Source organism: Meriones unguiculatus, chromosome 4 (genome assembly GCF_030254825.1).
Source record: "Meriones unguiculatus strain TT.TT164.6M chromosome 4, Bangor_MerUng_6.1, whole genome shotgun sequence".
Taxonomy (NCBI): domain Eukaryota; kingdom Metazoa; phylum Chordata; class Mammalia; order Rodentia; family Muridae; genus Meriones; species Meriones unguiculatus.
The window spans coordinates 101,046,771-101,608,803 of record NC_083352.1 but is presented as its reverse complement, the minus strand read 5'-3'; the positions used below and the strand labels follow the sequence as shown (position 1 = coordinate 101,608,803).

Below are 562,033 nucleotides of genomic sequence, written 5' to 3'. Positions count from 1 at the left end.
AACCACATGGTGCCTCATAACCATCTATAATAAGATCTGGTGCATCCTTCTGGCATGCAGGAAGAACACTGCATACATAATAAATAAATAAATCTTTAAAAAATAAAAAGAAAACACCAAGTTTCATTCATGTTAGAAAAAAGGCAATTTTTGGATGAAAAGAGGAAAATGTAGTAGGAGTTTTGGTGACTTTAAAAACTCCATTATGCTATGTAAACATTTTGTTTTAATCCCAGGTATGGAATATGAGGCTGCTTTGGATTGTCCATAGCAGTAGACTATTTGCCTCATGCAGGCTCTGAGAGGGGCATTGTCTTTGCAGAGAATTTAATTCTGAGGATCCTGAGAGGGTATAAATGCCACAGTTCAGAGGGGGTGGGGGCAGGGAGTTCTGCAAAAGACAAAGGCTGCTGCAGCTCTCCTTGCTGTTTCTAGATGCTATTGTTGCAGTTTGGTGAGAAGAAGTTGGAGATATCCTGAAATGAAGATTGGACTTGCACTAAGGAACCTGATGACTCTAACCAGCAGGAAGTAGCTTAAGAGAACTATGCCCCTTCTCACCACTAACCTTCTTTTTCTCCTACCTGGTATTGGGGTGTTAGAAGGGATTGGGGTGGATAAAGGAAGTGGAGACATAAGAAACCCAAATAAAGTAGATAAAAAGTATGCTTACACACCTGTCCATGGGATCCATCATATGATACAGCCCCAGGCTCAGTCTGGGTACCTGCTTCTTATTCATTACCACCACCAGGCCACTAAACCCTATTGGTCTTTAGCTATCTAAGGGACCCATAAGAGACTAGGGTGTGGCTGCCTGGTGAGAGTGAGGCTAGGAGATACTCCCAGATTGTCTACAGCATGACCATCCAAGAAGGAACTTGGCAGAATGCATTCGCCTGCTGACCAGAGACTCTCAGGCTCCCATACCCCAGTTTTCCTTTCTATGAGATGGAGTGATAGATGTTGCTGAAACCCTACAAGGATTGGAAAACCACAGAAAACCTGGTCAGGACACCATGACCAGAACAGGTTGCAGAGAGAGCCTGGGGCAGATGTGTCTCTAACCTGAGGAAACCACATTTTATGCTCTGCTCTGTCTATGGTCACTGGCTGACTGGCCAGTGTCTAACCCAAGACCATGTGGCTCTGATGTATTGGTCAGGTGCATCCAAAGGAGACACACATTTGGTGAGCTGCAGTCATCTCTACCCATTCTCTTAATAATGGCCTTCTTCTTCTTCTTCTTCTTCTTCTTCTTCTTCTTCTTCTTCTTCTTCTTCTTCTTCTTCTCCTTCTCCTTCTCCTCCTCCTCCTCCTCCTCCTCCTCCTCCTCCTCCTCCTCCTCCTTCTCCTTCTCCTTCTAACCAGGTACTTGGTATATAAGTAGGAAGATTCCACTTCCCAATCTTCTGGATGCAATGAAAATGTAATGGACTCCTGAGAGTCTATGGGGTGATTCTAGCTGAGATTCCTAGCAGTGAGGGTTAAAGAGCCTGAAGTTAACCACCTCCTGTAGCTGGGTGGGATGTCCAGAACAGGGTGGGCAACACCAACTCACCCATACAACCTTCAACCCCAAATTTGTCTCTCCTACAAGATGTGTAGGGATAAAGATGGAGCAGAGATTGAGGGAATGGCAAGCCAATGACTGGCCCAACTTGAGATCCACCCATGGGAGAGAGTCAACTCCTGACACTATTGATGATACTCTGCTATGCTTGCAGTCAGGAGCCTAGTATAACTGAGAGGCTTCATCAAGCAGCTGATGGAAACAGATGCAGAGATCCACAGCCAAACAATAGGTCACACTCAGGGAGGGTTTTGTTTTTCTTTGTTTTGGTTTGGTTTTTTGAGACAGGGTTTCTTTGTATATCCTTGGCTGTCCTGAACTCACTTAGTAGACCAGGCTGGCCTTGAACTCACAGAGATCCTCCTGCGTCCTTCTCCCCGAGTGCTGGGATTATACACGTGTGCACCATCACACCCAGCTTACTAGAGAGTTTTAAGGAAGAGTGGGAAGAAGGGTTGAGGGAGCCAGAGAGGTCAAGAATACCACAAGAAGACCTACAGATTAAACTAACCTTGGCCCATAGGGGCTCACAGAGACTGAACCACCAACCCAAGAGCATGATTAGGCTGGACCTAGACCCCCTACTCATATGTAGCAGATGTGCAGCCTGGTCATCATGTGGGTCCCCTAACAATGGGAGTAGGGGCTATCTCTGACTCTGTTGCCTGCCTTTGGATCCCTTTCCCCTAGCTAAGCTGCCTTGTTTGGCCTCAGTGGAAGAAGATGCACTTAGTCCAGCTATAATGACATGCCAGGGTGGGTTGGTACCCCTTAGGGGCATCCCCTTTTCTGAGAAGAAACACAGGAGTAATGGGGAGGACAGGGCACGAGGGCAGGACTGGGAGGAAAGGAGGGAGGGGTCTGGGGTTAGTCTATAAAGTGATTAAATAAATTTTAAAAAATGTTTTAAATGGCCTAACTACAGTGGTCATATTAGGGCAGGTGGTACCCTAAAGGAGGAAGTCATGCAAAGAAAAGCAACAAGACAGCAGATCCCCATACACTGGGGTGGTTTTATCTATGAAAAAGTCTCACTCGTTATTCAGGGCTTCTCTGTTCACCACACCCAACTCCTAACTCCTATTCTAATCCCACACAGACCTCTAGGCTCATAGAAATGAGGCAGACAAGGGTGATCATGGCCAGAAGGAGGAGACCTGACACTGGCTATACCCGGAAAGGTGGGAGCCAAATTAATTAGGCCACTCAACTGTTCCCAAACTCAGACCGATTAGAATGTCCCAGAAACAGAGGGCTGGCCGCACTGGCATCTACTCAGTAATCACACGATGCCTATATGAAACACATGACCCTACAGACTCTCAAGAGCTGTCGTGAGCCCCTCCTGGACACCATGCTGCACAGCAGAAGTAGGATGTCTTGTCCAGCCATGCCAACAGCTCTGGGCATCTGTCTAGGGCCAGGCACTGCCTTGGGGAGCTACCAAGCCAAGTCCAGCTGCTCTTCCTGCTCAGCTGCCCCCCAGAGGTCCAGAGAGGACCTGTGGGGTAACTTCAGAAGTCAGAGCAGCAAAACCCCAACTTACAGGCCAGAACCCACCAAAAGCCACGCTCCACCAGCCTTCGGGCAGTGGAGAGACTGTACGTGAGTGCCCACCTACACTGCACCTCACCTTGCTGAGGTTCAGGGTAGCCAGAGGATAGACAACCAGGGGTCTAATGCAGGAGCCAGTGGAGGGGGGTGAGATGCCGAAAGGTGGGCACCCAAGGACAGGAAAGCAGCCAGAATGACATCAGTGCCCAGGCTGTGCACCAGCAACAAGTCAAGCTTGACCAAATAGGTGTCCGCTGGTCCAGGTGGTCACTCTGAGAATCAGTTCACCATTGAAGTATACAAGGATGTGATGGCACAAGCCAGAAGCACCTGTTGACCCAGGTTCCTTCTGTCCTGACAAAATTGAGCACTGCGCTGAGGGTGAGGGCTTGTTCAGAGGCTAATTTGTTCCAGAGTGGATGTCTGGTGTCTCACAGCCTCAAGTTTATGGCTACTTGAAGGTGTCCCTGTAATTGTCCTGGTAGAATGATGAAGATACTCTAAAGAGACACCTCCACCCTTCTTTCCCTTTGGCTATACGGCCATTGAAACAATGGACCCCTGGCAACTGGAATTTCCTTCAGGATGCTGGAAGAAGGAAAAGCCTGAAGCCTGGTACCAGCCAGAGGAGGAAAAAGATTTCACATAGTTATGACAACTTGTCAGACCATCTTGCGGGAGAGACTAGAGCTGACATGATGGGAGGGACCATACTTTGACTAAAACTGTTTGGTTATACATACCTCTTGCTCCTATTTAAACTTAAGCCTAGTGGCAAAATGGAACTGGAATAGCTTTATCTTCCCTATGCAGCCACACTAAATAAATCTTTCTGCTTCTATTCCCTCCTGACTGGCCCTTTAAGAATGGGTGGCCGAGCCTAGGCTGCTAGGACTAAAAGGACCCAACCTTTGACCCTAACAGCCCCAGGAAATACAGAGCCTGGGACTTGAGAGTCCCCAAGTTGAAGAGCTGAGTGGCTGTGCCTCCCCAGCCAGGTCCCCAGCTCTTATACCGACTTTCAGGAGACACATGCAAATAAAGAGGCCAGGCAGTCCAGGTTGAATCACTGTGTTTTACTAAGTGCACAGGTCCACTGGGCATCTGAACTCAGCCCTGTGGCAGCAAAACTTTCCAGAACCATCCACATGCATCCCTGCTGCAGCATTCTGCCCCGAAGTTCCCTGCGAGCTCACGTTGGCCCGCCCACACAGCACAGATATCCTGTTCATGTTGAGTAAGTTAGCATTTCAGCTAGTCCGTTAGAAAACTAGAGTTCATTCCCTGGGCATCTGTCCCTAGAAGACAGCGTTGTGCGCGGGTGGCAGCCCGCTGGCCGAAAGGAGAAGGCCAGTAGCTGTGGCCCAAGGGCATGTACAAAATGGTTAGGGTGCATGTCAGTATGAAGGCATTATGAAATATTCTTTGGAGCATGAACAAAAGTGCAAAGACAGCCAAAGGCAACAGCGCAGATGGGGAAAGCTGCAGCCGCAGCTGCGGCCGGGGGACAAGACTGCAATGGGCAGGTGTGGACTGGAATCGCACGGTGCGCTGCACTATGTATGGAGCCATCCCAGGCAGATGGATGATGTCAAGGGGATCACAGCTTTGAGCCCCTCCATGTGGGACTACTAGTGGCAGCCCATCATGCCAGCACTCCTCTCCAGTAGCAGGACCTGGAGACAGAGTCCAGTGTGTGTGTGTATCAGGCAGAGGCAGGGGTGACCTTGGTGGATTTCCCTCAACATACTTTAAGGCAACAACTTTGTAAAAGCCAGTCCCGGTTGGATGTGCGGTGTTAGCGATGTGCACGCCTGCCCGAGAGTCCCAGAAAAAAAAAAAACAGCCTGGGAACTATCCCTTCTCTGACAGAGGCTTAGACACCAGGGGAACATCAGGGTGGGTCATGGGCCAGACCCAGCATCCTCTGTCAGCCAGGGCACAAAGCGGAGCATCAAAGACAGCTCTGAACAAACTTAAAACCTGGCACCTCCAGATATTTGATGGGTCTCCTTCCTAGAGTGTAACCCTTACTCTCCACCCCCTTTCCTGGTTCTCCTCAAGGACTGCTGCCAGAACCACATCATAGAGAAGCAAAATTCAGAAAATGGTGGCCCCAATTCACTGACTTTCAGAGATGCTGGGCCTCCTAGGCCCTCAGGCATGTGTTGGGCACGTGTTTAGGACTCCTCAGAAGGAAGAGGCACCTGGATCTCTACTAGAAATCTTCATTTCCATCATAATACCTCCTCTGAGAAGCTCTTGCCTCCTTAGCTCAGCTGGGGCACAGTAGGAGCCTAGGACAGCCAGATAGGCTTCCTCTTTCCCCACACCCTATATCCTATGCCCTGGGAGGTGTCAGGGAACAGAAGGCTGGTCTCTCTGTACCAGGGCAGCAGGGTTTGAGGCCAGCTATCTGAGTCTGGGCTTCAAGGGTACCCTGTACAGACTCTCCACTCTAACCCCAGCCTACCCTGCTGGGATACAACGCGCACCAGACACCTCTGAGTCCCTGCCCAGTGGGTCCCACTGTTCAAACCATGTTTTCCGTGTTTATTTCAAAGAGAAAGACTTAAGTGTTACCTGCTGATATCAGGGTGTGAGTCATGGTGTCTTAGCCTCTTCTCTACACTGCTTACAGCCAGAGGGCTGAAAGACCCACACTCCAGTGTTTCAGAAAGGCATTCCTGTCCCATGTCTGGGGAAGGTCTGAAGACATCTCTGGGCCCAGCTCATTCCATAAAAAGCAAGGGTGTTCTTCACAATGCCCCTGATACAGGATAACCCAAGAGGGTGGCAGAAGGCATGGTGGCCCCCCTTTTCACATTCTGAACTGGAGCCATCAACTCAAAGGGAGAAAGAACCTTAAACCAGTGCATTAAACATGGAAGATGGCCCTGGATCTATATCCCCTATATCTAGTTACTGAGGAAACTACAGCTTAGAAAGCCTCCTCCAAGGAGGTTCATGCAGTGTTCAGTGACCCCTCAGCTTCTCAATGGGGATTTCAAGTGAGGCCCCCTAAAAGTGAAAGCATAACTAAGAGCTAGCTTATAGCCTCAAATGGACACTTGGTCTGCCCAGACCACAGGGAAGACAGCAGATGGGACCTCACCCCAGGTGTCCTGGCCCTGGTAGACAAGAGTGCACTATCTGGAGGCCACAATTGAAAGGGACAAGAAAGGGAGATGCCAAAAAACACCAATCGCAGCCTGGCATGATGAAGCAGGCATGTGTACAAGAGAGGACTGTGGAATGGCCAATAGCAAGACTGATCTGGACCTCAGTAGGCACTAGGGCTGCCCTTGCTCTGACCTAGCCACAGCCTCTCTTGCTACCTGCAGACAGCCACCATTTAGTCCAGGGAGAGGGCAGTGTGGGAATTCAATGGGCTTCAGGTGGACTCTCTACCATTGATGCCCAGAAAACCTAAATATCCAGAACTCCCACCGCAGTCAGGCTCAACATTTTAGAACATTTGTCATTAATTCTTGTGACTCTGTCCCCAGGCAGTTTCCATCAGGAAGAGCCAAAAAGAAAAAGGTGTGTGTGTGTGTGTGTGTGTGTGTGTGTGTGTGTGTGTGTGTGTAGAGAGAGGAAAGCCTATGTATGTGCATACATTATACATACAGGTTACTCGTACGTGTGTGTGTGTGTGTGTGCGCATCTATGTGAATATTCAGGTATAAAAGTGGATACCTGCTGTATATGTATATACAGAATTAATATGATGGAGCCTCTTAGTTCCTATGTGTGTTCGTGTGCATAGGTAAATACACCTATTACGTGTGGTCTGGAAAACTATGTGTGAGCTTTTGTGTGCACGTGTATAACAAGAAATACATGTTTGAAAGTACACCTGTTGTATGTACACTTGTGTCTGTGTGTGTATACTTGTGTGTTCACTGAAAGCATGGTCTGTAAGCTTTTGTGTGTGCATATGTGAATGTACACATGTGCCCAGTGTATGGGCATGTTGCTGGTGGGCATGTGAGGGAGTGTGTTGGGACCACAAATGTTTTCTGAGGGAAATTTTGCCATGGGGCAGCTGCTGGCCTTCAGCCATTTCAGCCACACTTGGTCACATGTGAATAGAGCCTTCAGCCTCCACCCTGTCCTGCTTCCCTGAGAGTGGGGATGCCAAGGCAGTAGACATTTGTTGCTGGAGCTAGGTCCCCCAAGAAGGGACTCAGTCACCTCTCACATCAGGGCTTCCATGTCACCCCTTAAGATACACTTCCTTCCTCTGAGCAGCCAAAACTGCAGTCTTGACCAGTGCTCACTGGCAGAGCAGGCCATGGCCTTCCCGTCTCCCTCTTGCTGTAACCTGAAAAAGGACTTCTGATAAACTCTTTGTGGCCACGGTTTCTGGGAATGGGGTGTCTGTCCACCTTCGTCATTCCACAAAACCCTAGTTCAGGGTACCCCAGGTTCTTGTATGGATGGCAGCTCTGGGGACAGGATGTGGGGCCACTCAGGAAACAGGGCACACTGTCTGGAGCATGTAGGACAGATGCAAACCGCTCTCCCACATCTCCCGGAGCTGAGACAGTTATGGCCTGCCCAGGTCTAGGGAGGGAGAACTCTGGCTGCTGGTTTGTTCGGGGTTAGATGGTCTTGTCCCACTGCTCTAGAGTCTTCCTGTCCTGACACAGAGGGGGAGGAGCTCAGACTCAGGCTCATCTCTCCAAGAGAAGAGCTAGTGAAGGTATAGCTATTCTTCCTGTCTACATCCTCTGCCATGCCCAGCTAGGAGCCTAGCAAAGGCACCCTGAAGTGAGATCCTAGTGGCCCTGACTTGGAGGACATGTAGCCACAACAGACAGCAGACATGGCTCCCTAATGCCCAGGTCACTGACAAACACATGACCTCAAGCTCTCCTCAGAGATTGAGGGCCTTCTGCTGAGTGTAGAACCCCCGCTCAAGCTACCTCTGCCCCTGCCAGAACACACTTTTTAAGAGGTGGGAGAAGTACATAGAGTTCTGCCCAGGCTCAAGCTCTACAGTACTTGTCCTCAGTGATCAGGAAAGCTGATGTTTCAGAGGGTCTGAGAACCCCACCCCAAAATGCTATCACTCAATGCCAGGCACCTCTGGACCAGATGTTGTGAGACCACAACATCTACCTTGTCTCCCTCTAAAGCTGGCTACCGGGTGATCCAAGATGCCCACTCATACCAGAGGACAGAGATTATTCCTCACCAGAGTAGGAGACAAGGTGTTCCCAATTCCCCAAACACCAAGAGGCCACAGCCAAGGGACCTATCAGTGGGTAAGGGACTGTGGGTGGCCAGCTCCTGTGGGAAGGATCCTTGACCAGGCTCAGAGGCCATGCTCTCATGTAGAAAGAGCTGGCAGTTTGAAGATGCCGTGTCGTTCAGCCCTGCCTGAATCTGTAGAGCCAAGTAGGCAACAGAAGGTAAGGGGGTGCCCTGGCTAAGGGCAGTGCTGGTCTATTTACCAGGTGGTTCTCTTGAAGTGCTGGCCACACCAGGAAAGAGCAGAGGCCATGAAGTGCCCACTCATACCTCCTGGGCTACAGTGCCAGGGATGAGGCAGCCAGAACCTGCCAATGCAACCCTTTCAGAAAACACTGTGAGTTGGGTCCTCCCCCAAGAGGTGGAAGCCAGGAGAATCCACAGATCAATTCTAAGCTCCAGGTTGGTCTCTAAGGCCTCACTCCTTCCTCAGCTACAGGAAAAGAATCCTGATCGAAGGGTGGCTTCCACGGAAAGAGCCACATAACCTAGGAGAGGGAGGAAGATGCTGGCCGGCAGCTCTGCAGCTAGGTGCCCCAGGGATGAGAGGCATTACCCAGCCACACACAAACAGGGGGTCTGGTAATGCTTTACTGGGACAGTCGGGACCCGAGGGATAAGTAGTCAGGTGTGAGAGTGGGCCATTTCCAGCGACCTACTACATCTCCTGTGCTTACAGCCTAAACTGAGAGACCCATGGGCCTTAGGACTGGCCATCAGAAGTAGACAGGTCTGCTTCACCATTACCTCCCATGTCCTTGCTCCCAGCCACACCCCGACTCACAGGTGCCAACATCACTCTGTCCCTCCTCATTCACAGGGCAATAGCTGTTCCCCCAAGAAGACTAGGCAGGGCTAGCTTTGCTGTCATAGGTGGCTCCTGGGGCCTCCAGGGCCCGGCCTCAACATCCCCCTCCTGGTTGGAAAAGAACTTCTGTAAAGTGTTACCATATGTGCCAAGGAGTCCTGCCTCATCTCCACTCCACATCAACCCTGAGCGCCAGAACCACGAGCATCCTCACAAACCACACATCTCTATGTCATTCTGTCGCTTTAGGAAAGGCCCTGGAATGGAACGCCAGCTCCAAACCAGGAACCAGAGTGGGTGTGGCATGGGGCCCAGGAGCCCAGTCTCACTTCCTGGGCCCTGCCCAACCCACATCTCCAAAGGGGCCCTCACCAGTGGCAGAGCGTGGAGGGGGCCCGCATGGTGTGCAGAGGTCTGAGTCTGTGTCAGACTCCCCCTCTGCGATGTAGGGCCTGACCTTGGCGCACGGCGCCACAGCCGCATAACAGCTGCCCAGGGCATCCAGGTTCTCCTTGGACTGGGAGATACTGAAGCCACTGAAGGAGCGCTCCAGCTCCTCATGGTCCACTGATGGGATTGAGATGGACGTGTCGCTATCCCGCAGGGCAGCCTCAGAGGGCCTGCAGGCCGGGGCGCCCTCCAGCCTCAGGAACTCGGTACTGGCCCTGTTGCCCCCACTATAGGCAGACAGAGACCGCTCATGTACCGGGGGTGGCGGGATGCGTACCAGTGAGCCATGGTCTCCCACAGGGGAGGTGCCGTGGCGCTGGTGGCTCTGCTGCCATGAGGTGGATGGAGGACACTGGGCAGGGGGCATGGCTGGGGGTGCCGCGTAGTTCCTCTGGCCCGTGGAGCTGGTGGAGCGGACAATCTTAATGATACAGCCGTGCTTGTCTGCATGTTCACGGCTGTCCTCTGGGCTGTGGTAGGGTGGTGCCGGCTCAGGCTCTTTGGCCCCAAAATAGGCCTCTGTCTCTGCTGGCGGGATGCCCATTCTCTGTGTGTAGATGCTCACCAGAAAGTCTAGCTTCTTTTCCATGGACAAGACCTGTAAGAGAGGCAGCTGCTGGGCTGGGCTTTTGAGAAGACCCAGGATACCCGGGTAAGAACAGGGCAGAGGAAGGAAGCCAGGAGCTGCCCTTCCTCCACCTCAGATTTCAACAGCTCAACCTCTGAGCTTACTGGTCAGCGTGGGCCTGAGCTCAGGCCAGCACACAGAAAAGCCTCATGGGGTAGGTAGATCCTAAGGATCCACTTCCAGTGGGGATGAATATTGGGCAAGGAAAAGATGTGGAAGAAGTAGGCCATGCGTGATTTCTGGAAGTTCCACCGTGGTTACCCCCGCCAAAGGATCCTCAAATGCAAATCATGACCAACAGCTTCCCCTCTAGGCACCTCTGGTCTCCAGATACTGACTATGAGAAGGGAAAGTGCCAGACCGTGGGATTTCACAGGGAACCCGGGCATCTCACAGAGCTGGGGCCCCCTCCTGCTGCATCTACCCTTATGCCTGGGCTGCTCAGCTGCCACAGGCTAACGAAATGAGACCGGAAGACAGCAGAGGCCATTCCCCCACAAGCCTCTCCCACCTGTTTCTCCACCTTCCCGAGCCGTCCCATCATGCTGGGGTCTTCGGGCAGCTCTGTCTCTGCCGGTCCTTTGGTGCGGTCCTTGTCCGTTATTGTCGGGCCCCGCCCCACAATCTGGTCCACTCTAGCAGGAATAGAGACCCAGCCCCCAAGTATGAGTTTGGGAGGGTGTGATCAGGCCCCTGCCCCTTCTTCCTGGGCTAACCCACAGCCCCCCAGATCTGGGCTCTAAGCCCTGTCCAGAGCCGACCGGGGGGCAGTAGGTGCCAGGCAGATGGACACTGGTGCCTCGTGATCTCAGGCTGCCTCCTGACGCCTTGGGGTCCTGTTTCCTATCTGTTCCATTCCCGTGGTATCTGGCACATTAACAAGGAGTAAAGAGAAAGATCTCCCCCAGGGCCCACTCCCAGCTCCTCCCTAGCATGGCTCCACCCCTATCAGTCCTGCCTCATAGCTCTTCCCAGGCCTTGACTCACTGGTCTCACAGCCACCTGAGGACCAGGCGATGAGAGGCGGTTGGTGGGCATCCAGCTGAGGGACCAGGTTAGGAGAGGCTGTGTCTTTACCCAAACGCCCACCCCTGCCAGCTTTACTCCCACGTTAATGTGCCATGGAGTTCCTCGGACCCCGACGGGTATGACAGGGACAGTGTTAAATGTCTTCGCAAGGACAACAGAAGCAGGGAGGCCGTGAGTGTGTTAACTCCATGCATCAGGACAAGGAGAAGGAAACAAGGGCCACGTAGGAAACTGCCAAAGCACAACCAGGGCAGAGACGAGTGCTGCCAACAGGTATTATTGGGGGAGGGGGGGTTTAGGGTTGTGTGCACACATGTGTGCTAATGCATGCATGTGTGATGTATGTGCGCTCACACCCACATGAGTGAGGGTGTGCATGTGTAAGTGTTGGGCAAGATGAGAAATTCAACTGAGATGATCAGTAGTGATGCTATTATACCAACAAGAATGGAAGGATTCCTTTGTCCTTGGAGGACTGGGGTCCCTATCTGCCCTGTGTGACACCAGCGTACCCATGGCATGTTATGACAGGCCTGGTGGGCGTCACGAGAGCGAACATGGGCTGGGGAACTGCGGGCTGCTTGAAAACAACGGACCTGTGTGGAGCCTATGAGCCCACTGCACCAAGAGTGTGGCTAAGCAAGGCCGTTCAAGCTGAGCTGTGGAGCTCCCCCACACAAAGCACACTCCATTGGGCACATGTCAGCAGGTTCCCCTCCACTTTCCGCTGACTGGGGTGGGGGTGGGGTCCCTACCTGTTTTTGTGGCAACCCCAGAGGAAGGCTCAGGACTGTATCAGCCAGGGGCAGCCTCTGCATGCTCCACTGGGCTCATGCTGGGCTCATGCAAAAGAGGGTGGGAGGGATGGCAGGAGGGACCTTCTGGCTCCAAGCAGATGTCAGTGACAATGGCAAGGGAACGGGTTCCCTGATGTTCCAATGTCCACATGGTCCAGGCACAGATGCGCAGCCCCTTCACCCCTGCCACATGACGGGCCATCTGCCTGGTGGATCTCGGGGGTGGACCTTGAGTTGCTTCAAGGTGGCCAGACAAGAGTCCTCTAAGGACCTTGTACCACTTCCTTCCCGGGGTTCAGGCTGGGGCATCAGAGTCAAATCCCCAGGTGCTTCTCACGTCTTGGGTGACAAGTGCCAATGGTGTTTTAAGACCTGTCGTGTGTGTGTGTGTGTGTGTGTGTGTGTGTGTGTGACCTAGCTGCAACATAAGAGGAGGCTGAGGGGAGTCTGAGATATGCAGGGCTTTCTCAGTCCGTGGCCTGCCTGGCCAGGGGCCATGACTGTCAGCAAGACCCAGGGGACTAAATGGGCCTCAGTTTTATTGGCAGATAGTGTCATGGACCAACCACTTATTGTCTGGATGTCATCTGGCTAAGAACTGCTCTCTACCTGCTCCCCCAGGATCCTTCTCTCATGGACTGATATGCTCATCACATTGACCTCTGGCCTCATGGGCAGTATCCCTATCTCAAGGAGTGGACAGATGCTATGCCTGCCAGTTCCAATGTCCCAAACTTTCTGAGCTTTCTGGAGCTCTTCTCTCTCAGCTGACAGACTGGAAAGTGTCTGTCCGCCCTCCCTGGGCCTGCTCCTAAGAGCTTCACTTTTCCTGGACAACCAAGCCTGCCAGGGGGAGACAGGGAATTATGTGAGTAGTTCCAGGGTAGCCAGAAATAACCACATCAGAGCTGGCTTTTGACATCTGACTCTTCCCTGACCCCAGCCTGTCACCTGTCAATCAGCTGAGGTGGGCTCCCATCTTTCTTATCAATGACATCAATGATTGGTGGTGGCAACTAAAAATAACACCAGGACTGAGAGAGACAGTCTGGTGCTGGGTGTACAGTGGGGATTTTTCCATTTATTTCTGGCCCCCTGCAAGGATTAGAATTGGCCCCCTAGAGCCGCACACATGTCTGGCATGTATAAGGCCCTACACTGGGTAAGCACAGACTTAGTGCCTTACACTAAGCCATACCCCCAGACTTCATTTATTCTTCAGGCAGGTGCACCTCACACCTAAAGAAGAAGCCCAGGGAAGCACCCCCATCCGCTTTAATCTACACAGAGCCAAGGTCAGGACCATGTGATGGTGGTCACCCCGGTAACGGGCAGGTGTGAAGGACCTGAGCTGGTCTTTGTCATGGCCACTGAGGTCATCTCCTTCAGCGGCCTCAGCAGATGTCATGGAGAAATCCATGGAAAGGCAATCCCTGTAGATGGAGGACTCGGGGCCCTGCGTACCAGCCCTGGCAAGGTGGTATCCTTTTCCCTAACGTTCCCTTTAGGAAGAGAAAGAACCTGAATGTCCCCTGCCTTGTGGAAAGAAAAGTGCAAGGTGCTGCCATCATGCGGCCTAGAGCAAAGGGGCTGGCCATTCACAGACAGGTCGGGAGGAGGCAGTGCATCCTAACCTAGGTGAGTACTGGGGTGACTCTCTCGAAGGGGCCGTGGGTCCTTTGGTAGGGTACTTCTTGTGCCGGGGAGTTGAAGGGGGTGGGGGGCCCACAATCATATCTATCCTGGCAGCGTAAACAAGAAGAGAGACACCAGCAAAACACATCATAAACAACCCAAGGTGAGCTGCCGGCATGCACAGAACAGGGGGCAACTTGACAACGGTGGTTCTTCTGAAAAACGTGCTCAAAACAGAATGGTGGGCCCACACTCTGGCCCTCACATCAGCCAGCCTTTCCCCATGTTCCGAGCGATGCCCAGCCTGCCCAGTGAACCTCAGGCAGAGTACAGGGGTTGGTGCTGGGAACTAAGTCCCAGAAAGGACTCTGCAGCTTCAGAGCAACAGGACCCTGCAGCAGAGGCCAGAGCACAGGACTCCTCCTCCTCAATCTGTTTTGTCTGTTTCCCAGACAGACAGAAAGAGAAGAGAGATGTGGAGTGGAAGACACAGTGGGGCAAACAGTTGTGGGGATGGGCTAGGCTAGAGGCTGGGGGTTCTCACTCATCCACATACAGCACACGTACAGCCTCTGCTCCCAGGCGTAAGAGGCCCCGGCCCAGGCTGGATGGCATCTCTAGAAGCCCTGCCCCTAACTAACATCAGCCATTGCTGCAACTTTCTGTGACCACAAGGAGTCCCCCAGGCTGCCTCTTTCATCCTTACCCTCTGCCCACCCAAAATCTGCCCTCCACTTCCAAGGACTTAAAAGCAGGATGTGCCCCAGCTTGGGAGATAGGCTCCTCAGAGTTATCACACACACGTGTATGTGAATGACGTATGTGGCCAAGGGTGTGTGCCTAGGAACCTGGGCAGTGGGGGCAGGCTGGAACAGTGGCAGATGGAGGCTGTGTATATACCCGTATACTCCTGCCCACGGGGAACGCACACTTGTGTGTGCTGTGCATCTGAGGATGTGTTCCTGTGAGCACGCCGAGGGTAGGCTGAAACAATCATGGAAAGGGGTCTGTATGTGAACACACCTGCACATGTTGGATGCATCTGTGTGGGGGTGAACTCAGGCCTTACTCGTGTGTACACAATGCGTGTAAGCAAGCCTGTTCTCACACACACAGAGAATCCAGTGGTTGCCCCTGATGTGCTTCCTACTCAGGAAGTAGGACTCCCCCTCCCCATGAGGGAGAAGATGGCTGGATCTTGGAGGAACAGCTCCAGGGTCCCTGGCCACTGCCCGGCAGGGACCACAGAAGTCCTGTGTTTCCATCTCATCACAAAGCACTCCCTTATCAGCATGTATGTGCATACCATATACATGCATACAGATACATCAACACACATGTGCACATACACAGCACAGCACATGGTGCCCATACATACACCCACACGTCATAAAAACGTTTGCACACACGTATGCACACATGCATGCACTTGAGCATACACATGAGTATATTTGGATGCCAACACACACATGTGCATACATATGTACATGTGGACACACACATACACACACTTGCTAACACAGTACAGGTGAGTGAAAGAGAAAAGGGAGGGGCAGAAGGAGTGCTAAAAACAGACACAACAGAAAGCGACGAGAAGCCAACAAAGTGGGAAGAGACCTCCAAAGCTGGCACTGGCCCTGTTCTGCACACCTGTCACCCAGCCCTTGGTGCCCCTTGTGCCACGCCTGGTTTTGTCCCGGTGGGCCCTGTTCATGCCCAGACTGGACAGGCAGGGGCTCTTGCCTGGACTGCAGGCTCTTGATGCGGGACAACATGTCCAGGTGTCCAGCGGAGTACTGCTCAATGACATCCATCACGTCATACGGGCGCAGGCTCTCTTTGAACTTCCGCTTAGATACCAAGAACCGCATAACGCTGCAGGGATGGATAGATCATGAGTTCTAGACAGAAGCTGGACTGCCAGAAGCCACTTTCCATATCCACCTGCCTGTCACCCTCAAAGCAGCTCCAAGACCACAGTTCCCTGGGGAATAGTATCCACTCTCATCTTGGCCATCCGCTCGCCCTTCCCCACCAGGGTCCACTCAGTGCTCAGTGTCAAGACAGGTCCCATCCTCCTTGGAACCACTAGTATGGGACAACAGTTAGTTATCTGAAGACATCCCTTGTCCCCATTTCATCCATACACTCAGGGGCTCTCAGGTCCAGCCAGCTCCACCAGGGCTTCCTAGCCCTTTGGGAACAAGCTGACAGGTACAGGAGCTGGAATGGGCAGGGGTCCTCCTCAAGACTCCCCATGCTTTCCCAGTAGCTATCGCCTTTGGTGGTTTGGCAAGATCCCATGAGGTCACTGAACAGGGCCTTTCTCATGCAGATTGGGCAGGGGTCCCTTACCACACAGCTCTGATGCTGACTTTGAGGCCAGGGGTAAGATCCTCGGTCACAAACTCGCAGTTACAGCTCTTGTTGTCCTCCACGATATCCTCCCCAGGGAGGCTTGCTTCTAGGTGGAAGGGAGCGCGGGCCATGAGCAGACAATCACAACAGGATGCAATCCTAAGCCTGACCCTCAAGGGCCTCCCCAGGATATCCCTTCAATGCCTCTGCTGCACTGGAGTACCCGCTATGCCTCTCTGCAGCTCTCCTTTCTCAGGGTCTTCTCCAAAACCTATTACCTAGACAACAGGAGGGTTTCAAAGGACATCCCTGCCAACGGACGAATGGATAACCACATTGTGGTCACATTTCAGCCAAGAAATGAAGAAAGTTATAACCCTTGACAGCACAGATGAGCCTTGAAGGCACCATGCTCAGGATGGAATGGCTCAATACCATGCATGCGACATGCACTGGCTGGAGGTAGAGAGATGTAGGCACAAAGCCCAGTGCTGGGACGGAGAGGGCCTGTGTGACACCTAGAGGGTTCAGGGCCTCTTGTCTGTTACCTGCATAGGTGGACCACCAGTAATGGAATTACAAGATGCCACTAAGGATGTGTGTTTAAGTGGTTCAACTTATAGGACGCCACTTAAAGGAATAAAAAGAGGGATTCCCCACTCCAAGAGGCTTCCATTTGTGCCCTATAGCCGAGCACTGACGTCCTTCCCCCAGCATCCACGAGTCTTGGGGAAGGTGATGCCGTACTGACCCACCTTCTGAGTTCTGCCGGGAAGCAGCACCCTTGATGCGGAAGGCCTGGCGGGCACGGCTGCGGTCACCAAAGCTCCAGCTCTTGGGCACCTTGCTTGGGCTGTCGTCCAGGCTCTGATCAGCACTGGGGGACCTCCGGACCGTCTGGGCCTGGGGAGACCCCTTCCCCTTGGCAGCTACGCCTCGGGGGCTGGAGAAGACACGATCTTTCAAACTGACCTTCTGACTGTTCCCAGGATAACCGACCGGCAGACAGAACAGGCAGACAGACAGACACACAGAAAAATAGCAAGAGAAATCACTCTGGAAATAACAGGTCATGTATCTCTGCAGATGACACCCCCCCCAAGCCAGGAGGAATATGCAAGTCCAAAGAATAACCGACCACGCTGGGAACAGGGAGCAGTGGCTGGTGAAGCACGGGGTAGAGGTGAGGGGCCGCAAAGGCGTGGCCAGAGCTGGGGAGGCAACGGCGGGGCTCCTAAATCATTCAGCTATTGCCACGAGGTGCCAGAACCCTCTCCACACTGTCCTGTCTGCTTCCCCCACCCCCCGACACTGGATCTCTTCCCTGGACCTTTGTCTGGACCAGCCCATCCTGAAGTTTCTCCTGTTGCCCCTTGCAGCCACCCTTGGACTGCCCCCACCATCATATCACCTGTCCCAGGACCATTAGGGACCAGGGCTACAGCTAATGTGTCTTGATCCACTTCAGCCCCGGCATTTTCCCCCAGCATTAGCTGCTTGCCCTCGATGTGGGGCTGATGTCCAACACTGTTTGGTCTCTGGGATTCAGACCCCTCCCCTAGGATGTTTCTAGGAGGACATCAGAGATGAGGATTCTATAAGGCTAGGCTTCTATGATCACAGGACTGGTTGTCCTGACCCTCGGTCCCAGGTGATGGTTATAGAAATGGAGAGAAGATGGCCAGCCCAGAACCAAAACTCTTTCCCACTGGGCTGTTGTTTCCAAACTCTAGAAGGTCCTAGGACCTCAAATGTTTCTTCATAACCCCAGAGTTCAGCATCTCACTGTGATCCATACAGCATAAGACAGAAAGTGCGTCTGTGACAAGGTTGCTCCAGGAAGAGGTGATCTCCACTCCTTACTCTGAGGGCAACCTGCCTCTGTACAGGCCTTTTTCTATTAATGACCCCACCATTATTCCAGAGGCAGAAGGTAGCAAGTCTCTTGTGAAGTGGGACTCACTTGTTCAGCCACATAGGAGCCATAGGACTTCCCAGGGTAGCTTCAGGACTAAGGGTAACTCCAAGGAAGTTGCCACGCTCAGTACTGCTCATCAGTGCCTCAGAACCCAACTTCACACCCAGCCACAGCGCCCCACCACGGGCTACCAGCCAGAGAGACAAGTCCAAGGCAATGCAGAGTCGGCTATCCAAAAGAAGATGGCCGCAGGGCAAAGTCCACCCTCCTTGGACTGTGGATGGGGCTGCTGGCCCTCCCCACCCCATTCAGACAGTAGGCAACTTGGGAGACCACCTGCCTGCTCAGGCTCTCTAAAGGAGAGGAAGGAAGAAGAGAAAGCCAGTGGCACAAAACTCACACAGGGAAACTGAGGCAGCTTCAAGGTGTCCCGTGTCCTGGGAGCATCAGGAGCCAGTGGCATCTGCTAGCTTTGGAAAATAGCCCTGAGTCCAGACTTTTGCGCTCTGCTGAAACACTGGAGGCCACACATCAGGCAAGTAGTGGCCAGGGGCACCCAGAAACCACATGGCTCCCTGACCCCCGTTTAAACAGAAAATCCTAGTTGCATATAAAGAAAACTGGATATTCAGGGATTTGTGGCTTCCAAAATGTTCTCTCCTCCTATGGGCTCCTCTATCACAGGAACTATTGAAGACCCAAGACAACATGTCTCTCACGGTCCACCTGGAATAGGTGAGGTAGGAGCTGGACTGAGGAAGCTCACACTTTCCAGTAGACTCAGGGTCTCTTCTTCTGTCCCCTCCAGCTTACACGCTGATGGAAAGGAAATGAGTCACCACTAAACAGTCTGGTGTTGATCACCCTGAATGAAGTCACAGAGCTGCCTTCCTGCTGGGGTCCCAGGAGTCACTCAGTGTTGCAACAACTTACAGTCAGTGTGCATTTAACTCTGGCTGTCAGGCAGACTGAGCTGCAATGGCTGGTGCTTACTGCCTCCCGACCCCCGGCCTCTGCAGGGGGTTGCAACAAGAAGGACTGGAACAGGTCCCTCTCTAGGCAGGTTAGCCAACATCAGCCACTTTTCCTTCCTAGTAATGATTTCTACCACAGCCAACCAAGATAAGTTATCAACTACACAAACCCAGGCCTGGACTCTAGCCCTACACGGGGCTGCAGCCCACAGCAGAGGTTCAGCTGCCAGGAAAAGGACCCCCACTTTTAGTCTTGCTTCTTCTGTCTCCAATTCAGCACACTGTCCCTTCCTCTGAAGGAGGCTCTGACAGAGAAAGGGACGAAGCGGATTGCCATTGCAAGGACACTCAGTCCCCACACACGGCCTTCCACATCTCTAGGCCCTGAATAGACCCCCTCTCACCTCTCAAGCCACCAAGCCAAGATCAAAGCAAACATCAGGTAGGAGGGCTCTCCAGAGCTTCCCCTAAAGCTTCAGCAAGAGAGCCCATGAACAGAACTACCCTGTATGGTGAGGGCCATGACACCAGCCAGGAGTCAAGCTCAGGAAGAATCTGGGAAGCAAGCAACGCCCCCTCCCTCTTCCTGTCATCCTCCTCAGAGTGAAATTAAAAAACAAAAAACAAAAACAAAAACAAAACAAAACAAAAAAAACCCAGTCATTAGATGGCCCTTGCCCTGGTCAGTGCATGGGCTCAGCAATGCAGGGAGCCGGCATCCATAGAGAACTACCCAGCCTGTGCCTGGATTGAGGATGCCCAAGGGACAGTCCACAAGAACACAGAGGGCAAGGCGGACTTCGGCAAGGCAGACTTCAGCTGGGCTCCCGCAGGCCCATCCTTTCCAGCCCTTCTGATCTTTACGCAGCTTGACCTTAGCCTCTGCCCTAAAGGTTCAACCTGGGGCCAGAAGCACCTGGTCACATATGGCGTGGGCAAGCAAGGCAGCTTCAGCCAAGGCCTGAGCAGGCTGCCTCCCAGGGCAGTCCAGACACCCAGCTCCCTGTCTGCAGCTGTGACAATGTCCCCACAAGCGCCCGCCTCCAGTGCACAGAGCCAGCAGAGAGGCCCGTGGGGTAGGGAGGTGGCTCTCAAGCCCCTCTCCCGGTGGAGAAGGAGACGGAGCATGCACAGGTGCAAACGCACAGCATGCTGCTCGGCACAGCTGGCCACATGCATGTGATGGGGGCTCCCCCATGCGGGGGCCACCACAGCTGCCTGAACGTGGCTGGGTTGCACCAGCCAGGAAAGGGACAGGCATGGGAGGGCAACCAGGAGGCAGGGGTCCCAGAGCAAGCAGGACAGATGCCTTCACACATGGACAACAGACAGGGAAATGGAATAGGAAAGGTGTAGTCAAGGTGCAAGGGGTTAGGAGGCTTTTCACCATCCTGTTTCCTGTCTTCTCTAAATCAGGCCTGCAAGTCAGAAGGGGGAGACATGGCCTCTGGCTTTCGGAGGCCCTGAAGAGCCCAGAACACAGCGAGCTGCCTCCCTCAGTGAGGTGCCGGCTAAGGGTCGGTCCTTAACGCCTAGTAGAGGTACCAGAGTGGCCGGCTCCAGAGGAAACATTCCCTGAAGGGTATCAGACTGTTTCTACGGCAGTAACCCTGGCCAGCCAGCCCCCTGCTCTGGCAGGAGGGGGTTCCATCTAGAGTCAGAGGCCAGGCGCCCAGCTCCGCCCTGCGCTTAGGCGTCAGGGGATTCAGAGCTGGGTGGGCACTGTGCCGGCTCATCCTGAACCTCTAGTAAGCAGGGAGGGCAGGAGCGTGCAGCGTGGTCAGTCCGTGCGAGCATTGCGTGGTACCTAGAGTGTCCGGGGCAGCATCCACACAGGCACCCTCGGCACGGTCTGCCTTTACTGGAAATGAGGAGAGCATAGTTAGTCCCGGGGGCGGCGACAGGACCCGAACAGAGAGCAGGTAACTGAGGCACTGTGACCACCCAGGGAGTTCAGGCTCACAGTCCCCCAGCCGCAGCGTTTGCGTCTGAGCAGGGACGGTGAGAAAGGGGTGCGCACAAAAGTCTTCCGCTGCCTGGGAAAGAAAACAGTTCTCTATTTTTGGAGAAAAGTGATCCCTGTGTTTTTCCTCCAAAAATACCTTTTCCTTCCAAAGCCAGAGTGTGGGTTCATGTTTTAAGAGATGTATTATTTTTTGCTATATTCATGCCAACAAAAATAATAATAATACATGAACCGAGATGTGGCAGGAGGCCAGGTGTGGATGGAGATAGTCTGGGAGGTGACTGCTGCAAAGCATGCGCCTTTTAGGGAGGGAAAAATGTGCAGTTTAGCCTGACAAACCAGTTGGCAAGCGGCAAGGTTTTGCCATACCGCCCTGTGGCTCTGGCGGCAGTGGGCTCCGACTCTTTCAGGAGGCAATGGCTGCCCCCAATTAGAAGGAAGAGCAACAGAAGAGGCTTGGGGACATACCATATTTGGAAGGACTGATCAAGTACATTTGTCTGGAAGTCCATGAGTCTACCTTCTTGCCATGGCCTGGGCTAAGAGAGCTCCAAGGAGGAGCCTCAGCAAAACCCCAGCAAAACATTGACCCTTTCTAAGAATCCCCCAAACCCTTGAGATTTGTCTTTCATTAGAACATGCAAAAAAAAAATAAGTTAAAAAAAAGAAAAAAAAAGGAAGGAAGGAAGGAAGGAGGAAAGAAAGAAAGAAAAAAAGAAAGAGAGAAAGAAAGAAAGAAAGAAAGAAAGAAAGAAAGAAAGAAAGAAAGAAAGGAAGGAAGGAAGGAAGGAAGGAAGGAAGGAAGGAAGGAAGAGAAAGAAGAAAGAAAGAAAGAAAGAAAGAAAGAAAGAAAGAAAGAAAGAAAGAAAGAAAGAAAGAAAGAAAGAAAGAAAAAGAGAGAGAGCCAGTGGATCTCTGAGGTCAGCTTGGTCGACAGAGGGAGTTTCAGGACAGCCAGGATTATGCATAGAAACCCTGTCTTGAAGAAAAGAAAAGAGGAAGAGAGAGAGAGAATTACAAAAACACTTCTTTTTTTTTTTTTCTCCAGGACTTCCCTCTTCCTGTGTAGTTATAACAGCTCTTCACATTGTCCCATATAGAACCATCTCAAATCAGAAACAAACAAGCCCCAGGATGAAATCGTCCGGCAGTCCATTTTCCATTGAACATTTATCCGAACACGGCCACTTCCTGTTATGTGCCATGATGCACGAGCCTTTCCTCAAAGGACACACTTCACTAACTAGAGTAAACAGAAATTAAAATTGGAACTAGTTTCTGGAGAGCACCCTGCTAACGAGCTAGCGCCCAAACTTCGTGCAGGACTCTGAGCACCCGGAAGACTTCTGCCCAAGCATCCACATAGGCTTGGCATTCTAGGTAGACAAGCAGCTTTGGACTCCTCAGACACCTTGGAGACATAGGACAGAGGCTTGAATGCTTGTTGCTGACTTACTACAGGATGCTGTCAGCAGCAGCATTCCCCATGACTTGACCCAGGGTTAAACAGCCTATTAAGCAGGTAAGTGTCTAGCTCCTTGGCTCCTAGCCCCCATGTACATCCTTGGAACAAAAGACAGAGGCAGTCCATGGCCAGCACCTCTGACAAATGTCCCCTTTGACCCCAGCTCTACAGCTTCTTGAGAAGCCTGAGGCCTGCAATAGAAACCACGTCTAATAACTGTATTGTCTAATGTGGTAGCCAATACCACACCTAGCCACTGAGACTCAGGAATGAATGAATACCAACTGTGTCCATTTTAATGAATGTCACATGTGGCTTGTCATTCTTCTCTTGGAAAACATAACTTGAGAACCTGACAAGCTCTGGGGAAGAGGAAGAAGCTCTCCATCTTCCTCTTGGTGGTGCCTGATTGGTGGGTGCCAAGGACCTCTAATTTGGGCTGGTATAAAATTGTTCATTCCCTCTGACCCCATTTTTTTTCTGTCCCATCAGCAAAGTCAAGCAAATGGTTGGCCAGTCTCCATCCCGGGCAGATGCCAACTGGCCAGCCCATGAGGACACCAAACCCAGTGGGAAACAGATATGCCCACAGACACAGGCTGAGGCCAGACAGGGCAGATGGGTGCTAAGACACACAGACACCTCCATCTGTGAAGAAGACTGGACCCATATGGACAAGAAGGGCAAAGCCAGGGTTTGGGGGCTCTTTAGGCATACATAGGGTAGGAGACAATGAGGAAGCGACAAGCCCACCAAGGACAGTCACAAAAAAAACACTGGTACAACACAGGCCTGAGCTCCCACCTGCCCTGGTTCCCCTCACCCAGATGTCCTCAGTGTTTCCAGCCTAGTCATGTAGGTCTCCTCGGAAACAAGCCACACAACGCACCTGCATCCTGAGTCACAAGACGAAGGGAAGGTCCCTTTAGGCAGCTGAGGGAGAGGTCCTGGGTTCACACCACCCACCTGCCCAGATAGATAACACCAGCTGGTCCTGCCAGGCAAAGTGCAAGGCTGTGTCCAGAGCCAGACAGAAGCATGGCTGCTGACGATTCTAAGGACAGCAAGACTCTGGGGAGCCAGGCTTGCTCCAATGAACTTAGCACTTCAGACAAGGGCCCAGCGACAGGCTCAACCCACCATCTGTCACTTAGGTAGCAATTTTCTATACACTTCCTAGGTACTTGGTGCCAAAGAGGGGGCATAGCTGCTCCTGGCAGAGGCCAGAGGTACCACTCCACCCTCCGTTACCTGGCCAGCAGGTACATCCAGTGAAGGAGTAGAGGTCTTCACTGACAGACACTGTTCCTCGCTCCCTCAGCACTCAGCTCTCCAGGTGCCCCAACCTCCTCAAGGATCCCAGTGTCTGTGCAAAGGTCCTGCACACCCTTCCCAGGGACGGCAAAGGTGCCGCCTCAACTGATCATTTTGGGAGCAGGGCGTCCTGGAAGGAGGACTGGGTCGGTGGGCGCTGGCCCTTGGGGAAGGGTGTGGAGGCACAGGCAGGCAGGGGCCACTGACACGCGGGGCAGACAGAGGAGTGGCAGGGTGGAGCGCAGGGGAGCCACGGAACATACCGGAGAGCCAGGGGGCTCCCATGGGTCCTCACCTTGAGTCCTGCTTTCAGGGTCAGCACCTCATCCCAAAAGACAGAGCAGACGAGAAAGGGGCCCAAGAAGGGCAGTGACAGTGATTAAAGGCACTTGGGGGCAGCAAGATTTTCCAGATGGGGGCAGAAGAGGAAGAGAGAGAGAGAGAGAGGCTGAGACGAGAATCGTGCAGGGAGCGCTAAAGCTACGGCAACAAGAGCAAGAGACTGCTGGAGGCCGGAAGCCTCCTGGGCAACTTGTCCCCGGTCAGGGTCAGGCATTAGGGTAGTGTGGAGATGACACAAGAAGCCTCCAGCCCCAGCGCCATCAGGGCAATCTTGGTCCACCTGGGGCACGGCTGAGGTTAGGCTAATATCAGCCCTGGTATCCAACAAAAGGGACTCCCAGCCCCAGGGTCAATAGACCTGAGAGAGGGACAGACCAGAACGGCCCTGATGGACAGTGAGGAGTTGGGGCGGGCACCCCTGGGCACAGTGAAGCTGTGCTACTCTCCTGCTTTACCCGCACCAAGGCCCGGTGAGGCTGGCTCTCTTACCTCCGCTTGTCAACAGCCAAGACTACACTAGATCGCCTGTCTCTCTCCAGCTAGCTTTCTCAGTGACCAGGGTTCCCCGTCATTGGCTGTCCCTTTAACTGATTTGGGGAAGCTCTGCCAGTCTTTGCAATTCAGGGCACCGCCTATAAAAAAATCTCCTTTTGTAGGATGGGAGAAGACAATGCCTTTCTCCGGTGGAAAGAGAACAAATTCAGCCTAATTCCACTGTCCCCTGCCCAAGAGCAGTTTTTATATATTCTAGCTCACCCTGCTATCCAGAGGTCACGGGAGGCAGGTAGAGCCCTTCTGAGACCTACAGTCTATGAGTCATATTCACACTGAACCTTGTGGACAGGTCACTGAGGGGGGGGGCATTCAGCCTAAAGGCCTTGGATACCCGGGCAGATGCTGGGTATCGACTTCTGTGAGATGGTCTTTCTTTGCTTATAAGTGCTAGTACAACACAGTCTGTTTCCATCTTTCTCTGCCAAGCAGAACTGACACTGCAGCCCCATCTAACCAGCCTGAGCAAACGGAATCTTGGAGGCCAGCAGGGACCAGGAGAGGAAGCAGTAAGGCAGGAATGTCCATGGAAGTGTGAGAAGGGATAGGGCACCTCCTCAGGAGGACGCTGGCTCTCTCCCACCCCAGGGGCTATCAGGATAGCAAGGTCCCTCTTCCCCTCTTCCAGCATCTGGCCCTGTATTCTCCTCCCAACTAGAGTGATGGGAGGGGGTCCTAGCTGGGGCTAGGACCTAGGGAGGGGTCCTAGCTGGGCAAATTCCAGCAACATACTTGCAAGGCACACAGGAATCTCAGCCTCAGAGTCCCCTGTGGGACTGGACTATGGGCAGGGTTGGGAGGGATGGTCCCAAGAAGCCCCACCACGTGCTGCCCGAATCCCTGTGAGGAGGCTGTAACTGAGCAGTGACCCCGAGTGTGCCAGGACTCACAATCACTTGCTGCGCACAGTAGCACACACAGGGCCCCATGACACATGTGTACACAGAGGGAGCAAGGCAAGATAGGCATAGCACACACTAGGGCAGCTGGAGGCGGGAGGGACTGACCTTGGTGATGGCTCCGGTTGTGGCTCCTTCCTTCAAACAGAGGAACAAAGAGTTAGCAGCTACTCCCTCTGGCAGCCCCGTGACACATGCGGTGGCCCAGGAAAGGGGACCTCCCTTGGCCCCACTAGGATCCCTCTGACCTGCTCAGGCTTCTGGCCTCAGACCTGACCCACCCTCATGTCCTTGCACGTAACGGGACCCGGTGCAGAGAACCACCCTTCTCGAGTACCTGCCCTCTTGGTGAGGTACTGCCAGGCCTAGGAGCAAGGCTCAGGGGACAGACAGAATTCCCAAGGGAGCTGTGATCTGTAACCCAGAGGGCTCTTTTATTGGATATTAACGAATACTCATTCCAACACAATCATACAAGTGTAATTAATAAAGTTTCAAAAAGAAAATGTATCTGAAGAAAGTTCTTGGCTTAATGGAATTTCCCTCCTTCTGTGCAATTTCTCGGTGTCAGCAGGAATCAGCCAAGGACTTTGCCACAGCCCACGGTCAGTGCTTGTTTCGGGGCCAGCAGTCATTCCCAGGCTTGCAGAGCTATTTTTTGGCCATTATCTGTTTTATTGGGTTGGTTCTTTCTAGTGGTAAGAACTTGATGATGGCTGGATCTTACTTAGCTTGAGAAGGGAAGTTAAGGAGTGACCCCTGGTATCCTCAGGAGGGCAGTGCCAAGTCAAGGGCTTGTTTTTTTGTGCGGCAAGGGCTTGTCACTACATTTCCAAATACTTTCCACAATAGGTACTGCATCACTATGAGGTTAGCAGAGAAGTGACAGCAGGGCAAAACAGGGTTCAGCCATGTTCCTGAAGCTCCTGAGGGTAAACCCAAGCCATCTCAGTCCTCCGTGGCCCTCACGGAGGAGTAACACATCCATAAGGATCTAGTTTAGGGTAGTCCCCAGCGCCGTGACCCTGTGAGCTTTCCCGGTGTCCTGTTGGGGAGTCAGATGGCCTGAGCGGTTGAGAGCATGTTCTCACTTCTACCCAACCCGTCAGCCCCAGCTGCATCTAGGAGCAGTTGGACACTCAAGATTTCCTTTCATGGCTCGGGCCACAAATCAACTTCTGTGAGATGGTCTTTCTTCTGGGTATCAACTTCTGTGAGATGGTCTTTCTTTGCTTATAAGTGCTAGTACAACACAGTCTGTTTCCATCTTCTCTGCCAAGCAGAACTGACACTGCAGCCCCATCTAACCAGCCTGAGCAAACGGAATCTTGGAGGCCAGCAGGGACCAGGAGAGGAAGCAGTAAGGCAGGAATGTCCATGGAAGTGTGAGAAGGGATAGGGCACCTCAACCTCCTCAGGAGGACGCTGGCTCTCTCCCACCCCAGGGGCTATCAGGATAGCAAGGTCCCTCTTCCCCTCTTCCAGCATCTGGCCCTGTATTCTCCTCCCAACTAGAGTGATGGGAGGGGGTCCCATCTGGCCCTGTATTCTCCACAGGGTGTCAAGGTGTGGTAGTCACTCCTCCAATGTAGCAGGGAAATGTCTGCCTCTTCCAGCTTTGGGGGTTCCACATCCTTGGCTAATAGCTTATCTCTCGGGTTTCTTCTTCCGACTTCTCCTTCCATTCCAGCTTCCTGTGTCTTCGCTCCTGACCTCTACGCAGACGGTAACATAGGTGCTGAAGCTCTTAACTTACAACCTGTGCAAGGGCCTTTTTTTTAGATTAAGGTCATGCTCACAGACACAATTTGAGAGTTGATGCTCATACACCCATACTCGTGTGTATCTAAGGTCAGGAACACACTACCCATCCCCAAATTCCTTAAGTCTCAACCCACTGCAGTATCAGCTCTGCGTCAAAAAGCACTTAACTGTCTGTTAAGCCACATAAATGAAGTTGGCAAGACTCTGGGGTGGTGATCCCGGGGGAAAGCCCTCTGCACACAGGCATTAAAAGTAAATCATTCACTTAGTGGCTGGGATGGCAAGTCAAGCACAGGGTGACAGTCCCTCTCAAAATGGAAAGGTGGATCAAGGGGTCCCTGGCTACCAAAGTTTGAAACCCAAAAGGCGAATTCTACTTAGAGTCAAGTGTTAGTGACAACACTGGCTCTGTCGGTTTCTGCCTCTGCTGCTCTAAGTGACTCTGCTAACGTCCCTCCTGCTTATAACAATCTACAATATTGCCTTTATTTCACTTGTCCCTGTCCTTTTCCTTCCATGCTAGCAGTGTTTCTGATGCCCAGAACTTTGTGGTACCCTGAGGAGCACACCGCAGTGACCCATGGTAGGGTTCTTTGGTAAGGAGAGTTCTCTGTGGGACCTTGAAGAGAGGCTCAGGATGAAAGGCTTTAGTCAGGAGAGTCCTCTGTGTGACCAAGAGGTAGTCCAAGAATGGATCCTATTAGACCTGAGCATCCTATTGAGGGCCTGAGGTAGCTGAGGTGCGGATGTCATTCTACAGTCCTCTGCACAGCTTTCCTGGGTAAGCACCTTCATTCCTGACTTCCATCGTGATGCTTGATTGGACCTGAGTTGCACACCTACTTTCTTCCTCATCTGTAGCCCGTACTCCCTAACTGACCAGCCCCTCCCTGAAGTGCTTCTCATCAGGCATAGCCATTTGCTGTTCATTCAAGTTGAGAATGTCCCAGATCTCCAAGTTCAAGTTTCTCATAGGGGTTCCTCAACTTACTTTTCTTCTGAAATCTGACAGTAAACATAAAGGAGAAATCGGGTTGTACTCTTCACAGTTGGCAGGAGACCTCCTCCAATGTCTGAACACCTAAACCTACTTCTTATATTTTGCTTTCACCCAACAGGGGAACATCACTCAGGCAAGCCTTTGCTGCTCTTCCACAGGTGCCACTTTTCCTGGTTTTCAGTAACACGCTCTTTACTGACTTGCGTCCCTCTGAATGGTGACAGAAGCCCATTCAGTATCAATTCCCATTTAGGTTGGTTATGAAGTATCTCCTTGAATGTATCATGTGCTGAGGTCTTGGTCCCCAAATAGTGGCATTCTTGAGAAGTGATTGAGTCAACCTCATCCCCGAGTTAATCCATTCATGGGTTCACAGTGAATAGGCTATTAGCAGGTTCAAGGAACACAGAGAGAGACAGATCAGTGGAGTGTGCTTTTGAAGGGTGAATCATGCCCCTGGCTTCCTCTTATCTCTCTCCTCTTAGCAGCCACAAGATGAACAGTTTTCATCCATCACACCTTCTGCCATAGTGTTTCTGACTTGCCACATCCTACAAGCAATGGACCTAACCAACCATAAACTGAAACCTCACTTCTTAGGAGGCCTCCTAGAGCATCTTTTAACATCCATATATCCATTAGCCATCCCTTCAAGGTAGTGTGGGTGTGCTCTGATATGTACTTCAAAACTCCTCCAGGCCCAATCATTACCCAATTTGAAACCCACTGTCACACCTTGGGGTGTTTCTTACAACAGCACCCCATTTTATAGCTTTCAAATCTGAGTTGTCTAGAGCTTCAGTAACAGGACAATGATGTCTTGTGACAATCAGGTTGTTGAGCCCACAAAAAGTTACTCTCTTACAGTCCTGGAGTAGAGACATCGAAGTCAAGGCATAACCGTGTTGCACTCATTCCACAGATTCTAGGGGAGGATCCACCACCTCTCCAAAGGGGTTTGGCTTGTGGCTATCACTACAGCCTTTGACTGTGACTTCATTTAGCTACTTCTCTTTGAGTTTCTCCAAAATTCTTTCCTCTTATATGGACATTATAAATGGATGTGGGGTCCGCTCAGAAAATCCAAGTAAAATGGCTGCTGGAGGTCACATTAGCAGGTTTGGAAGCTCTCACATATGTTCAGGAACAGGGTCGACCATCAGCCCACTGTCACCTCCCTGCCCTTCCAAAGGCTCTTCAGAGACAAGAATTTGCTTGAGGCTCTAGCCCTATTCTCTACTTCTGCAAATCCCTTCTTTACACCCATCACTGGCCCAAATATTGTGAGACACAATTCTGTAACTGCAAGACAGCAGGTAATACTGTGAGCATGTTACCGCCCTACACTGAGAGAGGCGGTGCTGAGACACCACTTCCTACCTGGGTCATGAATGAGCCATGAATGGAGCCAGATGATCCCTTAGAAGAGTGCACTCTTTACCCCACCCATCTTGTGCCCCATCCCCTCAACCAGCTACACCATCAACATCATCAAAACTAGTAGCCGAGCATACCCCAGGGCTTTTTGTCACTGGTCAAGGTTATGGAGCCTCTCAGGAGACCCAAGATGCCCACCCTACCCCAGCGTCCCAGCCTGAACTTAGGAAGAGACCCTGTGCTGACCTGAAGGTGAGTCCAGATTTGCTCTTGAGATTCCTCAGCAGCTCTAGCTGGTTCAGAGGTGGGATGAGTCTGGGGTTAGAGAAGGAAAGGTGAGTAAGACTAACCTCCATGAGAGCTGAGACTCAGCTCTGCACACCCACACCTCCTTCATCCATGGGAGCAAGCAGCAGGTGCAGGGCGTGAGTGTAGAACACCTGAAGCTCTGCGCTCAGTGCCTCCCCCTCTCCCAAGCTCCAGGGCTCCCTTCTCTCTTTCTCATGTTGTTGTTCCTGGGACCTCAGACACAGGAAATGGTCAGGGCCCAGCATGGACAGCAGGCCATGACAGCCCAGCACTTCGGCACGGAATAGATCAAGAGAGCAGAGTTCAGGTGGCGTTCCTCCTCCTGCCCTCTCTTCCACCCTACTTCCCTGTCCCATAAAATTTTCAAGGAGCTGCAAACACAGCAGCCCAATGTATTCAAGGTTTAAATCCCTTTGCAGAGCTTCTTTGTCTCCAAAGGCTGGAATGGTGCAGGGGGAAGGTCACAGAAAAGGGCTTTGCTGGGCAAAGAGAAGCTCATTTCCAGGTCTATAGGATGATTAGCCTGGACAACTGAGGGAAAAACTCTGGTCTCATCAGGCCCTGATGCCTTGAGGACCCTCAGCATGTAACCTAGCTCTGTTCCTTTTTCTGTCCTGGGCACACATTACTGGCAGCCCCATACCTGCCCTCTGTGTGCCTACCCTGGCATTTGCTCAGTCCATAGCCAGAGTCTCAGGGAAGGCATGCTGCTATATGGAAGGTGAATCCCTTCCCTCACAGGGGTAAATATCTCCTCATCCCATCCCATTTTCATCCTTATACTTTCAGTTTCCTCCTGGCAAATTCCTGCTTCATGATATTCCTCTCATTTCAGGATAAACTCAATAGTTTTTGGCTCTTGTGACCCCAGACCCTGCCACTCTTATCCCAATTCTGACCCTACCTGCTCTAGGACTGCCTCACTCTGCAGATCCTTTTGTATCTCTTTCAGCACTGGCTTCCTGGAGCCCCAACTTCACGCCAGGCCCCACAGGACACCCCCCACCAACCTATCCTTGTCTTTCATTCTTGACCTCTCCCCTCAACTAAAAAGCACAGAACTTGGGTTCTTATGCTTCGGTCCCTGTGGCAGTTAGCCACCTCCTAGGCCAGCATTGTCAGCCTACCTCTCTGTGTGACCATAGGTACCTCCTACTGGAAATGTCCTGTGTCTTCCTCATTCTTCTGCTTACGTTACTTGGACTCTCTCGAAACACTCTCACCATCTCTCGGCCCCATGCTGTTCTACTAGATCTTTCAAACATACCTAGCAGCCTTGCTATTCTCCCATGCAAACATTTAATGGCTCCCCACCATCTCCAAAACAGAAGGGCCATTGAGTTCACTGGCAAACTTGCTCTTCACTCCAATCTTGTTCTTCTACTCATTGAGACCCACCCTATACCCCAGGGCCACTGCTGCCTTGAGCTATCTTCTCCTCCTTTCTTCCTTTACCCTCATCGTTTGCACAGGCTGTAAGAGTAGCCACATCTGGGCCCTCCTTGATTCACTGCCATAGCCCCAGAGCCAGACCTAGAGGGGCTCTGAAAATGCTGGTTAAAAAAAAAAAAAAAACAGGAGTCCTGTGAGCTTCTCTCTCCCTACCCTTTTCTGCCTCCCCTCCTCCAGACCATTCATCGTCCTTGACAAGTCAGCATGAAGCAATAGCCTAGCATTCAGTTAGTTAGCTAGTGCCATGAGGGCCTCCCCTCCACTTTTTCACCCAGCCCTGGGTCCTGGAGCAGGGTCCCTGGCAGAGCCCTCTGCCTTGAACTCCCACAGTCATCACCAGCACATAGGCCCAGGTTAGACACATGTAAAAACCAGCCCTCCCAGCCACACTGGACGCATGCCCAGGACACACAAAGCAGCCACCGGGACAGACACATGGAGTGGGGCCGTGCACATAGCTGGTCAACCCTGAGCAGTCACAGAGGATTGGGGGAGGAATAGCTGGGGGAGGCTCTACCCAGGAGAGTACGACCTAATCAGAGAATACTGTTGGTCTCATGGGATGACTCCAGTCACACAGGCTCAGGACTCTGGGGCAGGGGCATTTTCTTTCTGGGTGTGGTGCTGGCTGGAAGAGATGGGCAGAGGGGAGGAGAAGCATGACAGAACTACACACGTCTCTTCCGCCTGCCAGAGGACTGGGAGCCCGGGAAAGGCCAGACACCAGCCACTACTTCCACAACTCCCTGAGCCTCTGGGGTCTGGGACAATGTCCAAGGGCTTGCCCAGGAGAACAACCCTTCTATTTTTTGAGAGTCAAGCGCTTGATCTCCTAGGCCAGTCCCTACCAAAGGCAGAAGACAGGTCACAGGTCCAGAGAAAAGGACCTGTACCTGCTACTGAACCAGGTCAGGAGAGACCCTTTTTGTAGGGATGTGCTGGCTCAGGGGTCCTCAGCACAGGCTCCACTCAAGCAGGTGGGAGTGTGGCTCACCTTGTACTGGTGGGGTACAGTTTCCTGAGTGGCACAGCTGCCTGGCACACGGGCAAAGACTGTGTTTCCTGTTTCCCACATGGGCCACCCAGAATAAATGACTCTGTTCCCTGGGCCTTCTGGCTTCCCTCCACTGTGGCATAGAGACTGTGGGGTTGTGGCTCGGGCTCTGGAAGGGAGACCCTAGGGCAAGATTCTAGTCTGGGATGCGCTCCTGGTCCTAGATGCAGATCCCTCAGAAGCATGACTGCCACTCTGCTCACTAAGTGGGGCAGTGGGGTGGAAGAGAGGCAGGGTTAGGGAATTACAGCTGTAAGACAAAGCAGGAAGCGGGGGCCAAGGAACAAGACTCCCTGAGGACAAGGGATCCAGCAACAGGAAAGCAGCAGCTGAAGAAGCAGGAGTCAGGGAGGCGAGGTGCACTCACACCAACGCAGAAGGAGCTACAGGTTAACACAGGGATTCCAGGCAGGAAGAGCCACTGGGGACAGGGTCTGACGACGGCAGCATGAAGACTATAGGGCAGGTGCTCTAGGATGGGCTATGAGCTCTGGAGGGCACGCCCCACCCCGAACTCAGACAGACGAGAGCTACACACATCTTCCATCCCATGCATGTCCTACCTGGAGGCCCCATAAGTTTGAGTTTGTGAGCTTTCAAGGGTTTCACACACACACAAAGGGAAAAGAACCAAAAATTTTTTAAAAGAATGGGGATAAGAAAAAGAAAATGAAAACAAAAGTTGAGGAAAGTAGGGGAAACAACAGAATAAAGAAAATTAGCCCGTAGCTCAGTCCTGTCCCAATGCCCTGCAAGGAGCATAGAGCTTGGGGCAGGGCCAGGTAGGGCTCAGGGCTCCAGAGAAGCCTGGAGTGAGTGCTGAGGGAGGAATGGCAAGGCCATCTTTGTCTTGAGCAATGCCCTGCCAAGACTGACACAGGCAGGAAGGTCTATGGTCTATCTGACCATTGCTGCCTGTCAGATCCCTGAAGATGGCCCTCAGCCCAGGAGTCCTGGGAGAGCTCTGTGCCCATGCTACCTGAGGATGGCTCAGAAGGACAGGACCAGATGGAATGAAATGCTCTGACTGAGGTAAAGAAGCTGAGAAGAGACAGTCCAACCTCTTCTTTTTTCAGTGCAGGGTGAAGAGACAGCACCCAGGAGGCTCTGACTTACAGTATTGGGCCTCACACCTTCATCTAAGCTTAAGCTTTGTGCACACAATTACCAAGCCAGTGATGCTACCTGTCTTCTGAGCAGTGGCCCACAGGCCAGCTGGCACTGCCCCTGGTGGCCCCCAGATTCTCCTAGCATATCCTGTGTTTTGTATTGTTGAGGATGCCAGGCCCCCCTTGACAATATGGTGACTTTTCTAGCTCTAGACTCTCACTGTAGTTTGGGTTATTCCCTACACACACACACACACACACACACACACACACACACACACACGCACACACACCATAGCTCCCCTTGTCTTTTCTGGAGAACAGTCAAAAGAACATGGTCACCACCATTTCTTCTTAATCTTGGGCTGCTGGAGGACCCTGGCATCTCGGCCTCCAGCACTAAGGCCGGCAGCCATTTCATGGGACAGCTTGGAGTAGGGATCACAACACGATGCTACCCAAAAGAGGAGTGAAAAACAAAGGATGGGTACAAGAGTAAGAAATAAGAGCCACAACAATACTTTAAAACAAAGAACAAAATCAATACTGGTGAAATAAACCACACAGAGTCCTTTTGTGGAAAAATACATACACTTGGAAAAAGAAAGAAAGAAAAAAAGAAACACAAATCAATGGGGTTTACAGAGCAAATGGAAACTAAAAAGCAAACCGCCATGCGGGGTGGTGAGGCCGGGCCTGGCGTAGTACCTGTACATGGGCACAGTGACCGTGCGTTCGTAGTACTGCCACGTGGAGTGCAGGTCGGTGCGTGAGAGGTTGGTAGCGTAGAATCTCCAGGCAGACTGCAGCGGAAAGAGGTGAGATGGCTGTGGGTGGGCCAAGGCTACCCCTCTCCAGGGACCTCCCCCCCACAGGACTGCAGCCCCCGTGCCTGTCCTCGCCCCACAGCCTCGGTTTAACCTCGTGGGTCAAGCATGATGCCTGCAGACGCTGGTGAGGCATGGGAGATACTCTGCTGTGAGCCACGGCGACCTTCTTCCCCTGGTGCCTGTCTTGACATCAAGTGGGTCATTTCATTGATTTCTCCGTGCAAACAAGTCTTAAACCCAGCCCCATGAGACCTGGGAAAGGGGTGCAAAGCTGGGACATGATTCCTTTCTGCAAGCATGGTGGCTCAGGCTCAGTCTTCCTCGCTGGCTCAGGCTTCTTTTTACCCCATATACATATCTTTCGTATATTCAACACAGTCCACACAGCATAAAGTCTACCATTTTGAGTCCTTCAGTAACCATAGCCACCATCTATCCACGGCTTCTCACCCTCAGGAAGCCATGCCTAAAGTAGACACTTCCATTCCAACCTCCCACCAGGCCCTGGCAGCATCAGTCTTTTAGTGTCTGTGGATTTGACTCTTTTGGAAATTTCCCATCTACAGAATCTCATGATTATGTGGTCTGCCTGTCAGCTTCTTGTGTGGGGAAACTGAGCTGACCTTTGTGCACTGAGCTGCTCTCCTTTGGTGACCGAGTAACACTTGGTTGTACAGATATGTCATATGCATTCTGATCACTCACCAACGAGCATGGCTGTCCCGTATTCTGTCTGTTATGCACAGGGTATTATAAACACAGAGATTTTGGCTGAACGCCTGTTCTGGGTTCTAACAAAGGAGTGAACCTATGTGTAAGGTAGCAATTACATGCGTTACTTTCTTTTCTGTTTTTTTTTTTGTTTTTGTTTTTTCTTTTCCTTTTGGAGCCAAGGGTAGAATCCAGAGCCCTGCACATGGGAAACAAGTGCTCTACCTACCACTGAGCCAGCTCTGACTACTGCCTTCCGGGTGGTGGCTACACCATGCATCCCATCAGTGGTATGTGAGCAACGTCACCAAGTTCCCAGCAACACTCTTCCAGTGAGTGTGAGGTGGCAGCTCACGGTTTGATCTTCATTTCTCTAATGGCACAGCATCTTCTCACATGCTCATGGCCAGTTGTCTCTCTTCTTAGGGAAAAAAAAGTGTCTATTCAAGTCCCCTGCACCAAAAGTTTCTGGGTATGTGTTTCTGTGTTTGAGCCATTGGGGTTCTTTATATATTCTGGATATTGAGTTCATGTCCAAACTTTTCTCCCATTCTACAGTTGTCTTTTCACTCTTCAGTGTCTTTTGAGGTACACATCTTTAATACTGATGTCCTCTAATTTTTCTTTTGTTACATATATAAGAGACAAAAAAAAAAAAAACAATAAAGCTCGCTTACTTCTAAAAGAGTTTAATAGTCTTAACTCTTTTTTTTTTTTTTTTAATTTAAGGCATCCCAGCCTAGCTTCAAACTCAAGAGCTTCTCACCTCGGCCTCCGGAGTTCTGGGATTACAAGTAAGCACCACAAAGCCTAGTCAAACATCATCCTTTAAAAAAAGTAAGTAAAGCTCCAGGCAGAGTGTGATGACACATGTCTATTACATAGAACTTAAGAGGCTGAGGCAAGAGGGTCACATGAGTTTGAGGACATCCTGGGCTATGAGACTCTGCTACAAATAAGAAAACAATAGCAAAACAGGTCTCCAGCTGTCCCATACTGTGTGCTGAAACAGTCCTCAGCAGACAGCTTAGTGCCCTCATCTGAAAGCAGTTGACACATGGGCTTACTGTTCTACTGGAATTCTTGTCCTTATGTGAAAACTATGCTGTTTTGTTTACTGTAGCTTTGTAATAAATTTACAATCCCCATAACGTGTTCTCCTGCTTCAGTGCTGTCCTGGATATCCAGGGTCCATTGTAACTCCACAGACACCTTAGCATTAGCTTTTCCATTTCTGCAGAAACGGGTGGGGGGTGGGGCACTGGACTTATGACAAGTGCACTAAAACTGCATATCAATGTTTGGGAAGAACATTCTAACAAGATTAAGTCTTCCAGTCCATGAACATGGGATGTCTTTCTACTTACTTTGGTCTCCATCAATCTTTCGATAACACCAAGGACTACAGCCAGGATGGCCAGGCTGACTTCTATAGCATGCAGTTGATTTGAGGGTACAGAAGTCCTGGTCCCTCCTCTGAGACTCCCCCTTCCAAGCATTTTTCTGCTTGGGAGCCAGAATCATATCCGGGTGATAAACCTCTTGAAAAATTAGTCCTTCTACCCCTGTACCTACATGAGGGCTACTGGGGTCACTGCTAACCAAAGCTTTGAGCCCCAAACATGCAGGGAGGTCAGCTTTGCTCAGAGGAAGGACTCTTTGATCAATGGTGCTACCACAGTGCCTTCACCTTGTGACCATGCATCATAAATGGTTTGGAGATGTCTTGAAGCTCTGGAAATCATCTTGAAGTCCACAGAGGGAGAACTGTGCAGGCAAGACAAAGAGATTGCCCTGTCCTAATAAGGAGGCACTTATGGGTGAAGCATGGACAGCATAGGCTATTGATCTTTGGTGGCACTTTTAGCAGATTCACAGGCTCCTGTGAAATAACATTTGAAAGGAGTGTATGTGGGTGGTACTCAGTTTCTACTGTCCCACTAAACCTTTTGGTCCCACAGACATGCAGTCATTTTCTGGTTCAAATTCAAAAGAGTTTCTTTTGGAAAGTACAAAACAATAGCCATATGTTTTGCGGTGAAAGCTACGCAGTACATACACAAAAGAGGCTGGACCCAAGGTCAAGATTGTGAAGTCCACATCTTTAAAATACAAAGACGGGAGCCACATTCAGTTGTCAGGAAATCCTGGCCAGCTCCAGGGTCCAGCAGGAATCTGTCTTCCACGTGCATGATCAGGTGGCCTCCACATCCCACTGGCCCCTAAACGGTCAGACCAGCTAGCTAAGCCCGGGGCAGGAGGCACAGTGTCCACAGCTCAGGTCGAAGAGGCACGGATGTGGGTCAGGAACGGCCTGCTACCAGACTAGCAAACTCTCTAAGCTGTGGGTTTCAGAGCTGCAAAATAGATGTAACGAGACACCTACCTCACAGGGCACTGGAGATGACCTAGATGGTTCCTGGGACAGTATGACCTGAGCCAAGTGCCCACTGGGGACAGGACCACCCAGCCTCACTACCGTGTCTGTCCAAACTGTTCTTATGCTGAACACAACCTTGTCTTCCAAACACGGGCCATGGCCTATCCATAGACAGGGGAAATCCTGGTACAGCCACTGTCAAATGCTAAGATCCTGATGGGTTCCATTCTCGGTGAGGTGGAATCAGAACAGGGGTTGGTCACTAGCAGGGACTAGGGCTCACCTGGATCAGACCTGCTGCAGGGTTCCGCCGCTTCTCAAAGTGTTTTTGCCGATGCTGCTCTTGGACTTTCAGGGCAAAGCCGGATCCCAAAATGCCCTGCAAGTCACTTAGGTCAGACCACATCCTGGGGCCATACCCCTCCTTACCCTTGCCTACAATACTGTGTTTTGCGGGTACACCTTCTTACGTACTTGGAATTCCCTGGTACTTCACCACCTAGAGAGCAGGCTAGGGGAACCTATGGCCAGCAGAAGGCAGCACCTAGTGATCCCAAACAGTAGCCTTCCTAACCTGCTCTGTCCACAAGGCAGCTGCAGTCAGCTGCCCTCTGCCAGCCCCAGTGCAGCCATCAACATACCCGTCCCATTCTGTATGGTTAAATGAGGGCCCCACTATCAAGGGTCAGTCAGATGGGAAAGCAACAAAAGTCAACAGAACTATGTCAGAAGACCTGGTCCGGAGACACTCAGTAAGAGTGTGCCTACTGAGGCCACAGGCATCTAAACCAGAGAAGCCTCACTCTGCTCTGGTATGGGGCCTCTCTAGGGACTGTGAACCCCACAGTGACCTGCTCCTGTCCAAGATCTTTACAGTTCACAGGTGGCCGGTGGTCAAGAATTCCAGGTGCCTCTAAAATCCCTAACATCCCTAGGGTGGGAAGGGGTACAGGACTCACTGCGGGAAGAGCGAAGAATGAGACACCAATGAGGGTAAACGTCGCTGCCAACAGCCTCCCATTCCAGGTCTGAGGGTACTTGTCCCCGTAGCCAATGGTCGTCAGGGTGATCTGAGGGGCAGGGGACTCTGGTCACATGGGCAGGCTGACAATGGCCTACCACAGAGGCCACAATCCCAGGCCAGATGTCCCTGCTCAGTCGCGAGAAGCTCACCCAAGTAGTTCAGGGGAAGCTGGACACTGGTGGCCACTCAGACTTGGCTGGACCAATAGGAGGGTCACCCTTCCTAAATCATCCATACTAGAGCAAAACAAGGCCAGGGTAAGAATAGGCTGTATTTATTCTGAAATCCCACCAAACCCAAATCTTTCTTCTGCACTGAAAGAGGAATCGTTCCCAAGGCTCCCCTACTTGACGCTTAAGGGGTAGCCTACACAGTTTACACACGAAGCAAGGAGAGCAGTTTCCATCCAGGTGAGTTGCTGGCATAGCTAAGCCCTTGCTCTGTGCTCACAGGTAGGGGGCACCAGTGATCTGGTAAGTACCCACCAAGTCAGGAGACAAGAGCAAGGAAGTACAAGGATGCCAGGATCCATAGAAGGTTAGGAGTCAGGGAGGCCTAGGAGAGTACAGTTCAGGGAGGATGGGGGACAGTCTAGGAGAGGGTATGGCCCAGGAGGGGAGAAGGCCAGTGGTGGCGGGTAGAAGGTGGCCAAGAAGACAGGTGGGTAGTAGCTCAAAGCTGCATTTTAGAAACCAATAGACATTTTAAAATACAAAGATTACTTTGAAACAATAAAGATAAAAAGTTTGCTTCAGTTCTGAAAAAGAAGGAAGGCCTAGGCCCAAGAAAATTTGGAGATGGGCTACATCACTCTTCACAGGACTCTGGAGCTTGCTGGGTACAGCTCAGGACCCCTGGGTGCCAAGCTGACTTCTGCAGCAGGGCCTGGGCATACACAGTCAGAGAGTCCAGCTGCTTGCGCTCTGTGCCCATCACACACTCTCTGCTGCCAGTTATCTCCCAGCCTTAAACTCCCGATAGCACTGCTTCTTCCTGAAAGAACACAGGATTCCAGGCCTGTGGCCATTCCTAAGATCACAAACAAACCGCCCTGTGGCGTCATGCCAGGGGAAGCTGTCTGATCTCTGCCAGGGACTCTGCAAGCACAGCACCTGCCCAGATCACCACCTCATGGCTTTTCAGGTGACAACAGCCTCTGTCCTAAACCTCCAAGGAGTCCAGAGCCCCGGGGGAGGAAGGGCTAGGAGAAACCCATTTCTGTCTCATTGTGGTGGGTCTCTGGGCTAGTGTGGTCTCCGGAAAGCAAGATCAGAAAACAAGGGCCTGGGGAACCTGTCATCCATGCCCAACCAAGCAGAAGTCCAGCGGTGTCCAGTAGGCCCTTCTGAAAGGGGGCAATGAGAGAGGACTCCTGGAGCATCATAGGCAGAGTCAAATACAGGGAGCCTCAGGCACAAAGGCCACTTGAGTAGAATCTAGTCTTGGGGGAAGCAGTAATCAAGGGCCACTGTCAGCAGGCTTGAAGAGCAACTGAAAAAGCTCCATCTTCACTTTGAATTCTCCCTTGTCCCTTACAATGAAAGTCAGGACTGACGGGAGGTGGGAGGCCAGCAGCAAGTGGCCTGGAGTGGTGGCAGTTGGCCTTGGGAATGAAAGGCCATGATAACAACGTTGCCTCCACCCTCACGCTGCTCCAAGGTTATCTGGAGCTGGGGAGCCTCAGGGTGGCTCTATTCCAGTCTCTCCCAGAGCCTCCGTATTCCTCCAGCCCGATCTTTCTCCGTCACAGTATAGTGCCAAGCAGGAGTTGCAGGAAGGTCATGGGAAGAAAGAAACCCAGTCTGTCCCCTATCGCATCTACCAACGTAATTTTCACATCTCCATATGCCATCATGTCTACAGCCAGCCACCAGGTGGCCTCCGAGAGACGTGCCCACCCAGCTTAACCAAAGGGCAGTTAGTTCTGTCCCCTCAGGCCCCAAGGGACAGGGTATATCGTTAGGATAGCAGTAGCAAGAGGAAGTAGAGGAGGAAGAGACAGTGGTCAGTGACCAGGACTTACCAGGCCCCACCAGAGTGCATCTGCATAGGTGTCAAAGTGGTCATTCTCACCCTTCTCTGCCAAGTACACCAGAAATGAGGCCAGGATGAGGCAGAGGAAGCCAATGTACCAGGCAGTCACCAGCTCCTGCAAAGGCAGGAGACCGCATCACTGTCCCACTCAAGCCAGCCTGGACAGTGCCCAGCATGGTTGCTCTTCCCTGAATTGTGCATCTCAAGGACTTTGGAGGATGAAATCCCCTCCTGATACCAGCAAGGTACAACTAGAGCAGACACAGTACTACTCTAGTTGGCAACAAGGCTTGACATGTCAGGGTTGGCAACAAGCCTTGTCCTGAATCATCAAGAGTGACTTCTGGCCGTACAGAGCAACTTTCCACTGACCTGTGGATAGAGCATCCAGCAACCCAGTAAACATCCTGCCCGTGGCTGGAGAACACATGCCCCACAGCCAGCAGCTGTGAGCCCAACACTGTTTAGATACTGCAGGCCTCAACAGGTATATCCTCAGTTCCCAACATTCAGGGTGTGCAGTGTAGGAAGAGAGAGAGAGAGAGAGAGAGAGAGAGAGAGAGAGAGAGAGAGAGAGACCAGGCCTCAGGGAGCTCAACTTCCCCAGGGCCCAGTGACTGTCCCCACACCATCATGGCTGACAAAAAGAAGGGTTGGGGCCCAAGCAGTATAGAGAGCATTTGAGTCAATTAGTATAATGTGCACAGAGGCCCCACAGCACAACCTGGCAGGAACCAGGTCTTGGCCACTCCTTCAACACGGAATGTGTACCCACAGCCACCCCATGAGTACCCTGGTCAGCAGCCACCACAAGCCACAGCTTAAACAACCCCTAGGCAGGTGATTCAGGCAGAGTATCGATCCAGGCCTTAGAACCAGGAAGGGAAATAAATGCTCAGCTATAGGGAGGATTGCTTAGACTAAGAATTAAAAACAAAAACAAAACAAAACAACAACAACAACAACAAAAAAAAAAAAAAAAACAGCACCTGAAGACAAGTGAGGAAGATAGGTAGATAAAGGGGGAAGCTCGTTCCTATCTTCCTGGCCCCTGACTACATCCCACTTAGAGCAGCCTTGGGCCTTGAGGCCAGGGTAAACAGCAGGCCCCAGGCTGGGCCAGGGCTGCTTACCTTGCTGTGAGCGTAGACCACTGATCCCAGCAGCTTCCAGGTGCCACCCCTCCGGTCCATACGGATCATACGTAAGATTTGCAGAAACCGCAAGCTCCGAAGCGCAGACGTGGCGAAGACATTGCCCTGGGAGCCAGCAGCCAGCACAGCAATGGAGGCTATCAGCACCATGATATCTGTGGGAGACAGGTACAGCTCACAAGGTCTTGTCCCCTGGGCCCCAAAAGGAGGGACCAATGGCCTCATAGACATGCAAGGTTATATGGGGCCCTGGTGTCCAGGATAGACTGCCCAGTACTCTGTCCCTCCCAACACGTAGGCCCTGTCAGCCATGAGCTCCAACTCCAAGTCAGTGGTAAGAAGGAATTTTCAGAAGGCCCTGCCCTCTCACTCAGCCCATTGTGGCCACGGTAGAAGCAACTCCTGCCCAAGACCCAACTCTGGTGGCCTCACCAATCACACAGAATGGCTTCCTGGCAAACTTGAGCCTGCCCCTCCAGCCTCGATACCGGCAGCAGCAGCCCGCAGCCCAGATCCTCACAAAGTACTCGACACCGAACACCACAATGGTCACGATTTCCTGGGAGGTGGGAGGAACACAGGTGAAGACACTAACAGGTCTTAGGAGGGCTACCTGTATAGACACGGCAGTTTCAGGACAGCTCAGGACCTAGAAATCAGAGCTGCAGGCTTAGCTCAAGCCCCTCAGGGCACCCAGCTCATGTCAGTCAGGACTGAATCCCTGCAAGATGCAGATCTTCCAGGGACTTAGTGCTGTCAGCAAGTGCTGGCCTATAGGCTACTAGGGGAACCACCCTTCTCGCCTCCCTTCTGAGCTGCAGTGGGAAGCTCTGGTGTTCGTGTGCTGGGTGGGCACAGCAGGACAAAGCTGAGAGAATTCACAGACATGACAAAGGGAGAGAAGGTACCTTTAGAATTCAGGCAGCCCCGGGGCAGTGGGGCAAAGTGGGTGGAAGAGCATTCTAGTGGGATCATTCTCCTTGAAGGGCCACCTCCGTTTCCAATGGCAACAGAGAAATTACACTCCCGTTTCCATGACACCCACCCCTGCCCCATCACAGGGTTTATGTGAGTGAGCATCCCAGCCTCCCACCCCTTCACCCACATCTTCTGGGGAGCACCACACACTTCCAGTGGGGGCACCTGGGTTCTTAGACTCCGGAGAGTAGGGTGGAAAGAAGGGAGGGGAAAGCTGCTGGGTGTTGTCATGTCGCTTCTACTAGAGACGAGGAGGCTGGGAAGGGGCTTGTGGTCTACGCTGGGAGCAACAGCAGCTGTGGATGCAAAACACTAACTACTCTGGAGGAGACCCTGGATCACCCAAATGGTCAGGGTTGAGGACAGAACGAGAAGTGTCCAGGGATTTGGAGGGCAGACTGCACTGCAGATCCCACCACGGGATTAACTGGGGCTCTTTCCCAGCCTCCAGGCCTCTCCCCACACCCTGCCCAAGTGTGGGGCTTACCAAGATGTAGAGGGCCCCCTCGGAGCTCTTCTCGTACTCCTTGATGGTGGAAAACACAGAAAGCACAAGGCAGGAGAAGACTAAGAGGAACCTGCGGGAGGCGAGAGACACACAGTCAGTGGGCCAGCAGCTCAGCGCAGGCTGTGTCTGCTAGCCAGCACGCCTGGGATTCAAGTCCTTGGAAGGCCCTCAGAGAAGAGCAGGGAGAACACAGTCCACACCCCATCTCCAACTATCCAAGACAGTGATTAACGACCAGGCCCCTCCTTATCCTGGTCTAACTGGTTTTGGCCCAGGCAGCCTTAGCTAGTGCAAAAACAATAAAAAGAACCAACTCCACACTGCCTGCTCTACCGAAGGTACTGTTCATGCTTTTTTTCTGGTAGGCAACACTTCCTCCCTAGGTTCAGAGACAGAAAACCTCTCTTCCATCTAGATCTGGTGCTGGACAAGAACGTCTCAGATCATCTTTCTGGCCTTGCTCTAGCTGCCATAGCGTCTCCATTTCTCCTTCCGTATAAGTGGCGATGGCTCTTCCTCACCAGCCTAAGCCTTCTGCTGTAATTATTCCTCTCTCCCTTATTACTCGACCCTTCCTGACCTACCAGAATTCTCCTGCAAGAGCTCTGCCTCTTTCATTCATGTCTATGCGCCTCCTCTGACAAGCTGAAGACTTTTTCCCTTACCCTGCCCCAAAGGATTACGGAGGACAAATGCCATAGTCCTGCCACAGGAACCCAGCCTGTGACCTTTGTCAAGGACGCACCAAGTGACCTAAAATGCATGATAGACAGCATAGCAAGAACACTGCCTGCTGAGGAACGCTACACCCACATCTCATTCTGGGAGACCGGAGCAGCTACAGCTAAATCCCAAGAGGCAGATTCTAGGGCCAGTGAGATGGTTGGCGGGGAAAGATGCTTGCTGCCAAACCTGGGGCCTGAGTTTTGTCCCCTAGACATCTCCTCTACATGTGGTAGAGAGAGAAAACCAATTCCCACAAGCTGTCTTCTAATCTTCACATGTGTGTAAATGTGTGTGTGTGTGTGAGAGAGAGAGATAACAAACCAATACAAATGAGCCCCACGGACGTACATGGAATGTGTGCATGTCAGAAGCCCGCTGGTTTTTTAGGCAGCTCAAGGGATATTAACATTTTTTGTGCAGATGACAACCTGTCACACAAAATAGGCACATCTAACATAAGTCATCAGATCCTGTGCATAAAACATGCCTGGCCACAAGGCACCAAGAACTTCACATTGCTTGTGCCTGCTCCCCCCTGCCAGCAGTCCCCTGCTACCTTCAAAAGCCAGGCATCCATCCACATGTCCAGCACACAACAATGATAATGATGTTATCTATGACAAGAGAGCTACCATGTTCCTGCTGGTCCTTAGAGTCCTCCTGTCACCATGGCCCTCACCTTTGGACAGCAGTTAGGTCCAAGGGGTCATGTTGCCTCCACATAAATCTTCCTCTCAGCCTAATGTGTGGAACTGACCACCATCACCACCAGTTAGCTCACTAGCTCCCTCTTGCCATTTTATGATATCCTCTACTGCAGGTCAGGATGCTGTCCATGACAACATGCCCCCTTTCTGGTCCAGGGTTCAGGGGTGCTCATGGGTAAAAGCCTGGCTAGCCAATGCCAGCTAGCACTCACAACCAGCTGTGCCAGAACATCTGGAGCTGCAGATGATGAAGCCCATTGCTGAAGATGCTGCATTTGGTTTCTGCTCCTACAGACTAAAGACCTTTTAGGCTCTGAGTGTCTGAGGGTCAGGGTAGGTAGTCTTGCTCCAAGTTCACCACTCACCATAATGGTGATGTGCTTACCTTCCTGCCTGGCCCTGGCCCCTCTCTTTCACAATGAATAAGACATAAGCAGGAAAACAAGAAGCTAAAGATCCTGATCAGTTGGCAGAGTACTTTCCTAGAACACACAATTCCCTGGGTTTAGTACCCAGCAGAGTATAACCCCATTGATGCATACCTATCAACCCAGTACTCAGAAGGTGGAGGCAGGAGAATCCTGAACCCCCCAACCTGGGCTCCACATCCTGAGAGGAAACAGTACACAGTATATAGGCCCAATGGCACACTGTCTGGGTGAAAATCCTAGAGCCATCAGCCTGGCAGTCTTAGACCCTCAAAGTCCAGGTTCCATATTCCCAAAGCAGAACTGATCCATCAGGAATGTATCAGCAATTCAAGCAGTCCATTGATGGGGCCTGGCACATACCAGTGATCAATACATGCCCAAACTGTGCTATAGGCAGTTGCCCAACTGGCCACCTGAGCCCTGGACCTGCTGCAAGTCTAACTCACAGATGCTTACAATTTCATCCCTCACTCAGCAGGCTCCTGGCACCATAGAGGGCCCTGAGTCCAATCCCAGCCCCACCCTCCATGATCCCAAGTACCTAAACACTGTAAAGGGTTAGCTGTACCATGGTTGCTGGCTAAAATGTCCATCGCATCTGAAAACACAGCAACACCAAGACATGTGCTTGGCCATTGGGACATACTGACACAGTCACACTGGTATGTACAACTGTCTTTCACGGGTAAGGGAAGAACAAAGGGACATAGCCAGATGCCTGGGAGCACCGTTGACTTAATGGTCAAACAGGAATGCCCTGATAATGCTCTAGGACAGCCATAGGGAGAGATTTGGGGCCAGGTGCCATCAGACACCTGGAGTCGAAGGAGAGGCATCTCTGGGATGAGCTAGAAATCTAAGACAAAGCCCCAGGAATCTATGAGGATGACCCTAGCTAAGACTTCTAGCAATGGGGGATGTGGAACCTGAAACAGCCACCTCCTGGACCAGGCATGACTTCCAATGAAGGGACTGGGACATCAACCCAACCCCAAACCTATGACCCATAATTTGTTCGGCCTACAAGATGTGCAGGGGTAAAGATGGAGCAGAAATCGAGGGAATGGCTAGCCAATGACAGGCCCAGTTTGAGACTCATGCCGTGAGAGAGAGCCTACCCCTAACACTATTAATGACATTCTGCTATACTTGCAGACAGGAGCCTAGCATAACTGTCATCAGAGAGGCTTCACCCAGCAACTGCTGGAACAGATGCAGAGACCCACAGGCAAACACTAGGTGGAGCTTGCGGAATCCTTCAGAAGAGGAAGAGGAAGGATTGAAGAGTCAGAGAGATCAAGGACACCACAAGAAAACCTATAGAACCAATTAATCTGGGCCCACAGGAGCTCACAGAGACTGAACCACCAACCAGAGAACATGCATCGGATAGACTTAGGCCCTCTGCACATATGTAAGAGAGTTGTGCAGCTTGGTCTTCATGTGGGACTCCTAACAGCGGGAGCAGGAACTGTCTCTGACTCTGTTCCCTGCCTTTGGATTCTGTTCCTCTAACTGAGCTGCCTCCACACAAGATGTGCCTTGTCTTACTGCAGCTTGATATGGCAAGGTTGATATCCACGGGAGGTCTCCCCTCTTCTAAGGAGAAAGGGAGGAGGGATAAATTGAGTGATGGGGTGTTGACAGGGAGGGACTGGAAGGAGAGGAAGGAAGGGAAGCTGCTTCAATCAGAATGTTAATTAGTTAGTTAGTTAGTTAGTTAATTAGTTAGTTAGTTAGTTAGTTAAAAGAAAATGTCTCCATTACCCAACACTGATCTCACCAACACCTACCCAGGACTTGGCTGGCCTATTCTCAAAATAACAAGTACCAGGACTCCGTACAGGCCAGTGAACATACCATGCCAGAGCCTGTGTATTATGAAAGCCGTATATCTAGCCCAGGAGGATGGTGAAGGCTCAGTTCCCTGTGTCTGTCTGAGACTGGGCCAAGGGAGACACACAAAGCAGAGTTCCAAAGCTGAAAGGGAAATCCAAGAGACAAAGAGGAAACAGGCTGGTATGAGAAGCAGGGTACCCAGTCAGAAGTCAAGACACCGTTTTTCCCCAGCAAGAGCTAAAGATGCTACAGGGGCCCACAGTGTATGTTCCGGTTTGACTCAGGCCACAGTATCAGAGAGCCAGCAGCATTCAGAGAGCCTCTGTCACCAGGATTCTCAGCCTCAGCCTCAGCTGAAGCAACAACACTGTAAAGAGATGCCCAGTCCCTGACAATCTTCCTGGGCATAGGTCCTAGGTTTGTGGCTCCTGAGTACTTTTTACACCGGAGCCCCAAGCCCTGAGCTCCTGAGCAGAGGCACTGGCGGCAGTGACAGGCCGCTGGCACAATCAGAACAACACAAAGCCACGGTCACATTTCAAAACTGCAATTAATTTCCTTTGCTCATTAGCCAATTTATTCAATTAACTGAGCCCTGGAAGGAAAAAAAAAAACCAAAACAAACAAACAAAAAAACCAGACTTTCGCATGCCTTCTAGCACTGATTCTGACTGCCTGGGTATCTTCTCCCAACCCAGTCAGCAAGGAAAGAAAGGAAATCATGGGGATCCCCACACTCTGAAAAGGCCCCTGAAGGCTTGAGCGATGATGAAAACACATGGAGAAAAAAAAAAAAAAAAAAAAAAAAAACAGTAAAGATGCCTGTAGCAGAAAATATGCCAGGACCATCTCAACCCACAAGGCAAGGTAGAGGAGGCTTCCCCAAAAAGGGTTCCCTGGGGCCAAAATCTGCTGAGTAAGGAAGAGCAGGCTTGCTTAGGAGAGAATCAAGGATGGTTTTGTTTGTTTGTTTACAGATGAAAGGTTTAATAGAGAGGGTGGGCATGTGCTGGACCCGGGCAAAATAGAATTCAGGGTCGGGGACCTACAGGGATAGATCTCGCTTGGTCCAGAAAATCCAGCTCACCATGCTACAACATATTCCTTTATGTTAAAAACTCTGAAGCTGATCCAATGAGATAGCTCAGCAGGAAAAGGAGCTTGCCACCAAACCCAATGACCTGAGTTCAATCCCTGAGATGATGGAAGGAAAAATCAACTTGGCACCTCTGCGCATGCCTGAAAACACACACACACACACACACACACACACACACACACACACCCCAAATAAATAAATAAATTTAATTAAACACAACTGAGGCCAAGGTGCCAGTGGACCTGTTCCTAAGGCTCTCTGACCAGGCGTCTCAGAACATTCTGGAGGCTCTATAGGCAGGGGCATTTTTGAATGTGGCCGTGATGGCCTGGACATACAAAGCCAGTGTCTAATCTTAAGGGAGCGTGAACAGCCAGCAGGTTGTGTGGTATCCATTGTACAGAGGAAAGCCACTCTGGAGCCCTGCCACCCCAGCAGGTTCCAGAAAGCGCCACCATGGCTCCTCCGCTCCACGGTTTGTTTTTTAAGTTTTCAGAACAGACAGAGCAGATGGCCCCCTCCAGGAAGGCTGGCGCAGGGGAGGCTGCGAGGGACACGCAGGAAGAGTAGCGCCCACGCTGCTCCTGGAAGCTCAGAGACAGGAAGGAGCTCAGGCTGTGTGACCAGGCTCCTCCCCAGGCAGGAAGCCTCCAAGAACGGACCTAGCCTAGCCACGCCTCCAGGCCCACGACAACTGCCTGAATGCTTGTGACTTCATCCATCTGTAGGCACCTCAGTGACTAGTGACTGTCCTGTCCAGTACATACCAGGCCCAACACATCCCACACTCGTGTCCACTTTAGAGATGAGGAGGGCCACTGGGCCTCTAGAAAGCTGGTGGGAAGGACTCTGCCACCTCCTACCTTCTACCCTCAGGAGAGGTAAGGTGTGCTCACTTAGCCTCTAGCCTCCGTGATGTGGGTGCTTCACAGACCCCAGCCTCTAGCCCCAGCACAGGGGAGAAATGACAGCAGAAGAACGTGAGGTCACCAGGAGACCTGGCCACTACTCAAAGCTAGCCTCCTCCAGGTCACTCAGCCCCAGGAAGAAACTGTGTTCTAGGAACGCCCATCTCCTCCCTTCTCTCCCGCCCTGCCATGCTGTGTTCTGATTCTTGACATTCATGGCAACTGCAATGGGCAGCCAGCCATCACTTTCCTTCCCTTCTGGGAGAGGATGGGAACCCTGGGAATATTCATCCAGCATGGCCACAGCGTTCAGAGGGGCCTTGGGCCATCCACTGGGACTGTCCATCAAAGGAACTGTCCTCGTAACAAAACAGTCAGACTTAGAATTCATCATTTTTCTTAACCAGATGGAACTGGGAGGATAGAGGAGAAGCAGTTTGGGGGGAGGGGTGCTCCAGGCCATAAGCTATCCTCAGCTCTGGGGCTTGGCCACATCTTCCCACAGCACCCACAAACCAAGGCTAGGAGTCTTGGATGAGAAGAGGCCTTTCTCCAGCCTAACGATTGCTAAGCCTGTAGGCTCAGAAAGGACAAGAGGGCTGGAGCAAGAAGACGGCTGGTTTTTCTGCAGCCCAGAATCACAACACAAGGGGTTTCAGGGCTAATTATGATAATAGATTCAACTTCAGGAGGCTTCCCTGACAGCAGTTGCCAAGGAGACCAGCATCACAAGCAGCTGGTCCCCAGCCCCAGATTCCAAGAGCCAGAAAAGAGCAAGGCAGGAACCTCAGGCAGTCCTCAGCAACCCACCTTAGCATGGTGAAAGTCTCCTAGAGATGGGACTTTCATGGAACTATTCTGTGTCTAGAAGCACATCCAGACCCAAATCACAAGAGGCCACAGGGAGAATTAGAGCCAATCTGTCTCTATCTAGCGGCAAGGGGGGCTTCATGGGATTTGAACCAGGCCCTGAATACAAAGAAGAGGAGACAGGCAGGGAGCAAAGGTGGGGGGCAAGGATGCAGGGTCAGAGGGCCATCAGTCAGGCCCAGAATCACACCACAATGCTCAACAACAGCTGATGCCTGCACATGTTGAGATGTATAGACGGCACACATCTGGGTGTGCACGTATCCTATACAGACGGTCCCTACATGCCAGGAAGGCTGGCATACCAGGGAGACACTCCTCTCCTTCCACTTTTCTCCTCCCCCTGCCTCCTTAGTCTTATAACAGGGAATCTTTCTCTTCTGAAAAACAAACAAACAAAAAACATAACAAAGGTGCTGCCATCCCCTTCCAATCCTGCCTCACACACTGGCTGTCTCACTGCCAGACCCTGGGAACACACTCCAGCCTGGCTCCTGACCCCAATGGCTGGCTTGAGGAGGCCAGGGTTTGCCATCCCATTGCACATTTAGTAACTAAAAATGTCTAACATCTGGATAGTGAAGGAAGGTCGGTTATCACAGATCCCCAGCCTTGCTCACAGCTCTTAGACTACTGAAATCCGGTTACATGAACTGAAAGTCCCTTGTCTACTTCCTGGCAGGCAAGCGTTCTTGCCCCCACTGACAAACGGGAAAAGAGGGGCTCCAAGGCCACCTGCCTGGGATCCTGCTAGAGCAGGCAAAACTACCCCGCATGGGAACCCTGTCCACAAGAGGGGATCATATGTCCACACAGTGTCCCCAGCAGAAATCTGCCCAACCAGAATAATGCCCACTCCCACAACGTTGGGTGCTTCCAGTGTAGGGGCTGGAGTACTGTAAGGCCTGAAGAGGGCAACTACAGTGAGGCCACACACATCCCCTCTGGTTAAGATCACACATGGCTCCCCAAGGACCTGCTGCCGCCTCGTCCATTAGGCGCAGCCAGCGCTGTAACCTGGAATCTAATTTCTCCCCCTAATAAACTGCTCTGCTGCCAGGACCTGCTGCCTCCTCCAATGTCAGGAGTGAAGAAGAGTTGGGTTGCTGATGGCTGCTTCTAATTAAAAAAAAAAAAAAAAATCCCACACTGTTGTTCATTCCCTGGGCCTAGACAGGACAGAGTCCACACCCCCTCTAAGGACCTCACTGCTGGAATGAGTCCCACCCTCATGCTGCCCTACCCTGGGGCCTGTTTGTTACCCTGGAGCCCCTCTACCCAACCCAGCATCACCCCTAAGAACATAAAGCCCTGGGAGGTGAGAGAAAATGGCCCAGGGGAGACAAGGCCCAGTGCACACCAGATGCTCAGGAAATGCCTCAGACCCTGACAGACCACACCTCAGAGAGCCACAGGTTCTTGGAGGCCCATCTGCTGTCTCAGCACTTGAGGCCTCCTCAAATGGCCTCAACTAGCTCCCGTATTGTCCTCATCTCCAAACACCAAGGTCAGAAGGTATTCTCAAGGGACCCCCTCGCCCGAACTGACCAGTGGCTACAGGATAGTCAACAATGGTTAACAAAAGATGGAGGGTTAACAGATCTGGAGCTGCCGCTCTCCCTGACCCATCTACACCCAATTCTCTCTAGCTATTCACTCCATCAGAAGCCCAAGACTCACAACAGCTGCTATAGACACCATGCGGCCTCCCCAGAAAGGCTAAGTATCTGCTACAGGCACAGATGCACAAACTGAGAGCCATGGAAGGCTCAGCCGGGCAGGAACCTGCCAGCTCAGCACAGGGAGAGTCTTTCCAAGGCACCGCCTCATGACCTGGCACCTCCTACATGAACTTCCTGGAGACTGAAACTCCATGAGGTTAATTTACTTTCATTAGTCATCATGGGTGCTGGACAGAGCCCAGTGTATACATCAGGTAGGACTGTCCCAGGCCGTGCCAGGCCCACACTGCATCCCTGCCTGTTGACTCATCCCAGAGGGCAGCCCTACTGCAGGCTCGCAGCCCCCAACCTAGCATGCTTCACTGCCACCCAGGAGCTTATCTCAGTCCCCTCCCTTCAGGGTCCCATTCCAGCCAACTGTACATCCCACTGAGACCACAGGGAACCTGTCCCGCCTCAATCCCAGGAGTAGCCAGAGAGCCCTGGTGGAAACGGCAGTCAGTTTGCATCAGCCCCTCTGCTCACAGCTCTATGATGGCCCCAGGACCCTAAAAGCCTGGCCATACCTCACTCAACAGTTTTCTTTGTTCCTTTATTGCTTTTTCTCAGCCTCACCGTGACACCCCCATTCCTCAGGTTTTTGCATAACTCCTTTAATACCTGGGGTTTCCTTTTACTAACACAACCGGGACCATCTCTTCCTCAGATGTGCTTACTTTCACTAAGGACTCAGTATCACCTGCTCTGCCCTCTCCAGTGCCCAGACCATCCTCACACCTGTACACAGGAATATGTGTCCTGACTAGCGGGACCCTGCCTTGACCAAACTGGACCCAGCTTCAGAAGACTTGCTTGTACCAGTCCCAGCATCGTTTGGGGGGTCCTTTGTGCTGTTCACAAAACATCTGAGAAAGGAAATCAGTAAGGTGAGTTTTGTGTAGGTCTGAGAACAGATGAATAGGGGGTCTGTCTCCAAGAACCTGGCCACCCCAAGCCTGGCATAGAACAAAAACAGCTGACCACAGACAAAGCTGTGTCCCCAGGAAAATTATGTGTGCATCACAGAAATTAGCCCCCGCCTTATGGCAGCTGGGCTCCCATAGACTAAAGAAACAGATAAGCCACATATCCATCAGCAGACAGGAGGACAGGTAAACTGGACCTTAGAGACCCACAGGAAGAAGTAAGGCTCCACCACCCAAAGGAAACCCCACAGAGGGAAAAACATTGCACGCAGGAAACACCATGATCCCACTTGTAGGAAATTTCAAGAACAAACCTATCACATATGGGAAGATATCAGTGAGCACCAGGAACTGGAAAGGAGCACTGTAGGGAACTGCCCAGAGAGGCGGCTGTCGTGGGTGCTACAGAGCACTGATGGCCACATGGTACCCATACAAATTACCGCCAGTTTACTCACCCACAAATGGTGAGGGTCACATTGGGAGAGAATTTCTTCTCAGTTTAAAGAGACAATAGGCAAGCATACTTGGAAGAGTGAACTGTTTCTCCAGAGTTGGCAGTTCTATGCTCCCAGCAATGTTTTCTCTATGTCTTGGGGTCTCTTTGCAGGACAGCCTGCATACACTGTGTCCAGAGACTCTCCAGCTCAAGAGCACTTGGTTCCTATGGAGCCATCTTGAAAATTGAGATGAAGATGAAGAGTGTTCTCTGAAGCCTCTGGGGCAAGAGCAGTTAACCCAGTCTCTCCGGGAAGGCTTGAGTACAGGTAGGGTGTTTCTGGCTCATGAAAGGACCTCAACAATGGTGGACTGGGCATCACACCTTCCAGGACATGCCCTCTTTCACCATTGAAATGATGCTGTCCATGAGCAGTACCGGTCCCCTCCCTCCCATGCCCAGGCCTTCCTCCCTGTATCTGCTATTTCCTGACACTCAACCCCCAACACAGATACTCCTGGACTAAACCTGGGCTCCTCCCCTTATAGGCCCCACTTTGAAGCTTTGAGGGCTAGAAGTAGCATATAGGAGCCCTTATGAAAGGGCTTCCCCCCAGCTGCTTGGATGAAAGATCGCCATGGAACTTCTCTCCCCCTGAGTGTTAATCTCCATTATCTTTCAAGGTTCAGATGGCCCATCAGGTGTTTAGGGTACCCCAACAATGCCTCTCCTGACAGAGTAACTCATAGGTCTCCCTATCCCAAGTTTAAAAAAAAATTTAAAGATTTATTTATTATGTATACAATGTTGTCTGCATATACACCTGCACACAAGAAGAGGGCACTGGATCTCATTATAGATGGTTGGAGCCACCAGATGGTTGCCGAAATTGAACTCATGACCTCTGGAAGAGCAGCCAGTGCTCTTAACCTCTGAGCCATCTTTCCAGCCTCTAATTTTTATTTTTTATATTAATTACAGTTTATTTCACTTTGTATCCCAGCTGTAGCCCCTCTCTCATTCCCTCCCAATCCCACCTTCCCTCCCTCATCTCCTCCCATGTCCCTCTCCAAGTCCACTGATAGGGGAGGTCCTCCTCCCCTTCCATCTGACCCTAGCCTATCGGATCTCATCAGGAATGGCTACATTATCTTCCTCTATGGCCTGGTAAGGCTGCTCCCCCTTCAGGGGGAGGTGATCAAAGAACCAGCCACTGAGTTCATGTCAGAGACAATCCCTAGTCCCCTTGTTAGGGAACCCACTTGGAGACTGAGCTGCCATGCGCTACATCTGTGCAAGGGTTCTAGGTTATCTCCATGCATGGTCCTTTGTTGGAGTATCAGACTCAGAAAAGACCCCTAGGCCCAGGTTTCTTGGTTCTGTTTCTCTCTCCCTGTGGAGCTCCTGTCCTCTCCAGGTCTTTCTATCTCCCCCTTCTTTCATAAGATTCCCTGCACTCTGCCCAAAGTTGGGCTATGAGTCTCAACATCTGCTTTGGTACCCTATTAGGTAGAGTCTTTCAGAGGCCCTCTGTAGTAGGCTCCTGTCCTGTTCCCTGTTTTCTCCCTCTTCCAATGTCCATCTCATTTGCCTTTCTGAATAAGGACTGATCATCTTACCCAGGGTCCTCCTTGCTTAGCTTCTTTAGGTGAGATTTTAGTATGTTTATCCTATATTATATGTCTAATATCCACTTATAAGTGAGTATATACTATGTCTTATACCAAGTGAGTATATACCATGTGTGTCTTTCTCCTTCTGAGATACCTCACTCAGGATGATCTTTTTTAGATCCCACCATTTGTCCTCAAATTTCATGATTTCCTTTTTTTTTTTTTAATTGCTGAGTAGTATTCCATTGTGTAAATTACCACAATTTCTGTATCCATTCCTCAGTTGAGGAGCATCTGGGTTGTTTCCAGGTTCTGGCTATTATTAATAAAGCTGCTACAAACATGGTTAATCAAATGTCCTTGTTGTGTACTTGAGCATATTTTGGATATATGCCTAGGAGTGGTATTAGAAGTCCAATGTGCTATCCATTGCACCACAGAGCCCACCTTTCTTATCCCAGTTTTGATGGACAGGCATGCCCCTGTGCTCCTTGGCTGGCCCCACAGCTCACAACACTGATTCCTGATTATTACTAAATATTCTTTCCCAGGAATGTGCACAGCTTCAGTGGCTGAGAGCTCACCCCTCAAACAGGACCTTGTCCTGATACAAGCTTCTCCTAGGCCACCCCTAGGCCTCCCTTAGTCCTCACCTGCTTCCCTAATAATCCAGGTGAGCAGAGCAGGGAATACAGTCAGAAGCAGAGCCTGCAGAAATGGCCCACCTGAACAGGACATACCTATGAACAACGGTTCATGTAGACATACAAGTGTATAGGATACTGAATGAGACACTATCTTAAACTGAGTGTCCCCAAGTGAACTAGATGGATTGACAACGGTCAACTGACAATAGGAAAAGACACGTCACAGAACACCTATTCCATAAGGAAAACCCAGTGTGCTGTGAACACAGGATGGAAATCAGACCACAAGTCTCATTTTGTTTTAGAAACTCACAGAGAAACAGAGATCTGGAAGTCAAAAGGAGATAAAAACACCTCTTGTTTTGCAGAATTTCCCCAATTTCCTGCATTGGGCATATGAGAGAGAGAGAGAGAGAGAGAGAGAGAGAGAGAGAGAGAGCAAAGCAAGAGAAAGAAGAAAGTGCTTCTGTGAGAGGCAGAGAAGCTGGTCATACCAGAGCCTTCAGAATTGTCTGCCCACGCAGTTTCCTTCTGCATGCTAGAATTCAGCACTTGGCTAAGTGTCGCAAAGCGCCATGATGGAGACAGTTTTCCTCACGCTGACCCAGGGAGAAGGAAACCTCCCTGTGTCTTTGTCCCATACTCCTTGACACCCTCTAGAAATAACTCCCCAAGCTCTTGTCCGTTCAAAGGCTAACAGTTGTGACCCAAGCCCTCATTTTGTGGGAAGGCAGGGGCAGCAATAACACCATGAAGTTTTTCACCCACGAGGAAATACCACTGTGCGTTCCAATCCAGGACCATGGTCAGCGCCACAGTGCCAAACTTACATTCCCCTTGTCCCTTCCCAATTCCGGGAACACAGAAACTCCTAACTCCTCCCCAAGAGTAGCAGGCCTTCCTCTGTGCTGGTCACCTGAATAGGAAGGATGACAAGCATGGTCCCAGACCCTTGACCCACATGCTGTCTCCCACCAGAGGCTTTCTACAACTGTAACAAATAGCAGGCTCTAATATGTGTATGTCTAGCCTGAGGAGAGATACTGTTGGGGATGAAATCATTTTTACATTAGTCATAAAGCTTTTTGTAATATCCTCCACAGCCCAGATGTGTTCCCAGATCTGGGAACCTCACAGCAGTACACTAGTAGTGGTGAAATCTCAGCTAGGTCCTTCATTTCTACCAACAAGGAACCCTTCCCACAGGTTAGGCTGTTCTCAGGCAGTAGGGTTTGAACACCTCCGCCACACTTAGCACAGAAAAATATCAGAACTGGCAAGGTGCAGGTGGCAAGCAGACGGCCATTATAGATTCCATGGCGGTCTACAAGGCGCCCTGGGAATGTGCATGAATACTATCTCTAGCAAAGAGAAGAAGCTGAGAGACACAGCTGACTGGAAAGAAGGCCATCCTGGGGAATCGCTATACTGCAAATCATCTCATTAATCCCCATGTTTTTCCGCTGGCACGTCTTCTGTATGTGTGTTTCATGTGACTTTTGTACGTGCGTGTGCGCGCGCGCGTGTGTGTGTGTGTGTGTGTGTGTGTGTGTACATGCGTACATGAGTGTGCACACACCAATGCTCAAGGAACATCAAGGAAAACATAAGAATGTAAGCGCTGGGGGATGGAGAGTCACTTTTCTTTGGAAGGTGGCCACCAGTAAGTGTCCTTTCCCTGGTGGATAACCGCACACCCATGTGTTAAAGGCCATGCCAATTGGATTCAGTGGGTTATAAAAAAAATTAAATATTCAAGTGTGGTGGTGCGTGCCTTTAAGCCCAGCATCGGGGAGGTAGAAACAGGAAAATGTCTGTGAATTTGAGGCCAGCCTGGTCTACATACCAAGTTTGAGGAGAGCCAGGATTACATAGTAAGACCTCAAAATAAATTTAAATAAAATTAAATTAAATTAAAATTAAAAAAAAAACACAAAACAAGGACATGAAGTAGAGAAGATAGTTGGGGAGAAGAGCAAGGAGACTAGGAATGGACGTGACCATGATACACTGCATCTACATATGAAATTTTCAAAATAAAAATAGCCAACCAAAAATAAAGGGAACATCCAAGTATTGGTGTTCCAGAGGTCCTAATATGCCTCCTCCGGGCATCACAGAACACCACTACATCTGGCTCAGAACCCCACACACTCGCTGCACTACCCATCAATACAGCCTATTCCAAATGGGTCTTCCAAAATTTTTGATTCCTATCTTGTTTCCCAAAACGAGGGCCCATGAAGAAGTTGGCCCATGCCTTGTACTCACCAACCAGTGTCTTTCCAGGTTAGAGCAGAAAAGTAGCTTCAGCCTTACAAGGCTGTCCCCAGCACAGGAGCTGGTGGCTCTTAGATGGAAGGGGCCAGAGACCATGCAGAACCTGGAGCAAGGAAGGATCTCAGGGGATGCCACCCAAGTGATACCTTGGAGACTGCCGATACCCGTGAGATCAAGGAGTCCATGCAGACAGTTTTCAAGCAACTCTCACCAGAACATTCTAGAATAACCGCCCGGCTGGGTGTTCACAAAATTATTCCCACTATCAAAAAAGAAATTGAGGACTTGATTTGGTTCCAGCTGGATAGCCAACTGAGATAGCCAACCCAAAGACATCCGGGTGTGTCTGGAACACATTCTGCCTCCCTTTTCCATGCAGAGAAGCCACTGTCCCAGAGCCCTCACTTCCTCCACAAAGGCCTTCATGGCCCCAGCAGCCACTCCCTTCAGCCCACCAAAAAGGGACAGGGAGGACCAGGAAAAATGCTAAGACCTTCCCCTTGGGTGCGTCTTTATTCCCAGACCAAAGACCAGCTGCTCAGCAGGAGTGCACGGGGGCAGCTGCTCTATAGCTCAAGAACCCACATCCTTCTCAGCATGTTTCTCTAGAATATCACTCAGCCTCACCCACTAAGTTCCTTGCCTTGGTTGGTGCCAGGAATGATTAAGAGAATGAAAACGAGGCTAGGGATATGGCTCAGTTGGTAAAGTCCTTGACACACAAGCATGAGGACCTGAGTTTGATCCCCAGTACCTGCGTTTAAAAAGCCAGGCATTATGTACACACTTGTTATCTTGGCGCTGAAGAGACAGAGACAACTTAATCTGTGAAACCCAACTCCCAGTGGGAGACCCTGTCTCAGAAATCAAGATGGATAGCTCCTGAGTGACAGCAACTAAGGTTGACCTTTGGCCTCTAAACACATGCTCATGTAACACACAAAATAAAAAAGAGAGCATGCAGAGTGCCAGGAGGACTCGTGTTGCTCCCAGTCCTTCATGAGGCAGTAGTCCTCCACACTAGACATCGCTCTCCAGACACAACCCTGGAAACATGGACATGGAGTACAGCACCTGCACACAGCTCACAGGACACGCCTGAGATTCTGAGGAAAAAAGTCAGCAAGGAAGCAGAAATCAGAGTTCACTTGGTACAGGTCTAGACCTGGCTGTACAGGTACATGGCAACCATGAGTTACTGCCAAACTGATCTTTGGGGACATTCACAGGTCGACTCGACCCCCGGCATTTCATCTCAGATCAGATAAACTGCTTCTGCTGGTGTTAGGCAGTTGGACAGATGCTACTGGGTTCCCTCCTCCAAACAACGGCTTGATGCCTGGTGCGTCACTGTGAGTGAGACGCTGTCAGCAAATTGTTGTCTCAAAGCGAAGCCCAGTTCCAGCCATGAAAGGGAAAGGGCCGTGCTTGGCAGGCACAGAGGACATCGCTCACTGTGAAGGGGGCTCAGCCAAGCCACAGAGGACATCGCTCAGTGTGAAGGGGGCTCAGCCAAGCCAAATCTTCCACATCTAGGTAGAAACCAGATGCTTGCGTGGCTCGCAGGGCGGCAGCTCTGTGGTCTTAGGGGCTTACCGGTAGAACCTACACACTGTATTTTTTGATCCAAAATCCTTTCTTCAGTGCCCGGCTCTTAAGGTACAGTAACACATGCCACTCGGTTCCACAGACATCCTCAGCCTCCTAATCAACACACAAACACACTGTTCCAGGAAAACAGCTGGAGCTGGCCCACTGGACAAGCATCTGAAAAGCTTCAGAACTCGTGTCTAAACCTTCTAAGCCTGTGTCTCCTGTAAAACAGTGGCCAAAATCATCCTGCCTAGATCAGGGTATCCTGAGGCGTTGCTGAAGGGTTGGCTGATAAATGGGAGGCTGACAGTCACTGTCTACACCTGGTCCAGCCACAGTCCCAAGACTGCCACACCCCACTGGATAAGGTCTCACTCTGTAAAACCTCAGGCAGCATAAGCCAGTGAACATCAGCTCTTGCAAATCTTTGTGTCTAGTGACCCAACTCCACTCCCATCCAGGAACATGAACTCGCATATTATAGACAAGGAAACTGGAGTCCAGAATCTGGAACTAGTCAGTAGAAGCAGGGCCATCCAGTGCCTTGAGTCTCAAACCCTGCCCTCCTTCACCCGTGAGAGATAACAAGAGTCCCCTGCCAACCCCACCTCCAGCATCTATCTCACAAAGGCTCATACTTGGTGAGCAGAAGGCACATAGGTAGCTTCATGGTAAATGATTGCTTCACTCAGCACTATTTGGTTTTTGTTTGGCTGGTTTGGTTTGTTTGTGTTTTGGTTTTTTGTGTTTGGGGTTTTTTTTTGTTTTGTTTTGTTTGTTTCTTTGTTTGTATGTTTGTTTTTTGAGACAGGGTTTCTCTGTGTAGCCTTGGCTGTTCTGGAACTCACCCTGTAGACCAGGCTGACCTCAAACTCATAAGATCTCCCTGCCTCTTCCTCCCAAGTACTGAGATTAAAGATGTGCACCAGTACGGCCCAGCTCAGCACTATTTGTGATAAGTAATAAGAAATGGGACACATGCCAAGGTCCGTGAAGAGAAGCATTTTTCTTTATCAGCTTTGACTTACCAGGGAACAGCAGCTGCCAGCTCAGAGCTTACTCTCCTCCCAAAATGGGGCCCTCTTATATCACTTCAGCCTTTAAAGGACATGACCAGGATCAGGGCCAGGACCGACCCTTCCATCCAACTACAGGGGTGCACAGACAGCACATAGAACATACCACATCCCTTCTCCATCCTTTCACATGTCAATTCTGGGCCCATATGCTCAAATGCAGCTGTTAGTATACTCCACAGAGTTCTCCAAAGAGCCATTGGTCCCACAGACTTGCCTATTTCCCTAGATTCGCCCTTACAGTGAGCAGTGAGCTCAATGTTCATGCTATGAGGTGCTGAGGACCACACCAGCCCTGCTTTCTCACTAACAGGGAGGGGCCGAAGTTCTCCAGGCTGGAGACACGCTGTGTGTCCTTCTGAGTCTTTGTAGAGATGGCTTTACATATCTGACTCATGCTGGGGTCTATAAAAATGAGATTTCTTGGGGGCTGAAGAGATGGCTCAGTGGTTAAGAGCACTGTGTGCTCTTCCAAAGGACCCAGGTTCAATTCCCAGCACCCACATGGCAACTCACAACTGTCTGTAATGCCAATTCCAAGGGATCTGACACCTTCACACTAATGCACATAAAATAAAATAATTTTTTTAAACTGAGATTTCTCTGCTCTCATCTGCAACAATACCCAGAGAGCTCCACGCCTATTTGCTAATTCATTGTTTCTTTACAGATGCAAGGGTATTTAAGAGTTTACTCTACAGACAACCAAGGCAGAGGGACTGCAACTCTTCCGTCTCTTCAGTGTCATTTATCAGCCAGGCAAGGTAGACAAGTCCAGGCCCCAAGAGAAACACAAGTTTCCCTGGAAACCACAACTCTCTGAGGTATTTCCAATCTTTTGGGAAATTTCCATAAGATTCTCTGAGTCTCAATCAATGAGGCTGCAGGAAGACCTGCTACTTGAGAGAAGCTGAGCACACGCCACCATTCAGTGATCGTAGTTCTTTTCCAAACGCCATGTACCCAACCCTTGGTCGTAGGGACTTGCCCATTTTCCTACATTCGCCCTTAAAGAGTAGTGGGGTCACTGTTCATGCTATGAGGAACTGAAAGGACCAGACAGCTCTGTTTCCTCATTAACAGGGATCAGAATACCTCACAGTATGCACTGGAATAGCCAAGATCGTGAGGATTTACAAAAGCCTGTGTGTTTTCCTCCTTGGAAGACACTCAGAGACCAGATCTTAGTACTCCAAGTGACCACCTATCCTGTGTGTGTGCCTCAGATGAGGATCGGGCCTGTACCTATTCCTCAAATGAGCTGCCCACCCTCAATTTTCAGGGCTCTTACTAGCCTCAGAGCTAAAAGCACGTAATGAGATGAGAATGAACTGCAAGGCAGCCGAGGTACCATTCTACTGGGGAAACAGGCCTCTCTGGTCCCAAAGCACCCAAAGATCCTTGAACAAGGCCCTGATCCTAATTCTGCCTTTTTCTGTGAAGTGGGAGATGACACTGGCTGGACAGCTTCCGGCAACAGCTCTGGGGGCTCCCTACAGGGATACCTGGCCACTGTGGACAGAGGGACCTTGGTGGTCAGCCCAAACAGCCAAGCCATGGGTAAGCCCAGAACCCACAGCATAAACCCCTCATGACTTCATTACCCATTTAGTTGTTTCAAATGACATTTCTTTCTAGCTGTACACTAGATGTTGGAAGGATCTAGCTGTCTACACTCTCAGCTCTCAGATCTAAGGCAGACCACCCCTTAGCTTACACACACACATAAAAAAAAAAAACTTTTCAGCCTCAGTTTCCCCATCATGCTCCTCTGGCCTGCAGGCAGTAAGGCTAGTGTGTGGCAGGGACATCATCACCCCGCAATCTTTCCCTATGTCCCTGAGCTACTTGAAGCTCTAAGGACCCCATAATACTCCCACCTCTGCCCAGATTTGTCTTTGCTGAGGCCCACCCTTGGTGTGTGTGGGGGTGAGGAGCTGGGCAGTTCACAATGATTCCCAGGCTGAATGCAGATGTTTCTGAAAACATCTCTCACAAGCAGCCCATAGTGGCATCACTTTGTACAAGGCAAACTGCAGAGCCCCATGGCCAGTGAGTCTGACTGACCTTGCCCACCACAGTCCAAAAACAAGCGTGGCTACTTCCCTCCTGACTCTGGGCGGTGGCTGACCACAGAGTTCCAGCAGGGCTGGCCAAGAGACTGGTACAACTGGACCTCTCACAAACCAGGCTTTGATGGCCAAAGGCAGAAGGAAAGTGGCCCAGGAAAACTCAGTACTGCTTAGGTGCAGGGCTCACGACTATGAGCCTGGCCTCTGTTCTCCACTAGCTACCTAGCCCCAGGAGAAGCTTCATCTTCCTTGCTAACTGGTGAACAAACCAAACACTGCCTAACACACAGCATGGCCCAGTCCACGCGAGGACTGCCCATGTACCCAGGAATCTCAGGCCAACTGGACTTCCTAAATCAGATAAGTGTCAGGGTGGAAGATTCCATGCCTGGAGACTGGGGGCATGGGTCATGAGCAAGAAAGGCAGTCAGGATGTGTCAGCTTTCACAATGGAATTAATAGGCACCCTAGAAGATATCAGTTGGTCTTCACAAAGTCCGGGCAGCTGGGAGTGGCTGTCACCACCTTACTGATGAAAAAGTAAGGCTACCAGGGGTTCTAAGTGTAGACACTTGTGTCTGGCCCTGAGTTAGCAACCAGAGACTCTGCTCTTCTTCAGCGCGTTCCCTCCTGTCCTGTCTGGAGGCATCTCCCTGCAAGCCCCAGCCACAAAGCGAAGAAGCCAAAGGGTCTGTGACAGGCTGAAATAGGATGGCACACTTCAGGGGTGAGGGTTGCTCTATGAAGGACTGGGACTGACTTGAGGATATATAGGTGGGGAGAGGACACCGATCGTATAAATCAAGGGCCTCCCACACTGGACTCTTGAGCTCTGGAGACTGGTACTTTTGGCAGCGTAAACAGAGAGGCTAACAAGTCAGACTCAAGGACAGGACAGGGTCCCATAGAGGCTGAAGACCCAAAACAGAATCCTAGATAGTGCTGCCAGTCTGGGTAGCCACACTCAGCCCTGTGGACACAGGATTCTATCCTGCCTATGTCCCAGGAGTCACCTGGGGCCAGGACCGTGGCTGGGTATCTACAGCCAACCATAGTAGAAACCCTTGGGCCCCAAGACAGGCAAAGAGGGGGTGGCTACAGCAGAAGCACCATGGGCCCTTTGTTGGAGTAGAGAGAAACATAGGACCCTGGGCAGGGGAAAATAAATTCACCTCTCTGGAGGGTTGGGGGCTGACACCACAGGCTGCTCCCCTTGGCCAGCCTGACTGGTGAAACCTGTGCCTTGGGGAATCTCAGGACTATCCACAGGATCCCCCCACCCACCCACCCACCCACAGTTGATGGCTACCCCTAGGAAATCATTCTGCAGGCAGCCTGGAATTTCTGTCTATGGACCTTCCCTTGCCTCCAAACCTATCCACGTCACACGCAGAATACTTCCAGACACACATCGGCCCACTCACGGGACGCATACCCTGCCAAGGCCAGGACAGGTGGGCACCTTGACAGAGACTTCCTGAGCACGGGTCTCACTCCCAACCCCAAATGCTCATACAAAATGGCCGAGTCTCAGTGCTCCTCCTCTGTCCCTGGTTCCACTGAAATAGGAGAGCCAGCGTCCTTGCACTGGGAGGTTATGCATACCAACACACACACACACACACACACACACACACTCCTGTACATGAACACAGAGTTCAACCCTTGCCAGCTCTGCCCCAGGAGGAGTCTCAGACTTGGGGACAGGCCCAAAGCTGGCAGCGCTGGGGGGACAACAGCGGTCCCCACTGCTGGTCTCCACTCAGACATCTAAAGCCCAGAATGTGTAGAGACCATCAGCCGGTGCAAATGGGCTGCTTGGAGTGTAGGGAAGAAGGAGAGTAGGCCTCTAGGGATGGGTGCAGGCAGCTACCCTCAGCCAAGGGCTGAGGTGATGTGATATTAGGTCCCCTCCCCATTTCTGCAACCCGGAAGCTCAGATGGGTAGCAAGAGGTTAGGAGGATGGCTGAGAAGAGGCCAGCCTTCTTCACGATCCCTGCTTGGTAGTCGGAGAGACCCCAAGGGGGTGCAGAGGGGCGAATGAGTTCAGACCTAGAGCCAAGCCGCCCTCCCTCCTAGCTGGCCCTTTGTTCCGCGCTGCGGGCTGTGGGGAGGGGCCTCTCGGGCTGAGGGGGGCTGGGGAGCCAGTACATCCCGTCCTGCGGGGGAAGGGCTGGTACGGCCCAGCTAGGCGGCCGCAAACGGACCCCCTCCCAAAACCAAACAATCAAAAAAAAAAAAAAAAAAAAACGGTCCCTGACTCCAGAACGATCTCCCAAAGTCACTCTCCAATCTCCGTCCTTTGCTTTAACCAGAGACTGCAGTGCCACGACCCAAACCCCACGCCCACGACGCGCACCAGGCGCGCGCGCGGACACGCACCCCAGGGTCCCCCAGTCCACCGCAGCTGCGCCTGCCACCAGCCCGCGGCCCGGAGAGGGTCCCTCCAGGCCCACGACGCACCACGGCCACTTACACGTAGGCGTGGTAGATGAACGCCCAGCCGCGGGGCCGCTCCAGCACGTTGTAGAGGAAATTCTGCAGCTTGCGGTAGAAGGCGTTTCGCTTCGGGGGCTTCCCGGCTCCCGCGCCGCCCGCCCGCGGTTTGCTCAAGACGCTTCCGCGCTTGGGGGCCTCGGAGCCCGCGATGAGCAGCGCGCCGTCGCGCGTGGAGTCGGGCGCGCCGGGGTCCAGCCCCACGAAGCCCACCTTGAGCTTCTTCTCCCCGCTGGTGCCGGGGTACACGCCACCGTTGCGCGACTTCTGCACCATGGTGCCTGCGGCGCCCGGGCGGGCGCGGGCTCAGCGGGGGCGGCGCGCGGGGGGTGGCGCGGGCCCCAGCCCAGGCCTCCGGTCCGGCAGCCGCATGGCCAGGGCGGCTGCGGCGACGCGTTCCTACCTGGCCCGGCCGCGCGCGGGGACGCTGCGGCCACCCGGCTCCGCGCGCGCCTCGGTGCCTGGCCCGCTACGGCGAGGGCTCCTCCCGCCGCCCCGCCCCGCCCGCCTTAACCCCTGCGACGCCGTGGTGGCGGCAGGCAGGGACAGCCCGTCCAGGTGTACACGCCTCTCCTGGCAACCCTTCCCACCCTCCTAAGCCTGGTCATCCTTGACAGGGAGTCCGTCCCTGCTGTCACCCCCAGAAGGGCAAAGCTACGCAAGCCAGCCCTGTGACCCGGCTCCAGCTCTCCGAGGGAATCCCAGCGTGGGACCAGAGTTGGCCTGGAGTCTGGAAATGGACAGCTTTGGGAGAGGAGCATACTAGCCGTTGTCAAGATCTGGGTTAAGGGTCAGCCCAGCGGGCTCTGAGCTCTTAACATCAAGTGACCGGGCACCGGAGCTCTCTCTCTCCACTGGGAATGCAGGAAAGTGCGTACAGCCTCTCCAGGGGTAAGCAGAGCAATGCCTAGTAAAGAATCCTTGCCCCCTACCAGGCTTACCCAACTGGACCTGGTTAAGGAAGGAAGCACTAGCTTGGCCCATCCAGTCGGAGGAGGCCTTGAGGTACAAGAGGAGAAAAGGGCTCCCACTCCCTGTGTAGGCTGGCTTTACCATCACCCACAAACTTCTTGGGGCTGCAGAGAATGAGCCCCCCCATACACACACACACACACACACACACATACACACACACACTCACACGCTCACAATAGGAAAGCTCAGAGAGGAGGTCATCTTCCATTTGTGTCTCTGTGAAAGAACTATATACATCAGGCTGGAGAGGTGACTCAGTAGTTAAGATCACTGACTGCTCTAACAAAGGCCGTGGGTTTGGTTCCCAGCAGCCACCTTTCAGTTAACGCCTCTAACTCCAGTACCAGGGGATTTTACGCCCTCTTGTGGCCTCCTCGGGAACTACAAACGTTGTGCTCATGCATCTATGCAAGCAAAACAAATCCATACACATAACGTAAAAACAAATTTTAAGATAGTATTTTAAAATAACTTAGATAGGTGACTACATCTTATGGCAACTGGGAAGGGCCTGGCCTATCTCACCCATCCTCCTGAGACAGCGGTTTCTCTGATTAGAAGTCAGAGCCCTAACCAGGTGGTGGTGACACAAGCCTTTAATCCCAGCACTAGGGAGGCAGAGACAGGTACACCTCTGTGAGTTCATAGCCAGCCTGGTCGGTCTATAGAGAGAGTTCCAGGGCAGCCAGAAACCCTGTCCAGGGAGGGGGGGATGTCAGAGCCCTGAAGGACAAAAGGTCCTGGTTCCTTGGGAAGAAATGTGTTCCAAGAGGAGCACAAGGGGCAAGATTGTCTAGACTAGCATGTCATCATCAGACACAGATTTGCTCATCTCTTTTTTATTTCGAGGGGGGATGGGGACACATCCTTGAAGTCATTATGAGCCTTTAGCTACCCCCCACAAACTTCTTGGGGCTGCAGAGAATGAGCACCCCCATACACACACACACACACACACACACACACACACACACACACACTCACACGCTCACAATAGGAAAGCTCAGAGAGGAGCAAGCTTGGTGTGGAGACCTCTGCCTTCCCCCAGATCTCTCTTCTCTACCAATGTTGTTTGTACCAACAGCTTTGCCACATTTCAGAAGGTTCTAGAAAGTAACTACCTCACCATGGCTTGTAACTCCCTGCTTTCTCTGCCTAGGATGCCTTCCCAGCAAGCTGGCTCATTAATCATTTATGTTTTTTTAATACAATGCCTTGCGTACCTGTGGACCATGCACTGTCAGCAGCTCTGTCACCAGCATGCGGCTGGCCTCCCCAAGGAGGCTCAGGAAAGTGGGTCGTGAACACCCAGTCGGACAAGCAACAGGAATTTCATTTTATTTAAAAGTAGATGGGGAAAGCGTACAGGCTCGGGCCATCTTTGCCAAGGCTGCATTAACAAGATTTCAGAGATAGGGGGTGGGGTGGAAAAATTCAGAGGCGCATGAGAACCAGCTCCAGCTGGGGAGCGCTCTGATCCAGGCTGCAGGTACAAGTAGCCAGCGTCCTTCTGCCAGGCGCTGTCCATTCAGCACCTCCTTCACGCCTTGCCTGCTCAGCCTGCTCCTCTCTTCTGCTGCTCCGCGGGCAGTAAGTCTGTAAGTGTGGCTCCCCTGTCCTGCTATTACTGAGCTACATGAAGCAGGCAGAGATGTTGGACCATCAAAACACAGGATTGCATTGTCTCCTGCTATATCAAAGAGCAGTTTGCAGTTCTTGCCAATATCCGTTGACCTTGAAGTCCTTCTTACCTCTTCCTATACAAACGACTGGGGTCATGGCTTAGTGGTAAAGAGCTTGCTTTGCATGCATAAGGTTCTGGGTTCCATCCCCAGCACCTTCATAAAATTAATGTGTTTAGCCAGGCACAATGGCTCACATATGTAATCCCAGCACTCAAGGGCGAAGAGAGGAGGAGTGTCAAGAGTTCACAGCTAGGAAGGCCCTATCTCAAAAAAAAAAAAAAAAGGCAATAAAGAGGCTGGAGAGATGGCTCACCCATTAAGAACATGGGCTGCTCTTCCAGAGGACCTGGGTTCCATTCCCAAAACCACATGGCAGGTCACATCTGTCTGTAACTCCAGTGGCAGGGAACCTGCTACCCTCAAACAGACATAAATGCAGGCAAAGCACCAATACACTTAAAAAAAAAAAAAAAGAGGCAAGCAATAAAATCTAAGAGACTATGGCCACATATTTTCTTTCTGGGCCCTCCTGAACTTGTATGTCCACTGTCCCAGAGCCTGCACAGGTGAAAGCTCTATAAGCCATGGTCATTGTAGCTCCTCGTGATGGAGACCCACCAGCATATCACCTCTCTGGGGAGCTACACACAGCAGTACAGGTCAGAGGAATCCCTGTGCTTTCTGGATGGAAACCTACCATTTTTCCCCCTCCAGCTGAGGTTGGGATTCTGGTCTCACAGATGTGAAACACAAGGAAAGCAAGTGGAAATGATGTTCGGCCTCCATGGTCTGTGCTGGCCAGACTGTCAGTAGCCCCCAGGGAAGCTGCAGAGAATATGTGCAGACTATAGCCACCATCTGAAGCCCCTGCTGGGAAGCCCAGCTTTACACTTTCAGCACACCTGACTGTTACTCAGGAGCGTCCACACCCAGGAGTTTGGTCACCCTCATTCCAAGGGTCAGTGATCACAATCGGCAGTACGTGGAGATCTCTTCCAACAGAGACCTCCTTCCAAGGAAGACAGAGCAGCTGCTAAGGACCAGAAGGGGGAATGCTGCCAGCTGGGAAACAGACTCAATTTGGGGAAATGAGAAGAGACAGGTTCTCAGTCACTCTGGCTGGGCAGAGCTGTGGTTGTTTTAATCCTATAATTTGGAAGACAGGAAGTGCCTACCCAGGCAGAAAGGCCCCCTCAAAGGAATTTTCCACTATTAAGAAGAAGGACTGTGTTGGTCTGGATCATGGAGAGCAATGAGGTGAGGGAAAGACAAGATGCGAAAGCACTGTTTTTGTTTTTTAATCTGACAGGAACACTTACCCGTTAAAGTCAATAGGAATTTAATTTATAGTGTTTTTTTTTTCTGGTTTGTTTTTAAGGACCAGAGCTCTCAGCAAGTTGCCCTAGCCCCTGGCAAACTGGCTAATTACATGAAGAACTGAACTTGTACTTCCCAGCCACTGATAACTCTCTCACTGCAAGCGTTCCTACTGCAGTGACAAATAGAGATGGCCAGGGAATGGTGGTGGCCCTAGAAGTGTCCAAAGTGGCCTCAAGACAAGATCTCCAGGCTTCTAGAAAGTTCTTTCTGCTCTCTTCTCTGGCAGCCTTGTGTCCTCCAGTCCCTCCTTCTTCATTTCTGGACCACAGTTTTGTAACTAATACTTATACCCCCCATCTCACACCCCAGACAAGTAAAGAAGCTGTGGCAATTGCCCCTGTTCCATTGTGGATAAGAAGTGAGGAGAGCAGAGGCCCCTTGTCTCAATGAAAACGTGGTACAGGCTGCACTGCCAGGGCTCATTTGTGCTGAGTACTTCCCGGCTCATGGCCACCCATCTGTGACACCAGCCCAGCCGCTCCCTCTCAGAATGCCTCAACCTCTGTCCTAGGACACTAGCCAAGCACAGCACCCCAGTGCCTCGTACACAGTTTCATGGACTGTACCCTCAGCCTAGAGTGCTGTCCCTTTCCTGGTGGGCACTGTGCCTCTGCTCAGGCAGGCCCTCAGATCAGATATCCCCATTCCACTGCACTCTCTCCTAACCCTAGTTCCTTGTCAGTATGAAACTATGACTCATTTGCCTACCACATGCTCATCTTCCCTGGGCGGTAAACTTGGCTCAGGGTCTTACGGCCCCTCACAGTCCACAGAAAGCACTTGGTCACCTTCCCCAGTGGATGATCCCTTTGGCCTAGGACTCATGTCACTCTGAGCCTCCAGCCACATGAACACTGGAGGGCAGCCCAGGAATTGCATGCTTAGACCCTTGGAGTGTATCCTAGGAGGGTGTGGGTGGCTGGAGCTTTGTTCTCTAAAGATGCTCCTGCTGGCAGAGTGGTCAGCACCTTCCCACACACAGGCTATCTGCTGCTGCCTCCTGCCTACAGTCGTCTCAGGCTCACTAGAGTGCTTTGCTTGACCAGTAGGCTTGAAAGGTGCTATCCAGGCTTGGCAGGGCCCGTAGGTCTTTGGAGCTTCTTCCCCAACTGATTATTACCGACAGACAAAGTTAGCAAATGACCCACAAGCAGATGACTTGGGAAGACTCAACAGAAGCTTTAGCCTTTTCCTGTAAACACTGTGGCTACATCCCAGCATCCAGGAGGTTCACCTTCCTCTGCTGCCAAAGCCAAGGTGGCACTAAGGCAGGGCCACGCCTGCTACAAGATGTGGCCCCTAAGGATCCTGTCGCTCTTTCAAGTTGGTTGACCTTGAGCAGTCCAAAAGCTGGAGTCAATCTGTTTGTGTCTCCCAGGCTGACTTGTTGAAGTCCTTACCCCAAATGGATGGTGTATGTTCATGGGCTCTGGGGAAAAGCAAATGGTGAAGATGGAGGTCCATGCTCCAGTCCAAGGATAAGGAAAGAGCAATGGCCCAAGTACCTTCTTCTGCTCTCTGCTTCATGAGGCCACAGGAAAGGTTGCAGGCCCAGAGGCAGACCCTCCCATACATTCATTCCTGGGTTTCCACCTCCAAATCTGGGAAATAGAGTTCTCTGTTTAAGTCCTAGTTTTATTTCCTTCTGCCACAGCTGCCAACAAAAGCCCCAATCTTCCTCTAGCAGAAAGAATCACAGCCTCCTCTTACAACAGGACAAATGGCAAAACAGCCTGACCTTCCTAGCCATGTTCAGTTGCTTAATGGCAGGAGGGTGCCCACAGTGACACAGGTCCCAGTTTATACGTCTGTCCCTTCCATGGTTCCAATACAGGCCATCCTGTCGTTACAACAGAAGGACTGCTGTATAACCCAAGGCTGGCTCTCAGGAGCAAGACAGTAAACTGTGCAGTGCCGAGAGGCTACTGTCCCCCAAACTAGTGTGAATCACACTTAATACTGCCACCCCCACAGGGCTGATATCCTGTTAGACCATCATTTTTACTGAGGAAGTTTTGCCCCCAGAGGCAGTATCTGGGGACATTTTTGGTTTCACCACAGGGTGGGGGTGGGGAGAAGGTGTCCTAGACTCAAGGAGGTGGAGATTAGGATTAGTACCACAGTGTAAAGACACATCACACACACACACACACACGAGAATTATCCAGCCCAAGATATCAGTGGTACTAAAGTTAAGACATTGATTAACCGTATCTTTCTTTTTTGTTGTTTTTGGGTTTTTTCTTTTATTTTGAGATTATGATATAATTACATCACTTCCCCCTTCTTTCCCTCCCTCAAAACCCTCTCCTACAACCCTCCTTGCTCTCTCTCAAATTGTAGCTTTCATGGATCTAGAAGGCACCATGCAAGCTTCCAAAGGAAGGAAGCCACAGTCAGTCCCACAGACCACAAACAATGACCACCCCAGCGCAGTGGCCCTAAGGGTGCAGAGTGGGTAGTGTCATGCCTACCCTATTCGACAAGGAGGGAATCATGCTTAGTGTTGGAAACGTAACCGACCGTCCAAGGCCAGTGACGTCCTGGATCTTAGAGGTGAACCTGCAGCAACCATTTTACTAAAATAAAAATCCCTAACTACACTCTAAATAGTTGCCCTTATCCCCACAGATAAATGTAGTTCTCACCCTTCATCAAGGAAACATATCCTTGTGACAGACTGACATCATTACAGAAAACTACAACCAATCGAAATGTAGAGTCTCAAAGCTCAGTCCCAACGTTCAGTTCTACAAAACTGCACTTAAGGGTCAGGGAACATAGTGGAGATGGGGGCCGAAAGATTGTGAAAGCCGTAACATCAGGGAGCTTTCTGTGAGGCTCTTTCTCCAAGTAATGTCAGAAACATATCCTTTCTTAAAAGGATTGCTTGCAGTCCAGAGCTATGTGTAACTCACCATGAAACAGCCAAAATAAACAGACCTTCTCTCACCACCCACCAGCCCTGCTCTGAGTACACCAAAGCCAAGAGATGATGACTTCCTTGAGAGTGGAGGTCAGAGGGGAGGCATGTGAGAAAAGGATACCTATCCCCAGGAAGGGCTTTGAGGACATCCAGCAAGGACTGCCATGAGCCCAGCAGCCAACTTCAGCAAAGTAACTGCAGTGTTAATAGTTTCAGGCTTGGTGGGAAAAACACTACTTTGAGAGCACTGCAGGGAAGTAGGGCCACGGCCTGTGCGTCACAGCCATGAGCGTAACTTCAAGGAGTGGTTTTGGGGAGGTCTCTAAGCTTCTGTGCCTTTGTTTCTTTTCCTGTAATGGGAATAAGACAATCACATTGCAGGATTATCATGACAGGGAAACGAGTTTGTGAAGTACTGAAATGATGCCTTGCAGAAGAGGTGTTATGTAAGTGTTAAGGTAAAAATAAATGAGCCAACTCTAGCTGGCTAGGCGCATCTCTGCCAGGCTCTGCCTTCCTCGGCACACAGGACAAAAACTGAGGCCACCGGGGATGCATCAAGAAAGGAAAGCGGTGAGGGTACCAAAAACAGCCAAGTGTCAGATGGAAGCAGCCTCAACCTTCTAGGATGTGGAACCTATGACCCATGTCGTGCCCTGCACAGGCCTGGGCACAGGATGTTGGCACCTAGAACAAGGCAGGGTGGCAGCCTTTTTTGGCATCTTCAGGAGACAACCAGGGAAACTGAGCTTCTCCCTGACCCATGAATCCCTCTCCAGACCCATTATACAAGCTCTGCTTGTGGCTGCATCTCCAGCTCCAGCCGCACCCCAAGATCCTTCTATACCCCCAACTCCTTCTGTACTCCCAGCTCCTGCTGTACCCTCGTCTCCACTACACCTCCAGCTCTGACCATAGCCCCCAGCTATGTTATATCCTACTCACGCTACACACCCGGTGTCTCCTGAAGTATCCACCTCCTGATGCGCCCTAGCTCCTGCCCTCCCCTTGGATCTTGTGCCATCCCCCAGCTCCCACTGAACTCTCAGCTCCTGCTCCACCACCAGCTCCAGCCCATCCAGCCTTCCCCCTTGTAAGAAAAAGGCCCTTAAAAACTGCAGCCTTCCCAATCCTTGGGACATTATCATCTTCCGAAGAACAGAGTGAGCCAGTGCCAGGAGGACAAGGGAACTGCAGCCAGACAGTGGCCAGCCCCTACACCGTAGCCAGGACAAAGGCCTCACCACCTACCCTCCTTCCAGCCACCTGGGGACAGAGAATGAACAAGTAGATCTCTACACTCTCTCACTCTACCCCAGTTTCTGTGATTCCTGTCAAGCGCAGACCCTCCATCTAAACCCTGACTGATATGGAGGGACTGAGCTCACCAACACATCAGCGGGAAACCATGGCCAATGCCACACCCGAGCAGCCCTCAGCCTCACTCAGCCTCGATGGCCTTGTTGTTGCCCGTGGCCTTCTTTGTTTTCTCTTAGCCAACCCCAAATGAGACATCATGCACAGCAAAGGAAGCCAGAACTGAGTCAGCACCTCAGACTCCAAGAAGGGTCCTCATTCACCATCTCTAGGGAAGGGATTTTCCTCGCACCAATAAACAGTCTAGAAGTGAACACCAGGCCCATGTATATGCCAGAAGTCTTCCTGATCCATACCAGCTCCATACATGACAGAAACAGCTTCCTTGGGGCTGTTTTGGTCCACCACCCAGAAGTCTTCCTCCCCCCAGACAGTCATCTCCAACCCAGGACCCAGCCATCAGCAGAGGAAAAGCTAAAATACAGGCATGAAACTGCTCTCTGTGTGCGTGCGCACACACGCGCGCGCACACACACACACACACACACACACACACATATATACACAAAGCATGTACTGGAAAGCAAGCATGATCACACAGGCAAATACATGTACACATGTATGCTACCTCAAATATCTCTCAGACATTCCTTCAGGTTTTCTGCTACACAGCCTTACATATACAGAGCTCCATATCCAGGCTACACCTACACAGGCCCAGGCCCACACCAGGCACAGATTGGCAAGCGCTGATGCTCACACCCACAATCCCATTCAGAAGCTCCTATGAATACCCACAGCTACCTTCAAAAAAGGTCATTACTATAATCACAGAATGTGAAAAGCTCCAGGGTCAAAAGCTGCCACAAGGCTCAGTCCCTAAAGGAGGGTTCAGAAGCCACCATCCAGACACCAGACTGTCAGCCTTGGGATCCTGGGGAAGGAAAAGAATGGTCCCTCTACAAACATTACAGAAGGGTGCAGCATCCCTAGGAATGCAAGGCAAGAAACAGACTATATTTGGCCAACTCAGCAACCCTGAGGCCTATCAACCGTATTGATGCCTCATGAATCTTTCAGAAGCCTTCAAACTGTGCATGAAGGCTGGTGGTCAGCGTTGGTAGAACTTACTGTAAATTATTCACTAGCCCAGCATAGGGTGGCATTCCAGCCCTCACCCTACCCCACACACTGCCTTCAGAAATGTGGCTCAGGATTATGTCCCCTACCCCAGAGGCTGCCATCCTGGTCACCTTCCTAGGCCCAGGTTTCCCTTCAGCTACATGACAACTCCAACCCTGACACTGTCACCCTGGGCATTCTCAGCTATGGTGATACATCATCATCCCGCAGTCTTCCTGTCTAGCTTGTACCCAAATCCGATGTCCAGGAGACAGCCTTCGGTCTCCCTGTGTGGGCCGCCGTTCCTCAGCTCTCAGCTGCCCTCTAAGGTCCTCTCCATCTCAGGCCTGGCCCAAGCAACAGCGGAGGCGTGGGATGTGCAACGGTTGCCGTGTGGTCACACTGCAAACCAGTGTTGGACATTCCTCTGGCAAGCAGATGTATCTCTTACTCCTCTATCTTTCATCTCTGATGTGTGGTTAGTGGTCACTGTTTTCTGATGCTTCTCCTGGGCTAAGTGAGGGCAGCTCCTGGAACTCCCCAGGAACCCAGCAGGAAGCGGGGAATCAGCCCTTGCCCTCTGAAGGGATATAAGTGGGATGGACATAGGGAGCCCAAACTTAGAGGTCATAGGGAATGTCCTGGCAGTCTCAGAGGTAACATATGTGTTGGCCCCACAGACTACAGACACCAGGAGCTCAGTCAGATTTCTCTCTCCTCCAGTCTACCATGGAGCTCTGTCCTGAACTAGCATAGACTACGTCAAGGCCCAGAACCCTTCAGGTTTCAGACCCGGGAATCTGTGCCTGCCTTCCTCATCGCCACAACCCTGAAGAGGGACCCAAGGCTTAAAGACTTTCCCTAGAGGTTCCACCCTCCAGGCCACCAGAGCCAACAGTCATCTACCAATGATTCCAGATGGGACCAGGACCATAATCACCCATCTTCAGACCTCCAAGGAGTTCTTGGAATGTGTCTGCCTGGCGAAATACAGGGTGTCCCAACACAGTCCACTGTGACCAGCTGGCTGGGCAGAACTGGGCCAATCTGAAGTGTTTGGGTAGCCAGGGTTCCCAGAGGACATCAAAGGTTGTTATAGCAACTGGGGACAGAAGGATGAGGCAAGATCTGCCTACCAGGCCTCCTTTAACTCCAGCCAGGGGCTGTTTCTCACATTTGTTCTATCTCAGGCTAATGAGTTTCCTTAATTTTTCTCAGTTCTAATAGGACTAAGTGTTAAAACAACTTCCTGTGACTGACACACTCTACCTGATCCCTCCTGTCAGTAATGGTGGCCCAGGAAAGACCCAGCCAGAATTGGCCAGATGTCCAAGGAGATACCTGGTGTCCTTGGGTACAGTCATCAGACAAAATACAGGATAAGCAAATCAGAATTCCAGATGAACAATGAACTTCTTTTCAATATATCTGTCTCAGAATTTTTATATTAAAAAATATCTGATATTCATCTGACGTGCAGATTCTACCTGACCTGGGTATCTGTAACCAGCGTCAGACGCTGTGTGGGTATGTGGTCTGTCAGCACAGCCCTGGGTGACCGCCTTCCCAAACATAGCACTGCCTGGCATGCAGATCCTTCTCCCTCGGTATCCCACCTCCATGGCTGCTGAGGCGGCCATTCTGTTTTGTGGTCAGGTAGAACTCTTTGGACTGTGTGCCCATTTCTTTAGATGTCAGAATTGCTCGTCACAGCTGAATCGTCTCCGTCTTCGTCTAGATTAGAGGTTGAATGTACTGAAGGTATCAGGAACCTGACACCTGAAACCTGGAACAGCAACTATGGTACAAGCAAGGATTCTGAAGATGCAATCAAGAAGGTGGAAGATTATCTGGATTCTCCAGATATGCTCTAAGTACAGTCACAGGTGTCCTTATCGGAGAGACAGCCTGGAGTGGTTGGGCTACTAGCCCAGACATGCCAACAAAGCCAGGAGAGGAGAGGAGAGCTACAGTGGCTCCACTTCTGCCCATTGTCTGGCTCCAGAGTCACACTGTGTGTGGCCATTTGAGGAGACTGACACAAGGGGAAACACTAAGGACCAGGACCCTGCCTGAGGCTTCAGAGAGCTTTACCCTGGCCCTGTGGAGGGAATCTACTCACCTTTACCCAACCTCTAACCGAAATAACAAGAGCAGGCCTCGCGGGGGCGGGGAAGGAGTGGAAAGTAGTCCTACCATCTGTCCTGCCTGGCCACGGAAGTCATGGCGTGTTCGGGAACAGGTGGACCCATCCCAGCCCACCTGACCTAAGTCATTGGCCTCCTGGCTTCTGGGGCAGGTGTTGCTGCAATTTAAGGATTGGGGATCTGGGCCAAGGGGCAGAATAGACACACGGGGCAGGATCAGCAGGCAGGTGTAGGAGCAAGATGGGTTTCTGTCAGAACCCAGAAACCTAGGGTAAAGAAGTGTGTGCCCACGCGTGGGGAGGAGCTCTCGGGTCTCACGATTCCTTGGGGGCGCCTATGAGTTCTGATTCTATCGTCTTGCCTAGATCCTGCTCATTCCACCAAGGCACCCAAAACAGATCATAGCCATCAAAGCCGTTTGGCCTTTGCATCCTCACCTAGCTGGTGGTTCCCAGCACCCATGCAGCGGGCCCCACTGCCTACCCATGAAGCTTAGGAGAGCAGTTGGCTAGGTCACCTGGCAGTGGTGAAAGGTGCCAGACTGAACACCTTGGACGACGGACGGGACTTTGAGAAACAGGGCCCCAGCAGTAGGCACACACGGCTCTGGGGTCGCTCAGTTTATTGGGAAAACGGGCACTGAGCGTGGTGAGCGCTGGCGCGGAAGCTTGGGACGGGAGCGCTTTTCCTCTTGAAGAATTTCCACTGGACCTTGATGGCGAGCATCCAGTCGCTGACATAGAGCCTCTTACAAGCGGAGGTGCAAACATGCGCCTGGCGGGGGGGCGGGGCCGAGGGACCGCGCCTGGGGCGGGGGAGGGGGCGGGGCCAGTGCCGGGGGCGGGGTTGGGGGCGCGGCGTGGCGTCGTCAGGGAGGGCCACGCCGCGGGCGCCCGTGCTTCACTTGCCGGCTTTCTGCGCCTTCTGTGCGGACTTGGTGACCTTGCCGGCGCCGCCGCTCTTCTTCTCCACGTTCTTGATGACGCCCACGGCCACAGTCTGCCGCATGTCGCGCACGGCGAAGCGGCCTGCGGGGAGGGATGCGTAAACTGCGGGGGTGCCCAGAACGCAGTGCGCAGGTGCGTTGGGCGTCCGCGGAGCAGCTTAAAGCTCCTTTTAGCTGTTCTGACCGCAGTGGGCCAGAGTTCTGTAGCCCATAACGGCTACGGCTACAAGTATTGATTCTTCAGTTAGGGTAGGCTAGGCCGTCCTGTCTTAAGAGGCCAGGGGAAGCCCCGGGGCGGGGGTTGGGGGAGAGGACACGACTTGTTGGTCGCAGGTAAGTCCCTTAGGGGTTCTTACTCAAAAAAGAAGCTATTGGGGGTGGTGGGGACGGGGTATTAAAGGAAACCCTAACCCCATTGTAAAGGAAGGCCTTTACCGCCTTGGCCCCAGCTTGGATCAACCACCGACTTGGATTACCCAGCTCACCGAGGGGTGGGTACTGTGAGAAGCTCTCCACACACATGGGTTTTCCGGGAACCATCTCAACAATGGCTGCATCACCAGACTTCAGGGACTTGGGATTGTCCTCCAGCTTCTTGCCAGAACGCCGGTCGATCTTCTCCTTCAGCTCGGCAAATTTGCAGGCAATGTGGGCTGTGTGACAGTCGATAACAGGCGAGTAGCCAGCACTGATTTGCCCGGGGTGGTTCAGGATGATGACCTGAGAGTAGAGTTGAAGATAGCCATGAGGCAGGTGTCCTGGGCCAGGGCCAGTATTAATTAGGTGGGTGGGTCCAGTCACAAGGTCACCTCCAGATCCTGACGTTTTTGTGCAAGGAATGCTCAGGTCATAGGGACCCCACTCATACCCCAACACCTTGCTAAGCATTAAACCATTAAACAATCAACAGATAAGGACCAGGACAGCACAGACCCATTGCACAGCCAGGACAAAATTGGACCTCAATTATAGTGCTTCTGTTACATTTTCAATTAATACTGTTCTAAAAATTCTTGTCCCATGAAGAGGTGATCAAAAAGGGTTCAATAAAAATGTAGAGAAAGAGGCCAGCAAGATGACAAAAGAAGGTGCTTGCTGCCAGGCCTTGAGGACCTGCGTTCAATTCCTGGGAGCCACATGATGGAAGAAGAGAACTGATTCCAAGTTGCCCTCTGACCTCTACATATACACTGTGGCACATGCACAGGTGCACACACACAAAATAAATAAGATGTGTTTTTTTTTAATTAAGAGAAGAAAGTCTACAGTAATACCTCAAGCAGGAAGCTAATGAAAGCACTTTTAAAGGCCAAATATTTCCGGGTAGGGCTGCCCACAGATCCCCAAGGCTCTGTTTACCTGCTGGCGACTCTGAGTACCCATTTAGCCTTTGAACGGTGAGTGGCCTTAGGGTGAAATGGAGGGTGCTCCCCTTCAGTGCCCAGTGAAGGGCCAGCAGCCACTGTCCCAGGACACCTCAGCCCATCTCCTCCTCTATTCTGAGAATGAATGCCCAAATGCCCTGGTGCACCAACCTGGGAGGTGAACTGGGCGGCCTCCTGAGGTGGATCCGATTTGCTGTCACCGCAGACATTGCCCCGGCGGATATCCTTGACAGACACATTCTTCACATTGAACCCGACGTTGTCACCAGGCAGGGCCTCGCTGAGCGCCTCATGGTGCATTTCCACAGACTTCACCTCTGTGGTGATGTTGACCGGTGCGAAGGTCACCACCATACCAGGCCGAAGGATACCAGTCTCCACTCGGCCCACGGGCACAGTCCCAATGCCTAGGCCAAGAGAGGATACTGTGAGAGGGCAGGCTAGAGGAGGGATGCAGGGCAAAATACACAAGCAGAGAGCCTGAATATGGGCAGAGCTCGGGACGGGCTCCTCACGGAAGGGATCGAGGGAAATGGCCTTATGAAGGGAGTAAAGAGACAGGGTCCCTAGACAAGCAGAGGGTGAGTCGACAGAAGGAGAGGCTCCACTGGCCCAGTCAGGAAATAAGAGACTGAATCGGAGTTCTCAGGATTCAAGGATAAGGGACAGGGCACAGAAGGGAGGAACATGGGGTTGTCTCCCCCTACAGAACAGCTATCCTCAGAGGGAACAGCGCAAGCACGCCTGTCTGAGAACCCCTCCCTGCCATGTGTCATTCCACAGCCAGGCATGGGCCAACTCAATGGAATTACTCTGGCCCACACTGGACTCCCTGATCCTGCTGTAACACTGTGGTCCAGCCACTGAAGAGGCATCTGGCCCGAGCACTTCTGCCAGGCCTGCTCACACTGACAATGTGGCTACCCCAGGGATGCTTTGATGAGCAAGTAGCTGGGAGAGAAAGCGCTCCTCACCATCTCCTGAAAGCTTGGGGGTGTTGGTATTACGGGATGACAGAGAAAAGGCAGCAGTTGTGCTCTGTGTTTGACTAAGCGTGAGCATCATATTCTCATTCCTCTCCTTTGCCTGTCTCATATTTGACTTTGGTTTCTATTGACCCATGACCTGCATTTCTCATTCCTGGAGTAGGACTATGTCCTATGAAACAGGAGGTCCCTACCCTGCAGGTGAAGCATAAATCAGTTCATTTACTCCCATCTTATGTCCCTAGCTTCTGACTGAGTGCTCGAGGGGGTGTTAAGTGGGAAAGGGATCCTAGTAAATGCTGGCAGAATGGCTGGATGTATGGAGGTAGGTAGGAGGGGTGAGTAGTGAGTGGATGACCGGATGGGATGGATAGAGCAAGAATCAAGGTGGGTGAATAAATGGATGGGGTGTAAGTGTACATGGTGAAGGGAGAGAGGTGGAAACAATGAGCCTGAGGATCTCCTGGTGTCCTGGTCAAGGCTGGGGGCGGAGCCTGCAAGCACCTGCAGGGAGCAATGAGCTCCAGTACTGAGCCCTCACTCACCACCAATCTTGTATACATCCTGAAGAGGCAGGCGAAGGGGCTTGTCAGTGGGCCGAGTCGGGGGCAGGATTGTGTCCAGGGCTTCTAGCAAGGAAACCCCACTTGCATTTCCTTCCTTGCGCTCTACTTTCCAGCCCTTGAACCATGGCATCTGGGCAGGAGGGGGGGAAAAAGGTGCCAGTTATCATACAGCAGCCCACCTAACCAGACCCTCAGCCTCAGATCTTCAGGACCCTGGGGGTAAGCATTTACCTAAAGGGTAACCTAGGGAGTGAGCCTCACTGTTCAAGCTGAATAACTGGCTCCTCATCTCCCCACCTTCCCAACATCACCCTGAACAAATACAACTTAGGAAGGAGGGAAGGAGCAAACAAAAACACCTCCCCAAACTGTGTTGTCTGCCCCCAAAACTTACAAATGAGGCCCCTCAACCTGGCCTGATTCCCTAATATCTCTGGGACTTGACCAGTTACAGCCCTAGACAAGGCAAGTACCAGGGGAGTAGAGACCCAAGTGTGACCAATGGCCATGTCAGGGATAAAGTCCACCCTCTGTCCCAACCCCAGAAACTCTGCTGGCTACCAAGCTGTATCTGGGCGTGGGATCTCTCACCACCATCACCACTACAAAGGCCTCTCTGGAGAATGACTTAAAGCCCTCCTGACAGAGCTCCTCATGGTCCACCTGCCACAGATAAGAGGTAAATCCACCCAAGGGGCTGTGTGTCCTGCCTTAGTATTTGTGACCAAGTGCCTGGCACCTCAGGTCAACAGATGGCTCTCCAAGTATGGATGAGCAGAGCCCCAGAGCACAGTAGAGCAGTAGGGAGCAGAGGGGGTTCTGCTGATCAGAGGTCTGATAATCATACATCAGCAAGAATGCCCAACACTGCCCTCATACCATCAGGCACTGGTTCCCCAGCTATCTCCAGAGAGCCTGTCCTCATTCCATTCTCACTCACTGTGGGCTACAGCTGAGTCCCCACCTTTCTAGGATGGGTGTCTCCTCTGGCTGGACCAAGATCTAGGCCTCTCTGAAAAATGTCTTCCTCTCCACTCCCAAGTCCAAGGCCCAGAGCTATCTAAACTTCAAGCTTCCACGTGACTAACCAAGAGACATCCCTCCATTCTCCGGGCCAGCCAGACCCAAGACATGCTTGCTTCCCAGATACCAACCCACTTCAGACCTCAGGGGAGGCAGCTAAAAAGGACTATGTGGCTTTGCTCATCCTGCATAGTATTTAAAGCCAGGACAGTGGCTTGGGCGACATAAAAAGTGATTTTCCCCCATAGTGAGATCCAGGGCCCCGCTGTAGAAATAGCTTGGAACCACCACTTGCCAGAAAAGGAGCCTCATCTTCCTCTTTTGGTCTCATGAGGAGGCTGAGCTAAAGGACCCCTTACTAAGTGCAGGGATCCTTACTAAGAGGTATCCCCAGGAGGCTCGTACTCATTGCTACAGTGCTCACAGAAACCCAGCTAGACCAAAGGAAGCTTGGCCCACCCTGACTGGAGCCCCAGATTCCTGGACTCTTGGGAAGGTCAGCCCCCACCATACCTATCTTCACTCACATTGGGTGAAGGCTCCAGCATGTTGTCACCATGCCAGCCTGAGATGGGCACGAAGGGCACCGTGGCTGGGTTGTAGCCAATCTTCTTGATGTAGGCGCTGACCTCCTTGACAATCTCATCATAGCGCTTCTCACTGTAGGCTGGTTCCGTGGAGTCCATCTTGTTGACACCCACAATGAGCTGCTTTACACCCAAAGTGTAGGCCAGGAGTGCGTGTTCCCGGGTTTGCCCGTTCTTGGAGATGCCCGCCTCAAACTCGCCCACACCCGCTGCCACGATCAGCACGGCACAATCCGCCTATCCAACAGGTCAGATACAGTGAGCCCTGGCCCTACCTTTTACCTAGCCCTGCCACCCACAAAATGGGACCTGGGCAGTTATCCTGGGGATGGAGACTCAAGATCTCTACCTCAAGGGCAGCAGGGGACTCTTCCACCAGGTTCTGAGGCAAGGAACCCCAGATCTGGCCATCAGCTCCACCCCCGGCAGGCCATATGCCAATGGATGAGTCACTCGGCCTCTCTGCCTGTGACTGTCTGGTCTAACTGCTTTTCTACCCACATCTCACTGTCCCTCGTGTGGCCTCTTCTATAAAAACCTGTCTGTGAAAGGCATGCCTACGTATTTCCCCTCCGTCTATCTGCTGGCCCCAGCTGTGGTGGGGTAACCCTGGGAGGAAGCACAAGAGGCATCACTGGGCTAGGTGCCCTCCCTGCACACCTGGGATGTGCCGGTGATCATGTTCTTGATGAAGTCCCGATGGCCTGGGGCATCAATGATGGTAATGTAGTATTTGGTGGTCTCGAACTTCCAGAGGGAGATGTCGATGGTGATGCCGCGCTCCCGCTCTGCCTTCAGCTTGTCCAGCACCCAGGCATACTTAAAGGATCCCTTCCCCATCTGGAAGGGTAGGGGCACAACTCAAGCTAGAACATGGGACTCAGGGGGCACATCCACCTGCAGGACCTACCCCCGGGACCGTGGGAGCAGCCGGAGCAGCCAGAGAGGTGAATTAAGGCACCTTGAACCAAGGACCTCTACCCCATCTCTCTGGTTCTGATACCCAAGCCCTGGTTTGCCACATGAGGCCACCCAGATCTGCCGGCGAGCCACCACCCTCACTCCCCTCCTAAATGGTTGTGGATACACAAGTCCCCCAGCAGAGGGCGTGAGGGTCTGGAAGTTGTCAAACCTAATTAAACTCCTATCCAGGGCAGAGGGCCCCTCCCTACCTGAGGCTATTTATCAGGCGTTCCTCCCACCCAGTCAATTAGAGGTCAACTATCTCATTAGGTTCGGGATTCTTCAAACAAACAAAAAACTCTCTGAGTTATTATTTCAAAAAAAAGGAAATTTTAAAAATAAATTGTTCAAGGTTTTGAGAAAAGTCTGGCTTTCCAGCTCTTTCTGTAGCTGATTATTTCCAGATAACTCTGAGGCGTCTCCCTTCCACCAAAACAAGAGAAGTTGGGACACCTCTACTAAGAGCAAGGCTGGCTGCCCTCTGCCAACTTGTGCCAGGGTGAGACTCCTGGTGAGACTTCTTCCGCCAGGACCACAGCTGTGTTCACTGCTCAGCTGAACACCAGAATCTCACATGACAGGCTTCTGCGGTCCAGAGATGCTGCCCAGCCTGGAGGGGCTGTCCAGGCAGCACCAGACAAAATGGTGACCTGACCCAGGGGGCCTTCAATTCCCTCAGCTCCCTTCTAACACCTCCCCTCAGCACACCCCCTAAAGGGTAAAAGCATCAGGCCCAGACACACAGAATTGTGGCTCAAAAAACTCCATATACACACTGGAACAGGAGTTCAGCAGATTCAGCAGACAATTGCTGCCCTCAGGCCTCCCTTAGCCCTTATCCAGGAGCCAGCTTTTCTTAGAATGAGCAAGGGTAAGGGAAGAAAACAGAATCCAGTTACAACCACTGCTCATGTGTAAATTTCAGCCAGGAACAGGCTACCAAGATGCCCCACTCCAGGCACCATCCTGAACCAGCAACCCTCCCCAGCTTATCTAGAGAAAGTGGAGCTGGCAAGCCTGCTGCCCATCAATCAGCTATTAATAGCATCCTTGAGCCCTGGCTGTTGCAAGACAAGTGAGGGCAGCACCACATCCAGCCCAGCTACAGCTCTGGGGAGCAAGAGGATAAGGCTTGAGGGTCCTCTGGCATTGGACCACTGAAGCCAAGACTACAGACCTTCTGGTGGACCTGGGCAGGATACAAATGCCCCCTCCCTCAGTGTGAAACAAATCTAGCAACATTCCCAGAGGGGGACTGTCCTGTTGCCTCCCCCCCAATCACTAGACATCCATATCCCTTTCACTGATGAAGGTAAACAGAGCAATGAAAGCACCGGGCCCGTGGTGCTCACCTCGGCCGCCTCCTTCTCAAACTTCTCGATGGTCCGCTTGTCGATGCCCCCGCATTTGTAGATGAGATGACCCGTCGTGGTGGACTTGCCTGAGTCCACGTGGCCAATGACCACAATGTTGATGTGTGTCTTCTCCTTGCCCATTCTGCCTGGGTGAGGGGGCACTGGCACTGTGGGGGCTCTGGCTCAGGATGGAGGTTATGCTGGCAGGAACTCTGTGGGGCCAGGGACAGGGGAGACAGATGATTAGAAGGCCCAGAGGGAGCTCAGCAGAGATACCCACACCATTCTTGCATTGTTTGGGAGCTTGCCTCCACCCAGTCTTCACCTGAGGTTGGATGGGGAGGCATGACTGCCCCTCCCCCACCCCGGTTCTAGCCCCGTTCAGCCAGGTTGCCTTCCGAAGCCACCTGTTCCTCTACCCTCCACCTTAGCCTAAATGGTTTGTTGGAGTTTAAATGTTTAGAGTGTTGATTTGGAGAAAAGTTGTTTTAAGGAAGGGTTAATCCGGTCTGGACATCACAGAGCAGCAGACTGAGTGAGCCCCTGGAGCATCTAGGAGTCCTATGATGAGTCACTGTGCCCAGCTCACTGTAGAATGCCTTGTCCTCCCTTGTCCTCAATGCCGCCACCACCTCCCCCCCACACACACAGCCCAGGGAGGGACACTGCCCTCCCCCATCTGCTGCCACCATGTAGAGAAGGCCAGCACTCCTCGGCCCCTCCTCAGGCGAGGGCGCCATCTTCCTCTCTCTGCCCACAGGCTGGCAGGGGAGACAGCTGGATGGTGCCCAGGCATGGGCCTAGAATAGCTCAGGCCCTCCCCACAGACAGGAGGCAGCCATCAGGGCCGAAAGGTGAGTGTCCTGTTCTATCCAGAAGAATAAAAATCCCACCCTGACCCTCAGAGTGCCCTCAGAGATGCCCTCACGCTCTCCCCTACCATTTGGTCCAGGCCCTGGATCTCAGTATCTGCGCATCGCAGAGGTCAGCCGAGAAGCTAGGGCGGGGGGGGGGGGAGGGAGTGCATCTTAGGTGGGAGCATCGTAGAACGAGATAGGGGTCCTCAGGTTTCACCACCTCCCCTGCCCTTCTTGACAAATCACAGAAACCCCTCAGAGCCCCTAACCACGCCAGCACCTGCGCCAATCAGCCTGTCCAGCCCCGCAGCGCCCAGGCGAGCCCCAAGGTCACGGTGACAGCGTGACCGCAGGTTTCAGGAGAAGGCCCCCCCCCCGTCACTGTCACCAAGTATACAATCGCCTAGGGCACCCACCTCCAAACTGCCACCGGACCCACCATGCCCGGTTGAGACACCCCCAGCCCAGGGCTGCAGCCCAGCTAGGTGCGGCATGGCCGCCTCCAGCCCCCTCTACCCAGGGATCGGTTCCCAGGGAGGTGAACCCCAGGTGGAAATCTAAGCAAGGTTCTCCGACCAGGATGTGCGTCCTTACCCAGAGCAGAGGTTTCAGTCAGAGGGACTGGTGGCGACGGCGACGGCGGTTTTATCTCTCCAGGAGGGGGTCCACCTATTGACGGGGCCGGCGCAATGCACTGCGCCCCTGCAGTACGGCAATGCGGTACTGGCGGGGGGAGGCGGGCGCCGGGAGGCTGGCAGATGGGGTGCGAGAGCTGCGCGGACGCAGGGGCCACGCACCCACGGGCGCAGGCCGGCGTAATGAGGATCCGAGAGGACGCAGCTACAGGGATGCAACCCAGCAAACGAAAGAACCAGCGAGCGAGAGCACAGAGTAGGAGAGAAAAACAGGCAAAAGGGCGGTGCAGCGCTCAGAGGTGGGGGCAGGGAAACAGAGCCAGGAAAGGAGGGGCAGGGATGGAGAGTGGGGAAAGAAGCAGTAGACAGAATCGCTGGGAGAGCAGAGATAGTGGCTGCTGGAGAGAGACGGGGCTGGGGAGGGGGCGGCATCCAACATAAAGATGTTCCAGGGAACCAGCAAGTGGAGGGGGGAGGGGAGGGAAGCGACCCAAGCCCAGGTCAAGGTCCCTGATGTGGGTATCCATTGCTGGCCCTGCTCACAGTTGAGTCCCAGTGAACATAAAGCTTGGTTACCAGAGTCTTTCCATGATGTGGTCCCCTGGTACAGGTGCCCTGATGATTGCTCACATGGACCCTACATGGCAAGTCCTTGAGGCCATCAGCATGTCCAGCCTAGATCTAACCTTGTTATGAAGCCCTGGAAAGGGGCTTTTTCTACCTATTCCCTTAGGTGTGGGGTATTCGTGAAGCCCATTCTCAGAGTCCAGGCATACTCCTGTTTGCATTCCTGGTCAGACTATCTTAGCTAAGGCCATTAAGCACATCCAAACAGAGTTCAGAGCCCCCACCACCACCCCCAACCCCAGCCCAGCCTCTTTTAGGCCCCATGGGTAGAAAGTTGAGGTTTCCAGGAAGATTAGGATAACCAAAATAGGCCTTCAAGGGGTTGTGGCCACAATGTATCATCCATCCAGGGACTTCCTCAGAGACACCTGCCTTGTCATTTGACCCAAACATTCCCACTTTCCAATGCTGCCCCTGTCCTCACCCAACCAGTCTTCATCACCTCAGGGTGTGGCAGGGCAGGTAGGAAGCGGAGGTTCCCTGGGCGCTTTTGCTGGAGACAGCAGGCCTATGCCTATGTGTGGGGGAATCTAGACATAGGAGGCCCAGGTCAGGGCCCAGCACCTCCTACTGAGGCAGTGCCCATGAGGAGCCCCTGGAGATGGTGCCCAGTAGGGCAGCTGTCAAGTGTGAAGAGGGAGTAAGGATGAAGCCCGAGGGTCTGTCTGGCAGTGAGCAGACAGAGGCTAGGCAGGCCTCCCGGATGACCCGGCACTTTTGAAGACTGCTGAGACGGTCAACTGCGAGCCAGGAATTAAAAATAAATGCCTGGCAAGGCATTAGCATTCACCCCGCCCACTTGCCCAGCTCCTCTCTCCACGGAATGCCTTCCTTCTTGCGTGGAGACCGGGTCTGGCTTAGGATTCAGGAGGCAGAGCGGGCTCAATAAAGGAGTCCAAAGTCCAGAATATCCCTGTGAATAGCCACCAGTCCTCCAGCTTTGAAGTCTTCACCAGACACCCCTTCCCTACGTAGTCTCCCTCTATATACATCTGGGAAGCAACGAGCCAGCAAGGCCCAAGGCCAGGAGCTTGCCCATTTAGAGGACTGACCACTGATGGCTGGAGGCCATGTCCTCCCAGAAACACCGATACGTTGACCTGGGGAAGCAGGCCACAAAGTATCTCCCTGTAGGGAGGACACACTTTGCCTCCCAGTGCAAATCCCTGAAGCCTTTGTTGGTACGAGAGACCCTGGGACTACGCAGAAAAACAAATCTTCAAGAGGTAACAGTGTTGAGCAGTAACCACTAAGCCCACTGGGTAGCCTTGAGGTCAGCAGTTCCAAGGAGCCACTAACCCAGCAGCATTAAGCAACTGGCAGACACTCAAGAGTTCCAGCAACTGAGCAGCTTTTGCTTCCATCTGCATGTATTCCTGCGCTCAGTGGTGGGACTGGATCCCAAGGGAGGGGGGCTTTCCAGGGTGATTTAGGTCCTGAGGGCCCCGGCCTTATCCTACCGTAAGTGCCTATGGATGACTCTCACCTTCCACTGTAAGGCCTGGTGGAGCACTTTGCCAGAACTGTGGGCTTCCAGACTCTTCAGTTGCATGGTTAGCAGCACTTAACTCTGCAATCCTAAATGACAGTAGGTCCTATAAGTAGGCCTGAGGACCCCAAGACCTGGGAGGAAACTAGGCAAAAAAAAAACACTAAGCCCACTGCCTGAGCTCACACAAGTAGGGTGGCTCAAAATATTAAAACATAGACAGTAGGACTTCCAGACCGAAGCCTGGGTCTCATCTGTGGCCACAACCTCCACTGTAGCTCGACTCTTACTCCTTCAGGAGCCCACCTGCTTCTCGGTTCCTGGTCACAATAGCCCTGGGAAGCTGCTCGAGGTGGGGCAGGGCAAGCAAGGAGAGGCCACACGAAACCAGGATTCTTCCTAGGAACAGCGTGGAAGATAGGGTGCGGGCTCTGTCCCTCCTCAGCCTCTCTAGGAACCCCCAGATGCCATCTTCAAGCTGTTTGGGAAGACATAGCAGCCCCCCCCTTTGCCTGATGGGGGTTTCACAAATGTTGGGAATGAAGATCCAGCTAAAATTAACTGTTATCAAGCCGCCAGCCCTGCAAATAAACCTGCCTCTCATTGGCTGGTGATGATGTCACTGTCAGGTTAATAATAGCTGCGGTGCCCAGCTAACCACCTGTGCGGGTGCCTTCTGTGAGCCATGGCCAGGCCAGCCTCCTAGAGTCAATGCCCAACAGATGTATGTCACTGGGACCAAGGTGGCTTATACGGGGTCTTAGGCACAGGGTGAGGGTCAGGCTTAGGACACCTTCTAGTCTGAGAGTTTCCAGAGATCCACCCTGGTCCCAGAGCACAGTCCTTGGCATGGAGCTCTTCACCAGCCATCTGCCTGAGCCTGAGTCCTAGACAGCCACCAAAACAACCTCCTCCCTTGAGATCAGCTTCTAGGCAGATACTAGGAGACTGGGTGTGCTCCCGAGGCTGCAAATAAACTGTCTCCATGATGAGGGGAGCTCTGGGCTCAAGGGCCTCTCCTTGACAATTAGCACCTTCCTGAGTTAGAGCAGCTGGGCAGTGGGAGGTAAACTGCAGACTAAGAAAACAGCTGGATTTCAGGCTAGCCAGGACCCCAAATGTCCTTCCCCCAAAGCATGAGGCCTGAAAGATCTGAGGCATCCTGAGTCTGTCAGGGAGCCCAGAGCCACAGGAGCTGTTGCCATGGTGAGCAGCAGCTCGGCAGGCAGGAGGCTCCTCCTCACTCCTCCAGGGAGCCCAGCCCTCCATCATCCAAGGAGCAGCGAGAGAGCTGTTCGTCTCTAGAAACCAGTGAAAGGATGACAAACATTGGGACACAAGTCACTCTCCACCCATTGCAGGCTGGGAGGTCACACAGCAGGCCAATTCTTGGGATCAGAGCGGGGTGCTGCAAACAGTAACACCCAGAAACAGAGGGGAAGGCTGGGAGTCTTCAGGCCACAGCTCAGGGAACAGCCATTCTTAGGAGTAACCATAGTCTACGTGGTCCAGGAGAAGCCCTGGGAGGCCATCATCCCATGCCACCAAGAGGGGCAAAGGGACATAGGGAGGCAACATGGAGAGGGTGTAGTCCTTAGGAAAAAAATATTTACTTTAAATTATGTGTACGGGGGGTGAGGGGTGGGGGGGCGGGTATCTGTGCAAATGAGACATAGAATCCCTGGAACTGGAGTGACAGATAGCTGTGAGCTACCCGATGTTAGTGTTGGAAATAGTCTCCTGGAAGAGCAGTACATGTTCCTAACCACTGAGCCACCTCTCTAGTCTCATGCAGATCCTTTTTTTTTTAAGATTTTTAATTTTTTTATTATTATTATTTATACACTGTTCTGCCTGTGTGCCAGAAGAGGGCACCAGATTTCTAGATGGTCATGAGCCACCATGGGGTTGCTGGGAATTGAACTCAGGACCTTTAAAAGAACAGCCAGTATTCTTAACCTCTGAGCGGCCTCTCCAGCCCCCCCACCCCACCCCCAGGCAGATCCTTTTAAAAGAAGGTGAACAGACTTGGAATTGCACAGGGAAGACCACTTTTTTTTTTTTTTTTCCCAGAAAATAGCACACCCTTGGAAGCAACACCCAGATCACTCCCTTGTGCCCCTCTGGGTAATGGCCACATCTCAATGGCCACTACTGTGAGGAATCCTGACACAGATTCATTTTAGGGGGAGGGGTGGTTTAAGTAGCACAAACTGGAGCCTCAAACCTGTACCCTCTGTCTGGCTCCCTTCCCTGCTCCACCATCAGCTTCCTGTCATCATAACAGACACTTAATATGAGCTGCTTTAGAAAGCGAGAGTATCATCTGCCCTCAGCTTTGGGGTTCTGTGGTAAAAATGGCCCCATACCAAGGCAGCAGGCATGTGCCAAAGAACAAGATTGCTCACCTCCTACTCAGGGAGCAAAAAGAAAGAGAGGCCCAGGTCTCACAATCCTCCTCAAGGGAACACTCCTCTAACCCTGAAGGCCTTCCCACAGGCCTTTGCTCTAAAGAAACCACCATCTCCCACCCTAGGGGCCATGCCTCCAAACACATGGAGATTTGAAGGTACCATCAACTTACATTGCAGTGTGCATTATCATGGCTGTGAGATTCAGCCATACTGTCTCGGATTCCATCATTGATTTTTGTGGCAGAGTACTACTTCACAGTTTTAACTTGCTACACGCAGACCTGCCATAAACAGGTGTGTGTCCTGTGTGATAGTTCTGAAAGAGAGGGTCAAAGACTTTAATGTGCTGCCTAAATTCAAGCCCTGTTAATGGTGGACAGGATGTATGTCAATATTCCAACTGGACCCATGCAGAATGTGTTCTCCAGGCAACAGTGACCAGTCACATAGCCACTTGCAGCCCTTGGTGACTGGGTGACTGACTGACTTCTCTCACTGTGGCATTGCCCTTATTCCTGTGTGTCTGGTTTCCCTTCACTGTATGCAGAGCTTTGGGAAGTGACTCTGGGTTCTATGCTGACCTTTTTTCAATCAACCTTCAGCTACCAGACTCACACAGACTGCTTTCCAAGGTGTTAGGGCCACCCGTGTGACTCCTGCTGAGTGCCATTCAGCCCTCAGCCTCCATCTCCCCCTCAGGCCTTCAATGGGCTTGGACTGAACCTGTGCTGAATGTACCTATGGCAGGCATTCCTATAAATTGAAGTTCTTCCTCAAACAGCCAAACAAAGAGGCCCACCCATGCTGGCTAGATCCATTGTGCTGCTTGTTTTCTAGAATTTTCTCTCTCTTCAGCCATGTGGTAGCCTCAACCAATGACTGAGTCTTATGAGTCACACCTTTGAGTATTTCTCTGTCTTGGTCCACAGGACCCTGAGACTGTGAGCAGCTGGAATGTGAAAGCACCTGGAACAAGGCTCTGGTTTGTAGCCTACGTGGCAGATGCTTCTACTGGGTGGGAGGGAGGCAGGAGGGCACAAGCATTCCTCAGGGGCTTCCAGGCTGTCAGCCAACAAGAAGCGTTAAGTCTCCCTAGTGACCAGTGACACCACACCTCTTTTCACATAATGATTGGCTGTTCGTAGATCTCTGGAGAAAGGTCTAGTCAAGTCCTTGATCCAGAGTGAACTGAGCTACTTACCCTTTTTGTGTCATGTTTTGATGGTTCTTAATACATCATGGACACAAGCCAGATTTGTAATTTGAAAATATTTTCCTCTAGTCTATAGGTTGTTTTTCAGTCTCTTAACAGTATCGTTCACAATGTGGTTTTCAGCAGGGTAGGGCACACCTGCAGCCTTGGCAACTTCAGGGCTGACATGTGAGGCTCTCTTGACCCCAGTCTCTCAAAAAGTGAGACCGACAATATGAACTAAGTTTTTGACTGTAGGAAAGCCAGTGTGTTCATATTCATCTGGAGTAGCATGTTGTTTTTACATTGGCTGGTCCTAGTCACAATGCTTGCCTGTACTTTCCTGTAACTGACAAAAGCAAATTTTACTACGTATGACATGGGCGTGCTTATTTATTTGTACATACGGAATTAAATCCTAATATTTGATACTGCAGGAAACAGCATCTTCAACATTTTCAGAGTTGATCAGCATATTGATTTTATAATCTTCAATGCTTTGCTTAGCATGATGCTTCACATAAATACATGTACAAATGACATAAGTATGTATAAGGCCATTTCAGAAATTGTTGGAAATCCTAAACTATTTTCAAGCTAAAACTCATTTAATGATTTTTTTTTTTTTTTGAGACAGGGTTTCTCTGTGTAGCCTTGGATGTCCTGAAATTCACTCTGTATACCAGGGTGGCCTCAAACTCAGAGATCCTCTTACCTCTGCCTTCTGAGTGCTGGGATTAAAGGTGTGGACCTTTAATCCTGCTTCATTCTGTGGTTTTCTAAGTCACATCACTCAAAGGGTGTAATTTGCAGCAACATTTAAAGATAAAGCAAACATTAAAAATGCTGGGCAGAGGTGGTACATACCTTTAATCTCAGCATTTGGGAGGCAGAGGCAAGCAGATCTCTGGGTCTACAGAGCAAGTTCCAGGACAGCCAAGGCTGCTCAGAGAAACCCTGTCTCAAAAAACAAAAACAAAAAAAATCAGTAAAAACATATGAGATTGGACCAGCAAGATGACTCAACAGGTAAAGGTACTTTACCATGAACCATGACCTGACTTGTTGGATGCTGCTCTGGTGCTACGTATTCTAGTGCTAAATACTGGCCCCTCCAAGATTACACCCCAGATGAGCATATTCTCACATATACCAAGTGATGTTGTGTAACTTTGTGCCCCAATTGTTGATGATTGGTTAATAAAGTTGCTGACAACCTGAGCTGGGCAGAAGAGAGAAGTGGAGTTTAGGCTCCTGGGACTAGGGGCAGAGAAGAGAGGAAGCAGATGTAGCAGGAGGAGAGGAAGCCAGAGAGTAGGAAGTTGCCCAGGGGCAGGATGGACCATGAGTACATAGCCATAAGGACAGACTGATAGAACAGAAGTAGCCCAGACAGGAATGATTAAGGCGAGTAACATGGGGTGTGTAGCTGGGAAAGAGCAAAATAGCCTAGAGGGTTGATATCTGCCTAGCTCTAGTGCTGAAAAGCTTATAAAATAAATTATAGTCTCTCTATGTCAATTATTTGAGAATTATCTGGGGTAGAGAAGCCTTTGAGAGTCTAATGTCCCCTTCTACAACACTGACATGATCCCCAAAATTCACATGGTAGAAGAACTGACTGCTGAAAGTTGTCCTCTGTCTTCTGTGGCATAAGTGTGTACACATAAATAAATAAAGAATAAATGTAACAAAAACGTATGTACAAGTTGATTTATTTCTCTTAAAGAACTGTTTTACTTACTGTGCATTTGTGCAAATGTGTGTGTACATGAGTGTCATGGAATGCTTGTAGAAGTCAATTCTCTTCTATCAAGTATGGCAGTACAGTGGGTAGGTACCTATACCCACTGAGCATCTATCTGACTTTTAAAGAATTGTTAAAGATTTATTTTTATTTCTGCATGTGTGAGTCTGAATCTATGCCAGATGCTTTGTGATAGTTTCCTGCTGAAAGACTACACTTCCCAGTTTCCCTTGCTGACTAATGGCCACGTCCCATCCTCTGCATGTATTTTGGCCATCCACAGATGTGAATGACAGACACCTCTTCACCATGAATAACACGGTCCAGCTTAATGTCAGATTGAGTCTCTTTCTTTCCACCTTCCATTTCTCTACGGTTGCCTTTTAATAATATGACATAATGGTACCAAAACCTGAAATGGGAAATCTGAGCATGCTATCACCTCAAACCCATTTGTAGACAAACCTCCCTGGCCCGCTTATGCTCCCTGGCCCTGGGCCTGAGAAGGCCAGGTAGGGCTACCAGATTCTCTCAGGCAGCCTTTTCTTTTCACTTTCTATCTCCACCCTTTCTCTCTCTTTACTTTCCTGCCTTGACACAATCTGGCTTATGTGGGAGGCCACATTACATTTGATCAGAACACACATGCAACATAGCAAAACACCAGAAGGTAATCAGAGGTGCCCTCATTAGGTCTGGGAGCTCACTAGAGCTTTCTTCTATCTTAAATCTCCAGTCAAAGGTACCGGAGACTTTCCCACTGGCTTCAAGAACCACAAGATCAGCTTTCCACTGGCCCCTATGGTTTCTTAACCCTGGAATTTCAACAGTTGTGGATACTCCCTTACTTCCCAAGTGTGTTTGGTCATTTCCCGACTTAAAAGACACTCTAAGCAACTTGAGGTTGGCCCCAGTTTTTGCCTTTGTCTGTCATCTGCTCAAAAAAATCTGTAGATTTGAAACCAGCCACTCTCCTTCACCTTTCAATGTAAATCTGGCCTCGATATATATTGGACAAATGACCACTGCAGGCTCGGATTCAGAACTTCCGATGTTTAATACCTACACTGATTGAAATTGCTCTATAAGATGGAATGGCAACATAGTCCAAGGCCCTCTAACCTATAAAATTCCCAGCTCACTTAAATCTTTCTCAAGGCTCTGGCTTAGCCACCATACCCAGAGCAAAAATGCCTGCCATTTCTGCTGGGCAAGCAAACTTCTATCAGTTTCTAACTGAAATAACACAGAATTCTTTTGCATTGCACTTTTTGGCCTGCTTGTGTTTCTGCCTCTCCAAGCCTGGAAAATTCTGCTTGCGTCTTTAACAGCTAAGAGAAAGAAGCATTTCAGGTTGTCTGCCCCGTCTGCAGACACACACCAATTGGTCATGTAAATCACTAGTAGAGTCAGTCTTACAGAGATTCGGGGTATGAATAATATTGAAAAACCTATTTCACACTGTTCTACTTTACTGAGAAGGCTGGCTCTGGAATTGGAACTTGGCCCATCTACTCCAGACCCAAGTATGTTTGTTTAGAAGTTTCCTCCAGGGTCTGCCTGGGTCAGGTTGGTCACCTGATTCTGTGACAGGAGGTGAGAAAAATGGAACATCCCAGGAAAAGATACTTTGCACTGGAGAACAAGAAGTAAACTGTTTCCCAAAGGGGTTAAAACTGGCAAGGGGTAAACTGGGCAGTGGTGGTGTGGAGGTGCACCCCTTCAATTCCAGAACTCAGGAGGCAGAGACAGCCGGATCTCTCAGTGTGAGGACAGCCTGATACACACAAGTTCCAGAACAGCCAGGGCTCCACAGAGAAACCTTGTCTCAAAACAACAACAAATAACAGGAAAAGTGTAATCACAGATGTTAAACTCTCTCTAAATACTACCTACCCCCTTTTAAATCTCTAAAACTTTTGCTAAAGTATAAACTTTATCTCAGAACCTGTAAGTGTGGTTTTAAAAAGATGTAAAGTTCCATGCCAAAAAAGAAAAGAAAAAGTTAGCTTGCACACACCTTTAATCCTGGCACTCAAGGGGCAGAGACAGACAGATCTCTGTGAGTTCAAGGCCAGCCTGGTCTACAGAGTGAATTCCAGGACAGCCAAGAATACGCAGAAAAACACTGTTTTGAAAAGAAGAAGAAGAAGAAGAAGAAGAAGAAGAAGAAGAAGAAGAAGAAGAAAAGAAAGAAAAAAGTTAGCTTAAAATCTGTAACTGACCGGTTCACCATGTGGCTTGCCACCTTAGTAACTGATGACCTAGGCTCACCTTAGAGTAAATAACAACGCTGTGTGACCTCATCAGTCATGCTCGGCACAAGTGCAATTCATTTACCAGCAGTGGTTGTCAGCTTTCCTAATGCTGCAACGCTCTAATACGGTTCCTCATGTTGTGGTGACCCCAACCATGAGATTATTTTCCTTGCTACACCACAGCTGTAATGTTTCTGCTGCTGTGAATGATAATGTAGATATCTGACAGGCAGGATGGTCTTAGGCCACCCGTGATAAGAGGTGACACCATGACCCAAGGTTAAAGAACCAGTGATTTCCAGGGACAAGTTTGGAGGGAAAGACCAAACATTTGTATACCAGCATACAGTATTCTGTATACGTTGTCAAATTCAAGCCGAAAGCAAGTAAAGCAAAACAAGTTTAAAGTAAACTTAAAGTTCGTTTAACACAAAATAATACTCAAAATCAGATGTATTTTAAATTTTGCTTATTAAAATTGAAAAATTTGATGTTAATAAAAATATGGAATATATAATATGGAATATCATGGTTTCAAGTGTGATCATTTATGGTACATTATCAATGTGGAAAAGCCTTTGCATGTCGAGGGCCAAAGAGCCAGGAGCATGAAGAGAAGCAGCGGGGGTGGGGTGGGGGGGTGGCGTGAGGAAGTTCCAAAAAGGAGCTGAGAGAAGCCATGAGGGAGCAGAGGGGGGGAAGTGTGGCGGGGCCATCCCCAGGTGGACTGAGAAATGTCCCAAGTCACAGAGGAGAGGTGTTCCCTCCTCTCCATGTGATAGGGGCTGGGCAGGGTGACAGGGAGCCTGGAACACCAGTGTTGTAGCTTTTGTGGTAAAACTCCACAAAGCAGGGAGCATGTGACACTTACCTAGCAGAAAGACAAGTGGTTAGAGCAGGTAGAGGAGAGAGGCACTTGGGAGAGGCTTTAGGAAAGGGAGAGTTCCAATAGAGGTGAGGCACTGAAGGGCGTAGCCTGGAGATGTTCACGCGCTAGCCACCCCAAAGCAGGTAGCAGGTTCCAGGAGCCAGGCAGAAGACACTTACTGAGTCAGTAAAGAGAAAACGGATGACTAGATGGGCTGGAGGGAAGAAGTGTCTGAAGAGGTGGACTCTAGAATCAAATATGGTGGGTGGCAAAACCCAGCAGAAACAAATGATCCGTCCATACAAGTCAGATCAGCAGCTTGGTTCTAAGCCAGCAAATTCCCTCGAAGGGAGCTCACTTATGCTATTTCCGTGGTTTCGGCACCAGATGAATGAAAAAAGAAGTAAGGAAAGAACATGGCTACTCCTGGGTATGGTGCAGGAGAAAGTTTATTGTAGATTAGACGGAGAGCATAGTCGGAGCAGAGACATCTGGGAGAATCCAGAGTGATTGTGACCAGGCTGAGCTGGGCCATGTCGGGGGAGGGGAAGGGAAGAGGGAGAGAAGGGAACCGGGTACAGCAGTCAAGAGAGCAAAGGCACAAAAAGGGCAAGTAGCCAAAATGGTTGGATTATATAAGAAAGAGCAGCCCAGCCTCTTGGGCTGGAGAGTCCAGGGTATAGGCTAGGGTATGCAAGCCAGAAGGGCCCTGTAAGAGGTTGGGGCTGAGAGTGATAGAAAAACCTGGTGGCCAGGTTCACTTTAATGTCTTAAATAAGCACCTCAGCCATTTGTCCCAGAGTTTGAGACTTAACAAGGTAAAAGCCCCAATTTTTAAAAAATTTTCACCTTAGTTAGAAACTAAAAATTTTGTTTTACTTAAGATACTCTGGGGGCTGGAGAGCTGGCTCAGAGGTTAAGAACACTCGCTGTTCTTTCAAGGGTCCTGAGTTCAATTCCCAGCAACCACATGGTGGCTCATAACCACCTATAGTAAGATCTGGTGAGCAGGCAGAATGTTGTATAAATAATAAATAAATCTTTAAAAAAAAAAAACCACATAAATTAAAAAAAAAAAAAGATACTCTGGTTTTGTTCATTAACTAAAAGCTGGTAAGCTTGGGGTGGTGGTGCACACCTGTGATCCCAGCACTCAGGGAGGCAGAGGCAGGGGGATCTCTGTGAGTTCCAGGCCAGCCTGGTCTACAAAGCAAGTCCAGGACAGCCAAGGCTACACAAAGAAAGACTGTCTTGAAGCAAACCAACCAACCAACAAACAAAAAAGCTGGTATTGTTAATATTTAAAACAAATATACAAAGTTTTTCATCATATGTAAAAGCAAGGAATATCACTTAGATGCTTTCTGTTCAGATCCGTTCCTTAGATGCTGACTTTGACTTCCTTTACAAAGCTTCAAACGATTGTTCCTTTATGCAGGTGTGTGGTGTAAACAGCTGGTTACAATTATCTTATCCTCCCACAGTCCAGTCAGTTATACAATTGCATTTAATCTTATGCTAATTATGTATTCAACCTTATGTTCCATTGATTCGTGTTAACACTGATATAAAAGTTTTCCTCCTGTAACTTTGTTTCTTAATGTTCCCCACAGAGTTGTATAGTTATTACCCCCTGACTTACGTTCTGGATCTTTGCCAACTGTTAAGTTTTATCATGGCCACTTGGATGGAGCCTCCTCTGTGGCACTCTAACTGCTGCTCCTCTTAGCATCTTTTGTCAGCCTTGAAACAGTTACCGGAAGCTGGAGAGATGGCCAGTGGTTAAGATCACTCTCTGTTCTTCCAAAGGACCCAGGTTCAATTCCCAGCACCCACGTGACAGCTCACAACTGTCTGTAACAGATCCCAGTTCCAAGGGATCTGACACCTTCACCCTAATGCACATAAAATAAAAATTAAATAAAAAAAAAAAGAAGAAGAAGAAACAGTTACCAAAAGATTGACACCCCCAAGTCCCTGAGAGCAGTTCGGGTAACCTCTAAAGGGGACTAATAGGCCATGGACTATCCGAGTCACTTTTCTTGCCACTCTGGACATTGTTTTTGGGACTCAGAACTTAAACAGCTGCACTGAAGCCTTCTTTGTATCAATTAACCTCTGTCTCACCAGCTCAGATCACTTAACATCCTTCAGGACCAGCTCAACTCCTTGACTGCAGCAGCACTCCAAATTAAAAAGATTAGATCTATCTACTGAGATTGGATTTTTTTTCTCCTCCTTGAACAATGTTGCTTCTATACCAACAAATACTATCCTAACTGGTTTGAGATGGTTCCTAGAGACAGATTTCAACAAGATTTCAACCACCGCCTCCTCCTATGTATGGGCTTCTGGTTCCCCACTATTCTGATTCCTCCCCAGATCACTTCTTTCTTCCTTATTACCCTTATAATTATGTTTTACCCTGCCTTTCAAATGTCTTACGTATTGAATTTTGCCCTAAACCTAAATAAAATGCAAGCTTTCCCAATAGCTCTCACCCTACAACAGCTCCAGCTGTTCCTGAAACATCTGCAAAAAGACCTTTTAGATGCTGTGGAGAAACTGGCCCTCATGTTTGCCAACTTTCCGGCCCCTAGGAACAGAAACATTTTAATTGTGTGCTGTGGTGGTGGTTTGAGTAAACATGCTCCCCATAGGCCCATCGGGAGTGGTGCTATTAGGAGGTGTGGCCTTGTTGGAGGAAGTGTGTCACTGGGAGTCAATTTTTGAGGTTTCAAAGGTTCAAGCCAGTGTTTCACTGTCTCTTCCTGCTGCCTGCAGATCCAGATGTAGAACTCTCAACTACCTCTCCAGCACCATGTCTGCCTGCGTGCCACCGTGATGATAATGGACTAAACCTCTGAACTGTAAGCCAGTCCCAGTTAAATGTTTTCCTCTATACGAGTTGCCATGGTCATGGTGTCCCTTCACAGCAATAGAAACCCTAAGGCATGTGCTGAGGAGAGAACAGGAGTCGTCTGTGGCCACAGGCTGCAACTCGACAGTGCCTCCACCCTAGCACAGATACAGTTCTTTGCATCAGTCCTCTCCGTTTGACTGTTCCCTTCCGTTGGAAGTCTGTAGTTACTTGCTACATTCTCCTAGCTCATTTTGGTTCAGCAGTCCTGGCAGTGGGACTAGCTACTTGTGCTCTGAGTCAGCTCTATGCTCCCTTCCTCTCATGGGCCCACGCTGCCTCTACCACCTCTGCTCCTCCCCTTTTCTGCTCCTTCCCAGAAAAATCTCTCAGTTCTACTCTGTAACCAAAGTGTCTGTCTATGGCCCTCTAATAATTATTTTCCTCGGGAATGCAAGATGACAATTGAATGATCTATTGCTATGTGACCAGACTCCTTTTTCAATGGACCCAAAACTACCCACTCTGGCAAAGGACCTCCTCAGCAGAAAACAGCTATAATGCCCCTGCCTTGCTTTTTTTTAAAAAAAAAAAAAAATATCCTCTCAGAGTTAGGTATAATAATAGTTTCCTGCTGAAAGATAACACTTCCCAGCTTCCCTTGTGGAATATGGAAGTAATCTCTGCCCCTATAAGGGACCTGAATCCCATCTTCTTGTGTGACCTCTTGGCCATCTGCACACATGGGTGACAAGGATGTCCCCTCAATGTGAAAAACGTGGTCCCACCTAAGGTTAGACCAAGCCTCTTTCTTTTCGCCTTCCATTTCTCTACAGCTATCTTTTAATAATCTAACAGCTTAGAGGCCAGAGACACCATCTTAGATCTCCTGCATCTGGAATTACAAGCCATGTGGGCAGCCCAACATGGGTGCTGGGAACCAAACTCTGGTCTTCGAAAAGAACAAAAATCAATCTTAATTGCTGAACCACCTCTCCAGCCCAAGGACCGTGTTGCTGTTTGTTAGTTGCTAATGTAAGGTGTTTTTATGAGGCACACTGCTTAGATTTAGGGACTAGGGGAGCGTTAGCCATTCAACCGAAGATCACAGACATTTTTGCCCCATGTAAAACAGTTTGTTGTTTTTGACATGTTCTTTGAGATATCTCTAGGATGGGCACTATCTATGCAGGCAGTTTTGAGTTTACCAGCTGTGTTGGCATTGCTTTTCTCTTGTTTGCTGTTAGGCAGCGGGAAATGCAAACTGGATTCCAAGGTTGGGCCTTCTTTCCCTTTCTGTGTTCCCATAGAGTTTTTCCTGTCTCTGTTCTGCCCAAGCATCCCAAACAGCTGTTTTTAAAATCAAGCATTCTAATACAATGCAATCCATAGATATGCTAACTTCATATTTACACGCTAAGAGATGACAGTAAGAAAAATTATAAGTATTTGTTTTCTGTAAATAAACCATTGTTTGTATCCCCAGAACTCATAAAAGCTGGGCAGGCATGGCAATCACTTAGCCAGCATGCAAGAGTCAGAAACAAGAAATCCCCAAAGCAAGCTGGTTATCTACAATAGCCAGAATTGGCCAGCTCCAGAGTCAACAAGAAACCCTGCCTCTATAATATGGAGACTGATCATAGACACCAGACATCTTCAGGCTTAAAAACTTCTTTTAAAACATAAAATAATTGGGCTGGAGAGATGGCTCAGAGGCTAAGAGCACTCTGGCTGTTCTTCCAAAGGTCCTGAGTTCAATTCCCAGCAACCACATGGTGGTGGCTCAAAAACCATCTGTAGTGATATCTGGTACCCTCTTCTGGTGTTCAGGCATACATGGAGGAAGAACACTGTATATATAAATAAATAATAAAATAAAATAATTGGTTTTAGAGTACATAAATTGGACCTCAGTATTTAAAACCAGAGCAGCATAGTTCTCTATATTCTACTTTAATGATTCTAAATTGTTATTTTAACTTAGCTTGAACATCTGCTTGTTCATTTGAAACACCTGACTCTCACTGGGCGTGCATGAAATCTGTACATCAGCTTGGAGAGGTTGGAATACTGACTGTGGAGTTGCAGCCTGTGGTCACAGGCTCCTTCCTCAGCACATAGTTGATTTTTTCTGCTCTAGGGGCTGGAGATTTGGCAAATGTGAGGATCTGAGTTTGATCCACAGCACCCACTTAAAAAGTTGGGATGTTGGTACACACTTGTAATCTCCATGTTGGGGTTGCAGTGACAGGTACATCCCCGGTGCTGGCTCCACAGCTACAGCCCAATCAGTGAAACCCAAGTCCCAGTGAGACACTCGCCTTCACCCCAACCTTTGGGTTTCCCTGTGTAGCCCTGGCTGTCCTTGAACTCCCGGTGTAGACCAGACTGCCTTTGCCTCCTGAGTGCTGGGATTAAAGGCATATACCACCACACCCAGCTTAGGAATCCATCTTTTTTTTGTTTAAAGATTTATTTATTTTATGTATATGAATGCTCTGTTTTTACACACACCAGAAGAGGGAATCAGATTCCATTACAGATGGTTGTGAGCCACCATGTGGTTGCTGGGTATTGAACTCAGGACCTCTGGAAGAGCAGTCAGTGCTCTTAAACACTGAGCCATCTCTCCAGCCTCAGGAACCCGTCTTTTAAGCAGCAGTTTTTCTGTGATATCCTGGCCTTTGCCTGGTCAGAGGTCATGGGGTTCTTCTGTTTGACAATCATCTTCCTCATCCTCTCCGCCATGTGAGGCTTCATGGGGTCACAGCCATCCAGTTACTTCGACTCTGTGCTAGTCCTGGTGCTGGAGGGTGCTGAGCTTTATCATTAAATCAGCATTTCTCTATTTAAAGAAGAATGGACGAGTCCTGACGAGTGGCATCTGAGGATGACCTCTGACCACACACACATTTTTTTTTCTGCTTCTAACTGATGTTGCTGATATTGAAAAGCACATTGATTTTTGGGAGCAGACTTTGTGTCTGGCAGCCTTGCTACCCTCCCATATTCATCCCATTATCTTCTTCACAGAGTCCCTGAGACCCTCTACAAAGAGGTTACCTGTTAATAGAATGTTTTCATTTTTATTAATTACAGTTTATTCACTTTATAGCCCAGCTGTAGCCCCTCCCCATCCCCTCCCCATCCCACCCTCCCTCCCTCTTCTTCTCCTATGCCCCTCCTGTTAATAGAATTTAATTTTACATCTCTATTTAAAATCTGCATGCCTCTTGTTTCCTTGTTTGTTGTTTGTTTGTTTGGCTAAAGCTTCTTGTGGAATAATTGTGGTAAGAATGAAGACTCCCGTCCTGTAAACAGGCCAAGTGAAAATCTGGCTGTCAAAACTTCATCCACACCTTTTACGAGATTGGAGACGTTCCTTTCTGGTATTACTTTGTGGAGAGTACTTGTCATGAACGGGCAATGAATTTCATCCAGCCCTAACTCCAATATTTTGTAAGTTTTCATAGTATCTTGGTGCACTTTTTTGTTGTTGTTGTTGTTAACAATCGTTGCTTTAAGTCTTTGTGAGACAATTCTAACATCTGTGTAATCTCAGAGCTAGCGTTTGCTGTCTGCCGCTTCCTGTGTGAGTTGAAATTTTCCTGGTTCTTTTCTGCTGAGTTACTTTGAATTTTATCCTGTAATTCAGCATTTTTGATGAATAAACAGTCTAGTTTTATTGGACATCTTTGGTTGAAATCCACAGCACTGGGCTATATGTGATGCTGGTACGTGCTTATAATCCCAGCACTCAAGAGAAAGAAGCAAAAAGATAAGGAGTTGAAGATCTTTGGCTATAGAGCAAGTTATAGGATAGTCCAAGCTACCTGAGACCCTATCTCAGAAGAAAGCAAAAGGAATCTAGAACACTGAAGTGAATACTTGAGTTAACCATTACATATTAGGGACATGGTTTTTTATTTCCCAGCCTTTATGACTGGAAATATTTTGCATGTATATGTGATGTGGTGTGTGTGTGTGTGTGTGTGTGTGTGTGTGTGTGTGTGTATGTACACACTATGGATATGCCTGCAGAGTCCAGAGGCCGGTATAGGTGTCTTCCTTGATCATTCCTACCTTATGTTTTGAAGTATGGCCTCTCACTTAAACCCAGAGCTTGCCAAGTCAAGAGCATGTAGCTAGCCAAGTTGTCCTAAGGATCCTGTTTCCATCTCCTGTGATAGCAGGCAGGCTACCATGTTCACCTGTCATTTTTTCGTCCTAGGGGTTCAAACCCTGGTCCTCAGGCTTATGTTGCAAGTGCTTTATCCACTGAGCCATCTCCTCAACCCCTAAAAATCTTCAACTATCACTCTGTAATTGTTCTATTATAAACATTATAATTGAAAAACTTTGCAAACAAATTAAAGCATCACACATCAAAATTAACCAGAATCTCAAAGTCTATACAACTCAACAAATGTCTACACAGTTAGAAAATGCATTTGGGCCCAGTGGTAGTGGTGGATCTCTCTGAATTTGAGGCCAGCCTGGTCTACAGAGTGAGTCCCAGGATAGCCAAGGATACACACAGGGAAACCCTGTCTTGAAAAACCACACACACACACACTCAAAAAAAAAAAAAAAAAAAAGGAAAGAAAGTATTTGGACGGGAATTGTGGAGCTTCACATTACATTTTTATGCCTTCAGTATTGGATATATTTTATGAATTTATCCACGTGGCCCAAGTGGATGATGGCTAAGGATTCACAAAGGCTAGAAAGGGAAGACTGGGACTTCGGTGATGTAATGCCTACCTGCCTCCTGCCACTCATAAGCCTTGTCCCTTTCTTACAAACACTTGATGGTGGTTTATGAAAGGCATTTGAGTGCACAGGCTTGGCCACTATGGAGTAATGGGGGTGTTACCTATGGTTGTCACCTGTATCCTACTCTACTTAAGGCCAGTGACATGACAGGGTCTACTTAGCTGCTGGAAACCAAGCGATGGACAGGTGCAGTGCCCTCTATACTTTATTAGCTAGCAAATGAAAATTAAAAACAACAAATAGCAGCACAGTATTTGGATTGTTTTGTTTTTTAATGACAGGAGTATCGTACTATGTAGTTTTCTGATCCTCCTGCCTCAACCTCCTGAGTGCTCTTATTACACATACATGCTACCCTCCCTGCCCTGTGGTGTGTACGTGTGAGTGTGTGTGTGTGTGTGTGTGTGTGTATGTTACTAGAACCCTTGGGCAAGCACTCCTACACTGAGCTACTTCCCTACCCAATATCTAGCTTTACTGAGCACGTACCATGTGCCAGGCACAAATCTTAACATTTATAGAAAACTTCCTAACCTTAATATAGCTCACCCCATGAATAAGATACTTTTGCATTTTACATAAAGTAAGTTGAGGGAATAAAAAGTGGCTGGTCACACATAGAGTACCACCTATGTTATAGGCTTAAAAAAAAGATGTATTTATTATGTATACAGCATTCTGCCTGCATGTGTGCCTGCAGGCCAATAGAGGGCACCAGACCTCAGTATAGATGCTATGAGCCACCACGTGGTTGGGTTGTGGGAATTGAACTCGGGATCTTTAGAAGAACAGTGTTCTTAACCTCTGAGCCATCTCTCCAGCTATTATAAGGCTTTTAAAAACATTAGTCATTTTATTTTATTCTACAGGTAGTGACATCATCTAGATGGCACCAGGTCTGGCCAGACCCATCAGCAAAGGGGTTGGGGCTGGGCTACTGCAAAGACAACATTCCTCAAGAGTAGGCTAAGGCATCCTGAGGACCCTGGTTCTGTCTCAGTCTTTGGGAGAGCTCCCACTTCTACCCCAGATGCCTGTGGCTGGAGCAGAATACACCTGGCAAACACAGGCCCTCTCCCCATTGCTCAAGAGTAGCCAATCCTATGCAGCCATCTGTGCCAGAGGGACAAGCTCAGAAGTGGCAGATGGCGTTACAATGTAGACTCAGAACCTCAGCCTTTCCTTTCCACTCTGTGCAAAATCTTGGTCATCATCCACTTGGGCTGTATGATATGTGCCCATCGGTGCCATCTGTCCAAAGACAGAATCCAGGATGCAATCTTGACCTAACTAGCCCCTGTGAAACACACCAATGGTGGACTCACATACACAGCTTTCTGTCCCTGTGTCCTTCAGCTAGAGGCCAAAGTTCACACCCATTCCACTCTCCTATATCCTGACCCGGTGCCCAAACCTTTCAGACCCCGAGGCCTTCAGAATCCACCAAGCAGAGAAGGGCTGGTGTTCTCTGACCTCATCCTTCTTACTTGGCAGGCATCCACTCTACCTGTGGTCATTCATAGGGGAGTAGAGTCAGCAAGTCAGCTGCTGGCCAGATCAAGCAGCCAGTGAGAGGCCACACTTCAGGGCGCCTAACCCTGGCTTTCCAACATGAGCCACAACCCAAAAAGAGGTTAGCAACAGGAGCTGGATGGAGCCAGCCTCACTAGGCACCTCAGAAGAGACAGTTAAGAAAGGGTGAGGTGTTTACCCCGAGGTCAGAGCGAGCTGTCTGCACAGATGCTGGGGAGTAGTTGCGGACAAAGCCCCACAGACCCTTTCCCCACACTGAGCAGAATGTGCAGAGGTCAGAAGAAAATTCTGTGGAGTCAGCTCTCTCCATCCACGTTCCCATGGGCTTAACTCAGGTTTCCAAGTTTCCAAGTCAAGTGACTTACCCTGCTGAACCATATCACCAGATTTTTTTCCCCTTTAAAGAAAGAATATTCTACATGAACTCAGTGGCTGGCTCTTTGATCATCTCCCCCTGAGGGGGGGGTAGCCTTACCAGGCCACAGAGAAAGACTATGAAAGACAGTCCTGATGCGAACTGATAGGCTAGGGTTAGATGGAAGGGGAGAAAGACCTCCCCTATCAGTGGACTGGGAAAGGGGGCATGGGAGGAGATGAGGGAGGGAGAGTGGGATTGGGAGGGGATGAAGGTGGGGACTACAGCTGGAATACAAAGTGAATAAATTGTGATAAATTAAAAAAATAAAATGCAAAAAAAGCTAATAACCAAAAGAAATAAGTATACTAACATAAATCAGAGTAAAAATAAAAAAGTCTACTCTTGCTTCAGCAACACATATACTGAAATTTGAACAACACAGAGATTAACATGGCCCCTGTACAAGGATGATATGTGAAATCATGAATTATTCCATATTTACAAGAAAAGAAATTAAGACTATCCCAAAGCTGGAACCACGGTACATTCCTGGGGCCTCTGCATGTGGGAAGCTGAAGCAGGAGGATCACTTGAACTCAAAGATCTGAAGCCAGCCTGGATAGCAGTGAGACCTTATCTTAGATAGGAAAGAAGGGAGGGAAGAGGGAATGTAGGGAAGGGGAGAAACAGACACAGAGAGAAAGACAGATGGAAGAGGCTCCCTTCAGACTCTACTATAGATGCTGTTAGGTGAGGCTGAGAATGAGGCAGGATGATTAGACAGGCCCAGATCATAGTCAAGGCTGGCCTGGGAGAGATAGAAGTCCTTAATGTCCAGCTCTGGGGATAATCAGCAAATGGTCCCTACTGTGAGCCTCCTCACTGAAGCCTCTCCAAGCCACCTCCTTCCAAGTGAAGCAGCCAGCTTGCCCCAAACTCTCATGGCCCCTCTTCTTTCTTTTCCTAGCTGCTGACCCACAATCTATACCTTGGATCACAAACTCTGCTCCCAAGAGGACACTGTAGAGAGAGTGCCTGGCAGAAAGTGGGCATAGCATATCTACAGCCTTAACCTGTCCAACCCTAGGAGAATACTGCATCTCCAAACTATCTGGCCCTGAGACAAACAGAAAGGCCCCAAGTGGGACCCCATCTTACTACCACAGAGCAGATTCAGAAAGGCTGCATATCCTCAGATCAGCTCAGGCTGTGAGGCCCAGTCAGTGACCACAAACCACATACATCTCCTGTTTCCTGAGGAGAGGCACCTCATTCTGCACCAAACTTCTTCCCCCCCTTTTTTTTTTTCATTCTTCTCTCATACAATACATACCTACCAAAGCCTCCCACACCTCCCCTAGATCCTTTGCTGCTCTGTTTCCCTTCAGGAGGTGGGACCTGGTTCCAACCTCTTCATAGGACCACTGGACCATAGTTCCTGCTAGCCTTAGGACCTTTGCATATGCTGGGCAGGTAGGTTCAATGCTGGTCTTACTCAACCTCCACTCCCTGAGGTGCCAAGGGCAGCAGCTGCTTCTTCAGTGAATGATCTCTGCATTCTAACCCATTTGATGAACAGAGAGAAAATCCCATCCTGGAAACAGATGACAAGGCTAGAGCTAGTCTCAGCAGAAGCGTGGCAGCCCTGACCCCTGCTCCCCACCTCCCACTGGAAACCCTAAACCCCTGACTTCCTCCACTCAGCCTTAGCTATCCTGGAACTTGCTCTGTAGACCAAGCTGGCCCAGAACTCACAGAGATCCTTCTGCCTCTGCCTCCCAAGTGCTGAAATTAAAGGCATGCACCCCTACCACCCAGCAACTCTCTTGTATTCTTGAGAGATTTCTTCCTTTTTTTTTTTTTTTTCATTTTTCTCTCATACAATACATACCTACCAAAGCCTCCCACACCTCCCCTAGACCCATTGTTCCTCTGTTTCCCTTCAGAAAAGAGCAGGCCTCCCTATGATATCAACCTAACTCAGCATATCAAGATGCATAAGGCCTAGGCATATACCCTTTACTTCCTTTCCAGAGGGAATCTTTCACTCTCGGAAACAGCTAATAACCATTGGTTGTTAGCCCACACACTTGACCAGGACAGTCCAGGGTAAGACACAGAGTCTGAAGCACATGAGGCCAGGAAGCAAGCCTGGTTTTGACAGAAATCTCACACTCCTGGGGTCACCTGGACTGGCCAGTCTGCCTTATCAGGGGCCTTACTTCTGCTGCTTTGTCTTGTCAACTTCCCTCACCTCTCTTTCATGTCATTATCTCTCTCCCCTGTCGGGCCTCTTAGCCAACACCCCTAACTGGGCCGTTTCTTGTCTGTTTTCCCAGCTTAGTTCAGTGTTTGCACAGAGTATGTCTCAACAAATTCAAGCAAAGGGTTCCAGCCAAAGCCTCCTTGAGACCTTGGGGACACAGGAGCACGCCTTGGGTCCTACTAGCCCCAGCCTAGATCAGGCTCTACCTAAGCCCCCATAAAGGGCAAGTCTAGCATCTTTGCTTATAGAAGCATGCTACATGAAGCTGGCTCATCGGGGTCTGCCAGAAGGCTGCCTGGGAAGGGAAGGGAGGGCACGGTATACTCCTAGAGCTCCAAGCACTTGATTCCCCCAAACACGAGTCTCTGACCAACAGTGCAGGCCTCTACCTGATGCTAATTACTAAAAACTGCCTCTCTCTCTGCCCCCAAGGAGTCGTCTGTAATTTCTCTTCCATCACTCCTCTCCAAGCCACAGAACAGTCTGGGTACGGTGAACAGTGCGACTTGAAAGAGAAGCAGGTGACTTCTCAGCTTCCCACGGGCGGGCTAGTCCTTGCAGGGCCGCTTGGGGGCTCCAGGCACCATCTAATGCACCCAGAAGACAGAGGGAGATTGTGACGTAGGGACGCGCGCGGGGGCGGCTGCCCCTTGTGCTTACTTAAGTTAGACAGACCTACTTGCCGAAGGGTTGGAGGGAGGCACACGGAAAACAAAGCCGGCGGGGACCGGCGCAAGTGGCGGACAGCAGCAAGTAAAGGGGACGAGAACACCAAACAGGCTGGGCTACGGGAGGCCACGTCCGAGAGGGTGGCACAGACTGACACACATCCCACTTAAGATTCTTTAACCGCTTCTATGTGGGTCCAGGTGCTCCCAGTCCAAACCAAGTGGAAAAAAAAAGCCGCAGAGCTAAGTCCAGCTCTGTTTCATCAAGGAGGTTAGGGCCAAGGTGGAATCTGCAGAACCTGGTATTGCAGAAGGTGAGGCGGATCCTCGCTCGGCTCCGGAAAAAATCTAAAAGGGAAGGGCGGAACCTCATCCGCCCAAGCAAAGAGGATCTAACAGAGGTCAGGAGGGCTCAAAAACCTCAAGGGTGGGGCCGCCGTGATGGAGGAGGGGCCTGGCCGCGCCCGCTCCGCCCCACGGTGCCGCGGCTTTTGCCCGCGGAGAAAAGCAAATAAGTATGCGCGTGCGCGGGTCGTAGAGTAGCTGTTGTGTGGGTCCCTGCAAATGGGTCCCGCGGCCTAGCGCCCCAGGCGTTGTCACCCGTGACCGTGCACCGAAGCCCGCGAGGAGGGGTCGCCGCCGAGGTGAGGACTGCCGTAGTACCGGTGGTGGCGGCAGCCGGCGGGGGGTGGGGCAGGCGCGCGCCTTCTTGGGGCCGGGCGCAGACAAAGCTCCTTTGTCTCACCGTGCAGCCGGCCGAAGCTGGTTGGAGCTTCTTGGGGTTTCAGGGCCTGGGGGACTTGGGATCCAATCCGGTGACTAGGCCTACGTTCTACTCAGGTCCCCGCAGCGCCCTTGCCCTGAAGCATGGCTTCCATCCCTTCCGGCGGCTCCCTCATGGCAACCCATGACTACTATCGGCGTAAGTAGCCCCTCGCCAACCCCGCCCAGAGCGGGTCAGGGCCCTGTGTCTGACCCGCCTCCCCTCCCCAGGACGCCTGAGCTCCTTGTCAAGCAACAGCTCCTCCGGAAGTGCCGAGTACACGGGAGAGGCCGTGCCCCATTCCCCGGGTGAGTGTAAGAACCAGCCCGCAGAAGGCGGGGATGAACGATGAGTGGGGATCGTGGAGAGGGATGGGACCCCACCGGATAGCAACATCGTGACTCTCGTTTGCTCCTCTCAGGTCTCCCCAAAGCCAATCCCGGCCACTGGTGGACCAGCTTCTTTTTCGGGAAGTCCACCGTTCCATTCATGTCCACAGTGTTGGAGTCTCCTGAGCAGTGAGTCCATCTTCCATGAGGTTGTGAGGGTGGCCCAATTCAAGCAGATTCTGACCCACTGACTTATGCTCTCCCTACAGCTCAGCAGAGTCCTCCCAGACCCCCAGAAGCTCGATCACCAGTGACCTGGCTCCTGAAACCATGAAGCAGCAGCCAGTCATCCATCCTGGCCAGGCCAACACCAAGGCCCCGTCCTGATCTGGCAGAATCACCAGCCAACCCCACCTTAAGTGGTACTAGGCCAGAGTCCCACCTACCCATCCTACCCGGTAAACTAGGAAGGCTGCAGTAAGCAACAGACACCAGCAGGAGCTGGAGGGGGCCCCTCTTGGGTCATACCACTGACCCCGTAACTGTGCCTTGAACCAAGCAAAAAATAAACAGCTAGCATCCGTCCTCCCCGTGGTGTGTTTTGAGACATTACTGAGTCCAGCCTTTTTTCCCCGCTTGGTGCTATTCTGTTCCTAGGCCTTCCTAACAGCTCTTTTGAGACTCTTAATATCTCTGAATCTGGTGAGGTGCTCTCTCGAGTGGGCCTGGCCCAAGAAGCTGGGGTGCCACTACTTCTGGAGAGCCTAGGGTAGCAGTTAGCCATAGGTGTACAGTCCAGGGCAAGGCTGTGCCTCTGCCTGAGTTTGGAAGCTCTCAGCTGAAGGGAACCCAATGCCTAAGCAGGAACTTGGTGGATGACCTTGGGTCAGGCCCCTCCTAGCTACTTGCTGCATGGCTAGTTCCCCAAGGCTGGGGATACCTTCAGGGTAAGTTGCCTTGGGAGCTGTTGGGAGTGGCTTAAGCCAGCAATGTAAGGCTGGAGTCTTAGGTGTAGCACAGCAGGCTTTCCTGCAGCCTCACCCTTGTGGCCCTTCTGCTGTAAACAGCTGCTCTCTCCCAAGGGAACTGGGGCCTGTGCCTCTGACAGCTAAGCCTCCCTCTCCCGCTGCCTGCCCTTAGGGTATCCAGGTGGCTTGTGGATTGCTGCCCTTACTTCTGAGCAGGTTTTAGGTGGAGGAGGCTCTTTTCACCTTTAATAGATTCAGAACTAGAAATGTGATCCACTCAGGCCAAAATGTTCAGTAAGGCCCACAGAGCTGCTGATTGCTGCTGCTTGTTACCAGAGCCGGACACTAGGGACGGCCAGCAGCTCTGGGCAACAAGCAGCACTGATCCATCTTCCCATGTACTCTGTTCCCATAGTTCCTTCCCCCACAGCCTTCTGACCTGCAGACTGAGGTCACAAGCTGTGGTTTCCCTGAGGTCAGGTTGTACAGCTGCATCCAGCAGAACTGGGAAATGACTTTTAGTGACTTGCAGAAGGGTTACAGAAAAAAATTGGGAATACCAGTACGAAAAATGATCCTAAGATAGGAAAGAATTTGGGATCCACTCTGGAACTTGGGTGATAAAAACCTCAGAAACAATGGGCCTAGTGCTGGGTACACTGTAGCTTTTGGAACAACCCCTACAATCTCAAAACAGGGCTGATCTGTTTACAAGAGGTCTGTTGACGTACGCAGTGCTGCCAGGACTTTGTTCTCAGAATTTCACATTAGACTTTGAAAGTGTATTCAGCCCAGGCAGCCGCATCCAAATTGTACCACAAGGTTTTTGCCATTAGCACCTGTGGGTTTGGGTAGATCCCTCTTTGAAAAGTCCCTGAGGCTTCTGTAGTCATCCTTTCTCATAGTAAGGCATTCAAGGAACCAGGCCAGTTCTTCCCACAAGGCCTTGCTGCCATGAAGTCACCCATAGCTACTAACATTCCGTCTAGCTGGAACTGAGGACATACCTCAGCTGCTAACGGCTTGCCTTGCAGGTGTGAAGACCTGAGTTGAGCTTTGGTGCTTTGCTACCTCAGTACTGGGGGCTGCAGATTCCTGGGATTAGCTAGTCATCTGCCCTAGCCCAATGGTGAAAGATCCTTTCTTTTAAAAAAAAGAATAATAAGGCACGTGAGGAACAGCATCTGAAGCTGTCCTCTCATCTTTACATGGAAACACTAGATTCTTTAAAAAAAAAAAAAAAATCAGGAAGGAGGAGATACATATTTCACCTTTCACAACGTAAGCTGGAGACGGGTGGGAGGGGTTAGAACCAGCAAAATTTAAACAGTTCCTTCAGACAATGAGTTCTTGTTCTAGTGAGCCCACTAGTTTCACGTGCAGAAACACTGCAGCGGTGATGACGGATGGTGTAAAGGCCTGTTTCTGGACATCTCTCTGATGTAAACCTGGAAGAAGTAGTTTGAGACCGACAGACAGACAGATACTCTTCTTCTCCAACAGTCAATATAAACATTTGTGGAAGAAAATCAAGCCACAGCTGTGGAGCTAATTTCTGTGGCACATGTTTAAGTATAATAGAATTATAACTGATGACTTCGGGGTGTGGATATACCAGATTGTCAGGATTTTTCCTACAAATCATGAGTAATGTCTGTATGTACAACCTAAAGGTTTCATAGACCAAGTTGGTCTTAAACTTGCTGTGCTGAGGATGCGCCCTTGAACTTTCGATCTTCCTCCTCCTACCTCCCATATACTAGTATTTCAGGTATGTACCACCACGCCTGGTGTGTCCGTGCTAGGGATAGAACCCAAGACTTCATGCATGTTAGGCATGTGCGCTATCAACCGAGCTACGACCCCAGCACCTAAGCTAATTTAAAAGAATTCTAAGTGAATCATTTCAGTCCTTACAGCTTTGACTACTCAAGATAAGATTCCATTCCACCAGGTATTTGAAAGGTACTTTGAAAAAGTATCCGTCAATGAGCTGGATGTGGTGGCATACACCTATAGTCCCAGCATGAGGAGGCAGAGGCTGGTGGAGCTCTGAATTTAAAGCCAGCCTGGCCTATAAAGCTAGTTCCCGGATGGCCAGGGCTGCACAGAGAAATCCTGTCTCAAAACACATCAAAACAGCCCATCGGCGTTTTTGTTTTTGTTTTTTTCATAATCTGAAACAAGTCTTATGTTTGCACTCAATGATTAATCTTTCCTCTCCAAATGATAATGTGTAACCTTACCACAGATGGAATTTTCCTAGTATGCTTTGCATGCAGGTGGTTTTTCTTATTATTTTTAGGGCCCCTAGTGCCAGTGGAAACCAGGGAGTCAGCAGCCAGCATGCCACTGAAGAAAACCCCTGCAGGCACTGCAGCAGCATGCCCTTTGTTGCACAGCTTCTGGTAGTCCTACAAACCCAAGCGCACCTACCACTTCCTTCCTGTGTAAAAAGCAGGAGGTCACAGCAGATCAACCTAAGTTGATGTTTCCTTAGGAATGACCCCAAAGCTGAATTAATATCTCAGTTTCTCAAGCCTGAACAAACTTGAGGTTGTAAGATGCCTTTTTTATAAAGTAAATTCCTGAAAAGTTCATTTAAACTTTCACTCTGCTTGCATTCCTATTCATTCAAGTTATGCTCATGAAGGTTTCACGAGGAATCCACACCCAATTCGCTCTTGCTGACGAGTCAGACCAACATCATTCCCTGTTCTCCTTCCTCTGTATTTTGCTCTTGGGTTCCATTTCTCATTGCAGCATTTTAAATACCCAGTAGAATTAAACTTATTATAAACCCTGGTAAGAAGGAAAAAAAAAAAGTCTCTCAGTGGGTCTTAAACTATGGGTTATGACCCCTTTGAGAAACCTCTCCAAAAATATAATTCGTAACACTAGCAAAATTACAGCTATGAAGTAGCACGAAAATAATTTTATGGTTGGAGGTCACCATAACATGAACTGTATTAAAGGGTCGCAGCATTAGGAAGGTTAAGGACTACTGGTCCAGCTGTACTGTATTCGGTGTTGACAGGTCTGGAAACATACCTGTTTTTATTTTATTATTTTATTTTACCAACACTCTTAAAGATTAGATCATGTGATCTCTAAGAACATTTGACTTTGTTTCTGAGAGATTTTAGGAATATTTCATGAGCGCTCATCTCTAGATGAGCAGTCTAAACAGAATTGTAAGAGGTTTGTTTTGTTGTGTTTTATATTTTCATATTTGTTTCTGAAGCAGGGTTTCTTTATGTAGCTCTGGCTCTCCTGGAACTCACTATGTAGACCAAGGTGGCCTCTAACTCACAGATCTGCCTGCCTCTGCCTCCCAAGTGCTAGGATTAAAGGCGTGCACCACCACACCCAAGGTTGTGCCCTCTGGAAGTGTTGAAGGACTGTGTACATATACAAACAGCCAAAGTTGCACAGGCACACAGCTTTCATTTTTAGAATGCTTAGCTCTGGATCAGTTTATGTCCACTTGGATTTTTATACAAATTGTGTTCTTTTTATTTTATCTTGGTTTTTTTTGTTTGTTTGTTTTTTGTTTTTTTTTTTTTTTTTTTCTGAGGCAGAGTCTCTATGCAGTCCTAGCAATCCTGGAATTTACTTCTTAGACCAGGCTGGCCTCAAACTCACAGATAATCTGCTGCCTCTGTCTCTGCTGGGATTAAAGGTGTGTGCTGCCAAGCCCAGCCCAAATTCTGTTCTTGGTGAAAAGGAAAGGCACAGTTACTCAGAGAACAGAAATTTTTGACTAAAGTCTATGCAAAGGACTTAGTTTTAAGAGTTTTCATTTGCCCCATTTCCAAATGTTTTCCTGTGTTCTCCCACATCCCTGGAAATTGAAAGACAGCTTGACTTTCCAAACAGTGTCAATTCTTGAACATAGGACATTTTCTAAAAGGAAGTAGGGACATGTTCAGCCGTTGTGAGAGGTCAGTCTGAAGGTAGCTGATAAATACATGCTGAGATGGTTACACTCACTTCCAGTAAGGCAGCTTCAGGTAGGTGCTTTTGGGGTACGCCCCCTCAGAACTGGGGCTCTAATATTCAAGTAGATGGAGCTGCCATGAGAAGCAGATAGTCTGGCTGGACTTCAGGGGTCAAGCATGGGTTCAAGACACATGAGGAAAGCAGACTTGGACCAGAGCCATCAGGGAAGACTCAGAGCCAAACTGGAAGGGGAGAATGGAGGATGGGCCAGAGCATGAGGTCAGTAGTTTTCCAGAGAGGGTGTTATCCTGCCTCAGGAGCTCAGGACAAAAACATCTATTTCTGAAGGGAAAGGACCTGGAACTCTAAAACGAAACACAAAACGCACAAGCCCGAACTGAATCTGACTCTAGAATGGAGGACAGTGCCTCACAAAGAAGAGCTGCCTCTGCCCACATGGTTAAGAATATCCCAGCACTCAGGAGGCAGAGGCAGGTGCCTGAGTTCAAGGCCAGCCTGGTCTACAAAGTGAGTTCCAGGACAGCCAGGGCTATTGTACAAAGAAACCCTGTCTTGGTGTGTGTCGGGGGGAGGGGGAACTGGCTGTTACTGGCTCCGTGAGCTTTCCTCTACCTGTGCAGGCTCCAGGTGATCAGGTATCTCAGTATGCCTCACTGGGCACCAGAAACTGCAGGAAAGAAGTTTCATATCCTTTTATCTGTCTTCAGCTTCCTAGATGGTACTCTTCAAGCAAAGGCAAGGTTAGAGAGAGAAAATCATGCAAACTTGTTCTGAGTTTTATGTGGCCGTAAAAGCCTGCAAAATTGAGGTGCCAAGGAGTGGGGGGATGTGTTTTTGGACAGTTGAGCAGAGGAATGATCAAGGACAGGTATATTCTGAAAGTGATATGCTGGCAAGAACTCCGCAAGGCCTGTTGTCTAGACTCTTCTTGGCTTCTCTGTCACATGAAGTCTTCACAGAAAGGAGGGCAAAGCCAGAGAGTGATCTCCCAGAGTTTGTGGACTGCCTCCTGGAGGAGGATAGATGAGAAAAGAATATGGCTGCCTCTTTACTCTTTCCTTGACAACATGCAGTATTTGAGGTATGTTTGGTATGTTTCCTAGCCCTTCACCTCAGTAAAATGAAGGATGGTGCACACCTTCATCAGAGGTCCAGGATAATCATGAGGCCTTCTTCTGTGGGTCCTGGCCATGTCCAAGGAGCTCAGACCAGGTTCTCATACCTGGTGATGCCTGAGAGTTTCTCACACAGGTCTTTGAAGCAAGGTCTCTGCTTGGGGTCCTGGCTCCAACAGTCAAGCATCAGCTTGTGTATGTTAGGTGGGCACTCCAGGGGGCAGGGCATGCGGTAGCCGGCATTCACCCTCAGGAAGGCCTCGTGATTGGACATGCCTGTGGTCCATGGGAGAAGAGAAATGAGAACTAGGAGGCTGATGTCCACCCTCCAATCCCTGGAAGCCACACCCAACTACCATTGGTTCCTCCCTGGATGTAGTCCCTTGCAAGAATGACCATCACCATGCTCTGGAAACTTTCTAGCACACTGTGACAGTTGCCTTCCCTGTAGACAGTGTCTCCAGGACAGGTGATCCCAGCAGCATGCTCTGGATGCTCAAGGAATGGAACAGGGGTGGAGTCTGGCTGAACCTCCTGTCAGCTCTGTCAGCCAACCATTGAAGACCTGCCCCCACTCCACCTCACTGCCTGTCCACAGCTGGGGACGTTCTTGAGGCAACGGCAATACCTGGGTAGGGCATCTGCCCCCTGCTGAAAATTTCATGAAGGAGAATCCCAAAAGACCAGACGTCAGATTTGATGGAGTAATGCCCTCTAGAGAGTGCCTCGGGCGCCGTCCATTTGTAGGGGATGTTGTGGTCGTGAGAAAGGTAGATGTCCTCCTGTAATAGGATGGCTCATGGTAAGGTTCTGACGGTAGAGGGATCTGCAGCTTGTACTCTTCCTGTGTAGCGCTGACTGCCATGGACGCCAAGGTCCCAGTGGGTACAAACACACTGCCTGTTGCAGTCTGACCTACTGACATCACCCCACTGCAACCAGAGGTTGCTGTCACCAATCATGTCTAGGCCCTGTGTATCATTGTAACAGTGAAAGTGCCAAGTCACTGGGATTCTAGGTGGAGGAGGACAAGGGCAGAGCTGCAATGTGTGGAGACAGGAAAAGCCCAAGGTACATGGCTGTCTGGCTAGGTACTCATAGCTGGGCCAATGTGGCATGAACAAGGCTTGTCACTGTATGAATAAAGCCGTCCCCTTGCCTTTTAACACCACCCTATCAAGAACCCATCTTGCTTATGGCTGGGTTAAGCTCAAGGCTTGGGAGATAAAACCTCATATTACTGCTTCTGGCTTCTGCCTCCAAGGGTTCCTACCTTGACAAGCCTGGCCAGCCCAAAGTCCCCCACTTTGCAGAGATTGTTCTCTGTAACAAGAACGTTCCTAGCAGCCAGGTCACGATGGATGTAATTCTGAGATTCCAGGTAGCACATGCCCTCAGCAACCTGCGATGCAAAGTCCACCAGCTCGGAAACAGGCAGGGCTTTCTCATCAGAGTCTGTAGGGTTGATCAGAGGCCAGAGTTAGCTGGCCAGAGCCCAGTCCTCATTTACTGTAGCTATGAAGGCTCCAGCAAAGGGTCTGGCTTAATTGCAAAGTGGAAAGGCCTAGACCTTCTACAGTTATGTACCTAGAGACAAAGAGCACTCACATACTTTTATCTTCTTTTCTGAACTTACCTGTACTTCTTCAGATTTTGTGATTAGCAATTGGTAACTTTAAGTAACTTACTTTTTTCCTTTGTTGTGTATGTGTAATGTGTATGTGTACATGTGTACATGTGTGTGGAGGTCATAGGACAGCCCTGGGTGTGAGTCTTAACCTTTGACACGTTTGAGGAGGATTTTGTTTTTTGCTCCTGAGATAAAACAAGGATTGTCCCTCTGCCTCCCATCTCACTGTAGGAGCCTAGGGAGAACAGATGCATCCTTCTATGCTGGCTTTACCTTAGTTCTGGAGATCTGAACGCAGGCCTTCATGCTTGCATAGCAAGCACCATACCCAAAGAGCCCTCTCTCTAGCTTTTTTAAAAATTTGTGTGTATGAGGGGATGTAGTATGTGTGGTGTGGTGCATGTACTTGTTACTGTGAGTATGTGCACATGTGTATGTGTGTATATCTTTCCTTGATTGTCATCCATCTTTAGTTTTGGGGGCCTTGGGGGAGGGCAGAGGTTCAGGACAAAGTTTCTCTGTATAGTCTTGGAGCTCGCTCTGTAGACCAGGCTGGACTCAAACTCGGAGATCAGCCTGCCTCTTCCTCCAAGTGCAGGGTTTAAATACATATGTCAGTATGCCTGGCTTCCATTTTTAGTTTTTAAAAATATTTTATGTATGTATGTGCATGTATGTCTGTGTACCACATGGAGGGCTGGTGTCTGCAGAGGCCAAAAGAGGGTGTCAGCTCCCCTCGACTGGAGTTATGGATGGTGAGCCACCATGTGGGTACTGGGAACTAAACCCTGGTCCTGTGCAAAAACATTAAGTGCCCTTAACCATTGAGCAACCTTTCTAGTCTCCCACTAACCACCACTTAACACAATTTAAGTAACTTCTCTCTCTCCTCTTTTTTTCAAGACAAGGTTTCTCTGTGTAGCCCTGGCTGTCGGACTCACTTTGTAGGCTGGCTTCAAATTCACAGAGCTCTGCCTGCCTGTGCCTCCCAGTGCTGGGATTAAAGGCATGCACCACCACACCTGGTTTAAGTAACTTCTTAAGAAAGAAAACAACTCATCTGGAAGATCCTGACTGTTTTGTGTAGGTCAAGTAGGAACACGTGGGGTCTACTGCTCCTTAAACACTTTCAGCCCCAGGAAAGAAGGGTAAAGCTTGCCAATTACCTCGCAATAGCTGCAGCAGGCTTCCCTTGGGCATGAGCTCTGTGATGATGTAGACAGGGTCTCCTGCAGTTGCGATAGCATACAGTGACAGGATGTGCTTGTGCCGCAGCTTCTTCATGGCCTGGATCTCAGACTGGAAGGTGTGCTGGTGCAGGAGATTGTCTGAGAGGCATCAGTCTCAGTGAATACAGCCCTTGACCTTTGCCCCAAGCAGGAGGCCCAGACCTCCTGAAGCAGCTCAGTAAATATGGTCAGCCTAGGAAGACAAAGGCTAGCCTCCAAGCTAGAACACTAAAGCCTCCACAACTCAGGCCTCAGTGCCTCAAGCCTGATGTGTCCATCTGCCCTCCTATGCCCCACTTGGCCATAATCACCACAGTCAACATTTCCCAGCTGGATGTTTTCAAGGTCTTGGTTGACCTCATTCTTGAGGTATTGGGTATAGACAAGAGGGTGAAGCTAGGCTTTTAGGTGAAACTCAAATTTCCAGTGACTTGCTTCAATTAAAATGGGTACAATTGAAAGGATTATTCCCACCATAATGTTGTTGGTGCCCAGTGAGTATGTTGCGACACGCTCAGTGGGGTAAGACTGGAAATGACCACTGGCAGCAATAGTGGGAAACTAACATGCGATCAAGTTGAGTTGGGTTGGACCTGCTCACCTCTAGAGATCACCTTCACAGCCACACGGACCTGGCCTTTCCAGAGCCCTTCGAAGACCTCCCCAAAGTAGCCGGCCCCCAGCTTCTTACAGAGGGTGAACTCCTCCCTTGGCCTCTCCCAGTCATCCCAGTGGGGCAAGGGCTCAGTTTTGTGCTGAAGAGACAGAAAGGGCAATGATGGTGGGTGGAGGGATGTTGGGTCACCCAGGTTGTCTCCAGGAAGGATTTGCTCTAAACCCCTCATAAGGAGCCCTATTTATCTTTAAATTTAGAGCCACATCCAGCATAGTAGTGTCTAAGTGGCCTGCATAAAAATGCTGCTGTCTTCATCCACCAAGGTCAAGGTTTGGTTCTTAGCACAACTGAGCTCTGGTGAATTAGTGCAATAAGAGTGATAGCCAAGGAGAATGCTGTCTCCTGAGTCCCTCCTGCCCACATGTTGCACTCTGACCCTGAGCAACTATGTCACAGAGGAACCAGTGGCCTACCTTCCAGCACGGTATGGTCAGCTGCAGGCCATGGGACAGGCTCTGGATCTTGTGGTAGTCCACAAGCTCAGACAGGCTGGAGAAGGACACTGCCTCATTCAGGTGCAGCCGGCCCCCATTGTTCCTCCAGATCCTGTAATGTCGCACGGCCTGAGCATCCCGCACTGGGGTGGGTGGCCGGCGGAAGGAGGCATAAGCAGACATCCTGTCCTGTATGCCCCCCACTTTGCCTCCCCTGTTCCCAGCCTGGACATTGCCTGTACTTGGCTACCTGGCACTCCTGTCATGAGCCATGGCTACTCTGTTCCTTGCACTCCTGGGTTTTGGGGTCACAAGCACAGTGGAACACTTGTGGAGCCTTGGCTTTCATGACACATAGGTCATGCCAGCCACAAAGGAAAACCACCCAACCTGAAAGTGAGTAGCTGGACCACAGGGAAAGGTCAGGGCTTCCAGAGGAAGAGGCTTTACAATCAGAGGAAAGGCAGGTCACCATGCAGTCAGGAAGGCCTGAGGGTTAGCATAGGCAAGGGAGATCTGGGAAGCAGTACCAGAGAGGACATAGTCTGCTCCTGGCTTCTGGCTGACTCTGATCAGGAAGGCACCCTTCGAGTTGTCTGCAGCCTGCAGCCTGTGCATGGCCTCTGAGCGGGAGATGCAACCAAAGAACCACCTGCAGAGGAGAGCGTCAGCCTCAGCCTAGCATACCCTCACCCAGCCCCACATCCATCCTGTCTCCCAACTATCTAACCCTTGCCATGCCTATGCAGAGTTCCGAATGCCCCCTGGCTCCCATCTCACACTCCAAATCCTAGCTATGGTGCCTCTCATGCTGCTCCCAACCTTGCAGAGGCCTCTTCGACCATCATGGACCCTGAAAGTCCTAAATGGCTGGTTCTGGACACCAGAAAAGATCCTAGTGGCTCAGAAGTGAGATGGGCCAAGCACTGCCTACCATCCTGCTCTGGATGATGGTCACTTGTGGAAGAGACACCCCACCCCACCCCCGGCAAAAAAAAGCTGAAATCCCGTCACGTGAATATCTCTTAACATGTTGTGGGACCTGAGCTATAGACAACAGCTTGGCCCAGAAGTAGGTGGGAGAAGGGTCTCAACAGCAGCTCCCTGGTGCTGCAGTGTTGGCTTATACTTTCATACACATAATCACTTAGCCATTTGCACATGTCCAATTATGTGCACAGACATGCAATGAGATGCAAAAGGGCATGTGTCATCATATTCATACCCAAGCGTGCACTCCCAAGGCACTGACACTTGTGCTCACGCATACCCATCCCTGCATTTACATTTGCATCCTTACACAAGCATGCATACATACTAATCAGCACACCCTCATGTACATGCACAGACACAGTGACACACAGGCATGTACTCTCCCATTCAAAAGGATTTATACATACTGGCTTGCAGCACAAGGGACGGACATGCCTAAAACGGAACTACACGTGGAAGTCCTTGGAGTTCATGGGTATTCTCTACTCATGGAATCTGCAACTCCCTCAAAAGCCGCTGGAACATGGGCTCCGCACAGGAACCTAAGATTCAGCTCAAGCCCTTGAAGCCCACCTCCTCAGGTCCTGCAAAGCTAGAGAATCTCTCCTGCTCACCACTCTGACCACTTTGCCTCCTCAGCTTTGCTCCTCGTCTGACCTCTTCACCTGTGCTAGATTCTTAGGACCTCGGGGCCTTTGTTCTTGCTATGTTAGCCACATGATCTCTCTCTCTCTCTCTCTCTCTCTCTCTCTCTCTCTCTCTGTCTCTCTCTCTCTCTCTCTGTCTCTCTCTCTCTCTCTCTGACAGGACCTCACTATGTCAACCAGGCTACCCTGGAATTTAGACCTCCACCTGCCTTTAGAGAGCCATATGTGAAAGGCATGTGCCACCGCCTGGCTCTTCTCAGCCTTTTACGCACACTACCCATGCCCACCTTGTTCCCATCGTGAGACCCTTGTCTCTGGAACTGTCCCAGGTACCATGTAGCACTCTTGTTTCTTGTCTGTGTGTTCACAATCTTCCACTGAGCACAACAGGTTCTCATTGTGAGATGAGGAGTTGAGGGTCTCAGGAGCAAAACAGTAAGAACCCCCTCCTGTTGGACCCTTCCCAGCCTTAGCCCAGAGTGTCCTGCATAGTTTGGGTCCTTTAGTGGCTAGGAACATGCCCATACCAGGTACTACTGTAGTTCCTCAAAGCCTCTAAGGGCTCAGGTATGTGGGTGGCCAGGAACAGTGGGCTAGGGTGCTTGAGGGGAGACGAAAACACCTACCACCAAATTTGCACCATGTACCCCCCGACGGGTGATATAGATAGGTGTGCCCCAGCAGCCTTCTGTCTCCCTTAACTAGGTCGCACATCTGGTTTCGGCTGTTTGTAAAGAGAGCAAACTTCACACCCTAAGCAGCTCTTGAATTCCCACACAGATCTTGTCTCTTGCAGCCAGCATCCTAAAAATCCACACTGGGCCCTTCTGTCCCACCTAGGTCCTAGCAGAGTTGTCCTTGTGGCTGGGAAGTGGTCATGAGTGGGTCCAAAGGAGAGGTCCTATCTCCCAGTGTCACACAGAGGTACAGCCCCATCCCCAACCCCATGTGACAGGATGTTAAGGATCAGAGTGTGACCAACTGAATGTCTAACTAGGATCTTATACCCTCTGGCTTCCCCAGTCTACCCCGGTGCCCACCCCTCCCTCTGTGCCAACTCCCCAGGGCCACTCACGGCTCAGACTCCACAGTTTCCTTCTCAGCCAGGTAATTGTAGGGCACGTAGCCTTCAGCCAAGGCCTTGCCTTCCGCATCCAGTAGGGTGGCCCACCACCACTGTTCCTCCTTTCTGGTAACATGGAGGAGGTCTCCTGCCTGAAAGCTCAGTTCCTCATCTGTTCTCGCCTTGAAGTCCCAGAGGCCCATGTACTTAGGGCCCAGGTGGGCCTTGTCCCAAGACACCATGGCAGGCTCAGTGGCAGAGCCAACTGTGGGCAGCTTGTAGACACTGGCTGCTGGGACGGGTAGGAGAGGCTTTTCCCAGCAAGCTAGTCACACCTACTTCCTCATGATGGGTAGGAGAGCAGCCACACCCAGCACTGGGATTGGAGATGGACTGTCCTGGCTCCATCCCAAAGGCCCTTCTGGCCCCTGTCTGTTCTTTTGTCCACAGATAAAACCATGCTGGGTACTCACACTCGTCTTCAGTGGGAGCCTGCCATCTAAACCACCTCTTGACAAGACCCAGCCAGTTACACAGACTATCTCATTAGATGCTGGGTATACAGGGATCAGCTGACCCCTTGGCCCCCCCTGGAGTGTGAGCATTGGAGCTAAAGGAAAGGGAGGGGAACCGTAGAGATCAATTTCAAGGATGGTGGGTAGGCAGCTAGAACAGAGTAGAGAGCCAAGTGCTGCCTTTTCTACATAAATAAACAAACAACAAAGTCCTATACACTGGCTGGTACCTCCTGCCAATGGAGAAGGCCTCCCTCCTGCACACACATAAACAATGAGGGTTGTTGGGGACTTGTCAGCCCTGACAGCCACCTTCCTCGGCAGGTATCCACCCACTAGACATTGGCAGGACTAGATCTAGGCATGGCCTCAAGGAAATCAGGCAGGGCCTGAGTTGGAGGCAAAGAAGAGACTGGTGGGATTGAGCGAGAGAAGGGCCTGCATGAGACCTCTGAACCGAAAGAGAATACCCTAGCCTAAGCTTCTGCCACAACAGCCACCCAGGACAGCATGCTAGACCACAACATGACAGCTGGGGAGACAACAGGAACCAAGGTATGTGGAGGCATGAACATGCATGTGGGTTATGAGCTGGGCTAGGGGGCTTCTGACGTCTCCGGAACCTGTAGTCCATAGACCTCAGATGAAGCAGCAGGCACTTTCCTGTCTCCCCAGATAAGGAGACAAGGGGGCAGTCACAAAAGGTAAGTAATGAATAGGGAGGACCACTAGGGCCTCTGTAGCCCCATTGCTGTCTTTCCCAGGCTTCCCTTCTGCTCTGTGGCCCCCAGGGTCCCTTCCAGCTCACCTTCCATGCTACCCCAATTCCTAGTGGCCCTGAGTGTGACTGCTCCAGTCCGTCCCTCCTGCTCCCATTGAACCTTGAAAATTCCAAAGATTCCTCCTCTCCAGAGACCCTGATCGACTTTTTCCCTCTGGCTGATCCTTTCTTGTCTCTCCAGTATGGGGTGCTCCTACACAGGGGTCCGGAAGAAGAGGGGTGGGAAAGGAAGCTGAACCGTCTGTAAGGATGAGTGACCTGGGAAATAACACTGTGTTCAACTACCTATTAACACTGTATCAAAGTGCCTATTTGTGTGTGTGTGTGTGTGTGTGTGTGTGTGTGTTTTGTTTATTTTTTGGTGGGGGAGTGCTGTGGTGGCGGTACTACTTCTTTCCGAGGATCACATCCTGGTCCACATGCTAAGCAAATGTTCTGCCAGTGAGAACTGTGCCAGGCCTTGAGTTCTCTTTCACTAAAGAGAGATAGCACTGCTCACCTGCTTCCTACTGAGATTAGGAACAGCAACATGTATTATTTAGTGACCTCACACCTACTCAGCCTAGCTCAGTTCCAAGGCGTGGGGAATGGTTGATACAAGAAGAGGAAAGGAATAAGGATGGGGTTGGCAGAGGTCAGCCTCAAGAACTCCACGGTTGCCTCCCTTGTCGGCTCCAAGACCGTCAAATCTTGAACCTCTGAGTCCTAGCCATGTCCTGGACAGCCACAGTCTGCAGATGAGACTTGTGGGCAGTTCTGTCGATGATATACCAGATGGCTCAAAAGTCCCTGGCCTCTCCCAGGAGAGCCAAACCTGCTCCTCTTTGGTAGACTAGACACCTAGGAATGTGCCAGAAACCAGCCCAACCTGCTTCCACGACTTGGCTACAAGCCCAGCACCATCCTTCTTCCCAGGCCGGAGCATCCTATCTCTAGTGTCCTAGTTTGACTCACGGAAGCCCTTTAACATCAAAATCTTAACTATCATCTTATGCCATGCAAGCCCTTGGGCCCACATTGCTGCTCTGTGTGCTGGCAAAGCAGAGCCCACAGCAGCCAACTGCCAGTTCCAGGTTCTTCCCTTCAACCTCCCCAAATAGAGTGAGAGGTCAGAGGTGCAGACTGAGGCAGAGGCAGGGCCATGCCTCAGCGCGACCCCACTGCCTTGCCTACCTATAAAGACCAACGTCAGCACACTCTGTCAGCCTGGCCTCCCTATGACTGGCTAACCCCCAAAATCTTTGCTGTATCTAATGGACCACTTTACATATGAGGTCCAGTTCCCAGTTCCATGTAGCTGACAGCCTAGTGGTCAGTAATCATAAGCAAATTGGCCTTGGTGAGTGTAGAGCTGGCCCCTCTAGGGACTGCCAGTCTCTCTGCCCCATGGCCTTCTGGGTACAGCTGCGAGGAGAGTAAAATGGCCTGGGGTCCCTGAGCAAAGCCCCCTCCCCGTCCTTATCCCTGTCCCCAGTGTGCTGCCTCTAGTGTCCTGAAGTATTGAATGATCCAGGGCCCAACTTCTCAAGGTGTCACACTCACAAAGTGGCCCACGGGAGCTTTGCCACAGAGAGTAGGTCATCTGGTTGTCAATATCCTACCTGTATCTGCCTAATCCTGTCAACCAGGAAATTCTGTCTCCTAACCACTGCCCATCCAAAGAAACAGTCTTGAAATACCATTCCTCTGCATCTAGAAAAGGCCAGGGAGTGCTGACCACCAGCTAGCCAGTGTGCCTTTTCTGACACTGAAGAGCCTTCTGGCTTCAGTTCCAGGCCAGGGAGATGGAATGGGCTGTTCACTTGCCCCTGGCAGTCTCCACCATTAATGCTATAGGGGTCCACATTGTAATGGAGGTCTGGCTGGGGGGGGGGGGCAGTGATCCAACTCTTTCTCTGAACAGTAAGAGCCTCCAGCAGCACTCCATTCTGGGAACTGGTGGGCGAATCCATTGGAGCATGTTTATTGAAGCTGACTGTGCGCCTAAGGTTTGCTGGTATCTGTGGGGCAGACGGGTGGAGGGGGGCGGTGGTGCTGCTGTCCCTTCTGAGGACACAGCAGGTACTGGTGAGGTATGCTCGGGAGCCCTAATGCTGGCTGCTTAACCAAATCCACAGTGAGACCTGAGGGAAACTGATCTTCTCATCTTTGGAGAGAGCCGAGGTGAGGGCCAGGAGCAAACTGCTGGTACTCCTCCACCCAGCACTTCCTTACAGCTCCCTTTCTACACATTATCAACACCCTGGAGACAGCAGGGAGTCAAAATATGCCAGGAGGAGGCTCTCAGCCCTCACTTCTATCTAAGTGAGCGCTTGTGACCAGGCCCAGTCTGCACGCGTCCATCTGGTGTGCACATGTAAGTACCAGTCTGTCAGTGAAGGAGTCCTCACGTTGGAGCTCGGCGGCTGTGCGCTTCCCGGTTGTGCAGCAGCTCCCGAGTGCATTGTGTTTCCTTGGGAGACACCCTTCAGGAAGCAGCTGCCCTAGCCACTGCCTGTGGGTCTGGAGACCTGGTCACGTGAGGCCCAGATGGAGGCGCCTGTGTATGGCGTTCAGCTTCTCCCTCAGTGTGGCAAAGGTGGGCCTCTCCTCAGGGCTGCTCTTCCAGCACTCCACCATGAGCGCATAGACCTCTGCCGGGCAGACTGCTGGGCGTGGCAGCCGGTACCCACGACTAATCTGCTGTAGTGTCTCGTGGTTTGTCATTCCTGGGAAGGGGCCGGCAAGAGGGACCAGTCAGCAGCCGCCTTGATTCTGCCTACAGTGCCACCAAAGAGACACCCCCACCCCCAACCCCAGCTGCTGCGTGACCAGTCTGTGCTGCTATTCCAGGCCCGATCCTGGTACCTCTGGGGATCAGTGACTCCCAGGGCAGGGTACATCTCCTCCCTCAGGCTGGATCCCAGGCTACCTCCCTCAGACTAAACTTTCCCTGATGAGTCATGATTTCCTCTCTGACGGCTCACCTTCATAGGGACACTGGCCATAAGTGAAGACCTCATACAGCAGGATGCCGAAGGACCAGACATCTGATTTTTGGGAGAAGACACGATAATTAGCTGCCTCGGGTGCCGTCCACTTGACGGGGATCTTGGAGCCACTGCTTGGGGAGTAGACGTCGTCCTGGAGATGAGGTGCAACGGGTGGGGAATTCAGGATAGTGTTTTCACGTCTGCAGGGGTTAGGGGCCCAGACCCCACTGACCTTGAGCAGCCTGGCCAGGCCAAAATCAGCTACCTTGCAGGTGAGGTCATCACCCACCAGCACGTTCCTGGCAGCCAGGTCCCGGTGGACAACACGCTGCTCCTCCAGGTAGCTCATGCCCTCGGCTACCTGGCAGCCAAACCCCAGGAGATGAAGTAGGCTCAGGGCCTTTCCCTCGGGGCCTGCAGACAGAGGGGCTCAGAGGTCAAGGCCGGGTATCAGTCTTCTTGAGGACACAGGGCAGTGACTGGCAAGGCAAGCACATGTGCGCACACACGCTTCCTCTACGCCTTGGTTCCCCCACCTCTGAGAGAGTGAGAGCAGCATCACCTACTCAGGTCCAGTAGGCAATGAGAACACAATGGAAAGGGAAGTCCTGCACTCACCACAAGGCCTCAGCAGAAGCTGCTTCTTGACACCTGCCTGGACCCCCAAGAGAGATAGTACCCAACCTGGACTGGGTCCAAGGCAACATGTCAGAAGTTAGTGACACAAAGGCAACCTTTACCACCCGTACTGCAGTGTTAGCCTTGGAAACACCAGGATTTGACTAGATAGCCTTCAGCCAAATTTAAGCCTGGCTCAGACCCTTGGCCTCAATGCCCTCTGCTAAACAGAGGAGCAGTAGGACCAGGTGTCTGTAATCTAGGCCACATGTGTCCCTTCCAAAGGCCCAAGGAGTCTCTGTGGACCCAGGACGTGAATGCTCTCGTGGGGGTTGGCAGATGTGCCTGTTACAGGGTGGTGGGAGGGAGTTTACTCACTGCCCAGGTAGACCTGCAGGTTGCCCTTGCCCATGAGTTCGGTGACGATGTATACGGGTTCTCCCAGGGAACATATAGCATGCAGCCGGATCAGCCGCTCATGCCTCAGGCTCTTCAGTGCCTCAATCTCCTTGGTGAGGTCTGCCAGCTTCATGTCGGCTGTGAAAAGGATGCTGCTCCAGGACTGTGCGTGACCACCATTGCCCCGGGCTTTAGGGTCAGAGGGCAGTGCTCTCCACGCCTGGCTGCAGGGCCTCACCTGACTTAATAACCTTCACCGCCACAGGTGTAGTGCCCAGCCACAGGCCTTCCCATACCTCCCCGAAGAAGCCTTCGCCCAGCTTTCTCCGAAGGACAAATTCTGAACGTGGCCGTTCCCACTCATCCTGAGCCAGGGGCATCTGTGGGAAGGGACACTCAATGTGCTGTCTGAGGCTCCCCTGGCAAAGTGGGCAGGAAGGCTGAGGTACTGTTTTACTCACTCCCTGTGAGGCCTAGAAAGAACCCCAGCAGCAGGTCTCAGCCTCTCCCTCCCCAGTATACTCCTACCAAGCCCAGTCTGGGACAAAGGGGAGACCAGTGCTGACCTTGGGAGGCCAAGCCCACAGCTATGACGCTAATTGCGTTGGGGACTTAAGAGGCCCCTTTACCAGAGCCGGACATCCGTTCACAAACACTTATTACAACCCCAGCTAGGCTGTCATTACAGAACCAGAGAAACCAGATTGCTGCCCTGGACCCAGTAATACCAGATACTAGGGAAAACAGTATCTCCTCTCTGAGCTTCTGCCCTCGAGGCTTGGAGCAGCTGCGGGTGCCTTCCCCACACTGGCCTTCACTTCTCCTGATATCCTGCAGAACTGGGTGCCTCAGAGGAGATAAAGTGGGTGATGGGGGCCAACTCCATCAGAATAAAGAAACCATTGGATAATTGGCTATTCCCTGGCCATGTCTAGGCTAGAGGCTTGCCAGGAGACTCTAAGACAGGGTTCCCAGTGGTCCCCAGATATGAGGATGTCTCGGGTCCACCTGAGGTATGCAGGGCTGCAACAGAGGATTCTGGATCAGCTTCCAGTTGGTCTTGTAGTAAGCCAGCAATGCATCCAGGCTGGGGAAGAGCCGGCCCTCCTGAAGGTAGAGGCTACCACTGGGTGCCACGGAGATGCGATAGTGGCAAACTTTGGCCTGGGCCCGGACTGGAAACAGAGATGGAAACCAGTGTCTTGGTTGCACCTGCCTCAGACACCCGTACCCCAGCATCCCAAGTGGCTTCATTCAGATGGTCATGGGGCCCCTGTGGTGGACAATACTCTGTGCAAAAAGGGACATGGTCAGCAATAGGCCCCTGGACAGCCAGAGGGCCCCAGGGACAAAGAGTGTTAAATAGGTTCATGTTGAATGAAATGCTAAGGTAGTGAATGGAGGAAGGGGGAAAAGAGAGAAAAAAGAATGGAGGGAGAGAGGGAGGGAGAGAGGAAGTGAGGGAAAGAGAAGGGGAGAAAGCAGGAAGGGTACTTAATAACTATCATGTCTATATGAAGGGTTGCTAGTGTATGGATCAACTGCTCCAAGGTCAAGGAGGTCTGGCTTGGTAGAGCTGAGCAAAATGCCCCACCCAGAAAATGAAGTCTTGAGAGGTTGTCCAAGTACCTGACAGAGAATATCCCCCGATGCTGCTTTCGCTGGGCCGGATAAGGAAAGCCCCTGGTGCATTGGCAGGGGACAAGAGCAACTGCTGGGCCTGAGTCCTGCTGATTCCACTGAAGTACCAACTGCAAATCCAGGACACAACAGTCATCTTTCAGGCCTAGCCATGTGACCCTGGCAAGGTGTGAGGCCTCAACTGTCCCACTCTCTCTCAAGAAGAAAATGTGTCCCGTGCCTGAAGCTGGGGTTCCAGGCCACCACCATCAAGTGACTGAATCCCCTTCACATAGGTAGGACTGTCCACTAACCTGGGCCATTGGTTCTGTTACTCTAATATAACTACCAGACCTCACCAAAAGCTAACAGCCCTGGCCAAAGACCAAAACCCCAAACTTGAAATTGGTGAGTCCCTGTGGAGGTCCACAGAGAACCAAGGTCCCCAATAAGCTGCCCCAGGAGCATCCACAGAACTCTAGTATGGCCAGGGAATAAACCAGGGATGTCACCCGGCTGGGCATGGCTCATCTGAGAGGTTGGCTACTTGGGAGCTAGGGCTCCCACAAAAGGAAGACTAAGGCAAGGTGGGAAAGACGTTAGCAGAGGCAGAGAGTAGAAGCACACTGTAAGTTCCTTACGCTCGGAAGGGGCACGCCTAGGTGAGCCAGCCCCTAACTACTAAGTCATATCAGGTATGGTTTCCATTCATCTCTCTCTCCCTCTTCTTTCCTTCCTCTCTTTTTTTCTTTATCTTATAAATTTTTCTTTTCTTTTCTTTTCTTTGAGACAGGATCTCATAAAAGCAATCTTGGCTGGCTTGGAACTCACTATGTAAATAAGGGTGACCTCAAACTCAGAGATCCACCTGCTTCAGCCTCAGAGTGCTGGGATTAAAAGCCTATACCATGATGGCTTGGCCACTCCATTCATTCTTAAGAGGCAGAAGCAACCTCAGAAAGACAAAGTCACCCCAAGACCCACCCTAGTATATGCATCTCTGCTCCCCAAGGCTCAGACAAGGCTCCACAGCTGGCTCCACTTCCCATCCAAGCTTTTCCATTTCCGGGAGCTTTCAGGAGCCAGTGGGTTAGGGATCACAGAAATGCAAGGAAAGGCCCGTGAGCTTTGTCCCTCAGTCCCTTCAGATGGAGGCAAGATAGTGAGGAACATGCAGTGTGACTCAGGTTAACCCACAAAAGAGCAGACAGGCCAAAACCCCTCCCGGAGAGACACAGCAGAAGAGCTGTCATGGCCAGGTTTTGGGCCTGGGCTGGGGATAAAGGGATAAGCACAGCTGAAAGATACAAGCAAGCAAAGGACAGAGGCCCAAAGCTTGAGAAGCAGGAGTTAGCATTAACAGGCTGAGTAGATAAAAGCGACTATCAAGGGAGATGGAGCCTGGGCTGGGGTTAGGAAGGTCCACAAACTCACTTCAGAAGCTGCAGGTCTAGCCCTTTGAAGCTTCCTTTCTCTCTACTGAGAGCTAGGGCCCTACTTATAGGCTCTGTGAGCAGGGAGGTGAGATCTTCTAGCAGGTGAAGAGCCCCTCAGGTGAGTTCCCTTCTCAGGACAGCACCACTGTGGGGGACCATAAGTGGGAGTTTTTCCAACATAGCCCAGACTTTCTTTGAAGCTATGGCTGGGCTACAAGCCACTATGGGATACAGCTGGGCTTCTGTGACAGCCTGAACTGTGGAGGATATGCCTCAAGGGTCATTCTCTAGATTGTGGGGCCAGGTGTCTGGGACTAATGACACCATAAGTGTGGTCAACTCTTTGATCTCCAGGTCTAGGCAGTCATTAGCTCTCCCACTAGCAGCCTTGCTTCTAGGAGGCCAGGCCTGCCTGCCATGCCAGCAGCTTATAGGACCTGTTTACAAGTTCTGTCTCCCATCCCCGTGTGACTGGGAGACCTCTCCACCAAAACAGCTACTTGGCCTTGTCTACCTACTGCTGAGGGCCAGAAAGCAGGCATGGGACAAGTGCCTGGATCCCTTTCCTTTGGCTCCACTTTACCTACCACACAAAACCTCTTGGGTCCTCAGGAGGCTAGAAGATAAATTTGAGCAATGCCAGTGCCTGAGTTTGGTATGCAGAAGCCTCAGGCCAGGACCCACTGGGTAAAAGATCAGAGACAGTTTCATAGACCAAGCTCTTCAGCTTTCAACCCATTCCTGCCCAGCACGAACCGTGATGCATGACCTTCCTGGTATGCAAGAGTTGGGCATCAAAACCTGCCACTCACTGCCAGTGACTGCACAGCCTTTGCCCACATCCACTCACCAAAACAAGTCAGGGCTGTTATCCACCTCACACTTAGACCCATGAGGTGTTAGGGTGAATGGGAATAGATAAAGATGAACACTTGCCTCTGATCTGGTTTGTAGTACCTAGAAGTACTGGGGACCCAGAGCCAGAGCCACCTGGAAGCTCAGGTATGTCTTCCCACCTTGCCAATCAGTGCAAGGCTGTATCCCGTGGCAAAGGCATCTCAGACCTCAGCTCTTGGTCTGAGAGCAGCAAGCACTCACTGCATATTGTGACAACCTCTGCATGGAGGCAGGATCCTGTAGCGACTATGGAGTGACTGGTTCCCCCTCAGCAGCGCCGCTCTTCCAGTTGAACTGCCATGCCACACCTGTTTGCTCAGCCCGGTGCCAGCAGGCACTCCGTAAGCCCTTACTGACTACTCTCAAACCCCTGACTTACTCCATCGGGCATGGCAAGCCTTTAGCCCTACCTCCCAAGCCCAGGTACTTACGGTTGGTCTGAGGGCGTCTCAGGGGTAGCCTTGGCTAGGTAAGTGACTGGAACCAGTCCGGTGCTAGGCGGCCCAGAGAGCCTTTGGGCAAAGATGTAGTTGCCCTCCTCCTTGAGGGCGTAGAGTCTGTCCCCGCGGCTGACGCTCAGCTCCTCTGCGCATCGAGCCGTGAAGTCGTAGAGCGCGCGGAAGAGTCGGGCTCGAGGGGCTGGGAAGATGCAAGGCTCAAAGGCAGCAGGCTGCTCCCGGACTGGGTTGTCATCGAGTCCCTGGACCCGGGGGATGTCTTCCTCAGACTCACCCGCTGGCCATATCTTATCCCAGAAAAAGGACAAGAAAGTGAGCCGCTTCCGGAGGAAGGGTTCCATGCCTAGGGGACCTTGGTGCGGACGAAGGCGCATGGAGCCGGCCTCGGGGTCAGCACTCTGGGCTCTCGGTGCTGCCGCTGACGAGTACTATACAGCCATGCACCAGGAGCCCAAGGTGCGAGGGAGAAACCGGAAAGGCTGGTGGGACAGCCAGGCTACCCCGTGCTTCCTGCCCACATCCCTACTTGGCACGGGATGGGAAGTGACAGGTGACACAGACCCTAACCCTAGCCCTGGAGGCCAGTACAGAGAGAGGGCTCCTCAGTCAGGCACACAGCACAGGTCAGCTTCCCGGATGGTGCAGCAATGCGAGAGGCGTTCGGTGATCTCCGGCTCAGGACCGCACAGGCTGCTCCTCCTAGCCTTCTGCAGCTGTGCGGTCTAATGAGCTGGATCTCCGCTGGGGTTAAAAGCCGCTGGGCTTGAGATTCCTGACTCAGTAAGCTCCTAAAGTGAGACGGAGTTGGGCGGAGCCTGCAGGAAGGGGCAGGGTTGGGGGGAGGGCCTACCGGGAGAAGCTCTTCTTCACCTCCCATCCACAGGCACAGGTTGCAGGGACCTGCTTTGTCCTGCCAGCTGGGCATGTGCAACCAGCAGCCGCCCTGAGAGAGTGGAGTCCACTGATGGAGCAGCTCATCCCCGGGGAGCATATTTCTGTGGAACACTGGCTTTTAAAATGTTGGCTCTTTACCATAAAAACCCTGTTCAGGGTCAGATTCAAGTAGATGTGTAGCCTGTCCAACTCAGCGGTGGCCTCTGGAGCAAAAGCTCAGCACACAATAAGCTCTTGGTATCCTGATTCCTGTGTTGTAAAATGAGACGCTGGTAGTAATCTGGGGGGGGAGGGGGAATCAGTGAAAGGTCAGGTGCGCAGGAGGTGATGATGGCGTAAGATTTCTGAGCTATTTCATGACCAGATGCTTAATACCACTGCAGGGAGGAGGAGACTTGGATATCTAAGACCTCAGGTTGAGGATAGGACTAGAAGGTCAGCATGCAAGGAGAGCGCAGTGGGTGAGCCTCAGATAGGCTCACCTACAGTCCTGAATTCTCTCTCTGTGAGATGAGGCGAGCTGCCTACCACTCAGTTTTTCACTTGTCAGAAAAGGGGGACCAGGCTCCAGCCAGCTCAGTTCTTGAGCATGTTTCTGTTTTAGTCTGGGGCTGGGGGGGGGGGGCGGAGGGCGGGGGGCGGGTAGGTCTCACTTCTTGCAGGCTCTCTGCCCCTTTGCTGCCTTCTCTGACCCGACACAACAGCTTAGCTCCCGAGCGGTTACTACTAAGTTTCCGCATGTAATTCTTGCAGGTACTCCCTCTACTGCTTTATACTTTAAACATATCAAACAGGTGTGACACCTGTTCCTTCCCCATCTACCCTAGAGAAGCAGAGACTTCTCCCAAGCACCTGGAGCAATTTGTAAATCCTGATGTGCCAGAGATACCTATGAGCTAGCTTCGTCCTTCCAGCTTCCTAGGAAGCTGAACGAATCCCAGCCGCTGGCTTGAACAGCCAGAAAGAGACAGAAACCCTAAGGCACAAGCAACATGTCTTGGTGTTACAGACTCAAGATAGAGGACTCTTCTTTCTCCTCCTACAGGCGAGGAAAGAGTTCATTCCCTCCCCAAGATCAGAGCAGGGAGAGAATTTGTGGGATCCAGCTCTCAAAAAAAAATTTTTTTTCCATGTTTCCAGGGACCAGAACAGACAAAAAATGTATAAGCTGTGTCATTGCATGTTGCAAGTATGTAATCTGCCAGGAAATGGCATGTGGTGGTTTGAATGAGAATGCCTCCACAGGCTCCCATATTGGACATGTGGCCCCCAGTTGGTTGGGCTGTCTGGAAAGGATTAAGTTTGCCTTGTTTGGGGAGGTGCGTCACTTGGGGGGAAGGCTTTGAGGCTTCAAAAGCCGCTATCATTTCCAGTTAGCTTTCTCTGCCTCCTACTTGCATATAAAAATGTAAGTGCGCAGCTACTGCTTCAGCACCATGCCTGCTGCCAGGCTTCCCAGCATGATGATCGCAGACTCACCCTCTGAAACTAAGTCCGAATAGACTCTTCTGTGAGTTGCCTTGATCGTGGTGTCTTATCACAGCAATAAAAAGTAACTAAAACAAGGGGCGATGAAGATGGGCTGTGGCCCAATGGGCTCTTGGAGGTGTCTCTGTGGCCACAGACCTTCCTTCCCTGTGTACTAGTATGATCTTATACTTCGATTTTTCAATAATTTACACCTGGAGCAATGGAGGAAGGATAAGTGGGATTGTAGGATCACCGTTCCTTACAGTTGTTGTAAGCCAGGTAGAATGGTGCACATCTTTAATCCCAGCCTTCAGGAGACAGAGGCAGATGGATCTCTTGTGAATTTGAGCCCAGCCCAGTCTACAGAGTATTTCAGGCCAGTGAGTAACACCCTGTAACAAACAAACAAAAGCACAACAGAGCCCACATGAGAATCTGCACAACTCACAATGAAAATTTTAATCAAAGCTTAGAGGAGCTGGAGAGACGGCTCAGAATTTGCGAGCATTGGTTGCTCTTGCATACCACCTGGGTTGCCAGCATCCACACAGGGGTTTGAAAAAACATCCCCAAGTCCAGTTCCAGGGAACCCAAGGGCCTCTTCTGACTTTCAGGCATGCATTCGGTGCACACATATACATGTAGGTAAAATCTCACATATACAAAATAAAATTTAAAAAAATTGAAAATTAGAAAATTAGGACGGAAAAAGAAGAAGGGTAGAGTGGGTCCGAGGAGCTTTCACAGACCCGGAATAAGCCCAACTTCCAAAAAGAACAAGGTAGCAAGCCCCACCCACCTCCTTCCTGAGGAAGAGCTGGGGAGCTGGTATTCTTCCTGCTGCTTTTAAATCTCTCCTACTTCCCAGGGGCCAGTTTCCCTCCTGCACCTTCAGACGGTATCCCTTTCTCCAAATAATCTAGTTCTTGCCCCTGAGACCTCTAAAACTGGCCACCACCGTGACTAGCCCAGATGAGCACAGAACCAGCAGCCATCACTTCCTCCTCCTCCAGGGCCTCTAAGGTTGACAGGTCGGAAAACTACTCCCCACCAAGCCAGATGCCATTAGGAGGGCTCGGAGCCCTGCTTGTAACTCAGGTTGCTAGCAGTTGAGGGACAAACCCCATCCGGAAGGACAGACACTGAGTGGGAACGAGTCAGAAGCCTTCAGGAGGCTGGGACCCTGAGACCCTTGCTAGGAGCAACCCCAAGCCGGCTCTTAAAGAGGAGGGAATCTGGGTAATAAATCCAGGGGTCCAGAGTCCAGTTTGGAGAATGAGACTGACTCACAACTTGAGAATTTCTTTGAGGATCCCTAGAGCTATGGAGACGCCATTTATTCGGGACATGAACTTCTGGAGGCCTGGGAAAGCCAGCACCTTTCACCTTGCTGATTGCTTGCTAAGGTGATCCTAGCCATCTGCTTCTAAATCACCTCCTTTCTCTGCTGTCTTCCTTGAGATCCTCAGACCATCGCTTGGTTTGGAATGTCAAGCAGACACCCCCTTCCCCGCATCTGAGGGCTTCTTAAGCCCCAGAAGGCAACGCTGCCCCACTCAAAGACACCAATTTCCTGCGTTTCTGGGACCCCAGTGTAAGCCAGGCTGTTGACCCAGCCACCGCAGTGGCTCCTGGGCTACTGGAAGGCACGAAGCCTCGGAACATTTCCACTGGCCGATGGGGGCGGGCTGAGGCGGTGCTTGCCTGAGTCTGTGCGGCCCTGGACATAAATCGCTGCTGCCGCAAATCTGAGCTCAGCCCTCAAAGAGTTCCCTACACCTGGGCCGGATGTGCACTACGTCACAAGGGCCAGTGGTTCCTATGGCAACAGGCGGACCTGAGAGTGCACCCTGCGGCTTTGGCTGGGCACCGCAGAGAGGGCGGGCCGCCAGGCACTTACAGAGGGGGCTGGGGCTCGCGGAGGTGATCCGGAAGAGGAGTGGTAGGTAGAGGAGTTTGGGAGCTGTGCCCAAGGGACCGGGGTAGATAGGCTCCACCGGGGAAATGGAATAGCTTAGACAGGGGGAAATAGTTATGGGGAGTTTCATAGAACTTTCTAGCTTCACGGAACTGGGTTGGTTCAGGGTGTCCAGTTGGGGCCCTGATCTCAGCTAGCACTCAGCCAGGAACCCTTCTCTGCAGTCTCAAATGCCTGTTCTAGTCCTCCTGACTCACAGAAGTTACTTTGAAATGGTCTTTGGGGAGTGAGGCCAACTTGGATCAACCTTACTCTCAACCTGTACGGCTTTGAGCTGGTCCTCCAGTCTCTTAGTTCTGTTTCTCATTCATCCAAGCCCAGTCTCCACAACCTGAGATCTCCAAGTGAAGCCACGGGCCCAGTACCAGGGACAGCTAGCAGGATGCTGGTCCCTTCTCCAGGGAGCTCTGGCTGCTGGGTTTTGTGGCACACCAGCCTCTCCACAGACAGCCAGATTTGGGGACCAGGTATGGGGACAAGCAAAGGAGGGCAGACTCTGGAGTCAACAATTCCAGCTTTGGGATAAACTGGATACAGTAGCATATACCCCTGGAGTCTCAAGGGTCTGACGAGAAGACAGCTTGAGCACCAGAGTTGGAGGGCAGCCTGGGCAACAGAGTGAGATGCTATGTCAAAATCAAAAGCGACTGTGGATGAAGGCCAGCCTACCAAGCTTTAGCCTCAGGCTCCTCATCTGTGGGATGGCAGGATGGGCTCTGCCCTGGGCACACAAGGCCCCTCCATGTGAGGATGATGTATGGTCCTGTCTTTGGTTAGACTTGTCCCCAAGCACTGCAGTGGCGCTGAGGTGTAACCAGCTCTCTGGAGAGTATTAGGGTGCCCCAAGGATCACCCTAAGCCTCTCCACAGCCCCCAACACTACCCATGTTAGGCTTATATCCCAAAACTGGGTAACATCGCAGAGCTGCTTCCTGGGCCACTCTGACCCTATACCCCATTCTCTCAGCCTGTTAGGTCATCACCACAGAAGCCTATTGGCCCCTTGATAGAAGATCCCTGTCCATCATCTACTTTTGTCTAGTACGCAGCCTATTATTCTGTCCCTCCGGTGGCCTCTGATCAGAAAGCTGTGGCCCAGGGAAGAGCAGAGGCCATTATGGGGCAGAGGCTGATGTGGGGCCGAGGGCCTAGGTTGGGAGACAGAGCCAGTCTATGATTGTCACAGTTGATACCTACTTCTTACCCTCAGCTCCCAGACAATGAACTTCCAGGTGACAGGCCTGGCCCTGGACAAAATGAAGCTGGACAGTCCACATTCCTTCCTGGACACAGAGGAGGTAGAGGAGGCAGAGGATCAGCAGCTGCTGGAGCCGGAGGCTTGGAGGACATACATGGAGCGCCGCAATGTGCTTCGTGAGTTCCTGACCACAGACCTGAGCCCCCAGCTGCTCAAGCGCCACCATGCCCGCATGCAGCTGCTCAAGAAGTGCTCCTACTACATTGAGATCCTCCCTAAGCACCTGGCCCTGGGTGACCAGAACCCACTGGTGCTACCTAACACCATGTTCCAGCTCATTGACCCCTGGAAATTTCAGCGCATGAAGAAGGTGGGGACAGCACAGACCAAGATCCAGCTCTTGCTGCTTGGGGACCTGCTGGAGCAGCTAGACCATGGTCGGGCAGCCCTGGATGCCTTGCTTGAGGCTCCTGACCCACGGCCCTTCCTGGCTGGCTGGGGACTCGTGGAGCAGCAGTTGGCAGACCTGTCAGTTGTCATGGACAACTTCCTAGCCATGATGGTACCAGGACACCTGCATGTCAAGCACCGCCTGGTGTCTGACATTGGAGCCACCAAAATCCCACACATCCGGCTTATGCTGAGCACAAAGATGCCAGTTATGTTCGACCGGAAGGAGTCAGTGGCCCATCAAGACTGGGTCAGCTTGCGCTGGTTTGTTACCATCCAACCAGCGGCACCAGAGCAATATGAACTGCGCTTCAAGCTGCTGGAGCCGAGGACACAACAGGAATGTACACAGTGTGGTATAGTCCCTGTGGCTGCCTGCACCTTTGATGTCCACAATCTGTTACCCAACCGTACCTACAAGTTCACTATCAAGAGGGCAGAGAGCTATACCCTGGTGTATGAGCCTTGGCGGGACAGCCTCACTTTGCAGACCACGCCAGGACCCCCTGAAGGACCTGCCCCCAGTCGGCTGGGCAAGCCCAGCCTGCCCCTGACCACACCTTCTGAGAGATGATTTTCTAATATTTATCCACTAATAAAGAGGAGTATACGCACACCAAATTAAAGACACAACCCTACTTAGGCCTTAAGGCAGAAGCAGCTATATTTTCCTAATGGCCCAACACCCTACAAGCCCCAGAGCCCCCTACGCCTTCTGTCTTCTCCAGGAGAGCCCCAGGCTGGGTCTTTCGGGACAGCTGGCCACTGGAACAGGAAGTGTTGGCCACTGGTACCTGGCTGCATCGAGGGAACACAGCCCCTCAGCCTCAGTACCTCATACATCTCTCACCCTCACAGCTAGATTTCTTTACCTGCCTCCCAGGTTGAGCTCTCTGAGGAAGACGATACTTTGGGCCTGTCTGGACACCACTGAGGGGAGTCATAGCCTTGGTGTCAGCATCCCAGCTGCCTTGGAGCAAGGATGCCCAGGACCAAAAGATGTCTTACTTTTAAAATAAAAAATCTTAACGCTCTCCCCAAGTAAGCTGACATTCATAGGCACTCCAAGTGTGTGAGGGTTCCAGAGAGAAGGCTGGCTGGGCACCTCTCCAAGAATTGTTATGGTGCCTGGCTTCTGAAAAGTGACCACCCTTGAGGCACTGACTACTCTTGTTAGCAAGCTAAGGGTATTCAGCCCGCACAGATGAACACATTGTTATCCAGGGCACCTTGACATTAAGGTCTTCCATTCAGGTCAACACACACACACACACACACACACACGGATAATCACAAGGTAGAAGAGGTAGATGGAGGCTTAGTCACCTCTGCATCCAGAGTGATAGCACCTTGTACCCTGGGCAAAGCAGCAGAGCTGATAAAAAGGAATGTAAAGAGCTGACACAACATACCCTAAGCCCAGCTTCCTACCACATACATCATGGGTGGTGGTGAGATTACCAGGACTGATAGGAGCCGGGGGTCATCGGGTAGTCAAAGGCAGGGAATTCTCCCCCACTGGCAGAGTGGTTGCATGAGTATGATTGAGTAGTAAGTAATAAAGATTCCCCCCACTTCCCTACTAGGAATGTGCTTTGCTTGTTGGGGCTCAGCTTGGGTAGCAAGCCAGGTACCTCCAGCCATAGATCCAGCAAAGGTTCTTAATGATCAGAACTGTCATTCTCTGTGGTATAATGTGGTCAAAGTGCCAATTGCTTATGGATGTCTCACAAATTAGGGTCATCCTAGAGATCCAGAATGGACCCATAATGGCCTGTGTGTTGTAGGATGGAGACTGGGTATTGATCATAGCAACCCCACTGGCGAGGAGAGGGCTTGAATGGGGGCTGGCTAAGGGAAGCACACATGGATCTAGGAGCATGGCATGCTGATGAGGGACTAACTGGGACCTGAAGACTCCCATCCCCAACTAGGGCTCAGTCTTGTGCCCCATCAAGCCCAGAGAGGTGTAGCCTACAAGTGGACACACTACAGAGCTACTACAGGCACTAGGTGCAGGGGAGCTGGTTCACATAGCCCACTTCCCAACTTGTGTACTGCCTACTAGTGCCAATGCCTTCCCAAGGCTCATTGCCTCATCCCCACCATACTTTGTGTCTTTATTACTGATGGGATCTGGATTTTTCTCCTCCTCTTGAGCTCCAACTCAAAACCATTCCTTACTACTTCCCACCAGGTTCAACTACCATTCCTCTAAGAAACCCTCTCTGAATCTAGGTGGGAAGATCCTACTGTCTGTATCTAGGAATGACTTGCTTATTTTGGTACACATCTATCCCTAAATTCCACTACTCATTTATGGCTGTTCTTGAAATGCTCTTTGAGCCAGAGGCACCCCAACTTCTTGTTCATTTTCAACTAATAGCAATGCCTACCACATCCCTAGCACTCTAGCACAAGCTGCCCCCAGGGCGCTAGAGCCCTTTCCAATCTCACCTGCAGACCTAACTGGATGAGGGGGCAGGTAAGGCTGGCGCCCTCTGTTGTTTCCCTCTCACTCTAGAAATACGTAGGCCTTAGGGACCTATTTTACTTAGAGTGTCTCTAGGAACTCCCACCATCATCTCCTGGGCCTGTCATTCTTTGTATCAACTGTGCTGGGAGAGGCTTGTTTGGCTACAAGCCAAAGGCCAAACAAATGCATGTCACAAGTTGACGTGGAGGAGGTCATGGGGCCCAAGGTACTAGAGGACAACTTCGACCAGATAAGTTGTCATTGAGGCCACAGCCATAAGGACTTTGGACCTGCTTCAGCCTGAAAACTAAACAGTCAACCAAGCTTAACAGCAGCAGACTTATCTCTTCAGTTCTGGCCCATCTCTGCCGAATTTTCCAGTAACTTCCAGTGGCTATGCAGCCATGAACTCAGCCACAAGATGGGGTACCACCACCTCCTCTCACCATTCTCCCAAGTTCTGTACTCATCTCCCAGCTTCAACTCTTCCTTTGACCATCTCATTGGCTGCAAGATGGCTAGTCCTGTCTACCAATGCCCATATCACAAGACACGAGAAGTTTCAAAGCCATTTTTATAATAAAATTATCCAGTTACATAAAGCATAACCTGAGGAAAGATTAAAAAATTGGAATGTGGAATTTTAATTTGTAGAAAACACCAGATATTATTCTCATAGGAGACTCCGCAAACCAGGCCTTAGGAGCCCCAGTTCTTCTGGTGTATAGTTCATTTGGAGCATCTCTGACCTCAGAAGAGGAAGGAACTGCCAGGAGGTGGGAGTATAAGTGGAAGACATGATGGGAGAGATTTCACCTGCTCAGCCCTGTAGAAAAGGATGGTGCCAGAAAGCCCTGGATATAGGTATGGAAGCTTGGTGAAGAAGCACAGCCCAGAGGTACTGGAGGTACCTCATTCCCAAGCTGCCTGCCCACAGGGCTATTTCTTCACATCCCAGGAACAGGGCCATTATGATCATTTGGTTGAGCCCTGCCCTCCCTGGCCCTGCACTAGCCGGCAGCCCTGAAGAGCACAAGGTAGTAAGCAGGAAGAGAGAGAAAGTCTATCTTCCAGGAAGTCTTCTTGTCCACTCTGAGTGTCCCAGGAAAAGATGCTTTAGGTTATTAAGACTAGAAAATAGGGCAATAGAATGTACAATAGTCAGTGCAACCACAGATTGATCTCAGTGTCAAAGTCAGTCTCAGAGGAGTCTCATCTTTGTTTAGGCCCCCAGTAATGGCAAAAGTATACCCTGGGGTCCTCTGTGGCCACTAAGAGGTGTTCCGGTGATCAGATGCCGAGGATAAAGGAACACAGTTCAGAGCAAAGGGGCCCACCTCCAGTTCTTTGCCCTCCACTCAAGTCCAAGCACAAACAGGAAGGTCATCATTATTAAGTCTGCTTCCGGCACAGGAAGAGGCCACCACCCATGAGACTATCAGTGCTACACAACTGCAGCCAATATTGGGGCCTTTCCCAAGGACATAGCAGAGGTGGATGACTAATTTCAGTGGTCACTGTGAGATGTGGCTATCCACTGTGTGCCCAGGCCCTTGGCAAAGAGGAATGATGGCATATCAAGGGCTGGGCAGGTGGGGCCTCTTCAGGAAGCTAGAGCAGACTTTCTCTTGACCCGCACCTTCTCAGCGGGCACAAGGCTGTTCTGGGTTTTACAGAAGTCCAGGAGACGGTGCCAGAGTGGGCAGCAGCGTAGCAGCACATGGTCCCCTGCAGGGAGAATCAAAGTGGCTCTTAGTTCTGCCCTGGGCATGCTTGGCACTGCCTCACCCCAGCCTTCCCCGGAAACACAAACCCTCACCAATGAAGCACAAGCCTTCCTGGGCCCGGGTGATGGCCACGTTTACTTGGTGGGGGTCCACAACAAAGCCCAGAAACTTCTTGAGCCAGCTCTTGGTTGGCCGCTGGTCCACATCACTCCTGGGGCATGTTCGGACTGTGCTCACTATCACATAGCGCCACTCACTCCCTGGGAGGCCAAACAGGAAACGGTAGATGAATTCACAGCTTTATGCCTTCTGCCCCCCCTTCCCCCCTCACCCCCGCTCATGCCCACACCAATATGGCCTCCTTAGAGCCATCCTCACCCTGGCTCTTGGTGATAGAAGTCACAGTCACTCCATTGACCCCTCTTTCAGTGAGACCCTTGGTGATTGCAGCAGCCTGTGCATTGTAGGGTGTAAGGATGGCAATATCTTTGGGATCCACTGTCCGGTCCAGGGTCAACTGCTTGGTGATGCGGACCTAAGTAGATTAGAGGGCAGATGGAGCTGAAACCTAGTCCCTCTTCTGTCCTGAGCACTGGGGCCTCACTTGATCCCAGCCTTCCTGCCCACTGGAGCTTTTCTTGGCCTTCACCCTCCTCCTCTTCCCTGACCCACCAGACACCATGGAGAATTGTTTTGACACTCACCACCTCTATTACCTCCTCCGGATTGGCCCTGGAGTTCTCATTGCCATCCTCAGTGGATACCAGCAGCCTCTGCTCATGGCCCTGTACATAGCCAAAGATGACAGAGCAGCTCTCCTTGCCAGCATGACCGAGGATGCTGGGTGGACGCTTCAGATTAGGCCAGGTCTTCAGCCTACTCCCATAAAACTCCATGGAAGGAAAGGAGCAGATGTCCTTGTGCATACGGTACTGTGTATCTAGCATGATGGCATCCCTGTGATACCTCTCAAAGAGAGACCGGTCCATCCCCAGATTTCGCAGCTGTTCATTCTTGACCACAGGCCGCAGCTGCTTGTGGTCTCCAAGCAGGACCACCTGGAGCACAGAAAGATATGGCCTTGACATCCTCGGAGCCAGAAGCATCCCAACTTCTCAGTCATCTTCAACCAATAGCAACGCTCATCTATTACCCCCTTAGCACCCTAGCACAAGCTGCCCCCCCCCCCCCCCAGGAACCTAGGCAGGAGCACTAGACTCTGCAAACCTCACCTTCTCAGTCTGGGAGAAGCACACCAAGGGAATAAGGGTCTCTGGCTCAGTGGCCATGCCTGCCTCGTCGATAAGGATCTGTCGAACACTCAGATTTTTCAGACTTTTTGATGCCGCACAGGAGCACGTGCACAAGATGACTGAGTGCCGTCTGAGCTCATATTTGCGTGCATTCCCCAAGACTCTCCTGTACCTATGTGAGGTAATTCCTGTCATCCAGTGAACTTGCCAATGGGCAGCTCCACCTCCAAGACCTCCACTTACACCACAAGTTCTTCCCTTGAGAGTATTTTCCCTTCCCGGAGCTGGGCATCAAATTCTCGGATCTGTGCTGCATATGGGTTGGGGGCCCGGCGGATCCGGTGGTGGAGGGTAATGCTCCTAGAAGGCAGAGCGTTGGTGAAGCCCTGGCCAGTGGAGGTCCCCTGGCCTCAGTCCCAACACAGACAGCTGGGTCATACCTGAGGCTCTGATTCGGCCTTCCTTCCTGAGAGGTCTTGCCAAATAGACTCCTGTTGCTTACTCCCGGCAGGGGAAACTCAGTGGCCTCTGCCTGCTCCCCATATATACGAAGAGGCCTCAATTCTTTCCTCATACTCAGGAGCAATCCTAGGGCAAGTGGAGATGTGAGAGAGACTGTACCTCAATGCCCAGCACCCTCTCACAGTCCCGTACTTCATCCCTAACACACCTCCCAGGACATCCACCGACTTGTTGGAGGGGCCACAGTATAAGACACATGGGCCCCCCAGAGGTTCGTCGTCACTACTGCTGCTGACAGTTGGCATCTTATCCTCGTTTGACCTGTGGAACCAGTATACGATGTGGAGGCCCACAACGGTCTTTCCTGTGCCTGTGGACAGAGGGCAGTGTGAGTCCCTATGGCCACGTCTGCCTGCCCAGGGCAGCCCCTGCCTCCTGCAAATGAACCCCACCTGGTGGGCCCTGGATGACTGTGAATTGCTTCTCCAGAGCACTCCTGATGGCTCTGTTCTGGCTAGGGTTCAGCTTATGACGCCCAGCAGGGATGTTGTAGTTCTGCCGCTCCAAGAACCTGTTGGTAGGTGCTGGGGTGGGGGCGGGGTGTAGCAGAAGCCAAGGATCATTTGAGCACCATGCACTGGGGAGAGGTGGGGAAGCTAAGAAGACCTACCCCTGCAGAAAGAATGCTGGTGAGGTTGGTGAGGGTGGCGGCGGGGCTCAGGGATGGGCTGGCCCAAGGCAATGCTGATGACCAGTGGGGATGCCGAAGCCAGTCTCCGAACAGCTTCTTCCTTGCGGCTGGGGGGTGAGTAGGGATATCAGAAAATAAACAGGATTTTCTTAGGGAAGGGGGCCTTGTCCTCCCAGGAGAGGGGGGGCCCAGAGAGGTCCTGGCACTGGACCTCAGCCCAGGGACCTTTGCCCTGACCTCAGGTGATAGAAGCCACTCACAGATCAGGAAGCTGCTTAGACAGTATTTCCACAGTGAACCGAGCGCTAGGTCTCAGCACTTCTTCTGGAACCTTCTCCATGGCCATGTGGTGGACGTAGAAATGTACCTGCCTGGTAACCTCCTGCCGATCCTCCATACCCTCCTGGTCACAGTCACCAGCCAGGTCATGATCCCAGGCACTAGACAGCCCGTGGGCCACCCAGGTATATGTATCAGGGTCCATGCTTAGAAAGGGGCCAAGGCCGCTGGGCCCAGGGAGTGAGCTAGCTAAGGGGAGAGGAAGCCCCTCAAGCCGAATGCAGAAGTAACAATAGCCAAAGTGGATGCTGATACAGCTCTTCTGGAGAAAATCAGCTTCTAGCTGGAAAGTTCCCTGCAACTGGCCCTGCGATGTGTCCCAAGAAATAGGCACATTCTGCAGCACAATGGAGTCATTTTCTGCAACAGCACTGGTGAGTGACTCCAGGGCACAGAGTGGCTCCCACACACCTGAGTACTCGCTTACTCTTCTGTACTGGTCCCGCAGAGCCTGGTGCACATGGCCTGAAAAGCAGTCACCTGGCCGTTCCATGTGCTCCAGACAGAGGCTGAAACCAGGTACCACTGTCCACAGCTGCAGGGTTGGTGCCAGGAAGCCCCGCTGCAGGCTGGCACCAAGCTGTACCGGCAGGGTATCTCCACTGGCCAGCTCACAGGCCACCTCTGTAAAGTGTCCACAGCGGCTCTGGTGCACCTGTACCTGCTCCCTTCCACGAGGAAGCGTCTTCTCTTGCTCCTGGATGAGGGCAGCTACCTCAGGCCAGCGCTGCTCCTTCACCAGAGCAAGTAGCCTCCTCCATAGGGCTGCCTCTATAGCCTGAGTGTGCGGGTCAAAACTCATGCCTGGCAGTGGTAAAGGTGGCTTGGACGCCTGCACTGAGTAGATCCGGCGCCGCCATACCAGCCGCATGCCTGTCTGGCTCACTAGCTCCTGGGGATGCTCAGCCAACTGCAGGGAGTGGTAGTGGATAGGGCAGGGGTCAGGCAGGGTTTCTCGGTTTATAGGAAAAAGCACCTTGAAGCAGCGCGCACCCATCTCAGCATCTACCACAAAGCCCAGCTTGTTTCGAGGCTGGGCCTTGAGCTGGATGGCCAGGTGCAGGCTGTAGGCCCGCCGTTGGTAGGTCTGGGAGCAGGCATACTGGCGACTAAAGTCCTGGCAGAGCCCTTCGATATCCCTGGTAGAATACGTGGAGCCCCTGTGGCCCAGCGCCAGCAGGATTAACCGCTGCAGCACCACATCTAGATACCTACGGATGGGTGAGGTGGCCCATGTGTACCAATCCACCTGCAGTGAATAGTGGCCAACAGGTTTTTGATCACCCCGGCTGCAGCGACCAAAAACAGAGCGGCCTAGAGCCCTCCGGAAGTCCAGGCAAGCAGGAGCCAATGACGGGTGCATGTCATCTGCGGCAATAAGGTCCACCATCTGGCTGTAGTCCTGAGTACCAGCTGCAAGCTGCACTTGTTTCCAGAGGGAAGTCAGGAGATACAGCTGCTTGTTGGGGGTGGAGTGGGTATTCAAGCGGTGGCACAGATGCAGTGACAGGGGCACCAGTCCTCTGTGCTTCTTGAAAACATTGTCAAGCTGGTTCCTACTGGGTGTGGGTTGCCACCTTAGTGGGGTGAGTATCTGTGTGTGCTTACTGCCCACAAGGAATTCAGCCACTCGGCTATTAAACTGGATCATGTACTCTTGAACCATGATGTGGGCTGTGCGGAAGCCCAGCACACTGTCCTCATCTGGTGGCTCGTAGTAGCAGGCAGCTGGCAGGCGCTGACCACGCAACTTCCAAGAGAAGTAGCAGGCAGCCACAACGCAGGCCTCCACAGAGTCCAGGTGGGCTGGCAGCTCCAGGCCAGCTCCAGGGTGCCCCTTGATCAGTTCTTCGGCTTCCTCATATGACAGTTGGCGGTCAGAGCGGATTACAGAGGGTGCAAACCATAAACTCTTGACCTGGCCACTGCCTTTCTCCATGGTGAGGAAGAGAGAAATAGTGAGGCGATCTTGACCTGGCAGAAGGCTGAGCGCATCCTGGCACAAGCTGGCTGGCAGCATGAGCACTGGCTCCTTACTGGGGGCATAGAACACAGTGCCCTGCCGGCGGGCTTCCACATCCAGTGCTCCATCCTTGGGCACCAAGCTGGCCACATCAGCAATATGCACAGCCACCTCATACACCGCGCCGAGGTCCCGGACACTAAGAGCATCATCAAGGTTGCAGGCACCCTGGGGGTCCACAGTGAAGGTCCAGAAGCGGCGGTAGTCCTCTCGGTGACCAGGGACCATGGTTAGCTCTGAGTGGTATTTCTGCAAAGCCTTGGAAACAGAGGCTGGGTCCGGTGTGTGGGCCCTCAGGCCATGCTCTAGGTCAAGGATATGAAGGCCCTGCTCCCAGGTAGTGGCCTTGGGCAGCACCTCTAAGATAATGCCTAGGGGGTAGTAGAAACGTTCCCGCCAAAGGAAAATACGGACCCAGAAAAGCCTGGTGTTCCGATCCTCAGGCAGGAGACGCTCATGCCTTACAAGCTGCACCTGGCCTTGAACGAGCCGGTGGATGGGAACTTGCTGTGGGTCCTTCATCCCTGCCACAAAAATCTTGGTCACAGAGCCATTGATGGGGATCATGATGCGGGAGTCCCACTCATCCATCCGACACACAAAGGCCAGTTCATGCCTCCTCCTCTTCAGCACACCCACCACGAGACCCTGCAGGCTTCCTGGAATGCCCCTGTCATCAACTGCTGGGCCCAGGATCTGTACTAGGACCTCATCCCCTGAGAAGGCCATCCCACAGTTCAGACGACCCCTGACCTGGATAGGGCTAGAGGCCACATCATCCAGTGGAGTGGCCAATGCTCTCTCAAAGGTCTCCTGCAGGAAGCTGCAGCGGCGGTACTGCTTGGGGTCTGAGCGCAGCAACTTCCGCAGCATGACTGAGGGGAGGTTAGTGTACTGTCGGGCCTGCTGTGGGGATGCAGGCCAAACCATGGTGTCCAGAAGCCCATCCTCCCTAACAGTGACAGTCACTTGCCGGCTCTCATCGAGCAGTTCCTTCAGGATGGCATCATCGGCATTGAGCTCCCAGTCAGAGGGCCAGAAGTCGGATTCGGAATCCTCAGGTTCCTCAGACACCCCACCATCCAGGGTGGACACTTCTGCATCTCTAGAGGATGAGTCTCCTCTTGCTGTATCCCCTGCTGCTCCTGCCTCAGTCTGTGCTGTGACCGTTGCCCTGGCTCTAGCCTCTGCTGTCACTCTGACTGTGGTCCCTTGAGCTATGGGACTTTGCAGGTTCTGGGCCATAACTTTGTGCTCTGCATTGGGGCCCCCAGTTCTGAGTGTCAGAGAGGCCCAGTGCTGTCTCTGGGCCACACCCTGCTCGATCTGCCCCAGTGACAGGTCCTCGGGGAAGACGCTGTGATGTTCTATGCACTCACGGATGAAGCTTTTCCAGAGCTTCCTGCAGGCTCCAGAGGAACAGAGAGCCACAGCATCTCCCACAGCCACCAGCTGAGACTGGGCACGGGTCATGACCGTGTTCAGGACACGGGGCTCAGTGAAGAATTCTGAGGTTGGTGCCCCCGGGCTGAGCAGACTGTTTCGGTTGTGAACAGAGCTCAATACCACCACCCGGAACTCACGCCCTGTGGGAGACATGGGTCAGATGGCCAGGTAGGACCAGCAGATCGGCTACCTCAGTCCCGCCCTGCCTATGCATGCCTGAGGAATGGATTGAAAGCTACCTCCCTATCAGGTCAGCCTCAGGCCCACATTTCTGTTACCTACCTGGCAGGATCTCAAAGCTGCCCACAGACACCTCACCCAGGTTCCTCCTTCTTAGCTCCTGCCTCAGTGCGCTGACCTGCAGACAAGTCCAGGGTTCTAGGGGCCTGTCACCCAGTGAGGAACAGGCCCTCCTGCCAATCCCTATACCCAGTCACCCTAGCATGGATCATATGGATCAGCCTGGAAAAGGAACAAAGCTTCAATCACAGGTAAAGAAAGTAAAGCTGTGGAAGGCAGAGGAGACAGCTCACCTGGGCACCATGAGAGACAGCACAGATTTGTCTCTGCTCCCGGGGTCCCCAGCAGTGAGGCCAAGTGTTGTAGATCTCCTGTACCTTCTCCACTACCTGGGTGACCTCAGCTGAGTTAAGCCAGGATGTCATTGACATGTCTTGCTCAGGGCTGCCTGACACATGGCAGAACATGAGAGGGTAGTGTTTGGGATGACATGGGACTTTGCCACTGGCCTGGATGGGATTGCCCTTGGCTACATAGAAATGGTGGGAAACGAAGTTGATGATGGCTGCAGTTGAACGGTAGTTCTCATGGAAGATAATGCGGCTCTGCTGGGCAATCTTGTCTAACTCCCGCTGGTAGTACAGGAAGAGGCGGTACAGCAGTGTGTGCCCAGCTGCCTTGTCCCTGGGCACACTGAAGAGCCTAGGTGTGACCTGCATGTGGTCCCCTGCCAGTACTACACGGGTTAATGACACAGCATAGGCCAGTGGGATAAGGGCCTCGCATTCCAGCATTTGGGCTGCCTCGTCGATGAAAATGTGGGAGAAGAAGCCGGCTGGTACGTGGAGCTCACGAGCCTGGGAAGTGGTGGTGACTACCAAGCGGTGATGTACCAGCTCTGCTTCTGTGGGCGGGCGAAAGGCCTGGCGATCCTCGGTCAGGCAGCAGTACTGCAATGTGGTTGAATCAGTCTGTCTTGGAGGACGATCCTTGTACATGACCCTGAGTGGAGCTGCCTCTGGGTGGCCACGGTTGACATAGTCGTGGAAATACTCCCGGATATAGATGTCTGCAGCACTGTGAAAAGGGTGAGGCGTTATAGGCTGCTGCTTTAGGATGCAGACTGCTGGCTAAAAGGTATGTCCAGCTTTGCCTAGACGTCAAGAATACTCGTAGGGCAGACAGACAAAGGTCTTGCCTAGGACCTCAAATTTCGTCAAAGGGAACAAAAAAAGCAAAGACACAGGGAAGGTCAGAGCTTGAAGATAAGTGGACTGAGACCACCCATGGTGGCTAGGGGCTAACACTGATCCCTAACACAGCTCCTGGGTACTGAAAGCTTTGGCAATAAGAACTACCTGACCCTCAGGAGCACAGCCTTAGAGTTAAGGGGCCAAGAAGGTGCTGCCTAGGATCTTCCAGATAAGCAACAGTCTTGCCATTCAGATCTCCAGCTCAGCCTAAAAATTGGCTCAGGGCTCTTCCTCCTACCCTGTACTCTGGGCTAAAGGAGAACTCTGTGCCCTATAGTAATATGTGGTATTATAAGAAAAAAAAAAAAAAAAAAAGAAAGAAACCACAGTAGTCAAAGAGGAACTTCTTGGTTGAATAGCCTGTTTCTATTAAAGAAAAAAAAAAAAAAAAAAGGCCCAGGCAGTAGTGGCACACTCCTTTAGTTCCAGCACTTAGGAGGCAGAGAGACAGGCAGATCTCTGTGAGTTCAAGGACAGCCTGATCTACAGAGAGATTCCAGGACAGCCAGGGCTACACATAGAGAAATCCTGTCTCAAAAAAAAAAAAAAAAAAAAAAAAAACTGCCCAGGAAACATGGGGTAGGCCAAAACATATCACCACTACAGCTCCCCCCTTGGTCCAAGGTTTGTGGAAGGCACCCGTATCTCCTTACCCACACAATACATTCATTTATCCAGAGTATATCAGTTGTATTTGAAAAAATGCAAGCTGCCACCGGCAGCATCTTCCTAAGATACAGAGAGCAGGATTCCCTGAGAGGCAGGTCAGTGGTGAGCAACCTGGAAGCAGCTCTGGGCTCACCTGTTGGTGTGTGTGCAGATGAGCACCTTGGTGTGGGGCTGCTGGACAACCTCGAGGGCAGCCATGGCCAGTGTGTAGGTCTTGCCAGTGCCAAAGGGGCCATAGATGAGCAGTGGTGGAATGGGCTTTGTGCCCTCAGGTCTTCTGCCTGCAATGAGCCCCAGAGCCATCTTCTGTTTGTGATTGCCACGAAATGAGGGTGGGGTGGGCCAGGGGTGGGGCAGGGAGCACAAGGGCAGGTTGGGAACCACCAGGCGCTCCTCAGGCAGTGCATCCACTGCCTGATGCCAGAACCGGAAGGTCAGAGGGTCAATCTGGAACTGCACCTCCAAGATGGGGCTGTCTTCTGGCTGCAGCCCCAAAGCCATACAGCATCGTGCTGGTAACAGCAGCCATAGTGCATGCTCTGAGCTGGCCCGTGTCTCCAGCCGCACTTGGTATACTGTACTGTCAGGCGCAGGCACAGGAGCCACAAGGGCTGTGCTGACTGCTCGGCTCAGCAGGAAGCCCTGGTCAGTGTCTGGCAAGAGAGAGGAAGGGAAGGGGACCTCGGCGTAGAGGGCTCCTGGTGGTGCGAAGAGCATGCCGAGCGCTGGTGTCTGCAGTGCCATCTTCAGGGATACCCGGCCCTTCCTGGCCAGCCTGGTGGAAAGTTATAGGTAAGCTTTCTATGCCATAGTCAAAGATTCACCTCTAAATCCAGACTTTGGTCCCTCCTGCTAGCCCACCGCCCCACTTACTTGGCTACCAGCTGCTGCTGAGCTGCTTCCTCCTCATAGAGAAATCTGTGCATCCTCTGTCGGTAGTTTGTTCGAGAGATGGGTCCCCAGACCAGACCACTGACTTCCGGGGCCAAGGATGGTAACTTGTACTTGGCCATCAGGGCTTCCTGTTCAGGTGTCCAATCTACCTCACGCACCACATGGCGGTTGCCTGTGTGCCAACATTCTAGCTCCTGGGTGTGGTTGGTTGCTGGCTTCCCATTGAGCTCCAGGCTCTGTGCCTGACCTAGCTGCAACTTCAGCTTCTGGAGCAGCACTGGCCTGCGACCAAAGTCAAAGACCACCCATTGCTCAAAGCTGCCAAAGGAGGCAGCCTGTACGTGAACCCCTACCTGGAACTGGGCCGGGGAGTTGGGCACACAGAAGTGCTTTCCCTGTGCATAGAGCTGGTCTGGTGGGAGAGTGGGGGCCACCAGTGAAAAGGCTGCTCCTGGCTCTTGCTTGAGTAGGGCCACATGTAGCAAGGGATCCTAGAGAAGGAGACAGACCATGAAGTGTGGAGTAGGCCTTCAGACCCTTTCAAGGCTCATGGTGACGCCTTCAACACTGACCCTTCCCACCTTCTTGAGAAAGGCAGCTTGCCACTTTCTAAGTGTGGGATTCTCAGATTGCTCAGTTTGCCCTGGTTTTCGCCTCTGTTCATGGACCTTGCCTAAGGCCCAGCAGATACTTAAAAAAAACAAAGGATGAGCATCTGGGATTTTCAGGGTCCTAGAATTACAAGTAACATTCGCTGTACAGGCGCCAGACACTGGCATGCTTGTTTTTTATTTAATTAATTTATTCCACTGAGTGACTTCATCCACAGAGTGAGAGTGCCATGATCACCTATTATCGTGGGAGAAACTGAGGCAAAGAGGCTATGAGGTTTGTCTTAGGTCACCTAGACACAGAAGTGGAGCTGCTGGCAACAACAGCTCCAAATCACATGCTTTCTACATCTGCCCACGTATAATCCTTAACACCCTGGGAATCCCTCCACCCAAGGCTGGGGTCCCCATAAGATCTGAGACCTCAGGGCTATTGAACCTTCACCTCAGAGCGGATGGTGAACATCCATTTGTGCTGGGTCTTCTTCTCCTGGGCCTGATGCACCAGCGGCTGGAGGCAAGTGACAGATACCCCATCGACAGTCTCAGCCATCTGCACAAAGAAGCCTGGCTTTCAGCACAGTAGCCCTGGACCCACCCTCACCCACTCACAAGCCTCCACTTACCACCAACATCTCTTTGCTGCTGTTCCGGTACTCTGCTAGCAGCCGTGCCTGGTAAGGTACCAGCCCATCCTGCCAGGCAGCCTGTTCTCGCAGCTCCACACCCTCTGCCCGCTGAACCCACTCCTGCAACTCTTGTTTTGAATGTGCCTTGATGCAGATATCCCCGTACTCACAGAGGTCAGGCCTGGAGAGATGAGGAGGTCAGCAGGACCTCATGGAGGAACAGCTTCAGGAGCTGACCCTCTCAGCCCAACCCTGACCCATACAAGGAGCAGGAATGGATTCTATGCCAGGGGGTATAGGGATTTCATTTGCTCTATACCCTGAATATCCAGGACAAGGCCTGGCACAAAGAACCTTCTTCAGAGGCCGCTGCAATACTAGCCTGACGTGCAGAGGGCACAGCAAATACTAGGCAGTTCTCGGGACTGGTGAGCTTCAAAATGCCTGGTGCTGGCCCCGGGGTGGGGATTCTTTTCCCACCCCAGGCTCCCACACAGTTCTCCTTACCTAGGGCAGAGCTCAAACTTGGAGAGCCCCAATGGTGGGGCACGGTGCTTCCAGGGCACAGCGTGGTCAAAGGCCACCATCTGTGCATGCTCCAGGGAGGAGCAGTGGTTCTCAAATGCCTCTTGAGAACTACAGGTGACCAGGCAGGCATAGCAGTACAGTTGGACCACAGGAACCTGACCATCGCTGGCTTTCCATCTGTCTTCTCCAAGGACAGGATATACGAGCAGATCTTCTCTCCGAAGCCCATCTAACTGCTCAGCCTTCCACACAGCCATCTCCACAGCACTGTGTGCATACTTACAGCGTGAGGCCCCATGGCGGCATGGCTCCCCACGGCCCACAAACATGCAGTAGTTTAAAGGATGGTTTTGTTTTGGCTGTGGCCGCACCTCCACAAACTGTCGCTTTCGGCCCTCAGCTATAACATGGATGAGGAGTGTGGGGCAGATTTGGTGCTTAGGGCAACGGCCCCTGGAATCTACGGGGCGGAGACATGGAGGACAGCACTTGAAGCAGAAGGCACAGAGCAGTTCGAAGTGGCCACCAAACTCTGCTCGGATGATGTCAGCTGGGGCTTGCGGCCTATCTGCAGCTCTGGTACCCTGCACAGCAGCTTTCAGTGTTAGTCGGGAGAGGTTGTACTTGCGCTCAAATGTCCAGACCAGTGCCTCCTCTTGGCTGCTGGCAAAGGTACATCTGTTCCGGTGGCGCCTGCAGCCCAACCCTGGGCTATAGTAGTAACAGACTTGATAGCGCATAGGCCTTGGAAAGCTGGGCCTGCGGCCTACCTTACGCCAGACATCGCCCTTGGCTGCTTGCTTGTAGCGGACCAGCAAGATCTCTCTGGAGCAGCTGTGCTCTACTTCAAGCAGAATGAAGGTGCTCTCATTGAGGTACTGGGTACAGCGAGAGCAGCCCAGGTGAAGGTCGACCTGTGCATAGAGTCCAGCCAAGGATGGACCTTCAGTGGCTGATGTGCGGGGAGACCACAGACTGCACCCCAAGGATGCCATCCCAGATGATGGTCAAGTTCTTCAGGGTTGTGTGTGGGCAAGGCTTCTTGGCAGCTGGTCGACTGAAACCGTTAGCCCTACAGAGATGCTAGGATAAGAGAAGCAAGTCAGCCCAAAGTCAAAAAGGACCTACATAGCCTCTACCAGGTGTAGGACAGAGACTTTGGCCCAACTTTGGCTTGTTGAGGAGTTCCACGTGAACTCCAACTCAACCTTTCCTCCTGAAAAGTCTCCAAGTCCTGCCCATAAAGAACCCAAGCAGCAGCCAATAGAAGGGAGTTGGGAGGCCACAGAATTCTCCATCTGGTACCTCTGGGTCTCCCTCATTTCATGTTTCCTGGCTCTCTAAAAAAGAGTACTCCCTTTCTTGAGCTGCCAGTTCGCCTCTAGGACTATTGTAGCCTACCTAGACCTGGCAACAGGAGCCTCGGAAGGGGAGGGCACAGTCTTGCAGAAGCCTTGTTCTATCTGGGTTGGATGGTCCTCAGCAGAACTCTCACAGAGTTACCAGGAGAAGAGGTAATGCCCAGAGCCCAGAGTCTGAGTCAGAACCTCCCCGCAGGGATGGAAGAGAAAAAAAGCAAGCTCCCTGCAAATACCTAAGTCAGGTCCAAGGGAAACTAACTCTCTTTCTCTCTGACTTTCTTTCTTTTTTCCAGTGTTGAGGATAGAACTCAGGCTTTTTACACACTGCAGACAAATACTCTACTACTGACCTATACCCTAGCACTCTAAAGAGAACTTTCAAGGGAAGTACAAAGATGTTTTAAAAGGAAAGAATGACTAACAGGCCTGCAGTCCCCACTGCACCCCTGTGGAGGTTTCTAAATCGTCAGGGCTAGAACCCCATACCCGGCAGCTGGAGAAGAAGGAGGAGGGGTCCATAGGGTTGTCCGCTGCTAGAGTCTGTCTGGGGCAGCTGGTCCTGCCCACTTGCAGGCAAGAGGGTGGTCCTCACACCTCTCTAGGTGGCACTTCCAGTCCCCAGCCACCACCCTATACTTACCCAGTGCACCAGCATCGACTTAAAGCTGCGATCACTTTCGATTCTGCCCCTGGGGCGACTCAGACCTCTGACGACAGAGCACGGAAATTACCTCACTGCCCCCCCTGCCCCGCCCCCGTCCCGCCCTCAAGTGATAGCCTCCCTCCCAGACCTGGCGGAGCTCTCTGGCCCCAGTAAGATTCCCCCAGTCCCCACCCCCACAGTTCCCTTCAGGTCAATACTGCAGGATTTGACCTGGCCCTTTCCTTCCCCCTACACTCACACTTGGATGTCTGTAGCCTCTTGTGTGGAGAACGGTGACCTGAGTCTCCGTAGATGGCTTTAAGGTAAAAAAAAAAAAAATGCTCCTACTGGGAGTGGGAGGGCCCTTGCCCTGACAAATTTACCCTAGGTGCTATGGCCCAGGGCTAGGGTCCTTGGGAGTAGGACCAGAGAGGCAAGGGACTGAAAACTCTATAATGGGGATCTGTTCCTAAAAGGCACTAGACTTTTTCCTAGAAGCTCTAATGATTATAGTCAACCCCTTAAGATACACAGAGACGTTGGGAGTGTGCCAGAACTCAGAGAATTAGAAAACTTCTGGCCTCAAACCAAAAAGCAGAAAGAGCTGGGGGGGGGGGGGGGCATTGTGCATTCTCATTTGAGCCTGACCTTCTGGGCTCAGTGGGGAAGTCCCGCCACAGGTCACCCTAAAGGCTGAGTAGCCCACTGAGCTAGGCTACTCTGGCACTGGGATCCTGGCTTCAAAAGCTGCAAAGGACAGACGTGAGTACTCAGCAGAAATGACCAAATATCAGAAAAGATTCCGCTTCCTCTTTGTGGTTTGGGATATTTGTAACAGGCGTGGAGGGCAGGAATACTCAGTGATAGCTCCTCCTCAGTGTGGGGTGGGACTTGCAGGGGAGGAGCTGAGGCTGCTTGCCAACCCCCAGCTAGCAGGAGCTCAACCCTCACTATACCCAACTGTAAAGTCCTGAAGAGCACAGATGTGTTAGAAATAAGTTTGGGGTTAGATGTGGTGGCCCATCCCTTTAAATAGTACAGAGGCAGGTGGATCCCTGAATTCAAGAGGCCAGCCTGGTCTACAAAGTGAGTTCCAGGACAACTAGGACTACATAGAGAAACCCTGTCTCAAAAAAATAAAAAAAGAGACAAAGACAGAACGACAGACAGACAAACATATACACACACACACACACACACATACAAACAGAGAGAGAAGTTTGGGGTCACAAAGAAGGAGACTACAACTGCAATAGAAGTGTCTAGACAAAGCAAAACTTTACTCTTGACCAAGAAGGTGTGTTCAGAAGAGGAAATGCACAGTGACAGGAAATATACTTGGTTTTTATTCTAATTCAGGTAGTGACTGTGTCTTTTCCCCTTTGGCTGGTCTGAGAAGAATTGATGCACAAAAAATGATGGGGTGTGGAGGAACTGTTACTGCTCCAAGTCATCGAATTCTTGGAATGCAGCTGGAGGCCTTTGTGTAAATAAAGCTTTAACTAGGTGGGGAAATTAAAACATTTATAAGAAACACTTTACACATGGCAGGGAAGATAAAAAAAAATTTAAATTCCTCTTATAGTATTTGGTAGAAAAGGTTCACATTAATATTTCTTACAGGTGGACAAGCAGATGTCTGGGTCAGGGTCTACAAATTGATCAGAATATGCATGCAGGGGTCTAACATATGGTGTAAGGCTGCACCCACACTCTCTCAGCTCACTTGTTAGTAGCTAGTTAGCACCCTAAAGCAGAAATGACAAACTGGGCCTGGCCTCTGCCAACATCTTATGGCAGACGGTTCAAAGATTTAAACAAACAAAATCACAACTGCCTCAGATAGAATATGTTCACAGTTACCAACCTTACCCTTGAACTGAGACAAGAGTCATCACTCACCTTTACCCTAGCCCACATGCTGAAGCTGGTTCCTCCCAACTTAGCTTGAGAGACTCAGTCAATGGCTTGAAAGGCCCCAAAGGTCACCATGTAATTCTTTTCCTTTTCAGAGAACCAGTTGTTAAACATCTACCAGCACACTATTGATAAATTCATCCCATAAAACTAAAACAATTTTTTTACAGGAAAAAACACTCACCACCAATAAAGCAAAAGCCAGACAAACAAAAAGAAAAATTGTAACTGTTATCACAGGTAAAAGTGTAATTTCTTTAACATTAATATTCAAAACTATAACTATTGTAAGTTCAGAAAAAAAAAACCTCACAATCTATAAGAAAAAACTAGGTAAACAAACCAATATTTTTTATACAAACAAAACAGGAAATAGAAGTTGTTTCAAATGTAGAGAAAATATTCACCATCATGTGAGGAAAACACAGACCCAGAGCCTCCTGATTGAGTCTCCACTTTGCATCTGCAAGACCACAGTAAATCCAGGTCCAACTGGATCCCAGGAGGACAACAACTAGGTAGCCACATGTAGAATTACAGGGACCTACACCAAGAAACAGTAACAGACAATGGTTGCCGGGATTGCCCATGGAAGCCTTCCTTCCAATCACCACAGATCCAGGTCCCCAGACCCAGCGCTACAATGACCTCATCATCTCAATGGTGGGCCCACTTCTCATGCAGGGAATACTGGGAAGCCACTGAAAAGGGGGCCTCTCGGTTCTGGACACTTTACTACAGAATAAAAAGAAAATCAAAGTGCTCAGCAATGCATTCTTGACTATAAAAATACACACACGCACACACCTCTCACAGCAATTTGCAATTTGTTCTAGAGATCAGAAGTAAGCTGTAGCCAGTGTTTGAGTTTGGAGGAAGGTCTTCAGAGAGCCCCCACCGTGACTGCTTGGGTGCATCCCTAGAGGCAGAAAGATGGATGACACAAGCCCTGTGATGAGGTATTAGGAGGACACAGCCCCTGTTTCATGCCAAAGATTGAGATCAACCCCATCACAATGATCCCAGACAGACTCCTGAGAGATGTTTGGTGACCACCTGTTCAAGTCAGAGAAGGCCCAGGTGCCAAGCCAGACTGAAGAAGCCAAAAAGGCCAAAGAACTGGTGTGACTGAAATCTAGAATTGGGCTAAGGAAACAAAAATGCATATACAAAATGATCAGATCATTAATCCAACAAGTTAAAAATGTACATATATGCTAATACTATATCTTATTTTCCTACCGCTGTGATAAAACTCTACAACCAAAGCAACTTTTTGTTTTGCTTTGTTTTATCAAGACAGAGTTTCTCCATACCTTTGGCTGTCCTGTACTCACCTTGCAGACTAGGCCTGCCTCTGCCTCCCCAAGTGCTGGGATTAAAGAGTTGTACACCACTACTCCCATCTCCAAAGCAACTTATAAAAGAGTTTAATTTAGCTTACAGTTTCAGAGGGTTAGAGTCCATGGTGGTGTAGTGAAGAAACAGCTGAGTGCTCACATCTTGATCACAATCACAAGGCAGAGAGGGCACTGGTAATCTTTTAAAGCCTACCCCCATGACACACCTCCTTCAGCAAAGCTACATTTCTTAGTCCTTGCTAAATAATTCTACCAAGTAAAGACCACTGAGGAAAATTAAAAGATAAGCCACTATGATGGTGTGAATGAGAATGGCTCCCATCGGTTCATAAATTTGAATAGGTAGAACTATTTGTTAAGGATTAGAAGGTGCAGCCTCATTGGAGGAGGTGGGCTTTGAGGTTTCAAAAGTTCATGCCATCCCCACTTAGCTCTCTCTGCCTATTTGTGGATAAAGATGTAAGCTCCCAGCTATTGCTCCACACCATGCCTGCCTGCCTGATACCATACTTTCTACCATGATGGCCATAGTCTCTAACCTTCTGCAGCCATGAGTCCCAATTAAAGGTTTTCCTTTATAAGTTGCCTTGTCTATGACTTTTTGTTACAGCAATAGAAAAGTAACTATGGCAGCAGCAGCCGCTGACTTAGAAAAAAATATAGTAGAAATGATTTTCTCCAGTGCTGGGGACTGAAGTAGTAGTTTGTGCATACTAGGCAAGTAAGTACTCTGCCAATGGGCTATACTTCCAACCCACAAACTCTTTTTCAAATTTTCAAAGTACAAGTGTAGTTTTTGCTGGTTGGTTGGAGAGAGCATCTCACTATATAGCACTGGCTAACCTGAAACTTGTTGTGCAGACCGAGCTGTCCGGGAGCATACAAAGATCCATCTGCTTCTGCCTCTCCCCAGCCCCCCACCGCCAGCGCTGGGATTAAAGGCGTGTGCCCCGTGCATGACGAAAGGTTTTTAAAAAGTCCTTTGAAAAATGTTATTACGAGAACAAACTAGGAGAGATACTTGCAAGAAATAAATCTGATGAAAATATCTAATAAAAGGTTAATATCTGCTCCTGTCTTCAATCTCATTATGTGTGAGACCCTGGGTTTGATCTCCCCCCCCCCCAAAAAAAATAAACCAGAAAAAAAAGTAAAAATAGAAGTCATAATTAGCAAAATGGACCTAGTTAAAAATGAGCAGCAAAAAAGGGGCTGGAGAGATGGCTCAGTGGATAAGAGCACCAGCTGCTCTTCAGAAGATCCAGGTTTAATTCCCAGCACCCACATGGCAGCTCACAACTGTCTGTAATTCTAGGGGTCCCTGACATGCTACTGGTGACACTCATAAATACTCATATATATCAAATAAAACTAATTATTTTTTAAAAAATAGGCTCCCATCGGAGAGCAGCAGCCATGGCCCTGCCCTACCCGATGGTTGTGGCTTCTTCAATAAGGGCCACAAGGTGAGGAAGGGCGTCAGCACCCTACAAGCGGCACATCCTGGAGCTTCTCAAGGTGTCTAAGGACAAGCACACGCTCAAGTTCATCAAGAAGAGGGTGGGCATGCACAGCCGTGCCCAGAGGAAGCAGGAGGAGCTGAGCAAAGCGCTGGCAGCTATGTGGCCAAGAAGGACTGATGCCCTCTCCCCGCTATAAACAAAAAAGGCAAACAAACAAACAAACAACAACCTGACACTTTTCTGAAGGGGATATACAGACACATAAAAAGATCTTTTAAGGACTGGAGAAATGCCTTGGCCATTAAGAGTATCTCCTGCTTTTGCAAAGGATCTGGATTTAGTTCAGAAGCAACTCACAACCGTCTTTGTTTGTTTGTTTGTTTGGTTTCGTTTCATTTTTCAAGACAGGGTTTCTCTGTAAGCCTTGGCTGTCTGGTAGACCAGGCTGGCCTTGAACTAGAGATCTGCCTGCCCCTGCCTCCTGAATACTGAGGTTAAAGGTATGAGCCAGCTGGCTTCCCAACAATCTTTTGACTCCAGTTCAGAGGATCTCGGGCCTTCTTTTGGTACTGCAAACACTAGGCAGGGATGTGTTGCACAAACATACATGTAGGCGAAAGGCTCATACCCATAAAAATAAAAACAAGTCTCTTTTCTTTGTTTTTGTTTATCAAGACAGGGTTTCTCTATGTAGCCCTTGTCTTAGAACTTGCTCTGTAGACCAGGCTTCAATTCAAAGAATCTGCCTGCCTTTGCCTCCCTTTGCTGGGATTAAAGGCCTGTGCCACTACCACAAGGCACAAATCTTCTTTTAAAAGGGTGTTATAGCTCCTATTCCATTATGCAACTACAAATTAAAGCAACAGCGAAGGGAGGTGCAATGGCTCAGTTTGTAAAAGCACTTGCTGCACAAGCCTGACAACCTGAGCTCCATCCCTGGGACCCACAGAGCTATCCTTTGACCTCCACAAGCTCACGGCACACACACTCCCACATGCATCAGGCACACAGTAATACAGTATTTTTAATAGGGAAGTTGAGTGTGGGGATACATGTCTGTAATCCCACAGGAAAAGCAGGAGGATTACAAGTTTGAAGCCATCTTGTCCTATGCAGTAGTAAATCTCAAACAAAACAAACAAGTAAGATACCACCTACACCTATCACAATGCTAAGTATACTACATGAAGTGAGGATGTGGGTCAACAGGAACACTCATTGCTGGTAGAAATGCAAAATGATACAGCTGTGCACTAGAAGACGGTGGCAAGAAACTAAAAAAGTGTTTCTGTATGATCCAGCAATGGTTATTTACTCAAAAGAATTGAAAAAACATGTTCTCCTTTGGTAGGTGTATGGGCAGAGTGCAGTCTATCCAGATGTGGGGTATCACACAGTACCATCCTCTGTGGACTCTGTGCTTCAGAACACTGCAAGCTGAGTCGATGGACTGCTCCCCTGCTCCCCATTCTTTCTTCCTTCAGTCAAGTAGCCAGTGCTGAAACCTGTCTCTAGGAACTTTTCAGTGGGGGCTCAAGAGGTTTATATTCTGTAGCCTGTGACTGTGATAAACTTCAGAAATAGCTGTGGGAAGGGCTGATGAAGGTACACACATTCCCCCTTGCCCAGGGGCAGAAAAGGGTTCTTTGATAATGCTGGGACCACAACGACTGTAGAGAATAGCAGTAAAGAAAAACGTGAACTTTCTTGGCCCTAGAGATGGAGGGGTACGGCTTAGTGAGGAGGGGACACCAGAGGTGAGATTGCAGAAAGGTGTCCTGGGCAAAAGGTGGCTGATGACATCCTCCCAGAAACAAGGACCGACAGTAAGTATTGATGATTATTATTTAATATTGATTTATCTTTTAGTTAAACAGCAGTTATTCCTAAACTAGCTGTATATCCAAATCATGACAGACTAGGATTTATTTCATTAACCTAGAGCACAATGCTGGGCAGTAGTTACTCCATCCTAATCCTCCAAGCCCACAATAGTTGCCTCCCATTCAGATTTCCCACATCATACTTGCTTTTTAGTCATGTCTTAGGTCCGATTCATCTCTCCTGCTGTTTCTCCGTCCTCTCCTCACATATCTCTCCTTTAACTCCTTCTTTCTCTTCCCCTCCGGACCAGGATATCCCATCCGATCTCTCCACTGCTTACCATTAGCTTGTTTTTTATCAGCAATATAGAGAACACAAGGTGGCATGTGTACACAAATTTAAGACAGATGATGCTTAGAATAAGCATCAATGCAATGCCTAGACTGAAACCAGATAGTGGGGTAGAAAAATCAGCATTTGAATGAACAAGGGTAAATTGTATACATTCCACAAGAACATTATTCCAACAAGGAAGGAAAAGGTTTAGGGGAGAAAGCAAGAATTCTGTGTTGGATCCATTAAATCTAAGGTGCCTACAGCTTTCCTGGGAGATTATAGGTGTGCTGGAGACAGGAGGTCCATGAAATGCGATGACAGGAAGGGCCCATGGCCCATCTATTTGGCTCTCTTGCAGTGGAACATGAATGCTCACGGAAGAACACTGAATCAGAGCAAGTTTTTAAATGGTAAGCAGACATCTGTTTAGGTCTCCCTTAGGAAGTCACATCCATAAACACCTACCTGAAGGAAGTCTGTGCCTTATCCAAATCTCATTAAGTGACAGGACATGGTATCTGCCTCTCTACTCTGTAGGATGTGGAAAAGGCCTACCTGTGGTCCCCTAAGAACCACAATACCAAACCCAGCAACAGTGCTGAAGAAGGATCTCAAACAAGCTAGGCAAGGGAAAAACATGGTTAGCTTGACAGCAATGGTCTCTCCCTATCCTTGGAACTTCAGCTTCAGATCAAGGTGAAGCAGAGTTACTCTAGCTTTACCCTCACCCTGCTCAATGTTCGTAACAGCTCTACAGTGTCTTCCCTGACTTGTAAAGAGTGAATCTCTGTTGTTTCTGAACCATCCTGTCTGCACAATCTGATGCAGCAACAGGGAGGCACACAAAAAATGCCTAACACCTACACTTACGCACACCTCAGTTGAACACAGAAGCCAAATGGTACCTGGTGCAGTTATTAAAACTGTTTGAACAGGATGTTATAGCACACACCTTTAATCATAGCACTCAGAAGACAGAGACAGCTGGAATCCCTGTGGGTTCCAGGCCAGCCTGGTCTAGCCAGGGCTATAAAGAGAGATCCTGTCTCAGACAAAAACAAACCCCACCACCAACAAAAAACAAACCAAAACAAACAAAAAACTGCTCGACTTCAGGACACTAGGACCCTGGGAAGGCTCCTTGGCTCCAAAGCGTAATCAGACTCAGTGGGCAAATGTAGCTGAAGAACCTGACACAAGATAGCACTGTCTTGAGTGGCATGCTTTTACAAGTTAAATTTGGTTTCTTCATGGCTTCCATTACAAGAGACAAACACACAAATTATAAAAGTGTTTTTATTTTAAATCAAAGTACCAAGCAAATACTTACTAAACAACATACAAAGTAGAACTCAAAGAACTCAAACTTTCCCTTTCCCTGTGTGCCTCCTGGGCAGGCATGGAAAGGAGCTTGCACCCTCTGCAAAACCAAAGCCTGTCTTATTTTCTCAGAAAACCAAACTGAAAGCAGCCACAAGCACCCATATTTGCATGTGTAGGGGAAGACCTTCCTTCCTGGGTCCTGAATGGCCCAATGAGCAGGGAACACAGCAACAGAGGAGTCAGCAGGAACCACAAGAGGCAGGTGCAAACAAGTGGTTGGGCAATGAGCACACTTCTGGCACCAGAACTGCAGGTTCCATGCAGGTGGGACTATTGGGCCTTCTCTGTCCTGCAGAGCCCTCACTGGCCTGCCAGGAACAGCCTTGGAGGATGTGCTGTGGACAGCCTCTGAGGACACTGGGAATGAGTGCTGTAAACTAATTCTGAAGCTGACTTGAAGATTATTTTTGTATGGCTCTGAAATAAACTTCACCTTCCAGTACCTCCATGCTCTAAGGGGCAACAGCTAAAAATGTTTCAACCTTGCTCTTATGAAAAAAGGAAACTGGCTCACATTCCCAAAAGAAGATGGTATCTGGAAAGGCTCTTGGTTCCAAGGGCAGGAAGGTTTTTATTTGTGACATTAATTTAGTCTGAGCTTGTAGCAGGGACTTCAGGGAAGTAGCCACCCTGTGAGTCCTACCAATGCCCCTAGAGTCACACAGCTGTATATAACAGGACTGTAAACTCAATGAAAAAAAAAAAAATTAGTTTTTAAAAAGGAGTATATACAAAAACAGGTAAACATCTTGCCAAAACCAGCTGATTCATGACCACAGTGAACAGTGATGTAACAGAAGAAAAACAAGAGCTAGAACCTCAGTAGCTTGACATGGGTGAGAGCAGGGGCAGATAAGGCCCCAGTCACAGCAAAGGTATAAAAGGAGTCTGGGCACTCAGAGGGGATGGATAGATGGACAAGTTAACCAGTTCCCTTCAAAGCAGTGAAATGGGACAGTGGCCCCTTCCTCCTGAAGGGCCCTTGAAAGGAGAGCCTTCAGTTGACAGAACAGGAGGTTCAACAGGCACCCTAGGACTATCCCAGGACATACTTTACCAAGAGGCCAAAACTTTTTGTTCCCTGAATTTTTTGTTCGGCTCCAAGGACTCTAGCCTAGAGGATATCCCACATGGCCCAAACCCAGACCTTCAAAAACTGCCTGAAGACAGCCTTCCATGGAACATTCTAGATCTTATCTCCTGGCTGACTGGCCCACCACGCTAACCAGCCATCTTACATAACCTGGAGCTTTCAAGATAGAGACACTGAGTATTGACCAGAGAGGCCCAACGCCACCTTCAGGGGAGATCTGAGGTGGGTGGGGAGACTACTATAGGGGACTATAAGCTGGCTGCACACAGGGAGTCATTTGAGCTACCCCAAATCTTAGGCATACCTCCATTCAAATCCTCCAGAGCTTTGTCTCAGGGAAAGACACTACCTAAGCCCTCTAGCACCTGGCTAGGTATATATATTAGGTGCCCTGGGTCCCTCCTAGAACTTACTCAGGAGCCTAGGCACTCAGCATTGTTTTGGTTGAAAACACTATAAATTTGATTTTTTTTTCCTAGAAGCCTACTAAGCATTTTACTTAAAAACACCTGCAGCCCATGTGCAAAGGGGTCTAGAACACGCCAAGTCCATTGGACCCCTTCACCACCTGAGTGCCTGTGGGATGGGGAGCGGTCCTGACTGGGGTCTGCACTTAGTCCCAGGGCATGTTCCCAGCAGTGAAGAAACATGGACACTGGCCATACTGAACCTACAGAGAACTGTGGGAAGAGAGCAAATCCATAGGATCCATGGCTTCCACACTCAGGCGTGCTGCCCAAGGTATGTGTCAATAATGTCCCAGCAGGCTCAGCCCCATGGGAATGCAGGCACTAGGACCTGTAATCAGCGGGGCCCTGGTGCTGGCTCTGCAGCTATACCAGAAGCACCCAGGCCTCCTCCTGGTCACTGACCCTCTGGTTCCTGCTCAAGGCCCAACGTGTAAACAGGATTAATAAGCAACAGATGGAAAAGAGTATTTCCCACAAAAAAAGGGGAGGAAGTTGAGAAGTTGAAGACTGATTTTCCAGGTTGCTGGCATCATCCCACCCCTTTTTCTTCTCTTGATTCATCCGGCAATCCTCTCTTTGGTTCAGCCCATCAGACCTGCCTGTGCTGAGCCAGCCCCATGGCCTGTGTCTGTAGTGGCCTCTGCCTGCAGTGGCCTGAGGAGAGGCAGCCAGCCCATCTTGGAAGGATTTTACCCTGTCTGCCAGCTACTTCTGCTCATGGTCCTCTGCTACAGCAGCCACCTCAATAGTGGCTGTGTGCTCCTCAGGTCCAGTAGCAGCTGCTGTAGGCACTGTCACAATGGTGCTGCCTGCAGGTGATGCCTGCGCCACATTCTGCAGGGTGGGTCCCAGGCCAGGCAGGGTGAGCAGCTGCAGGGGGCTGACCACCTTTAGTACTGTGCTGCCATCCTGCATGGCAGCTGTGCTTAGAACTGTGAGGCTGGATGTGTCCGGATGGATCTCTACAGCGCTGGGGAAGGTAGAGCCAGAAGAGGCCAGGACTGTGTAACCTCCAAGCAGTGGAGAGGCTGGTGAACTGGCTGGGACAGCTTGAGGAGAGCCCTTACCCAGGACAGTGGAGGGCAGTGTAGATACCACTTTGCCAAGTGGCACACTGGTCAGCTGGGACACAGGCATTCCTGAGCCAAGAGCAATCTGTGCAGACTGTGTAAGCACCTGTGAAGCCATAGCAGCTGGTCCAGATGTAGCCCGAGCAAGACGGGGCCGCTTCATAGGGGATGGCAGGGACACCGGAGTCAACGTCATGAGCACATTGCTGAGGTGCTGGGACTTGTGCTTCAGCTCCTTGGCACGGCGGCGATGCTCATCACACTGCTGCTCCAGGGCTGCAGAGACACAAAGCATCACCACAGAGAACGGGGAGGAGAGACAGCATTCCCAAGGGGATAAAGCCGACACGCATAATCAGTGAGGGGCTCATAAATCAAAAGCATCCGAATGACTAGAAGGCTGCTTGCCAGGGGAAAGGCTGGCATCAGTGGGTCCCTTAATGGCCCTCAGGATGACCCAAGACCACAGTTCCAAAGTTGAAGTGCTATAGGACAAACCTTCCCCTCAACACCAATGTGTTTTAGTCAGTTTCACAAGAAAGTTGTTAGGCCAAAGCAATCAAGTGAAACGTCTATTTACACAAAACACACACACACACACACACAGAGTCACATGTCGGTCACACATTTAAGTAAAAACACAGGGAAAACGTATTACTAATAAATACCACAGGACAATCCAGCTCTGGCTGGAACAGGTTTTTTTCCATTCCCCTATCCAGTTCCTTTAAATTAAATAACTTGGTTCATCACAAAAATGTCAGTAAACAGTGACCTGTGCTTTCTATACTGACAAGTTCTGGCCACAGCCACTGGAGTTTTACTGACTTTCTCATGTATATTGCCTCTGTTGTTCTGACTTCTTGGTCCTCAAATGAAAAGTTCACCTATGTGGCTATGTCTCAGAAAAGCACTGCTGATGGGCATACCTGCCAGGTCCCGGGCATACTGTTCCCGAGAACGATCCATCTGGCACTTGTGGCTGGCCAGTACCTTCTTCACCAGATCCAGCATGCCAAAGTTTTGCACGATGTTGTTGAGTAGGACAGCATCTTAAAGGGACAATACCAACACTTAGTGAAAATCTAGGTCCTTCCTAAAGTTCCTAAATTTCAGTGCAGGACTGGCTCCTGAGGAACTGCCTATGAAAGGAGCCAGCTCCAAAGATGGTTAGAGTGTATATCAAAAGACTCTCCTACTGACAACTCCCCTCAGCACAGTAGGGTCCTATGTTCAGGTTCAACTTCCATCCCAGCTACATGGCAAGGCCTGGGGCTGGCAGGAGGGAGACTCAGACCCCCCTACCTCGGAGCTGCAGGGGTGGGTCCTGCACTCGCTGCTGCAGGCCTTTCATGGTTTCTTCTAGCTCCTGTTGGAATTCCTGTATGACCTCATCCAGTAAGCCCGCATCTTTCAGTCCCCGCCAGAATGCAAATGTATCATCTATGATAGAAGAAGAGAGTCAGGTACGCAGGAGACAAATTGATGTACAGGGTAACTGACAACAGGATGTAATAAAGGACATCACCTCAGGAGGTCAGCACATGAAGCACTGAGGCCCATAAGTCTAGTGGGTCAGTGGGTGGATCCTGAGCCCAGCTATAATCAGACCATGGGTGGGTAGTTCCTGCCATCGGCCCACCTGAGACACTTAGGGAATATACCTCCAATGGTTGTGGTCCAGTCACCAGGGTCCTCACAGGTCTCTATGGTGATGGTGGCAGGTGAACCATTCACTGCAGGTAAGACAGAACTGTGGGTGAGTGATGCTCTACATTAGAGCCCCCAGAACTTTAAGTCCTGATGACCCTTTGCCACCTGAATCCTTTGCCACCCATTTTCACAGAACTGATAAGCACAATACACTTGTAATTCTCTACTTCATATTGAGTTTATTTTCAACCACAGATGTCTTTAAACTCACAAAGAACAGGAAAACACCCTCTGAGCTATCAGTCAACTTCAGCAGCTCCCAACATTTTGCTCCTCTGGTTCTATGTGCAAGCCCCTGTGACTAAGCCTTGGGAAATAGGCAAGGAAACCCTCTACCCACCTTGCCCTCCCTTTCTTTGCACTATTGGTCACTTTTAACTCGTCTAAATTTTACTGACACCAGAGTAATCCTAGAATTTATCATATTTCCATTTTATATATTAAACGAGAGATAAACTATCCATTCTAATATATCCCCAAGCACATTTCTGATACTATAAACTTAACTGTCCATATAGTTTGCACTTAAAAGTTCTGGAGTTTCTGCCCAAAGCTTCATGCACAGACCTAGCTCAGAGGCTGACTCAGAAGCAGACATATATTCCAGAAAACGTGCAACTATCCTGGTACTCATTAATATTGTAATGCTTGTGTGTCCTGTATGCATGGAATCAACTGAACAGGAACATTTCTCCCTAGCTATATAATATTAAAGCCAAAGACTCAAAGATATTCTAAGTTAAAATAACAAATAACCAGAAGACCTAAGAGCTAACACCAAGTCTACCTTTCCTAGGCACTAGCCTTGTTTAGAGGGTTCAGAAAGCCCACTTGTTCAGGAGATGGCACTAGCAGTTCCTATTCGTCCTGGCCTGTCACCTACAATCAATGCTCCTTAATTAAGGAGCTACTATTTATTGACTATTTACTGTAAAAGTTATTCTATACAGTTTTTTTTTGTTTGTTTTGTTTTGTTGCATGAGACCTACAAAATAATACCATGAAACTGGCATTCTGGCTGGTTACCATCTTACTAAGGCTTGCAGAAGTAAGCTAATAAAATTTCTTCTAGTTATAATGGGGCTATACACTGATAAACATATCAGTTGGAACCATTACAAGGTTGAAAATGCATTTAATACACCTAACTACCCAGCTCCAAGTATACTTAAAATACCTCACTAGCCTTTGAAGGACTGTGACTGATTATAATAAGGTAAGCTGAGTCAGCCAAGACCTGGACCTCTCATTCCCCACAGTGTCTTTTGTTCTGATATGTATCTAGAAGAACTCTGCCCTGACCCCCTGGTGTACCTGGTGCTTTGGGTCCAGAAAGGAGTTAAACAATAGATACCCTCAGATTAAGGTAAACCATAAACATGAACCGAGGAAAGAGGTAACAAAGGTCAGTCCCTATGACACTGGTGTCCCTGGCTTCTCAAGAGGAAAACACAGTACTGTCAGAAGTGCTGAACCCTAACCCTGACTCTGCCAAATCTTGACCACCAGTCTACAACAAAGCACTTTGAAGAACACAGGGAAGAACTCATAAGGCCTAACTATCTTTCCCCATCCCCATATGAGGCTCTTCAATTGGCCTGGTTACAGAAAGGCCATCCATCCCTGATCAACATGGAAGTACATGTCAGCTTAACACTGTAGAAATTGTGAAGTGACACTGGTAAAAAAGACAATACATCCCAATTTCACCAGGTACACAATAAGGAGCTCAAGACACAACTTCTTTCTCACCTCAGTTTACAAAATATCTCACTCAGAACTGGACAGAATTCTAGAAAACTGCAGGGTGGTGGTGGCACACACCTTTGATCCCAGAACACGGGAGGCAGAAGCAGGTGGACCCTTGTGAGTTTGAGGCCAACTTGGTCTACTGACCTAGTTCCAGGACAGCCAGAGCTACCCACAGAAACCCTGTCTTAAAAAAACAGAAAGGGGGTGCTGGAGAGATGGCTTAGTGGTTAAGAGGTCCTGAATTCAATTCCCAGCAACCACATGGTGGCTCACAACCATCTATAATGAGATTTGGTACCCTCTTCTGGCATGCAGGCACACATGTAGCAGAATACTGTATAAATAAATAAATCTTTAAAAAAAGAGAAAGGGAGAGAGAGCGCAGAGAAAGAGAGAGAGAGAAAATAAGAAAAAAGAAAAATCAATCTTTCTACAACCCTGATGGATGGGCAGCAACAGAGAATATCCTAAATTGTCACTCAAAATCCAAATGACAGGAAAGACCTATATCCAGCTAACAGTAAGAGATCTAAAAAGGACAGTTTTTCAAAATCACCAAGCACCAGAAAAATGTACCACCAGTTCAGGCAGACCTTGAGTGGGAGAGAGCAGGCCTAGGACACAAGCCATTCTTAAACCCTCTCTATACATTAATTACTATCTTAAAATGAAAATAAATGAAGAGTGTTTTAAGATAACCCATTAGCAGCCAGTTGATAGTGGTACATGCTTTTAATCCCAGCACTCAGGAGACAGAGGCAGGCAGATCTCTATGAGTTCAAGCTCAGCCTGGTCTACAGTTCCAGGGTAGCCAAGGCTACATAGAGAAACCCTGTCTCAAAAAAATCAAACAAAACAAACAAACAAACAAAAGATTCCCCATTTATAAACCCAACAAGTCCCCCACATATGATCCTAAGAAGGATACGAAGAAGAAAGCTGATCTAACACTGTAGGTCCCCATGTAGAAGGAGTGCTCTGTAGGGAGCAGACAAGGTATATGGCAGCCAGAGAGGACTGGTCAGGATAGCTGCAACTGACCTGCAAGAATGGCAGCCTCTTGTACTTACCATCAGCTGCTGCTGGCGTGAGTGGGATGTACTCGGTGGATGTGGGGCTACTCAGGGACACACGGGCCCCTGAGAGGTCAATCTTCGTGCTGCGGCAGGTATTAGAGCAGACCTTGTCATGCTGGTAGAAGTCTAGCTCCCCAGAGTCCATGATCTTCCTGTGGAGAGGCCAGAGCAGGCCAGGTGAGACCTAACTGAAAATACATCATCCACTATGACTTTGATTGTGCACCTGTAGGGTGTAGCTCCAAAGGTTGCCACCTGAAGACAGGTTCCTCAAGACAGAAGGTGGGCCACAACTTTGACTGTGCACAAAGCTCAAATATAAGTGCAGTACAGGTGGCACAGCCACCCCAGGACACCCACACAGCATGGGTGTGGGTGTTTGCAGGATGGAAATGACAACACTGGTGAGCAAGTATCCATACTGTGGCTATGGACCTAGGGAGCAGATACACAGCTAACAAAGGTCATGAGTGGCTCAGGACAGAGGCAGAGAGGTAGGAATGTTTTCCAGGGAAGCCTTACCTTTTGGAAAGACAGGAAAGGAATTCCTCAAACCTTAAGACAATGTCAAAGGCTATAGTCACTTATTCTCACCTATCGGGGTCTTCCCTTTTAAATACTCCCTCTGGTCTCTTTGAGGTCTTGGATTAAAACTCTACCAGTCTCAACCAGCCTATCATGACCAATAAACAGAAGCCCAGAGATTCTAGCTATATGCAGCCTATAGGCAGTACTAGCCTAAGGCAATTCCAACGTGCCTCCCCTGGCCAGTGGTCCCAAGAGCTATCCCATTAGACATACTCTAGACAACAGGGTTTCTCAGAAGTATAAGGCTGAGAGCTATGAGGAAGCTATGATTTCTCTGAGGCTAAATTCTGACTGCTCTGACAGAAAACAGAGCACCTTAGGGACTGAGTGTTTAGAGAGTGAAGTGGCACTGGTTACTGGAACACTCCTAGCCTGCTAAATTCCGGATACACAGACACAGGTATTGGTCATAAAGAACGTGAGCTTGACATGTCCTATGTACCTTGTACTTCCCAAGGGACTTTAACCAAAAGTAGTAAAAAAATATAGAAAGTAACCACTGGCGTGCTGGTGCATGCTTTAATCCCAGCACTTGGGAGGCAGAGGCAGGTGGATCTCTGTGAGTTCAAGACCAGCTTGTTCTACAGAGCAAGTCCAGGACAGCCAGGGCTACATAGAGAAACCCTGTCTCAAAAAAACAAAACAAAACAAAAACCTAGAAGTAAAGGGTACCATAAAGAGCTGTTAAAAATATTAAACCTAAATGTTTGATGTACAAACATCAGTTTATAACCCTAATTTTTTTTAAAGTTTTATTTATTTAGTGTACGAGTGCTCTAATTGCATGTACACCTGCACACCAGAAGAGGACATCAGATTCCCAGTGTAGATGGTTGTGAGCCACCATGTGGGTGCTGGGAATTGAACTCCGTACTTCTGGAAGAACAGCCAGTGCTCTTAACCACTGAGCCATCTCTCCAGCCCTATAACCTTAATTTTTAACAGTGTAATGTTCAAAATACACACACACACACCACCCCATACCACCACCACCAAAAAAAGAATTAGTGGAAATTAAAATAAACTTAACCAAAATTCCTCATCTTCAAAAAAATCTAAAATCAAATGAAAAACCAATGGCTATGAATCCCTCCCATCACCTCAAGTTGGTTAGATGCCCACCTGAGCATGATGCCATTCATCCGGATGGCTCTCTTCCAATCCTTCAAGGTAGATTTCCCTGCCAGGTGCACAAACTCCTTTGGGCTGATCACGTGTTCATCGTACTAGAAAGAAACACAGATGTACAGGACCTTCTAAGCCTGACTTGGACCTGGTGAAACTGTAACACAGCCCATTCTCCCTTCCTGCTTCAGGCTGCACCAGGGGCTCACAGCAAGGAAAAGAACCACAGCATGGCTCTAGCAGCCACAGGCCTCAGTACATAACATTGATACAGTATTCTGTTGGAATCTCCTCAGTGGCCAGGGTGAGTGGCAGCTTTCTACCTAATACTTGGCTTGCTGCAGCCCCACAAAAGTGTACTATGTGCCAGATGAGGGAGCAGACCACAGCAGAGAGAGCTTGTGGTGTACTCTTCCACTAGAACGGACATGGGAAATCTCTCTAATGAATAATTTATTCCTTAAGTGATATGCACCCATATCACATCAGAAAAATGTGGTACTAATCAAGACACAAGCATATAGCCTATTTATGATGTGAATGACCCCTTACCTGAAGGGGCCCACTGACATGCCACAGAAATGTAAAATGCACAGTGTTCTGTCTTGCACAGTGCTCATGCACTTCCACCTCAAAGTCAGAACTGCCCTCTTGACTCAATAGTGTTCTGGGGCTTGCTAGGGCAGAAAGCTTAGAAAAGTAAAACATACTATTCAATTTCCTTAGGCAAGTAATAATTGGAACCAAAGAATGAAAATAAAGCTCAGATGGACCAGTTGCAGGGCCCCAGGGACCACCTTTTCTAGGAATCCTGATTCTCAAGCCCAGAAGACCTCCACAGGTAGCATGTTCACAACTGTCTGCCATAACCATCTGCTGATGGAAGTGATGTGCCTAAATCCCTTAGAACCAATGCATCTCTTGTAGTCTAGAGCAACAGGAGAGAACTCTCTTCATGCTGCTGCTCAGGGCAGCACTGGAAGACCAATGTAGTGCCCAGCATCCAGCCCTTCACCTTACAATACCTCTGTTCATCTGACCTTGCCTTCCTGGCCTGATGTTGTGCAAGTCTGATACTATGGCTCCACTATCTGCTACTCCTTTCCTTTCCTCCCCTCATGTGGGATAATGGCTATCTCCATTTCTTCTCTGCATGCTCTATGCTGGGCCCTGAACATATTGTACCTTGGCTGTCAAAGCCCACCAACCACTGGGCACCACTGTGTAGCCAGCAGTCCCTCCTTTTATTTATTAATCATTTATTTGTTTGTTTATTTATTTTTGAGATAAAGTCTTGCTATATAGCCATGGCTGGTTTGGTAATTTCTATGTAGTCTAGGCCGGTCTCAAAATCACAGCCACCCTCCTGCTTCAGCCTCTCAAATGCTAGGATTACTATTAGCATTTGTAATCATGCCTGGCTACCAACATTTAATTTCCATCAGTGCTGCCCCTCATGTCTCTTACTCTCCATTCCTCCTTGCATCCTATGTTTCTGTCTGGGGTCTCTTCCTCTGTATGAAGCATATTCAGAAAATTCTCTGGAGAAGATATGCTGATGGCAACTTAATCTTGTCTGAAAATGTTTACTTCATACTTATTTTCAGGATTAACTTTACCATAATTCTCTTGTATCATAGGGACAATCTAGCATTATGTAACCTCTGCCTTCTACCATATTGCCTTTAGGATTACCCTGAGCAATTTCCCTCTGCTCTCTAGCCATTTTTATTTGGGGTACTTCTGTTAATTTGTTGGAGATATGGTCTCACGGTGTAGTCCTGGCTGGCCTAGAACTCTCTATGTAGACCAGGCTGACATTGAACTCATAGAATTCTGCTTCTTGAGTGTGTGCTATGATTTAATATATGCACCATCATGTTAACAAGCTGGCCCTTGTCTGGGGTATTAAAACCAGGACCTCTCACATAGTAGGCAACTAGTCTACTACTCAGCTACATCCCCAACTGGCTGGCCATTATCTCTTTTGACCCTGTTTTTCTGGTGCTTCATTATGATGCTGTCTATGGGACATTTATTTTTTTTTTATCTAATTTTTTATTTTGATATAATTTCAAGCTTACAGAATAACTGCAAGGATAATCCAAGAACTCTACTACACTTTCTCCAGAATCACAGATATTTCATTGACCCTTCTGCGCCACTGCCATTTATATAGATATATATATGCATGTCTTCTAGACTGGTAAGACCTGGGGCCCTGACCTCACAGTACATAGACATAAACTGCCTACAATCAAGATACTCTGACACAATCATGAAATAATTTTCCAGATCAGGAAATGATCAGTATGTTAGTGTCTACTTGCAGTCCGTATTCAACTATACCAACTGTCTCAATTAGAGCCTTTCTCCCTGGTTTGTCTTGATACAGAACTCAACCCAAGAATGATCACAAGGTTTATCAGATCTCTACATAAAGCCACTTTCCAACCTGCCCTCATCTTCCTTTACCTTTGCATTTTTGAACCATAAAGGTCAGGTTTTTATTTTTTGTTGTTGTTTTTAAATTTTATTTTATGTGTATGAGTGTTTTACCTGTGTGTATACTATGTGCATGCCCAGTGAAGGATCTCCTGAAACTGGAATTACAGATGATTATGAGTTGCCATGTGGATGCTAGAAATTGAACCCAGATCTCTTAACTACTGAGCTATTTTTTACAGCCTTTTTTTTTTTTTTTTTTTTTTTCCCGGAGGGGGCTTGTTTTTGTTTTTTTTGAGACATGGTTTCTCTGGGTAGCCCTAGCTGTCCTAAAATTAACTCTACAGAGCTCTACAGAGGTCAAGTTGGCCTCAGACTCAGAGATCCGCTGCCTCTGTCTCCCAAGTGCTGGGATTAAAGACATGTGCCATTTCCTCCGCTTTGTGTGTGTGTGTGTGTGTGTGTTTTAAAGCAGGGTTTCACTGTGTAGCTCTGGCTGGGCAAGAACTTGGTATGTAGGCCAAGCTGACCTGAAACTCACAGAGATCAACCTGCCTCTGCCTCACAAGTGCTGGGATAAAAGGCGTGCACCACTACTGCACAGTGGGTTGGGTTTTTTATTATAGTTCTGTGGGAAATTTGTGTTTAAAGTTTTTCTCAGGAGTAGTCAGGTTGTGAGTTTTGGGCAGGAATGACTAGGGTTTCCTGTCCATGGTTCTATCAGTTCAATGGTTGTCCACTACAGGAATTCTAATCCATCTTGACAGTTGCTTGTCCTAAAGCTAAGGATACAGACATTGGCAACCTGGCCACATAAGCATCTCAAAGCTTCCACACTGCTGCTACATCACTCTGCGTTAGGATGTAATATGTGAAGGATGCTCTAAGACTGTTCTTCCCCTTACTTCACAACTAGCTTATATTCACTAAAGACTCCTAGCCTACCGCTCTTTCCATATTCACTGGTGGACATTCTCATGAAAACTCTGCTTCTCTCTATGCACATACCTAAGAGACGTAAGTGTACTTAATATAAGTAGGAAAAATACACAAAATACATTGTGATACTTATCCTATTTCCCAGGCATTAAGCCACTGCTGAGGACTCAGTAGCTTCCTCAAGCCCCTTTCTTCCTGACACTCTATCCCAACTTCTGCCGTTTCTTGTAGTACCTTCCACATACTATTTCTACAGAGGAAAAAAATATGTTACATGTACACTATCCATATCCTCCACTCTTTTGAAATTACTGCTGATGCAAGTAGGATGACTAGCTTCCTACTCGTGGTGAGTTATATCTTTAGAAAAGTCAACAGAAAAATGCAGAGAGGACCCTTACTACTATCCAAGGACCACTGATGTGAAGAATTTTTTGGCTCTGTGTATGTGTGCATGTTTATACACATGTATGGAGGCTGTATGTGGTTTGAATGAGAATATCCAACATAGGCTCACATAGTTGAATACTTGCTCCCCAGTTGGTGGAACTGTTTGGGAAGGACAAGATTTGGCCTTGTGGGAGAAGGAATATCACTGAAGGTGGGCACTGAGGTTTCAAAAGTTCACACCACTACACTTAGCTAGTGCTCTCTCTCTGCCTCATGCCTGATTCAGGATGGAAGCTCTGAATCACTACTCCAGTGCCATGCCTTCCTACCTGCTGCCATACGTCCCCCCATAATGACCCTATGGAAACTCTAACCCTATGGAACCATAAGCCCCGAAAAACTCTTTTTAATAAATTACCTTGATCATGGTGTCTCTTTACCAATGATGTCTCTTCAGTAATAAAAAAGTAACTAAGACATTCTCCAAACCTAGATCTTACCAATTTGAAAGACTAGCTAGCCAGCAAGACCCATAGATTTTCCTGTCTCTCTAGTGTTGGGATGACAATGCTGTTTTTTTGTTTGTTTGTTTTTTTAATATATGGGTGCTACGGATTTTTTAAAATTATAATTACAACATTTCTCCATTCCCTTTCCTCCCTCCAAATCCTCTCATATACCCTTACCTATTTTCCTTCAAATTCTTGGCCTCTTTTTCCACTAATTGTTATTGCATTCACATATGTATTAACATACATATTCCTAAATATAACCTGTTCAGTCCATATAATGTTACTTGTATGTATGTTTTCAGAAATGACTATTTGGCACTGGACAACCAATTGGTGTGCTCTTCTCTGGGGAAGACCACCTCTCCCACTCCCAGTTTTCCTCAGTTGTCTGCAATTTTTTGTGTAGGGTTGAGGCTTTGTGGATTTTCTCTATTCAGTTTGGCATGTTTATTGGTATCATCCTTGTTCAGCTCATTTTTGAGCAGTCATGTTGGTGAGATTTAATGAATGTAGCTTCTGATATTACTAGGAGACACAATCTCATAGCAAACCTGCTGAGGGTGCTAGGGATTTTAACTCAGATCCTAAATCATGCATAGCAAGCCCTTTACTGAGCCATCTACCTAGACTTTCTTTCTTTTTAAGATTTATTTACTTATTATTTATACAGCATTATGCCTACATACAAGAAGAGGGCACCAGATATCATTATAGATGGTTGTGAGCCACCATGTGGTTTCTGGGAATTGAACTCAGGACCACTGGAAGAACAGCCAGTGCTATTAACCTCTGAGCCATTTCTCCAGTCCACAAAAGATGTTTTTATTTGTTTTTTAGGTAATACTAGAAGTTGAATCTAGAGTCTTTTGGTTGCCAGACAAGTACACTGAATCATATCCCAACCCTCTAGTGAAGGAATTTAAGAAGAAATTTGCCTGCAATAACACTATAGTTCAACATCCAGGGCAGTAATGCATCCACAGAGCAGCCAGGTCAAGAGCATTTGCTAGAATACAAGTAAAGTAACAAAGTTACAGAGTAGCCAGTACAAGAGCATTTGCCAGCTCTTTGGCAGAGATTGGACTGGCTAAGGATGATCAGCTTACCGCACATAGATTTAGATCAGTGGTTCTCAACTTGTGGGTCATGACCCCTTCAGGGGTCAAGTGATCCTTTCACAGGGGTAGCATATCAGATATTTACATTATGATTCATAACTGTAGCAAAATTACATGATGTAGCAACAAAATGTTATGATGGGGGTTCACTACAATCTGAAGAACTGTATTAAAGGGTCACAGCATTAGGAAAGTTGACAACCGTTGTTTTAGATGCTTATAGCTCATGGAAGCTTAACTGAAGACTTCCTTGGAAGGTGTAAAATTTCTTTGCAAGGTATAGAATTTACCTTCTGTATTGTGTCACAAGTTTAAAAGTATCACAGCTTAACTTAGCATAACACACTTATGCAATAAATTGAAAGGGGGGGCTTACCTTACTCATGTGTTGTTACTTGTTTCTCTCTTGTCATGCTAGGATTAAACTCAAGGCCTTGTACATGTTAAATAAGTGATCAGCCACTAAACTCCAGCTTGCTGTTATTTTAACATTAAATTATTTCAGAGGAGAGCCTTTCTGTTTATCTGGGAGTGCTTTAGATCTTTCTAAAGACAGACTGCAGTCTTTCCTCCTCATGAAGTCTCCTTCCTTGCAGACAGACTTGTCATCTTTTTTTCTCCTGCTTTTATCTGCCATTTTCTTATATCTATGAACTGAGTTTTGGATAAAGTCTTTGGTTCTATCCTCCAGTTCACTAATCATCTTTTCAGCTATGTGTAATCTCTGAAACTGGTCCACTAAATAATTGGTTTTAATTCTATCTATTTCTAGCTATGGTTTTTTGTTTGTTTGTTTGTTTGTTTTATTTTGGTTTGTTTGTTGTTGTTGTTGGTCAAGTTAGCTTATGCTTTAAAGTAATTATTTGCAGTTGGAAGATTGCTCAATTGGTAAAGTGCTTGCTGCACAAACAAAGGATCTGTTTGGATCCCCTGCACCAACATGAAAAACTGCGTACAATGGTACTTGCCTGCAATCTCGGTGATAAGCTGATTCTGTTGCCCATTGTTTCTGTACATGCTTACCCAAGGCACCTTGCTCCCTTGTGTCCAGTGCTTTGGTTTTCTTTCTCTGTTAGGTACCTCCCCACACCCCACCTTAGAACTATGTAGAAAATTACATATAGTAGAAGTGATTTCTTCAGAGGATTTTTCAAGAATTTCTATCAAACTGTGGGAGAAGTTAGGCCAGAAACTACTTAAAACTAAGCTCTCCTATAATAGAGGTTCTAACCATACATCATAGGCCAGTGTTCTAGAGAGTAAGCCTCTGTTCTCACTGCTTAAACTGGAGGTACCAGCATTCTGTTTAGAGTGAGCAAAGGTGGGCTGATATCATGAGTCTCATCAGTACCAATTTTAGAAACCAGCCCCTTTCTAAACACACTCCATGAAGAACCACAGGCTTCACTTTCTTGTCCCCAGCAGACAAAACTGAAATAACCCAAGTCTTAAGCAAGAGCAAGACTCAGCATTCTGTCTGTGCATTCTACCCATACTTGGGCCCTGGGACTGATGACTTTTACCACCTTAAAATACCTTTATGTGGGATGGAGAGATGGTTTGGTGATTTAGAATACTTGTTGCAGAGGACCTAAATTCAATTCCCAGAAACCACATGATGGATCATAACCATTCATAACTCCAGTTCCAGAGGATTTGATGCCCTCTTCTGGCTTCCACAGGCAAAAGGCATGCATGTGGTACACATACATACATGCAAGCAAAATGTTTATACACATAAAATAGAATAAATATATTAAAAATATTAAACCAGATTTATGACCATACCTTAGTAGGAATTTTTGGCTGTTTCAATACAAGGTGAGTTTAGGTATTCATCTACCACGTTGCCAGAAAGAGAATATCTTTCCCAGTCAACATCCCCTAACCACTAAATGAGACTCTTCAGAGCACACCTCAGTTGTCAAACAAAGCCACTTACAGCTCAGAGGACATAGCTTCCACTAAATACCTAACAGAAATAAGTGTACTTAGTATAAATAAGAAAAATGACATGAAATATACTGCTATACACTTATCTTCCTTCAAATTAGGTATGTCTTCTCACCAACCTGTTTCTGTTGCTTCACCTCAGCTGAGATTACTCTTGCTGGAGGCTTTCCTCACTGCGCTCATCGGTCCCAGAGGTTATCTGGTGTGCTTCCTGTCTCCCCAGGCTGGTGAGACTCAGCCTCCAGAGAAGTGTCCAGCATAGGCAGATGCCACCCCCAATTCCCAAGCAGGAGGAAGTGCAGGTAAAGGTGTGCGCCTCACCTGACCCTCACCTGAACACATTTCACATTGATGCCAGGGCACACAAACTTCCTCCATATGAGGTTAGCTCTGCTTTCTCCGCAAGTGATGGGGTACACAATTTCAGCCTCTAAGTTCTCCCCCTCTTCAGCCATCTTCACTTCTCACAGATACATGGACAAGAGAAAGTAGAAACAGAAAATCAGTTACAAACTTTCCAAAGCATTTCCTGCAAATGTGGAAAGCAGCTTGCCAATCTGAAACGAAACTGAAATCTAAGAAGGCCTGAAACAGAGCCCGGAAGCAGGGTTTCCCATCAATCCTAAAGAGAATTTCAGATGAATCCACAAAGAAGACTTAACTATTTATCAGTAACTATTAACCACAATGTTAATATAAGCTAATAAACAGCACTCAATTGAGGAACCATATTAGAAGACAAAAATCAAGCCATAGTGGAAATACTGCTGGGGAAACAAGTCTTAGGTAACCCAACTCTTAAATCTGGATGACACACGGTCCCATAGATATGAAAAGAACACCTAAAATCACTCACTGGTAGACAGAGGAAACAGGGAGGAGACATTGGCAAGACAACAAAATACAAAAGAGGAAAAAAACTACAAGATTTAGGGTGACTCTTCTTTCTTTTTTCCACCAGCGGCTGGTAGAAGCAGTATTCATTTCAGATGTAATGCGCCTTCCCTCTTTAGAAGACCTGGGACCTGGTCTCTTATATATTGCGAACAGTCAAAACAAGGGCCTCGTTAGCCCTGGCTTTACCTCAATTGTGGGACTATCCTGACTAACCAACAAAGTAGGCAGAATGCAGGCTTCCCACCTAATAGAGCTTCCCAGCCAATAGGGTTTCCTACCTAACACGGCTTCCTTGAGCTGTGAGGAGGCTGTAAAGGCTGCAGCTGCTGCAGCTGCTGCATTTTCTGTTTCCATGTTATCTTCTGTCAAGTCACCCCTGGTAGACAGAGAAAAAGAACATCAGAATCACCAAGTGCATACTTTGCAGTCCCTGGCACACCTACAATGTTCAAGGATAAATGTTACTACCGACAAACCAATTATACTTTTCTAACTTTATTAAGAAATTGTGGTGGCCCCCTGCACATATGTGGCAGATGGGCAACTTAGTCTTCATATGGGTCACCTATGTGGATCACCTGGTGAGGGGGTGGAGGTCCTGCTTCTAATATGGATTCTATTGCCTGCCTTTGGATCACTTCCCCTTGGCAGGGTTGCCTTGCCTGGCCTCAGTGGATGAGGATTGCTCAGTCCTGATGTGACTTGATGTGCTGGGAAGGGTTGATACGGGGGAAGGAGGATCCCCTTTTCTGGGGGTAAAGGGAGAGGGGAAAGAGAAAGGAGGGATATAGAGGACTGGAAGGAGAGGAGGGAGGGGGCACCTTTGAGATGTAAGGTAAATAAACTTAAATAAACAAGAAATTGTGATGGCTGTACAGTCACAGAAGAATGTACAGACAAGTGCCTATGCCACCCCCCAGAACATGTAGCTTGCATTTTTGCTTGCCTCTAATGCCCAGAATGGCATAGATAAACAAAGCCAACACGAGGAACTTATAGAAGCAATGAATATTTATGTGGAAATTCAAAAACCCTTTTTTCTTTCCTTAATAAAGTTTTCTGGGGGGCTGGAGAGATGGCTCAGAGGTTAAGAGCACTGTCTGCTCTTCCGGAGGTCCTGAGTTCAATTCCCAGCAACCACATGGTGGCTCACAACCATCTATAATGAGATTCGGTGCCCTCTTCTGTCATGCAGATGTATATGCAAAATAGAGCACTCATATGTAAAATAAAGAAATAAAAAAAAATAAAGTTTTCTGTTTCCAATATAATAATTTCATACTGTTATACAAAGTTGCTAAAAATATAATTTTTTAAAAGATTTAGTTATTATTATTTATATAGCATTCTGCCTGCATGTGTACCTGCGAACCAGATCTCACTACAGATGGTTATGAGCCACCATGTGGTTGCTGGGAATTGAACTCAGGACCATTTAGGAAGAACAGCCAGTGTTCTTAACCTGTGAGCCATCTCTCCAGCCTTAGAAATATAAATTTTATACAGCTTTGGAGATCAAACACTACCAACCAAATACCCAGAAAATACAAAATTTTTGAATGAGGAAAAAAAAATTCATCTTGATTAACCCAAAATAAGTTATGAGCAAACCAAAAGCAAAGGCAAAAGGTGAACCTATATAGTATTAAATTTCTTAAGGAGAGATTATTAGTAATAGTTATAAAATGGTTAAAGTTTTTTTTTTTATATTCAATATCCAGAATCACAAACGGGTATCTTTAGCTTAAAAAGTAAAAATAGTTGGGGATAAGATGCCTCTCAGCTCAGAATACCTACCTACCTAGCATGCACAAAGACCTGGATTTGATTTCCCAGTAACACAGAAAACTAGGTATGGTGGTGCATGCCTGTAATCCCAGAAGGCAGCTTGATCAGAAGTTGAAGGTCATCCCTCAAAAATACAGTTAGTTTGAGCTGGGCCAAGAGATCTTTTTTCAATATAAACAATCAAAAATAGAAGCCACGACCACTGAGATAGCAGGTAAAAGCACTTCCTGTCAAACCTGACCACCTTAGATCAATCCTCAGAACCTAATCTTCTGACCTCTAATATGTGCACTGTAGTGCACACAACGTTCACACACACAAACACCAGATTTAATTAACTTTAAAAAAAAATGAAGCCAAGGTAGCAGCATATATTTATCATTCTAACACTAAAGAGTAGAAACAGGGGGATCTAGACAAACCTGGTCTACTTGGTTCATTTCACGCCATCTAAGGCTACATATCAAGACCCCAACTCAAACTTCCCCCAAAACCAAACAAAACAAAATTAGTAAATAAAAGTAGAAAGCCAGGCATGGTGGCACATGCCTTTAATCTCAGCACTCAGGGAGGCAGAGGCAGGCGGTTCTGCTGTGAGTTCAGGGCCGGTCCAGTCTACAGAGCAAGTCCAGGCTAGCCCAGGCTACACAGAGAAAGCCTGTCTCTAAAAACCAAAAATAAATACATAGATAGATAGATAGATAGATAGATAGATGAATGAATGAATGAATAAATAAATAAATAAATAAAAGTAGGGGCTAAAGAGATGGTTCAGAGGTTAATAAGAGTACTTGCTATTTTTACAGAGGATCTTGGTTTGGCCCCAGCACTCATATGGTAGCTCACAACTGTAACTTCAGTTCAAGGGGCTCCAATGTCCTCTTCTGACTTTTATGAGCACTGCGTGCACATGGTATACTTGAATGCATGCAGGCAAGACACATACACATATGATAAAAGTGCAAAACTCAGTCTCATTGTTTCATTTTGTTTTGAGACAGGATCTCACTATGTAGCGGCTACATAGTGAGATCCACCTTCCTCTGTCTCCCAAATGCTGAGATTAAAGACATATATCATTATACTCCATTCCAAAACAAATAAATAAAAACAAAGTCTTGGATTGGTGAAATGCCCAGCCAGTAAAGACACTTACTATGCAAGCTTGATGGCCTGAGTTCAATCCCCAGAACCCATGTAAAGTAGAAGGAAAACCAACTACTCAAAGATGCTCTCTGACTCCACACAAATATCATGACACAGTAAATTAAAAACAAAACAAAACCCTTTTAGCATGAGGGAAAAAAAATCATAAACAAGTTTTGTTTTTTTGAAAAAAGGTTTCTCTGCATTGCCCTGGCTGTCCTGGAACTCACTCTGCATACCAGGCTAGCCTTGAACTCAAGAGATTTGTCTGCTTCTGCCTCCCAAGTGCTAGTATTAAAGGCTTATACCATCACCGTCCAGCTCCATAAACAAGTTTTTAAAAGAGAAAACACATGAACAGTTGGGGGGCAATCTACCAAGGTCCAAGACCAGAGCCATGAGAAGCCTGTGAAGAGACTGCTTCTAATTCCCAAGAAACGCAAATAAAGACACTGAGGAGAGCTGGGATGTTCAGTGGTAGCGTGCTTACCTAATGTTATCAAGGGCCAGGGTTCAACCTCCAGCACTGGGAGAAAAGAAAGATTAGTGAGAAACCACTTTCACCTAGATGGCCCAGAGATGGAAGCATGCATCACTAAGATATTTATGGGAAAAGGATAACAGAGTGATAATACAGGTGTGGAACAGCAGCATTCCAGGCCAGTTTAGATATAAGGGAACTGTTGAAGGCTTAGTTCCCAATAGAGCAGTATTCAGAGCTCAACCTTTTGGGAAGTGACCAGATCATGAAGGCTCTAACTTTATCAACAGATTAATCACTTGATGGATGATAATACAATGGCATTATTAAGAAGTGGTAGAAAGTGAAAGATGGAGTGTAATTAAAGAAAGTAGATCATGGGGAGTATGCTCTAGAAGGATGTACCTTGTCCCTAGCTTTTCCTGCCATTTTCTATCTCCTATCTGCCAGACTAGCAACTTTGCCCTATCATGTCCATTCGCCACAATGTCCCACCTCACCATGGCCTAAAAGCAATACGCCCTCTACCACACTCTGAAACCACTGAGTTATAAACTCAAATAAACCTTTTTTCCCTTTTAAACGGTTTCTTTCCGGTACTTGTTACAGTGATGAAAAACTCACTAACAAGAAGTAGTAGTAGTACTCCCCCCTTAAACTAAAATCCATGTGAGGGCACTCTGTTCATTACTTACAAAATACATACCTTCTGACCCCACTACTAGGAATCCATCCTCCTCCCTCTGCTTAGACAGCTGCAGACCCAACACAAATTGACTGCCTAAGTCAGAAACCTTATCTATTTTGGAAACTGGGAGGCTATGGGGACAATCTGGGAGAAATACGGCAGTGTGCCACACAGAAGTATAGCAGTGCTCATGACAACCGAATGTGTAGTGTATGTACCTCTCTGTAGAGATTCCATTAAACACACATACTATCAGGAATGGCTGTGGGCATTCTTTCTATTCTTTTGCCTTCCTTTAAGATAGAGCACCACGACAGAAGCCTGCTAAGAGCTTGATCTCAGAAAGGGAACACAGAATTCACAGATTCCCACAACCCACCCATAACACACAGAAACAGGAACATGGGCAACAAGGTGAGTCAAGCTATAGGAAGCCAGACCTGAAAGGGTGATATATTATCATTATTATTATTATTTTAGCAGAATCTGAAGATTGTGAGCCAGCCAGGTAGAAATAGCTTTCTCAGTGCTGGAAGTGGGCTGTGGACCCCAAGAGTTTCCTCCTGTATGGCAGGGTACTATAAAGTACCACCCAAAAGGGCCAAGGTTAAGGAAGCCCTTTGGATCTTTAAACAGTGGCAAGATTTATCAGGTTCACATGTTATAAAGAGTATTCTAGCTATAGAATAAAGGACAGGTTCTAGAGGTGGGAAACAGGGTAAGAAAGCACTCTAGGGCATGAGAAAGAACCTCAGCCACAGAGAAGACTGAAGATCAAGGGCCAAAAGCCAAGAAGTTCTGGAGACAGGTGGTCTTAAGATTACAGGACAACATAGTCAAGCCCATAGTCCTGGGAAAATAGTAAAGCAGAGCATGACAGAGAAGGTAACAGTGGAATACCCAGATAGAAGTTGGTTAGGAGATTGGGCAAAGTTTGAGACAGGGGCCCATGCAGTTCAGGCTGGCCTGGAATTCCCTATGAAACCCTGAACTACTGATCTTCCTGCCTCTACCTCCTAAGCGTTGGCTGTTACTAAAAGTGTATGCCATGATACCATACTTGGGTTTACTAGTTCTGTTTTTTGGTTGCTTGGTGGTTTATGTTTTTGTTTTTTGAGACACTGAAACTTGGGAGATCTGCCTGTCTCTGCCTCCTAACTGCTGGGGTTAATTAAAGTTTGAGTGACCATACCAGGCAGTTTACTACTTCTGAATTTCCTATGAATCACAGATATGCCTTCTCTGGGTCCTCCTTCCTTTACTAACAGGTCTCCAGCATCCATGGCCACCATACACATCTGTAGCCTTCTCTCTCTTGTGGCTAGATAGTGTTCCAATCTACAAAATGTCCACAATTATTACCCAAGCAATGGGCAATTTTCTAGGCAAGTTTGCAGTTTCATCAGAGGTCAGGGCTTGGCCCAGACAAGAAATCCCTCAGTGAAAGTTCTTGTGAATAAGAGGGTCCTTCACACTGGACAGCTGGCCCAGAGGTAAAGAGCTGCTACTCTTCTAGTAGAACTGGGCTAAATCTCAAGCCCCCACAAGATGGCTCACAGCTATCTGTAACTCCAGTTCCACAGGATTCAACACTCTTTTCTAGCATTGCACCCAAAAGGCACCCAAGTAGTATAAAGATATATACATGCAGGCAAAACACCCATGCAAATAAAAATTAAGAGGGTCCTCAGGGAGATAAGGAAAACAAAGGTAGTGTAAGATACAGATATCTCCTAAGAACAGCAGATTTCGGACAATGTGTGACTAGAAAACACTCTCAGACTTGCCACACATCCTTGGGAAGGAAAGTGGGTATTAAGAAGAGAATAGGTTACAGAAAGAGGAGGTTACTCAAGGTTAAAACACAGGCTACTTGGGCAAGCAGTGGTGGCATATGCCTTTAACACCAGGAGGCAGAGGCAGCCAGATCTCTGTGAGTTTGAGAACAGCCTGGTCCACAGTGCGAGTTCCAGGGCAGCCAAGAGAGAAACTGTCTTAAAAAACCAAACCAGGGCTGGAGAAATGGCTCAGCAGTTAAGAGCACTGTCTGTTCTTCCAAAGGTTCTGAGTTCAATTCCCAGCAACCACATGGTGACTCATAACCATCTATACTGGGATCTGATGCTCTCTTCTGGCATGCAAGTGACCTATAGATAGAACATCCATACATACATGATAAATAAATAAATTTTTAAAAAATCAAACCAAACAAACAAACAAAACCCCACAAGATACTCACTGCAGAGAAGAGAGAAGAGGGTGCCTGGAATACACAGATGTGTCATGCATGCTAGGGCATATTTGCCCACTGTGGATCCTCATGGTCAGAGCCCTACCGCAGCCTCCAGCCTGACCATTCTCCTCATGGATTTATGCACCAGGAACTCCACCTTAGCATCTAGAAAGCTCAGGAACCAGTCCCTCAACAGTAGGCATATCTGTCCTCTGGGCTTAAGCTGATCTTTCTTGTGGAATACCTGATGATGCTGTTAAGTCAGCTTACTACTTCCCAATCTTCAAGATTATTTTACCTTAAACCAAGTCAGAAATCAGAGTTTAAGAGAAATACAAACTTGAAATCTGCCTTTTAAGACATATTAAGAGTGACTTTGGCTGGGCACAGTGGCGTATGCCTTTCATCCCAGTGCTCAGGAGGAAGAGGCAGGTGGACAGCTGTGAGTTCAAGGCCATCCAGGTCTACAAATCAAGTCCAGGGCAGCCAACGCTACACAGAGAAACTCTGTCTTGAAAAACAGGGGGAAAAATGACTCTAAACCGGGCTTGTGGTGCACACCATTAATCCCAGCACTCAGGAGGCAGATTTCTGGGTCTAGAATAGCCTGATCTACACAGAAAGTTCTAGGCCAGCCAGGACTCTTTAGAGCAGCAGTTTTCAACCTTCCTAATGCTGAGACCCTTTAATACAATTCCTCCTGTTGGGGTGACCCCACATAAAATTATTTTCATTGTTACTTCATAATTTTAAGTTTGCTACTGTTATGGATTATAATGTAAATATTTGGTATGCAGGATATTTTATATAAAACCCCTGTGAAAGGGTCATTTGACCCCCCCCAAAGGAATCTCAACCAACAGGTTGAGAACCACTGATTTAGTGACCTTGTCTCAAAACAACAACATCAAAGAATGACTCTGATATGAACAATAATGTTAATTGGGAACACCTGGACTCCAACAAGTCTGCAGTAACTTGGAAAGGAAAATATCCTTCCTCCTCAGCCAGAACTTTGGACAATGACAGAACCAGAATTACACCTTGTCCAAAACAAATTCTTCCAAGGAAGGAAGTCGGGGGTAAAAGTGATCTAGAACCTCTAGTTGTGCTACTCAGGAAGAGACTACCGCTGCTGACTTGGGAGTCAGGAGAAAACCTATCCAAGGTCATTAGCAAATAATAGGCCAGCATTAGATGGAGATGGCTGAGGAAACCAAAAGTGAAGACCAGGAACGGAAGCACCTTCATGGATGTGAGACAAGTTCCTTTGCAGCACAACTTATAAGCACAACTGCCCAGCTCTCAGCAAAGATGCTAACAAACTGACATTTCTGTCCACATGTCACATAAAAAGGTATACTTTCCCTAAACATGTGAACTCCTGGCTTTCTATTGAGAGCTGCTTTCTTCTCTGCAGTAGGCACACTTTGCCACAGCATGTGGTAGTGGGTGGAAACAATTCTGCCAGGCTTTCTAAGTAAAAAATACTCCCAGGCCTCCCCAATCCAGGAAGAAAATCAGTTCCCACAAAGAAATTAACTCGTCTCCACTTCATAGCTTTTTTTTTTTCCAAAGCATGAAGCTAGAGTTAAGTCTCATTTTCCAAGTAGTTCCCATCAAAAATGGAAAGTTCCCCATCTTTCAGGATAGACCTGCTCTCAGGGTTATGTGGGATTTTCCAAAGGAGAAATTCACAGCCTCTTCTGTTCTACAGAAAGAACCAATGAGGCACTATGTTAGCACCCTGGTACTAAGGCCAAAGATGGAAGAGTCCTTCTTATCCTTCATGGTTTTTACCATCAAAGGTAGTTATCCTCCCACTTAAACTCTGATTAGCTTTCTAATGGGATGGAGAAGACTCTACAGTTCCCAACCCTATTAGAACCTTCCATAAACACCCACACAGATATCTTGATAGGTGACAGTCACATGCAGAACCTGTGTTCTAGGTATGGACTGAGACCACCCAGACAAAGCCAACCCAACACACCAAGAAGGCAAAAAGTACTGGTCACTCTAGTCCATGAAGTTCTGTGATGGTCTATCATATAATTTCTGTAGCCAAGACAGTAATAATATCACGGTGGGAACTGCAGTTTCTCCCTAAATAGCATAGAACCATCAGCAGAGGCTGGGAGACACTGCTAGCCCTCACAGTAGAGGAAAGTAACCTCTATCTTGGACATTTGGAGGGTAGAAATTGATTAATATGTGAACCTCATGAGGAACATCTTGGACAAAACAAAACTGCAGAACTAATAGGGAGTTGAGAACTATTTCCTATCTCTGACTATCAAAGCAAATTAAAAATGTATGTACCTGTGAGGGCTTCTATTTCGCTCTTCAAGATTCAGGATAGTGGGCTGGAGAGATGGCTCACAGTTAGGAGCATTGGCTGCTCTTCCAGAGATCCTGAGTTCAATTCCCAGCAACCACATGGTGGCTTACAACTACTTATAATATGATCTGATGCCCTCTTCTGGCATGGAGGTGGACATGCAGATAGAGCACTTATTTACAAAAGAAAAGATAAGAAAAAGAAAAAAAAATTCAGTGTAGTACCTGGCCAAAGGCTCCAACCTTTTGGACCTACCCAGAAAGCCAGACAGAGGACCACCTAAAAGAATTCATTACATGGCCTTTGAACACAGCTGCCTTCCTAGCTCTCCCACTTGTTCATGCTGAGTTCAGGGAGAGAAAGTATGCTGGCTAGTTTTATGTCTACTTGATACAACCTAGAGCCATTTCGGAAGAGGGAACTTCAACTGAGAAAATGTGCCCAGCAGACTGGCCTTTAGGAAATCTGCAGTACATTTCTTGATTGATAAATGATATGGGAGGGCCTAACTCACTGTAGGCAATGCTATCCCTAGACTGGGTTGTCCTGGGTGCTATAAGGCAGGCTGAGCAAACCATAAGGAAGCAAGCCAGGAAGCAGCACTTCTCCACAGCCTCTTTATCAGTTCCTGCCTTGGTTTATCTGGATGATAGACTATAAGGTAAACACAAAATTAAACCTTTCCTCCCCATGTTGGTTTTGGTTATGATGTTCCATCACAGCAATAGGAAGACAGGAAGTAATTATGTTTTTAATTCTAATTTTAATTTGTCAGGAAGTAATTATGTTTATAAGTCTCATGTCTATGATCAAAGGCATTTAAACCAAACAGACCTAAAGCTACCTATGAAGCCAAGACCTTAAGGTCTAGTACCTCAACAGGACATGATGCTGAGGGCCCTTGGGGGAGTGGAAGAATGACTTGTCAGGAGAATAGTATCGTATCTCTGTGAAAGTTGGATATCAAGTATCCCACTAAAAGGCTTATGTGTTGGGGATGGCCTTAACTAGTGATAATATTTTGGGAGGTTAGAACTACATGAAAAAGCAGGTCACTAGAGGGAAGTCCTTGGGAATACCTTGTCCCTGGTCCTTTCCCATCTTACCTTCATGTTTCCTTTTCTCACTTTTCCATCCCCCACGAGGCAAATTGCCTCTTCCTCTACATGTTCCTACCACTATGATGTCTGCCAAGTAGCTGGGATCAGTAACCATGTACTGGCTGAGCCCTCTGAAACCATAAGCCAAAGTCATTCCTTCCTCCCTTGATCTGTTTCTGTCAGGTATTTGTCACAGTGACAATAAAACTAATTATGTACAACTTTCCTGGTCCTGAGGTAGTCGTGGTTTACCCTGGGCTTGTGAATGGTTATGAAATTTGCTCTAGTTGTTGGAAAATGAGAACACACAGGTATGAAATCACCAAGGGAAGTCCAGGCCACCTAGTTGGAATATTTAAAGAGACTGACAGACATAGCGAAGCCTTCACCACATCTATCAAAATAGCAGCCTGTCAATGAGACAGGACTGAAGCCATCTGACCAACCAACTCACCCCAACACATGACAATGTCAGACAAGCAGCTTAAACCATAAAACCAGAGACAACTGATAGAATTACAAGAAATAATAAATATTTATATGTTAAGTCCCTGAATATTCTAAGATAATTTCTTTCCCTTCCTTTCTTGCCCACTTCTTTCCCACTACTACACAGCCTACACTGGGATGGAACTCATAACCCTTCTACCATAATCTCCTAAGCAGTAGGATTGTAGGAATGAGCCAGCACATCTAGCCAATGGTAGTTTCTTTCCTTTTTTTTTTTTTTTTTTTTTTTTTCTTTTTTTAGTGCAGGGAATATTATGAAAGAAGGGAGAGATAGAAAGACCTGGAGGGGACCTGGAGGGGACAGGAGTTCCACACCAAAAGAACCAAAAAATCTGGGCACATGGGCCTTTTCTGAGACTGATACTCCAAACAAGGACCATGCATGGAGATAACCTAGAACCCCTGCACAGATGTAACCCATGGCAGCATAGTCTCCAAGTGGGTTCCCTAGTAAAAGGAACAGGGGCTATCTCTGACATGAACTCAGTGGCTGGCTCTTTGATCACCTCCCCTGAGGTGGGAGGGGGGCAGCCTTACTACACCACAGAGGAAGACAATGCAGCCAGTCCTGATGAGACCTGATAAGCTAGGGTCAGATGGAAGGGGAGGAGGACCTCCCCTATCAGTGAGACTGGAGAAGGGGCAGGGGAGAAGAAGAGGGAGGGAAGGCAGGATTGGGAGGTGATGAGGGAGGGGGCTACAGCGGGGATACAAAGTGAACAAATTGTAATAAATTAAAAAAAAATTAAATGCTGGGGAAAAAAAAAGATTCATTTATTATTTATTCTTCCTGCATGTATACCAGAAGAGGGCACCAGATTTAATATAGATGGCTGTGAGCCACCACGTGGTTGCTGGGAATTGAACTCAGGAGCTTTGGAAGAATCGCCAGTACTCTTAACCTCTGAGCCATCTCTCCAGCCCCCATGATAATTTCTTATTCAACAAAAGAACACTACTAGTAAACAAGGCAAACAAAGACCTGACCAATTATGCCCCCTACTTCTCATTACTGTTAAACAATTATTGTAAGTCCTTGGTATATGCAGACTTCTTAACATGCTAGAAAAGCTGCCCACATTGTTGATAACAGCAAAATGGGCCTCCAGAAGTCATCTTCCTAATAAAGACAAAATAAAACACCCAGATGCTAGAGAACTATGCTAGCTGGCATCCTTATCTAGGATACTCCAGAAGATGATCTCTCTTACAAGATGACTAGAGGGAGTTCGAAGCCCACAAATGTGTGACAATATTCCAGGAAAACAGATAGTAATATGCAGCTGTGCATGGTGGTGTCTGCTTTTTATCATGTAGGAGGTAAGGCAAGAAGATCGCCTTTCATTCCAGGCCAGCCTGGGCTACATAGTGAGCTCTAGGATATACTACAGAATGAGACCTTGGAAATGAGGGGGTGGGGTAGGGAGAAAGGTAATATTGAGCGGTCTGTGATGTGGGCCTGAAACCCTACCGTAGTGGTCCACCACAATGTTGAACTTGAACTGGAAGACTATCATGAGTCTGGCCCTCCTCATATGCCCTAAATACCTGGGTGATACCGTAACTATGAAGTATGGCAGTTGAACTCCTAACAGTGACCCTAGGGTAGAAACCAGAAGATACATGGCCTTCCCTAACCCAGTATCATTTCCTCAACACTATTTACCACAGGTTACTCCAAATCTGAGGGGAAAAACTGGGTATGGCTTTTAGATAAGGTCATGCAAATGTCAGTGGGAGGTGCCAGAAAATACAGTATGCCTAAAATATATACAGAGGAAACATCTAAACCCTGTATCAAGATGCTGATAAAAATCAAAGGAGACTCAATGGCCAGGTATGGTAGCACTTTAATTCCAGCACATGGGAGGCAGAGGCAATTAGAACTCTATGTGTTTGAGGCCAACCTGATTTCCAGAGTTACAGGACAGCCAAGGCTATATAGAGAACCTGTCTCAATAAATAAATAAGAAAGAAAGAAAGAAGGAATGAAGGAAAGAAGGATAGGAGAGGAAAGTAAGGAGACTCTAGAAAATGCCATGGGAAGGCCTATATTACAAATAGTATCTTAGTACATCCACAAAGCATGGAAGTTCACATATAATTCACTTGCAACTACCCAAAGCCATCCCTGCACACCAGCTTCCATTTTGTCTCTGAGGAGAAAGGCACTGTCAGAACTCCCAAGTAGAGGTCAGGCCCCTATTCTGCAGCTGGCAGCAAGACACGCACATGAGAAGACACAGCCTCCTCAAAACACAGGGCAATAGGGAAGGCAGCAAGGATTGGTATACAAGCTTTCTCTTAAAAATTCACTATCAACATGTTTTTAGTGAGCCAAAAATCTCACCTCAGCTCCAGAAAATATCAAGTTCAGTATGATAATACTACATACAAGATACAGCAAAGACAAGCCCAGGGACCAAGTCTCTTGGGAGAGAAAAAAACATAAGTTCCACAGCCCCCTGACTGCTGCCTCATCCCACCTCTTATCAGCGGCAGGAGGTATCCCACCCCCTCAATTCTGTCTAGAGGTGGCAAAAGGAAGATAAAAGTATGGTTAAATGTGAGCCACACAGTGGTGGCACAAGCCTTTAATCCTAGCGCTTGGAAGACAGAGGCAGGTGGATCTCTGAGTTAGTTCTACATAGTAAGTTCCAGGATGGCCAGAACCAGAAGCCCTGAAAAAGTCAAGTTTGGTTTAAATATGACTTTTTGGCCAACTAATTCTCAATTCTGACATCTAAAACAAGAAGTGATAAGAAAATATTCAGCTCCGTGTATATCAAAAGAGATACCACCAAGAAATTTAGAACCACATTGCAATAATGAGCTGAGATATCACCCTAGAGTCTCCATTGATCCTACTGTTTGACATACTTTGTACTTCACCTTTGTGCTTAAAATCTTGGGTCTAATCTTAGGATCTTTTCTGTAGAGAAATCTTGATACTCACCCCTACATTTGGCATACCATGCTGTGCCACTACAACCCAGCAGAACCAAGACTGAGTTCTTACCCATGAGGGGCCAGATTCGTTGTTACAAGCACTGTCTTCACTTCCTCCACACCACTGCCATCAACTGCAGTGTCTGGAGTTGTCACAACCACCACCTCCTCCATGTGAACGCTCACATCTGGGGTCGCCATGGCTCAGTGGAAGACGCCTAAGGTCAGCAGTACCACTTCTCCAGGGTCTCAAACCTTATTGCAAACAAATAGGACACAGGTTATAAGGTAGTTTCCATATTGGTACAACAGAACAGTCGAGGGCTGAGGTATAGCTTAATAGCAGAGCACTGTCTACGATGTGCAAGGCTACATCTGGGGTTACATCTCCAGCACTGAAAAAAAAAATGCTAACAAAGTACACAGCAAATGGTGTTCTTTAATATCACCAAAGACTCTCCTTCAAGTCCCCACCTACTGTTCTCTGACAAGAAATGGTAGCAATGTAGCCCTCTGGGGCTCTGGATTGGTAGGTGCCGTGGATAAACTCAATCCTTCCCCCTGGACAGAAGGGTTACATTTCTTCACTCACTCCATGTAGGCCTTGAAGTTCAGAGGCAGCAGCAAGATATGGAAGGAATGCAGACTCTGGGTGATTTTCCTGAAGGCAGGCTTCCCAATCACTACTTTTCCCTCTGCATCTCCTGGATAAACTCAAAAGTGATCAGAGCCCAAGTATGGATAGGAAGCACCTGACCTTAGCAAAATATAGTAAAATCTACATGAGACAGAAAGGGAAAAATGTCCTGTTTTTATAATAATAACAGTAATAACAAATTATTATTGTCATTATTAAATTTCTGTCTTTGCTAACCCTGCTTTAGACAAACCCAGCTCTAACCTTATGATGGTGGTAGTAGCATCAAAAGCACCAAATTGAGAACAAATGTCTTCCTCACTAGAGGACATGTCTCAAGAGCTTGGAGATTGTACTCTCTCATACACCATGCTCTATGTCAGGCCCAGGATAGACCCATTCATGAAATGTTGGGGTATGCAACAGCATGAGTTTCTAGCCAGAGACAAAAAAGGGGCCCTAGAGTCAGAGTGGGTAATTATATAGATAGGAAGGATATAGAGACAGGACTATTCACAGCTACACAGGACCCTGAGATGTTGTGTATGTGGACCTAACCCTACGTGGCAAAACCAATGGTTTTAAGTACTGACATACAGGGCAGACTGCTGTGATAGTTACTGTTACCTTTCAGCTTGACAGATCTATAGCAAGACGGAATCTATAGCAATCCTGATTACCTTAACTGATACAAAAAGACTCATTTTAACTATAGAAGACTCATCTTAACGATTTCCTTGGCAGGGAATCCTGGACTAGATAAGTGGAGAAGGGAAGCTGAGAATCACATTTGCATTTGTGGCTCTTTCCTTGTGACCAGCCACTTCAAGTTCCTGCTGCCTTGATTTCCTCACCATGATGGACTGACTGTACCTTGAATTTGAACTGTGATATGAAATAAATCCTTTCTCGCTTAAATTGCTTTTGTTAGGGTATTTTATCACAGTAACAAAACAAAACAGAAAAACAAAACAAAACCAAAAACCTAAGATGACCACACTTAGGCTTCAGACTGGGCCATGGACAGTATTCACTGGGCTGGTGCTAGGATCATTTCAGAGGCTCTAGAAATGCACCTGAGCACAGCATGATGAAGTAAAGGCAAAATACTCCTTGGCTGGGAGTGGTGGCATACACCTGTAATACCAGTCTTCAGGAGGCTAAGCAGAGAGGATCCCAAGATAGAGGTCAGCATGTATTACAGAGTGAGATCCTGTCTTACTCAGAGCTAGTAATTGACTCAGGGAGTAAAAGCTCCTTTTTACTGACAACACTAACAACTTAAATTTGATTTCTGAGAGCCACCTATGGAGAGAACTGACTGACACAAGTTATCTTCTGACAACTACACATGCATTATAAAATGTATGCGGATACATACACAATAAATCAATCAATAAATAAATGCAATATCCATTAATTTATTTAAATAAATCCAAATTTTAAAAAGTTTAAAATAAGCCATTTGACCTGACCAACTAGGTCCAGCCCTTACTTCAGAAAAAATGTCTGTACTCTGTGAGACTAAAATAACACCCAAACTAATACAGTAATATTAAAAGTATATAGGTGTAATTTAAAACTGCTTGACAGCTTGAACACCTTTAATCCCAGCACATGGGAGGCAGACGCAGGCATATCTTTGTTCTACAGAGCTTGGAGTGGACAGCCAGGACTATGAAGAAAAACCCTGTCTCAAAAAAACAAAATAAAAAAAAAAAAAAAAGCTGGGTACAGTGGTGCAGGCTTGTAATTCCAGCAGTCAGGGAGGCAGAGGCAGGCAGATCTCTGCAAGTTCAAGGCCAGAGCAAGTCCAGGAGAGCCAAGGCCATATAGAGAAACTCTGTCTCAATAAAACCAATAAACAAACAAACAAACTGGTTAACATACAAAGAGCCAGAAAAGACATTACTCTCAAGGGAAAAATAATCAAGAGACACTTACTCCAAGATGACTGCTATAGTTAACAGAGACTTATAGACAACTCACTACACTACCCTCCAAGCGTAAGCCAAACAGGCCTGAAAAGAGGTCTGGGTACGAAACAGAAGTTATCACCAATCAAAATTCTGAGAATAAAAATTAAGCAGGACATGGATACTTGAGAGTAGAATGTTTACTTAGCATACTCAAGGCCCAGGGTCTAATCTTAGCACACCAAAAAGTGTGTGTGTGTGTGTGTGTGTGTGTGTGTGTGTGTGTGTGTGTGTAAAATAAAAGACCAATAAAAATAAATCCAAAATGAAACAACACTGGATGGGATCCATGCTATCACGGAGACAACAGAAGAAGAAGCCAGGGAACATAAGACAGAGCCTCAGAAATTATCCAATCTGGGCATCAGGGAACAGGCTGGAAAGCAGGCTAAGCTGAGCCTGTTTTCACAGGTGCAGCACGACACACGATAATGTGCCTGTCACTGGATTTCTAGATCAGAGGGAAAAAAGCATTGAAAAACATTTTAAGATACATTTGCTGAACATAGCCAGACATGAGGGTCATGCACATTTATATACTTGTAACCTCAGCACTCAGGAGGAAGAGGCAAGAGGTTTGCCACAAATTCAAGGCCAGCCAGATGACTGATCAAAATCCTGCCTTAAAGAAAAAAGAATTACTAAATCTTTCCCAAATTTAGTGAAAGACAAGTATGCATATCCTAGAAGCTTGGCAAGACTCCAATGGGCATATTCCAGCTGGAGAAAAAAAAAAAAAAAGAAACATCTCCAAATAGCAGGTAAAAAAAAAATGTATTTTATCATATGGTAACTGGAGTTCTCACAAGAAAACACATAGGTTGCAAGGTAAAGACTTATTTATTTTATTTTATTTTATTTTTGGTCCTGGAGAGCACACACAGGGCCTTCTGTATGCCCTCCTTTAAAAAAAGTATTTAAAAAGATGTATTTATTTTTATCTTAAGTTTATGAGTATTTTGCTTGCAAGTATGTATATTCATCACATGGGTGCCTAGGGTTCATAGTGGCCAGAGAGGGCATCAGATCCCAAGGAACTGGGTTACAAATGGTCATAACCTACAATGTGGTTACTGAGAACCAACCCAGGTCTCTGGAAGAGCAGCAAGTGCTCTTAAGCACTGAGCCATCTTCCCAGCTCCTTGTTTTCACTTTTTGAGACAAGGTCTCACTAAGCAGGCTGGCTTTGAACTTGCAATTTCCCTACCTCAGGTTCCAGAGTTGCTGGGATTATAGGCAGTGCCACCAGATACTACAAAGAATATTTTTAGTGTGCTAAAGAAAGTAACTGGCCAGCCAGATTTGATTGTTTACATCTGTAATCCCAATATTCCCAAGACTAAGGCAAGGAGGTAACCATGACTTCTAGGCCAGCCTGAGCTGAAGCGTAAGATCCTGACTTGAAAAGAAAAATAAGAAAAAGAAAGAAAGAACAGACAGATGGACAGGCTACCTACTCAAGTATATATAACAGGGCCAGTCGGGTCTCAGCAGGTAAAGACACCTGCCAAGTGATCTGGGTTGGATACCTACATGGTAGACTGATTCCCTCAAGTTGGTCCTCTGAGTTCAACATAGGTATTGAGGTATACACACAAGATAGATAGATAGATAGATGGTTTAGATGGATAGATGGACAGATGGAGAGAGAGATAGAAGTGCATAGCAAGGGACAGAGATATGGCTTATTTAGTAAAGTACTTCACTAGTATGCACAAGGTCCTGGGTTCAGTCTCTAGCACCTCATAAATTAGGTATGGCAGTACATGCCTATAATCAATGACACTCAGGAGGTCAAGGCAGGAAGATCAAAAGTTCAAGCCATCCTCGGCTACATAGGGTGTTCAAGGACAGCCTATGCTACATGAGACTCTGTCTCAAAAAGAAAAAAAAAATATATATATATATATAATAAGCTAGCTCTAGTGGTAAGTACCTGCAGTCCAAGCTAAAGTGGGACTACTTGACCCCAAGAGTGTGAGAAGAGTCTGGGCAACAGAAAGAAACCTGGTTTTAGGGAAAACAAAACTAAATTACACATGCATTATAGCTGGTATGCAAGTAGATACAGAAGAACTACTACCAAAGAGTGGGGAAGGGTTCTGTATAGTAACCTGTTTGCCATTGCTTGTCATTGCCAACACATTCTTTTAGGTAAGCTGTGAAAAATGCAGGTGTATAGAAATTCTTTCTATTCCAGACAGTGGAACAGTATTCAAAAATAAAAAGAAATGAGCTTTCAAAGGGGTCAGAACTAAAAGGCATGAAACAAACAAAAGCATATATTACTTGGTGAAAGAAGTCACATGCTGTAGGATTTTCCTCTCTGAAATTAAGGAATAGGTAAACAATGGAAACAGATGTTGCCAAGGGAGAGAGAAAGAGATGAGCAGTGGAGCTCAGAGGCTCTCCGGGGATCAAAATTTTTCTAGTCTATACTATAAGTGAAGTAATCATGTATCATCAGGGTTAGGGTTAGGTTCCACAAGAGCCTTACTATAAACTATGGCTCTGAGGGACAAACTTCTTGTTGCTATAATAAAAGCAACTAAACTGGCTGATAATTTGAGGGTACAGTCCATCATGGTTAGGAAGTCATGGCAGCGGAATCGCAAGGCAGCTTCATTTAAGTCAGAAAGTGGGGAAACTGTGGTGCTGTGCTCCCTTTCTCTTTTCATTTAGGGTGGGACCCCACCCCACGAGCCAGTGCAGCCACGTGACAGCGGGTCTTCCCGCCTCAACCTTGTCAGGTTGATACTAACCACCAAAGGGAGCTCTGTGCCTTCCTCTCAAGTTTGCCCCAAGCCTGTATTACCCTAAAAAGTAAGCTACTAAATTTAAAATATTGAGAGAGAGGTGAATGGAGAACTCAGTGTAGAAAAAAATACGTGCTATTTCAAATCTCAATTCTGATAAAGAACTTACAACCAGAATATATAGAAAATAAGAAAACAAACTACCTAATTTCAAAAGCGAGTAAAAAATTAAAATAAAGATGTTTTCAAGAAGATATAAGGATAGGAAATAAACATGAAAATATTCAGCTAGGACTGAAACTTTGCTGGTGGAGTGCTTTCCTAGATTGTACAAAGTCATGGGTCCCATCTCTGGCACAGCATATATGGTAGTGTACATCTGTATTCCCAGCATAAAGGAAGTGTAGGCAAGAGGATGAGAAGAAACAGAAGCTCAAGGTCATTGAAACCCAGAAAGCAAGTTCCAGGTCAGCCTAGGATACAGGAGGCGCTGGCCTCCCAAGTGCTAGGATCAAAGATGTGTACCACCACATCAGGCTCAGAACTTGTTTTTTAACAAGTTTATTATTTGTGTTTGAAGAGTATATGTTTGTGTCATAGAGCATTGAGATCAATGAACAACTTGGTAGAGATAATTTCCTCTGTCCACTTTGAGAATCCTGGGGAATAAAACTCATGTTGTCAGGCAGAGCAGTAAGTGCCCTTGCCTGATGATCCCTGGCCTCAGAAATTTCTTTTAAGACAGCATCTCACTATTTAGCCCTTGCTGACCTGGTCTACAAAGTGAGTCCAGGACAGCCAGGGCTTGTTACACAGAGAAACCGCGTCTCAGAAAACAAAACAAAACAAAAACAGAAAAAAATATTTTCAAAATTCAGTGGGAGGGGACTTGGGAGCCTGCATATGAGATCATAAGTTCCAAACCTAACACTGATGAAAAAAAAATAAAAAATCCTTGAGCACAACAAGCCTTTTACTATCACTTCACCATAAATCTGGAAGCTATCCAACAGAATGAGACACATTGTCATGGTGGAGGTCTCACATGTGAACATTTCCAGCTTTGAAAGAGTTTCTGGAAATCCCCATCCCCAGGTTAGCCAATCCAGGTCTGCAGAGACAATCTTCAAATGCTTCTCAGGCAGAAAAGCTACAAGGAATTCATTGGCAGACTTCCTATTTCTGAAAGTTTTTCACTAATGTACTACTTGAGAGTTAGGCTTCAAAGACCTTTACACAAGCTTCAACAAACATTTTAAATTTCACTTGCCTAGCAGTGGTGGGGCATGCCTTTAATCCCAGCACTCAGTAGGTAGAGACAGTGGTAGGTAGATATATGAGATCAAGGCCAGCCTGGTCTTCAGAGTGAGTTCCAGGACAGTAAGGACACAGAGAGACCTTGTCTCAAAACAACAACAACAACAACAACAACAACAATAAATCCTGGTTTAGTTACAGGCCAGTCTCAATTTTTTTTCCCTCTATGTAGCTCCAGCTGTCTTGAAATTCACTGTATAGACCAGGCTGACCTCAAATTTAGAAACCCATCTGCCTCTGCCTCTGCCTCATGAATGCTGGGATTATGGCCCCAGTCTTAGATATATTAAGACTATCTAGTATGGCTGGAGAGTGAGCTCAGTGGTTAAGACCACTGTCTTTGCTTCCAGAGGTCCTGAGTTCAATTCCCAGCAACCACATGGTGGCTTCACATGAATCTATAATAAGATCTGGTGCCCTCTTCTGGTGTGTGAAGGCACACATGCACAGCAGAATATTGTATACATAATAAATCTTTTAAAAAAAAAAAAGGACCACCTAGGAAGGCAGGGAGAAGGGAAGAAGGAATGGAGGAATCAATAATCACATGGCAAGCCCAATCCATGTGAGTTTGTCTCCTGGCACTGAAGGGACACCTAAATGTCTTCCCTTTCCAGGTGGGTCTTAAAGTGGGTGAGTCTTTGGCCTAGGTTTGAATCTGTTTATCCCAGGGCTTTAACTATGTCTCTCTCACAAACACATGCTGACCAGTTTGTTCTTTTCACTTTGCATGTCCAAATAGTATGTATGTATGTTTGTATATATGTATCCCAGGATATCTTCCCAAAAAGTTTTACATACTTCCTATGAAGAAACAAACTAAGCAGGCAATCGTATTGTCCATTTAATTTTAACTTAGTAAGAATGCTGTGATTAAAATTGTTGTATTTGAAATGTTGGCAAGAAAACTTCGGTTCAGCAGTGAAGTTACCAACTAAATGTAACCAACCAATAATGACTAAAACTGGGCCAAAAGATCCGGTTCCCACCAATTAGGATTATCCATTCAATTCCTATGGAGAGTTCTAATCACCAACCAGTTTTATAAATGGGTCCCTACCAAGGCTGCTCCCACCACTGACATGTTTCCACTAAAGAGGAGTCCCTATAATTAGGATTCTGGTCCCTATTCGTGGATCTCTGTAGATTCTGTTTCAAGCCAGGGATTCATCCACACAGCTCCCACCCAAGGATTTAAGCCGGTACGAATCAAATGAGTCATTCCCAGTCTTCCCACCCTCCCTCAGGAACCCGGTCCATTTGATGCCCACCGATGGGTCCCGAGCTACACCACTCCCTACTATCCCGCTCCCTCCAGCGTCCCTCTCCGTCTCGGCTTTCACTATGACCCGACCCTTCCCCGGGCGAAGGCAAGATGGAGGCCGGAAGCACAGCCGCCTTCGCGAGCCCTCCCGCCAGGCGCCCGCCCGCCAGCCTGACGCCGCCGCGCTTGACGCCGCCGCCGCCCTCGCGCACCCGCCGCCCCTCCCCCGGCCTCCCCTCCCCCCCGCCGTAACGTCCTGACGCTCCGCAGGGACCCCTGACTGGACGGCGGCGCGTGAGCGGCGCGAGAAGCCTCGCCGCGGGGGTGCGCGGGCGCGCCGATGCCGCTTACCTGGGCCCACACGGGCCTGCTCCGGCGCCCGGCTGTGACGGGTGCGGAGGCGGGTGGTGGCGGTGGCGGCCGCAGCCTTCGCTCCTTGTTGGGGATTCGGCGGCGGCGGCGGCGGCGGCGGCGGCGGCTCGGGCACGCGCTTCCTAGTGACGCAACACCGAGGCCGCGCACGCACGGCCCGGGCGAGCTTGGAGACTTATTTGGCGCCCAGCGCGGAAGCGCACAGTGTGGTGAGATAGTACCTCAAGGGTCCTTGCGCGCGTGCGCGCATGCCCTTGGGTGTGTGACCAGTGGCTAGGTGTTCTGTGGGGTCAACCCGAGGTTGGCGTTGTTTGATTGTAGTCCGGGTAGAGTCTCCACCGGAGAACCGTGCACCCTAGGTGTGTGCTCTGCAACCCAGACTCGGCCTTGCTGCGACAGACACTGTCGTAGAACTCAGGTGCGACCTGAGCACAGGCGTTCTTGCTTATTTCGGACAGAATCGTGTTTTGTTTTGTTGTTGTTGTTGTTTTTAAATTGAAGGCTTTCGAATTTGCTTTCTCAACCTGTTCAATCCGGAGCGGTGTTTTCACGCGGCTGACCAGCTGACGTTGCAGCCGGTAGTCCAACACGATTTAAACTTTAAAAAAAAAAAAGGGACTCGCTAAGTAGACCAGGCTGACCGGGAACTCAGATCTGCCTGCCTTCCGAGTTCTGAGATTAAAGGAGTGTGTCACCACGTCCAGCCCATTAAAGTTTTAAATGAAAGTTAAAAGTTAAGTGTCTTCGGTATCTTGAAGCCATAAAGTCTCATCGAGTGTCTTGAATGCCCGAAGAATTGCATTATTTATTTATTTATTTATTTATTTATTTATTTTCCTAGCACCAGGCCAGCTCCCCTAAGCGCTCAATGTGCTCTCTAGGGTTCAGTCAAGGGCTTCAGGATTCCTGCCCTGCCCATCCTGAGTCTTCAGAGTAGAAATGGATGCCTGCTTTGGACTGAGCAACAGACTCCCTGTTAACAGCATGGCTGCCAGGGTGGGAAGCTGACAAGCAAAATTTTCATATTACTGACCCCATAACTAAGAGAATTGCACTTTCATGCTGAAATGAAAGTCTTTGTCAGTGCTGTTTGTTTTGATTATTGTGTGATAAACACACAAGCTTGTCATTGCAGAAATAAATGCTAATGAGGTCAAATAGTAAGCCTGGAGAAGAGCTGGTAGCCAGTGTGAACATTTGTTCAGGGAAGCTTGGAGAGTGTGGTAGAAGGCTACATCTATGGTCTCCCCATGTAATCTAGTCAGAAAAATCAGCTTGTCCAGCCTGCTCAGAAACACAGGTTCTGGTCACCAGTGTCTGAGGTTAGTCCTACTGTGGGCAGCCCTCATCTGAGCAGAGCCCTGTCTGCAGAGGGAATGAAGGGTGTTAACAGCTGGTATCGCCATGTGTCCATAACTCCCCCATTTATGTACTGGATCCTAACTCCCTAAGAAGCTAATAGTAGAAAGTAGGGGTTTGAGAAGGTGGTAGCAGGCATGGTCCATGTCTGAGGCAGGAAGCAGTCCTTTCCCTGTACTGAACCAAGCCTTATTCTTGGACTGCCAGTCTTCAGAACTGTAATGGTAGATTTGGATTATTTATAAGCACATACTGGATATTTATTTTTGTTGCAGCAGCCTCAGTAATCTAAGCCAGTATTAAACGCGCCCCCAAGAATTAAGGAAGTACTTCCAAAACAAATTCTCACAGGGAATAAGAGTAGCTCAGCGTTTGGGCCATGTGAGCACCATGATAATGGTGCCGCATTATGCCAAAAGAACAGGAAGCTGTGTAGGTTCAAATACTGCATAAATAAAGGGGACACAGGACAGTTCCTCCCTACAGTGGAGTTTTGATTAATAAACATAATAGGAAATGGAAAACATTACTTGTGGCAGACAAAATCCACTGGGTAGTTTTGAAGAATTAATGGATGAGCCAGGCACGGTGGTGCATATCTGTGAGGCCAGCACTCTGGGAGGTATAAGCAGGCACATCTCTGGGAGTTTGAGACCGGCCTGGTCTGCAAAGCAAGTCCAGGACAAAAAAAAAGAAGAAAAAGAAAGAAAATTAATGGATAAAAGTTTGAAGTAAAACAAGTTTGCATGATTTCAAGATACCTTGCTTAAAATATGTTCTATTACGTATTTTTACTATTCTTATTACTGTAAGAAAAATTACCTCAAATTTAGTGCCTTAAAATTACAAGTTGTAAGAGCTGGGCATGGTGGTGCATGCCTGTAATCCCAGACTCTGGGAAGTAGAGACAGGTGGATCTCTGTGAGTTCAAGGGCAGACAAGGCTATACAAAGAAACCTTGTCTTAAAACAAACAAAAAAACAAGCTTTAGGTCAGGTTTATCACACACCCATAATTCCAATTTAGAAGACAGAGGAAGAAAGATTGAGGGTTAAGTGGTAGTTTGGGTTCCATAACACGACCCTGTCTCAAGCAAATGAGTAGTGTGAGTTTATTCTCTTACTCCTCTGAAGGCCAGAATTGAAGCTCAACCCAAGTTCAGTAAGCTGAAGCCATGTGCCACAGGAATGGTGAAAACCATTTCCTGCCTCCCTTGGCTCCGGGAGGGATCCTGTGGTTCCCTTTCAAGTATAAAGGTTTACACTTCCAGATCATAGTCCCTCACTAGAGGAAGTCTGGACAGGAACTCAAGCAGGACTGGAACCTGGAGGCAGGAGCTGATGCAGAGGCCATGGAGAGGACTTGCTTATTGGCCTGTTTCCTATGGCTTGTTCAGCCTGCTTTATTATAGAACCCAGCCCCCCCTCCCCCCCAGCCCAGGGATGGCACCACCCACCAAGGGCTGGGCTCTCTCACACTGATCTCTAATTGAGAAGATGCCTTACAGCTGGATCTCATGGAAGCATTTTCTCAAGTGAGACTCTTTCCTCTCTGATGACTCTAATTTGTGTCAGGTTGACACAAAAACTAGCCGGTACAGTGGGTACAGTGATAGACTGTGACCTGAGAGTTCAAAGCCAAAATAAACTCCTTCTCAAGTTGCTTTTGTTTATAATGTTTTATCACAGCAATACAAACCGTAACTAAGACACATCTGCCAACTTTCTTCCCATCACTTCAAGTCTCCTTTGTGCATAACCAAACACATTCAGTGAAAACATGGACCTCTTGTGGGTGATAATTCTGCTTTCCCAAAATGTAAATCACAAAAACCAAGGATAGTAACTTTTAAAGTATAGAAAACATATCAGGTTGCCACCAATGACACATGTTAATTTTAAGATTGATGGGGCTGAAGTTGCTTTTACAGAGGATCGAGGTTCAGTTCTCAGCCCCTATGTGGAGGCTTGCTGTCTGTAACTCTAGTTCCAGGGGATTCAAAGTCCCCTCTGGCCTCTGTGGTCAACAGATATGTAACATAGTACACAGACATACATGCAGACAAAACAGCCATACATTTAAAAAAAAAAAAAAAGCCAAAATCTTTTGTTTGTTTGTTTTGTTTTGTTTTTTCAAGATAGTGTTTGTGTAACAGCCCTGGGTATTCTGAAACTTGCTTTGTAGACTAGTAGGCTGGCCTTGAACTCACAGAAATCCACCTGCCTCTGACTTCAGAGTACTGGAATTAAAGGTGTACACCACTATGCCCAGCCTTATTGTTTTTAAATTTTAATATAGGAATGAGTGATGTTATTTTAAAACAATATCCACTCCTTCATGAGCTGTCTCTTACAGAGCTGCTTCCACTCTTGATTAGCTTCTTTTTAAAATTTATTTATTTTTTATAAATTACAGTTTATTCATTTTGTATCCCGACTGTAGCTCCCTCCCTTATCCCCTTCCAGTCCCACCCTCTCTCCCTCATCTCCCAAGACCCTGACTAGCTTCTAAATTCTGAAGAAACAATGAACCTAATGATTAAAATGTTAACTGCTCTATAATCTCTCTTTAGACTTAACAAAACACCTCTGGTGAGCTTTAGAATGTATAGGAATGTGTAAGGTGATACTTAACTTTCAGAAAAGTAATGTGTTTGTCTAAGAAACTAGCCTCAGGAAATACAGTTGAGGTCTACTGTGATTATTTCTAGTGAGAGAGAGGGAGAGACCCTGAGTGAGGAAGACCCTGCTCAGAATATATAGCCTTTCTGGCCAGAGTTCAGTTATACTGTCTCCCTCCCTATAGTATCTCCTCCATCTACCTAAGTTCTCCAAGGTGGTCTTCTGAGGGGTGATAATAATACCTTCTTCCATCTTCTCAGGGTGCCAGCTTTTGGATGATTTCCTTTCTACCAATACTTGATAACTGAATATCTTGGCTTTCAAACAACAAGCAGACACACTGCTCTAGTAACAGTCCGTTGAAGGAAACAACCGTCTCTGGCTCTGTTGCCAAGAATGTCTAGCCAACTTTGAGAAAACATCAGACAAACTCATACTGATGGAAATCAGCGTTATAACTGACTGATGTTCTTCAAAGGTCATAAAAGACAAAATGAGGAAATACCACAAATTGGGCACAATTTGAAATAAAGAAACAATACAAAAAGCATCAAGAGATTATTGCAACATTGGAGAAAAAGCTGGCGAAATTTGCAAAAGGTCTTTGGTTAATAGTGTGCCAGTGATAATCTTTCATATCAATAACTGGACTGTAGTTACATTAAGATACTTGCACTAGGGGAATCTGGGTAAATAATATGTCAGTGAGTATGACAGTGAATCCCTGTCTTATTATTCACATGTTCTATGTATTTTAGCTTATAACAAAAAGTTACAAGTTTTTTGTTTTTTTTTTTTTTTTTTTTGGTGTCTGTGTAAAAACTAGGGACTACTGACTGTCTCTGTGTGTTGAACACTCAACTTGACCTAACACCAGACTACGTCTCAGCTGCCAAAAACATTTAATGACTATCAGAGACAGTTACTCGGGTTTTAGGTAAATGAGGTAGTAGGAATCCGTGGGAGGGGTCAACAAAGTATATAGCTGGGGAGAGGCACAGAAGTAGGAAAGGCCGTGGTTGTAAACAGAGAGTAAAGATTTAGGTGTTACTCAAAGAAGGCCCTGGAGAATAGAAAGATGTAGGGATGAAAACAGAAAACCCTACTCAGAACCTAAATCTTTCACTGCCTAGTTAAACAGATTCTTATGTCCCACCAAGGACAGCACTCGATGCGAGTTGGAGGTACAGACTGAAAAGCATGCACTCCCCCTCCCCGCCGAAGACGGTGCTCTGACCCAGAAATGAAAATCCATATACCTCTCTGGGATATTTGGGGCCTAAAATACTGCTGTAGACAAGCAAAAAATCAGAGAGACTCAAAGCATATTCAGATTAATGAGGTTGAAGAAACTCATACAACAATTTAAAAACTCAAAAGTCCTAACAGTAAAATCCAAAGACAGACCAAGCTGATACATACCAAGGAGTAGGAAAATAATAAAAATCTATTTTCCATAATTAAGTCATTATTTTACTATAAGAACAGAAAACTTTGTATGTCCAGTAACAACACCACATAGCAAACAGTAGTCTCAAATCTAACCAAAAGGTTTCAGTCAGGGTTCATTGCTATTTTGTGTGGCTTGATGGCACACAAGTGCATTGTTCATGTTGTAGGTTCAGAGTGAAGGCTACAAGTAAAATTTCAGGATATAACACAAAAGAGTATTGCCAGAAACAATTTGAATTCATCAGGCTTTTTAGTTTAAATTAATTTTGATCATTATGCATTCAGAAACCTTTTACTATTGCCAAAGAATTCATGACCCCACATACTGTTAATCTACCACATGTAAGTCCACTATCCACAGTTTAAAAACTATAGGTTAAACACATTGATTAAGTCAATGTCATCATGATTTATCTCTAGAAATGCCCTTTTAGACACCCCAGAGGTATGTTTTATTGATCTCAGAGCTATCTCTCAGTCTAATCAAGTTGGTAGTAAAGATTAACAGTCATGAGCTGTCATGATGGTTCATCTGGTAAAGATGCTTGCCTGAGTTTGATCCCAGGGTCCTACATGATGGAAGAAGAGAACAGACTTCACTAAGCCATCCTCTGACCTCTAACCTCTACGTATGCTGTGGCAGAGACATGCTTCCACCACCACATATGCACACACACACACACGTATATCCAATGTAAAAATAATTTTTAAAAATGTTCTAGATTCTTTAATGGAATATGGTCTTCTGTAAGTGCCATTAGTGAGGGGACAGAGAGATAGCTATATTTTCAGTCATCCTTCATAAAAATTTAAGATGACAGCTCATGACAGTTAGTCTTTACCACCAGCTTGATTAGATTGAGAGATATCTATGAATAAAACATACCTCTGGGGTGTCTAAAAGGACATTTCCAGAGACAAGTTTAGAACTTATCTCAAAAGTTTGAATGTTTCCCTAAATTTTTATTACACCCATAAATAATTTTGCAACTGTTAAAATGGTGGGCTGAGTGTGGTGGTTTATGCCTTTAATCCCACTTATAGGCAATGGCAGTTGGATCTCTGTAAATTCAAGACCAGCCTGATCTGCATAATGAGTTACAAGATAGCCAGAGCCACAGAGTAAGGCCTTGTCTCAAAAAACAAACATAAGTGTGTGTGTGGAGGGAGGAGGGTGGCACACACCTTTAATTTCAGCACTCTGGAGGCAGAGGCAGGTGGATCTGTGAGTTCAAGGCCAGCCTGGTCTACAGAGTGAATTCCAGGAAAGCTGAGATTACACAGAAAAACCCTGTCTAGAAAAAAAAAAACCAAACAAACAGAACCAAAAACAAGCAAACAGAAAGTGATGGCCATGGAGACAAAGTGCTGACATTAGATCTCTAGGCACAGTTCCCAAAGGCAACTGCCTATCAGCTTCAACACTGCCAATGAACTGCTTTTGAGGAAAGACCCTGTCATGAAAGATCTGTCTTCAATAGTCCAAAAGGAGTTAACACACTTTAGGTTGGGCATACGAGAAAAACTGTCGTCAAAAAATAATGCCTTCTCCTACTTTCCTCAGTGGACACTGAATCTTAAATAGGAGGCTGGAGAGATGGCACAGAGGTTAAAAGTGCTTGCTGCTTCTGCAGAGAACCCAGTACCCACACTGGGTAGCTTACAACTAACTGTCTGTAACTCCAGCTACAGGAGATCCTATGCCCTTTTCTTTCCTGTTTGGGCACCTGTGCTCACATGCACATGCTCTTAGAATACACACACATACACATAAGTAAAAATACAATCTTTTGTAAAGAATTGAAGGCTGGGCATGGTGGTGAATGCCTTTAATTCCAGCACTTGGAAGACAGAAGTGACAGATATCTGGGAGTTCAGTCCAGCCTGATCTACGTAGTTCCAGGACAGCCAGAGCTACACAGAGAGACCTTGCCTCAAAAAACAAAACAAAATCAGAATTTACTTTGAAAATAATAAAAATAATATAATAATAATAAATAATAAAAATTATGGTTTATGATACATACTTCAGAAATTTTTCTTTACATGTGTCTGGTTTTTTGTTTTGTTTTTTTTTTTGTATGCTCCTGTGCAATGGAGTATGTATGAACAATCATGTGATCTAGAGTAAAACTCAGGTTGTCAGGCTTGGCAGAAAGTACCTTTACCGACTGAGCCATCTCAGCCCCCATGTTAAGGTTCTCTTTACAAGCTACAAGTTCTTTCAAAAGTCTGAGAGTAAAGCCTATAACTGAATGGCTGACAGGTGGTAATTGCAGTGGTGGGCTGCTTACCCAGCATATGAGAGGCCCTAGGTTCTATGGGGGGAGGGGTCATTTAAATCGTTTTGGTGGCTATAATCCCAGCACTTGGGAGGCTAAGGCACCAGGATCATGAGTTTGAGACCAGTTTGGGCTACACAGTAGGAAACCCCTATCTCAAAGGTAGAGGGGAAAGGGGCTGGTGAGATGGCTCAGTGAGTAAAGGCACCTGCTGCTAAGCCCAAGGATCTGAGTTTGATCCTCAGGACCGACCTACATGGTGGAAAGAGAACTGCAAGTTGTCCTCCGACCTCCCCATGTGTGACGTGCTGCGCTCTTGTACACACACAATAAATAAATGTAACAAAAAATTTAAGGGTGAAAGAAAATAAGGACTGGGGAGATGGTTCAGTGGCTGAAAGCACTTGCTTCACCAATACATACCTAGTAACTTAAGTTCAGGTCCTTGGAACCCACATAAAAGGACACAGGAATGCATGAAGATGGGTGGTAGAGATGGGAGTCCTCAGAAAATTTCAGGCGAGCTAGCTTGAAGTATGAGTGGAATACCAAGCAACAGAAGAGCTTCTGACTCGAAAACAAAGCTGAGAACAAGTACCAAAAGTTGTTCTTTGACCTCTGTGTGTATGCATGTGCACTCGAACTTAGAAACAGTTTGTTCATTGAAGCAAAAATAGCACACGTATAATATGACTCGCATTTTTACCTAGATGTTTTAAGCTTACTATGTGTGGTTAGTCTATGGCTCAGTGTTATTTTTAATGCACTTGTTTATCTTTTATTTGTGTGTGTATGTGCTTGGTGAGTTATGTGCACCATGTGTATGCAGGATCCTAAAGAGCAGAAGATGGCATCAAGCCTCCTGGAGTCACAGGCAGTTGTGAGCTGCCATGTGGGCGCTAAGACCGGAACCCCGGTCCTCTGGAAGATGGCAGTGCTCTTAACCATTGAGCATTTCTCCAGTCTCTCAGTCTCGTTATGATTCAACTTATGACTTTATCCTATATGGAAGTAATATAGAATTAAAAAAGTTTTAACTTTTTTATTGATTCTTTGTGAATTTCACATCATGTACTCCAATCCCCCCACTCGTTTCCCCACCCCCTCATATCTGTCCTCTGCCTTTGGGACCTCCCCCACCCCTCCCAAAAAAACACACACACAAACAACAAAACAAAACAAAGCATAGAAAACGTGTCATTACGGAAGCTGTCGTGTATCACAGCATGGTATGTCTCATGCCATACCCCTCTGTCCCCACATCTTCACTTGCAAATATTCGTTGCAGTGAGGCATTGATCTGGTACAAGGTATCTGGCTTCTGTTACACCATTAGTATTGGCTCCTCACCGGAACTCTTCCCAGTTATACTGTTATTGCCCTGTGTCATGGAGATCCTTGAGCTTTGGATCAGTAGGACCAGCTCTTTCACATGCTCCAGCAGTTCATAAATGATACAGATTTTGGGATGAGCCAACTCAAAGCCCTGGATAGCTGAGCTGGTCAGCCTGCCAGCTCCCCTCCATCTGCGTAATCAGGGCAAACTCTCCAGCCCTGCTCTGGCAAGGCCTCCCAATGTTGCTATCGGCAGGAAGCAGGGTCAGCTCTCTGGTTCTCATGCCCTTGGGGCCAGCTTGCCCACTCTCACACCTCTAGAGCCGACTCCACTCTGTTGCCCAGCTGAGGCTCAGAGCCCAATCTCCATAGTGCTGCAGCCGTCTAGGAGCTGGACCAGCTCTCCCTGGCCCCCACCTCCCTTGAGGCTGGCTTACCGGTGCCTCCAACATTAAGGCTGGCTCCACTGTGTTGCCCAGTTGACGTGCAGGGCCTGTTCTCCTGAGTGCTACAGCCACTGAGGAGCAGGGATAGCTTCTCCCACTCTCATTACCTTGGGGCCAGCTCTCCTAACTGCCATAGGTAGTGAGAGTTGAAGGAGGGGCATCATCTCCACGCCTGAGCCCCCTCCGAGCAGATGAGTGGGCTGGGGTCAGCTATCCCACTCTCATGCCCTCGGCACTATCTCACCCCCACTACCAGGGCCAACTCCACTCTCCTGATTGCTGGTGCTGGTGCTGGGCCAGCTCTCCAGAATGCCACTAGTGGGGAGCAGGACCAGTTCTGCACAGGCCTCGGCTGCCCAGACCAGGAACATTCCCATGGTCTGTAGTGGTAATATGAGCCACAGACATCAACACAACCCCTGGGCTGTATGGCCACAGACTCAGACATGGCCCTCACTAGCAGAATGGGCTGAGACTTCACCATGGTCTCAGGTGCCGGGGCTGGCTACTCACGGTAGGCCATCCCTCTCCACCTTTGGGTCTCCAATCCCACCTTTCTTCATGATGCTCAAACTCTTCTGCTACTCTTTTTCTCCCACCTGCCCGCCACATATTTGCACATTGTAGTGGCTTCCACTGCAGGTCGGCCATGCAGCTGGGCCCCTTCTGGGTGATCTTTTCTGTCCAAATGGCATGGTGCCAAAGGGCTTCTAGGTGTCTACAGCCCACCTGCCTGTGTAGCATGGCAGTGGGCAGGTCTATGAAGGTCTTCCCCCACTCCCAAGACATATGGCTTGGAGGCAGATGGGCCTCTTTGTCTATGGCCCACCCATACTGTGTGGCAGAGGGTGAGTCTCTCAGCACCTTTCCCCATCAGTCCATTTTCTGCCGTGCTGGGGATTAGACCCAAGGCCTCATGCATGCTAAGCACGTCCCTCAGCACCAACCTGTACCCTCCCAAGCTAGTGAGGTGTGCTGTGATATGCTCTCACATCTCTGGACACCTGGCTATGTGCTATGTGATCCTCTGTGCTCACTGCACACCCTATTGTCAGTGTTTGTCAGAGTATGATGGTTAGTCCTTCTTGTCACCTAGATTCCATCTGAACTCAACTAACAGGCAAGCCTCTGGGCACACCTGTTAGGAATTACCTAGATTAGATTAACCTCTGGGCATGGCTGTGAGGGATTTTCTCCTTTAAAACAATACTTTTACTATTTTTCATTCTGTTTAGGTGTGTGTGTCTATGTGTGAGTTTGTATATGTGAGCACAGGTGCCCACAGGGGTCAGAGGTGTCAGATCCACTGGACCTGGAATTAGAGACAGTCTTGAGCAGCCTGACCTGTGGGTGCTGTAAGCAGCTGTCCTGTGAAAGAGCTGCCATCAGTAAAGGATTTCGATTACATCCACTGAAGTGGGAAGATCTACTCTGAATGTAGGCGGTAACTGCTAGCAGCAGCTCAAAGCAAGGAGGACTAAGCGGGAAACATTTGCTTTTGTTGGTTTTTGTGTCTCTGTTTTTGTGTTTGCTTGCTTGATTTTATGTCTTGTTGATGAGTTCCTCTTCCCTGTTCACAAACTGAATTACATTGTTGCTGCTGCTGTCACTGCTGCTGTCCTTTGCTGTCATCAGAACCTAGCTTCTTCAGCCCATCAACCTGAAGTGAAGACCAACGGCTCTCCAAGAACTTCAGCATCATATTGGGACTCCTGAGGCACCCAGCTAGGTAGACAGAACAGCTACCAGTTCTTTATTTCTGCAGTGTTAAGGCAGCCATTGATGGGTTACCTAGACTATATCCTGTATGTCAATCTAGTCAATCCTCCTTTCTGTATTCATCCTATCAGTGGTGTTCTTTTATACTCAATGAATTAACACATTCACCGCTTTGGTTGTTTTCTTTTTCTTTATAATTTACTGGTGTGTGGGTGTGTGTGATTGTGTGATGTGTTGTAGAGGACAACTTTATGGAAGTGTTTTTTTTTCCTTTCACGTGCGCTCCAGGGACTGAACTCAGGTCATCAGGTTTGCATCCTTGTGTGCCTTCATCCATTGACCCATCCAACACGTGATTGTAAGGTAGATTTTGTGTGAGACGACTGTCCAACTATCAGCTAAAGTGTCTTCAGCATTTTTTAAGGCTAGCTAGTGTATTAGTTACCGTTTTCACTGCCTGACAAAAAAGAAAAGTCATGGTAGCAGAAACATGAGGCAACAGGTCACACTGCATCCATAGTCAGGGAGTAAAGAGTGATTGGCACCAATGTCCAGTTTGCTTTCTCCTTTTTATTCAGCCCAGGATCCCAGCTTAATAGTGCTGCCTACTATTTGGGGTGGGTCCTCCCAATACAATTAACTCAATCTAGAAACCTCCTCCTCTTCTAGGCAATTCTAGTTCCTGTTGACAACCAGTATTAGCCAGCACAGCTGAACTAAGCTGTGTCATTTGTTCATTATTTATTAGTTGTCCATTTATTTATTTTGTTTGTTTTTGTGTTTTTTGAGACAGGGTTTCTCTGTGTATAGCCCTGGCTGTCCTGGAACTCACTCAATAGATCAAGCAGGCCTTGAACTCAGAGATCTACCTGTCTCTACCTCCTGAGTGCTGGAATCAAAGGCGTGTGACACCAGGCCCGGCCAGCTTTTTTCTTTCTTTGTTTGTTTCTTTTTTTCTTTCTTTCTTTCTTTTCTTTCTTCTTTCTATCTATCTTTCTTTCTGGCTCTCCCAGAAAGCCCAGACACAGAAAAAGACTTTGATGTCACAAGATCTCTGAGGGGTCCAGTGATAAATTCTTCTTGAAGAAGGGGAGCCCTTCCTTCCCTAGAATAAATGTTGAGTCTCAGACGAGCTTTGATAAAATCAATGATACTGGCCTGTTTATTTAATGTGAAACAGGGACTTACAAACCTTGGGCAGTGGGAGAGGTTTTGAGGGTGAATGTGTTTGATTGGCTGGGGCTAGGAGTGCTAAGAATAATTCATTTACATGCAGTGATACAGTACTGTTTTAAGAAGGGGAACACAGTACTTAATTATCCTATGGGCTGGAGAGGGTGAGAGCTCCAGGTGTGGTTAGAGGTATGGATAAAGGTCATTAGTTAAAAGCTAAGGTCTAAAACATCTCATTAGCATGGGGGTGGAATTTCCAGGAATCTCCAGGTGCACATCTGGTTTCTTTTATCAGGAAAAGGTGGAGCCTGGAATCTCCCTGAGGGCTTTGACATTTCTTAGAGGATATAGGGTTTGCCCAGATAAGGGGGGAAGAAGCAATCCAACTGAAGAAGGGAGTCTGTCATTTTATTCCCAAGCTCAGGGGTTATCTGGTAATGCCAGACTTTGTGACCTTTCAAGCAGGGTCCAACAGTTTTGTATGTGTATATACAAAACTGCATGTATATGTGTGAGCCTGGTGCCAATGGAAGTCAGAAGAGGGCATTGGAACTAGAGTTAGAGATGGTTGTGAGCCACCATATGGATGCTGGGAATGGAACCTGGATCCTCTGGGAGAATAAGTGTTCTTAAATGCTGTGCTATCTCTCCAGCCCTGAACTTGTACTCTTATGTTGCAGAAGAACGGGAGAGATACAAGCTGTGTTCATGGCAGCATTAATCCATAGGTGAGACTAGAATCTAGCAGTCAAAGAAATACTCTCCAAAAGTCTCCACTTTCTACATTGTTTCCTGGGATTGTTTCCGACACTTGAGTTTGTGGTACACATGCAGACTTCAGTAGTGACTCCAATCAAAGCATTTGAAATTACTTTCTTTCTTTTTGAGACAAGATCTCTCTATTATGTAGCTCTGCCTGTCCTGGAACTTGTTCTGTAGACCTCTGGGATTAAAAGTGTATACAATCATGCTTGGCCACCTGGTTTTGAAATGACCTTAAATATTCCCACAAAGCTGGAGATAGTAGCACATGCCTTTAAGATAGTAGCACATGGCTGTCATAGCAACTGAGAGACAGAGGCAGGCGAATCTGAGACCAGTGTGGTCTGTATCCTGAGTTCTAGGTCTGCAAGGGCTATATAGTGATTGTTGGCTATTTACGCCAACCCAAGTGAGCCTTCCCTCCCTGGACTCCCTTAGTAAACTGTATACTTTGTAAACTTTGTAAACCCTCAAGGCATGCAAATGGTAAGGCCCTGCCTGGGGAGCTCCAGCAGCCAGGCAGTAAAGGCCCAAAGGCTAAGACAGCTGTAACTGCGTTCCAGCCTCTGCCCCAGACTTCCAGGACAGCCCTAAGGGCCCTTTTCTACCACTGTATTGGTCATTACCAGCCCTGGGGCAGGAGAGTGGCCAGGCACTGCCTTAAAAAAAAACACACAAAAAACAAAACAAACAAACAAACAAAAAACAATCCCTAAGCTTGCTCCAACATCCTGACACATAATTCCTCCAATCCCAGGTCACCCTGGAAATTTCCACATATACCAACCCCCCCCTTCCCCAAAAGCCTAAATATACCCCTGCATTCTACCCAATTCTCTTCTGATTTTCACCCAAGAAGACTCAACCAATCTCCTTGGTTTTGGTTTTTGTTTTTGTTTTTTTTCTTCCCAATAAATCTCTTAGGTGAGGTTTGTGTTGAGAGACCAAAAAGATTAAAAATTAGCAGCTATTATTAATTAAGGCCTGAACTATGTGGGTGGAGAAGTCTAGTAATGCCCTGAGGGGAAGGACTGCCTTACAGAATTCTTTCCCCACCCACTAGAGATAACAGTTGCTAGGAAACTGGCCCATCCCCTAGGGAGGGACACCAGGTCATTATGGTCTGGGGACCTTCCTATAGCCAACCAATTCAAAATGTAGCATTTTGACCAATAGATGCTTGCCAGGCAGGAATCGCCCTGCCTTGGGCATGCTGGGAGGGATCGGAATCTATATATCACCCAACTAACCTGGGCGAAGCGTGTTCAGCTCCCACGACTTCGGTGGTGGGTGTTGTGTGCCCAAGCTGCAGCTTGTAATATACAATAAAAAGACCCACTTGTGTTTTGCAACAGAGTGGATTCCTGCAGATCTCTTGGGGGCTTTCGAACTGGGTATAACAGTGTGTGGTATGGCTTTATTGTATTCTTTGGGTCCTGACTGCCAGGATGCTTTTCAGAGCTGAGGTGTAACACTTATACTGGGGAAACCTCCCCCACTGGAGCAGAGCTGTTAAACCTGCATTGGGAAAACATTCCTGGCAACTGGACATGGCAGCTCACTCCTGTCTGTAATCCAGCTCCAAGTAACTTGACACCCTCACACAGACATACATTCAGGCAAAACACCAATGCACGTAAAATAAATAAATAGATCATTTAAAAAAGAAAAAGCAGAACTTCTGTAGGGGAAGCCTTTCCTTTCAGAGCTGCAACACCTGTCTTTGTCTAAGCAAGAATAAAATGAAAGAGGACCACAAAATCTTTGATACTCCCTTGAGTGTGGCCTATTTTTACTAACTTATAGCCAACAGAAGTGAGCAGCTCCTGAGAGGAGTTCGGGCGTCTCCTTCCCCATTGCTTTCTGATGGCTCACTTTGGGGGAACTAGCATTAAGCAGCCCATGTCGTACTAGCATGAGTGGAAGGGACCCTGAACACCAGGCCAACCTCAGGATGACCAGAGATTGTGTTAGAGCTCTTAGGGGAAAGGTACTCTGGCAGTCCAACAGGACACTCCTTAGAGAAGTTCCTTTTAGGGACATAAGGGTGGCCCCAGTAGCAACCAGATTAATCTCAGCTCTGTCTCTTGGCTCTAGCTTCTTCCTGTGGCGTTGTGTTGACACTTACTTTTTAAAATAATCGTGATTTAAAAGTTATGATTGACAGCTGGTGTCAGTCTGCAGTTGTATCTGATACAAATACTCCCTTACAGTGAGCTCACAGGGTTCTTTGGCTCAGCAGATGACAGACACAACACTGGGCACCAGGGCTATTTCTAAACCCACAGAGTATCTTTTTAAAATTACACCGATTTGTTCATTCATTCATTTATTGTATATGTATGAGTGCGCCTGCCATGGCATGCTTGTGGAGGTCAGAGGGCAAGATACATGAATTGGTTCTCTTCTACCGTGTGAGCCCTGGAGATCGGACTCAGTTCATCGGTTTGGCAGCAAATGCCTTTACTGGCTGAAGCATCTTGTTGATTCTGGGTCTCTTCCTTAATTTAATTTGTAAGTTCTCTATATGGAGGAGATGGATGCATGCTACACCAGGCTTTGGCTACTGAAGAGCTGACATTGGAAGAAATCTAGTCTCAGTTCCTATTCCCCTTCCCCTTAGGAGTCCCACAAAAGCCATTTGTGGGCACTGTGGAGTTCAGGTCCTGACGGTTGCTTCCTCTTGTGATTGAATTATTTCCCCTGAGCCCTAGTAATGGTCATTGTCCACTCTGTTTTCTGGGGTTTTTTTTCTGCCTGATAGGAGGTGGGGTCACCCATAGCTACAGCCATTTATTTGGTTTCTGAGCCTTTGGGTCTGGATTGTTAAAGAACATGTCATGTGCCTTCCTCACATTTTATACTAAGCAGGTGAGAAGGTACCCTGTTTCTGGAACTCATGGTGGAGTGGGGCTACACAGAGAAGAGAGAAGATGCTGCATTGTCACAAAAGCATGGGATTCCCAGGATGTCCAAGCAAGTGACCATTTTCAAAGGCCACCATTGGGACATTTGGAACCCCTGGACTGAGAACAGGAAAAGACCTGCTTAGATGCTTAAGCATGAGAGCCCTAGAGCTAGGCTTTCTGCCTTTGATAAGAAATTCCAGGATGGATGTGGGGAGGGTGACTTAGGAACTCTGATCCTTCCAGCATGTAAATCTGCAAGCAGCTGGTCCTAAAGAATCTCCTACCCAGCCGGGTGCAATGGTGCATGCCTGTAATCCCAGCACTTGGGGAGGCAGAGGCAGGTGAGTTCAAGGCTAGCCTGGTCTACAAAGTGCCAAGGCTATACAGAGAAACCCTGTCTCAAAAAAACAAACCAAAAATTTCATGCTGCTACTTTCTCACACCAGTCATGCCTGCCAACAAGTGAGGCTGGGATTTCCAACATCCAGGAGCATTTTTGGATCAGGACAGGGGGAGGGGGACAGGATTCCAGGGGCTATAAAACCTCTGAGGGGGCAAGGGCATTGAGAGTGGCTCTGCAGAATGCCCCAGCCGATGCTTTGCAAAGAACATGTACTTCTGAGACAGTAGGTACAGTTGGATGTGTCCATGATGCCCATAACTCTCTAGACCTGGGCAATGACTATAGGCTCTAAAGTTGGTCGAGGGTGCCCCTGGACTAGGTGACCTCAGGATTTCTGTGACTAGCCCTGGTATGCTCTGCAGCACAAAGGCTCCAGGGCTGACCATAGTGACCGAGTGGGTCCAACCTCCTATAGGGTCCTCAGGGTTTTTCTGCCTTTTGTAGAGTTTCTCCACAAAGTTTCCCTAAAATTGCAGGCAGTGTTGCTGTCTGGCCTGCAGAAACTGGCCGCACTTTCATTCAAACCAGTCTGAGACCTGAATGAGAATCCACACGTTTGTGCCACTGCCACTAGATTTATTAAGGTTGCCAACACATCCACTAAGAGGGCCACCAAGGAGCCCCAGCCACGCCTGGCCTAGTGTCTGAATAGGGGACCGTATCTCCTGCCAGGGCAGCTCCTTGAGGGAGAGCCCAACATCAGACACATTACAAGGACTGGACAGTTCAGAGTGTGGGAAAAGAAGCAGGAAGCTAGGGGTGCATGGGAGCAGATAGGAGCAAGAACGAAATTTGCATCTAGACTGAATTGAACAAAACAAAAACAAAACCCGAAAATGTTCTTGTCGCCGCTGGGTTCACTGCTCCTTAGCCAGACATCTCCTCCCGCTGCTCCTTGTTCCGGCGCACCTCGGCAGCGTGCAGCTCCTGTGAAGACAGACGGAGGAGCCCTGAGGAGCGGCCGGGGGAAGGAACTTCAATGTGCAGGTGCACCTCTGTACTTGAGGAGCGCTTGAGCCACAGTGTTTAGGCATCACCAGGGGACTGAGCATCTGACCCCCATGTTCCATTCTCGCTTGGAGCGGGGCCCCGCGGGGATGCAAATTCCTTCAGAGCGCTTGGTAGCTTCGTAATTAATCTGTGATTGTTGAATGTGTCTCACTAGAACCAGGTTCTGAGCCTGATTCCATCGCTGAGGGAAGTGCTCAACCAAAAAAAGGGGGGAGGAGGGCTAGAAAGACTTTATTAGGACCCCCTTCTTCACTGGTGCACAGACCGTGTCCCACACCCAGCGCCTGCTCAGCGGTTATCTCGTTCCCCTATGTCAAAGGCCCCTCCTTACCGCTCCAGGGCCTACCTTCTCGCGCAGCCTCTCGCGCAGCGCCGCCAGGTGCGCCTCGCGGATTTCCTTGCTCAGCTCCATCTTGTAGTTGAGCTTCTCCTCCGCCAGGCGGCTGAAGTTATTGTTTTCTTCCAACGCCTTGTGCAGCACCTCACGCTCATGCTCGCGTCGCTCTGCCAGCTGCTTCAGCACCTGAGCCTCCTGCGTCTGCACAGAGCCAGGGGTTAGTAAACTGTAACTGGAACCCCTCCTGAGCCAGGCCTTCGCTCTCTGGTACCTAATCGTTACACAAGCCCCATGCACCTCACCTGCCAGGACATGGACCCAGAAGCTGTTCTGGGGATGGCCTTGAACATCTCTGGCCTGGGAGCCAAGCAGGATGGTAGGGAGTCAAGTTTCTGTTGTGGATGGCCAGCTGTGCCCCTCTGTTTCCCAGCTTAATGACATTTGGCCATGACTCACTTGTCCTGCTGTTCCCAGCTCCACCCAGTACCCATCCCTCTTCCCTACTTCCTTGGGACTAATTTCTGTGAGGCTAGGGGCTTTACCCAGTTTGCCTGGGACTTCCTGGGCTTTTGCACTGAAAAGGCTGCCTGCCAGGAGGCCCCTCCAGTACCAGGTGAACGGCAGTGGCTTGCCTTTTGTGCTATCCTCAGCCACAGAGTCTTCTTGCTGGACTGAGAACTCCCAAGCTCACAAATGTTGAAGGAGCAGGGTAAATTCTGAACTGTGAGTTGTGGTGACTTCTCCAGACTTCCTCAGACAACTGCCTGTTGAGTACTAAGCAGGTATAGATGCAGCTAGATCAGCTAGGTCCTAGCTCCCCACTATTGCTCAGCAAAGGGCCGTGTCCACAGGGATCTGTCAAGGGACATGGTGGTACCACACCATCCTGCCTGGGAAAGGAGTGTCTGGTGATTCCTGGGATAAGGGATAATGGGAGAGCCAGGATCCCTGGGGTGATTAGCTTCTGGCCTTTGCTGCCTCCTGAATGATGCTGAGCGCCCATGGGTGCATCCATCAGTCTTCAAGATAAATTTGCTGAGCCTGAGTCATATGTGCAGGGATTAAGCAATTTCTCCTGTCCAATGGGCTTTGCCTCTAGGATCTCAATCCTCAAACAAATCTTGTTCTCTGTGTTTCAGTCTCAAAGGTGCGGGTGTGGGAAGGGGCTGGAAGCCCTATTCGTATCTCTCAGGGCTCTTCTGGACTATGTAATCAACCCAGCTAATGGCCTTCTGATGTGAGAACTTGTTTTCTCACTCTTCTGCCCCAAAAGGAGCACGAGCCTCTGCTTTATGTCCTCAAGGCTCCTTCTGGGGAATACAACCTGACCTCCCTCTGCCATGATTAAGATGGAGGTTCCCCTCAAGCATATGGTTCCTGTCGTCCTGTGTGTACATTTGTTCTCTCATCTCATTCCAGTTGCTCAGCAGCAAGTTCTGCCCTACCCAACCCAACGTCCTGACCAAGCAAAAGACCTTGTCAGCAATGTCAAGTGTGTGAGGAGAGTCCTTGCCTTCCTCCGTTCCTCAGCTGCCTCCAGCCGTTTCTGTAGCTCCTCCAAGGAAGCATCCTTCCTCTTGGGGGGAGAGGAGAGCAGAGGGCTCTCTGGAGATAGGTCAGAAGGAGACTTGAGGATGACCTCGAAGCTCTGGCCAGAGGCCCGCTTATCCAGCTGTTTCACTTCCATATCTGCAGGGCAAGACCAGATGGGGACTTCAGGAGCCTAGCCAGAGGATATATGAGGGGCTTGCCTCCAGCACACATCCCAACAAGGGTTGAGAAAGGGGTGCTGTTGCTCAGGTAGTATTATTGGGCACGGGTCCTTCCTCCCAAAATGACTCTCCAGCTAGGCCACAGGATTACCAGAAGCCGGAAGAAACAAGAGAGGTAAAGTGATCATGCCCTAGAGGAGCCTGGATACTCACCCCCATACTGGTAGATGGTGTTGGGGTGAGGCTGTGAGTAGAAGCAGGAGCAGATGAGCGACAGCACAGATAACTCCTTCATCTTCTCCTTGTAGGCTGTGGATGTGAAGTCAAGGTGAGCAGGTACTGTAACCATTCTGGTGTTTCTATGTCTTCCTCTTCTACCTTGCTCTTTATCTATGTGTACATTTGGGTTTTGTTTTCTTTTGAGACAGGTCTCATGTAGTTCAAGACAGCCTTAAATTCACTCTGTAGCCTAGGGTGATCCTTCTGCTACCCCAAGCGCTAGATGTATAGGTGTATACCACCATGCCTCTGTTTGTTTCAGAGAGTCTTGCCCATGCTGGCCTAGAACTTATTATGTACAGCAGGCTGGTATTCGAACTCATATTCCCCAAACTAGGATTACAGATTTGCACTACTGTGCCTGGCCTGTCTCTTATACTTTTTGTATGTTTCCCACTGCCTGCTGTACTGTGAATGATCACTTCCCAATAATCTCAGGTTGAAATCCTACTCTTGTATGATGGGAGGTGAGCACGTCATAAGGGTGTAAATTGGAGTAAAACCTTGTCTGAAATAAGAAAATCAAAGCAGTTTTGGGATTTTGGGGGCAGACTCCTGAATGAGATTAATGACCTTACTGCACAGAGTCCTCAGTAATCCTTCAGCTCCTCCAACATGTGAGGTCACAGGACAAACCTGTGAATGAGGAAGCAACCCTCACTAGACAAGCAAATCTAGTGGTGCCCTGACTTTGAGATTCTATAGAGAAATAAATTTCTACTTTTTAGAAGAAATGCCCAGTATAAAGGCATTTTTCTAATTAGTGTGAACAAACTATAAGATTCCAGTCAGAGTCTCTGTTCTCTGACTTTTCTACTTACTCACTATTCTTGTGTCTTTCTTCTTTTGTGTGTGTGTGTGTGGTGTGTTTTCTGTTTTTAAAACAGCGTTTTACTCCAGTCCAGGCTGGTCTTCAACTCCCAATAATCTTCCTGCCTCGGTCTCCTGTGTTAAAATTACAAATGTAAGCTCCTACACCCAGCTTTTTCAGTCTTTCTGAGTCTCTAGCTGCCAGTGTTCAGATTTTTTTTCCTCTTGAGTATATCTTCCTGTGATTACTGGTAACTTTGTGTCTTTGGCTTTTTGTTTGTTGTTGTTTGGTACAGGGTCCACTATGTAGCCTTAGCTTGCCTGGCTATAAGGCAACTATGACGCTGACCCCTGACAGAAAGAAATGCTCACTTTTAAAATGAAAATAATCCTACTGTTCCAGGTATATTCACTTGTGAACCAGTTCCACTGGAGACTACTGTCTTGGTAATGTCTAAGAATCCTGCAACTGCAGTAAAGTTACTCCATTTCTCAGGGGCGTCGATAGGTCTTAGCTTACTGGGATGATATTAACAACATTCATTGACATGCAATTCTAGATGATCAGTGTTTCTCCGTCCATTCTATCAATTCCCAAAGTCTGATAGGCTCTGAGACTCAGACCTAGGTCTCTAGATAGAGGAAGAGGAAAAGCAGGAAAAGAAGGAAGAGGAGGAGGAGGAGAATACTACTTTCATGTTTGATTACTTACTAGCACACTTTGAGGGAACAGACAGAGAAGTTTGGACAAACATTTAGTAGATGGACCAGAAACTTTCTGATCAAGTTTTACCTGATAATTAAAAAAAAAAAAATGAGTTGGCATAGAATTGAGGATACAAGGTAGAAATGGTCAGAACTTTCATGGTAAATTTTGTTCTCTCACAACAAGCACAGAGAATGCTCATTTGACTTAAATTTTCTAATAACTCAGATTCATTTGGAAGCAGCATGGAGCTCTGGCAGCAGCAGAGGGAGCAGAGAAGAACCCCAGAGTTGGCAAGGCAAGGCTAGTCACTGTCTTCAAAAGAATTCAGGAAGAAGGGGGGCGGGGGAGAAAAGCAGGAGGGGACTTCATGCTTTTTATTTTATTTCATATATATGGGTGTGGGCTTTTTGTTGTTGTTGTTTTGTTTTGTTTTCCTTGCATGAACATCTGTGCACCATGTTTATGCCTCATGTCCATGGAGGTCAAAACAGAGTGAGTAGTTAGATCCCCTGAGACTGGAATTACAGAGGTTTGTGAGCCACCACCCAGGGGGTGCTGAGACGCAAACCTGGGTCCTCTGGAAGAGCAGCTAGTGCTCTTCAGCTGTGAGCTATCTCTCCAGGCCCTTACTTTATTTTTTTCTTCTCTCCTCCACTTCTTCCTTCCCTTCCCTCCTTTCCTTCTTCCTTCCTCCTTCCTGCTTTTTTGTTTGTTTGTATTATTTTGTATAAAAATATAATGTAGCTTAGGCTGATCTTGAACTTACTATGTAGCAAAGCCTGGCCTTGAACTGTTGATCATCCTGCCAACAGTTACATCCGGGGTGTACCATGCCTAGCCAAGTTTTTGTTGTTGTTGTTGTTTGTTTGTTTGTTTTTTATAAACAACATCCACTCTTGTATTGAGCTATGAAATGTTAATTCAACAAATGAGGTGGAGGGGCATGCTTCTGATTATGTGATGAGGAAGTAGAGGATCTGAGAGGTTATCTGGTGGATCTAGAGGTCAGTCTTGTGCCGAGGAGACAGGAGGGAAGGAGTAGGAGAGAGGGTCTTGGCTGGGGCAGGACAGACCAGAATCCTGACAAGGCCAGAAAGAAGGGGGTTTGGTCTCTTCAAATACGAGCTTGCTAGCGCCACCTCCCTGCCAGTCCCAGTTTTTCATATTATCATTGCTCATCTTGTATCCAAACCCCTGATAGGCTGTCTTCATGGGTTAGGCCCGGATCCTGGGGCCTGACAGTTGTTCAAAGGCCGTTTCTGCTTGAGCCTGAAACTTTCACAGGGAATGTACTGCAGGTTCATAGCAGATAACATCAAATTTAAGAACCAGTACCAGAGCTGGGGGTGCATGCCTGTAATTCCAGCACTCGGGGAGGCAGAGGCAGGCAGACTTCTGTGAGTTCAAGGCTAGCCTGATCTACAAAGCGGGCTACACAGAGAACCCCTGTCTCGAAGGGAGAAAACAAACAAACAAACAAACAAACAAAAAAACAAAAACAGTACCCTGAAGCTATAGTCCCAGATAACTATCAGTCACTTCAGCATAGGGGAGGCTGTCAGAAATTCAGGGAGCAGTACCAGCCTGGGCAGGAGTGAGCATCTGGAGAACAGAGTGAGGTGCTGTCCACCTCTGTCAGAGATCCCTGAAGTCAAAGTTCAAAACGTAAGTGTTCAACTGGCAAGTGAGGTACCATATGTTGTAGCTGCAGTCAGGGGAACAGTGTCTGGTGGACCTATTCCTTGGTATGGTTTCTCTTAGTCTGATAGACAATGAGAAACTTTCTTCTCAGAAGACAGATCCTCAGGGGGCAAATAAGACAAGTGACCACAGGCAGGGCCTGGGGATGAGGCCTGTTGTATGATCTGGCTGCAGAAGGTGAGCATGTTGGAGAGGACAGGGCAACTGATGAGAAACTGGTATGTTGAGACAGGAAGCATGAGGAAGACCTTATCTGGGGCTAATGGAAAAGGGAGCAAGGTTTGGCTATAGCACAAAGCTGAGGTTGGATCCGTGTTTTTGGAGCTTAAAGGGTCCTTTACATACGTGGTCCCCTCCTTGGCTGATACTGAAATTCTCTGGGCATTGAGGGGCAGGTTCAGGGCGGGACCGCATGATGGGTGGAGTTTGCACCTGGGGCCAAAGCCAAGGAGTGGGAGAATCACCCCTTGACCTATTTGACCGCCTACATCAGCCTCCTGGACTGAGGGAAGGAAAGGCAGCAAAAGCATATAGGGGAAACCAAGGTCAGTCTCAGGCCCCCAGAAAAAAAGACAGAGCCCTTCTAGGACTAGAGACTGGGCGGGGCTATCAGCTTTAGGTTCTCCGGTCAAGAGTGGAGCCACCACAACCTTGGCAGGACCTAGCATCCTGTTAGTGTCCTTCCCTTTGCCTGGCTTCGACCCTCTGTGCAGTCTGAGGTGTGGGAGGCTCCCTTCGAAAGCAGACCCCACCACACCCCGGAAAGGTTGGGAAATGCAACAGCCTCTCTTCCACTTACACCCGGTGGCGCAAAGGGTGGAGGTTCTTCTGGCTGGAGCAGGTGGCCCTAGCGTCGCAGAGGGTGCTCCCCAGCTGCAGTGTTCACAGCGGGGATGGAGGTGAAGAAGCCTTGCTAGTCCCAGGCTCAAGCCTCCCGCGCTATTGAGAGGTCCCCTCCACCCCAGCCACCGTGTTCCTGAGCCCCTCCCCCCATTTCTCAGGGACCGAGTCCAGATTTCTGCGGAAGGTCCCACCGCCCCCTCAACCCCCTACGAAGACTGAACGGCACTGATATCCAAGGTCGTTGGAGCCTTAGGGCACCAGTAAGCCCCACTGCAGCCACTCTTATCCGCAGGCAAGAATCCGCAAAGACGCTCTGCCGCAGTCGGACCTTGGCCCTGCCCCGGCGCCCGAAGGGGCAATGCTCCGGGGAGCCCGACTTCACTATGCTGCCTAGGGTGCGGCTCCTGCCCTGCGTCCGGGAGCTTCGCCTCTGCACTGAAGTCCCCCCGCCCCGCCGCCCCTTAAGGGCTCTAGACCCCCATTCTTGCAGGGCCAGCCTAGCCTCGTCATGTACAAGATCCGACACAGGAAAATGGAGTCAGTAACTTGCTCCTGCGTCAGACGAAGCCTCGGCTTAGACAATGGCCTCTGGTAAGACCCATCGCGGTCCTATGATTTCCTCCCCCAAAGACTGCCGAGCCCTACCAGATACGGTGCTGGCCATGGTGCTGGCGGCGGCTGGGTCTTTGGAGGCTGGAAGGATGCGGGCGGCGTCTGGGAGCTGCAGTAGCCGAATGCTGCAATGCTGTGGAGGGGAGGGAGGAAGGGCGGGCGCGGCAGGAGGGGGAGGGAGAGAGGGATGGATGGAGGGAGAGGGGGTGGAAGGAAGGGGAGGGGAGAGAAAGAAAGAGGAAATGAGAGAGGAGAGAGGAAAGGGAGGGAGGGAGAGACAGACACAGACAGACTGACTGATTGACTGACTGACTAACCCCGAGATAGACAGACAGTGAAAGAACAAACACAGGCAGCAACTATCAAAGGAAAGGCAGTGGGAGGGATGGAGGGAGAGAAGAGCAAAGGATGTAGCAAAAGGCCTATGTTTCATCTGCAGGCAATCATGGATGACACTCTTGTAATATGGCTTTGTGTAACTTAGAGGATAAAGATAAGACTCATTCCCCAGTGTAGGCAGGGAAGGACCAAGGGGTAGTAGTCAGGGTAGGTGACAGAGGCTGATGGAGGCTGGATGATCACTGAGCCCCATGTAAGTGACTGGCCTACAAGAATATCTGGAGTGACTCTGTACAGGGAATGAGCAGGTTCTGGTTAAATAAGGGGGATGGTAAGGCTTATGACAGGGCTTTGATGTGGGCTCGAGTCAGGTTCTAACACCAGCTCTTACATTCTTTATTTGGTGGAGAAAGAGTTTCTAACCTCTCTGGACCTTTGCCTCTTCAGTGTAAGATGAAGTCATAATGCCAGACTCCAGAAGATAGAAAAGAGAAAATGGGCTAGAGCTGGGTGTATACATGTATACACATGTGTTTGGGTTTTAGCTTCATTTCTGTGATAAAATGTTCTGGTCAAGGGCTGGGTGTGGTAGTGCATGTCTTTAGATCCAGCAGAGGCGAAGGCAAAGGCAAGAAGATTTCTGTGAGTTCCTGGCCAGCCAAGGCTATATAGTGAGACCATGAGGGGAAAAAAATAAGCTCTGCCAAAATGCAACACAGGGGGAGGATTTATTTCATCTTTCAGGTTACAATCTATCACTGAAGGAAGTCAAGGCAGGAACTTGAACTCAGATCTCCTTGCTATTCAATAAAGCATTACCTCTGACCAAGAAACCCAGTCACTTTAAAGAAAACACAGAAGGAACAATGAAGAAATGCTGCTGTCTGGCTTATAAGTAGGCTTATGTTTAGCTAGCTTTCTTATGTCATTTAGGACAACCTGCCTAGGGATGGCTGCCCACAGTCAGCAATTAACAATCAAGACAACCCCTCAAAGAAATGGGTACAGGTAAATTTTGACCCAGGCAATTTCTCAATTGAAATTCTTTTCTCATGTGACTCCAGGCTCTGTTAAAGTGACAGTTAAGGCGCTTCTCTGGCTGAAACCACTTCACCATTCCCCTTCCTTTCCTGGGAAATTTCAATTTCTTGGGGTCCATTTGCTTAAGTAGTCTGATAGTTAAAGGGAAGATCATAAAGGATCTCTTCAGAATATATTCATTCTTCCCGGGGTGGTTTCACTGGAAGCTGTGCATGCTGCCTCAAAGCAACCATCTATGTGCTGCGGACCTAGACTTGTTTGGCTATGAACTCAGGCAGCATATGAATCAGCTTAGGTCTCAGCTCTACTAGTAGCCCAGGAAGTTTTGCCTGGACTTGGTATCTATCCCTGTGTGTGTGTGTGGCCTCCCTTATCTTAAATTTCCATATGAGAGATGGGGGTCTGAAAGACTGAAACAAGTCTATAGATGGGTCACAGTGTTCTTCCAGTATGATCTCACACAGGGTGGATATGGGCGTATCGGTGGGAAACTACCTCGGTATTAAAGAGAAGCTCTGAAACAAGTGTCAGCTAGTAGTGGACAGTCACTGAAACATTTTTAGCACATATTGGGATTGCCTGAAACAAACAAACATCTCTGATGTCAGGAGTGGCCTGGGGGACTGACTGCAAGCTCTCTCTTCCCTGGAGCTCCTTATTGACTGTCAGCTAGTACTAGAGATTTAGAGGACCTCACTGGACTACTGGGGGGCACTGATTGGAAAATAGACTGGACCCAGAGTAAGTGAGAGAGGAGGTAATGAGAACTCTTACTCGGGGGTTTAGGCAAGATGCAGCCATTTATGGATTTTATATAAAAAAAATGAAAAGATGTCTTTTGTGAGGCGAGGTCAGTAACCAGAAGAAAGTTAGGATCTGTGCAGTTGTACAGGAAATGGTGGTCGCCTGGCCAAACGAGTTAGTAGACGACAAGAGAGAACGGAGCTCACAATGCAAAAGTGAGAGATGAGGCTAGGCAGTGGTGGCACACACCTTTAATCCCCGAGGGTAGAGGCAAGTGATCTCTGAGTTCGAAGCCAGTTTGGTCTACGGAGTTCAGGACAATAAAGGCTACAAAGAAACCCTGTCTCTAAAAAATATAAAAATAAAAATAGTGGGAGACGAGTGACATTCTAGACGATTACAAGTGCCTCTGACTAGAACACACTGATGCAGCGGCTAGGTCCACAGCGCGAAACCCGCACGCCGGCATCCAGAGGCGGGAGAACCTGCTGGCCCAGAGGTTGAGGAATAGTTCCCGCCCGGACTGCATTGTAGCGGACCGGAAGGGAGGAGGCGGAAGTGCAGCGATTAGCGTAGCATTGCGGATCTGCCCGCGAAGTTCCAATCAGCGGACTGCGGAATAGGCGGGATCGGCATCCTCGCAGTTGTTTCATCTCTTGAGACCCGGATTTTGAAAGGCACCCCCGCCGAGACAAGTGAGCTGAGAGTCACTCAAGCCCTGCCACTGGCAGTTTTATTTGAGCGGTCCGTGGATGGAGGTTATAGACCACGCTCGCCAGTTCTGGAGCGGCCGCGGTGCATTCTGGGACTGGGTACCTCTTGTTCCCAATAGTGTTTAGCTAGGCGCTTTCCTGGGCTAGGACCAAGGCGGAGGGTAGACTCTTCCCTGTCAGTCCTATCTTTTAGTGGACACGGAGGTCTGAAGAAATTGAGTGACTTGCCGAAGTCTGCACAGATTTACATACCGTGATTCTGTTTTGCTACTTTTTCTTGTGTTCTGTTTTTCGAGACAGGGTTTCTTTATGTAGTCATGGCTTTCCTGGAACTTGCTCTGCAGACCAGGCTGGCCTCGAACTCGGAGATCACCAGCCTCTGTCTCCTGAGTGCGGGATCAAAAGAATGAGCCATGACTGGCCTGTTTTGCTACTTTATTTGCACTTGGGTGCCCACCTAGACCGAATGGTGTGTGACCCAGAGCTTAAGGGCATCAGAGGCTGGAAGGCATTCCACACTTAATTGTGCCGGTCCCGGCCATGAGGGATGCTCCCGGGATCTTAGTCGCAGACTTTTGTGTAGAGTTTCAGATAGAGCACAAAGAGTGCTTGTTAAGGCACATGTCGTCTGCTAGATTGTTTTTGTTTTGCTTTTTCAAACTAGGATGGAATTGTGTGAGTCAGGAGATTATTTAGTTGATATCTATACATCTCCAAGCTCCTTTTTATTTTTTGAGACAGGGTCTCTACATAGCCTTGGCTATCCTGGAACTCACTCAGTAGACCAGGCTGGCTTTGAATTCAGAGATTCCCCTGCCTCTGCTTTTAGTTCTGGGATTAAAGGTGTGTGCCACCACCAGGCTACTATTGAGAGGAAATAGCAGATTTTCTGAACCTGCAGGAATGAGCTCCTAAAATGATTGGTGTAATGGTCTGTGGCTACAAAGGCTTGTCTTCTCTGTTGTAGGAAATTCCTGCAGAGAGAAATCTGGTGCTACATGCTGCCAACACTTACCTGGAGTGGCTGAAATACTGAGATGTTCAAAGGGGTTTGTCTGACAGACCCAAACAGCCTGCATCTTGGCCTACCACTGTGTCCTCATTATATGCTGATATGCCCAGGATAGTCTTGAATGGTGTGACAGTGGATTTTCCTTTCCAGCCCTACCAGTGCCAACAGGAGTACATGACTAAGGTGCTAGAATGTCTCCAGAAGGTAAAGTTACAAAGCCCAAGACATTTATTCTAGGGAGGGGACAATAAGGGTGTACCTTCAGCAAACCCCTACCATACCTCTGCTCTCATTTATTCCAGACAGGCTCTGTCTGCATTCTTTCATCACTAGAGCTTCTGGTTAGGTTAAGGGAAACTATAACAAGTGAACAAAAGAGATGATTCTGGAGAGTGATAACTTTGAGAATGTATTGATGCCCTTTCTGAGTAGATGGTGTTTATGTTGAGTCCACTGGATAGGGAGTGGCTACCATTTGGGGTCTAGAAGAGTGTTTCCATGCAAAGGAGCAGGAACACCCACCTGTCACTGTGGAAAAAAAACCTCTGATTTTACTCTATCTATCTATCTATCTATCTATCTATCTATCTATCTCTATTTATTGGAGACAGGATCTAACTTTCACCCTAGCCGTCCTGGATAAGCCAGGCTAGCATCCATCTCACAAAGATCTGTCTTTCTTTGCCTCTAGCATGCTGGGATTAAAGGCATGTGTCACTATGACTGAATTTCTTTTGTGGGCCTTGAAAAAAATCTTTCTTAGGGGTATGGAGCCCCGATAGCTTTCTACTGAGTTTTCTTGAGGTGCCTTCTTGTATTCTGATCATCTTTTCCTCAGATTTCTATCTGGTATCTGGGATATAGGACATCAAAATCTGTTTAAGTAGGCTGAATGCCTGGATCTAGAATTACAAAACAATTTCCTGTTTTGAGATTTGACACCTAAGTGGTCATCTAAGTATTTATATCAGCTGAAATATTCTGTCAGATTTTGAGTAATGCTCTGAAGTTATTTTACTAATAAGGGCAGTCTTTTTTGTTTGCTTGTTTTTTGAGACAGTCTGTTACATAGCCCAGGCTGTTCTAGAACTTACTATGTAGACCAACCTGGCCTCAAACTCACAGAAATCTTGCCTTTGCCTCCTCCTGAGTTCTGAGATTGAAGGTGTGTACCTTCATATTTGTCTAATGGAGGCAGCTTAATCTGTGGCTTTTAGGGCAAAGGAGAAAATGTCATGAACTTTAGAACTTTATGTCCTCAGGGTGTGGGTATCTAAAAGCCATCTCACTTTCCTCTGTTTCTCCACATCTTCTGCTTTTCCTCTTCTTGTCTCCATTTAGAAAGTGAATGGCATCCTGGAGAGCCCCACAGGTACTGGGAAGACGCTTTGCCTCCTCTGCACGACATTAGCCTGGAGGGAACATCTCCGTGATGCTGTTTCTTCTCAAAAGATTGCTGAGAGAGTTCAAGGGGAACTCTTTGCCAGTCGGCCCTTGTCATCCTGGGGGGATGCTGCCGCTACCAGTGGCCACCCAATAGGTGAATCTTCTCTCCCCAACCCCATCCCATCTCTTCTGGCCTCTTGTGGGGATGGTAGGGAGAGGATGGAGCCTGGGACAGGGCCAGTTCACCTGGGCTTCCACTGTTTCTGTAGAAGAATACAAGTAAGGAGAATTTTGTGTCATATTTCTCACCATTTTGGGTATATAATTGGGGTCATCTTTTTTTTCCTGGAATTAGGGTACCACAGCAACCCACAATGTCTAGTGTCAGCTGACTTAGCTCAGTGCTACATGTATTAACACACATTGGCATATGCCTCACAGCTCCTCCTTTTCCTTATGCATGGGCAGATTGCTACACAGACATCCCAAAGATCATCTATGCTTCTAGAACTCACTCACAGCTAACTCAGGTCATCAGTGAGCTTCGGAATACTTCCTACCGGTATGTCATATTTTCACACCTCTAGAGATTATTTGGATAATGATCTTGGTCTGGAGTTGTACCAGAGCCAGCTGAGTTGTATGTGTGTATATAGTATGTGGAAGGTAAAGCCTGGTTGGTTTTGTTATCAATTACTTGTGAGAAACCACCTTTGAACTTTGAACTTACGGGTGCTCTTGAACCCTGGGCTTCTTGTAGAGCTGTCATGCCTGTGGTTAGGGTGAGCACTGGCTCCTCAAGGCAGCTTTACTCAAGAATCTAGTTTTAGCCAAAGTCCAACTGAATTTTGATATCTTGCTATGGCTCCCTGTGGAAGAACTTGGACAGGAGGTTGCTCTATCTAGTTTTTCTTGCCTTACCTACCATGTTCTAGCCTTTTTATTTCCTTTTTTCCCCAAGTTTTCCTTATGCTCCCATTTGTCTCCAGATAGCTCATGCTGTTAGGTCACACTGTAATCTGCCTGTTTTTAGGAAGTTTCTTCTTGACTTTTTCTATTCTTTCTTTTGTAAGGCCCAGGGTATGTGTGCTGGGCTCCCGGGAGCAGCTGTGTATTCATCCTGAAGTGAAGAAGCAGGAGAGTAACCACATGCAGGTGGGCTTTTGGGCACCCAGCCTCTATTTGGATGGTCCTTACATCTTAAAATTTTGAATTGTTCTCCCGAAGATGCTTATCCTAGCCACTGTGCTCCCTGCTAGGCCAGGGCTTAGAGAACACAGGGAGGGTAAACATGGGAAGCTGTTGTTAAGGGCTGGGGATGGACTATTCCTCAGCCATTCCAGGTGAGCACTTTCTGCCTTTCTTCTTACAGATCCATTTGTGCCGAAAGAAGGTGGCAAGTCGCTCCTGTCATTTCTACAACAATGTAGAAGGTAAGACCAACTTTTTTCTTTTCTTTTCCTTTCTTGTTTTGGTTTTTTGAAACAAGAGTTTCTCTATGTAACCCTGGCTGTTCTGTACTCACTTTGTAGACCAGGCTAGCCTGGAAGTCACAGATCACAGAGATCTACCTGCTTCTGCCTCCCGAATGCTGAGATTAAAGGTGTGTTTCACCATACTCGGCTAACACCAAATTCTTAAAGCTGTTCCTGCTGGCTGTTGTGCAGAGTTTGGGTGAGGCTTGTGAAGAAGCCTTCTAGAGTTTAGTAGTACCACAACCTATCTGCTTTACCCTGTGGGACAGAGTATGGTTGTATGCCTGGGTACTGTCTTCCAGGTCTGAGGAGTGTCCTGCATTGGTTTAATATGGAAGAGAGCTCATGCCCATCCAAGAACTAGCACTCAGGAATGGCTCTCATCATCAGAGGACCTGTTCAAACAGGGTTCATGTTGAGTACCTGCTTTCCCTCTGGCAGCCTGGTTTATGCCTGACAGAAGTGGCCTTTGACAAGTCTCCCTAAGAACTTAGACACTGATTCTCTTGTAAATTGTTCAGTTGACAACATTCCTTAGGTGTCATGACTTGCAGCTGGGAGTTGGACACATCTCCCAACTGCGAGTTGGCTGCCCATGAGTTTGTTGCATCCCTCTTTTTCATTTGCTGAGTTATGGACAAGACAAACTTCTTGTGATATATCCTGTATTGTTTTCTACAACCTGAGAGGTCATACATTTGCATAACTGGCTGAATGGCTGGGGGCTTCAGCCTCTACAGGACTAGAATTCCTTATGTTTCCCACACTAATGTTAGGGCTGAGATTCCCACATAAAGTAGGAGGGCTCAGGTGATGTTGCCCTGCAGTACTTTCAAGGCTTTTATGGTCTGAGGGCTGCTGTCTTCTTTGATGCTTATTGAGTGCCCAGGGTCCTAGAAGTGAGGCCTTTGCATGTGTTGTTGGTCAGGCCAGAAGCCTAAGCTTGGGAGAGGGTCTCCCATCACCCAGCATCTTTGTTCTCAGCCTCTTGGAAAAATGATAGGCCACAGCTCATCACGGAGCACCTTGGCTGTGTTCCTCCTTGCTTGCTTTGTTTTCTGGCCTGGTGCCACTGGAGACTCACAGTCGCTTGTCTAGGCCTGAGATGTGGACGAGTATTTGCACCAGCCCTTAGGGCTCTGATCTGGGTACTGTGAGTCTAGGCCTGGTGACCAGTTTGGAAACTCCATCATCAGGGTTATCATTCCCTGTTCTTGTTAGCTTCCTAGAGGGAGGACCTACTGGGAGTCCTCAAGCCCATGTATCAGGGGTCTGTGGAAAACAGGAAAGTATGTACAGACAACACCAAGCTTTTCTGCAGTGGCCTGGTTAGGGACAGTTCTCTGGCCTGTGGCCACTGTTCCTGTCTCCTGGTGGGAGACAACTGACTACCCTAAGTGAATTCTTCCATGGGCTTTGGCTGCCTGGAAGGTATCTTTTTTCTTCCTTCCTTCCTTCCTTCCTTCCTTCCTTCCTTCCTTCCTTTCTTTCTCTCTCTCTCCTTCCTTCCTTCCTTCCTTCCTTCCTTCCTTCCTTCCTTCCTTCCTTCCTTCCTTTCTTCTGTTTTGCTTTCAAATATGTCTGTGTGTCATTTGTATGCCTGGTGTCTGCAGAGGAGAGAGAGAGAATCAGATCCATTGAACTGGAATTACCAGTGGTTGTGAGCCACCATGGGTCTCTACAGAAGCCAGATGTGGTCATTGCATCCTCTGGAGCTGGAGTTACAGTTGGTTGTGAGCTGGCTGATGTGGGTGCTGGGATCCAAACTGATTCTTTGCAGTAGCAGCAAATTCTCTTAACATTTGAATCAACTCTCTCTCTCTGTTTCAAATGTATCTCAGATAACTAAAACTAGCCTTGAGTTTGCCTTGTAGCCAAGGATGAATTTGAACTTTTGGTCTTCCTGTTTCTACCTTCTGAGTACTGGCATTAAAGGCATGTGCTTATGGAATGCTGGGAATTAATCCACAGCTTTGTTTGTTTGTTTATAGTAGGGAAGAGTTCTACCAACTAAACCATATTTTTAGCCCTAGGAGGTATTTTGTCTTCATTATTGTTATTATTAATTACAATTTATTCACTTTATATCCCTGCTGTACCTTCTTCCCTGTCTCCTTCCAGTTCCACCCCCTTCTTCTATGCCTCTCCCATAGTCCGGGGGAGGTCCTCTTCCCCTTCTATCTGACCTTAGCCTATCAGGTTTCATCAAGAGGCTGCATTGTCTTCCTCTGTGGGCTGGCAAGGCTGTAACCCTCCCCCCCCAGGGGAAGGTGATCAAAGAACCAGCCACTGAGTTCATATCAGAGAAAGCCCTTGTTCCCATTACTAGGAAACCCACTTGGAGATTGAGCTGCCTATGGGCTATATCTGAGCAGGGATATTAGGTCCTATCCATGCATGGTCCTTGGTTGGAGCATCGACCTCTACCGGCCCCCTGGGCCCAGGTTTTTTCGCTCTGTTGGTCTCCTTGTGGAGCTCCTGTCCCCTCCAGGTCTTTCTGTCTCCCCCTTCTTCCATAAGATTCCCTGCACTCTGCCCAAAGTTTCACTATGAGTCTCAGCATCTGCTTTGATACCATGATCACAGAGTCTTTTGAGGCCCTCTGATATGACTAAGGACGTTGAACATTTCTTTAAGTGTCTCTCTGCCATTTGATATTCCTCTATTGAGAATTCTCTGTTTAGCTCTATACCCCATTTTTAAATTGCATTACTTGGTTTGTTGGTGTTTAACTTCTTGAGTTCTTTATTATTCTGGATATTAGCCGTTTGTCAGATACTGGGTTGGTAAAGAACCTTTCCCACTCTATAGGCTGTCGTTTTGTTCTGATGACAGTGTCCTTTGCTTTACAGAAGCTTTTCAGTTTCATGAGGTCCCATTTATTGATTGCTGATCTTAAAGCTTGTGCTGTTGGTGTTCTGTTCAGGAAGTTGTTTTCTGTGCCAGTGAGTTCTAGGCTCTTCCCCTTTTCTTCTAACAGGTTAGTGTGTCTGGTTTTATGTTGAGGTCTTTGATCCACTTGGACTTCAGTTTTGTGCAGGGTGATAAATATGGATCTAGTATTCTGTCTTCTTACCTTGTTCATCTCTATGCTTACAACCCTCCCCATCTGGTTCTGCCCTTACCCTATTCCGTGGCTTGCTTGATTCACTCATTCGTTCTTCTTTATCCTGGCCACCTTCATTCACAGTCTGGGCAAAAGAGGTAGATGTAGGTGTTCCTTTGCATTATGCCAGAGGGTTCTGGTACAGTTCCTGTGGGACCAGCCCTAGCCAGTTTTCCACACTCTGTAAGTCAGCACTTTGATGCCTATCAGCTTAGATGTTCTGCCCAGCCCTTGCCTATATTGTCTTTTCTTTTCATAGGTTCTGAGGGATGAGGAATCTTTGGGGCCACAGCAATGGCCCTGTGCTATAAGTTCCTTGTGACAAAAAGGAGCCATTCTACCTTGCTTAACAGGTCTGACCTCTGTGTGTCTCCTTCTTATGCTTCTGGGCTTAGTTTTATGAACTATAGACCAGCTCCCTCCACACATGTCTGATTATCTCACTGCTGGGCCTTTGGATGGTTGCTTATCTGTGAGCCTGCTTCTCTGCTTCTCTGTTCAGGTAGACCCTAAGATTATGTCTCTTCAGCTGGCCAGTCCTGTCTATCTTTGCAATAGGATTCAGCCCAATACAGTCCAAGAGGAAGGTATCTTAGGGTTTATTTCATCTTACAGTTTGTAGTCTATTCAGGGAACTCAAGGCAGGGACCTGGAAGCTGGAACTCAAGGAGAGGGTGGTCCTTCCTGGCTTGCTTTCTGTGGCTTCCTCAGCCTGCTTTCTTGTAATAACTGGGATCACTAGCCTAGAGGTGACACCACTCAGTGAGCTGGACTCTCCTGTATCAAATATCAGTGGAGAAAATGCATCGCAGGCTTGTTCTCAGGCTGATTTGGTGGAGGCATTTTCTCAATTGAGGATTCCTGTTCCAAATGACTCTAGCTTGTATCAAGTTGACGAAAAATTAACCAGCACAAAAGGCTTGTATTGCTGTTGAAAAGGTTAAGAGCTGGAATGCTGCCTCGCTGGCATCCCAAAAGGACCTGGGAGGTAGATGGCATGTCGTCTCCACCTAGGAGTTAATCAGAAATGGATCTGGAACAACTCTGGTCATCTCTCTGCCTGTGTCTTCTTGCCTTCCTTCTCTTTGCTGTCCCTCTACCAAGGTCCGCTCCTCAGCTCTGAACAGAAAATATGGAAAACTGGGTCTCTGCTACAGTGTGGACTGAATGGCTAGTCTGTTGTACTGCTGAGGGATATGATCTTTGTTTTTTACCAGCTGTGCTCTTCATGGGGTCATTTTTGGAGAGGTCACCACTGGTTCTGTGTGCGTGTGTGTATGTTTTTTCTAGCCTCTGCAGCTAAGAATTGGGCCTTAGTGCTGCCTCCAGAGAGGGAGCCTGATACCTGGTTTGGGTATGAAACAGCCACAGTAGAGTATAGAACTGGGAGCTGTGGGGAGGTTTGCTGGGTTCAATATGTAGCTGATCCAGAGTTGGCAGTCCCTTCCTAAGGCATTCCAGTAGTTCCAGGTTGGGTGAGGTATTGCGCTATGATAGAGTAGTCCTTAATGGCCTTTCTGCCTTGGGCCTTGTAGCCAGCACAGGTAGTACCTATTCCTGATCTGCTGTTGTAAGGAATGGAACACAAGTTGAACTTGGTAGGCTTTGCCTTGGTGCCCTGCTGTGGGATTTGAAGTGCCAGCTTTTCTTTTGGTGCCAGTCTGGGCCCATGGATTGGTAGAACGCTAGGGGAAGTGGTAATAGTTTTTATACTCTGAACTGTGATGAAAAGCTGTGAGTGTGGGCTGCTCTGCTTCACTCCACCTCAGGCGACTAGGTGTTGTGGCCTCTCCTGTCATGCTTTGAGATGTCCACGGTAGACCTTGGACTGGTACCTGTCTCCCAAGTGAGCAGGGCTCCCATGAGATCACCTCAGGTTGTGGTCTTTCTTGGGGACCTGGTCCACTTGGTAAGGATTCTTTCTGGTAAGTCCAAAGGTGGTAGTTAAAAGTATGTTGCCTGCTTCATAGGAGCTCTTCTGTCTTGGGCATCCCCTTGGGGTCTTTGGACATTCAGATGGACCCTGCACATGTGTGCTTACTCTGTATCTTACCTGCAGAGAAAGGCCTGGAGCAGGAGTTGGCTACCCCCATCCTGGACATTGAGGACCTTGTCAAGAATGGAAGCAAACACAAGTAAGACCTCTCTCAACGAAGCCATGGCTGTTTTGTCCTTCCTTGATGGATTCTCATCGTATGTGAAGCCTAATGTGTTTGCTTTTCTTTTTAATGAAATTAACAGTGAAAATTTTAAGCAGTCCTGAGGAATATAAGGTGAAATATCTGAAATCAGTCCCTGTTCCTTGTCCTTGTCCCTTAGTCTACGCCTGGATGACCATGGTGAATAGTGTCTGCATATAGAGCACAGTTTTGTTTGTGCTTATTCTCCAGATGCTCTCTGGCTTAGTATATATATAACACTTGTGTGTGTGTATGAAGTTTAACTCTTTTTCTTCTGAGGATAGTAAAGCTATTGGTTTTGTTTGGTTTGGTTTTGTTCTGGTCGAGACAGAGTCTCAAATAGCCCAAGATGGCTTCAAGATTTGCTGTGTAAAATGACCCTGAACTTGATCCTTTTGCCACCACCTCACAGTGTGGGGTCATAGGTGTGCAATACCACGCCTGCCTATGCATCAATGACTTACAGCATTGTAGATTGAAGTGGTGGTAAGAAAACTTCACTGGCTAAGACTGTATGTAGTTCTTGCCTGATTTGTGTGAGGCCCTGGGTTCCATTACCAATACTGCAGAAAAAAAAAGACAGACTTGAGACTTTTGTTAAACCAAGGAGAAAACAAGCTAACTACCTATGTACCTAACTTCCTTTCTTCTTTTCTTTCCTTTCCTTCCTTTTTTCTTGTATGTCTGTTTCATGTTTCTGATAACTTGTGCCCAGGAATGGGACTGGATTTGCTTGTTTGTTTGTTTACTTGACAAGATTTCTCTGTGAGACAGGGTTTCTCTGTGTAATTGCCCTCGTTATCCTGGAACTTGCTCTGTAGACCAGGCTGGGCTTGAACTCAGAGCTCCACCTGCCTCTGCCTCCCAGGTGCTGGGATTAAAGGTGTGTGCCACCATCACCTGGCTGGATTTTTTTTTAACCTTTTTTTTAATAGTTTATTTAATTTTATTTTATGTGCATTAGTGTGTGCATCAGATCCCTTGGAACTAGGAGTTACAGACAGTTGTGAGCTGCCATGTGGGTGCCGGGAATTGAACCTGGGTCCTTTGGAAGAGCAAACAGACAGTACTCTTAACCACTGAGCCATCTCTCCAGCCCCTGGATTTTATTTTTATGGAGGGTGTTTTGTTTTTGTTTTGTTTGTTTTTTTGTTTTAAGCACATAGGCTCTTATATATCCCAGACTGACTTTGAGCTCACTGTGTGGTTAAGATGACCATGAATTCACACACACACCCACCCTTTATACAGGTGCCACAGTGTATGTGTGGCAGTCACTGGACAACCTTGGATTTGCTTTCTACCTTAAGATAGAATCTCTTGTTCATCAGTGAGTATGCTAGGCTAACTGGCCTGAGAACCTCCAAGAATTTTCCTGTCTGTGCCTCCCACTTCTTTGAGATTATAGTATCTGGCTCTATATGGATTTTGGGGATCTGGACTATGTTTTTACTTATATGGCCAACACTTTATTCACTGAGCTATTTTCCTAACCTGCTGATCTTGAATTGGTTTTCCTGCTTTCAATTTTTGAGTGCTGATGTAGTTCATCACTAGCAGGTCTGTTTTATATGACACTGGGGATTGAACCCAGGGCTTTGTACATGCTAGACAAACATTCTGCTAACTGAGTTACATTCTCGGCCCATTACTATTTGTGTGTCTGTATGTATGTGTGGTTGGTGTGGATGTTAGAAGACAGCTTTGTGGAGTTGGTTCTCTCAACTCAGGGGATTCTAGGAATCAAACTGAAGTTACCAGGCTTTTTGTGTGGCAAGTGATTTACTTGCTGAGACATTTCCCTGATCCCATCAAGTTTTGGAGTTGGGTATTTGTTGTTGTTTGTTGAAATAGGGTCTCGCTGTGTAGCCAGAACTTTTTTTTAAAGATCAGGCTGGCCTAATCAGAGATCTGCTTACTTGTGGCTCCTAAGTGCTTGGGAATAAAGGTGTGCATCACCAAGCCCAGCATCTATCAAGTTTTTAAACAGATGTTAACCTCACATAGTCAAGAGCTCACATGGGCTTGCCCTTTCGTCCAGGTACCAACTTCTTTAGGCTCTACACAGAATGAGGGGTTTATCCTTTACCAGAGGCGCAGTGACTAGGGCAAGGGTTGTACCTTTTGCATATTCCCTGTGAAGGGACTTACAGGTCCTCTGTCTTTTTTCTCCCCAGAGTGTGCCCATACTACCTTTCTCGAAACATGAAGCAGCAAGCTGACATCATCTTTATGCCATACAATTACTTGTTGGATGCTAAGGTGAGGAGTTGATGATTACTGATGTCCGGGGTTAACCCTGGACATTGGAGGGGCTGCCTAAATGTTTGTTTGTTAGGTCCTCAGAGAGTAAATGTGGGTGGGAGGTCTCTTTTCCATCACTGGTTGGGCTGAAGACCTGTCCAGATGCAGCTGTGAATAGCCCAGAGCTATGGGCTCATCATTCTGAGCAACCTAGGCATAGGCAGGCTGACCAGAATGGCAAGAGCCCGGGTTCTTACCCTTCAGCCAGTCCTTGCCATTGGTCCTGACGGTTCAGCTCAGCCACTTTCACATCAGATCACAGAAGTACAGATGACTCAGGAAACTTGAGCTATTTTGTGTGTGTGTGTGTGTGTGTGTGTGTGTGTGTGTGTGCAGGCACAACTCGTTTCATTTAACATAGCTAGGATTATTTTTTCTTAAAAATTTAAAAATATGTATATATTTAGTATATGTGTCTGTGTGTGTGAACACATGTTCACTGTGTATGTAGAAATCAGGATAATTCGGAGGAGTTAGTTTTCCCTTCTACCACATGAGTCCCAGAGACTGAGCTGAGGTTTTCAGACTTGATAGCAAGTGCCTCTACCCACTGAGCCTTTTTGTTGGTCCAATAGCTAGGATATTTTTTAAACGTAGAGTCAGGTGTATCTCAGGTTGATCTCTAACCTGCTATGTAGCTAAGAATGGCTTTGACATTTGGATTCTCCTACCTCTAGCTTCCTGGGGGCTACAATTATAGGCGTGTAGCACTAGGTCTGCTTTAAGTCTGAAACCCAAGGTTTTGTGTATGTTATGCAAGCACTTTTCCAACATTCTTGGCTAGTGAGCTCAGTATTGTAGCACAGTGTTTTGACATTACCAAAGGAGTTCAGTGGGGAATAGAAATTTGTTGTTTTTATTTGTTCTTCAAAACATAGTGCTGGAATAGGTGGCTATACCCTTAGAAAAATGAGTCTTAGTCCTTGTCACTATGCAAATATAAATGCAAAGGCTAAAGCTGGAATTTTTTGGAATAGTATCTGTATATCCCAGTCTACCTTGAAGTCACTATGTTTCTGTCTCTGCTTGCCTGCTGAGTGTGGGATTGCAGCCTGGCTTAAGGCTGAGGATTCATTTGGTTTTGTTTTGGTTTTGTTTTTCAAGACAGGGTTTCTCTGTGTAGCCTTGGCTCTCCTGGACTCACTTTGTAGACCAGGCTGGCCTCTAACTCAAAAGTTTGTCTGCCTCTGCCTCCCTGAGTGCTGGGATTACAGTCATGCCCCACCAAACCCGGTGAGGCTGGGGACTCTTATTTCATACTCATTCTCATACTATTAATCATAAAGGAAAGATTAAAAAATTAGACTTGCTGGGCATGGTGGTGCAATCCTTTAATCCTTGTTCGAGGGCGGCAGAGGCAAGTTAATCTTCTTGAGTTCCAGACCACCCTGTCCTGTAAAGCGAGTCCAGGATTGCCAGGGCTATTACACAGAGAAACCCTGTCTCAAGAAACAAAATAAGCAAACAAACAAAAGTTAAAATTAGGGCTGGAGAGATAGCTCAGAGGCTAAGAGCACTGACTGCTCTTCCAGAGGACCTGAGTCCAATTCTCAGCACCCACATGGTGGCTCACAACCATCTATAATGAGATATGGTGCCCTCTTCTGGTATGCAGGTGTACATGCAGGGACAACATTATATACATAATAAATAAATAAATTTTTTAAAAATGTTAGACTTAGCAGGGTGGTTGTGTCACATGCCTTTAATCCCAGCATTCAGGAGGCAGAGGTTGAGTTCTAGGCCAGCCTGGTGTACAGAATGAGCTCTGGGACAGCCAGGGCTACACAGAGAAACCTTGTCTTAAAAAAAACCAAACCAAACCAAAACAAAAAGGTTAGACTTAATCAAAATTTTAAGCAGAGACTCTTTGAAAGAATTAGGAAAGTTAAGGCTTTATTATTTTGTTTTGAGACAGGGTCTCATTGTGTAGTCCTGATCACATAGGACTCACAGAAATTGGTCTGCCTTTGTCTCCTGATCTTTAGAATTAAAGAAACGTGCTATCACACTCTGAGGGAATGTTAGTATAAACTCTAACATAGTTTTCCACTTCAGCAGTATTGATTAAATTTAAGAGAAAATTGTAAAGTACTTACTTGTGTGAGGGTATGCATGCATGCGCCATAGCGCACATGTGGAGGTGAGGTCAAGTTGCGAGAGTTGGTTCTTTGTTCCCACAGTGTGGTCTCAGGGACTGAACTCAAGGCTTGGGTGTTACATTCCTTACCTTCTAAGCCATCTTGATGTTCTCACTGTTAGTGTAAAATTTTTTTTACCATTTATCTTTTTTATAACCATTTTTTAATTTTTATTAATTACAATTTATTCACTTTGTATCCCCTATAGCTCCCTCCCCCTTTCCTCCCAATCCCACTCTCCCTCCCCCTTCTCCACCCTTACCATTAATCTTAGTTGGAAATTGTGTATATGTTTATTTTTTCTAGATGTATGCATATGTATATATGCATATACACACACAGTTTTCTATCATTGAACATGCTATGTGAAAGTAAGTGCTTAATCATATTCATGCATTGTAAATTTTCTTGCTGATATGCATATTAAAATTCTAATATGTCAGAATTTCAGTGCTTATTTATACTATGCATACATTTGCCCTTTATTTTTATCAAAAAATGTAATATGTAGCTGAAAACATTTCAAAGTCAGTAAAAACCTCAAAACCTTTTTTCTTTTTTTTAAGGCAAGTTGCAGAAAATAAATGCTCCAGCCTTTCAAAGGACCTGGATCCACAATACAGAAAGGCTCTCAGAATCCAGCAGCCCAGTTCACTTCTTAGAAACCTGAGCAGCTACTTTTCTGAAGTTGGCCGAATGGCCACTTCTGTCTGTGAGACGGTGTTTACCGGCTCTAGTCACAAGGTCAGTTTAGACCCAAACAACAGAGAGTAATAGTGCCTTCTAATGGAAATGCCTGAAATTTAAGAGACTTGAGGATCTAGGAACTTGGTTTAATGGTAGAGCACTGGTCTAGCATATGAGAGCACTTGTAGTCGATCGCCAGCACCACATACACAAAAAGAAGCAGCTGGCAAGATAGTTGAGCTGGTTAAGGTGCTTATCACCAAGCAAGCCTGGTGACTTGAGCTCATCATGGAAGTTCCACCTGGGACTTGCGTGGTGGAAGGTGAAGGCTCCTGCATTGTCCTATGGCCTCTGCATATGAAGCTTACCACGCATGCACTCTCTAGCCCCTACAAAGTAGACTAAAACAAATAAAGCCTTTTAAGTAAAAGGAAATTAAAGGATGAGGTGTGGAGCAGCTGGAAGTCCCAGCTGTGGCTGGTGGGTGTGTAGATCATGCAGTAGCTCTGTGAGCATAGTGTGCCAGTGGCTGCCTTCTCGGGAAATGGAGTCCTTAGTTCAGGGACTTAGGCATGCAGTCACTGGAGTTTGTTGACAGGGAAGCCTGTCCTGGTATATTCTTACAGTAGAGACTGCCAGCAGTGAGAAATGAGTAAGTCTCAGACATACTACCTAAGGGTACAGTCTTTATGAGGGAGTATAATTTTGTTTGTTTGTTGTTTTTTCAAGACAGGGTTTTTCTATGGGACCTTGGCTGTCCTGGACTCGCTTTATAGACCAGGCTGGCTTTGAACTCACAGAGATCCACTTGCCTCTGCCTCCCAGAATTTTGAGATTACAGGCATGTGCTACCTCGCCTGGCTTATAATAGTGTTTATATAATGCCCACATCTGTCAAAACCTAGCAATGAGAGATGGCCCAGTGTTTAAGAGCACTGGTTGCTCTTCTGAAGAACCTGGATTTGATTTTCCCAACCTACCTGCTAGCTCACATTGTAACTACAGTTCCAGGGGAATCTGATGCCCTCTTCTGGCCTCTGTGGGTACTGCATGCTTGTAGTCCACACTTTGTATAGGCAAAACATCCATATACATAAAATAAAAATAAATCTTAAGAAAAAAACCCATGTGAATGTTGGGCATGGTATTATATTCCTGTAATTTCAGCACTCAGGATACTAAAGCAGAAAGATCATGAAAGCAAGGCCAGCCCAAGTTTGGTACCTAGTGTTACAAAACAAAATAAAATAAAGCCGTACACTTAACTTGTGGGTTCAGTTCTCTTCTTCTACCTTGGAGGTTCCAGGGATTAAACTCATCAGGCTTAAAGGCAAGTGCCTTTCCCTACTTAGGCATCTCACTGGCTTACTTGGCCATCCTGTTGACTCTAGCATGTGCTCCTTTCTGCTGTGTGAGCAATTCCTTGGTACAGATGGCCACAGGCATCCAACTTTGGTCAGACTTGGACAGGTACTGTAAGTCTGCTTTCCTCAGTCAGCTTAGAGCAGGTGCCAGGCCTCATAGTGAAGTATGAGGACCTTTGTTCTTTCTTCCATAGTAAGTATGGTAGCTCTTTATGATGTTTCATGCCTACCACCTGCCTTAAGTTCCTCTTTTCCTGTATCTGCAGGCCTGCACTCTCAGCTGGCCCTGCATGACTCCAGCTCATGGTAGTTTCCCTTCTTTGTAGAGTCGTAAGGCACACAACATTGACCTCAAGGGAACAGTTGTGATCTTTGATGAAGCTCACAATGTGGTGAGTCCCCTTGGCCTCTGTGCTAAGTGCTTCCTGTCTCTCCCAGTTTTCTCCATGTTTCTGGAAAAGCTTTACCTTGGGCCCAGAGGCATGATTTCAGGGCCAAGCAAACACGGGTGCTGCTGCTGTCCTGACAGTCTTATCAGTTGCCTCACCTGGGTCATAAACTGGCAAGTCGGACTTCAGATGTGCCCTTAGGTACAGGGCACATCTATATAAGAGCCTCTCACTGGGCCTCTGCCCTTCTAGCCAGTTGGTAGGGATTGCCTGGCTGTGCTATCTCTTGTACCATATTCTGTTGTCTTTCCTGCATGTCTTTGCCCTTTAGGCTACTTGGCTTGACCCTTAGGAAATTTTTGAGGAGACAACTGCTCATCTTCGGTGGCAGTATCAACAAGAGTGGTTCCTGGAGGCCCTTCTAGCTCTCTTTGTCCCCTTTCACCAGCACATTATCACAGTGGCTCGCCCCTGTCTCTGTTGCCACCACTTACTCAGGGTTATGTAGAATGACCTCAGAGGACAAGTAGCCTCATCCTTAGCTACTATGGAACCTGGGATGAAACTGTTGGAAAGCCAGGTTTCCCCATAGCAGGACCTACATCCTACTCAACTCATGGCAACTGTTGCTATGGAAATTATTGAGCTGATAGGTGGTATCTTCTGATTTTTGAAGCCAAAATTATTGTTTTGCTGATAAAATTTTCCAATAACAAAATCTTGGCAACTCAAGTGAAATAATCTTTGAAATATTGGTGTGGACAGTGATTCATCTTTGGACCAACTTTGACTTTAGAGACCAGGAGCTGGGATTCTGGGGACTTCTTCTAGTCCCTCTGCATCTCTATTTCTGTTTCCTAGAATCCCCATTCTGCCCCACTCTGCTGTGACATAGATCTACTTTGCCCCTCAGGAGAAGATATGTGAGGAATCAGCCTCCTTTGACTTGACTCCCCATGATGTGGCTTCAGGACTGGAGGCTATCAACCAGGTTTTGGAGGAGCAAGCCCGGGTGGCTCAGCAGGGTGAACTCCAATTGGAGTTCAGTGCAGACACCTCCAGCTCAGGTAAGTTTATGGCTAAGAACTGAAAAGTTGAGTCTAGGGCTATTGGAGGTATCTTGGAGGTATATTCTGCATAAGAACAGTGTCTGATCTTTCTCGTATCTTTTGTCTAGCTAGCATGTTGGGACATGAGTTTACTGAGAAACTTGATTCAGGGATCCTGTTGTGACTTTCTGTCTGTTCATCCCAGATAGTGCACCAATAACAAACCAAAGAAATACTTTACTCAATCCAGTTTAGTGAGTTCTAGGACGATCAGGTGACAGTAGGCCACATGAGTAAGGGACTTGAAGAACAAAAGCCTCTTCTCCTTAGCAATTGTTGCTGCCTGTATAACCTTGGGAGGAAGCTTGGGAATCTTGTACATTTCATCTTTCTGAGACTTTGACTTTGTTTACTTCTTGAGTCTTATGAATTTCCCTCTTCCCTCAGGTGGAGTGTTTTAGTTGTAGGAAATGCTATATAACAGCTCTGTAAACCAGGGAGAACTGGCTCATCTGACACTTTCAGTACCTTTTTTTTTTTTTTTTCCTTTCTTTTTTTGAGATGAGAGTTCATGTAGCTCAGGCTGGCTTCACACTTAATGTAGGAAAGGAAAGTAATTTAGCTTTGGGTCAATAGAGGTAAGACAGCCTTTACCTCCTAAATGTTAAGATTATAAACTTAGTTGGTGCTGGGATCAAACCTAGGACTTCATGCACACTAAGGTGAGCAGTCTACTACCTGAGCTATATCTCCAGCCCTAGTTCTTCCAGTGTTTTCTGAAGCCTTCATCTTTTCCTAGCTAAGTTTTTGTTTTGTTCTGATTGCTGTTTTTTGAAACAAGGTCTCTCAGTATAGTCCTGGCTATCCTAGAACTTGCTATGTAGATCAGGCTGGCCTCAGAGATCCGCCTGCCCCTGCCTCCTGAGTGTTGGGATTAAAGGGATGCACCACCACACCCAGCCCTGCATTTAATTTTAAAGCAAAGCACAGGTACAGGCAACCTAAACAAAAAAGTCAGCTATGGCTGCTGTGCTTGTAACCACGGTGTTACAGATACAGAGACAAGTGGATCCTGGGAGCCACTGGCTGGCAAAACATTGAGTTTCAGGTTGGGTGAGAGAACTTGTTTTAAGGGAATTAAGCTAATGAGCAACGGAGGAAGAGATCTGACACCCTCTTTTGGCCTGTGTGTGCACAGGCGCTGATAAATGTGAATGTGCACACAGGCATGTATGCATATAGCACACACACACACACACACACAAGAAAACACATTGCATCTGAGATACATAATGAACTGAACTCGCAAGGGAATTGCCACCAATCAAAAAGAGGTTTTGCCATGCCATTACAGCCATAACTCTGTTTTGATAAGAGTGGTCTCTTACCCAACTTCTAGTTCATCACCTTTTGATGGCTGATGGTTATCGCTTCCTTCCTTTTTTATGGTAGCATTGTGGCTACTTGGTGCCTAGATTCAGTAATTATCAGTGATTTCAAGACAGTGATGTCTCATTCAGCCCTTTAATTTTTAAAAATATTTATTTATTCATGTATTTTATGTATATGAGTGCTCTGTCTTCATACATGCCAAAAGAGATAATCAGATCCATCATAGATGGTTGTGAGCCACCATGTGGTTGCTGGGAGTTGAACTCAGGAACCTCTGGAAGAGCAATTAAGTGCTCTTAACCACTGAGCCATCTCTCTAGCCCTCATCCCTTTAATTTGTAGCAGAAGTAATATTTTAAAGATTCTTTAGCTCCATGTGACACTGTTCATATTGGAAAAGCAGGGTAATATACACCCCCATTTCAGAAGTTTGAGTTGATTCTTAGTGTTTGTCACTTTCAGGAGAGAACAGTGTTTAAATAGCATGTCTGAATGTTGATTAGTTACTTTTCTCCTTGTCATAACAAAATACCTACCCAAAGTAGCTTAAGAAAGGAAGGAAGGATTATCTTGGTTCACATTCTCAGAGGATAATACGTCATAGCTGGGACTTTGTGGTGATAAGGGCTTAAGCAGTTCCTGTGACTGCAGTTAGAAAATAGGTGAGGGGAAAAGGAAAGAGAAAGGGGAGGAATGAGAGGGAAGAGAGACAGAAATGTTCCTGAACTCACCCTGTTTTTTTTTTTTTGAGACACGGTCTTTATGTAGGCTTAGCTGTCCTGTAATTCTGTGTAGACCACCCTAGCCTGGAACTCACAGAGATCCATCTGTCTAGGCCTCCAAGGTGTGTACTACCACACCCAGTTTTGTTTTGTTTTGTTTTTCTTTCTTTTCTTTTTCTTTTTGTAACTTTTTCCTTTTTATTCACTCCTGATCTTTAACCCGTGGAATGGCTCTGCTCTGTTTAGGTCTTACCATTTCAATTAACCCAACCTAAAAGCCCCTTCACAGGCGTGACTAGAGATTCTGTCTCCTAGCTTATTCTAGAGATTATCAGGTTGACGATATTAGCCAACATTAATCATTAGGCATTCATTTAACTATCTGGTTAGTACAACCTGTCATCCGTCTTACAGCTGAGGCTCGGTATCCCATTGACTCCTCTGGAAGGTCATTTTTGTGCCCTGCTAACCTGGCCTGACCATAACTGACAACTTTTTTGCTGTTGGGCATGTGATACTCTGCTTCCTACTTAGATTGATACCAGTTAGCCTCCAGCAAGCTCTGTTTTCCTTCAGCGGAGAGTTCTTTTACCCTCTGCCCTCTGTCCTCACAAGGTTCTGTCTGAACACATATGGACACATGCTGATGGTTACTAATTATTTTGAGGTCTTTTTCGAGCATAGTAAGAAGAACATCTGTGTGCATGAATGTGCTCACGTGTACTAAGTGTGAATGTGGACTCATACTGTTGTATCCAGTTCATATGTGGGTCCCACCTAGCTTCCTCCCACCTACTGTGTCTACCACACTGGGAAACCTTGGTTCTTGGGGCTACAAACAGTACTAAAAAGATGTGGAATAAACGTACATATTTTCTCACCCAGGGCTCAAGATAGAGCTGGAAGACATCGCAAAGTTGAAGAGTAAGTGTTGCCCTTCCTTCTCCTTGGGCTGCGTGAGAGGCGTGGCCCTGACATGCCCTTGATTCACAGTGATCCTGCTTCGCCTGGAGGAGGCTATTGATGCTGTCCAGCTGCCTGGGGATGATAGAGGAGTCACCAAACCTGGAAGGTGAGAGATAGATGCTGAGCTCATCATCCCAAGTCCTGTCTGGGGTTGGAGATGAATAGGGTCCTCACAGGGTCTGTTTTCAATTTCCAAGGCTTAGGAAGAGTTAGCAGCTTTTTAAAAAAGATTGGTTTTTCTTTTTCTGTATGTGTATATGTGGGTGTTCGGGTGAATGTGTGCTGTGCCTGTGGAGTTCAGAAGAGGGTGTTGGATTCCCTGAATCTAGAGTTACATACAGTTAGTTGTAAGCTACCCAATATGGACCTGGAAACCAAAGTCAGGTCTCCTGGAAGGAGCAAGCACTCTTAGCCAGTGAGCCATCTCTCCAAGACAGTTGCCAGCTTTTTATGTAGTCAGTGAAAATACTGGGAGTAACAACACACACTACTACACAGTGCCCCATCCAACTATTTCCCACAAATCTCTCTGGCCGCTTATTGACATGGCAAGTGCCAGTTATAACTAGCCCTTCTCTCTGGGGACAGACCGTCAGTGCTATCACTGAGGCCTATTTAGCGCTCTTAGAGGCCCAGAAGGTTCTGGTTGTCCCATGTCTGTTTTTTGTTTTCTGAAAAACACTGTGGGTAGCCTGGTCTGATGGCCAGCGAGGGGCTGTAGTGAAGCTGAGTGGTAGCTTTTATAGGCGTACAGCCAGTAGCTGTGGTAGGGCGTGGTCTGTGCTTGTAAAGGGTAAAGCGTTTTCTCTGAACCATGTTGGTCCCCTGAGTGCTAAACTTTGTAGATGCTCCCAGATAAGCCAGATACACCAGCCTGACCTGGGTTCTCGAGTACTGTTTTGGCCTTCTCTCCCCGCACCTGAATGCCCTGTCACAGCCTTCTCCCTTCATGTGGCTTCTGCTGCCCCCTTCCCATCTCTTTCCAAGGCTCTTAGAGTTGCTACCCAGAGTCATCGCCTCCAGAGACACGGGACCTGAACTCAGGCCACCCCCGATTGTAGTCCCTTGCTTAGGTGCCTGGTCTTTTCCTATGTAGGTAGTGATTCTCATGACATTAACCCACTGTCCTTTGCCTACCAGGGAACCACTGAAGGGAGAAGCCTCTGACCTCCAGTGTTGGCCTCCTTGAAGTACTCAGCAATTATTTCTGAGTGCAGGAAACTTAAAGGCTACTTACCTTGTAGGTTCCCAGAAACCAGAGCCTTGTTTCCTCTAAGTCTCAAGCTTCTGTTTTCTCTGGCAGCTATATCTTCGAGCTGTTTGCTGAAGCCCAAATAACGTTTCAAACCAAAGGCTGCATTTTGGAATCACTGGACCAGATAATCCAGCACCTGGCAGGACGTGAGTCTTGGGTTGTCCACCTCGAGCGTGATGTAGATGAATATGGCAGGGATTACTGTTCCATGTCGAGCCATCAGCACTTAGCCACTAGTGTCAGCAGGTTGTTATCATGCCTTCCTATGAACAAGAATCTAGTCAACAAGGCATCCCCTACCTCCATGCTTGTTTATTTGAGTAGCATTGGAGAGTAAACCCGGGATCTCACTCATGGTAGGCAAGTTACTCTACTGTTGAGTCACATCCCCAGCCCCTGGTTTTCTGGCACAAGTTTTTGCTCTCAGTCTCAGACTGGCTGTAACTTGATCCTCTTGCCATTGTCTCTAGAGTGCTAAGATTACAGGGGTGGCCACTGAGCCCTGCTGGCTTCCTCTTTCTGAGTGAGACACGGGGGCAATAGTGACATTTGGCCAGCCATTATGTTCTTTTAAGCTCTGCTGTATTTTTTTACTATGGTATGTCCTAGTTACCCTTTTAAAAGACAAATATCAGAGACCTTAGTGAATTTAGTGTGATGTGGCCTCTCTGGCTTCTCCCCTTTGCTACCAAACCTGATTTCTGCTTAGTTTAAGAGATCCAGTTTCCAAAGGGCAGTGTCCTCAGGGGCTGCTGTTCTGCTTAGTGGGGTGAGGTCTGCAGGGTCAACAGTATCTGCTGTGCATTGGGGGATAGCAGACACCTTCCCCATATCATTTGACCATAGAATTATTTTGGAAGCCTGTACTTCTTTGGGGAGAAGAACCAGGAAGAACAGGTCAGCTATCTTTCCATAACACACCATGTCCCTAATATTGGTTATGGGGAGACTGGCTATCTCAGCAGATGTGTGACAGAGCTTGAAAGCGAAGCTGTGCTGGCTCCTTGTAATGTGGGATTCAGCATCTCTTCTGCTTGTGTGAATGTCAGCTCCCCGGTGTTCCACAGGTACTGGTGTATTCACCAACACAGCTGGGTTGCAGAAGCTCATGGACATTATCCAGGTAGGAGACTGCTTTTAACTATTGGGGTGTTTCTGGAAGTGGCAGTAAGGGCTTCAGGGAATGGACAAAGGTCCTCATATCACATGTCTGTGGCTAACCAGCCCTTACTTTCTGTTGAATGCAATGTAGTTCTCAGTGGGAGTTGACAGAAGGCAGTCTGGCCTTTTATGACTATTTAGTGGCCAGATACATCTTGAGTGGTAACCAAGATCCTGAGAAGGGTGAGGTCAGGAGCTATTTGAAGTCTACTGTGCCCTTTAGGGCTGGCCAGGACCTTCTTGTTTATAGCAGCTCCAGATAGATTCAGACTGGGAGAAATCTAGAGACAAATGACCTGAGTAGCTTCTCAAGGGAAAGGCAAATGGGCCCTATAAGTGCCATGGTCTGTGTGTCCCTAGTAGAGGGTTGGAGGGGATGACTATGGAGCCTTTGTCAGAGGCAAAGGTGGAACAGTGGAGCCCTGACAGGGCAGCAGGTGGAGTCGTTGCACCTCACCAAGTCTCTTCCTGCTTCTCACTTTGCTGTTTTGGTGTCATCCCTCTCCTTGTCTGTGAGACATGCACTTGTCATCAGGTACAGAGCAGATATGACTTAGTGCAACTATGTCCTCAGCTCTAGTGAGCCAGCCAGTCCTGACCAGATAGTTAAGGATAAGCTCCATGTTGGGGCCTTTGGGCAGCTTCAGCTGTGCTAAGCCTTTCTAAAGTTGTTTGTTTGTGTGTGTTTTGTTTTGTTTTGTATCATTTTTGTATACTGATGGGTATTTTTGCTTGCATGCATGCATGTATGTATACCACATGTGTACCTGGTTCCTGTTGGGGCCAGAAAAGGGGGTTAGATCCCTTGGAACTGGACTTGTAAGCCACCATATGGGTGATGGAATTCAGACTTGAAACAGCAGTCAGTGCTCTCAACTGCTGAGCCATCCCTCCAGCAACCTCCACCTTGTTAGGTTTAATAGCACATCTTAAGATTTCTGGCTGGCAGTTAGGTATAGTGGTGTTTGTTTTTAAGACCAGCACTTGGGAGGCAGAGGTAGACAGATCTCTGAGTTCAAGGTCAGCCTGGTCTGTATAGTGAGACCCAATCTTTTTTAATATTCCTGGATGAGAAGGATTGATCCTGGGAACAACTGAGGCCAGTCCTTTCATGTATGGTGCTATGTGAAGCCTTCTACCCATGCTATACCTCCAAACCCGGAAGTTATGGCTAATGAGCAGAAAGTGCCTTGGTTTTGTGACCACAAAGCAAATCCTCTTACTAGAGAGCCAGAATGAATGCTTGGGTTCTCAGTGGGTCTGATTATGATGTAGCTGGGCCACAATGAGCCAGGTGCTGCCTTCTCAATGAGGGCAGACCGGGGTCAGGAGCTAAGTGTACATGTGATAGGAAAGGTAGCTGGATATGTGCTCAGGTCTGCTTCTTCTCAGCCACCTTTGTGATAAGGGACGTCAGCCTTCTACTCCATGAATGGAGTTGACTGAATTACAGTACCTCAGGTGTTTTGTGGAATGAGGAAAGTTTTGGCACATCATTGACCTGGCAGACTGGGCTCTCATCAGTAAAAGGAAGTTTTATTCGCCTGTTTCAGTTGTCGTCTCATGGAATTACTTCCTTCCTTCTGCTAACCTGGGCCTAGTCCTGGAAGCTTCTAGCCTCTGTACAATCTAACCTAGGCCTGGAATGTTTTCAGCCTCTGAGACTTACTGCTGAAAAAGCTCACCCTTTCTTGTTCTTACTGAGCTCTGGGCTGGCTGGTTCAACTCAGCTGTTCTGCCTCAAACTCCCAGCTGACTTACTCAGTTTGCCTTCTCTCTCAAATTGTTCTGCTTGGCCTCAATCCAGCAATCTTTCCTAATCTTCTGGCTCCTAATTCTCTGGCTCGTTCTGTTTTCACCTGTGTCTAGTTCTGTCTCTGCAACGTGTTTCTATTACCATCCCAGTTAAAACTGCATCCTCTCTCTCTCTCTGCATTGCCCCTTAAGTGAGAGTTGGGTGTATCCTATTCTGTCAAATCTTCTCTGATTTGTCACTTTCTTTTTCTTCCACTCAATTAGATATCACTTTTAAACATAAGAGCTTCCTTCTACAAACTAACTTTTCCTTTATTGTTTGGGATTAAACGTGTGTACCACCACATCTGGACCTAAGCTTTTCTTTCCCTGAAACTGTTCTATACCAGGCTGGCCTTGAACTCAGAACTGCTTGCCTCTGTCTCCTGGGATTAAAAGCATGTTTGTATTCTATCGTGATCACACAGATCTAGAAGGTCTTTGGATATGATCTCTTGCCAGAGCAGTTATGTTCTAAATTAAAATTCCTCTACACTCATCTCCACATACTTTTGCAGAGGCATAGTAGGTAGGCATCCCCAGGCATCTTGCTTCTCAGGATGGTGGTCTATGTATGTCTTTTCAGTCTGTGACTTGTTGTCTGCAGTCTCTGTACCACCCACAGCTGAGCCACTTAGCTATTCTGTCCTGCTTTGTCCCCATTTCAGAAAGCCTGGGTCCTCCTAGGCAGATTGCTTTCTGCTGACCAGCAGGGCCTTGAATCAGAAATGCTTTCCACTCCACTCCTTCTCATGTGGACACTGAACTCATCTTTAACTAGGTTTGCTGTTCCCAGACCTAGAGGGCTCATGTGAGCAGTACAACCTCTCCTCCCCAGAATGCCATTCTCCACTCTCTGTTTATAACAGAGATATTTCCCTTATCCATACTTTTTGGAACCCAGACTTGCTTGCCCAGTGGTTTGGAACTTCTTTGGCAGCTGCTCCAAAGGCCCCTCGTACCTTCCCTGCCCCACCCTGGTACTCTGCTAACTCCATCCTTGTTAGCATGTTCCTCAGCATCAGAACTGGTGAGTTGCTTATCTCATAGCTGCTTCTTGCATGACTCTAGGTGCTCAGAGTTCTTGTCAGGACATGGGAATGTACACAGAAATGCAACTAGCCAGTCAGATTTTGTCAGGCCAGAGAAGGGTCAGCCAGAGGTAGTGGCTCCTAGACTGGAGTCATCTTTTTTCCTTCCCCTTGCTCACCTGGGTCAGACATGTAGTGGGCATTCACACGTATGCACATTCACATAATGCACTCACACTATAGAGTGAAGTTTTCCTATCTTGCTTATGTGGCGGAACCAGTCTCTTAGTCACCTGGGATTCTTGTTGATTCAGTTCTCTAAATCTCCCACAAACCTGTCTGATGCTTCAGGACCAGGTAATGTCTCTGGACAGCCTGAGATGTCTTTTCTTCTTTAAGTTTACATTTTTGTGTTGTAGATTTTTGGAGAAATAAATGACTCCCATGGGATCAGGGAGCCCTGCTTCTCCCTCACACGGCCAGTTTAGATTGTTGTGAGAGTGTTTCCAAACACCCCATGCAAACCCTGGAAGAATGGATCAGACCGCTTCCACTTCCTCTCAGTTTGTGTCAGGTAGGATGAGAATGATTAAGGCAGTTCAGGAGGTTCAGGGCAGCAGATGATGATGTCCTGAAGGCCAGAAATCTAGGCAAACACAGAAATGTCCTGAGTGAACATTCCCTGTTTACCCAGCCCAGGAGGAAAGCTGGTCCTCCTTGGTGCTACTAGGAATGCAGAGATTAGCACAGTGTTTCCCTGCGCAGTGGGTGAAACACAGTGCCGGGGGTTTCCCACACAGGCCGTGAGGGAACTCTACTCACAACAGGCCCCTGGAATGAGATTTTGGGGTTGTCAGTTTGGTGAGGGAGGGTGTCTGCCTGGTAAGAGAGGCCAGAAGCAATGACAATCTACCTTTGCAAGGCAGGTCTATGCAAAGAGAGGCCCACTTGAGGGAAGTCAGAACCCTGTGTTTTTACCTGTCCCTCAGCTTGTCTCTCACTTACTTCTACCCTGTGGTTATGGTTTCTCACTGTGGGTGGTGCTTCCTTGATGTGGCTGTGTTTCTTAACTGATTTGGAGGTTTTGTAAGTTCTGTGTGTTCACCCGGTATGATGGACATATCTCCTATCTGCCTCTCTGTCTTTTGGTAGGCTCAATGAAAAGGTTTCCTTGCTGCCAGAGATTTTTTTTTGCTCTGGCTCATGCTGCCTAATGCACACCTGGTTTCCTTTGGTTCTTGAAGTCTTCTGTAGAATTGTGTGGGTTTGTTTAGAGGCTGATATTTGTATGTGATCCACCATCCCATATAAAGGGATTGGGTGGCAGGTGTCTGCTTTTACCCAGCTCTTCTGCTTTCTGGTCTCTTGTTGCTGTTGTCATGTTGCTTTACTACTTATTTTCATTTTCTGTGGTTTGCTATGTTCTGATAGTGATTAGAATAAATTCCTTTTTGTTACCACAAACTGTCTTTGCATTTCCCCTGTTAAGGTGAGATTTTGGGGTTAACCTTTTCCTGGACTTTAGGAACCCTGCCACAATCTTAAGTTGAATGTTGAATTTCTAGATTAATCTAGAGCACTAAGAAGCACTGAAGGAAGAGTAAACTGAGTTAGTCAAGTAAGGGCTGTCCAGGCTGCTGGGTTCCTAATGTGTGCAGGTAGCTCCCAGTAGGGGAGGCCGGAGAGAGCTTTGGAGCCACTTGGAGGAGGGGACATAAGGGACATACTGCCCCTCAGCTTGGATATGATGCTTGGGCAGATGAGTCCTTTGAACATCTATCTGAGTAGAGGAGTGACTTAGAGAAGGATGAAGTAGCCTTAGACTTTTGTATGCTAGGCTAAGAGGCTTTAGTTTTCATCTCAGCATGAAGGTGCGTATGTTCTCAACTCAGGCTCCTTCCTAATCCTTTTCCTATGCTGCCTTGCCTTTCAGATCGTGTTCAATGTGGACGCTCCAGAAGGCAGCCCTGGTTCTCTGGCAGGGCTGGGTATCTCACATTCCTATAAGGTGAGAGCCTCTTCTAGGGTATGGGCGAGTCTAGAGGTCTCACAGGGTCTTTGCAGGCTTGCTGTAGGACCTGGGCAGGCACATATATGTTTGTCCTTCTAGGTACACATACACCTTGAAACCAGCCACCGGAGGGCAGCTCAGCGGTCAGATGCCTGGAACACCATGACATCTAGGAAACAAGGTACAAACCTACACTACAGGAAATTCTACCTTTGTACAATAATAACAACACATCTGGAGTCATAAGCACTCATGCCCACTGAAAGCCAGAGACCTTGTAGGAAGCTGGAAGCACTGTTATCTACCCTGAGTCACCTGTGGGGCAGTGGCAGAACCAGGGCTCTGCAAGGCCTCTCCTCCCTGACTTAGGGTATACTTCTTTACATTTTATTTATTATTATTATTATTATTTGGTTTTTCAAATGGGGTTTCTCTGTATAGCCCTGGCTGTCCTGGAAATCACCCATAGATCAGCTGGCCTCAAACTCAGAGATCACCTTGCCTCTACCTCCTGAGTGCCACCACACCTGGTTTAATAAACTTTTTAAATAAAAACTTTTATGGGTTTGGGTTTTTTGTTTTTTTACAAGGTCTTACTATGTAGTCCTTGTTGGCCTGGAATTCAATGTGTAAGCTAGGCTGCCCTCAAACTCTCTGCAGCCTGCCTCTGCTTCTGGAGTGCTAGGCTTGAAGGTGGGCATCATCACATCTGGCTCAGGATGCACTTCATTAGGTTAAGTCAAGTTAGCTTTGACCTACAAATTAAAGTATGGCTCTCATCTTGCTTTTAGCCAGGGCCATGGCAAATTCCTTCAGACCCTGCCCCATGCTTCAGTAGCCCACTCTCCAAGCCCCAGGGTCATGCCTGAAGGACAGGTGGCCAATCCTGTTGCCCACAGTGAGCTTGCTCTGAATCTCGAGCTCTCATAAACCTGGTGTTCAACTAGTTCCAGGTACCTTAAAAGTGGTGCCAGTGCTACCAGGGTTGCTATACAGATGGTTAGGGGCTTTTGAATACCCTCTGTTGGTATCGAGTACTGAATCGTGACTGCAGTCTATCCTACCTTACATGGTATTTAGCCCCAGCAACTGGCAGTGGGTGTGGCTTCACAGATGTGCCTCATGGCAACCACTGACTCAAGACAATATTCAGCCTACATGTTAAGTGAGGCCCTTGGCAAGGCTATAGCTCTGTCCAGCTCCCACATCTCTCACATTCTCCAGCAATGCTTATCTTTGAGTTTCTATTCATGTATTTCTATCCTTGTAGACCACTATTTTTACAGCTATCTTGTTTTTTCTAAGATAGGAAAAACTATGTAACTATAGCTGTCCTGGAATTCACTGTGTAGACCAGGCTGGCCTTGAACTCACAGAGAGCTGCCTGCCTCTGCCTCCCAAGTATGTGCCACTATACCCTTAGGCTGCTTTGTGACTTACAGGCTGCAGCCTTAGCAGAAGCAGTTCAGTGGAACTTGTGTGTATGCTGTGGTTTAAGTCATTCTGGCCTACAAAAAAAGAAAGGCTTAGAGGGTGGGTGAGTTCATCAGGAGCTGTGGTATGGTTCTGCCCCTATGGCTCTCCCTACTATAGTAAATACCCTCTTCCTAAGAAATGTCCCTTTGATAGTGATGCCTTGGGAGGTTGGTGGATGCTCAGATACTAAGGAGTGATTTTTCAATAGCCTTCCCTGGAGTGTGTTTATATGTTGTTGGCTGCTTTTGAGACAGCCTCGGGCAGAGTAGGTTCTGACTGGGGATGGAAATCATCTCTGATGGCACCTGGCTTAGTTGTGACTTTTAAGTTCTGGTGTTTTAATTTCTGGAGCTTCCAAAGATCACTGGGAATGAGCATTGTGTGGTTCCAGTTAGTCATGGCTTGGAACTGCTTTTTTTTTTTGTTTGTTTTAAGATTTATTTATTATGATGTATACAGTGTTCTGCCTACATGTGTACCTGCACACAAGAAGAGGGCACTAGATCTCACTATAGATGGTTGTGAGCCACCATGTGGTTGCTGGGAATTAAACTCAGGTCCTCTGGAAGAGTAAGCAGTGCTCTTAGCCTCTGAGCCATTTCTCCAGTTCCCTGTGCTTTCTTAATCTGACCTTGCCTGCTGCTATGTGACCAGTATCTAGGAATTTGATTCCCTTTTTAGCAGTTACGCTTGAAATATCAGGAGTTTTGGTCCTGCTTCTTCCCATTATGCTTTTGGTAGAGTAACTCTTAGTGCCACATGTCATGGTTTCTACAGAAATTTAATGTTGGGGCCAGATGTCTTATCTGTATATGCCAATATCCTTCTGAGTCAACCTCTGTCTTGTTCTCTGGAACCCTGAGAGGAGCCAGATTATAGGCTGGGCTCAGACTTGGCCTTTGGTTCTGTGTGAACTTGGGCTTGTGTGGATACAGGTGGTTTGCTCTTTCAATAGATGAGGTGGTGGGCCTCAGTCTTGTCTTCATACTTAACTCCCCTGCAGGGAAAGTGCTGAGCTACTGGTGCTTCAGTCCCAGCCACAGCATGCGTGAACTGGTCTGCCAAGGAGTCCGTACCCTTATCCTCACCAGTGGCACACTGGCTCCACTGTCCTCCTTCGCTCTGGAGATGCAGATGTATGAGACACCTCTGGATAGAGGTCAAAACACTAGAAACATGGTGGAAGGGGGTGGGGTTGCTGATCTGGACTTCCTGTGGGCCAGTGTCTTGAAGGGTCTCAGACCTTGGTTCTGTCCCATTTTCTATTTCTTCTATTCCTAGTCCATTCCCAGTCTGTCTGGAGAACCCACACATCATTGACAGGAACCAGCTCTGGGTGGGGGTGATCCCCAGAGGCCCAGATGGTGTTCAGCTGAGCTCTGCCTATGAAAAAAGGTAAAGGGTCCTGGTTTCTTCACCTGTCTGCAGTGCTGAGGGTTGCTGGGGGTCTAGGCCTCTCAGAACAGTAGCCTCTCTGTTGTACAGGTTTTCTCAGGAGTGCTTATCTTCCCTGGGGAAGGCTCTGAGTAAGTACTACTCCATGCATAATTCTCCGTTCCTTCCTTAGGAAATCCTTGCTCATAACTGGTCTGGTCCTAGACTCTCTACCCTATTCTATCCTATGGGGGTTAAGAGCCTGAACTCCACAGTATGCACTCCTGAGAACCACCAGGGCCCTCAGCAGTCTTCTAAGCCTTGCCTGCACCACTTCCAGGCAACATCGCTCGCGTGGTACCCCATGGGCTTCTGGTCTTCTTCCCTTCCTATCCTGTCATGGAAAAAAGCCTGGAGTTCTGGCAGGTGTGTTTCCCTATATACTCCTGAAAGAGGGAGAACCCCATACGACTGAAAGTCTAGGCAAGAACAGAGCCTGTAAACAGGGCTATGGCTATAGCCCTTAACTCTCCTTTCACATCCTGGCTTTTTCCTCCTACAGGCACAAGGCTTGGCTAAGAAGGTGGAGGCACTGAAGCCTCTGTTTGTGGAACCCAGGAATAAAGGCAGCTTCTCAGAGGTCTGTGACAAACTAGGAGACAGGTAGGGCCTATCCTCAACCACCCCTCAAACCTCCAGCTGATCACTGTCTCTTCTCAGAGACTGACTGGCTCCAGGCTGCCTGATCTTGGCTGTGTACTTCCATTTTCTTAAGTGTTTCACCTTTTAAAATACCCCTTACATGGTTTGGCATGTAGATAATGGCAGCTCATCTTCCTGTCCCAGTCCTTGGGACCCAGCAGCTACCCTGGCTTTGGAGGTCCCTGTGTTTTCTGAAAACCCTGGACAGGTTCTGGGTGTTGGATGTGCCTCTGCTGGTAATGGTATCATGAAAATGCTTTCTAAACCCTGGTGCCCCACTTAGATGAGCCCATCCTTCATCCAAAAAAGTAAGATTTGGGTCTCACTTGAGAAAGACAGGGAACTAAAACTGGGTGACCATCCTTTTCATCTAGGTCATTGATGCGTACTACCAGCAAGTCGCCTCCCCAGGGTCTAATGGGGCCACCTTCTTAGCAGTATGTCGGGGAAAGGTGAGATCTCTTCAGCTCATCTTCCCCCTTCCTACCAGTTTTCCTTGTGTAGGCTGAAACAAGGCTCCTGCCTTGGAGCCCATATCTAGCAAGCAAATTAGTAGGAAGCCATGCTAGGGCCCCTGCTGGGTACTAGTAGCCAAGGCCCAAGTTAGGGAAGAGATTCTGAGTGTTGCAGAATTGATACGGGCCCAGTTGAGTGTACTTGAGCTGAGGATGGAACTTTCTTCTTCCCCTCAACACCTGGGACAGGTGGCTGAAAGGGTTGGGCCATGGGTACACCTTAAGCCTGGGTAGAGACCAAGAGGGGAGAAGAGTGCCTATTTCCTTGTTCTAGGCCAGCGAAGGGCTGGACTTTTCCGACATGAATGGTCGTGGTGTGATTGTCACGGGCCTCCCATATCCCCCACGCATGGATCCACGTGTTGTGCTTAAGATGCAGTTCTTGGATGAGATGAGAGGCCGGAATGGGGCTGGAGGCCAGGTGAGATACCCCAGGGCTGGTTGAGCAGGGTATTTTAGGGACCAAGGACCCTAATGATCAAAATTCTTTCCTCTCTAGTGCCTCTCTGGTCATGAGTGGTACCAGCAACAGGCATCCAGGGCTGTGAACCAGGCTATTGGGAGGGTAATCCGACACCGCCATGACTATGGGGCCATCTTCTTGTGTGACCACAGGTACAGAAAGGATCTGTGACCATCCCCATTTCTTCCCTCTTTCTAGAACCTGGGCTCTCCTCCCCTGTGTGAGGCCTATACCAATCCCTTTGTCCCTGCATACTAGTCCTTCACTTTAAGGCTTGAGTGTAGTGGCTGTAAGGGCAGGGATGGCCCTTAGGCTGTGTGATAGAGGACTTGAGCTGATAGCCACACATTCACCCTCCAGGTTTGCCTATGCTGATGCCAAGGCCCAGCTGCCCTCCTGGGTACGCCCCTACCTCCAGGTGTATGACAACTTCGGCCGTGTCATCCGAGATGTGGCCCAGTTCTTCCGTGTTGCTCAGAAAACTGTGAGTTACAAATGCCCAGGTGGCTTGCCTGTGTCCCCATAGAGGGTCTGAAGTCTCTTCTCTGAGGAGCAGTGAATACAAGCCTCCTCAACCTATGATTCTACAGATGCCTTTGCCAGTTCCCCAGGTGGAACTGACCTCAAGTGTGAGTGAGGGAGAAGCTGCTGTCAAGAAGGCTACATTGTTCAGCCCCTTCCTCTCCACCAGGAAAGCAATGAGCTTGGATGTGCATGTGCCCAGCCTGAGACAGAAGCCCACAGGTATGTGGTTTGAGTACAAACCACATATGACGTAGGCAGTATCCTTGCTTCCTGGTACATATTCCTGTCAATACATGTTTCTTTAGGATTATCAGCTGCTGGGGACTGTGAGAGCAGCCTGTGTGTGGAGTATGAGCAGCAGCCAATTTCTGCCCAGCAGAGACCCATGGGGCTGCTAGCTGCCTTGGACTACAACGAGCAGAAGGCTGGGGCATCTGAGGAGGAGCAGGTGTGAGGTGGGGTTGAGGGTGTCTGCTGTGAACATGGACCCTTCCCAGCACATAGGTGGGCAAATGAGAGAGTCAGCACCCCCGCTGCTCTGTGCCTCATCCCCAGGCTCTAGCTCCCATGGTGCGACCACCATGTCTTTGGTGGGTCAGTCTGACACAGTCTACTCAAAATCCAGCATTTCCTGCCCCTGGTATGCCCAAAATTGGCCTTTCTCCCAACCTGTATTATATGAGTGGAGTCTTGAATACTTTCTCCTCTGAAGCCTTTGTCTGAAAGCCGTAAGTTCCTAGGCCTGACTTGGAGCTCCTTCGCTCCATTCCTGCACTGACAATCAATTACCATAAACCTGTCCTTCATGTGGCTCTCTCACTGCTACCTGAAAAAGTCTAAGTGGCATGACATAAAAGGGACAGAATCTTAGTATTGCCACCTCAATTAGGGCATGACCCTCTACTACTCCCCCTTTCAGTCCTCTCTGTTCAGGACACAGGCAAGGATCCTGGGGACACAGAAGGATATCACAGGTGCTTTGGGAACTCTGGATTTGGGTTGGGACCACAGCTGTTTTTCCCTCAGGCACTCAGCTCCTCCACCCTGTCTCTCCGGTGTGAGAAGAGGCTATCGGTCGAGCAGAAAGGAGGAAGGAGGAAGGTCAGGCTGGTCAGCCATCCGGTATGTTAGCCAACTCTGCAGCTAAGCTAGCTGCTTTGTGAGCACATGTGGGAATCTTGCCTCTGGTGCCCATTTCCTCTAACCAAGCAAGAGTACAGCTAGGCTTTAGCAGCTATGATGTTGATAACCTGGGGCCTTCAGTTTGCCATCCCTCTCCACGTTTTTTAGTTTTGAGGCAGTGTCACAAAAAGGTTGGCTTTGAACTCACTATGTAGCCAAGAATGACTTTGAACTCTTGATTCCCCTGCCTCTACTCCCCAAGTGCCTGTGCCTGGCAAAAGACCCTTGTCATTTCCAGCCCTACTCAAGAGATCTTTTTCTTTTCTGCTAGAATCTGGCCTGTTAGGATCATTTGGTTTGGGATCTATTGTTGGTTGTGGTTTCCTCCACCAAAATCTTATTACTTCTTTTTCTGAGTGTGGACACTGAATTATCCATGAGTAGGTGCAATGTGTTCCTAGTCTCAGATGAAGAGTTTGTTACATCCTGAATCACTAACCCCTTACCTGCTGGTAAGCCCCAATGTAGTGGCTTTTGTCCTTATCCTGCTTGTAAGTATCAGGCAGTAACCAGGAGGGCTGATAAATTGGGAGATAGACATATGTAGACGGCCCGAGCCTGCTGATGCCTGAAGATGGTAGACTTGGAACTGCTAGGGCATCACTCCCTTGTTTTACACAGCTCCTTAGAGGTCTGAGATGTACAGAAGTGGGTACAGCCTGTGTCCTCTAGACCTACATCTGCTGTGGGGCCACATAGGCATGATCTCAGATGGGCCTGAGCTGCACCACACACCAGAACTGGACCTTACTTCTCTGGCAGCCTTGTCTGCTTTTTGCCCTGGTAGATGGTTCACACAGGCAGTAGCCTGAATGACAAGTCATTATACCCTGGCACCCTAAATTCTATACTGCCTCTAAGGAAGGAGGAAAGGGCTCAGTCTGATAGGGCTCTTGATCATGTATCTTGCAGGAGGAACCAGTGGCTGGCACACAGGCAGGCAAAGCCAAGATGTTCATGGTGGCAGTGAAGCAAGCACTAAGCCAAGCCAACTTTGACACCTTTACCCAGGCTCTGCAGCACTATAAGGGTTCTGATGACTTTGAAGCTCTAGTGGCCTCTCTTACCTGCCTCTTCGCTGAAGACCCCAAGAAGCATAACCTTTTTAAAGGTACCCTGGCCTTAAAAATTCTGCTATAGGAATACTACCACAGCAGTGGGGTGGGACTGGTTAGGAGGGCCACTAGTACCCAGGGTTGTCTCTGCTTCCCAGGGAAAAGGCCTAGTGGGTAGGCCATGATCCATAGAGTCCCTAGCCCATCATAGTATAGGGAGCCCACAGACTCAAGACACCTACTTCTCACAGGCTTCTACCAATTTGTGCGACCCCACCACAAGCAGCAGTTTGAGGACATCTGCTTCCAGCTAACAGGCCAAGACTGTGGCTGCCAGCCAGGGCACAGCCTTCCCCTCGGAGAGCAAGCACAGTCAGCTGTGGACATCACCAGTGAGCAAGGTTCCAGGCTAGACCTTTAATCTCAGACTTGGAGGGCAGTTTACAGCTGAAATGGGCATAGTAGGAATCCCTAAGCTCTTGCATGGTTAAAGTAGCCAAGCAAGATTTCTCTCTGATTCTGTTTCCAAACGGTAGCACTGTTTGTTGGGTGAGCTCTGTCTCTTAGCCTATGTATCAAAGAGACCTGCCCCTGGGCAATTCATGCTAGAATCTTGGCTGCTGGTCACCTTCCTACTTCTGTCCTGATTGAACAGCTGAAATGGCCCCTCCACAGAGGCAGTTCCTGTTCCAGTGCAGGGCAGGTGTGTCGGAGGGGCTTTATCTGATTGGGAAAACTCACCCTCTGGGCTCAGCACTCACTGAACTGCCTTGTGTGTGTACTTGTACCCCTGAGCTGGACTCATTGTCTAGGCCCTCCAAGACAGTTGGGTGGGTCTGTGATGTATGCCTGATGTCAGATCCCCTTCCTGTCTGAGGGTTATGAGGTCTAGTCTCAGGAGCATGTTTCTTCAGGAAGGAGAGAGCTGGAGTCTAAACTGACCTTGTCCGAAGGTATAAATAGGCAACTGGACACTGGAGAGCACCTGAACCAGGGGAGACCTCACCTGTCTACTCATCTAACTTGCAAAGGTACCTGACTCCTAAAGATCTCAGGTGGACTTAAAAATCTTCTTCAAGAGTCATGCCTGTCGGACTGCTTGTTTCTTAAACCCATTTGTCCTGAGCAGCTGACAGACTCTACAAGGATTCCTGAAAAGGAAGTAGGGGGTGGGGGAACTCCCCAAGCCATTACAGTCCCCAGTAACATTTCTCCCACCAGAAGATACCAGCAATTGTCCAAAAGTGGGGTGTGCAGTAGAAAAACCTGGCCAGCCTGCTGCGAGTACCTACCTTTCTGATGTCCACAAGGCTCTGGGAACTACAAGTTACAGCCAGTTTATAGCAGCTCTGAGGGTGTACAAACAGGATGATGACCTGGACAAGGTCCTGGCTGTGGTGGCAGCACTGACCACTGAAAAACCTGAATACTTACCCTTGTTACAAAGTACGTATCACTTGTGTGTAGGTCATAGGTTCTGGGAGAATGGTGCTTTATGTGCAAAGTGCAGAGCCTAAGCAAAGTTCCCCACAGGGTTTGGCATGTTTGTGCGTCGCCACCACAAGCCTCAGTTCCTGCAGACCTGTGCGGACCTAATGGGCTTACCTACCACGGGCAAGAGCTTAGAGCTGCCAGATCACAGAGAGGAGAGCACAACTCTGCCGTCTGAGCTTACCCATGAAGACACAAAACCAGGTGAGGGCTCACTTGAGGACTCCCTCCACCCTTGTCCTGTTACCCTGACCCCCCTCACTGCACCTGGGAGCTAATAGGAGGGAAACACTTACACTTATACTGATTGCTATCTGCAGGCCCCTCAGTGTCCAAGAAACCTGAGAAGACTCAGAGTAAGATCTCATCCTTCCTTAGACAGACGTCAGAGCCGAGTGTGAGCTCTGCTGATAATTCAGAGCCCGTGCAACCACCTCCTAGAGTACCCTGTGAACATGTGAAGCCTGAGTGGAGTAAGCAGTAGGGGCTACAGGTATAGGGACTGTTGGTTATGGCAGGTCACGGCAGACTGTACTCACTTAGACCTCCTACTGTAGCATTTGTGTGCCCAGCCTGTGCAACTGAGGACACAGTGCTTTTCCAGTGCTCCTCCTGCGACTTCTACCGCTGCATGGCCTGTTGGCAACTGCAACTCCAGGTTGGCGTCTGACCCTCTCCTACCCATCAGGCATCTCCCCAGGTGGTGGGCTGAGGGGCCTAGGGCGAGCTCTTAGCCAGGCTGCAGAGGCTAGCAGCTATCTCCACAGGCCTCTAGACTGTGTCCGGCTTGCGGTGCTATTAACAGGAAGCGGAGTATTACACAGGTCATCTGGCCGAAGCCCCAGTGAACACAGATAGACTATACTTGGCTGTTCAACATTATCTGAAGCTCCCTGTGAGAAGCCCTGAAACCTCAATGGCCTATATTGGCATTGTGTCTGTATTACTGAAGGGGTAGGCTGTCCAATAAAACCAATAATATCAGGATGGTGTCCTGGGTTTGTCAGCCAGGTGTGGTGGCGCACACCTTTAACCCCAGCACTCAGTGAGGGCGAGGCAGGCAGATTGCTGTGGTTTCTAGGACAGCCCCCCCCCCCGACCCCAAAGTGTCATGGAGGTGTCAGATGGATCCCTCCTAGATCCAGGACAGTCAAAGTTACATAAAAAGTCTGATAGAAAGGTCTGAGAAGATCCCCTTTCAGACCTGCAGTGTTCTCCATGACCAGCCAGCTTCCAGATCAATAGGAGCTGCTTCCTTCATCCTTCCACATATTGTCCCTGCCACCAGCCAGACCATGTGTGCCCACCACATCAGTATGCACAGTTCTATAGCTTAACCACCAAGAGAACTACCATTATTGCAGGGAGCATGAGGAGCCATAGCCTTTTCACACTGCCCCCAACTGTCACTGACATTTAGGCTAACTTGGCACACAGCAGGCTTCTGCCTAGAACATGCTTTGCTCACCTTGATCTGCCATAATTGCTCCTGGTGGTTTACTGGCATACAGGACCTTGGGACTTCAGCTGTAGGAGAAAGAATGATTTCAAGTATTCCCTGACCCTGCACCCTTCCTCCTACTTCATCAGGCACCTGAGAGCAGGAATACTCAGTGGAACCTGGGCCCTAAAAGCACTTGTGCCAGCTGTTCAAGTTTAGGGCAGCAGTTATGTGGCACTTGCTTCAGCTAGGAAGTTTGTAGCTTATGGACAAGTTAAGATCCCTGGAAAGGTAAGTCTGATTAGCCAAAGCTACCCAGATAGACTTGTTGTAGGAAATGTCAGATTTCAGCTCTTACTCACTTTGGCCTTCCTTCCCTTTTGTAACATACGGGCTCAGGATTTTCATCAGGCAGTCTAGCCTGAAGCTCCTCTTTGAATAGGTTTATTTTTCCCATGGACATTCTGTTCCTGCTTTCCTATTACCTACCTATATTTGTGCCTTGTTTAATGTTTAAGGATTTCTCGTTGGTTCTCTGAACTTCGTGACCTGTGTGGCCTACTCTTACTTCTGTGTAGGGACTGAGAAGTGAAGGGACCGTTACGGGCTTTGTGACTTTCCAGGCCATTTCCTTTAAAGGGCTGTGGCAGCTGTGCAGGCCCCATTAAACCCAGGAAAACAGCTCACCACCACCACCACCACAAACCCTTGTGGCCTTATAGTGAAGCTCAAGACCAGGCACTGTTGCCACAATTGCTTCAGTTGCCGAATAAGGCTGGGCTACCCCAGCTGTATAGGTAGTTATACACACATTTCCTTTTGACTAAACTCTTTACTGCACACAGGACTTTATTCTACACTCCCAATCAATGTCACTCTAACCTTATACTTCAGAAACACAATTATTCTCAAGTTGTGGCTCTGCACAAGCAAATAAGCAACCTGAGTAAGAAGCTTTGTCCCACTATGCTCCCAAGCCAGCAAGTTCCACAACACTTGGATGACCACCATAAGGTGTGACAAAAGTCACTAAATAAAGTCCCTTGTCTTCCTCAGCATTGACAAAACTGGGCAACGGTGGGCAGAAAGACCCCTGTGATATCTGGTGCCCCATGATAGAGGACTTCCCCTGAGTTTGGCCACTTTGTGAACAACCTACTCTTTAATTTCCAGGAAGATCCACTAGGAAAAACTCAAACCAGCTGATAATCACAGATCTGTGGGAATTCTCCACGAATCAGAGTACTCAACCCCCTGATTCATAACTTCTCAGTCATCCTTCCCAGGTCCTCCTGGGGAGGTTGAACTGAACTTGGACTGCAGCTTAGTCACAGTTCCAAACCTCCCCGAGGGCTCCTGGAGTGCTCATAAGGCACTCCAGAATAGCAGTTTCTGGTTACAACCACCAACCCAGATAGCGGGGAACTAGGATTTAACTGCTTGAAGGGATGGTTGGACAGAAACCACCTCAGCTCTTTATTTTACAACCTTGTCCTGGCCACATGATGAAGAATTTAACCAAGCAGGCCTAGTGGGCATGGTCAGCCCCAGCATGGCTGCTGCTCACTAGAAACCCATACCTCATACCCATCTGGAGATGCAAACTCAGAACTTCACTGACCTGGACCCTGTAGGGACCCAGCCCACCTAACTCAAAGCATATGATGCCCACTTGCACTAGCTATAGCAACACCTGACCTAGTGAAAGCTGTGCCCTCAGGATACCACACAACCTGTGTAAGGGTGCACTGACATGCACACTCAGCAAGATGTGGACTACAAGCATTTCTACATCAGCTGTCTCCTTTGGAGATAAAAGCTGACTGAGAATGGGTTCATAAGTAAGGTAAGTCAGGCTTCCCAGAAGGGTCTGCTGAACCCTGTTCTGAGATTATATCAAAACCCAGTGGAAAAGCTGGGTGTGGCACAGGGAAGAAGGCAGAGGGTTCCAGGTCAACTGGGGCTACAGAGAAAGCTTGTCTCTCCCATACACCCAAATCCAAAAAAAACAACTAGGGGCCATGCTGGCCTCTGGGATGTAGGCTAGGTCTTTCTCCAAGTGAGATTAGCCCTGGCCATTCCCACCTTCTCCATGGACAAGCTAGACAAAGCAGCTGCCAAAGACAGAGCATTTCACGTAGAATGATCTCAAATTCCACTTTGGAATGCGCTAGCGGGCAAGCCTCGGGGTGGCCTCCCTCCTCTCCCTCCTCACTAGGTTGGAAGGGTTCTAGACCCTAACCTGTCGGGCAGGACTCTAGATGAGAGGCCATGATGGGGTGGGGGTAGGGTGGGTATGTATGTGTAGGGCGTGAAGAGCTGGATGGTTGGCATGCCCCATGTTTGTCTCTGAATACCTACACTTTTCCAGATTCAGAGCAAAGTTTGTCTTAGAGAAAACATAAAGCAAATAAAAGAATGAACAGAGAAAACCAGCTCAACACCCAGCATCAGTAGGGCAGAAGCCAGCAGAGAGTACTTTTCCAACACTAGGGATGATGAACAGTCCAAGACTGTAAAGTTGGAGATGCTTATGTGATGTCCCTCTGCCGTGGTGGTCGGTGAACATTCCGCACGACACACTTCACCATCCATTCGATGCCCTCTCGAACTCCTTTGCTGTGGAGACAGTATGTGTGAGGCAGGGCTAATCTTGGCCCTGAGGACTCTCCAGGTGAGGCCTCAACTCACCCTGTGAGGGCAGAACAGGCCTGGGTCAGACAGTCTCGCCGGCCAATCTTGCAGGTACAGTCACTGAATGCAGTCTTGATGTCAGGAATGGAGAGGCAGGTCTGGCAGGGGAGGTGAGACTCTGAGGAACATTCCTATCACTTAGTTCCATCTAGCTTGTTTATTCACTTAGGCTTTCTGGAAGGCCACAGTTTCTCACCCCCAAAAATCAGTAGTGGTGAGCCTGCCCAAGGCTCAACTTGCCTCACAGAAACCAGTGGTGAGGCTGCTACACCTGGCCCGTAAGTCTACTGATGAGTTTTTCCCAGGGATTTTGGAAGTTGATACACAGCTCCCAAGAGAACATCCCCACCACCCCCAAGAACAATCCCCAGAACATTTACCAGCAGGACACTGTGACCTAAGTCAGGAGCTCAAGTGCCAAGTGAGGCAGGGCCCATGGTCCTAGGGATGACAATCCTTTGTAGTATTCAGTGGCACCTCTGTTCCCTTTTTCATTTAATTGAATACCCATGTTTCTCAGCCAAGTACTAGAGACTTCTCTCTCTTACTAGTTTTGGGACACAGATGGGATGGTGGGGGAAGTCCTCAGGCAAATGAGTGGAGAACAGGTCCTATCAGGTGGAAATGGGAAGACACACAGGATCTAAGGAAAGTAGTTTCCTTGGCTCTCCAGACACTGGTTGCCTCCATGTCCTCTAGAGATTTTTCTTACAGAGCCCTTTTGTAAGATAGTGCAGGGACTCTATATGGCCAGAAGTCCAAAGGGAAGCAGCACTTCATCTCAGAGTTTGTGCACTGTCTTCCCTTCTCCACTCCCACTTTTAAAACTAAGGATTTGTTTTTAATTATGTATACATACGCATCTGTGTATGTGAGATATGTACAGATGAATACAGGTACCTACGAAGGCCAGAGGCATCAGATACCCTGGAACTGGTGTCCCAGATGGCTGTGTACCATCTGATGTGGGTACTGTGAATCAAACTCAAGTCTTTAGAATAACAGTATATGCTCTTAGCCACTGAGCCATCTCTGAGGGTCCCCACACCCACTTTTTGAACTTAGAGCTTTCACCTGGGTACTGCTATAGGTTCCATACTCCCAGAACCTGTGGGAGCATCCACAGACACAAGCATTTGGTGTTCCCTTGGGAAAAAAGGTGGCACCTATACTCTGGGTAGAAGAACATCTAGTAGGAATATTTTAATGGTGACAGCTCTTTGTGACAACCAGAGAGAAACTGAAGTTGGCAAGGTTTGGAGGAGATCCTAAGAGTTTGAAAGAAGGGTACCAGGAAGAGAGAGGAGATTGGGTTGGACAGAATCTGGGACAGACACCAGACTCTGGAAATATGAAGAGGCATACATGTCACTTTCCCTGAAGGGCAATAAAGGCTCGATAGCAGCTTTGTGGGGCTCACCTCCACATCCTGCTTGTTGGCCAACACCAGGATGGGGACACCGTCCAATGCTTCACTCGAAACCACCTTCTCTGAGGAAAGCAGGAGAGGTGGTGCCTTGCACCCTGTATCCTGTTCACGACTGCAGGCTCTGCCCAAGCCCAAAGGTGTACACAGACAGCTCCCTTCCACCCTTTCCCTTATATACTAGACAGCCCAAACAACATGGCTGAGGCTTTCTTCGCACTGGCTCCAGGTGTTAGCCCAGCCTCCCTCAAGGCAAATTCTAGACATGTGGGAGGATCCAGATTGGACTGTCCCACCCCTGCACACCCCTCCCCACACAATCCCCTAGATGTAGGTCTTTCCATTTTCTCTCCCTCCCAGAATGGCCATGCTACACTCACCAAATGCTTCTTTGGATTCTGACAATCTCTCTTCATCAGTGGAATCAATGACATAGATGACACCATGGCACTCTGCATAGTACTATAAGGAAGAGGAGAAAGCTGGGGACTAGTACTTAGAGCATGACCCTGTGTCACAACTACCAGAAGAGGCCCTGAAGAGGAAGAGACAGGCAGTGAGTAGTGGGAACTTTGCTCTCCTAGGGCCACAATGAAGAAATGGGCACACCCCAACAGGGAAGACTTGCTAGGAAGCTTTCTGGGACTGATTTAGTAGTAAAGATACCAGAGCTCTTTTGGGGAAGCTTGCTGACTCTAGCAGGGTGAGCAACCTCCTCCTGCTCAGAGGCTGCTCCTGAGAACCTACCTGCTGCCCTGGCTAGATGGTGTTGAGAAAAGGTTAAGAGATAGGTATAGAGGTTGAGAAGCCAAAAGAGGCTTATGGCTGAGATCAGCATCGTCTATGAAGCTACCCAGAACAAAATTGGGAGTGCTGAACTCAGGCTTCCTTAGACTGGATATAGCTAGTCCTGGGCTTTCAACAGCAAAAAGAGGAAGGGACCCACTGTTAAAGCAAAGCAGATAGGGCAAGGTAAACATAGGAGATCAACATAGCAATGGAGACAGTATATGAATTCCTATTCCAATCAGAAAAAACAATGCCTGTCAATATGGAACAAATAGCATACATTTGCCACTTCACCTCAGGCCCATGCTGGCTCATGTCTCAGTGAGAAATCAACCATGACTTGTAAAATAATGTGCTGCAGACAGGGTAGGATGATGTATACCACTGAAGTTGTGTGACAAGTAAGAAAGGATGCACTCCACCCCAGTCAGTAAAACTCCCTCCCCACTTACACTTCCCATAGAGTACTGGAGGCCAGTTCCAGGTTCCTTCTGCAGGGCTCTGCAGCCAGACCCAGCCAGGACAGCTCCAGGCTTACAATGAGCTTGGCACAGAAGCTGTCAGCTCTGGGGCAAGGCAATGGGGTAGCTTACTGCTAAGGCCTAAGTGCTGGCAGGTTGTATTACAGAGGTATTTATGATAATAGTGGATGATGTGAGTTTTGGAGCATGCAGCACTAGCCGCTCCAAAGATTGTAAAACAATGTCTTATGTGAGTAGGCACAAGACTTAGGAACCAACTAGCTAGATATAATCATCACAACCTCCAGGCTTAAGGTCCAACAGCTGCCAGAGAGATGGGAGTGGCATATTAAACCTCAATGGAGAAGTCACACCTGTGGCTGTAAGTGTGTGTTGTTGGGGAGATGCAAAGAGGCCTGCATAACCAGCATGGGGAAATTCTTTCAGTCAGACATGCTGGGGCAGGCCAGAGGTAGACAGCCCACCTGGTCCTGCTTGTGTGAGAAGTTGTGATCTAAGTCTGGCATGTGCACAGATCTATCACAGATCTATGGACAACAGCACAATGCCTGGTCAGCAGAATAAGTACCAAAAGCCTAAGGCAGATGAAAGCAGCAGACATAGGGACTTGGTTTCTATCTCAAGGTTCACCAGAGCACCCCCTATGGAAATGAATTTGCCCATCAGTGGTACTGCGCTAGACTGAAGACAGCAGTGGCCAGAGTGACAGAACACAAACTTATCAGTATAGAGTTCCATTCACTAAGGCCAATGGAAGCACTGCTAGGTGTTTCACTTGATAGGGCAGCATGGCTAAGCCCTATGAGGTATCATCTCTTAAGGAAATGAGAGGGAACCTGGGTACAAGCATGTCCCCGTAGCAACAACACAGACTCCTCACTCCCCAGGCACAAGACACTAGAACATAGTCAAGTGACATCAGTACGGAAGACTCAAGTCACAACAAAGGGCCTATGGTTTTTGGACATAACAGGACAGTGTTGGGCCATAGTGCCCATGTGGTAGCACTATTGTAGAATACTAGGTCCAGATACTAACTCTACCAATGACAGACCTTTCTGAGGTGCTAGGCTCTAGCCAGGACACATCTAGAAACCAAGGCAGGAAAAGAGGACCCCCTTCCTGACCCTCCTAGTAAACTAGAAGAAACTCTTCTCAACCTCAAGTACTGTAGGGATTGGAGCTGGTAGGGGAGAGGGGTTAAGAGAGAATAGGTCCTGTCCACCAAAACAACACAAGCCCAGCAAGAGCCACTGAATCACCAAATATGGCTACCTAGTGGGCACACTGGGCTCCTTTTCCTCAAGGATGACTGTCCCTATTTGGAGTAGTCAGGGTAACCCAGCCAGCCACTAGAAAGTCACATCCTGGCCAAGATGACATCTCTACAACCAATTAACTGCTGCTGTCTACCCTCCTCTTAGAAGGGGCTACATATCCAAACTGCACAGATATTCACCCTGGCTGTCCATCCCAAAGGGCACTGTAAAGTCATATCTGCTGACACTGGTGACCGAAAAGATGGCAGACTTGCGGTCCTAGCCAGTTCTGCTAAGTTCCCACTCTCCTTGTCCTCTGCCCTCTCTGCTGCCTTCCTGGTAATGACCCCAATACACATACTCTGCATCTCAGTGTCCTCTTCAAGATAGTCATTAACTGGTATGATTCCCCAGCTGTGTCTAAGTTTTGGAGATGACAATATACATCACTGCCCTATGACTAGGTTTGTCCTCTATCCATCTTGGTGGACACCAGAGACCTGCTGGATGCGGGACAGATGTCACCCTCTTGATAAGAAGTTACAGCAGGAAGAAACATCTTAGCGAAGCCCAGGAAAGATTAGTGGGATCACAATTGGCCCAAACACATAGCTGCTGAGAAGCACCAGTATAACTGAAGCACCTGCACCACAGCACTGGACTGCAACAAACTACAGAGCAGGAGACTGCTGAAGAAAAGCCAAGGATTGTACTGCTCAGTGCTAGACTCAGACCCTAACATAGGTTGGGTGGAGGAGATTACAGTGCAGAAGTGTATAGTGAGAAGTTTCAGGTGCCTAAAATGCCCAAAGAAGAGAAGAGTGCTGCCTGCCTCTGATAACATCCTCCTTAAATGGGGAAAAGGCCATGTAGAAGAACTATGACAAGCTAGAATGAGGTAGATAGACTCGCTTTGGTCCCTCCCTATATAGGAACGCTGCCATTTTTGTCTGCCTGTAAGAAGATAGGCTATAGTCCTCTTTGAGTTCTTTAGTCAATGTTCTTCATAGACTACCCTGGTGAACAATGCTTTTCTTTGGTATTGAAAAAGCCTCATCAGAAGATTGGATACTCCTATGGGAACTCCCCTGATGTGGTGATTCTTGCCCTGGGTTTTGCCAGAGTGAGACAGAGAGCAACTTGGGAACCTGGGATAGGATCAAAGAGAAAACTTTTAGATAGGGCCAGTGAGATGGTAAGCAGATAGAGGTGCTTGCTACACAAGCCTGACAATCTGAGTTTGATCCCTGGAACCCACATAAAGGTGAGAAAATAGACTCTACAGCTGTCCTCTGTCCTCCACATGCATGCTGTGACATGTGTTTGTCCCCCCACCCCAACAATAAAAAATTAACTTAAAGAAAGAGAAAATCTTCAGGTAAATGTGGATAACAGAATCTCACATAGAAAAAGAGGCTACGGGGGGCCATCTAGAGAAAGACAACATGGAGCAGGTAGTGGGTCTTACCTTGTCCCATAAAGACTGCAGCTCTTCTTGCCCACCTAAGTCCCAAAACATGAGACGAGCCTTTCCCACGTCCACTGTGCCAACTGGGGAGAGGACAGAATAAGCTAGCTCCTGATCTTACTCTTTACACACAAAGTCCCAGCTCTCCCCAGGATGAAACAAACATTCTGTTACCGATTCCAGAGGGCTTGAGCAGAGAACGAAATGGTAAGGTTCTGCCCACTGGTCAGGGGGGTTATGGACTTTGCAGCATGCAACATCCATCTCTAGGGGACCCCGAAACTCATATCCCTAAGGTCCCCCTTACTGTTTAGACCCACGGTAGTGGTGATTTTGGATAGACTCATCCCCTTGTAGTTCTTGTTAAACCGTGTTTTTGACTGTTCCAGGAAGGTCTGAGAAAAGAAAGAGAGGTGGTTAGCTAGCAGCCGCTAGAGCTGTTTTCTGGTGTCGTCCTTCCCACATATCCCTTCACACCCATACGCTCTGGGCCTTCATACCCATACACACATGCATGCATGCACACCTCTGCCTGTTGATTGCTCTTCAGGAGACTGGTAGCAACTAACCTGTAGTCTTGGGGGGTTGTGGGAGCTAGATTTCCAAATAAAACATCAGACAAAGAATGGGAATTGGTGAGAAAACAAGGACCTACCGTCTTCCCAGCATTGTCCAGGCCCAGGATCAGAATGCAGTATTCATCCTTCTGGAACATGTACTTGTACAGCCCCGAAAGCAGCGTGTACATTCTGCCCTGGCACCCTGAGAGATGTCAACGTGTGTTCCGGGGACATCGGCCTCCTACCCGCTTCATCAGTGGTCCTCCTAGCCTGCTAGTTTTTAAATGTGAAACCTCGCGGCTCGTGACTCTTGGCGCCCCTCTTCTGTTAAAATCCCTCACCCCGACTCCACAGCTGCTAAAGCTAGGCCACCCTCACTTCAGGTCATCTTTCAGAATACACCACCAATCTGTAATCCGGAAAAACCCGTGACGGCCTACTTTGCCTAAGGCTCATTTCTCCGAACCCTCAGCTCTAGGGAACTACTAGAGAGACAGCGCTTCTGCCGTGGGTCGGCTTCGGCTTCCAGCCGCTGCCAGGCCCACGGAGCCCAGGAACCAGCTTCTGAAGCCGCCTCCATTCCCCTACCCCAGGACTCTAGAACTCTGGCCCCTCAGCCCGGCTGGGGCCCGCCTGTACCTGCTCAGACCTTGGAGCCGCCGCCGACGCGTTGCTAACCCCACCGACCTCGCGTTGACCCCTCACGGTGGCTGACGAGACAACAACCGACGGCCCAACTACAGGCGGTGCCTAATCCCGGCGGGCCCCGCGCGCAGGCACTTCCGGCAGCATCGCCTCTCGGGCGGAAGTGCCTGTGGAGGGCGGAAGACTAGCGCGTAGGCTTTGCTGGCGAGGCTGGAGGCTCTTCTCGGCTTCAGCGGCGGGAGGCCGGGTTGCGGACCGCCGAGGACGCGGCGGGCTAAGTGCAGGTACTGTTCGGCGGAGCGCTAAAGGCTGTCTAGCGCTTTGGGGGTGCTGCGTTGTCCTGAGCTCTTCTGACTGCTCTTCCCTCAGTCTTGTCTGCCTTAGAGGTTCCGAAACCAGCCTTCGTGGGTCGGAATGGACGAGGACAACCTGGAGACTGCGCTTCAGACCTACCGGGCCCAGCTTCAGCAGGTAGAGCTGGCCCTTGGTGCCGGCCTGGACGATTCCGAGCAGGCGGACCTGCGCCAGCTGCAGGGCGATCTAAAGGAATTGATCGAGCTCACCGAGGCCAGCCTGGTGTCGGTCAGGAAGAGCAAGCTGCTGTCTGCAGTGGACCAGGAGCGTCCAGCTCAGGAGGATGCTGAGTACTTAGCTTTCCAGAAGGCTATAGCGGAGGAAGTGGAAGCTCCCATCGCCCCCGGGAATGACCCGGAGACGGTCCCTGGGAACGAGGTGCGGCCGGGACCCACCTCCTCTGCACAGGAGGAAGACGAGGAGGACCCAGATCTGGAGGAGCTGAGCGGTGCTAAAGTGAATGCCCCCTACCACAGCGCGTGGGGCACGCTAGAATATCACAATGCCATGGTTGTGGGCGCCGAAGAAGCGGAGGATGGTTCGGCCTGCGTTCGGGTACTCTACCTGTATCCCACCCACAAGTCCCTGAAGCCCTGCCCGTTCTTCTTGGAGGGAAAATGCCGCTTTAAGGAGAACTGCAGGTAAAGCCCTCTGCTGCTCGCAATGAGGGGCACGCAAGCAGGACCACCGCTGTGGCCTGCCGCCACAGTGTTTGCTACCCAGCAGAACCGGTTATAAATTGTGAGCTTCAGGTGACTGAAAGGCTTTGACAGAAGCGTTCTCCGTGTGTTTACTCTGATTTCCTTGCGTAAATCAAAAAGTTTGAAAGGGCTTATGTTGGAAAGGTAACAGCAATCCTTCAGCAGTATTCGTCTGCAGGGTGAAACGTTTTTTGTTTTTTTTTTTTTTTCTTTGAGATAGCAATGTAGCCCAAGCTTGCCTTGAATATCTGATCCTTCTGCCTCCACCTCCCAAGTGCTAGAATTATAGGGGGAGGCCACACTTCTACTGGGCTTCATCCCCAGCTCTGAACCTTTTTCTTTTTAAAGCTACGCTGAGGATGGAACCAGGGCCTCTAGCACACCAGGCAACCAACTACTCTTGTTCCCATACCCAGCTCCCATAGTTTACTTAGTCTTATTGAAAATTTCAAACACATAATTTCTTGCTAATTGTTTGCCTATTCCTTTCTCCCTGAACTACTTGAAAGCACCTAAACACCTTTCACAAGTTACATTCTTTTTCACCCTCAAGTTCCTCAGAGTGTAGCTGTAATAGATTTAGCTGTGTCTTTTTTTTTTTAAACTCAGTAATCCAGAGTAACTCTGTAGTACTTTGAACTTACTTATTTTAGGCCACTAAAATAAAAACAGATTGGTTCTATTATAATGGTTGTAGAGATCTAAAATCAGTTTCACGTGGCCAAAGGCAGGATTTTAATCAGGGCAGAATTCAGAATCCAGTTCTTTGTTCTTTTATTTATCTTTATTTATTTATTTTACTTTTCTCTGAGGATCCATAGGTTTCTTTTGTTTGGTAAGAAGCTTTCATGCAAGGTCTCTATAAGTAGTCCTAGCTGTCCTGGAACGAACAATGAAGACCAGGTGGCCTTGGCATTCTCCCACCTCTGCTTCCCAAACACTTAGATTAAAGGTTTGCACCATGGCCTGGCTATTTTTGGCTTTTTGAGACAAAGTTTCTCCAGTAGTCCTGGTGCCTGTCCTGGAACTTATTATGTAGACCAGGCTAGCCTGAAACCCGCCTCTGCCTCCCAAATGCTGGGACTAAAGGCATGCACTACCACTCTGGCTAATATTTCTTTGGTTGGTTGGTTTGGTTTTTTGAGACAGGGTTTTTCTGTGTATCCTTGGCTGTCCTGGGCTCATTTTGTAGACCAGGCTGGCCTCGAACTCACGGGGATTTGCTTGTCTCTGCCTCCCTGACCACAGGGATTAAAGGCATGTGCCACCACCAACTTGCTAGTTATTCTTAAATATAATATCTTGCCAAGCAAAGTGGTGTATTCTTATAGTTCTAGCACTTAAACTTAAAAAAAAAAAGCCTCTGCAATTTCTAGGCAAGCATAGGCTACATGGTTGAGAGCTTGTCTCAGAAAATAGTAATATCCTTATAAGTTCATAGATTTAAATGGATGGATTTTGCTTTGTTTTGGGTTTTGCAAAGCAGGTTTTCTCTGTGAATAGCCTTGGCTTTGTAGACCAGGCTGGCCTCAAACTAAGAACAAAGATTTGCCTGCCACCAGACTATTTTTGTTGTTGTTGTTTGTTCTTTTGTTTTTGTTTCTCTGTAACATCCTGGATGTCCTGGAACTTGCTTTGTAGACCAAGTTTGTAGGCTGGCCTCAACATTACAGAGATCTGCCTGCCTCTATCTCCCAAGTCTGGGATTAAAGTTGTGTGCCACTGCTCCTAGCTTTGATGGATTTTATTCCATTATAATTCTAACCCTCATTAAGGTGCAAATTGCCCCAATTTTGGCCTGTAGACTCTATCAATTTGGCTTTTCTATCCTGATATGAGCCAGCTGACACTGACTGCCTCCTTATTGTCTGCATCAGGTCACATCCTTCCCAAATGTAGTAGTACCTCTGGTTTCCCTTCACATAAGGGGATGCATGAGACCCCCAGTAAAGGTACCATGTTGCTGATTATCATTGGCCAGACATTGTTGTGAGGTCTTTTCTGAGACAGAAATAGCAAATGTTGGTGACATGTAAATATAACATATCTAATGTACATATGAAATCATACACCTGTATTTTTAATGACTACCATGATTTTACTCTGCCTCTCCTGGGTCATATGTTTACTTTTCCATCATAGGATCTGTTGTTGTTGTTATAACTCTTTATTTGTATGTATATCAATTATTTGCCTGCATGTATGTCTGTGCACCATGTGCATGCAATGCCTGTGAAGGCCAGAAGAGGGCTTCAGAGACAGGAGAAGTTATATACAGTTGTGAGCTGTCATGTGGATGCTGGGCATTGAACCTCCGTTCTCTGAAAGAGCAACCAATGCTCTTAACCACTGAGCCATCTCTATGTGGTTCTTAAAGGTACAGGAGACAGCTTCCAAAAGTGTATGTGTATTTCTGTATCTGTATCTGCACATGTATATGCAAGTGCCTGCAGAGGCCAGAAGAGGCCACTGGACACCTGGAACTGGGAGTTACAGACGGTTGTGAGTGGCCTGATGTAGGTGCTGAGAATGGAACTTGAGTCCTCTGAACAGCAGTGCTCCTAACTGCTGAATCATCTCTCCAGCTACCTTCCCTCCCACATTGCTTTTTTGTCTTATCCCTCTGTACCTACATGACACTCAGAATTAAAATAAACAGGGCTGGAGACATGGCTCAGAGGTTAAGAGCACCCACCAGCTGCTCCTCCAGAGGCCTTGAGTTCAATTCCCAGCAACCACATGGTGATTTACAACCAACTATAGTGGAAATCTGGCATCCTCTTCTAGCGTGTAGGTGTACATGCAGGCAGAATAATGTATACATAACAAACATATTAAAAAAAATTAAACACACAAATACTGCTGCTCAGGAATGATGACTATCAGAAGTCTTTTTATAACCTACATTTCCACGGTATTTACAGTGATTTGAGATCTCCATTGTGGGAGACTTACTAATCAGTCTTTGTGGACAATGTTTTGAATATTGGATTTGCATCATTCTGTTTCTCTGAGGCATGTTTTCTAGGAGACTGCTTAGGATGAGCGTGTGACTAATATTGGCACATTAGCTTGTTGAAGGTTTCATTTCTGTCCTTCATATTCATGCAACTTTTTCTTTAAAAATCGTGCTGTGTGACGGGGTCACACCCAGGGTCTTGTGCATGCTAGACAGTTGTACCACCAAGTTATACTGAGGCTCTTTTGTGGTCTCAATAGTTGAAGGCTCTGGATGGATATGATGATGCAGGCTTTTAATCCCTGCCCTTGGGAGGCACAGACAGATGGATGTCTGTGAATTCAAGGCCAACTTGAGTTCCAGGCTACCAGGGCTACACAGTGAGTTTCCCAATAAATGAATGAATGAATGAATAAATAAATAATTTAAAAAAATTTGAAGATCCTCTGAAGCTAGCAATCAAACTTAGAGACCTAGAATTGCTAGGAAATGGTTCTACTGAGCTATATTCCCAGCCCTGAAGGTTGGTTTTATTGGATCTAAAACTCTCTTCAGAGTGTATCGCCACTGATAGGTTAACAATACTCAAGTCAATGGCGGCTCCATACACTTACACATATGGGCAGAATTAATGGACTTACTGAATGTCTTAGAGTTTTGTTGCTGTGAAGAGAAACCATGACCAAGGCAATTCTTATAAAGTAAGGCTTTTAATAGGGGCTGGCTTACAGTTTCAGAGGTTTAGTCCATTATCATGGTGAGAAGCATGGCAGCATCCAGAAAGACATGGTGTAGAAGACAGAACTGAGAGTTCAACATCTTGAGCCACAGGCAGCAGGAGGACACTGGGATTCCACACTGGGCAGAGCTGGAGCATAGGAGACCTCAAAGCCCACCAACCTAATGATGTACTTCCTCCAACAAGGCCACACCTCCTAATGGTGCTGCTCCCCATGGCCCAAGCATTCAAACACATGAATCTGTGGAGGCCATACCGATTCAAATACACACACTGAGTTATTTTTTTAAAAAGAAGGAGAGGATATGAAATTGAGATGAGGATATGATAGGGGAGGGGTGTTGGCAGAAATAGAGGATAGATATAATCATATTTGTAAAATATTGAATAGTTTTTTCTATTCCCGTTCTAGCACCCAGATAGTGACACAGAGACCTATTAGATTTATTAATAAGCTTTAAAGCACTAAGCTTGGCAGATATTTGTCTATTCTAACCCATCTGTGCTGGTCTGGCTACTTCCCAGCCATGTGCCCCATTACCTGTCGTCTAGTGTGTCTCTAGCTGCTCCTACTCAGCTTTCTCCTCATAGCAACCTCCTCATAGCCGCCTGCTCTACCTTCTCTTTCTGGTCTCTAGAGACCCCTTGACTCTACTGTCCAGCTATTGGCAACCAGCTTCTTTATTAACCAATTAGAGATGACAGAGAATAATTTTTACACAACATTGAGACAGGAGATTCTTCATAGAAATGAGATCTTGGGGCACAGAAATCAGCATCTGAAAACACAATGCACAAGACCATTCCCCAACATGTGTTAATTGTATAAATGTATGAAGTTCTCACTGGGTGGTGGTGGTGCACACCTTTAATCCCAGCACTTGAGAGGCAGAGGCAGGTGGATCTCTGAGTTTGAGGCCAACCTGGTCCACAGAGTGGGTTGCAGGACAGCCAGGGCTACACGGAAAATATGTATGAAATTTTCAATTATTTTTTAAAGGGAAAAAAATTCTTTGCTCAGATTTCTCTGTTTCTTTAAATGTTAGTAGTTTAGGGGCTAGAGAGATGGTTTAGTGGTTGACTGCCTAATGCTCTTGCAGAGAATCCTAGCTCTGTTCCTAGAATTCTATTCAGTGCCACAGAACCAGCTGCAGCTCTTGCCTCAGGGGATCCTGTACCCTTTTCAGGACTCCACAGCTACCTTACTTATATATGCACATTTTCCCTCACAAACACATATATATATAATTAAAGATCAAAACTTAAAGTTTAACCAAAAATTAAAGTTTAGTAGTTTTCTTGCTGTGGATCATTTTAAGAATACTTTTCAGTAGTTTTTTTGTTTTGTTTTGTTTTTTTCCTTGTGAGGCAGGGTTTTAGGCTACTTGCTATGTAGATGAAGTTGAACTTGAACTACTAATCCACCTTCCCAAAATATTATATAGATGTATGCCACCACATCTGGCTTTTGGTGGATTCTTTTAGCTGTTACAGGTAATGATGCCAACAACATTGGTATACAGGTCTTTGAGTTCTTGTTTTCAGTTCTTTTGGTTTATTATCTAAAAGGTATTTTATCTTTAAAAATATAAATTATAATAGTAATGGTCACCATTGCCAAACCTTTTCACAAATAGCTGTACTATTTTTCTTGGCTATAGCAGTGCTTAAGGATACCATTGTCTCATCTTCCCAACACCTGTTTCCATTACTTTTGAAAATAGCTGTCTTCTGAGTTTAATGAGCTATCTCATTACAGTTTGTTGTTGTTATGGGTTTGTTTTTTATTTGTTTTGGGGGGTTGTTTTTTAATGATTAATTCTTATTTTATGTGCAGTTGGTGTTTTGCCTGTATATATGTCTGTGTGGAGGTGTCAGATCTCCTGGAACTGGGATTACATACAGCTGTGAGCTGCCATGTGGGTGCTGGGAATTGAACCTGTGTCATCTGGAAGAGCAGCCAGTGCTCTTAACCGCTGAACCATCTCTCTAGCCCTAGGTCTTTGTTTTGAGGCATTGTCTTACCATATAGCCATGGCTAGCTCAGAACTAACTACATAGACCAGGCTAGCCTCAGACCAACAGAAATCCTCCTGCCTCTCTGCCTCCCAAGTGCTGGGTTTAAAGGCATGTGTCACCATACCCAGCTCATTGTATTTTTCAGTTGCACATGTGCTGAGCTTATTTTCATAGCCCCATTAGCTATATATCTCAGTCAGAAGGATAAAAAACTTGAAGGCTATGGGGCTGGAAAGATGGTTCTGCATTTTATTAGACCTACTACACTAACAGAGAAACTACCTCTGGGCAGCTTACAACCACCCATATCTCCAGTTCCAGGAGAATCTCATGATGTCTTCCAGCCTCCACAGGCACTTGCACTTAAGTGCATACCCACACATAAATACAAACATACACATAATTTAAAATAGTAAAGCTTAATAAATGTCATTTTTGTGAGTTCCAGATCTAGATCAGCAAGATGACTAAGCAGATGAAGTGCTTGCCACCCAAGCCTAGCAACCTGAATTCAACCCCTAGAACCTATGTAAAGATGGAAAGAAAGAACTGACCCCACAACATTGTTTTCTGACCTTTACATGCCACAGTGTGCATGTACAGACATGCACAAGAATAATACATTTACATTTTTTTATGGCTTGCCAGGTGTGGTGGTGCACACCTTTATGATCCCAGCACTGGAGGGGCAGAGGCAGGTGGATCTCTGTGAGTTCAAGGCCAGCCTGGTCCACAAAGTGAGTCCAGGACAGTCAGGGATACACATTAGCCTGTCTCAAAAAGCAAAACAAACAAAAATTTATGGCCCAGGGCCTTCCTCAGTACATAATGAGTTTGACGCCGGCTTGAGCTACATGGGACTCAAAAAAATGTTTTGTTTCTTTTTTGGCTAGTTGTGTGTGTTGAGCAGCCTGTAACCTTAGAACTCGAGAGATTGAGACCAACATATGTTGCACACTGAGTGGTGTAAAGATTTACTTCTAGGTTTTCTGCTCTGATCTGCTGGACTATATGTCTGTTTTCTGTCACTACCACTTTGTTTTGAATTTAAAATCAAGAAGTAGTCATTTTCCAACATTGGCTCTCAGGATCAGAATTTTTGTTTGGTTTTGATGTTGTGTGTCAACCCTAGGGTAGTAAGCAAATTTTGTTATCTCCCTGGCTCAGGGGCAGTTGGAATTTTGGTGGAATGTGTAGCTCATTTGCTATCTTAACAATATTGTCATCTTGGAGAACACAGAATGTCTTTCCATTATGACCTTCTTGGAGGAGGTGTACTAGTGGGGGTGTGATTTCAAAAGCCTGTGCCAGGCCTTCTGCCTGCCTGCCACCCCCATGCTCCCCACCATCATGATCATGGACTCACCCTTGGAAACTCTAAGCATACCCCAAATAAATGCTTTCTCTTAGAGTTGCCTTGGTCTTGGTGTCTCTTCACAGTAATAGAAGAGTAACTACCTTGTTGGGACTTTTTTGCAAATTATTTAAGATTTCCTTTAGATATAATCACGTTATTTCTCAATAGAAATCATCATAGTTCTTTATGTCCAGTTTGAATATCTGTTTTGCTTACATATTTTCCCTAGATGGAATTGTCATATTGTAACATGGAAGTGTCAAGAGGATGCCACCTGTCTTGTTTATGGATTTCAATAGTGTCCACCCTGGGCTGGAGAGATGGCTCAGAGGTTAAGGCTGCTCTTCCAGAGGTCCTGAGTTCAATTCCCAGCAACCACATGGTGGCTCACAACCACCTATAACCAGATCTGATGCCCTCTTCTGACATGCAGGCATACATACAGACAGAACACAGTATATATAATAGATAAATAAGTCTTTAAAAAAAATGTTCACTCCCCCCGCCCCCCAAAAAATGTTCACCCTTCACACAGAGTATGGTGGTGCTTGTGGATTCCCATGGATATCAAATGGAGAACATCCCTGGCCATGTCTACTTTGTTGAATGGTTTGTAAGGGTATTAGTTTTGGTTTTGTTTTTCATATGCTTTTGTATTATAAAGATGTTTTGCTTATCTTCTTTAATTCATGAATGTGGTATATTACATTGAATGATTTACATGTGCTGAGCCAGCTACCCTTGCCTAGCTATGGTATATAATCCCTATGCTATTGTTTTAATTTGCTAGTATTTTATTGAGACTATTACATACATATTCATGAGAGAATTTAGTCTGTTATGTTTTGTTATTATTTGGTGTGTGTGCATGTGCATTCCCATAGACTTATTTTTCATCCAATCAAAGCACTTTATAATCTCCTGATTTCTTCTTTGGCCCATTCATTAATTGAGATGCCTGCTAGTTTTAGTTGTACACAGTTAGTAAGCAGAGGCAGGACAGTCTTGAATTTAATGCCAGCCTGGACTATATTGTGATACCTTTTCTCAAACACGTGTGCACATAGACACACACGTGTTTTACAAGGGCTAGCTCAGTGTTCAGTGGATAAGAGCACATGTGACTCTTATAGAGGACTCAAGTTTGGTTCCCAGCATCAGTGTCAGATGGCTCACAACTGCCTGTAACTCCAATTTTAGGGGATCCAAGGCCTTTAGCGTCTGTTAGCACTCACACTTATATGTATATGCCCACACATGGACGGACACACACAGAGGGACACATAGTTAATAGTGTTTAACCCACTCTCATTTAAAGTAATGACTAATTGAGAAAGGATATTTGTTTTTCATGTATCTTATGCCTTTTTGTTCATCTGTTTATTTGTTGCTACCTTTATTGTTTTCTTTTTCTCTACCAGTTCACTTTTCTTGTATACTTTTTCTTTTCTTTTTTATTATTTATTTTTATGTATATGGGTGTTTTGCCTGCATGTTTATCTGTGCATCACTTGTGTTCCTAGTGCCCACAGAGGATAGAAAAAGACATCAGATCTCTTGGGATTACAGTAAAAGTCAATTGTGGGCTGCCATGTGGGTGCTGGAAATTGAACCCAGGTCTGCTGCAAGAGCAGCTAGTAACCTTAACTGCTGAGCCATCTCTCCAGCCCTTTTACTTATTTCCTTAATAGTTATTCTGTTATATGGTTAATATCTTACATGATTTTTTTTAAGATTTATTTATTTATTATGTGTAAAATGTGTGTTTGCATGTATACCTACATGCCAGAAGAGGGCACCAGATTTCATTTTTCAGATGGTTGTGATGGTTGCTGGGAATTGAACTCATGACCTCTGGAAAAGCAGCCAGTGCTCTTAATCTCCGAGCCATCTCTCCAGCCCAATATCTTAAATTTTGTAACAATATGGTTCGAATCACTACCAATTTTAGTTCAATAATAATAAAAATGTCTCCGATCCTGTGTAGATCCACTTCTGTGTATTATTACTACTAGAAATTGCATTTTATGGGGCGGGGATATAGCACACTTGATTAAATCCTTACTAGCGTACATGAAACTGTGAGTCCCTAGGGCTGTGTAAAGCCAGTGTGGTGGCACATGCCTATAATCCCTGCACATATGTATACAGGTGTCCAAAGAGTCCAAAGAGGGCATCAGGTGTTCTCTATCACTGTTCTTTTGAGTCAGGGACTCTTCTTGAACCTGCAGTTTACATTTTCTCACATCGACTGGCCAGCAAGCCCCAATGGTCTTTCTGTCTCTGCTCCCTTCTGAACTGAAATTACAGGAGGGTGCCAGCTTGTTACACGGATGTTGGGATACAGACTCTGGACTTTATGCTCATGCAGCAAGTGCTCTCAACTACTGAGCATCTCTCCAGCCCTTAGATATTATTTCTGCTGCTAACTTTCTATTCTTCAGAAACTCCCATTGCGCATGTGTTGGCTTACATGATGCTTGATAGTGTTTCATAGGTCCCCTTGTTCCTTTTTATTTTTCTTCCTTTTTAGTCTTCATATTGGATACATAACTGTAGTCTTGTCTTCAAGTTCAGTTTCCGCTGACTGTTCAGCTCCTCTGGAGGATTTTTCGTTTCAGTTAATATACTTTCTAGCTCCAGGATTTCTGTTTAATTCCGCTTTATAATCTCTCTCAGTAGGATGAAAGGTATTGAGGATTGAATTCAGGACCTGTGCATGCTTGATAAGTGCTATGCCACATCATAAATATTTTTATGCTGGTCTTAGACAGCACCTTCCCCTACATACACACACACACACACACTCCATGCTAGGTTAAACACCACACTTGCTAGATAAGTGCCTCAGCTCCTGAACTACATTGTCATCCATGGTTTCTAGTGAGAAGTTGCCTGTCAAATTTGCTATTTCTTTATATATGAGTAATATCTACCTCCCTCTTGCCACTTTTAAGGTTTTCTGCCCTTGGCTTTTCTTACCAGTTTATGATCTGTCTAGATGTGATCCGTGTGTGTGTGTGTGTGTGTGTGTGTGTGTGTGTGTGCTTATGCCAGTGGGGCTTCAATAAGTGTAATGCTTTGAATGAGAATGGCCTCCATTGGCTCTTATATTTGTATACTTAGTCTTCAGTTGATGAACTGTTTGGAAAAGATTAGGCATGGCCTTATTAGAGAAGGTGTGTCCCTGAGAGTGAGCCTTGGGTTTTCAAAAGCCAGGCCTAATATCTGCTGTCTGTCTCTCTTCTTCCTCCCTCCCTTTCTCTTTCTTTCTCTTTCTCTCTCTCTCCCTCCCTCCCTTCCTCTCTCCCTCCTTCCCTTCCTCTCTGACTGCCTAGTTGTCTGCTTGTGGATCAAGAGTGTAAAGCTCTCAGTTACCATTTCAGCACCATGCCTATCTGCTTTCTGGCCTAATCCTCTGAAACTGTAAGCACACCCCTAATGAAATGCTTTTCTTCTTCTTCTTCTTCTTCTTCTTCTTCTTCTTCTTCTTCTTCTATCTCTTCTTCCTCTTCTTCCTCTTCTGGCTCTGGCTCTGGTCATAATTCCTCTGTCTTTATCTGACTATCTTTTTCATTTTTAAGTTTTTCTCGTTTTTCTTCTAAGGCTTGTCTCTACTTTTCATATTTATTTTTTTTCTTATATCTCTAAAGCCCATTTTTTGAGAAGGCACAAAAATCCATTAGTCTATTAAGACTAGAATAAGAAATAGCAACGTGATAATAATCATAATTGGTATTATGCCAATGTCAGTTAAGTCGTTTATCTTTCCATCTTCTGTCTCTATTTTTAAGCCATCTAAGAAAGCATTATATAGGGTTCAAACAGTCTTTTACTTTGGTTTTCATTTTTAACATGGAAAACATTTTTTCTTTTTAATCTCTCTAGGTCTCTCCTTCCTTCAGAGACTTTACTTTGTTTTTCTTTCACCTTTCTTTGGAGACTACTCTCTATGTGCATTTATTTATCTATTTTACCACTTTTTAACTTAATATCTTTTTCTCTAAACTCTTTTCCATATTTACATGGCTTTTCCTTTTTAATTTAACTTAACTCTGACTTTGCCTTCTGCATAGGTGCAGCCTCCCTCCCCCTTTTTTTTCCCCAGCCAGCACCTGGCATTGATTCCCCTAGCCTTTCAGCTCAGTCTAGCAGCCTAGTGGAAAGGCTAAGGCTTCTATGCTTTGGGACCTAGCCTTAGGCTGTCATGCATTCCATACCCGCATTCCACCACCTGTCCCTGGGCCCTTTTGCTGCCCTGGGATGGGCTACTGTTTGGAGCCTCGCACATTCGAGGGCACCAATTGGCACCACGCCTACTCGCCCCCAGCTCTCGGAAGTTCCTGGGCCCAGGCTGTGGCTAGCATTTTCCCAGGTCTTTCTCAGCATGGCATCTGCAAGGCTGGGGCACAGTTCAGCTGGTATGGCTTTGAGGGAGAGGCTGAGCCAACCTCACTAGATGCCTGACCCATGCTGCTGCTGTTTGCACCAGCTTTGGGATTTTTTTTTTTTTTTTTTTTTTTTTTTTTTTTTTGCCTGTGGGAATGCCTGAGGCTTCCTTATGCTCTCTCTCAAAGGGACCACCTCCTGCCCAGATGGGAAACTGCTCTGGGAAGTGTTTGTTCCATTTCACCCGGGACTTTGTCTAATACCTAAATCTTTTGTTTTAAGCTTGGATTCTGTGTCAGATGTTGGGCACCAGATGTAAAGATAAGGACTTTCTATGTCCACCCTCACTCCGAATAGTGACACTACTATATTTATTAAAAGTGTTAGGCATGAGCTGAGTGGATACTAAACTATTCTAACCTGGGTCAGACTATGCTGGCCTCACCTACTCCCCAGCCATGTGGCCCTTTACCTGCCATCTTTGTCTCACCTTGGCTGATATTTCTCCATCTGTGTCCTCATGGCCACTTTCAGGTACCCATCTGAGACCCTCTCTCTCTCTCTGGGTCCTGCTTATCCTCTCTTGCCTAGCTATTGGCTGTTCAGCCCTTTATTAACCAATCAGAAGTAATGGAGAACAATTTTTACACAGCATTGAGATAGGAGATGCTTCATAATAATGACAATGCCAACGTGCAGGACTGTGTCCAGATCTCTGGGTACAAAAATCAGAATTGGAATACACAGTGCATAAAAACATCGTCCAACATGTCTGTGCACCACTTGCCTCCTTGGCACCTGCAAAGGCCAGAAAGTGTCACATCATCTGGAACTGAGATTACTGATGGTTGTGAGCCACCATATTGGTGCTAGGAATTGAACCTGAGTCCTTTGTAAGAGCAGCTAGTGTTCTTACTTGCTGAGCCCACTCTCCAGCCCCCTTAAAAAAATACTGTTTATTTAGTATGGGGGTGTGCAGGTGCTACTGTGAGAGCATAGAAATCAGAGGGCAACCTGTAGGAATCAGTTCTCTGCTTCCACCATGTGGGTCCCAGGGATCAAGCTGTGGTCATCAGGCTTGTTGTCAAGTGCCATTACTTGCTAAGCCTTCTCACTGGCCTGCCCAAGTATTTTAGATAAGGAGCACTCAACTTATGTCAAACTTTAAGTCTTTTAACATTTCTAAAAATTATTCCAGAAAAGAGGTGGGGGGAGTGAGAATGTACAATATTTAATCAGATTTTGTCTGTGTTCCTGCCTCCCTTTTGACTGTGTCCTTTTGGTCCTCAGTTCTCAATTGAGTAGGACTTTCTATCCAGTCTTTACTGTGTTTTGGGGGCACAGTCTTATAGCTGTTGAAGTCGCTTAGCTGTGTGTCTGAGATAGTTGGTGTGAGAAGGAAGCACCTCAAGTCCTGGCCTCAGCATGTGGTAGCAGAGGCTGTAAGTGGGAACCTATGAGAAGTTCTGAACTTTTCTCTGTTCCATCTCCTCTTTCCCTACCCACTAATTACTGCTTAGGAAGAAGCCCTAGCTATCCTGGAATGAATCCCCTCAGTTGCTTTCTGGGGTTAAAACAACTTCCTGTCTGAAATGATGGCATGTAAGTAGTAGGTGGTGGTTAGCCTCTTCATGCCTTTATTTGGCAATGTTCATGGCAGCAGTCATATGTGTCCCCACATTTCCTCTTCGTTTTCTGTCAGATTTGGTTTTGGTTTTAATTTTATGGGCGCACTGATGTGTAAAAGACACAGCATCATTTTTGTAACTAAATTGTTCTAGTTTTTGTTTTGATTTTTGAGAAAGGGTCTCTTTGTGTGGCCCAGGCTGGCCTCAAACTCATGCCTTGGCCTTCCAAGTGCCCATGCCCAGGGAAGAGTCAAAGTATCCCAACCACTAATGCATCTTCCTTCAATATTAATGTTAAGAGTATCATGTTTAGTGAGAGGTGATGACCTGTAGTTGCATGGTTCTCTGCTACATTGTTACCCTAACCTAGAAAGCTGAGTAGAAACACAAGCCAAATATCTCCCCAAAGAGGTCCTGTGTGTACTGAGAGAAGTCTCCAGTGTGTATGTTTTGAGAATATATGTGTATGTGTGGGTACATTCTCTCATTTTGTGTTTAGTGTGTGTACATGCATGCATGTGTTAAATTCCATGCATATTTATATGCATGTGTAGATGTGTGTTTAGTGTGTATACCTATATAGCAATACGTACACACGTGTTTAAGACATAGTGCAAAAGGGTATGCACTGTATACAAGCATAAATATGTAAGTATATGTATTTGCATGAGAGTATGAGAATACCTGTATATTCATATGAGAGTATATGAGTATGTATGTGTGTAAGAGAGAAATATGCGCATAAACGCACAGGTATGAAAGTGTAGGTGTTTTTGCTGATGTGCCTATCTTGACTTCTTGAATTTTACTCCCATCCCAGGCAGTGCCCTGGTGATGACCTTTGTGCTCTTGGGCTCATTTGCTCCTGGTGGACCGTGTCTAAGCCACTGTCTTCTCTGGTTGTATCTACAGGTTCTCCCACGGGCAGGTGGTCTCTGTGGATGAGCTTCGTCCATTCCAGGATCCAGACTTGAGCTTACTGCAGGCTGGCTCTGCATGTCTGGCCAAGCACCAGGATGGCCTTTGGCACCCAGCACGGATCACTGGTGAGATTGCCTACAAGGACCTAACTGTGGGACCCTTTTTGAAATACCCTCCTTGTTCTTCATCCAGCCATTCGCCACCTTCTCTGGGTTGGGCTTTGAGACTTCATCTGGGCCTAAGATGAGCAGGTCTGCCTTTGTCCCAAGCCCCCTTCCTTTTCTGTTTCCCACTTTGCTCCTAACTAGTTGCCCAACCTGTAAAAACTACTGACCTACAGCCTGTCTCTATCACCCTAGATGTGGACAATGGCTACTATACTGTTAAGTTTGACTCACTACTGCTGAAGGAGGCTGTGGTGGAGGGGGACAGCATCCTGCCTCCTCTGCGTACTGAGGCTACAGAGTCATCTGACTCAGACAGCGGTGATGCAAGTGACTCCAGCTATGCCAGAGGTATGGCAGAAATTGGTGCCTAGAAGCCAGGATGGTGAGGGAATAGAGCAGATTGGAGATAATTACCCAGACAGGCACCCAGCTCTTTGGATAACTGTAGAACAAGTGATGGTGTGAGTACATCACTTTGTACAAAAATCTACAGGAAAGGCCCTGAAGGATCAGAGAGTGTGTGAAAGCCTGGGTAGGACCTTTAAGAAACAGACACAGCAGATCAGGCTTGGTGGTACACACCTTTAATCCTAGCACTCAGGAGCAGGCTGATCTCTGAATTCAAGGCCAGCCTGGTCTACAAAGTAAGTTCCAGGACAGCTAGGGCTATACAGAGAGACCCTGTCTCAAAAAACCCAGGGGAAAAAGAAAAAGGAAAGAAAGTCAAGACACAGCAATTTTATGCAATAGTCAGAGCCCTAAAACAGTGTGGCAGGCACCACACTATAGGAGAGAAGAGAATGTTGTTGCTAAACCAAACCTGCCAACATTCTACATTCAGGAAGTAACTGAATGTAGAATGTAGGAAAGGGTAGCTTCTTCAGATGGTTTCCCAGATTTAGAGCTTAGATGTCTGGTGTGTAGAACAGAAGAGATCTTGGCAAAGGGAAAGTATGTTCAGGTAAAATAGGGATTTCAGGAAATGAAACTCGTAGGTAATGTATAGTTCTTTTGAGGGTTGGTTAGGATGAAGATAGGAAGATGTTTCTGGGAACTTGTGATGTGAATTGGCGTTTTCTAAGCCCCTATCCATGTTGGCAGACAGTAAACTGAAACAATAAAGTTGGTTACAATACAGCCATCTCTCAAGGCAGAGTTGCCAGGAGTGCCCACAGCATGCTTGGGAAACTTGATGGGATCCAGAAGTCCAGGAGATCAGGTCCTACATAGGAACTGAGTTCTTGGGTAGCCTTGGCTGAGCCTACAACTTGCAGTCCTCTATCTCCTGCAGTGGTGGAACCAAACACAGTGAACACTGGGACCTGCAGTTCTGCCTTTGCTGGCTGGGAGGTACACACACGGGGCATTGGCTCCAAACTCCTCGTCAAGATGGGCTATGAGTTTGGCAAGGGTGAGTGTATGCTGCCCTGTGATGGGAGGGATGCCTTAACACAGCCCAAGTCTAGCAGAGGTAGCACAACCCCCTGTTTTTCCCAGGTTTGGGCCGGCATGCAGAAGGCCGGGTGGAACCCATCCATGCTGTAGTGTTGCCTAGAGGGAAATCACTGGACCAGTGCACAGAGATACTACAGAAGAAGACAAAGGGACATCAGGCTGGGGCCAACAGACCTCCAAGATGTCGGAGGAGTGGTAGTAGACCTGAGGGCCGCCCACCCCCTCGGAATGTGTTTGACTTTCTGAATGAAAAACTGCAAAGCCAGGCTCCTGGGACTCCAGATGCTGGGGTGGACACCCCAGGAAGAAGGAATAAAGACATGTATCATGCCAGCAAGAGTGCCAAGCAGGCTCTGAGTCTGCAGCTCTTCCAGACTGAGGAGAAGATTGAGAGGACCCAACGGGATATCCGTGGCATCCAGGAGGCCCTAACCCGGAATGCTGGCCGGTATGTGTGGGATCAAGCTGAGGCAGTATGGGCTCCATTGGCTGTGCCCAAAGGATACCTGCTAAAGGTCAGCTGACCTGAGTAGTAGCTAAGTCTGAGGTGGTCTAGATATTGGAGGATGGGCATTGGCCACAGCATCTGAGGGCCTGGTAGTGGGGAGCCAGGGGCCAATGCTGACCAGCAGGCTCTCCCTAGGCACAGTATGGCGACAGCGCATCTGCAGGAGAAGCTGGAAGGAGCCCAGCGGCAGCTGGGTCAGCTGCGTGCTCAGGAGGCCGGCCTACAGAGGGAACAGCGGAAGGCAGACACTCACAGGAAGATGACCGAATTCTAGCAGCCCTGCCTGTACTGTGGACAAAGCCCTGGGACCCAACTGCCTTGGCAGAGAGACAGCTGTCGCCTAAACATCACCAGGAAGAGGAGCCAGCCCATTCTTAGGATGTCCTCTATTTAACCTTGTCAGTCCAGAGTGTGGACACTACTAAATAGAGATGGGACAGCAGGGCTGATTTTAAACACTCACTTGCCCACCAAGCCCACCTACAGTGTCTTGGGGTATCTATTTAGGACATTAAAGTGATCTCATCATAATTACTCTCAGTGGAGACTCAGCTGGCTTCAGGATCTCTGGGACAAAGGGATCTGTGTAGGTACTGGCAACAGACAGGTGGGCAGTGGGAGTCCCATATGAGGCTATTGCCTCTGTCCAGGGTCCAAGAGTACAAGAGAAGAGCATTCTCTCTTCTCTGACCAATTGGGTAAGGCCTGTCAATGCTCAGTATTCACAAACAGGTGGGGTATGCAAAGTGGAAAGGCCTTTTAGGGACACTGTCAGTGAGAAAAGCAGGCAGGCCTAACTCAAGTGGGTTTGGGGTTCATTTCTGGTTTTTGCTGCCACAGATAATACATCCAGTTGACCTGCTCTTTTCACCTCATTAATGGGTATCTGCCTCATTAGGGTGGAGGGGACTGTGATAGTCCTTGTGATAATTGCCTAGTGATGGCAAACAGCCATGATGAGATGTGAGGAAGAGAGCAGAGACTGTGGGAGCAACTGCGCAAGAGCTGTGTGGCTGCTGGGAGGTGCTCTGAGATATGCAGGAAGTGAGGTGAGGCGAGGCGCTCAACCAGCAGCCCACAAAGATCTTCCTGGCTGTCTTATGCAGACCCAGGCAGCAACCCCACAGTGGCCTTGGTAAGTGCCTGCCCCATCCTCCATTCTGGGACAGTCCCCAAGCCTCTCCAAGCCCTGGGGTCTGGGAGGACCAGTCCCTTGCCTGGGCAGGCCGTTGAGACTTGGCTGTAGGCAGGTTAGTCAGCTTGGGCCCCCTCTGTAAGAAGCGTACACCCCAAGCCTGAACATATAGGCCCTCTCCTCAGAAGGCTGTTCACCCTGATTTTGCTCATCTTAAACTCCTGGGCGAGCCCCTAATCAGCTCTACTGAGGGCAGCTCCAGGAAAAGCAAGAACTCTGGGAAGAGGGGAGTAGGTTGGGGGTACTTTTCCCTCCTAATAGTTCCTCTTGTTCAATGACCCCCAACTAAGCGTCTGTACTAAGCAGCCTAGGAACATTACCTGACACAAGGGCTCACTCCTGGTCAGTGGTGGCTGGAGTTGGTTTGTGGTCTGTGGCTGAAAGTCAGTAATGTCAGAGATTACCCGAGGTGATGGGGTATGAACCACAATGAGTTTAGTATAGCCTTGTTCAGTTCAGGTCATAGCTGCTCTGGCCATGCTCCTCTTACCGCCATAGCCATTTCTGATAACTGAAGGAATAGGCAGAGCACCTCTTTTACCAGGAACCCTAGCTAGAGTAGGAAAAGTGAGTGTTCCCAGGGCAGGGCAAAAATGCAAGGCCTGGGGGTTTCCGGTGTGCTGAGTCAACCAGGGAGGAAGAACCCGCTAGCTGGGCAAGATCTGCAAGTAGGCTGCAGGTGTGCACTGGTCTCTCAGCCAGCCCCTAGTCTTATCTTTTTTGTCCCTAGGTGCCCCTTTTCCTGCCTCACAGGATGAGGCCACCAGTGCCTTCAGCCCCACTAGCTCTCTGGGTCCTGGGGTGCTTCTCCCTGCTCCTCTGGCTGTGGGCACTATGCACAGCCTGCCACAGGTATGTGCCTAGGGTTCTGTCTACCCTCACCCTTGCATGGCTCAGAGCCAGAAGTCACCACAGAGAATTTCATATGAGGGCTCTGCATGTGCCTCCACACCGAGCCTGGACTAGCACCTGACCACCTCTGCACCTTCCTCTGCCTACTGGACTAACAGCACTTTCGCCCCCAGGAAGCGAGCTCAGAGGCAACAAACTGGGCAACAGGGCAGCTTGATACCAGTGGAAATGGTGAGTGCTAGACTGTCCTTGGGGTCAGGGTGAGGACAGCAGGGAATCAACTAGCCTTCCTTGCCCCTAGTCACTGCTGAGACAGACCCATCTCTGCTCCCTCAGCAAGTCTGACACCAGATTGCATGAGCTGCGCCGAGGCCCACGCTCCAGCATAGGTGAGCTCCTCCTGGGAGACCAGAAGTGTAGGGCTGGCTTCAGTCTCCCACCATGAGGGCTAGTTCTGTTGCTTAGCCCCTCAGTGACCTCTGCTTTGATCTCATCCCTAGCCCCACGGCCTGCTAGCATGGATCTCCTGCATCCACACTGGCTGGAGATGTCCAGGGGTAGCACCAGGTCTCAGGTACCCCCGTCTGCCTTTCCACCACGGCAGCTGCCCAGGGCCCCTCCTGCTGCCCCTGCAACTGCACCTTCTCCTATCCCTGAGGTCACTTATTCCAATGTGGGGCTGGCTGCAATTCCCAGGGCCAGCCTGGCTGCTAGCCCTGTGGTGTGGGCTGGAACACAGCTGACCATTAGCTGTGCCAGGCTTGGTCCTGGGGCTGAGTATGCCTGCGTCCAGAAGCACAAAGGGACAGAGCAGGGCTACCAAGAATTGCAGCAGAAGGCTAAGGTGATCCCAGCTACTCAGGTAATGTCAGCCTGGGTAGGGCAGGGTAGATGGGACTGTGCCCACGCTTTGCAGAAGACAATGCCAAGCCCTCCTTTGGGTTTGCTTCTCTTCAGATGGATGTCCTGTACTCCAAGGTCTGCAAGCCTAAAAGGAAAGACCCAAGACCTGTCACAGACCAGCTGGATCCCTATGGTGGGAGGGCAGTTCTGGCCCTTGAGAGTGGTGTGGAATATGAGGCCATCGCTCTCAGGGGCCAGGATATGAACCAAGGGCCCTTAGAAAATGTGTATGAAAGCATCAGGGAGATGGGTCCCTGAGCAGTTGAGCCCCCATATCCTGTCTATTAACATGCATTGATACAGAAAGAGTACCAAGGCTTCTGCCTCAGCAGAGTTTGGTTACAGCTCCTCTGTGTCCTTCCACCCCAAATCTCAGTCCTGTGGCCTAATTAAATTTCTGTCACATAAGGTTGGCTCTTGGTTGCTCTTTTTATTTTTTATTTATTTATTTATTTATTTATTTATTTTTAAGGTGGAAAGTTTGGAGTGGGAGTTATCTGAAAGGGTTAGAGATGTCCCTTTCTAGTCTTTGGGAGTTTGTGGGCCTTGGCCTCTGAGGCCATGCTGGTTGTCAGACCAACAAGTCAGTGGGCAGGAGAGAAGGCAAACAAGCCTTTTGCCATGGTGGTTTCCCAAGCCTGAGGGTCTGGAACAGCATGGAAGAGTGGGATTTGGATCTTCAGATCCTCCTGAAATCTGTCACCAGTAGGTGGCAGTAGGCAGTAGGTGTTAAATAATAATCTGCTCCCAGGAGGCCAGCCAAGAAGCTTTAACCCTTTCCTAGCTCTGGTAGCTTTGCACACACACCCCCGGGGAAACTGGCTGCAGGTCTTCAGGAGCTGAGCCGGACTAGCCTTATCTGGAATGCCATGCCAGGGGCGGGACAAACTGAGGTGTAGACCACTAGACGTGGGCACCGGGCGGAGCTGAGCATGTAGGAGGTGAGGTGGCAGTTAGGCCACTTCAGTTGGTGCGGTTGGAGGCCAGATCCTGGGTGCAGTGGGGGGCAGGGAGGTCATTGACCTTGCCCCAACTTGGGGCCGGGGTAGGACAATCTGGTGTCAATTCTGAGACATAAGCCATGGAGGCAGAGGCCGCAGGAGCTGGGTTCAGTCTGAAAACGTCACCCACCGCACTCTGAAGGTCGAGACCTAGCGTTTGTAGCCTCCCCAGATTCTTGTGGGCTGCAGATCATGACTCTGGCTGAGTGCAGAGGGCCTGGGTCAGCGCACAGCGCCAGTTACTGTGCCCATGCCACCATGGCTACAGGTGGGCAGAGGTATTGCCAAAGTTTCTTTCCTTGCAAAGATGGGGTCTAGCCTGCCTGCCAAACTTGGGGCTCTGAAAGCATGGCAGCTGGGGTCATATCAGCCTGTGCGAACATGTCAGTGTGTATCCGTGGGTCAGTCAGGCTAGGCTGAGAGGCCAGCAGATGCTTCCCATCACCAGAGCAGGAGCTGGGGCTATGGTGGAGCTGTATGATCCACACCAGCTGCAACTGGTGTAGATGCTGGGCACCAAGCAAACTCGAGATGGAGTTCTGGGGTCCCCAGCCAACTCCTACACGGGGACCACCACCCCCACCCCCATTTTCAGGGCCCTTCTATAGGTCGCAGGCTTGGAGTTCTCAGAGCTGCACCTCAGGCTGCGGACCCAGGAGCTTCGGCAACCAAGCCTGGAGCCTCAGCACAATTTCCAGCTCCTGGGAATGTCCCAGTGCCAGTAAAGAGGTGAGGCAGGGCCTGATAGCCCAAGACAAAGAATGTGTATATGTGTACCAATGTGTGTTGGAGCGGTAGATGCTGGCACAGATGTCAACCTTTAGAGACCTCTGTGGAAAAGGAATCAGGGTCCCAACGTGACTATCTAGGAATCTCTGGGGCCCCAGCCTCTACTTCCACACTTGCCAGCCCTGTACTGCTGACTGACTGTGCAGCAGGGGCTGCCTATTCAAGCCCCTGGGGACCTGCCTGTGCTTTGACTCCCTAACTGCTGTCAAAGGCTTGCTGTTCCGTCCTCCTAGGCCTTGTGCTTGGCCCACAGCTGCCGCTGCACAATATGGTTAATGTGTATGGTTCAGGAGGGCTGAACCATAGCTGGCCTTACCGCTGAGTGGGCCTGCAGAACGCTGCTCAGCACCAGAGTCTGAAGAAGCCATTATAGAAGGAGCATGGGCTGTGAAGAACTCAGGCCTTTTATGGACCCCTGTCCTGTCCTGTGGTTTCTAGATTTTCGCTCTGCAACCTGGGCTGGGGGTGGAGCCAGGCCCCTTGCCTGATACCCAAACAGGCCTGCACATGTATGCTGGGCCAGGAGAGGGGTCTAGAGCACTTGTTGAGCCCCAACCTTATCTCCAGAATTCCCCCAGGAAAAGCCCAGCTGGAAAGAGGTCACGGCTGCTGCAGCCCTTAGAAACCTGTCTACCAGTCTCCTCTGTTTGGGGACCCCAGCTGTCACCTTCAATCCAGGTGAGACTCAGAAATCTATGCTCAAGTATGGGCAGAGTCCAGAACTTCTTTTATTCTGGCTCACTGAAGCCATCAAGCCTCTATGGAGTAAGCAGTGACCCCAAACCTGATATGCCTAAGCTTGCCTCTTGCGCTCTCTAAAGAGGCATCCGGACTTTAAATGCCCCTCACTGAGGCCAAACCTGTACCTCCTTTTGGCTGGCTAGGCTAATTTCTGGCCATGCCACATACCCCTACCCTTCCTTTGCTGGAGAGGTTCCTCTTGAGTCTCTGAAGCCAAATTCTTCCAGCTGCCTCTACTCTACGAGGCTCACCTGAACAGGTGGTAGCTCGAGCAGGGATTTAGAGCCAGCAGGCAGCAACTTCTGCAAAGCAGCTTGAGGCTTCTGAGATCCTGAGTGAAGTGTCCCTGTAGAGTCTGGCTTGGAGCCCTGGAAGGAGGCCATGTCATCCCTCAGGCAGCTGCAGCACTAGCAGCAACAGTGGAGACGGGGTCTGGGACCTGGCCAGAGACCAGTCCTCTATTCACTCCATCACCCCACTGGCCCATGAAGCAGCCTACTTTCTAGATGGCAGGACAGGGTGGCTACTGTTGACCTAGGCCCCTATCACTTCAGAGCTCTACACAGGTCATGTTTCAGTGCTGTTGAAGAGCTACGGAAAGGTGCAGACACACGTCCACCTGGTGCACCTGGGGTGGGGTGGAGTGTACTGGGGGCTTGGCCAGGGTGGGGTCAGGCCTGGTCAAAACTTGAGCTTTCACCTCTCTGTTCCCAGCAGAAGGCAGGTAGAGCCAGAGCAGAGTGATGGCAAGAACTCCTACTACATGGAGCTGGGTGTTGGTATGGACATGCTGATGGACTGTCCAGCCTGAACCCCGTATATCCTACAACCTCTGTGCCACTCACCTTTCCCCGGGTGGAGCTCCAGAGCTGCTGGAGGCCCCAGCACCTCCCAACCTGTTACAGCCGTTACCCAAGCTCAGCTCTTCAGCTGTTCCACAGGCATGCCACAGTGACCATGCCTACCAGCCAGGTGAAGCCACAGATGGAGATTGGGGGCAGGTCTCAGACCACTCTAGAGAGAAACAGAACAGGGGTTGTGGCTCCTTCCAGAGCTGTCTGGCTCCCATCCACCAGAAGCCACAGGCCGAGGCCTACATTCCAACCCTGCCTGCCAAGCTTGGGGCCAACCTGAGGTATGTGTAGTTTGAGGGGCTGGGCATGTACAAGGTGGTAAAGGTCTCAGATGACAGTTCTCCATGCTCCCTGCATGTCCCTTCTAGGAAGTCCCAAGAAAGTGGGATGCCAAGATGTGCCAGAAAGTGTATGGCATGGACCACAGGGATCTGCTGCTGGAAGAAAGCCTGCCATCAGTTCCTTGACTGAGCCAATCCATGATGCTGCTTCCCAGCCTTCTTCCCACTCCCAGCCTGAAGCTACAGCAAACCTGTGGTGGGATTTGATGACCCTGGACTCCTAGAGATTGAAGGGTGACTGACTATGCAAAGTATCTTAGAAGAAGCCAGCCTTTTGCATTAAAAACCAAACTGTATGTTGTCCTTTTGGCCTCAGGGACAGCTTGCTTCCCTATCTGTCACTCACAGACTTGTTAAAGATGTCAGCTGGCCCGCTAGTGCCTGTTTAAGATGCACTTTGAGAGGTGTCAAGGGGAGGTCTCTCCTCACATTTAAGGTAGTGGTTCCAGGACCCTGGGGCTGACATTTTACCATGTTAATGAAGCTCAGGTGTCATGTGTCTGGGCTATACCAGTCAAGGAGAAAAATTAAAAAGTGTGGGGTTGTTTGCTTGTTGGTTTAGTTTTCCAGAAACCAAAGTTATCTCCTGAGGAAAGAAATGGAAGTAGGAGGGTAATAGGAAATGAACAATAAGCAATAGGGCTGGCAGCTACCTCCACTCAGGCTGAGGTCCACAGAAGAGTACTATTTGAAACCACACAGGAGGCATCTGCATGGAGCAGCAATTTCCCATTTTATTTAAAGTGATCGTTTTGCAAGAATGTCTACACTAATCCCGTCACAGAGAGGAAACCCACAGGCAACCTGGAGCACATCTAGGCAGACAAGAAATCGCAAGAACCACTATAGAGAAGGTGATCTTTACCTGTCTGTGGCTATCGAGAAGCAGGACAACAGAGCAGTGAACCCCACCAAATGATTATGACAAACCTCCCACAAATATTGAACACATCTTCAATACAAACACAGCTTTATAATAATTAATATAAAGTCAATATAATATAGATTATCCCCAGAAAAAAATTAACAATCTTCAAACACTGCCTTTTTTTCCTTTTTGTTGACAGATTGAAAGCATGTTGAAAAAAATAAATATTTAAGAAAAGCACACACACACAGCACCCTCACTACAAGTGATTCTAAAAGAGCCACATAGAAAACACAATAGGATCTAAAAAATAACACCACCATTAAGTATGGCTTTCTCAGGAGTTGAACATGTCATAGAATGAGCCAAAGTAAGATTATCCTTCAGAATATTGCAAAAAGTTCCAGTTTTGCATTTTCTCAGGTTTTGTTTTGTTGCTTGTTTTTAAAGGAAGATGTGCAAAATTGGAAGCATAACTGTGTCTTTTGAGTCACAGCACTATCTTAGCAGTGTCCTGTTCCCCAAAACTCAGAGTCCAAATATACAGACTGATCAGGATCCAGAGACCCATACAAAGTCTATCGCTTCCCCACCTCAACCTCAACAACACCCACCCCATGGACTATAGTTTCCACTTTGGTGTTGAAAACACCAGAATACAGACATACACACACAAAAAAATACAAAATGTGAAATGTAATCTACACATTTTTCTTCTTCATAAAAAAATATTTATTAATTTGAACATTGATTTAAAAAAAAGTCACACTAAAAGAAAAAAAAAAAAACTTCAATACATACGTCTTTTCCCTCCATGCCTCCTGAGATGGATGTGTTCATCTGGATCTCTAGAATTCCACTTTCCAATTAGAAACTGAGCCAGAACAAAGCCTGCCACATGGCAAACGCTTGGAAGGTGGTGGGACCAGAACTGGGACCCTCAGTGTTCTGGTACAGTACTAGTTTTAAGGAAGTGCTCTGTGGCACCGACAGGAAACCCCAGAAAGGCCAGCAAAGGCGGTCTGGAAGGGGAGCCAGTCAGAGCAAGACATCCTGAGAGTGGAGGCACAGGTGCCTTGGGAGGTGGGCCAGGGGTCCTGGGTCCTGGGCAGGACAGCCTGAGAAGTAGGGACTGATACAAAAACCCAGAGACAGTGGTAGCAAAGGTCTGGTTTCCAAATGCATTTTATAAGAAACGTAGAAAAGGCATTTTAAAAGAGGGAGAAAGGTACTAAGTCTGAGAGCCCTCAGTGGGGCCTGACAAGGCTAGACAGTCTCAACCTGGTTTTGTTGGTAAAAGGGGTCTAGCTATGCTGCCATACTGGGTGGAAAAGTACTCAGAACCAGCATGTCTCAGCGCAACTGGGCAGTGAGTGGAGGGGCACATAGCTTCCCAGGCAACTGTCCCTACATGCTGTGTATAAGAGAGTCCGGGTCCTGTTGCTTTTGACTATTGTTTTGTTTAAAACAATAAAAGCTATGATTCCTTCCTTCTATAGGAAGGAACCCACACCCAGTCCAGCACTCTTCTGTAGCTTAGGCAGCTGGTACTTGGGGAATGTCACCAGGTTAGCAGATGCTCTGAACCACTGGGACATGAATTACAGTTTTATATGAGGCTTCTCCTTACTGACCTAGAGAGAATAGATGTGCCAGTTTAAAAAAAAAAAAACACAAAAAAAACTAAGAGCCATTTGACTTAGTGTTTGAGAAAGGAAAACCAAAATTCTCTAATTGGCCCTAATGCTCATTAGCCTGATGAGCCCCTGCACAGGGTGGGGGTAGCCCATCAGAATGCTCACTGAACACCACTGCAGTGAGTGGGGGCCTTTGGGAGGTGAGGTGGGTGAAGGATGGAATGTCTTGATAGTTTTGTCAGAAATGGCCTCAAGAAGAGGACAGGCTGTAGTATCTGTGTCTACCCTGCAGGTAAGTGTCTCTCTGAGCCTCAAAGCTGTGAAGCCTACACTTTTCACAGAATAAAGTTGGAGAGCCTTTAGAAATACAGCAGAGGACTTGATGAAGAGTTAAAGGAAACCACTCCTATAGAGTCCTGTCAAGTGAGAAAAACAATTCAAAACAAGTAATCTGTAGTAACCACCTTAAAATGTCTCTGACTTCTTTAAAATTTGGTTCCTAGGCAGGGAGGCATAGCAGCACACTGCAGCTAGGAACACCCACCTCCAGTGTTAGCAGCAACAAAGGCAGGAGCTGAGCTCCATCTGGTCCAAGGAGGGGTCAGCAAAAGAGCAGGCAGAACTCAGGGTGCACAATGGGGCGCTCCAGGAAAGTGCACACAGAACAAAGAGCTGTGGCCCCTGCAACTCGACCCTGTGGGCCTCAAGTGGAAAGCATCCAGCCACAGGTCCCCTCTTGAACAGACAGCCGTCCCTCCTTGGCCTGCCCGTTGCTGCTTCCCACAGAGATAGCACCTGGAGCCCAGGGCTTCCAGAGAGGCTTCTGTAGCCATTTTGTGTTAAGCACCAAAGCCTGGAGGTAAGAGAGTTGCGGGACTTCTTGCTCACTAGGTTCCACCACTACCATGGGGCAGCAGGAACCAAGAGGACAAAGTAACACAGGGCCATAGCCCAAAACGTGACTGCTGGGAGTTGAGCAGGAGAGGACAGATGGAGATTGAGCAATGCTGTGGATGGAGCCATTTGTGTTTATGCAAAACTCAACACCTACTCAGACTTGCAGTCTGGGGGAGTGCCCTCATGACCCTAAGCAGTGCTGACCCTGACCTGTGCACTGACTCATCTTGCATTCCTAGTCAGGTTCGCAGCAAAGGGCTCCTTTGATACCCTGAGGAAGCATGCCCAGGCCTTGGCACAGCCCTGCCCGTACATCTACACATGCCTGCTGGGGCTCCAGTAACACCTGGACAGCTGGGAGCATCCTTCTCCCTCTTCCTAAACCCACACCGCACCCCTCACTTTGTGTTCAGACCTAGAGCTCCCAGTCACTGGAGTTATACCCAATTCTTAGATCATAGAACCAGTTTCTGCAAGGGGGAGGGGGATAGGACAGAGGAGGACCTGGAGGAAGAACTTCAAGAAGTCAGTGTGGTCCTACTCCTGGGTAAGACCCACTAAGACGCACACACAGGTGGACAAAGTGATTCAGCCACTACACACCCTGTCCACTAGAGCAGAGCCCCTAGGAGATCCAGGCAAAGTCTTTATCAGGCTCCCCAGAGGGACTGTGGGGCCCCTGCGGAGAGTCCTCATCATCCTTATCATCCTCCAGCAGTGCATCCTCATGTGCCAGACCCACATCGTCCTTCCATTTGGCCACATCCTCCTCCTCATCCTCGCCCAGCTCCTCCTCGCCTTCCCCTTGTGGATCATCTGGGTCCTCCAGGTATGGCGCTTCACCAGCAAACAGTGCCTCAGGGGAGCCTTCACCACCTCCACCATGGTCCAGTGGTGTGGCCACACCCCGGCCAGCACAGTCTGCACACACACCATGGCGACGAGAGCCGTGCTTAATGCCCACACTGGCTGCAGACATGAACACACGGCTACACACCTTGCACACATACTTCTTGTCCTTGCTGTGGACCTGGAGGGACAGAGAAGTTAGTGGAGGGATGAAATATGGGGGTGAGGAGCACAGACACGAGACACAGGAACGACAGCCCCTGTCAGGGACTGAAGGTAACATCCATCTAGAGCCCGCATAGGCAATATCACCAGGAGCAGCAAATCATCTTGGGGATGATACAGGCGCCAGGGGAAACAGTGCCATGCCCTCAGCTACAAACCAGGCCAGGCCTCAACATACCCATCTTCAAGTACTCCCACTGCGTGGTAGGTAGATACAGTTTTCATTTGGTCATATTACTCCTCCTGCCTGAACTACCCTTCCCTACAAACCTCCACGCGGGGCAAGCGGAGAGGCTCCTATCAGAGCCCTAGAGCAGCTCTGGAGCCCAGCTGCCATTAACCTTGTACAGGCAGACGGGCTGGCCCGGCAGCCCAGGTGGCGCAGAGCTAAGAGACACAACGCTGCTCAGCTGGGTGCACAGGGCAGGGAGCCCATACACAGCTGTGGTTGGAACCTGCCTTTGGGGAAGCTCCGTCTAGCTTGGTGGATTGGGCAGCATGGGAGCTACAGCTGAGGAGCAGAGGGAGAGGGGTCAGCATGGAGTCCTAAGAGATGGCGGATGGGGAGCAGACCGGAGCCTGACAGCAGGGCAATGGAGCTGACCCCCAGCCTAGCTGCTATGCACCTTGCTTCCGTTGAAAAGGGGTAACTCCTGTCCTTGCCCTGCACATGATACAGATGAGCAGCTAGGGTCAGCAGAGGAGACATGGCAGCCAGGGAGGGACAGCAGCGGTGCCCCACCCGTTGTATTACTTGGCAGGAAGGCACAGTGCTCAGTAGAGGGGGCTTGAGTGTATAGAGCACAAAAGTCTGGAGTTCCTGGAGGGGAACCAGGAGGCCTGGGCCTGAGGAAGTGTGCCTAGGAGCCAGTGTAGCCTGTAGAAAGTTAGGCTGTGCAGAATTGCCTTCCTAGAGATGGGATTCGCCGAGTGGCCACAGAAATTCTCAGCCTGGCCAGCTCCATTGTACCTCCTTGCATATAAAACATAACCCTAAGTTTCAAAGATGGAAGATGGAGGAACCCAGAGAAGCCCATACTGTCCAGGCCATCCACAGATGGACTGGTCTCCAGTTAGCACCCTAGAGTAGGTTTCCTTAGCTGGAAGCTTCCCTCGACTCTAGGCTCCCCTCCTTCCTGCATGTTCTGCTACCAGGACCTGCTGGAGAACAGGCTGCACACAGCTAAGGTGGTGATTGTAGTTTTGTTCCCACCTTCCTGAATTTTCCAGTTCTCCAACAATAAACATAACAGCAAAGGGCTCCTCCACTCACAAAGATCTGCCCACAAGATGTCACTGTGTTTCTATGTCTGGGCCTTGAGTACCACCTTCACTGGCTTGGGCTTCTCAGGCCTGCAGTCCCAGAGATCATGCAGAACACCCAGCCTCCCATCTTAAATACATCTTTCTTGCAGGCGGAGTTGCCTTCCACAGAACTCTTGAGTTGTTAAGACTCAAATATAACTGCCCATGGAGAAAAACTGGGGAAGCCCACACAGCATGACCTGGGAAGGGGTGTCATGGAGAACTGGTGGCCATGGAGCTGGGGCGCCAGCTTCAGAAGCTTCCCTGAAAGCTTGACTCTAGAAATGAAACCTCTAACGACTTGGCACACAAGGCACTTCCTTTTGGTTTCTTTGGTTTAGGTGCTTCTTTCCCTCTCTGGCCTGAAACCCTCAATGCCCTTGTTTCAGCCTCCACAGTTCTACAGTTACAGGTATGTTCCTCCATGCGTGGTGTGTTGTACTGCTAGGGATCAAACCCAGAGGTTCCTGCACGTTAGGCAAATAATCTACCAACCGAACTACACATCCGCTCAGGCCCTTGTTTTGTCATTTTAATCCCGGAGTTTCCCCCTTTCTCTATCACAGAAGAACAAAACTTAGGCCGAGTTACAGCAAAATGTGTGTTGAGGAGACCGACACCACCAAGATTCCTTTGGCCTGAGACTACCATATGAGCGAGGGGCTGGACTGTTATGCTCAGCGATGACAAAGATGTTTTCAGGGAACCGCTCATCACCACGCTTGCCCGTCCTAACTGACATGCCCAGGAAGAGGCACAAAAGAAGGATGGTGGGTGACATGGCAATCCGCTGCTAAGCCCCTTTGTGATGTTTTTGTGCAGCAGAACAAATCCACGCCTTCCTGATCCCTGGGCAAGTATAGTGGTATGTCTCCACCTCTGGAGGTGCCAGGAAGGGTTTTGCTTACCAAGAAGTCAGGGCAGTAGATGCTGTTATGGTGAGCATGGTGGCTTGGGCTACAGAGCTGCCTCTAATGGAGAGGACTCTACTCTTTCAAAGATAGGCACCCCAAGGAAACTGGAGGATTAAACTCTATAGATCGTTTTATTTTGCAAGCTTTGACATATAGCGTCATCAGCATCATTAAATACAAGATCTAACTATATAGCTGAATCTGAACTTGGTACACAGGCTGGCTTGACCCTTATCATCCTCTTGCCTCTTCCTTCAAAATGGGGAGACACCCTGAAGTCGAACCAACCAAGTGCTACCCCAGGTGAAGGTCAGGCAGAGTGACCCACCCTCAAACAATGGTAAATGTGGCTTTAAAAAAATGCAGACTTTTCAAGACTTAAGTATCTACAAGCTGAAAAACAAGACATAGTCTCTCCAGGAAAAGCTGGTGGAGGTGACAGCACCCCACGTAAGTTTCTATGAACTCAGTAAAAACAAGCACAGAAATAGTGAAAAGTTATTTTGTCCATTTTTTTGTTTTTTGTTTTGTTTTGTTTTGTTTTTTGAGACAAGGTCACATGTATCCCAAGCTGGCTTTGAATCTTCTATGCAACTATGGATGACCTTCAACTTAAAAAAAAAACATATATTGTGTGTGTGTCTTTTGTATGTGTACCTGTCCACACAGAGGACAACCAGTGGAAGTCTGTTCTCTTCTTCCAACTATATGGATCCTGGGTATTAAACCCGGGTTGTCAAGCTTAGTGGAAGACATCCTTATCCACTGAGCCAACCAGACAACATCTTAACCTTGGACTTCTGATAATCCATCCTTACCTCCACTTCCCAAGCGCTGGCATCTCGGGAATGTCACATGTGCTGCTAGGGATTGAATTCAGGGCTTCGTGAATGCTAGGCCAGCACTCTCCTGACTGAGCTATATCCCTGGCCTCATTAGCAAAAAGACCTAAAACCGGCTCTCAGACCTCAGGTATCACACAGGACTTTAGGTTGGGGCCGGGTCTGGGTTCTGCTCACAGCAAGTCAAGCAGGTACCTCAGAGGTCCCTTTGCCCCTGCAGGGGTCCAGGGCGTTCTATACCCTTCTGCCGACACCGCCGGTCAGGACCCCTTAAGCCAGCTCATGTGTGCCCCGCCCTCATGCCCCACTGGCACCCTGCACTCACCAAGGTATGCCGCTTCATGTGCTCCCGCCTAGTGAACTTCTTGCCACAGATCTCACAAGGGTAGGGCCGCTCTCCAGTGTGTGAGCGCATGTGTCGCTTCAGGATGCACTGGTGCATGGCTGAGAAGCTGCAGTAGGGGCACTTAAACTTCTTCCTGATCACTGTGAACTCGTTCACTGAAAAGACAGTGGCAGAGACATTAGCACCTGACCCCGCACAACCAACCAACCAACCAACTCGCTCTACCTCAGAACAGACGGTCTACACGCTCATCAGAGCCCAGGGAGGTGGATACACGGCTCTCTGGGGCCTCTACTGAACAGACAACCTTCTAGGGCTCAGCTGAGAACAGATCACGAGCTTCGGAGTCAGCAGCTTGCTACGGGAGCAAGTGAGCCTGCACAGCTGGCTGCGCCCTGTTCCCTACACCCACGGTCCCACTGGACACCAGAGCATGGTGTTTGGCAAGGGTGCACTATATGCTAGCCAGCATTCAAGCCAGGCAGTGGCGGCTCACGCCTTTGAGCCCAGCGCTTGGGAGGCAGAGGCCCGCGTGTCTACAGAGTGAGTTCCAGGACATAGACAGATGCTGTCTCACCCACCACCCTACCCCCCAAAAGAAAAACCATCGCTCAAGAGTGGCGCAAGCACAAAAGCTAGAAACGATAGCCAAATGGATTCATAGAGTTCTGTCCTGACAATTGGACAGCACACTGTGGCAAGAACACAGCACTGTCATCTCTACTTAGTGGACATAGTCGACTTCAAAAACTCAAGGACCCCTCCGTGTCCCCAGTGCTTTTCTGCTCTTGAGGTCCCAGCCACAATGTGGGGCTTGGAACTCAACAGCACTTAGAGCAGCCCGGAGGGCACCTGGGTGTGCCAGCATGAGGGAAATGCTTTTTGAGTCACAGGGAGCCCCATGCTCATGTGACAGAGCCTTTTCTTCTCAGCTCTCCTGCCATTCTAGGGACCTAGGATGTGCTTCCGGCAAGCGAACACTGAGCACTCTGTGCTAGATCTGGAGAGACCCTGAGCTTACACCTCGGCTCTGCAAACCAGGCTGTGACACAGCACGGCAGGCAAGTGGTCATTCCTCAGAGCCACCGTATACATTCCCAGTCTCTGAGTTCCCTGAGAGAGCCGAGAACGCTGTCCCCAAGCCTTCCTTTTCCTTAAAATTTAAGAGTTTAGCCAGGCCAGGGTGATGCACGCCTCTAGCCCCAGGACCTGGGAGGCAAAGGCAGATGGATTTCTGTGAGTTTGAGGCCAGCCTGTGCCAGTCTCTTTTCTGCTTCTTAGAAATGGAGCCTGGAAAGATTCAAAATCCACCCCCCCCCGAGACCACAGCAATGGCCATTTGCATAAGAGATTTGAGGAGCTGGGTGTGGTAGCACGTGCTGGAACTGTAATCAAGTTCAAGTTCAGCTGGAACTACAAACGGAGACTCAGGCCAGCCAGGGCTATGGATCAAGGCTCCGTGTCAAAAAGTGAACAAACACGGTCAGGCATGGTGGCACACACCGTTGATCCCAGCGCTTGGGAGGCAGAGGCAGATGCATTTCTGTTTGAGGACAGCCTGGTCTGTGTAGTGAGTTCCAGGAGAGAAACTACATAGTGAGCCCCAACTTCAAAACAAATGAGAAAGAGGGGGAAGAGAGAGAGAGAGAGAGAGAGAGAGAGAGAGAGAGAGAGAGAGAGGCCTATGAAGCATGTCCCATCCCTCAAGGGAAGAGCAGGACACAGACGTGTAAACAGCAAGCTCAATTGCTGTGCTCGCTGAGGGCTTGACTGGATAGTGAGCTCACGTGGCTGTCCCTCAGAAGCACACGGGCAGTCCTTCCCTTCACCCGCCTCTACTCTTTTATATAGATTTTTAAAAATACCCATAATGACGTCATGTTCATTTGTTTTCCTTTATTTTTTTTAGGTCCTACTGGTTGACCCAGGGCCCTGGCATGTGCTAGCCTTCTGCCACGGAGGTGGTGTATTATCCTCAGCCCTATGTCTACTTTATAGTTAGTTTTGTCCACGGAAATGTTACAGTGGGTCTCTATGAACAGCTCTGCCCAGAGCCTGAGAGGCAGAGCCTGTTTCCATGTGCTGTGCCTTTAGCCAACTCCAGTGCCCACTGCCAGGCGGGTATGCGAAGAAGCAGTGCAGCTCGTGTAGACAGGCCTTCCCAAAAGTGGGTCCCAGTAGGAGACTGGAGCATCGGGCAGCGATGGGAGACACAGGGACAAAGCTCGACTCTGCATGGCCAGGACTAGCAGGATACTCATGACATATGCCAAGTGACAAAAGGAGCATAGATGTCTGATCACCACCCACACTGCTCCAAAAAGGAAAAACATGAGCTGCTTTTGTCCTTTCCTTTTAGACCTTGACTTGGCTCACATTCCAGGCAACAGAACACTGTTCCTCAGTCTAGTCTCACAGCTCCACAATGGCCTTTCTCACTCCCAAGATTCCTAATTTCCTCTTAGCACATTTAGAACAAGCAGGCCACTCTAAGACAGAAAGGGAAACCGAGGAGCTAAGTTCCCACAATGTTTTCTTAAATGATATCTTGGGGTTACAGCCATGATTTCTGTTCTTCTAGAAGTACAAAGATTAAAGCTGGGCATGGTGGTGCACGCCTTTAATCCCAGCACTCGGGAGTCCATCTTAGTCTACAGAGTGACTGCTAAGATGGCTCAACCGTTCAGAGTGCACACCATCCTTGCAGAGGACCTAAGTTCGGTTCCCAGCACCCAGGGCAGCTCACAGCCACCTGTAACTCCAGTAACATGTAATCCCACACCCTCTTCTGGTCTCCACGGGTACCACCTCCCCACACACTTACAGAAATAAAATACTGAATTTTTTTTTTTTAATTATAGGAGCTGAAGAAGCGACTCAGTGGTTAAGAGCACTTGATGCTGAAGAATCAAATAGTTCACACATATAAAATAAAAATAAATTTTAAAAATGTAAATGGGACAAGTAAATCTCATGAGAATACGGCCTAACAAAGGGCATGGGAGAGGGGTACCAAACATTTATGTGTGTGCATACAAAAAAGAAGGCGAGCATTGTTCACTGAGAGAAAACGACCAGTGAAATTCATCACATTAATAAGTGAGAATAAAACTGTAATCATCTTGACTCTGTTAGAAATTATTCAGTAAATTTCCATTGACACACTTTTTAGGGCAAATAAAACTGTAAATTTTTTTAATCTTTTAATTGTATATTTACATTTAAGCATAAAATTCAGAATATATGTTAGATACTTAGATAGAAAGCGGTTTTTGTGTTTTGTTTTGTTTCTGTTTTTGTTTTGTACACAGGGTCTCACAGTGTAGCTCTCTCTGTCCTGGAACTCACTCTGTACACCAGGCTGGCCTCAAAGTCAGAGATCTGCCTGCCTCTGCCTCCTGACCGCTGGGGCTAAAGGCGTGCACCACCACACCTGACTATAGAAAGATTTTTTTCCTTAAAACAAAAAAACAACTTAGATTGGACAATGCCCCATGTACCCAACCTTTAGGACAGGCCTTTCCCCGAGCAGAGACAGACAGCAGATAGGAACTCTATACGTGTGCCACTGTCACCCCACCCTGCAAAGGCTGAGTGAGGACACGGAGAGTTTGAGGCCAGTGTGGGCTATGTACACACCTTAACTGCCTCTCAGCAACTCACGCACCGAGAGGCCCTCAACCTTATCAGAAAATGCAGGCCAAGCCAACTACCAAAAACAGGCCGAACTCTGCACTGTTAGCCGGTACACCGTGAGTCTGCAACACTTAGAAAACATCTTTTGAAACTGCCTGTGTCCAGGGAAACACTGCTTGTCTTTTTGTAACATGCAGTTTGGTCTCATGTTTTTACCGCTGCTGAGCCACAGGATGCCACCTTCAGATGCCAACAATAATGCTCTGTCTGTGGAATCCACAAGTGGTCACTCAGGAACCTCTTCTTTACTCTCAAGAATGCAGAGGACCACCAGTGAGTGAGACAGGATAGGCAGGTTTGCTGAATGAACATATAGACGGAGGAGTAAGTGGACACTTCCGGAGTCATCATGAATGGTCATGTGCATGCTTCTTCACGGAGTGACAATTTCCAAAACACTGCAACTGTGATGCATCTCAATGGATCCAAAAAAGTTATGCCTCATTTTTCCACTTAAAAAAAAAAGATTTATTTGTTTATGTATTGATTATGTATACAACATTCTATCTGCATGTGCACCTGCACGCCAGAAGAGGGCACCAGATCTCATTATAGATGGTTGGGAGCCACCATGTGGTTGCTGGGAATTGAACTCGGGACCTCTGGAAGAGCAGCGGGTGCTCTTAATCTCTGAGTCATCTCTACAGCTCTACCATTTTCCCACTTACAAATGTACTTCATGTATTAAAATAATAAAATAAAAAATAGACATTCAAATTATTTTCAGAATTAAAAAAAAAACACTTGTTATTACACATATTTACTTCTTTGGGGGGACATACATAGGACAGTCAGATGACAGCTGGCAGGGGTTGGTCCTTGCCTTCCACCATGAGGGCTCCGGGGATCAGACTCAAGTAGTCAGGCTTGCTGGTAAGTGCCTTCACTTGCTGAGCCTTCTAGTCTTGCCCTGGGAAGTTTTAAATCTGATGTAAAGAGTACACATCTTAAGAATAATCTGCAGCACGCGGAGGATCCCCTCAGGCCAATCAGAGCCAGCCCCGAAAGGCACTGAATGACTGCTCTGCTCTTCGGTTTTGCTATTCTAAGACTTGGTGTCTGTGGAGTCATCTGCCCGTGACTGACTGGATTCAGTCAGCATGGGTCTGCGGAGCTGCAGTCAGTCCATTCTTGCTTACTGCTGAACAGCACTCTTTTGTGCAAACGGATCACAACATGCCCATCTCTGCAGATTCATCTGGGCCTAGTGGGCAGTGGCGCTGAAATGATGCCTACAGGTGTGCCTTGGACACGTGGATAAACAGCAACTCCTTATCTTTGTTGGGCACCAAAGAATCACAGACCGTTGGCTAAGCAACTTTTCAAAGTTTACAGTTCAACTCAAGCTACCTTTTGCGCTTAGTGAGGAGGAGGGCACAGGACTTTTCTTCGGGGTAGAACTCCAGTTCTCTCAGCACCATGTAGCTTACACACAATCTTCACTGTGGCCTCTAGTACGGCTACTCATCCACGTGTGCCAGTCTCTACTGCAGCAATTCTAAACAGCTTCTACAATGTCAGTGTGCATCGGGTTCCCTTCTACTTTCTACCAACCATGGCCTCTAATTTCTGTACTTGAAGCTTTGATACAGGGGGCCCTGGAGGGACGGCAACTTCCAGGCCTGGTCATTCCCTACAGTAAACAACCGCCTGTGAAAGTTAATATTGCCAACTCAACAGTGCACATAATCACCAAAAAAGCCTAGAGGTAGGCACTCATCTCCCCCTGCTTCCTGACAGCAGGTACAGTATGATCAGCTGCCTCAAGCATCTGTTACCATGTCTTCCTCTCCACGGTGGACTGCACCCTTGCAACTGGGACCTAAAATATACCCTTCCTTCCTAAGTTGCTCATCGGGCATTTGGTCACAGCAACGAGAAGAGTGATGTTCCAGAGCAGCTCAGAGCCTCACTCCTAACCCTCCTCTACAGGGACTCCCATACCTAGAGCCACTGCTGCCTGCCTTAGATGCCTGGAGCAGGGGCCAGAGAACTAGGAGTCGCCCCCACAATCCCTCACCTGGTTCTTTCTTCTTGCCTCCACGTCCTTCCCTCCCTCTGCCTCCCGAGTGCCCAGTGCTTCCCTGTGTGGCTCTGGCATAGTGAGACATGCCTCCTATTCCTAAAGGTCAGGGATACAGTAAACGTCTTCCTTTAGGACTTCCTTTCTATGTCTCTGGGACTTAGCATGGCTGATTAAAACTCAAACACGGGCGGGGCGCATGCTTGTTCGGGTACGCTCTTGCCTGCTGAGCCATCTCTGCCCCTTTTTTCAGGGCACCTTTACTTCCCTCCTGCTACTTTCTTTACATTTGTGTGTGTGTGTGTGTGTGTGTGTGTGTGTGTGTGTGTGTGTTTTCCTCTCCCTTCTTGACATGGAAATTCAAAACCTTCCTTTTTCTCTCTAAGGTACAATTATTTATAAGCCGTTATGGAGGTGGTCTACGGTTTGATAGAATGTAATCCTAATACCAGCGATGCAGAGGCAGTCGCGTCCTGACATGAGGTCAGCCTCAGCTACAAAGAAAGCCTTACCTCGAAGCACAGAACATAGCTGTAAACAGTAGCACACTCCTTTAACCTCAGCACTTAAGAGACAGAAGCAAAGAAAATCAGGAGTACAAGGTCATCCTCAACTACGCAGTGAGTTTGAGGTGAGCCTGGGATATAGGAGGAGACGGAGTCTCAAGAAGACATAAGCCAGAGTGGTCACTCTGCAATACCAGCAGAAGCTGAGGCAGGGAGATCCTGAGTTTGAAATCAAGCTAGGCTATTGTTCCAAAACAATAAAAGGAAGGAAGGAAGGAAGGAAGGAAGGAAGGAAGGAGGGAGGGAGGGAGGGAGGGAGGGAGGGAGGGAGGGAGGGAGGGAGGGAGGGAAGGAAGGAAGGAAAAATAAAGTGTTGTGTGCTGTCTAGTGTCTTCCTGCTCCTGGGTTCGAATCTCAGTTTGCAGGTCAGTCAAAGCACTTGCTCTGCAGTCTTGGCCTTTGATGTTGTTGTGTATGGCCCCAGCTGGTCTACACTGGTAAAACGTTCCTCCTATGAGTTTGGAATACTCTGCACTTGAAGGCACAGTGTAGAGTTCCTAACTGTATTGTTAAAGGCCAACATGTCTGTGAATATAGACACAGATTTTTTATTTTTTTGAGACAGAGTTTCTCTGTGTAGCCCTGGATGTCCCGGAACTCACTTTATAGATCGGGCTAGCCTCGAACTCACAGAGATCCGCCTGCCTCTGCCTCCCAGGTGCTGGCATTAAAGGTGTGTGCCTCCATGCCTGTCTTAGACACAGAACAACTTTCTGTGTACAGGAAAAGAACAAGATCTTGTAACCAGATGGGTTTACTCCAGAATTCAAGGTTGAGTTAGCAGCACTGAAAACTGTTCAAATCCCCTCTATCCTTGCTGAAATTCTTGCTTGCTGCTCGATCAGTTACGGAGAATGCTGAAAGCCAAGTCATAATCAAGAGTCTTCTATGCCTCCTGGTTCTCCCAACTTCTGCTTCCTAGTCTAAAGTTGAGCTATGAAGCACACACCCAGAACAATCCCTGCCATCACCATGCACTGACTTTAAAATCACTGTGTGGTACCTGCTTTCTTTAGGATAGTGTTTGCTTGGTGTATCTTTTTTTTTTTAATCTTTTTGTTTTTGTTTTTTTAATCCTTTTGTTTTTAACTTTTCTGTGCCTGTCATATATAAACTTAAAAAAAAAAAGGCAGGGAGTACTTTAGTGCCTACTTTCCCCTAGCAGTGCATTGAATTTCTTTTCTAAACAAAACAAGCAGACCCTGACTAGGAATGCAGCTCAGCTGGTGGAATGCTTGCCTAGCAGGTACAGCGTCCTGGGCTCCAGCACCAGCGCTACAGAAACTGGCACGGTGGCACACACCTGTAATCCTGGAACTTTGGAGGGAGAGGCAGAAGGATCAAAAGTTCAGGTCATATTCAGCAACTTAGCAATTTTAAGGACATCCTAGGCCACAGGAGACCCTATCTCAAACAAACTTTTTAAAAAGTAAATAGTTGTATGTGTGAATTTATCTGTTTGTTTGTTGTGTTTCTTTTTTTGTTTGAGACAAGGTTTCTCTATGTTACCCTGGCTGTCCTGAACTCACTCTGTAGACCAGGCTGTCCTTGAACTCATAGAGATTAAAGGCATGTACTACTATCGTCTGGCAATTTTTGAAAAAGAACACAGCAGTACACGCCTGTTATCCCAGCACTTGGGAAGCTGAGGCAAGAGAAGCATGTGAACCCAGAAGCTCAAGCTAACAGGAGTCCGTCTGGTGTGTGTGTGTGTGTGTGTGTATGTGTGTGTGTCTGTGTAAGAAAGCCTGACAAATTTCTGAGGGGGAATATTTAATCCATTTATAGTAATATAAGGATTTTTTTCCCTTTTCTTGAGGTTAAGGTTTTGTTTGCTATATATAGCTCAGGTTGGCCTCAAACTTGCCATATTCTTCTTGCTACAGCATCCTGAGTGTTGGTTTGTAGTTGCTAATGCAGCTAGGTTCAAGCCTCTCATGATTTTCCATTCATCCTTCATCTTTTCTTTTAGTGTGATGTGTGTTTGTGTGTGCATGTACATGTATGGGGAGACTGGGGATACCTATATTCACTTCCTTTGAGACCAGGTCTTTTCTTGTCCTGGAGCTTACCAATTAAACTAGACTGACTGGCCAGTGAGCCAGAGGGTCGCTGTTGTCTTGTCCCCCACTGCTGGGACTTTAAGTGTGCACGCCTGCACTTCCGGCTCTTTATATGGCTCTGGAGAGGGAACTCAGGGCCTTGTGCTTGGGGCTATCTCCCCAGCCCCTTGTCCTGTATCCTTTTGTGCGGGTATGTTCAAACGTCGTTCTATTTTTCTTCTCCGTCAAGACTTTCAGTTGTTTGTGAAAGGCTTGCTGTGTTCTTACTATTCTTAGTCATTATTCTCTGTGACTGTGGAGAGAATTCAAGAGCCTGTCAACATGTCGGCCTCTTCGTTATCATTTTACTTCTGCTTAAGCTGAAACACCACAAAAGCAGTCTCTGGCATTGTGCCAGCTCAGATCTTGTGTTGCTCAGAGTCACTCAGCACATCAACCTCCTCCTCCTCAGCCTGAGGTCCGCGGATCTGAGACTGCCTTCCCTTACTGTTCCATTGTCTGTGTAGAATGTTCCCACTCCTGTGGGTGAAGGCTCCAGGGTTATAACCTTTCCCTGAAGGCAGCTTTGCTCTCTGGCTCGGAGGCTCCCAAAGGGCCACAGCCATACACGTCAGTGTTCCCTGAAGAAAACACGCTTCTGGCTGCGTTGAAAACTCTTCCCCACAACGTGCCTGCACAGTGTCCTCTGCTGCTGTTGTTTTGTCTGGTACTCTTGAAGCTTCTGAATCCCTTGATAGGACACTGTGGGACAACTCAGAGTTGCTATCTTCTCTGCTACTGCTCCTGTCTCTCTTCTGTCCTGCCCTTTGGAATGTCAGCCATGTACAGCAGCCACCGTCCCTGTGCTCTGTTTGTTTGGCAACCACTGTTCCCCTTGAGCCCAGGCATTTACCACAGGCCATCTGTTGTCTTCTGCTATGTCAACTGTTTTCAAGTTACCCAATGAATTCTTTCTTTCTTGTTTTTTTTGTATTCTTCTGTTTTTTTAGACAGGATCTCTTGTAACCCAGGCTTATCACATACTCAATAGGTAGCTGGGGCTGAACTCCTGATTCTCCTGAATCTACCTCCTAAATGCTGGGGGGCGGGGGGTAGGGGGGAGCATTATAGTTGTGAGCCACCGTGTCTGGCTTACAGCAAATTCTTCATTTTTGATACTTCATTGCCAGCTCTAAAATGTCCACTTGATTCTGTTTTAGAGAGTCCAATTATCTTGCAATCTTCTATCATTTATTCTGTCTTCATTTCTTTCATTTCCTTGCCTGTGTGTCCCTGTGTGATGGCTGTCGTCTTTCCTGATGTAGTAGTCCACCCTTGAAGCTACAGGGCCTGTGTCTCGGGACACTGTTATCTTCTGCTCAATGCTGGATACTCAGTGTTAAGGCAGAGGAACGTCAAGCGAGGTGATCTTCCCCCAGATGGTGAATGCTGCTGTCTGTTGTAGTTGGCTTTCACAGAGACAGACAGACCCTGGAGAATGGCCTGACCCTGTGATGTTCCGTCTCAGCTCCAAGCGCTGGGCTGTTTGGGGGCTGTTTGACTCTGGGCCTTAACCTGAGAGCACAGGGCTGCCTCATCTGCCCACCTGGCCTAGGCTCAGCTTCCTACTTGTTCTGGCTCTGCTATTTGACTGGCATGGCCTCCAGACGTTACATGTCTTGTGTACTTGTGGAGTGTCACTCTCCTGTGAATGAAGGGTATTCTGGGCTTTCGTGTGTTCCTGCAGCTGGATTTTGATGTTCTGTTTGCTTGTTTGTTTAGGGGGTAGGCGCACGGTTTTTGCTGCCTAGAAGGTAAGTCCAATACACACTGGTTGTGAATGAAGCTGGGAGCTCAAAGAGTTTTTCAGAAGTTTTGAGCTGAGCGTGGCGACACGTTTGTGCAGCCCTGGCACTCAGCAGATGGAGGCAGGAAGATCAGACATTCAAAGTTATCTACAACAACGCAGTAACTTTGAGGCTAATCTGGACTATCTGTAAATGAACAAATAAATAGAATTCCTTAGAAGGAATGTTTTTTTTTTTTTCTTGCTACATCACAAATTGTCAAAATGCTTATGGTGGATACTACATTATCCATGTAAGACAAAGTCTAACTTACAGAGTCAGTGCTACCAGAGTGTCAGTAAGTGAAAGCATACATACTCAGTTACTTTTCTAGAAGCAAACATCCGTGTTTGTGAGCCTACCTCTGTGGTGTGAAGAATTTCCAAACACGTAGTGTCTTGGGGCAGTTAATAGTCTCATACAGAGAAAGCCAACTTCCCACTACTGAAACTCTTCAGGAAAGATGAATGTCACATATCGATACAGCCTTTAAAACGTTGCGAAATCAATCCCCGTCAGCAATACGTTAAGGAAACATTTCAGTGAAAGCAGGTGAAGGTGTGTCCAGGAACCTGCTGGAGGTTTCACATACTTGATGGCTGCGGTTTTAAGGAGGGTAACACTAGCAGAACAGGTGGTGCGGCCAGCCATCTAATCCACTCAGGTCTGCACCCCTATCACTTAGTATCAACCATGACACATTTCTTTCTTTCTTTTTTTTTTTTTTTCCAGATTTTCTGGAACCTGTCCAAAATTTTAGGTTGTTTAAAAAAAAAAAAAATCGACTCGAGGCTAAGGGCACACTGGGTGTCTCCAGATTGTAACTCTTCAGGCGGGCCCCAGACTTACTTCTCCCCACCGGCCGCCCAACTTCCTAACTTCCAATGCCACGCCCCTAGCTGTCATGGTCCTTGCACAGGGTCAGTTGGACTCATCTATACCACAAGTGCCAAGAGCTGGACTTCTCCATCTTCAGAGCTTGTTCACTGTCACAGTGGGGACAGGCACAGGTAGACCTGAGTACTCACAGCCAACATGTATCACCTGACTGATTCTCCCAGGCACCTGCCCGCTCCACAGATGGCCCGTCTAATTACTCCAGAACATTTCTGGGCCCTCTTGCTATCTGGCAGAAGGTGAGTCCTCCTCTGGCTTCCTGGCACCCACCCTGCTTCTAACCACCTGCTCTTGATGATGAGCTAGTATCAACACCAACACATTTGCCAAAAGACCAGCAAGAGCAGACACATAGGATGTTTGTTTGTTTGTTCGTTTGCTTCTTAAAAAACAAGTACAGTTTTCGAAATTCAACACTTGGAGGGACGCAAAGTGCAAGATGTCGTGACTATACTTAGTCCTCGGATCTGTATAGAAAGTTAGAGGTCTGTGGCTCTATGTTCCATGGCCTGGAGACTGTCTCTCTACGCCTGCTCAAGTCAGCAACCCAGGGTGAACTCCTCACCGGGAAGCTGGGGTGCACCTGGCCTGCCCACTAAAATGCGCTGACATAACTTTACCTGGAAACTTGTGGAGGACTGGAGACCAGACCATTGTCAACACATGCTCTGTTTCCCACACATACACCTGCCATCACCTGCTCTGCCGCATGAAGCCACACTCTGCATGAAGCCCTGGGCAGGCTGCAGCAAACGGACACAGTGGTAGAGCCTTGAATACTGGAGCCAGGCTGGAGCCAATGTGAACACATCATTCAGAGATGACAAAAGGTGCCTGAGGAGGTCTCTCCTGCCTGGAAATCAGGGCAAGGCACAAAGGTAGCTTTCTGTTCCCATGGGACATCTTCACTGTGGGCTTCTCAGATGGCTTCAGTATAGGGCTGTTAGTACCTAGGGCCACCTGGCACAGCTACCCCAGTTCTGAGCAAAAGCATCCAGGCCTGTGAGAGGGATACTGGCCAAGGAGGTGCTAGAGGCTTGTTCCCAGCATCCTGGCTGGAGAGAAACAGCTGGAGCCAAGTCCAGCCACAATGGCCCAGCCTATTGTCCAGGTCACACGAGGTGTTAACCTAGAACCAGAGACAGATGTGTTACAAACCATAGGTGGAAGAAAAGTTGGGTAAGATTTTTATAGACAACACACGTTATCACCCCTCACTCACCTGGTCACTGTCCAGATTCTACAAAGACAACCAGTCACTGGCCACCTGGAAAGGAAGGCTGTCATTAATTCCCAACAAAACAGACGCGCAGAAGGCAAGCCACCAGCAGAACACTAACACTGGAACTACAGCTTTAGGAAGATCATTGAGGAAGAACACCTAGTTAACTTCAGAATCCACTGTTTGAAGCCATATTCTTCTTGAAGACTTCTGCTTTTGTTTTTCTGAAGGCAGCAAACAAACAGGCCTCCTCTTGGCTGTCAGTGACCCCTGCAGCCTCAAGAACAGGAAAAGGACTCCATCTGTTGGGCCCAAGCAGCAGGAGGTCTGAGTGCAGAGTCTCCGATGGCAGAAGCTCACACTAACCGGACACAGACAAAGCCTGATGGAGACAGCCATTCTCTTCAGCTTTAGGAACAGGTGCTATATGAATCAAATGGTCTTTGTCAGAATAAAACCCAGCAAAACAAGGTCAGAGAAACTCCTTTTCTGATTTTGCTTTTCTTGAATTGGGATCTCAATATGTTGTCCAGTCTGGTCTTGAACTTGTGAGCCTAAGCTCACCTCAGCTACTCAGAGAAATATTCAAATCAGGCACAAAGCAATTTAATTTAGCACACGTCACTGTGGGAGTGAAGCCGGCATTCGTGAAAGCTAATGGCTCTGCCCACCAGGAAGGCTGAGCTGAGCATGAAGAGAGGCTGGAGGCAGGCAGGCTCTTACGGCCCTTACGTGGTCCAAGTCCTTATTCTGCACTTTTCTCACTGGACAAGTCCCAAGATACATCATTGGTTCTAGGCTGCCCAGGTGTGGCTGGTGGCCCCTAAGTCTTACCTGGGCTGGGGAGGCAGTGCTGGTTCCCCGGGCTCTGTCTCCTGGGGAAACATAAGTACGTAAGTAGGTAGAGAAGTATGCACTGTGCTCCAGTGTTCCCCATGCACACCTCAGAAGCACTGTCAATGTTCTTGAGGAGTGCCGCTGGCTAGGGCACAATGCCAGGGTATGGTTGGAGACAGGGTTTTTTGGAACTTTTACCAACTGGCCAATTCCAATAGCAGGGGCCCTCACTTATGACTTGTCTTGGATGGGGTCTCACTCTAAGAGCAAAATGAGTCCAAAAAAAGGAATTGGCACTGAAAACTGTAACTTACAGGAGCTGGCTCTGAGAGCCAAAACCCCTGACAAGAAATCCAAGATGTTCCAGCCTGTTTCCAGCTGAACACGTAGCTTGTGAAAGCCCCTTGTAGGAAATGAACTAACGTTCCAGATCAGTCTAGAATTTGGCTACAGTACTAGGGTGCTTGTTTAAACACCATAAGGAAATATTCTTTAACAGTCTCTAAGCCGAAACAAGCCGTCTTTGTTCTCTGTAGAACAGATTCCTGGGCCTCTGGCCTGTGAGGCCTGTGGCCACAAAAAGAAATACATCGACAGTCAAATATTATGCCAAATATTACGGGCAGGTTTTGAAGGTGGATAGCCAAGCCCTTAGGACCTGAAAGGAATATGGAAACTTCACACAGGCTATAACTACGCTGTACAGTCCTCAAGGGACCATCCATCAGTGTGCTTGGGGCTGGCACTTTTAGCACCTTGAGGTCATCAAAGATAGTGAAAATGGTGGCAGAGTTTGGGGTGTCGTCGCTTCCTGAGGCCAGCTGGTCTTACTTGCTCTTGTAAATTGTGAACGGGAGGGCTCACAGAAGACAGAAAGGTCTTCTGTGGTCTAGGCCTCAGATGGCTCAGTGTGCACCCACAAGGTAAAAAACAGTAGCAGAGCGAGCTAGGAATGATATAGCCCCTGGTTTCTCTTCAGTGAACAGTGACTATGAAAAGACAAGTTGTCAGCCTACTGTTGAAAAGCCAACCTTAATCAAAAGAAATTACACAGAGCTCTCTTCTAGGGACATCAGGTACAAGAATGGTGACACAGTCATGAAACCACCACACCGTTGAATCGATTAGGCCTACCTACAAAAAGGAACTCAATTAGTGTGTTTTTTTTTTCTAGAACATTCTAGAACCAACCAGAGATAATTTCTGAGTATCCATTGCTTTGCACTATCCGCATACATGCTTAAAAATCTGTCAGAGGGGCTGCAGAAATGGCTTGTGGACCAAAAGTGAGTACTGCTCTTCCAGAAGACCTGAGTTCAGTTCCCAGCACCCACATCAGGCAGCTGTGAGCTGCCTGTAGTTCTAGCTCCAAGGGGATCTTCTTCTGGCCTTTATAATATAAGCACATGGCAGGCACACATGCACACACACATCCACACACACATTTTACACACATGCCCACTCACATAAAAATAAAGTACATACTTAAAACCCTGCAAGCGCAGGGTTTGAGAGTGCACACCTCTGTCATCCTAGCACTTGGGAGGTAGAGATAGAAGGGTCACAAGTTCAGGGTTAGCCTTGGCTATATAGCAAGCTTGAAGCCAGCCTGACTACATAAGACCCTGCCTCAAAAACAAACAAACAAAAAACCAAAACAATAATAAGAGAAAAATCTGCAACTTAACCAGGCAGGACTGTAATCGTAGCTCTCAAAATGAGAGCTACAAAAGAGACAGGAGACTCAAGCTCTATCTGAGATTCACAGCAATCTGATCAATTTATCAAGTTTCTGTCTCAGAATGAAAATGAAAAAGAACTGGAGAGTGTGGCAGAGCACTGGTCTCCTATGCTCAGGGCGTACGGTCAGTCCCCAGCACAAAAATAACAGTAATAAAAATCTTTAAATTCCACTGAATTCCCATACAAAATTGCCATGACCAGACCACATCTATACCAGTGTGTGAACACAGAGTCAAGTCACAGCTAGGCACCAGTGCTTCACGTCCTTTACCACAGACAAGCTACCGCACCATGTGGAGTTGCTAAAATGTCACCATTCTCCAACAAACATTCCACACCCACTGGGCCTGTGTCCTTTGGGCACTACAGCGGGAAGTTTCCGCACTACCTGGACAAAGCTTGCTACCAGCAACTCGTGTGCTAGTTTTGAGTCCCAACACGGAGCCAAAGCCAGCTGGACACAGCGGCCAGAAATTCTTGACACCCTGTCACCAGGGTGATCTTCTTTCCCCAGCGCCTCTGCGGAGCTCCTCAGAGTTGAGGCACAAGCTCCCGAGCAAGCCGCCTCCCGCTGAAGGGAGGAGAAAAATACCCAACCACACACTGGGCATTTCAAGTGTACCTGGCATTCCTGGGTATATACCCCTAGGAAGGAGGCCTCCCACCACCGCCCTTCTCCCTGACGCCTGCAGCTCAAAGGATACATTGCCACAACCGGACAGTGAGCTGGTTGTTTAGGCGGGGTACTCAAGGAGGTTCGTGGAGTGGGGCTGGCCCCCCTGCCTGAGCCAGCCACCCAAACTCTCCTCAACTCATGACAACCCAGCCCCACTGACAGGAAAATAAAAACACACTGTACTGCCAACCACATAATTCCTGAAAGCCCGCAAGGTGATGAAGAAAAGCACCAGTGTGTGCCTGATACTTTTCTCCAGGTGTCCAAAGCAACAGACGACTTCACAGAGAAATGTGTCTTCATCATACTTCACGGGCAGTCCTTGCTTCTGCTCCACAGGGGCAGGTAGCAGAGCAGGCCACCCCTGTGCGCCTGGCGGCTGCAAAGGCATGTGGGGCGCTGCCTTGTACACCACTGCAGAGACAGCCACCAGCAAAACAGCACTATCCGTCCCTGCCACAGCCCCACACACAGCCAGGCGTCTTAGGGCACAGCTAGTACTGTCCGCCGTGGACGCTCACGGTGGCCCTTGCCCCAGTGAGACAAACCACACACTCTGGAAATCAAGAATTTATTTCTGAATAGTTGCATGTTCCGTCCTAACGGAGCACAGAACCAGGTGAACCTTGCTTGGGGTTGGAAAATAATGTCTGAAGTAACCTACTCGTTCTTTAGCATCTACCAGCCCAGCAGGCGTGTTTCACGCACCATACATAGTTAAAGTTCTATAGTTCACACCCAAACCCCAAAATCCTGCCACTAAACAAACAAACAACAACAACAAAACCACAGGACCTCAGTATACAGCCCAGGTTAATTCACACTCACGATCCTTCTGCCTCGGCCTCCTCAGTGCTGGGAGTACAGGTGACCACCACACCCACAACGATTCTGTCAACTTCTAGCCATATACATAGAAAATAAAAGGGCACATTTATATGAAAGCAGCAGCATATTTAGGATATTAAAAACAAATAAAGGTGTCATTGAAAATACACTGAGATACATTAAAATATATTGGAATGGTATTAAAAATATCACTGAAATGACAAAACATCAAACCCAAAAGCTGATTCCACCTGTGAAGGACAGAAGAGCACGAGCCCTGGTAATCTGCAGGCGTACAGGGGTGCCTATGCTAAGCCTCAGAGGGGGTCACAAAGAGGCCTTTGTGTCCTGCACTATCTTCAAGCTTTATGAAATACAGACGGAGAAGTAACTCATACCAGAAGAGAGATCTGAGAAAGAAGATGCTCATTTACAGCCCCCTCCCAGAAGGCTACTATCGTAGCGTGGCTATAGCACTTCCTAGAGCCCTCCTGGGTCACGCAAGACAGCAGGACAAGAAGCACCTTTCTAGAGCCAGGCACGGTGGTGCATGTCTAAAATTCCAGCACACTGGGAGGCAGAGGCGGGCAGATCTCTATGACTTCAAGGCCAGCCCGGTCTACAAATTGAGTCCAGGACAGCCAAGGCTACACAGAGAAACTCTTATCTCTAAAAACAAACAAACAAACAAACAAAAGTGTCTTTCTCAAGTTCCCTGAGGTCAGACCTGGAGGCCCCAAATATCCTGATGCAGAAAGTGAAATCAGCCTGGCCATGCACTCTGACTCTGTTTGCTGCATGTCCCTAGCAAAAATCAGGCTAAATTTCCTTTGAACAGAGCTCATGCCAAAGTGAAGCTACAACATACAGATATGATTAAAAAAAAAAAAACCTGCAGACCATTTCCCTCATTACAAAACTACTCTTAAAGGCAAACAATACCTAGGGAACCAGGGAACCAGGGAACCAGGGAACGAGCGGGGAGTTGATACCACAGCCTGCCCTGAAGGGGGAGTTTACACATATTTACTGGACACACATGTCCCCTGAGTATGAAGAATGAGAATAATCCAGACCTTGCCTCACCTCTGCTGTTCCGTGTTAGCCACAAAAACTGTCAACTTTCAGAACTCCTCTGGTCATGTGAGTTCCAGGGGCCCCAAATCTCCTGTAACCACCCTATGAACTGCCCCAATACTCTGGGGCCTTGAGGAATCCAACAATCTCTGCCCATAAATCTGTTTTGTTCTTGAGATATTCATCACACTGGCTTGTCCAAGCTGTGTTCAACACTCTCAGATGCTGTTCATTTTACAAGTCACAAAAGCTATGGATTAGCCCCATACCTGTTTCTCAAATGTGGAAGACAAGGCCTAAAAGTGTTTTTTTTTTTTTTTTTTTTTTTTTTTTTTTAAAGCATGCTTATTCCCAGCCTGCCTTCATGGCCACTTGATGGGTAACTTGGAAATAAAGAGAGCAGACATCATTTTCCACCTGTAGTCTTTATTTGCCATAAGCAATTTGCATAATTCCTCAGACCAATACAAAAGCCCAACAATGTTTTAGCGCTTGTGGAAACAAAACTGTGAACATTTTTCAAAGTGCCAGCATCAAAGGAGACTAGAAACTGTCCTGTAATTCCGTGGCTTGGAGGATGACCAGTCGCCACTATACATGTCCTTAGGCTTCTTGGGATGGGATACTCATCAAGTTCCCAACTCAGTGTCTCCCGTGTGGGGTGTGTACCTTCCTCCCCAACAGAGAGAAAGGCATCAAGTCATTTTCTCACACTCATGCTGAGTACCAGATAAATGGGAAGCTCTGGAGATAGGCTGGTGCCCAGGGTAGCCCCGCCATTCTCTCAACATCACATAGGTGGCTGCTATAGCCAGCATGTACTAATATGACAAGGGGGCAGCCTGTCCTGTGGCTATGAGCTCTACAGATGCTAACACCTCCTATATCACAGAAGAAGGCAGTCAGGGGAGCCAGCTGCCAAGCAGCAAGTGCCCTTTACCTGCGGCATTGTAAACTTCAGACAGACACACTAAGGTCTTAAATGCAGCATCCAACTCCTTTTTAAAAATAAACACGTGACCAGCACGCTCTAGCAAGAACAAAGCAAGCTCCACATCCCTGGGTCAGTGGCTCTCTGCATGTCTCCTACACAGAACAAATCTCAGCACAAAGGCTGGGCAGAGGGACCAGCAGAGGGAGCCAGTGCCTGTCCCTTGGACACAAAGACCACATCCTGCACCAGACCTGCCACAGGCTCAGAGGGGGCTTGTGGTTTTAGGTTTACTAACTGCATGTAGTATTAAGCTCGGTGGTTTAGATGCTTCAGATTTGAGTACAAAACTGTCCAGCAAGCACCCACTGCCCCCTCTTGCTGTCCAGCAACACGTAACAACTGCCTTCCTGTTCTGTAAAGCAAGCAGGCTGTTCCCATAGGACTCAAAGCCTCCTGAAAGACCTTGAGGGAGTTGAAAGGTGGCTGGCTGCAACCCACAGCCAATCTGCCTGACAGACAGGCTAACCACAGCCTCATCCTCGGTGACGCCAGGGGTCTGAGAGTTGAAATGGGGTGCTTAAAATCAAAGGGGGACACAGCGACACGCCACAAGTTGCACTTACGGGACAGTGAGTGGGCACCTTTGGGCAGGTACTCGAACAGAAGCGGGCCGTCGTCACCGAGCACGTCAGCCTTGAGTGACAGCAGGCTGTTCTTACTCATGAGCGCCGCGCGGAGGTTGGCCACCGCAGTGGCCTGGTGCAGTGCTTCCTCCTTCTCTGGGGTGAGGGGCGGGCCCAAGTAGCTGGTCTCTCCTCCCAGGAGGCCCTCTTCGATGTGGGCATAGAGCTCTGCTCTCTCTCCTCGGCTGTCCGAGCTGCTGGCCTCCGTGCCGGTCAGGTCCACATCTAGGGATGGCGGGGGCGGGGGGAGACACACATGTCACTTGGGGCTATTTCAACTGGGAAATGGAGGCAATCAGGAGGATAAAAACAATGAAACTTCAGTCCAGTCCAGCCCTGTGGAGGGTTAGGTATTGTGCACAGTGGTAGAGCACTTGCCTAGCGTGCAGAGGGTCCCGGGTTCAGTCCTCAGCTTTAGGGGAGGGGAGTGGGGGAGAGACAAAACAACAAAAAGAACAATCCAGCCCTGTTTGACAATGGGTTGTCAGAAACCAGAAGCACTAGCAACAAAACATAAAAACTGGACTTCGGCACACACAAAAACCGGGTGCCAGGTGTGGCAGGACATGCCTGCAGTTCCAACACTTAGGAGGAAGAGTCAAGAGGACCAAAAGTTCAAGGTTATTCTCACCTTGAACTTTGGTCAGTTTGAGACCAGCCTGGGTCATATGAGGTTCTGTCTCAGAAATAAGACAAAACGCAAAATAAATAAATAAAACCTGACATGCTTCAATGACCACCTGCAAAACAGAAAGATATGTAGGCCATACAGTTTGGTTTTTCTGAGACAGGGTTTCTCCGTGCAGCCCTGGCTGTCCTGGACTTATTCTGTAGACTAGGCTGGCTTTGAACTCACTTGCCTACCTCTGCGTCTCTGAGGGTTGGGATTAAAGGCGTGCGCCACCAATCCCAGCTACCTATTCCTATTTTGAGACGGGGTCTCAAGTACACCATGTCAGCCTCTAGCTACCATAGTAGCCAATGGTGACCTTGAGCTCATGGTCCTCATGGCTCCACCTCCTAACCCTGGCACTGTAGGCATATGCCACCAGGCCTTCTTTACACGGTACTGGACACTGAACCTAAGACCTATACATACTAGGTAGGCACTCTACCACCGAACTTTGGGATATCCTATCCCAAAGTTAGATAGTCAATAAGACATATATCAAGCCTCTAAAATCTCTTATAAATCAACAATAAAGGTGACTAAGAACATGTAGGAGATCTGACTAGACAGTTATCTAAAGGCATGGATGGCCAGTAATCTCACAAAATGACATTTAAACATCTTTGTCTTAAGAGAAACACAAATCAAAAACATAGTTAGGGTCTGGGGGCAATGGCTCGGTGGGTTAAAAGCACTTCCCATTAAAGCATGCAGTTCTGAGTTTGAATCCCTAGCACTTAGGTAAAAAGTCAGGCATGACTGTGGTTAAACGTTTGGCTAGTACACCCAAGACCCTGAGTTCAACCGCCGGTACTGTAAGAAAAACCACACTGAGATACAATTTCACACCTATGAGAACAGCACCTACTACACCAACAGAAAAGAGAAACTATCAGTGAGATGGAGAACCTGGAGCTTTGTCAGAACTGATAACCTGAGGCACGCAGCTTCTATGGAAGATTGGCAGTTTCTCAAAGGTGACTGACTGGCCTAAGGAACGCTTGTTAGAACAGCTGAAGGGATTAAGGAAGGAAATCTGTTAAGGAAAGGGGTGGGGAGAACGTCACATATGATCTGAGCCCAACCTGTCACTCCACCCTCCTGCTGTAAGGCTCCAGTCCTACGGAGGAGACAGCCACACTGAACCACAGTGAGAAATGCCCCTGCAGCACAAGCGCTAATGACCCCTCAGACCCTCTCCCCAGGTACACAGACTAGAAAGGGTGAAAAAAAGAAGCAAAGAAAATATCAATGGTTCTGTGTGCTCCGAGACTCCTAGACCGTGACTGACATCCAGAGAGAAATGCTTAGCAGCAATGATATCAACAAGAGAACTCTGCAGCAGAAAGGTCATTCATTCATCAGTAGGGAAGAGCCTGGAGCTCCCTAAGACACAGGCTGCACTTTTAATGTTGTTATAAAAAGCTAGGCATCCCCGGGCGGTGGCATCACACGCCTTTGATCCCAGCACTCGGGAGGCAGAGGCAGGTGGATCTCCGTGAGTTTGAGGCCAGCTTGGTCTACACAGTGAGTTCCAGGACAGCCAAAATTACACACAGAGAAGCCCTGTCTCAACAAACAAACAAAACAAACAAACAAACAAACAAACAAACAAAGCTAAGCATCCTCAACTACTTGTGGAAGGCTAGTGTGTACTTTGGATGACCTAGGATTTAAGGAAACTTTTTACTAGATTTTATTCCATTTTTTATTTTGTACATGTGCTCTGCTTGCATGTATGTATGTACGATATATGAATCCTTGATGCCCACAGAGGTCGGAAGAAGGTATCAGATTCCTTGGAACTGGAGTTAGAGATGACTGTGACCCACCACTGGGTGCTAAGAATCAAACCCAAGTCCTCTGCAAGAGCAACGAATGCTCTTAGCTGCTAAATCATCCCTCTGGACCAACAGTGTTTAGCAACTTAACGCTTAGGGATGAACATGAATTTAAAGTGCATTTCTCTATAGCAGCTGATTTGCTGAGCCGAGTGGATGGTGGGACTTGGACAACTCTTGGCACTAGCCTCCAGACTTACGTCATCTAGCCAACTGTGACAAGAACTGTCCCCACTCTCCCCAAAACATAGCTCCAAGGTAAACAAATTACTTGTTACAATGGCTACTGAAACGCTTCTGTGAGCTAAGAGTCAACACAGCCCTTGAGCATCCTTACCAACTATGGGGGCTGACCAATGCTAACATGTCACATGACAAGACTGAGCCCGCACTATCACTGTCTCAGGTGCTACAGGCAAACAGATTTGGTGACACTTTAAAGTATGTTGAAAAAGTAAGACAGGATTTCACATAAGTGAATTTTTAAAAAGACTTATTTTATGCACATGAGTGATTTGCTTCTGTGTTATGTATGTTAAATATCTATGTACCTAGTGCTTGTAAAAGTCAGAAGGGGACATGTCGTTCCCCGGAACTTGGGTTACAGATGATTGTGAACCACCACGCAGATGCTGGGAATTGAACCTGGGTCCCCTGCAAGAGCACCAAGTGCCTTTCACCCTGAACCTAGCTCTCGAGTGGAAGGCATTTAATAAATCAGAACAAAATATTAACACCTGAGAAATTCAGCAAATCACTCATTTATTTTTTTCAGCTTTTTTTTTTTTTTTAAAAAAAGAAATTGTATGAGACAGGGTTTTGCTATATAGGCCAGGCCAGCCTCAAATTTAAAACAATCCTCTTACCTCGGCCTCTGGAATGCTGGGATTACAGATGTTTGCCACCATATTAGGTTCAAATTGGCTTTAATTATGAAAAATTTTCCAATAGAACATTAGAAATACAACAACATTAGAAATATTATTTTGTTTGTTTTGTTTTGTTTTTGAGACAGGGTTTCTCTGTGTAGCCTTGGCTGTCCTGGACTTGCTCTGTAGACCAGACTGGCCTCAAACTCACAGAGATCCACCTGCCTCTGCCTCCCTAAATGCTGGGATTACAGGTATGTACCATCATGTGTGGCTTAAATAATAATGTTCTAACCATAAACTTTAATTCTCATTTATGCATTTGTATTACACCTCAAAATATAATAGTAATTTTTATCAAAGCACTCACCTCATTATACACTTGTCCATGAGAAAGCTGGCAACAACCTGAAATGATGTCACATCTGACCCCCCAGAGCCTGTGATTATGTCGTCGCCTTCTGAGAAAATCAGGGCGGTAGATAAGAAAGGCAGACTATTCCAGGTCACTGCATAGCCTTAACTGGAATTACAAGGGTCTTAGCAGCAGAAGGAGGAAGCAGGAGAGTTACAGAAAAGAGAATGGAAACAGGGTAGGAACGGCATAGGACATGAGCCAAAGGCTACAGAAATCTCTGGGTAGTGGAAAAGACAGAAAACTGGAAACTGCCCGCTGTCTGCTGGCTGTGTAAGACTCCTGGAGCCCGCAGGTAACTCAGATGTGTCGCTCTAAGCCACCACAGCACATAGTGGCACATTATACAAAGTCTAGATGAGGTCTGAAGGTGAGGCTGGAGTCTTGGAAGTGCCAATTGTGGTAGTGATGTGCCCATAGCCCAGTGCTCTACATTCACTGCGAAGTAGTCAACTCACCAGGACACCAGCTGGCTACGGCACAGCTGGCTGTGGCTGGTTTGAAAACTCGGACCTGGCAAAGTGCCTTCCACAGGACAAAGGCCAAACCACAGTGGATCGGCTTTGGGATAGGTGACCCCTAGGGTGCAGGCTAAAGGTGCCGGCCACCCCACCCCAGTGAGCTGTGGGTTTAGCAGCTTAGCCTTAAGCTTTCCTGCTGTGTATTTGTTGTGCAAGGCTGTCCTTGGGACCTAATGGCCCACGGACATTAGGACATCTTAAGAGCAGCTTGAATATGAACTTCAAGACTGGGCTTGTTGATGTTTCCTCGTAGAAGAAAAATGTTGGGGAGGGCCATCAGATCCCCATTTGAGATCTCAGCCATTCCCTTTTGCAACTCTCTCTGTCAGATAAATGTAATTCTTTATGCAGTCTTGTGGTCTAAAAATACGATAAAACAGAGTAGCAAAGGTTAACTGAATGGAGGACTCCATCGAGGTGGTCATTATCCAGCTGCAATGGGAATTTTTATTGGTGTGGCTCTTCGGGGGTCATCATGTTCTACCAGTGAATGCTTTTGATAAAGTCATTGGTTCACCAAGTTGGACTTTGACAGAACGATTACTTTGGGTCTTCCTTGATGCTCTATTTGGAGTAAGTATATGTTTGCTCATAATCCTCCATGAAAAGTTCACCCAAAAGTGTCTGACACCTCCCACCTCCATTTTTTTTTGTTTTGTTTTGTTGTTTTTAAGATTTATTTAATTTTGCCAATCGGTGGTAGCACACTCCTTTAGGAGGCAGAGGCAGGCAGATCTCCAAGTTTGAGGCCAGGCTGGTCAACAGAGTGAGTTCCAGGACAGCCAGGGCCACACAGAGAAACCTTGTCTTCAAAAACAAACAAGAAGATTTATTTTTATTTAAGGTGCATGGGTATTTTGCCTGCAGTTAAGCACAGGATGTGCATGCAGTGCCTGTGGTGGCCAGAAGAGGGCATGACATGCCGTGGAGCTGGAGGTTCAGGCAGCTGTGAGCCACCATATAGATGCTAGGAACTGAGTCTTCTCCAATAGCAAAACGTGCCTTTAAAACGTGCGCCACCTCTCTAGCTTGCAGCAACCTCAGTTTTTAAAATGACTTTCATTATCTTTTGTCATTTTCTTTTATCTTGTGGTAGCAAGGATCAATTCTGGGACTTCTGCCACTGAACCTTAAAAGTCCTTGAAGAAAGCTCTGACATGAAAGCTTTCAAGTGAGCACATGCAATTTTACCAGACATGGTGGGCTCAAGCTTGTAATCCCAGAATTCAGGAGGCTGAGGCAAGAGAATCAGTTCAAGGCTAGCCTGGGTTGCACAGTGACATCTTGTCTCAAAAAAAAAAAAAAAAAAAAAATATATATATATATATATATATATGTATGTATATTCCTAAAAATTCCCACATAAGCCAGGCACGGTGGTACATGCCTGCAATCCCAGCAGGTAGAGGCAGGCATATCTCTGTGAGTTTGAGGCTAGCCTGGTCCACAAAGTGAGTCCAGGTCAGCCAAGGATACGCAGCGAAACCCTGTCTCAAAAAAACAAACCAAAACAAAAAATCCCTCTTAAGAAAGGTGTGGTTGTGCACACCTGCCATCCCATCACAGGAGTTCAAGGTCATCTTCAACTACATGGCAAATTCAAGGCCACCCTGGGCTATGTGAGAGCCTGTATCAAGAGTCTAGGGGCTGAAGAGACGGCTCAGCACTGACTGTTCTTTCAGAGGACCAGGACTCGGTTCCCATAGCAGCTCACAGCTGTCTGTAACTCCATTTCCAGGGGATCCTAACTCTGTCCTGGCCTTCCCACACCCCAGACATGCACATGGTGCACAGACATACACACAGACAAAATACCCACACACATACAATAATATATATATATTTGAGATAGGGCTTCTCTTTGTCAGCCCTAGCTGACCTGGAACTTGCTCTGTAGATTAATATGTCCTTGAACTCAAGAGATCAGCCTGCCTCTACCTTCTGAGTGCTGGGAATAAAGGCATGTGCCACCGCACCCAGAAACAATAATTTTAAAAATTAACATTTTAAAAAAATAGTATAAATACATAAACTCGTTAAATTTAAGTTTACAAACTGGTTTCTCGCTTATATGCCTATGTTTTGATCTGAATTGTTATAGACTGTAGAACCTTTGAAAAGAGAAAATCTGTTAGCCTGAACATTTCAACCTAAGTAAGTCCCTTGATTTACGTGGGTTAGGCTCTTATGCAGCCTAACTCTTGCAGCGTCACTGGGCACTCTGGGCCAACCTCACTAGGCACAGGCATCAGCATGGTATAGTATTGTGGCATAGCTTATGGATTCTAGAGAAAAAAGAGACTAAAACTCCAGGCTCACATGAAGACAGGACCCAACCAGATGGCCTCATAGGAGAGTGTTTAAAAGAACTCCAAACATTCTGCAGATGGGGAGGTTTGGTGGTATAGCTCTCACAGGTTCTGCTAGAGGAAAATGTAGGTCCTGCAGTGTGATTTGAAGGCAGTGTCTCTCTTTAGGAACCTGGCCAATGAAGGTCCTTCACCTAGAGTACAGTATGGTGATCAAACTACAGGCCTCCCTTACAGCAGGAATTCACCACAGGAGGCACCACCATAAGCCCATGCCTTTAATTTCCATTCTTGAGCTATGGAGTCAGGAGAGTCATAAGTTCAATGCCAGCCTGGGCTACACAGTGAGATATCCTAGTAAGCAATGTAGAAGTTATCTCTTGTGTATGTATGGAAGCATCACCTGTCAATAAAAAGCTAACGGCTTATAGCTGAGGCAGGAAATAGGAGGTAGGATGTCCAGCAGAAGAAAGGATTCTGGGATAGAACCAGATGCAGGAGATTTGTCAGCAAGAAGCAAGGAGGACGGACAAATGGTACCTGAGCACAGGTAACCAGCCACGTGGCAGAATGTAGATTAGCATAAATGGGTTGTTTTAAGTTATGAGCTGGTCAGGGAAAAGCCCAGCTATATGGCCTAGGTATTTGTAAATAATATTTTGAGTCTCATGAGTCTGTATTGGAAGCTTGGGGCCAAGAGGAAAAACAACCTGTAATATAATGGCATACCATACATGGAGCATAGAATCCAAACTAACCTGAAAAAAAAGTCCCAGGTAGAGGCACAAACCCTCCCCGAGAACAGAAGCACTGCTCAGCTTAAGGTGACTGTCCCACCAACTTGGCATCCTACCAGAATCTGTCTTCTTTGTAATAAAACAGAAAGAACCCTACAGGGTCTGGGGTGCCAGCGCTCTGTTTACTGTCATCTCAACATGTGGCTGCTGGGTTCCCAGAAGCATATCCCCCCATACAGCTTTTTTCATTCCTCAGCCCAGACGACACACTTCACCAGACAAGGAGGCGCTGTCTGGGCTTCTCTGGCGGGGACTGGACACCACCAGCTCTGCCAAGTACTCCAGGGTGCGTAGTCACCTGGCTGGACTCACCAGTCTCATCTCAAAGAATGGTTAGGCTGGTCTGTGTCCATAGGAATGCTTTCAAGTTCACCATGACAAGAGAAGCACTTCCACTGGAGCTCAGCCTGAAGAGGGAGGGACAATGAGGTCCTTCAGTACTGTAAGAAGGCTCTGGCTAAGTACTGCTCAGGGATGCAAAAGAGAAGGTTGTGTGGGACTGAGTCCACCTACCTCGAGATGAAAGTCACGTTGCACACACTGGGTATATCAGAATATAACTACACCCTGTAACTCAGTCTGTCGTAAGCACTGCTGAATGCCAGGACACGCACGCCCATAGAGCTCTGGGTTTCTGGCTTGTGCCTGCGCTTGCCTCTTGTTCTCGCCTCCTTCACTCTTGTCTGGTATTAGCACTGTCCTTCCCAGGACTGGTGGGAAGGTGGGATTTAACTTTCCCACCTCAGTGCCAGGCCCTCATTTCAACAAGACTATTCCAGTGCTGCCTGCCTAGTCACCAGCTGCCACCCTAAACACACTGTCACGTGGTCCGGTCGGAGACGATTTCAGCAGGCTGTCAGTCGTATCTGAGAGGAAAGCCCCAGAGGGAAGATGAGCAGGAGAGGTGGCAAAAGGTGAAGCCCAGATCGGTGCTGTGGGATGTAGGAAGTGGGTGGGATGAAGCAGATGGTGCCATCTTTCCCTCAGAGCTGTGCTAATCCTTTCATTCAAAGCCACACCAAGCACGGATGATTTTCTTTACAAAGATGATTAATTCTGAATGGAAACAGAGTTGCAGATCCTCAGGAAAGGGGTGCTAGGGGAGGCCTGGGAAGAATGCAGGAAGGGGAAACTGTGGTTGGGATGTAACCTATGATAAAACTGATAAAATTGTTATGCTGTCTAAATGACAGCATAAAAAGGCCACCTTATCAACAGCGTAGATGTCCCAAGCCTAGTCGGCACCAGGACTAGTGTGCTTGGGATACACGTCACAACCGTTAATTCTGTACATGGACGACAGAGAAAAGCTCACGTGTTTTTAAGTTCCTGCAAGTCTTCCTGTCTGTGTTGTGTGGACTAGGATGATTATGATAGTCTAGGAGGCTTTGAATCACTCCCTTCAGTTTCCATTCACTGCCAGGGATGAGATAGAAAAAGAAATGTAGGCTGCATCTGATCCAGAGAGGAATGAAAAAAAAAAAAAAAAAAAAAAACACCTCATCCTGAAAGCCCATGCCATCCATCCCCCAAGCAAGGAGGTACCACAGACTATGGTCAACACTGCATCCCACAAATCCCTCATCTTCATCTTCAGCTGGAGCTACACTGGGGTCCTGACGTGTCCTTTAAAAACCCAACATGTGGAGGTTCAATCTTCCCAAGGTCCAGCACATTAACTCAACAAAATCTTTAACTTTAAAATAGCTTCACATTTTGATGCTTGCAGTATATTTTAGGAATGAGTGTTGATGGGGGACCCGGAATGTTTCTTCACCATTCCCCAGCTAGGTAGACACTATTTTACCTACAGAAGCATCACTAGCTACCCTGAGGATCATCACCAACCTCTCTTTGCAGACAGATCAGGGGAGGCTCCACCCTAGGCTGCCCCAGAGAGAAATGATGAGGACCCAGCCAGAAGGCTTGCCTGTGTCCATCTCATGGTACGCACAACTGGTATGCTAATTTAGTGCCATTTTCAACCAGCTATCATCACATAAATAAAATCAATTTTAATGCTGATTTTTCAGACCTGCTGGGTTAGCATGCATTTGTTTAGAAAGTCACTTCTGCAAGTTAAGTGGTCCCAGGGGCCACCAGGAGCCAGGATGGGGGCACACAGAGGGAACATGACAAGTGGCCAGGACCTACCTGAAGGTTTCACATCTGAGCAACTGCTCAGAAAGCCCCAAACGGCACCTGACATATATGTCTTCAGAAGACAGCCTTTTCACCTATAAATACATCAATCTCTAACTCTTTAACAAAAACAAACTGACTTCCATGAAGCATCATGATTTGTTCCCTAATCTTACTCTGAGAGGCAGGGTGTCAGAGGCTCAACGAATGACACATTACCATGACATGCAGGAAGCATCCCACGCTCCAGCCTACACCTCACATCCTTATCTCAGCCTTCAGAATCCCCAAGCAAAAGCAGTTCACAGTTGCCTTGGCAACCCAAGGATTTAAGACTAAGGAAAGTATACAGCCAAAATCACTTGTTGGATTCTGAAAACACCTTCTGCTCACTGACTGCGTTTCAAACCTGCAGCCCACAGGCTCTGAGATTGTTCCACTTCCTAATTTACCACTGACTCTCATGGCATCCATGCCCCTAGCATTGTCATCTGCAGGAGAACTCATTGGACACACACGTATTCTGAGACAAGTGGATGGTGGCCCCCAACATCTGTTGAGCCTCAGAATGTGCCCAAAAGGTCTCACACTCACCAGGTTTGGGTCAAACTGATAAAAGATTATAAGCAAATCCAGGAGGCAAACATCACTATCCCTGCCTGCTGCCTTAAATACTTCTCCACAGGGACAACTAGCAGGAAATGACTGACATTCTTCTGACTCAGCTCAGTCCATCCCTAGGGAGCACGAGGGCTGCTGGGAGACATATGTACATGTCAGGAGATATCTGTAGCTGTCACAACCGTAAAGAATGCCACTGATGCCTTGTCGGTACAGCCCAGGGGCCCTGCTCAACATCCTCCCATCCTCAGGATACCAGCACAGAGAATGACTCAGCCAGAGGGGGAGCGAGGCTGAGCGGAACCAACTTTTACAAACATGGCCGAGTCTGGCTCTGGCTCAGTGTTAGAAATACAGAGCAATGGAGAGCTTTAAAGGTAAGCTTGAAAGTCGGGTGTGGTGGGGTCCCAGCACTCAGGGAGGCAGAGGCAGGCGGATCTCTGTGAGTTCGAGGCCAAAGTGAGTTCAGGAAAAAACCAAAACTAAACTAAACGAAGTAAATGAGATAAAAAAATAAACTTGAAGTGTATGTAGAGAAATGGTTCGGCAGTTAAGGACACTTATTCTCACAGAGGACCCAGGTTCAGCCCCCAGTACTGATATGGTGGCTCCAACCACCTGCTCCAGTTTCAGGTGATCCAACACCCTCTTCTGACCTCTGATCTCAGCGGGCATTAGGCATGCACACGATGCAATAGACATGGAAGCAAAAACATTCATACATGTAAGACAAAAATTAAAAATCTCACCAATTAACTTTTATTACATGTATGTGTGCATGTGTGTGTGCCCATGTTCATATGCGTGATGTATTTGTGCATGTGTGTGTGCCCATGTTCATATGCGTGCCCATGCAGAGAGCAGAGGACATCCCTGAGGAGCTGCTTCTCTCTGTCCATCATTAAGTAGGTCCCAGGAATCAGAGTCAGGCTGCACCTGCAGCTAATATGCCCATACACACAAAATAAAATTAATATCCCCAAAGAGTAAGAAAAGTCAAAGTTTTAAAAACTTAAGTATGTGGGTGGCAGCACATGCCCATGAGCACATGTACCTCTGCAGGTCAGAGCAGAGTTATGGGCAGCTGTGAGCCTCCAGACATGAATGCTAGGAGTTGAACTTGGGTCCTCAGCAAGAGTAGTGCGTGCTTGTGACCACGTGTGACATGAGACGCGTTCATCCCTCACGGTGAGGATGTTTTCAGTTACAGCATCCCAGTCTGAGGCAGCAAGAAAACTGAGAACCAAGCCAAGCCAGGCCAAGTCTGGGGTGGGGGACAGTGCTGTGCCCTACTCTAGTGACTTCTGGGTGGCCCTGACAGTGCCGAGGAGACGAAGTCGGCATGAAGAAAGGCAGACAGCCCAGAATGGTGGAGCTCCCCCAGCTGACTCCCTCCCAGTTCAGCTGCAGACCCTCCAGCTTGTCTTACTAGTCTCGTGGAGGCCCCACTCAGGGTGGCTTCTAATGCTGGAGCTGTGTCACGTGAGGGACACACCGGGGTTGTTAGGGCCCCGAAGTCATCTTAGCCTTTGAGATACGTAGGTCATATTCTCTACGGTTACACTAATTTACTGTGATAGAAGGTGGCCATGGGCCTGGGCGGTGGTGGCACGCACCTTTAATCCCAGCACTTGGAAGGCAGAGGCAGGTGGATCTCTGAGTTCCAGGCCAGCCTGTTCTATACAGTGAGTTCCAGGACAGCAAGGACTACACGGAAAAACCTTGTCTTGAAAAAATAAAAAACAAAAAAGGGTCACCATAGGAAGGCACTAGTGTGAACATGGGAATGTGCCACTTCACCACCAGTCATGAGGTCATCAGCATGGTGACCTTGGCCACCTACACCCAGCCTGCCACAAGAAAGGCTTACTTGAGTCTCGGCTGCTGAAAGGCCATCCTGATGTGGGCAGAAATGAGGGTACTGGAGAGCCAGCCTGGCTGTCTTCCTCCACCTGCTGCGTGATGTGTCGGACAGTCTCTTTGTTTTTCCGATTCTTCCTCCGGCCTGAGGGCTGCCAGCCATCTCCAGCACCCTGCTCGGATAAGGAGTTCTGTAATGCAGTGTCCTTGGAAGGCGGAAGCTCACTCCCTCCATAATGTGATGGCGAGATCTGTTCTTCCTTGATGCGCAGAGACCCGTAGCCTACGTCTCCAGGCCACAAAGACTGCGAAGAAATGTCATCGGGGCCATCAGCTTTGGGTTCCTGGTCCTCCTTCCCATAGCTGCTTCCTCCTTCGTGACAGCTGGCGATGGCAGAGTCTCCAGAAGAATTGGCAGGACTTGTTCTCCGTGCCAGCCACGGAGAGATGCTCCTTCCAGCCATCACCGCTGAGATCAATGCCTCTGTGCTGTTGCTGGCTGGGGTGCCAACCTCAAATTCTGAGAGTTCATCTGAGGCATCTGACTTGATGCTGATGTCCAGTGCGGCCTTGATGAAATCATGGCAGGCCTGCACAATGTCAGTCATCTGTAGGAAGCTGGCAGCTGACATCACCTCGATGACATTCCTGCTGGTGAGAGCCAGGTGGGCGGAATACATGAAGTCAATGATGGCCTTGAAGCCCTGGGCTGTAACAATGTCCAAGTGAGTGACAGTGGCCTGGTCAGATGTCTTCTGTACCTGGCAGTAGAGTGTCTTGAAGTAGCGGCTGCTTCCAAGCAAGACGTTCTTGTGTGCCTTGAAGACCTTGCCCTCCACCACAACGCACACATCACACAGGACTCCATGCTGCCTCTGCTCGTTGAGCTCTCGAAGCAGGTGCCGGTAGTGAGACGTGATTTCCATCTCTTCCTTTCGGTTGTTCATCTGGGAGCCCCGCTGCTGCGTCTTCTAAACACTCTGTGGGGAGAACAGAACAGTTAGCCACACATAAAAACACATTCGCTGTGAGATCAGTCCAGGTAGAGGGCAGCAGAGTACAAGTAAAGGGTCAGCATTCACCCAGCGCACGGGCTGGCAAGCGAGAACAGAGTGGAGGCAGTGGCCCAGATGCTGGCAGCAGAGCTGTGTCGCCACAGGCCCTTAGCATAGATATGCTAAGGAGGTGTGAGGTCATGACTCACTCAAACAGCAAACAGCAGGTGGGCACCAGCCCTGTCTGTGGGCAAAGCATCTGAAGCACTTCTGGGACCCTAATGGAAGTTCTGGATAGAATTCTTTATGCAACAGCTAAAATATTCAGACAAAATAAAATTGCCCATCAGTAAACAAGGTTATTTCTCACCCAAACTGAAAAACTAGTTAAACAACCTAGCCTGTGGTCTTCATCCCTCACATCAGAAGAAGCATCCTTAAGAATATACAAACGTGGTGGCACGCTCCTTTAATCCAAGCTCTTGGAGGGGCACAGACAGACCTCTGTGAACTTGAGGTCAACCTGGTATACAGAGGGAGTTCCAGGACAGCCAGGGCTACATGGAGAAGCCTGTCTTGAAAAAACACAAATGAAACAAATAAATAAGCAAACACACACACACACACACACACACACACACACACACACTATGGAGAATTCATAGCAGACACTCACAGATTCAGACCTGAGATTTTTCCAAACTCTTGGATTTGTACAGCTGCAGAGCTTCTGCTGACGGTTACTCACTGTCCAGCACCAGGGCTGGACCACACCTCAGCTCCTTGGGGACTTCCAGAGTCCATGGAACGTAACAAAAGCAATTAGATTCTCTGGTTAACAACCCCTCACCAAAGACAGGCCCACACCAAGAACCCCAGAATGCACGGTAACTCTCCTGACTCGGTCACGCTCACCTCTTGACACCTCACACTGCTTGTGGCTGCTGTAACTCCAGGGTACAGAGAGGGCAATGTGCACAGGGACCTCTGAGTACCAAAAAAAAAAAAAAAAATCAAACCCTGCTGCCTTGGGAGCTGCTGCCGACCTCTGACATTCGGTGGTTTTGCAGCGACACCATCCCATCTCTACCTATGTACTCTCTGTGTCCAAATTTCCTCTTTTTGTAAGAACACCTTTCCTAGTGCGTCCCAGAGCCTTCCCAAATGATCTCCTCTTCACTGATTATGTCTACAACAATAATATCCCCAAATGTGGTTACATTCTGAGGTGCTAGGGGTGGTCAGAATTTTGAGACTTGAATTATTTGGGGACAGATCCAATCCCTAAGACTGCCTGAAGAGGGTAAAGCCATTACATAGCATCATTTGTCCCCTTTCAGCACTTCACATCTCCAGCTCATCAGCAAGTGGTTGTGTTCACTTGAACTGACAAAATGCCCTTCATAGAAAGGAATTATAATAGATGGAATTCTTCCTCTGGGAGCCTTCCTATGGACCACCGTGCAGGCCCTCCGGGCAGGGCAGGAATTTAATCACTTTTAAAAATATTTTTTCTGGTGTTTGTTGGAGATTGACCTCAGGGCCCCATGTAGGTAAGTGTTTTATTACTGAGCTATAACCCCAGTGGTGTGTGTGTGTGTGTGTGTGTGTCTGTGTGTCTGTGTGTGTGTCTGGGTTTTTGTTGTTGTTGTTGTTAACTTCTAAATATAGAACATTTCACAAATTTCACAAATATGTCATTCTTGTGCATAGACCATACTATTCTCTTTATTGTTCTAATGTTGCTAAAGCAAGCACTGTGGTCCTTGCTTTTTTTAAGATAGTTTATCACTATGTAGTTCAAGGTGGCCTCAAATTCTCAGGTCCTCCAGCTTGAACCTCCTGAGAGCTGGGATCAACGGTATGCACACCATGACAAGCATTCTCCTCTCTCTCCTGGTTTTTTGAGACAGGGTTTCTCTGTGTAGCCCTGGCTGTCTCGGGCTTGATTTGTACACCAGGCTGGCCTGATACTCACAGAGATCTGCCTGCCTCTGCCTTTCTGAGTGTTGGGATTACGGGCGTGCACCAGTGTGTCCAGCTGCATCATTCTCTTCTTGGCTAACTGTGTTTCAACATTTGTACCCTCCCCAAACCGCCACCAGAAATGACCTGTCAAATGTCCTCGGGGAATAATCTGTGTTCCGTCTCACAGGCTGAGACAGTAAGGCAGAGAACTGTCCCTTCCTTTCCCTCATACTTCTAGGAGCCCCAACCTTTGTCCCTCTCTCACAGTAAAGACCCCAGCCTTCTTCTCGTCTGACCTGAGGGTGTAAGTAGACTGTCCCACCCTCATCTGTCTTCCTTCTGCTGATGGCAGGACAAGCACGTCTGCAGAGTCCAAACAGGACAGCCTAAGCGTCCCACACACACACCCCCCGCCCCCGAGGCATCACACGAAATGACAGCCTCATGCTGATGAGTACCTCTGCAGCAGGGCACTGAAGAGGTTCCAAGGCTGTGGCCTTGAACAAGAATACCTTCCTTGTCCTGTCTGTCTCTAGACTTGAAGGCTGGTGGTTAAAGTGTTCCTACTGAGCGTCAGCCATACCACACTGCACTGGCGTGAATGCCAAACTTCCCAACAGGTAACCAAGAAGATAGTGAGCCAGGCTCAGGACTGGCCACAGGGGACTGAACAAGTGCTCACCCTGAGTTCACTAGAGCCCCGAGGCCAGGTGTCACTTCCAGATATAATCCCTCAGTATTTGAACTGGGGTGTGGCTTTACTTTTCACGTGGAACTCTACCACCCAAAGATTAACTGATGTTGAAGGAGGAATCATGGCTCATTTCAAATGGAAGAGAACAATCACATAAACTAACTAGTATCAGCTAATGCCTTAATGCCACAGCAGGTGACAGCCAAAGGACAAAGGAACATCAGAAACTTCAAGTACCCTACATTCAAACCAGAAAGTGTATGCTTCCTTATTTATTTTAGATATGATCTCACTTTGTACCTCTGGCTGGCCTGAAATTCACTATTTAGACCAAGCTGGCCTCCAGCTCGGAGACCTGGCTGCCTTTGCCTCCCAAGTGCTGATATTAAAGGTATACGCCTTTAATCCCAGCACTCAGGGAGGCAGAGGTAGGCAGATGTCCATGAGTTTAAGGACAGCCCAGTCTACAAAGCAAGTCCAGAACAGCCAAGGCTACAAAAAGAAACCCTGTCTTGAAAACAAACAAACAAACAAAGGTATATGCTACCACACCCAACCCATAATTATGATTTTCATATGAGAAATAATTCTTTTTCATACTTGTTTTTTTGGTTTTTTGTTTGTTTGTTTTTTTCGAGACGGATTTTTTTTCTCAGCATAACTGTCCCGCTTTGTAGACCAGGCTGGCCTCGAACTCACAGAACTCTTGTCTGCCTCTATCTCCCAAGTGCTGGGTTTAAAGGAGTGCACCACCACACCCGGCTCAATTTGTTTTTTTAAGTGGGAGACATGCACATACGAGTCCTCTTTAGAGCCTAGAAGAAGGCATCAGATCCTGGATCTGCTGGAGCTAGAGTTATAGGAAGTTGTTAAGCCACTTGATGTGGGTACTGGGAATCAAACTTGGGTCTTGTGAAAGAGTGCTATCTACTCTTAACTGCTGAGCCATCTTTCCATCCCCCATAAATGGATTCTTGGGGCTGAAGGTACTTAGTGGTAGAAATGATGATTAGCATGAATGAAACCCTGAGTTCCATTTCTATCACAGAAAGAAAAAGAGAGCAATTTATTTTCCCTGTGGAAAAGAAATTTGAATTATGGCTTTCTTTAGAGAAAAAAAAAAAACACCTAGAATTTGCATTTTTAAAATAATTTCAACATAAACTGCAAATTATTAATATATTATCATCCAATGAAATTTAAAATCAGCAGTATATTCATAGGTTTTGTGATAAGGAAAGCTGTAAATTTTCATTTAGAAGGGTCAGTTGTAACTAAAAGTGTAAAATGGTTATCTTTATGAAGATCTGTCTGTCTTGGGATTGACAGGACAGGCAGTTTCCCAAAGCTATATCTATGGGAACAAGAACAGATACCTGCCCTGAAGAACTACTCGTAAGACAAGACCCTGTGAATGGACAACCACCCTTTCATTTAGGAACCAGGGCTGCTCTACGGTACCTTAGGGAGCACCTCACCGTTACAAGGACACAGATGCCAAATCGGTATAAGAAAGGGACCAGGGGCCGCTGTCGGCACAACGCTTCTTGTGGAATGTATACATTTACCCTTGTTCATTCAAATACTGATTTCCCTATCACACTACCCATTTTCAATCCGGACATTGCATTGTGATGCTTATTCTAAGCATCACTTGTCTTAAGTTTGTGTAAACATGCCACCATTTGTTCTCTGTAATTTCAATAAAACAACCAGCCAATGCTGAGCAATGGAGAGAATAGGGTGGGACATCCTGGTCTGGGGGAGGGGGGAGAGAAAGGAGCAAGTGGGAGAGTCGGACAGGAGAGATCAGCAGGAGAGGACTTGAAACCACGAGGAGAGATGAACCAGACCTAAGATATGACTAAAAGCAAGTATAATGTGGGAAATCTGAATGGGAGAAAGCTATGTGTGGTTGGAGGTTTAAGATGGAGTAACTATTGCCTAGTGCTCTAAGTTAATTAAATAAATCCTAGTCTCTGTGTGGTGATTTGGGTATACAGCTGGCTTAGGAATAACCTCTGTTTAACTAAAAGATAAATCTATAATAAACATTAATAATCGACAACAGACTGCAGAGACAAGGAGGCATTTGGGACAGATGCTACCACACTGCACAAATTATACAGAAGAACCATAAACTTCAGTGGCTTTCCTTTCCCTACAAGGTCTGTGGTACCTGCTTTTATCACAGCAGGTTTTTGTTATAGGTTTGTTTGTTTGTTTGTTTGTTTGAGAGAGGGTTTTTCTATGTAATCATGACTGACCTGGAACTCACCTGTAGATCAGGCTGGTCTTGAATTCAGGAGTGTCCCGCTTCCGCTGGGATTAAAGGCGTGCACCAGAGATGCTTCAGTTTTGAACAGAAACACTTCAGAAACAGGCTTCACAGCAGCTGTCACCAGAACAACCTGAGTTCACTCTAGATTCCAACCTGCTTAAGTCACATCACCCTAGTTAGCTGACAAGGACCTGTGAAATTCTCCACTCAAAACAAACTCTCAGGCACACTGAATAGTGCAGATATCCATCAGTCCAAAGAATGGAGGGTAGCACCTGAAGGGCCTGTCCTTTGCCAACCAACAAGACATTTCTGTGTGTGTCACTTTCAACAACAGGGCCGACAGAACAAGTGGACTTTGTCTCCATGCCAAAAGCTGAGGAATGGGAAACTCAGACGCTGGGGGCTATAGTCAGTGCCCACAGACCCAAATGGGGACAGCAAGTGTGTGCCAGCTCTGTTCAGTCCAGTTACCCAGCAGTGAGGCCATGGTACTCAAATCTCCAACAGAAGAAACCACCTGCAAACCTGACACCCTCAAAGGTGGTCCCCACCCCTCTTCTCTCTGAGGAGCAAGAGTGTGATGTACTGTCATGCTGAGGAGGAGCAATAAGGCACCTTCACTTTCCAACCACTAGGGTCATATCCTGGCAGTAGCAAAACTGTGCCTATCCAGCATCAATGGTAAAGGGTCCTCAACCAAAAAAGCTACACACAAGGTTGAAGAGACGGCTCACAGGTTAAGAGCATTTGCCGCTCGAGAAGGACCTGAGTTTGTTTCCGAGCACCTACAACTCCTTTAACTCCAACTCCAAGGAATCTGATGCCCTCTTCTTGCCTTCTTGGGTATGCATTCACACCCACATACATGGAAATAAAAATAATAATAACAAATCTTTTTGTTTGGTTGGTTTTTGTTTGTCTGTTTTTTTTTTTTCCAGACAGGGTTTCTCTGTGTAACAGCCCTAGCTGTCCTGGACTCAGGAAACCAGGCTAGCCTTGAACTCAGAGATTCACTTGTCTCTGCTTCCCTAAGTGCTAGGATTGAAGGCATGTGCCAACACACCCAACACAAATATATATTTTATATATATATATATTATACAAGCAGGAGCTATCCTACCAGGGATGGGATACCTACTATCCACTCCAGCTTCTCATGTGATGATTGAATGATCATCGGAAGGGCCAAACATCACACCTGAAAAAGCACAAGAACCCTGAGCTCTGCAGCCTTCCAGGCTCTGACTTAATTTTCTGCTTGATTATTAAGGTAAGGAACAGCTTGTGCCCTATAGAGCTCCTTCATGAAGACTTTTGATTTTAATGAAAATATCAAACCCTGACTAGACTGGTAGATCAGGCCTACAGTCCCAGCACTGAAGAAATCAAGGCAAGAGGATTTCAAGTTCAAAATGAGCTTCAACAAAGTCTCAACAAACAAAGTCTGGATATAATTTAGACCTAGTGTGTCTGCAACATCACAACATGCTAGTTCTGTGCACTTTCACACCCAGGACTGGTGACCTAGCAATTCAGTACCTGAAACTTCAAGCCACCCCCTACTGGCTGGGCTCCAAAAGGGCCACAGAAGCCCTAGCTTCAAGCTCTTCTCTCTGGGCACATTGTTGAAGAACCAATCTCTCTTGCTTTGAATGACATTTTAAATGTGAACAATCCTCTCGAATGTCAAACTCTTTGGCCACATTCAAACTTCACCTCACATTCTTTTTTCTCATAGCTGACTTCACTTCAGCATCTCAGGTTAAAAATTTTATTTGAAATTTCTTTAAGTACTGGGGATGAAGCATGCTCAGCATGCTCTCCCAGGCCTTGGGTTCAATCCCCAGCACCATAAAATAGTAATGATGATGATAGCAATAACAACAATAATAAAGATATTTTGCTTACAAATGTCACAGATAAACAGGTCTCAAAGCCAGACTATTCAGATTGTTTGCCAGTGGTCCAAAGATCCCATGGGCTTGGAGAAGGTACAAAGACTGCTCTCATGGCCACTTTTGTACAACTATAAGGGAAAAAACATTCTGAACAAATATGGCACAAAGGAGATATGTCAGTGCCTAAAGAGCCACCAGCAAGACACAAACATAAACCGTGAGAGAGCTATGTACACCCACTAGAGCGGCCACAGTCACAATGGACAGACATGAAAACAACAGAAGGCTTCATACACTGCTGAGGAGAATAAGGACTGACACAGCCATTTTGAAAAGTGATCTGGCAGTATCTTGAAGAGTTGAGCCAGGTTACAGACACCTGAAATTCCAGCATTCATGAGTTCGGGCAGGAGGATCATAAGTTTAAGCTCAGCCTGGGCTACACTGCAAGATCTCGTTATGGAGCAAGACCTTGTCTCAAAACATCAAAAGAGACGACAACAACAACAAAATGCCCAATGCCACATGATCATGGCTTACAGTTTAGAACAATGAAATCTGAGGATGATCAAAAAGATACATGCACAAATGTCAGTTCCATTCAATGATACATTTGAAGACGGTCCCAGTGCCGACTGAGAGGTGGGCAGACACAAAAAGACATCCATCAGTAGATCCTGCTCAGCAACAGAAGGGATGCTCGTGACTCTAGTGTAGGCCCGTAGTCCAGAAGGGCTTCCCTGCACACCCTTCTGTTCCCACCACAGAAGGATGGCTGCTAGCACAAGTGTGCTGAGCTGAGAAAGCTAACCTGAAGGAGGCAGGTCCCTCCACAGGAAGAGCTTCAGGAAAACCTTGGGGACAGAAGGCAGGCAGGTGAGTGTCCAGGACTGAGGTGAGACGAAGAAGGAATAATGAAAAGCTCATAGGAGATGTCTGATGGAAGGCACGATCATCAAATTACACTTACTGCAACTGCAATTTACTGTGTATATGTGTGATACTTCAATACAGCTGATGAAATTTTTTTTGCTTCATTTTTTTTTGGCAGTGCACGGCCTCATGAATAGTAGTAGCTAAGAATTCACAGCTGAGTTACACTCCATCAATACCTATTAGTTATTTTTATTCTGAGACAGGATCTCACTAGTGTTGGCTTGGGACTACCACCCTCTTCGTTTTTGTTATTGGTTTGTTTTTGGTTTTTTGAGACAGGGTTTCTCTGCATAGTCCTGGCTGTCCTGGTACTCACTCTATAGACCAGGCTGACCTTGAACTTTGAGATCAGCCTGCCTCTACCTCCGGAATGCTGGGAGCGTGCACCACCACCTGTCTTAACCTAGCAAGTGCCAGCACGACAGGTGTGCTCTGCTATGTCTGGCCGAGTTGGGTTTCATAAAGTTCTTGCTCAGCTATTGTTCTGTGCTTGCATAATCAAAGGATCGGCTGAATTGTGATAGGCTGAATTGTGACCCCCAAACTTCTTATGCAAATTCCACAGAATGTGACCGTATTTGGAAATAGATCATCCAGATGTAGTTAGTTAGGTAAGGCCATCAGTATGGGATCCTAATGCCGTATGATTGATGCCTTTTTGAGAAGGAAAAACAGTACCCTGTGAGGACTCTGCTGTGCCACAGTGTCAGGGCAAAGTTCCCCACACTTTTCTTTTTGTTTTTGTTTTGTTTTGTTTTTTGAGACAGAGTTTCTCTTGTGTAGCCTTGGCTGTCCTGGACTCGCTTTGTAGACCAGGCTGGCCTCGAACTCACAGATATCCACCTGCCTCTGCCTCCTAGAGTTGGGATCACAGGTGTGCGCCACTGTGCCCGCCTTCCTGCACTTTCATGGATGCATCGTCTAAGGACCAAGGGAGAAGAAAGTTCTGTTGCTCACAAAATCAATTTGTGGCCTTTATGACAGCCATGTGACACTCCTACCAAGCAGCCACCAGGGAAAGCAAGGCGGCCCTCCTTAATCCCTCCCAGGAAAAAAACAAAATCTACGTAGTCCTTCAAGTCCCACAGCAATTGCCAAGCAATCCTGCACCAGCTCAGTCTCTGCACACACTGAGATATTTAGAGGGCTCATTTTTCTTCCAAACACACAAGCTGAGGCCACGAATGACATGCTAGTGCTGCATAAAGTGGATCCTACCACATCGCATTATTACTGCTCAGGGTGGCACTGAAAAAATTAAATGAGCACCAAGCGTGGTGGTGAACGCCTGTAATCCTAGTCCTCAGGGCGCTGAGGCAGGAGAACACAAGGTTTGAGACTAACCTGGGCTCTGTGTTAAGGTCAGGCTGGAAAGAAACAGAGGTTGGTAGGCAGGAATAAGGAAGGCAGGAAGGGAGGAAGGGAAGAGGGGAGGAAGAAAGGATGGATGGATTAATTAACTAAATTAAATTAACTCCTTGCATTGGAAGAAATGCTCCAAAATGCATTAACGGATTAAGACAGAGACAGGGGCCTCAGGAACACCTTCACTTGGAACAGAAACTGGTTCATCACACAGTGGAGAACTCTGCTTCCACTTCTGCAGTTAGTGTGATCTGAAACACAGACCTGTAACTGATGCCTGCACGCTCTTCTTCCCCATATTTCACTTGCCCTTCCTTCTTCCTCTTGGTGCTACCCTTTCTCAGTTCCCTCTGCTCCATCCCTGGCATTTCATGCTGGGACTACCTTGTTCCTCCCTCTCTAACCTGCTTTACGGTACACCCTCTCTAGGGGGTACATCCCACCCAGACCACTTCTGTTGTTTCTCCTTTCACATCACCTTATGATAACAATGGTTAATTTTTTTTTCCATATTTCAGTCAGGTCATTTAATTTTTTTTCCCCCTGACCTGCTTCAGCCTGCAGGGCTCATGTACACTGAAGACCATCTGGCTGAGAGCAAGAGAGAAAGCCTAGGTCTCATCTGAACCACCCAGCTCCAACCAGGTATCCACAACCTTGAGGTTGCAGCTGAGCGTGTAGCAGAACTAGGTGGAGACCAAGACCACCCCACCTGCCAAGCCAACTCCAGAAAGGTTAGGGACAGCCTGAGAGGGGTCCAGGCAGTACAAAGTTGCAGAAACAGGAAACAGCTCCCCAGCAGAAGGTGGTAGGTGGTTTTAGAAGACCCCCAAGGAGCCACTGCTGTGAGATTCTGTAACCTTGAATGGTTCTCCAACTAATGGAGAGAATGGGGCTAAAACAACTCCCTGACAGTCTTAGCCAAGCCTTTCCTGGGCACCCAGGGATGGAGGAAAAACTGACCACCCAGCATCCTGTTAAGGACCATATCATCAAATAGTGTGTGTGTGTGTGTGTGTGTGTGTGTGTGTGTGTGTGTGTGTGTTCGTGTGTGTTCGTTCGTTCTGGCCCAGTGTAGCCCTCTTTGCAAAGCTCAGACAGAACTACCTCATAGATCACATGTGAGTCAGTGCATGTAAGAACAAAAGAGCTGCCAAAAGCCCATATCCCAGGATGGTCTGAAAGCATAGAAGTGGCAGAGACAGACACCAGGCTGCCTGAGGATAGCCCAGAATGAGGACAAGGAGGGCTGCGGTCAGCATGTACTGGAAGACGAGAGCTGCCAGGTGTCAAGGTGGTTGAGGCTTTAACCTCAAGATGGGAATTCAGCTGAATTCTGTCACTTCAAGGGATATTGGGGCCACAGGAAGCCACTGGGCAAGGCCATGAATATCCTCACTCAGGCTCTGACTTATGGGAAAGTGGCCCCAGAGATTGAGAATCAGCTCAGAACAGGCACCTGTTCCTGCCTCATCAACTAGAACCACACACTGGGGATTGCCATCTCTGTTCCTTTGGCTGAAGGGAAACTGTTGTAGGGAAATTTCTTTGCTTTGTGGAATGGATAGGGGGAAGATGTCCCTTCTGTGAGCCACAAGATCCAAGTGTCCCTTTCAGCCTAGAATCTGCCTTTAGACTCCTCCACCTTTAGATCACACCTGAGTTCAAAGTCTCCAAGAGATCAGCTCTGTTGATGTACAAAGGTAAGAATGGTACCCATCTTCTAGCAGACAGACATCTGCCCCATGTTTGAGGAAGCCCTACAGACATGCCAGCCACCCTACCCTTAAGCAGACAGCGCTTCACTATCCAGCCTGTCCTGCCCTGCTGATAGCAGCAATAGTCTATCCTGGGGGCCATATCCTAATGCCACACATACATGTTCATACACTTGAGACCAAAACAAAAACCCATCACACCTTGTTCCCATCAAACCCACAAGGCTGAAATCTTTGATTTTAGAATATTTCAAAGCACTCCATTTTAGGTATGGTAGAAACAAGATAGTAAAGTCTTACACTGAAGGAAAGAACTGAAGGCGGGAAATGTGCAACCACTGGGTGACTAGGAGAACTAGGGAAGCGGAGCCCCGGCCCACACTATGGTCAAGACTATGGTTACACTGTTTGGGAAGCACATCTGTTACTGCCGTGGTTTAAATCCTGTTTAAAAGGTTTGTTCAAATTAACCTCTGATACCTAAGAATGGGATCTTATTTAGGAAGGGGGTTTCGTAGACTTGACAAAACTAAGATGACAGTCCCACCCAGATGTGACTTTAGTACCCTGATAGAAAGGGGAACTCAGAACACAGATGCATAGGAGGACGGATGCTTTGCAAAACACAGAGGCAGGGATCTCAGATGGAATGTTCCTGTCACACTCTAACCTTGGCCCTCTGGCTGCCAGGACCAGTCAAGAATAAGTTACTACTGGAAGCCCCTAGTTTGTGGTCATTCCCACAAACTACAGAGTGATCAGAGCCAGATGTGATGACAGACATCTAAAATCCTAGCAGCTGGGAGGTGGAGGTGGGAAGAGCATGAGTTCTAACCTGGTGTGGGCTGCACAGAAAGGTTCTGACAAGATACCTGCAGTAGAACACCTGGCTCAAGTGCACACTCATATCTAAAACTCTTTCATGTTTACCTTTTTCTCAATTTATTTATTTGTTGTTTCATGTCCACTGGTGTTTTGACTACACGTAAGTCTGTGAGCATGTTGGGTCCTCTGGAACTGAAGCTACAGGCAGTTGTGAGCTGCCATCTGGGTGCTGGGGATTGAACCTGGGCCCTCTGGGAGAGCAGCCAGTGCTCTCAATCGCTGAGCCATCTCTCCAGCTCCCAAAATCTTAAAAAAAAAAAAAAAAAAGACAAAAGAAAATGTAGATGTCAGCCATGCGTTAAGATGACATCAGCGTAACAAGGTGAAAATCCCATTTCCGTACAGTTAAATGTTGACTTAGAATGTGCCTTGAGCTCCTGGCCACTCAGACTCAAGCAGTCTTCAGGAGTTAGCCATGTTCCAAGATCACAGCACTTGCAAGTGAGCAGTGAGGTTTGAGACTTCTCACTTCTTTCTCAGAAACCACACTATCTGGGAAGGTAGCTGGGTTGGCAGAACTTGCATAGCATGCACGAAGCTCTAAGTTCAATTCCCAGTACCACATACACCAAGCATAGTGCCACACACCTCTGATCCCAGCCCCTGGGAGATAGAGGCGGGAGGATCGGAAGTTCAAAGTAGTCTATCTATATACTGAATTCAAGGCCAGCCTGAGCTACATGGCACTCTTTCTCAAAAAAATAAAAATGAAATAGAATTTCAAGTAAGTGGGCTGAAGAGATGGCTCAGAGGTTATGGGCACAGACTACCCTTCCAGAGGTCCTGAGTTCAGTTCTCAGCGACCACATGGTGGCTCCCAACCATCTATTTAATGAGATCTGGTACTCTCTACTGGGGTGCAGGTATACATGGGGACAGAATATTGTGTACATAATAAATAAATCTTTAAAATGTTTCAATTTGTGGTACATTGAATCCACAAGTATGGAACCCACAGAATTTCAAATAAGTAAGCTGCCCTGGCTGGAAGCACCAGAATCCATTTCTGTACAGATGCTGCTGGTGGAAATGCTCTAGTGCTCGAGCAGCAGCCCAGGACCCACTAGTCCCTGCCACGATCCCACAGCAATCTGACCTCTTGTTTCAAAGTTCCTGATGCTCAGGCAACAGGTCTTTCAGCCACGGGTGCTCATCAGATTACAGACACTGAATGGATGAACGGTAAATAAACACGGTCCTCACACCAACTGATTTTTTTTTTTCATTTCTGGCTTTTGTGATTAATGAGCCCTTCGTTTCCATGGTATTCATGGGCTGTATAGCAAGATCCAAAGCAAAGAGAAAGGGGAGGGAGGAAATGAAGGATGGAGAGAAAATGAAAGAGGGGAGCAAGAGTAAGAAGCTCTCAGTGGGCCACCACCTGGGATCACGTACATAAGTTTGCAGTCCTTGCTTTAGGAACTGGCACTATATGTACACACCTCTGGGGTGCTGGGCCCCAAGAACCCTTACTTCTTTTTCATTCCAATCAGAGGGGCATGGGGCTGGAGAGATGGCTCAGAAGTTAAGAATACTGGCTGTTCTTTCAAAGGTCCTGAGTTCAGTTCCCAGCCACCACCTGGTAGTTCACAATCATTTATAATAAGATCTGGCGCCCTTCTCTGGCCTGCAGGCACACATGCGGCAGAATATTATATAAATAATAAATATATAAATCTTAAAAAAACAAACAAAAAAATCCCAAAACAATCAGAAGGGCAGTGAAACTACCCATGGGGTCTAAGCCTCTTAGGATGAGAGCAAACCCATCCAATGCTCTACCTAAGGCTGATTAAAAGGAGAGGACACCAGGGATAGCTGTGGCTGCCAAGTTTATCGTGCAGTTTTAGCTGGGGTGCCAGGAAAGCCCCAGAGTCTCCTTTACTCTTTTTTGTTTTGTTTTTGAAGTTAAGGTATTACTTCGAGACCTCAGCTGGCCTGGTACTCACTAATGTAATCTAGGTTAAGTCTCCAAAGTCATGGCGATCCTCCTGCTTCAGCCTCTGAAGCACTGGAATTACAAGTATACACCACCATGCCTGGTTCATCCTTTACCCCTTGTTTTGCTATTGTTTTAAAGATTTCTTTTATTATTTAATTTTGTTTATACGTGTGTGCCTGAGTAGTGGTAGGTGTACATAAGTACCGTGCCCACAAGCCAGAGGTTATCAGATCTCCTGAAACTGGAGTTACAGATAATTGCGAGCTACATGACATGGGTTCTGGGAAGTGAACTCAGTCCCCTGGAAGAATAGCATATCATCTTATCCACTGAGCCATCCATCTCTCCAGCCCTTTGTGTCTTTTTGAGACAGGATTTCAAGTAGGCCATGCTGGCCTCAAACTCAAACATGCGGCTGAGGCTTTAAACACTGATCCCCCTGCCTCCATCTCTGGGATTTCGGTCATGTGCCATCACTCATGAGTTTGTTTTATTCTTTTAAGGTCAACGCTAATTCTGAAATTGGCAGCTTAGTTTAATTTAATGTTAAAATGAACAAACACCTAAAGAAATCAGGAACAACATACTAGACTTTAAGAAAAGATCTCCAAGAGGTCTAGATATATGAAGCTGGTCAAAAGTAATGTGAGGTCCCAGGTACTTAAAGATGGTGGCACACCAGCCAGTGTTGTGCCTTCTTGTCCCTGGTCAGCCAATTTAGGGACAAGATGAACTAACATGTCCACACCTCTGGCCCACTGGCTCTAACTTTGGTACTCTACCCTATAAAAGAAACAACCCACACCTCCTTTGTTCTAAGAACTACTGGGTATCAGGGAGAAGCAAGAAATTCCCAAATGCCCAACAATTAGAAAAAGTCTGAGGACTCCAACGATAGCAGAGGAGCACTGACTGCTGTTTGTATCAGTGCTCAGCAGTTCATGTGGAATTAATTGCACAGAAACCAGAAGAGAAACAGCAGTGTGTGTGTGTGTGTGTCCCTTCCCCGCTGGGTGAGATAGGCTTGTCAGACTCAAGACACTTGCTTCAGCCCTTTTCCCTGGAGTTCCTTATTCATGAAGAAAACTAAAGATATGGCCACCAAGTGAGATGTCAGTGCCCAGGAGTTTAAGCCCAACACCAGAATGAGAAGATTCCTCCTTCCTTATACCTCCTGTTTGAGCTGGAACTGGAAAGGCCATGCGGAGCCTGTAGCAAAGCATCTTTCCTGAGAAGACAAGAGACTGGTTTCCATACCTGCCCCTCACAGAGAACTGCCCAAAGCACTGATTTCCTAGAACAGACAGAAATTCCCCTGCAGGACTGTGGGTAGCTCTGACAGGATATAACCTCACCACATGACTGGTGCAAGGTTTCCGGGAGCCCTGAGCCCAAGGCCACAAGCAATGCAAGAGTCAGAATGTCTCGGCTTCTACAGAACTTATGGTATACAGTTTAGGCCCAGAAAGATAGTGAATCACCTGGATATTCAATATCCAGTGACCATAACCAGCTTGGGTTGGCAGGCAACATTTACCAGGGTTCTGTGATGGCTGCTTAAAGCACTTCCTTAACTCAGTTCCTTCCTGCTCAGAAGACAGACCCCTTCTTGCTAGAAGAATAGAGTTGATGAGCTAGACATGCCCAGTTGAGGTGTAGGGTTTGGTTCTAGGAACACTGGAAGTCTGGGAGGAAAGGAGGCTTGCTCAGAGTGTGGTCCGCTGCTACTCTCTGATCCACCATGTGGGTATCTTAAAAAGTGCCTGTTATGGGTAAAGACCATTTATCTGGAAGGAAAAAAAAACAAAAACAAAACACAAAACAACAGCAAAAATTCCAAAATAAGAAGCATACATTAAAATATTCAAAAGAAACATTCCTGTGCATCTCAAAGTAAAATTTTAGTGCTGACCACTGAAGTTGCAATCTTTCTGTAAGAAAAGTCTCACTAGTCAGAAAATACCACATTTAAGCAAAATTACACATCCATCTCTCCTGCTTTAAGAGGGGGTAACAGTTGCAGTGACTCACTCCTGTACTCCCAATGCTTCAGAAGAAAGGAAGAAGATCATTCAAGGTCATCCTGAGTTACAAAGCCAGTTGGAGGCTAGTTTTGATAAAGAGGGAAGGGAAGGAGAAGTAAATCTAATTTGTGTTTTTAGTAAAAATTAAATAGAAACCAACTTAAAATGAGAGAACTGAAACATTTCTGAGGTTTAAAACATTTCACAAGACATCCCTATGCTTTATTAGCTAACAGCAAATTTAGAATTTTTTTAAATAAAACAAGTTTTAAAATCTATTTTATTTTAAAACCTGGATTTATCACCACATAGGTAATAGTTAGTTTAAAAAATCCATATGAGTCTCCTCAACAGAAGGCATGTGTGTGTTTCCTCCTTATATTTGAAGTATAAAAGGCAAACACAACTTTAAAAGTAGGACCAGAGCCGGGCATGGTGGCACACACCTTTGTTCCCAGCACTTGGGAGGCAGAGGAAGTTGGATCTCTGTGAGTTTGAGGCCAGCCTGGTCTACAAAGTAAGTCCAGGGCAGCCAAGGGAAAACACACAGAGAAACCCTGTCTCAAAGTACCAAAAAATTAGGACCAGGGCAGATGAGACGGCTCAGGGGTAAAGGTGCTTGCCACCAAACCTGACAACCAAATTCAATCCCTGGACCTACACGGAACAAGTTGGGAATCCAAATCGACTCCTTCGAGTTGTCCTCTGGCCTTTGCACACCCATACCCACACATACATACATACAAAGAGAAAGGAAGGAAGGAAGGAAGGAAGGAAGGAAGGAAGGAGGGAGGGAGGGAGGGAGGGAGGGAGGGAGGGAGGGAGGGAGGGAGGGAAGGAAGGGAAGGGAAAGGAGAAGTTGAGGGAGATAAAAGGAGAGGAAAAAAGAGAGATTCAGTTGGAGGTGAGGAAATGACTCAGCACCTCTAAGGACCTGAGTTCAAATTCCGAGCACCCACGTAAAACATTGGGCATGTGCTGTAACCCTAATGTTGTGGTAGGTAGAGTAGGACCACTGGGATTTGCTGGCTACAAGTTTAGCTCTAGATTCTGCAAGAGATTCTTTCTCGAAAAAAATAAGGCAGAAGCGAGGTGGTGGTGGCACTCCTTTAATCCCAGCACTCATGACGCAGAGGGAGGCGGATCTCTGTGAGTTCGAGGCCAGCCTGGTCTACAGAGTGAGTTCCAGGACTGCTAGGGCTACACAGAGAAAACCTGTTTCAAAAAAACAAAGCAAAACAAAAAAAAATAAGGCAGAGAGTAACAGAGCAGGATACTGGACATCCTCTCCTGGCCTCTGTACATGCACATAAGCCATATATACAAATAAATTTAAATTAAAAAAAATCATAAAATTGGATTTCAGGTGAAAATGTTACTTGCCCCAGCGCCTATAAAGGTGAGTTTGCACTTCCGGCCTCCCTTTGATACTACTCTAGCCCAGGACACTTGTTCCAGGTCACTAGATTATGAGCTCTACACAGAGAACTCCACAGGACGGATTCCTGAATAACAAAGAGGAATTTTCCCAGAATTAAAAAAAAAAAAAGGTCAGAGGCCTCATCCCACCATGAGACAGTTTGAAAAACAGAGACCCAACCCGGGCATGCTCAATGTGAGGCAAGGTTTCTAGGTATGTGGCTGTGCTAGCCCTACAGGATAAAATGCTCAAAGATGAAACTGAATGTCTGAGGTTTGCTTTCAAATTACTCAAGGGAAAAAAGGTAGACGAGTGAGGCAAACAGAATCTCAGGAATGGCTGCATTTGAGGACAGGACATGTTTTCTACGCTTGTGCACATTCAAACTTTCTAAAGCTTTAAGAATTATATATATTTATGCAGGGGGCACCATGCTATGGCACGGGTGTAGAGGTCAGAGAACAACTTCCTGTCGTCCTGGTCCTCTCTTTCCACCCTGTGGGCTCTGGGAATCAAACTCAAGCACTCAAGCCAGGCAGCTATAGCACCTGTACCAGCTGAGTCATCTCACCAGGCTGCCTAAAGTTCTGTTTTGTTTTTTAATACACTTAAGATACTTCTTGTTTATTTATTTATTTTTATTTTTTTTTTTTGAGACAGGGTTTCTCTGTGTAGCCTTGGCTGTCCTAGACTGACTTTGTAGACCAGGCTGGCCTCGAACTCACAAAGATCTGCCTGCCTCTGCCTCCCAAGTGCTGGCACTAAAGGCGTGTGCCGCCGCTGCCTGGCAATACACTTAAGTTATAAAAAAAAAGTCACTTTTATAAAATTAAAAAAGTATGTAATCAAGTGATGATAGCAAATGTGTCAGACTCTTTCTAACCTGGTACCTGATTCTACAGATATGATTCTCATCTTCTGGTCACCTCATCCCTCTGGAAGACCTACTCATATCTGCAAAAGGACCCACCTTGCTTAGTCCCTCACCCTGAGACAGGGCCACACTCAAAGTGAGCACCAGGGATAGCAACCCCATCCCTCCAGTCCAAGAAATGCTGCAAGCTGGACCACAGGAGTCCATTTTAGATAAGCCACATTCTTATAGCTAACTAACCACGGCTGATGCAGGTACATTAGAATGTTCTTTTTAAGTTCTTTATGTAGAGTCAGTTCTCTCTTTACACTTCTGCACAGGTACTTTCATGCCATCTACAGTTCCAAGAATGGAACTCAAGGTTGGCAGGCTTGCACACCACGTATTCTTAACTGCTGAGCCTTCTTTCCCTATTCCTCTTCTTCTTTTTAAGACAAAGTTTCACATAGTAAGTTTGGCTAATCCTAAACTTACTACATAGCTAAGGATGATTTCTAATCTTCCTGTCTTCATGCCATAAGAGCTGAAATTATAGGTGTGTGCTACCACAGCTGGTTTATTATTTGTTTGGTTTTGCTGTTGTTGTTTGAGACAGGGTCTCTCCATTAACTCTCTGGATGGCCTAGAACTCACTGTGTAGACTGCAACAGCCTAGAAGTCCCAGGGATCAGCCTGCCTCTGCCTCCCAGGTGCTGGGTTTAAACCCGTGTGTCACAACACCCAGCCCACCACACCTGGTTTTATGGGATATGGAGATCAAATCCATCAAATCTTTATGTAAATCATGCAAGTACTTTACCAACTAAGCTACATATGCAACCCTGGAAAGCTCCTTATATCCATCTGTACCTCAAAGCTGAGTGGCAGCTCCATCACACACGTAAAAAAAAAAAAAAAAAAAAAAAAAAAATTATGTTTCTATATCACAAACCAAATCCTTCCAAGTTTCCATAACTATACTTCAGGATTTGCTGGTCATTTCCAGGGAAAATATTTAAAATGCCATTTTGTGGTTTGGAACCCAGCTTAGTCACGGAACATTTGCCTAGCATATGTCAAGGCCCTGGGTTTGATCCCAGCATCACATACACACACATAAAATGCTTTTCTGAAAGAGGCTGCAAGAATGTTTCTGCTACCCAAGGACAGGAAACAGCCAGGAACCTGGTATGATCTGGTGGCATAGTTGGAAACAAGTGTAGTAGCAAGACAAACATGGGGACCCAGATCCTGCTTTGGATGAGGATGCATGCACAGTCTCAATAGTTCGGCTGCCTCCAATTGCATGCCAGTACTCTGGTTCCATGTCTACTCACAACACCCAAAGTGTTAACTTTATCCCTCCGTGCTCCTTCCTCGGCTGCATCTCTCTCTAGGGTCCTGTCACTGAAAGAGACACTCCAATCTGTCTTTACATCATTGCTACCCTTGCCACAGTATCGAGTTCACTGCTCACTGCTGATTCCCCCAGCTGAAAACTCTGCTTGCAACAAGCTTGAGGAATGTAGAGGTTTACAGTACATATTAGGTGACTTGCTGCTACCTAATTGCCGTCTCTGCTGTAAATAACAAGACCATCAAGGGTATCATGGCTGGTGAAGGTGACAGCTAGTGACGCCTGGTGAGGTCTTGATAAATGCAAGACTGAGCAATCTATGTCAGAAAAAGTGTCAGAAATGAATAGGTCTATGGAGGCTCTGACCTCCAGCAATTTTAAATGTATGTGACCTCATTTGGGAAAATGGTTGCTGCAGACACAGTCAAGATAAGCTCCTCATAGAATAGGGTGATTCTAAACCACTGTTACTAGCATCCTTGGGCACAGAAACACAGTTGGGAAAGTCACGTGATGATGAGGTCAGAGAATGGAGAAAGTCTATAAAGGAAGAACAGCTACCAACACCTGATACTGGGACAAACAAAAACTCTCCTGGGCCACATCAGAGAACTTGATAGACACCTTTATCTTGGACTTCTGGCTTCCAAAACAGCCAAAATAAGCATATGTAAAGTACCTCTCAGCTATTCTTAAGCAGTAATAGAACCTAATTGGGAACCCACACAAATAGCACCTAACCTTCCATAAACTGAATCTTCACCTGGGAGCCACATGACCTTAGAAACCAAGTTCTCACTGGGGAGTTTCATGGTAAGGCTGGAAAGTATATCTTATAAAGTGCTGCAAAGAGTTTGTGGTTCAGAAATACAGGTTAGCTTCTGAGTTCCACGAGCACCTGTATGTACACACATGCATGTACACACATGTTAAAACAAACAAACAAGCAAGCAAGCAATCACCAAGTAGTGATGGTGCATGCCCTTAATACCAGCACTCAGAAGGTAGAGGCAGACAGCTCTCTGAGTTTGAGGCTATCCTGGTCTACAGAGCAAGTTCCAGGACAGCCAGGGCTACACAGAGAAATCCCGTCATGAAAAACCCAATGTGTGGGGAGAGAGGGGACGACGGACATAGGGAGATACATAGCTCAGTGGTTAAAGGCACAGGTTTATTTTTGCAGAGAACCTGGGATTGGTTCCCAGCATCCATGTGGTGGATGGACCACAACCGTCTATATACCAGTTATAGAAGGGCTCCTGACTTTCATGGGCACAAGGCATACACACGATGCACACACATACATACAAGCCAAACACTTATTATGCATAGAATAAAGTAAATCTAAAAAAAAAAAAAAAACAACAACAAGAAATAAACAATAAACTGAGACATCAAACTCCTAATTCCATGGATGTTTTTAAGACAAGGCAAAATCAACTTGGTTGAAAAATTTTGTGATAAATTAGAAAAGAAACAGGGTGGTATACGGGTGAGTGGACAGCTGACCCTGTGCCCAGTTGTGCTTCCTCAAGGAGCAAGAGCTTTCTGGACTCAGAAGAAAACACTCTGAGTGCATAACAGAGTCTGCCTAACACCACCCCAAGCTTCTTGTTTCTTGGCCCTAAATCCCCAGTCCTACGACTAAGGCACCAGCAGGCTCTATGTCTACCTAGAAATCCCTATGAGTTCAAGGCGAGCCTGGTCTACACAGTGAGTTCCAAAACACCCAGAGCTGTCCCAAAAAAATTAAAGTTAAATTAAATAAAAAATAAATATTCCTGGTTCATTACTCTTTGTGTGTAGCAAGTTTCTAGAAAATGAGCAACAACCATCTCCTCATAGAAAAACACAAGTTTCCCACTTACAGTGTTACCCAAATATAACCTCCCCCCCAAAAAAAAAAGAAAGCCTGAGGAGCAGTACATATCCCAGCACTCAGGAGACAGAGGCAGGTGGATCTCTGAGTTTGAGGCCAGCCTGGTCTACAGGACAAGTTCTAGGACATCCAGGCAGAGCTACACAGAAAAACCTTGTCTCAAAAAACAAAGAAAGGAAGGAAGGAAGACAGAAAGAAAGAGAGAAAAGAAAGAAGAATCATCTAATTGTAGAATATCATTAATCTCAACAGTTTCATTTGTTTCAAGCAAGAGCATTCTTGTTATTTAATAAACACCTGTGTGGTTTTTTTGTTTGTTTGTTTTGAGGCAGGGTTTCTCTGTGTAGAGCTGGCTAGACTTGAACTTACGCTATAGACCAGGCTGGCCTTGAACTCATAGAGCTCTGTCTGCCTCTGCCTCCCAAATGCTGGGCTAAAGGCAAATACCACCACCGCCTGGCACCTGTGTGGTTTTAAATACCCTGATTCTCTTCGTTTCCCGTCAGAACCACAATACAAGCAGATTCAGGATTAGTAATCCCAGGAAACGGTATCTTCATTATTCTTAAGTTCTCAGAACATGGGGTGGCTTGCCCAAGTCATACTGCCCAGGAAAAGCTCACTCAATGAGCACAAGAGCCAACTCTCTCTTTTGCAAAGTTTCTATGGAAAAACCGACCCCCCAACTCCAAAGTATAGAGAATTCTCAGAGCTGTTAACGTTGCAGGGATAGATGAAATGAAGAAGGCGGAGCCTCGGGCACTGGCACAGAAGAGAAGAGCTGGGAAATCGTCACCCTTGTACCGATCCGCTGCCACGGTGGTTCTGATAGGTCTAAGCAGCCAGGAGGGTGGGGCTCAGACTGCTGAGCGCCTCTCAGCTGTAGTTCAATGCCCTGAAGTAACTTCCAAAACACTTGCCAGGGTGCAACCCTTTCCTGTGGGATGTAGATCCCAACTGGGAATTTGCTGAAAGCCTTGGAAACATCCCCAGAGCCGACATGTGCAAATATGAAAAACAAGTCTGAGAGGTGTAGGGACTTCTGAGGCCCAGAGAGAAGAATGCAGAAGACTAGGTTTATAAGCCCTTGGATTCTCTGATGGGCCAAAAGACCAGGCTCAGCCATACATCATGACTGGCATCTTCCTCATGCTCCCGTGCTGGATTTGAAAACATGCTTTCAGGAACAGGAACCAGTCAATGAAGAAAAACAGAACGACACACTAAACTCACAGTACCCACACTCTGTGTGTACAGCACCCACACGCGGTACACACATCTTCAAAATGCACACATAGTGCCCGCAAATCCGCACAGAGCACCAATACAAGCCACACAAATTACCCTACTACACACATAGCTGCCACACAGAACCCATACTCTGAACTCACAGTACTCACACACTGCACATATAGCACTCACAGAACAGGAAGACCATCCACACAAGCACATAAAGAACTCACACACGCACACACAAAGCCCACTCTCTGAGCTCACAATACCAACACGCTGCACACATGGTGCCTATATACCACATACATGAAAATACACTGTATTCATAGTACCTACATGCTATATGCACCATAGCCACAAAAATGCAGCCCACTAATCGACATTCCAGGACACTTCATCCATGATCATATATGTTCCTCATCCTCAAAATACTTTTTTTTTTCTTTTCTGCATCTTCCAATCCCTTTTCTTCTGTCCCAGTGTCTTTCTGCTCTTTGCTATCTTGGAACTCTAGGCACTTGCTCTCTGTGACCATCCCTTTTTCTGTAGATATGAGGGAATGCTGGCTAAGGGATAGCTTCTATGAATGACAAAATTGTATTTAAAAAGAGAGATCTTGAATGTAGCGGAAGCTTGGATGACCTGAGGCTGCCTCGTGACCAGACACTCAGGGTAGTCTTAGGCAGGTGTCTTGGCTTCCTGGAAGGGTAACAACAGCCATACACATAAAGCCCAAGCATCAAGATCACCTCGAGGTCGAGCAGGTATCCTTGAAATATAAAATAATGCAAGTATTTAGAAGGTCACAGATTATGCTTAAAATCGGAAGATGAAGAATGCCAGTTGCACTAGCAAACTGTTCCCAGTTCATTCTCATCTTTAAATGAAGATGAGTAATTTCTTCTTTCAGAAATTCCCAAACTGGCTTTGAACTTCCTAAATAAAACCATACTGCCACTCACAGGCTTCGGTGCTTTAAATGGGATAGAATGAGAACACAGAACAGACCTATTTTGAGCACCAAAACAAGACTGTGGACCACTTTCTCTTTACAGCTCATTTTCAGTGGGCATATGACGGAGACACAGTCCTGTATCCACAGACCTGAACCTCCAGGGATGACTATCCTGACACCTCAGGGACTGGAGGACACTCAGCAACCACAACCCCACAACAAAGTTTTGTGCACCACGCCTTGAGCCTCTGCTTTGCTGTAAGCAACCCTACCCCTCACCTTTGTTCCTCCAAGACTGATGTCCCCACTCTGTCCAGCCTCACTGCACATGTGAACAGTTGTTTTCTGGTTCTATCACTGCTCATATTGTCCTTACAGCCAGAATGGCCTCATTCCTCACTCCCCAAGGTGATAAAGCCCAAGGCCTTACAAATAGCAGGCAAGTGCTCTACTGCTAAGCTACATCCTAAGCCCTTAACTATATTTCTACTTTCATGTTTTTATCTAGTGTGTGGGTGAACGCTATCGCACACGTGGATGTCAGAGGACAGACTGCAGGAGTCAGTTTTTTTTACCTTGTAGGTCTGGAGAGTTCAATGAGAGTGGATGGTCTGGGCAGTCTTTACCCACTGAACCATCCCATCAACGCCTCCATTTCTTAACCTCTGCTGAGCAGGTGCCTGTAGCTGACCATTAATTATAGATGTTTCTAGAAAATCTACTGTAGGCCGTGACCCCACTGTCCACAAATCTGACCCAGTCTTCAGGGAGGTAGTCACTCAACTCTGCACACAGGTAGGTGTCATGTCTGGGTAAACTACCATTCTTCTACCCGATGAAGAGCTGCTGCTTTGCTCCAAAGCAGGTGAACATTGAGAGTGGAAAATATCTGGGGCTGAAAAGATGGCTTAGTGGTTAAGAGCACTTGCTGCTCTTCCAGAAGGCCTGAATTTGGTTTCCTGGGAACAACCACTTGTAACTCTAGGAGATAACTAATGCCCTTTTCTGACCACCTCCACTCACATGGCAGGCAGGCAGACAGATAGACAGACAGACTGACTCTCTCGTGCACACACACACACACACACACACACACACACAAATAGATAAATATAAAACAAACAAACAAAAAGAGTGGCTTTGCATGGGGTAGGGTTTTTGTTTGTAAGTCATTTTTGTTTCCTTCATTGGTTCATCGCCTCCTCTAACAATTCTGAAGAAAATGTTCTCTTGTATGTAACATGAAATCTTTCTCTTTACTGACATACGTGCACTTTAGGCTATCCCTGTGTCTATCCCTGTGTGTAGAGGTTCAGAGAAAGTTGCTTTTGTATCTTGGATATCAAAGACTGGGGGTTAAAATTGCCAGCTCTCTAAGCGACCCACACTAAGACAACTAGCCTGTTGACCAGCAAGTGGGTCATGTCAGCCAAGGGCACCTGCTTTTCATAGGGACAGCTCTTGGACATGTTGGGTAGGGTTACTGCTCAGTGGTAGAACAAGTGGAAGGCCTCAAGTCAAATCCCCAGCACCACCACCAAAAACAAAACTGAACTAAACCCCATACTTACAAGTTTTAAACCATCTGTACACAGACCAAAATACAAAGAAACGCTGTCTCAAAAAAAACAATTAAAAAAAAAAAAAGGTATCTTTTAAAATCCATCATTCAGCCTGGGTGGTGCACGCCTTTAACCCCAGCACTCAGGAGGCAGAAGCAGGGGGATCTCTGTGACTTAGAAGCCAGCCTGGTCTACACAGGGAGATCCAGGATGGCAAAGGCTAAACAGAAAAACCCTGTCTTGAAAAACATAATAATAATAATAATAATAATAAATTCATCACTCATGTGAGTTTGTGTATCTTTCCTATTTTGTGGGCAATTGAAATGACAGAAAATGTGGAAGAAACTCATCAATAAGACAGCTGCAGAACCATGCCACTGCCTTCAGTAGACCACAAGAAAGGGCTGTGTGCTTAAGACAAGCTACAGTATGACCTCAGTCACTTCTCACGCCCAGCATTGCTACCTCTCTTTCCCAGATCTGCCACCTCTCACCAGCAATTCAATAGCCACAAAGCCGAGGAAGACACAGCTTACTGGGCGACAGCTCTCCAAATGCAATGCTGAAGGCCAGTTCCCCAGGTTACTTGTGGAAACTCCAAGACCCCTCCTCATCTTACCTACACTCTGAGACGCTTCGCACACACATTTACTGTCACATCAGTTATCTCTGTGTGGCCACTCCCTACATCCCTCGACCATAACATGCCCAGAATGACCTAAGGCCTGGCTTATGACAGGTTCTGAATGAAAAACAAAAACAGTCGTAAGAATCCTGGGGATAGGCATGAAGTTGTATATATCTCTAATCTCAGTGTTCAGGAGACAGGAGGATCCTGAGTTCCAGACCAGTGTGGATTTTGTAGCAAGACCATGTCTCAAAAACTGGAGAGGGGGAAAAAAAAAAGCAACACAGGAAAGCAAGAATGTCTGCTAACACAACTCATAAAGCACATCTGTCAAAATACAAAAAAGCTCAGATGGCACTATTAAAAAACATACTGATATTTCCCAACTTACTACTGATAACTAGGTTAATAATTTTTTAAATCCAAATTATGTTTTAAAATACTTAATGGCTGGGAGATGGTGGCACAGGCCTTTACTCCCAGTGCTGCTCACAGAGAAAACCTGTCTTAAAACATAAATAATGCTTAAGTAAAAACAGAATAAAATACTTAGTAATTAAAAATATACATCAAAATTAAATGGCACCAATGAAACTCTGAAATTCAGTAGTATACATAAATATATAAGTCATATTTAAGTCAAACTTGACTTCTTTTTGTCTTCCTTTCGGTCTTTTATTTTATTTGGGTTGTTGAGACAGGGTTTCTCCATGTAGCCTTGGCTGTCCTGGTCTCCCTTTGCAGATCAGTCAGGTATTGAACTCTCAGAGACCTACCTGCCTCTGCCTCCCGTGTGCTGGGATTAAAGGCTTGTGCCACCACACCCAGCTTCTCCTCTCAGTCTTTAATAGAGCAACCTGTCACAGTGTTCTTCCTCTTTTCTACCTACAAGCAACACCATCAGGCATAGTGCACTAGTAAACCAGAGCACAAACCTGAGGGAGATAAAAAAAAAAAACGTGGGTAAGCCATCCATGACAGAAAAGCCAAGCCTGATTGTGTATCCTATGCTCTAGAATGCACATTACATAGGAGACAAAAAGAACCAGGAGTTTAGGGACAGCCTCAGCTACATAGTGGACTGAGGCAGCCTGGACTATATGTAACCCTGGTTCAAAACAAAACAAAAAGAAAAGAAGAAAAGAGCAGGTGTGGCGGTACACAGCTGTAAGTCTACTACTTAAAACAAAACAAAACAAACAAACAAACAAACAAAAAAAAAAACTGAGAGAAGACTGCCTCAAGTTTGAGGCCAACCTAAGCTACTTACAAAGTTTGAAGCCAGCCTGGGCTAAAGAGTAAGATCCTACTTCAAAAAAAAAAAAAAAAAAGAGGTAATCCCCCACCAACTCCATGTTCCCAAAGCCCAGCTCTCAGGACAAGTTCAAGATCAGAACTGGCTAGGCCAAAGACACAGAAGCAACAGAAGACAGAAAATCATGACAGGAACAAGTTGGCAGTGTTTCAAAGACTTGTTTCTTGGTCTTAATAGAACATTTCCCTTATCTATTTATTCTTAGGGGTCAGGTCACTCAGCAAACTCTAGGAACAAAAGTTTCACCAGGAAAAACCCTGATTTGAAAACAAGAAAAATCTACCCACCCACAGATGTTATAGATTTAAAGGGAAATTCTTTTTTTTTTTGGGGGGGGGAGGGTAGTTTCAAGACTGGGTTTCTCTGTGTAGCCTGGACTGTCCTAGCACTCACACTGTAGACCAGGCTGGCCTTGGACTCAGAGATCCGCCTGTCTCTACCTCCCAAGCCCTGAGATTAAAGGCATGCACCAGCCCCCCTTCTCCCCCCGCCCAGCTTCAAAGGGAAATTCTTAACAATCCAATCCAGAGAATTTAAATTTGAGTGTGTTTCAGAGCAGAATAAAAACCTACTTTTCAAAATGAGAAAACAAAAAGAACATGAAGCTCCTGGAACAAACTGCCTAAGGCAGGTGCAAGGACTCTGCTGTGCAGATTAAAGGGGAGACAACTGTTACTAGAACTTTCTTCTAATAGCTAAGAGAATGCCTAAGCACAGAAAAGTGACTGCTATACTGTAAGAAATTAGCTCAAGTGTTTTTTTGCCCTGTACACTACTAAATGGGCCTCTTCAGTTCTCAGAGGCTGGTCTAAGACCTCATGGAGTACAGCACAGCAGCTGATCAGCGCCCCAGAAACCAGACCACAGGGACAGAGTGTCCCAATTTTCCTTAATTTGGAAACCTCCACATAAGGAGAAAGTTGGGAAGTTCACTGTTAAAATATAATTCAATTTATTTACAGCATTTGTAAATAAACACCTTCAGCACTAAGAGACATATACTATACTTTCAGGCACTTTCTATGAATCTTTGAAGCATTTCCTCCATTTTTCGATATTTATGTCCTGGTTTTTCTATGTGACCAAGGAGCACCAGAAGTCACAGGAAGTGGACTGGCCTGACCCTGGTATGTCTGAAGAATGGTACTAAGTGTCACCAGTAGCCCTGGTAACAGCTGACCAGTCAGAAAGAGATGAGACTGGGGTCTGGGCACAGAACAACTTTACATTTACATAAAACAACGAATCATGAACAGATTCTTTTTCTGTTTTGCTTTCTCTGAGACATGGTTTTCTTGTGTAGCCTTGGTTGTCCTGGAATTCAATCTGTAGGCCAAGCTGGCCTTGAACTCAAAGGCCTCTTCCTCTGCCTCCTGAGTGCTAGGAGTAAAGGCCTGTGCAACCAAACCTGGCTCATGAATAAAATTTATCTAAGCAAAGCAAAATTCTTACATTCAAGGTAGTGTCGTGAGATGATTAATTAGATGTCCTCAGGCAGGCTTGAGGAAAGACTGGATTTTGGATTAGAATTCTAGACACTCAAGGTAAATTCTACTATTCTAAAGAGAAAGCTGGCAATAATCCCCAATATGGGTTCCCCACAGAAAAAGTAAAAGGATTACAAAGTTTCCAAAGGCAATGCTAAACTTCTGTCTGCAATACTTCTGCCTACGTATCACTACCATTTGCTTAATCTTTCCTGCAATAATACAGGGGATGTAGCCTAAACGTTTCAATTCAAAGTACCTAATATCACAAAATATACCAAAACGGAGGAATCCTACTATAATAAACTTTGCTTCGTTATTCACGTGGAAAAACCTATAAATTTCCTTTTGGTGAACAAACTATTCTCTTGCCGAGTGGAAACACTGCCTTGCACAGGCAAGACGAGGACCAGCAAGAGCGGAATTCGCGAATCTGCACCCAAATGGGAAGTTAAGTTAGCCTAGAGGATGAATTCATCCAACCTTCTACGAGGGAGACAATGCGCACACAGGAGAGCTCCGTGCACAGGTGTCAGTGCCGAGGCGGTTTACCAAACACATCTTCTCATTAGCATCTCTTTGCGTGCTGATAACAATCTCGCCACTGTAACCTTCACTAAATACACGCTGAGATTGTAGTGATGAGCGACGGAGGAAATTCACTAAGGATTTCAGACAAACTTTCTTATATTTCTTTGCCTTAGAAATTATCTGCTCTTCGCCCCATTTAGCTTGTTCCCGGGCTCCCGGATCCAGTCCTATTGTGTATGCCTGGTTCCGCCTACTAATAGTGAAATCGCTAGCCATACCCAGGGAATCCCCCAACTAGCCAGAACCCTCTCCATGGTGCAGAAAATTCCTGTTTTACCCTCGGGATTGAGTTGTCGGACACTGACTTTCCCTAACCTGTGAAACTGACAGGTCTATTTACTGGGAAACAAAGACGCGACTCGTAGCGGACCCGGTTCCGTTGCGCGCCCCGTGCGCTCCGAGCGCCGCGTCTTATCTGCGCTCCTCACTCCACCGCACAGGGAGGGCCCTGCACCCCAGTTCGGCTCATTATTAAAATGGAAATCTAAAACGACTGGCGTCCAGCTTCTGGGGAGACAATGACCCCCAAGGCCCCGTAGGGCCCACCTCCCGCAGTTCTGACTCTTGGCAAACTCGGCGCGGGCGGGTCCGGGTGCGGCTCTGCTGAGCGGGCGGGGGACGCACGGAGCGGCGCGGGCGGGGGGCGCATGGACGCCCCCGGGCTGCCTCCCGGGGCCAGGCGTTGACGCAGCAGAAATTACCAGCTGGAAAATTTCCCTTTCGGAGGTGACGAAGAGGGACCCCAGCGGCCGCAGTGGCTGCCGAAGGTGCCAGGCAGACAAGGCGCCGGGAAGCCCCGCGCCGCGGCCGCCTCTGCGCTCAGCCCCGCAGGGACCTGCCGCGCCGCCCCGCCCACGCCACTCGGGCCGTGGCCCCGCGGGCCTGGGTCTCCGGCCGCGTAGTCCCCGGGCGCCATCGCCCCCAGGAGGGCGCCCCCGCGAGGCCGGACAGGGGGCCAGTGGCAGGGCGGGGGCGCGCCTGGGGCACAGTGGCCAGGGCTGCAGCTGCCCGGCCCCCGCCCCAGACCGGGCTCCGGCTCCCGCCAGGGTTTCAGCCCCGGCCCCGGCGTGGTGCGCCAGCCCGGCCGCGCGGACAATGAGCCGGCGCAGCTTACCTGTGACCCCATGGGGCGCGGGCGCGGGCGGGCGCCGTGGCCGCGGACCGGTGATCGCGCGGCCACCGGCGAGCGCTGCGTCCGGGAGGGTCCGAGCTGCGCGCTCGCTCAGGTGGCTCGGTCCACCCGCCGGTCCGTTCGTCCGTCCGTCAGGCCGGCGCGCGCCCCCGCGCTGCTCCAGCCCCGCGGCCCCCGCGCGCCCCGCCCGCAGACCCTGACCCCGCCCTCGGCGCGCGCCCGGACGCCGCTGATTGGACCGTATTGCGCCCTGGCCTCGGCCACCGCCCCGGCCCCGCCCCCGCCCCCGCCTGCCGGCCCCGCCCCCCGCTCCGGCGGCTGGGCGCAGCGGGCTGGCCGGGGCAGAGTGGCCGCCGGTACTCCGGCGGCCCCCGCCCCCCTCCCGCGGGGCTGGACAGCGGAAGTGCGGGCTGAAGCTCGCTGGGCATTGTGGGAAGCCCCCTCCCATGGGCTTGCGAGTGGCAAGGAATGGGGTCCGTGGGTTTAGCGCTCGCGCCCCGAGAGTCGCACAGCCGGAGACCACCTGATGGGAGATGTGGGCTGGGCAAGGACACCGAAGCGGGGTCGGGTTGGCGCACCCCGCGTTGTCTGGGCGCCTGTCCCTGGGGACACGCGAGACTGGGTCACGGCTTTCCCCGAGCCCCGCGGAGCCGTCGCGGTAAGCGCGTCTCCCAAACTTAGCGACTTCCAGGCGCGCCGTGGCGGCTCGACGGGCCTCATGCTGAGCGGAGAAAACGCGCTCTAGGGGCGCGGTGCCCAGAAGGGGCTGGTCACTCTTCACCCCCGCCATCCGGGGACCTGGGCGCTCTCGCAGAGAGGCGCGCGTTGGGAAGCGGGCCACGTGGCGGTGTCTGCAAGCGGGACTCAAAATTGACTAACTAGGAGCATTGGTTGCCGCACGTCGATCTTGTCATCCAAGTGCCGGTGAGAGCGTGGGGCTCAGACAAGTGGTGAGCGACCCTGTCTTGGCCCGTAGCTCCCAGCCACACTGATGGCATTTCGATTTCGGTATAACCAGGATTTGCTCTCTTCACCCCGCCCGCGCGTCCCTTGCCTCCAGCGTCCTCCAGCCGTTGGAGAGCTGGAACAGGGAGCCTACATTCCAGGCTGGTCTACGTAGGGGTTAAAGGCCACCACGCTACATCACGGGCGCAGCAGCTGGAAGGGAGGTGAGCCTGTAGCTGGCCAGGGGCAGAGAAGAGTTGAGCCCGGGCTGGGCCAACCAATCGCGAGGCGCCGTGGGCTGTCCGCGCCCTGCCTCCCTGAGGGGCCAGCGCAGCGGAATTCCTAGGGAGGTGGGAGGCGCCCGCCCTGATGGAAGATTTCTCATGTTGTGTGAGGAGGCACGGCGGCAGTGGGAGGGCTGGCCGGAGGGGGATTCTCCTTCCGTGAGCAAGGACGAGCAGAGGTCTGGCAGCCAGAGATGAAAGCCTGGGAGACTCCTCACTATTCGTGGGCTCCAGGAGATGGCTGTGCACATGTCCTGCCCACCTCCACCGAGCATCTAGGCTGGCAGTAGTGGCCCAGTTGCCCCTAGCGAGGTCTTTATGCTGGTGGACCCTGTTGGCACACCTGGTCTGAAGCAAGTTACCCATGCCCCAGTCCTGCCCACCCCCTTGTTCCTATCCTTGAGGAATGGTACAGTTCTGCTGACATACTGCCCCTGACCTCCAGGAGGGTCCATCTGGGTACACCTTCCTCTGAGAGGATAAAGAACAGTGTCTGTAGATAGTCCTTTCCACCATCCCCTTCCTCAATTTGGTCTCTGTTGCTGCCCTTGAAGGAAGTGAAGCATGGGGAGACCTCTATGGTCACTGTCCCTCAGAGAGATCCCAATTTCTCCCAAAGTAGCTAGGCAACCAAGGCATCATTCAAGGAAGATCGTATTGATCATATATACATACATATATATATGTATGATCGTATATGCCGTGTCTCTTTTCCATGCGGAAACTGGAAGCAGTAGACGAGCCTTGACTATGAACACAGTGGAGCTCAGTCATTGCTCAGGAAGCCCATAAGAACCAAGCCTGTGTCTAACACCAACAGGCCCACACCATATACCATAAGGGCTACTCATCTTCAGAGGAGGTCTTGCTGAGTTTAGAAATGAGCCAGGGCAGAGCAGATACCACCTTTCTCTAACACTCGCTTGCACCTCACATACTTGCACCCCCACCCAAGCAGCACTGCCGGTGACTGGACCAAGACCCCTGTCTTTTCTGCTCTGAAAGCCAACAGCAGAGCACAAGGCCTAGACATAAAGACAATATAACTTGTAGACAGATTCAGTAACAGACCCATGGAGATGAGACAGAGCCACCTTATCTCCACACTATCACTGTCCTTTAAGTTAATAAACCCCATAATTGTTTAAAAACCAAAATAGTAGTAGCTTCAACCTCTTGGCAGACCTGAGGGGAAGGGAATTCACGGCTGAGCTGGCCCAGACACTTTGATATGCTTGCTTTGATAGGTTATGTTACCAGAATGGCTCAGGAACTCTCAGTTCCTTGCACCACGTGACCTACCTTAGAGATGGCTCTCAAGGATAGACAGATAGGTTGGCCTCAGTGGTACTCTGACCACAGCACTCGGCATCCATAGCAGGGGTCTGTCAGGTTGCCATAAAGATGGGCAGCAGACATGTGAACAGACAGATGGCCAGGGCCCTGCAGCCGCACGGGCTCATGCTACCTGTTGAGGTCCTTCCAGAGTCACCCCTGGGGGCCGGAGAGATGTTTCAGTGTTTAATAAGGCAGAGGCAGGCAGATCTCTTTGAATTTGAGGCCAGTCTGGTCTACAGAGCTAGTCCCAGGACAGGCAAGCCTACGCAGAGAAACCCTGTATCCAAAAACCAAACAAAATCCAACAGCAACAACAAAAGTGTGTCCACTAACTGCTCCTGTACGGAACTCAAAATTGGTTCTCACTCAGCATCCACATGGGGTGGCTCACCGTTGTCTGCAACTCCAGCTCCGGGGATCGAACACCCTCTTCTAGACTCAAAGGGCAGCCAGCTGTACACACACACACACACACACACACACACACACACACACAAAGTTATTCCAAAAACAGAAATTGGAGCAAGGTGTGATGGCATATTCTTAATCCCAGTGTTTAGGAAACAGAAGCAGGTAGATCAGAGTTTAAGGGCATCCCAGTCTATAAAATAAGACCCATGCCAGCCAGGGTCATTCAGTAACACCCCCCCCCTTTTTTTTTTCAAGACAGTAATTCTCTACATAGCCTTGGCTGTCCTGGAACTCACTCTGTAGACCAGGCTGGCCTCGAACTCACAGAGCTCCATCTGCCTGCCTCTGCCTCCTGAGTGCTGAGATTTAAGCTCTGTGCCACTACCTCCCTGCTGTAGAACCCTATCTAAAAACAAAACAAACAAACAAACAAAAAAAAACAATACCAACAAAAAAGTCAGCCCCAGATACCTGTATAAGCATGTCAGGAGACCTTGACAGGAATTAGCAGCAACAGGCCAGACATCCTGGGGGCTAGGAAAGGATGCAGAAACTCATCAGGACATGAAAGTGTTTTCTGATAGAAGACCCTTCAGAATGTGGCCCCTTCTGCTGCCACTAAGGCTGTCATGTGGCTGGGCTAAGCACACCATCTTCTGTAAACCTTAGGGACCCCCCCCCATGCCACTTGCCTTGCTGACAACCTGCCCGGCAACCAACATGCCATGTGGGCTTTCAAGGGGCAGAGGAGCAGAAAAGGGTGAAACAATAGAGAAATTAGGGACTTACTTGCATTTAGCCTCAGGGTCTAGCTTTGTAAGTAATAGCGTGGGAGGAGCTTTGGGAAAGAATATTCCAGAAGAACAGCAAATCTCCCTACGTATCTAACAGAGGGGCCACCCCATCTCCTCTATCATTGTGAGGCATCTTCCCCCAAGGCAGCGTTTCCTCATCCACCCCCAGTTGGGTTTTTTGTGGCTGTCTTTGTCTCACTCACTGGTCAGGAAGACTGCCTGTTTATCCTCCAGCCACTGGTGTTGCTCAGTTGTCCCCATGGCAACAGCCCTGGGAATCCTGCCTTCTCCCAGAAATGGCCCAGAACTTGTCCCTGCCCTCTCCAGGACCACTGACAGTCCCGATCTAGAGAATCCAGGAGCAGAAGAGAAGAAAGACCACTACTGGGACTACCCAGGAGACTGCCCACAACACCCATCCTGGTCCCACTGTGGAGCTGCAGCCTGCCTCAGTCTGCAGCAAAGACCAAGCCATAGCCACAGGAGGGGCTTCTCACCCAGGCTTCTGTAATGTGGGCTTCCTGGGCATAGCTTGGCCAGATCTAGAGCCATCTGGACCTGCCCTCCTGTCCAGGCTTCTGCAAGACTGCCCTCCAGAGCTGCTCCAGGGCCAGGGGCTACGAGCCAATACTGGCTGCCCCACCCCAACTGTCCTCCAGGCTTGTGCCCCTGCCAAGCCCCAACTGCCACTCCAGCTGCTATTGCCAACTGTCGCCCCTTCTCCATTCCAAGTGCTCCCTCACCCCCAACAGTTTTTCCAAAGTGCCATAGCCAACTGGCAGCCCCTTGCTCTCTAAGCCTTGCCTCCCACCTACCAGTGACAGGGCCAGGGTGTAGCATTCCAGAGTTCCCTGCATCTCTAACAATACTGGAAGGAGCAAAGCCACACCTGCTGTGTGCCTGGCTAAGCATGGGCTGGGGGAGGGAGAGGTACCTGAGGTTCAGGACCCAGAGAATAAGTTGGGGGCCAGGCCTCAGCAGACCCCAAGGAGAAAGAGACAGGGAAAGAACAGAGCAGAAGCAGAGGGTAGATCAGCCAGACCTAGCACAAGGACAGGAAGCAGCCATAGTGCCCAGTCAAAGGTACGTTGAGTAGAAGCAGACCTCACTAGGCCGTGGGTTAGAGCTGGACCCTGTCATAGTCCTCTCCTCTGAAAGTGTCCAAGCAGCTTGTCCCAACCGTCCGTCCTGGGAAGGGCCCAGCAAACACACCTGCCCCCACCCTCCCCTCAGGTGCCCACCAACCTTCCGCATTCTAAGCAGAACACTGTTCCACGCTTTCAGCTGGTGTCCTGGGCCCACCTGGACTATCTCCTAAGGTAGATTTTTCTAGTCATTTCTCCAGGTTCCAGCTGTGGTCTTCTCTCCCCTTCTGCCTCCCCAAAGCCCCCTTTTCACCTTTCTCCAGCAAGCTCTGTGACATGTCACCTCTATAAAGGGACCCAACCACCCTCAGAAGCCCCGGTAGTCAGTGAGTCTTTTCCTAAACCTATTTGACAGGTTACATCCCTGGCTTACATACGTCTGCCAGGACACACAGAGGTGGTACCTGGGGTCTTTACCAGGATTTGGAGGGAGACACCGTTGCCCTCACCAGTGCAGCCTGGGGCTGTAATTCCATCTCAGTAGCTCAGAACAGGCAACAGGGGCTGGGCCTTAGTCACACCTTTTAAAGCCACTGCTCCCCGGAGGCTGCATGCAGCCTTCAGGGCTCACATTGCACAGGCCGGTGGCGATGGCACCGCAGATAGCACCCCAGAAACGAAGGGACGCTACACCTGGCTCTCCTTGGGAGAGTGCCTGCCCGAACATTCTAGGGGAAGAAAAACGGTCGTGTCAGATTAGTCCCAGAAGGAAGGAAAAGGCGGTGTATTCTCTGAGCACCTACTATGCATCTAGCATCTCCCCATGTGATGAATTGTTTTCCTAGGTTCATCTGGCCCTTCCTCCTGAGCTAGGGCCTAGGGCAGGGAGTGCACAGAGTAACTGTGGAGTGGGACCCTGTCCGGCCTTTTGACATGTTGTCCCTCCCCCTCACCAGGAAAGGCCTCCTGGGGATCCCCAGAAGACCAAAGGGGGCCCGTGGAGATGGCTCACAGTTAAATGCATGAACTGTTCCTGCAGAGGACCTAAACTCTGTTTCCAGCACCTAGGATGGGTGCTCACAACTGTCTATAACTCCAGACCCAGGGAAGCCAACACCTGCTTTTCACTTCTGCAGGTGTCTGCATTCACACGTACAAACCCAAACACAGATACACATAATTTAAAAATAAAAATCCTTTTCAAAAAGTAGGGCCAGAAAAGAGAAAGATATGAGTTTTGTGGCAATTTTTGGTAGGTACCACCCAGTACTAGGAGGTAATGGATTATGTGGGTATCAGGTACCTCTAAGGCGATGTGACAAGAGGGTGCCTCATGTCTTTGAGATTATTTCCTAAAAGTCATTGATCAGAAAGTACACCCCATAGATGCACCCATGGTACCATCTACTCAACGCCTGGCCAGTGAACCCTAATACTGAGCTCAGGCCTGGAGCTCCATTCTAAGAAGCAGACAAATCCTTGAGCTCAGTCTTAGAACAGCATAACGTGCATCTCTGCAGGGACTTGAGGACCATGAACACTTTCTATTAGGCCTGGTTGTGTAGACGGATGAGAATTGGGGGCACCCAGCTCAAGCCAGGCAGGTGTTTCTTCAGCAGACTGAGCCACAGGTGAGCACTTGATGGCTGATGATGAGGTTCCATGACCCACTTGGACCGTGTAGATGAGCCAGGTTCTAACTATGGCCAAGATGGGATTTCTCTAGAATACTACTGAGATTTTTGAACAAGAGCTAGACGTGATTTAATCATGACTAGTCAGAGGAAATTTTGGGGAGTAGGACTGATGTGGCCTTGAATTAAGCAGAGGTAAGAGACAAAGGGGAAGCCAAAGGAAGTACTTGCCTTTCCACATGGTACTGAGTAACAATCGGCTGTGCTTTGAACTGGAGGTGCAGATATAGGAACTACTACAGGCCAGGCTTAAAGGAGAAAAAACAGGGCTGCAAGGTCCATAGGAACCAGTTTAGGAGGAAACAACAGGGAATGACACTGACACTGAATACTAAACTCTCTGGGGTGGAGAAAATTGGGGTCAGAGGAAGCCACATGACAGTTAGGCAACCCATGGGTCCCTCTCTCTCCCTCTTCTTAGCTGGTGGTTTCAGGCGTCGTCGTTATTCAGGGGACAGGGTAGAGCACTATCTTTGAGCCATTTTGGTCCCCACTGAGAGTTTCCACATCCTGCCCCACAGGATGGAAGAGTAAGGGCCCAGGTCTAGACTGCAGCATGACTTGAAGCATTGTCCCACAGCAGGTAATGCCCTTCTGTAGCTCTACCAGATACCTGGGCATAGTGGTACACGTCTTTAAGCCCAGCATTCAGGAGGTAGAGGTGGAGAAAGTAGGATCTCTGTGAGCTCAACCAAGTCAGACTTGTCTGCATAGAAAGTTTCAGAGTGAGGTCCTTTTTAAAAATTATTTTCATTTGTGGCTACAAAGATAGCCTCCTAGTTAAGAACACTTCCTGATTTTCCAGAGAACCAGAGCTCAGTTCTCAGTATCCACATCAGATGGTTCACAACTGCCTGAAACTCCAGCTCTAGGAGATCCCATGCCCTCTCCTGGCCTCCTTGGATACCTGAACACATGTGGCAGCAGACACATACATACGCACACACGCACACACACACACATATAAAACAACAATAAAAAACGTAGTAAGATGACCTTCAGTTGTGGCCGTGTGGGACCAAGCCACTCCTGTCTCACTCCCTCTGCTACATAGTTCTAGACTGAAGGTTCAGTAACCCAGTAATGTCATCCTTTCAGGGGTCATTATTCAGGGGATGGGTTGAGCACTACCTTTGAGTCATTTTGGCCCCCACTGAATCTAGGATCTGTTCCAGATCAGCGTAATCTGGAGGAAGCAGAAAACTTCTGAAGGGAAGGTGAAAGAGCATGCCTTCATTTGGCATTCTTCGGTAAACACCAGCTCCCCAGGCCTCCTCAGATGGGCTCATTCCATCCTTCAGCCTTCTGCACTGCCAGGAACATGAATTCTAGCTAGGCACCCGACTTTGGACATAGAGGCTTTCTGCTCATTCTCTGTTTACCAGACAAGCTGAACCCTTTGCCAACTGCCCTACCCGCCAGCCCCAATCCCAACCCATACACAATTTGAGGTCCATACCTCTACTATCCCCTCAACCCCAAAGGCTTTTCTTGCTCCTGCCCCTTGATGACTCTCAGTTATCCCGGCAAATACCCTAATCCTGGTTCCTAGCCACCAAGATAAAGTCTCGCCCGGTTTCCCTTGGTATCTTGCTCACTCCCCTTCATGGCCCCCGTGGTCCCTGAGTCCTGATGCTTTGCAGCCATCCTGGCCAAAGCTGAAGTCACTCCACATGGCACTAGGCAGTCATGGTCTATACCTGAAGAACCATCTGCAAATTTTTCTCATCTTTTAGCATCACTGTCATAGGAGAGTGACAATCGTACAGAGCTGGTGGCTGAAGGCTAAGAAAACTGGGAAAGAGATGTTGAGAATGGGCTGAGATTCTAGAGGGTGTTTTCAGTCTTAGATAGCTGATAGACATTTCCTTCCTGTTAAGATTTAAGTTCATTCAGTATGCTGAGATTCACAGCCAAACTTTTTGCAGAGTGCAGGGAATCTTATGAAAGAAGCGGGAGATAGAAAGACCTGGAGGGAACAGGAGCTCCACAACGAGAGCAACAGAACCAAAAAAATCTGGGCCCAGAGGTCTTTTCTGGGACTGATACTCCAAAAAAGGACCATGCATGAAGATAACTTAGAACCGTGCACAGAAGTAGCTCAGTGTCCAAGAGGGTTCCCCAATAATAAGAACAGGGACCATCTCTGACATGAAATTATGGGCTGGCTCTTTGATCACCTCCACCTGAGGGGGGAGCAGCCTTACCAGACCACAGAGGAAAACAAAGAAGACAGTCCTAATGAGACCTGATAGACTAGGGTCAGATGGAAGGGGGAGGAGGACCTCCCCTATCATTGGACTGGGGGAGGGGCATAGGAGAAGAAGAGGGAGGGAGGGTGGAATTGGGAGGGGGTGGGGAAGGGAGCTACAGCTAGGATACAAAGTGAATAAACTGTAATTAATAAAAATAAAATAAAACATAAAAGATTGAGTTCAAAATCATCCTGGTTACTCCTGTGAGGCCCAGTGACTGAGGAACCTTTGTTGGAGGCTGTATTGTAGACCCAGATTTGTCTAGTCCTAATTTACATCTGTATGATATATGGCAGAGAGCAAGATCTGAGGAGTTTCTCCCCTGGGCCTTTTGCCATCTTCAAGTCCAACCCGGGATGGGCTCATGTTGTAGGAAACCTAACATTGGGGGCTTGAAGGAGCTGGAGCCTCAGAAAAGGCATTATGGAGAGTGGAGGTCCTGCCCTTAGTTAAGCAGCACATGCAAGCAGCCGCTCTACCTCGTTTGGTCCTTATGCCTCACGGCCCCAAACCCACATAGAGTCGATGGTCAGAGTCCTCCTTTCCTGGACCCCGTATAGAGTACAGTGTCCTTCTACTAGGATGGAACACCAAGGACCAGGCTCCCTGACCCCAGCCCCAGGTGGCAGGCTCCATTTCCTCCTCTGCTGGTGGTCCTGGTGCCGGGGTGGAGGCTGGAGGCCTTATCAGACCACAGGTTTTCCTGAGGAAGGAAGGCTGGGTGTGTATCCAGAACAGGCGCCTCTATGGGTGTGCCTAAGCCTAGTAGAGAGGGACATACACTCTGCCATTCCTCCTCAGGGCAGGCAGCTTCTCCTTGGGAGACTCTAGACCACAAAGACAAACCAGTCTACACTCTGGAGGTCAGAAGCCTGGGGGAGGGGCACACATTCCTGAAATCTCTCCCAGTGCCAAGGAGACCACAGCAGCCCCATCAGATGCCCAAGAGGGACTTGTGACCTGTCCAGTTGAAGAGATGTGCCCCACAGTCATGAATGCTTGGGTTCACCAAGCCATATACATGACACAAATAAAAACACAGAAGAATAGCACTGTCCTATTATGGGCACATGTCCTAGGAAACCCAACATTGGGGTCTAGAAGGAGCTGGAGCCTTGGCCAAGGCCTTCTGGGAGAGTGGAGGGTGAGGGTGAGGGTGAGGAGCGAAGGAAAGCACTCCTGTTATGGGTGCTGAAGATGCTTTCAGCTTATGGACATTTGTCAAGCTATATCCTCTGGACTATGTTCACTTGCCTGTAGGCATGTGATATATAAGCTACACACAGGGATGGGCAGGTGGGGGAGGACGGTCAAAAAAAGATCTCCAGAGACCCTTCCAGAGGGAGGAATGTTCCTTGAGGCTACCTTTCTCCCTTCAGGGAAGTCTTGTGGCTCTCAGAGAGTGAACAAACCCAGGAAGCAAAAGGGTGTTGGGAGGAGTTGTGGCTTGGAACAGGGCCTGGCTAGCTAGGCTGACCACCAAGGATGTCTCTGCCTTGCTGGGCAAGGCTCATGAGCAGCTCCCCCTACCCCCACGCCTGCCTAGGTTGGAAGGATCTTAGCTGTACAGATGGGGTCAGCTAATGTGAAGCCCACTTCACTAACTTGGGCAACTGGCCAGGGAACACTGGCCTGAGACAAGGAAACTGGCCACCTCACCCACTAGAGGTTGCCTCCTCCCTCCTCCCTCCTGGTCTGATCTCAGCAGCCTCTACCCCTTCCGCTTCCAGAGGCCCAGGGGCTATTTTTAACTTGGCTGAGCTGCCAGAGTAGAAGGTGGACCAAGCCCAGGAGGGAGGGCCCAGGAGAAAGGGCCTAGCAGTTGCTGTCCAGCCCCCATCCTCCAGGCATCCTAGGGTCACTGGTCATTCTTGACCTTACAGAAGAAATAGTATTCCACTCACAATCTCCGATCTGGAGGCCACACAGATCTGAGGTTCAGGAAAACACTTGAGACACGCATCAGATGCATACATTTACTGTTCCCAAATTCATATTTATTCTCTCTCTCTCTGGTGTGTGTGTGTGTGTGTGTGTGTGTGTGTGTGTGTACGTGTGTTTTATGTACCACATATACACACACAAATAAAGCACAGGAAGACAGAGGCACAACCACAAGTGCCCAGAGCTGATCAGCTTGAAGTAAAGGAGGGCACTGCTTGGCCCAATTTGTCCTTCTCCACAAGTACCAGCCCAATAAAGATACTCAGAGATTCACAGCATTCTCCCCACCCTGGGACCATCTTCTGATTCACTCTTCCCACGAAAAAGCAGGCTTCCTGGGAATCTGAACTGAACTGAGCTGAGCTCAAAGGTGTCCTTCAGAACCCTCACACTCAGTCCTCACAGAAAGGACAGGAAACTCATGACTGGAGGGAAGGGCAAGGGGAATGTCTCTCCCTGCTCCCTGCCTTTTCCCTGCTCCTGTCCCCTGCCCCGAGCCTTTGCTTCACAGACCAGATATCCATGACCTGGGAAAGAGCTGGAGTCTGATCTCCATTCAGGGGCTGGGCTGGGGGCTTCATCCTCTTCATCAGGTCCACAGGGAAGAGGCAGCAGAAGAAATGAGAGCTCAGGATGCATGACTCCAATTCCCCTCCACCCTCTCACCCCCATCTCCACCCCTGGGCAGCTCCTGGGAGGAATAAGAAGAGTACAGAGATGGGGGTGGACAGGACATCCTCTTGGCAGGACACAGGACGCCAGACCGGAGGTTCCCAGACCCTGTCAAGGCCATAGGGAAAAAGGTCACCGGGGCCTAGGGCTAACTTGTATTGCCTCAAGGGCCAGATCAGGGCACTGAGAGTGAGAGGAGGGAGTAACAAAGGGATACCCCAGTTACTGAGCTGCCTCTGCACTCAAGCCACGTAAGTTGTGTGGAGCTGCCCACATATCCAGGAAAAATATATTCACCAACATCCCCAGACACCCACCCCTGAGAGGGGCATCACAAATGTGTGGGAGAAACCAGGGCCCAGATGGCCATGTCTATCTTACTGGATCTGCATCTGGTTCTTTCTACTCAAGGCAAGCCCACTGCCCTTGGAAGAAGGCCAGCCACGTACAATCCTGTGGGGGATGAAAGCCATGGGGACCTTTCTCCCACGTTTACCCAAGGGGCCAAGACTGGCTGCTGTAGTTTGCACCCTAACTTTGGGTTAGATCCTTGGTGGTCCTTGGAGGAGGTGGCGGACACTACACAGAAAATTTGCCTCATTACACTGGGCCTACCAGAACCTATGAGAATCCCTATTTCTCTATGAGGACCCAGGAGAACCATCTCCTGTACCAGGACTCATGAAAGCCCCATTCCCTGACAGGATCTGTGAGATTCTCTATCCCATATCAGAGCTCACCAAAGTTTTCCCCACAACTAGACCCTCACACCTGAAATAGCACCCTCTTGCTATCTATGAGCACCCCTGTGTCCCTGAACCAACTCTGAGTAGGAAATGGTACCTGTGGATATTTTAACATAAAGCTCAAGTCTGGGTTTGCCTGTTCCCATACTAAGAAGGTCACCAAGTGACCCAGGGTCTCTGAACCTAGGAATTAATGAATGATACATGCTCTACAAGGGGGTAGGAAGAAAAAGAAGCCCGTTGTTGGGATGGGGTAGGACTGCTTCCAAACTGCCTTCACTTCTTACCTTTATGTCTTTCTCCCTTTTCTTATGGTTCCACTTGCAATTTTTTAAAACATCTTTTAAAAATAATGAGACTGAGGAGATGGGTCAATGTTCAAGAGTGCCGATTGTGCTCCTGGTGGTAGTGTGCATACCTTTAACCCCAGCACTTGAGACACAGAGGCAGGAAGATCTCTGTGAGTTCGAGGACAGCCTGGTCTACAGAGTGCGTTCCAGAACATCCAGGGCTACAGAGTGAAACTCTGTCTCAAAAAAAAAAAAAAAAAAAAGAAAAGAAAAAAGAAAGAAAGAAAGAAAGAAAGAAAGAAAGAAAGAACTGCTTGCTCTTCCAGAGGACCAGGGTTAAATTCTCAGCACCCATATGACAGCTCACAACTGTCTGTAACTCCAGTTCCAGAAGATCCAATGTCCTCTTTTGGCCTCTGAGGACACTGCGTGAATATGGGACATAGAGATGCATGCAGACAAAACATACATACATAAAATAATTTTTAAAAATATTTTATGTGTACGTGCCTGAATATATGTATGCATGTTGAGTATATATGTGTGCAGGAGCCTGTGGAGGTCAGAAGAAGGCATTGGGTCCCCTGGACAATTCTGAGCCACAAAATAGTTGCTTAGAACTGAACCCAGTAAAAACAGTAAGTACTCATAACTACCGAAACATTTCTCCATCCCTGCCCAAGTTTTTAAGTCTTTTCAAAAAATTAATCCCTATTAATGTCTAATTCGTACATATATTTATTCATATTAAACACAGCACAAGTAAAATTTAACAAATTCGTGATTATGTCCACTGTCACAGAATGCCATGGTTCTAAGATTTCATGTAAACAGAATCATGCCTTGTATAGTCCTGGTGTTTGGGGTTTTGTTTAATACCCTGTAGTACTGGGGATTAAACCCAGGACCTTGTACCCACTAGGCAAGTACTCTACCACTGAGCTACATCCTACAGCCTCTTCCCTCTTATTATTTCATTTATTTATTTGTGTTTGTTTGCCTATTTACTTAGGTTTTTCAAGACAGGGTTTCTCTGTGTAACCTTGGCTGTCCTGGACTCACGTTGTAGACTCACAGCTATCCGCCTGCCTCTGCCTCCCCAAGTGCTAGTTACAGGTGTGTGTCATCATGCCCAGCTGCTCTTATTTCTTTGACATAAGGTTTTACTAAGTTGATCAAACTGTTATTGAATTCACTCTGTAGCCAAAGCAAATCTTCAACTTTCAACCCTTTTGCCTTAGACAAATTATAGAATTTGGAATTATAGAATTACAGACCTGGGACACCAACCATGACTCCATGTGTGTTTTTCTGCTCATGGCTATTTCACTTAGCATAAGCATAATTATCTCTGAGATGTTTTTCTTCCCATTCTATAGAAACAACCAGCTTGTTTATTGGTCACCAATAGATGGATACTTGGGTTTTCCTAGTTTCAGGAATTATGATTCATGCTATGAACATCTGAGGACAGCCTGTATAAACATGATTAATTTCTTTTAAATAGACTCTTAGGAGCAGAGGTTGCTCAGTGGTAGAGTGCTTGCCCAGCATGTTCTAGAGTCTGGCTTCAACACCCAGCACTGAAAAACAAAAAAACAAAGGTGGAAAAAACAAAAACAAACTTAAAGCTGGTAGCAGTGGCACAAGCCTGTGATTCCAGCACTCTGGGAGACAGGGGCAAGCAGATCACTATGAGTTCGAGGCCAGCCTAGTCTACAAAGTTCAGGACAGCTGCCCAAGCTGCTTCAAACTCTGTTTGAAGCCCTGTTTCGAAGACCAAAAACAAAACAAAAATAACAATTTTTTAAAAATGAAAACTGAAGAGTAAGGTTGTTCTATGTCTTGTTTTCTAAATCTTATGTGTTTGTTCTTGGTTTCCTGTATCAATTGTAGATTACTAAAGGTAGAGTGGGACACATGGAAATCACAGTGACATTGGACAGTGTTTGAAGCAGTTTTATGTAATAGTGAAGGCCTCCCACCATTTTATTTCTTCTTGGAGATTCCAGTATGGTATCTTAAACTAACCTTGGAGATGTCATGTGGGCCCCTCACTCTTTACTTCCTCTCACTCACACTTGGGTCACACGTTAGAGCAGCAGTTCTCAACCTGTGGGTCAAGACCCCATTGGATAACACTCGCACAGGGTTCACTTATCAGGTATCCCGTAAATCAGATATTTACATTACGATTCACAACAGCAGCAAAACTACAGTTATAATGTAGCAACGGAAATAATTCTATGGGGGTCCTGACACATGAAGAACTATATTAAAGGGGCACAGCATCAGGAAGGTTGAGGACCACTGCCTTAGAGCCTATTGTCATCAATATACACACTCTAAAATAACCATTTTTACTTACTCAGTGTCTATCATGTTCACCCCCAAAACCCAAAGACTGTTACGTCGCGCAATGCCCTGCTCTCTACACCTACCCGTGTGTAGCTGCTTTCTCAGCCAGCTTAACTGTGCAGTCCAGTGTTAAAGAGTTACTCCCTGGGAATACCAGGAGCACTTGAATTTCAGCCTTCTCGTAGTGTCCATCTGAGAACTTAGGCCGGCACCTAAGCCACTGCTCATGCTGAGACATCAACCTAGGAAGCCTATGGCACCATGGATCATGCTACCTTTCTTAAATACTTAGGTTTTTGTGTACTTAATATATATATATATATATAAATTTCTGAGTAAGGCACAGTGGCACACACCTTTAATTCCAGTACTTGTGAGGCAGAGAATTTGAGGCCAGCCTGTATACAGAGTGAGTTCCAGGACAGCCAGAGCTAAACATAGTAAGACCCTGTATAAAAATAAATAAATAAATAATAAAAAAGACAAAACGAAAACAAGTTTTAGATTTATCTTTATTTAACATGTGTAAGTGTTTTGTGTGCGAGTATATTTGTTTATCACGTGCACAAAGCATGCATATGATAAACAGAAAATTGCGTTAGAATCCTCGGGAGTTACAGATGGTTGTGAGCTGACATGTGGGTCCTGGGAATTGATCCTGGGTCCTCTGGAAGAGCAGCCAGTACTCTTAAACACTGAGTCTCCAAGTCCTAAATTTTCGTTGTTGTTTTACAGCTGGGCAGTGGTGGCACATGCCTTTAATCCCAGTATTTAGGAGGAAGAGGTAGGTAGATCTCTGAGTTTAAGGCTAGCCTGGTCTCAGAGTAAGTTCCAGGACAACCAGAGATACACAGAAAAACCGTATCTTTTTCTTTAAGAGTTATTTGTTTATTTGTTTGTTTATTATGTATACAGTGTTCTGCCTGCAGGACAGAAGAGGGCACCAGATCTCATTATAGCTGGTTGTGAGCCACCATGTGGTTTCTGGGAATTGAACTCCAGAGCTCTGGAAGAGCAAACCAATGCTCTTAACCTCTGAGCCATCTCTCAAGCTCGAGAAACCATATCTTGAAAAAAAATTTAAGATAGGATCTTATAAAGACCAGCTTACCCTCAAACTTTTAAAGATGACCTTAACTTTTAGATCACCCTAGCACCTTTCAAATGCTAGGATTACAGGCATATGCCACCGCACTCAGTTCTGTATAGTGCTAAGTATTGCACCCTGGGCTTGACAAGTGCCCTACCAGTTGAAGTACATCTACACTCAGAATCATGTCTCTTGATTGTCTCATCATAAACCTTTTCATGCCTTTTTGGTACTCATTAACTATCAGCTTCTCCATCCCTCCACATTAGAGTTGTGCATTTGTTCCTAGAACATTAACAGGGAATGACCAGGAATCGCATAGGAACCAAAATCAGATGCTCAGATGCCTTGTATAAAATGTAGACTTTGCAGAGACAGGCAGGTCTCTCTGAGTTCAAGACCAGACTGGTTTGCATTAGCAAGTTTCAGGCCAGTGAGGGCTACATAGTGAGACACCATGTCTTAAAAACAAGCAAACAAACAAACAAACAAAACAAAACAAAACAAAAACATAGGCTTTGCATAGAACTTGAACACATCCTTTTAGGTAAGCAAGTACTCTTCCACTGGGATACATCCCCTAACCATAGTCTTATGACTTATAACGCAATACAAAAAAGCTGTGTGCTCAGTTATGGATACATTCTTCTTCCAAATAGTTTAAACCTGAGCTTAGTTAAATCAGACCAGTCTGCACACACAGAGGAGGAAGGTCAGTTACCTTTCTGAATACCACAAAGTCTGATACCTTTAGTGGCAGCTTTCTTTCAAGCTCTGTGCCCTGGTCTGCAAGTCTTGCCGATCTTCCTACCTCCATCCCAGGACTCTACAGCCCACTAGCCTTGTTCTCACATTCCCTCCCCCCCCCGCCAAAAAAAAGCCCCAGCTTCCCTCAACATTGGGGCTCTCCAGATTCATTCCCTGAAAATTAATTCCTACAGTCGGTCTCAATTCCTTTTCTCTGCAGTCTTCTTTAGTGTCAAACTCTCACTTGAACCTTTATTTATCTTCTGGTATCCAGGTGCAGTGGTGCATGCCTGTAATATCATTGGGGAATTCAAACAGAAAGATTTAGTAGTTCAAGGTCGTCCTTGGCTACATATCAAGTTTGAGGTAACCCGGGTTACCTAAAACCTGTCTCAATAATTAAAATATCAGCTGAATAAACTGTTCTAAGGATGGTGAAGTGGGAGTGAAAAGGGCAGAGAACGGGGCATGAGATCATTATTACTAGAAACAACGAGTGACCACAATAAAGAGCTACCTTCATTTGCCCTGGTGATGTCTATGGCAGAAACCCAGCGGAGCAGGAGAGGATGCCCATTCTGTCATCTGATGTCTGTGTAAGGAACACCTGCTGCGTCGCTGGCACTATCTCGACCCAGGCCCACAGGCCCTGCCCGCCTGGGACTTTCCAAGGGCTGAGCCAGTGACCAGGAAAGTCTTTGCTAGGACAGTCGGGGCACCCAGGCATTTCCTGAGAAGCCTCCCTTCCTTTGCTCATCTTCCTTTCTACCTCCCACTCTGGGGAGTTTCCTAAGACCAAGGCCTGCTATTTTCAGTTGAGAGAGGGACTAACATTTTGACTCACTGCTGCCCCTATAGGAACCTAAGAATATAAAGTGGAGGTGGGATTGGCCCAGGGCAGCAAGGAAGTCGTCTTTCTCCTGGCCCTCATACCCAGCTACACCTGGGGAACTGAAGGGGCCTGGCACAGAGGAGTGGCTTCAGAGCTGGACTCCAAGCCTCTGGACAGGGTTACTTGCCTTCGGGAGGGTGGACTCGGGGCCTGGGTGGGAAGTCACCCACTTCCTGCAGCCTCATTCTAGCACTTCAAAGGTTTCTTAAGGTTGTATGGTGACTCTGGGTACCTGAACAGCTGGAGAATCTGGACAGACACATACACCCTCAGTTTTGACCCAGCTCAGAGCTGTTTCAAAGTGGTTAGGGTAGACAGCCTTGTGGTTTGTGCCTATCCCCAGAGCTGGGGTGGTGAACATCAGAGCTTCTACTCTGTCCCTCACCCTCTCTGCCTCACTGTCTTCCCTGGGTGGGTTCAGAGCAAAGACCCAGACACTTTCTTGGCTCACAGAACCTGTCTTGGACCAGGTGCCTCCTGGGACATGTGATGTGTGTAGGTGTGGGTGGCCCAACCCTGAAGTCTAGATATAGAAGTCACAGGAACCAAGGTGGGGGTATCCTCCAGGCCAATCTCCCTTCCTCTACTTTGTCCCTTCTGTTCTGTTCCTTCTCTATCCTCCTACCCATGGTGAGTAGGGTAGGAGGAGAGGAAGAGGAGAGGAAAAGAGGGGACGAAGAAAAAAGCCTGTTTGCCAGGTTTGCCCTAGGATCCTGGCCCCTACCATCCAGGCTGTGGTGGGCTTGACCCCACTACAGTTCCTGGAGACTGGGTGGATGGGATAGAGAGAATTGTAGCCCTGGAGCAGCTGTCCTAGACTGGGGCCAATGCTGAGAACAGAGAGTGCCTGGGGGATGGGGCAGGTTTCAGAGTCCCCTGGGACCAGCTCTGGGACAGTTGCCATTTTTAATCTGTGCAAGTGACTTAGAAGGAGCCGCGAGGGCCATAACCTAGATCAGCTCAAAGCAAGCTGGGTAAGTGAGCCCCCTCCCCCAACCATGTGCCAGAGGGCGGTAGAGGCCCTGGTCCCAGACTTCTATCATGTAGGACGCAGATGTGGGTTTGTGGTGACTCCGCCTAGCCAAGGCCTATCCACATTTCAAGAGACACTTGGCTCTGGGCTGGATCCCTCTTTCCCCTGTGACTCAGATAGCTATAAGGCCATATTCTCCCCAGACTGGGGTCACTCTTGAGCTCACAGTCCTGAATGCTTAGCTCTCAGCAGAAGTCAGCTTTCGGTCCCTCATCCAGGGTGGTTCAAGTTGCCAGCCCAACGGAGGAAGGCACAGCGCAGGCAACTTCGCTAGGGAGCACTTTGCCTCTGCCAACACTACCTGGGTACAGACTGTGTTCAGCTCTAGATCAGACTTCACCCTTAGAAATCACTCTGAAGCCCTCGTCCACATTTTCTATCACCGGAGCTCTCCGGCTGTGGCAGGCACAGTGAGAAGAAGGTGACAGGGTGCTGATCAGGATCCTCAGGTGATGCCTCAGCTCTCCGTGGTTTTGGCACGGACTGCCCCTTCTGTGGCAGAGCCTCACCACCCTTCAGTTTTCTTACAGTTCCATGCAGAAAGTCAGGAAAAATGTGGGTAAACTTTGCTCTGTGGGGATCTCAGTGCCCACTCACCACTTCCCTTGCAAGTCTCTTTTCTGGAACCTTCTTGGCTGGATTCTTTTCCAGCCTGTTATTAGTTTTCAGGTCCCCAATGGCCAAATAGCTAAGAGTCAGTGACCCAAGCTGGTGACATGGCTCAGCGGACGGTGCTTGCTAATAAGTCTGGTGACCTGAGTTTAATTCCTGGGACCCACGTGGTAGAAGAGAGAACTGACTCCTACAAATTGACTTTTATCACCCTCCCAACACACACACACACACAAATAAAATCAATCACTAAAAAAAAAAAAAAATCTTAAAATGTAATTAAAATTAAAACATCCCCCCAAAAGGCAGTGCCCCACCTTTCAATCTGCCCTCAGCCCAGCTTTGTCGCTTCTCTTTTCCAAGACACAGGGTTCGTGGCCTCAAGTCCAGACCATAGTTTCTATCTGATCACCAGGAGGGTACCACAGGTCCTCTACAGGGGAAGGAGTCCCCATGGGCTTCTGACTGACAGAGCAAAATGGCTGCTGCTAGTCAGTAGCCATGAAATCTATACACACAGGATAGACACACAGCAAAAGCTCAAAGTTGCCCTAGGTGGTGTAGAACTTACAGAAACAAGTTCTCTCCCAGCGTGGGAAAGACTTCCTGGTTGAAAACGGCTTCTGCAAAAGCATTTGAACAAATAACTTGGCAAAAGAACACACCCTTTGATAAATACCCTCTCATAAAACATTGTCGAGAAAAGCAAGCTGCAGAGTAAAGAGGCTGTGGCTGTGCCTCAGTTAGTGGAATGCTCACTTATTGTGTGGAATATCTTGAGTTTGCTCCTCAGTACATAACAGAGTATGGGGTACACATCTATAGTCTCTAATCCCAGCACTTGGGACATAAAAGCAGGGCTGTTAAAAGTTCGAGGTTATCTTCAGCAACACAGCAAGATCTGGACCAATCTTGGATACATGAAATCCTGTCAAAAGAGAAAAGGGGCCAGGGCAGGGTTTGTGTGTATGAATGTTTATTGACAAATAGAGAAAAGTGTGACAGGACAGACTAGGTGTCTATCTCAGGATTTCAAGGAGAGGGGTAGAAAGGACATCCCTGTCTCACTGGCTGAATTAGAATGTTAAATTTTAGCTAACAATAATAAATAATCACTTTATATCAATAACTGGATATTTAACTTTATATCAATAACTGGATAATACCTAAGGCTTCTGCTTTGAGATTCCCAAGCCAGACATGAGACTGCCTTCTGACCATACAGTAACCCTTCAAAGTAGATATGGAAACCTATAGACCAACTCAGGACCATTGCCTTGGCCTGAACCCCATGGGGAGACTGTTCACTCTCACAGTCTGTGGAAAGCGTGTAGATTGCAACCCTGCTCAGGAAAGAGGTGGTGAGCCCAGGGAATGGTGGTGAGTCCAGGGAACTCTGATTACATCTGGTCCAGTCCAGAGATCTATGGGAAGCAGCATGGCCATTCTCCTCTGTCAAGACCCTGACACTGGCCCATTTCCACTGGCCCATTCACTCAGGTCAAGGTAGGTGGTACCAGCAGCAGTAGTGGGCAAGGATTAGTATGTCTCCCCTTCAGGCTCTGGTGGGATTTATGTCCTCACCACTTCCTCTTCATGTACAAGATATCACCACCAAAGGGCGGTGATATATGTGGTTACAGGCTTTCACTGAGATTGAGGTTCAGAAGAAACAGTTTGTGGTTTTTATCGCCCTGGGATGGGTGTTACATCCCTCTAGGTCAGATCACCAGGCCCTTCATCCTGGGCCAGAGGGAGACAATGGGGTAGCTCTTCAAGGAGCCAGGAAGGAGAGGGCTCCCCACCCACCCCACTGTCCTTGAGGACTCTTGATAATTAATTCTCTGTGACTCCAGATGTTCAGCAGCTGTCTTGGCCATTTCCGCCCCTTCCCTTGACCCCATATCCGCCAGGAAGAGTCCCCTCCTGTCCTTGGGCTCCAAACCACCCCCACCTTCCCTGCACCCCATTTCCTGAGCAGAGGCATTTGTGCAAACTCAGCTCCTTCTCCTGAAGGCAGCTTCAGTTTTTCCAAAGCCAGGGTGCTGCTGTGGTCAGTTATTGCTGAGCTAAATATCCTCTTCCAGGGGACTCTGATCCTGGCTCCAGCCCCTCTGGCCTCTGGGACTGGTTTTCTCTCTTTCCTTTCCCTCTCCAAGGTTAGCTTTTCAGACTCAACAGCATAAATCAAGAGCCTCTAGGGAGGTGAACAGAACTGGCCAGAGAGGAAGTACTGCTTCAGTGGGGGAAGGGGAGCGGCCTGGACTACCAGGCCCCAGTGAGGGTAGAGTGTGGGGGTATGGTGCACACTGAGATGTCTCCTTGGAAGGAGTGGGTGGCAAGGAGTCTTCCATAAACTGATAAGCAGGGCCTCAGAGTCCCCTTCCCCCACCCCCACCCTGTTATGGTGCTATAAACAAGGGGCTGAAGGCAAAAGGACCCTGCTTGCTGCTGCTTGCTGCTGCTGCTGCTGCTCTTCAGTAGAGCATAGTTTCCTTCTTGTCACATGCTGTCCTCTCTGAACAGAGCTGGTGGTTCTGGGGCACTTGGGCTCTTGTGAACTGGTGGGGTGAAGAACCAGGCCAGTCACACACTGAGGTCTGGAGTCCCTGGGGACTAGTGGCTCCGGTTCACTGACCTCTGCCTTCCAAAATCTGGTCTCTGGCTCTCCCAATCTCTTCCTTCTCTTTACAGGGGCCAAGCTAAGGGCAGGTGGGTTTGGCTGAAGAATATGATATTCTCTGTTCCCAAAAGTCTCAGAGCAGGTCAAGCTGTGAGTTTGCCTCCAATAACAAAGAAAAGGCAGTGCCTGCAGACAGGCTGTCAGGAGGCTGCCACTGCCACCGAGGTTAATTTATCTGCAGGGTCTGCAGCTTCCAAATCCTCAAAAAATCTTTCATCAATTTCTTGGGCCTGCACTGAAGAAGGAGGGACATTTCATTCTCTCTTTTGCTATGGTAGTCATCCCTGTGTCTCACACAAAGTAAACCTGATGCTTGGGTCCTTAAGGCAGGGAACTTCCGTTTATGAGAAGTCTCTAGAGCGTGAATGCCCCACCTTCCCTAAAGTTTCCATCTTCATCCCTAAACTACTTTCTTTCCCTACAGGGCAAGAGGTGGCCATTTCAGGTGGTCACAAATATCTTCAGGACACTGTCAATCCCTTGCCTAATGGTGAGGTGCCCAGTGGGCTTGTTCCAAGACTGCTGTAAACCTGGGATCTAAGGAAAGGAGGTTGAAGAACCCTAAGACAAATCCTAGTCCTCAGACCTGACCAGTGAGCAGAGAAGCCCAACTGGAACAAAAACTGGACAGTCAGGAGAATCTGAGTTTTGGAGCTGGGTGTTTATTCATCTGGGAAAGAATTGCCAAAATTTAAAAAACAAACCTGCTGGGGGTGGTGGCGCATGCCAGCAGGAAGATGCAGGCAGATCTCTGAGTTTGAGGCCAGCCTGGTCTACAGAGTGAATTCCAGGATAGCCAGGGCTACACAGAGAAATCCTGTGTCAAAAGCCAAAACCAAAACCAGAAAACAAAAACAATTTTTTTTCATATAAACACCTTTAAACCAGATAGCCTTTGACTTTTGATGGTGTTCCATGCTGTATATCCATATAAGTTTAAATATTCTTTTTTCAGTTTTTTTTTTTTTTCTGAGACAGGGTTTTTCTGTGTACCCTTGACTGTCCTAGACTATCTTTGTAGGCCAGGATGACATCAAACTCACAGAGATCTGCCTGCCTCTGCCTTCCCAAGCGCTGAGATTACAGGTGTAGGTCACCGTACCCTGTTCTCTTTTTGTTTTATTTTTGTTTTTGTTTGTTTCAGAGGAGAGAGGTGACAAGGGCCTGCCTATATGTTCCTGGCTGGTTAGAACTCTCCAAATAGACCAGGCTGGCTTTAAGTTTTCAGCAGTCCTCCTGTCTTTGTCTCCTAAGTCCTGGGATACAGATGAGCACCACTGTGTGAGTTGGAGGCCAGCCAGGTCGAAGACTGCCAAAGACTGTAGTGAGACACTGTCTCAAAAAAAAAAAAGTATTTAAAGGCAGCTAGAGAGATAGCTCAGCGGGTTCAGATTTAGTTCCCAGCATCCACATAGTGGCTGACAACCATCTGTCATCTGTAACTCCAGTTCCAAGGGATCCAATGCCCTCTTCTGACCTCTGTGGGTATCAGACATACACAATGGTACACATACATGCATGCACGCATACATACATACACATGTACATATGTACGCACAGGAAAAACATTCATATAAAATAAAATAATTTTTTTGTTTTTCAAGACCAGATTTCTCTGTGTAGCCCTGGCTGTTCCAGAACTCACTCTCTAAACCAGGGTGGTCTCAAACTCACAGATGCATCTGACTCCCAAGTGCTGGGATTAAAGGCATGGGCCACCATCATGACCTGCTTATAAAACATATTTTTTAATTAAAAAAATAATGTACTTAAGGGCTGGCAAGAAGGCTCATAATTTACAGGTGCTTGCTGCCAAACTTGACAATCTGAGTTTCCATCCCTGACACCTATCAGGGAAGAAGAAGGGCATCAAGTTCCATTAGTTGCCTTCTGCCCTCCGCATATATGGAGTAGCACGTGTGTGCTCACACAAATACACACACAATAAGTTTAATAAAAATGTATTTAATGCAGCTCACATACTGAGCACCACCGCTTAGCCTGACCTATTTTAAGTATATTCAGAAAACTTACATGAGCCGAGCAAAACCACTGAACAGAAAGCCTATTTTTATAACCAAGTGTTAGCTACTTCATGTGTTTTAGCAAATACTGTCCTGAAAGTGAAAACGCGAGGTTTGTAAAGATCCGCTTCAGTACCGCTGTAAAGTCATGGGGCCACACTAGAATCCCAGCACTCGTACCTGAGACAGGAAGATTGTGAGCTCGAAGCCAGTCAGAACCACACAGTGACACCCTGTCTCAGTACACACATAAACACACACAGTCACACCCAAACCCACAGAGACACAGTTTTGTTGTTTATCTGAAGTTTAACTTTAGGTGGCTATTAAGCGTTTTATTTGTGTTTGGGATGGGGTGGGAAATAGCTTCTCCAAATATGAATACTATTGATAGTTGTCCTAGTTAGGGTTTTTATTGCTGTAAAGAGACACCATGACCACAACAACACTTATAAAGAAAAACATTTAATTGGGTCTGGCTTACAGTTCAGAGGTTTGGTTAATTATCATCACAGTGGAAAACATGGTGGCATGCAGACAGACATAGTGCTCAAGAGGTAGCTGAGAGTTCTATATCTTGATATGCAGGCAACAGAAAGATGTCCAGTGTGTCACACTGGACATAGCTTGAACATATGGGACCTCAAAGCCCTCTCCCACAGTGACACACTCCCTCCAACAAGGCCACACCTACTCCAACAAGGCCACAGCTTGTAATAGTGCCATTCTCTATGGGCCAAGCATTCAAACACAAGTCTATGGCGGCCATTTTGAAACCACCACACTAGTCCAATTCCTCTGTCACCTCTACAAACTCAGCATTTAGTTGAGTCTAAAGCTATCGAGCTGCTTGAGACAGTCAGTGCCTTGATTGGAAAGTAGAACAGGAGAGCAGACAGTGGTTGCTAGAGCTTGAAAACCACCTTCCCTAAAAGCCTGGGTTCTTTCAAATAGGCTTGGTCCTCGGACTCAGGGGATTTAGCTGAATTTCCTTGCTTTTAGAATTTGTTTCAGGCCTGGACCACTGCTAAATGATTCCTGGGCACTGCAGTATCTGCTCTACAGCTGTCTGACCCTCAGGTGGGTTGGCCATATTTAGTGCAGGAGAAAAAGAGGAACCCACCCACTAGAACTCTCTAGAAAAGAGGAAGATACACTTTGTGGGTTGGTTCAAGTGGGAAAAAAAGAAGAACCACAGCTAGGCAGGACCCACCTGGAGGCGATTGCTGCTGTTGGTCCAGTGAAGAGGATGCAGAAAAAGTGTTCCTGTGTTCTGTGTGTGTGTGTGTGTGTGTGTGTGTGTGTGTGTGTAGGTGTAGGAAGATGTTCCTAGCCTAACCCTTGTCTTCTTTCTGGGGAAGGTAAGCATGGAACTGCAGGAATCGGGCTAGGAGCAAAACACACCTCCTAACTCCAACAGCAGCTGTTCTAACCTAGATTTTTTGCTGGAAATGTAAACAAATGAACCCCAAGGGTCCAAGGAGGGGCTAAGGGTGTGTTACTCACAACAATTTTGGTCCAGGTATGGGAAATTCTTTTTCCTTAACTCTCTCCCCTCAATAAGGACGAAGTTAAGGCTGTTTATTTCTGGTGTCCTTAGCTGTCTTCAGTGAGGAGGTGAAGCTGCTCAGGTGCTAGAAACATGGTAGAAGCTGCTGTGGGGTCCAGAGGTACTGTCCCAGAGGGTGGGACCGAACTTGAGATATACCAAGCCTTAGAACCCTTTGTGAGACTATTACCCTAGCGTCACTTCTCCCAGCAACAATGACTCACAAAACTGAGAGCGATACAGCTTTCTCTTGGCCCTGGAAGGCACAGGTCACAAAGGCCATTGGGGCCTATGAAGAGAAGGCATTCCGTCAGAGTGCTGTGCGTAGTCCCTGCCTCCGCAGTTGCCCGCTGGGCCGGGCCTGCGTCTCCTGCTCCCATTCCACAACCAGGACTGGGCCTTCAGGCCTTAGGGCTAACAGGGAACAGTGCAGCGCTTCAGTGCCCATGTGTGTCATCTGCTTTGTGAAGGCACTAGTGCACGTGTTTAAGATCTACTTGACAGCAAACTACACGTACAACTTCCGCAGCTGGCCGGTGGACTTCCGCTGGGATGACGTGCATGCCCCAGGCTCTAGAAGCAGCAGTCACCGTGCTTTGACATGTGCTGCGGCTGCAGCAGGTGTGTGGCTGCTCCATGATGCCGCGCTGGGCGAGGAGGTACTCACAAGGTCTCCACGAGGAGCTCGGAGCCAAGCGCAGTGCCTCCTCCAGCAGATCCGTGAGCTGCCCACCCAGCTCGCCAGCTACGCACTGGCCCACTCACTGGGCCGCTGGCTCGTATACCCCGGCTCTATGTTCTTGATGACGCGCGCGCTACTGCCTCTGTTGCAGCAGGGCCAAGAGCGACTAGTGGAGCGCTACCGTGGGCGGCGTGCCAAGCTGGTGGCCTGCGATGGCAACGAGATTGACACCATGTTCATGGACCGCCGCCAGCAACCTGGCAGCCATGGCCGCGGCCTGCGCCTGGTCATATGCTGTGAAGGTAATGCTGGCTTTTACGAGATGGGCTGCCTGTCTGCGCCCCTGGAGGCTGGATACTCAGTGCTAGGATGGAACCACCCTGGATTCGGGGGCAGCACAGGTGCACCCTTCCCGCAACATGATGCAAATGCAATGGATGTGGTGGTTAAGTACGCACTGCACCGCCTGCACTTCCCGCCAGCACACGTGGTGGTTTATGGCTGGTCTATAGGAGGCTTCACAGCCACTTGGGCCACCATGACTTACCCAGAACTGGGTGCACTGGTGCTGGATGCCACCTTTGATGATCTTGTGCCACTAGCGCTGAAGGTCATGCCTCAGAGTTGGAAGGGGCTGGTAGTACGCACTGTGCGGGAACACTTCAATCTCAATGTGGCTGAGCAGCTGTGCTGCTACTCAGGCCCAGTGCTCTTGCTCAGACGCATACAAGATGACGTTGTCAGCACCTCGAATCATATACCCTCTCTGACATCCTGTCAGGTGGAGGGCGATGTGGAAGGTAACCGTGGCAATGAGCTGCTGTTGCGCCTTCTGCAGCACAGATACCCGTCTGTGATGGCCCGCGGGGGCCGCGCAGTGGTAACCCGCTGGCTGCGTGCCAGCAGCTTGGCTCAAGAGGCTGCATTCTATGCACGTTACCGCGTCGATGATGAGTGGTGCTTGACAATGCTGCGTTCTTATCGTGAGCGCTGCCAGAAGGAGTTGGACGAGGATGAGGCCTGGGGGCCACATGGACCTACCTTTCCCTGGCTTGTGGGCCAAGGCCTGAGCCCCAAGCGGCGCCGGCAGCTCGCACTGTTCTTGGCACGCAAGCACCTCAAGAACCTGGAGGCAACACACTGCAGCCCACTGGAGCCTGAGGACTTCCAATTGCCTTGGGCGCTCTAGCCAGTGTTTATGTGACTCACGAACTTGGGCATTTGTACACCTTCTAGCTCCTTGCAACTGTTCCTCTCCCTACATCTATACAGAAAAAGCTGGCCCTGCTGAGGATCTTGGTGTCTGGGAGACTGGGCAATATATCTTGGACTGTACTTGCTTTCACCTTCTTTCTGTTCTTTCCTGCTTCTGTCTTTTCTCTTCCTCGAGCACATCTAAATGCCTGTGCCTAATTCTCGAAGGGAATGTAAAGATGAACCTGATCCAATTTATGGTAATGTGTGGTGTCTGATCATGGGAGACTAGGGGAGGCTGTGTGGCCACAGGGAAGTGCCTTTCACATGGCTTGGGCTACAGGGTACCTCCTGAGAAGAGGACACCAACTAATGATTCAAGGAGTTCCTAGTGAAAGGAGGGCACTGGCACTGTAGGGCCTCCCTGCTAGCAGGTTTCAGCAGTTGCTGCCCTGCAGTGGCCACTACTCATTTCTGCATTCTGTGGAAGGGAGTTCCATAAAGGGATTCTAGACCTAGAGTAATGGGACACACTGTGGCCTGTGGCCTATAGCTCCTGAATGACCACTTGTTACTAGGTGTCATTTTAGGCCAGACCTGGGCTAGGTCTGGGCTTTGTTCATGGCTCAAGAATGCAAAGCATAGCCAGGTGCAGTGGTGCATGCCTGTAATCCTAGCACTTGGGGAGGCTGAGGCAGAGGCAGAGGCAGATGAACCTCTGTGAGTTGGAGGCCAGCCTGGTCTACAAAGGGAGTCCAGGATAGCTAAGGCTACACAGAGAAACCCTGTCTCGAAAACAAAACAAAACAAAACAAAACAGAAAGAATGCAAAACAGAATGACAAATCTTCAGCTCACCACCATCTGTACTGTGGTCACTGCATGAAGCAGCGACACTGGCTGTTCTTTTTCATTTCTAGCCCTGTGGACAAGGGCTCAACAGGTTGGGTTAAGCAAGATGGTAAATGGAGAAGATACATTAATGGACAATCTTGAACAGGATACTGTCACAGTCAATTAAGCACCTAGGCCTGTGCAAGAAGACACCAGGAGGGAGAAGAGCCAGAGAAGGGAGGGGTAGAGGGAAGCTTCCAGGACCCAGTACTCACTGGGGCTTGGCTGGAAGAAGTTCAACCCTGTAGGAGGGGCAATTCTGAAAGACGGTAAACATCATTCGAGGCTTTTTGGGGGGGGGGGGCAAAAAGAAATTGTTGAGGCTTGTTTTTAGCAGACAGTTGCTCAATGGGCATAACTCCTCATTTGAGGACTCCTGACACACTAACACGACAAGAACCTCAAAGCTCTGGAGTGATGTTTGGGAAATTACTTTAGGCTCAGTTTACTCATCTGTAAACTGGGAGGGGGCACCAGCGCTGGCTCACCCATTGTTGTGAAAAAGAAATTGAGAAAACACTGCGGTGCGTGCATAGGGTTGAGCTTCAGTTACTGGGAGGATCCAACAGGTCCCTGCTGTGTTCAGAGCTATGTGAACTCTTCCAGTATGATAATGCAAAGCAAGCCATGCCGCAGCCCCCAAACCGGGGGACCGTAGTGTAGGAATCTGGCTGGAGAGAGCGGCATCTGCAGGGCAAGAGGATGAATCGCCCTCTCTTCATTTTTAGTGCAATCCACAGATTAAAAAAAAAAAAAAGTCTATGAAGTGACTGCAAATGCAACTTAATTGGTACAGTGCTTGCCTAGCACGCATCAAGTCCTGAATTCTCGATCCCCAAAACAGTATAAATCAGCAGTGATGGCAGGCTCCTGTAATCCTAGCACTAGGTAGGTGGAGGCAGGAGGATCGTAGTAAATTCAAGGTCACCCTTAGATACAAGAAAAAAGGCTCAAAAACCAAAAAAAAAATTACGGGCGGCAGGGAGAGGTTTTTACGGGGACTAGGGAGTGCACAGCCTGAGTCTGACCCTTCGAGGTGCGCGGCCGAGGACCTTGTGGGCAGTCAAAGGTAGGCTGGGGGCCGGCATACAATAACACAACCCCAGCCGCTACCTCAAGCTTCGGAGACCCTGGCCTTTAAACCCAGGAATCTTACTGGTGGAACCAGCCTGTAAGCATTGCTTCCTGCTTCGCTGTAGCCTGGACCTATCAAATGGAGCGATTAGTGTTCGGTGGGGCAAGAGGGCGTTCTCATTGGACACTACTTCACCGAGGGCGGGAAGGAGACGGAGCGCGAACCCAAGCGGAAGTAAGGCAGCGCGACGCTGATTACGTACACTACTGCGGCCGGACGGTTCCACTGGCTAGTGTGTACGCGGCTGCCAGCTCGCTGTACTCGGAGCTTGGCTCCTGTAGTACCTGCGATCCCAGCACCGACGCCAGCTACGGCCCACCTGCCGCCTGAACATGGACTCCGCCAGCCAAGGTACCCGCAGCTGGGCAGGGACGTCGCCTCATTTCTGTCCTCTAAGAGTCGCGACTCTGTCCCTCGGTCCCCTCAGCCTCTGCTGGTCTATCCACGGGCTCTCTTTGGCCGACAGGCCCTTGACCTCAAGGCTCCTGATGGTCTTGGTGTGTGTGCTTTTGCCTTGACACGGCTCCTCGGCCTCCCTTGGGAACATTTTGAAGCGGCATTCCTTGACTCCCTCGCAGTTCCTAGAGTTCCAGACATTTCTTCTTCTGCTGTTCACCCTCCATCCGCCCCTTCATCATGTCTCTTCGGCCCTCTATCTTTTGCTGGGCCCTTGGGAACACCCCATCTGGCGCTGAACTCCAGCAGAGGCGTTGTGGGCGGCTCCCTATAAAGAAGGGGCGGTGCATCCATCCTTGTGTTTAGAGTAGCGCCCCTTGGGTGGTAACGCCGCTGTAGCCTACTTAGAGGTTGCCTAATGGGAGAAGGGTAGGGTGAGTCAGGGGCACACCCAGAACACCAGATCTGCTGCCAAAACAGACACCTGAGACCAGTATGAGGTTGCCACGAATGCTTGCTTAATTAACTACAGTGGCTAAGCTCAAAAAGTTTTTCTACTGTTTGGCCTGCACGTACACATTACCTAACTATTAGAATTTCTGGGTTCTTATACATTCTGGATTTTTTTTTCTATTTTGAAGGGAATTTGCAAATTCACAGGGCTATCTACTGTTTATTTTCCTTTCTAAGCAGTAGATTCTGGTCCCTGGAATGACACTGCTAAGGATGTGGCTCAGTGATTGTTGTGTGACAAAACGTTTTCTGGGGAGATGCAACATACGTCTTCTCACCCCAGATAGGGAACCCAGGACATTCCAAAGGTACAGATACCGCCAAAGTCCACGTGGGTGAACCAATGTGTTTTGTTGGGGGTTACTCATAGGAATATGGATGATGGGGTTACTTAACAGGAGCAGAAATGGCTCAAAAAACAGCTTCATCAGCAAAACACACCCCAGCCTGGGTGATCATTCACAACGCTGAGAACCTTGGACATACTGCACAACCTGCAGGCAGCTCAACAGGTTGAAGAGTGTCCTTTCCATGAGTTTGAGTTAGTCTAAACATCTCCAAGCAATTAGCCTGGTATCTCCTTCTTCCCGGCAGCTGTTCTGGTCTCAAGTCTTTTTTTTTTTTGTTTTTTTTTTAATCCAGATAGGGTTTCTTTGTGTATCCTTGGTTGTCCTAGAACTAGCTCTGTAGATCAGGCTGGCCTCGAACTTAAAGAAATCCACTTGCCTCTGCCTCCCAAGTGCTGGACTAAAGGCATGCACCATCACTGCCCTTCAGGGAGAAGGAATCTTAATCGAGAAAATACCTCCATAGGATTGGCCTGAAGGCATATCTTATAGGACCTTTTCTTGATGATTGATGTGGGAGGGCCCAGCTCACTGCCACCCCTGTGCAAGTTAGAAAGCAGGCTAAGCAAGCCAGTAAAAGCAGCATGCTTCCATGACTTCGGCATCAGCTCCCTCCTCCAGGTTCCTGGCCCGACTTCTTTTGATAATGCACTGTGATGTAGAAGAGTAAGGGAAATGATTCCTTTCCTCCCAAAGTTGCTTTTGGCCGTGGTGTTTTATCACTGCAATAGAAACCCTAAATACAACACCCTGGAACAACAGAAAATGCTCCAGCGCTCTAATTGTACAGATTTTTGAGGTGCTTAAACTGAGTTTGAGTAGATTCAGCACAGTGAGTACAGATGATGAGATAAAATACCATAAATTGATCTCAGTTAAAAATTCAAGTCATGAACTGGCAAGATAAAGGAGCTTGCTGCCAAGCCTGAGAACCTAAGTGTGCTGCCCAGGGCTCCGTGGTGGAAGGAAAGACCTGACTTCCCCAAGTTCTCTGGCCTCTAACCCCACAAATAAATGAATATATAACCCCACACATAAATAATCTTTCTTTTAAAATTACCTATTTTTGTTTTATATTTGTAAATGTTGTTTTTGTTTTGTTTTTGCATATGTGTCTGTTCACCTCATTGCCTGGTGCCAGTGGAGGTCAGAAGAGGGCTCAGGTCCTCTGGAAGAACAGCAAGTGCTCTTAACCAATGAGCCATCTCTCCTTTCTATTCTGTGCTTTTTGTTTAACTTTACTTTATTTTTTTTTTTCTTTTTCTTTTTTTCTGAGACAGGGTTTCACTGTGTAGACCAGGCTGAACTCACAGAGATCTGCCTGCCTCTGCTGCTTCAGTGCTGCGATTAAAGATATAAGCCACCATGCCTGGTAAGAAAGGTTTTCTGTATGTGGTATCTTCTGAGATATTTGTGCAGATAGGTGTGCCTAATGAAAACACGGTGACTGTAGGAATCTGAAGTGGATCTAGTATGATAGGTGTGTGGGATAAGGTACTCCTACCTATCTGTACTCATATGGCAGTCTCCTGTCTGAGATGAGGATCAGGGATGGATTAAAGATGATTTTTGTTTTGCTGATTTCTTGCTGGCTCTGATGACTTGCATGTATTCCATGCATATACTCTTTAGCATAAAGTAATGCTTATTATATTTAATTCCTTCAGTCCAAAAAAATGGGAGATTTATTAGATTAGACTGCTTTCTTTAAAGCAGGGTTTTCTGCTGTTGGAGATAGTATTTTCACAAGGGAAACTAAAACCTTGGGTTTGGCTGCCTTAGCTAGTGTTTCTTGTACTCCAGTAGCACAGCTGATATTGGGTTTGCATCTCAGGTGCCCAAGAAATAGCTTTTCTCTATCCAGTGCCCAGCCCATCACTATAGGCATTTCTAGTTTTCATGTTCTCCTGTCCTCCTTTGGCCACCTATCATCTTCCATTCTTCCTTCTTTTCTAATAGAGTAACAACTTACTTGACACTCTTTGACTTCCATTTTTGTCTCTGGCAGATATCAACCTGAATTCTCCTAACAAAGGTGTGCTGTCTGATTTCATGACTGATGTCCCTGTTGACCCAGGTGTGGCCCCCCGGACTCCAGCTGTAGAGGGCCTGACAGAGGTGGAGGAAGAAGAGCTTCGGGCTGAGCTTACTAAGGTGCCTTGGTTTTATTTTCTGTCCTGAGATGATCATGAGTCCTTTGGGGTTATACAGAGAGTAGAGTAGAACACTGCTTATGCTGTGACAACGCTGTTGGGGGCTGTTACTTGTTTTCTGTGTCTGCTGTGTTTTCTGGCCTATCTCTTACTATGGGCCTAGTTCAAAAGAGTAGGCTTGAGTCCCTGTTAGAGGAGGTGGGGCCTGACCTCATCTCACCACCTCTGTCTGGAAACACTAGTTCCTCCATGAAAAGGCTGTTTATACAATAATGCCTCCAACTTTGCTGTTTGCTGCTATTAACACTTGACAGTCATTTTTAAGACTTTGTGACTCTGTGTCCACCGGATCTTTTTAGTTTTATTTGTTTTAGGTTGGCTTCTAACTCATAATCTTCCTGTCTATCTTCTAAGTGCTGAAATCACAGGGAGGTGCCACCATGTTTACTTTTGTTTCTTTTGTCGGGGGGTGTTGTTTTTTGTGTGTATGTTTTTTTGGTTTGGTTTGGTTTGGTTTTTTTCAAGACAGGGTTTCTCTGGACTCAGTTTGTAGACCAGGCTAGTCTCTTCCTCTCTTCATGCTGGGATTAAAGATGTGTGCCACCAGACCCAGCTACTTTTGTTTCTTATTACCTTTTTGATAAGGGTCTCACTCCCATGTGGGTCAAGCAATTTTCTCAAATAGCTGGGACTATAGGACTACTGTACCACCATGGTTGACTGAAAAGTTCCTTTTTCAGTATAGCTATTTATACTGGGACTATTGAGAACACATTCTGTAGTGGGAAAGCTTCAAAATCATTCTTTCCCGAAGTCACTTTTCTTTAAAAAGTTCAGGTCCTTATTATTAAGAATCTTTCTTGGAGCTGGAGAAATGACTCAGCAGTTAAGAGCACTGGCTGCTCTTCCAGAGGACCCAGATTCGATTCCTGGCCCCCACATAGCAGCTAATACCTGTCTGTAACTCCTGTTCTAGGGTTTCTGAAGGCTTCATACAGACATATGTGCAGAAAAAAACACTAATGAACATAAATTATATATATATATATATATATATTTTTTTTTTTTTTTAATGCTGGGTGTTGGTGGCATACACCTTTAATTTCAGCATTGGGGAGGCAGAAGCAGGTGGATCTCTGAGTTCCAGGCTAGCCTGGTCTACAGAGGGAGTTCCAGAATAGTCAGGGCTACACAGAGAAACCCTGCCTTGAAAAAAAAAATTGTTCTCTTAATCTCAAACTGCCAGAACAAATGAGAATTACTCTTTTGTTTGAGTAACTGTTTCTTACGAAGTCTTACAGCTGACTTCTGGAATGCCAATAATTGCCATTAGAAATGCTTCTCTCTCACCTAGATCTCTGTCCGTCTGTCAGTTCTGCTTCCTTTTCACTGTAGAGGAGTTCTCCTGTGGGTCCTTACCACTAGCAGTTTTAGTTGCTATGTCTAAGTCAGGCCCAGAGCCCATTGGAAAAGGGATTTGTGTCCTAACACTCATATCTAATCTCATGAAAGAGTTCTGATAAGGCTGGTTCATTTGGTTGTTCTAAGACTTAAGGGGTTTGGGAGAAGTGATTGGTAATCCTAAAGAACTACTTTCTAGGGCTGGAGAGATGGCTCAGAGTTTAAGAGCACGGGCTGTTCTTCAAAAGGTTCTGAGTTCAATTCCCAGAAACCACATGGTGCCTCATAATCATCTATAATGAGATCTGGTACTCTCTTCTGGCTTGTAGGCACACATGCAGGCAGAATACTATATAAATAATAAATAAATAAATCATTAAAACAAACAAAAAAACCCTATTGATCAGGCTGAGGGTAGAGTTCTCTAGAAGTTGGGGTACTGATACCAGATAAAAGCAGAACAGCTGCCATTGTTGATGCTATTTTTTTTTAATTTTATTTTTCTCATTAGTTACATTTTGTTAATTCTATATCCCAGCTGTATCCCTCATTCCCTCCCCAATCCTACCCTCCCTCCCTCATCTCCTCCCTGCCCCTTTCCAAGTCCACTGATAAGGGAGGACCTCCTCCCCTTTCTGTTGATGCTATTTTTAAGACAAACTTTTGTTTTGTTTTCTCGAGACAAGGTTTCTTTGTGTAGTTCTGGCTGTCCTGGAACTAGCTCTGTAGACCAGGCTGGCCTCAAACTCACAGAGATCCATCTGCTGGGATTAAAGTCATGTGCTACCACCGCCTAGCCAAACTGTGTTTCTGTAAGTGAAAACTTCTAAGAAAGTCTGATTACAGCATGGGTTAGGGTATTTGGTGTTCACTTGTTGGCAGCAGCCTCTTATGTCAACTTCTTTTTTATGGTGCTAGAGGTCTAACTCAGGGCCTCATATTTGCAAGGCAAGCATTCTACCAACTAAGCTATATCCCCAGCCCTGCTTCTTTTACAGGTGGAAGAAGAAATTATCACTCTGCGCCAGGTCCTGGCAGCCAAAGAGAGACACTGTGGAGAGCTGAAAAGGAGACTGGGCCTCTCCACATTAGGGGAGCTGAAGCAGAACCTGTCTAGGAGCTGGCATGATGTGCAGGTCTCTACTGCGTAGGTACCAGTCCCATGGTAGGGATGTTCCTTTGGCTAAGAAAGTGTTCATTAGAGTATACCTCTTTCTTGTGGGTGGAGTGTATGGGTGCTTGGGAATGAGATGCTTTACAACAATCACTATTGAGTGAACCTGCTGGGATTAGGTAACCAGAAGACTTGAGGTCTTAGGGACTGTGCCTATGTTTATTGATGGAGGGAATCTGCATGTATTTTTGAAGGTGGTTGGACTTAGCTAGGTATCCAAGTAGAAATTGACAAGAAGAAAGTGTTTCCCCTGGGTCCAAATTGGTCACAAAACCAATGGGGTGCTCAGAATGACTTTTCTGTGTCTGTAGAAGTAGGTACCAGGCTCGCATGTGACTGAATTGTCAGAATTTCATTAGAGTTTGCCATGTTTGTGTCCATATTTCTCCTCTGATACAGCATTCCTTTGGAGGATATCTCAAAAGCTTTTTACCAAAGGAAAAATTGAATCACATTTTTAAAATTTCACCTCCATGAAATTCTGAAGCCTCTCTCCTTCTTGCTTCCTCAGCTGTAGAAACCCCATGTTTCTATACTAGGATGTTTGGGACTTTGAGTCCAGTTTCTTGGTAACTGTCAGAGTACGCAGGGGCCATGTTTTGTGCTGTTCTCAGGAGCCTTCCACTATTAAAAGACCAGGTGCTCCTGTATTGTGTTTGGGAGAAGGTATGGTCATTTCTGTCCTGTAGAATCCTAGCAATTCCTGGGCCTATACAAGTGTAGTAGTGGCTCTGGACTATTTGGGTGGCCTGCAGAGCCCACCAGATGGTGTTTCTATCTTCTCTGGAGTCTCACCTGCAGCCTGAAGCCTGGGTTGAAATCATTCCAAATATTCACCATAGACTTTCTGTTTTTAGCTATGTGAAAACGTCTGAGAAACTTGGAGAGTGGAATGAGAAAGTAACGCAGTCTGATCTGTGAGTGCCCATGTTGTCAGTGTCCTTCCTCACTCTTCTCTCTGTCTTCCTGCGGCAGGGAAACTGTGCATCCTTGGCACAAACCACCTTTCATTACTTGCTGGCTATCACTCTTCCCAAGTACAAACAAAAGTATGCTTTAAATACCTGAAGGATAGAGTACTATAGTTAGAGAAATCCACTCAGTCAACACAGCATGCTTAAACTCCTCTGCCTGGTTATGTAAGGTTCCTGAACTGAGTGGGCTGTTTTTTGTTTTGTTTTGTTTTTTTTATGCAACCTGATTTTTGTCAGTGACATGGTGGTTAATGCCATCAGACCCATTAATAGTGATGAATTTTTGTATTTGTCCCCTTCCTGTCTTCTAGCCTTAAATTCAGCTCTAGCTGTTGGGGTATGAGAGGTTCTTGGTGAGGGGGGGGAGGTAATGGTGGTATATGTTGGTGGATTCATGAAGTTCTGTGGTCTGGGAGTGCTACATTGTCAGCCACATAAATATCAATAGAGCATGAATTGCTGGTGGGCAGTCCTGTATGTCTGTCAAAGCTATAGTTTAGTGACTTCTGTTGTTTTGGGATCCTTAGTCTAGTTAATGACCTGTGATTTACCTGTGTACTAGTCAGATTATAATATTTTTTTTCATCTTCCAGGTTGATGCATGATTTAATCAGACCTCAGGAGATGGTTTCTGGCAGGATTTGACTGCTAGAGAATAATCTTTTAGAAGGAAATGTTGACATGGTTATTATAAAGCTTAGGGGAAAAGTCCTTTTATGCTTGCTGAGGGAAATTCTGCTGAGCTTATCTTGGAAGGTGCCTGGGGATGACCTTGGTGCCCTGTGCATGTAGGGCCTTAAGGTCTGGTGTCATATGTGAAGCAGACAGGTAGAGAAAGCTCTGGCTTGCTATGGTTTAGCACCCAGTTGTTATCTTAGCTTTCCTGTAAATACTGACAGTTGTTCTCAGGACTGCCTAGACAGTGAGCTTGCTGGAAGCATTTATTTTCTAGGTCGGGGACACTGTCACCTGTGCTGTTAGAGCCCAAGACAGGCTCATTGTACAGATTCAATGTGAACACAGTCTTAGGAGAAATGTTTATTCATTATGTTTGAGAAATCATCTGATATAGAGCTGTCTGGGATGCCATCTTGAATAGTTTCTCAAAGAGCTCACATGAAATACATGGAATTCTGACTTCTCCCAGAAAAATCTATGGTTTTGTGTGGAAGTGTAGCCCATTTCAGTCACTTCCTCTGGCAGAGGCCTTCTTCCAGGGTTTCATCCCAACTTTTGGGGAAAGAGCTGTCAGCAGTGATTCCTAACCTGGAAGCATTTCTGCACTGAGATCCCAAGGTAATAGGGCTAGGACTAAAGATGCCATTTGCTCTGGTTCCTCTGCCTGGTTAGTACCTATCTTGATCAGAATTCAGGAGATGAACTGCTGGCAGGATTGACTCTGTCTAGAGCCAAGGCCATATGTTCAAGCTTCCTGACCTTCTTGACCCATGTGCTTGTAGATTCCTTTCAGCCAGTAGCATACTGGAGGACTGGAACAACATGGGACTCATTAGATACGAATGTCTGCCCCTCTGCATAGCCCTGGGACAGTTACTACTACACTTGAACAGCTCAGATTCTGTGGGAGGCATTGCTTTCTTCGTCATTTGTGTATAAAGGAACAGCCATGTTCTGTGGGTCTTCAAACCTTGTTGCATTCTTTTTATAGATAGCTATAACTAAAAAAATAGTGTTGAGGGTACCACACAAATTCTGTACTTACTAGTGGGTTCATGGTTAACTTTGAGTTCTTTGGGCTACAGTTAACAGCACAGTTAGTGTCAGGGTAAGATAACAGAGAAGCCCCTGCTCTGGATTCACAGGTAATAAGGTTGTCTAATTGTGGGTATTATGAGAATAGATCCTGTGAACAGGGAACTGTATCCTCTGGTAAGCCTATGAAGGAAGTGAGGTCAGCCTCAAAAGGAAGACTCCGAAAGGGAGGGAAAAGCAATCGTTGCTGACAGACACACTGCCTGTTCTGGGTTCTTCTAAGATGGTGGTTCTCGACCTTCCTAATGCTGTGACCCTTTAACATAGTTCCTCATGTTCTGGTTGGTAACTCCTAACCATAAGATTATTTTCATTGCTACTCCATAACTGTAATTTTGCTGCTGTTATGAATCATAAGGTATCTCATATGCCACCCCTGTGAAAGGGTCGTTTGACCCCCCAAAGAGGGTCCACAAGTTGAGAACTATTATTCTAAGAAGTCTCAGTCTCAAAGAAGAGCTGTCTAGAGCAGCACAGCACAGTGCTCCCTAGATAGCTGTTTATCTTTGCTTGCTGTCTTTCCACCTATTACCTTGTGAGCTTAGCTTCTCCATTAGTGTCATGTAGTGATTCCCAGGAGTATGATTTCCAAGGATTATGCTTGTCTGGATATACAAGGCTGTCACTGTGGACTTGCAGCATTGGAGCCTATGGACCTGGGTGATGACCTTATGATCTACCTACCTGCCTTCCTTTCCTTTCTCCTCTTTTGTTTGAAATAAGATCTTTCTGGGCAGTTTAGTCTGGCTTTGGACTTTTCATCCTCCTAAGAACTAGGATTATAGGAATGTGCTACCATGACTGACTGACTGGACTATGTTTTTGTGTTCTCTCTCTCTCCCTCTCCCTTTTGTAGGTACTAGTGATTCTGAATTTATATTTCTGCAACTAAATGCTGCCAGTCCTTAGTTACCTTGAACTTGGTATTTTAAAGAAACACCTTGTTTTCATTGAAATTTCCTTCTTATAGGAATCTTGCTTCGCTGGCTTTGGTAGGAAAGTGCCATGTGACTTGGGCTGGGTAGCCACAGGAGGAGGCTTCAGGGCCTTTGTGGGTTACCAGACCTACCTTTAGCCTGTTGGCTGGTAGATGCTCTTACTAGACCTCCTTTAGGAAGTAGGGCCAGGAAGAGCTTGGAAAGCCAGTAACTGATCATTTCAAGCTTTGCCGGGTATGCTGGAGAGAGAGAGGTTCTTTAGGTTACCATAGTAATGCTAAGCAGCCTCATGAGGATCTACCTACTCTTAACTCAGCTTCAGGTTCTCCGTCTTCATCCAGTAAGGAGCTACAATCAAAGGCTTTAAGTGAGGGATTTGGTTTTTTGGTTATGATCTTTTTATTTTTGAGACTGCTGTGCCTTTTTTTGTGTGTGATAGCAGAACCAACAGGGAAGCAAGATTCTTATGATGACTCTACAGTATCCCTGCCCATCATTACATTGGTGGGTGGGGTAACCCATTGGTGTTAAGGTTATGGAGCCTTATCTTGGTGATATATATATATATATATCTTGGTGATATATATATATATCTTGGTGATATATATATATATATATATATATATATATATATATATATATACACTGTGCTGTGCTGCCTTAGACAGCTCCTCTTTAAGAACTAGACTTCCTTCAGGGGGTCAAACAATCTTTTCACTGACATCACATAACAGATATTTACATTATGATTCATAACAGCAGCAAAATTACAGTTATGAAGTAGCAACGAAAATAATCTAATGGTTGGGAGTCACCACAACATGAGGAACTGTGTTAAAGGGTCACAGCGTTACGAAGGTTGAGAACCACTGTCTTAGAAGAACCTAGAATAGGCAGTGTGTCTGTCAGCAGTTGTGGGTAGGACTGGTGGTCTTTGCTGTGAGCCACGGCTGCCCATACACTGGAGGGAGCATGAGAAAGGGATGCTCATGTTCTGGAAGGATATTGTATAGGTAGCACTGGAAATCAAAGGGTTCTTCAGTGCAAAGACTCCCCCAGGTGCTAGCCCATATTGGCACATCCTTCATAGAGGTACTTGAGTTTGTGCTTTCTTGCCTCAGAAGACTGTCCTACATGGGAAGAGGAAGGAGAAGCTTTGAGCTTGAATTGGCTTGATCAGGAGCTGAGAACTTTCTTGGTCTTTGCTGCTCCAGTATTGCCTACCCAGGTGTGCTGCCAGACCCAGGATGTCCGTAGTCTGTTTTCTCTGTAGTTGGTAGGTTTTGGCTTCCTGAGTAGTCAGAAGTGTCAGAAGAAAACAGGAGAGTGGTAAAGTCTCAGGTAAGGTTTAGATGAACTGGAAGCTGAGGAACTGAAGTAGGTCAGCAGTGTAGGGAGCAAGCCCCCACCAGCTAGTAAGTGTTTACTGCCTGCCAGACTCCTTGTTGCTTTTCCTTTGGTTGTTTTCTACATACTTTTTTGTTTTGTTTTTGGTGATGGACTGTTGCTGCCTTTCTATTTAGTCTAAGTAGTGTGGTTTTTTTCCCCAGCTACAAGAAGACTCAAGAAACTCTTTCACAGGCAGGACAGAAAACATCTGCTGCCCTGTCCACCATGGGCTCCGCCATCAGCAGGAAGCTTGGAGACATGAGGTAAGCAGTTGGAAACCTGCTCTAAGGTAAGGATTCAGATCCACATCGTAGGGACACTTAATGACAACCTGGACCAGTCTACTTGTAGACCTTTGTTTGTGAGAATTCCTCTGACTCTTGTTGTCTGCCTTTGCCCATTTATGTATTTTTGGGAAAGAAAGGTCACTAGTCTCTTTTCCCTGCAGCTCTTTTGCAAAGCAAAAGATGTGGCCTAGGAATTGGAGTCATAATGGGATGGGATATACATTAGGGCAGGCCACAGGTTTTCTCTAGAATCATCATGGGACTTCTTTTTTATGTGCATTGTTGTTTTGCCTCATGTATGTCTGTGTGAGTGTGCCAGATCTTCGAGTTACAGACAGTTGTAACGTGTCTGAGCTGTCATGTGGATGCTGGGAATTAAATCTGAGTCCTCTGGAAGAGCAGTCTGTGCTCTTAACCACTGAGCCATCTCTCCAGCCCCAGCGTAGGGCTTCTTGAACTGTAAGGTGGTATGTCTGGAGGTAGGTAGTTGTTGGTTACACCACTAGTATCCTGGCTAGCTCCCAGCAACTACCAGTCAGTTCTTCCTGAAAAATGAGCTGTTTGTTCATTTCAGGTTTTCTCACTCTATTTGTGTGTGTATGGCAAATAATTCATTTTCGAATTTTTGTGTTGTTGTTGTTTGGTTTTTTGAGACAGGGTTTCTCTCTGTAATTTTGGCTGTGCTGGAACTCACTCTGTAGACCAGGCTGTCCTCAAACTCACAGAGATCCACCTGCTTCTGCCTTCTGAGTGCTGAGATTAAAGGCGTGCACGACTACCACCTGGCTCTTTTTTTGTGTGGTCTTTTAGAGATAGAGGCTTACTGTGTAGTCCAAGCTGGTCTCGAACTCCTATGGCATTAGCTTTCCAAATGCTGGGATTAAAGGCATAGCTTTTACTCCTTTTTTAGTTTGTTCAGAGCATTCTGGGTAGAAATCTGATAGGGTGGGCAACCCTTGGTGTTGATGGGAATGACTCTGAGCCATCTTTTTTTATTTTTTGAGACAGTCTTAATTGGCCTTGAATTCACTGTGTGGCTCAGGCTACTCTCAAACCCACAGAGATCCACCTGCCTCTACCTCCTGAGTATTGACATTGAAGGCACAGACTACCATGCTCAGCCTGTTTAATCATCTTGATTGAGCTATTTTTTATGTGGCTTCCCTTTCTTTGGAAGTGTAAGATATAATCCTGTTTGGTTTCTTCTCTTCCTTGTTGAAGAAGAAATAAAGTTTCTATTTTCTCCTCAGAGAACTGGGATTTGCCATTGACCCCCATTATATATAGTCTGGTTCTTTCCAGTTGGGTGGTTGTGCTGTGTTCACAGTGCCCAAAGGGCTTTCTGTTTACTGTGTGTCATCCCCTAGGGAAGAGGACATATCTGTTGGTGTTTGTGTTAGTATTTTATACTCTGATCTCTCTGGTCCACAGAAGAGCCCTATCTTCTCAAATAATCACAGTGGTTTCTGAGGACCAGGTCTATCATGTTCCTGGTTTCTTGAGAATACCCATTAGGCTTAAGAAACTAATAGCATGAGTTTAAGGATAGATGGATGATTCTGTCCGTGGTGAAAAAGTCCTGGAGCCCAGGGAGCTCTAGGGGCCTCTGATATACCCTGGTCTGGAGATGGGGAGAGGGAAATAGGAAGTAGGCTTGGTAACCCTGCTTATACCTATAGAGTGGTGAGTGTCATTCTTCAGTGGTTCCTTCAGTGGTAGCCTCTGTTCAAGGCCACTCATAGACTGCAGCAATTTAGAGGTGAAGGGCCTGATTGACTGTGGAGGAGTTGCTGGTTATGTTGTTCCATGCCAGCAGCTTCCTTCAACATGCATGTTCTGGGTTGGTGTCTGTGTAATACAGTCTAGAGCCTTAGTGCTTAGCCCTGACTATGTTATAGGTCATCTTCTGGTGCTTGGGTTCTTGTTTAACTTCAGAGAATGCAAGGTGTTTCATGGACATGAACTGCTGGGCCAGCCTGGCTGGCTCACTGTATCATATCTCCATTCTGCTCACTGGGCTACTTACGTCTCAAGTATTTTCTTTAGCTCTTTTTTGCTTTCTCTCCTTTAACCTGTAACAGTATGTATTGTGTGACAATGCTCAGAAATACAGTGCCATGAACCACATGGTTGCCAGTTACTCTTTCTTAATAGTCTTTCGTGGAGTCAGGATAGGGCTTATCTATTCTGCTGTTCCTATCAGTTTGAGCACTGAAGAAGCATTCAGAGTGTCTTAACCCATTAACCCTACTTAACCTTTCAGAATTTGAGCAGAGGAACCTAGGGCTTCTGTTGGGGTCTTGTATGGCGTTGGCCTCCCTTGCTCAATAATGCTATGTTTCTTCTTTCCTCCTGCTGCTACCTTTCAGGGCTCACCCGTTCTCACACTCCTTTAGGTAAGGTAACCTTTTACACACCTCTATTAGGGCAGGGTGGACTGTAGTAGGCCAATGACAGACTTTGCTGGGTAAAAGTAGGTAAGCTGGTGCAGCGGAAGTCCCCTTTTTCTCAGGAAAGTGCCCAGGAGGCAGCTGCTTGCTCACAAGGCATGGTCTATATGACTATCCTTTTTGAGTGCCTCATCCAGGCCTAATTGGATTGCATGTTTTGGGGGGCAATAAGTAACTGACCTAACCTCCTATGGCAAATGTCCATATCTAAGTTTATGCTAGAAAATAAGCATTTTCACATAGGAGGAAGTACCAACCCTATCTCTTGTGTTCCCAATCCTATCATGTGCAGACCCTGTTTTCTTGCTTTTGAGAAGCATCCTTATGGCCCAGACTGAGTTGTGTCTAATGCATTATCTGAGAGCCCTTAGATACTCCTCACCAGGAGTCTTCATGCTGACACCTGCAGTATGGCCATGTTCTAGTAGTAAACACTGGGAGGTCTGAAGCCAAATCAGAACAATCTGTGAGTTTAAATTTTTTTTTCACTTTTTGGGTTTTTTTTTGAGGGGGGGGAGAGAGGGGTTCAAAACAGGGTTTCTCTGTGTATCCTTGGCTGTTCTGGACTCACTTGGTAGACCAAGCTGGCCTCAAACTCAGAGACCCACCTGCCTCTGCCTCCCCGAGTGCTGGGATGTGTGTGCTGGCACACACATGGCTTGACTTTAAATATTTTTATTTAATTTACCTGGGTGTTACCCTTTTGCCGAAACATCATTCAACTTGCTGTGGGCACCTGAAGACCGTGGACCACCTATTTCCAAAAACCCAAGGCCTAGGTCTCCATACAGTTTCTCTGTTTTGTTGTTTTTTGTTTTAAGACACAGTCTCAATATGTATTCCTGGCTGGCCTAGAACTTGTATTGTAGACCAGACTGGACTCAAATCATTCATCTGCTCACCTCTGTCTTCCCAGTGGTGGGACTAAAGGTGTGTGCCATGAGCTTCAGTTTCCCAACGCTCTTCCTGGTCAGTGTCATACTGCTCAGCAATGGCAGCACTGGAAACCTATGGAGCTGGGAGAAAGGGTATTATGTGGAAAGGGTCAGTAGCTCTCTCTGATGGTGGTGGGAGAGTCCTGCCTCTTCTTCTCACTGAGAAATTGGTGTATATGTGAGCTAAGCTGGCAAGCGTGGGCTGATCTGGCACCACGGGCTAATTCTTGCTTCCTTCTCTGCTTTCACCATGCTTCCAAGCAGCAGCTACTCCATCCGCCACTCGATAAGTATGCCGGTCATGAGGTAATGTATGCTAATTTCTCTTGCTTCAGAAATGTCTCTGTTGGGGTGGGCAGCGATACCTGTCATACCTTGTACTTCTATATCCCCTAGTCCATGTGTCTTCATTTTCCTGGCAGCTTCCGCTTAGCATACGACTGTCTAAATGCTGGCAAGGAAGAACTCATGGGAAGGAAAATCTTTTGAGTCCTCCAGGGGGAACTGTTCTGTAAACCTATGATCCATACTTAACTTTGCAAGTTCTGGCTCTGGATGCCTGCGGTTTCAGCAGGGTCAGATGGAGAGGCTGGCATATGTAGCTGGCCACTCTACAGACAGATCTCTGGAGATCTCATTCTTAGAGCCCAACAGGACATCTCTAGTGTGGTCTGTTGTTTGTCACCTGTTTGGCCAGGCATAGTGCCTCAGCAAAGTCCATCCTTATTAGAAAAGACTGTTGGGGAACCTTATTGTGTGAGGATCTTCTTTTTACTCTGTCTTACTCCTACTATTCCAAAACTGTCTATGATTTCTATTTTTCTTTTTTTAATTTTAAAGACAGGATTTCTCTGTGTAGTCCTGGCTGTCCTGGAACTCTGTAGACCAGGCTGGCCTCAAACTCAGAAATCTGCCTGCCTCTGCCTCCTGAGTGCTGGGATTAAAGGCGTGCACCACCACCACTCTCCTGTGAATTCCCTTTTAATGTGGTTTGTCTGAAGATACCCTTGAAGGGCCTCAGGACTTCCCATAATCTCAATACACACACACACACACACACACACAACCATAAACAAAACAAAAAACAGGAGATAATATAATCAAGAAGGTAGTTTTCTCAGAGTGAGGCTTACTTGTATTCTAGGTGTGTTGGGTCCAGTGATTTCCTAAAATGTAGGAACTTGACTGCGTAATTGTGATAATGGGGGACCACATTCTTACTGTGGAAAGGGGACAACCAAGCGTGTCCTTTATTTTTTCAATGCTGATGACCTTACTGGACTGCATCTGAGCTTAATCAGGGCTGTCTACTTAGATTGCATCAAGGATCCTGAACACTGTAGTCAAGGGTTTGTCGTAAATGACATCTAGACCCAACCTGGAAAGCACCCCAAACAGACTCTGTGTGGCGTCTGCGTGACTATTCTACTCCTTTCTGTTATGTCATATTTTTATAATGAGGGCTTAGGAGCTAGACATACTCCTAACCCTAGGTCTTTCTACTTGAGAAAGGTGACAGTTCTCCATACCAACATCTCCCTTCTCTCTTTAAAGGAACTCTGCAACCTTCAAGTCATTTGAAGACCGAGTGGGGACCATAAAGGTAACATCCCTGAACTGTATGTTTTCTTGAAGCACGGTTGTGATCTACTGTATCAACCTCTTTATTGTTGAGAATTCAGTTATTGCAGGAGCTCATGTAGAGGTCTTTTGTGCTTCATGTTGTTTCTGTAGTAATGACATCTTACAAAACTTGGCTGAAGTCTCCGGACACAAAGCAGCGTGTTTTTGTTGTTATCGTTTTTGTTTTTTAATTTTTATTTTTAAGACAGGGTGGTATTGTGCAACAGCCCTGGCTGGCTTGGAATTCACTATGCAGACCAGGCTCACCTTTAACTCAGTTCACTTGCCTTTGATCCTGAGTGCTAGGACTATAGGTGTGCGCCACTGCACACAGCTAAGACAGCATGCTTATTCATCAGTGCCTCTGCAGTCATGCTCACCTTCCTTCTTTGCCCTGCCAACTCCTAGCCTGTACTTTATCTTTATCATTTTATCCTTTCAATATGACTCAGTAAATTAAAACACTTGCAGCACAAGAGTGAGAACTCAAATTCAGTTTTCTCTCTCCTTTAACATTTATTTTGGGGGAGGGTAAGTGTGTCTGTAAGTGCCATCGCACACATGTGGAGGTCAGAAGAAAACTTGTCTCTCCTTCTACCATGTGGATCCTAGGGATCAAATTCAGGTGGTCAGGCTTGGTGGCAAGAACCTTTACCTGCTGAGCATTCTTGATGGCCCAAGGACTGGAATCTAGATCCCTAGCATGAAAATCTCAGGTAGGTGTGGTAGCCTGCCTGTGTTCTCACAGTGCTCTGGAGCTGAAGACAGGGTATCTCCAGGGCATGCTAGCTAGCTAGACCAGCCAAGAAACCCAGCTCTAGGTTTGGTGAGATAAACTGATTTAGTAAATCATGTGAAGAATGTTTAAGGAAAATATCTAATGTCAACCTCTTGTCTCTACATGCATTTTTACATGCCATGCACACATAAGCAGAATGTTCAATCCCAGCAGTTGGGAGGCAGAGACAGGTAGATTTCTGTGTATTCTAGGCCAGTCTGGTTTACGTAGAGAGTCCAGGGCATACAGGGATATATAATATACCCTGTCCCCATTTTTTTAAATGTGTTTTGCCTGCAAGTGTATATATGCACTGTGTGTACCTGGTCCTTTAGGGGTCAGAGAAAGGCATTGGATCCCTTTAACTGGAATTAAGAATAGCTGTGAGCCATTGTGTGGGTGCTGGGGTCTGAACCTGGATCCTTTCCAAGAGCATCAAGTGCTTTTGATCAATGAGCCATCTTTTCAGTCCTCTCCCAGAAACGTGGTTTTTAATATACAAAATATAGTCACTGTGGTGGAACCATACAGTATGAGTAATTTTCTAAATACCACAATTCTTAGAGAACCTGTCCAGACTGTTTGTGTGTTGTTGATTCATTTCGTTGTTAACTAGTGTTCATGTTGCATAAACCGGTGTAGAGCATGCTCCTGGACCTAGTCTGTTTCTTTTATGTCTTAGATTATTTTCTCTCTCCCCCCCCTCTCTTTTTTCTATAGTCTAAGGTTGTGGGTGGCAGAGAAAATGGCAGCGATAACTTCCCTCCCTCGCCTGGAAGTGGTGACCAGCCATTGCCGGATCATGCCCCTTTCTAAGCCTGTCATAGAATACAAGCCACAGAATACAGAAGCACACCCTCATCATCACAGCTGCAACTCTGCATGACAGAACCACCAGCCAGGGCCATTGAAGAGCTGGTTTTGAAGACAGTCATACCCATCTACATGCAGATGTGACTGCTGCCTTGGCATGAATTAGAGAACAATCTTGTGCATAAATATTTTACACTAAAGTTCATAGATGAAGCAGATCACTGTGCCATCCTTTCCAGGGCCACAGGAAGTGGACAGGGTGGAGGGGTCTGAGGAATACTAAATAGGAGCCCATGCTCCCTTTGAAGGTCTCACCAGAATGTTAAGGGAAGACGTGTTGGATGTTAAGTGAACAGAATTTCCTTGCCTGCATCCTCCCTTAGCGCAGAAGAAATGCACTCACCTAGGTCATATTGCATGGTCAGCTTTTATACGGATTTGAAGAATGAGAGAGTTCTTTATTTTCTGAGACCCTTGAAAGGAAATATAAGCAACTGCTTCATTCTTACACTAACAGTCTGGCTTTGGCAGAAGCAGATTCACTATTTTTTAAATATGATGGACTTTTCAAAAATTAAATAGGAAAAAAGGTAAAGCAAAACAGCTTTAGCTTCATTGTTGAAGAATTTTATTCATGGACCAGATGTGGTGGCGCACGCCTTTGATCCCAGCATTTGGGAGACAGAGGCAGATGGTTCTCTCTGAGTTCAAGGCCAACCTGGTCTACAAGAGTGAGTCTAGGACAGCCAGAGCTACACAGAGAAACCCTGTCTCAAAAAACCAAAAAAGAGAAAGAAAAAAGAATATTATTTCATTGATTTCAGGCTGAAATTTAAGCCTTACATTGCCTTATGCTTTATTTGTTTATAGTCTTTTTATATATCTATATAAATGAGGGTTAATTGTTCTGAGTACTATGTAGAGTTTTATCTCTGGCCCATCTCATACTCTGCCAGTATCAGTTAGTACATTTTATTTCTCTAACACTTTCTCCTGGTGTGCAAAACTTAGTTCTCTTAAAGAGTGGCATTGCCCAGTAGCTTGCCCTCTGGCCCACAGGGCTCTCGTGCTGTTCGTCAGGAGGGCTGAGAGAAGAAAACAAGCCTCTATCTTTAGCACCTGAATGGGATGTACCTTGTTGCTTTACTGACAGTGGGCAGGGCTCTCATCCTTAGTTTCTGCCTGTCTGCCTATTACACAAAGAATAAATAAAAGTAGAACCAACCCTGCAGGTCACGTAGGGATATGGTTTTAGTTCAGCCAGAACTCTGTTGTCATCTTTTCTCAGGAGCAACAAAGATTTTTTTTTTTTTTTTAAGTTCCCTCCTTCTGCCTCCAGTTGCCACATTCTGCAGCCTCTCAAAACCAGGTCCCTGCCTGTAGGAGGCATGGTCTGGAGAGAGGGTCAGCACTGTGCCTTAATGGCTCTTAGCAGGGCAAAACTTTATCTGTTCTGTGCATTCTCTGCACTCGTGGGGTGAAGTGGGGTCTGTCCATTTAGGTGTCTGGTTTGATACAGTGTGGTGTATCTTTTGATTATCAAGTACCCCGGGTTTTTTTGGACACTCTTAGAATACTGTACCACACAAAGCAAGGAACAGCAAGGAACTGGGGAGCTGAGGAAGAGCACTCCTTGGTGTATTCTTTTCCAGGTTAAAAACAACAGCTGTATGAAGGCGCAGGTTATAGGAGTGCAAGTCACTGATTATCTTCCTACAAAGAATAACAGGCAACTTTTCAATAAAGCGCTCCTTTGGAGGAAAATCCACATTGATTTGTTTGGTGTGTCTTTTAGGATAATGACAAAAGATTGGGAACACATGATTCCTTGCTTTGAATGGGGGCAGGCAGGAGACAATCATACACATTACAAGTCTTTGGTGTACATATAAAGGGAGGGAAGCTGCATCTCTAAGTAAGATCAAGGATGAATGCCAGGCATGTGGTTCAGGGGCCTATAGTCCATTATCAAGAGTGGCTCCACTGAAGGGGCCTTTTTGTCCCTGTGATCATGTAGCTTTGCTGGCTTTTGCTGTGAAGCTGTGCCAGGAGCTCACTTGGCAGAACTGGGCATTGGGAAGACCATCTTAAGTCCCACTAAGACAAGACTCACTCCATGGTACAACAACCCTTAGGAGGTATGATCTTATTCTGCAGATGAGGTGCCATATGAAATGATAAGTAATTGAAGACCCTTATGTGCTTAGTGAACAGGGTAAGTTGGAGTTGTTGGCCAGATCAAAAGGGCTAAGTGGTATGGGTGGGATAGGGATTGGTCCTTGAACTGAGCAAGTCTAGAAAGCTGGGCGGCAACTGGATCTTCACTAGAAATTCAGTATTTACTCTAGGTTATATTGGAAGACAGCCCAGTGTCCTTCAATCATTAAGCAGCTACTATAAATGATCTGTGGGTGCATGATTGTCTTTATGGACCCAATCCTCAGCAGGTGCATTTGTTGAAGATATGTCCCTCTTAGCAACTTCAGTTCTAGTAAAATGAGGTGTGATACAGGTTTCTAAAAGCATTGTGGACTGGAGCAAGTTGAGTAGGTAAAGCCAGGGCATATTTGAGGGGCTTGTACTGGGGAAGATCAAATGTACCTGAAGACTCAGATTGAGGAGGTGGAAACTGCCGTATTCAGATAAAGCATCAAAGACAAGCCTGAAAACCTCACATTCTTAACTACTGCCAGAATTTTTGTCATACAGTCTCTTAAAAGTTGGCTTACTAGCTTGGCATAGTGACACACACCTTCAATCCCAGCATTTAGACAGGTAGAGAGTTCCAAGAGAGCCAGGCCTACACAGAGAAACCCTGCCTTAACAAAAATAAAGAATATTGGCTTGCTTATTGTGAACATTTGAAATGTGTTTTTTAAATTTTTTTTTTTTTACATGAGTGCTCTATTTTGCATATACATCTGCATGACAGAAGAGGGCACCGAATCTCATTATAGATGGTTGTGAGCCACCATGTGGTTGCTGGGAATTGAACTCAGGACCTCTGGAAGAGCAGACAGTGCTCTTAACCTCTGAGCCATCTCTCCAGCCCGAAATGTGTTTTTTTAATGCATGCTTTTGCAGAGTTTATAGTGAAGAGCTATAAAGCATTATCTGTGTTTTGTAGCCATTTTCCCCTACAGTTATTTTGTATATACTTTAATGGCTATATTGTATTTGGATGTGCTTATTTGTACAGTTGGGCAGTTTTCCATTTTCACTGTTATAAGTTTTTTCCCTCTTTGTTGTTTTGTTTTTCAAAACAGGGTTTCTCTGTGTAGCCCTGGCTATCCTGGAACTTGTTCTATAGGCCAGGCTGGCCTCGAATTCACAGAGAGCCGCCTGTCTCTGCCTCCCAAGTGCTGGGAATAAAGGTATGTGCTACCACACCCTGGCCACTTTCATTGTGATAAATGATACTACTATAAGCATCTTAATATGTAAAATTTATATATTTGGAACATTAGGGGAAATTCTAAATCTGTAGGGATTCACTTACGGCCTGATTAATTTGTCTTGCTGTTCCTAACACAGACAGCGTCATAGTTTCCATTTTTAGTTAGTTCCCAGATCCATCTCACTATATCTTCCAACTGGAATCTTCTCACTCATGTTCCACCTCTCAAAGGGTATCATTATATAGCCCTTACCTCAGATTCAAGAGCCTTGTCTCTGGCAGGACGGCAGCCAGGTCTTTCTGCTTATTGATTTTCACTGGCCTTTTTTTTTGCTACTTGCTTGATGTTGCACAGCTTACTAAATTTCTTGAGCTATCTGCTGCTGACAGTCTGGGCCTATAAAGTGTCAATTCAGATTTGGCCAGAATGCAGAATGTGGTATAAGATAATAGGAGAAGACATGCAGTTGGCTGAGATGAGCAGACTCTATGCAAAAGATTGGAATTTACTTAGGCCCTTACAGGAGGCCTTAAGTATTATCTGCTTTGATTTTGAAAGCTTACTTGAAAACAGTCAGCAGTAGTGGCACACATACCTTGTTGGTTACCAACAGCTCTCGAATTGAGTTTAAGGCCTGCTCAGTAAGACGGGAATTGTGCCTGATACTGGAAACTTAGGCAACTACCGGGGACAAGTGATGTCATGGATCACTTTACTAAACCAGCATAATCTCTAATTACATCCTAAATATTTATCCTTATACCTATAGATAAGTGTAATTCTTAGTCTTCATCAAAGAAACCCCTTTCCAACAGATGGAGATCATTACAGAAAACTGAAACTGATCAGCTAAGACTCAGGGATCATTGTGAAAGAGGGGAAGGTAAAATTGTAAGAACCGGAAGACCAGGAAGTTTGCTCTAAGATTGTGTTACCTAGAAATGTCAGAGAAGCTACTTCCATGAAGTCCAACCAACACGGTTGCCTAAATGTGACCTGAACAAGGACAAAATCAGCACACATGCTAATGTATAAGGGAAAAAGCCCACAAGGCCTCAACCCTAGACAGAGAAATACAGGTCACCAAGGAATTCTGAGAGCTGGAGAAATCATCTGTCCTAGGGAAGAGCATAGCGATTGGTTATCCCATACCAAATGGTCAGCCTTTAAAGCATATGCATACAATAACAGACCGAGTAAGTTGTATTTATATATTTTAGGGATTATGTATGTAATAAAGAGGCCATGAATTTTGAAAGTGTGTGAACATGAGAGGGCTGGAAAGAGGAAGGGGGAGTTATGTAATGATAATCTTTAAAAAATTACGATAAAAGAGAAAATGGCCAATAGGCAAGAATGAAAGAGAAGCCAAGCTGTGGGAGCACTGGCCACAAAGACTATTTTGGTAGCCCTGGAATCAGGTGTCTGCCTGAAAACACAGTAGCACTTGAAATGGTAGGGTTGTTTCAGTGGGTAATAGGCAAGTAAATGAAAAGAATGAACAAGGATCATGTGAGATAGAGCGGGAGGCAAAGTCCTTCTCTGGCTCCGCACATCATTGCAGGTGATTCCTAGAGGATCGCTAACTAATGGCGGCTGGTTTTTCAGTGGCTGGGGAGGCAGGCGGGAAAGAAGTCCTTTCTGGGTGGTCTCTAGAGATGAACAAAAATGTCAGCCTCACAGCAGTGTCTGGAGATGAAGGTCTCCCTCTCCGGTTTTTTGGTAAAGAGTAGTAAATTTTCTGAGGCACTGAACAAACTCAACTGCAAGACAAAAAGCCCATTTACTCAGTGGAGCGCTACTGGCCTGCTTTCCAGGCACTGGACTCACCTCTGGACAGAGGTGATGGCCCGACCCTCACGCCCAAGCCTTGCCCCCGCTCGGTGGTTGTGGCTTCCGCTTAGTATCTCTACAGGCTCCGCCCAAAATTCTAACCTTTTCCATTGCTCGTCAACTGGGGCACCGCCTCTCGTGGGCCGAGTTCCACGGAAGCCAGGAAGCTCGGGAGCCTCGGCGCTGCATTACTACATTGGCTCCAGCTGGGCGGAGCCTCAGCGTGGTGCTCTGCGCGCCTGCGCAGCCGGCTCTGACCCGCCAGAGCGCACACGTCCTTCCGGGGGTGCGCGTGCCAGTGCGTGAGCGTGCGCGCTCTTGCTGCCGCCGGTGTTGCTTCCGCCGTCCTCAGCCTCTGCCACCGCTGTGGAGGCCCGGGATCCTCAGGCCGAGCGGTAGGACGGCCGGCTGCCCAGCAGCGCCGCGGTACGGAAGCAGAGCCGCGGAACCGGCGGACGGGCGGGCGTGCCGACGGGTGAGCTCCCTCTCGGGAGGCCCTCAGATTAGGCGGGGCAGCGGAGTCGGGGCCGCGGGAGCCGGGCGGAGGGGAGGGGAGCGGCTTGAGGGCGCCGCAGAACGAGGTGAAAGCTGCCCGCAGCCGGAAATGGCGGCGACCTTTTCCAGCGGCGGCGAGCCGGGCCCTGGGCGCAGCTAGGCCCCGCTCGACCTTGCTCCTGGCGGGGCGGCGCGGGGACGAGGCTTTCCGGGCCAACCCGGGGTCGCACGCGCGGCCGCCTCGGTGGCTCCCGGAACGCAGAAACTCTGGTGTTGGGAGGCAGGCAGTGAAGGCTTTGAGGCTTCTTCACAGAAGAAGCCCTGGGGCGCGGAAAATTGTCCTATAGTTGCAATCTCCAAAGCATTTAATGTATAAAAAAAACTATTTTATTTGCCTCACAATGACATGTTAAGAAGCGCTTTGTGTCGGGTTGTTTAGGGAGAGTATTAGCCGTTCAGTCTCCAACTTGTGTTATGTAGCTGGATTAAAAACTTGTTTTTCCTTGAACCTAGGAGATGATTTCTCCGAATTCATTAAGTGTGTCTTCGGAAAAATAATGCAGAAGGTAGCATTATTTTGTTTTCAGGGTGGACTTTGGGTAAATTGGGTCGCCATTTGTTGGACACACACATCCCTCATTGGCAGTGTGTCTGAATTGCTAGTGATTTGTCTGTTTAAAAAACAAAACACTACTTAACATCAAAAAGAATTAATGTTGACCTGTCTATTGTCATGGTTGCCTAAAGGCAAAACTGTAATCGTAGGATAATTTTGTTCATTTATTTGCTTCCTTTAAGTGATCTGTTGGGTGACATTAAATGCTTCTGGACAGTTTCTAAGCTAATGTGTTATGATTCTGTTACCTTTATCAGTGTTTTCATGCTTAGGCTGGACCCTGTCTGTGTAGACCTCGGATATGGAGCCAGTGTGGGCTCTAAATGCAGACTATTTGGGGAAGGGGTGGCCTGTCCTTGGAGACCCTGCCTCACACTCCTTGGCCCAGCAGCCTCCTTGCTAGGTCTCTTAACAAATTCAAGTCCTTGGTCCTTGATTCATTCTTGAAAACTCACTTGTGCTGTTCTGTGAGATATTCCATGTTTCTACAACTCTATCTACTATAGCCTAGGCTGCTGTTTACTATTCAGCTCTTTACTTCCCATTTTTCTCCCCTCCTTGCTTAATTTTTGTACAGCAAGCACTTGACTCTTGCATAATATATTAACGTATTTAAAACGTATTTAACATTATTTTCTAGTTACAGTTTTCATTTGTTTTTTGGAATGATCACATAGTATGTGCCCAGTAAATATTTGTTGAATGAATGGAAATAAGCTTAGTAGCAGTTGGGCTCTTTATTGCCTTCTCACCAGGAAGTCAGTGAGTACTGAGCATTTCAGAGACACCGGGTTCCTAGGAGGTAAACAGGGAACCTTGTGTCCCCAAGGACAGAGCCACCAACTGTCCCCTGCCCATTTTGAAAAAGGGACAGTAAATTAAGAAGGTATTATGAAGATGCTTAGGACTTCTCTGTAAATCTCTTTGTAACTTTTTTTTTTCTGAGGGGGCCTGTGTTGGTTGTGGTTCTCTGTGTAACCCTCCCTTGATGTCCTGGAACTCACTTGTAGACCAGGCTGGCCTTGAACTCACAGAGATCCACCTTCCTTTTCCTCCCAAGTGCTGGAATTGGAGGCATGCACTACCATCACCCAGCTCTTTGCAACCTTTATCAGTGATTGTTTCAAATTTAAGTTTTTTTAAAGTGAGATATGCCAGTAGTTCAAAAAAAAAAAGGTTCTTAGAAATTTTGTCTTTAGTTACTTGTCTGTCAGGGTGAGAGGTGACAGTGAGATGAAGTCATCTGATTCTTTAGTTATTGTGAAGAGGTGTTTTGTTTTTTGTGAGCAGGATCTTGCTATATAGCTGAAGCCAACCTGCAGCTCTTGATCCTCCTGCTTCAACCTGGAATCATTGGCTTTTACCACCACACCTTGCTTAATAGTGAGCAGTTCCTGATGCCCTTAGCTGGAAGCTCATTATGTACTGTGCTGTGACAACCCAGTAGAGACTTCTTAGTGACTGAAGGACTCTAGAGTTCTCTCTAAGGCCTTTGCCTCCTGTCCATCTAGATTTCTCTATAATCTTTCATTTTTTTAAACTATAGGGATGCTTTGTCTTTATGTACACCTACATCTCAGGAGCGTGCATCTGATCCCTTTATAAATGGTTGTGAGCCACCATATGGTTGCTAGGAGTTAAACTCAGGACCTCTGGAAGAGCAGCCAGTATTCTCAACTGGTTGAGGCATCCTACCAGCCTGATTCCTCTGGATTCTTGAGAACAAGTCTGTTAGTGTGATTCAGTGCTGGATGCATACCTCACAGTTCTACCCACTTTTACACAAGAACATTTTAGACAGAGTAGTGCTTCTGGGTACAGTTGTACACCTACCCTGATAACCTGCTTTGCTCAAGATCTAACTTAATGAATCAGACTTAGAACTTCAATTGAACACTTCTAAGCCTGGTTTCTTCTATTTGTTGACCACCTGTAGCTTATGGTATCCCATGATCTGCCAGAATTGTGTCTTTAAGGCTCAGGTACATGAATAAGTAACTAAAATGCAGTGATGCTGGGGCTTATGATAAGGAGTTTTATCTTAGAAATACGCTTCTGAAATGAGAGAGTGAGGTGTGGGATTTGAAATATGTAATACTGTGAGCAAACTATTAGCAAATGAAAGGTTATTCTCTAGTATGGAAATAAACTGAGATTTTAGGGAACTGGCTAGGAGCTGTTGGAATGGAAATGAAGTACAAGCATCAGTTCTGCACATGAGGACCTCTGGTGATTCTTTGTGACTGCTGGAAGTTTACAGGTATGGTCTATTAAGCATTTAAAGATGTAGTAGTCAGGGCTGAAGGTGCAGATCAGAGGAGAATGATTGTCTAGTATGTGCCAAGCCATGGATTTAAGCTCTACACCTGAAAGAAAAAGTAAAAAGTTGTACTCCAAAATGAAGCTTATTATTCTGTGCTATAGAGTCTGAGTGATGCATTTAAGGCCTTTTGTCAGGCAAAGTTCCCACTATTTTGCTGTCCTTGCCTCCATCTGTGAATCGGCAGAATCTGCTAGACTCTCCTTTCTGAAAGAGGACAAGGCTAGAGCTCACACCACCATGCGCCTTCTGTCTCTGGGCCTCTTTACTCTATAAAATGAGGGAAATTGTTCCCATCTTACCTGCCTGTTACAGAATCAGAGAAAGGATAAGTGCTAGGTATTTTACTGATAGCTTCCTAAATAGAAGTGACAAAGATGCTAAAAATGGTGATAGCCTTATTTTGTGAAAAACCTACTCCTAAAACATCCTTAATCTTGGAGTGTGGGCTGCTGTGCCAGGCCTGCCTCTGATGATGGATTAGCAGCTAATCTTTTAACTGGCAACTAAACAGGAAGATTTAAGGATTAGATTACCCAACAACCTTTAGTTTGGATTTTGCTCCTCCTGACACTTTGCATTAACTTGAGTACATTTATTAATGAAAAATTTATGTTCTTCAGTCTCTATACATGATATTTAATAGCTTTATTAGTTAGGGTTTTATTGCTGTGAAGAGGCACCATGACACAGGAACTCTTACAAAGGAAACATTTCATTGGAGCTGGCTTACAGTTTCAGAGGTTTAGACTATTATAGTCATGGTATGAAACATGGCAGCACACGGGAAGACATGGTGTTGGAGAGGGAGCAGAGTTTTACATCAAGGAGAGACTGCTGTACTGGGCATAGCTTGAGCATTTATGAGACCTCTAAGCCCCGCCCCACAGTGACACACTTCAACGAGGCCACGCCTCCTAATAGTGCCACTCCCTGTGGGCCAAGCATTAAAATACATGAGTCTATGGGACCATACCTATTAAAATCACAAGTATGGTTTGGGGCTTTTTGGTTTTGTTTTGTTTTTAATTTGGGGTTTGTGTTGTATAAGGCATGGTGCATGCACTGCATGTGTGAACTATGTACTCTCCTGTGAGGCCAGAACAGAATGTTAAGTGTCTTCCTCTGTGGATCTTACTTATTACCTTGAGTCAGGGCCTCTCAATGACCCAGAAGCTCCCTCAGGGTCTGGCTGGTAAGTTTATAGAATGTTTGACTTTGCCCCCAGTGCTGGGGTTACAGGTACACAAAGCTATGCCAGACTTTTCAAGTAGTTCCCAGGGATTTAAATACAACTTCATGCTTGCAGAATAAGTGCACTGAACCATCCTAGCCCTCAATATAGGTTTTTACAAATAAGAATTCTTCAAATTTTGAGTTTTACAAACATTGATATTTATATCAAAATTACAGAAACAAAGTATTATATTTTTCTTAGAAAAAGAAAGACAGCTGGTTGTGGTAACTCAGCCTTTAGTCCCAGCAGAGGGACTTGGATCTTTGTAAGTTTGAGGCCAGTATGGTCTACAAAGCAGGTTCCAGGACAGCCAGAGCTACACAGCTGTTGCACAGAGAAGCCTTGTCTCAAAAAACAAAAAGAGTGAGGCCAGATTTGGGGGAAATCTGAAATTTTCTTCCATGATCAGTTTTTCTCTCCACTGATCTGTATGTTATGTCCTACTCCCTTCATCGGGGCAGGCAGGGGCCTGGATGGTCCTCGGACATGGCTTCCGTCTGAAGTTTTTCCTCTTGCCCCCTCACTGCTGAATGCCATGCTGGATGTCTGGAACAGACAAGATCAAAGGTCCTGGGTCTCCCAGAAATTGCTAGAGTGCTTTAGGTGGAGACCCAGGTCCTAGGCCAGGGTGTAGAAAGAGTTTTTCCATGTTACAATTAGCTCTTTTAAATGAGATTGCTGGTATCAGAGATAGTGGAAATTCTTGAGTTTCAGAAGCCAGTGATGATACCAGAATGTTAGACCTCCTTGGTTTAGTTGCTGTGCTAGGCACAGCAGAGGATGAGGGCGGAAGCCTGAAACCGATCAGGAGGAGGAGGTGAGATGCAGGTCAACAGCTGCTGAGGCAGTGCTGCAAGCCAGAGAATGTTGGAGGCTCAATGCAGCCAACAGCATGAAGCATGCCTTTGGACCTACAGGCAGTCAAGCCCCAGGTGGTCCAGAACTTGTCTTCAGCCAGCAAATAACTGCTTGATTGGCAGCCAAATTTGGGTGTCCAGAATAAATGAATCTCAGATGGTTTTGGAGTGGAAGCGTGTGTGTTTATTTCATGGGAAATCAAGGACAATATAAACCTTGGGCAGTAGGAGGGGTTGTGAAGGTGAATGAATGTGTTTGATTCGCTGGGATCAGGGGTGCCAGGGATACTTAATCTACATGTACCAAAACAGTCCTACCATAAGAGGGGAAAAGCAGTACTTAATTATCCTGTCGGTGGGGGAAGAGCTCCAGGTAAAGTCAAAGGTCTTTGGTGGAAAGTCAAGACACCAAGACATCTTATTAGCATAGGATAGATGTCTCCAGGAATCCCCAGGTGCTTGCTGAGTTTCTCATCAGAAAAGGGTCCTGCCTGAGATCTTCTCTAAGATCTTGTAAGAGTGAAGCTCCTTACAAGATCTGGAGTTTCCCAGGCCAGGTGGAGAGAGAAACCTGATGAGAAAAGGGAGTCTACTATTTTAGACCAAACACCAAGACTATCCAGAAATGTCAGGCTTCAACCTTATCCAGCAGAGTCCCACAACTTGCTTGCTTGATTATTTGTTTGTTTGTTTGTTTGTTTGAGACAGGGTTTCTCTGTGTAGCGTTGGTTGTCCTGGACTCACTTTGTAGACCAGGCTGTCCTCAAACTCACATCAGTCCGCTGCCTCTTCCTTTCTGAGTGCTGGGCTCAAAGGTGTGCGCTACCATGCCCAGCTGCACTGTTTTATTTCATTCCAAAATCACTATGTTTTTCCACAAGTGACGGTTTATGGGCAGAGAACGTCATTTATTTCTAAACATTTTAAACCCAACTAATATTTTTAGATTTTGTGAGATACTATGAATGTTCAGTAAGTATTCTTTGAGTCTGTGTAAGTGAACCTTACTCATTATCATGAGTTGTTGGTGATTTTATTATTAGTTTAATTGTTAAACATTAATTGCACACATACTCCCATGATGTTTTACAAGAGGAAGTATGCAGAGTTCTTTTATGTGTTGGAAGGAATGCTTGCCTGTTAGCTATAAGGTTACAGTCCTGCTGAATCATAGGATTGGAGTGAGGATTTGCTGGATGATGGGTATCAGGTGTATCCCATTCAGGCTATCTTAGGAAAGAAATGTGGCCATTTTCCTCAAGAAATCTGCCTTAAATTGCCGTTCTTTTTCATGAAATAGATTGGAATATTTCATGGTATTGTCAGTCTTAATCCTAAGGGGCAGGTTCTAAATCAAGATCCTAGAGCAGTCTCCTCATCTGACATTCCTAAGTGAGGGTGAATGGAGAGTGGGGACGGGAGGAGTGTTCTTAATTCTGTGAAGAAAGTGCTATTGACTTGTCTTTCTCATTACAGTGAGAAATTAGCAGGCCTGTTGATTGTGAATATTTAATATTGATTTATCTCTTAGTTAAAATAACAGTAATTCCTAAACCAGCTGTACGCACAAATCACCATACAGAGACTAGGATTTATTTAATTAACCTAGAGCACAATACTGGGCAATAGTTACTCTATCCTAAACCCCCAAGCCTGCATAGCTTCCTCTCATTCAGATTCCCCACTTTATACTTGCTTTTTAGTCATATCTTAGATCTGATTCATTTCTCCTGGTGTTTCCTGAATCTTTCCTTCCACTCCTTTCTCCTCCTCTCCAGACTAGGTTGTTCTACCCTATTCTCTCCATTGCCCAGCATTGGCTGGTTGTTTTATCAATAATATAGAGAACAAATGGTGGCATGTTTACACAAACTTGAGAGACAGGTGATGCTTTGAATAAGTATCACAATGCAAAGTCTGGATTGAAACGAGATAGTGGGGTAGAGAAATCAGCATTTGAATAAGCAAGGGTAAATTGTATACAATCCACAAAAACATTATACCAACACAGGCCCATTGAATTTCTCTGTTAAATAGGAGTGCATTTTATTGTAGTTTTTCTTTTATGTAATTCTGTTAGAATGTAATTCTGTTATTTTTTATATACATTACCAATTTTTTATTTCCTTCTGATATTTGTCTTTTCCATAAACGTCATTAAAAGTGAAATACCTTTTATAGTTCAAGCAAGTATTATGATAAACGGCCACCTATAGATGTCAAGGCTTAATTAAAATGGCACAATTAAATCTCTGGTGAAGGTTCATTACAGTAATGAACAATGGACAAGAAAATGTGATAATTTCTATAGTACATAACATTTGCAAATAACTGGAATTATGAAATGGTAATGCTGTACCACCACTTTATTTTAATTAATTTAGTTAATTACATATAATGTCCGAAACACGTAATAGTAATATAAATGTCATTCAAGTTTTAGTATTTTTTTCTCTTTGTTTTATTTTTTTTTATTTTGAGACAGGGTTTCTCTGTGTGGAACTTGCTTTGTAGACCAGGAAGGCCTAGAACTCACAGAGAACAGTCTACAGCTGCTCCTTGAGTGCTGGGATTAAAGGCATGTGCCACTACCACCCAACTTTTTTTTTATATTTTTTTAATTTATTTTTTAAACTTTATCTTTTTATGTTTTATTAGTGTGAAGGTGTCAGATTCCTTGGAATGGGCATTATAGACAGTTGTAAGCTGCCATGTGGGTGCTGGGAATTGAACCCGGGTCCTTTCGGAAGAGCAAACAGTGCCCTTAACCACTGAGCCATCTCTCCAGCCCCACCACCCAACTTTTATTATTAATTTGACAGTGCTTCTCATATGATTTAATGCAGAAAAGAAACCCAGTTAGTTTAATATTTTTAAAATTTTTTGTTTGTTTATTTAGAGGCATGGCCTCTATGTAGTCCTGGTTGTCCTAGACCTCATTATATAGACCAGATTGTAATTTTATTCTTTTAATTAAAATGTAACTACTTAATTTTTTTCCCTTTTATTTCCTTTTATTTATTTTAGTCTCTCCCACACTACTCTTAAATCTGTGGCCTGTTTTTCTTTGTTACTGTTATACACACCTATAAAAAATATAAATACATCCTGCTTACTCTGTTAGTGTTACTTTGTATGAGTAGGATTTCAGGGTTGACTTAATATTAGATAGCCAGTTAGGGGTCTCATCCCTGGGGAACCCTGAAACTGTGTCCACATTGAACATAGCTTGAGCATTTATAAGGCCTCAAAGCCTGCCCTCACAGTGACACACTTCCTCCAACAAGGCCACACCTACTCCAACAAGGTCACACCTCCTAATAGTGCCCTTCCCTGTGGTCCAAGCCCTCAAAAACATAGATGGCGATATCTATTCAAACCACCACGAAGTATGTACCACCATGTCCATAGCTCTTTTTTTTTTTTTTTTTTGTAATGTTCCTTCAGATCCACCTGGGAAATTTCTAAAGTCAGTTGGAGAACAATAAAAGGACTTAATTTAAATTTTGATTTTGAGGCTGGATATTGGACACATGCTCACAACCCCACCATCATACAAGAGGCTGAAGTAGAAGATTTGAGTGTTTGAGACCAGCTTGAACTATATAGCAAGATATAGATAAAGACATTTTGGGAAATTCATCAAAAAATACCAAGAATTTAACACATTTAAAAGCAAATCACAAGTCACTGAACAGTAGTTCAGTGAACAACCAGTTAACTAATGGTTGGGATCGTCAGAGACTCCAAAAGTAAATTTTAAAAATTGCCTTACTGTAAAATCATTTTAGATTTAATTTTATGTGTTTCAGTGTTTTGCCTGCATGCATGTATATGTACTGGCTGTGTCAGAAGAGGATGTTGGATCCCCTTGAACTGGAGTTATTGATGATTGTGAGCTACTGTATCGATGCTGGAGACTGAACCATGGTTCTCTGTAAGAGCAGTATATGCTCTTAACCTCTTAGCTTACTGAATTTTACAGGAAACTCATACACAAACAGTTTTCTTCTAATCTTAGCATTTTTTAAAAATTTATCTTCAAAATCTCATACAACTTTGTCATTCATGTGCTGTTTTTGTTTTTGGTGGTTTTGTTTTTGTTTTTGAGACATAGTTTCTCTGTGTAGCCTTGGCTGTCTTACTTTGTGGACCAGGCTGGCCTGGAACATCCTCCTGCTGGTATTACAGTCATGTGCCACCATGCCCAACTTGATTTTGTATTTGTTTTCCCTTTTTTATTTAAAACAACCAGTTTTTGTATTTTGGGACAAAATTCCTTTTTTCTGTAAATAAATTTTATTTTATGAATAAGGGTGTTTTGCCTGTACTATATGTGTGCTTGTTGCCTTCAGAGGCCAGAGGGAGGGGATCAGATCCCCTAGAGCTGTAGCTATCGGCACTTGTGATCTTCCTGTGGGTACTGGGAATTGAACCTTGGTCTTCTGCAAGAACAAGTGTTCTTAACTGCTGAGTCATCATCTCTGTAGCTCAAAAATTACTTTTTCTTTAAACAGTAATTCTTGTACCCTCTTGCTTTTCATTACCGAAAGTATGTCTTAACCTTCCTTTTATATTTGAGTTTCCCTCATCATTTCTCTGATTGTTGGAGCTATTAGAAATCTTACTTTAAGGAACTTAGTTTCCAGTGAATGTGAAGAAGTCTGCCCTTACAAATGGCCTGACAAATCAGCAGTCTGTAGTTTGGCAAATCTATGGATCCCAACCACTGGAAGCAGGTGTTTTTCCGTAGTACAGTTTGTCATTGTAATACAGAACATATTTGGGAGTTGTCCTAGCTTTCTTTAGTCTTGGTACATTAAAAAACTGTAGGCAAATACTTACTTTTCTAGTTTGTGTTTGTGCAGGTATTCCCTCAGCCTCAACTTTAGATCTCTATCCCCATGCTAGAAAACCTAGAGATTCAGTGTTTTATGTGTATGTGTGTTTGGGGGGGGGGTGTCTTCCTATATAGATAGCCAAGGTTGGTCTAGAACTCTTGATCATCCTGCCTAAGCCTCCCAAGTATTAGGATTACACAAACGGGTCCCCAAGTTCAGCAAGGCAGAAATCCTTCTTGACAAGGCATCTATCTACCTGAGGCTTCTAGCTGTGTACTATCTAATCTTGGATTCAGTTCAGTAAAAATCACTTAAATAAACTTGATGAGCTCAAAACAGAAATTTGTTCCATTTAGAGAGGGAACTCATCCATGACCTCACTTAACTTTTGGAGTGCCGTGGAAGTAGTGATTTTGGTGAGTATCTTCACTTGGCTGGTCAGTACTCTGGGACTCGGGGTTTGAGAATATCCACTTGGGAATATCCACTTGAGACCCCACTCCCAACTCTAAACAGTTAAGACAAGCAAATAAAACCATAGACAAATTAGATTGAGTAGATTTTGAGCAAAGAAATGAATCATGAATTGGGCAGCAGTCTGAACCAGTAAAGGTTCAGAGAACCTGGCAGCCAGGCAATTGGTATTTACAGAAGAGAAATCATGATACACAGAAACAGCTTAATTGGTTACATCTCAATTTGAACATGTCTATTTGGAGTATGATGTGTTGTAACACTTACCCCTTTGAAATTTGGTGTGTTTGGCTTGTTGTGGTCTTGGTTGTTATATCTGATTCTAGGTTATGTGCTTGATTTGGTGTGATCACTTGGTTTCCAACTATAGTTGCAAGGAATCAGTCACTCCAAGTGCATGTTCATTTGCTTCTTTGAAGTTAACCCTTAGGTGTGATTACTGACCAGCTGTGTGTCCAACACGACCTTCTCTGAGGAGACCTTCTCTGAGGAGCAGCTTCAGGCTAGGGTGTAAGAATAGAACTTATGCCACTTCTGTCAGTTACATCTCAGAACCAGGAAAACACTCCGTGTCATCTGCAGTATTTTATGAATTCCGACTTAGGCATTATGAGTCTTACGCTTCAGAATGTTTTGAGATCTGCTCTATTTTGGTACATTAAATCCATTATGCAGTGGGAACTAGACCGTGGTCAGGGTGAATGGATCATTCAGTTGACAACATCCCAAAATGAGTAAGGTAAAGCACTGCTCTGAACATGTGTCCCAGGATGTTTAAATAGATGTAGTAGTCTACACTGTTGGCCAGAATTTGTGGTTTGTTACATTTTCTTGCATTTTGAGACAGAGTTTTGCTATATAGCCCAAGTTGGCCTTGAACTTGGGATTCTGTGGCCTTAGCATCCCTTCAGGTGCTGAAATTACAGTATATACTATCACACTAACAGCCCTAAGTATTTTTATGTGTATATGATATTTGTAGTTAAATATCTGAATGTTGACCATCTGAGTGTTGTTTCCTGTTGCTGTGATAAAATACCCTAGCAAAAGCAACTTAAGGGAGAAGGGGTGTATTTAGCTCACAATTCAAAGTTACAGTCTATCATTTTTCAGAAAGCATGGTGGTAGGACTTGAAGCAGGTAGTCACATTATATGTATAGTCAGGAGTATAAATCAGTGCATGCTTAGCTCACTTTTCCTTTCATATAGCCCAGATTCCATTCCCTTAGGAATTCTTGTCTCCATGTAGGCAGGTAGGTTCTTAGTTATTTTATGACCAAACAGAAGGGCTTAGAATTACTTGAAAGATGCTATTACTGTGTTTGTTATTTGCTCCCTAACACTCTTAATTGGCAGCTGATTTTCGAATATTATAGCATGGATTTTAGTTAAAGATGCCCCAGAAAATTGGGAATAACAAAATTGGATTTCATTTTTAGTGAATCTTTTCTTCTATAATGTGGTCTAAATGTGTATAAGGCAGAGCAATAGTAACTTGCCTCTCCCCTCACTGTTACATTCTCACCAGAAGTGTTAGCAGCTTGTCTTCTCTATGCTAGTAAAACCATCACACTTCCTGTAGTTTGAATTTTGTTTCCTTTGCATCTTTATGTGAAATTACATTGTCATATTACATCAGCACTTATATACCCTCTCTTCCTCTCTGTGGTAGTTAATATTGATAATCAGCTGGATAGGATCTAGAATCATTTAGGACCTAAGAGTGAGCCAGCAACATTGAATGGTCTAGGGGCCAGACTGAATAAAAAGCAGACAGCAAGCTAAGCGCCAAGCACCAGTCTTTTTTATTCTTTTTTTATTCTCTGCTTTTTGACTGTGAATGCAAAGTCACTAGCTGCTTCTTGCTCCTATCACCATGATTTAAAAAAAAAAAAAAAAGATGGACTGTATTTTTAAAACTGTGAATCGAAATAAATCCCCTTCCATAATTTGCTCTTTTTAGGCATTTTTCTCACAATAACAAAAAAGTAACATGTTCATTCTTGGCTCTTCTCTGTTCTTTATAGGTAATCCTCTCTAGGTTATTAACAGCCTTTTATTACAATTAGGCTTCTGTACTAAGGAACTGAACTCGGTCCTCAGCAAGAGAAGTATGTGCTCTTAACTGCTGAGCCATCTCTCTAGCTAGGTTTAGCTAGCATCTTTAAAGTTACAAACCCCTTTGCCTGCTCATACAATTGTATAAGAAGCTTTGTCCATGTAGACACAAGAACCATTTTGAAGGCAGGGGATTCTGTACTTCTGTGTCTTCAGACTATCCACAGCAGGATGCATTAACTTTGTGTTCTGTATCTTTTCTCTGGGTACTTTTCATCCTTTTAAACCTGGCTTGGTAGTGGCTTTCAGGACTACACTTGTCTCGCCCTGCTCCCAGAATAGTTTGAAGTAAGCAAGGGGAAGCTAGAAGTGTATCAGGGAAACTATGAGAATGGGGGGGTGGGTATGTTTGTGTGTGTGTGTGTCTGTGTGTGGTTATGGTTGTCGTTTGTTTTGTGTTCTTTTGATACATATAGCCCAGGCTGCCCTCCAGCTCTGAGTGTTGGGATTTCAGGTAAACACCTTTAAACCTATAATTGAATTCTCTTGATCCTTAAATGGCTGCCTTCACACTTGTCCAAAACTTCATTGTTGATTATTGCTATTTAGATTTCAGTCCTTATACCTGAGGCTTTGGTATATAACTCATAGGGTTTGCCTTATAGTTGATTTGCATCCCCTCTTTTGTATCCATGATAGAATTTTTTTATTAAAGATGATTGCTGGCCTGTGGTGGTGCACACCTTTGATCCCAGCACTTGGGAGACAGGGGCAAGTGGATCCCTGAGGTTGAGGCCAGCCCGGTCTACAGAGAAATCCTGTCTGGGGGTCAGGGGTTTGATTGTTCAGAAGCCAGAACTTTGCCTTAGCAGCCAAAAGCACATGCCACCAATTCTGATGATCTGAATTTGGTTCCCAAGATCCACCTGTTGGAAAGCAAGAACTAACTCTCACAAGTTAGCCTATGACTTTCACATGTGTATTTTCAATTTTAAGATTGTTTTAATTATGTATATAAAAATATAAAGGAATTTGTGGGGTTTGTTAAAAGTTTTTGGAGACAGCCTCATTTCAAAGTATTTTGAGTAAAGGATGAGGAAATGGAGAACGTCTCATTCAAAAAGAATTCACTCGTAAAATTGTGGGAAGGCGGGGCTACCTTAAGGTTCTGGGGAAAGATGGGTCATCTATGTGCACTTCCAGGTCTTGGGGTACCACTCAGAAATAGGGTTGGCCTCTGTCTCCTGCCGTGGGGCAGTAATAGTTTCGACCTTAGGCTCTACAATGATTTGTTTCTTTGTTTCACTGTGTTGCACTGGTTGTCCTAAACTCATTTTGTAGACGAGGCTGTCCTCGAACTCACACAGATCCACCTGCCTCTGCCTTCGAAGAGCTAGGATTAAAGGAATGCACTGCCACCACCCAGCTGATTTCTTTCCTTTTAAAAGAAAATATTTACTGTAAGTAGAGTGATCAAAAGCCATAGCTATAATTAAGTAGCCCCAAGTGTTACTGAAAGTTTATCCTCACTCACTTCAGGTGGTTCAACTCCTCTTTCTCCTAGAACAGTGGTTCTCAAACTTCCTAATGCTGTGACCCTTTAATGTAGTTCCTCATATCGTGGTGGCCCCCAACCATAACATTATTTTTGTTGCTACTTATAAGATAACAGTTTGCTACTTCTATGAATCATAATGTAATTTGTATTTTCTGGTGGTCTTAGGCGACCTCAAAGAGTTGTTTGACCCCCCCCCCAAAAAAAAAAAGTTGAGAGCCACAGGTTGGGAACTGCTGTTCTAGAAGGATTTCTTGAATAAAAACTTGAAGAGGCCCCATCATTGATACATTCAAGAAGATTTAAGAAATCTTTGAGGCTTTTTTATTGTGGTTGCACTCCCTCCCTCCCTTCCTTTAACAGGGTACCACTGTGTCTCCCTGGCTAACCTGGAACTCATAAAATATGCCTGTCCCTGCCTCCCCAATGCTGGGATTATAAAGGTTTGGGACACCTTGCCCAGGGTGGAGAAAATGGAATTTATGATAGAGCTGTTGTATAACTATGTGTCTATGGTTAAGACTGCTCTGTCATATCGTTGAAATGATAAAGATGTTAAGTGTGCTGTTAAAATTAAGGACCAGCCTCCAGGAATACCTTCGAGAGATTATTTAGCTTCTAGGCATGCCTGTGAGAGATTATATTGATTAGGTGTCTGAGGTGGGGCTTTGAACCCTAAAAGTAGAAGGTACCATTTCCTGGGCTGGGATCCTGTATTTTATTAAAAGGAGAAAATCAGTTGAGCAGAAACATTCATGACTCTGCCTCTTGTCTGCATTTGTCTTTGGTTTGTTTTTTTTTTTCTGAGACAGGGTTTCTCCATGTATCTTTGGTTGTCCTGGACTCACTTCGTAGACCAGGCTGGCCTGGAACTCACAGAAACCCGCCTTCCTCTGCCTCCCCACGTGCTGGGATCACAGGCGAGACTCACTAAGCCTGGCTTCCAGTCTACATTTGTAATATGAACAGTTGCCTCAAGCTCCTACTGCTATGACTTACCTGAAATGATGGACTGTAACCTTGAGTTGTGAGCCCAAATAAACCCTTATCTTCATCCTGAAAAGTAAAAAAACAAACAAGCAGTTTCTCATCTTTGAAGTCCTCCTGGCCTGGTATCGCTATGTAGAACAGGCTGCCTTGAGTTCACAGAATCTGTTTCCCTGGTGGTCCATTAGTTTTCAGCCAAGTCTCTTTGGCCTTATTTTCTGTTGGACACTTGTGTAAATATTGGATTTTCTGGCGGTCTCCAAGGCTTTGTTCCTCATTTATTTTACTTACGTTTTGTTTTTACACAGTGTCTCTATGCCTCGCCTAAGCTAATATTCCTCCTTTTGCATTGATTTCTAGTGCCAGTTTTACAGGCATGCACTACCAGCTTCAGTCATGTGGTTTGTAACCCCACCCCAAACAGGTTTTCTCTGTGTAGCTAGACTCACTTTGTAGACCAGGCTGGCCTCAAACTCAAAGAGCTCTGCCAGCCTCTGCCTCCCTGAATGCTGGGATTACAGGCATGTACCACCATGCTCTGCCCTAGCTTTGATTTTAAAAGTCTTTTTCTCTCTCTGTTCATCACACTGGATGATACCTTCAGGATCTAGATGGGAGTTTGCTCGTTTGTTTGTGGCCTGCATCCTACTGTGAAGTCTGTCCAGTGAGTTTTATTTCATGTGTCCAACCTGTATTTATAGCATTTCCGTGTGTTTTTTTTTTTTTTTTACATTGTAGCTTTTGTTGTTGAGAATTATAAATATAGTACCCCTTATATCATCCCTAGTATTTGTAATCGTTATTTATTTGTAGTGCTAAAGATTTAACCCTGTAAAGTGGGGTTCCATGTTCTTGTCAGCCCACTGCTTCCTTTAGCAGGTCAAGATGCTTTAATCTTAATCATGTCTTTCGGTCTTGATTTTCTTTTTTGTTGTCTTGAAGTTCTTTCTCAAATGATGTGTTTCGTTTTGTTTTGTCCCCACCCCCGAGACAGGCTTTCTATGTGTAGCCTTGGCTGTCCAGGACTCACTTTGTAGACCAGGCTAACCTTAAACTCGCAGAGATCTGTCTGCCTTTACCTCCTGGTTTGTACCTAATCTTTAAAATTAAGTTACCAACTTTGTTATTAATGTATAAAAGTGCTACTGATTTTTTATTAATGTAGATTTTGTGTATGAAAGTTTACTGAAGTCATTTATCATTCCTGACAGTGTTTTAGTGTAATTTTTATTTTTCTATATATAAAATTATGAGCTGGATGGTGGTGGCTTATGCCTTTCTTTAAGCCTAGCATTTAGGAATTCCTGAGAGGCAGGTGGATCTCTGAGTTTCAAGACAGCCAGGGCTACACATAGAAACCTTGTCTCGAAATACCAAATAATAACAATTTAAAAAAATAAAATTATGGCCAGGCTTGGTGGTGCATGCCTGTAATCCCAGCATTTTGGGAGGCAGAGGCAGTCCAGTCTCTGAGTTTGAGGCTAGCCTGGTTTACAAAGCAAGTCTAGGACAGCCAAGGCAACACAGAGAAACCCTGCCTCAGGAAAAAAAAAGAAAAAAGAAAAGAATGGATAGATGGATGGATGGATATTTTGAGGTCAGCTAGATGGCTCAGTGAGTAAAGACACTTGCTACCCAAGCCTGATAACGATCTTGAGTTTGATTCCCAGGATCCACATGGAAGGAGAGAACCAGTTCTTGAAAGTTGTCCTCTGACATAAACATGTACTCAAATGTTTTGTTTTGTTTTGAAATCATCTGCAACCAGGGACAACTTTAATTCCTCCTTTTCTTTTTAATGTGCTTTGTTCTTTCACCTGTCTTAAGTTGCTCTGGCTAACAGTGTTGAATAGGAACGGACCACATATGCTTATTGTTTGGTTTTAGTTGGTTGGTTGGTTTTGCAGTAGTGGAGACTGAACATCTGCTAGGCTAATAGTCTGCCATTAAGCTAAACCCACAGCTCTTTACAATTTTTATTTATGTACATATCTCTGTGTAAGTGTATGCTATGTGTTTACAGGTGTCCTGAGAGGCAAGCTAGAGTTAGGCAGTTGTGAGCTGAACAGGTGGGAAGTGAACTTGGATCCACTGGGAGAGTAGTAAGCATTCTCTAACCACTGAGACAGCTCCCCATCTTCCTTTAAATTTTATTTATTTATTTAAGCTAGGTGGTGCTAGCGCATGAATTTAATCCCAACACTTTAGGAGGTAGAGGCAGGCAGGTGGATCTCTAAGTTTGAGGTCAACCTGGTCTACAAAGGAGTTCCAAGACTGCTAGGGCTGCACAGAGAAACTCTAGTGGACACCCTCTGGTCAATTACAGGCCACACTTGCCAGGAGACCAGCCTCCCAACACCAGTCAGCATTCCCAGTGAATACACTAGCCAAATAGTAAGTAAAACAGGCAACATTTAGCCAACACACTCTGAAAATCCAGAAAGAAATCAGAAACCAAGAAATAAAATTTCCACCCAACCAAAACAAACCCAGAAATCAGCGCCTAGACCTATAATCACCCCAAACCCAGATGGCTACATGCCAGTTTAAGTAGACAATAACAGCCAGGGAAATATGTCTCTGCCAGAGCCCAGCTGTCCTACCATAACAGGTTCTGAATATTTCAAAATAGCTGAATCACAGAAGATCTTCAGCCCCTACTATATGAAGATGATTAGAGGTCCTTAAAGAGAAAATGAGTAAATCTTTTAAAGAAATCCAGGAAAGCACAAACTTAAACAATTGGAGTAAAAACCCTGTCCCAAAATAAATAAAAATAAACCAATAAAATAAACAGTTGGAGGAAATTAATCCTTTAAAGGACGCCAAGAAAAAAGAAAAGCAGAAAGTTGAAGGAAACAAAACTTCAGGACCCTAAAATGGAAATAGAAACTGTAGCTAGAGCTTTGGCTACTTCATTGGGTTCTTTTTTCCTACCTATCCTTTCCAACCCAACACTAGGTAGAGGAGAAAGAGGGTGTCGATCTCATTAGATTACTTTCTGCTGATTAGAGTGTCGAGTTCCTTGGGATGAGTGTGATCTTCGTAGTCAAGATATCTCCAACCAGCAAATGGCAATGCAGCAGGGGGAGCAACAGCCTCCACGCCTCCCAGTGCTCTGGCATGTATGTATCCCCTGAAGAGTACCCAGAATTTCAAACAAACTATCTTCAGCTGGCAAAATCACACCCCTGATAGAGCATGAGGTAAATTATAGTCAGGTGCTATGGGCAGTCTAAAGCAGTCCCAAATCCCAGACCTGGGATTAAAACAAAAACGTACTTCCCTAACATTTCTGTGGGGTTTTGTTGTTTTTGTTTTTGTTTTTTGTTTTTTTTTTCATTTCTGTGTTTTTAAAGAATTCAAAAGGCTTGGACAGATGTGCTGCAGACTATAAGAGACAATGGATGCCAGCCCAAATTACTATACCCAGCCAAACTTTCTTTTCTTTTTTTTTTTTTTTAAGATTTATTTATTTATTATGTACACAATGTTCCGTCTGCATGTACACCTGTGGGCCAGTAGAGGGCACCAGATCTCATTATAGATGGTTGTGAGCCACCATGTGGTTGCTGGGCATTGAACTCGGGACCTCTGGAAGAGCAGACAATGCTCTTAACACTGAGCCATCTCTCCAGCCCCAAGCCAGACTTTCAATTACCATATAAATGAAGAAAGTAAAAGTGATAAAGTCAAATTTAAACAATATCTGTCTACAAATCCTGCACTAATGAAGGTGCTAGAAGGAAAAATCCAAACCTAGGAGCTTAACTACGTATGTGAAAACACAGGAAATAATCTCACACTAGCAAAACCAAAAGAAGGGAAGTATACACAGCACCACTAACTACAAAATAACAGGAATTAGTGATCATTGTTTATTGATATCTCTCAGCGTCAGTGACCTCAATTCCCCAACAAAAGAACAGCTTACAGGATGGACATGAAAACATCACCCAACCTTATGCTACAAACAAGAAACACATCTAGATAGTACTTCAGGGTAAAGGGTTGGAAAAAGATCTTTCAAGAAAATGGATGTAAGAAGCAAACTAGTGTAGCTATTTTAATATATAACAAACTAGACATCAAACCAAAATTAATCAAAAGTGACTGGGAAGGACACTACATTTTCAAAGGAAAAACCCACCAAGGTGACATTTCAATTTTTAACATTGATCTTCCAAACACAAGGGCATCCCATTTTGTAAAAGAAACAATACTACACCTTAAATTACACATTGACCTTCACACACAGATAATGAGAGACTCCAGTACCCCACTCTGAACAATGGACAGGTCATCTAGCCAAAAACTAAACAGAAATGCTGGAGCTAACTGATGAACCTAACAGATATTTACAGAGCATGCCACCCACTTTTTCATTACCTCATTTACCTCATGGAACTTTCTCCAGAACTGACCACCTACTCAGACACAAAATGAGTCGCAATAGATAGAAAAAAAATTGAAATAGCCCTTACATCCTATCAGACCATGAATTAAAGCTGGATATCAACAACAACAGAACACTTACAAACTCATGGAAACTAAGTGTGACTCTATTGAATGAAAAAAATGGGTCAAGACAGAAATAAACAAGTTAAAGACTTTCAGGGATTCAATTTAAATATTAATATACAGCATACCCAAACTTAAGGAATGCAGTAAAAACAGTGCTAAGAGGAAAGTTCATAGCACTAAGTTCCTATATTAAAATTTTTTGAGAGATTGCATACAAGCAATTTTATAGCACACCAAAAAGCTCTAGGGGAAAAAAAAGCAAGCACACCCGATAGCAAGAAATTATCAAAATCTGTACTCTACCAAATAGAAAAATCTGAAAGAAATGGATGATTTTCTTGATAGGTACTACTTACCAAAGTTAAATCAAGATCAGATCAACAATTTAAATAAATCTATAACTCCTAGTGAAACAGAAGCAGTCGTTAAAAGTCTACAACCAAAAAAAACAAAAACAAATCCAGACCCAGATGGTTTTAGCACAAAATTCTACCAGACTCCTCAAATTATTTCACAAAATAAAAACAAGAGCATTGCGCAATACATTTTATGAGACCACAGTTACTCTGAAATCCAAACTACGTAAAGATTCAACAGACAGAATTACAGAACAGTTTCCCTGGTGAACATAGATGCAAAAATACTCAGTAACACATGGAAACTGAATCCAAGAACATGTGAAAAACATCATCCATCATGATCAAGTAGGCTTTATCCCAGAGATGCAGGGATGCTTCAACATAGAGAATTTTTCAATGTAATCCATCAAATAAACAAACTGAAAGAAACATGAGAAAACTTACATGATCATCTCATTAGATGCTGAAAAAGCCTTTGACAAAATCTAACCACCCCTTTATGATTAAAAAGTGTTAGATTATGAACATAGTCAAACATAATAAAGGTAATTTACAAGCTTAGAGCTAGCATCAAATTAAATGGAGAGAAACTCAAAGCAATACCACTAAAATTAGATAGGTCCACTCCATACCTATTCGGTATAGTACTTGAAGTTCTGGCTAAAGCAGTAAGATAACTAAAGGAGATAAATGGGATACAAATTGGAAAGGGAGAAGTCAAAGTATTGCAATTTGTAGGTGATAAATAACATACATAAGTGATCCCAAAAATCTCACATGCTCACAGATATGTAGGATTAATGTAATAAAAATAGCCATCCTACCAAAAGCAGTCTACAGATTCAATTCAATCCTCATCAAAATTCCAGTAGTTTTTCGTTGTTTGTTTGTTTTTACAGATCTTGAATAGACAATTTTCAATTTCATATGGAAAAACAAAACCCCAGGATAGCTAAAACAACACTGAACAATAAAAGAATTTCTGAAGTTACCAACTGTCTCTGATTTCACACTGTACTACAAAACTATAGTAATTAAAATTGCATGGTTTTGGCATAAAAACAGACGTGTTAATCAGTTGGATTTAAAACCCAGACATAAATTCACACACGTAAGAATCTGATTTTTGCTAAAGAAGCATCTAAAACAAATGATGCTGGTAAAACTGGGTGTCTGTATGTAAAAGAATACAAATAGATCCATATTTATCCACCCTTCACAAAACTCAGTTCCAAGTGAATCAAAGACCTCAACATAAAGCCAGATACACTGAATTGAATTTAATAGAGAAAGTAGGGAATAACTAGCTTTGAACACCTTGACACAGGATACAACTACCTGAACAGAACATGGATAACACAGGCACTAAGATCAACAATTAAAATAAAACTGGAATTCTTCTGTTAAGCAAAGAATACTGTAAAGAATTCTTCTGTTAAGCAAAGAATTCTGTAAAGCAAAGAATACCATCGGTGGGGCAGAGAGGTAGCCTATGGAATGGGAAAAGATATTTTACTAACTCTACATCCAATAGAGGTCTAATGTCCAAAATATATAAAGAACTCAAAAAAATGGATATTAAAACCTTAAATAACCCAACTAAAAATGGGGTACTGATTAAACATAATTATCAGTAGAAGACTCGTAAGTGGCTGAGAAACACTTAAAGAAATATTCAATATCCTTAGCCATCAAGGAAATGCAAATTGAAACTACCTAGAGATTCCATTTTACACCTGTTAGAATGGCTAAGATTAATAACACCATTGGCAGCTTATGATGAGTGAGGATGTGGCACAAGGGGAGCATTGCTGGTGGGAGTGCAAACTTGTGCAGCCACTGTAGAAATCAGTATGGCAGTTTCACAGAAAACTGGGCATCAGTCTACCTCTAACCCAGCCTTATCACTCTTGAGCACGTATCCAAATAAGACTCCATCCTACCACAAGGACACTTGTTTCATTATATTTATTGCAACATCATTCGGAATAGCCAGGAACTGGAAGCAAGCTAGATGCCCCTCAACTTAAGACTAAGTAAGGAAAATGTGGTACATTTATTTACACAATGTAGTATTACTCAGCAGTTTAAAGAAAATGACATGATATTTGCAAGCAGTTGGATACAACTAGGAAAAAAAATCTGAGTAGGTAACCCAGACCCGGAAAGACAGATATGGTATGTATTCACTTATAAGTGGATATTAGCTGTTAAATAAATGATAATTAAGCTACAACCCATAGAACCAGAGAGATTAGGTGAAAAGTAGGGTTATGGTGGGGAGATGCGTGGATCTCCCTGGGGAGGGGAAGAGAAACAGTGGATTCTGGGGGTGGGAGCAGGAGGGATCTGTTGAGGGGGCTGTGAAGGGAGAAAAGGTGAGGAGATTGGGGGCATTTGGAAACCTAGTGCAGTAGAAACTTCCTGGAATCTATGAAGATGACTCTAGACACCTAGTGATGAAGGGTTCAGAGTCTACACTGGCCATCTTTTGTCGCTAGACAAGCTTCTTCCCAGTGATGGTAATGGGTTACATTTGGTTGGATTGTTGGCCTAGGAGATCTATGGAGATTCCTAAACAATCCTGATGCTAGGACAGAAGGTCACTCTCTGAAAACTGACAATGGGTTCCATTGCCAAGGACAACTTCCACATAGCTAATTGAGTGTACAGAGGTCGAGCTGGTGTAGGGGCCTTTACTCCTACGGTCTAACGTTTTTGACCTGAGAAGGCTACAGAAAGAGACCTGAGTACCAACTCAGCCACAAAACCCTTCACCTACAACCTGTTCTGCCTACAAGATGTCCTGGGGCAGTGATGGCACAGTGGAAGTGGCCAACCAATGTTTGGTTTAACTTGATGTCCCTGTCACAAGAGGGAACCAATGCCCTACACTGCCTAGATGGCCAGAAACTGGAGACTGAATAACCCAGAAACCTAGGGTAGAACCAAACATGACTGGCCAAAAAAGAAAGAAAGAAAGAAAGAAAATCAGTTTAATGATTCCTAATGATATTCTGTTATACTCATAGATTGGTGCCTTGTCATTATCAGAGGAGCATCCTCCTGTAGCAAATGGGAGCCGGTGCAGAGACCCACATTTATGCAGAGAGAGTGTCTAAATTGGAGGTCTCCATTGGGTCCCTTCCCTCGGAGATGGGCCAACCCCAAGGAAGAGGGGGAGGAAAAACTTTAGGAGTCAGAGGGGATGGAGGACACCAAGAGGATGGAGGCCGACTGAATCAAGTAAGCAGAGCTCACATGGACTCACAGACTGAAATGGCAAGCACAGGGCCTGCATGTGTCTGCACCAGGTCCTCTGCATGTGTGTTATAGCTGTTAGCTTGGTTTCAGGGATTACAGGTAGTTTCAGTTTGATACCTCAAAAAAAGATACTTTGAAGGTTACAAATAAAGGGTTAGATTTAAAGATGAATAACTTTGCTAGAGAAAAGGCTTAGTGGTTGTTTGCACTACTCTTGCAGAGGACCCAAGTTGAGTTCCCAGCACCCATGTTGGGTAGCTGACAACCATCTATAACTCCAGCTTCAAGGAATCCAATGCTTCTAGCCTCTGCAGGCACCTGTCCTCTGTGCACTTTCCAATACATAGATACACACATACATTACTGGAAATAATAAAAAATATTTTCATGCAAAGGGCACCATTCTGATGGGTGCCAACCAAGCACAGACACTGTTTTCCCTTGAATATTTTTGTTGAGTTTTTTATGAAAACTTAATACATAAGCCTGATTAAGTTATTTGTCTAAAGTATAAGAATTAGTAAATCACAAATTTGTCTTTTACCTATTCAGATAGGCTTCAGGACCCAAGGATCGAAACCAGTGTCTCATGCCTGCAGGCAGACTCTAGGCTATATCCCCTGCCCTCAGTTTTTATTTTTGTTCTCAGTCAACCCTTGGACCAGAGAAAAGCTTGGTGATAAGGAAGGCCTTTGAGGCCAAGCCTACTGACCTGAGTTTAATCCCTGGGTGGAAGGAGAGAATGGACTTATATAGATTAGTCTCTGACCGTCTCACATGTGTTGTTGCATGTGTACGCACACAGACACACACACAAATGTTTGTTTTAAGTATCAACTCTTGGCATTTTAATTTTTCTCTGTTGTTTCTGTTTTACTGGGTTTTGCTTTGTCAGTCACTTTATACCCAGACACTGCAGAATTAAAAAGGACTTTATTTGGAATCTCAAGAATGACAGTGCAGGAGATAAGAATATAGATAACTCTTAATCAGTGTTCTGAGGATAGGTGGGAGTCTTGTGCAAACACTATTGATTTATTATACGGAAAGAAACATTTTTGGAGACAGTTCTAAAATTAAAAACAGATATAGGGGTCATATGGCCAAAAGAAGCTAAAGAAGTACTTAGTGAAAATAAAAATGAGAATAATAAGAAAGTAAAAATAAGTTACATTCCAAGTAAGTTCTGAACGTTGTTGTAAGTTTCAGGGCTCAGTTTCCTCACCCATCACAGAGGCTTGGGTTTCAGGGTTTCCTTGGTGGGTGCTGAAGTTCTTTCTGAAGGTCTTGTAAGAAGCTCATGAAATGTTTTCATCATAATTGAAGCTTTTTGTTCGTGTTTTATTTCTTTAAGGTTTTGTTGTGGGGTTTTAAAAACAAGGTATTTTTAAATTTGTTTTTTGATATGGAAATATAGGGTTGGTCTCTAACTTGAGATCATTTTGTCTCAGCCTCCCAAAAAGCTGAGATTATAGGCATATGCCAGACTATGTAGCATTGTTTTTTTTTTCTTTAAACTTTAACACATGCTCAGTTTTCTAAACTCTGTTTAAGTAGTTGCAACATTTCATATGTAGTACAGAAACTGGCCCCCACATGTTTTATTTAGGGGTTGGGAGGGGGAACAGCATACTTATGGAGGTCAGAGGATAACTTTTAGGAGTTATTTCTTCTACCATGTGAGTTTTGGGAATCAAAATTTAACTTGTTTTGGGAATCAAAATTTAACTTGTTGGGCGTGACAGCAGTGCCCTTATTCACTAAGCATCTTGCTGGCCCAGGTTTTGAAATTTTTTCCATATTTCCCTTTATCTTCTCTCGTAGATTAACCTAACATGGCTGACCAGAGGCAGCGCTCACTCTCTACTTCTGGGGAATCATTATACCATGTTCTTGGACTGGACAAGAATGCAACCTCAGATGACATTAAAAAGTCCTATCGGTAAGCAGCTGTGTTCCCCAAAGGAACACAAGACCTCATATGGCTTCTTTATAAGTTACCAAGAACAATGACATAGGTTTTGTTTGTTTGTTTGTTTGTTTTCAGACAGATCTTTAATAGTTGTGTTTCATCCTTACATTTATAGTCAAATCCTCAGACTTAACACACTTGACCATGCATAGTGGTAAATGCTTTTAATCCTGGCACTTTTGGGCGCCAGAGGCAGACAGACATTTATGAGTTTGAAGCTGGCCTCATCCACATAGTGAATTCCAGAACAACCAGGGTTATGTAGAGAGGGACCTTTCCCAAACAAACAAAAACTGTTAAACTAATGTTCCCTAGCAGGAAAAAAAAAAACAACAACAAAACACCTGGAAGATATTGCTAACTTTCCCCAGACCACAGGATCAGGGTCTGAACCCTGTGCATAAATGGAGGAGCCTTTAGTGCTAACTGCTGTACTTTAACACAGTTATAAGGTCGCTCTATCTATCTATCTATCTATCTATCTATCTATCTATCTATCTATCTATCTATCTTGTCATGGCTATTTGACTGGACTTGAAGACTGTATCTCTTAGGTATAATATCATATGGTAACCTAGAAAGGGGGTGGGACAGCTTTACTTCAGACATTTCTTTGGTCGTCTACTTGTATTGTACTAAAATGTCAACATTATACATTTCTCTGCCATTGGCTTATTTTCCAAATGTTCTGCTAGCTGGCCAGGACACTAGGATTTGGCAGGAGTGACTGTTGTAAGCTGTGTCCTACCCTTAGTATCTCAGGACTCTCCCTTGTACATGTATCCTAGTAGGGAGGATTACCCTAAGCAATTACAGAGACTTCTTTTGACTCTGATGAGCCAGATCTCTGGAAAGTTGAAAAATGAAATGCTAATGGGTAAGTATCTCTTCCCCTGGACTCTGATGGATAAATGAGAAATGCAAGACCAAGGTAGAGCCAGAAAATGGTTTTGGTTACAGGAAGCTGGCCCTGAAATATCACCCTGACAAGAACCCTGATAACCCAGAGGCTGCAGAGAAGTTTAAGGAGATTAACAACGCCCACGCCATCCTGACAGATGCCACGAAAAGAAACATTTATGACAAGTACGGCTCGTTGGGGCTCTATGTGGCCGAGCAATTTGGGGAGGAAAACGTCAACACCTACTTCGTACTCTCCAGCTGGTGGGCCAAGGTGAGGATGGGGCAGTCAGTGTGCGTTGCCACACTGAAAGCGTTAAAAATTCTAGTATACAGCAGGACTGCAGACACTGAAAGACACGTGTCTCCATTCTCTTGACATGGCTTCTGGCCTGGGGCTGTCCTCCATGAGCTCTGCAACTGACACACTGGCCTGTTCATGGCAGGCACAGTGTACCTGGACCAGAACCATTTGCATTAACATGATTTTCTCTGATGCATGTTGTTATTTAAAAGATTGAGATAGGAAACGTTTCTTTCATCATGGTGTGGGCAGGTTTTTTGTTAGCATGGAAGACTTAAAACTATGACTTTAGAAACTCTTGACTTAACATCATTTGTTTTAATAGCCTTTTTGCTTCCCTCATCTGTCAGCCATAGACAGAGTCAGTGTGAACTGCCATGTGGCCCTTAGGTATAAAAAGCCTGGTTTTGGCTTTTTATTATTTAGTCCTCGGTTTTCATAGTTTTGGAGAGAAGTCCATTACAGATTTCAAGGTGGAACTTAAGGAGAAAGCCATTTGAGTTAGATGTGGAGGTCAGCTGCATTGCAGAAAATTGGAAGAGAGCCTTCAGAGAAAGAGTAAGGAAGTACCAGAAAAAGCATACTTAGGCTCTGGCCAACATCTGAATAAAAAAGAAATAGAGAAGAAAAGGAAAGTTTCACTTTTCTGAGTTCAGAAAAGCAGTCAAATGCAATAGAACCTCATGGCTTGTGCTCAATCCAGTCTCTAAAAATTGTTTATTGCTTCTATTTCTTCTGTTTTTTTACCCTGCAAGTTCTCTTTGTCTACAGCCTTCTTCTGTAGGATACCCTTAGCATTAGCTGTATACACTACAGCTCTTGTCCTATCTTCTTCAGGGAAGTTCTTGTGTTATAGCCTATGGGCCCTTACAGAGCCGATATTCTCTCTTCCAGGCTCTGTTCGTTGTCTGTGGCCTCCTCACCTGCTGCTACTGCTGCTGCTGTTTGTGCTGTTGCTTTAACTGCTGCTGTGGGAAATGCAAGCCTAAGGCACCTGAGGGTGAGGAGACAGAATTCTACGTATCCCCTGAAGACTTGGAGGCACAGCTGCAGTCTGATGAAAGGGGTGAGTGCCCACCCCAGGACCTTGTGAGTGTGTGGGGTGGAGCCAGCACTGGCCCTGAACGGTGTCAACTGTCTTGTCAAACAGGAGGGCACTGACACTGTGCCGAGAGTGTTTGTGGTGGCATCTGGGACTGTTGAGGTGTGAACGTGGACACTTGAGGTAAAGCAGGTGCAGGGAGCTGTTCCTGCCCGTGAATTGGTAGCCGTAGATCTGAGGGACCAAAGGTGGGGAGGGAGGCAGGCAGGTGGGGAGGGCCCGGGCTGGTGTGACCTGAGACCACTGAGATAAGTGTGTTGGGTGGAGGTCAGCAAGTAGCCTCTCCCCTGAGTGTCTGTCCAGGTGGCCGAATGATGTGATGCAAGGACCATGTCGATGGGCACACAATGCGGCTGCTGCCCTTGTGCGATGAGGCTGCCTGCTTACTTTTCAGAGGCTTCAGACACACCGATCGTCATACAGCCAGCATCTGCCACAGAGACCACCCAGCTGACGGCTGACTCCCATCCCAGCTACCACACCGACGGGTTCAACTAAATTCAGGAGAGGCTGTGATTAGAGGATGAATCAGCACCTGGCCACTGCAACCTTAGAATCATGAACTGTAGTCACTGAGATGGGGAGGCAGCTGTCAACCTGACCAGCTTTGGCTGGTCAGGCCCCTCCCACCTCCTCTAAACCCACCCACCTGTCAATTCTTGATACATGAAGTGCGTAGCATGCAGTATTTAAAGCAGTGTAGCTACGGTCTTCTTCTGTTTTATCCTTTTTTAATAGCATGTATGGGTTATGTTCAGTGTCTGTGTTGTGGACGTGATAGCTGGGCTGAATTAACTGGATGGTAGTGCTTTCTTGGGTTTTCAGCCAAGTGGGTCCAGTGAAGGTTCAGCTGTCTCCTTGTGCTTACAGGAGTCAGGTAGGCATCTGGAGCTACATCTCCATGTTGGCCTCTGTGTCCTGTGACATGGTCTAGTCCATGGCTCTGATCTCATCCTCAAGGCTGCAGACAGGGTTCTGATTTCACCTGCAAAGGAGGGAGCTGGGCCCCGTCCTCCAGGCACCACCAGCATCAATCGTTTGCACGGTGTTCGAGTTGGGAAGCTGTCATAGGGTCTCTGCATCATCTCACTCGGCCTCGTGACAGTTTTCCTGTTAGATCTGCTGTGGAGAGTGCAGGTATGCCCCTTCTGAAAGTGGAAGCACACTCTGTGTAATGTCTTTATCTTGGGTCTTCTGGCCTTGTAGACTATGAGAGCCTATCATTGGAGGCATGTCTCTTGCTGGTGTGTGGGAAATCATTTGTCTCTGTTCTGCACCTTTCCAGGTCAAAGCTGGATTGACGGGGCCACAGCCTCCTTCCCTCATTCCCGGGTCATCTTCCACATTCCTTCAAGCCAGCCTTTTTAATCTTTTTTGGACTTTTAAGAACCACAAGTGGTAGCACCTGCCACTTAGTCATAGTCAGAAAGTCTTTGAGTCCAGTTGTGGGTGGCATGTAGCTGCTTATAAAGAGTTTGAGTGCCCAGGATCCAGAACCTCTTCCCTGTGCTTGCCACAGCTCCATCCACCCCACTTGCCTTCGCTTCCACCTGTCATCATCAAGGCCTCTGGCAGAGCTGGAGTGTTGGGTTCCTGGAGCAGGTGGCTGGACCCTGGTTCCCCTGGCTCAGAGGGTTGGCTTCTAGGGAAGCTATGGTGACAGTCACTCAACCTGGGAGGCCAGCTCCAGGCCACAGAATTCCTTTGTGAACCTCTCTCCAGTCAGTATTCCAGTCTTGGTCACAGGGTACCATGGTAGGTGGAGTTGAAAAATGTGGTTACCAGGGATTTGGAGCCACCTGCCCTTTTACAGTTAGCTGAATTAGCTGCTCCAGACATCAGTGAGCCAGGTTCCTCCAGAACCTTCCTGTTGGTTGCTGCTGACTATCTGCATTTCCAGTACAGATGAAGAAGAAGGCTCATGTGGTGGCTCAGTGGCCCAGACAAACCACCATGTGTTTCTGAAGCCCACCCCATCCACCTCCTGGCCCCAGCTCACCAGGGCCTTCAGGGACCAGAACAGGTTGACAGGAAGTTACAAGAAGAGGCAGCATTGTGAGGACAAACCTGGCAGTGATTGAGGGTACACATCCAGGTCATGGGAGACACTGATGCCAGAGTTCCCCGCTGACCCTACAGCAGAATTCTATGAGCCAGAAGCTGGCTTCAGAGTCCTTCCATGGATTTGTTAGTTTTGTTCTTTAAAGGGTTTTTAGGGATTTTCACTAACATACTCGGTTAAAATAATTTGTAAACGTTGTACCTATGGCTAAATGTAGTGGGGCATGCCTGTAATCCTAGCACTAGGGAGGCTGAGGTAGGAGGACCTTGAATTATAGGCCAGTCTAGGATTACACAGCTAGACCCTGACTCAAATAAAACAAAGCAAAACCTAGTAGAAGAATAAGAACTCCATTGCTTGGCCCATATTTGGAACAAAGGAAGAAGAGGGGTCACTGGGCAGCGGGTGCTGGTCTTGGTGCCCTTCTCCCACAGTGACCAGGAACCAGAGCTGTAGATGATGAGTAGAAAGTTACAATCTGATGCCACATCCCTTCTGCATGTAGCTCTGTGGCCCTTTACCTCACATCCTAGTAAGCCAGGTCCTGAACTGGGACTTGTGATGTTGTTAGGTACAGAAGTTAAACCTAGTGTCTTTTGGAATTTGTAAAGCTAAACAAATCATGTTGAACTTGAAATCTTCAATGTAGAACAGTTTCAAGGTGATAATAGTGATTGCCAAGGCCAGTAAACTCCCTGACCTGTCCCTATACATACTCCCTTGCAGGGTTTTACTGTGTTGATCTAAGGTCTCCTTGATTTATTTGCCCTGAGCTAAGAACTGGTGAGCCCCAGGATCAGCCTGACTATTCCTGTCAAGTACTATTAAATATAGACACACACACACACACTCCCCTAACTCCTATACTCGTAGGCAGTGTAGGTGGTGCTGTGGTGTATTGCCAAGGGAGTGCTGGAGTCCATGGAAGTTCATCCAGTGCAGTGGCTACCCCTTCAGGACCTTATAGAAAGTACTTGGGAAAGACCCCAGGGGCCCATCTCAACAAGGCTGCTGGAGTATAGATTTCTGTTTGTGCTCAATGATGTGGTCTTTCCTTGTCTTCCTTTTTGACTGTATTTTGAAAAATTACTTTAGATAATTCTGTGCAATGTTTATGACCCTTCCTAGTTTTCTGATGTTCAGTTAACACAGCCAGCACCCACTAGGGACCTGTTAGAAAAAGAAACCAGGCTGGGCAGTAGTGACAAATGCCTTTAATCCCAACACTTGGGAAGCAGAGGCAGGCGGATCTCTGTGAGCCTAGTCTACAGAACTAGTTCCAGGGAAGCAGGGGCTACACACAGTGAAACCCTGTTTCGAAAAACCAAAAGAAGAAAGAAACCAGTGTTTACTGTTGTTAGCAGGAAACTTTCCCAAGATGGCTGCTGGATTTGTTCCTGAATTATCAAGCCAGTCTCTTCTCAGATAGATGTTCAGATGCCAGGGTTTGCTCACATCAATGCCCATTGTCCTGCTCACTCATGGCTTCTATTACAGGTGAACCTGTGCAAAGGAGCTGCCAGTGGTGCAGCTGGTGGTCTCCAGAGATGGTGACTTAATCAAGCTGTTCTTGGAGGGTGTAGGTGCTGTGGTACAGAGAACTGGTGGGCCATGACCATCCTCCTTTGGCCCGCAGTGCACTTTTTATTGAGGGACAGCTGTGAACAGTGTAAAACATGACTGATCTCTTTTTATTTTCCAGTGTTTTGAGCTGTGAACTCATGTGTCCCAGCACTGGCCTGTTTCTTTTGTTTTGATTGAGTTACCCTTCTATGGAAATGGCAAAAGCTACATCTTTTCTGTCCTCACAAGCACGGTGTGTGTTGTCACATACTGTGAGTGCGGGCTGTGGTGTGTGTCGGTGTGTGTACATATGTGTATATGTATATATCACACAGCAGGCCTGTCATGCTGCTGTTTGGTGGCAAAGCAACAAGTATAATAAAAGTCAGCTCCAAAACAGCCTGTGGTTTCTTGGATTGTCGGGCAGGGGTAGGGTCTCAATGGCAAAACAAAAGGAAACCCTAAACTTATTGTGTACATATAGACACATGGACCTGAATGCACTGAGTAGGTCCTGACCAGCAATTTGGCTTCAGCTGTATATGTGGGGACAAGGGTGACCATACCTGATAGATCACTGGGCACTATACCAAGCTTACGTGGCCCTCAAGTGTATGAGGTCTAGGACATGGCTAGAAACTCCTCTCTTGAAACACTAAGACCAATTTTATGAACACCAGATAAAATCAGTAACCTAGGTGCATGTAGGGTAGCCTGGGCAGAGCCTCTGCTGACAAGAAAAGGCCTGGGTCAAGTGCCCCTTAGGCTGTGCTGTTGGTAGATACATTTTCTGGAAAAGTGTCTCATGCTTAGTTGGGGGAAGAAATTTCCACTTAAAGACAAATTTTAAAAGCTAAATGCAAATGCATGGCAAGTCTGTACTAGTTTTACCCATTGCTGAAGTCAATGTACAGCAGGGTACAAGCTGCTGTCAGCCCAGGCTAACTTGACTTTGGTGTACCTCCAAGGGCCGAGCTGAAAGCTGTGGTGGTTCTGCATGGTGACTTGTCTAAATGTTGATCTAAATAAAGATAGCTGTTGTAAAATAAATGTTTTCACTGCAGACCAGATTCGTGTCTTATTAGTGATTTCTTGCCAAATTCTACTTGTGATTTTGGCACTGAAATGGCACCTGATGTTGGCCCCTGCTGAATCCCCCTTGGGCCTCATTTCCTCCTTCCTGGTCCAGCTGTGAACATCCTTTCTCTCAGTTCTGATACCTCATTTCTAAATGTCATGACTAGAATGGTGAGAAGAACTGCTAGTCCTTTGCACCTTTATTCCCTGCTAAAGCAGATGGATCCTGAACAGCTGAGGTTACATGGACCTTGGAAGTAGGGGCACCACTGACACTTGTTAAAAAGTATAAAGCCAGGGACCGTCAGGGTACTGTTTCTGGAGCCCTCTTGGGATGTCTGGCCATCTCTCCAGCCTCAAATTATTACTTCAGAGCAGGTAACACTACACCCATGCTCTCTGGTCTTAATGGCCACACCAAACCAGTGGACTATGACTATTCTGTTCCTTCATCTACCTGGCTTAGCACATCACTGGCTGTTACTTGTAGCTTCTAGAAGCTTCCCTGCTGCTCTCCCCACATACTTGCTCACACCTTTGTAGTGAGTAATGGGGCAGACCCCAATCCAGTATAAAAATTTGGAATAGTACATGTTATGGGTTACATGAACTGATTTTGGCATATGTGGTACTCTGATTCTTAAGAGTGAGACCTTGGCCTCAGATTTCTGTACTGAATTTGCAGCTTAAGAGGAATAAGGAGTATAGAGAGCATATAAGAATCTCAGCTTTTTTTTGCTGGGCTAGACCCTTCTGGTCCCAGTGAGATAGCTACATCTTTCAGAGTCAGGTCTTTTGTGTTCTTGATTAGTCTTCTGTGTGTGTGTGTCTGCCTGTCTGTCTGTCTTTGTTCTGTTTCTCATTTATTTGTTTCAAGAGTTTTCTCAGGCTGGAAATGTAGCTCAGTGGCTAAATGCCTGCCTAGTTTGTGTGAGGTCCTAATTCGATTTCTAGTAGGGGGAGGAGAAATCAGTCTGTTAAGATCAAGAGCATAGGTGAAGAAATGGCTTGGCAGTCAAGAGCACTGGCTATTCAAGAGGACCAGGGTTTGATTCTCAGCATCAAACCCTGGTCCTTTTTTACTTTGGTTGGTTTAGTTTTTCAAGGCAGGGTTTCTCTGCATAGTCCTGGCTGTTCTGGAACTTGCTTTGTAGACCTGCCTGCCTCTGCTTCCCAAGCACAGGGATTAAAGGTGTGCACCACCACTGCCTGGCTTGTCTTTTCATTTATATGTGTATGAGTGTTTTGCTTGTGTATATGTAATATGTATATACCATGTGCATGCAGTGCCTGTGGAGGCTGGAGGAGATGAGTCCCCTGAGACCGAAGTTACAAAATGGTTGTTAATTGCATGGATGGATGGATGTTGGGAATCAAACCCTAATTCTCTGGAAGAACAGCCAGTGCTCTTGACTGCCAAGCCATTTCTTCAGCCATGCTCTTGATCTTAACATGGGGCTACACAGATTGATTTTCCTCCCCCTACTAGAAATTGAATTAGGACCTCACACAAACTAGGCAGGCGTTTAGCCATTGAGCTACATTTCCAGCCTGAAAAAACTCTTGAAAGGCAATTTAGTTGAAGCCAGTATGTGTTTGTTGTTTGAGACAAAGTCTTGCTGTGTAGCCCTGTGAAACTAATCTTTGTTTTGGAAAAGCTGTACATGATGGTGCATTCCTATAATCCTAGCACTCAAGGGGCAGAGGCAGGAAGATTGCTGCAAGTTTTTTATTTTTATTTTTTTGTTTGTTTATTTATTTATTATGTATAGTGTTCTACTTGCATATATGCCTACCCACCAGAAGGGGGCACCAGATCTCATGATGGTTATGAGCCACCATGTGGTTGTTAGGAATTGAACTCAGGATCTTTGGAAGAACAGCTAGTGCTCTTAACCTCTGAGCCATCTCTTCAGCCTCAAAATTTTCTCTTTTTTCTTTCTCTCTTTTGTTTTTATGTATATGAGTGCTCTATCTGCATGTACATTTGCATACCATAAGAGGGCATCAGATCACATTATAGATAGTTGTGAGCTACCAATAGTTGTGAGCTACCATCTGGTTGCTGGGAATTGAACTCAGGACCTCTGGAAGAGCAGACAGTGCTTGTAACCACTGAGCCAACTCTCTACCCATACTGCTGCAAGTCTGAGGATCCAGTCTGGTCTACATAGCATGTTCCAAGCCAGCCAAGGCTATATAACAAGACTAGAACTAGAGAGAGAGCTCAATGGTTAAGAGCACTTGGTGTTCTTCCAGAGGACCAGGTTTCAGCTCCCAGCACCCACATCAGGCAGCTCTCAACTGTAATTTCAGCTCCTGGGCATCTAGCACCTCTGGCCTCTGCAGGCACCTGCGTTCATGGGCATATCATACCCACACATAGATACATATATGCATGATTTTAAAAACTAAAAATAAGATTAAAAAAAACAAATAAAATAAATAAAAATAAAATATAAAATAAATATAATATATAAAATATAAAAAATAAATAAAAATAAAATAAATTTAAAATAAAAATAAAATAAATTTAAAATTAAAAAAAAAAAACATGTTGTGGGGTGGAAAGCAAGCTAAAAGTACTAAGAGTAGCAAACACCTTAGGTTTCCCATAAAGGAAGAAAATGACACATTAAAGACCTGTCTGTGTTCTTCCCAGCATAGTCTGTCTTTGAGGTGGCCCCTGGTATGTCTATACACTTGTTCTTTTCTTGATGCCTTGTTTGCTAGTGGCTCTATAAACACAGTATACCAGTGGTTTTTTCATAGTGCCATGTGTGCTAAATCACCTGCAGTCTTAACTTTCTCACTCAGCTTCTGATGATTTGTAAATCTGCCCAGGTGATTATACTTGGGCCAGGTTAGTTCATTTTCTGCCCAGGTAACATAATATCTGCCCTTAAGCCAGGTCTATTTGTGCATACCTCTAATCCTAGCAGTTAAGAAGTGGAGGCAATCAGGTCTCTGAGTTTGAGCCAGGGTGGTCTATGCAGTAAGACCCTGTATCAAAACAGTCTGGTCTGTGGTGGTGCACCCACTCCTTTATCCCAGCACTTGAGAAGCAGAGGCAGGTGGATCTCTGTTGAGTTTGAAACCATCCTTGTCTACAGAGTGAGTTCCAGAACAGCCAGAGATATACAAAGAAATCCTGCCTCAAAAAAAAAAAAAAGCAATTGACCACCCAGATTTTTACATGTTATTGATAGAAGATTGCCCTTGGAATGCGATTACAAGGATGTGGTCTGAAGGGCTTTCTTTGACTATTGGCACTTAAGTGCTCTGTTGGGTGATTACCTGCCTTACCTTCTCCCCTAACCCTGCTGCCAGATGTTTTTCCTAATTTAGTTTTACATTTTTTCTTAGGTAGAAACCATGTTGATTGTTTCCTGCATTTTAAGAGTTTAAATATGGGGTTGGAGAGGTGGCTCAGAGTTTAAAAGTGTTGGTTTTAAAAGTGCTCTTCCAGAGGTCCTGAGTTCAATTCCCAGCAACCACATGGTAGCTCATAACCATCTATAATGAGATCTGGTGCCCTCTTCTGGCATTCAGGCAAAACAATATTCGTTAGAAATAAATCTTAAAAAGAAAGTTTAAATATGTTAACACTAAACCTGAATGAGGCACTTTTAGGATGGTGATGGGGAGATCACTGCCAGGTACTGTGCCCAACCCCATATCACTGTACTAGGAAGGAGGGTCTGCACAACTGGGCTCCATCTGCTGGGGTTCCCTCTCAGATGTGCAACTCGGATGTTCAATCCAGGGACTTGGGGTTAGTTCAGTTCCTCTAGCTGCCTAGACTTGCTCAACAGACTAACAGGGCAAGCACCTTCAGAGAATTCACAACAGGGATGGACAAAGAGAAGAACCACTGTGAGTCCCGGGAGGGTGCTGATAGCTGGGTCCACGGAAGGTGTGTGGCCTTCAGGTGGGTCAGCTGGGTTTTCCTGCTGCCAACTGCCTGCATGCTGTAGCTCTGCAGGCCCGAGCTCAGGTAGCTTTAGAGCTCAGTAGCAGTGGCCTGCACTGGTAAGCATAAATTCCTGGTCCCTAGCTTTCTGGGAGTTTCCCCAGATCAGCAGGTTGAAGAACATGTTTCTCTGGCTCTGGCCATGTTTAAACTCTGACATGCATGTCTGTGTAATCATGTATGTAACTGATCCAGGCTCTAGGCAGGTCTTGGCCTCCAGTTAGAAGCTGGTTGATGTAAGGGCCACAGCAGGTCCACCCTACTGTCCCCAGATGTCACTGCTAAAGTTGCTTCTAGCCCTGCCCTTCCCTGGGCCCAGTCTAGGATCATTATCCATATGCTAGATTCCTCTTCCTTTCCTAATCAAAGCACACTCAAACCAAAAGCCACACATCACTGCTCTTCAACCAGGGCTCCTCTCTTAAATCTAACCTACTGGGCCAGTTCCAGGACAGCCAGAGCTATACAGAAAAACCCTGTCTCCAAAAACAGAATGAACAAACAAAAACAAAAAGCACCTGACCTCCAGCCCTGAACTTGACTTTGGAGACCCTCAGCACCTCACAGCTGCAGGGAGGGCATGGTTGGTGATGCATACTTCTAATCCCAGCACTTGGGAGGCAGAAGTCAGATCTCTAGGTTTGAGGCCAGCGTGGTCTGTACCATAGACCATCCAATGCTACAAAGTGAGACATGTCTCCCTGACCCCCTGCAAAAAAATAAAAATAAAAACTAGACCAAACCCTCAGCCTGCAGAATTTTCTCTGGCTGCCTCTCCTCCTCTGGTGTGCTAAACTGTGCAGTCCTGTAGATATCCTACCTACAATGCTCTTGTTTTAGGACTTCTGGAACAGCGGACACATGACATGCCCCGTGGCCCAGTTTTGGCCATCTTTGCCTACTGCTTCTTGACTCCAGGTGGCTGAGCGGAGATACTCTGCACCTGTGTCGGGGTCCCCCACCATCTCAACATACTTGGCCTGCTCCGAACTCCAGGTTTCTGGTCCACCCAGGCAAGGATGTGTCACCCTGAAACTGCTGAGCTGGGGAAAGAGCGGCACCTCACAGGCTGACAAACCTGACAGTGACCATGTAGACAGCATTTTCAAATTGGACAGTCCTAGAAACATCTAAGGAAACTGGCCCACCTGAGTATCACAGTGATTTCTGGGTGAGTGTGAGGGGCCACTCTGGGTGCATATCCAGCCTCCACGTCCACTGCCACACTCTGAGTCCATCGGCTTGACCCTGTGTTTACAGTCCTTGGCCCACTTCACACATTACCCTAGCCTGCAATGGTCCTGGAGGGACCCAGACATCTAGAGATACAAAGGCTGAGCTTCAGGTCAAAGCCCTAAGTGTGCTCCTTGGGCATTTCACTCAGGCTCAGCTTTGGTCTTGCCTCACTTGGGACTGAAGCTCCAAGCACAAGCAGTTGTGCTAAGCTTGTTCCCATGAGGACTTAGGGTTTGGGTGCCCTGGTCTCAAGGACTAAAACATGCATTTCCCTTAGCTGTTTAAAAAAGGACCCATTTCTAACACCCTCAGGATCCTAATTAGAATAAGCCTAAGAACTCTCCTAACCTGTAGCCTTGTCTTAACAGGTCACAGACTATCCCCAAAATGGACACTGAAGTCTGAGATTTCCCAATAGCACATCCCATATGGACGAACAGGTCTAGTCAGGACATTGAGATTTAGGTCTCCTGCTCTAGGCTCTTCTCTGTGTTCCATTGACCTCCAGGAAGAGGTAAGAAACTACCTTTCCTAGGGGCTTCTTGCCTGTTGAGGTGGAGCAATAGGGCCCATCCCATCCCTCCTGGGAAGAACTTGGTCCCTATCCAGCTTCTCATAATATTCCTAAATTCCTCACCTGGGAGGAAAAGTCTTTCTTCAGTTTCTCAGCATAAAGAGCAGGAATTAGTGAGCCACTGGATGGAGCCTGGAGAGATGGGAGAAGGTCCTCCTGACATCAGCTTTGGTCCTGTCTCTCTCTAGTGCCTGGCTGCCCCTTGGACAAACTGCTCACCTTCTCTCCCCATCACTATGGGCTGGCCTTCGCAACAACTTCTTGTCCCTATCTCATGACCAGTGTTTCCATGACAAGCAGGAAAAAGGCCCATATGAGGCTTGAATGGGGCTTGAGGGGGCCTGTTTTAGGTTCCTGGATTACCTGACACAGCTCAGAGACCCATAGCTCATATTCAATAGCTGTCCACGTGCATGTTTGTCACCTCATTGGGACAGAATCAACATGAGCAGATGCCTGGAAGTTGACAGAGAAGCCTTTCTTAACCTCTAGAGCCCAGTAGCATCAAGGCAGAGCTGGACATGAGACTTTGGTTCTAAAAACCTGAGGCTATGGTCTTCTTGGGGCTGGGTCTCCTTCCACTGCTCAATCCTTGCCACAGCTGCCACACACCAGCTTCTGCCGGGTCCTTTGGTAGTACAAATGTGGTTAGAAGGAAGTGGTCAGAGAGGCTGCCTCCCATAATACTCAGAGCCCTAGGTATCCCTGTCTCTCACTCCAGGTCAAGTGAGCACTGAGCTGTGTGGCTCTCAGGCTGTGTGGTTCACCTGGAGGCCCCGCTTCTCTTATCTCCATCAGGCAGTGAATGGATAAGCCTCAACTGTAAGGAAAGTAGAATGCAGAGCTGAGACTGCCTTGTCCTGCCGGACAGAAGACAGACCCTTTACCTCATTCTCATGTACCTTGAAGACTGCCTCAGCTGAGCCCATCCAGAATACCTGCTGCTACACCATCATTTTCTAAAGTTTTATTTATTTTACAAAATGTGTAAACTGAATAGCATTGATAACATTTTTAAATTTAAATAAGTTAGTGTGTTGTCTCTGCAATTCCAGACCAGGAGACAGGAGATTGGGTAGAAATAACAATAGCTCAGACAGGGAACTAACCCATAGAGGCTGCCTCCTCATCATCACTGCCATCAGGAACTGCATCTGTCCCAAAGTAACGGTCACCAAAATTTCCTGCAAAAAGAAAAGGCATTATGTGACTGGGTCCCCCTGGGTCATCAGCCACACCCCCTGGGCCACAACAGCCTTACCAATGCCTGGAATGATACGGAAAAGGTCATTGACACGCTTGTCCACAGCTGTGGTGATGATTCTCACACGTGGGAATGCATAAGCCACAGAGTGCACACCCATCTCTGCCATGAGCAGGGAGAGCAAGAAGATCTTGTCCTCAGGCACATCATGGTCCTGTGCAATGTGGGGGCAGGATAAGCCCCAATGCCAAGGGATCCTGCCTGCAGCCCACCCAGGTCTACTTACCAGGAGTACACGTACAGCCATCATGGCTGCAGCACCTGTGGATACTGTGCAGTCCATCAAGATCACGTGATCATCACTAATATCCTTGGGAAGTCTCAGGTAATGGAGCTACAGTTGATAAAAAGGTCAGCGTAAGGACCCCAAATCAGGCTTCTGGGCTCCCGCCCTCCCCCTGGGCTGGTCATTATGAACCCCAGCCCTCCCCGGCTGGACACCTCAGGCTCCCCCGTGAGCTGGTTGGTCTGGATGAGGATAGTGCCAATGCGCACGTCCTTGCACACAGCACGCAGCGCAGGCTCCATGGTTTCTCCCGCGCGCAGAATGGACACTCCGGTGATCTGGCGGGGAAGGGAGGCGGAGTGGGCCCCAAGTTGGATGCCTCCAGCCCACAACCTCGTGCCCCAGCGGCTACTGCTATCTGACTCCCGGCCATGTGTACCTGCTTTCCAGCGTAGCACTTTCCCACGTAGTCCTGCCCCTGTGGGGTCTGTACAGTGCAGTCCTGTATAGTGAGTTGGGCATCTGTGATCAACCAGAGCCTAGCCTGCCTGTCATGAGCCCACACTGAAAGGGTGGGACACCCTTCACGCCTTCCCCCACAAACCCACACCTGGAAAGGCAGGAAGGACAGTGCATGTTCAATAAGCAGCCGCATCAATCTTTTGGAGTAGAAGATAAATTCATCCCGGCTGGTCTCCTTGTCCCTGATGGTGGAACAAGCAAGTTTAGAAGAGGACAGGCCAGAACCCGGGGATGCAGTGTAACAGGGCTGTGGGGAGCACTTCATAGGTGGGCCCTTACCTGATGATGGTGTGCATGCCTCGTACCTGTGGTGTACTCTTCAGGACACTCAGTGTCTGGGGAAGGGGATGGCACTGATGAGCAGAGGCCAACGCGGCCCTAAGGATAGAAATTGATTGACATATTTTATCCACAAGTGCCTTTCTGCCCCAGAGGACACCTGAACATCACTGTGGGGGCAGGGGCATGTGCAGGATGCCTGTCTGCTGACAATGGCTAACCCATGAAAGATGCCTTATCACCTGAAATGTCACTGAAAAGTGAGAACGCTCAATTCTGAACGCTGAACACAGCCTCAGTGAGGAGGATGTTGGTGGGAGGCTGAGGCATGAGGAGTCCCCTCCTAGGCTCAAATAGAGTAGTGAGGCCAGACATGGGGAAGAAGGGAGCTTACTTTGGGAACAGGTCTCAGCCTCCAAATGGACAGCTTGTCCCCAACTTCTCCTGGGAGCAACATGTAAGCTGTAGGGTCAAGCCCCATTCAGGCCAACCCCAAGCTAGTGTGCAGTCCCTCTCAGGAGGGGGTGCAAAGCAGGGAGGGCTCAGTGTCAAAGACTGCCCCACCAAAGACCTAAGCCAGAAGAGGGAAGGAGCAAGGACTTGTGAGAGGCAGAACGGGGGCAGGGGTTAAGGTAGGGACAGTGATGGTAAGAGGGAGGGGTCACAGAAGCACAAGGTGCAAGGGCAGTGCAGGGTACAGGGCAGCACACAGGGCGGCACAACCAGAGCTGGCTCTGCTCACATATCCCAACGCAGCTTCCTCTGCTCGCCAGGTGAAGAGCGTGTTCAGGGAGGGAACAAGGCAGGAAACGGGTTTACAGAGTGGAAAAGAACAGAGAGAAAAACACTTAGTGGGGAGAGCAGCCAAGTCCCTATAGAAGGGAGCCTGCGGCTACCAGTTGGCTAAAGACTCCAGGCAGGAGGCTAGCAGCAGTCTTGGCACTAACAGCCTGGGCACCTGACAGTGGAGCACCGCTCACACCCAGACGCTCTTGCTCCTGCTCACCAGGAACTTCCTCGAGTAGGAGACCAAGGGGACTACTAGCCACCACCTCCTTGGCTGACCAGAAAATGGAAAGTGGTGCTGGCTGTGTCTGGAAACTTTTCTCAGAATCAAAGCTTTAAAAGAGCCCTGATGTTTGAGGCCAGCCTAGTCTACAAACAGAGTTCCAGGACAACCAGGGCTGTTACACAGAGAAATAAGAAACCCTGCCTCAAAAAAAAAAAAAAAAAAAGCCCTGGCACAGGTCTGTGGCACCCTGGTCTTGGTGAGGCCAAGGGGAGACTCATGCAAGGACAGGAAGCAGGGCTGTGAAGATGGCCCCGGAGGCATTTTCAACACTGGCTCAGAATTCCTGGGGTATCCAGTGGGATCATGAGGGTTCCCACAGTGGTTCAACTGGATCCTCCCAACTCTGAGGAAAGCCTGGGAGAAGAGTAGGTCCCTGGTGCTGCCTATGGTTCCTGCTTGGGCTTTGATCAGCAGAATGATAATGGTACATCTCAGTCCATCTCAGCTTCCTGCTGCAATGCCCAGCATTACTTCTGCCTGAGTAGAGCTGTAGCTTGAAGATTAAGGGAGGACAGGGCAGGCCTGGGTAGGTACAGTAGAGAAGGCAGAGCCAAGCACTTACTCCCTACCCCTCAGGGAGAGACAACTGAACCTATGGCCCACGGAATGGTTTAGCTTATAAGACAGCAGCTATCAAGCAGCCTAGATGCAGACCCAGGCCATATGATTGCAGGAAAATGTCAATATGGTCCCTGTGTTGAATCATACATGTAGTGCTGGCCCAGGAGGATAGCTGTACTTCCTGCGGCTGGAGCCCAAGGTAGCTATATGGGGACGGAGCCTCCATGAACAACCTACTGGCACAGTCAGCACATAACCCCGGGAAAGTTCTTTAATTTCTTTGTACCTTAGTGTTCTTATGTGCCAGCAAGGCAGGCAGCAGCAAGGCTGTGCCACTCTACCCCTGTGCTGGTAGGGACTGCCTGCCTGCTTGGCTGGGTGATGGGTGACCCGGAGCTCTATGTAGATGTTGGAAATGCCTCCATCTGTGCAGACCGCTGTGGAGTCTTACCTGACGCTGAGTTCACGCTGTGGCAGCAACACGGGGAGACACAAGGGAATGGGTGATGAATCAGTGACCAGGGAAAGCAATCAGGCTACCCCCAACCCCCCAGTGAATGGACACTCCACAGCCCCATGTGGAAATGGCTCAGGACCTGCAAACTACAAGAGGAGGCGAGCTTCTAAGGACCTCTATAATGGGGACCAGCTGCCTGGGACCTTTTGCTTGGGTCATAGTAGTAGTGCCTAGGCAGACAGCAACCAGACCCCACGGTGCCCAGCCATAAACTCCCTAATGGACTACAGTGTGAAAGCATCACTCGTAGAGTGGCCCACTCAGAAAGAGAAGACATGGGACTCAGAGCTGAAAGCCACAATCCTAGGCCAGCGGCTCGTGAAGCACCCTTGTTACTCCTACAGGGCTGGGAGGGATAAAAGTGCAGCCTTCTCTACATGGCCAAGTCACCTTGCCTATCACAGAGAGCTGGACCAGATAAATAAGCTCAGGGTACAGGCTCAGGACACTTGAGAGCCAGTACCTACAGGGGACAGAGAATGTGTGGGGGTGGAGTAAGCAAGCTTCTGTGGGGGATAGGGGGATGACAGGGACTTTGGGTGCTATCTGGTTGACTAACCTCTTCCAGCTGGCTGTGAACATGCTGCACTATCAAGTCAATGGCTACTGTGTTCCCGCTCCCTGGATGGGGAGAGAGAGAGAGAGGATAACTAAGAAGTTTGGTGGCCCTTCTGTCCCACTGGCAGGAAGACAAGGGCCAGCAGGCTCACCTCTGGGCACCACAATATCTGCCAGGCGCATGGTGGGCTGGATATACTGATCAAAAGCAGGCTTGACAAACTTGTTGTACTGCTTAATGACACCCTCAATGTCCCGGCCTCGCTCACTGATGTCCCTGCGTAGCCGTCGTACCAGTCGGATGTCAGAGTCTGTGTCTACAAAGATCTTCATGTCCAGGAGCTGGATGGGGACAACAAGCCAATACACCGTACTGAAGCAGGCACCAGTGGCACCATCAAATAAAAGCCAGGATCCATCGAGCCAGAGTGGCAACATGGTCAGCTCATGGTCTATGACGATTGGGGCCAGCCCCCCACAGACACCCATTGACCTAATCACTAGTGCATGTGGGGTGCATTCACAGGACGTCTGTGATGGGTGCAGGTGTGGGTAAGGGGTACTACTTGTCAGGGGCACAGAATGGAGACAACTGACAAGTCAGGCAGGAGTGATACTTGGTGGTGTGATAGACATATGACTTCACTCATTATGCTTCCCATGAACACTGGAGGAGTGGGTCTTTGTGAGCTCTGGGTATAGCCTCTTCCAGTCCCTGAAGGAGCCATCGGGGGATTGGGATGCCTTGTAGAGATGCTCAGAGTCCTCTTGGCCTGGGCCAGAGTCACATTCAGATAGATATATCCTAGAGGCCTTGCGGCAAAGCCCCTCCAGCTCACTAGCGTTTAGTCCTTGTTTGTTCCTTAGCAAGGAAGAATATCAAGAGCAGAGGAAACAGATGTCTCCCCGTAGGTAGAGAAGAAGCCACACCCCACAGCAGCCGTCATGCAGCTAATGGTAAAGAACAGCTGTGAATGTCCAGACTACACCAGGCGGGGTTCACCTAGAAGCACTTGGTAGGGAGCAATCTGCTCAGACAGCACGAAGAGCATGGAGGCTGTAGGGACGGGACGAGGCGGGGCATCACTAAAGGACTTGTGTTCAAGGGATGCCTGTGGAGTGGGTGCTCCCAGCAAGCTCTCACCTCTAGCAGTGTCTTGTCAGCAAAGGCCATGATCCCCTCAAAGATGATGACATTTGCACCATACAGTGTTTTCTGCAAAGGAACCCAGGGAGGTTTAAAGTCCAGCTCCTGCAGCCTCTTCCATACCCCCAAGACTGTGTGCCTACCCAGTCCTTTTTCCGGCTGTGAGTGGTGAAGTCGTAGATGGGTACTTGGACACTCCTGCCCTGCTTTAGTTTCTTGAGGGTGGAAATGATGAGATCAAAGTCGAAGGCATCGGGGTGGTCAAAGTTGAAATTGTTGCAGGCAGCCTGTTCCTGCTGCTGCTGTGTCAGAACCTGGGGTGGGGGAGGGGGAGTCACGATGCAGCCCAGTGACCGCAGGCCTACATTTGTACCTGCTCTGAGGGAGACGAGCAGGCTCTCACCTTGTAGAAGGAGTCCATGGACAGCAGGACCACCCAGGGCACATCCAGTGCCTCAATGATCATCCTGGCCACAGTGGTCTTCCCAGAGGCACTGCCGCCTCCCAAGCCTGCGGAGTGAAAGGGTACCTTGCAATTAGTTGCAGCTGGGATGGCTGTGTAGACTGATCCCCAGGGTGCCTTGCCAGGCTGCTCTTACCAATGGCAAAAGCCTCCTTGGACTGTGTGCCATGTTCATTGTACCATGGTGGCCGTCCGGCTGTGTAGATGGTGCGTTTGCTTGTGCGAAGCAGGGGTGGCTCTGACTTGCACTGGCTGGTGGTGCGCTTCCGGGGTGAGCGCCCAGTACCCACTGGTGGGAGAAGTCTGTCCAAGGACCCTGTATTGCTGCTGCAAAGAGGAACGTGCTCAGCATCAGTCAACGGTTCTCAACCTCCCTGGTCACACCGAAGTGAGACTGGCATAGTATGGGCTCAACTGGTGAGGGTATGGCCAATAAACCTGCCAGTGACTGGTCCATGGGTTAATCGGGGCACAAGTTAGACTGTTCACACAGCAAGGACAAGGGACAGCAATTAGTGGCAAGAGGACATAGGAGGAAATGCACATCTCAGAGCCACAGTCCTGCCCCTGTATGGACTGTGGTGGGCAAGGCCTTATTCCCAGAGAATAGATACTCAAGGATAAAGAAGGTCCCACTAAGGGCTAAAGCCCTCTCCCCAACATAGCACACTCTTTCTGTAGTCCAGCCACTGCTGCCCTGAAGGATGGTTGATCCAGGAGGTGGCAGTGCCGTACACTGGCCACATGGCAATATGTGTGTTTTGGGGGACTCCCTGCCTGGCACCCTGTCAAGAAATGTAAGCTGGAAAGCAAGAAGGGAGGCTAGAAGACCTATCAAGAACTCACTTCTCAGCATGACTCCTTCTGTGTTCTCAAGATAGACACCTCCAGCAGGCTGTAAGTGCTGTCTTGGCTGATGTGTGTATGTACACACACGTACATGCGCATGTGCATGTGGTGGTGGTTTGACATCATGACCCAAGACTAACAGGGGTACAAGAGGGAAGTTTAACCCAGATCAGATCTGTGCCTGTACGCCCATCACTTATTCAAGGTGGGCAGTCAGAACCCTGCTGATACTGCAGTTGGTCTGCATCCTAAAGGGGTGCCATTTCTGGCCATGGCCTTCACATCTGAGAGTGAGCAGCTTCCACAGAGTTCCAGTATGCCGCATTACCTCCCTACCACCTGCTGTTTGTCTAAGGTACAGCCGGATGCAAAAGTGCTAACAGAATGAGACATATGCTTAACAGAGGTACTTTCTGGCCCCTGACTGAAAGGAAGCTTGTATAGGTCACATGATCCCAGTCTCAGTTTTCAAACTACTCAAGAAGCTCTCAGGTCAGAGTGTCTGGTGGGTAGGAGGGCTACCTGTAGAAATGGCCGATGGACCTGCCAGGCTAGCTTCATGTGGAATGTCTCCTACAGTGGCTGGTATAGTCTAGAGTAACACATACACACAAGAACACTGCGTGGAATACCAGGTAAACCTGAGGTGAATGAGGCAGACTGGCAGGCCCAGATGGGAACAAGTATCCCTAGAGCACTCCTGGGTGACAAAAGTACACTATAATGAAATATGGTTCAGTTTGCATAAAAGCCAGATGAAGGATGCTCACTTAGAGACATAGCTTAGTACAAGTCTAGGGCCTGATTTCCCGTGTACCCCAAAGGATGCTCACCCAAATGCACATTCATGGCAGTGTCTGTGAGACACTGAAAAACTGAAAGCAAATATACCAGTGTAATAATCAGGACTTCCCCGGGACCACAGTTTGTGACAGGAACTTCTGTCACACTTGGATGTTTCACAACAAGCTCTCTTATCAGAATGGAAACTGGGTTTGTCTGGAAAGCTCTGTGTCCTACTACTGTTCCAGATGCCTCACAGCTCTCAATATGGTGGTTTCCAGGCCTGATGTCCTGGGATGTGGCTCAAGACAAACTTTCCGCCTCTGGGATGACCTAGTTTGGGAGCAATGATATTCTCAGCTGGATAATCCTTCCTAGAACCAAAAAGATTGTGGCTATGTGTACATGAGTGGGGAAGGCAGTGGAAAAAAAAACCTAACATGTAACAGGTCATACTGGTGGCACTGAAGGGCACAGGACAACACAGGTGCACAAGTGAGCATCATGAAAAGAACCCATCTATATCCAACCAAGAAAACACAGCGAACTTATCCTTGGGGACAAAGAAAATAAGCCAGCTTGTTTCTACATCAACCGTCCTTTCCAGAACTCAGAGAGTGAGCACAGGGAATAATTAGCCAGTCTGTTAAGTTCAGCCTTACCATATCTGCTCTGGAGACAAGCGTAGGATCTGAGAGCATGGAGTTGGGCATAAGCAAGCAGAATACTGAGACTTGAGTCTGCCAGTCACGGGTCTTAGAGACAGATAGCATGTGAGGGACACAGGGCAAGAAATGATAGGCTGCCTGAAGGCATATCACAGGCATCCCAACTCAAGCCTGCCTGAATGGCTCAGTCAAAAGGGAAACAACAACTGTAAACACAAACAATGAGGTCCCCAGATCCCTGGACAGACAGTAGGTGGTTGTTCACCTGGGTATACAAATCCATCCGTAGTAAACAAGTGGATCTGTGAAGCTTATCCACTGGGCTGCCCTTTCCGGCAGGCAAGCGCTAAGGGGCCCCAGTTAGTGGGAGAAGCAGAGACTCTCTAGGGTTACAGACTGGGTCTTGCCTTGGTCCCTCAATACACAGGGTAGCTCTAGGAGGCCACAGTAAACAAAAAACAAATTCAGTTCATCTGTCACCCCACTGGGCCTCCTCTACCTTCCCCAGGGAGGCTTTTGGGAGGAAACTATTCAGGTGCAAAACATCTGACTTGTAAGAGGAAAGAACAACCCGATAAAGCTCCCAGCACTATCTGTAAGCTGTGCCCTGGCCACCAATGGTAAACGCAAGTACACACAAAGCCTTGACACACTCAGACAGAAATTGGACAAAGGACGCAACAGGCTGGGGCTGTTTTCCTGGTTGTCCTGAGTCTCACAGTACCAGCTTCCCTGGGGGAATTTCAGTTCCCCATCAGTGACTCTTGTCCATCTTGGTGAAGATCTCTTCCAAGGCTTGTACTGCTGCTGAGAAAAGTGCCCAGTTGCAAGCAGATCAGGACAGAAATCTGCCTTACCCTGGACTGGGCTATCAGGCTGTGTCTGTACTGTGTACTGGACTGTGTCCAGTCCCCCCTGCTCTCCCCAAAGTTGATAGACCTCTGCTCTCCCCAAAGTTAGTAGACCCCTGCTCTACTCAAAGTTAACAGCTGTCTCCTAGAGCCAGAGATAAGGCATCACCCTCTTTTCATAAAAAAAAAAAAAAAAAAAAAAAAAGTACTCCTTGATGGAAAAGTTGCACAAAATACTTCATTTCATCCTCAGACAGACGAAGGGGCTTCTGGCCACAGTGACACACGTTCATCTGTTCAAACAGAATTAAGAGCCACAGCAAATGCAAGACACTATCCTAACTCACAGCTTCTAGCCAGCCACATCCGTAGCGCCAAGCACTGTTCAGCTCCCAGGAGCACCTGCCAGCTTGTTTGTTTTCAGATATCCATGGACACGTATCACACACAAGTCAAAAGTGGTCAGTATCATTGGGAAGTGGGGTTCTCACCAGCGGCAACTCTGCATCAACTCACCTGCTTTCTGCTCCAAGGGTCCAGCACCCTGAGATCCTGATGCCAGGGTAAGCTGGGGGGCTGCTCATGGCCAAGGATGCAGAGGGCTCAGAGGTGGATGTCCCTGGACAGTGGGATGTCCCGGTGTGTGTGGTCTAGGTTCTAGCAGTTAGAGTATTACTACCTCTTAGAGCTACGGTTGTCCCCAACGACAGCTTTGGAGTTCTGGCCACCTGAACTGGTCCTCTATGCATGGAATCACTCCTATGGGCAGCACAGCAGAAGTGCTAGGTGGGGTTGACTCCTAGCTGGCAGAAGTAGTTTGCTATATACAGGGTGGGACACAGCAGCTAGGGAGGCCCTAGGAGCCCTGTCACACTAAGGGAACATACTCGATACTGGTCTCAGAGGCTAAGGCCACACACATAAGAGGATCACCCAGGCAGGGCTCATGCGCCAGATATTAATAGTACCGACTCTGGCCTGCACAATCCCCAGGCCAGTTGGTGTGAAGTGTACTTCAGTATTAACTGATATGTACCCTGGCCTGGGCTTGCTGAGGACCACTAGTACCTTTCTCCAATTTTTCTGGAAGAAAAACAGTTGTGCCTCCAATGCAAACACAGCAAGACAAGGAAATCTGAGGCCCCTCCAGGCCAGGTGATCTGAATGTCAGTGCTGAGCTGGGTGCCCCTCCCCTGGCCCCAAGGTGCCTCCTACAAGGATAAACAAATCTGAAACTCTACCCTAGCACATCCAAGAATAACTGTCCCACCCCCACCTCACAGAGGCTCCAGCAAATCCGAAGGCCACCCAGGCCCCATCAGCCAGCAGGGGACACAGCCACCTCCCTACCCGTGGCATGGAGAGAAAGAAAAGATTTAGTCCCAGCCTCAGCTGAAATCCCTTTACTGACTTAAGATCTAATCAGAGAGGTTTTGCTGGCCTTGGATTGTCTTCCAGGGGTGAGTTGGCCTCACTGCAACCTCATCCTACCTGGCTATCCTCCAGCACTAAGACAGTCTGGCAGGTTCAGGGAAGAAGGAAGTTTCCAAGTGGAAGTCACACACCTGAAAAGGAGCCACTCTCGTCGCTGCTCTGGTGGCAGCTCTTCTCACAACCTACCTAGGTAACTCATGGGTATGTCTACATCCCCACCAGACACCAGGAACAAGAAGAGCCTGTCTATGTTTGCATGTGCATGTATGTGTGTACACAGTTTATCCGTCCCTCTGACTCTACTCTCAGGTGGTTGGCTGGATATGCCCTAGGATTGCTCTGGGAAGCAATTGCCCTAGGATTATTCTGGGCAGGGATGCAGAGCTAAGGGGTCCTAGGGAATCAGTTCACTAGTTTGGCTGGCTGAATACAACAGAGGATCCTGACATGTTCCTTGGGTACCCCAGCAAGTCAGGATCAGTGGGTAGAGGTCTGTGGGAAGCTAACACTGGAAGCTAGCTTCCCAGAAAGGGAAGGCTTACTTCTGGGTTTGTTACTGCTAACAGACAGACCTGTCCCACCTATTGATTCACTAGACTTGGCCCCAAAACATCAGACCCTAACCCCTGAACTTCATCTTTACCTAGGACACACCAAGCTACCAGGCTACTATACTTCCTAACTTCCAATTCCTCCTTTCATGCCTCCATTTTAGGCCTTAGTGCTGTCTTGAGGTAGGTGGTGCTGGAAGCTGTTGCTCAATCTTCATTTCCCATAGGCTATCCACTAGTGACAGCTCTGTCAACTGTGGCTCAAATGCCATTACTCACTAGAGAGTTGCTGCAGACCTTTAATGCTATCAAAGAAATAGAGGTTACCGAGGACCTAAGCAGGTGACTCATTGATAAGGAACCTCATATAACATCATGGAAATCAGAGCTGCCCTTTAATTTGCATCCCCCATGTCAGAGAAACCAGAATCAAATGTCTACAGCAGGGACTGAAGAAGAGGGAGGCTCATCACTTGGATCACCAAAGGACTAAGGAAGGTCTCAAGGTCTCTCTGCTATGGCTAGATGTATAGTCAAGCCACACCTCTATGCTTCTATGAAAGACCTGGAAGAGGCAGGTGGTGGTTCAGAGATACCCATCAAGGCCACTTTCACAAGATGCACAGCACAGAGGGGGGGGGGGGGGAATTAGAGGCTTCCATGGGCCCGCTTGCCAGCCAGTACCCCAGGGCTCTAGGTGGGCACCATTAGTTTCTCTCCACTCTCTACAATCACAACCCAATTTCCATTTTGCATATTGACACAAAAGCAGCTGGTCAACAGACTCCAACGAAAAACCAGATAGGCAGCTAGATATGGGGACTGGTGCTGAGGAAAGCCGTAGAAAGAGCCGTGGACATGAAGTCTACCAGAGACTTTCTCCCCTATTGCTGTTAGTGCCTGAGGCACCAAGGCAGTAACTTCTCGAGGTGTTTCCTCAGGAACCTTTGAATGTATGTGACCATGGCCTCTTTGCTTCTCTACTAGAAAGCGTCACAAACTCAGACTTGTTAAACCCAAACAAGCCTTTCAAGCTCCCGGTCAGGATGCCTGGAGTGGGTGAACTAGCCGGGTTTCACCTCATCCACTGCCAGCAGTCCCGGCTCATGGTTTCCCTGTAGGCCTGCAAAGCCGGAAGATACTTGGACTTCAACTGGCGCATTCAGACAGGAAAAGGTGCCACAAGCAGTTCCAAGCGCGGCTACCGACCCCTGGCGGCCGTGGCCTGGAGTTGCTTCTCGTGATGATCAGGCCGAGCGAAGACAAGGACCCTTTTCTCCCACTACCCACTCTCGAAAGTCTCAAGGACCCCCAAACTCTCGGATAGGTGAAGAGCACCACGCCATCCTACATTCGTAAGCACCCCTGGCCCCAGGTGGGACTTTGAGCTCAAATTCGATGAACTCAGAAGATCGAGCACGCCTACCGCCCAGCTGGGAGCCCAGAGCCAAGTGTGTACCCACTAGAGACAGAAACCCTGGCCACGCAGGTCAGACAGGTTTCCATTCTCCGCGCCTCCTAAAAGCTAGGACTTGGGCCGGTTCCGCCTTTCGTCCGCTGGGGCCCTCCAGGCCGCCGGCCACCTCCTGCTCCCTGGCAGGGGGCGGCCGACACATGGCTCAGGAGGCCCCAAGACGCCGGAGAGCGGCCGAAACCTGTCCAGGATCCACGCGGCTGTGCAGGCCAAACTGCCCATCTGCGGAGCTGCCGCGAAGTCGCCGGGACAGTAGGAAGGGACGCAGGCTGTGCTCCGACCCCTCCCAAGAGACGAGCGCGGCCCCTGCCTTAATTCAGGCCCGCGCCTACCGGTCCTCGCACGCGGTCTCATTCTGCTCAGCTGGGCGACCAGGCACGTCTGGGGCCACAGTGGATTGTAAGGGCGAAGGGACAGCGCCCACGGAGGCCGGCGGCGCAGCCATGGCGTCCCGAACCTGGCAGAGGCCGGGGAAGCGCGCCAGGAGGTAGGCACGCTGCAAACTACGAGCCCCACAAGGCCGTGCGGCAAGCCCTGGGAAGGGCCTAGGCTTCAGCACAAACTCAGCCGCACAAAAGCCCTGGAAAAAAAAATCAATAAACATTTATTTGATACAGTGATTTTAATACATACAGTTGATGGCCCACCACCGCACCACTCGGGGCCAGAGGTTGATGATGGGGACAGATGATCACAAGGCGGGCAGGACCCAAGCTCACCTCAAAACATCTTGCAAATAAAACACTTTGTAGATAGAATATATATGCATGTATATCTATGGTTACAAGTGATAGCCAGAAATGCACTTGTGTAATGAGAACTGCATTAAAACCAAACCAAGAAACCCAAAGTTTAGGAGGCGTTGCAGTCAGGTATGAGGGGTGGCCTGGGAAATCAGGCCTCCAGGGCAAGGGGCTTGGGTTTCACCCAACAGGGGAACATAGGGACAGCTCTCCCTTCAGAACCACCACAGGGACAGAAAGGCCCCAAAGCCCCCAGGAGGCACCATTATCTGCCTGTGCAGGAACATAAAGTGCACCCTGGTTCTGCATGAAATATCTGCCCTTGGCACTTCTGCTTTTTAGGGCAGGGCAAGCGCTGAGCCAGAGGTAGATCTGTAGAGACCCTGACTTTTGCATTTTGCCAAGGACCCAGGGTTTGTTTGGGCCTTTAAGTCCATGACCACCACCTCCTGAACTCTGCCACGATGGTCCCTCTTACTGAGGGTCTGTTTAGGCTGGTGGACACCTTTGGGCCAGAGTAGGGAGGTGGGCAGACTAATGAAAAAGTTTTGCAGACTAGCCTGCCACTTCTTACCAGCCACGGTGGCTGCTACACAGCCACCTGCCATTTTGACAGCTGCCCCCACTACCCACTTCAAAGTCTGAGTTAAAGTGCTAAACATCAACTTCCCAGAACCCCCAGTCCCATACCAAGGCTTCCACGTGGGCTTTATGGTATGTCCTGGAAACTCAAACCCTAGCAAACCCAGGTCCTACTTATCTCTAGAAGTGCCAAGTACCTGAGAGGCTGGGGTGGATGGTCACACCCCACAGAGGTGTTGTGAAAAGTGCACTTGGGCCCCCCTTCCCTTCCACAGTTGCACACCACCACATAAAAGCCCCTGCCTACCCTTTGACACTAAATTATACCCACCTCTGCAGCTACTCTCTGATCAAGTCAAAGTGTATAGGAATTGCAGAGTCCGTTCACACCCACAGTACATTAGGCCAGGGTTACCCAGAGTCAGAGCCTTCCTAGAGAGGGGTGTTACAAGGACTTCATCCCAAATCTCCCTGGAGCTGGCCTCCTTGGAAGTCCTCTCCACTGAGGCTAGGGGGCAGGTGCCAGTCAGTACCACAGCCCACCTCTACCTTCAGCACCCGGCAACCCTTAGCACCAAAACATAATATTATTGAGTTTTGTATAAAAAAAACAGGATTTTTAAAAAGGTTGCTACTTGTCACAGCAACAAGACTGGCATCAACAACATCCAGGAGACACACAGAGGCAAATATCAAAATTCACATCATCCAGGATCAGAAGCAGAGACCTCAGTCTAACCCTACCCACACTAGAAAAAGCCTATTCCAACCCCCTCCAGCTCACTGGGGGTGGTGGGTAGGGTTAGAACACAGGACCAAGAAGCAGGCCAGATCTCTCCTTCTGGCCCTGCCCAAACTGCAGACCCTGTTATCCTCAGGGCCCCTAAAGAAAGGGGTGGGGCCCAGCCTAGAGGCGCTCCACTGGCTGAGACCCCATCTTTCACTATCCTTCAGTTTCTGTATCAAATGACTGGCTGCCACTAGATACTGAGGGCAGATAAAGTAGGGGGAAAAGAGGGTTTCCACAGAACTTGGCTTATGGGCCCACCTAGCATGGCAGACATATGTGGTTTCTCATAGGTGCTACCCCTGATCTAGGCTCTGCCAGTCTCTGCTTCACATGGCACTGGCCCCAAGAAAACACCTCTCAGGGCACCAACCACAAGATCAGAAACTAACAGCTGGAGGTGGAGCATCCTAGTCTCAGGTCAGTAGCTACAGGTCTGGGCCTCCCTGAAGGTAGAACACTTAGTTCTTTCCTTGCCTGGAAGGCTACATATTCCACCATGACCCACATCAGTCAAGTGGGGTGGGGCCTGAAGCACAGCAGGGATGACAGAGGAGGAAAGCAGGCCCAGAGAGGTAGAAAACAGAAGCAAGGGGGTCAGAGGTGGATGCAAGAGGACAGATGGGTGGGTGGCTGTCAGGGCAGCATGGCAGTAGCTAAACAGGGTCTGTCCTGGGAGGTAGCTGGGAGTACTGGAGTTCCAGTGTTGGGTGGAGGCCAGGCCCAAGTGATGGCAACCAGATTGCTTGGGTGCCCCATCAGCCCACAACTATGGATCACCAGGAATGACTGAGCCATTAGGGAGTTAGACTGGGTACCCTACTGGGCCAGAGGGAGATGGAGATGGGGCCACTTCACTGTTCAAGAACATTTCATGCCCCATGGTGCCAAGGCTCTAGACCCTGCCAGGTCCATGAATGTCCTTTTAGGAATGGCTGGGCCCCCCAGCCTATTGCACTTTTGCTGCCCCTGGCATTCTTGGAGAGCTCCACCCAGCCACTTGAGGCAGCCTTAACAGGGGAAGGACCACTTTCAGGGGGAGCAGAGTGTTTTGCCAACCCTCTGGACAGATAGGGGTGTGTGTGGAGGTGGAGGACAGGTCTGGAACTGGCTCCCCTAATCTGGACAACGCAGGGCATGATGGGTAGGCCCTGCCCACTAGGCTCACTTTTCAGGTGCCTTCCCAGCTCCAGCCTTCCTCCCAGTGGAGCCCCGGGACCCCTTGTCTTTGCCTCCTGGGGGCCAGTCATCCCTGTTAGGGGGAAGCTTAGATGCTGGCTCCTCAGGGGACCGTTCCTTGGGCTTGCGGCCCCGCTTCTTTCCTCCTGACAGACTTTTCTTCTTCTCTTTCGTGGGCATCGGGGAGGCTTGGCTCCTCTGTTTGGGAGGTGGGTCAGCTGAGGTCCGGAACCAATTCTAGAGAGAGAAAACTTGCAGTAAAGACTGGGAACCTTGATCCAAAGCTACAAATCCAATTCTTCTTCCAAAAAAAAAAAAAAAAAAAAAAGACACACTCACACCTTTTATTGTTTTTTTTTTGTTTGTTTTTGTTTTGTTTTTTGGTGTTTCTGTCTGCATATCTACATGGGCATCTGCATTGAGTGCACTGTAAAGGCCAGGGAGCCTCCTGACACTGATGCTGGGAAAGAAACGCTGATCCTCTGGGAGGACAGGAAGTGCTCTTAACCACTGAACCATTTTCCCAAACCACCTAAACTACTTTTTTGATCAGGCATGCAACTGCTGGAAAGTGGTTGAAGCCCCTGCTGAGGCAGGCTCCACTCAGTGGCTGGGTACCAAACTGGGGCGCCCCAGACTATTCTTTTTTTTTTTTTTCAAGATTTATCACCTCATGCTTTTAACACTTTAGGGGAAGTGGACCCTATTTTGAGAAGAATACACCATATTTCTCAGTGTACACCACGTGAGCCACCTGTTCTACTACCCATCCCTAAGGCCTGCGGGCCCACAAGCTAAAGGTAACTGTCATACCTCTGCGTGGGTCTTCAGAATGTGGTACTTGACGCCGCTCTCAGAGCTGAACTCTTTGGGACATAGCAGGCAGCGGTACTTCCCTACCAGGTGGTCCCCCTGCAATGCACAGTAGTCCAGTACCCCCACTTTGTGAAAATTCAAAGCACCCACATCTGGTCCAAGCCCTTATCCTGCTGCTAAAAGGTTAGGACCAGGGTCAGCCAGAGAGAAGACAGTTGCACTGTCTTCTAGTATGTGTGTCAATGGTGGGTTTAGGGACTGAAACTACCCTGCAATAGGATTATAAGTCACCCTGCTACAGGAGTAGGAAATAAGAGGAGGGTAGGATAAGGCAAGTGTGCCCTCCTCTGCTCAGGTCAGGATGAACATGTATACCATATTAGACAAGGAGACTCCAGGGCAGGCCTTGGAGCTAAATGACTAGTATAGGGAACGAGGCGGGGGAGGGGATTCTGGGCCACCTGTTGAGCATCAACTAGTTTCTGGGACCAAATGTAGTAGGCAGAGTGGGGGTCGTACACTGATGCAGGTATACCCTTTAGCAAAAGAAAGCCATGAGTGCCCAGAGCCCCCCCCCACCCCAAAGCCATGGTAACAATTCCAGAACTGACCTTGCTGCAGCTGGCCAGATGGGCTTTGAGGCCGGACACACTGGAGTAGATGGCTTCACAGCACTGCAGGCAGGAGACAGCTGTGGAGGAAGCCCTCCCACAACTCCACACAAGGGGTATCCCGCCTCAACCCCAGACCACTCTGGGGCCTTTCTGAGGGCAGGTCCCTGGAGCCTTGGATTTGGGGCAGAGTGGGTATATGGGCCTCCAGACTGAAGTCCCCTTTGTTAATGTGGTATCTATGGGAAGACCCTACAGAACCCCAGGGTCAAAGACAGGCTGCTCATACTGAAGATGGTTACTTCCCAAGAGGACACTCACTGGCTTAACCTCCACTGTTGCCTGAAGGGCCAAACCTAAGCCCTCTGTCCTGGGCCCCCATGTCCCACTCCCACTACCTGCTGGTCCCAGCTTACATCATTGGGACAGTTCACATGGCCCTTCTCCTTGACTTCATTCTTCCATGCCTCCAGCAGCTGGGGGTTAAGTGTGGGGAGGCCTGGCCGAGTATAGTTGAGCTGCAAAGCCAGGCACAGCATCAGGTGAGCTTCAGGCTGAGGCACATACTGGTCTGACACAATGCATGTGCTTCTGCAGCAGGCTCATTGCCCCTTCACAGATGGGGTTAGTAGATGGCCAAGGTCACAAGAACATGGCTGCCACAGGGGAATCAAATGAGGCCTGTCCTGGTCAGAGACCAAGAGGTTGGGGTCGCAATTAGGGAATGACCAAAGGCCAAGATCCTGCCCATCCCTTAGGCGGGCCACTCACCCGTGCAGTCTCAGGCACAAGGTCATCTTTCATGCGCCGTTTGGTCCAGTCACGGGCCAATTCATCCTCTGCAATCTCCTGTAGATGGAACACGGCAACCTGGGCCGAAGTGCGACGAATGCGACCACTTGGGGTTCGTTCTACCCCAAGCAGGTCCTCAGCCTCTGGGATCTTATCTGTAGGTTCTTCAGGGGGCTGGAAAGCAAGGATACACAGAGGCCAGTATGAGCCACAGAAAAGGAAGACATCCAGAGATCAGGAGTTAGAATTGGCCATGTGTGTTGGCCATGTGTGGTCCCTGCAGGTATGGGGACTCACAATGCAGATGTAGACAACACAAGAAAAACAAGACACCGGGGCACCAGGCTCCCATCCTTCCTCCTATGACACTTAAGATTTAGGCTCACTAAAGGCAGAGATTACACCTCTCAGGAAGCACATGGACTCATGAACACATGCATGATACCACAGTCCATTAGGGCAAGGACAAGGTGTATTATAGGCCACTCACCGGGGCTGCGTGCTCTGAACGCACATGATAGTCATGGCCAGCCTTGGATCGGTATGTCTTGCCACAGTGGGTACAGGGGAAGGAGGGACTGTCTACCTCACAGGGTGGCTTTCCACAGCGCCGCTGGTGGTATTGATAACCCATGAGGCTGGAGAAGGCAGCCCCACAGCCCTGGGGATCCAGGTCAGAAACCAGGTAAGCAATCATCCAGGTTCCCTTGTCCTGAACACCCCTACAGGGTCCAACACTGACCTCTTGGGGGCAGCGCAGCCGTCCCATCTGCTTCAGCACCTTTCGAAGCCTCTCGCGTTCTTCCTGTTCTCCCCCTTCAGAGGCCTCAGCATCAGTGGGCTGGAGACAGAGCAAGCCTCAGACCTGATGCCAGCCAGGAGTTAGGGCCATAATCAGGCATAGAGGAGCAGCAGCAGAGTGAGAGGTCAACAGTCAGGGCTAGATAGGGAACTGGGAGTTAGGAACCGTACCTTGGCACTGTGTTCAGCCATAGTGTGGTAATTGAGGCCGGCCTTGGACTTGAACTGTTTTCGGCAGTGCTGGCATTTGAGTGCTTCCTGCAACTGTAGACATGGTCTAACTATGAGAATCCCATGTAGGCCAGGGAAGCCCCCCTCCCGTGTGCCCTGGGGGGCCAGGGGATGGGAGGCTTACCTTGTGACACACTTCCATGTGCTTTTTGAGCCCCACGAGGGTCTTCCGGGTAACCACGTTGCAGGTGGGGCAGATAGCCTCCCCCCGTTCATGGATGGCTCGCTGCCACTGCTCCTCAGGGCCACCTGTGAGGCAGGGCCAGGCCTCAGGCTTGTGGGGCTCCCAAATGCCCTGGACTCCATGGGTCTCCCCCATGCCTTAGCTACAGAATCCAGCCCACCATGGAGACCTGTCCTGGGTCCTGCCAGGCAGCCCCCACCTGGGGCTGAGTGGGCCACAGGAGCTGGTGCCTCCTTGCTGATAGTGACAGGGGTGGCCAGCACCTTCTTCCGCACTTCCTCAGAGCCTGATCCCTCTTGCTTCTTGGAACGATGAACTCGGGCCTTGTCTTCAGCTTTGGCCAGGCCTGTGTGCAGAAACAGTGTGGATATGGACCAAATACTGACATACTCAGTTCCAGAGGTAGCCAGCTGGCTGGAGTCTTACCTTTGAGCCCAAAGGTCCCTGAGATAGATGGCTGTTCCCCTGTGAACTTCTTCGGTGTTTTTTGTTTCCTTCCTGACTCAGGATAGAGAAAATGAGTGCCAAGACCCTGGTCACATAGCCATTGAAAGGCCAGAGCCCACGGCCATGGCTAGTCTCCCAGGGCTTGTCTTACTGTGTTTTGTGCGCTCAGGGTCCTCCTCTGGCTGGGACACTGGGCCTACAGGCCGAAGTGCCTCTTTGCCCATCAAGGGCCTGCTGCCTGGCAGCAGGGAGCTGTGGCTGGGATCTGTATTCAGCTGGAAGGTTACACTCTGGCCCACAGTGGATGGGCCGTACTCTCCGTTCTCTGGCCTCGCCTGCTTGGGCAGGATGGGGCAAGCATCCAAACCATCTGCAGCCCTGCAAGTGGCACTCAAGGTGAGGTTCACGCAAACCCACTAGCCCTCTCAACCCCCAGGCACACCTGACAATTCATCACCCCAAATGGCTTTCTGTACCTTTTCTTATTGCTGTTCTTGCCTGTAGCACGAGGTGTTTTGTTCTCAGATTTGGTCAGCAGCACCATTTTGCAGGGTGGTGTGTGTCTGCTGATGGCAATGGGCCTGCTGACCGGCACTGGCTTGCTGACCACAATGGGCCTGCTGACTGGTACTGGCTTGGTGAGTGGCACAGGTTTTGTAACTGTCACGAGCTTGGTGACCGGCATGTGTTTGGTGAGTGGCACAGGTTTGGTGATTGGGATGGGCTTGGTGACTGGCACAGGCCTAGAGACTGGCATGGGCCTACTGACTGTGACAGGCTTGGTAACTGGTATAGGCCTACTGACTGTGACTGGCTTACTGATGCCAATGGGCTTGCTGACTCCCACTGGTTTGCCAACAGTAACAGGTTTGCTCACTCCGATGGGCTTGCTGACCCCAACAGGCCGGTTGATGGTGACCGGCCGGCTGACTGGGCCAGGCTTGGGGGCAGGCAGGGGATGGTCCATGTGATTCCAAATCCGGTGCTTCTCCAGCTGGGTCTTGGAGGTGAAAGCGGCCTCGCAGAAGGGGCAAGGGAAGGCCAGCCTATCTGAGATAGCACCCTGGGCAGGGAGGGCAGGTGTGGGATGGGGCCCCGGGGGCCTCTGCCCAGATGAACCCCCAGGCCTCCTCTTCCCTGACCCACAGACCCTTACCCCTTGGCACCGCTGATAGTGGTACTTGAGCCCATAGATGCTGGGAAACTCTAGCCAGCACCCTGAGTTTGGACACTTCACCCTTGAGTGTGCCTTGAATTCATCTTTCCACTGGTTCATCAGAGAGAGCTGGGCAGAGGAAAAGGCCAAGCTGCTGACCTGCAGCCACCCAGACTCAAAGCTCCCCCAAGCCAAGTAAGTCCTTCAACCTCAAGAGCAGACCAAGAATTCAAGCCATGCTTACAGGGCTCTGCTGGGAACTACTAACATAGCCCACTGGGAACTGTTAACAGTCAGATGCAAGGACCCTAGGCTACATGCTGAAACAAGCTGGCACAAAATGTATGAAGGGCTGGTAAGGGCAGGGCAGTGGCCTTCACAGGCTGAACAGCATGAGCCCCACCCTAACCCTCAGGGAGCTCACAGGAATATCTCGGAGAGCTTGGTTCTCGGCTTTCGGCCTCCCTTTTTTCTTCCCTTCTGTCCTGTCACTGGCTGGGTTTCCAGGGTCAAAGCAGAGTGGGGCCTGGCCAGGCACTGTATGTCCACTGTGGACCACTGGCATCCCTGCAGCACAGGAGACAGCAAGGCTCAGTGGCTGCACAACATCACCAACCCCCAAGGGGCAGAAAGCCCAGACTGAGTCTTAGCTCACCTATATCAAAGCCCAGGGGCCAAGAGTTAACCTAGGACAAGAGCTGAGACCTCAGGCTATATCTAATAATCTCCAACCAACAAAGGTCCTCAGAATATCCAGGGAGTTAACTCTGTCACTGGCTATTTGTAGCCTCTAAAATCAATTTCTGCCCTAGTTCCTTACCTAGCTTTGGTGGGTCCTGCAACATGGAGAGCTGGACGTCCTTCCGGCTGCCACCCTTTCCAGGTCCACTTTTGCTGGATCCTTGAAGCCGGCGGCCTCCTCCAACACAGAAGGAGTCAGTCATCTCTGCAGAGCAAGTACAGACCTATGAGATGAATAGACCCAACCCAGGACTTTCAGTAGGGCTATCCCTAGGGGTCCACAACAGGCCTCTCTAGCCCTGACCTTCTATGTCTATCATATCAAAAAGCAAGTAATGGGGGCTTCTAACTCAGGGAATGGAGTCTGTACAGACAAGTTCTCCTACATATAACGCAGAAGGCATGAGCAGTGTAGAAAGAGCTAAGACTGCCACTACATTTGATATTCTCACCTATACCCTCATCTAGACACATTATACCAAAGCGTGCTGAGGATCAGGTGGGTCCTGTGTTCAGAAGGGGCCTATGCAATTGAAGGAGACTGGTAATACTCCTCATGGGGGACAATTAACATCAGTAACAGTTGCTGGCTCACTCAGCCACACCAGGAAGCCCCAGAGATAGCTTCTCCTCAGGGTCCTGTCCATTCAGAAATGCAATACGAACCTACCCAGATAGGCACCCTTGAAGAGCTCTCTAAAGGGACAGAAGCCAACATGGGTACTGAATGCCTGCTTCCCCACCACAGGCACCCATCTCTTTGGTAGGCAAAGTGAAGATCCACTGGGAACATATTTTGGTCCCCATGCTTACTGAGCCATCCTACCTGTCTTCTCAGCCTTCTGTGCAGCCAGGGCCCCTCTACCCAGATGGAGATACTGATTCAGACCCTGGGCTACCACAGGCTAATGGGCCATTTCTTGCTATTCTCAGCTAAACAAATTACAGCCAATACTAGCAAGCAGAGGTCCACTCTCCAGAGCCTATGAGGCTCTGTGGCCTCATAGAGCATGTTCCTGCCTCCAGGAACCTGTCCTGCTTGTGGCATCATATACCCTGAAAACGGAGTTGAGGTCTCCGAGAGGCATCCAAAGCCACAGAAGGGGGCGGTGGCAAAGTGCAAGGTTCAAGCAGTTTTTGATCAACTCAAACAGAGGGGCCATGTAGGGGCTGCTATATCCAGGAGTGCTAAGGTCAGAGGTCAGGACAGTCACTATCCATCGCCAAGGGCAACACCCCATCGTGGGCATAGGGGAGGGGAGGAGGGTCTTAAATACGCCCAAGGTTCTATGGGCGTCCTCGTTTTGCAGCTTCAGAAGGAAATGAGTTATCCAGAACCATGGTTACATTTGAGGCCCGGAGTATAGGGCCTGCTGCACCCTTCCAGTCTTTCAGCGCCTGGGCAGCAATCAGAGTTATGGCTAAGGCCTGGCCGCCAGAGTAGGAGGAAAACCCCTCCTCCACCTGGGGTCCCCGGGATCTCCCTTGTAGCCTCCAGAGAAAAGGGGGCCGCCGCCGACACAGGACACTCCACCTGGCCAGGCGAGCGAGGCCAAGACGTGCACCTGGAGGCCCGTGGCCACCCACCTGTCACCTGTGGCCGGACACGGGCTGCAGCCTGGCCCGGAAGCGCCAACCGCGGGGGGGCGAAGGCAGTGAACCAAAATGGCGACTTTTTCTGGAGAAGGAGGAGGCGGGAGGACGGCGCCGGCGCGGGGAGCGGGGCGCGGCGCGGGTCCGGGAGCGGTGGGGCGGCGGCTGGGCACAGGGCTGGTGCGGGGGCGCGGGTGGCGCCGGGACCGCGGTAGAGCGGGCAGTGCCGGCGCTTACCTGCAGCGCCCAACGGGTGCGGCCGGGCCAGGCCGGAGCCGGAGCCGGGGCGCGGGGCGCGGGGCGCGGGGTCCGGGCGGCGCACACTGCGCGCCGTGCTGCGCACATGCGCGCTCCCGCCCCTCCTACCTTTGACAGTTTTATTGCGGGGGGGGGGGACGACGCGGGGGCGAACTCTCGCGGTATCCACGCAGCCGCAACTGCGGGGAAGGGGCCAGTGGGGCCCGTCTCTTCCTTGAGCCTGTGAGATCGGTAGCCGAGGTAGTACTTGCCTCTAGAGCCAAGAGGTCTGTCACGCGTGATTTGGGCTGGATTCGCTTTGTGGACAGTCGAGTAAACTGAGGCATGTCAGGAACTCTGGACACTACCCTAAATCCTGTCTCATGGATTAAGCCATCTGTCTGGTTGCACTAGCTGAAGTAGAGCCTGTGAAGGAAGATTGCCATTATATAGGACATCCATGGACTGTCAGGGCGTGTCCCAACCTCTGTCTGTCCCTGTGGCCACCTTAGTCAATCTAGACACTGTTAAGACCTCTAGGCTTTATTACTGGCTATTGAATCAACTCCCATTTTTGTGAACAGTGGTCCTAGACCAATGAATGGCCAGTACCTAGCTTTTTCAGAGCCTGGGCTGCTAGTGCCAGCCAGATCTGGGGGTAATGACACCTCAACCCACAGGACTTGGGGATAAATAAGAGAAATAAACTCCCCTTTGGCAGACTGGGGTTGGGGGGCCGGCGGGTAAGGAGGTAGAGTATAAAGTCTGGGGGTCCACAGGGGCCCCAGGAATACTCTAGTAAAATATAAGCTTTCATTGAGTGTCAGGTGGTGGGGCACCTTCAATTTCAGCACTTGGGATGGCAGAGGCAGTTTTTGATCAACTCAAACAGAGGGGCCATGTAGGGGCTGCTATATCCAGGAGTGCTAAGGTCAGAGGTCAGGACAGTCTCTGAGTTCTAGATTAACCTGATCTTCAGAGTGAGTTCCAGGACAAATAGGGGTATGCAGAAACTCTGTCTCGAAAAACCCAAGCTTTCATTTGTTCATAACCTCAGTCTCCTTACTGAAGAACTGAGCAATCAACAGCTAAAAGGAAAAAAAAATTCAGCTTTCATTTGGTGGCCTTAATGCTGCTATCCTGCCTTTCCAACACCACCACCAACCATTGTTTTTTTGAATCAGAGTCTCACTCTGTAGTCCTTGGTTAGCCTGGAACTCACTTCGCAGATCAGGCCAGCATCAAACTCAGATATCCGCCTGCATCTGCCGCCATATGCTGGGATTCAGGGCATGTGATCCTACCAGGGGGCGGAACATCAGAATTTTGGTAGGGATCAATGTGCATACTGAGGCGCATTCAAGGTTGTCTGCTTTCTTTGTGTAAATCTGAGTGTTCACAAGTGTGACACACCAATGCCCATAGGTGATCTACCGAGTTAGGTGGTAATCATGTTAATGTGGGCATCATGATGTCATGGCATACCTGCATGTCCTGTAAGATTGATGCTCACCTGTGTGTTAGTATCCAGGTGACGTAACTAGATGTCAGAGTGTGGGGGATGCCTATAACATATCCAGGTCATGAACATCATGTTTAACTATGTGTCAAGATTTGAAGGACTAACTTTAAAAAATTGTTTTTTTCTAGACAGGGCATCTCTGTGTAACAGTCCTGGCTGTCCCAGACTCCCTTTTTGTAGACCAGGCTGGCCTCAAACTCATAGAGATATGCCTGTCTCTGCCTCCCAGATTGAAGGGCTAACTTTTAAGTGTGTGTGTGGTGTGTGTGTGTAATGGAAGTTTTGGTTTCTTTGAAAACTCAGTTGTGTAAATTTTTTAACCCCAAGTGTGGGATTTTAGTTGGGCTATAGTTTGTCCCCACCTGTTAATGGTCAGGTTTCGGGGGTTGCTGGGGGAGGACCATGATCTTTGCCCGCTGTTAGCATCCTTCCACTGCTGCATTGAGAGGGGTATGGTCTAGGACTCTTGAGAGTAGAAAGGAGAGCTTAGAAAGAGAAGAGGAGGTGTGTGTGGTGGTGTTTGGTGTTGGCATGTGGCATGTAGCAGTTTGGAGAGACCAGAGACGGTGTGGCACTTTGGAGCAGACAGATGGAGAGAGATGCTTCAGGGTGCAGCGGCGTGGAGGAGACCACTGGCTATGTCTGTGGTTGATGGGGATTGGTACAGAGCCCTAAAAGAATGCCTTGACCCTAAATAGCTGGGAGAAGTAAAGGCGTCTGGGACCCCTCTCTCCACTAAGAGGGGTAGAGGCCTAAACACCCCAAATAAAGTTGACTTTTTAAAAAGAGCGCTACAGGTGGCTTTTGCTACGTGTGTGTATGTGTGTGTACGTGTATGTCTCATGTGCAAAGAGGCCAGAAGAGGGCATCAGATCCCCTGAAGCTGGAGTTACAGGCAGCTGTAAACTGCTGGAAGTGGGTACTGGGAACTCAACTCTTCAAGAGAAGCAAGTGCTCTTAATCTCTCTAGTCCCACCTTCCTGCAGCTGAGCTCTGTGTATCTAGGTGTCAAGACATTTTACCATGTAGTGTGCTTATGTGCACCATGTGCTACGCTGTGTCTCACGTGCTTGTGTTAGTGGGTGATTATGCACTAACATTTGTGTGTGAGGATGTCATTATAAATCTTTGTATGTATCATTGTGGCTGACAAACGAGGCAAGCATGTTTGCATATATTCAGGTATGTCTGGGTGTTGTGTTACTATGTTTTCAGTGTGTGCCTCTGTGTTCCTATTTGTATATCTTATTGCTATATCCAGGGTGTGTCCTATGTATGTCAGGACATGGCTGAAAACTGAGACCCAGAAGATGACCATGTTAAATCTCTAGACCTGATATGATAGTTTATTTGGAAAAAAGGGTCTTTGTAGATGTGTCTGAAGTTTTTGAGATCTATCTAGATTACCCAAGTGAACCCTTAATTTAAAGATATTTGACAGCCAGAAGAGGATGATCACATAAATAGATTGGTGATATAGCCTTGAGCCCAGGTGTGCCAGACAGCTATCAGCAAGTTGAATAGATAAGGCTGTTTCTGTCTCTGTGCTGGGGATCAAACCTAGGCCTGAACCACAAACCATGTCCAGTATCAAGCTATACTCCTAGACCATGAACTAGCAGAAACCCTGTTAGGTCAGCCCTAGAGAGCCTCATTCCATGGGTCCAAGCTGTTTTGTGTATGTCAGGACTGTTGTGTCCCAAACCGAGGTGGCATCCATAGGACCTCTACTTGAGATATCTTGCTTGTCCTGGTGCCCTGGAGTTACCAGCTAGCTTCCCCAGGATGCAAAACCACTGCCCTCTAGTGGCTCTGTCTGCAGACACTGTCCTAGACAACCCTTTGCTCCTCAGAGATCCAACACTGATGGATGGCATTTGAGAACCAGATTTATTTCTGAGTTTTCTTTTTTTTTTTTTTTTTCAGAGTATAAAAAAAGTGACCGAAAACCAATGAAGACAGGACAGAAACACAGGGTAGAAAAGACAAAGGTGAGAGAAAGGGGGCAGAGAGGGCCCTCTGGTTGGCAGGCACAGGACTGGGGGATTCTAGAGGCAGGCAAACACAATAAGGGGGCCCCCTCCATGGATGGAGGGCATACAGAATGGGAGATACCAGGCCAGTGCCCCAAATTAACTGTATTGAGCAACCTTGAATCGAGGCCAGCTCCTGGCACACAGAGGGAACTGGAGGCTGAGCCTCAACTGCCCCTGAGATTTTAGAGTCCCTGGAAAAGTTAGTAGTGGGCAGAGTGAAAGTGAGCTGCCAGGGTCATCCTCACTGTCCTTCTTCCTGGCAGCACCAGCCCCCAAATCCCCAAGGAAGGGTTGTTCAGGTATCTGGTGACACATGGCAGGAACAACTCTACATAATTTTCTTGTGTGAATACAGGTTTTTATGGGAATGCCATAGACCTTGAGGGCGCACACGCACACACACTCGAGCACGGACACCCACACACCCTTCCAAGATGGTCTCTAAGAGCCAGAGAATAGGGAAGATGTTTAAAAGCAACACTTCTTCAAAGTTAATATTGAGAACATTGCTGAACTGGTGGGCTGTGCACGGAGTCACCTGTACAGCCTGGAATCTGTGTGCCACACACTGGCATCGCAGCTTGAGCATCTTGGACCCCTCTCAACTTCAGTTCTCATGACTGGATAGGGGAGGCAGAAGTTTCATAACCACTGAGTGAAGCACATGACATGATGCCTAGCTGAACTGATGACCATCACTGTGACAACAGGTTGGGCCGGCTGTACTCTGGGAGAGCTAGGGGACGGATACACCTGAAAGAGAGCCAAGACAGCTTGTCCCACTGTGTGGCTGACCTGGAGGTGCCTAGGGAAGACACAGAACTAGAAGCCTCATGACTCGGATAGGGGATGGTCACATGTTGGAGGGAACATAAATAAACAGACTCCCTGGGAGTCTGGGGACATTCAAACCCCACTCTAGCCCCAGGCAGCTGCCCTGTTTGCTGCCAGCAGCACCGGGGTGCACCTGGGCTTGGATCCTAGAAGAAAGGTCTATAAGCAGGCAGCAACCACCCTCCCAGCCACAGGGTTGAACCTGCAGTGCCTCTTTAGAGGCACCTGGAGGTGGCATCCTATCCCTCCCTGTTCACTGGACTAGGTTTAGCCACTCGGGTATCCTGCAGGATCCAAAGGGGCTGTAGGGCCAGCTCTGCCTCATCCTTGGCTGTGGGCTCTGGTCACAGTGTTGGGGTCTGGGGTCCAAGTATAGGCAGCAGCTAGGACATGTTTCCGAAGGAAGCTGTAGGATGGATAGGAGGGAGAGTTGGAATTTTGGCACACCCAAGGGATGGTCCTTATCAGATGGCCCCAGCCACCCTCTTGTGGCTAGAATAGTCATCCCACACCCTAGTCCCTCCCCCAACCCTGGTACTCTAATTCCCTGATACTAACCTTGGCTGAGCAGCTGGAGGCTCCGCCCCTCCTCACGAACCTGCAGGTGGAGCACCTGCTGTAGCACCTCCTGCCTCTGAGCCTCTTGGGTCAACCCCATTCTCTGGAGCTTATCTGCATTCAGCCGAAGCAGAGCCCGGCCTAAGGAGAGAGAAGAAAGAAGGCAGTGAGGCAAACAGAGGCAAAGCATAATAAGACTCTCCATCAGGATAGACAAACACACACCAAAACCAAACCCACCACAGATCAAGAAAGGGGAGCAAAGATTCAGGGATTCTTAAAGGAAGCGAAGTAGAGAAAAAGACAAGATTAACTAAAAGATAGAGGCCAATCAGAGAAGCCATCAGAAGACAGAGCAGAGAGACGAGAGAGGCAGAGAGACACACATTCAACAGAGGCGCAGAAAGGAGGCTAACTCAGGAGGTTATAGGTTAAGACAAGGCTGACTAAGTCTTGAGCATCCTGATCCTCCCTAACCCATGACCCACCATACCAGTGATGGCATGCTGGGAGAAGGCCTCGACATAGACGAGGTAGTTGTGAGGACAATGCTTCTTGAGCCACTTGCAAACATCTTGCTGGCTCCACAAGACCACCGGCCTTGTCAGGCCACCCAGGGAAGGGCTTGTATGGTATAAGCCATAGTGATCAGAGTATAGCCGGGCCTGCAGGTGGGGAGGTAAGGTCAGAAGAAGGAAGGGAATAAAAACTGAGGGCAAGGGCTAAGATGTTGGTGGGTGGGGCGGATAGGTACCTGGGGGGCCTCTGAGCCCGGCTGTTGAAGGAGCTTGATTGGCCTGCTGCTGGATGCCCTCTGGCTGCGGGAGTCATGCCATGTGAGGCTGGTGCCTGGTGTCCGAGGCAGGTGGCAGGGTATGTTCTCAGCTGATACTGTGTGCTCTAGGAGGTTCTGGCAGAAGCTGAAATGGGCAGAGGCTGTATGCAGGGATGTGCATACAGAGTGGTCAGGGGCAGGCTCCTCCCCTGTGACTCAGCTTCCTGACAAGTAAATCTTCTCTCTACCAATGAGGAGAGTAATTTCTCCTCTATGGGGAATCTCAAACACTCAAAACCCTGAGACGAAAAACCAAACTAAACCAAAACCAAAAAAAAAAAAAACCAAAAAAAAAAAAAACACAAAAAAACCCACAACAAAGCAAAAAAAACAACAAACCACAAACCAAAAAATACAACACAACAAACAAACAAACAAAAAACCAAAATCACCAACAACATACAACCACAAAAACAAACAAAAAAATTGCAAGAGTTGTCTGGAGGACTTCTTTCAGAAGATAAACTGGACATGCCTTTCCCTTTATCAGCTGACAGCCCACACTCTGCCCCCAAGTGTGTTTGGATGGGAGGATGAACCTCCCCATGGCCAGGCCAGGGGAACGATCTCCAGGGATGCCCTGAATTGCTCTGCCCCTTGCCTTGGACTGGCACACAAGTCTTCTACACGTCATTCAGGACCAGGGTGTGCATCCATCTATGTCTTCAACAGTCTCTAACTATGACTCACTGGCAAAACGTTTGAACTCTGGGGAAGCTGACAAGAACTTGCCAGACACACGCTGGATTTCCCTTCTGTATGGCTTCTGCAGGGCCTACCCCGGAACAACTAGTGTGAATAGGGCGCCAGCTAGGCGTGGACTAGCCAGCACAGGTGTGCTGGGAATCTTCTCCCACTAATTCATTGCGCTTGTCAAGTTCGTTTTAGGGTCGTTTATGGGAATCACTACTGGCATGAGTCTGGGGACGGCCAATGTCTGGATCCCTAAGGCTTGCCCAGGTCTTGCAGAAAACATCCATAAATACTGGATATGAACAAATGACTCCACGCGGTGTCTTTACACCAACAGAAGAAGGAAGGTGGGCTTAAGGAGTAAATGTGTGGCCATTACTCTGAGGGTAGCCATAAGACTTACTCTAAGCGAGCAGGGTCCAGGGAATAGACACTGTAGTCTGAGGGCTTTGCAGGGCCTTCCCTGGGCTATGGCTAGACCGCTCCTCACAAGGGAAACCAGTCCAACGTCTTAGCTGCAACCGCACCTGCCAGGGCTGCTCAGGCCCCGCCTATTTCCTCCCTGCTGTGGGTCAGATTCGGTGTTCCCAAGCTCAGCCTCAGCATTTCATGCCTCCTCCCACCTCGACCCCAACATTAGGGCTTGGGGAGGGGTTTCTCTGTGTGAAGTAAATAAAGGTCGACCTGAGTGGTGTCAGCTTGGTGAAGAAGCTCCTGACAGTCATCCCCACTCCAAGCCAAGGCCTAAGACTGACCGCCGCCCTCCCGCCCCATAGTGCTGGACAAAGGCCCTTGGACTCTAGTTAATAACCCCCCCACCCCCGCGGTGGCCGCACCCGGAAACCTTCCGTGTCCAGCCCGGGTGCTCTCCTTGGGCCCTGGTATCCCTCCCGCTCCTATCCCACCGCTCACGGTATTCCTGTGCCTGGGTCCATCCCAGCTCACCGTCCACATCCGGGCGCTCCCCGAAGCCTGTACGCACAGCCCCGGCGCGAGCTCGCGGGGGGCTCAGCTTTGACCTCAGCTCGGTGAACATGGAGCCCGCGGGTGCGCGGCTCTGGCACACGCCCCTCGCGGAGCACCAGGCGGCCAGTGTGGCCAGTGAGCAACGCGCACCGCGTCCCCACCCGCCGGAGCCGGCCGAGCCCAAGCCGGTCCCCGCGGCCGGGGAGTCTGCGCGGCAAAAGCACCTGCTGCCCAGCCCTGGGCGCAAAGCGCGCTCCGGGAGCTCGGAGGTGTATCGGCGGCGCGCCGGGCTGCGTATGCTGAGGGTGTCCGCCAGGGCAAACGGCGTCCTTGCGCACCTGAGTACGGCTCGGTGGATCAGCCTCTCCTGCAACCTGCTGGATGGCCTTGGCCTCTGCGGTTGACAAGAGAGGAACTGTCGGTCCCCTAGGTCTGGTGGTGGTGGGGGCCCTAATGACACCTGTGGGCTTTTACCTAACGGGCCGGATCAATCTCTCCCAAATACCTGTGTCCTAATTTAGCTCATCCCTTTTTAAAAATTTTATGAATGTTCTGCCAGAATGTTTATATGTTCACTACGGCGTAACAGTGCCTAAAAAGGGACATCGGATCTCCCGACACCAGGGTTTATTGACAGTTGTGAGCTGCCGTGTGGGTGAACCCATTCCTCTGAAAAACCGAGAAGTGCTTTTTAAAAAAAAAAAAAAAAAAAAAAAAAAAAAAAAAACTTATTTCATGTGCATTAGTGTGAAGGTGTCAGATCCCTTGGAATCAGCATTGACAGACAATTGTGAGCTGCCATGTGGGGTGCTGGGAATTGAACTCAGGCCCTGATGGAAGAGCACGCATACAGTGCTCTTAACCACTGAGCCATCTCTCCAGCCAGAGAAGTGCTCTTAATCTCCAGCCTCACTAGCTCATTCTTTACCGGAGCGTTTTCTTTTTCAGACCCACTTTCCACAGACACCGGCTGCCCCTCGCTTGTGGACCACTTTGCTTTAAACCTCAGGGGGCACTACCCATCACTGTGGAGCCCCTCAGTCACCAGCAGTTGCCAAGGTTTTAGTGTTCACAGGTTAAATCCTGTTCCTCTCTGAAAACCTGTTCGGGGGAGCCAGGACTGGTTGTTTGCCTCAGTACCCCACTGAAAGGCACTGGATGCAGAAATCTGGTGCCCTGGTTTAGCAGAGTCCAGGCCGCAGCGACTTGCTGTTTTTCCTGCCTGCCTTAGAGCCTGGTGCTCTCCCCGAGTGTAGGGTACGTTATAAGGAAAGTGAGGCCGAGAGGCATACTCTATCTTAACAGGTTGAGACTGCTTTATTGAAACACTTAGGGGCCTCAGCCTAAAGGGGCTGACACACACACACAGGCTACCAGAGTTACAGATATTTTTGTGGTTTAACTGGGAGCAGAGTTGGTTTTCTTTTCCCTTGGCATGTTGTTTCTGCAGGTAAAGCTAACCATTCCTAGGGCTAAGCCATTCTTTCTAGCTTGTGGTTAGTGCCCATTACAGCCTAGCTCGTGACCTGAGGCTATTATCACCCAAAAGGTGAAATTGGCATCGTCTTGTGGGAAGCACAGGCAGAAAGTATCTGTGCAAAGCAGAGTGGTGTGCGTTCCCCTAAGCCACTGGACACACAGTCACTCCCAAGCTTGTGACACTGGCCCACACAGCTGAACGCACTATACACTTGTTCTCCGAAGGCGCGCGGGGGTTGGGCCAGGGTGGTCCTGGATCTGAACGCAGAGGGCACGCAATCGGGACGGCCGGTGCCCGCACACCGGCTCAGTAGAGCCAGGCTAATTGGGTTCGCCGCCATGCCTGCACCGGAACGACTCTGAACAGACCTATGGGCTGAGGCTGCGCGTCGTGGCTGGCACGGCTAACGAAGCCATGACCCTGCTACGTTATAGCTGGCAACTCGCGCGCGCGAATCTTCCCACAGCAAACCCACCCCGCAGCCTCGACCGGAAACGCCTTGCAAACCCACATCTTTGACTTCCGCCCAAGGATTTGGGTGGACGGGGCTTTTCGCGACCTCACCACTTTCTACTTCCGGGGCGCAGGTGACGTAGTGGCTGCATCTCTTCCAGCTGCGACAGCGGGAGGAATTTGAGCCTTCTGCCGCGTACCTGTTCCCCTGCCTTTCTCTGTTTCGACCAACAACACCGCCATGAACAAGAAGAAGAAGCCGTTCCTGGGCATGCCCGCGCCGCTGGGCTATGTACCCGGGCTGGGCCGGGGGTAAGGCAATGGGCGGAGCTTGTTTCGGGACGACTGTCTTAAGGGCAGTGGAACACCGCTCGCTCTGGGCCTAGTTGAGAACGGTTCTAGACTAGTGACCACTAGAGCTACGTAAAGAGAACGCGTCTCTAAACAAAAAAAGTACAAAAAACAAGTGGCTGGGAATGGTGGTGCACGTTTCTAAACCCAGCATTGAGGCGGGGAGGGGGGAGGCGGCAGGAGAGGCTTTCTTTTCTGAGTTAGAGACCAGTTTAGTCTACATAGAGAATTCCAAGACAGCCAGGGCTACATATCGAGTTCCAGGACAGCTAGGCTTACTTAGAGAAACCCTGTCTCAAAAGCAAGATTAACGTTCACCGCCATAGAGTCCGAGAGACACTAGGTAATTTGGCATCATGCCTATTAGACACTGGTGTATTTTTTGTTTGTTTGTTTGTTTGTTTTTTGCTTGATTGGTTTTTGTTCTTCAGAATAAGCGGTTCAGAATAAGCGGTTCATGAGGCCCGACTGCCTCCCTGAGATGTGACTCAGGGCTTAACTACGCAGCAGAGGTCTAAGCCTCAGTGTTTTGGTGCCTGTAGCAAGTAATATTCGTAAGCGAGTCTTCTGTAAGAAACAGTTGAGTCTATGATAAATACAGTAAGAGTGTGCCACTCCTTTCCGTAAGCATCCTTTCCCTCCAGAATGTATGGCCATAGGTCACCTGTTCAGAGTCTCAGCCCTCTGGACGCTGATGGCTATGCCAGCTAACCATAAGGTGTTGGATAAATGAATAATATTTGAATAATGAATATTTGATAAATAATACTTGTTCTGCTTTTTTTATGCATTTGATTAGGGAAACATAAATCTCTGGTAATGGTATTAGAAGGGGGCCATTCACACTCATCTTCAGAAGACCTGCAGTTTACCAGAAGAGGTTTGGTGTTTGTATAAATAAGCACACAAAGGAGAAAAGAAGTCAAGAGACATTCAGCGGTGCAGCATTTTAGTCAGCTTTACAAAGAGGATTTTGAAGTGTCAGTTTTGGAAGGAGAGAAGGAAAACAGTGGAATTTGGTATAGACACACAAAAAAAGCAAGTTAGGGGACTTGGTGAGGTGGCTCAGAGGGTAAAGGCTCTGTCAAGCCTGAGTTTGATCCCCAGAATTCACGTGGGGGGAGAGAACTGATTCTCTGAAGTTGTCTTGTAACCTCTACCCATGTATCAGGTCACACATACACTAAATAAATAAACAAGCAAACACCTTAAAGGGGTAGCTGGAAGTGTAGTTGGATGGTACCATGCCACAAAGCCCTGGGTTTGATTCTAGCATCTTGCCCAACCTTGATCCCAGATTAGTGGCTGCTTGGGCTAGGTAAAGAGACTGGGTCTCAAAACAAAACAGTACAAAAACAGGTAGCTGGGGATGAAAACTCTTGTCTTTTGATGCAGAAAAGCAAAACCCAAAGGATCAAAGTGTATCCAGATGATTTGGCTGCATTCCAACAGTTAGGTTCTAGAATACTTCACAGTTAGCACCCAAAAAAGTAAAATTCACAGTGTAAGGCAATAAACCAAGCATGCAAAGAAGCAGGAGAAAAATTATAAAAACTGACAGAGACTGGGTATTGTGGTGCACACCTGTAATCCCAGCACTCAGGGAGGCAGCAGGAGGCGGATCTCTGTGAGTTCAAGGCCAGCCTGGTCTACAAAGCGAGTCCAGGACAGCCAGGGCTGTGTTTAGCAGAGAAACCAAAAAGGGTAAAGAGATGGCTTAGCAGTGATGAGCACTTACTGCTTTTGTAAGAGGACTTTGAGTTTGATTTCCAGCGCCCACATCAGGTGACTGACAACTTGCTTGTAACTCCAGTTCCAAGGTGTTCTCTTCTGGCCTGCACAGGCACCTGCATGCATGTGGTGTCTATAATCACACATACACATAAATGCTAAGGAACATAAGAAGGCATGGTGAGGCTAGAAAAGAAAGGAGTCCAGAATAGTGGGATTTGCAAGAAGAATGGAACTGAGAGGGTCACAGGGACCTTAACATTGGTATAGAGCTCCCATAGTTTTCTGAAAAGAATCACATGACAGATTGAGGGTTGAAGTAGGAGTAGGTTGGAGGCAGGGATGGTAAATGGATTTCCAGCCGTGCAGTGCCTGTGGTCTTGGAGGAGTGATTTGTCAGTATTTGGCATAGGCAGGATGGAGAGAACTCAAAAGGGGGACAAAGATGCTGGTATATTGCTTCTTATGGAATGGCTGTTACTGGCTCGTTATCCTGGAATAGCTGCTGAATGCATAAAAGAGGAAAGTGGAGGGTTCGTGCTGAACAGACAGTTGGAAATGTGAGGCCGGAACTGGAGAGGAAGGACTTCTGAAGACTTGGAGAGTGATGTAGAGGAGAAATGGAGACACCTTGGGATGAAGAGAAACTTCATCCTACTCATTGTAGGTTAAAAGTTCAGCAAATAAGGCAGGAGAGATGGCTCAGAGGTTAAGAGCACAGACTGTTCTTCCAGAGGTCCTGAGTTCAATTCCTAGCAACCACATGGTGGCTTACAACCGTCTATAATGAGATCTGGTGCTCTCTTCTGTCATGTAGTCATACGTGCAAATAGAATGCTTATATGTATAAATACATAAATCTTTTTTAAAAAAAAGTTCAGCAAACAAAGACCAGTAATGTATAATCAGTTCATTGGTACTAGAGTCTCTGGAGGTTCCCAGAAGTGTGAGAAGTGATGTTACCAAATGATGATCAAAAGAGAGCATAGGATCAAGGTCACTTAACTAATGATGTCTCTGGGCTTCTTACAGTGCCACTGGCTTCACCACCCGCTCAGACATTGGGCCTGCTCGGGATGCTAATGATCCTGTGGATGATCGCCATGCCCCACCAGGGAAGAGAACTGTGGGGGACCAGATGAAGAAAAATCAAGCTGCAGATGATGATGATGAGGATCTGAATGATACCAACTATGATGAGGTGATTTTTATTTTATTTTTTTAATTGTTTTTTCGAGACAGGGTTTCTTTCTGTAGCCCTGGTGGTCCTGTAACTCTCTGTAGAGCAGGTTGGTCTTGAACTCATAGAGATCCTCCTGCCTCTGCCTCCAGAGTGCTGGGATTAAAGGTGGGCACCATCACTGCCTGTCTTGATTTGGAATTTTCTTTGTCCAGCAACCAAAATCTGTTGTGTCTTCAGCAATAGGGTCTTACTATCTTGTTATTATGGGCAACCAAGAGCAGTGGCAATAGCTTGTGTTTTATTTAGAGGGCGCTTTTGGGGCTTTCTTAACCAATAATTCATAGGGGACCATTGATCTGAGAGGGATGAGACACTGCAAGATGAATTTGGGCTTCTCAGCAGCAGGGGGATCAGCCTCTGAAGGATGGCTCTGAACCCACTTTGCAGGACCTCTTAATTGTTACACAGAAGGCACCTTTAGCAAGTCAGTTTCTGCATACGCAAACCTCTTACCTGATCTAGGCATTGTCTGAAGGAACCGTTACCTAAGCAGTCCTCATCCATACGAGAGTCCCTGATTTGTCAGGTATGTCAAAGGACGAGGTTATGCAGAGGCTCTGTGAATTCCTCAGGAGGAGCAACTCCATAAACCCCAGATAGCAATCACTGACTATTCACAATAGGACACTTCAAAGCCTAGCTGCCTCCACTCCAGAGTTCATGCCCCATACGACGGCTCTAGTAAAATTCTGCTCCAACATTCACATGTGGTACTGAAATTTTTCAGTTAATGATCCAGGTCTCTTGCTCTGAAGAGACGCCATGACCATGACAACTCTTAGAAAGGAAACATTTAATTGGGGCTGGCTTATAGTTCTAGAGGTTTAGTCTACTATTGTCATGGCAGGAAGCATGGTGGCATGCAGGCAGACATGGTGCTGGAGTTGGAGCTGAGAGGTCTGCATCTGGATCCACAGGCAACAGGAAGAGACAGTGACATTTCCCTGAACAAGGCCACACCTCCCAATAGTGCCACTCCCTATGGACCTGTGGGAGCCATTTTTATTTATACCACCACAAATCCTTGCAGGGTGCCTGTGTTTAAACTCCTTTTCATAACATATTTAAATACACATATGAATACAACTTTAATAAGTCTCACAGTCTTTAAAAACTCCAAACTCCAACACTTTAAAAGTTCAATGTTTCTTTCTCTCTCTTTTTTTTTTTTTTGGTTTTTCGAGACAGGGTTTCTCTGTATCACTTGCTGTTCTTGACTCTCTTTATAGACCAGGCTGGCCTTGAACTCACAGTGATCAGCCTGCCTCTGCCTCCCAGAGTGCTGTGATTACAGGTGTGTACCATCACGCCCAGCTTAAAAGTTCAATGTCTCTTTAACTGTGATCTCTGTAAAATAAAAAACAAGTTATATGTACATATATATACATTTATATAGAGAGATATAAATTTATATACATATAAATGTATATATAACTTTTTTTTTTAGTCCCAAGAAGGTGTTATAGGATAAAAACCCAAAGATCACTTAGCATGACCAAAGTTCAAATTGAGAATTTTCATTAAGCAGGCTGGCAACTGCCTAGAGAAAAACACAGAGCCTCAAATGCATATTACAGGGAGTTTTTAAAAACGAAGAATACAGAAAAAAAACTACATCCTGGGCGGCAGTTTGCAGGGGGAATAAGCAAGCAATTTAACAAGAGCCAAGAATATACAGTTAGGTGGGGGCATTTTGACCCTGAGTTTCTAGAACAAGATTGGGTGTTTTCCCACAGGGCTTTTCAGGGCAGGGAGCAGAAACCAAGAATGGCTTCAGCTGAGACAAGATGGGGAAATCTTTATCCTGTTACAAAGGAAGAACCATCTCATAGTTACAGTTGGAGTAAAGTAAAACAAAAACCCAGTGGTGTTTAGCCATGTTCCGTAGCTTAGTATCTGCATCTACAATCACTCATGATCTGGGCTCCAAAAACGTGAGAAATTTCACTTCTCCAGTTCTTCCATGTGTGTCACACATAGCTTATCCAGTTGGCTCAGGATGGCTCTACTTCACACCTGACTATCCTTGGTGGTCATCTCACCTGGCATCTCCATATATGGGGGTCTCCACTGCAACTGAGGTTACTTCCACAATAGCCTCCTCTAGCCTAGGGGATGTGCGCTACCGTACCCTGCCAAAAATAATATAAATCTTAGAAAATACACACACACAAGAGAGCCCAGATAACCAAAATAATCCTGAATGAGAAGAATAATGCTGGAGGTATCATAATAACTAATTTCAAATAATGCTACAGAGCCATAGTAATAAAAACACATTGTACTGGCACGTAGATCAATAGAATAGAAGACCCAGATACAAGGCTACACAACTATAGATATCTGATTTTTCACAAAGATGCTAAAAACACATACTGTGACAAGGATATCTTGAACAATTACTAGTAATACTGGATTTCTCCATATAGAAGAATTAAACTAATCTGTTTTTCAGCCTGCATAAAAAAAAAAAATCAACTCTAAATGGATCAAGAACCTCAACATATGACCTGAAATTCCCATAGTGTTAAGGAAAGAGTATACTTTAGAATATAGGCATAAGTAAGGATTTTCTGAACAGAATTCTGTTTGTTTGGAAAATAGGCCAATAGTCAACAAGTGGGATTTTATGAAATTAAAAATCCCAGCATGGGTTGGAGAGATAGCTCAGAGATTAAGAGCACTGTCTGCTCTTCCAGAGGTCCTGAGTTCAAGTCCCAGCATCCAAATGGTGGCTCACAACCACCTATAATGAGATCTGGTGCCCTCTTCTAGTGAGCAGGTGTACATGCAGACAGAACGTTGTATACATAGTAAATAAATAAATCTTTTAAAAAATAAAATAAAAATCCCAGCACTTGGGAGGGAGAGGCAGGTGGATCTCTGTGAGTTTGAGGCTAGCTTGATCTATAGAGCGAGTTCCAGAACAGTCAGGGCTACACAGAGAAACCCTGTCTGTTAAAAAAACCAGAGGAAAAAAAAAACAGTTATTTTTATGAGTGTCTGTGTGTCTATGCATATCTGTTTTCAGTTTGTGTGCTTGTGCCCAAGGAGACCAGAAGAGGGTGTTTCGTGCTCTGGAGCTGGCTGCAGTTACAGGCAGTTGTGAGCTGGTGTACACGGGTACTGAGAATAGAACTCAAGTCCTCTGTAAGGGCAGCGACCACTCTTTAACTGCAGACTCATCTGTTCAGCCCCTCTATAGGAATTTTAAGATTTTTTTCTATTTCTGTGAAGAATGTTAGTGGGATTTTGAAATTTTATTTAACTTTTATTTGTGTGCATGTACATACATGTAAGAGCCTACCAAAGCCAGAAGAGGGTGTCAGATCCCCTAGACCTGGAGTTATAGGAAGATGCTAGAAATTGAACTTGGGTCCTTTGGAAGAGCCGTAACTGCTGTTAACTGCTGAGCAATCTCTCCAACTCTGCCGCTGGAATTTTGATTAGGGTTGCATTGAATGCTTAAATTGCTTTTTGGTATGAGAGCCAGTTTTACAGTATTTCCCCAATCCATGAACATGCGAACTCTTTCTATCTTCTAGTGTTTTTTTCAGTTTCTTTCTTTAGTGTTTTAAAGTTTTCATGTTAGAGAGCTTTACATCCTCGATTAGATTGTGTGTTCTTGTGAATGGATTGTCTCTGTATTTGCTTCATTGTTGTGTAGGAAGGCAACTGATTTTTGAATGCTAATTTTTGTCTTGTCCAGTTCTAAGTTTTCTTCTGGATTCCTGAGGGTCTCTTATGTATATAAGCATATCATCTGCAAATAAAGATACTTTGACTTCTTCCGTTCCTATTTGTATTCCCTTTATTTGCTTTCTTGTCTTTCTGCTGTAACAAAGGCTTCCTGTAATATATTGAATATGAGTGTTTCGTTCCTGATTTAAGTTTTCCCTGGTTTTTAATATGATGGCTATAGTTTGTTGTATATAGCTTTTGTTGTGTTGAGATACATTCCTTCTAGTCCAAGTTTCATCATGACTGAACATAAAAGGGGTATTAGATTTTGTCACAAAGCCTTTTCTCCCTCTATCAAGATAATCATGTAATTTCTTTCTATGTACCTATTTTTAAAATGTATATATTTATTATTTTAAGTTCTGTCTATGTGTGTAAGTGTGTGGGTGTGCACTGGATTAATTGAAACTGGAGGTGAAGGCAGTTGTGAGGTGCCTGGTTTACAAGTCCCCTGCAAGAGTAATACATGCTCTTAACCTCTGAGGCATCTCTCTTGTCCTGATTTTATTTAAATTGTGTGTAAGTATGTGTACAAGTACCTGTGGAGGCCAGAAGCTGATACTGAAGCACCATGGAGTTGGAGGCAGTTATAAGCTGTCTAATGTGGGTGCTGATGAGGAAATTGAGGCCATTTTCTCTCCCTCTCTTTGATCAATATAACCCTAACAAGGTTTATTCTTTCTTGTGACCCCCATGGGAAATCTTTTTTTTAAGATTCATTTATTTATTATTTATACAGTATTCTGCCTGCATGTGTGTCTGCATGCCAGAAAAGGGTACCAGATCTTGTTATAGGTGGTTATGAGCCACCATGTGGTTTCTGGGAATTGAACTCAGGACCTTTGGAAGAACAGCCAGTGCTCTTAAGCTCTGAGCCATCTCTCCAGCCTGTCATGGGAAATCTAAGTGGGCAATGTACAAACAAAAACAGAACCATCATGAGACATGTGCAAGAATGCCAATTATAGGAAGTAAGAAAAAGAATACGTATAGAATGCTGGTACAGTTGTGCTCTGAATTGAAAGATAAAGTTATTTTATGTTTTCGTTTTGAAGACAGGGTTTATTTTTGTGTAGCTTTGGCTGTCCTGGAACTCATTCTGTAAACCAGGCTGGCCTGGAACTCATAGAGATCCACCTGCCTCTGCCTCCCAAATGTTAGGATTAAAGGCAAACGTACTACCATCCAGCTGAAAGATAAAGCTCTTGATGAAGTGACTTTTGTGGGGCTTCTGTGGCTGATGTCAGCAGCCACAGGAAGGGCTGACCAGCTCCCACAGGGAAGTGGCTCAGATTCCTTTCCCCCGGTTAGCAGTATGTGAGACAGCAGTAAGCTACAAGGAACTGTGCCTTTTTTTTTTTTTTTTTAAGAAGTCACACTTGCAGGCTCGGAGCGTCACATGTTGGTATTTTCTGGATGTGCTGTGATGGTGCTGATGCGGCTTGAACTTTGCTGTTGAGCTTCTTTGTTGCTTGGTGCAGGCAACTGATGTCTTTCAGGCGGCTTTTAAGTGTCTAATGATTTGTAGAATGTTAATTTTGAAATAATTTTAGCCAGGTGGCAGTGGCACGAGCCTTTAATCCCAGCACTGGGGAGGCAGAGGCAGATGGATCTTTGTGAGTTGGAGGCCGGCCTGGTGTACAGAGGGAGTTCCAGGACAGCCAGAGCTCCACAGAGATACCCTGTCTCAAACACAAAAACTAAAAAAATAAATAATTTTAAAGGTACTATCCTAGAAAATTAGAGAAAGGACTAGAGAGATGGCTCAGTGGTTAAGGGTACTTGCTCTTCTCCCAGAGGACTTTAGTTCAGTTCCCAGAATCAACTTCAAGTTTCTCACACTACATCTAACTATTTCGAGGGGACTAAATGTCTTCTGCCGGCTTCTGGTCATCTGTATATGTAAGCCTACAAATGCGCACGTGTGTTCACGCACGCGCACACATACACACACCCCTAATAAAAATAAGGCAGTTGTACCGTGTGCCTTCAATCCCAGCACCTTAGAAGGCAGAACCAGGAGGATCTCTGTGAGTCTGAGGCCAGCCTGGTCCTCGTAGAGTTTGCCAGGCTAGTTAAGAATGCACAGTGAAACCCTGTCTCAAATAAAATATTGAGAGTAAATAAATTACTAGGCATAATGACCTGTGCCCAGCGTTCAGGAGGCTGAAGCAGGTGAACCTATGTGAGTTCAAGGCTAGCATATTCAACACAGCAAGTTCCAGGGCAGCCAGAGCCACCTAGTGAGACTCTGTCTCAAAAAAAGAAAGTTCTTATACGCTCTTTCAAGCTTTGTCTCACCTTACACAATTTTTGTAAATTACAGAAACCTAAATATTAATATTGGCACTATATCATTAACTAAGCTACAGATTATATTTGAATTTTACAGTATTTTTATAAATGTCTTCTGGCCTAGAACCTGGTCAGGATTTCCCAGTATTTTCTGTCTTCTGAGTGTGCTAGTTAGTTTTAACTGTCAGTTTGACGTGATGTAGAACCACCTGGGAAGAACGTCTCAGTAAAGAGAGCATCAGGATCGGGCTGGCCTGTGGGCATTCTGTTGGGGTTTTTCTTGATTATTGATTGAGGTGGGAAAATCCACCCTGAATGGAGGTGGCACCATTTCATGGGCCCTGAATTGTGTAAGAGTGGAGAAAGCTAGTTGAGCAGAAGCAAGCTGGCTGGCATTTATTTTCTGCCGTAGATGATGGATGTGCAGTGATTAGCTAGCTCCCTCAAGCCTCTTCCTTCAGGCTTTCCCTGCAGTGATGGGCTATAACCTGTAATTTTAAGTCAAATAAACTCTTTCTTCCTTAAGTTGTTTTTTAGTTGTAGTGTTTATCACAGCACCATAAATGAACTAATATGCTTAGTTTCTTCCAACTGGAATATCTCCTCTGTCTTTTTTTTTTTTTTTTTTTTTTAAGCTTTAGAAGCTTTAGTTATTGTATGTATATAAGTGTTTTGCATGCTTTCTGTGTTGGTGGGAAAGCTGACCCTTTGAATGTGTTGTTTGTTTCTTAGTTTAACGGCTATGCCGGGAGCCTTTTCTCAAGTGGGCCTTATGAGAAAGATGATGAGGAAGCAGATGCTATTTATGCAGCTCTGGATAAAAGGATGGATGAAAGAAGAAAAGAAAGAAGGTACGTTATTTCATATTGTGTTTATCCAGCTCTCAGACAATTTCTTTTTGCTCTGTTTTATTTGGGGCTGAAAGGAAAGTTGAGTCTATAACGGCTATACTTCATAAACGCTGGGTATTTGCAGAACAGCCCGAAGGCTTAGAAGCTGCCACAAAAGCAGCAGAATTTGGGTTATTACTTTGACTATGATCAGGGTTACCTTTTTTGAGACGGGGTCTTACTATGTAGCTCGGCTGGCCTGGAATTGACAGAGCTCTGTCTGCCTCTGCCTTCTTAGTATGTGCACCACCATGCCCAGCAGTGTTAGAGAGGGGATGCAGAGGATGAAAGAAACATGGGAGCCCTACCCTGACCCGCAGACGGTCTCACTGTATAGCTATAGCTGTCCTGAACCTCACTGTGTAGACCATTCTGATTTCAAACTCACAGAGATACACTTGAGCTGGTACTAAAGGTGTGTGCCACTATGTCCAGCTTTTGTTTTTTGTTGTTGTTGTTTGTTTGTTTTTGCTTTGTTTTGTTTTTCAGAAACCTGCTATCTTAGCTTGTGTGTGCAATGCAGATACTTTACCACTGAACTAACCGTATCCCCATACTTTCTTGGTTGTTTATTTATTTATTTTTGCATATATATATATATATATATATTTGCATGTTTTATTTTGTGGTACTAGGAAATTGAACATTAGACCTCATGCATGGTAGTCAGATTCTTTACACCTGAACTATTTATTCTTAGCCTTCCCCCCAGCCCCCCTTTTTTCCCCTCGTTTTTCAAGACTGGGTTTCTCTGTGCAGCCACGGCTGTCCTAGAACTTGCCCTGGAGAGCAGGCTGGCCTTCCTCTGCCTCCCAAGTGCTGGGATAAAGGCATGTGCCACTACCACTTGGCTTCTTTCTTTCTTTCTTTCTTTCTTTCTTTCTTTCTTTCTTTCTTATTGTTGTTCTTCTTATTTTAAACTTCTAAAAATCTTTCTAAAACTTGTATTATTTTTATGTGTGTGAGTGTTTTGACTGCATGTATATATGTGTACCATGTGTGTACCTGGTGCCTTTGAAGGCCAAAATAAGATGTTGGATCCCCTGGGACTGGAGTTACAGATGGTTGTGAGTTGCCATTTGGGTGCTGAGAATGAAATCCACATCTTTGAAGAGCAGCCAGTGCTCTTAAACACTGAGTCATTTCTCCAGCCCTATTTTATTCTGCCTTTTTTTTTTTTTTTTTTTTTGAGACAGAGTCTCTACATAGCCCTGTCTGTCGTAGAACTCACTATGTAAACCAGGCTGACTTCAGACTCATAGATGTCTGTCTACCTCTACTGCCCGAGCCCTAGGATTAAAGGCTTTAATTGGAGGCCAGAGATACAAGTTGTTCTGGGACCTGAACTCAGGCCCTCCTCAGAGCAGCATGAGCTCTTAACCGCTGAGAAATCTACCAATCCTCTTTTTCTTTTGTTTTTTTGAGGTTATGTTTCATTATGTAGCCCAGGTTGGCCTTGAGTTCATGGGAATCCTCTTGTCTCAGCCTTCTGCACGCCCAGGTTTATAGGCCTGTGCCATAATGCTCATTTTAGCATTGCCATCTTGAATATTTGTTTACTTTTACTTATATGAATATTTTACTTACATGAATATGTGTGTACCATGTGTGTTCTGGTACCCATGGAGACCAAAAGAACATGTTGGAGCCCCCAAAACTATAGTTACAGATGGTTGTAAGTTACCATATTGATACTGGGAGCTGAACCCAAGGCACTTGCAAGACCAGCAAGTGCACTTGGCTTCTGAGCCATCTCTTCACCCCAAGGCTGAAATGGGCATACACGAGTGATGTTGATCTCCCTGTGTTAAATAATATAGAAGTAGAGTCAGGTGGCAAGTGAAAATTGAGATCTTGTGGGTTGGAGGGTGTAGTTTGGAAGTCTGTGCCACATGTCTCCATTGTGAAATGGCTTGGGTCACACTAGGCTGGTGGGTGAAGCAGACTATGGGGCCTGCAGGGAACAGTTTGAAGTGGTCACTTGGTGCTGGGCGAGCTTAGAACTTGGGTGCCCTATTTGAGATGCAAGACTCTGGTATTTGTTCTGTAGGGCTTCAGGGTAGCTGCTGCTGCTGCTGCTGCTTCTCCTTTTCTTTTCTTTTTTTTTTTTTTTTTGAGACAGGGTTTCTCTGTGTAGCGTTGGCAGTCCTGGACTTGCTTTGTAGACCAGGCTGGCCTCGAATTCAGAGCAGTCCACCTCCCTGAGTGCTGGGATTATAGGCGTGCCCCACCGCACCAGGTCAGGGTAGCATCTTACTCTGAACTCTATAATGTGGCAAATCTCTTATGTTTATGTTTTCTCAATATATTACTTTAATATGACAACTTTCTGAATTCTGTGTCCTAGTTTTGGGAAAGTTTATAGATGTGAACATGTGATACTACAAAGCATAATTATGTTGCTATGTAAGTTTTGTTTGTTTGGTTTTATTTTTGAGACAGTCTCATTCTAGTGCAAACTTCCTGGAATTTGCTGTATAGTCCAGACTGGCCTTGAACTCAGAGATTTTCCTGCTTCTGCTTCCCAACTGATAAGATTAAAGTTCCATGTGTCCAGAGAAACCATATTTTGAGCCGGGTGTGGTGGTACACACCTTTAATTTCAGCATTGGGAGGCAGAGGCAGGCAGATCCCTGAGGTCAGAGCCAACCTGGTCTACAGTAGGAGTTCCAGGACTGCCAGGGCTACACAGAGACACCCTGTCTTGAAAAACCAAAAGAAAAAAGAAAGAAAAGTGAAATGAATCTTGACTTTTCCAGAGCTAGTGTTATTGATACAATAGTCTCTTGAGTTGCTGGACTATGATGGTGTTGCTGAAGCTTCTGGTCAGCCATGCAGCCAACAAGAGGAAACAATTGTTAATCCCACCGAATGAGAGTAAAGACCATTACCCAAATTTTTTGGTCAAATTAAAGCAAGCTTTATTTTCTGTCAGACAGGGCTATCTTTCTAAGGCAGGATTTGAAAATATAGTATTGAACACAGGAAAGGATAGGATTTATATAGTCAAAAAAAGGGGGGAAAAAAAAAACCCTGCAAGATTAGGGAGTTTTCAAGGGTTGGGGGAAATCTCCAGTAGGGACTTGGCTGAACATTTTTAAAATTTGGCAGAACATCTTATCAGGGTATATTCAAGTGTGAGTCAAATTCCATAAGGTGTGAAGCACATCAAATTCCAGAAACAGGTTAAAGCATAGGCATCTTGAATTTTGCAGCAAATGGAAATGAACTTACTCTGACCGGAAATGAACTTACTCTGACCGTATAACAAATCAGCTTCCATCCTTAAGATGGAGTCAGGCTGGTCCATCAACAACTGACACTACAGAGTACATTGTTGAAGTGTTGATCAGGTGTGCAGTTTAGGGAAGTAATATTGATTTTTGAGACAGAGTTTCTCTGGGTAGCCCTGGCTATACTGGACTTGCTTTGTAGACCAGGCTGGCCTCTTACTCACAGAGATCCCCCTGCCTGTGCCTCCTAAGTGTTGGGATTAAAAGCATGCACCACCGTCACCTGGCTATATATATATTTTTCTTATAATGAATTTTTTTTTTTCTTGAGACAGCATCTCTCTACATGGGCCTGGCTGTCCAGAACATACTACATACATACATAAACCTGTTGTCAATAAAAAATAAGCTGTTGGGCTATATAATGTTTATTATCAGCCCTATGATTACCGCACACAGACACCTGTTGGTTTTATAATTGCCTTACTCACCTTGGTCGGGCAGATATTTTACGTACATTGTCTCAATAACCTCACCATAGATTTCCCAGCCCCCATCCAGTGTCATCTGCCTTAATCGTCCTCATGTGGTCTATCTTCCATCTATATCCCAATATACTTGCTTGTATTCTTCATCTGGGCCTTTTCATGCCATTATTGGAGTCCTTCCTCTTGGCCCACATGGTTTTTTTCTCCACACTAACCCATCATGGCATTTTCCTTCCTCCTTTCTTCCTGTCTGTCTCCTGTCTCCTGTCTTCCCCAAGCCCGGGAACCTTAGCCAGGCCTACCCCATTCTGCCCTGCCCAGGTATAGGCTGTTTAATCAACTAATCGGGTATGTCTTAGGGAGGTTTACAAAACAAGGATAGATGTAACCAGATCTTGAGGGCCAGTAATAGGCATCAGACTAACCTCCACCGTAAGCCAGGATGGCCTGGAACTCAGAGAGATGCCTACCTCTGCCTCCCTGGATTTAGATTACAGGTGTGTGCCACCCTTCCTGACTATAAGGATTTATTTTGAAGTAAGCATATTATTACTTGACTGACTATGAAAATAAGATATCTAGTTTCTTTAGTTTCTGCCTGTTTTCATTTGGTAAATAATTAATTAGATTTGATTATATCTGCAGGTACCTAAAATATATTCTAGTTAACTGTTAAATTTATAGTATTGTTATTTAATTTGACATATAACAAACAAACTTTGTTTTGCAGTGGACATCCAATTTTCTTTAAAGGAGTTTATTTTTTTTAAGATTTATTTATTTTATATATATCAAATATATATATATATAACTTTTTTGCCTGCATGTATGTATGTGTACTAAGAGCATGCCTAATGCCCATAGATGTCAAAAAATGTTCATTGGACCCCTTAGAACTGGAGCTGTGGATAACTGTGAGCCACCATGCGGGTCCTCAGGGAAATAAACCTGGGTTCTATAAGAACTAGTATGAAGCAGGGCACGGTGGTGCATGCCTGTAATCCCAGCACTTGGGGAGGCAATGGCAGGTGGGTTGCTGTGAGTTTGAGGCCAACCTGGTCTATAAAGTGAGTTCAGGACAGCCAAGGCTACACAGAGAAACCCTGGTTCAAAAATAAAATAAAAACAAAAGGACTCTAGGCCTACATATAATATATCTCCAGGCCCTGTATCTAATATTCCTAATTCAGGCACATATTTATTTCCTAGAGAGCAAAGGGAAAAAGAAGAGATTGAGAAATACCGAATGGAACGTCCCAAAATCCAGCAGCAGTTTTCAGACCTCAAGGTGAGCAGATGGACTAGCACACTGGTTCCCAGGCCGTCACCTAAGCAGCGGAAGGCTTACCTGCTTATAACCCTGTTGAGCCTTTACTAATGCTGCTCTTTACTTAGTTCACAGGATTAATTGCTTAGGGGAGGTTTGTGCTTCAGCATATTTGATCATCTGTCCTGTATATTTAAAAGTAAAAGCAAAAAACAAAAACAAAACAAAACAAAAAAAAACAACCTTTTTTTTCTACTAAAGCTAGGAAAATAGTCTTTATTAAATATCTCTCCATTAGGCAAATGCTTTTTAAACTGCCTATGGGACTTTGACCTGATAATTTACCTTTTAGTAAAATAGTGCCAACCCAATGAATTAATTTTTCTAAATAAAGTGGAAAACCAGGGCTATCAGGATGGCTCAGCAGGTAAAGGCTCTTGCCATTTATTCTTGTATGTGCGTATACATACATGCATGTACATACGTACAATAAATAATAAGTGCATAATATTTTTTTAATGGAAAACCATTTCTGCATCAGTCCTTTCTAAGGCACAGTAGGCTAGAGTCTCAGGGAGGGCAAATGTGAAGTCTAAAGATGAGTAACATTTGGGATCTATGTATTTCCAGAGGAAGTTGGCAGAAGTCACAGAAGAAGAATGGCTGAGCATCCCAGAGGTTGGCGATGCCAGAAACAAACGTCAACGGAATCCGCGTTATGAGAAGCTGACCCCTGTTCCCGATAGTTTCTTTGCCAAACATTTACAGACTGGAGAGAACCACACTTCTGTGGATCCCCGGCAAACTGTAAGTATGTGAACAGAGGTAAATGGGGCTTCTTTAGTCTGGATAAGGAAGTGGTGAGAAAGGTGAATGTTAGTTACTTCTGTAGCTTTTCTTTGACAAGAGCTTGCGTAGCCATGCCTACTAGGACATGGGGACTAGGTGGGCAGTGTTTAGAGGATCTTCAGCATGACAGTTCATGTGACTGTCTTATCCTTCTCCTAGCAATTTGGAGGTCTGAACACACCCTACCCAGGTGGCCTGAACACTCCATACCCAGGTGGAATGACACCAGGATTGATGACACCTGGTACAGGGGAGCTGGACATGAGGAAGATTGGCCAAGCAAGGAATACCCTGATGGACATGAGGCTTAGCCAGGTGAGAATTTGTCATGCATCTTTTTTTATAGATGGTACTGAAAAGGGGAGAAAGCAACAAATTTGGGGGATGTAGCTCAATTGGTAGCTCACTTTCTTAGCAAATGCAAGACCTTTGGTTTGATCCTCAGCACAAACAAAACAAAACACTCAATGATTGTTTTTCCCTTTTTTGGTTTTTTGAGACGTGTTTCTCTGTGTAGTCCTGGCTGACCTGGACTTGTAGACCAGGCTGGCTTCAAACTCACAGAGATCTGCCTGCCTCTCCCTCCAGAGTGCCAGGAGAGCCAGGACTACAAGAGAAACCCTGTCTTCAAAACGAAACAAAACAAAACCCAAAAAACCTTTTGCTCCTTCTATTTCAGCCTCTTGTGTGCAGGGATCACAGCTGAGTGATATCATGCCTGGTCTCAGGAGTTGGTCTTTACTGGATCTTCTTTGTCACCCCCGTCTGTCTAAAGTACTGTCTAAAGTACTGTCTATCTCTGAACCCAGTAGGCTTCCAGTTGGTCAACTTTTTCTAAAGATTTGTTTATTTTTGATTGATGTGTGTGGGTGTTTTGCCTGCATTGTATATCTTGTTTATGTGTGTGTGCAGTGTCTACAGAGGCCAGAAGAGGGCACTGGATTTCCTGGAACCAGAGTTACAGATGAGCCTTCATGTGGATTCTGTGAATCAAAAATCTGGCTTCTCTGAAAGAGCAGCCAAGAGCCCCCAGTTAATGATTTAGTTGTGGTGCAGTTATTATCCACTAGTCTCTGAGGGTCTGAGAATCATCTTTATTGTGGCAGTTCATTAGTTTTGTACTTAATATCAATGTCACTTTGTTGCCTTGATTTGATGTTTTTCTCTCTGAGCTGTTGTAGAATTAATAGTTTTCTTATAAGAACATCGAGAAGCAATATTTTTTCTATTTCTTTTCCTCTTTATCTTTTTTGTGGTGCTAGGGATGTTATCCAGGGCCTTGATTGTAATAGGCTGCTGTTGTACCCATGAGCTATAATATCCTCAGTGAAGAGTATTTAAAAAACAAACAAACAAACAAACAAACAAAACAGAGCCAGGTGATAGAGGTGGCAGCACCTTTAATCCTGCATTTGGGAGGCAGAGACAGGCATATCTTTTGAGTTCCAGGCAGGCGGATATCTGTGAGTTCAAGGCTAGCCTAGTCTACAGAGTGGATCCCAGGACAGCCAGGGCTACACAGAAACCAATCTTGTTTGGAAAACAACAACAACAGTAACAAAACCCCCACAAAAACAAACAAGAACCCCAAAACCCCCACAAAAAAAAATTTTTTTTTAAAGTGTGTGTGTATGGGGACTTAACATCTTCTTTTTCTTCTTCCTCTTTTTAATTTTTTCCTTTTAATTTATTTTCCGTGACAGGGTCTCACTATGTAGCCCTGACCAAGTTGGGCTGTAATTCACAGATCTACCTGCCTCTGCCTGGAGAGTACTAGGATTAAAGGCTTGTGTCGCTGTGCTTGGCAGACTTTATCTTTTTTTAATGTACCTTTCTACCCTTTTTAAAAATAACTGTTAGGGGTTTAGAACCCAGAGCCTCAAGCACACTAGATAAACGGTATACTACTGAGGTATACCCCAGCACCAGAATTTACAATTTTAACCTTTTTGTGTATGTTTATGTCTAAGACAGGGTCTTACTATGACTGTGTTGACCAGGCTGGCCTCATACATAAGTGATCCTCCTGCCTCGATGGGACTAAAGATATAGTATGCTGATATAATATACAAGTATAATATAATAATGTCCATGTTGCCAAGATATTTGCCCTCTTCTTTGTTTTTGTCCTTTTATATATTTTTTCATTTTATTTTACGTATATTAGTGTTTTTGCTTGTGTGTTCATATGTGCAACACGTGTGTATCTGAGTAACCGTGTGGTTCCTGGGAACCAAACACTGCGGTCCTCGGCAAGAGAAACAAGTGCTATGACCCACTGAGCCAGCTCTCCAACCTCCCTGTTTTTTTATTCCTTTGAAACAGGAATTCATGTGGTCCAGGGTAAATTATAACCTGAACTTTAGAGCCTCCTGTCTCCATATTCCTAGTACTGAGATTATAACTTGGTTTATATGATTCTAGGGATCAAACCCAGGGGTGTTTGCAATAGGTAAGCACTCTGCTGTTTGAGCTACCTTGGTTCCTGCCCCTGCCCCTCTCTCTGTTTTTTGAGGTAGGTCTCATTGTTAGCCCAGACTGGCTAACTTATAGCTGGACTTATAGCACAGTCATTGCCTTTGTCTTGTGAGTGCTGATACATTATAGGCATGGGCCATCTTGTCCATCCTGCTTGTCCTTTTTTTCTGGAACTGAGGATTAAACTTATGCTTTACACATACTAGACAAACATTGCCTTGCCGAACTAATTCCTTACCCTGCGTATTTTATAGACTTATTAGACTTTCTTGTATTTTTATTGTTTCTTGTCATAGGTTTTTTTGTTTTGTTTTTGTTTTGTTTTCCTAGTATTAGAGATCAAACCCAGGCTGTGCATATGCTAGCTGAGCTACCTGACCTTTTTTTTTGTGTGTGGATGTGTGTGGTGTTTTGAATAGGAATGGCCCCCATAGACTGATGTGTTTGAATATTTGGCCCATAAGGAGTGGCATTATTAGAAAGTATAGCCTTGTTGAAGTAGGTGTGGCCTTACGGGAAGAAATGTGTCACTATGGGGGTAGGCCTCCAGGTCTAAGAAACTGAAGGCTGGCCAGCGTGACCCAGTCTCCTGCTGCCTTTGGATCAGGATATAAAACTCTTATCTCCTTCCCCAGTACCTTATCTGACTATATGCTATCATGCTCTCTGCCATGACCATAATGGACTAAACCTCTGAAACTGTAAGCCAGCCCCAAAGAAATGTTTTCCTTAATGAGAGTTCCATGGTCATGGTATCTCTTCACAGCAATAAAACCCAAACTAAGACAGTGTGAGTGGGTGGGGGATGACATGGGTCACATACCTGTGGAGTTAGAGTTAGAAACCATGGCCAAAGGGGGCAGTTAGGTGTCCTGCTCTGTCACCTAATGTCTGAGAGGGCGCTTACTTAAACCTGAAGGTCTCTGTTTTGGCTAGGCTGGCTGGCCAGTGAGCCCCAGTGCTGGGGTTACATGTGCACGTGACTGTGCATAGCTTTCTGTTTGATTTTACATTAGTGCTGGGGATTTTAGGTTGGGTCTTTATGCTTGCTATGAGCCACCTCCTCAGTCCCCAGGCCTTTAAAAAAAATCTTTTTTTTTTTTTTTGAGTCAGGGTCTTACTACTTGGCTGACATACTTGATATGTAGATCAGAGCTCTGCCTGCCTCTGCCTCCTAATTGCTGTTATTAAAGGTGTGTGCCTAAGCTGGCTGTTTTTAGTTTAGTTTAGTTTTTTTTTTTTTTTTTTTTTTATCTGAGACAGGGCTTCTCTGTGTAACTCTTCCCTCGAACTCAAGAGATCCAACTGTCTCTGTCTCTCAGAGTAATGGGATTAAAGGCATGTGCCACCATGCCCAACTTTGATTACTTTTCTATTGGTGTGACAAAATACCATGACCAAGGCAACCTATAAAAGAAAGCATTTAATTTGGCTTATTTACGGTTTCAGAGTGTTAGAGTCCATGATGGTGGAGTGAAGGAGTAGCTGAGAACTCATATCTTGATCCACAGCCGTGTTGTGGAGAGAGGAGAGACACATATTGGGAGTGGCAGAGTCTTTTGAAACCTCAAAGCACCAGAGACACATCTCTCTAACAAGGCCACACCCCCTAACCCTTTTCAAATGGTTGTATCAATTGGGGACTGAGTATTCACACATAAGCCTCTGGGAACCATTCTTGTTCAACCCTATCCCCCTAATATTAATCTTTTAGAAGATTTCTCCCACTTTCTGCAGTGAAGTAGAAGGCATTTTTCTAATCACTAACAAGTTGTTTGAGTTACAATAAGGTTTTCCTCCTGACTGCTTACTCTTGGTGAGACTTGTGGGGAGGGCTTCCAGGTCCTTGGTAATTCATTTAGATGTTGCTGGCCATGTCCAGCTGATTCTCACCTTTACCTATCTCACAGGTATCTGACTCGGTGAGTGGGCAGACAGTTGTGGACCCCAAAGGCTATCTGACAGATCTAAATTCTATGATCCCAACCCATGGAGGGGACATAAAGTGAGTATGTTACAGAATTGATAGATTAAAATGGAAACTAATTGCTGAGTATGTTGTGGAATTATTTTTAAAAAAGAATATACAATCAAAAATATGACATGGATGCCAGGTGTATGGCATATGCCTTTAATTCCAGCACTCTGGAGATACAAGCAAACAGATCTCTGAGTTTGAGGCCAGCCAACTGTACAAAGAGAGTTCCAGAATGGCCAGGGTTGTTACACAGAGAAACCCTGTCTTGCAAACAAAACAAAACAAACAAACAAAAAGATCTGACATGGATGTTCTGAGAAATGTAGAACTATATTTGTAGTCATTTACTGTGTGTGTTAAATGTCTTACAAATAGTAAGATGAGTGCCTGTGCTGCGCTAGTAAGCCGCTTGTTCATTGTTCACGTTTCCTGTCTGGACATTCAGGCCTCTGTTTGTTTGTTCAGTGCCCCCACAGAGCTCATTTAGATGCTGCATTTTCTGCATGTCTTCCTTAGCAATTTATGCCTCGTGTCTGGTGGGGTGCCTTCTTCCTGGCTCTTGCCACACCTCTGATAGTGTAGCGTGATGCTTTGTGCCTTCTCATGTTCACAGTGACATCAAGAAGGCACGACTACTCCTCAAATCTGTCCGAGAAACAAACCCTCATCACCCACCGGCGTGGATTGCATCAGCTCGCCTGGAAGAAGTCACTGGAAAGCTGCAAGTGGCTCGGAACCTTATTATGAAAGGGACAGAGATGTGCCCCAAGGTGAAGCCTATAGCATATTTTTTTCTTGATAGCTATGTGATTTCTAGCTCCCAGGAAATCCTCTGTTGTTCTGCCAGGCATGATACCTATACTGGAAAAATGGAGCCAGAGCAAGGTTATAAACAGAGGAAAAAGAGTTTCTTGCTTGCTTTTGTATGGAGTAGAGGCTGATTCACCTTTATAATGGCAGGGTAAGCATCACTGATAGTAATAAACTGGGCAGCTTCTCAGACCACATAGTATAGGAAACTTAGAGGTTGAAGCAGGAGTGATGGCTCAGCAGTTGAGACACTGGCTGCTCTTCTATAGGTCCTGGGCTTGATTTCCAAAAACCATATGGCAGTTTACAACCACCTATAACTCCACTTCCAGGGGATCTGATGCCTGCTTCTGGATATGCATCCAGATAAAACACCCATATACATAAAATAAATAAATAAACGGGGGGGGGGGGTTGCAGGTTAGTGCTAGCTCTTAGTGTATTCCAGCACTTGTGTTTTGGGAGTTGGGATGATTAGACAAAATTTAAAAGTACTATAAAACCAACTGAATGTCATAATTTTTCTGTGTGGACTAGATATTCCTGATCATGAAAGAGACCCTCTGTATAATTCTCTGAACTTAAGGCACAAATCAGAACTTCCCAAGCAGACAGACCTGTTCATGTTTTTACTGTTCTCTCTCTTTTCTTTAACCCCAGAGTGAAGATGTCTGGCTGGAAGCAGCTAGGTTACAGCCTGGGGACACAGCCAAGGCTGTGGTGGCACAAGCTGTCCGTCATCTCCCACAGTCTGTTAGGATTTACATTAGAGCAGCAGAGCTAGAAACAGACATTCGAGCAAAGAAGCGTGTTCTTCGGAAAGGTGAGCCTCCCTGGAGGTAGCCCCTTAGACTGTCCTTGAAGGTGTTTTTTTGTTTTGTTTTGTTTGCTTTCTGATGTTTTGGTTTTTTTGAAACCAGTTTTACTCTTCCTTTGCTCAGACTTTTCCTGAGAGTAGTTAAGAAGCTATTAATATTGGTTAGGCCTTTTCTTGGGCTGGTTGCCTCTGCCCTTGGACTTTCTGTAAAGAAGGGACTCTAGTGGGAAAGTTCCCATACTAATTGGAAGCCACATTCTTAGCTTTCTGTAGTGTGTGGGCTCAACAGTCACTGTCATTCAAGTTTTCCTTATTCATAGTACAGGGACAGATTGGTGAGTCTGCACATATAGTCCCTCCAGGATACCCAATGCTCTGGAAATGGAATTTTGAAGTGTTCGAAGGTACAGGAAGAAACACCGCTACTGTCATGGGCACTCAAGAATAAATGCTAGCTATCTGCCGTACTGGAGATAGGGTTATCTTTTCCATCTTTGCAGGTATGCAGGGTAAGCTCTTCACCCGGATGAAAGATCCAATAACCTAGACTTTTTTTTTTTTTTTTTTTTTTTTTTAAGACAGGGATATCTGTCTGTGTAGCCTTGGCTGTTCTGGACTCACTTTGTAGACCAGGCTCTCCGCATACTCACAGAGTTGTCTGCCTGTGCCTCCCAAGTGCTGGAATTAAAGGCTCATGTCACCACATGTAACCTAGTGTAACCTGGTGTAACCTAGACCTTTTAAGGACTAGATCTCCAGTTGGTGGTTTTGATTCTTTTGACTATAGTCTTCCTTCCTTTTCCTTCCTTCCTTCCTTCCTTCCTTCCTTCCTTCCTTCTTTTCCCCCTCTTTCTTTTTTAAGACAAGGTCTTATTTGAAGCTCAAGCCAGTCTTGGATGCATGATCTTTTTGTTTTTGCCTTGTGGATTTTATATACAGTTGTGCAGTATCATGCCAGGTTCTCCTCTTAACTTTATACTTGCAAATAGAAGCACTAAATTAAGACTCGACCCTTTGTAAAATGGTCTCCCAGAATGTGGTGGCAACTTTATTGTCCCCTGGGAGCCAGTGTTGATCTTACAACTTGATTGAATTGTTCTGCCTTTGGATTAGTCCTTGGTGTCAAGGTTTGGAAAAGTGAAAGTAGAATATAAAGCCTATGGCAGCTGCTCAGACAGCACTGTATATTCAGAGACCTGTGTATGCTGCTATATAGGTTGATGTGCATGTGGTGGTATTTCAGGTAAGGTTGAGGCCTTGGCTTATAAGCCCTTTGTCTTCTGGTAGTCTTTAAGGGCTTGGGAACTATCAAGCTATTCTGCCAGGCCTGTGCTGACTATAAAGTGAGGAATAGATAGAAGGCCTGCCCTGCATGAATCTGTGTGTCTTAGTTAGGGTTCTATTGCTGTGAAGAGACACCATAACTACGGCAACCCTCCCCCCACTCCCCCCCCAAAAAAAAAAACAAAACCCACCACCACCACCAAGAAAACAAAAACAACAAAACAGGGTTTCTCTGTGTAACAGAGCCCTGGCTGTCTTGGACTCTTTGTAGACCTGACTCTGGCTTCCTAGTACTGGGATTGAAGGCATGTGCCAACACGCCTGGCCTGACCACAGCATTTCATAAAGGAAAGCATTTTGGGGGCTGGCTTACAGTTCAGAGGTTTAGTCCATTATTGTCGTGGAGGGAAGAAGCATGGTGGCATGCAGGCAGACGTGGTGCTGGAGAAGGAGCTGAGAGGTCTGCATCTGGATCCATAGGCAGTGGGAAGAGGCCTGGCTTGAGCTTCTGAAACCTCAAAGCCGCCCCTCCTCCCCCCAGTGAAACACTAACTCCAAGAAGGACACACCTCCAATAATGCTACTCACAATGAGTCTGGGGGGGGCCAAAACATTCAGACCACCACACCGTGTCTCTATTTTCTGGCCACCTCTCAGTTGATTCAGTGAATTTAATCCTAGGTCAAGGCTTTTTCCTTCTCAGTCTTGTGATCCTAAGGCTCTTCTAGAGCCATGAATGTGCTTCTAGGGAAGCAGACAAATCATTAGCTTCTAGTGCCTGTCTGTGGCTTAGGCATCTTACTGGTCTCTATGCCTTTGCTCTACCCCATCTTTTCTGTCCTATTTCCAATCTGATGAAGCTGCTGCATCTGCGCCCCTCTTGAGCATGATTAGGTAATGCTCAGTTCATGGAGAGACAGGCTATTTGAGGTTTTAGCCAGTACTAGCTCCCTGCTGGGATCATCTTCCTCAGTAGGTGAGCAGATATGGCAAGAAAGTACATGCTTTCTTCTGTGAGGCTTTGCTAGTATACTCTGCATGCCTTCCTGAGGATTGGCACAGATAGTTCTGGTGGTGGTGAATCTGTGGGGTCAAAGGAACCAAGACCTGCTGCTGAGTTATCTATTCCTCTAGGGCTCGCCATGTAGCAAAACCTAGAATACTTAGCAAATAGGCAGCATGGTGCCCCTGTAGAGTTCAGGCTCTGAGATTAGGTGTTAACTTCCAGTAAGTACTACAAGAGCATCTTGGTTTCATCATGGATGGGAAGTCCCAATGTACCACAGACCATGGGGCCTTGCAAAATTCCCCCAATGGTGGGCCCTTTGGGTTTGTATGAATGTCTCCTTTTTCTGGCTTGTACATCTCAAATACATGATGCTCCTGCTTGTCAGCTCCAGTCAGCATAGTGATGGCCACCTAAGGTTTGGTCTGTATTCAGTGGAACAGCTCTATGAGAAGGGAAGGAACATTTCAGAGGCCGCTTATGCCTTCTAGGTGGCACAAGGCTTAGAGGAACAAAGCTGTCACGCATAGCAGGGCAGTTCTGCCACTGTTGGAATAGGCGGAGCCACTCAACAGGCCACACTGGTTTTGTGTATCTCCCCAAGGTAGTGTACCTTGTGCCAATTTCATGTGAGTTTTGTGGGTCTGCATGTTCTACATTAATCCTTGGGTCTGTTTTCAGCAAGGTTGGCCTGTGTGCTTACAGGAAATCAGATCCTTTAGGGGCTGTTTGGGGATTGCTATGATGTCTCAAGACTAGTTATATTTCAGTTGTTATTTCCAAGCAGTCATCATTAACTCTATAGGAAGCTGACTGGAGGCTTGTTTTTGACCTAGCTTCTAATGCCTGAAGCCTCCCTGTACCCTCACACTACAGCTGTATGGGTCATCTGCCCTGCTTTTAGCTTTTTGGTGAACAGGGTCTGAAAAAGAAATCCTGATGCTTTAAAAAAAAAAAAAAAAAAAAAAAAAAAAGGCTTTGGAAGCACCCAGGCTGTGTGATGTTACAGCTCTTCTGAGTTGTCTACCTTCCCTGATGTCATTCCAAGTTCTTCTGAAGATGAGCCAAAGTATGGCAGGGCCATGCAGTGCCCTTTGTTACCGTTCACCCTGCCAACTGCAGAGAGCTCCTGGGATCACTGCTATTTTCTTTTCCATGATTTCTTTTTACTCATCGCAGCCTGCTCCCTAGGCCCTTCCTTAGGGTATATACCTCTTATATGCAGCTTCAGATTTATTTATTTACTTACTTACTATTTTTGGGTTTTTCAAGACAGGGTTTCTTTGTATAGCTCTGGCTGTCCTGGAACTAGCTCTGTAGACCACACTGGCTGGCCTTGAACACACAGAAATCCCCTGCCTCTACCTCCTAAGTGCTAGGATTAAACGTGTGCATCACCACCACCCAGCTTTTATTTATTTATGTTTTACAGTGTGTGTGTGTGTGTGTGTGTGTGTGCACATACTACCATAGTGTACATGTGTGTAGGTTAGAGGACAATTTGCAGGAACTGGTTCTCTCCTAATTATGTCTATTCCAGGGATTCAGTTCAGATTATCAGGCTTGGTGCCAGGTGCTTCTGCCTGCTGAGCCATCACTACAGCCTTTTTGAGGCAGGGTTTCACTATGTATCTCTCACTGGCCTGGAACTCAATGCATAACCCAGGGTGCCTATGAGCTTAAGGTCATCCTCTTGTTTCTTGCCTTCCGAGTGCTGAGATTACAACAGAGTACCACTCTACTGGCTTTGTGGACACCAGTGGTTTATTTTTGTTTTACATGCTACTCTAAAAAAATAATTACTTAACAATAGTGTCTTACTGTTAGAGGTCTGTAGTGCCCACGTTTTCTCTGTTGTACACCTGTGTACACGCATGCACGGTCAGTGTACATTAGAGTTAAACAGAGTCTGAATATTGCCATTTGGTTATTTTATTAAATTCTTGAAGGAGGTAGGTTAATTCTGTAGGTTCCATGCACTGCAGCCGTGAAGTCTTCTGGTTCCTAAGTTCTTTTATGAATTAGAAGGTAGATCTGGAGGCCCCATTAGAAACAAGTGGGGGGGGGGGTTTGTTGTTTAAAATTAAAAACAATTTTTAAGATTTATTTATTATGTATACACTGTTCTGTCTTCTTGTACCCCTACACTCCAGAAGAGGGCGCCAGATCACATTAAAGATCATTACAGATGATTGAACTCAGGACCTCTGGAAGAGGAGCCAGTGCTCCTAACCTCTGAGCCATCTTAAAAAAAAAATTATGAGTCTTTGCCCACGTGTATATCTCTGTAGCATGTGCTTGCCTGGTTGCCCACAGAGGCCAGAGGAGATGATCCCCTGGGGCTGGGGTTACAGAAGGTAGTCAGCTGCTGTGTGGGTGCTGAGAATCAAACCCTGCTCCTATGCAAGAGGAGCCAGTGCTCTTAATTGCTGAACCATATCTCTAGTCCCCAAAATCAATCTATCCTCTGGAAGAAGCAAGTGTTCTTAAACACTGAGCCATGTTCTAGCCCTTTTAAGTCTCACTATTTATCCCTGGTTTGCCTAGAAATTGTTGTGTAGACCAGATTGGCCTTGAACTCATAGAGATCCCCTCCTATGTTCAATCCCTGTCCATACCACAAGTAGAAACAGGTTTTTCCAGTGAACAGCAGGATCTCGGGGTTCACAGTGTAATCAAATACTCCACAACAGGTGACATTACAATTCTGTTATTCTTTCTGGTCTTCTTACCAGAATTATTGTAACAGGAACTTTCTTAAATAAAAATTTAGTTACTCTGATTTTCTGTAAATGCTTGATTCATTAGATTTATTTATTGTTTCCAGAATAACGAGCTGCTCTCCATTCCTTAGTGGCATCTAATGAGATTTATTTATTTAAGGTTTAAGATTGATTTTTGTTCAATGCTAGATATTAAATCCAGGATATCGGGTGTACTAGCCAAGGACTTTGCTGCTGAGCTACAGCCATTCCCAATTTTTAACATTTTTAATCTTGATTAAAGTGTGTCTTTAATTGCCAGGTTTTGTCTTGATTTGCCAGGTTAACCACAATCCTGGTACTCAGTTTAGTCTAGAAATCTTCCTGTCTCCGCTTCCCACGTAGCTAGGTCCGAGTGTGTACATCACTGAACCTAGCTCTTGTTCTTTCTTTAGCATTGGTCATGAATTCCTAGATTTTAATATACTTCACATTTTGAACACGTTGCCCTGGATGGGTAGAGGACGGTGACGGTGTCGAATCCAAGATTTCATTTATGCCAAGCAAGTTCTTTATCCATAATCTAGATTGCAGTTTTTTACAGTTTCACTTGAGTTTAAGTTATCTACATTCAATCACAACAAGAAAACTAATAGAAAGCTGTAGAAATAACTAGAGTATGAGGACACATCCCACACATTCCCAGCCTGGGAAAGGCAGAGGCAGGAAGATCAGGAACTCACTACTAGAGACATCCGTGAGCAAGTTTGAGGGGATATATGATCCTCTGTGTGTGTTTAAGCGGGGCCGTGAGCTTACATGTTCAGAAATTCTCAGACTGCAGAAATAAGTCATTCACAAGTCACGTGAGATTCTGGGAAGTAAGGTGAAACTTCTGCCCACCTGACAAGAACCTGGACTGCATCTGTGGAGCATCCATGCTACCTGTCATGACAGTTGATGAGTCACTGTCCCAGTTGTCCGATGATAACACATGTATGCACACATACATAGATTCTGGTATGCTACAGAGAATCCCATCATTGCTCTGGAGGTATCCCTTCCCAAGTTTGCTTATGACTTCTTTTTAAAAATTTTAGGTATGCTTTTTTTTTTTTTTTTTTTTTTTTTTTTTTGAGACACAGCTTCTCTATGTAGCCTTGGCTATCCTGGAATTCTCTCTCTGCCGACCAGGCTGGCCTCTAACATCAGCCTGCCTTTGCCTCCAGAATGTTGGTATTAAAGATGTGTGCCATTACCATCTGACATAAAGTCTTTGGTTGTTTTTGTTTTTTTGTTGTGTTTTAAGACAGGTTTTTGAGACAGGCTTGGCTGTCTTGCCCTTGGTTTTTAGTCCAGGCTGGCTTCGAACTCACAGAGATCCACCTGCCTCTGCCTCCCTGAGTGCTGAGACTAAAGGCATGTGCCACCACGCCTAGCTAGAGTCTTATGTATTCTCAAGGGAAAACATAATTAGGAGGGGTTTTGTTTTGTTTTGTTTTTGACAATAGTCATTTAAAATATCCTTTTAGTAAACCATATGTAGATTGTAGGTTTGATGTCTTTTTTGTTTTTTCCTTGGCTTTGCTGTGCTGGAACTCACTTTGTATTTATATGACAATTTCTACTGACACAACTTAAATGACCTTTGACTGTTCCTTTCTTTTTGGCACACCAAGAAAGGTGTGCCTTTCCTGTGTGGTTTTGTGTCTACCCCAACATCAAAGGAGCCAACACGGGCATGTTTGTGGTCCTCGATCATCAGCTTTGGGGTGTGGGGTGAGCTTCTTATCCAACGATAGTATCCTCCTGACGTGCTTGTTTTTTTAACCTTTCCCAGCCCTTGAGCATGTTCCAAATTCTGTTCGACTGTGGAAAGCAGCTGTTGAGCTTGAAGAGCCTGAAGATGCCAGAATCATGCTGAGCCGAGCGGTGGAGTGCTGCCCCACCAGTGTCGAGGTGAGTCCTCTGGGCGCAGACCCACCACCCCGTTGTAGAAGGCCTCAGCAGAGCTCGGTAGAAGACAGTGTGAACCCCAGAGAATGTTATTCTATAGTAGGTGCCAGGTGGGGCCACAGGTGCCTTCAGTTAGCCACGGTACAGGTCAAAGTGGGTATATGGTGGGGAGAGGTATAAGTGATGGGTGCACAGTGCATGCGGTAAGGACAAAACTGAGTTTTTTGTTTAGCTTATCCTTGAGAGCTATAGAAAACTGTGTTGGAGCTGTACTCTGGTACACGCACTCATTCAAGTGCACACTAAAATAATTGTACACATTGTGGAGTGAACTGTTGCAGTCAGTAGCGTTGAGGCATAAGAATTCCAGAGGATTAAACATCATTATACAACTGTTTGTGAACCCGTTCTGGTTACCTTTTGCCCTAGCACCTGCTCTTACTTAAATCTGGCACTCTGCACATTTAACCAGTGCTTAGAACTTCTGATCAAGTGTCCGTCGACTTTTGTGCCAACCAGTGTTAAAAGCATAACTGAACAGTTGATGTAGAGAAAAGGTCTCCTGTGAATGATTATAGGCTCTGTTTAAGCTTGAGAGCTTTCAGAAGGCACTTTATAGAACTGCTGCGGGTCATTGAGATTGCCTTGCCACCAGGCAAGAAGGTATCACTTGGTGCAACCAGCATTCAACACACTTCTCCTCCTTCTCCTTTTTTTTTTTTTCCTGATGTCTTTTTGTGTAGCTCTGGCTTGCTTTGGCAAGGCTGGAAACTTACGAAAATGCTCGCAAGGTCTTAAATAAAGCACGTGAGAACATTCCTACAGACCGGCACATCTGGATTACAGCTGCCAAGCTTGAGGAAGCCAATGGGAACACTCAGATGGTGGAGAAGATCATTGACCGAGCCATCACCTCCCTGCGGGCCAATGGTGTGGAGATCAATCGGGAACAGTGGATCCAGGTAAGCTGTTGCTTGGGGTTCTGTCCTAAATACAAAGTTAGTTGTTGTAAATGTGCACCAGTACTCAGGAAGCTAAGGCAGGAGGAGGATTGCAAGTTTAAGGCCAGCCTGGGTGGGCTACATAGCAGCACTGTTTTGAGTGAGTGAATAAGTAAATACATTTTTTATGTATATGGGTGTTTGGCTGCATGCATATCTGTGCTCCAGAAGAGGCATTGGAGTTACAGATAGTTTTATAAGCTGCCATGTAGGTGTTGGGAATTGAACCCAAATACATCCTCTAAAAGAGTAGCCAATGTTACTGAGTCATCTTTTCCTCTTCTGCAGATGCTTTTTAAGTGTTTTTAAGTGTTGAGGTCTCACATGAGGTGCATGGTAGCACTGGAGAGTTCCCATACTGGCAGAAAAAGATGTTGTCACTTTTGACAGCCCCAATACATTGAGTTGTCTTGGGGTGCGTACAGACATGGATCACTAGCATTCTTTTGCTGGTTGTCTTAGAGTTACTCTTGTGTGGTGAGACACCATGACCTGTAACCATGGGTTTTCACCCGAACCCCAGTTCCCAAAGTGATGACTCTGAGACTTTATTATTTATGAGTTAATGTTTAGGCCATAAGCTTTAGTTTGTTCCTCAACTAGCTCAAAACTTAACTTACCCATTTATTCTATTCCGTGTGTGCCACATGGCTGGTTACCTCTCCTCAGTTTCATGTGTCTGTCTTCCTTAGGGTTTGGGGCAAATCGCCCGCCTTTGATTCTATCCCAGAGTTCATTTCTTTCTCCTGGAATTCCCACCTCCTATTTCCTGCCTCAGCTAATAGCATCATTGACAGGTGATGCTTCCATATAGCATACAAGAAATTCTCTCTACAGTGACCAAAAGCAACCTAGGGAGGAAAGGGTTTATTTGGCTACACTTCTACATCACTGTTCATCATCAAAAGAAGTCAGGACAGGAACTTGTAGGCAGGGAATGATGCAGAGGCCATGAAAGGTGCTGCTTATTGGCTTGATCCTCATGGTATGCTCAGCCTGCTTTTTTTTTTTTTGCAGGCTGGAGAGATGGTTCAGAGGTTAAGAGCAATGGCTATTCTTCTGAAGGCTCATAACCATCTATAGTGAGATCTGGTGCCCTTTTCTTCTAATAGCTTTATTTTCCTTTCTACCTTGAAGGTTTTCTGTAATTTTTAAAGTATAGATTGGTTACCTTTTTTAGCTTTTTGTGTCTAGAAAAAAAATGTGGTTTTTTTTGTTTGTTTGTTTGTTTGTTTTCAAGACAAGGTTTTTGTTTTGTTTTGTTTCTGTAGCTCTGACTATCTTGGAACTCACTCACTGTATGCCAGGCTGTCCTCAAACACACAGCCTCTACCTACCTAGTGCTGGGATTGAAGATTTTAAGTTATGTATGTGTGTGTGTGTGTGTGTGTGTGTGTGTGTGTGTGTGTATCTGTGTACCCTGGGAGGCCATATTTTTTTTTTTTAGGCCAGGCATGCTGTTTTAGGAAGCAAGAATACCTGGTTTAGGCCATTTTACTCTACACAGTGAGTTCCAGGCTAGCCAGGGCTATCTAGTAAGACTTTTTCTCAAAAAAATGTTTTTATATTTTTGCCTGCCTGCTTTTCTTTTTCTTTCTTTCTTTCCTTCCTTCCTTCCTTCCTTCCTTCCTTCCTTCCTTCCTTCCTTTCCTCGAAAGAAAGGTGTATATGTGTGTCTGTGTCAGTGTGTCTCAGTGTGTGTTAGAGGTAGCAGTGCTTAGGTGCCAGCTCTTACCTTTGACCTTGGGAATGTCTTATTGTTTGCTCCTGCTTTGTGTACACTAGGACAGCTGGCCTGTGAACTTCTTGAAGATTCTCCCCTCTTTGCCTCCTCTCCGGCTGTAGTAGTAATGAGATTACAGATATATTTGCTAGATATAAACTCCTAGTTTACTTCTAGTACTTCAAGTATACTCATACCACTGCCTTCTCACATCTGCATTAGGCTGTGCATACTGTTGTCTTTCAAAAAAAAATTATATATATATATATATATCTTGCAGGCTGGACGGTGGAGGTACACGCCTTTAATTTAAGTACTTGGGAGTCAGAGGCAGGCAGATCTCTACAGAGTACGTTCCAGGACAGCCAGGGCTACACAGCAAGACCCACCCTGTCTTAGAAAACAAAAACAAAAATCTGGCAAGGGTGTTACTGTACAGCCCGAGCTGGCCTTGAACACTTAGCCTTCCTGCCTCAGCTGCCTAAGTGCTGGGATTGAAGGTATGTGCCACTGAACCTCTGGCAGTTGTTTTGTTTTTTATCATTGGGGTTTTTTGTTTGTTTGTTTATTTTATTTTTAAATTTTTATTGTTTTATATGTGTAACTATTTGCCTGTGCGTATGTCTGTTCATCATACACATGCCTGAGACCCAGTTATGGGCTGTCAAGTGGGTGCTCGAAATTGAACCTGGGTCCTCTGGAAGAACAGCTGGTGCTTAACCACTGAGCCATCTCTCCAGCCCCCTTCAGTATCTACATTAGTGTTAGTGTTATTTTCTTTCTTTGCCTTGTGTTTTTTGAGACACAATCTATCTCATTATGCAGCTCTGGATGGCCTGCAACTCGCCCTGTAGACTCACATCCATAGATCTGCCTGCCTCTGCCTCCCAAGTGCTGGGATTAAAGGGAGGTTCCCGACATCCTCACTGATTTTGTCTTGGTATATTGTTTCCTTTTCCCTTTTTTATTTTTTTCTTTTTTGTTTGTTTGTTTGTATTCGAAACACTTTCACTGGGTAGCCCAGGCTGTCCTGGAGTTCACTCTATAGACCAGGCTGGCCTTGAACTCTTGAGATCCCCCTGCTTCTGCCTCCTGAGTGCTGGGATCAAAGGCATGCTCTACCACTGCCTGGTTATATAGTCTTTCTTTCTTTTTTTAATTTTGTATTTCAGCTTTATTTTTATTTTTAATTATTCATTTTCATTTCATGTGCATGTCTGTGAGGCTGTTAGATCCCCTGGAACTGGAGTTACAGACAGTTTGAGCTGCCATGTGGGTGTTGGGAATTGAACCCCAGGTCCTCTGGAAGAGCATCCAGTGTTCTGCCTAGCCATCTCTCCAGCTCGGAGTTTATTGTACTTCTTTTTGGTATGTGAATGTCTTAATAGATGTATGTGTTTGACATACTTAGAGGTCAGAGACAAACATTAGGTTTCCAGCTCAAGCATTCTTTTTTGGGTGGGAGGGAGCTTTTTAGACAGGGTTTCTCTGTGTAACCCTGGCTGTCCTAGAACTTAACTCTATAGGCCAAGCTGTCCTCAAATTCAAAGATCTGCTTGCCTCTGCCTCTGCCTCTGGAGTTCCGGGATTAAAGGTGGCTGTGCTCAGTTTTTTTTATGTGGTGCTTGAAGAGGATTTAAACTCAGGTCTGAAAATACTGTTTCTTCATAAATGACATTTATTTGTAATTCAGTGTGCGCCACTGTGCACATGTGGAAGTCAGAGGACAGTTTGTGGAAGTTGGTTCTCTGCTTTCACCGTGTGAGTCCTGGGGATTGAACTCAGGTTCTCAGGCTTTGTGGCATGTATTTTATCAACTGTGCCATTTCACCAGTCCTAGAATTTAATTTTGACATTTTATTAAATTATAATTAACATTATTGGGCTTGGAATGTAGCTTATTTTACAATATTTTTCTGTTATGTGTGAGGTCCCTGAGTTGACTCTCCAGTATTACACATGCACACAAAAGTCTATAAAATTTGTTTTTTAGCAAAACTCTAAAAATACTTTATTAATTACTTTAGAAAAGTTATATAGTATATTATTCTATGCATAAAACATAAATTATTGTTAAAAATAGACAAATGTTTATCAAAACATTCATGAAAATTACATATTTGTCCTTCAAAACGTATACATTTAGCAGTAGGTATGAAATTTTTAAATAGAACACCAGTGCCATGGGAACTAGCCCCAAGTAGCAATAAATGAGACTATAAGAAAGAAAAAGTTTTATTACAGCAAAGGAAAAAATTAGCAGGTCAGGGAGACAGTCCACAGTGTGGGAGAAAATTTTTCATCAGCTACACTTCAGACAAAGGGCTAATATCCAGAATTCACAAAGAATTTCAGAAATTAAGCACCAAGGACATAAAACTGTTAATTAGTGAATGGGCAAATGAACTGAATAGATAGTTCTGAAAAAGAAGGAGAAAGAAAGAAAGAGAGAAAATCAAATGACCAATAACTTCTGTTTTTAATTTTTATTTTTTTCCAATAACTATTTTTTAAAAGTGATCAGGGAGGCACTGGAGACATGGCTCAGTGGCTAAGAGTACCGATGCTCTTTCAGAGGACCTGGGTTCAATTCCCAGCACCCACACGGCAGCTCACATAACTGTCTGTACCTCCAAGATCTGACACCCTCACACAGACATACATGCAGGCATATATGCACATAGAATAAAAATAAATAAATTATTTTTTAAAAAATGATCAGGAATATACAAATAAAAACTACTTGGAAATTCTCACTCCGGTCAAAAAGACTGTTATCACCCAGTCTAACAATAAATGTTTGGAGAGGATGTGGGGGAGGGACAGGAACCTTTAGTCACTGTTTTGTGGGGAGAGGAATTCAAATTAATATAGCCATTGTGTAAATAAAGTTGGAGATGTTGTCTGCCTTTAATCCCAGCAATTTGGGAAGCAGAGACAGGTGGATCTTTAGTTTGAGGCCAACCTGTTCTATAGAGTGAGTTCCAGGACAGCCAGGGCTACACAGAGAAACCCTGTCTCAAACAAACAAACAAACAAACAACAAAAAAATCCCAAAAACTGTTTGGAGATTTCTCAAAAACTTAAGATTAGATTTTGTTTTTAAAGACAAGGTCTACGCAGTCCAGGCCAGTCTGGAACTTGCCATGTAGCCAGGCTGGCCTGGAACTCAAGATCCTTCTGCCTCAGTTGTTGTTCTTCTGGCAGTAGTCTGGGCACAGCTGTCAGCGTCCAGATAAAGAGCAGAGAGAGAGGTGGAAATGAGTTTTCCACTGGGTGTTACAGTTAGCTCGTTTAAAATAATGAGATTGCTGGTGCCAGGCAGTAGTGGAAACTCGGGTGTTCCAGAAGCCCGTGATGATGCAAGCTTAGAGTGTTACAGCCCTTCTGTAACACAGCTGTATTAATGTCAGGGGTGTGGGTAGAAGCCTGTGCCTGCTCAGCTGGAAGGCCAGGCCTGGAAGGCAGTACCAAGCCCAGTGGGTGCTTCAACAGCGGTGCTGCCAGGAGTTCAGTGGTAAATTTTCAGGGAGGAGGGGAGCCCTTCCTCTCCCAGAATAAATCTTAGACAGCCATGATGGAGAGTGGAATGAGGGAGTGAGTTTATGTCATAAGGCAAGGACTTAAAAACCTTGGGCAGTGGGAAGGGTTGCAGGGTGGATGATTTTTATTTCCTAGGGATATTTGATTTACATGTACCGTACCTTGTTTACATGCAGTAGCATGGGCCTATCATGAGAAAGAGAATATAGTACGAAATTATCCTATGGGTTGGGGAAAATCTCCAGGTACAGTTAAAGGCTATTGGTTGAAAGCCAAGACACCAAGATGGCTTATTAGTGTAGGGTGGGTATCTCCAGGAATCCCCAGATGCTTGCCAAACAACAACCAGTTTCTTATCTGGAAAGGGTCGAGCCTGTAATTCCCCCTGAGGGCTATATGGCATTCTTAGGGGATCTGGGGTTTTCCAGATCTGGCGAAGAGAGAATCCATCGGAAAAAGAGAGTCTGTCCTATAGACCAAGCTCAGAGGTTATCTGGAAACACCAGACTTTACCAGCAGTCCCACACTCAGTCTCCTGGGTGGTAGGACTGTTGGCATTGTATTGCTATCCCTAGCCTTCGTTAAAATTTCAATACATCTGTGATGACTGAGCCTTCAAAGAGTCTAAATGAAAACCAGTTGTTTGTTTGTTTGCTTGTTTAGACGGGATCTCACTGTGCAGCCCTGGCTAGCCTGGAATTTGTAATTAGTTCTTTTATTTATTTATTTATTTGTTTGTCTGTCTATCTATTTATTTGTTTATTTATTTATTACATATACAGTGTTCAGCCTGTGGGCCGGAAGAGGATCTCATTATAGATAGTTATGAGTCACCATGTGGTTGCCGGGAATTGAACTCAGGACCTCTGGAAGAGCAGTCAGTGCTCTATAACCTTTGAGCCATGTCTCCAGCCCCAACCAATTAGTTCTTGGACAGAGATCTGCTTGCCTTTGCTTCTTGAGTGCTAGCATTAAAAGTCTGCACCACCCTGTACAGCTGTAAGACCCTATATTATATGATTTTACTGGTATAAAATTTACAGCCAAGTGTGGTGGTATGCATCTTAATCACAGGACTTGGGAGACATAGACAGATGTATCTCTGTTTGAGGGTAGCATGGTCTGCAGAACTAGTTCCAAGATAGCCAGGACTACACCGAGAAGCCCTGTCTTGGGGAAAAAAAAAAAGAAAGAAAATAAAAGGAAATCTGTGGAGAAAAAAATTACTTGGAGGTTATGGAAAGGAAATTGATGGTTAATAATTTTTAATGTTTATTTTTTATCATGTATGTGGATATGGATGTCTTAGTTTCTTTTCTGTTGCTAACCTCGTGACCGAGACAACTTAGAGAAGGAAGTTTTTAATTGGAGCTTACAGTTCCAAGGAAGTAGGAATCCATCACCATCATGGTGGGAAGCATGGTGTCAGGCATGAGAAAAGAGGGAGCAGCTAAGAGCTCACACCGCAGTCCACAGACAGGAAACAGTGAGAACGCATTAGAGTTGATAGGAAGCTTTTGAATCCTCAGGCCTGCCTCCAGTGACACGGCTTTTCCAACAAGACCGTGCCTCCTAATCCTTCCCAACCAGCTACCAGTTGGGGACCAGGTATTCAACTAAACCACTACAGTGGCTATGTACACTTGATTGTGGGCTCCCACAGAGGCCAAACACTGGGTCCCCTGTACCTGGAGTTATAGGTGGTTGTCAGCTGCCTGATGTTGTTGCTGGGAATTGAGCTTGGGTCCTCTGGAAGAGCAATTCATGCTCTTTTTTTTTTTTTTTTTTAAGATTTGTTTATTATGTATATAATGTCCTGTCTGTGTGTACACCTGCAGGCCAGAGGAGGGTACCAGATCTCCCAGATCTCCTTATAGATGGTTGTGAGCCACCATGTGGTCGCTGGGAATTGAACTCAGGACCTCTGGAAGAGCAGTCAGTGCTCTTAACCTCTGAGCCATCTCTCCAGCCCCCACAATTCATGCTCTTAACCACTTAGTTTATTTAATTTCGTAGCTAATATTTGTTCTTGCCCCATTGAATGAGTGGTCTTGGTGTGCTTATACAGAGAGTCAGTTGATAATAAATGTGGAAGATGTATTTGTGACCTCTCAGTTTTGTTCCATTGGCCTACTTGCTTCTTTAGGAAATGTGCCCTATCTTTCTAGTGTTTGGGAACAAACAAGGTTCCTGTGTATACTAGGCAAACATTCTACTACTGAGCTACAACCTTATCCCCTACTTTAATTTTCTTTTTTCATTTAGTGTAAAATGTGGCGTATGCATGCGTGTGGAGGTGCACACCTGTGGGGCACTTGTGGAGGCCAGAGAATAACATTAGAACATTTTTCTCTGTTGCTTTCTACATTGAGTCTGTCTCTGTCTTAGTTACTATTTTACTGCTGTGACAAAGTACCATGACCAAGGCAACTTACAGAAGAAAGCATTTAGTGGAGGTTTACAGTTTCTGGGGATGGATCTGTAACCATCATGGTGGGGAGCAGGGCAGGAGGTAGGCAGGCAGCCATGGCCCTGGAACAGGCTAAGAGCTTACATCTGATCTACAAGCCTGAGGCAGAGAGCAAGCTCACGGGGAATGACATGGGCTTTGAAATCTCAAAGCCCCTCCCTAGTGGCACACCTCCTCCAACAAGGCCATCCCTCCTAATCCTTCCCAAGTAGTCCTACTGACTGGGGTCCAGGCATATAAATATGAGCCTATGGAAGCATCCTCATTCAAGTCACCACACTCACTGATTTGAAGCTTGTGGTTTGGGCTAGACAGGCTGACCAGTGAGCCCCTAGGATCTACCTGTTTCTTCCCCAAACCTGACTTATAAGTGTATGCTCTTAAACCCAGCCTTTAACGTGGATGCTGGGGAATCCACACCCAAGTTCTCCTCCTTTCTCAGCAAGCGTTTTACTCGTTAAGCCATTCCCTTTGTAATGGATCCTATCTGACCTTGAACTCTTGATTCCCCTCCTGACACCATCTCTACCCTCCTACTGGTAGAATTTATAGATATATACCATCACATGTTTGGCTCTTTTGTGTTCCCTTCCTCCCTTGCTCCTTTCCTTTCTTTCTCTTTTTCTTTCCTGGAGACAACATCTTGTCTTCACGGTATGTCTTGCATCACAGTATGTCACCCTGGATGGCCTGGAACTCACTGTATGGCATGTGCTTCTGCTTCCCAGATGCTGGACAGAATTATAGGCTTGCGCCGTAACACCCAACTTTTAGTTGTTGTTGTTGTTCCCCGTATCGCTAAGGATTGAGCCTAGGGCTCATCTTTTCTCCCATCCTTGCTGTATTTTGATTTTGAGATAGAGTCTTACTAAATGGTTCAAGTTAGCCTTGAAGTTGGCAATCTTCCTGCCTCAGAGATGGAATTAAAAACCTGTGTCACTAGAATCCAGCTTGTTTTATTACCATTTTTGATGCTGTTACAAATGGAATTAATTTTTTTATTTTGACATTATTGAATAATTTTTAATGTATTTTTACTGACTTTATATTAATTCTTATAGCTTTTAGTCGATTTCTTAGAATTTTCTCCATTCAAAATCCTGTCATTTGCAAATCTAGTTTTGTCTTTTTTCCAAGTTGTTTATTATTTCTTGTTTAATTGTCTGAGTAGAAAGTCCAGCAAAGTGTTGAGTGGTGGCAGTATGAGAATCAACTTCATTTCTTGGCTTCCTCATCTTAGGGGAAGTGTCTCATCTTTACTTCTGATAGCCAGCACACTTTGTTTTTATTTTGTTTTGTTTTTGTTTTTGTTTTTTTCTTTGTTGGTTTGTTTTGTTTTTCAAGACAGGGATTCTTTGTGTAGCCTTGGCTGTCTTGAACTTGCTTTGTAGACCAAGCTAGCCTGGAGCTCACGGACATCTGCCTTCCTCTGCCTTCAGAGCACTGTGATTACAGGCGTGTGCCATAGCACCCGGCCTCTGTCAGTTCTTATAGGTTGTTTTTTTGTTTGTTTGTTTGTTTTGTTTTGTTTTTCCTGTTTCTTTGCATGCCTGGTTTATTGCCTTATACTGTGAATTTTACTTTTTGGGGTGCTAACTGTAAGTATTCTAGAACTTAACTGTTGGAATGCAGCCAAATCTCTGGAGACACTTTGAGTCTTGGGTTTTGTTTTTCTGTATCAAATGGCAAGACTCAAGCAATATTCTTTGGTTTTGAGAGTAAGTCTCTCTTCTCTGTAGCTCTGGCTGTCCTAGAACTTGCTATATAGACCAGGCTGACCTCAAATTCATAGAGAGTCACCTGACATTTCCTTCTTAGAGGCACCACCTCACCCAGCTTCAAGCAATGTTCTGCTGATAGTTCCACTGGGTAAAATTCCTCTGTGCCTTTTACCCAGTGCTTACAACAATTGGGGGTTTCTGGGCCAGCTGGTGTTTTATTTACCTACAGGTTTACTCTAGCTGATCCTTTTCAGTGGCTTCTTATGGGCAGTCTGCCCTTATCAGGTTCAGTGAAGACACCTAGGGACCCCACACAAGGTGCATCTGGGACTCTATTTCTGTGCTACATCTCCTTCATTTTATACTTAGCCCTGTGTGTATCTAAGCAGCTCTCTGCGGCTGACCTGATGTCCTTGTTTGTTGAGTGTCTTCTTTGGTCTCCTTGGCATCTCTACTGCCTCTATGCCTGTAGGCCCCTTGCCTCCCTCAGAGATCTAGAGTGCCAAGTGATACTTTTTGATTTTAGTGTGTAGTCTTCATGTTGTTACAGTGCCAAGTTTTTATATTTGTGTTTCGTAAAAGGTACTCGGATGTTTGAAGAAAAGATCTGGCTAGCAGTACCAGTGTTTTCTAGCTTCTAAGATTAATAGTTACTTACAGAAAGCCCTGGTGTCACAGCCAACAGAGAGATGTATAGCTACAGTGCCCCTGTCTGCTGTGTAGACTAGGCTGGCTTCAAACTCACAGAAATCCTACTGTCTCAGCCTTTACAGTACTGGAATTAAAAGTGTGTGCCACCATGCTTGGCTTAATCTACCTTCTTTTTTTTTTTTTTAAGATTTTATTTATTTATTTCGAATGTTCTATCTTTATGTGCACCCGCACGCCAGAAGAGAGCAGTAGAAGGTATAGATGGTTGTGAGCCACCATGTGGTTGCTGGGAATTGAACTCAGGACCTCTGGAAGAGCAGTCAGAGCTTTTAACCACTGAGCCATCTCTCCAGCCCTTAATCTACCTTCTTAAAGACACTACCACGAAGACAGGTCTTTCATTGAGGCTGTTGCTAAAATTTAGGAAAATTTGGCAGGAGGTCATATTGTGTTGTTTAATGTTTTGTTTTGTTTTTGTTTTTGTTTAGTCTGTTTCAATTTCCTTATACTAAAATATAATAAAAGGACTGACTATACATCAGTTTTGTATTCAGTCATGTGTATGTTATTTTCACATTCAGGTATGCTGAATCTCAAATTATAGTCACCATCATTGAGATCCTACTGTGTTACAAACTATCTCTAAGTACTTGTGTATGTTACAGCATTTAATCCTTCCCTTTCCATTTTCTCACTGTACTTTTAGAATCCACCCCAATGAGTCTTCGATACCACTATCAAAATCCTTAGAAATGTCACTCAGAACCTCTGTCTCTTCAAATCCAGGGGTCTCACTTCCCTAAAGACTTATGTACTCTTTGGTTTTTCTTATTTTCCTTCTCTCTCCTCTATCCCCTTTGCTGCTTTTCTTTTTTTAACTTAATATTTTATTTATGTATATGGGTGTTTTGCCTACATGTATGTGTAACATATGCTTACATTCAGGCCAGAAAAGGGCATTGGATCCCCTGAGACTGGAGTTCCAGTTAAGAGCTACCATGTGGCCATGCAGTGGGGGCACACACCTTTAATCCAGCAGAGGCAGGCAGATCTCTGCGAGTTCAAAGCCAGCCTAGTCTAGAGCTAGTTCCAGGACAGCCAGGGCTACCCAAAGAAACCTTGTCTCAACAAAACAAAACATGGAAACACCAAGGTGGCGGGGGGGGGGGGGGCTCCTTTGAAAGAACAGCCAGTACTCTTAACCACTTACCATCCCTTTAGCCCCTGGCTTTCGTTTCTACGTAAATGCTGACAGTTTTGTCCTTAGCTCCTTTCTGTTGATTGGAACGTTGTTTGGGTGCCAGGAGCCATGTGCTTTTCCAACGACCCTGTGGGCATGCCTGCTACTCTGTTCCCTGCCACATGTGATGGCACTACTACCTGGTGACTCCCAAATGACCACAAGACAGACATGTCCCTCAGTCCGCTCCTCAGGGGTCATTCCTGACTCCTCTCATACCCCATGCACGCGAAGGGATTGGGCTTACCTTTGTACATGGCCCAGGTCCACCTCCATGTAAACTGAGTGACTGTGTTACTGTCTTGGACAGATTACTTGTCTTTCCCCAGCACACAGCAGCACCTTCTAATTTTTCCTTTGTTCCAATATGCCCACTTAGAATCCCCAAGGCCTTCTTGCTTGTAGAGTAGATACCCGTGCCCTCACTGTGGATTGTAGGCCCTGTTGGTCTGGGTTTGTGGTGATCACCCCATTGATGTGTTGCTCACTGCTGTCCTTTCCAAAGAGCGTGTCGGTGTGTTTTCACTTAAGATCTCTGCACTTGGCAGAGAGGAGGAAGGGTGAAGTTCCTGTCCTCCTCGCTTGCTCATTTCTTATCTTGTTCCCCTTGTCAGAGCCTGCGGTGTCCCTTGACCATCTCATTTGTATGAGATGCGCACATCTCCTGTGCACATGTGCCCCTGCACATGTTTCTGTGGATGGCTTATCAGTAGCTTTTCTATGTGGCACAAAAGTATCTTTGTATGTAAACAGTTTCGCATACATAGAAATATATAATAGTAAGATGAATTCCATTAGGTGGAATCGCTGGTGCATACATTGCTTTGATGGAAGTAAAGTTGCCTTCTGTAGAGGTCAGTTTATCATCCTCAGCTTTGTAAAACCCATGCCGTCCTTTACTGAGCAAGTGAATCAGCCCACTTGTTGCTGATCTTAAAATGGCACTGAAAACGGTTTAGCGTCTTACAGACAAGAACAGCTTAAAGTTTCTTTTTAGATATTTAAATTTGTTCTAGTTTGTTTTCTGGTAAACTGTGTGTCTTTGTCCTTTACAACATTTGTCTGTTGGATCAATTTTAACTCCTAATTAATGTACAAGACACTTTCTTATTCCCAACTTTCAGTAACACATTCCTGTGTGTCTTACGATATAGAACTTTTTTGGGGGAATTTTTTTTTTTTTGATACAAATATGTCTTTTCTCTGTGTGCCCCAAATCTACTTTCCACTTTCCTAAAATTGGAAGTTCCTTGCTGTGTGTTGGCCTGTCCAGTGGACTCTTCCTATTATTTGTCATCAGCTCTGACCCCTGGGTCTCCACTAGGGTCTTCTGGTCTGGGTCAAAGTAGTCCTCTTCTTGTTATTTGTTTGTTAATTAACTTGTCTTTTATTTCCACTCCTTTCAAAAGTTTCTTTAGTGCAACGCAGAGCCACTCTGCCTTGCTGTAGCATTGTTTGAATGTGCACATGCTACAATGTAAATGTAGAAATCAGAAGATGACTCTTTGGTGTTGGATCTTTCCTTCTGGGGATTATATTCAGGTTACCAGGTTTTCAAAGCAAATGGCTTTACCTTCCCACAGTACCCCCATTTTAAATTAACTTTTCCACAATTTTAGGAATTGAACCCAGGGTCTTGACTGCTCTAGGGAAGTGATGTATCACTGAGCGTTACACAACCTCCAGCTTTTTTTTTTCTTTAATTTTGAGACAAGGTCTTACTTAGTATTGCAGGCTAGCTTTGAACTATGTTCATTATGCTTCTACCTTACAAATAGCTGTATTACAAGTGTGTACCACATTGAGCTTTTTATTTTGAAATAAAAATAATTTCAGATATCCAGGAATCTAAAACTACAGCTTTTGATACTCTTTACCGTAAGAGTGTAATATAACCTCTATATGCAGTAGGATCTTGCTTAAAATGTACTGTATAAATGTGGGTTCATTCAGTCATGCAGTGTTTATTGGGCACCTAAGTGCAGGGTAATTAGGAGCATCAGTGAACAGACAACATGATGCTGTTCAGGGTTGCCAGATAATAGGCCCAAGTAAGTAGGTTCTTTATTAATCACCATTCAGGAATAGCACTCACTTTACAGCTCTGACTAAAAAATCCAAACGACATTTTTGTGTTTCTCTTTCAGGATGCCGAGGAGTGTGACAGGGCAGGGAGTGTGGCCACATGCCAGGCAGTCATGCGTGCTGTAATCGGTATTGGGATTGAGGAGGAAGATCGAAAACATACCTGGATGGAAGATGCTGACAGTGTAAGCTTGCCTGCTTATTTTGTTTCCCGGTGTATAGCCTTGCCGGGAATGGTGGGCCTTAAATGAGAAGGTTGCTTTCCATGTGTGTTCACCCTCCTCTTCTGTCTCCTTAAAAATCTTTCTGATATGCTTTCATTCATTCATTCATTCATTTATTTATTTATTTATTTATTTATTTATTTATTTATTTATTGTGTGTTTTTGAGACAGGGCCTCATTCTGTAGCCCAGGTGGACCTTGGACTGGAGAACCTCCTGCTTTAGCCTCCTCCTTGCTGGATTACAGGGATATGTGTTACATCTAGTTCTAATACACTTATTTAGATGGACTTACAGTCATAAGAGCAGCAGACTTCTGTAAGCCTGAGTTTAAGTTTTTTGATTGCTTACTAAAAGGAGAAGGTAGCCATTTCAAAGGTGTGCCTGCTGTCAGTTATTTGTAGCCGTCGGTTATTTGACTCTCTCAGCTAGGTGGTGGAGAATCTTTATGGCATCAGGGAACCACTTCCTGGTTCCCTAAAGAACCTAGTACTCAGTTGTGACAACTTCTTTATTTTGAACTCAGAATTACTTTGCTTTGCATCTCTTTCCTTTTAATAAATTTGGAATCTTTACTAGACACCACTCTGAAGATAACAAAAATGTGAGACGTCCAAGAATGATTTTTAGTTTGTTCCTTCTGCCTTTCTTTTCTTTGTTTACTTTCTTGATGTAGCCTAGGTTGGCCTGAACTCAGAATCCTTACCTCTCTCTTCCTCTGTAGTGCTGGGATTTCATGCATATACTGTCATGGCCAGCTTTTCTCATTTTTTTTATTGTCACTTAATTTACTCACCATAGCTGGTTTTCTTTTCCAATGAGAAGTAATGTTGCTAGTGTTCTTAGAAATATGGGGTGTTCCTAGAGCGCCTTCCTCCTGCGGGGCTGGCTCACCACCCTAGGCCAGGGCAGTGTCACTTGATGCTGTAGGCAGTTAAGACAGTAGAGCTTCTAAAAATCTTTTTCAACTGACCTCACTGCTTTGGTCAGCAGTTACATAGAAGATTGTAGACCAGGTTTGCCCTTTCTAGAGTCTAACCCCTCTAGATACTTCAGGTCAGTGTCCCATACCTGAGAAAAGACCCTTCTTGACTTCTCTGGTGCTTGAGTCAGAGTCAGGCTATGTGATACAGGAGGAACTGGATCTGATTAAAATCCTCTCTTTCTGAGAGAGGCATACCTCTCTTTCTCCCACACTTGTGTCTACACATATTGTAGTCTTGGATACTCACAGGCTTATTGGCATCTCTTCTCTATGAAGATATCTGACTGGGAGTTTTGGATGACCAGATCACTTCCTGTGGTGTGTATGTAGCTGTAAGTACAGCTCCACCTGGGCATTCTTTCATGATTTTTGTTTGTTTGTTTGTTTGTTTGTTTGTTTGTTTTTCTGAGACAGGATTTCTCTGTGTAGCCACAGTTATTCTGGACTCATTTTGTAGACCAGAGGCTAGCCTTCAACTCACAGAGATCCACCTGCCTCAGCCTCCCAAGTTCTGGGATTAAAGGCACCTTTAAGTACTACCACATCCCTGCCCCCTCCCTTTTTCTTTTTTTTTTTTTTTTTTTTTTTTTTAAAGAGACAGTTTTACTGTGTAGTTTTGTCTGGCCTGGAACTCATTGTGTAGACCGCGCTGGCTTCAAACCCACAGAGATCCTGCCTTTGCCTCCCGGGTACTGGTATTAAAGGCATGCACCACTATACCCAGCTCCTGTTAAAGTGACGGTTATTCGACTGAGGTAGTTATCATCTTGGAGACGTCTAACCTTGGTCTAGTCCTGGAAGCTTCTAGCCTCCATACAATCTAGTCTAGGCCTAGAATGTTTTCGCCCTGCAAGACTTACTGCCGAATAAGCTCACTCTTTCTAGTTCTTCCTGAACTCTGGCTGGCTGGTTCAACTCAGCTGTTCTGGCTCAAACACCTCTCCCAGCTGACTGATTCAAATTGCCTTCTCTCAGCTTCTGACTAAATTGCTCTGCTTGGCTCCAACTAACTCTAGCAATATGTTCTAATCTTCTGGCTCCTTCTCATTATCTGGCTTCTTTTGTCTTCACCTGTGTGTAGCTTGTTCCCTCTACAACCTGTCTCTGTAAAACTGTGTAAAAACTGCTGCCTGCCTTGTGTGCTCCCTTTTAGTCACCTCTCCTTCCTCTCTGTTCTCCTGAGACTTGGGCATATCCTGTTTTGTCAAATCTTTCTCTGATTTGTTACTTTACCCCTCAAATACACATCACTTTTCAAACATGGCTGCTTTCTTCTACCAACTAACTTTACCTCCATTGTTTGGGATTAAAGGTGTGAACTAAGGGCATGTCTGTATTCCAGCCAGATCACACAGACCTAGAAGGTCTTAGGATGTGATTCTTGCCAAGGCAGCCATGTTTGGAATTAAAGTTCCTCTACGTGCTCTATTTACAGTTGTAATGGTTTGTCCTTGTTTCTCCCTAGTGACCATTAACTAACCCCCAAACTTATTACCCCCCTTTTTTGTTTTTATTTTGTTTTGTTTGTGAGACGGGATTTTTCTGTGTAGGCCTGGCTGTCCTGGAACTCACTCTGTAGACAAGGCTGGCCTCAAACTCAGAGCCTTCTGAGTGCCGTCTGCAGAACATAGAAGGAAGTGTTTTGTTGTTTTTTATTTTCTCGGGGCAGGGAGAAGCCCTTAGTCTTCTTTGGAGGCTAAGAGTAAGTGTCTGGGCATGTTCAGTTGTTGGGTCTTATGGTCACTCTCATCGGATGTTGTCACTGCATTCTGTGACTGGCTTTGTCATTTGTACTACCTATCACTAAAAAAACGTGTTTTATGTACGTGTGGACATGCTACAATATGCATTTGGAAGTCAGAAAACAACTTGCATGGGACTTGATTTCTTCTTTCTACTATGTGGGTCCTGAAGATTGAACTCAACTTGTTAGGCTTGGTGGCAAGTGCCTACTGAGCCATCTTGCTGGTCGGTTACCCATCACTTCTTCTTTCTTATTTTATTTTATTATGTGTATGGGTGTTTTGCCTGCATGTATCTATGCACTGTGTGCATTCAGTGCTCAAGGAGGCCAGAAGTGAGTGCTAGATCCCCGGTTACAGATATTTGTGATGAGCCACTATGTGGGTTCTGGCAATCAAACTCTTGGATCTTCTGAAAGAGCAGCCAGTGCTTTTAACTGTTGAGCCATTTCTCCAGCCCCTGTCTATCACTTACGTATATGACTGTTGGATGTATGTTGTGTGTGTGTGTGTGTGAGTGTGTTTTTTAAGACATTTTTATTTTTGTTTGTGTGAATGTGCACATGTGTATGTATGTCTTAGTTAGGGTTTATATTGCTGTGAGGAGACACCATGACCACGGCGACTCTTATAAAGAAAGCATTTCATTGAACCTGGCTTACAGTTTCAGAGGTTTAGTCCATTTTCATCATGGTGAGAAATATGGCAGTGTGCAGGCAGAGAGGAAGAGCTGAAAGCTCTACATCTGGGTCTGCAGCAGGAAGTAACAGTGACACACTGGCAAGGCTTGCGCTTTTGAGACTGAAGAGCCCACTGCTAGTGATACACCTTCTCCGACAAAGCCACACCTACTTCAACAATATAGTTCCTAATAATCCCACTCTCTGTGGGGGCCATTTGTATTTAACCACCACAGTATGTTATGTGTGCCTGTGACATGTGTATGCAGATACCCGCAGAGGCCAGAAGAAGGTGTCATATCCCCAGGAGCTGGAGTTATTGGTGAACTACCCAATTTGAGTGTAGGGTCCCTGTAAGAACAGCAAGTGCTGTTAACCACTGAGTCATCTCTCCAGCCTCTAAATTTACTTGAACATAGAAAAAAAATAAAATCTAAAGGATCTAGGCCTGATTGTGCAGGCTTGTAACAACAGCTATTCAGAAAGTAAGATAAGATTGCAGCTTCAAGGCCAGCCTGGGAACTGAGGGAAACTGTTGCAAAATAACAAATAGAAAAGAGCAAAGAATGTAGCTCAATGGTAGAGTGCTTGTTGATCGTTATAAGGCGCTGGCATTGGTTCCAGTCCCTTGTATTGAAGGATAGGATGGGAGTAGGGACCTAGAGGAGCAGGGCCTAATGGCATCTACTGTGATTCTGCTAGTTGGTGGGCTTCTCCCCCTCTCTGTGTTGATTTGTCTTGTATAGGTTTTGACTAGCTTAACTTTTTGATGGAAAATACATAGTACTCCTAGTTAAAAACCAGTATGTGACACACACACACATAGTTATAGCCTAGTGTATGTAGCCATAACCCTACACATGTGCATGTTTGTGTGCATGTGTTATTCTGCAGGTAAAAGCTGGTACTCTTCTTACCAGCTCTTCTTTCAAGCCAGGTGTCCAGAAGGCTACCTTCTAGACTCTTTCAGCATTCATGTCCCCATCCTCAGGTGTCCTTGTCTTAGATTATAGTTTAATTAGGTCAGTGCCACAGCACAGTTGCTACCAGATGTCATTACTGCAAGAGGCTTGGAAAGGTATTATCATCTGCCCTGTGGCAGTCCTGAAGTACATTTCTCGCACTGTCTCTCTGCTCTAGTGTGTGGCCCACAATGCCCTGGAGTGTGCACGAGCCATCTATGCCTATGCCCTGCAAGTCTTCCCCAGCAAGAAGAGTGTGTGGTTGCGAGCTGCATACTTTGAGAAGAACCATGGTACCAGGTATGTATCAGCTTCCACTTCCTGTCTGCATGGTCCCGGAGTCAAACCTCACTTTCCTGAAGATCTGCAAGTGACACCATTTAGGTGGTCATGAGCAGGTTACAGTTAGAGTAGACGTTTGTGTGGCCCTTTGGTACATTGAAGCTGCCTCATTCTTTATAGCCCTTCAATAATTGGATTATCATTATTTTATAGTTGAGAAGCCAAGGCATCAAGGAAGCCTGTTCTTTACCATTGCCTCATGGGTCTAAGAGTGTCCAGTGTAGGCTGTTAGTGCTTAGGCACTGCCTTTAGCAGTGGGCGGTACAGTGTCAGGGCCCATGCAGTCTGTTTTTTATTTAAGCTGCATTAGCTTTCTGGGGTTTGGCTCGGTTTTGTACACAGAAGGAGGTCCTTGACAATTTCCCCTAATTGTATTCTTTAATTGGAAAAACCTTTGGGTCTGCCTTATTGGCTGTAAATGCTGATGAAATTAGGCATTGCAGTTTCTTGTTTTAAATGTGTAATACTCTCTAGAGTATTGGCCTCATGTCCCTGGGTACCCTATGTCATCCTCTTTTGGTCTTCAGCTCTTCCCCCTTGCTGGTTTCACCAAAGTTGCAGCTGTGACTTTGAGTCCTTGTTTCTTTTCTGATGTTATTTAATGTTAGTCTCTACAGGGCCTCTTCCGACCCTGCCAGCTGGCTTAGTGTTTCAGAGTTCGCTCCTCAGGGAACTAGGACTTTCTAAAATGATTCTGATGACTTACGGTGTAGGGTGTCATTTGCTATAGTCTTAAGTGCCAAGTTGCTTAGGATCTTGTCATGTCAGATGTGGGTTGAGACCTTATGACTCATGGCCAAATGTATACCACGGCTTACTCAGGTGTTTCAATCGTTAGTTTCCCCCTCCTAACCTGTTTTTCTTTGCTGCTAACTCACAGACTGATGAGGAAAGTCATCAGTACTTGGGCCCACGGCCCTGGGAAACATGTTGTTGCTTCTGTAGGCGCTTTCTGTGTGATGGGATTTTACAGTTCTCTGGCTTGCTGCTGGACCCAAAGGTCCATAGGGATCATCAGTGAAGGTGTTGTGACTGAGAAGTGGTGGTGGACCATAGATAACCCAGAGATTTCATACCTAGCACTCAACAAGTATTCTTGTTAAGTAGTGTCCTAAAATCACTCTCAATGAGACCCTTTTTTCTGTCGTGGTTGAGGGGTAGGAGGATGGGGGTGCCAGAGTCCTTAATAAAAAATGAATGAATCCAGAGTGTCCTCTGTGCTTCAAGATAAAAAGGCCTTCATTGTCACCAGACTGCCATGTTATCACTGTCCCCAAGATACATGGTTATAAAAGGCTTTGCTGTTTAAACAATGTTTTGCTTTATAGAACCCTCTTCAGTAGTTGATTTTAGATTCTTTATGGGAAGGAAAGATTTCCTCACACTCTCCCTATCATAAAGTCTCGTAAATCATTAATAGTACTGAACTTTGAAGTGCTGTCTTTTCAGCATCTTGGTGGCTGTGTGCTCTGATTTATGTCCCTGGCCCTAGTGACCATGACCTCTATCTTGCAGGGAGTCTCTGGAAGCACTCCTGCAGAGGGCTGTGGCCCACTGCCCCAAGGCAGAGGTTCTGTGGCTCATGGGTGCCAAGTCCAAGTGGCTGGCAGGAGATGTGCCTGCAGCAAGGAGCATCCTGGCCCTGGCCTTTCAGGTAGGTGAAGGATGCCTGTGCTGGGAGGCCACAAACACAAACTTGGCTTTGGTGCTACAGTGGCGTGGCCTCAGAACTTAACCTGTGCATCTTCCTTGGGATATGTCATGGCCTAGTCTAGAGACACTGGGTTATGTGCGTAGGCTAGTCTGTGGGGCCAGTGCATGAAGAACACCCAACCAGGAGCATCGACCTCTTAGTCCCTTCTAACTAATACGACTACAGGCCAGGTATTCCAGAGTACAAGACCGAAATGTAAGCCTGGGCGCTTTGGTACCTCCGAGAGAGTGGGGCCCCATTAACAGCCATACCTACCTGGCCTGACTAGTTCTAACTGTTAAACATGTATAATGTATGTGTGGCAGGGGTGGTGACGGTGTGTGTGTGTGAACGTGAACTAGAGGTCAACCTAGAGTATCTTCCTTTATTACTTTCCCCATTATATATATATATAAAATTTACTGAACCAGGAGCTTAGAGCTTGCCATTTTGGCTCTTTTGGATACCAGTTAATCTTTAGAATCCATCTGTCTCCACCCTCCAGTCCTGGGGTTACAGAGATGCATTGCCATGCCTGGCTTTTATGTAGTTGCCCAGCGAGCACTTTACCCACTGAGCCATCTTCCCAGTCCTCATGTAACATTTAAAAAATACTCTTATCACAAATATAATCCTAATAACATAGGTGTTGGATTCTTTTTGATAAGTTATAGAGTGCTATATAAACATATATAATATATATAGTTATATGCTATATATATATAGTTATATGCTATAGTTTTATGCTATATAAATATCATAGCCCAGGGTAACAGTAAAGTTTGTCACTTGTGAGTAAAAAAAATCTAACTTGGGTTAGCCTTTTGCTCTAGCTGTCACCTGAGAGGACACAGGGGCAGGTGATAGTGCTCTGCAGGGAAAGGTGATGTCCTCTCCACGATTTCTCCTCTAGTAGCATGTCAGGATTCTAAGACGGTTCTTCTTTCCCATAACTGTAGGTACTACGGCCATGTTGCAGAAGTCCCTAAGGAGGGTGGGTTCAAGTCTTAAGTGCACCACTTTTCTGTCTCTTGGGCTCTGTGTTTGTGTAGCTTGGTCCATGCCTCTGGGAGCCCTTTATCCTTCATTATCTGCACCTGAACATCTTTCTGTATGGGCATGCTGGTGTGGCTAGCTGTGGAGAGCGATGACGTTAGATATAACAGGTCCTGACACAAAGACTTGCGTTTGAGAGGCTGTACGGAATTTAGATGGATCCTAGAGAGGGCAGCTCTACAACACTAGCATTGTTGCTTCCTGGCTGAGGTCTGCCCTGTCATCCCTAGCTTGCGGCTTTGCAGGAGTGTACTACTGCCAGTCCTGCATCACGGTGCAGCCCAGCCCAGTTTCCAGACTGCCTGTTTTTTATTAAGTGTGATCTAGCCCAGGTCACTTTGTGCTGAGCCTTTTTGGTGCAGCTGTGTTTGTTCTCCAGGCCAACCCCAACAGCGAAGAGATCTGGCTGGCGGCGGTGAAGCTGGAGTCGGAGAACAATGAATATGAGCGGGCCCGGAGGCTGCTGGCCAAGGCACGGAGCAGCGCACCCACTGCCCGTGTGAGTGGTGACTGACGGGTAGGAGAGGGTTGGTAGGGTTCCTCTTGGCTCAGACATGACATTTGGAAAGAGTGAGATGAATAGGACAGCTCATGCCACAGCCTAATCTTGTTAATTATTTCTTTATTTATCTATACCTTTTGTATTCACAAAAGAGCTACATACGAAAACTTACGAGGCACAGAACAGATGTGTGAAAGACGTCTGTGACTTCAGCATGTAATGCGAAGGTAGTTAGCATCCAGATAAATGGTGGAAGTACTCCCTCATTTGACGGCGCTTGTGTGCTTTGCAGGTGTTCATGAAGTCTGTGAAGCTGGAGTGGGTGTTGGGGAACATCACTGCTGCCCAGGAGCTATGTGAGGAGGCTCTGAGGCACTATGAAGACTTCCCCAAGCTGTGGATGATGAAAGGGCAGATTGAGGAGCAGGGAGAACTGATGGAGAAGGCCCGGGAGGCCTATAACCAGGGGGTAAGCCTCTATCAAGATGTCTCAGGGAACCCAGCAGCGGGGTATTAGTCATTTTCCCACACTTCTGAAAGAATGGAGGGCCAGTGGCCGGTGATAGAACTTTGTGCTTAGGATTGAGCCTTTGTCCTTCTTTTCACTGTGGGTATTACGGTTTGGTTTGGTTTGGTTTGGTTTGTTTTCTACAAAGTTACACACCCTGTGTTTGGGATATATGGAGTTTGGTACATCACATACACAACGTCCTACAGACATCCTTTGTTTACATGTCGAGAACACAACTACATACAGTAAACCGGCGCACAGCACAGGGCCATGTCTGTAAACCTATATGGAGAGTATAAAGTGCATGTCTAACAGCCCCGATGGGCTCTTAAAAGCCGACCACAATTCTCAGAGTCTTTTGTGGATGCTGTCAGAGCTCTTATTTTGTTCTGTTTTTTGGTTACAGCTGAAGAAATGTCCTCACTCCACACCACTATGGCTCTTGCTCTCCCGGCTAGAGGAAAAGATTGGGCAGCTGACTCGTGCTCGGGCTATTTTGGAGAAGTCTCGTCTAAAAAACCCAAAGAACCCTGGGCTGTGGTGAGTCCTTAGTAATTCGCCCAGCTCCCCCTTTAAAGGCTGTCCTCATTCAGCTCCTTCTTCATTTTAGCCCAGGCTCCTATGGCCACAATAATAGGTGATAGTTTCTATGAGGAGTCGTAGTCCCTGCTGTGGGAGAGTTGGGTCTAGATGGTAAGTGGGCTTCTGGTGAAGTTCCCTAAGATGTCAGGAAAGGAAACTGAGAAAGCAGACTATGAGAGAGTTGATATAGACAAGACCTTGAGGAAGACGAAGAAACTTTCCAGAGGGAGCTGAGTGTTGTGGTATGCACCTGTAATCCTAGTCAAAGCAGAAGGATAGTGAGTTATGCCCAGCTTGGGCTACATAACAAGTTATGGGTAATGGATGCAGAATCCAGGTAGGGGTTAGGCTGGGATGAAAAAGGATGCTTCTGAGGAGGTGTCCTCTCGTGTAATGATCAAGTGTGGTCTGGGCTTGTTCTGATATCTTCATTTATATCTGTATCCTGTGGGGTCTGGGAGCTCAGATGGGGCTGCTGCCTTGGTAACAGGCTGTGGACACCAGTGCTGCCATGTATGTAGAGAATGGAATTCTAGCCCCTTTCTAGGAGGCAAGAGCCTTCCTTTGCTGGCAGGATGGTTCATCGAGGAAAGAACGCTTGCTGAGCAAACCAGACGATCTGAGTTTGGTCCATGGAACCCATTGTTGTGAACAATTTCCAAAAGTGGTCCTCTGACTTCCATATGTGGTGGCCCATGTGTACATGCATGACAAAAATAATAAAGTAAAAATGTTAAAGCCTTTTTAAAAAGCAGAAGGCCAGCTGGAGGAGTTGATTGTGCTGTGATAGATGGGGCTTAGATATCCCTGGGCATGTCTTCCTAGGTTGGAATCAGTGCGGTTGGAGTACCGAGCAGGGCTGAAGAACATTGCCAACACACTCATGGCCAAGGCACTGCAGGAGTGCCCCAATTCTGGTAAGGGCTTCTGGCTCCCATTGATTGACTTCCCGTGACTCCTTTAAGACATAACCTGTTTGTCCCATTTTGGTCTAACTTCACTGATTTGATTGCAAAGATTTCAGACCACATCCTTCCTCAGTCTCAGTATGAAAACGTTTGATTTCATGTTAGCACTATCATTTTCTTTAATTAGGTTTTAACTTTCATTATTTGCTTATTGTGATATATAAGAAATGTAGTCAGGCAGTGGTGTCACACACCTTTTAATTCCAGCTCGAGAGGCAGAGATAGACAGATCTTTTGAGTTCAAGGCCAGCCTGGTCTACAAAGTGTATTCTGGGACAGCCAGGGCTATGCAGAGAAACCCTGTCTTGAAAACAAAAAACAAACGGAAAAAGAAGTGTTATATGTCACTTGAAAAAAATTAGAATTTAAAAAGAGGATGTAGAGATTGCCTCTCACCTACTACTCAGGAACCTCTTCTCTTGGTGTTTGTAGCACTTCTGTTATTGTACAGGATTAAAGTTATAGGAGGTATTTAGGTATTTAAAATAGTACTTTTTTGTTTTGGTTTGTTTTTTTTGAGACAGGGTTACTCTGTGTAGCCTTCGGTGTCCTGGACTCGCTTTGTAGACCAGGCTGGCCTTAAATTCAGAGATCCACCTGCCTCTGCCTTCCCGAGTACTGGGATTGCAAGCGAAGCGTGTGCCATTCCACCTAGCTTACTTTTTTTTTTTTGAGACAAGTTTTTATAATGGTGTAATGGCTTCAGAGTCACTATGTAGTAAAAGCTGGCCTTGAGTTTCTTACTCTTCTGATTCCACTTCCCAAGTATTAGAATTAACAAGCTTATGCCACCATACCTGGCTAATATTTTTATTGTTGTTGTTTATTTTTCTAATTTTATGTAAATTAGTATTCTGCCTGCTTGTATGTGTGTGTGAGTGTGACACATCTAGAACTGGAATTACAGACAGTTGTGAGCCACCATGTGGGTGCTGAGAATTAAACCCAGGCCCTTTGGAAGAGCAGACAATCCTCTTAAATGCTGAGCCATCTCTCTAGCCCCTATGTTTTTTTTTTTGTTTTTTTTTTTTCGATATAGGGTTTCTCTGTGTAAGTCTGCCTGTCCTGGAACTCGCTCTATAGATCAGGCTGGCCTCAAATTAAGAGATCCACCTGCCTCTGCCTCCTGCGTGCTGGGATTACAGGTGTGCACCACCACCTGGCTGCTGTCTTTTATGTTTAATAGTAGTATGTGCTAGTGCTTTCAGATTATCATTGCTCATTGCCTATTTGCAACTCAGTAAGACTAAAAGCTTGCAGCTGTTATCCAGAACACTGTCTGATCTGTTCTGGCAGGGCTACTATCATTCAGGAGCTTACCCGATAGGTGGATATTTGAGTCCCTGTGGTTGCTCTCAGTGTACTCTTTTTGGAGAAGCCTAAGGGAGAGAGTGCATTTCTGAAGCCAGAAATGAGGCTGAGGGGCAGGTTTTTTGCTTGTGAATTTCAGGTATCCTATGGTCTGAAGCTGTCTTCCTGGAGGCAAGGCCCCAAAGAAAGACCAAGAGTGTGGATGCCCTGAAGAAGTGTGAACATGACCCCCATGTGCTTTTAGCGGTGGCTAAGTGAGTACTCATTCTCTGAGGGTTATTCATGCTTGGGGTCCTGGTGTATTTGCCGGCATTTTTGCCTGTGCTTTTTGCACAGGACGAGCTGCCGAGCCCCTGCTTCAGTCCTCTGGGCAGCACTCTCTTGGTAGAGGCCCTGAGGTGCTGTCTAGACATTTGTCTAGTCACTCCCTCGTCTCAGACCTCCTGGGTTCTTTGGTTTTTCCTCAGCCCCAAGCTTCTGATGAGGCTGCAGCCCTGGCAGTTGAGGGAGATGTTAGGGCCCAGCTTTGCTAGGCTTCCCTTTCCCAGAGTATCATCTCTGTGTCCTCAGACAGAGAAGCCATAAACCTTACAAAAGGCTTTGTTAAAGTAAATAAGTCACTCCTTGCTGTTCCCAAGCCAGTGTTCCATGTGCCTACTATCTTGAGTTTATGCTCTTTAAATCATAGTTTATCTAACCCCAAGCAATTAAGAGCACTATATGGCTTAAAAAACAATCAAGTTATCAGCATGAAATTACTCCATTTGGTACCTGAGTGCAACCCAAACAGTTGCCTGCAGTAGAAAGGTTAGCTGTGCACCAGCTGCCCCGCTAAGGGAAGGTGAATACAGCCAAAGTCCTGGCCCTTCCAGAGTTCCCTACAGCACACCATGCCATCTTTCCTGTTGTTCACCCTGCCACACTGCACCAGCTTCTAGGTGGGGAGGAGGGTGCCCATAGAGAACTTAAGTTGGTGTCTTTTGTTTGTTTTGTTTTTCTGAGACAGGGTTTCTCTGTGTAGCTCGAGTTGTCCTGGAATTCACTCTGTAGACCAGGCTGGCCTCAAACTCAGAGGTCTGCCTGCCTCTGCCTCCTGAGTGCTGGGATTAAAGTTGTGCACCACCACGCCCACTTCTAAGTTAGCTTCTAAATGTAAGACTCCTCTTCATCCTGCTTTTCAAGTGTCTAGAGTGTCAGGTATAACAATCATGTGAAGAAAAAAAACAACAATCCTGTGTACCATGGTCTGAGTGCCATGGAGCTGCAGTTCCAGTGGGCCCAGGTCCTCAGGCCTGACCTTTGGAGCCAGTCTTTGTTTTTGCCTATGTTGCTACACGGGGTAGACAAGGCAGGATAATAGTCCAGGGTTGGTATCTTATTAAGGAACAATCTAAGATTTCAGTTTTTGTTTTTTTTAAAATCAGCCTTAATTAATGTTTGTCAAGTTTAGTTTCATATAGTTGATCCAGATAGTTTTAAGAAGATAGTTAAGATCTAGCCAGGCAGTAGTGGTGCATGCCTTTAATCCCAGCACTTAGGAGACAGAGGCAGGTCTGTTACTTCGAGGCCAACCTGGTCTACAGATCAAGTTCTGGGACTGTTACACAGAGAAACCCTATCTCAAAAAAAGAAAAAGGGAAAAAAAAAAAAAAAAAAAGAGGAAGAGGAAGCTACGATTTTGCTTATGTACACATAAATGTTGTAAAAAGCAGTGTGGATTAGTGAAGGATCCAGAGTGAGCTATAGGTAGCCCTGGACCATGACTCAGACCTTCTGTAACACAGGCCTAGGCTTGCTGGTCTTAGCAGAAGCAGAATACCCACATAGAAGAATGACTCCAAAACCTGGCAGACACTATTCTGTGCCCCTGGCTATAAGTACCTCTTTCATAACAGGCTGTTCTGGAGTGAACGAAAGATCACCAAGGCCCGTGAGTGGTTCCATCGTACTGTGAAGATTGACTCAGATCTGGGGGATGCCTGGGCCTTCTTCTATAAATTTGAACTGCAACATGGCACTGAGGTGAGGCTGCATTACACCAGTATACAGTAGTACCCTGCCTATTCCTCTAGCCACTTCAGAGACAATGGAAGGCTCCATTCGAACCCTGGGAATGGGGGACAGGGAGTGGCCAAGACCAGGGACCTCTTCCCAGTTGAGCTTTGTTGGTGCTATGCTCATAAGGCAGGAGTGCCCAGATTGTCCTGGGGTCCTCACTGGAAGAAGTAGCCAGGCCATGTTGAATCCTGAAAGTGCCTAGTTCAGAGACGATGCACCTGGCAATGTGTGTGAACCAGAGGTAAGGAGTCTGACACAAGTCAACACAGAGAAACACTGACTTATAGGACGTGTTCCACAAGCGGAAGAGATGGCTTGAAATCCGTTGGGGCCAGATCTGCAAGGGGACAGGCAAGGCCTCACGAGGTGTACACCTCACAAGGAACCCCACCTAAAGTACCCTTTGGTCTTTCCAGGAGCAACAGGAGGAGGTGAGGAAACGCTGTGAGAATGCAGAGCCCCGGCATGGAGAGCTGTGGTGTGCTGTGTCCAAGGATATCACCAACTGGCAGAGGAAGATTGGGGAAATCCTAGTGCTGGTGGCTGCCCGCATCAAAAATACCTTCTGATAGCAAGGGTGGGGGGCAGGGCACTTTGGGGCAGCACATGGACAATGAGCACAAACCGTACATTATCTTTCATTCATTAAAGATTTTTATAGAGCTGTGTTGGGGCTAGGACCTCTTCTTTTCTCCTTTTTTGTCCTTGGCTTTTATTCCCCATGAGTGGTTGTCAAGTCCAGATGTAGCCTCCTGCAAGTGCTTGTATGTTCCAGAAGAAGCGTAGTTGGGGTGCCGAGGGCTTGCTGAGATTTTGTGGAGAAGGTGTTGGGAATACAGGCTATATGGAGAATAGGAGCTCTGTCACAGATATGTGATACAAGAGGCTGAAGGTCACAGGGCACCAAGCTGTAAAAGATTGAAAGGCTTGTAGAAGCCCTCGTTGTTCTATGGGCATCTGAGGTAAAATGAAGCTCAGCAGGCATCTTTGCTTAACTTGGAAGGTATGAGCTCACCCTTCTGTGGTTCTAGGAACCAACTCCTTAGGGTTCCCTATGACGAGGGACCATACCCAGCAGTTCTTTCACAGATGGAAGGGGACAGAACTTGACTACAGCATCAGGCTGTTGGTGGTTTCTACTTTTGACTGTTTTCAACTCCTGAACTGAGTGCAGTGGCATTACAGAAGAGGGTACTTGGGTAAAGTTTCCTGTAAGGCCCTGGAAAAGTCTGGGTAGCCTGTACTGTCCAGGTTATCTTTTCTGTCTGTGGAAATGGAGAATTTTTTTTGTTGCTAAGGTGGTCAGCAGCTCCTTGTGCATCACATCTATTTACTGGGGTTCATGTATGCCACAACATGCTTGCGGAGGTCAGAAGATAACTTACAAGAGTCTTTTCGCCTATTATGTTGGTCCCTAGGATCAAACCCAGATTGTCAAAGCTTGGCAGCAAGTGCCGTAATCTCCTGGGCCATCTCCTCAGCCCACACCACTGCTTTTCCTCAGCTGGAAGTTGAGCTTTGCTCAGCAAGAGATTAGCTGTGTTCCAGAGGCTACTGTTGTGCTAGAGCAAAATGCCAACCCTGGGACTGGGGCTCCTATTTCCAGATGACCCCAAGATTTAGAGGGATGAAGTGGTGCCAACAGTGCAGATGTGGAAATGCATTGGAGACTGGTGGCTACCCCGCCTATCAGGAGAGACCACTGCTCTCTGCCCATCGAGACACAGCAGGGTTCTCCATGGGGATGGAGGCTCAATCCAGGACCCCGAGAAGCCCAGGATCTACAACAGGCAGCTGCTGTGCTCCGGGGTCAGGTTAATTGAAGTGACTAGGGAGAGGCTGGGAGGGGTTAGGGGCAGGACTGGCTTACTAGATTTGCCCTTCCTCCCTGGTTGCTCCCTCCCTTTGCTGGAGGAACCAACTTTAAAAGCCTCTCCACCTGCCTCTCAGCTCTGTCCAAGGAGGCCCCCTCAGTCAGTAGAGGACCTGGTGTGGCTGCCTTGTCTGGTTCGCTGGCTACCCAAGGACTCAAAGGAACCCCAGGATCATGTGTGTGGCCTGGTAGAGGGAGTAAGGGAGGGCCAGATCCTGAGAGGCTTATGGTGAGCAATTGGGGCATTGGGGGAGAGGGCTGACCTGGGCCAAGGGGCTGGGCATGGGCATAACCCAGGGGAGGCTATTTCCCTGTGCCTTGTGGGACCCCAGATGTTTATGATGGTACCCAGCAAAATGACCATTGTAGGTGCTTGTGCCCTGGCCTTCCTAGAGCCCTTCCCTCTTATACTGGGTTATGCCTGGGTTGTAGGGACACCCTAGGCAGCCAACCTGTCCCATGTTGGTGCTGGATGTCCCGGCAGTCTCACTGGCTGGCTTAACTGGCTCTTGTTCTTGTGTGGTCTGATGGGCTGTTTTCAACACCCCTCCGTTAGTCATGCTAGCCAGTGACTTTCAAAAGGGTGCTACTACGTTTGTTCTTTAGTTGTTGGTAGCTCAGGCAGAAGTGCCCACCCCCACTCATCTCTATACAGGGGTTTGTGCTATGTTCAGTTCAGTTCTCCTGCCAGGGCTGGGAAGCTGAGTCCTGTCATTTCGCTGGTTTCACAAGATTAATTTTCCAGCCCAAGTAGGCTGCCTAACTCCAGCTGGGAGCCTAGGGGCAGGCTTGGGAACTGGTCCATTTGGAGGAGCTGGGGTTCTGGGGACCTTCAGCTGCCTTCCTAATGTGTGAGCTTTCCCCAGCACCAGTCTTTCCATTCTGGGTAAGAGGAGACTTGTTGGCAGGCTTTGCTGCTTCTGCTGACTCTGAGCATCCCCCCCTCCCCCAGCCTTTCCTCCTAGCCTTCCCCTTCCATTGGGAGTCTTGGGAGCTCTGAGCCAATTGTTTGTGCCCTAGTTTGGAGTTTTCTGTGGCTGGTTGTAGCAGAGCTATTGAGGAAAGACTGGAGTTCCCATAGTACATAAGAGCAACGTGGTTCTACCCGCGAATCCCATCTTGTTCACCCAAAGGGCTTGAGATGTGTGTGTGAGAAAGAGAACAACACCCGGGATGGGAGTAGGCTCTGACTAGTAGGTGTGGGTCTGAGCGTGGTCTGGGGTAAGGCTGACCTAGGGGTCACTTCTTTTTACATCCCCCCCCATTCCACTCCCTGCACAAAGTAAGGGAGCCCTTGCACACCCATAGTACTCTAGGTGCTCCCCTTTCTACCTCTCCAGTGTAGACCATAGTGCCCCCCTCCCCCAGTCTCCGGACCTGTTCCCTGTCATCTCTCTAGTCCTTCAGTAAAACTACTTCCTCATGCCCCGCTGCACGAATGTTCACAGTCCATAGCACTTCTGGTTTGTAAGTCTTTCCCCTTCCTTAGGACTGAGCCATGGCCAGAGTCTCTTGAGATTTTCCATCTCCTACCATCTCAAAAGATGAGGGAGCACCCTTGGTGATACTCCAAGTGTCTGTGGGGCCACTCACTGTGCTGGGAAGCCTAGGCTCTCAACCCCAACCTGGTGTCTTCTTCAGGTGGCCCCACAGTCCTCTTTCTACACACTACTGCTGCTGCCATTTGTTGGGTCTGCCCTGGGCTGGCCTGGGTCCCGGTCCTGTAGTGTCCAAGAGGTACTCCGCCACTACCAAGCTGTCATCTTCCAGGACTTGCAGGCTGCCATGCAGTGGCCTAGGCTGGGAGCACAACGCAGAGAGCCAGGGTCCCGACACCACCACTTCATTCAGAAAAACCTGACTGGAGCTGGTGGAGGTCAGAAACAGCCAAGGGCCTCCTGTGATGCCCAGAAGGTATGGTAGAGGTGTGCTGCCCCCTGCCCCTCCCCCCGCCTATTTGTTCCATTTTTAGGCTCCACCCCCCAGCCCCTGCTCTGGCTTTCCTCCCTTTCCAACTCAGGAGCACAGCATCCTACTGTCTATTGAGTCCTTGGGTCGGACTCTCCTTGGGAGTGTGGCTGGAGCTCCCCACAGTGCGCTAGAGAAAGCAGCACGGACAGTGGCAGTGCGCACGGAGGCAGTGATGCGCAGACACTGCCGGACATCCTACAGGGTATGCATCCTCAGTCTCCCCTACCCCAAGGACTGTAGTGCCAATGGCCTGAGGCTTTGGACTCAGTTAAGGCCAACTGATCCGGCAACCCGCTCCCTCATGGCTAAGCATGCATTGTGAGGTAAGGGCAAGGGCACAGGATCTGTATATACTGACTCATAGCTGGTCCCCACTAGCAGATCCTGCAGCCCAAGAAGCAGCCAGCGCAGCCACGCAGCAGCCGGAGGCGGCGCCTGCTGCGGGCCCTATACACCATCGCCACCTGCTGGGAGAAGCTCTTTGCGCTAAGTGCCATGGCAGCTGGAGAATCCTAGCACTGTCTGTGTTCTCTCTCCCACCTCGCACAGAAGACAGGAAGCAAACTGATTTGTGTTTTGATAGTGTCCTCTCTCTCAGCTCAGACTGCCTGCACTCAGAGGTCCAGGGTGTGTAAAAGAGAGTACCCTCCTCTATGGCTGTTTCTGCACACACCCATTGAGACCCCAATAAATGGAGTTAACGATGTGGCCTGATTCTTATCTTTGCCTCACCGGCTGTGGGCCCTGGACTACCCCAGGAATCTGCTCTTCAGTGGGGTGGGGCTAGGGATCTGTACTTTACACCTGAGCAGTAGCAACAGTTGTAGCTCCCACATACAGCAGGGGGCGTGGGTGGCACGTTGGACCCATTCTCAAGTAGTGTCCAAGGCTCCCAAGGCAGGGAAGCCCTCTACCCCCACCCTACAACCTGGTTAGGGGGTTTAAAATGTCATGCATCCGTCCTTTCCAACTCTGGACAGGAGGAGAGGGTGGAAATGGAGAGGAGGGCAAGGCTGAGCTTAGTGGATTCAGAGCAAAACAACCGGATAAAGGAAACAGGACTTAGAGGAAGCCAGCCTTGCTGCCCTGGCCACAAACTAGACCAAGCCATTTCCTGCTGCCCCTGGGGGATGGGCAGGGTGGGGTGGGGGGTGGGACGACTCCACGGGCTGCCCCACGCTTGTCTGTCGAATTAACTAGACTGACCGCAGTACCTGCATAAACCTTGAAATGTTTGCTCTTCCATGATTTCCCTGAGCAGAAAGAGGCAATGTCCCCAGGCCTCTTGCCTCATAATAGGATGTAGAGCTCAAAAACTTCAAGGAATATCTTGCTCTGTACCTGTCAGGGAAACAGGAGACTAAAGGCAATCTACAAGAGCAAGAAATAGCCCTGAAGCCTTTCTTCCTTGGTGCCTTGGTGCACGTGTGGTCTGCCCAATGGGACCTTCTGTTTCTTCTCTCATTTGAGAAAGCTGAGTGATGGAGAGACCATAGGACCTTCCTTGATTACACAGTCAGGTACTGAAAGATCTGGGATCAGGTTTGGACCCAGGATATGCTGTGTAGAAGGGAAATGGAGCTTTGTGGGCATCAGGATGCATTCTAATAATCTGCAATTCAGATTTCAAATGGTCTTACAAGCCACCTTGGAGCACAAATCCAAGACATTTTGGTTCTGCTTTATGGGGTAGGAGGTAGTGTAGACAAGTACAAGGTGGAATGTGCCAGGGAGGGCCTAAGTACACAGACTTTCAGCAAAGCCGGGTCCAAAACGATTCTCCCCTGAGAGTGCATAGTGTGTGTGTGTTTAAGAGAAGAGTGTGTGTGAGAGAGAGATGGTGTGAGGTAAGGAGGGGAAGCTGGGCCATTGCAGGACCCTGGCTGTAGGGCCTGGGTGGGTGGTCCTCTTGTAATGGGAAATACCTGTAAAGGAGAGATAGAGGGCAAGGGATTTGGACTAATGGTTTATATTGATAAGCTCTATTGGGCATACTGGAGTATAGCCAATGGCCCAGTGCAGAGAAAAGGTATGATTTTGTTGAAATATAAGCCGTAGAAGAGCAGAATACCTGAAGAGTGGCTAAGTGGGATCTGGAGAAGGTTAGTAACAGTCTGGGCACTGAGCTGAAGGAGAGCAGTATGGACACTCCTCCATGGAAATTCCCATGGAGCCATTTTGTAGGGCAATCTGTGCTTATCCTTGCCCCAGCTTTAAATCCCACTAGGAAATTATGCCGGTTCTAGTGAGCATCCCACATCTACTGCCCATCTTGCTGTCCTGTCCTACTGTTTACAGCTATCAGGCTGGGGAGGTTAGCAACAGGCTGTCCTGACTTCCACCTTCCCCTCTGAAGCTGAGGAAAGATCAAACCACAGCTTCCTGTGACTGCAGGTAAAACAGAGGCCTCAAGAGTTTGGGGGCATAAATGTTGATGCCGAAGTCCTGTACCAGATTACACATTGAGAGGCCACCCATGGGTTAGGGTTGGGGTTTCTCTGCAGGAGCCCTGAAAGCATCAGCCTGTAGTCGCCATGACCCCACTAGAATGACTGTCCTCTTGCAGGACAAGGATAGGTACAGAGCCCTCAAAGAGGCTTGGAGCTGATGGGCAAGTTGAATGCTCCTGAGCCCCTAGATCCTGGTTCCTCTAAGCTCAGCTCAGGGACCTAAATGGAGGCTCCATGGACTTCTTTGTAGTTGAGGACAGGGCATATCCTCGTGCGCACCTACCTTAGCCCAGCACAGAAACTGTACCACAGTTGTTTGCTGGCTGCTGACCACTTAGAACAGACCTTGGAGATGCCGAGCCTCAGATCTGGGGCTGGAGAACTGCTGTTATCCTGTCCCACACAAACCTTGACTTTCCAGGGAGGTGGGGCTATGGCCCAGAAGGAAGGGCTGTGTGAGGATTACAGATGGGACCCCCAAGGCACTGGCCAAGCCTGTGCAATTTCCTGCAGCCCAAGGAGCCAGGCCTCCATATGTAATCCTGGAAGAAGGGGCCTGGCAGGCTTTGAAAAGAGACTGGGTACCATGGCCTCCCACGACTAGGAGTCTTTGAAAGAACATCTGGAACTCGGGCAACAGCTACAGATGGCAAGCTAGTTCTTGGGTTTGAAAATCCCAAAGTTAATCTTGATTTTTCGACTTGTGTTAGCAATCCTGCCCCACCTCCCATGATGCAGCAGGCAGTGACGGCTATAGCCTCTTCTGTGTTAGGACAACACTTCCCTAGCCTGCCACTTACCACACTAGCCCAGGAGTGTGGCAGAGCTGAGTGAAGGGAGCGGTAAGGATAGACTTGTCTTCTGTGTATAGACTTGTAGGTAGAGCTCTAGTTTTTGATTGATCGATTGATTGATTCATTCATTCATTGTTTTTGTTTTTGTTCTTTTACTTTTTGAGACAGGGTTACACACACACACACACACACACACACACACTGGGCTCCTAGAAGGGCAGCACTATGGACAGGACTGAAGGAGTAAACACCTACTGGCAGATCTGGACGGAGAGGGCCTTGTGGACTTCTGGGCACAAGGCCCTTGCGTGTTGGGGTCCCAGGACCTGCAGGTGTTCAAGAAGGCGGCCTGCTTCAGCTAACTGGAAATAAACAAGGCTCTCTACTCCAGGAAGCACATATTACTGGGGTGAGGGAAAAAGAGTGAGGCAGGTGTTGAGGCCCATTGTCCCTGCCGGTGGCCTTCAGGACCTGGGGGTGGGGGTGGGGTGTAAGGGACAGTCCCCATCCCTGCCCCCTCCTCAGGAAGACTTTGCTTTGTAAACTCAGAAAAACACACACACACACATCCCGCCCACCCTGCTTCATTAGACTCTGGAATAACCAGTGAAGAGGTAACACCTGCTATGGGAAGTGAGTCCTTGTTTGGATGGAAATGGGAAGGTCAGGCCCTTGGCAGCTGTGCGGTGCCTGTTGTGGGGGAAGTGGGACATCCTGAGGTTCTAGCTCCTGGGTCACCTCCTTGCTGGGTAAATGGGATATCTGCTGCTGTCTGTGGAGGAGGCATCAGTCTGATGAACCCTGGGAAGCTTAATGTGCACTGGCTAGGCCAGGTTCCATACCAGTTCAGTTGTGGCAGTTTGTGGCTCAAGAGAGAGGCAGCCAGGGCTCACCAGGTGAGCAGGCTCTGTCATTGGACTGCCCCTGGCGCCCCCTACCCGGCACAAGGCCAGGGGTCAGGGCTGCAGAGCAAGATAAGCCCCAGCTTCCTGCACTTGCTCCCAGAGCTGTGACTCCCAACGCTTCCTGTTTTCTGGAGGGCAGACAGGGGTGTGGGAGACTGGACAAGGTGGTGGGGGCTGGGGTCATGGGACAGAGGGTGGAGTTACAGGGGAGGGGGCTTAGGGGATGGGATGAAGTCATGGAGGGCAGGGCGTGAATACAGGATGAAGCAGAGGAGGAGCAGATTCCTGGGAGATTGGGTACAGCTATAGAGGACAGGGTTATGGATGGCATATCCACAGAGTCAACAGGGGAAGCCTGGCTTGTGAGACACAAAGTAGAGTTGTGGGTGGACAAACCCAAGAGAAAAAATGAAGTTACAAACTGGGATTGTGGGAAAGCCGTGAGGTGTTGGGATAAAGACCCTTGGGAACAAGAGCCAAGGAGCCCTGAGCACTATGGGCCTGGTGTGTACTTAGGCCCTGCCTTTTCCAGGTCCTCAGAAACAACTACCGTCTATGTACACTTTTTCCTCCTCAGTGAGTTCCCTTCCTGGAGCAGAAGTTTTGAAAGCTGTGTCGTGGCTGACCAGACCCCAAAGAATCTTTGTTTGGAGCTAGGCATGCTGCTGGTACATGCTCTTAATCCCAGCACTTGGGAGGCAGAAGCAGGCAGAGCTCTGTAAATGTGAGGCCAGCTGGGTGAAACAGCTGGGTGATAGACAGACCCTGTCTCAATAAAAATAAATTAATTAATAACGAATCAATCGATAAATATGAAAGAGAAGAGAAAAGCAAAATGATCCGTTAGGAGCAGCCTCTGTAGCACAGTACATGCCTGTGCTACCGCGCCTGGCTTGATGTGTGGTTCTTAAGCTATTGCTCAGGGACATAAATTTAAAAAAAAATTTTTTTGTTGTTGTTGTTTTTTTGCTTTTTGTTTTTCAAGACAGGATTTCTCTGTGCAGCTCTGGCTGTCCTGGGACCTCCTCTGTTGAGAGAGACTATGTTACAGACCTCCATTAGAGCAGTCTCACTAAAATGTCTTCGGTTTGTACTTTGAGCTGGGCAGTGGTGGCACACACCTTTCATCCCAGCATCCAGGAGGCAGAGGCAAAGTTATCTCCGAGTTCAAGGCCAGCCGGGTCAACAGAGTGAGTTCCAGGACAGCCAAGGCTATATAAAGAAACCCTGTCTCCAAAAACAAACAAACAAACAAATTAAAGTACATCCTTTAATTTTGGAGCGATCAAAGCATTTACTGCTCTTCCAGAGGACCTATGTTCAGTTCCCCGTCACCCACACCAGGCAGCTCACAACTGCTTATAACTTCCGTTCAATTAACTGCAAATCCTCGAGTTCAGGGATTTGACGCCCCCTGGTCTCCAAGGGCACAGGCATGCGTACATGGAGCACATAAACTCATGCAGGTACACACACACACACGCATACGCACACGAACACGCAAGCACGTGAAAATAAATAAATAAATTGTGTTGTTGTTGTTGTTGTTGTTGTTGTTGTTGTTTAAGTAAGTCCTGACTGAAGCGATGGCTCAGCAATTAAGAGCACTTGCTGCTCTTCCACAGGACTCAAGTTTGATTCCTAACACTCTTTTCAGGTGGCTCATAGCTACCTACAACTCCAGCTTCAGAGGATCTGACACTTCTGGCCTTCATGGGCACCCACATACATGTGGCGCCCACGCACATGCACATGTACACGGACAAAGACATGTGCGCATACAACATGCTGAGCATGGTAGTGCATGTCTTTAATCCCAGCACCCAGGAAGCAGAGACAGGTTACTGAGTTCGAGACCAATAAAGATATTGTATGACTTTTTTTTTCTTTCTCTTTTGTTTTGTTTTGTTTTGTTTTTCAAGACAGGGTTTCT

At 47.4% G+C, this 562,033-nt stretch overlaps 23 protein-coding genes, 4 long non-coding RNA genes and 1 pseudogene across 103 annotated transcripts; 16 read left to right on the top strand and 12 right to left on the bottom strand.

The window, feature by feature from the left end:
* Positions 1-4,182: 4,182 nt before the first annotated feature.
* Positions 4,183-65,124, bottom strand: Kcnq2 (potassium voltage-gated channel subfamily Q member 2). Of its 13 annotated transcripts, none has more exons than XM_060382706.1 (18): positions 64,630-65,124; positions 43,185-43,275; positions 42,152-42,278; positions 41,699-41,874; positions 40,555-40,680; positions 38,467-38,577; positions 37,791-37,886; positions 34,295-34,389; positions 33,041-33,070; positions 29,909-29,977; positions 25,630-25,659; positions 20,791-20,844; positions 16,847-17,070; positions 16,089-16,197; positions 15,477-15,608; positions 13,733-13,840; positions 10,784-10,907; positions 4,183-10,242 (listed from the first exon to the last, which is right to left on the bottom strand). In XM_060382706.1, the coding sequence occupies exons 1-18, from the start codon at positions 64,923-64,925 to the stop codon at positions 9,520-9,522; spliced, it is 2,721 nt and encodes a 906-aa protein (XP_060238689.1). In that variant the 5' UTR covers positions 64,926-65,124; the 3' UTR covers positions 4,183-9,519. The 13 variants fall into 13 exon arrangements, with proteins under 13 accessions (XP_060238689.1, XP_060238690.1, XP_060238694.1 ...); XM_060382707.1 differs by having other exon boundaries at positions 16,089-16,194; XM_060382711.1 differs by lacking the exon at positions 20,791-20,844 and having other exon boundaries at positions 16,847-17,034.
* An 11,684-nt stretch (positions 65,125-76,808) lies between these two features.
* On the bottom strand, positions 76,809-85,758 carry Eef1a2 (eukaryotic translation elongation factor 1 alpha 2). Its single transcript, XM_021645880.2, has 8 exons — positions 85,464-85,758; positions 84,010-84,224; positions 82,355-82,534; positions 81,635-81,931; positions 80,064-80,214; positions 78,683-78,939; positions 77,633-77,867; positions 76,809-77,229 (listed from the first exon to the last, which is right to left on the bottom strand). Exons 2-8 carry the CDS (start codon positions 84,151-84,153, stop codon positions 77,102-77,104), a joined length of 1,392 nt encoding a protein of 463 aa, XP_021501555.1. The 5' UTR covers positions 84,154-84,224; positions 85,464-85,758; the 3' UTR covers positions 76,809-77,101.
* LOC132653724 (uncharacterized) lies at positions 77,142-78,407 on the top strand. Its single transcript, XR_009591548.1, has 2 exons — positions 77,142-77,280; positions 77,597-78,407. It is a non-coding gene; the product is annotated as an uncharacterized LOC132653724 (long non-coding RNA).
* A 20,273-nt stretch (positions 85,759-106,031) lies between the features above and the next one.
* LOC132653918 (U6 spliceosomal RNA) lies at positions 106,032-106,131 on the top strand (annotated as a pseudogene).
* Positions 106,132-108,588: 2,457 nt separating this feature from the next.
* Ppdpf (pancreatic progenitor cell differentiation and proliferation factor) lies at positions 108,589-110,240 on the top strand. 2 transcript variants are annotated; one of them, XM_060382705.1, is made up of 5 exons: positions 108,589-108,877; positions 109,404-109,485; positions 109,557-109,634; positions 109,748-109,844; positions 109,925-110,240. In XM_060382705.1, the coding sequence occupies exons 2-5, from the start codon at positions 109,431-109,433 to the stop codon at positions 110,040-110,042; spliced, it is 348 nt and encodes a 115-aa protein (XP_060238688.1). In that variant the 5' UTR covers positions 108,589-108,877; positions 109,404-109,430; the 3' UTR covers positions 110,043-110,240. The 2 variants fall into 2 exon arrangements, with proteins under 2 accessions (XP_060238688.1, XP_021503476.1); XM_021647801.2 differs by lacking the exon at positions 108,589-108,877 and adding an exon at positions 109,017-109,207.
* Positions 110,241-113,826: 3,586 nt separating this feature from the next.
* Positions 113,827-122,642, bottom strand: Ptk6 (protein tyrosine kinase 6). 3 transcript variants are annotated; one of them, XR_002476791.2, is made up of 9 exons: positions 122,386-122,642; positions 120,201-120,322; positions 119,650-119,813; positions 119,162-119,315; positions 118,498-118,659; positions 116,975-117,156; positions 116,330-116,483; positions 115,725-115,977; positions 113,827-115,595 (listed from the first exon to the last, which is right to left on the bottom strand). XR_002476791.2 is itself a non-coding variant. In XM_021647600.2 (8 exons), the coding sequence occupies exons 1-8, from the start codon at positions 122,613-122,615 to the stop codon at positions 115,790-115,792; spliced, it is 1,356 nt and encodes a 451-aa protein (XP_021503275.1). In that variant the 5' UTR covers positions 122,616-122,642; the 3' UTR covers positions 113,827-115,789. The 3 variants fall into 3 exon arrangements, 2 of the variants coding, with proteins under 2 accessions (XP_021503275.1, XP_021503286.1); XM_021647600.2 differs by having other exon boundaries at positions 113,827-115,977; XM_021647611.2 differs by having other exon boundaries at positions 113,827-115,977; positions 118,498-118,560.
* A 2,968-nt stretch (positions 122,643-125,610) lies between these two features.
* Positions 125,611-132,956, bottom strand: Srms (src-related kinase lacking C-terminal regulatory tyrosine and N-terminal myristylation sites). The gene is made up of 8 exons (XM_021647827.2): positions 132,043-132,956; positions 129,288-129,409; positions 128,667-128,833; positions 127,897-128,038; positions 127,638-127,796; positions 126,874-127,055; positions 126,636-126,792; positions 125,611-126,377 (listed from the first exon to the last, which is right to left on the bottom strand). Exons 1-8 carry the CDS (start codon positions 132,441-132,443, stop codon positions 126,184-126,186), a joined length of 1,524 nt encoding a protein of 507 aa, XP_021503502.1. The 5' UTR covers positions 132,444-132,956; the 3' UTR covers positions 125,611-126,183.
* A 3,278-nt stretch (positions 132,957-136,234) lies between these two features.
* Fndc11 (fibronectin type III domain containing 11) lies at positions 136,235-138,680 on the top strand. The gene is made up of 2 exons (XM_021647575.2): positions 136,235-136,375; positions 137,622-138,680. Exon 2 carries the CDS (start codon positions 137,632-137,634, stop codon positions 138,631-138,633), a length of 1,002 nt encoding a protein of 333 aa, XP_021503250.2. The 5' UTR covers positions 136,235-136,375; positions 137,622-137,631; the 3' UTR covers positions 138,634-138,680.
* Positions 138,681-141,092: 2,412 nt separating this feature from the next.
* Helz2 (helicase with zinc finger 2) lies at positions 141,093-155,295 on the bottom strand. 2 transcript variants are annotated; one of them, XM_060382703.1, is made up of 19 exons: positions 155,148-155,295; positions 153,280-154,383; positions 152,770-152,953; positions 152,589-152,696; positions 151,512-152,023; positions 150,772-151,413; positions 149,010-149,793; positions 148,759-148,834; positions 144,929-148,616; positions 144,648-144,775; positions 144,430-144,561; positions 144,186-144,347; positions 143,956-144,103; positions 143,759-143,875; positions 143,495-143,687; positions 142,967-143,320; positions 142,641-142,797; positions 142,355-142,522; positions 141,093-142,263 (listed from the first exon to the last, which is right to left on the bottom strand). In XM_060382703.1, exons 2-19 carry the CDS (start codon positions 154,293-154,295, stop codon positions 142,139-142,141), a joined length of 8,694 nt encoding a protein of 2,897 aa, XP_060238686.1. In that variant the 5' UTR covers positions 154,296-154,383; positions 155,148-155,295; the 3' UTR covers positions 141,093-142,138. The 2 variants fall into 2 exon arrangements, with proteins under 2 accessions (XP_060238686.1, XP_060238687.1); XM_060382704.1 differs by having other exon boundaries at positions 142,979-143,320.
* A 185-nt stretch (positions 155,296-155,480) lies between these two features.
* On the top strand, positions 155,481-160,326 carry LOC132653722 (uncharacterized). The gene is made up of 2 exons (XR_009591546.1): positions 155,481-155,627; positions 159,976-160,326. It is a non-coding gene; the product is annotated as an uncharacterized LOC132653722 (long non-coding RNA).
* Positions 160,327-163,487: 3,161 nt separating this feature from the next.
* On the bottom strand, positions 163,488-202,403 carry Gmeb2 (glucocorticoid modulatory element binding protein 2). Of its 5 annotated transcripts, XM_021645900.2 has the most exons (10): positions 202,267-202,403; positions 194,036-194,220; positions 181,008-181,105; positions 180,165-180,292; positions 172,473-172,576; positions 170,757-170,914; positions 167,886-167,957; positions 167,527-167,664; positions 167,151-167,273; positions 163,488-166,497 (listed from the first exon to the last, which is right to left on the bottom strand). In XM_021645900.2, exons 2-10 carry the CDS (start codon positions 194,164-194,166, stop codon positions 165,857-165,859), a joined length of 1,593 nt encoding a protein of 530 aa, XP_021501575.1. In that variant the 5' UTR covers positions 194,167-194,220; positions 202,267-202,403; the 3' UTR covers positions 163,488-165,856. The 5 variants fall into 5 exon arrangements, with proteins under 5 accessions (XP_021501575.1, XP_060238683.1, XP_060238685.1 ...); XM_060382700.1 differs by lacking the exon at positions 194,036-194,220 and having other exon boundaries at positions 202,267-202,397; XM_060382702.1 differs by lacking the exons at positions 194,036-194,220; positions 202,267-202,403 and having other exon boundaries at positions 180,154-180,292.
* On the top strand, positions 202,386-213,669 carry LOC132653723 (uncharacterized). The gene is made up of 2 exons (XR_009591547.1): positions 202,386-202,496; positions 206,528-213,669. It is a non-coding gene; the product is annotated as an uncharacterized LOC132653723 (long non-coding RNA).
* A 5,634-nt stretch (positions 213,670-219,303) lies between these two features.
* Positions 219,304-227,049, bottom strand: Stmn3 (stathmin 3). Of its 2 annotated transcripts, XM_060382694.1 has the most exons (6): positions 226,796-226,938; positions 223,610-223,690; positions 222,022-222,117; positions 221,610-221,785; positions 220,106-220,297; positions 219,304-219,675 (listed from the first exon to the last, which is right to left on the bottom strand). In XM_060382694.1, the coding sequence occupies exons 2-6, from the start codon at positions 223,650-223,652 to the stop codon at positions 219,616-219,618; spliced, it is 567 nt and encodes a 188-aa protein (XP_060238677.1). In that variant the 5' UTR covers positions 223,653-223,690; positions 226,796-226,938; the 3' UTR covers positions 219,304-219,615. The 2 variants fall into 2 exon arrangements, with proteins under 2 accessions (XP_060238677.1, XP_021501613.1); XM_021645938.2 differs by lacking the exon at positions 223,610-223,690 and having other exon boundaries at positions 226,796-227,049.
* Rtel1 (regulator of telomere elongation helicase 1) lies at positions 224,118-266,791 on the top strand. 10 transcript variants are annotated; one of them, XM_060382686.1, is made up of 36 exons: positions 224,118-226,741; positions 230,567-230,815; positions 231,953-232,151; positions 232,466-232,559; positions 233,071-233,152; positions 233,370-233,430; positions 238,638-238,713; positions 240,936-241,020; positions 245,581-245,646; positions 246,557-246,710; positions 249,692-249,730; positions 249,800-249,878; positions 251,076-251,173; positions 252,095-252,150; positions 256,947-257,021; positions 257,124-257,205; positions 259,504-259,636; positions 259,782-259,895; positions 259,986-260,026; positions 260,215-260,300; positions 260,437-260,514; positions 260,951-261,028; positions 261,366-261,512; positions 261,591-261,706; positions 261,915-262,038; positions 262,145-262,298; positions 262,385-262,527; positions 263,106-263,201; positions 264,174-264,372; positions 264,568-264,717; positions 265,231-265,347; positions 265,538-265,762; positions 265,850-266,011; positions 266,128-266,280; positions 266,365-266,465; positions 266,575-266,791. In XM_060382686.1, the coding sequence occupies exons 2-36, from the start codon at positions 230,714-230,716 to the stop codon at positions 266,653-266,655; spliced, it is 3,846 nt and encodes a 1,281-aa protein (XP_060238669.1). In that variant the 5' UTR covers positions 224,118-226,741; positions 230,567-230,713; the 3' UTR covers positions 266,656-266,791. The 10 variants fall into 10 exon arrangements, with proteins under 10 accessions (XP_060238669.1, XP_060238671.1, XP_021501638.1 ...); XM_060382688.1 differs by lacking the exon at positions 224,118-226,741 and adding an exon at positions 229,427-229,581 and having other exon boundaries at positions 264,568-264,708; positions 265,541-265,762; XM_021645963.2 differs by lacking the exon at positions 224,118-226,741 and adding an exon at positions 229,427-229,581 and having other exon boundaries at positions 264,568-264,708.
* A 1,288-nt stretch (positions 266,792-268,079) lies between these two features.
* On the bottom strand, positions 268,080-276,711 carry Arfrp1 (ADP ribosylation factor related protein 1). 12 transcript variants are annotated; one of them, XR_009591545.1, is made up of 8 exons: positions 276,566-276,711; positions 276,022-276,199; positions 275,674-275,761; positions 275,367-275,449; positions 271,749-271,830; positions 271,363-271,492; positions 269,940-270,060; positions 268,080-269,867 (listed from the first exon to the last, which is right to left on the bottom strand). XR_009591545.1 is itself a non-coding variant. In XM_021646101.2 (8 exons), exons 2-7 carry the CDS (start codon positions 276,112-276,114, stop codon positions 269,965-269,967), a joined length of 552 nt encoding a protein of 183 aa, XP_021501776.1. In that variant the 5' UTR covers positions 276,115-276,199; positions 276,566-276,708; the 3' UTR covers positions 268,080-269,867; positions 269,940-269,964. The 12 variants fall into 12 exon arrangements, 10 of the variants coding, with proteins under 10 accessions (XP_021501776.1, XP_060238681.1, XP_021501741.1 ...); XM_021646101.2 differs by having other exon boundaries at positions 269,940-270,040; positions 276,566-276,708; XM_060382698.1 differs by having other exon boundaries at positions 271,363-271,433; positions 276,566-276,707.
* Positions 276,712-276,720: 9 nt separating this feature from the next.
* Zgpat (zinc finger CCCH-type and G-patch domain containing) lies at positions 276,721-294,299 on the top strand. Its single transcript, XM_021646005.2, has 7 exons — positions 276,721-276,855; positions 276,941-277,566; positions 291,630-291,763; positions 291,998-292,153; positions 293,097-293,216; positions 293,303-293,708; positions 293,904-294,299. Exons 2-7 carry the CDS (start codon positions 276,986-276,988, stop codon positions 294,040-294,042), a joined length of 1,536 nt encoding a protein of 511 aa, XP_021501680.1. The 5' UTR covers positions 276,721-276,855; positions 276,941-276,985; the 3' UTR covers positions 294,043-294,299.
* Positions 294,225-297,126, top strand: Lime1 (Lck interacting transmembrane adaptor 1). Of its 4 annotated transcripts, none has more exons than XM_021646030.2 (5): positions 294,225-294,354; positions 295,694-295,815; positions 295,989-296,046; positions 296,117-296,204; positions 296,316-297,126. In XM_021646030.2, exons 2-5 carry the CDS (start codon positions 295,718-295,720, stop codon positions 296,921-296,923), a joined length of 852 nt encoding a protein of 283 aa, XP_021501705.1. In that variant the 5' UTR covers positions 294,225-294,354; positions 295,694-295,717; the 3' UTR covers positions 296,924-297,126. The 4 variants fall into 4 exon arrangements, with proteins under 4 accessions (XP_021501705.1, XP_060238678.1, XP_021501695.1 ...); XM_060382695.1 differs by having other exon boundaries at positions 294,238-294,358; XM_021646020.2 differs by lacking the exon at positions 294,225-294,354 and adding an exon at positions 294,441-294,903.
* Positions 297,127-297,918: 792 nt separating this feature from the next.
* Positions 297,919-300,759, top strand: Slc2a4rg (SLC2A4 regulator; the record flags this gene model as incomplete). Its single annotated transcript, XM_060383237.1, is given in 13 exon segments — positions 297,919-298,132; positions 298,315-298,448; positions 298,909-299,103; positions 299,105-299,186; positions 299,602-299,632; positions 299,634-299,768; positions 299,806-299,831; positions 299,834-299,882; positions 299,967-300,034; positions 300,037-300,108; positions 300,111-300,388; positions 300,472-300,533; positions 300,535-300,759. Coding segments are annotated over 13 exon segments (1,386 nt in total), but the record flags the coding sequence as incomplete, so codon positions are not given.
* A 395-nt stretch (positions 300,760-301,154) lies between these two features.
* Zbtb46 (zinc finger and BTB domain containing 46) lies at positions 301,155-374,488 on the bottom strand. Of its 3 annotated transcripts, XM_060382692.1 has the most exons (6): positions 374,335-374,488; positions 374,017-374,079; positions 339,454-340,423; positions 327,339-327,623; positions 308,307-308,482; positions 301,155-304,876 (listed from the first exon to the last, which is right to left on the bottom strand). In XM_060382692.1, exons 3-6 carry the CDS (start codon positions 340,388-340,390, stop codon positions 304,472-304,474), a joined length of 1,803 nt encoding a protein of 600 aa, XP_060238675.1. In that variant the 5' UTR covers positions 340,391-340,423; positions 374,017-374,079; positions 374,335-374,488; the 3' UTR covers positions 301,155-304,471. The 3 variants fall into 3 exon arrangements, with proteins under 3 accessions (XP_060238675.1, XP_021501797.1, XP_060238676.1); XM_021646122.2 differs by lacking the exons at positions 374,017-374,079; positions 374,335-374,488 and adding an exon at positions 370,550-370,710; XM_060382693.1 differs by lacking the exons at positions 301,155-304,876; positions 308,307-308,482; positions 374,017-374,079; positions 374,335-374,488 and adding an exon at positions 370,550-370,720 and having other exon boundaries at positions 326,188-327,623.
* Positions 374,489-395,991: 21,503 nt separating this feature from the next.
* Abhd16b (abhydrolase domain containing 16B) lies at positions 395,992-398,146 on the top strand. Its single transcript, XM_021645431.2, has one exon. It carries the CDS (start codon positions 396,229-396,231, stop codon positions 397,882-397,884), a length of 1,656 nt encoding a protein of 551 aa, XP_021501106.2. The 5' UTR covers positions 395,992-396,228; the 3' UTR covers positions 397,885-398,146.
* A 1,951-nt stretch (positions 398,147-400,097) lies between these two features.
* Positions 400,098-419,629, top strand: Tpd52l2 (TPD52 like 2). 11 transcript variants are annotated; one of them, XM_021646152.2, is made up of 10 exons: positions 400,099-400,268; positions 403,182-403,327; positions 405,726-405,874; positions 406,759-406,818; positions 411,137-411,238; positions 413,632-413,658; positions 414,912-414,953; positions 416,202-416,250; positions 416,883-416,986; positions 417,769-417,827. In XM_021646152.2, exons 1-9 carry the CDS (start codon positions 400,250-400,252, stop codon positions 416,940-416,942), a joined length of 654 nt encoding a protein of 217 aa, XP_021501827.1. In that variant the 5' UTR covers positions 400,099-400,249; the 3' UTR covers positions 416,943-416,986; positions 417,769-417,827. The 11 variants fall into 11 exon arrangements, with proteins under 11 accessions (XP_060238667.1, XP_021501827.1, XP_021501873.1 ...); XM_060382684.1 differs by lacking the exon at positions 413,632-413,658 and having other exon boundaries at positions 400,098-400,268; XM_021646179.2 differs by lacking the exon at positions 416,883-416,986 and having other exon boundaries at positions 400,103-400,268; positions 403,251-403,327; positions 417,769-419,629.
* A 3,731-nt stretch (positions 419,630-423,360) lies between these two features.
* Positions 423,361-455,651, top strand: Dnajc5 (DnaJ heat shock protein family (Hsp40) member C5). Of its 5 annotated transcripts, none has more exons than XR_002476769.2 (6): positions 423,413-423,567; positions 448,505-448,622; positions 449,613-449,826; positions 450,751-450,922; positions 451,007-451,081; positions 451,353-455,651. XR_002476769.2 is itself a non-coding variant. In XM_060382683.1 (6 exons), the coding sequence occupies exons 3-6, from the start codon at positions 448,516-448,518 to the stop codon at positions 451,454-451,456; spliced, it is 597 nt and encodes a 198-aa protein (XP_060238666.1). In that variant the 5' UTR covers positions 423,425-423,567; positions 441,546-441,658; positions 448,505-448,515; the 3' UTR covers positions 451,457-455,651. The 5 variants fall into 5 exon arrangements, 4 of the variants coding, with proteins under 4 accessions (XP_021502532.1, XP_021502544.1, XP_060238666.1 ...); XM_060382683.1 differs by lacking the exon at positions 451,007-451,081 and adding an exon at positions 441,546-441,658 and having other exon boundaries at positions 423,425-423,567; XM_021646857.2 differs by lacking the exon at positions 451,007-451,081 and having other exon boundaries at positions 423,361-423,567.
* A 6,744-nt stretch (positions 455,652-462,395) lies between these two features.
* Uckl1 (uridine-cytidine kinase 1 like 1) lies at positions 462,396-475,175 on the bottom strand. 3 transcript variants are annotated; one of them, XM_060382682.1, is made up of 15 exons: positions 474,995-475,175; positions 468,189-468,376; positions 467,993-468,099; positions 467,733-467,903; positions 467,587-467,658; positions 466,595-466,784; positions 466,444-466,505; positions 465,819-465,835; positions 463,735-463,833; positions 463,544-463,637; positions 463,373-463,435; positions 463,149-463,271; positions 462,934-463,041; positions 462,705-462,861; positions 462,396-462,627 (listed from the first exon to the last, which is right to left on the bottom strand). In XM_060382682.1, the coding sequence occupies exons 1-15, from the start codon at positions 475,105-475,107 to the stop codon at positions 462,548-462,550; spliced, it is 1,644 nt and encodes a 547-aa protein (XP_060238665.1). In that variant the 5' UTR covers positions 475,108-475,175; the 3' UTR covers positions 462,396-462,547. The 3 variants fall into 3 exon arrangements, with proteins under 3 accessions (XP_060238665.1, XP_021501950.1, XP_021501955.1); XM_021646275.2 differs by having other exon boundaries at positions 468,189-468,379; positions 474,995-475,171; XM_021646280.2 differs by lacking the exon at positions 474,995-475,175 and adding an exon at positions 471,720-471,802 and having other exon boundaries at positions 468,189-468,379.
* LOC132653721 (uncharacterized) lies at positions 471,657-475,001 on the top strand. Its single transcript, XR_009591544.1, has 3 exons — positions 471,657-471,766; positions 472,662-472,827; positions 474,176-475,001. It is a non-coding gene; the product is annotated as an uncharacterized LOC132653721 (long non-coding RNA).
* A 68-nt stretch (positions 475,176-475,243) lies between the features above and the next one.
* On the bottom strand, positions 475,244-485,690 carry Znf512b (zinc finger protein 512B). 12 transcript variants are annotated; one of them, XM_060382680.1, is made up of 17 exons: positions 485,563-485,690; positions 483,812-483,937; positions 483,416-483,558; positions 482,992-483,120; positions 482,312-482,898; positions 481,987-482,213; positions 481,815-481,886; positions 481,588-481,734; positions 481,329-481,453; positions 481,145-481,237; positions 480,915-481,013; positions 480,663-480,833; positions 480,152-480,346; positions 479,797-479,898; positions 479,381-479,443; positions 478,767-478,865; positions 475,244-478,190 (listed from the first exon to the last, which is right to left on the bottom strand). In XM_060382680.1, exons 2-17 carry the CDS (start codon positions 483,933-483,935, stop codon positions 477,939-477,941), a joined length of 2,628 nt encoding a protein of 875 aa, XP_060238663.1. In that variant the 5' UTR covers positions 483,936-483,937; positions 485,563-485,690; the 3' UTR covers positions 475,244-477,938. The 12 variants fall into 12 exon arrangements, with proteins under 12 accessions (XP_060238663.1, XP_021501981.1, XP_021501975.1 ...); XM_021646306.2 differs by having other exon boundaries at positions 485,320-485,668; XM_021646300.2 differs by lacking the exon at positions 485,563-485,690 and adding an exon at positions 485,320-485,410 and having other exon boundaries at positions 481,549-481,734.
* Positions 485,691-488,955: 3,265 nt separating this feature from the next.
* Samd10 (sterile alpha motif domain containing 10) lies at positions 488,956-493,282 on the bottom strand. 4 transcript variants are annotated; one of them, XM_021646330.2, is made up of 5 exons: positions 492,953-493,282; positions 491,267-491,448; positions 491,006-491,177; positions 490,513-490,653; positions 488,956-490,360 (listed from the first exon to the last, which is right to left on the bottom strand). In XM_021646330.2, exons 1-5 carry the CDS (start codon positions 493,074-493,076, stop codon positions 490,338-490,340), a joined length of 642 nt encoding a protein of 213 aa, XP_021502005.1. In that variant the 5' UTR covers positions 493,077-493,282; the 3' UTR covers positions 488,956-490,337. The 4 variants fall into 4 exon arrangements, with proteins under 4 accessions (XP_021502005.1, XP_021502021.1, XP_021502014.1 ...); XM_021646346.2 differs by having other exon boundaries at positions 492,986-493,282; XM_021646339.2 differs by having other exon boundaries at positions 488,956-489,873; positions 492,953-493,221.
* Positions 493,283-495,034: 1,752 nt separating this feature from the next.
* On the top strand, positions 495,035-552,775 carry Prpf6 (pre-mRNA processing factor 6). The gene is made up of 21 exons (XM_021646360.2): positions 495,035-495,251; positions 498,054-498,222; positions 505,033-505,151; positions 510,121-510,199; positions 510,809-510,985; positions 511,187-511,342; positions 515,416-515,510; positions 516,097-516,253; positions 516,954-517,116; positions 523,943-524,061; positions 524,802-525,020; positions 538,555-538,677; positions 543,263-543,384; positions 544,942-545,080; positions 546,555-546,674; positions 546,970-547,146; positions 547,595-547,728; positions 548,596-548,687; positions 550,189-550,303; positions 551,945-552,071; positions 552,524-552,775. The coding sequence occupies exons 1-21, from the start codon at positions 495,181-495,183 to the stop codon at positions 552,674-552,676; spliced, it is 2,826 nt and encodes a 941-aa protein (XP_021502035.1). The 5' UTR covers positions 495,035-495,180; the 3' UTR covers positions 552,677-552,775.
* A 2,378-nt stretch (positions 552,776-555,153) lies between these two features.
* Positions 555,154-556,613, top strand: C4H20orf204 (chromosome 4 C20orf204 homolog). Its single transcript, XM_060383236.1, has 4 exons — positions 555,154-555,173; positions 555,555-555,894; positions 556,001-556,153; positions 556,333-556,613. Exons 1-4 carry the CDS (start codon positions 555,154-555,156, stop codon positions 556,465-556,467), a joined length of 648 nt encoding a protein of 215 aa, XP_060239219.1. The 3' UTR covers positions 556,468-556,613.
* Positions 556,614-562,033: the final 5,420 nt, after the last annotated feature.

Coding starts and splice junctions, on each gene's coding strand:
- Kcnq2 (XM_060382706.1), bottom strand. CDS start 64,925: ATGGTGCAGAAGTCGCGCAACGGTGGCGTGTACCCCGGCACCAGCGGG. Junction 25,660..29,908: donor AAATCTGGACTCACCTTCAG/GTCAGCACAGGG, acceptor CTCTGTTTGAAG/GAAGGAGCCACAACCGGAGC. Junction 10,243..10,783: donor TCGGGAAGGTGGAGAAACAG/GTGGGAGAGGCT, acceptor CCTCTCTTACAG/GTCTTGTCCATGGAAAAGAA.
- Eef1a2 (XM_021645880.2), bottom strand. CDS start 84,153: ATGGGCAAGGAGAAGACACACATCAACATTGTGGTCATTGGCCACGTG. Junction 80,215..81,634: donor TGCTGGAGCCTTCACCCAAT/GTGAGTGAAGAT, acceptor CCTCCTGCCCAG/ATGCCATGGTTCAAGGGCTG. Junction 77,868..78,682: donor CCGCCCAGTTCACCTCCCAG/GTTGGTGCACCA, acceptor CTCTACTCTCAG/GTCATCATCCTGAACCACCC.
- Ppdpf (XM_060382705.1), top strand. CDS start 109,431: ATGGCTTCCATCCCTTCCGGCGGCTCCCTCATGGCAACCCATGACTAC. Junction 109,486..109,556: donor AACCCATGACTACTATCGGC/GTAAGTAGCCCC, acceptor TCCCCTCCCCAG/GACGCCTGAGCTCCTTGTCA. Junction 109,635..109,747: donor GGCCGTGCCCCATTCCCCGG/GTGAGTGTAAGA, acceptor TGCTCCTCTCAG/GTCTCCCCAAAGCCAATCCC.
- Ptk6 (XM_021647600.2), bottom strand. CDS start 122,615: ATGGTGTCTTGGGACAAGGCCCACCTGGGCCCTAAGTACATGGGCCTC. Junction 118,660..119,161: donor TGTGAAGGTGATCTCTAGAG/GTGAGCAGGTCC, acceptor GATGCCTCTCAG/ACAATCTCCTGCACCAGCAC. Junction 117,157..118,497: donor CCTGCTGCAGCTATTGCGAG/GTAATTGGCAAG, acceptor TCAACCCTACAG/ACTCTGATGAGAAAGCCCTG.
- Srms (XM_021647827.2), bottom strand. CDS start 132,443: ATGCGCCTTCGTCCGCACCAAGGTCCCCTAGGCATGGAACCCTTCCTC. Junction 128,834..129,287: donor CGGGGGATATTCTCTGTCAG/GTACTTGGACAA, acceptor CTCTGTTTCCAG/TCCGGGCCCAGGCCAAAGTT. Junction 127,056..127,637: donor CCTGCAGGTCTACCTGGGCA/GTGAGTAAACTC, acceptor CTCTGTCTGCAG/GCCCCGAGGGAAAGGCCCTG.
- Fndc11 (XM_021647575.2), top strand. CDS start 137,632: ATGAACTTCCAGGTGACAGGCCTGGCCCTGGACAAAATGAAGCTGGAC.
- Helz2 (XM_060382703.1), bottom strand. CDS start 154,295: ATGGCATCCTTGGGGTGCAGTCTGTGGTCTCCCCGCACATCAGCCACT. Junction 143,876..143,955: donor AGGCCGAATCAGAGCCTCAG/GTATGACCCAGC, acceptor TCTGCCTTCTAG/GAGCATTACCCTCCACCACC. Junction 142,523..142,640: donor TTCTATCACCAAGAGCCAGG/GTGAGGATGGCT, acceptor TTGGCCTCCCAG/GGAGTGAGTGGCGCTATGTG.
- Gmeb2 (XM_021645900.2), bottom strand. CDS start 194,166: ATGGCGACCCCAGATGTGAGCGTTCACATGGAGGAGGTGGTGGTTGTG. Junction 170,915..172,472: donor ATGAATGGCATCATGCTCAG/GTGGGCATCTAA, acceptor GCCTCTCCACAG/GAAGATCATGGACTCTGGGG. Junction 166,498..167,150: donor GTATGCCCGGGACCTGGCAG/GTATGCCCATCA, acceptor GTGTCTCTGCAG/CCCTGGAGCAGCAGTGTGAT.
- Stmn3 (XM_060382694.1), bottom strand. CDS start 223,652: ATGTTTGTCCAAACTTCTCTGTCTGTTCCCTCAAAGTGTGCTA. Junction 222,118..223,609: donor TGTTCCCTCAAAGTGTGCTA/GTAAGTAATCAA, acceptor TCACATCCACAG/CCTACAAGGAGAAGATGAAG. Junction 220,298..221,609: donor CAGCTGAGGAACGGAGGAAG/GCAAGGACTCTC, acceptor GGCTCTGTGCAG/ACGCAGGAGGCTCAGGTGCT.
- Rtel1 (XM_060382686.1), top strand. CDS start 230,714: ATGCCCAGGATAGTCTTGAATGGTGTGACAGTGGATTTTCCTTTCCAG. Junction 251,174..252,094: donor AATCCAGCACCTGGCAGGAC/GTGAGTCTTGGG, acceptor GGTGTTCCACAG/GTACTGGTGTATTCACCAAC. Junction 261,707..261,914: donor ATCTTCTTGTGTGACCACAG/GTACAGAAAGGA, acceptor TTCACCCTCCAG/GTTTGCCTATGCTGATGCCA.
- Arfrp1 (XM_021646066.2), bottom strand. CDS start 276,114: ATGTACACGCTGCTTTCGGGGCTGTACAAGTACATGTTCCAGAAGGAT. Junction 271,434..271,748: donor AGAATCCAAAGAAGCATTTG/GTGAGTGTAGCA, acceptor TGCTTTCCTCAG/AGAAGGTGGTTTCGAGTGAA. Junction 269,868..269,939: donor GCCTGTTCTGCCCTCACAGG/GTGAGTTGAGGC, acceptor CTGTCTCCACAG/CAAAGGAGTTCGAGAGGGCA.
- Zgpat (XM_021646005.2), top strand. CDS start 276,986: ATGGACGAGGACAACCTGGAGACTGCGCTTCAGACCTACCGGGCCCAG. Junction 292,154..293,096: donor TGACTCCAGCTATGCCAGAG/GTATGGCAGAAA, acceptor TATCTCCTGCAG/TGGTGGAACCAAACACAGTG. Junction 293,217..293,302: donor GGGCTATGAGTTTGGCAAGG/GTGAGTGTATGC, acceptor TGTTTTTCCCAG/GTTTGGGCCGGCATGCAGAA.
- Lime1 (XM_021646030.2), top strand. CDS start 295,718: ATGAGGCCACCAGTGCCTTCAGCCCCACTAGCTCTCTGGGTCCTGGGG. Junction 295,816..295,988: donor CTATGCACAGCCTGCCACAG/GTATGTGCCTAG, acceptor TTTCGCCCCCAG/GAAGCGAGCTCAGAGGCAAC. Junction 296,047..296,116: donor GCTTGATACCAGTGGAAATG/GTGAGTGCTAGA, acceptor CCTTGCCCCTAG/TCACTGCTGAGACAGACCCA.
- Zbtb46 (XM_060382692.1), bottom strand. CDS start 340,390: ATGAACAACCGAAAGGAAGAGATGGAAATCACGTCTCACTACCGGCAC. Junction 327,624..339,453: donor TTTCAGCAGCCGAGACTCAA/GTAAGCCTTTCT, acceptor CGCCATCCCTAG/ATGTGGACCTGACCGGCACG. Junction 308,483..327,338: donor AGGTGCCCACTCACTGTCCC/GTAAGTGCAACT, acceptor CTGTCTTTTCAG/TGAACGAGTTCACAGTGATC.
- Abhd16b (XM_021645431.2), top strand. CDS start 396,229: ATGACTCACAAAACTGAGAGCGATACAGCTTTCTCTTGGCCCTGGAAG.
- Tpd52l2 (XM_021646134.2), top strand. Junction 405,875..406,758: donor GATGTGCAGGTCTCTACTGC/GTAGGTACCAGT, acceptor TTCTGTTTTTAG/CTATGTGAAAACGTCTGAGA. Junction 406,819..411,136: donor AAAGTAACGCAGTCTGATCT/GTGAGTGCCCAT, acceptor TTTTTTCCCCAG/CTACAAGAAGACTCAAGAAA.
- Dnajc5 (XM_021646857.2), top strand. CDS start 448,516: ATGGCTGACCAGAGGCAGCGCTCACTCTCTACTTCTGGGGAATCATTA. Junction 449,827..450,750: donor TCTCCAGCTGGTGGGCCAAG/GTGAGGATGGGG, acceptor TCTCTCTTCCAG/GCTCTGTTCGTTGTCTGTGG. Junction 450,923..451,352: donor GCTGCAGTCTGATGAAAGGG/GTGAGTGCCCAC, acceptor CTTACTTTTCAG/AGGCTTCAGACACACCGATC.
- Uckl1 (XM_021646275.2), bottom strand. CDS start 475,107: ATGGCTGCGCCGCCGGCCTCCGTGGGCGCTGTCCCTTCGCCCTTACAA. Junction 463,638..463,734: donor GGCATGCACACCATCATCAG/GTAAGGGCCCAC, acceptor TTCCACCATCAG/GGACAAGGAGACCAGCCGGG. Junction 462,628..462,704: donor CCGTATCATTCCAGGCATTG/GTAAGGCTGTTG, acceptor TTCTTTTTGCAG/GAAATTTTGGTGACCGTTAC.
- Znf512b (XM_021646282.2), bottom strand. CDS start 483,935: ATGACTGACTCCTTCTGTGTTGGAGGAGGCCGCCGGCTTCAAGGATCC. Junction 483,121..483,415: donor AAGCTCTCCGAGATATTCCT/GTGAGCTCCCTG, acceptor TCCTCTGCCCAG/CTCTCTCTGATGAACCAGTG. Junction 482,214..482,311: donor AAGAACAGCAATAAGAAAAG/GTACAGAAAGCC, acceptor TGCCACTTGCAG/GGCTGCAGATGGTTTGGATG.
- Samd10 (XM_021646330.2), bottom strand. CDS start 493,076: ATGTTCACCGAGCTGAGGTCAAAGCTGAGCCCCCCGCGAGCTCGCGCC. Junction 490,654..491,005: donor CTCCCAGCATGCCATCACTG/GTATGGTGGGTC, acceptor CTCTCTCCTTAG/GCCGGGCTCTGCTTCGGCTG. Junction 490,361..490,512: donor CCTCCAGCTGCTCAGCCAAG/GTTAGTATCAGG, acceptor TCCATCCTACAG/CTTCCTTCGGAAACATGTCC.
- Prpf6 (XM_021646360.2), top strand. CDS start 495,181: ATGAACAAGAAGAAGAAGCCGTTCCTGGGCATGCCCGCGCCGCTGGGC. Junction 545,081..546,554: donor TCCTGGCCCTGGCCTTTCAG/GTAGGTGAAGGA, acceptor TTTGTTCTCCAG/GCCAACCCCAACAGCGAAGA. Junction 552,072..552,523: donor AACTGCAACATGGCACTGAG/GTGAGGCTGCAT, acceptor TGGTCTTTCCAG/GAGCAACAGGAGGAGGTGAG.
- C4H20orf204 (XM_060383236.1), top strand. CDS start 555,154: ATGGGAGTAGGCTCTGACTA. Junction 555,174..555,554: donor ATGGGAGTAGGCTCTGACTA/GTAGGTGTGGGT, acceptor TGATACTCCAAG/TGTCTGTGGGGCCACTCACT. Junction 555,895..556,000: donor CCTCCTGTGATGCCCAGAAG/GTATGGTAGAGG, acceptor TTTCCAACTCAG/GAGCACAGCATCCTACTGTC.